Source organism: Callithrix jacchus, chromosome 6 (genome assembly GCF_049354715.1).
Source record: "Callithrix jacchus isolate 240 chromosome 6, calJac240_pri, whole genome shotgun sequence".
NCBI lineage: Eukaryota > Metazoa > Chordata > Mammalia > Primates > Cebidae > Callithrix > Callithrix jacchus.
The window spans coordinates 109,700,084-110,276,799 of NC_133507.1; the positions used below are offsets into that span (position 1 = coordinate 109,700,084).

The window sequence follows — 576,716 nt, forward strand, 5'->3', positions numbered from 1 at the left end:
ACAAGATCTATATGAGAAGCACTATAGAACTCTGATTATCAAAATTAAAAAATTAAAGAACTAGAGACATAGTTCATGTTCGTGACAGGAAGAGGTAATATTCCTGAAAGGTCAGTTCTTCACAGCTTGATCTAGATATTAATGTAATCCCAATCAAAACCCCAGCAAGTAATTTTGCAGATGTGGAAAACATAGTTCCAAATTTTATACTGAGAGATAAAGATCAGAATTGTCAATACAATACTGAAAGAGAAAAATAAATTCTGAGGACTGCCGCTATTCAACTTTAGGACTTACTATAAAGCTAAAGTAACAAAGACAGTGTGGTTTTGGAGACAGAACAGAAAAATAGATTGAGAGAACAGAAGAGGCAGTTCAGAAATATACCCACACAAACATAGTCAACTAATCTGTGACAATAGAGCAAAGAATAAATAATGGAAAAATTAGCATCTTTTTAATAAATTGTGCTGGAACAACGAGCATCCACAGGCAAAAAGGTGAATATAGACACAGACATTACACTTTCCATAAGTATTAACTGAAAATGGTTCATAGAATTGCATCTAAAAACATGAAACTATAAAACTTCTAAAATATAACATAGGAGAAAATGTATATTACCTTTGGTTTGGTGATGACATTTTAGATACAATATCAACGGCATGACCCATGAAAGAAGTAATTAATAGTAGGGACTTCACTAATAAAAAGGTCTTGCTTTGAAAAGGCCACTGCTAAGGGGATGAAAAGAAAGAAAACATACTTGGAGAAAAATATTTGCCGAAGATATATCTGATAAAGGACTTGTATCTAAAATATAATAATAATTTATATATTATATATAATAATAATAATTCAACAATGAGAAAAAAAAACAGATTAAACATGAGGAAAAGATGAAAAGAGGCCAGGCATGGTGGATCATACCTGTAATCTCAATATTTTGGGACTCCAGGGCAGGAGAATCACTTGAGGCTAGGAGTTCTAGGCCAGTCCAGGCATAAGAGTGAGACCGTTTCTGGAAAAAAATTGAAATATTAGCCAGGCATGGGGATGTGCTTCTGTAGTCTAAGCTACTCCAGAGGATGAGGCAGGAGAATCACTTGAGCCCAAGAATTCAAGGCTGCAGTAAGCTGTGATGATACCACTGCACTTCAATCTAAGCAACAGAGTTAAGCCCCGTCTATCTGAAAAAAAAAAAAAAAAAGGTAACACCTCAAAAGAAGGTAGACAGATGGCAGATAAGTAAATGAAAAGAACCTCCACATCATATGTCATTAAGAAATTGCAAATTAAAACAAAGATGAGATACCACTACATATAGTATTACCTATTAGATATATACATATACACATATCTATTAGAATGATAACAACTCAAGACACTGAAGACACCAAATTCTGAGAATGTGGAACAAAAGGAAACCTCATTCATTAGAGTGAAAATGTAAAGTGGTACAGCCACTTGCTGGAAAGTTGGGCAGTTTCTTACAAAATATATTCTTACCATATAATCCAGAAATCACATTCCTTGATGTTTACTCACATTCTGTTCACAAAAAAACTTGCACGTTCATATTTATGGCAGCTTATTTATAATTGTCAAAACTTGGAAGCAGCCATGATGTCCTTTGGGAGAGTAATGGACAAATTAACCATGTTACATCTATAGAGTAGACTACTCTAGGTGCCTCATGTAAGTGGAATCAGGAACTATTTGTCCTATTGTGACTGACTTATTTAATTTAGCATTATGTCTTTAAGGTTAATCCATGTTACAATGTGTCAAAATTTCCTTCTTTTCTATTGTTCAATACTATCTTATATGTATATATCACATTTTATTTGTTCATTCATTCTTTGATGGATATTTAGGTAGCTTCACCCTTTGGCTATTGTGAATATTGTTTATATGAACATGGATATATAACTGTCTGTTCAAACTTTGCTTTCAATTATTTTGGGTATATAACCAGAAAGGAACTTGTTGGATTATATGATGACTCTATTTTAATTTTTTGAGGAAACTCCAGACTGTTTTTTATAGTGGCTATACTGTATTACATTCCTACCAATAGTGCACACACTTTCCAATTACTTCACATCTTCAGTTGTTATTGTGACCTACTGATTTTTGACGAGTGACAACTACATACTATGGGGGAGGAGAAGCAACAGTCTCGTCAGCCAATGGTACTGGGAAAACTAGATTTTCACATGCAGTGAAATAAAATTGAACACCTACTTCATACAATATACAAAAATTTATTTGACATTGATCAACAACTTAAATATAAGCTAAAATTATAAAATTTCTAGAGGAAAACATAAGAGAAAATATTCATAATCTTGGAATCCGCAATTAATTAGGTATGATGGTAAAAGCAATCAGTAAGACAAATTTAGATAAGTTGCACTATATTAAAATTAAAATATTTTGTTTACCAACGTTTGTTATCAAGAAAACCAAAAGACAACCTATACAATGGAATACAATATTTGCAAATTATATACCACATAAGAGTTTAATATCTAGTTTAATTTTAAAAACATCTACAACTCTACAACAATAATGTCAGTAAACCAATTTAAAAATTACCATAAGCCTTGAATAGACACTTCTCAGAGAAGATAAACAGATGACAATAAACACATGAAAAAATGCTCAACATCATTTGTCATTCAGGTAAGGCAAATCAAACCATAATGAGATATCACTTCATATCTACTAGTATGGTAATAATAACAATAATGAACAGTAACAGATGTTAACAGAAGTGTGGAAAAATTGTAATCCTCCTACGATGCCACCACTGTGGAAGAAACTTAACAGTTGTTCCAAAAGGCAAATGGGACTAATGTTGCACTCTACAATTGGGGAAAATACAAGAAAGGCTGCTCTTGCTACTTTTGTTCAACCTAGTGCTGAAAGTTTTACCAGTGTGATAAGGCAACGAAAGGAAATAAAAGAGATACATTTTGAAAAGGAAGAGAGAATTTTTTTTTCAGATCACACAGGTGTGTATGGAGAAAATCCAAAACAATCTATTGAAACGACCTAAAACTAATAGGTTTGTTTATCAAGTTTGCAAATAAAAAATTAACATACAAATACAACATTGTTATAAATGGAGAAAATTCAAAAGAACCTACAAAAACTTCCAGGAATTAATATGTAATTTTACCAAGAGTGCAAATACAACATCGTAATACACAGGTCAATTGTACTTCTAAATTTTGGCACTGAATACATGGATTGAAATTTAAAGATAGAATTTCATTTAAAATTACCAAAAAATAAAATATTTAGGTGTAAATGTAACAAAACATGCACAAGATTGTATGTTGAAAACTATACAATGTTTTTCAAGACACGATATGATGAAATACATTAAAGGTGAACTAAATGAATAAAGATACTGCTCCATGGATTGGAAAACTCAACATAGTAAAGCTGTTAATTCTCCCATTATAAATTCATATATGAGTTTAATATGCAACTTATAAAAATCCTAGAAATATGTTTTTGTAGATATCAACAAAATTATTCTAAAATTTATATTCAAATTTATATCCAAAGTGAAAACCAGAACAGCTTACATGATTTTGAAAAGAGCATAAATTGGAAGAAAATGGTCTACCTGGTTTCAAGGCTTGTATAGCTACAGTGGTCCAGATTATGTGCTATCTGAAAAGGGACAGATACATCAATCCATGAAACAGAGGACAAACATCTTACAGGCCCTCATAGAAATGCCCAAATTGATATGGACAGGAGACAGGAAAATACTGGGCAGAAGAGAGTGGTTCCTTGGCAAAATCTGCAATCCTGGTAGACCCTCAAACCTGGTAGACCCATGGCCCTAAATAGGGAAAGCCATTCTTATTTCCCTGCCCTAAAAGTTGTCTTTTGGCTCACTATGCCCCTTATCCTGTAAACCCTGAATCCCAGACTCCAGAAGCAGACAAGCAGGCAAGGACACGAGGAGAAAAGCACATGGACGTCAGTCAGAAGGATGACACCGGCAGAGAAAGAGAGAAGAGGAGGAATATGTGAATGTCAAGAGGAGTTTGGCTGGGGGCATTGGAGAAGCTGGACAGCTCATCTTTCCATTCCATCCCTCCCTTCTGGCTCCCCATCCATCTCGCTGAGAAACACCTCCACCACTCTATGAATGCAAAACCCTGCGTTCATCCTTCAAGCCTGTGTGTGACCCAGTCTTTCTGGGGCACTGGACAAGAGCTCAGGATACAGAAAGCTATCACATTGGCCCTAGCTTTTGCAGAAAGGCAGAGGGTCCACTGAGCTGGTTAACACTCAAGCCATCCCTGGACAGCAGTGCTAAAAGGGCACACTGGAACACACTCCCGCTTGGGCTCCTACCTGGTTGCTACCCCGCCCCTCAGGGGTTTGAGCAGTGGCAGTGACCAAACACACAAGCCAGACCCCTGTTGCACATCCTGCAAGGGGGACCAGGATATTCTCCAGTTTCAAAATGATTTCTGTCAAAGGTATAAATACAGTTGAATGAAGGAAAATTTTAACAAATGGTGCTGGAGCAACTGGAGGTCCATAGGGAAAAGAAATTAATGTTGACCTAAGTCTCACATCTCATAAAAAATTTACTCAAAATGAATGACATACATAAATGTAAAAGGAAAATCTAGAAAACTTAAAAAATTATTGGAGGAAATCTTTAAAATTCAGGGCTAGTCAAATAGTTCTTAGATAACACTGTAAGCACAAACTATAAAATGAAGAATTGATAAACCAGCCTCATAAAAATGAAACACTTTTGTGCTTTGGAAGACCCTGTTAAAAGATTGAAATGATCTGCTTCTGAGTTGGAGAAAATGCTTCAAACCATATATCTGACAAGGGACTAGAATCTACAACTCTCAAAATTCAAGAGTAAAATACCAAGCAATTCCATTAGAAAGTGGGCAGAAGATATTAAGGATATATACAAATAGTCAATAAGCATATGATATGATGTTCCACATCATTAGGCATTAAGGAATTGCAAATTAAAACCAAAGTGAGAGATCCCTGCACGCCTATGAGAATGGCTGAAATGATAAATTTGTAGAACTATTAGGTCCTATATGAGAAAAAAAAACTGGATCTTTCATACATTACTGGTGGGAATGTAAAATGTTCTAGCCACTTTGGAAAACAGAATGGAAGATTCTTAAAATAAAATCAATCAAACAAAACTAAACTTGAAACTACCTTATAACTAAGCAATACCATGACTGGACACGGATCCCAGAGAAATAAATTCATGTTCACACAAAAATCTGTACACAAATATTTATAGTAGCTTTATTTGTAATGTCCCCAAATTGCAAACATCTAGAAGTCTGACAGTGAGTGAATTGTTAAACTGTGGTACATCCACACCATGAATACTACTTAGTAATACAAAGAAACAGATTTTTTTTTTTTGAGACGGAGTTTCGCTATTGTTACCCAGGCTGGAGTGCAATGGCGCGATCTTGGCTCACCACAACCTCCACCTCCTGGGTTCAGGCAATTCTCCTGCCTCAGCCTCCCGAGTAGCTGGGATTACAGGCACGTGCCACCATGCCCAGCTAATTGTTTTTTGTATTTTTAGTAGAGATGGGGTTTCACCATGTTGACCAGGATGGTCTTGATCTCTTGACCTCATGATCCACCCGCCTCGGCCTCCCAAAGTGCTGGGATTACAGGCGTGAACCACCGTGCCCGGCCTGAAACAGATTTTTATATAAATAACGATATGTATGAATCTCCAGAGAATTATGGCAAGTGAAAAAAGCCAATCTTATAAGGTTACACTCCATATGAGTTCATTAATATAACATTTACAAACTAACAAAACTGTGGAAATACACAGTAGATGAGTGGATGGCAGGGTCTAGGGAAGAGGTGGGAGTGATTGGGAGGTGGGTTGCAAAAAAGGAACATAAGGCATCCTAGTGGTGCAGAACTGTTCAATCAAGTGTCTGCGTCAATGCCAATTTCCTAGTTGTGATGTACATAGTTTTGATGTCACTACTGGGAGAAACTGTGTAAAGGGTACAGTATGTGTTATTTCTTGTAACTCTCTATGAATCTTTAGTTATCTAAAAAACAAGTTTAAACAGAAATGAAAGAGTACCATATTTGAAAATACTTGATGATAAAACAGAGATCATAAAGAGAAAAAATAAATGCATTGTAATGAGCATCTCAAAACTGAAAAAGCTGTAATAAAGGTATAAAACTGTGGATTCATTTTGTTGATTGTTTTCTTTACTGTGAAGAAGATTTTTAGTCTGACTTGATTCTATTTATTTATTCCATTTGATCCCATTTATTGAATTTTGCTTTTGTGGCCTGAGTCTTTGATGTGATACCCAAAAAGTCATTGCAAGGACAATGCTTAGGGGCATTTCCCCTATGTTCTCTTCTAAGACAGTTTCGAGTTTACACTCAGGTACTTTGTCCATTTTGAGTTGATTTTTGTGTATCGTGTAAGAAAAAAGGTCCAGTTTTATTCTCTGCATGTGAAAATCCAGTTTTTCTAGCACGACGTGTTGAAATAATTATCATTTCTTCATTATGTCTCTTTGATGTCCTTGTGAAAACCTAGTTCACTGACAAACGTATATGTCATTTCAAGGTTCTCTCTTTTGTTTCATGGCACCCTCACACCTGAATGACAGTTTGATGTGCACAGAATTCTATATCGATGTCTATTTTTCATTAGCACTAGAAGGGTATTATTTCATTGCTAAAAACATTTTAAACTTTTAAGCATTTTACTCTCATCCAACACTTTATATTTATTGTTTCACTAAGAATTTTCAGGTAGGGACTAAATTTTATTTGTATCACTAAGGACTTGGCATTCTTTATAATTCAAGGATTCATGTCTTTCATTCAAACTGAAACATTCTGTAAATTCACTTCCTTTTTTTGGAAACAGAGTCTTGCTCTGTCACCCAGGCTGGAGTGCAGTGATACAATCATGGTTCAGTGCAACCTCGACCTCCTGGACTCTAGAGATTCTCCCACCCCAGCATCCTAAGTAGCTGGGACCACCTGTGTGCACCACCATATACAGCTGATTTTTAAAACATTTTGTAAAGATGAGATCTCACAATGTTTCCCAGGCTGGTCTTGAACTCCTGGGATCAAGCAATTCCTCCCACCTTGGCCTCCTGGAATTACAAAAGTGAGCGACTGCACCTGACCCTCAATTCATTTCCAAATCTTCTTCTCAGTATTGTTGGATCCTTTCATTTCATTACCTGTGTTTCCTTATTGCTTGTTCATTATTTTAAATCTATGTCGGTTATTACTGCATTTCAAAGTGTTTTCTCACATCTTTTTGTAGTTTGGCTGTGTCTAATTTGCTGTTAAACTTACCAATTAAATTTTTAAATGAAGCGATTATTTTTCCTTTTATTAGATTTCTTGTTAGTACATTTTAAGAGCTGTCCTGAGTATTCTAATTTTATATCATCCTTTTATTATATTTTGATTTCTACTCCTATTTTTATTTCTTTAATATGTTTGAACATATTTTCTGTGTCTTTCAAGTTGTCTCATTAGGTGAGGTTCCTTGGACTATTAACCTTGTAGTTAAAAATTCTCTTCTGTTTGTTTTTCCCTCATGACACATTTAGTTTGAAAGTTTTCTTTGTGGTCTTAGTAAACTTGGGAGTGACTTTTTTCTACAGATATTAGTTTGCCCTGGGTTTATGTACACGTCTTAAGTGGGTGAGGTGCCCAGGTTTTCCCTGGTCACTTTTGTGTTAAATTTTTGGTTTGGAGATGTATAGCCACTATGTGGTGTGCAACTTCTTCCTGTACATTCACAGGTGAAGTAGGCTTAGAGCTTACCATTTCACAATAGATGATATTTTTCACTTGACATTTCCTCAGGCCTTTGGATGATGTGTTTTCAGTCTCTCTTTTAGCAAAAAGGTACCAATTTCAGCGTTTTCTTTATTCAGAGTCCTTAGTTCCAACTGGATATGAGCCCAAGGCCATGTCTCTTGCCCACAGATGATATGAAAGCCCAGCCCTTGACTACTAACGCCCATATTCTCATGGGATATTACCCCTGAATACAGCATCATCAGCATATTGTAACAGGAAAGAAACAGAGGCACTTCCAAAGAACTACAAGCCTTCAATTTGCAGATGGTTTGAAAAGCAATAAAAACTGTTCAGCTTTGACTTCCACCCAAGAAGATTACTTAATAAAATGTGGGAGAATTCTGAATCATATATTCTCACCTGTGAATGAGATTTTCTTTTTTGGCTACATCATACATATTTCCTATAACGTAATGTGATAGAAAATATCTGTTACAAAACCTTTAAGATGTTTTTGCTGGTTGACACTGAATTTTGCCTAGTCATTTTGGAGATTCACATTTGCTGCTTAGCATTTTCTAAAAAATTATATGTATCCAGTGTTCCACCGATATTCTTTCTCATTTCCTTGCAACTTTTTGTTGTGTTTGTATTTTTAACCTAGCCTCACTTATGACTCATTTCCAGTAGTCTCCTCGTTAAAAGTAAAGGAAATACACTGGATTTGGGAAATCTCCTGTTTTGATTTCCACTTGTTCTTCTCATATTTTTTAAAGTGGTGTCTGCCTTTCTATTTTTAACCAATCATCAGTTTGCATAACTTAGGAATAAATAAATTTTAACATCAAGATCATGGCATCAAACTTTTGAGGATTATTTAAACAACTATGAAATAGGTAATTGTGTAGGTAGGAAAGGGTGCAGATAATATTACATAGGCATTTCCTCTTTCTGGTTTATTAATTAAAATTATGTATGCATATATCAGCAGAGAATCATAATATAATAGCTGACAATAGCCAATAGCCATTGCCTGTTTAAAAAAAAAATAGAACTTATTGGCAGCATTAAAATAAGAGGGTATTTTCTCCTTTTATGTTGGATAAAAGGGAAGTCACTATACTACTCTTTTGATGAATTACATTAATCTTAATGGAACATTTTTCCTTAAACCTGAAAGCTATTTTATAATGCTTTATGCTTAATTTTTAAAAAGAGATACAGACTCTAAAATCTCTTTGCATTCCATCTGAAGAGATGGCTGCCAGAAAAGACAGGAAGCCTTCAAGAGCCTACAGAGGTAGAGCTGATGAAAACTGCACAGAGTCCAGTGTTGCAAGACTGATGTGTGGGCAGGAATTAGACTTTCAAGAGCATCAGTGAAGGAAATCCAACACCCAACAGGCAAATAAATCAGATTTCCAGATACTTAGGTAAGATTTACAAAATTAGGAATAGAAATAAAGCTTTCAATCTAAGACACTAGCCTTTCTAATATCGGAGTTTCTTTTCTTTTTCAGAGATACTATGATTTCTTGAGAGTCGTAACAAGACAAAACAAACAGCAAAGTAGATGACATTGGGATTTGAGAAATGACATTGACATAATCAGATTATTTACTTTTCTTGGCAACTCCATACAATCACTAATCATACTTCCTTATGTAGAGAGAAAACAGAGGCTCACACTTTAGATAACTTGCCTTAGATCACAAAGTGACAAGTGAATTTAAATTTATCGCCACACTTTCAGAAGACGTTGGTCAATTATCTGCATCGATGTAAAGACATTAAGCATTTAGGAGACGGTTTTGTGTGAAAACCTCTGGGGTAAAGAAAAGAATTATCTAGGGACTAGAAAATACCTTCCAAGAAGGCATGGAAACATATTACGTACTGTGTTAGAAATACATTCTGCCATACCAGAATTGTGTAAACAAGACTGATTATTCCTTTTCCCACTCTGGGAAGCAGACTATTTGCTCTGGTAGTCGGAGGTGACCCACTAAGTTCAAGCACACATTTCTAATACTGTCAGAAAATTCAGTTCTACAGAAAGATAATAGTTTAGTGGCAGTGTTTGTACCTACCCTTCAGAATAAATTAAGTACTAATGTCACCAATAAACTATAAACGACATCGTTAATGATAAAAACATTTACTGCCTCTTCTCTAAGAAACAGATATGAATAAGTAACTCCACTTAAATATCTATGTTCTGGTATTTTCCAAGCCCTTTTCTTCTGTTGTTCATTTTGCTTCACTTTGGCCTCATAATGGTGGCCAATAAAATTGTTTTATTCTGTTGTATTAAGTCTTATATTATGACTGGTTGAACTTTCTTGGATTTTGTGTGAACTTCTAAGGAAAGTTGTTTCTCCCAGAAAGATTCCCTATAGATTTGGTTACCTTTATGTGACTATTTCTTCTCTACGATGTGTTTTCTTGCTACCATCGAAAAAGGGGGAGTTCTCTATACTCCTTTTGGTACAGGGACTTCCTATTCAGGACAATTCTGAAAACAAATTTCTTATGGAAAGATATATGGAGAAAGAATATTTCCTTTCTTCTCCTGTATTAGCAGCACATACTCCTGTATCTTCTAATAGCATCTTTTCATAGAAAAGAGTGTCACACTCCTATTTCAAGGTAAGTCTGATAGGCAGTCTAAATAGCAGGTGCAAATAAAGAACACCAGTCCTCCAAATTTTGTGACTTGAAGTCCAATATACATAATGATTAAATGGGGCTAACACCCATTCAGAAGCAGTGTATAAAGGCTTTACCCATTGTTTTTACTGGAATAAAAGAGAAAAGAGCCTCAGGGTTGGTGCATTAATATTAAAACTAAATAGAACCTCTGCTTCCCATAAATGGAGGTATCTCACCATGTGTATATGTGTGCCTGTGTGTATGTGTAACGGAGTCCCTCTCTTGGGTAGAATGGCTCTGTAATGACTCTCAATCCACAAGAAGAGGAATGTAAGATGTCAGAATCATATTTCTCCTTATGATGCCAAGATTGTTATGAAATAGACTGTATATGATTCTATTTTAACTCTGCCTCTCTCTAGGGTAATCTCAGTGAATCAAACTTATAATTGCTCTGAAATAGAAGAGAAATAAGCTTTAAAAAACTCACAATTTATCCCCCATCCATACAGTGATTTAAGATAGCTTCTTGTGCCATCCTAAATATAAAATATTTCAGTTTACACTTTATTTATGGAACTATAAGTATGCTAACAATTTTCGTTGCATAAAACAGATGTGTTTTGAGGAAAATATATATTTCCCATGTGCCCATTTATAGATATATGGTTTCTCTTGGGAGTTGAAAATATTTTCATTTTTTTTCTCTCAAATCCCTTTAGAGGTAATTATCTGCTTACAGTTCTTATTTTCTTTTATAATGAAATAGAATCATATGATACCAGTTACTAGCTCAATTAAGGTCCTTGGCTTCTCAACTTGAATCTACGTTACTAACAAGTAGGTTTTTCGATCTCACTTTTTTTCTTCTGATAAAACAGTTTCACAGAATTAAATGTTAGCATATTTCAGGATTGAAACTCTATATGTCGATTTTAATCATATATACATGCAATTATTTATATGTGCAATCAACTAAACTATATGCATATAGAAAATGAATAGACATATCTTCCTTTCGCTTAACAATGTCCTGTATTTTTATTACCAAAAATGTGAATCTTATATAGACTTCTATAAGCCAGCCTTTTGAGATATAATAAATTATGAGCAATTTATTGATATTTCAATAAATGATATTTCAATTATATATGTGTTTGTAGATAGATAGATATGGAGATAGATGATAGATAGATAGATAGATAATCTCCAATCAACCTGAAGAAATTTAATTATCTGTCCACTCAGAACTGGAAATTATAGGAAAAGAAGAAAGGAAATAGTGTCAAGTTAGTGCTTTCATTTTTCCATTTGGAGTTTTTTTCTTATTTGATCAGATACAAACTATCGTGGACATCCTGTTAAGATTTGCACACAGCAGCTTTCTTCCTCACTCCAGAATGCAGACAGGGTTTCTCACTGGCCTCCAACTGCTTGTCCTAAGACTAAACATGCTTAAGAACTATCTTCTCTCTAAAGAAAGAGTGTAGGGAGAAGGAGTGCATGGAGTCTCTTAGGATGGAGCAGAGAGTTACCCTTCCAGTGACTCACACCCATCCCTAATTGTCCTATATTTTTGATGGGCTCCAACTCTGAATTTCCCATTTATGATGAGAAATTCAGCTGCTCAAGCTCGTTGCTGGCATTCTTCCTTCCTTGTTTTCCTTCAATACCCCCAACCCTGCCTTATTTTCCTTCTTCCTTTTTCTCTTCTTTCTCCCTCTCCCCGAAAACAGATATCTTGAGTGCTTTGTGCATAATCGGTGAGATATGCCATCTCTCTCTTTTGCTCTCCCCTCCAAGCCCCAAAGATACCCCTATTCGGCCAATCAGATTGGATATCCAAAGATATTGAAAAAGGAATCATAGGAAACTAACATATAACTTTAATCATAGGAAACTAACATATTTTCCTTCATGACTGCAAAACCGCAGCAGCTGTTAACTCTTCTGAGAGAGGAGAGTGGGAGCTACCATTCTCAGGCTCCTTATAGAAAGAAGAGCTAAATCAGTTAAGGGCAAAATGGCAAAAAGCCTTAAGATCCTGCTGGAACAGTGAGATTTCAACTCTTCTGTTTTTCTGTCTTTTAAGAGATATTCATTTTATTCTACAGAAATCTTTAGAAATGTTGTTCTCCCCAGGCCTGAATTACCCCAAATCTGTCATTCCATAGAGAGAGATCCTAAATAATTTGTTTCAGGAAATGACTAGCCAAACCTATCTGTATGCTGAGCTCCCCACAAAACACTCTGTCTTTCTATCTACACTCAGCTTACACAGAAGATAAAGTGCTTTATTTCTTTGTAGAGTTTGGTGTTTGGGAAATTGTTCCCTATTGTACTAAGAGGGGATCCACAGGTAATGAATGCAGCAGTTAAGTTGGTCCTAGGGAGAGGAATGAGTCTTGCTTTCTGCTCACAAATAAGGCAAGCTTTATGTGGATTGCAGAATTCCAGAAACCCAGAAGGAGAACATAAATGCTGGCATTACCTTCTGATTTCAGCCATGTGAGACTGTCTCTATTGAACAAGATTGGACATGAACAAAGCCAGTCTATTCTCAGCTTGCCAGCTGCAGCTCAGCTTTTGGGTGAAATGAGGTATTTATTTGCTCTCTTCTTCTCTCCTTGTAGAGGCTCCTTTCATATGAATCACGCGTGTGAAACTCCTTGTACCATTTAAAATTCTTTCTGTTAGTTCCATTCTATCTACATCTGAAGGAATATTCAATGGAAAGATCTAGGGTAGAGCGTGGAGGGGAATGTTTGAGATTACAAATAAGCTCATCACTGGATTTTGAGACAGGCTAAGTCTCCACTACAGACAACAAACTTGTCTTAAAGGTAAGCAATCTCTTTTTCAGGAGTTTATCACCTGCTTCTTGCCCTTTTGGCTAAGATCAGGTGTAGGAATTTATCTGCTACAGACATTCGAATTGTAGTTGAAGTAATATTTCTTCACGGACAGATGAAGGACCTACTTTTGATAAAATTCATAAGTCATAATGATATGAAAGATGTCCCTTTTCTCTACCCACCCTACACACCACTGATTTAAAAACTCCCAATGCCCAGCAAATACATCAGGAACTCTGAGGATGAAACCCAGGTATTAGTATTTTTAAAGCTCCCTATGAGTTTCCAATGTGCAATATACATATATATATATATTTATTTATTTAATATAAATAATATGTATTTATTTTAAATTTATTATAAATGTATATTTATTTCAAATTTATTTAATCCATTTAATATATATCATATATACCCTGTCTCTACATATATATCTATAATGTATGTAACATATATATGTATAATATATATAAAGTATAAATATATTTAGATATATACTAAATCTTGCATATATGTTTAGATATATAAATAGATTTAGACTTTGTGTTTTTTTTTTAATTTATATATTTATACATCTTTTTTTATTATACTTTAAGTTCTGGGGCACATGTGCAGATTGTGCAGGTTTGTTACGTAGGTATACACGTGTCATTGTGGTTTGCTGCATCCATCCCTCGTCATCTACTTAGGTATTTCTACTAATGTTAGCCTCCAATCCCTTCACCCTTGTTATTCCTCTTCTCACCCCCGTGCACCCCCCAACAGACCCCGGTGTGTGATGTTCCCCTTCTTGTGTCCATGTGTTCTCATTGTTCAACACCCACTTATGAGTAAGAACATGCAGTGTATGGTTTTCTGTCCATGTGTCAGTTTGCTGAGAATGATGGTTTCCAGCTTCATCCATGTCCCTGCAAAGGACATGAACTCATCCTTTTTTTATGGCTGCATACTATTCCATGGTGTGTATGTGCCACATTTTCTTTGTCCAGTCTATCATCGCTGTGCATTTGGGTTGGTTCCATATATTACATATATATGTAAAAATGCTTCATATATAAAATATGTTGAGACAGGATCTTGCTGTGTCACCCAGGCTGGAGTACAGTGATGCAATCATATCTCCTTGCAGTCTCAAATTCAGCCCTGGGCTCAGGCAATTCTTCTGCCTTAGCCTCCTGAGTAGCTGAAACTACAGACTTGCCCCATCATGCCTAGCTGGCTTTTAGATTTTTTGCAGAGGAATGGTCTTGCTATGTTTCTCAGGCTGGTCTTAGACTCCTGGTCTCTGCCTCCCAAAGTGTAGGGATTATAGATGTCAGCAACCATTCCCAGTTAATTTCAGAAATATTGTATTAAGAAATTTTAGACAATTGTGGTTGCATGTGGGTTATATTGTGAGAGGAGACAGAAAATTTGCCCAAGGAGTAGAACTCACAATATTTCAGCAAGGGTCTACTCCATTTAGAATAAAGTCAATATCTTTGCCTTGATGGGAGCTAGCACCTTATTAAATTCTCCACATTTTTAGAATCTTGCCCTTGTCCTTGCTGAACTTTGTAAGTACTGTGTAATAGTAAGACTAATATTTGAGGGTATTAATATGTGATTAGTGTGTCAATGGACATTTCTATTGGCAAATACGTTTGTGTCCCCTATGCTAGACTTGTCAAATATGAAGTTATCCCATAGAGGGAAAATACTCTTCTGTAAATGCTTATCCAAGAAATGGAAAGGCTTAATATTTCCTTGCTGTCTTCTCTAGAGGAAATATTCTCTAAGGTCTAAGTTTCTTGTGACTGCCTATCTTTTTCCTTGGAATGTTGGGGTAAATACTTCCAGTTTTCACTGTGGAAGGCATATCAGTTATTGTGTTCTTGCTCACATAACATCTTAGGGACTCGTCCTCATATAATCGCCCTGAAAGAACCCATTATGACAGCTTCATGTACTTGGTGAGATGACCCAAGAGAAAACAATCAGACTGCCTTTCCTGGGAATCAGAAACTGGGCTAGTGAGTGACGTATAATCAGCGACATGACGATGGCCCAAATATTAATTTTTTGTTAGAGTCAGTGACCATAAAAATAAAAATTCAACATCCACTGATGTTTAGAGCAGTTCACTGAGAATGGAGAAAGCATATTTAAGTAGAAAACGCTGATCTTCACAGAAAGTAATAAAGTGTTGTGCAGGGAAAGTAGATGCAAGATGCAGTATACCCCAGTGAATGATGCAGGTTGCATCCAGATCTGGAACCTTCCATTTATTTTGTCAGCTTCTATAAGATTGTGTATTGCGGCTTATCAGCCACCTCCCTTATATGCTGACCATGTTTTTGTGGCATTCTGTTTCCTGCAACTAAAAGGTATTGATAAAAACATCATCCTTCAATGCCTGCTTTTCTATATCCTGCTTCCCCTCATCCTGCAGATGACTATGTTAGTTTCCAAGAGTTGCTATAACAAAGTGCTGTGAACTTTGTGGATTATAACAACAGAAGGTCATTCTCACACTTATGGAGCCTAAACATCAAAAACTGTGTTTTCAACAGAGCCATGCTCCCATGAAGCTCTAGAGAGGAGTCTTTCCTTGCCTTGTCTAGCTTCCAGTAGTTGTAAACAATCCTTGGCATTCCTTAACTAGCAGATGTACTACTCCATTCTCTCTGTGTTCACTTGATGCTCTCCCCAGTGATTGTGTGTGTGTGTGTGTGTGTGTACATGTATGTCTTTTTTCTCTTCTAGACACTAATTAGTGTCTAATCCAGACACTGGATTAGGGCCCACCGTAATCCAACATGAATCCATCTTAACTAGTTATATCTGCAGCAACTTTATTCTAAATAAAGTCACATTATGAGGTTTAGGTTGGACATGACTTTTGAGGGACACTCTTCAGCTCACTGTAATGATATAATCTATAAAACTGTTCTTTCTTGAACCCAAGCAACATTTTGTTCCAAAAGGCCTCCTCGCAGGGTGTCCATATTGAAAAATGATGTGACTCCAAGACATGTTCATTTACATCACTCTAGTAAGCTAGAGAGAAAGGCATTTGAGGATGAAAACAAAACAGTGGTTAGTTTCTACTTGTGTCCAAGCGTATAACATAGAACTGCTAGATAAGATATTAATGATCACAAAAATAAGATAAATTAAACCAGAGCCAGTTTAAGCAGATGCGCCATGCTCTGAGTTTGTTGAGAGTCCGCTTTTATGCCAGCGTCCGAAAGTCAGCTAGAGCTCAAACCTCTTGGCCGAGAACAAAGGGCAGTCAACATTTTTATATCAACTTAGGGTCAAGAGGACGGTAAGCAGATTATTACAGAAGCAGAAGGAGCAGGTTAGGGGAAGGGCAGGGGTGCCTAACAACAAAATTCTGTTTAAAGTTGTTTTTCACTCAGGATGTGGGGTAGGTACACAGTTGCAGGTACAGGATGTATGGGCCAGTGGGCCCTTTTTCTCAGAAAATTGGTTACAAAGATGCCAGGTGTCTCAGACTACAAAGTTCTCTGAACAGAATGCCCTACATAGCTCAGGGTGGGCAAAATGGAGTTGGCAGGATTGTTGAAAATGTATTCATCACAGCCAAGCCAGGGCATTTCAGTAAGACCTTCTCAGAGGTTGCAAATAAGTGAAACCACAGTCTGACAGCATCTAGGAAACTGCCATATATTTTCTTCCGTAGAGCAGAATCTAATCAGGTGGTGGTGTACTGTGCAGGAACACCTTCCATCTCACTGTCTGTTTCTCTCGATATTCAAGTTCTTCACTTGGATGTGTCACTGTTCATAGACCTTCTTGGACACAGAGGGCAAGGGGTAAATTTCTACTCTCAGTGTTTAGACAAGACTTTCTTGCTGTCACAAGCAAGGTGCTATATTCCATTGTTGGCAGCCTCTAGCTGCTTCTGTGTGGATGATCTACGAATTCTCTATCTACATAAATCTCAAGAATCATACAACAATAGGGAAATCTAGGCAGAATGAAATTTCTTTGTTGGGCCCATTATCTTGTATAATACCCATACCACTAAGCTGTACTGGCATTTGGGTTATAATTTGGTGATAATATGTTCTTCTGTAACAATGATCTTTTATCATGTACCCAGTTAGACCATTTGTCTTTTAAATGCCTTTCAGCATCTTGTCAAACCCTGAGATCTCATTAAACATTCATTGACTTGCTGATTGACAGACAGAAAGAGGAAGACTCATAGATCACTAAGCATGGGAACTTAATCAAGTTCTTCAAATATCCACAAATCCATGCTCTGTAGATGCCAAAAACAATACTGAATGAATAGGACAGGATGTGGATTCCAATCTTTCTTCTACTGAACCCTGTGACTTGCAGCAAATCAATTAAAGTCCTGATTCAGTTGCTTTGTGTGGTAACATGTACCACAATAGAATATAATGAAATATAATAAAATACAGTAACTTATCTACTAAAAACTGGTAAGAGCTACCTGGTATTAATGTATAATAAGTAGTGATTGCACTAGGCATATGTACCAAAAATATTGCATTTAATCCTCAAGTATGGAAATATTTCAAGTAATCCTTAGGTTTGATGTTATTGTTAACATATTGAAGATGATAAAACTGGAATTTGTGTAAGTTGAGCAGCTTGTCTAAAGTGAATGAGGCAATAATTGCTCATCCAGGGTTTGAACATAGCTCTGGACTCTTACAGTTATTCTCCTTTGGCTTGTGATACTTCTTTACAGAGGCTAGGTTAGATGATCTCCTGAGGCCCTTTTTAGTCACATCTATTATACTCTTGCATGTTAGGTGGTTATAGCAAGAAGGGTTGACTTTTGGTACATGCCTGGTAAAACACTGTAATGAGCACAGACTGTTTTTATTATCACTGTCTTCTCTGTGAACATGAACCCCCTGGATACAGCACATCCTTCAGTTTCTCTCCCTGTCCACTGTATATCTGCTATTGTTCATAGAAGTTACTTGTATTCTCCACCTTTTCTACCTGAATTTCCTCTACCGTTTAACTCATTCACACAAAGTACAAAAAGAGCAACTCTTCTTTAGCTGTTGGTTGGTATCTATATTGTCTAGAAAAATTCAGGAAGACAGCACATTCTAAGCTGTGTCCTTTGGAGGCTCTAATACAGGGGTGAGTTTGCATGTTCAAAGTAGATAGAAGGCATGTATCTTGAGTGTAGTCAGCATTTCCCTCTTGCCCACTGGTCTTTAATGAGAGCTGCTGTAGCTTAGGCCGAAAGAGGAGCCATCTCCCTGGACCAGCAGAAGGAAACATTCCATGTGGGAGCTACTGTACTGTTAATCACTCCTCCAGAGTCGCTGCTTGCTCTCTGTTGGGCAAAGGGCAGTCCTACATGCCCAGATCAGCTCAGGCCCCCTCTCCCTGGGGCATCTCAATAAACCACAAAGCAATTTTTCTTTTAATATATGCAAGTGGTCTTTCATTGCATAGACTGTACACAAAAGTGATACAATTGCACAAATAATTACCACAATGCCTTGCAGAAAGTTCCAAAGGAGAGAAGAAATAAACACAAAAAAGGCTGAAAGAAAAGAACAAGGCATTTCACTGGACTTTACACTGACTTTTCTTCATTACCCATAAGGTCACATTCAAAATCTCCTTGCATGTGGATAGCTGATAGTGGTTGGGTATTTGTCACAGGAAAAGGATCGCATTCTCTGCTGCTGCACAAATCAAGTCAATGCAGTTGATGACAGTAAGGAAGATGAATGCAAAGCCATCTAAAGTCTTGCCCCTTGATAGAGCTCAGAACCTGGTAAATCACATTAAATGGAAAACAAAGAGGAAGTTCCCTAATTCTGATGAGACGATCTGCATTTCCCATCTGCCTGAATCTCTACTATCTCTGCCTTTTTAAGAAGGTAATGATTAAAAATTATGGGAGATATTCAGGGAAAGAAACCGCAGTGTAGTTTAGATAGTTTAGGCCTGAGGGAGTCATACTTTTTGAGGTGTAAAAAAGCTGATGGAGTCCTAAGGGAGAGTTTATACTGTTGACAGTGGTAATTTGTGTTTTTATTTTCAATATGCTTTTTTCTGTTCAGAAGGTCATGCCTATATATATGGCTTACAAAGTAATATTAGGAAAACCCTGCCAGCCAGCCACCCAGGGGCAGAATTCACTCTTGAAAGAGGACTGGAGTATCTCATGGATGGTGACAATTATTTTTTGACCATTCATGATGTAAAAGAATATCATGCCTCTTTTTTTTTTTTTTTTTTCTTTTTGAGATTGAATTTAACTCTTGTTTTCCAGGCTAGAGTGCAACGGTGTGATCTTGGCTCACCACAACCTCCACCTCTTAAATTCAAGCAATTCTTCTGCCTCAGCCTCCCTAGTAGCTGGGATTACAGGCATGCCCCGCTAATTTTGTATTTTTAGTAGAGACAGAGTTTCTCCATGTTGATCAGGCTGGTTTCCAACTCCCAACCTCAAGTGATCCACCTGCTTCAGCTTCCCAAAGTGCTTGGATTACAGATGTGAGTCACCACCTCCAGCCAAAAAAAATACTATGCTTCTTAAAGGAGGATTCACTTTTACCCTAATATCATGGCCTGCCAAGGTCTGAGGCAATACAGAGATACAAAAGAGTAAAGTCGGCAGGTCATGGTGGCTCATGCCTGTAATCCCTGCACTTTGGGAGGCCGAGGCAGGCAGATCACTTGAGATCAGGAGTTCGAGACCAGCCTGGTCAACATGGTGAAACTCATCTCTACTAAAAATACAAAAATTAGCCAAGCCTGGTGGTGTGCCCTTGTAACCCCAGCTACTCAGGAGGATGAAGCAGAAGAATCATTTGAACCCAGAAAGAGGAGGTTGCAGTTGAGACTCTGTCTCAAAAAAAAAAAAAAGGTAAAGTTAACATCTCAATAGGTTTATTCCAAAGAAAAGCTCTTCTAAGACAAAGCTGACTCCAGTCAATGCCAGGGAGGTGGATTGCAAATAATTGTTCAATGAGCATGTTCATCATCTTTGCCATGAAAACATCATATTAAATATGCTAAATACATTTTAACTGTACACAATCAATCAATTAAACTTTCCCAGTTGCATTCCCTAAATCCTCTTTCATTCATGCTTGAGCTCTGCTCCCACTGCCCTAGTTTAGGGCTCAGACTGCAGAGACAACCAGGACTTTGTTTCTGCCTTCAAAGACTCATGATCTCACGAAGAAGTAGGACAAGCCCAGAGACTAAATGGGACTTTTTATATTTGCCTTCTTCTTGATGGTCACTGAGCTCCCCAAAACAGATGGAGCAGAAGTCAAAGTGACCATGACGTCTGCATGTGTCTATGCTAAGTCACATTGTTACAATGCTCAGGGGGATGGGAAGGAGAAGCTTTCAATACTGTGGAGATCCTGGAAAATGTGAATGGGATGGAAGACAAGTCTAAAAGGCAAAAGAACATGTCCAGTGGAATTTCAGAGCTGGGCCTGCAGTGGCTGAAGAGGAGACATGTGCTGATTGAATACCTGAGCAGAGGCTGCTACACAGTAGAATCATTGGCAACTTCAACCACTCCTGGGGTTCCAGCTTCACCCATGCCAATTAAACCAGAATGCCCTGGGCCATCCTCAACATTCTCATGTGATTCCTGGGTGCAGCCACAACAAGCACGTGGGAAAGAGAGGGCTCTAAGTGGCTGATGAGCCCTACTCCGTGTGCTGCTCAGCTTCTGGCTTGTTTTTGTTTCTGCCCCAGAGATTTGGCCAGATTTCCCCTTCTCCACAAAAATCCTCTACCTATTTTAACTTAGGGATTCCTTTATCTTCCCAATCCTGAATTGTTTCTTTGGTTTCTTTAAATAAAAGAAACTTCTATTGACTCTTTTAATTATAGGGACTTAGACTACAAGCAGTATTTCATGATGGCAGCTGAACAAGTATGCAGAATGCTACATGGCATTTGAGTCCAGGATCCTGGTTCGAGCCACTAGACCAAATGTTTTCCATGCTGATTTCACTGAATTCCCACAACTATCCTGTGGAGTAGAAAGCTACTCATTCCTTCCTACAGATGAAGCAACAGAAGCTTAGCAAAGCTGAGTAACTCAGCAAAGTTCATCGAGCAAGTTTGTAATAAAGATTGGACATGAGCCCATCTGTGTGATTAAAGCCCCCGACCTGAAACACAGCATGGCATGGTCATATGGCAATGTAAGATGGGAACTGGGAGCCTTTATCAGCTACTGCTGGGCACTGTTTTTCCTTTTGATGTGGAAGCTGAATTCCCCAACCCAACATAAATGTCTTTCACCCATCCTAGGAAGGCCATGAGTTCCTTTCCACCAGGGTCACGTACCAGCTGCCTCTGACTGAATCCAGGCAGAGCAAGACTAGTATAAGCTAGTGTGGGTTGAAGGTCAGAGTCCTCCAGTTTTAAACCATATTATCTTGAGTGGGCTACTTCCTTTTTTTTTTTTGTCTTTTCGAGACGGAGTCTTGCTCTGTTGCCAAGCTGGAGTGCAGTGGCGCAATCTCGGCTCACTGCAATCTCCACCACCTGGGTTCAAGTGATTCCTCTGCCTCAATCTCCCAAGTAAGTGGGACTACAGGTGCACACCACTACACCCAGCTAATATATTTTGGTAGAGACGGGGTTTCACCATGTTGGCCAGGATAGTCTTGATCTCCTGTCCTCGTGATCCACCTGCCTCAGCCTCCCAAAGTGCTGAGATTACAGGCGTGAGCCACTGTACCCAGCTGAAAACCCCCAAGCCAATCTTTCTCTAATATCTCAAGTCATTTTCAGACTATCTCCAGAAGCACATGTGTTAGAAGTTATCTGTGTTAATATAATCATATCACTTCTACAGATTGGGCACTACATATGTCTACTCCCTGCCCATAGCCTTTCTCAAGAAAATGAGTGTGTGACAGCATTTGCATTGTCCTTTAGGATTTCCCTAAGTCTAGCTTCTAGACCTTGGAGTTTGTGCATCCTCATTATAGAATGGAGGCATACTCCCTTCCTGCAGTCTACACCCCCATACCTCCAGATTAGAGAGAAGGTAACTGGCAGGGGTCATCATGTGCCATGAACAAATGATAGAGGAGGGAGACTGGTTCGGTGGAGGATTCTGGGAACCTGGCATAAACAGTAAAAGGACTGCACAACATCAGTAGAGAGAACCGAACGACCCAACCACTAGTGTCTCCCTGAAACTCTGTTAATAATGGAAGTTAATAATAGGCTTCTGCAAATCCTTTTTTCTTGTTGGTTAAGGATGTACATATTTTATGAATTTCATGTTTTAATTAATGATTTTATGTTCTATATATTACTTGGCTTATAAATTCAAATGGGCTCTTAAAGCTTCTTCAGGTAGAAAATACCCTCCATAAATGTAAGATTGTTATTAATATTGATAATTAATATTTAATTTTAGAGTGAATCATTAACCTCATTCTCATTCCACCTTTTAACAGTATTCAGGAACTCTTTCTTTCATGTACAATCCACAGTGCCTCAGTTTTAAAACCGAGACCATCCTTTGCTTTGAAATGTCAAGATTTATGTCATGTTTGCATTCAGTCTTTGTCTCAGTAAAGGTTCTTGTTAGCAAATAAAAGATTCAGATTGGGGCTGGTATGAGAAAAGGAGAAAATTATTAAAAGGTGTCAGGGATCGAAGTAATAGTTGTGAAGCGTGGAAGACCTGGCTTGTAAATGGGAAGGGTCCCAGAGCAGCCATAGGACAGATCACCACCATGTCGCTTATCACCAGATGCAGGTCACCACAGAAGGTGCCACCAAGGCTTCGCACTTAACATGGGGCAGTTGCAAACCTGGGGGACTAGACATGCTGCCACCATCTTCAGCCACTGTAGGGAATCCTCCACTTTAGTTGTTCTGTTAGGTCATGAGCTCCCAGCCTGATGCACCTATCTGTCTCATTGAGCCTCAGTCACCTGGCCATGTCCCGAGGAAAGGGAGGCAGAAAGAAATGTTTCTGGGCCATTCATATCTATCAGGATTGCATCTCAAATTGACAATAACTTCATCTGTTGATAACCCAAAAATTAAAAATATCACAGGACATTTCTTTCTCATGTCCTCTATTTCAAGTTGTAGAATAGCACAACCTTATTGCCTATACTGCAGTATCTTTGAAATCAGCCCCACTTCAGGTTGGAAAGGACAAATCCTCTCTGCCTATGAGGGATTTCTGTTCTATCCCTCTGCTTTGGCAACACTGGGCATGTAATAACCTCCCAGCGTGTGCTTTACTTTGCAAGGGTGAGCAGTCTGGGCTTCGAAGACAGATTGCTTGGCTTCAGATCTGCTTGTCCCTAATCAACTGTGTTAGCCTCAACCACTTTGTGCCTCGCATTCCTCTTGTGAAAATGAAGCTAAAGACAGTACCTACCTCAAATAATATTTGTGAGAAATGCATTAATACTATGCTACTCAGAGAGTGATCTGTGGATAGAACCAGCTAGATGGTTGGCAGCACCCAGGGGAAAAAAGAAAATGAAGGGATATTTCCTAAAATGTCATCAGAAATTTCAAAATGATGACAGCTGAGCAGGTAACCAAGCCTGGGTCCCACAGGAGCATGGTGACCTGTGCAGCCTCACAGGTCACGTGTCCATGAGCAGCTCTGCCTGTGGAGCATTGTTAGTTACTAGGCAAAAAACAGTGCAGACACAGAGAAAACATTTTTCATATTTTATGGTAATTTGACACTATCATGACATCTAAGTGTGCAATCAGCAGATGAGTCTCGTTGAATAGGATTCATATTAGTTTGGAAGTTGTCAAACTCACGTATTAAGTTGTATAGGGCACAAGCTTTGGATTAGTCATCCAATTGGATTATTATCCAATTACAACAGATTAAAGTGAGAAAAACACAGTTCTTCGTGACTGAGAGTGTGAGAAACACTAAGCTAATAAGTAAGATATGGTTATCCCAGAACCCAATATGTAATTAGATATTAGATAAATGTGAGCTGTTATCGGTGTTTGTTTTTACTGTAAGTTCTATTGTTCTCCTTTGCCTGTGTGTGTCTCTTTGTTTGTAACTGTATGTGTATCCGTATGTGTTTCTTTTGTGTGTCTGCTTGTGATTGTGTATGTTTGTGTGTGTGCACACTTGTGTGTCTAGGCAGAAGATTTGCTTTATCAGAAATTTGGGGTTTTTTTTCAGCCTTTTGCTCTCTAATTATAATACTTTTTGACTGTCCACTTCCTATTGAAAACCTTCCTGTCTTTTCTCCATTTAACTGGGTTAGTTGCCCCTTCCTCTGTGTTCACATGTGCTAATTTGCAGTTTTGTTTTTTTTATGTTGTATAGTTAGGATGTACTTTTGAAGTCTTTCATCACAAAAGATTGTGATGTTACTGAGGGCGAAGATCTCATTCTATTCATCTTTGAATCCCTAACTTTTCACACTACATTAGGCATATGGTGATTCCTAAATAATTGGTGGAGGAAAGAAAAGGAGAAAAAGAAACACAGAAGAAAAGAATTAAATAGAATGTGTGACGCTAACAGAGGGACTTTGCCACTTGGCCAATAATTCAGTGCTTGTCATTGTGCCCCTGAAATTCCTCTGATCAACCACAACTTCTCCATCTCTTTTTTTATTCTTAAGGATGGCACAAACCCCAGGGCTGTTGACATTGTGCCTTCCCATGAGCATCTCAGGGCTCCTGCCTTTCACAGTATTTATCTCCTCTTTCTGAAATATCTATCTTCCTAAACACTTTCTTTTGTCTGTGGAAGGAACTGGAGTTTGGAGACTGCATATTCAAATTGTTTTGGGCCTTAAAATAATATTAGGCAATGTGTCTCATGTGACTGTTCAGGTAAGAGAATTAACACTGAGTTATTTCCGTTGGTCACAGTCAGAGCACCCAGCCCAGACACTACCCTAGGTATCTCGTGTTCTGGCTGAATTTGATCCATAAACTTTCACTGTACTATGTGGAGGATGTAACAAATGTAGCTGCTGAATACTGAACAGGAGCTGTGTCATCCCCACTCAGAACAAATATTCACAGGGCTCCCTGTGATGTTACCTCTGGAGCTGGGCCATGACCGTTCTGGAAGTGTGTCACTGGAAGACACAACCTAATGTTCACACTAGAAGAGACCTTTCTCCCAAGCAAGGGAGGATACAGAAGTTTAAAGACCTGTCTCCATGGTCCTAGAGACAGTGGAAGAGTAAGGTGAGCATTCTATCTTCCAGTGCCTTGCAACATCCAGGCTTTCCATGAGGCTGCATTGAGCAACCTCACAAATCCAATGATAAACAAATAATTTGCAAAATAACAGAAGTGTTAGAAATAAGAACCAAATATATTAATTTAGGAAAAATGAAAACAAACATACTTTAGTTCAGCAAAAAGTAAATTTGTGAAATATGTAAATAAATATAGCAATTACCATTTATCCATTTATTCAATGGATATATGCAATGTGTCAGTCTCTCTCTCTTCATATATATATATGTATATATATATATATATATATACACACATACAGATATAGATATATAGTTATTAATCCTTTACTTGAACTGTTGGAGAATATCTATAATATATATTTAAATATATATTATATATAATATATAGTAGTTTAAGTGGAGGATCAATAACATTATGTATATTATATATTACATATATAATATATACAGTAGTTTAAATGGAAGATTAATAACATTAACTTATTATTGAGGAAATAAAATTCTGAGTAATTATAGCTTTTACAGCTGGTATGTTCACAGTCAAAATTTAAATTCTTTTTTTTTTCAAATTCAATGCCCTTAGACTCTCCTCTAGATTATGCTGCTTTTCTATAGCATAACTAACTCATGTCTGACCTCAAGCATGACCTCAGTAACTCTTTGCTGATTTGCTGACTGGTAATTTTTCTATAAAGGTAATGCACATTTAGCATCCAGCCAATGACAAAAGTAATACGATGGCAATCCAAACATTGTAGATGCTGCATTCAAAGGGACAGGATAGATTAGCAACAGCAACAGAAGCTCTTGTTCATGTTGTGTTCATTTTGTTTGAACAGAATATGGGTGATTATTTGATTAAAACAAAACAAAACAGACAACAAAAAACCTTCAAGCTCCCACCTAAAGTGTATAAAATGCAAATAAAGTGAGCAGGTGATTACTCATGTTGCACAGTTTAGCATTAACAGAGAAGAGAGAATTACCCAACTTACTTTGGGTAAGTGGTGGGTACATTTTACCTGGGTAAAAAGGATGGGGTTGTGTTAAAGGATTAGAGTCTGTCCTAAGACAGAGAGGGTTAAAGGTCCCTCTTAAAAAAAGGAAAAAAATGCTTGACCAAACTTGCTTATGGGCTATGGAATAAATGAAAGAGATGAGAGAAGGCTGCTACCCTGCATGTTGTCCTTATGAGGACAACCACTGCAGAACTGAGTAGTAATTTTTTCCCTTCTAATGCCATAGGAAGGGGACAGACATCCTTCCATCCACAGCAAGGGTGTCAGCTGCTCATGGGAGGGGGCATGACAAGGAGGCCCTCTCATGAGCCTGGCCTCTGAGTCTGGTCTTTCTGTGACACAGCTGGCAGGATTTGGACAGGTCTTTGACATCTCTGGTTTGCACTTCTCTCATCTATAAAAAATGGGGCTGTAGCTTCAAATTTCAGTGTTTTCTAGACTTGAAATTCCTTTGTAGATGAGTACTCTTTGTCCTAGTGTTAGAGGCATTTAAACCAGAGTGATTCCACTTCGAATAGGGACTGGGTAAAATAGGTCTTAGGCCTACTGGGCTGCATTCCCAGTAAGTCAGGCATTCTTAGTCACAGGATGACTAAGGAGGTTGGCACAAGATACAGGTCATACAAACCTTGCTGATCAAATAGATTGTGGTGAAGAAGCCAGCCCAAACCAACCAAGATGGTGATGAAAGTGACCTCTGGTGGTGCTCACTGTTCATTACATACTAATTACAATGCATTTGCATGCTAAAAGACACTCCCACCAACACCATGACAGTTTACAAATGCCTCAGCAACGTTAGGAAGTTATCCTCTACAGCCTAAAAGAGGGAGGAACCCTTAGTTCTGAGAATTGTCCACTTCTTTCCCAAAAAACTCATGAATAATCCACACCTTGTTTAGCATCTAATCAAGAAATAACTATAAGTAAACTTAGTTGAGCAGTCCATGCCACTACTCTGCCTTTGGAGTAGTCATTCTTTTGTCCTTTTGTTTCTTTACTTTCTTATTAAACTTGCTTTCACTGTAATCTGCAGACTTGTCCTGAATTCTTTCTTGCACGGAATCCAAGAACCCTCTCTTGGGGTCTGGATTGGCACAACTTCCCAGTAACATCTTCCTGGCAGCCATGAAGGGATTACACTGAGGAGACACCCAACACAAAGGAAATAGACTGCAGCATCAATGGACAGCTTTCGGGTAGGTGGTGGGGTACATTTCACCCAGGTAAAGGATGGGATTGGGCTAGAGGCGCAGTTCAGGAGGATATGGTCTCTCCTAAGACAAAGAGAGTGAAAGGCACCTCTCAATAAAAGGCAAGAACGCTTGGCCAAACTTGGGTTAAAGTCTCAACTTAAGAAGGTGAGTGTCCCTCCTAAGATTTAGAGGGTGAGAGCCTGCTTTTAATAAAGTCTATTTGGGTTAAAAATGGGTTTTGCACTATGGGATGTTAACCACTATTCTCTTTGAATTAATCTCCCTTGCTCTCTTTGCTGATGGCTGTGGGGGACAGGATTAGGCATGTACATGGGATATGGGACATGGGACATGGGACATGGGAGCTTTTTTTCTTCCTAGAGGGGGAGACTGCAGAGCTCATGAGACTGCTGGAAAAGTTTCCTTTGCACTGACAAACAGCTGCCTGAACTTCTGATTCAGTGTTGCTGCAATGGGTGAGTGTTTTTCTTGCCTCCCTGAGCTCTTTGCCTTCCCCACCCCGCCACAAGCAATGCTTTTCTCTCTCTCTTTCTCTCATTTCCCTTTCCCATTATGTCTGTTCCTCGGGGCTACCAGCTTGCCCAGAGTGTACACATTGAAACTCCTGGCCAAAGGTCATTCTAACCCACTTTGAATGGATTAAAGATGGCAGGGCTCATCCTGGGGCACGATTGGGACTTGCCAGCTTGATATTTGCTGCTAAGTAAAGTGATAATATGTATGTTTTGTCAAATCACATGTATTTTTCTCTCGCCATAATGGAAAACGCTAATTTGGTTACCCCATGCAACCTCTCGCATGGTATCTTGCAAAACTGAGTCTTTTGCCTATGGCTTCATGAAATAGAAAAAAAGGTAATTTTCCTTTATAATTCAGTTTGGCCCCTGGGGCTATGATGCAGCAAGCAGGGTCAGTAGGGCTGCTCAGGGCAAGGGAACCCAGAAACCTGTAATGTTGGCCAAAGGGTAAGAATTTCTTACCAGTCAGGCTTCTGACCTCTCTCTGTGCAAACTGGTTGAATTAATGATAGAAATCACTGTTTATATTCTCTGTAAAGTTTTGATTAATGGGAAAAGGATTGGTGAGGCTAGTCTTAAGCTACAGAGAATCTGGTATACTTTGTGCTATAAATGTGTCTTTCTGTATTGTTCTGTCATAAAGAGGAATATTTTAGGATAGAACATGGGCTTAGGACCCCATATAAACCCACTCTTCAAATAAGCCTGGCAAACTGGTCAGTTGCAAAGTTTGCTGAAGGTCCCTGAAAACGGAAAAAAAAAAAAAAGACGGGGGGGGGGTGAAGAATTTCTCTCATCTTGTTTTATTTCCTTAAGAGCTTGGCTTTGTAACCACGTGGCAGTACTTTCTCTTGGTCTCTGCCAGCCAGCGAACAGGAATTTTGGGGTTAAGGCCATAGCTTTAAAAATCATCTTGAGCCTTTGCAAGTTCAAATTGGCTGCTTTAGACTTCTGGGAATAGCAATGGAAACTGCCCAGTGCTGTAGATTAGTAGCTGAGGCTTTGTCTTTTCATAACGATGGCCTGGGTTCAGTGTTCCCTTTTTAGCTTTGGAGATGAGTCCTTCCTGGTTTGATATCCATATGACTTTTGCCCTGTGTTGATTATCTTCCCTTCCATGAACAACTTCTGACTTCCTTTCTTGAATTTTTCAGTCTCTGAGCACCTGGGAGGTTACCTTTGGTAAACCACAAAAGCCAGAAAAGTTAGGTAATAAAAGAATTAAAAAGGTTCTTTTTTAAGATGCTATGATTATAAGTCAGCTTAATTAAAAAGTAGATATCCAAACTATACATATTTTTAGAAGGACTTTATATTATTTTTTCTCTTCTTGAATCTCATTTTTCTGAAGAAAAAAATGTGTTTTTTTTTTTTCTTCTCAGTTGACTGAATTGTTTTCCTCCATTCTATCTGCCATTCTTGATGCACACATGAGAATTTCTAACATATAAGAGAATTTCTAACAGCTTGGGACTCCTGGGGAAAAACAGAGGAGGCACTACAGACCCCGTTTTGGGAAAATCCTTTGTTTTCCTCATGAAACCCCAGGACTTAAAAGTAGAAAAATCCCTCTCCAAATCTAAGGCTCTGTTCCCTTTTGCATTATCTGACATTTTTGACTATTGAGAGAATATCAGAAATGACTCTGATTATGAAAGAGCTTTGGTGTGTAATGACTAGCTGAAAAATATACTTTTTAGGAATGTCTAATGGCAGTTACGGGAGGAAACTCTTCTCTTTGCACGTTTGGAACAGAGAAGCAATGTCCTCGACCACCCATAAAGTACAGAAATGTGCCACCCCCCACCCCCGAGAGATAAGATTTCTACAGGAGATGGGCTGATTTTCTTTGGGGGGGAATCAAGTATCTGCTATAAAAATGGGATCTTAATTTTGAGGGATTTATTTTGCCTTCTCCTTGTGCCTGCTTATTAAGCCATGGAAACTGCATGCCTTAAAGAGAAACTTGAAACTGGCAAATAAAACATTTTGCAAGCACTTGATCCTCCTCTGCTACGTATTTATATGTGTTGTATATGTGATATGAAGAGCTTTGATTAATTGGCTTAAAAATAGTAGGCACTTAAATCAAATGTATTGTCAGAAAAATAAAAACTGTAATGCCTTTTAGTTCACTTAACTTTAGGAAGCTTTGGGAAATAAAGACATTTTGAAAGATTATTGATTGTGCTCACCTTGGTAGCACACATATTAAAATTAGAATGATACAGAGAAGATTAGCATGGCCCCTGCAAAAGGATGACATGTAAATTCATAAGACATTCCATATTTTTTAGAAAGATATCTGATCTCACTGGTAATCAGAGTAATGCAAACTTAAAATGAGGTTTTTCTCCTCATTAAACTGGCAAAAACTAATAAATTATTAATATTTATTATTGGTTAAGATGTGGAGAAATAAGCACTTTCAAATACTGCTGATATAAAAGGCAATTTGACAATACCAACATTTAGAATATGAATATCAACTATTCCACTTCTAGGAACCTATCTCAAAATCTTCACATAATATATCCAGGCAAAAGTTCTAACATTTTTGAAAGCAGATGTGGATTACCGTGGTTCTCAGCATAAACGTAGACTTAACCTATTTTGTGGAAGTAGAGCATAACTTTAATAATACTCCCTCAGGATTCTGAGAGAAAGCTGTTAGATTCAGACTAAAAATTATTAAAGTGTTATTAACTTATTACAGATAGGTACAGTACAGAGGTACTATATAAAGTACTTTCCAGGAACAAATTTATTTAATCTTCATAATAATTTGGTGAGGAAATTGAGGCAAGGAAAAGTTAGAACAAAGGAAAATTGGTAAGTGGATAACTTGATGTTCATTCTTAATGTTGGGGTTCACTGTGAGACAGGCATTCAGCAGGACTTGTTTCTCAAGACACATGTCACAGAAACCCCACTGATAAAACAGGATGTGGTAAGGAAACCAGCTGAACCCAGCCACAATCAAGAAGACAACACTCATTATAATACACCAGCACCATGACAATTTACAGATGCCATGGAAACTCCTGGAAGTTCCCAGTATGATCTAAAAAGAGCAGAAATTCTCAGTTCCAAGAATTCCCAGCCCCTCTCCTGGAATATTCCTGAATAATCTAACCCTTGTTTAGCATTTAATCAAGAAATAATCATTAAAATGTCCAAGCAGTAGCTCTTGGAGCTGAACTTGCTTTTATTTAAAAAAATTAAAATTAAAGGTTATTGATAAAATAAAAATGTCTTCAAATATTAAACATTTAGTCCAAATTTTACAGATCAGATATTAGGTTTGCTAAATGATTTAAGGTTATAAAATGCTTCTTTGACTTTTGAAAATTGTTCAACTTACCTGGTTTGGACCTATTAGAGTCTAGTTAAGTCCTAGGAACATGTGGAGCCTACGGCATCAGACGGAAGTCCAGATAAAGTTTGACTCATTTTACTTACCAGGTTTTTCACCAAGTAAAAGTTTCTGCATTAATAGTGTAACATGTACTTGAGACTACTGGAAAAAGTTTTGCATGCAATGTATGTAAGGAAAGTAAAACGTGATTTTGGGGAAAAATTATAAGAATTCATGAGAATGTAGATTATTTTTTTGGTCTAGTTTAGAGGGTGGATTAGTCCGTTCTCACACTGCTATAAAGAACTGCCCAAGACTGGGTAATTTATAAAGGAAAGAGGTTTAATTGACTCACACTTCTGCAGGGCTGAGGAGTCCTCAGGAAACTTAAAATTATGGTTGAAAAGGAAGCAAACATGTCCATCTTCACATGGTGGCAGGAGAGAGAATTGTATAGCAAGAATGGGAAAAGCCCCTTATAAAACCATCAGATCTCATGAAAAGTCGCTCACTATAATGAAAACAGCATGGGGAAACCACCCTCATGATCTCCCACCAGGTTCCTCTCCCAACATGTATGGAGTACAATTCCAATTACAAGATGAGATTTTGGGTGGGGCATAGACAAAGCATGTCAGAGGGTTAAAGGATTTTTCTAGTTGAATTGGGTATAACTGAAAGTTTGAGTAAGCTATGGAAGCTTTGTAAAAAATTGACCTTGTAAAAGAAATTACATGTGTGACCATATTGGCTAAAGTTAAAGGGATATTATTCAGTTTTTTCATAAATTGAATATTGGAATAAAAGCACAACTGAGTTTTCTTATAGCACTAATCTGCATTAATAGTGTAACATGTACTTCAGAATAACTCTTTGAAAAATTTGCAGTTATTAAAATATTAAAATTGAGATATTAAGATAATTTAGATAATTGAATTAAGATATTAAAATTAAATATATTTGTCTATAAGATTTTATTAAAAATTGAGGTTGACATTAATGGTACACCAATGCAAAGGTTGAAATTTGGCTTTAACTCTTGAATAAAATTTTCATGTCAAATCAAAAAATACTTTTAAAAGTTTGCCTTTAGAATAAACTGAAGAAAAAATAAGAGATAGACAAGACACAAATTATTTGGAAAGCTAAGTCTTTTCTCTATCAGTGAGTAAAGGGTTTTGTCTTCTAAAATTTTTGAGTTACCATTTTGGCTAAATTAATTACTTATTGTGACCTAAAATTCTACTTCATAATATCAAGTGTTTTAAACCTTTGATATTTTACAAACTTTTGAAAATTAAATTTGAAATTATGGCTTATTCTGATATAATTAATCTTTAGATATTAGGTCCCTAAAGTCCAAAAAGGACATATTTGGCATGTTTGGTATAAAAATCATATAGGGAACATTGCCAAATATGAGCTGGTGTTTGGATTTCTTTGGGCTGTATTTGTATAAGTGTTATTGGTGTGTGTTCCAAAAGTATGGGAAACTCCTCTTATTCTGATATGACTTAGTGTATGTTATTAAGAGTTTTAATTGTTATGTATAATTGTTGTATGCCACAGAAGTAACTCAAATTCCTAGGTAATTTAGGCTTTAATAGTGGCTGTCTAAGGCTTTTTGTCATTCACAGACAATTGCCCTGTTTTGATCCTCTTCAAAAGATGGTTTGTAATCAGCTATAGAACCTTGATAGACACTTTTGAATGCAGTTTCTGATAACTTTGGAGATTGTGACATTAGAAAAAAAGAAGTTTCAGGACTCTCACAGAGAGCTGAAATGTTCATTCACGAATATCAAGTTGAACAGGTGTTAACTGCATTGGCTGAATGAATAGAAAACTGAAGTATTGTTTTCTGACTTTTTTGCTTAATATGTTGCTGATCTTTTTTTTTTTTTTAATTTTTTATTGGATTTTAGGTTTTGGGGTACATCAGCAGAGCATGCAAGACAGTTGCGTAGGAACACACATGGCAGTGTGCTTTTCTTTCCTTCTCCCCTTCACCCACATTTGGCATTTCTCCCCAGGCTATCCCTCCCCACCTCCCCGTTTTTTCTTTTTTTTTGGAGCCCAGAAACCTTTTTTTTTTGAGCTATTGACAGCTTTTAACAATTGAGCAAGTTACGCTCCTGTGAAAAATACTTGGAGCATATTTGTTTCACTTGCGTTATTTCTCCAACATTTGGAAACTATTTTTGAGTATTCTTAACTTATGGCAGTATAATTATTTGCATAAGGGCAGTAAGAATCTGTTTTCTTTTGTAACAGGATTCAATTGTACAAACTGGTTATTTTACCAAGGCTTTGACTGGAATGGTGTGCTTTCTTTTAAGGAATTAAATTTCACTTATAGAGCCAATAAAAAAGCCTCTTGGGAAAACTGGCTTTATATCTTGTCTCCACAGTCCCTGTACAGGGTTCCTGACTTGTGATAATAAAGAATGTCACTTTCTAAGAGGCTCAAGAGCATCAAATTATCTTGGGACCTAGATGGGTAAATAGGAAAGCAATTTACCCAACTCATAGAGATATTTGTTGGTGCAAGTTGATGGCTGGGCTCAGCTTTAAAAAAGGTGTTATCTGAGATTCTTTATGGAACAAAATTTCATCAAAGCCAGTTTAAAAGAACCTATAAGGCAAGTAATTATTCTTGCTGTACTTTATATAAATAATCAGGCCAAGTATCATAAGAGTACAGTTTATTTTGCAAACAAATCATTCCTACCATGATTTGCCTTTACTAAACATGGGAAATTGGAGAGAGTAAAAATATGTTACAAGAACTGTGGTACACTTGTTATTCGATTCTAGTCTCAAACAGTTGTTTTTTAAGTTTTTTCCTGAAATTTAGATGGACTCTGTTTATTCCTATGAACCAACCACTGATTTCTCGCTACTGCTCAGAAGAAACAAGAGGGATGGGTAATGCAAATATCTGGATCAATATTCTAATTCTGGACACACACTGGAATCAGCTAGTGGCCTTATAGCTGCTTACTTTCAACAAATGCCCAGTTTATGGAAAGCCTTCTTATTTCATTTACTTGGGGTAATTTTTGCTTATTTTACTTTACAGTTGTGGACTATATTGCTGTTGTACTATTTGTGTAGGAATGCCGTATAAACTTACTGTATGTTTTTTTAATGGAACTTATTAATCTTTTAGATATTACCTATTATTTGAACTCCCAGCTATAAATGACACTTGCCATACCTACTACACTTCTTAACTGAGCTCCTCTCTACCCTAAATACCAGAAACCTACTAGTTAGTTAGGCTGAAATATCATCATCATTACTCAGACTGAAGAAATTAGAGAAGGTGGATATTCATCCCTCTACAACCCTTATGTTAAGGGTTCCCTTGTAAAAGGGAGGGGGAAGATATGATCAGAGATGTTTTAACCAGAGCAACTCCATCTCAAACAGCAACTGGGTAAAATAAGTCTGAGACCTACTGAGATGCATTACCAAAAAGTTAGACGTTCTAAGTCACAGGAACAGAGAGAAGACTGGAAAAACAGGTCATAAAGATTTTGCTGATAAAACAGATTTTGGTTTTAAGCCAGGCTAAAGAAGCCAGCCCAAATCCACCAAAAGCAAGATGCTGACGAAAGTGACCTCTGGTTGTGCTCACTGCTCATTATACACTAACTATAACCCATTAGTGTGCTAAAAGACAACCCATCAGCACCATGACAGTTTACAAATACCATGGCAACATCAGGAAGTTATCCTATATGGTCTAAAAAGGGAGGAACCCTCAGTTCTGGGAATTGCCCACCCCCTTCATGGAAAACTCATGAAAACCCCTTATTTAGCATATAATCAATAAATCAATAAATAACTATAAGTATACTGAGTCGAGCAGTTCAGGACAGTTACTTGCCTATGCAGTAGCCATTCTTTTGTTTACTTTCTCAATAAACTTGCTTTTGTTGCATTGAACTGAGCACAGAAAGTCAACACCAGAACAAAAGTATGCCAAATTGCAGGGTTTATTGCCGGCAACCATGGAGGACTCACGTCTCTCCAACCCATGGCAGAGAAAGAAGAGTGACGAGACCTTTTTATACCCACAAAACCACCTTGGGAGTGGGGGTGAGGAGCGGAGATGGAAATGAAAGCTGTCAATCACCTCCTAGGCTGAGACGAGGGTGAGGGGTCTCCAGATATTCCAAGGGCCAGGGGACTTTTGTCATTCCGATTGCCACTTAAGTGGTTTACAGAGGTCAAGATAAACATTAGTTTATACATTATTTGGACAGGTGTGGGGTTTACATAATTTTAGGTTACTTGGCGCCAGGATGGAATTATCTGGGGGTGCTTACTTTGGTAAACAAAGGCCAGCAATTCTTGCAGTTACAGATAAGAGAAAGTATGCAGCTTGTCCTCTCTTTGCATTTTGCAAGGTAATCTTAGTAGTTTACAGAAGCCATGGCTAGCAGTCATTGTGAGGAGAATGGAAACAATTTTCCCATTTTAAAATGGCATTGTACTGGTTCTAATTCTAGGCCAGCTATGTCACATTTTCACCATACTCTGTGGACTTGCCCTAAATTCTTTTCTGCCGAGGTCCAAGAACCCTCTCTTGGAGTCTGGATTGGAACCCCTTTCCAGTAACACTAGTGCCCGACAAATTAGCTATTGAAAAGTAGTTAATTTTGGAGTTTATTAAAAGATAAATAATTAAAAGGATTTATTAATGGCTGGATAGTGAATTGATTTTAATTAAATTTTTAAAAAAGGAATTAGCTGAAATGCTGTAAAATAAGTTAGAAATAGTTATGTTAAAAAAAAAAAAGTTAACAAGTTAAAGTAAAACGGAAAAAAAAACTCCCTAAAACCAAAATGAAAAAGAGGTAAGTATGAAACTTGTTTAAACATGAGTGCACTTTAGTTTGTTGGGAATGAATGGTACCTTGGCTGCTTTCTTCTTAGCAGTTCTCCTGCTATTCATAGAGGCCTGTGCTGCAGCTAAGACCTAAATACTTATGATCGAAATTAGTTTTGCAAAAAATGACAGTGAGAGAAATCTGACCTCACTCCATCTTGCTTCTTACCTCCAGGCTCTCCTCATTTAGTCCTGAGCATAGGCTAAGCTAACTATGGGAAGAATTTAAACACAGAGTTTGAAGTTGCTGAACTGAAGGAGCCTCAAGGTTTCTCTGACCTCACCCCCAACACCCACCATCTCTCCAAAAGTACAGGTGTTTATCTGCCAAGACCTAGACCCACCGAGGAGAAACAGTTTTCTTTCTCTCCCTGTAAGACCAAGTATATAACCACACCTGAAGGGACCCTTTCAATAAATAGCATACAACTTAGTATCTATTCCCAAGTACTCTCCTCCACAACATTTTGCTTCTCCTCTCTCCCATCACTTCTTTTGCCAAGATGCTGTGTAAGCTTCTGAGCCACGTTGAAGGGTGATAATCATTCAGTGGATCTCCCCACGGGTATGTGTTGTACTGGCCCGAGCATAGAAAGTCAACATCAAGACAAAAGTATGCCAAATTGCAGGGTCTTTATTGCTGGTGGTCATGGAGGACTTGAGTCTCTCCCCGCCGTGACCCCAAAAGGAGGGTGTCAAGACCTTTTATGCCCGTAAACCACCTCGAGAGTGAGGGTGAGGGGCAGGGGTGGGGGGTTTCAGACATTCTGAGGGCTAGTAGATCCCGTAAATCACCTCCTGGGCAGAGCTGAGGGTGAGGGGCTCCAGACATTGCAGTGGATTCCTGGGCGAAGATGAGGATGAGGGGCTCCAGACACTCAGAGGGCCAGGGGATTTTTGACATTCTGATGGTTACTTAAGTGGTTCACAAAAGTCAAGATTAGCATTTGTTTACATTGTCTGGGTAGGGTGGAAATTACAGTCCTTAATTACTTATTCACATTTGGGGTTATAGAGAGCAGTTTCAACAGAAAGCCGAGGTATGGTTGAGGTCTGCAGTTTTATGGGGCTTTTACCGTGTCACATTCCCCCCTTGTTTTATTTACAGGAATTAAATCATTGATTCCTTCAACAGGCTAGTATTGTTTGTTGATTCTAAGGGCTCGTATCGAGAACTTAATATCATTAGTCTATGTTTTTGGTGTACCCTAATATAGTGGAGATAGTTTCACAACCCCAATTGGGGCAAAATAATTCATGTCAGTCTTCACAGTTCCATCTTTTTTTTGGGGGGTGGGGTGGATCCTGGGCACAGATAGTTGTTGCTCTGCCCCTGAACTGCCGCACCCGGGCTACACCTCCACTTGTTCTGAAATTTAGGTTTTGGCCCAGGAGGGCACAGAGGTCTAGGGAGAAGGTAATGGGGTTCTTTGGAATGTACTTCAGGGTTAAGTTGACTAGAGTAGATCCCTTCCTGGTTAAGGAACTAACATCCTCCAGTGGCCCTCAGCGAGGATCCATTGATAGTAAGTGGGTTCTGGGGGGTGGCAGGGGTTGCTATAGGGATTTACAGAACAGATAAGGATGGCAAGGGTGATGACCGCGAAGAGTGCATAAGTCTTAGCTTTAGCGAATCAGGGGATGGGTGTTTGATGATCCATTGTCCTTCCGGTGGAGCAGTCTTGACATGGGTGTGATGAATCCAGGCCTTTAGTCCGTCCATCTTGAGTGTGGTGGGTGTGGTCAGGATAATGTGTAGGTCCCTTCTAACGGCGGGGAGTGGGGGGGTGAGGCTGGAGGTGGCGAATCTTTTAACAAGGATAGAGCCTCCAGGCTGGAAGGGGTGTGTTGGCTGCTCTGCGAGGTCCAGTAGGGTGGGACAGGTGTCCTTAATGAGCTGGGGTATCTGGGATTGAACAGACTGGAGCGCCTGTAAGGACTTAAGGAGTGTATATTCATGGACTGCAGCATGCACGGTATCCGTGGGTCTGGGGAGTAAGGAAGGGGGCCTACCGAACATGATTTCAAAAAAGGAAAATCCTTTTTGATAGGGTATGCATCGAACACGGACAAGGACAAAAGGAAACAGGCTGACCCAGTTTTCACCAGTCTCTAGGATAAACTTTGTCAGGATTTCTTTTAAGGTCCGGTTCATTTGTTTGACTTGCCCTGAACTCTTGGGACGATAGGCACAGTGCAATTTCCAGGATACACCCAGGGCCTTGGCTAGGCCCTGAGAAATTTTTGCAGTAAAGGCAGGCCCATTGTCCGACCCCAGCGTTAGAGGGAGGCCGAACTGAGGAACAAGGTCCTGTAATAGCTTTATTGTGACCATCAAAGCAGTCTCGGACCTAGTGGGGAAGGCCTCGACCCATCCAGAGAAGATATCTGTAAACACCATGGGGTTTTATTTCAGTGAAACCTACTTTCCAGTGCTCCCCAGGTCCAGTCCCTCTGAGTCTCACTCCTACCCGGCTAGACCTGTTCCCTCCCAGATTTACTCAGGCACATACATCATACCAAGTAGTAATTTTCTTGATAAGTTCATGTAAGTGGGGAATATAATATTTGGCTTTTAGCAGCTCAGTTAGTTTGGTCTGTCCTAAGTGAGTGGCCTTGTGTGTGACCCTAATTAGGGCCCATCCTAGAGCCTTGGGGACCAGAATCCACCATCCTGTAGAATCTTGTGCCTGTGGAATCTTGTGTGCCCCATTGTTCTTTAGCAAAGTTTTCTTCATCAGGCAAGTATGTAGGGGTAGGGGGCAGGGTTGGGGCTGGCAGAGTTATAAGAAGATTCAGAGGTTTTACTGGTCCCAAGGCTGCCTGTCTGGCTTGCAGGTCAGCCGCCCTATTTCCCCTCACCTCTGGCGAATCTCCCTTCTGGTGTCCTTTGCAGTGTATTAATGCCACTGCCTTGGGCTTCCATATAGCCTCTAGTAGGGCTAGGATTTCCTCTTTATTTTTGATGGTTTTTTTTCCCTCTGAGGTAGGTAGTCCTCTTTCTTTATAAATGGTTCTATGTACATGAGCCGTAGCTATGGCATACCAGCTATCCGTGTAGATATTGACAGTTTTTCCCTTCGCCCAGTCTAAGGCCTTTGTCAGAACTATGAGTTCTGCCGTTTGGGCCGAGGTTCTATGTGGAAGAGCCTGGGCCCAGCCAACCCGCTCTAGGGTGACTATGGCTGCCCCGGCATACCTGACTCTGTCGACCATGAAACCGCTGCCATCCGTACATAGCACCTCCTCTGGGTTCTGCAGGGGGACGTCGGTGAGGTCCGGTCGGGCTGCATGGAGGACATCCACTGTCTGTTGGCAATCATGTATTGGCCCCTCTGGCTCGCTGTCTGGTAGCAGTATGGTGGGGTTTAAAACTGTAGCCTTTAAAAACTTTATGCAGGGCTAGTCCAAAAGTAAAGCCTGATATTGAACTATTCGGGCATTTGACATCCATTTCCCTGGAGCTCCACTGAGTAGTGACTCCACTGCGTGGGGTGTTATTAAATTTAACTCCTGCCCCAAGGTTAGTTTGTCTGCCTCCTTGACAAACAGGGCTGTAGCTGCCACCAGCCTCAGACAAGCTGGCCACCCAGAGGTTACAGGATCAAGTCTTTTTGAAAGGAAGGCGACTGGCCAGGACCATGGTCCCAACGTCTGGGTGCGCATCCCCTTAGCGACTCCCTGTTTTGCATGCACAAACAACTGGAAGGGTTTAGAGATGTCTGACAAGGCCAAGGCTAGGGCCATAGTTAGGGCAGTCTTGAGCTTGTCAAAAGCCCATTGCTCTATCTCTGTCCGTGTCAAGGGCTGATTTCCTCCAGTGCAGGCATACAGGGGCTTGGCTATTTTGGCGAATCCCCAAATCCGTTGCCTGCAGTACCCTACCACCCCAAGGAATTCTTGAACTTGACATTTCATGGTGGGGGTAGGAATTTGCAGCACCGCTTGGACTCGGTGGGGCCCCAGTGCCTGGTTGCCCTTCGCTATGATATAGCCCAGATAAGTAACTTTCAGTTGGCATGGTTTGGCCTTTTTAGCTGAGACCCAGTAATTCAAAGTCTGTAGGGTCTTTAATAACAACTGGGTGGTCTCTTTACAGGCCTTCTGGGTTTTTGTAGCTAAGAATAAGTCATCCACGTATTGGAGTAGGGTGCACTTGGGGAACTCAGCTCTGAATGTGGTAAGATCTTGGCTAAGTGCCTCATCAAACAGAGTGGGGGAGTTTTTGAATGCCTGAGGCAGTCTTGTCCAAGTGAGTTGCCCCGAGACCCCAGTATCGGGGTCAGTCCATTCAAAAGCAAATATGGGCTGGCAAACAGGGGCCAGTGGGATGCAAAAGACTGCATCCTTGAGATCCAAGACAGTGTAATGTTCTGTGCCCAAGAGACTTAGGAGGGTGTACAGATTTGGAACTGTAGGGTGGACAGTTTCCACTCATTTGTTTACATCCCTTAAGTCCTATATAGGCTGATAGTCCTTTGTGCTTGCTTTTAAGATGGGGAGCAAGGGGGTACTCCAGGGGGACTTACAGGTAGTAAGGACCTCTCCTTTTAGGAGTCTGGTTATGTGTGGAGCAATTCCCCGTCTGGTTTCCTGGCTCATGGGATATTGTTGTACCTGGACTGGAGTTGCCATTGCCAATAGCTGGACCATGACTCGGGTACGGTGACTTGCCCAGCCTGGGAATTTGTCTCAGCTCTCACTCCAGGTACATTCTCTTGGAATTGGCAGAGGAGGTCTGATGTTGGTGGTTGATCTGCCTCTGAGGATAAAGTTTCCTGCAAGAGATACTCGTCTGACAGAGCACAGGTGGTGAGGATTTGCTGAGGTTGCCCTGATGCCAAGCGAGGAGGAATTGAGAGGCAAGCCTGACTCTCACTGAAAGAAATATTTGCTTGAAGTTTGTGAAGTAAGTCCTGTCCTAGGAGTGGGTACGGACACTCTGGAATGACTAAGAAGGAGTGGGTGATGGTGCAGTTCCCCAGATCAACAAGTCAGTTGGTGGTCCAAGGGCTTGTTGTGGTTTTTCCTGTGGCCCCCTGGATAATTGCTTTTTACTGGATAGTGGTCCCAGAGGCTAAGGACTGAGTGGGCCACCCCGTGTCGACTAAGAAGCTAACAGGTTTGTCCCCAACTCTTAAAGTGACCCTGAGCTCTTGGGGGCTTAGTAAATAAGAGCCCCAGCCCCATCATTCCTGACCTTCTAAATTGAGGATAGCCCTAGTGGATTTTCCTGAGCGGTTACTCCTCTTTTTCTCTTGGGGCGCTCATTCTTTCTAATTTTCTCTTCTTTACAATTTGCACATTGGTTTCTTCCCAATGGGGCCAGGGACCCCGCGGACCCTTTTACAAGGCTCCCTGCCCTCGTGGAATGACTCCTGTCTTCTGAAGGGCTGCTATTACTGCCTTAATAACTTTTTTGTTTTGTATGGCTCCAGGAATATCCCTGTTATTAAAACCTTTCTGGGCAATTTCCAGCAATTGGTTTAAATTTTTTCCCTGGAATCCCTCTCACCTCTATAACTTTCTTTTAGTATCTGGGGCTGACTGGGAAACAAAAGCCAGATTGATGGTCCACTGATTTTCTGGAGCCTCAGGGTCAACAGAAGTGTAGGTGTGATAAGCGTCTTATAGACGGTCAAGGAAGGCAGCCAGCGACTCCTGTGGACCCTGAGTTACAGTCCCTGCCATGGAGAGGTTATTGGGCTTGTGGGCCACTCCCCTAACCCCTTCTAAAAGATACCAGTGAAAAGTGTTCAGAGCCTGGTGACCCCCCAAGGTGATGGGGTCCTGTTGGGGTCAGGTAGAGGGAAAACCCTTTTTAATTTGGTCCCCCATTTTATTTTCCTACTGTTCCTCACCCTGGATCTATGATGGCTTTCAGGGCTTCTTGTCTAATTTTGCCTCTTTCCTCTGTGGTGAACAGACTCAGTAATAATTGTTGGCAGTCGTCCCAAGTGAGGCGATGAGTCTGGGGTACAGATTCTAAGAACCCTGTCAAAGCCTGGGACTTCTCAGAGACTGGGGGATGTTAAGCCTTCTGACAGAACTTACTCCATTGTAAAACCCTGCCACTGCCTTAAGTTCCCCAGCCTCCCAGCACTACCCCCTCCAGGGGAACTTTCCATCTCAGCAGGTTTCTAATCCTCCCCCTCTCTCCATCTTAGCAGTTCCCCAGCACAAACCCCTCCCAGGAACTATTAAACTCAGAGTTTCCCAGCACCTCCCCTCCTGCACAGCCCCTCACATTGGATGCATCTGCTGGCTTGCAGGCCATAAAAATTCCTTTTGCCATGACACGGGTGCTACGCACCAATTTTGGGGTGCAGCCTGGCAGATTTTTCCATGCTTTTAATAAAGCTTGTGCCAGCACTTGCTGTTTTGGCCCTCTCTTTAATTTCTATCCCCTTCCAGTTATATAAGTCACTTGACAAGAAGGGAATGTGAACAAAGAATGGGCAACCCCAATTGTCTTCTCCTGTTGGGGGCACCTCTTGGAGAGGAAGGACCGCTAATGGGTGTGGGGCCCCACTGCAGGTGTACATAGGGGACAAGGTTTGGTTACTAGTACTGTCCAGGGGGTACTGAGTCCCTGGTTCAGAGGGCCTTGTGTAGGGTGGAGGCAATTCTGATCCTCCCCTGGGGTGGGGAATGACTGGCCCAGAAGGCTTTCTTTGGGCCAGCTAACATGACCTGAGTTCTAGCCTGTTTTATGCAGTGTTTCAGCCACAGTGGGGTCAGGGGGAGGTTGTTGGACTAAATCCAATCACAGGTTAATGTATGGAAACTGGTCAGGGTGTCCAGGAGCTCCTGCGACCATTTCCACACAGCCTGGGTACTTTTTTTTTTTTTGAGTCATAGGTCCCAGTGTCAAGCCACCCAATTCCAAAAGACAGCCATTCTAGTTTAAAGAGCAGAGCTCTCCGTGGGTTAATTTTACCCCATATTGGCCTGAAAACCCAACCTTGAAGTTGGTGGTCATGTATTGGAGGGGGGTACAAGGCCGGGAGCTAGACAACCCCATTTGGTTTTTCCTTCAGTTTTTGAATTTCCGCCAAGGGATTTCACTAATTTAAGACTGGCTTCACTGAGGATTTGAACAAATAACCTTGCAGTTGCAGGCCCTACACCTTATCTACTGTGCTAACAGGTCACTTGCATTACAAAGAGTTAGAAAGCTTTTCTTAAAGCTAGATTTTGAATGCAAATACTGCACCCTGAGGCAGTGTGACCTGCCTGAAAGCTGGGAGGTGCGGGTGGCCAGCAGAGAAAGAAAAAAAAAAAGGCTTTTTGTGTCAGTTTAAAAACTGAACTCACAACCGCTGGGCCGGCTGCAAGTTCCCCGCCCCTACAGCTTTTGGTCACCTTGACACAGGGACCCTAAAACGCATTAAATTCATCTCTCCCTATCTCTCTCTCTTCTTGCTCTCTCTTTTTTTCTTTGTCTCTGTCTCCTCTCTCCTCTCCTATCTACTTTCTCTCTGTTCTGTCTATTCTTTCTCTCTTTTTTTGTCTCCTCTCTCCTCTTTCCCTCCTGCTTCTGTTTCTTTTGACAGAAGAGACAGTTACTCCTTTTTTATCCTAAACGGGCAAAGAGGAATGGTAGTTTCTTATTTAAAGTTTGATTCCCTAAAACAGAGAAAAAAACTACACCCAAGTCGTCGGGGGCAGAATTTTCTCTTGGACATGAAGAAAAGGAAGAACGAGGCCTCAATGATAGAATAAGAAGAAGAAAAGGAAAGAGAACAGAATTATTTCCAGGGGTGTAAACTCGATTAGAGTTCCTTGAAGTCAGTGGTCACTTAGCCAATGGAGAATATTATCCACCTCAAGAGTAACAGGTCTAAACCACTATATATTGGCCAACAGAAGTCTAACAAAACTGGTGAATTTACAATAAAGACAGAACCACATATAGGATTGACAGACAAAGGATGGGTGCCCCCCAGATGGGAGACCAGTCTGATGCCTGCCCAGCCACGTCCTCAGAGGGATGTTTCAGAGCGTCTTGGCTAATATGTACCTGTATAAACCCTGGGCCTGGCCACCTCAGAATTTTCAGTTCTGAGATGAATCACAATTATGCCTTATGACATCCCCATGGAACCTTGGGTGAAGGCCCATACAAGCCCCATAGCCTTCCAGCTGTGGGACTACATATATACACACTCACTGTCTCACTCACACCGAGGTTATGGAAAACAACCGAAAACTAAATTACCGAAGCCTCTCATGAGGCAACCTGAGCCTCCAGTGACATCTCACGGTAGGCTTGCCTGGTCAGAGTTGCAATGACCGAGTCTGGTTCCCCGACTCAGGCCCCCTGATGGACTGGTCCCCAGACATCACTTACCTCCAGAGGTTCCCGGGACCCTGAGGAATTTTGGGTGAATGTCTGCCAGTTAGTCGCTCATCCTTCACGGGGCCGGAACTTTGGGGCCCTGGAACGTCTCAGGGGGTGCCTCCCCTAGAGGTCCCCGAGGTGGGAGTGACTTTCCAGGCAAGACTCTGAGATGGCTTTTGTCTGGTGATGGACAAAGATAAATCTTGGTGGGACCTCCAAAATGTTGTACTAGCCCGAGCATAGAAAGTCAACACCAAAACAAAAGTACGCCAAATTGCAGGGTCTTTATTGCTGGCGTCCATGGAGGACTCATGTCTCTCCAACCCATGGCCCCAAAAGGAGGGTGTCAAGACCTTTTATACCCGTAAACCACCTTGGGAGTGAGGGTGAGGGACATGGGTGGGGGTGAGGGGTTTCAGACATTCTGAGGGCTAGTGGATTCTGTAAATCACCTCCTGGGTGGAGATGAGGGTGAAGGGCTCCCAAGGGCCAAGGGACTTTTGACATTCTGATTGTTACTTAAGTGGTTCACAAAAGTCAAGATTAGCATTTGTTTACACATTGTCTGGGTGGGATGAAAATTACAGTCCTTCATTACTTATTCACATTTGGGTTATAGAGAGCAGTTTCAACAGAAAGGGAGGTATGGTTGAGGTATGCAGTTTTATGGGGCTTTTACCATGTCACATATGCAACCGCCTACTGGGTTCTTGCCTGCTGCCCAGATGGAAATAATCTATCAAGGCAGGGGAATTGTAATCCAGAAAGTTTTATTCAGATAGAGTTGGCTAAATGGGATACAGGAGTTTTATTATTACTTAAATCATCCTCCTCGAGAATTTGAAGGCAAGGGCTTTTCAAGGATAGGGTAGAGGATGGGAGGGGGTTGGGCTAGGCAATGGGTGGTTGCTGCTGATTGGTTGAGTTGCAGTCATAGGGGTGTGGGAAATGATCCTCATGCTTGCTGAGTCACTGCTGATTGGGGTTACAGATGTGGTCAATGCATCCAGGTGGAACCACTAATTGTCAGATATGCAAAATATCTGAAAAGACATCTCACAAGGCCCATCTTAGGTTCTACAATAGTAATGTTATCTGTAGAAGTAATTGGGAAAATTGCAGATTTTGTGACCTTCAGAATAATGGCTAGTAATTGTGTATGTCTATACCTTAGAGGAATTCAGTCTTCTCTTACCCTCCTATCCTTAGCCTAGTGGTCTCTCATTACATTTACAAAGTCAGTTGAGTTTTGGGGAAGGCTGGTACCACTTAACTATAAACTAAATGTCTCCCAGAGTTAGCTTGGCCCAGGCCTAGAAATAGCTAAGGGCAGTTTGAAAGCTAAAGGCAAGACAGGGGTTGGTTAGATCAGATCCCTTTCACTGAGATAATTTTCTTGCTGTTAAAGTTTTTGCGAAAGTGGTTTCATATACATATTAAATAAATGTGTATGACTGCCCTCCAGTTAATCTGCCTTTTGCAAGTTGGTTTTTCAGTGCGCCTTCAGGGGCAAGGACCTTAGCCCCTACAATATCACACAATCTAATGGAAATAGATAATTCCTTAAAATGTTATAGAGGCTAAGGGAAAACTTCCCTTTCAACCTCTGAAAGTGTGCTGAAATATCAACTAAAAAAGGCAAATTACTAAAACAAAAAAAAGCATACACTTTTTTTTAACATGAACAGGGAAAATCACAACATGATTATCTCAACCCCTCAGTGGGGTACAGGAGTTTCTATATACCCTTTGCCCTAGGGTATGGAGGATGTAGGAATATAGACAATTCTTTTGAAGGACAGTAAATGATGATTAAGGAAAATGGACAAGGGAGGCCGAAATTAACTTGTAAATGATTCTCTTTGGAATTTGAATCAGCCCAGAGGCAGGCATCATCTTGTGAAAAAGTCCATCTAAGTGTGGTTGCATTCTTCAGTCTTCTTTTCTGCTACAGATAACGAGAGTTCAGGGAGGGGAAAGAAGGTAGTTGTGTTTCTTTTGGTAAGAAGCTGTTTTGGTCAGATAAGAAAATTTCAGAGAGAGAGAGGAGTTCCTCCCTGTGATCATGGGGAGGAACAAGAAAAGGCTAAAAGGACCTTGATTCTTAGGCTTATTTCTGAGGACTTTCAATTTTCAAAAGATATACAGCATGTCAAAGTGCCATATTTTCAAGAATTGTTTTCTGCATCCCAACCATGTCTAAGGCTTATATATGAAGGAAAGTTTATACTGGTAGTTCCTTGCCAAGTTTTGCACTTGTAGAGTTTGAAATCGAAAGAAATTTCAGGCAGATAAATGTGTAAAGCTTTAGGTTCTAGAAAGTAGTGTTTTAATCATCTGAGGGTTCATCTTGCCCACTTTTTAGAAAAGCTATTGTACTGGAAACGGTAGGTTTCCACAACGAAGAAAGAGTTGAATAATTAGAGGTATAGCTGAACAGAATGATGGGAGGAATTACTCAAATCAGCATCCCCAAGAATTCAGAGGCTAGAGTTTTATGGATAGTTTGGGGTCTAGGGAATGGGTGCTATGATTGGTTGGGTGTTGAAAATAAATGCTCAGTGACACAAAGAAAAATTAGCACTGAGACAAAAGATCTTTCAGCAATACAATTTTTACTTCCTAGACTTTGCTAGCCATTATGCCAGGAGAGTACAATGAACAAAGGAAAACACACAAATTTATTCCTTAGGCATTTGGGGTCATCCTTACTTCTGTGTTTGATCTCCATTGGTTGGAGCCAGACTTCACAATCTAAACTAAATTTCTATTGGCTAAAAACTTAAAACTTTTCTAAACAGGTAAAAGCAATGGAGAGCTGGGACATACCTGTGAGCAAGTCCAGCACAGATCTTGGTGAAAGTACAAGGATATGGAAAGGTACACATTCCTATAAGCATGACATGTCCAACAGTTACAAAGAATAGGGCTTAAGAGAAGAGTTATTAGCATACTTATGATTTATTCTTTAATAAGAAAAGAAACTTTTAAAAGGAACTTTTGTACTTCCCATGTTGGGGATGAAATCATAGGGATTTGAAAAATGGTCCTTGTGTGCTAAGCAGCCACTGGGTAGGAGCCATAGGAATGGCTGAGGTTGAGCCATGAGTCACAGGTCCAGGTGGGTTCAGTCTCCAGGATGCAAAAGTCTGAAAAAAATCTCAAAATACCAATCAGAGGTTCTATAACAGGGATATTACCTATAGGAGCAATTGGGAAAGTCATAAATCTTGTGACTTCTGGACACAAGATGCTGGAGCAGTGAGGGATTATGGAGAAGTAAGCTAGGGAACAATTGCTGATTATAATTTAACCATGCCAGCATTTTAGCAGAATTCATGCTCCTCCTATAATCCTAATCTCCTGGACTTTCATTAGTTTTACAAAGGTGGTTTAAATCTCTAACCAAGGTGAGGGCCAGTTTTAGAGTGGGAGTATTATCATACCCACTTCAAAGTTAAACTACAATATAAACTAAATTCTTCTCATCATTAGGCTGGCCTATAGCTAGGAACCAGTGAGGAGAGGCAACCTGTGAGGCTAGAAGCAGGATAGAGTCAGCCATGCTAGAATTCTCTCTGTTGTAGTATTTGCAAAGGCAGTTTCAATGTGACTTGAGTTGGCCTTTAGAATAGATGGGTAACTAGGATGGTCTTAAGTAAGTATTGTTTTTGGCTAGTTAGGATTAATCTGCTCCTGCCTTTTTGAGGATTCTTGTCTCCCTGCTTATTTAAAAGCAAAGCAAACCAGAAAAGGTAACAAACATACACAAAGCAAAGAAAAACACCTTAAAATCTATAGCAAGTTGGGAGGCCGAGGCGGGTGGATCACGAGATTAAGAAATCGCGACCATCCAGGTCAACATGGTGAAACCCCATCTCTACTAAAGACACAAAAAAAATTAGCTGGGCATGGTGGTGTGTGCCTGTAATCCCAGCTACTCGGGAGGCTGAGGCAGGAGAATTGCCTGAACCCAGGAGGCGGAGGTTGCGGTGAGCCGAGATAACGCCATTGCACTCCAGCCTGAATAACAAGAGCGAAACTCCGTCTCAAAAAAAAAAAAAAATCTATAGCAAGATTTGGGAGGCTGAGGTGGGTGGATCACCTAAGGTCAAGAATTCAAGGCCAGCCTGGACAACATAGTGAAACCCCATCTCTACTTAAAATATAAAAGAATTACCCAAGCATTGTGGTACATGTCTGTAATCCCAGCTACTTGGGAGGCTGAGGCATGAGACTAACTTGAACCTGGGAGGTGGAGATTGCAGTGAACTGAGATTGTGCCATTGCACTCCAGCCTGGATAACAGAGTGAGACTATCTCAAACAAACAAAACAAACAATAGCAATGAATAAATCTTACATTAAGCACCTGTTATAACTTAGGTCATTTTCCAGAAAGAAATTTAGTAGTTGAAAATGGCATAATCTCTCCCTGTTTAAAATATGTGCCCTAAAACTGTGGCTTTTTCATTTGACCTAATTTCCCTCAGAAAATAATCATCTTCAGACCTGGCAGAGGTTTTGGCTACAACTAGAATGTCAATATCATTCTTCATTATACCTTTATTTTCTGTTCCACTGCTTCCTTTTTTTCTTTTTGTGCCTCCAAATAGTTTCTCTCCCTCTCATGATGCATCTTTTAATGCTGCATTCGGTTTCTCAGTATACTAATCCATCATCCCTCATACTCTCTTGGTTAAGAATGAACTCAGTCAGGATTTAGTAGAACAGCTGTTTGTTCTATTCCCAATATTCAGACACATTTGCCCTCTCTGCTCTAGGAGTTAAACAGTGCTTATCTGGTTTTCATCATCCATAGCACCTTGGCATGCCCTTTCAAATGCCTCTTTTTTTCCTCTCTCTCTCCTCCACCTGCAACTCATTAAGATAATTGACTTTTTTAATTTTTATTTTAGCTGTAACATAAATTTTATTCCTTAAAGAATGTGACTGCCTGACTGGTTTTAAATGATGTTAAGGTGAATGTAATGACAAGCACTCACAGTAGGAGATGACATGGGGTGAATGGTGGGGAGTAGCAATTTCCATTTCAGTGAACAACATATAATGGGCTTACTCTGAGGGAGTGACTTAGAATAGACATTCCCAAGCACCTCCCCAGAGTAAGAGATATCGACACAGAAGAGAGAAGCAAAGAGAAGGTCATGGAATATCTATTGCAGGGATGGAGACAATTGCAACAACAAAAAGACCTACGATTGTATAAACTAGTGAAGGAAATACTAAGGCTCTGGGGTCTTAACAATCAACTTTATGTCCTGGATTTACTGCTTTCTTGCTGTGTAACACTGAGCAAGGTCAGGGGCTATAGCTCAGGTTTTGGTGGGGACAGATGGCAGGATGGGTGAGGGTGCATAAGGTGAGACCTTAGATAATGTAGAGGAACTCTGTGAATTAAAATAAAATTTTGATTTCGCTAACTGCAAAATAATCACTATGTTAGAGTACAGAGAATGTATATGATGAGTCAGAAAGGAATTAGAAAACAAATTAATAGGTTAGTGAAACAACGTAGGACCCATGAGTAAGACAATAGCAGTGGTAGTAGCAGAGATGGAGAGATAGATAGATACAATTACACGTATATATAACCATACATGTAACTACATATTAGTTACATATTACATTATAATATATAATTATATATGTAATTATATGTAACAATATATAAAATGTTATATATAATATTACTATATATAACCATATATAACTATATGTTATATGTTAAATAGATTTGTTTATAGTTATATGTATAAATATACAATATATATGACTATATGTAATATATAGTATATAATATATAGTTATATATTAAATAACTCTATATGATATACTATATATCATATAATATATATATTTAACTATATATCATACTTCACTATATGTACATATATAACTGTATATATCACATATAACTATATATCATATACTATAGTTATATATAATATACATGTCATATGTATTATATATAACTATGATATACTTGATATACTATATATATGATATATAGTATATGTTACATATATAACTATATATAACACATACGATATATACTATAGTATATATATATATATACTGTTGAATATATATATAGCATTGAACATATATATTCTTCAACAGTGTACTGTTGAACATATATATGACTATATATAACATATACTATATATGTTATGAATATTGTATTATATATATATACACACCATATACTATACATAGTAGTAGAGATAGATAGCAACCAATAGCAACAAATAAATATTCCATATATGGCATATGTTATATATAGTTACATGCATATATATACAGTTACATATAATTATATACAGTTTTAAATTATAAATGCATAAATATATTTATATGTAATCACATATAATTATATATAACATATGTATATAAACATTGTTAAATGAAATTTAGCCTAAAGCAGCCTCTTCACATATTTTAAAGATTCTTTATACAGAGTGAACCATACTCTAACTGGATGCATAAAACAGACTGCAACCTACTCTTGTGCCAAACACCAAGTTTTGTTGAGGCAGCCCAAATGTTCAAACTGGTTCACAAAGGATTTATTTAATATGCACAAATACCTTTAGATAAAAGAAATAACATTAGTGTTTTATAGCTCAATAGGGTGTCTACAGTTAATAATAATTCATTGCACATTTCAAAATAGAAGATTTGAAATATTCTCAACACAAAGAAATGGTAAATGCTTGAAGTTATAGATGTTCTGAATGTCCTGATTTGATCATTCTACAGGGTACACATGTATCAAAATATCACATGCACCCAGGCTGGAGTGCAGTAGATCTCAGCTCACCATAACCTCCACCTCCCAGGCTGAAGTGATCCTCCCACTTCATCCTCCAGCTGGGACTGCAGGTGCACACCACCATGGTTGGCTAATTTTTTGTAGAGATGAGGTTTTTCCATGTTGCCCAGGCAGGTCTTAAACTCCTGAGCTCAAGTGAATCTCCTGCCTCAGCCTCCCAAAATGCTGGAATAACAAGAATGAGCCACCACACTCAGCCAATTTTATTTTTAAAGAGAATAGGATAATATGAAAGGTATCTTCCAATGAAGACAGAAAAAAACATAGGTATCAGCTCTTGGAATCAGGAGACTTGAATCCCAGAGGTGGTTGTCTTACTATTAAGATACGGTCCTTGGATATACTGCTTAGCCTCTATGATCCTCCTCCTTCTCCCCAATGCAATGAAGTCCTTGGGCTGCTCTTCAAGGCAACTTAAAAGTCATGTATTTGTGGGAAAATAATTTTCCTATATGAACCCAAGTCTATCAAAAATTGGGAGTGAGTCCAAAAAGGAAAAAAAAATGATTATCGAGGTGATGTTATTTTTTGCATACCAATGATGAAGAAGTGGTTAGGGCATTTTTTCAACACCTCTAGATTTATAGTGTTATTGGAAATGCCATAAACAAGTATGTGACTCTGTCCTGCATGCACTGTGGGGAAGGGACTCTCAAAGTTGTTTTGAGATCTGCTCAGTGCTCCACTCATTTTATGAGATTCTCTGCATTTGGGCCTAGCCACACCTTTTTCTTACTAAGTAATCCACTTTATTATATTTTTTAATTTTAGCTATACTTTCTCTCTTTGAATATACTCTAAAAGTTCTGAGTTGGAAGAACCATGTTCAGGTGTGGGTACTCCCCTTGCCCTGTCCAGATGTTTGATTTCAGGGAAGCCAAGTGCTTAAGCATCAGCTAATTAGTCTTCCCTTTCTTTTACTCACCTTTTCTTCTTCATTCCTTTTCTTTCATCTCTCCCTCTTTCTTCTCATTCCCTATCTGCTTAGAAGATAAAAATCTAATTAAATATTGTATACACAACCTGGGATGGGGGAGTGAGGACCTCCCTAAATCTACTCCTTCACAAAAGTAACAAAAACACTACAAAAATTTGTCAAAATCAAGTTCTTCAGAGGCCAAAGGCTTGCAATGTTTTGAAAAGTTTTCATATTCAAGAAGAAAAAAGTTGAACCTTGGCAATAACAATGGGCTGTTTGCCTTTTCACTTGTCGTATTCCCATCTCTTCTCCAATTCTATAACAACTTTGAAAATCAGCAGCCTTAGCCATTGAAGGGGAAAGAACAATTTTGGACACCAAATGTAGTTCCCTTAATGTACAGAGCACCTTTGTGTGCATTTGTCCTCTATGGCATCACAAAGAACCAGAGTTTTGCAGTAGTTGTGGTAACAAATCTAACACTCTAGCAGGAGACAGGCTGAGTAGAAAGCCTCTCTACTACAAATTTGAAAAACATTCTTAAACAATTTAAAGATGTCCACAAACACATTTTGGGGACAAAAATCATAAAAGGCTTTCTCAAAGAGTGAAAATCTTAGGCAAGGTTGGCCATCTTGCTTGCTTGGATGAACAGAGAAAGTCACAGAAGAGGAAATTTGGGAGGTGGTGTTGGGGAACTATCAGTCTAATTGAATTTATTATCCCCAGAAGGGTTTTTATTTTTAAATTTTATACTTTTTAGGTTTTTGTTACAGTAGGTAGCAATCAGGTATAACCAGGGCAGGAGAGGGTTCCCCACCAACACACCTACTCAACCATCAGGTGATGATCATGCAGTTGTTAACTGTTTCTCTGAAGTGATAATTGATCACAGCTGGCACCTGGGAAAGGCAGCCTCCTAGTAGATAGAGAACACCTGAAACTGATCAGCAGCTTCCCCATAATGCCTTGGGAGTGAGAAGTACGGCACCGTCCCAGAAGTAGGCCAGTGTATAAAAAGTCATGTTAAGAGGTCAAAGCTGAGCACTTGGTCCTATTTCAGGTTTGTACTTTCCTTCTCTTTTTTCTTTCCTGCTTTTCCTTACTGTTCTAAAGCTTTTTAATAAGCTTTCATTCCTACTCTGAAACTTGCCTTGGTCTATTCTTCTGCCTGTACCTTTCAGTCGAATTATTTCTTCTGACTGGGCAAGCATTGAAATTGCCGAAGACCTGTCTGGATACACCATCAGTTAATCAAGGTAACTGGGATCTCTGCCACCACTAATAGTTTCTTTACATTTATTTTTTTCTAAAAGCTAATTTCAGTAGCAATATCACAATTATTACCTCTTTAGGAACGTTTGAGCAATCTAACATCCAATATGGGAAATAACCCCACTTCTGAAGATGTAAGTTTAATTAGTATTCTATCTATTCCATTTACTAAACCATGAATGAAGATTTTCTTAAGATGAGCCTCATAATCTCATGCAGTGTAGCAGAACTTATTGTCAGCTTAATTCTATGTATTCATGCACCTTTTGTACATATATAAATGTGAATTTAGACATGAGATGTAGCATCACCTTTCACCTACTGCTATTCTTGCCTTTCATCTCTGTGCCTGGTTACATATGAGTAGGTAGCTTCTGCTCTAAACAGAAGCCTCATCCAAATCACTTTATTTTCCTAATTTATGTCTTCTGGTTCAATTCACAGGAACAAACATGGGTGTATAACTCCTCTGCAAAGGTAGGCTTTCTCTTTCCTAATGGATCCCTCACCAGCCAGGTACCCCGCACTTTTCCATACTTTATTAATTAAGATCCAATGACCCAAAATGTTTTCTAACACTGTTTATAAGATTTCTCTTCACTCTGCTATATTTATTTGTGACACTTGTTCTGATTAGCTTCGTCATTCTTATTGCTACTATGCTAATTACTTTTATCACACATTTTCATTAGTAGCATTCATCTAATCAGGTAAAGATAACTCTTGTGAATTTTCTGTGAATTCCCACCTCCTCTACGCTACAAACCAAAGTGGTTTCTAGTTGAATTCATAAGTAACCCAATTTTGTTCCATTGTGACTGTAGTGGATACTTTGCATGATTTCTATCATTTTAAATTTATTAAGTTTTGTTTCATGGCATATGATGTGGTTTATCCTGGAATATCTGCATACACACTTTAGACATATGCATATTGTCATTGGTGTAATATTCTGTAGCTGTCTGTTAAGACTAGTTGGTTCATAGTTTTGTTCTAGTCTCCTCTTCTTTTCTTGATCTTCTGTCTTGTTCTACCCAATACTGAAGGTAATTTTCTGAATCTTCATTTCTGTTTTTGCTGTTCCCATTTTGGTTCTCTGTTACTAGGTATATATATTTATAATTCTTATATATTCTCGATGGATTAGCCCTTTTATCATTATACAAAGTCCCCTTTACCTCTAGCAATCATTTTAAAAAATTCTTTTATGTCTAATATGAATATAGCCATTTCAATTTTCCTGATGTTGCTGTTTTTACAGTATGGATGAGATGTTTTGAATATTTTAATTTGAAATAAGTTCCTTTCTGCCTTCATGACATAGAATATGGGGGCATTATTCAGAATCCTTTCAAAAAAATATTTTTAAATCAAATTACTTTTAATGTAGTGAAGTGTTTTTTTATATAAGTAAATATTTTTTTCAATTGAGATGCATAAAACCAATTAGGTCCCTATTTATCTCTGCTTGGCAACTGGCTACTAATGTCTCAGCATGAGGCTGAGGACGGCAGTACATGTTGCAGACTGCTCTATGTGTGATGAGGAGGCTGAGTGCCTTGGTCTGTTTTCCTGTCCTCACCTTGTAACTGACAGTTCCAGGAGTTAGTGAACTGCATTAAGCCTGAAAGCAATAATGCTTTATAAGAAGGTGGATTTCCAAAAATAAGTAGTTTTCTTTTCTTTAATCATGTAGGTTCAGTGATTAAATAGAATAGTAGAGCAGAGTAGTTAAGTTTGTCTTGGACTCAGAGGGCATGGCTTCTAAGTCTTGTTTTTACCCACAGTGGGACTGCGTTCATGTTACCTGACTTCTTGGAAGCATCATCTCCTCCTCTGGGAAATGCTGGTCATGAATGCACCTCCTGCACAAGTTGCAAAAAGGATTGAATCATGGGTGGTCAGTGATGGGAGGAAGAATAGTAGGAAATGCTGCTTTGGATGTTTTCTATGAAATCTCTCTGCAGACCAATAGCTGTACAATGAAGACAACAACATTGCTTAGTTTGAAAAGGTTCTGATAATCGACTAAGTTAATACAAAGGGTTTACAGCAGTGCTTAGTATATTATAGCTATGGGTTAGTTTTTAGAAACAAGCATATGTTAGACTATGACATTTATTATAATTCTTGAATTAGTATGGGCTATTCACATTATATTATCTTTAATTTTATTTTCATAATGACCTTGTAAAGTATTATTATACCTTTCACAAATGTCAAAACTGACACTCAAGCTCAGTGGAGTCCAGTTACATTGCATTACTCAGTATGTGGTGAAGACAGAATTGACTTAGTTGATTGACATGTGAGGTTGTGCTTTATTTTGAACACTGTCTGGAATAATTCCAGAAAATTCTATTTTCTATAATTTAAAAAATGAATCCTTTAATCACTGCTGAAAAACCACTCCTTTAAGTCGAATCAATAATCTTTTTTACTTAAATATGATAGAGCTAATATGCAAATGAGCCAGGACTGAAGGTTCTACTAATGGCAGGGTGTTTAAGTGGGTGCCCCACAGCATAAAGGGGCATTGGGCTTCACTGGTTCTTAGCCACAGGGAGATGGAGAGCTGTGGGCCTGAGTGTTTTCCTAGAATAATTCACTTTCTATAAGAATCCAGGGACTTCTCGTATATTTTTTAATCATCTCTGTTCTCTCTGAAAGGCCTGTGTGCATGTTTGAGAAAATGTGTTTGGTTTTCATGTGGTATCATTTTTATATAGGACCTTGAGGCTAAGCCATGATGGCTGCATTTAGTAAATAATGAATAATAAACAGAGGAGGGAAATATTGAAAGAAAAAAATCTGAATTTGCACAGACCCAATGAAATTAAATGGAACAAGTCTCTATCAATTTAAGCAAACATCATACAGAATTTAATACTCATGAAATTGATAAACTAAAAATAAAAAGATAAAAGCTACCATATATTAATTTCCTACTCTGAGCAGGTTACCTACCACACATTATCTTTACATGTCTTTTACACCAATCATGTAGAGCAGATGATTCTTTCATTTCGCAGATGTCAAAGCAGAAAATTAGAGAGATGAAGTAATTAAGCAACTATACAGCAAGTAACAGTAACAATCAATGCCGTTTATTGAGCTATTAGCATATGGCAGATACCGTTTCAAGTGGATATGAGGTATTTACTCATTAATTTAATACATATTAATATTATGCCTACCATGCATCAGGCACTGTTCTGAGCTCTAGGCATACAGCAGGGTACAAAACAGCATGCCGTCACACAGCTCATGTTTTAGCTGAGGAGACTATAAACAGAACGTAAATAAATGAGTTCATTTTATGTTAACAATTTTTTTTTTGAGACAGTCTGGCTCTGTCGCCTAGGCTGGAGTACAGTGGCATAATATCAGCTCACTGCAACCTCCACCTCCTGGGCTCAGCGATTTTCCTGTCTCAGCCTCCTGAGTAGCTGGGACTACAGGTGTCTGTCACCATGCCCAGCTAATTTTTGTATTTTTAGTAGAGATGGGGCTTCACCATATGGGTCAGACTGGTCTCGAACTCCTGACCTCATGTGATCCACCTGCCTCGGCCTCCCAAAGTGCTGGGATTACAGGTGAGTCCCTGCACTCAGCCTATGTTATAATATTGTAGTATATAAATGCTATGCAGAGTAATACAGCAGGGGAGGGGAACAGAGAGGGCTGAAGGGTGTACAACTTAAAATAGGATGGAGGGCATTTTGGAGAAGCACGTGAAGAAATGGTGTTCAGCACTCAAGATGAAGCACTGATGAGTTACATCTGTGCAAATCTAGTAACCTGTCACTGCAGCAGGGACCAGAATTAAAACAGGTTAAGAGCACGAACAGTGTACAAAGGGAGTATCTGACTTACAGGCTTACACAGAGCCTGGCTGTCATGTTCCTTTTCCCATTCACTACTATAGTGTAGTTGTTAAGAACGGATTCTTTAGAAACAGTCCTTCTTGGTTCAAATAGTATCTCTAGGGGAGTGCCTGTGGCAAACTCTTTAAGCTCACTGAAAAGTTTCCTTAGCTGTGGGTTGAAGAAAGTGATAAATTATCCCTAAAATGAGCTGAATGATTATGTCTACCCACAATTCCTATGTTGAAATGCTAACCCCCATGGTGATGGTGTTGGGTGGAGGGCCATTTGGGAGGTGATTATGTCATGGGGGCAGAGGCTGTATGAATGAGAATAGTGTCTTAGGTCTCTCTCCCTTTCTACAATGTCAGGACACAGCAGAAAGGCATCCTTTTTTGAGCCAAAAATCAGGTCCTCACAAAACAACGAATCTGCCCTGATTTTTTACTTCTCATCTTCCAAAATTGTGCGAAATAAATTTTGTCCTCTTTAAAAATTGACAGTTTATGGCATTTTGTCCAATGATAGCAGTCGGAATGGACTACAGCAATGTCCCATAAGGTGCTGGTAGGGTTAGTAAGTCCTTTGATCTCACTTTCTACCACTCAACTCTATCACAGACTCTTCTGAATGCTGGCTGCCCTACATCCCATGCTCCCATCCAATTCTGTCAGGGATACCCCTGTTTAAGTCCTTTTCTCTTAAGTAGGATTGGGGAGCTACCTTCTCAGTATATGTGCTGAATAAGCAGTTAATATACTATGTCATGATCCCCAAAACTAGAGTCTGTGATACAAAAGATATAAGTAACACGTCTCTCTCAGCGTCATTCACAATGACGTGCTTATAAAATTCATTTTCACTTTCCCCACAAACCTAACCTCTGATGTAATAAAATTATTTGTTCTGGGGGCTGAGGTGGAGAAACATTTTCATCAGAATAAGGGAAAGATTAACCCTGATTGCAGAGTGCTGCTTCATAATGTGGACAGTAAGAAGTGTGTGTCATAATCTGTAAACTCACTGGGGTGATTCTTGACGATTCTTACAGGTGGTGAGAGTGAAGGGGCCATGCTAGTAATCTTGACCAAACAGTGCGAGGCGCCTGAGGACATGAAGTACTTAAGGATAAAATTCTGGATCATTCTACTAGGAAAGCAAATTGGTTTAGCCGAAGTGAGCAATTTTATAATTTGGGGTGGAAAAGAAAAATGATAAAAATCAATTATTGCTTCAAGTCTAGCTGCAATAGGGATTCTAATTTATCTTATTAATCCTTTGTATGAAATCTTTCCATAGGTTTTAGTTGGCCATCAAATCAAAGGAAATTCTGTGACAGGGTTGAGGTAATATAAGAAAAAATTGAGACAGAGAAGAGCAAGGAGTGGGCTGCATTGTGGCCTTTGTGCACCACGTCATATCCTCTGAACCCACCTTGTATTCTAACCATTGCTGGGCTAATTCTGCATAGGTGTTAATCAATTCACACAGGTGCAACCTGCTGGTGATTTGCTTTGGAACACTTCCATCCTAGGGCTTCTTTCACTTTGTGGCATGCCATATCCACAGGAACCTGCTTGTCACTCATCATGTGCATCAAAAAATAAATAGAAGTTAGTGCTCCTGTGGTCACTTTGACCAAGTAAGGGAAGGAGTCAATGAATGAATCTTCCCTTAGCCCCCCAGGCAGCTAGATACTTGTCAGAAAACCCTGTGGTGATAGACAACTAATAAATGATTTGGCTGTCTCTCCCTTCTTGTCCACCTCCTGACCCTGCTACCTATAATGAAATAAAAATGTGCTTTTTAAACAATTCAAACATTTTATGATAAGGATAATTTCAATTTCAGGGTTTGAATTAGGAAAAGGCAACTAAAATATTGGTACTCCGTGCCATCACTAAGCAACCTAATGCAAATATCAATCTCTCTACTGATTCTTCAACAAGCCCCTCACTTCTGCTTGATCATCTCTGGGACCAGAACCTTGTTCACCCAGAGGCACATTAGTGTTTTCTTCTTGACTTCATGATAGCCAGGAAGAAACATGATTTTATTTTATTATATTATAATCATAATCTGTTTTTGACACAGGGACTTGCTGTGTCACCCAGGCTGGAGTGCAGTAGATCTCGGCTCACTACAACCTCCACCTCCCAGGCCAAAGTAATCCTCCCACTTCAGCCTCCCAAGTAGCTGGGACTGCAGGTGCACACCACCATGGTTGAGTAATTTTTTGTATTTTTCGTAGAGAGGGGGTTTTTCCATGTTGCCCTGGAAGTTCTCAAACTCCTGGGCTCAAATGAGTCTCCTGCCTTGGCCTCGCAAAGTGCTGGGATAACAAGAGTGAGCCACCACACTCAGTTCATTTTATTTGTAAGGACCAAGGATAATATGAAAGGTATCAGCTCTTGGAATCAGGAGACTTGAATTCCAGCAGTGGTTTTGTTACTATTAAGATAAGATCCTTGGATAAATTCTTAATCTTTAGATCCTCCTCCTTCTACCCACTCAATGAAGTCCTTGGGCTGCTCTTCAAGGTAACTTAAAAGTCATGTATTTGTGGGAAAATAATTTTCCTATATGATCCGAGTCTATAAAAAATTAGGAGTGGGTCCAAAAGGAAAAAAAAAAATGATTATCAAGGTGATGTTATTTTTTGCATGCATACCAATGATGAAGAAGTGGTTAAGGCATTTTTCCAACACCTCTAGTTTTATGGAGTTATTGGAAATGCCATAAACAATTATGTGACTCTGTCCTGCATGCACTGTGGGGAAGGGACTCTCAAAGTTGTTCATTGTTTTGAGATCTGCTCAGTGCTCCACTCATTTTATGAGATTCTCTGCATCTGGGCCTAGCCACACCTTTTTCTAACTAAGTAATCCACTTTATATATTTTTAATTTTAATTATACTTTTTCCTTTTTGAATATACTCTAAAAGTTGAGTTGGAAGAGGCAAGTTCAGGTGTGGGTACTCCCCTGCCCCTGCCCAGGTATTTGATTTCAGGGAAGCCAAGTGCTTAAGCATCAGCTAATTAGTCTTTCCTTTCCTCTCTTTTACTCACCTCTTTATCTCTTCCTCTTTCTTCTCCTTTCCTATCTCCTTAGAAGATGAAAATTTAATTAAATATTGTGTACACCACCTGGGATGGGGAAGTGTGGACCTCCCTAAATCTATCCTTTACAAAAGTAACAAAAACACTACAAAAATTTGTCAAAATCAAGTTCTTCAGATTTCTATAGATTAACCAAAGGCTTGCAATGGTTTGAAAAGTGTTTATGTTCAAGAAGAAAAAAAGTTGAACCTTGGCAATAACAATGGGCCGTTTGCCTTTTCACTTGTGGTATTCCCATCTCTTCTCCAATTGTACAATGACTTTGAAAATCAGCAGGCTGTTAGCAGTTGAAGGGGAAAGAACAATTTTAGACACCAAATGTAGTTCTCTTCCCTTAATGTACAGAGCACCTTTATGTGCATTTGTCCTCTATGGCATCACAAAGAACCAGAGTTTTGCAGTAGTTGTGATAACAAATCTAACACTCTAGCAGGAGACAGGCTGAATAGAGAGCCTTTCTGCAATGAATTTGAAAAATGTTCTCAAACCATTTAAAGATGTCCACAAACACATTTTGGGGACAAAAATCATAAAGGGTTTTCTCAAAAAGTGAAAATCTTAGGCAAGTTTGGCCATCTTGCTTGCTTGGATGTACAGAAAAAATCTTAGAAGAGGAAATTCGGGAGGTGGTGTTGGGGAACTATCAGTCTAATTGAATTTATTATCCCCAGAAGGGTTTTTATTTTTAAATTTTATACTTTTTAGGTTTTTGTTACAGTAGGTAGCAATCAGGTATAACCAGGGCAGGAGAGGGTTCCCCACCAACACACCTACTCAACCATCAGGTGATGATCATGCAGTTGTTAACTGTTTCTCTAAAGTGATAATTGATCACAGCTGGCACCTGGGAAAGGCAGCCTCCTAGTAGATAGAGAACACCTGAAACTGATCAGCCGCTTCCCCATAATGCCTTGGGAGTGAGAAGTACGGCACCGTCCCAGAAGTAGGCCAGTGTATAAAACGCCAAGTTAAGAGGTCAAAGCTGAGCACTTGGTCCTCTTTCAAGTTTGTACTTTTCTTCTCTTTTTACTTTCCTTCTTTTCCATACTGTTCTAAAGCTTTTTAATAAGCTTTCACTCCTGCTCTGAAACTTGCCTTGGTCTCTTCTTCTGCCTGTACCTTTCAGTCAAATGATTTCTTTCGAGGAGGCAAGAATTGAAATTGCTGCAGACCCATGTGGCTACCCCACCAATAAATCAAGGTAACTGGGTTCTCTGCCACTGCTGACAGTTTCTTCACGTTTTTTTTTTTTTTTTTCTTTTTTTCCTAAAAGCCAGTTTCACTAGCTATATCTCAATTATTACTTCTTTAGTTACCTTTAAGCAATTTCACATTCATTATGGGAACTAACCACTTCTGAAGATGTAATTTATTTAGTATTCTATCTATTCCACTTACTAAACCATTAATGAAGATTTTCTTAAGTCAGAAGATCAAGAAGAGAAGAGGAGACTAGAACAAAACTATGAACCAACTAGTCTCCTCTTCTCTTCTTGATCTTCTGTCTTGTTCTACCCATTACTGAAGGTAATTTTCTGTATCTTTATTTCTGTTTTTGCTGTTCACATTTTGGTGCTCTATTACTAGATAGAGATATATTTATAATTCTTACATCTTCTTGATGGATTAGCCCTTTTATCACTATACAAAGTCCTCTTTAACTCTAGTAATCATTTAAAAAAAATTTCTTATGTCTAATATGAGTATAGCCACTCCAGTTTTCCTGATGTTGCTGTTCATACAGTTTTTTTCACCCCTTTATTCTCATTTGATTTGTGTCTTTGAATTGAATGTGTTTTTTCCTGTAGACAATGTTTTGTCATATTTTTAATGCAGTCTGACAGTCTTTTTTTTTTTTTTGTAAGTAAAGATAAAGTCTTGCTGTGTTGCCCAGGCTGATTTTTATTTAACTCCTGAGCCCAGGTGATTCTCTTACCTTTGGCCTCCCAGAAAGCTAGGATTACTGGCATGAACCACCAGGCCAGGCCAGTCTGTTTTTATTTATTTAATCCATCTACATTTAATGTTACTGATATAGCCAAATTTATATATGGCATTTAAATTTTTGTTTTCTATATATTTCTTTTGTATTCTTTCTTCCTTCTTTACTACTTTGTTTTGCACTCTTTTGAAATCTTAGTGTTTTAATTGTATTAATGATTATTTTAGTATTTATTTATGATTTCTGCATGGTTTACCAAATACTCCTTGACTTAAAAATAAGCTTTGGATTTATGCTAGCTCAGTTCCAGTAATATATGAAAATATTTCTCCTATATAGCTCTATTTCACTTTGTAATATTGTTACACATATGACATCCACTAATGTTAGAAATCCCACCATACGTTGTTATAGCTATTACTTTTCCATCTGTCATCATTTCCTTAGAACATTACAGCTTTGCTCCCACCCACCTCTCTTGTACTATTTTGGCACATATACATATATTATATTGTTCAGAAATACATAATCTATATATTATATGCTTTCTTTTAAAATAAAAAAATGAGAAAAGATACACTTACAGTGTCGTCTATAGTTTAAATAATTACCTTTTTAATTGGTGTTCTTTGTTCACTTACATGGTTCCTAATTATGAGGTTACTTTTGCTTTTGGCCTGAAGAACGTTTTTAGTATTTTCTGTAAGGTAGGAGTGCTGGCTACAAATTCTCTCAGCTTTTTCTTTTCTGAGAAAGTCTCTATTTGCTTTTATTTTTGAGAGAGTGTTTTGCTGGCTATAGGAGTCTAAGAGTCTTTGTTTCATTTGCTCCCTTTGAGCACTATGAATCTGTTATTCCACTGCCTTCTGTCCATTGTTTCTGTTGAGAAATTCACTGAATACCGCACTGGGTTGATCTGTAAGTGGACACATTATCTTCCGCTTCATTTGAAGATTTTTCTCCTTGTGTTTGATTTTCAGCGTTTTAATATGATGTGTGTGTTTGTGGATTTTTTTGTTTATATCGCTTGGAGTTCATTGAGCTTCATGGATGTGTAAGTCATTGAGTTTTAATTAAATTTTGCAAGCTTTCAGGCATTATTTATTCAAGTAGTTTTTCTTATCCTTTCTCTCTCTTGTCTTTCTGGTACTTCTATTATTTCTAAGTTGGTACGTTTAATGGTATCCCATATTTCTGTGAAGCTCTGTTCTTTTTTCTGAAAATGGTTTCTCTGTTTTCCAGCTTGCATAATCTCTATTGATCTGTGATTAATTTTGGTAATTATTTTATCTGCTAGTTCAGTACATTATTGAGTCTCTCTAGCAATTTTTTAAAGTTTCAGTTATAGTTTTCAACAAGAGTATTTGGTTATTTTTTATAATTTCTATTTCTTTATTAGTATTCTCTATTTGATGTGGCATTGCTTTTTTGTTGTTGTTGTTTAATCGTGCTATGTTTTACTGTTGTGAGCATATTTATACTGGTTACTTTGAAATTTTTTGTTACATTCAACATCTGGTTGCTCTTAGTCAGATTGGTCCCCACTGTATGAGTTACATGTTCCCCTCTTTGCATGACTCATCTTATGTTGGAAACTGGATATTTTGGAAAATAAATTGCAGGAACTCCAGGTATTGGTCCCACATTCTTCTGAGGCTTGAGATTGTTATCTGCTTTGTTTGTTTGTTTGGTGACTGGCTGGATTATTTTAGTGAAGTCTGCTTGCCACCCACCCCCTGACACACGTAGTGTTAAGCCTGTGATGCTGCTCCTCAGGGTTGGGCAGTTTGGAGGTGTACCCACAGTTTCTCTGGGAAGACAGTGATCCTGGAAGGGCTATATTCCACTTTTTTCCAAAACCATATTCAACTGTTAAAATCTAATAGCCATTGCTCTACCATTTTTAATAATATCCTGGGGCATACTTCTCTTTATAAACTAATCCAACTCAATTAAGCCTACTTCAAAAATATCATTTCTGGGGTTAATTTTTTAATACTTATTCTGATTCCAGGAGGAATCAGTTCTCGTATTCTCTGGTTCTCTTTTGCAAACAAGCTAGCTTGTAGTTTAGACTGCATCTCAGTTAGAGCTGTGACTCTCCATTAGATCTGTGAATATCTTACCAATGGTCTTCACTACAACCTCTTCAGATGCTGAAGAAATAAGATTTTGGACCCTACTATTCTTGTCATGTGATTCCTGATGTAGGGCCCTCATTGTCTGAGCGAAGGCTGGGCAGAGGAAGGTACCCCCTCACCTGTCTAATGTACTATCTGGTGGCTTCAACAACAGGCATGTGCGAGCAGGAATGAGAAATACTGACTTCCTGTTGAACAGGAAGAAAGCCGTTCCGCTTGGGAGAAATGAAATCCTGTGTTCTTCACTGTGGTCCTCTGGAGTAAAGCCTTCACCTCACAGAGCTGAGGGCTGTGAGAGGAGAAAGGGAGCAGTGTTGCTTCAACTACCATAAATTCTTGAGTTCTTTTAAACCAGTTTTTCATACATTGTTTGAATAGGTCTTTATTTGCTGCTTCACCTTCAGCCTGTTTCCAAAGTCTTTAAGTTTTTTTTTTGTTGTTGTTTTTATTTTAAAGTTATCACTAGTTTCATTTGGGAGCATGCTAGCAGAGTTCCTTGTGCTCTCATGCCTGAAATTGATCTCCTGACATCCCAAACTGAGGGTTTTGTTGACATTCTTCCTTCTTGGAACACTTTCTAGAGAGAAGATGAAAGCAGGGGTAGGGCCCTCTTCTCAGACATCTCACCAGTTCACTTATTTCAAATTTTCTTTAGTTCTCTCATCAATCCTCTGGCTTAACAATTTTACATCTTCTCCTGGGTGTAGACATTTCAATCTGCAGGGTTTTTTGTTTTTTGTTTTTTTTTTTCCTCCTAAATCTTTCTATTGCTGTACCTGGAATTTTGCTTTCTTCAATGTGAAAGCCAAGCATTTTCTCATGCTTAGTGAAGAATGCTTCTTGAAACTAACAGTCTGGATTCAGATAAAATAAGTACGAAGAGAGTATAGCTTGAGAGAGAGAATGCCTTTGAGTTTCTCTAAACACATCTGGTTATATGTACATGTTACTTCCTTTGCCAGGTTTGCCCTCTCCTAACCAATTGACAAACTTCTGATTACCATTATGAGATCCAGATGTCAATCCTGAAACACTGATTGCCTGCCACAGAGGATTAGATTACCCCAGCATGTCTCTCCAGTATGTGCTTATGTACATCTATATATATATTATTTTACCTTGATATTCCTGTTGTTTTGAGTTCTACAGCCTCTTTTAGACAGTGAGCACTCATAATGCTGGCTTTGAGGTTCTGTTACTGCACAGTAAATATTTGATGAGTTAAAGGATGAAGATATGAAAGAATATCTTATTGAACAGAAATCAAGGAGATGTTGGAGACAGGTATAAGCTGCCCAAAGCACAGTTCACATTAAGGTCTTCTCATAGGAGGAAAAAATTCCAGTTCCTTCAATTTCTAGGAGATAAAACGTTTTCATAGAAACTTAGTGCTAATTCTGGGAACAAAAAATCTATTTAGGTCAGTAGAGAGCAGTAAGTTTGAGAGCATTTGGAAGTAAGCAGACAGATTTTTAGTTCTCACTTTGCCAATAAGCTTTGTACATAGACTTCTGGTTCTGATCTGTTAAGGGTAAGAATAGGAAGGTTCCATTATGTGATGAATGTTGCCTTCAGCTTAAAATTATTATGCAACTTTCAAAGATTCAGAACTGTAAGGTTCAAGTGGAGACAGGATTTTTTTAGCATATCAACTTGTATCCTAGTTTCTAAAGAGGTGAAACATTTTTTTCCTTCCCCCCTGCTTACCAAGGACCTGGAAAGCATGTCATTTACATTTCAGGGTCAGTTCTGCAGATTATTTGCAGTAGCTGAGATTTGTTTCTTCTCTAATTAACTGTATTTGCAAGCTATTAGGAATGCTTTCTTTGAACATGCAAGGAATATGAGAAAATAGGAGGAGATGTGGATGGCTGCCACGGGCCAAGTTTAATGGTCTGGGTGATTTTGATTATTGCTGATCATGCACACCTCTTTCCAATTTAGTGTCCAGTGATGTCACTTTGCAGTTTTAAATTGCCCATATAGAACACATATGAATATTTACATCACAGAAATCAGCAAAGCTGCAATCTTGGCTTTTTTTTTTCCCCCAGATTACCCCCACAGAGTCAGTATATCATCACAGCTCTGAATTATTTTATATCACTTTTTGGGACAAAAAGCATTGCGTTATCTGTGATAGAAGCCTGGAAACATGCTTCACTTGCAATCAAATTATACTTTGCAGCTTGGGACATTATAAAGCATGCTGGCCTGCGATTTAAGTTTTGAGTTTTCATCCTGTTTCAGCTATCTCTGTCACTTGATATAAACTGCTTTCTCTCTCTTGGACTCTGTATCAGTTTTAAAACAAAAGCATTGGGTTAGATCACATGGGAGAAACTTTGCTACCGATTATCATTTTAGCTTTAGAAGGAATATATACTGAAAAATACTTAACTGATAACACCCATAAAATTACATAATAATAAAAAAAGCCTGGATAATGTCTCTTAAGATGACAGATATTGTGTATATTGATACAAGAGCACTCCTTTCACGCAGACCCAGCTATCTATACAAGGCAAAAAGAGTTTTTTCATCCCTTGAATATTTACTTAAAATACAATATTTCATTAGCCTTTTTTTCTAAGTTTATCTTTGTGCTTTTGATGCCATTTGATATTCACACCCTTCTTTCCTTCTTTTCATATGCCTCGTCTGAAATGGTCTAAATCAATTCTGATCTGTACTGCAATTAAAAGAATGCATCAGCACTTATTCTCAAATGCTCATTATCTCAATTTGTCTTATTACTAATTTCCTTTTCTTTCCTCATTTTTTTTACATTTGTGTAAAAACTTTGTAGACAATTATGGCAATTTATTCATGTATTTTTGTTTAATTATTGTTGCTAAGCAATTTTTCTTTTGTATGAATGGGCAAGAAGACTGGCCCCAGACAAAGTTACAGAGCAGGTGAGGCTTGTCTTCCTTGATCTCTCTCTGTCTTCCATTTCTGGTAGTAAGTATAATGAAAATGAGAGAAAACAATAAATAACCACCATTAGCTTAGTATGTATCATGTCCAAAGCTCATCAAAGATTGACCTTTCCAGGAGCAGACATTAACAGAGTTTGAAGTAGAGGGTGTTCAACACTGATAGAAGGAAAAGTGCAATTGTAATGCAGCCCACAAACCCTGAGAATAACTAACTGGTGGGAGCCCTGGAGTGAATATTGGTTGACAGATATGAATAACTCTTTTAGCCCTCACATGGGGCTAAAAGGCTGAGCTTTGATAACCCCACCTTTGTCAGTTACCACATGTGGTCCACTCCAGGAAGGTCATGTCCTGAGGCGGGCTCTCCTCAGCAGAAGAGGGAGATGTTGAGATGACAGTAAGGCCATCTACTGATGGAGTCCCTGCATCTGGCAGAAACTCTTGAATGAGGATTGGAGCAATGCAGCTACATATTGACCATGCCCCATACACATCTTGTACTGACAATTTCTATCATTAGATGACAGAAAAATGAAAAATAATTCTTTCCCTGAGTAACTGATGATCCAATCAGTCTTCAGAAGAATGATCCAGTTAGAACTTCACGTTTCTCAAAAACGATGCCATTGTGTATCTGCATCTTTAGAATGCTTGCTCTCCCTTTCTGGCATGACTCCAATTAGGCTTTTGTCTGTGCATCTTCAGGGAACTGCTTCCACCCTTGTCAAGGTTATGAAAGGCTACTATTTTCACAGATTCAATGGTCAGTCTTCAGTTTATATCTTATTTAAGCTTTCAGTAACATTTAACCAAGTTGATTACTTTCTCTTTCAGTAAACACACACTTTCTATGACTTCTAAAACACCGCTTTCTTACGTTTTTCTTACCTAATCCACTGCAGTTTTTCAGTTTCCTTGGCCTAGTCTTCTTTTGCTTTATGACTTCTAAATGTCAGCATACCACGAGGCTAAGGTTTCGGCTTCCTGTCTTTCTGTCAAGATACGGCATCTCATAAAGTACCATGGCTTAAAATGCCGCTTATATGTTGAAGACCTCCAAACTATTTTGGATAGCAATCTGAAAGTCATTTATGTGGGATAGGACTAAGATGTTCAGCACTTAATTGAAGTCCTAACAAAATAAACAACTATGACTAAGCTTGCCCGTGATCAGACAATGGCAGCTGCATGATGATCATGACTGACTACCAGTGATTAAAGAAAATATCAGTTGTAGAGGCACTTCTATTTTATTTCTTATTCTTTTTATAATTAATTTTTATTTTTACTTTAATAGTTTTGGGGTACAGGTGGTTTTTGGTTACATGGACAAGTTGTTTAGTGGTGATTTATGAGATTTTGGTGCACCTATCACCCAAGCAGTGTGCATTGTACCCAATGTGTAGTCTTTTATCCTTCCCCTCAAGTCCCCAAAGTCTGTTATATCATTAGTATGCCTTTGCATCCTCCTATTTTAGCTCCAAGCTATAAGTGAGAACATATGTTTAGTTTTTATTTGGGAGTTACTTCAGTTAGAATAATGGCCTCCAGTTCTCTCCAAGTTGCTGCAAAAGACATTATTTTCTTACATTTTCTTGCTGAGTAGTATTCCATGTTGTATATATATCATATTTTCCTTACCTATTTGTTGGTTCCTGGGCACTTAGGTTGGGCCCATATCTTGCAATTGCAAATTGTACTGCTATAAACATGGGTGTGCAAATGTCTTTTTAATATAATGACTGTTTCCTTTGGATAGCTACCCACTAGTGGGATTTCTGGATCAAACGGTTGTTCTACTTTTCGTTCTTTAAGAAATCTCCACACTGTTTTTCATAGTGGTTGTATTTGTTTACATTCCTACCAGGGGTGTAAAAGTGTTCCCTTTTCAACACATGCATATGCATACCAACATCTTGTTTTTTCACTCTTTAATTGTGGTCATACTTGCAGGATTAATTGTGGTGTTCATTTGCATTTCCCTGATCATTAGTGATGTTGAGCATTTTTTCATGTTTTTTGGCAGTTTGTATATCTTCTCTTGATAATTGTCTGTTCATGTCCTTTGCCCACCTTTTAATGTGATTGCTTTTTTATTGCTGATTTGTTTAAGTTTATTGTGGCTTCTGGATATTAGTCCTTTGTCAGATGCATAGTTTTTGAATATATTGTCCCACTCTATGGGTTGTCTGTTTACTCTGCTGGATATTTCTTTTGCTGTGCAGGAAATTTTTGGTTTAATTAGGTCCCACTTACTCATTTTTGGTTTTATACATTTGGTTTTGGGGACTTAGTCATGAATTCTTGCCTAAACCAATGTCTAGAGAAGTTTTTCCAATCTTATCTTCTAGAATTTGTGTGGTTTCAGGTCTTAGATTTAAGTCTTTGAGCCATCTTGAATTGATTATTTCTTTCAACAGTGTTTTGTAGTATTCCTTGTAGAGATATTTACCTCCTCAATTAAATATGTTTGTAAGTATTTAATTTTTCATTATTTATTATTTTTTGCAGCTGTTGTAAAAGGAATTGAGTTCTTGATTTGATTCTCAAATTGGTCATTCTTGATTATAGCAATGTGATTGATTTGTCTACATTGAGTTTTGTAACCTGAGACTTTACCGAATTTATTTATCAGTTGTAGAAGATTTTTCGATGAGTCTTAGGGTTTTTTAGGTATACAATCAGTCATATCATTGGTGAAGAGTGATAGTTTGAATTCCTGTTTTTCAATTTGGATGCCCTTTACTTTTTTCTCTTGTCTGATTGCTCTGGCCAGCACTTCCAGTACTGTGTTGAATAGAAGTGCTGAAAGTGGGCATCCTTATCTTGTTCTAGTTCTCAGAAGAAATGCTTTCAACTTCTCCCCATTCAGTAAGATGTTGTCTATGGGTCATCATATATGGCTTTTATTATTTTAAGGTAAGTCTCTTCTATGCATACTTTTTGAGGGTTTTTATCATAAATGTTGGATTTTTATCACATGCTTTTCCTGCATCAATTGAGATGAGCATGTGGTTTTTGTTTTCAGTTCTGTTCATGTGTTGTATCACATTTATTGACTTGCATGTGTTAAACCATATTTCTGTCCCTAGTATGAAACCCACCTGATTATGGTTTATTATCTTTTTGATATGCTAATAAATTTGGTAGCTCGTTTTTTGTTGAGAAATTTTGCATCTGTGTTCATCAAGGATATTAGTCTGTTGTTTCCTTTTTTTTTGTTGTTATGTCCTTTCCTGGTTTTGGTATTAGGGTGATAATGGCTTCATAGAATGATCTAGGGGAGAATCCCTCTTTCTCTGTCTTTTAGAATAGTTTCAGTAGGATTGGTACTAATTCTTCTTTGTATTCAACTGTGAATCCATCTGATCCTGGAATTTTTTTATTGGCATTTTAAAAAATTACTGATTCAGTTTTGCTCCTCATTATTGGTCATTTAGGATTTCTATTTCTTTCTGATTTAATACAAATGGATAATATATTTCCGGGAATTTATCTCCTCTAATTTTTTCTAGTTTGTGTACATAAGCTTGTTCATAGTAGCCTTTAGTGATCTTTTGTATTTCTGTGGTATAGGTTGTAATATCTTCAATTTCATTTCTAACTGAGCTTATTTGAATGTTTTCATTTCTAGGTTATTCTCACTAATGATTTATTCATTTTGTTAATCTTTTTGAAGAACCAGATTTTTATTTCATTTATCTTTTGTGTAGTTTTTATTGTTTGTTTGTTTCAATTTCACTTGATTCTGCTCTGATCTTTGTTATATCTTTTCTTCTGCCGGGTTTGGTTTTAATTTGTTCTTGTTTCTCTAGTTCTTTGAGATGTGACCTTAGAATGTCTATTTGTACTCTTTCAGACTTTTTGATGTAGACATTTAATGCTATGAACTTCTTAGCACCACTTTTGCTGTATCCCAGAGGTTTTGATAAGTTGTATCTCTGTTTTCATTCATTTAAGGAAATTTTTTAATTTCCATCTTGATTTTGTTGTTAACCCCAAATTATCCAATAGCAGTTCATTTAATTTTCATGTATTTATATAGTTTTGAGTCTTTTGCATTGATTTTCAGTTTTATTCCACTGTGTTCTGCGAAGATGCTTGATATGATTTTTATTTTCTTAAGTTGATTGAGACATGTTTTGTGGCCTGTCATATAGTGTATCTTGGAGAATGTTCTATGTGCTGATGAGAAAAATATATATTCCATAGTTGTTGGGAAGAGTATTCTATAAATATCTGTTAAGTCTATTCATTGTAGAGTAGTTTAAGTCCATTATTTCTTTGTTGCCTTTCTGTCTTGATGATCTGTTAGTTCTGTTAGTGGAGTATTGAAATCACTCACTATTATGATGTTGCTGTCCATCTTACTTCTTAGGTTTAATAGAAATTGTTTTATAAACCTTGGAGTTCTAGTGTTAGGTACATATGTATTTAGGATAGTAGTATCATCCTGTTAGACTAATCCTTTCATCATTATATAGTGTCCTTCTTTTTCTTCTTTTTTTTTTTTTTTGAGATATTTGCTCTGTCACCATTTTGGAGTACAGTGGCAGGATCTCAGCTCACTGCTACCTCCGCCTCTTGGGTTCAAGCAATTCCCCTACCTCAGCCTCCTGAGCAGGTGGGACTACAGGTGCATGCCACCATGCCCAGATAACTTTTTATATTTTAATAGAGATGGGTTTTACTGTGTTAGCCAGGGTGGTCTCGATATCCTGACCTGGTGATCTGCCTGCCTCGGCCTCCCAAAGTTGAGGTATCACAGGTGTAAGCTATCATGCCCAGCTTTTTTTTTTTCTTTTTCTTTTCTTTTTTTTTTTAACTGTTGTTGCTTTAAAGTCTGTTTTGTCTGATGTAAGAATAGCTACTCCTGCTCACTTTTGGTTTCCACTTACATGGAAAAGAATTTTTCTGCCCCTTTACCTTAAATTTATGTGATTCCTCATGTGTCATGTGGGTCCCTTGAAGGGACCCAAGCAGGTATTTGCTTGGTGGTGGTGTTATCCATTCTATTATTCAGCATCTTTTAAGGAGAGCATTTAGATCATTTATATTCAATATTAATATTGAGATATGAGGCACTGTTCTATTCATCATCTTGGCTTTTGCCTAGATACTTTGTGTGTGTTTTTGTTTGTTTGTTTTTGTATCTGTTTTTGTTTTTTTATAGGTCCTCTGACATTTATGCTTTAGGGAGGTTCTAGTTTGGTACATAATGAACTTTTGTTTCAAAGTTGAGAACCCATTTTAGCATTTCTTGTAGTGCTATTTTGGAAATAGCAAATTCTCTATTTGTTTGTCTGAAAAAGACTATCACTCCTTCATTTATATAGCTTAGTTTTGCTGGATACAAAATTTTTGTCTAATAATTGTTTTGTTTAAGGAGGTTAAAGACAAGACCCTGAACCCTTCTAGCTTGTAAGGTGTCTGCTGAGAAATCTGTTATCTGATAGGTTTTCTTCTATAGGTTACCTGATGCTTTTGTCTCAAGCTCTTAAGACTCTTTGTTTTGTCTTGACATTAGATGGCCTGATGGCTATGTGCCGTGGTGATGATCCTTTTGCAAAAATGTCCTAGGGGCTCTTTGACCTTCTTGTATTTGGATGTCTAGATCTCTAGGAAAGTCAGGGAAGTTTTTCTCAATTATTTCCTCAAATAATTTTTCAATCTTTTAGATTTCTCTTCTGCCTCAGAACAGCAATTATTCATAGGTTTGGCTGTTTTCCACAATCTCATATTAAAAGCTTTGTTCATTTTTTTTAAAATTATGGTTATTTTTTGATTGGGTTAATTCAAAAGCTTTGTATCAAGCTCTGATTTTTTTTTCTTCTACTTGTTTCTTCTATTCTCAATAATAGTTGATTGTTGAAAATTTTTGTTGCATTTTGTATTTCCCTAAGTATGTCCTTCATTTCCACAAATTCTTATTTTCTTAATGATAACTGTTTCCTTGGATAATGTTTCATTCATTTCCTGAATTGTCTTTAAAATTTTTTAAAGTTGTTTTTCACCTTTCACTTGTATCTCCTTGTTTACCTTAATAATTAACCTTCTGAATTCTTTATTTGGTATTTCAGAGATTTCTTCTTGGTTTAGATTCATTGTTTGGGAGTTAGTATGATTTTCTGGGCATGTTACCAGGTCCCTGTTTTATCATATTACCAGAATTACTTTTCTATTTTCTTCTCATTTAGGTAGACTGTTTCTTCGAATTATTCTTGAATTTATTTTTGATTGAACTTTTTTTTTGTTTTTCTCTCCTCTTGAGAATCTAATTTTAATATTTACAGTTTATTTTAGCCTAATTTAATTATTGGTGCTTTTAGGGTTAAAGACTCTGAGTTCCTTAGTTACAGTGAGTCTTTGTGTGCTGACTGTGTTAGATGTTGATTGTATAGTTATGCATTTGGTGTGTGGGCAAGCTCGCTGTCCCCTATGGGTTTAGAATGGCAGGGATCTCTTCAAGCTTACCTCATTCTGTCATGATGTACACTTTTTTCCCCAGTATTTTATTTAGTGAGTTGATGATTCAGGAAATAGGGGCGATATCTTTGGGCAGGCACTGGTGGTAGCTGAGGCACATGGGCAGAGGTCCCAGCCTTGATGAAGGTGCCTGGGGGAGCTCTCAGTTAGATATGCTGAGGTACTATCAGCATGAAGGTTGGGAGCTCAGTCAGGCCTGTGTAGGAAAGTTATCTACCTTACAGCTTCCCTTCTGTCCCCAGTGTTCCAGCTATTCGAATCAGACAGGCACCTCTTTTTTGCTATAGTAATGTTGATCTTTCAAATAGGAAGGAATTGTGACTGCCTGAATCTGGAAAATGTTCCTCCTGTGGGACTGTAATCATCCTGAATTGTTCCAGGAAGGCTGTTTATAGGTGCATTCATGCTTCTTTCCCATGGGAGAAGCCCCAGCTGCATTTGCAGTGGTGTACTAGGGGAAAAAAAGGATCCCTTCTTCAGGACCTTTCATAATAGCAGAGGCTGCCAGCCTTTTGGGTTAGAGGTGGGGACTTTCCTGACTATGCCAGGCATTGCGATTGTGTGTCTGACTTCCCACCAGCAGAAAGATCTTGGACAGAGGGCCTACCATTCATATTATTTTGTCCCACAGGGTATTCCCTTGATATGATGCTCTTCCCCTCCCCCTAAGAGTGAGACTTCCTGAGAGCTGAACTGCAGTGATTGTGATTGCTTTTCTTGATCTAGCCACCAAGTGGGGCTATCAGGTTCTGGGATATAGTGCTGGGGAAAGTCTGCAAAAGATCCAGTGATGTGATCTGTCTTCGTGTCTCCAAATAGTAGATACCAGCACCTGCTCTGACAGAGGTGGAAGGGGAGTGATGTAGACTTTGTAAAATTCCTTAATTGTAGATGGGTTTAGTGTGCTGGCTTTCTCCAAGTCTGGTTATGCTAGCAGTGAACTTGTCATGTGGACACTCAGGACCTCTGGTTAGCCAAGGTGTTGCAGGCAGTGCTGTTAGGGGAGACCCTGCAGCCACTTCCTCCTTCCTGGGATGGTGTTATTTTTTCCAGAAGTGTTGTAATGGCCTGAGTGGTTTAGCCTCCAGCCACGTGGTGGTGCTTCCAAGAGAGACCCGGCTGCACTGTTAGCAGTGGGATTTAGCCTTTCCCTAAATTGGCTAGGGAAAGATTTCTGGTTTCTCAGGTGACAGGCAGGTCTACAAAGCTTTCAAAAGTTTATGTCCTGTGTGTTCAGCCACTAGAACAGGTAGAGAAATATCATCATATAGGGACAGGATTAGGTAGGTCTGAGCTCTGACTCTCCTTGGGTGCTGCCTGCCATGGACATTGTAGAGAATGGGGTGTGGTTCTCAGGCCACTGGGGTAATGTTCCTGAAGGGAGCATAACTGCCTCTGCTGTGCAAAAGTTTACAAAGGGACTGGGAAGTAGTGGACAGCAGTCAGTCTCACCCAGCTCCCATGCAGTTGCCAAGGCTAGTCTCATTCCTGCAGTGTCCCACTAATAGTGTCAGCTGCAGATCTTGACACTCTGTACACAGAACTCAGAGCTGCCCCAGACCACAGGCTTTCCCTCAGAGACAGCAAGCACAGCAGCTTTCAGGCCACGCCCACCCCATCTGCTCCTAAGGCTGGCCACCCAGCTCCTGTCTGCCACAAACTTCCCTCTTGCCCCTGGGTTCTGTTCAAGGGACTTGGTCCCCATCAAAATGATATCATAAATTTCAGTTGGGAACTTCCTTCACCCTGTGACTCCTCTTTGTGTTCACTGGCTGACTTTCCCGAGAGCCCCTGTGAAATATAGTCAAGGATGGCTTTCCTGGGCTTGACTGGAGATTGAAAATGCTGGCAAGTCTCTTCCCACTTCTGCTTCTACATTTGTATTTCACATTGCTCCCAAAATCCATTCTGGTTCTTGATTGGGTTAACTAAGGCCTTCCTCCATGTGTGGTTTGGATTTTCAGATTCCCTAGTGCGGATATATGCTCAGATGTAGGCTCTCCCTCTCTCACTCTGGAAACTTAGTTTTTCACCTGTCTCACAAAGTAGGCTGCAACCTGTAGCTTCTTTCAAAGGATCTGTGGATTCTTTTAGTTTTCCTGGTGCATTCCTGTGATGTGATCTCTCTTCATGTCTCCCAACAGTAGAGACCTCCTCCAATGGAGGTAGCAGGGAAGTGACGTAGACTCTGTGAGATTCCTTGGTTGTAGATGGGTTTAGTGGTTCTTGGAAAAAACATAAATATTCACAGTATGAGTCTCTACCCATTATTTCTGTCCTTTCAAGTGCCAGAGGCATACTGGTACTGCTTCCTATATGCCATCTTGAAAAAATAAAAAGGCAACCCTCTTTTAGAGAATTAAGGCATGTTTGGAAAATGAGCCTTGAATCAAGAAAATGGGGCACATTCCTCTGCTTATTCTACATTCTTTCTTGCACAGCTTAGAGACAACCCAAACTCACCATTGCCACAACAGAATATTTAGCTCACTGACACCTGAAATTAACTCCTACTCAGTTTCCCCAAGATCACTCATTAGACATGTCATGTTCCCACTCAGACAAAACAAACAGAAAAGAAAAAAATAAGCTGTTTTAAGTTTCTCATTTCTTTGATACCCCAGATTGAACTTAGCCATAAGTCTTGTCAGTTCTTCATTATTAAATATTTCCCAACTGTCTGCTTCCTACTCCACTCCACTATGTTCTCTTTACAACAGCATCACTGATGAGTCTCCCTGTTTCTATTCCTTGACACTATCTTTAAATCTAAAATAAGATCATGGTCCTTTCTACTTCACAACATTTCAATGGTTTACCGCACACCAATAATTAAAGCCTAAGTCTTTACATTGATCTTCAAAACCCCACATGGATGGGCCCTGCCAATCTTCCCATCTCATTTATCATTCTACCCCTGCCTCAGCAAGGACAGTCTACTTGCTTCTTCATCCTACAGAGCCTTTGCAATTGCTTCCAGTTCTACCTGGAACACTCCAATACCACCTCTAGGCAAAGCGCTTTCTTCTTCTTTTTTTTTTTTTTTTTTTGAGACAGAGTCTTGTTGTGTCACCAGGCAGGAGTGCAGTGGTGTTATCTCAGCTCACTGCAACTCCACCTCCCAGGTGCAAGCAAACTCTTCTGTCTCAGCTTCTCTAGTAGCTGGGACTGCAAGGATGCACCACCATGCTCAGCTAATTTTTGTCATTTTAATAGAGATAGTGTTTCACCATGTTGGCCAGGATGGTCTCAATGTCCTAACCTTGTGATTCTCCCATCTTGGCTTCCCAAAGTTCTGGGATTACAGGCATAAGCCACTGCCCCCACCTGCTTTCTTTACTTCTATTCCCACCTCTGTGCACCTGTTCCCTTGGTCAGAGAAGCTATCATTATCCATTTTACCTAAATAGTACATTCTCCACCCCCAGCCAGTTTCTGACTTCTTTCTCAGTTTCATTTCCTAGACAAAAAACTTATTGTCACTTGGAATTACGTTACACATCTCTGCTTTTATTTGTATGATTTTTTGAGGATGTAAGCTGCCCAAGTGAAGTCAAAGTTTTGATCCATCTTACATCCACAACAGCAGCTGGCACACAGTCAAATCTAAGTGTTTATTTAATGAATAAATGCACACTGATCCAGGGGCAGAGGAATGTGGGTCTAAATCTTGGCTGGCTGCTTTCCATATTGTGGTTGTTTGTATGAACTTTGTTTTCTCATCTGTTAAACGGGAAGATAATACTTAGTTCACACAGTTTTGGTAAAAAGTTCTTAAAAGATTTTGGATATGAAGTATTATATGTAGTACAGAAGAACTAAAATTATCAGTATTTTTATTTGTAATTTCTTTATAATGTAGAAATGATAAATTGTTACTTGCTACTGTTACACAAGTTGAAACTACCATCAAATGGAATAAGGAGGGTACTTTGAATACTCATTTATGAAATACAAGGCTTTTTATTTTTATTATTCTCTCTCTCTCTCTCTCTCTCTCTCTCTCACCCAGGAAGTATAAAGAAACACTAGAAAATATCACTCTTCATTTCTTAAGTAATTGGTCCTTTCTTCAAACAATCAATAGAAAAAGAGTTTTACCTTATTTTTTATTTTAGGTCATCATAAAGAACATGTTTAGGCAATATGAAGATACAAATAATTTTCTACTAAGGTCAGGAAAAGAGCCAGCCAGAAGTTCATAATTTTGAGGCATCATGATATTTCGTTCTGTTTCCCCATAGCTTGGTCCTTAAAAATAAAGAGAGACTTGCATAATAGCAGGATTGAGACAAGTGGATTAAGGTAAAGAAATGTGTCAATCAAATCACATTTATTTTAAATGTGCCAGACAGGCCTCCAGCCTTCACAGTTTTTTTCTATCAACATCTCACATTTGGCTCAACTCCATCCTTAGAAATGGACTCCCTTCGGAATTTCAAATACTTTTTTGGTTTAACATCACAAATCAAATTAGAATACAGTTCTTTCTTTTTCTTTCTTTCTCTTTCTTTCTTTTCCTTCCTTTCCTTCTTTCTCTCACTCTCCTTCCATCCCTCCCTACCTCCCTCCCTCCCTCCCTCCCTTCCTTTCTTCCTTCTCTTTCTCTCTCTCTCTCTCTCTCTCTCTCACACACACACAGTGAAGAGTTCTGTATTTATCTGATCATATCCAAGCCTGATTGCTTGGAAAAAGATAAGTGAATATTAGCATTTCTGCTTATCTTTATTTTTACATTTATATTTTGCTCATTTTATAGCTTCAATAATTTTAAAATATATACTTAAACTATATAAAATATTAAAATGTACATATTATATAATATATAGATACTATATACTTAATAAGTAGCATATATATTAAAATTTAGAACTGTATAATTACTACATAGGTAGCACATGGTAAAGATACATTTTGTTTATCAACAGAATAAAATCTGAACTCCTTTTTAATGCATTGAATAAAACCTTCTATTGACTTGTTTTCCCTTCTGCAACTTTTTACACCTAAATAAAATAGCACTGAGGTGTTTGAGTTCCTGCACATTTGGTGTAGTCTCATGCCCCTCTGTATTTGCATCTCTAGGTTCTCGGCCTGGAAACTCTTTTTCTTTTCTGCCTACAAATTCTTACACCAAATGTCAATTGAACCTCAGCTTCTTTAGGAAGTACTCCCTGACTTTTTAAACAGCTTTATTGAAATATAATTTACATGCCATAAAATTAACATATTTAAAGTGTACAATTCAATCTTTTTAGTACATTTAGAGTTGTGTCCTCATCACTACCATTTAATTCCAGAACATCATGATCCCAGAGGAAACCCTTGGCCTATTAACAGTCCCTCTCCATTCTTTCTGATTTGAAAACATTCTGCACCCACAGTAATCAAAACCGTAGTAGTGAAATAAGGATAAAGACATACCATACATATTTCAGTTCTATGTAATTGAGGGGTGAGAAATAAATCCTTTTGTGTATACTTCAGTGGTTTCCAACAAGAGAACCATAAGAGTTAAGTGGGGAAAGGACAGTCTTTTGAGAAAAACTTTGCTAGTCGTCTCCTTACACACTCTCTCGTGGAAGCCTGTCTTCCCCTCCTAAACTCCATCTCTTTCTCTATTCCCTTGACCCAGTGGGGAAGCTGCTTTCCTCTCCTGGATTCCATCTTTCTGGATTCTCTCAGTGTGAGAGTTATCTGTTTCTTTCTGTCTCCTTCTCCTGTTTCTCTCTCTCTTTAAATAAATCACTTTCTGTAAACAAAAACTTTGCTGATGTTAATTGGATATCCACATTCAGAAGAATGAAGTTGGATGGCAGCTTCATATATTACACAAACATTAATTTAAAATAGATTATGGATCTAAAAAAAGCAGAAAAGCCCATTTGTTTTATAAATGTACTATCAAGAAAGTGATAAGGCTGGGTGTGGTGACTCATGTATAATCCCAGAGCTTTGAGAGGTCAAGGCATGAGAGTCACTTGAGTTCAGGAGTTTGAGATCAGCCTGGGAAACAGGAGACTTGTCTTTACAAAAAAGCCAGAACCAAAATATCAGCCTACCTACTCTGTGGCTGAGATGGGAGGATCGTTTGAGCTTGGAAGTTCAAGGCTAAAGTGAGCTACGATTGTGGCACTGCATTCCAGCCTGGGTGACAGAACAAGATCATGTCTTTAAAAAAAAAAGTGAAGAGAACCTACAGAATAGGAGAACATATTTGAAAATCTTATAACTGACAAGAAACTTGTATCTAGAATACAAAAATAACTCTTCAATGTGATACTCAATGTGATAATAAAAAGTAAATAACCCAATTAAAAAAGTGCAAACAATTTGAAGAGACATTTCTGCAAATAAGTTATAGAAATGGCCAATAAACACATGAAAGGATGTTCAACATCATTAGCCATTAGGAAAATGCAAATCAAAACCACAAGATATCTCCTCATATCCACTAGTATGGCTATAATGGGAAATATACAAAATAAAAGTGTTGAATGAGTGTTAGCTACTATACACTGACACCAAAAAAATACTGTCAGATAAAACTAAGCAGAATACAAAACAGAGAACTTTAATGAATAGACTGTACCTCACTTAAGTGTTTTCTATATTCCAAGTCTAACTCGCTCTTTAAACTCAAGTTTCCAGAGACTTTTTAGAGAATGTCATCATTTTTGACTGGCCGTGTGGCTCATGCCTGTAATTCCAACATTTTAGGAGACTGAGATGTCAGGATAACTTGAGTCCAGGAGTTTGATACCAGCCTGGGCAACATAGTGAGGCTCCATCTCTATTAAAAAAAAAAAAAAAAAAAAAGGAAGTAAATATAAAATACATCATGATTATTTTAATAAAGTCAATTCAGCTGTGTAATTTCTTTTCTATTCAACCAGAAAAAGATCTGTACCCACAAATTTGCTATAGTCATGCTTACATATCTTAGTGTTTATGCACAAACATGTTGGTTCCTGATATCTATTCAGAGTGCACTTTTTGCTGAAATACAGTGAAAACGTTGTCCTTCAAACTTCATCATCACTCTCTCAGTGCCATTCCTCCTTTACCCTAAATCATCTTCTCTCTTCTCCTTTTACTTTGACCTGAATCCATTTTCGGGAAACTTCGTTGATAATCGCTTATAAATGTTAGTCTCTGTGCTTATTCCCCAAGGGGGCTGGAGTTTTCAGTTGTTTCTTAAAACCTGAGTCTCAGCAAAGCAGTTGTGGAAAAGTTTGAAGGCCAATGCCTCAGCAAGTCCATCGTGTGGACTATGAGCTTGTCCACTTAATCATAACCATGGTCTTACCCTCCTCACAAGTCTGAGGACACCTTCTGTTAAAACGCATGTGCTGAATGAAGAGATACCCACCCCCTGCAAAGCAGGCTTTGTGTGTTGCTCACCCAGGTGTGGGCAAGCTGCGTCTGAAAAGGGAGTCAGAGAAAGGCAGTGGGATAGGAGTTTGTTTTATAGGTTTGTGTGGGCAGCGGTAAGTTACAGAAGTTATGGTTTAGAATGGTTTTTTGCAAGCTGGGAGGGGGCTGTAGAGTGTGGAGTCACAAGGTTAATCAAGTTCGGTTACAATGTCCAATGGCTTTATCAATTAGGGTGGGAATAAGGAAAAATGGAGAATGTCTCAAAGCTAAGTAGGCACTGTAGGGATGGATTCTTTCTTCCTCTTTTTGTGGTCTTCCACTTACTTCAGATTTTCCAGGAACTCATCTGGAGCATCCCTGCAGGTCACAGAGGTTAACATTGGCGTCCATGGCCTTGTCAGCCCAAAAGGCCTTACATTCCTGTCTTTTTATGTTAGTAATATAAAGGAAAAAGAAATGAAGAGTGGAGGGCAGTGGGATATTAGGAAGGCTGGCAAAGAGGGGTGATGGGGTGATGTTTCTCAGGGCTTCTTCAACTGGGATTGGGGGCAGCACTGAAACCAAAAGATGGAGAGAGTTTAGACTGCTGGGAGATTTCAGGGCAAGGGGTGATACTGTGAGGTTGTTAGAAGGAGCATTTGTCATATTAACTGATTGGTTATTGCTTATATAAGATTTTGTATTAATCGAGAGATTAATCGGAAAACACAGGGTCCAAATAAGAGAAGGAGAAAAATAACAGAGGACAAAAGACTGAAAGAAGACATGATGCCCAGTTAGAGTTTCCAGGCAGTCCAGCCAGCTCCAGAATAACCATTTGCCTGATTAGCGAGCTTTTGGGCTCTGTAATTTATTGATGGTATCATATATGAGGCCAGACTAGTTTACATAAAAATCCTTCAGTTAGGAGTAGGCAAATACCTCGCTTTTCATCAATCAGTAAATCAAGTCTTCTGTGCCTTTGGAGGACAACTGCAGCTAGGGAATTACTTGAGTTTGAAGAAGGAATAGTGATTGAGTTAATTCTGCAATGCTAGCAGAGAAATCATTAGAGAGGCTGTGAAAGGTGACGACTGAAGTGGTGAGGCCCACTATGCCTGTGCCAAGTGCTGTAGTAATTCCTAACCCTACAATAATGACCTGCTTCTGTTGTGTCGGAACCACAAGGAGAATAGAGAGGCTTTTGCTTCCATTGGCAAACTGAATTTTGGGAGTAAGGAAAACTGGGGTACAAGTGCCTGTCCAGTGTGTAGGAAGGCAGATGTAAGAAGAGGAACCATAGAGGGAAAAAAAAAGTCCTTGGCTTAGACAGAACTGGAAGTGTAAACTGAAAAGGTGAGAAAGTGTTCTGGGGGCGGGGTGAGCTGGGGTTTTCTACCCAGATACCAATGAAGCCAGCAAGGGCTGCGGCTGTTGAAGGTTGTAGCCAGGTTTGGTAGGATAACTGTATGGAGGGAGAGCTTTTCATCTGTGATGTATGAGGAAGCATGTGGTATTTATAAATAACCATTTACTTTCATTAACAAGATGGAGTATGAGCAGAGAATGGGAGCGAGATGAAGAGTGAGCACAAAAGAAAGGAAGACAACTTTATTGGGGTGGAAGAATTAGTTCCCTGACACTGAAGATTATCCACGCTAAGAATTAAGGGTGGCAGCCTGAGGTAAAACCCTGAAATGTCAGCTATAATTGCCGGGAGGAAAAGCGTACACCGGCAGCTTAAACAAAAGCAGGGCATGTAAAAGGAAATAAGTGCAGTGAATTTGAGTAGAGGTGAGACAGAAGATAACATTTTCCGAGGTGTGGTTTAAGTAGTAGGGGCAACTGCGTTAAACAGTAGTGTTAGGGAAAAAGATGCCTAATGAAAGTAAAAGATATGTTCAGTTTATATAGGGTTACTCTTCCACTTTGGGATATGGGTGAGTTTGAGAGAAGAGGGGGAGAGTACTTGAGACTTCCAGGAGGAGGTGGAGGAGTCAGGCCTATTGTCTGATGGACACAGCTTTATCCTGGAGTGATGGACCCACTGGGTAGGGTCTTGTAGATAGACAGTGGTTGGGGTTCTATAGACGACCAGGAAGGGTCCTGTCCACCGAGGTTGCTGAGGGGTTAGGCTTGTAACTAGGTGGGTATCTGCAGTGGGAAAGAGGATGTTAGCAGCCTGGCAGATTTCATGTCTGGCCTGTTGGAGGACTGAAATATCATCACCAAGAGGACTGGTATCTGCAATAAGGTTATGCCAAGCAGAAAAGTGCAGCCATGTAGGAATTCAAAGAGGATTTACCCTGTGGGTTCTTTAGGACTGGCTCCAATCCTAAGTCCTCTGCAGTGGATAACTCCAGCCTTGGCTGGGAGGAGAGTGGCCTTAAGGAGGGCTTTTATTAAAGGGGTATTGATAATAGAGGACACTAGCCTGGTGAGAAAACCTCTAAAAACCTCTTTTTTCCCATATGGAAGCATGGTGGTGTAGGATATGGAAGGTATACTTAGAGTCTAGTATAGATATTAATGTGTGGTCCTTTGGCAACAGAGCATGGGTTTCAATAGTCAATTGAGTTGGAGGAGGCGAGGGGTGGAAAGTAAGTGTGTAAGGTGTGAAGAGGAAACTAAACTTTGGAGGTTGTGAGAGCTATAGAGGGTAAGTGGGGCATAGCCTGTGATTCTGAGTGATTCTAAGAGTATCAGGACAGCACCTGCTGCCACCTGTAGGCATGAGGGCCACCCTGAGACTAAGTTGTTTGGGTAAAGAGGCTACAGGCCATGGGCCTGGCTCCTGTGTAAGAATTCCAGTGGCACAGCCTTTTATGTCTGCTGTGTAGAGAGAGAAGGGTTGAGAGGAGTTGGGGAGCATGAAAGTAGGGGCAGTCTCTAAGGCCGTTTTTAGAGAATGGAAGAAAGAATGGGGGAAGGAATTTTTGGTCTGTGGGGTCAGCTAAGTTTCCTTTTGTAGTTTCATAAAGTGGTTTGGTTAGGGAGGCAAAACCTGGTATCCAGAGGCAAATGTATCCTACAATGCCTAGGAAGGAGAGAAGTTGTTGTTTAGAGGATGGGGTTGAGGTCTGGGAAATTGATACGATTGGCAGGGAGAGCACGTGTGTGCTGGTGAAGAATTATAAAAGATGGAGAAGATATTTGTGCTTTAGGAAAAAGTGTTTTTGAGGTCAAGAACAGAATATTGAGTTGTGGAAGGGTGTGTGGAAGATAGGAGGGCATAGGGGTTGGTACAACCTGGTGAATGGGAACTACAATCAGATTGAGGTAGAGGTCTTGGACTAATCTGTTGAATTTGTCTGGTTTTTTGGACAGGTAGGATAGAAAAATTGTCAGGAGATCTTGTGGGAATTAAAAGGCCATGTTGCAATAGATGGGTGATAACAGGCTTCAGGCCTTTTAAAGCCTGTTGGGGAATGGGGTACTGGTGCTAAGCCAGGTAAGGGTGGTTAGGTTTTAAGGGGATGATGTGGGGTGAATGGCTTGCAGCAATGGATGGGGAAGTGGTGTCCCACACCCTAGGATTAAGGTGGGGGGACCTAAGGGTAGCTATTAAAGGAGGTACAGGTTTGAGGGGGATGGTGGCAGTGAGATGTGGCTGTAGCCCAGGAATAAAGAGGCAGGTAATCTTGCTAAGATATCTTGGCCTAACAAGGAAACTGGACAAGAGGGGATAATTAGGAAAAAAATGTGAAAAGGAGTGTTTGCCTAATTGACACCAGTCTTCGGGCATTTTCAGAGGCCTGGAGGCCTTGCCGTCAATCCCACAAGAGTTATGGAGCTCAAGGAAACAGGTCCTTGAAAAGAGGCCTGGTGTGGGTGGCCCCCATGTTAAAAAGGGGATGGGCGAGCCTGTAATCCCAGCACTTTGGGAGGCCGAGGCGGGAGGATCACGAGGTCAAGAGATCGAGACCATCCTCACCATGATGAAACCCCATCTCTACTAAAAATACAAAAATCAGCTGGGTGTGGTGGTATGCACCTGTAGTCCCAGCTACTCAGGAGGCTGAAGGGGAAAATCGCTTGAACCCAGGAGAAAGAGGTTGCAGTGAGCCGAGATTGCGTCACTGCACTCTAGCCTGGTGACAGCAAGACTCCATCTCAAAAAAAATAAAGAAGGGGATGGAGTTACCCAAAACTTGGCATCCATGATGGTCCAGGGGGCCTCCGAAATGTTCGAGCAGCGTCAGTCTTCAGCCGCCAAGCAGAGGAGATCTGGTAAAAATTTAGTCCTGGGATCTTTGAATTGGAAATCTATGAGCTCTGGGAGCAGCGACATGAGTCAGACATTCTGACTTTCCGTAGGGGCCCCCTGCACAGACAGGGAGGGTTTAGGAGGAATCCTGGGCTGTGAGTATTCCTTGGCCCAGTGGCCAGGTTTGCGACATCTGAAGCAAGGTCTGGGAGGGGTGACTGGATGCTGCAGTCTGGGTGCTTTGAAGTCTTTGTGAGGCGGTGTTGTGGCTGGGGTTTGTATTATGGCAGAGGCAGGCATTTGTAATTCTGAGATTTGCTGCCACTGGGCAGCTTTTTTCCTATTAATGAACCTTTTTTCCTATTAATCAACCTTGAAGGCGAGGTTGAGTAATTACTGTTGTGGGGTTTGAGGGCAAGAATCTAGTTTCTATAGCTTTTTGTAATGTCAGGGGCTGATTGGGTGATAAAATGCATATTAAGCATTTCTCAGGGGTAAGAGTCGAAGGATGACATTTAAGTTACTCCAGGTGAGATTATAGGACTGGATTAAGTATCAAAGAATCTGATGAAAAGGAGCGTAATTGTTGGCCAGTTTGGGAAAGGTTGAATAAAGAGAAAGGAATGTGCACCCTTAACTATGCCTTCAGCTCCAGCCACTTCTCAAAGGGGGAATTGTTGGTCAGGGGCAGAGAAGTTAGCCACAGCCCTAAACTGTAAGGTGGACAGAGTATGAGGTGGGGAGGTGACAGGAGAGGTATAAGGAGGTGGGTTGTGGGCAGAGGAAGAGTAGGGAGGCTCTGGGTGGGGGTGGTTAAGTCCTGGATTAGGGCCTGGTTTGGACAGTCAGGGAGGAGAAAGGTCAGAATGGTTGATGGACAAGGAGGATTCTGGGTGGCCGGCAGAGGCAGGAGGGGCAGACAGAAGGGAGAGAAAGAAAATTTGAAATGAGTTGCATTGAGACCAAAGATTAGGGTGGGATTGGTGTGTAAAAAAAAAATGTCTGGACATAGGGAATTTCAGACCATTTGCCATTTTATGACATAAGCTGTCTAGATCCTGCAGGAGGGAAACATCTAAGGTATTTTTTTCCGGCCATTTAGAGCCATTGTTCAATTTATATTGTGGCCAAGCGGTATTGCAGAAGGAAATAAGATGCTTTGGTTTTAGGTCAGGTGATAGCTGGAGGGGTTTGAGGTTTTTAGAACACAGGCTAAGGGAGGGGAGGGAGGAATGGAGGGCGGGAGGTTGCCCACAGTTTTAGAAGAGCGGCTGAGACAAGGAAAGTGAATGCATGACCAAGCAACTTACAGCAGGCATCCCAGACTAAACCTTCGTCTAAACCTGGGGTGAATTAGTCAAAGAGGGCGTCACTTGCATTGATCTATCACCTATGAGTGCCAGTGAGTGACCAGAGCAGACGTCTCTGCAATGATCAGTCACAGAGGGAAGACTGTCTTCCCAGTTCTGTGACCTACGTATGATTTTTTCCGGTCATGAACCTCATGGGAGGTCCTGTCTTTCTTGTCTCTGCTGAAAGGAAGAGGAAAATGAAACTGAAAGGAGAAGGAAGCTGAGAGGTAGTGAGAATTGCTAAAGAGAAGAGTTGAGGCAAATTGCTTACCTGATCTGAGGATGGTGAGTGGGTCTGTTGTCTGGTCTGATGAACCTAGGTCAGAGGTAGGTCTCTTCATGGAGATGGCACAAGGAGAACAGGGATAAGGAGTTTGGTGTTCCGTAGGAGTTCCCCTGTCCTTGGTTTCAGCACCAAATGTTAAAATGTGTGTGCTGAATGCAGAGACCCCCAAATAGGCTTGGTGTGAGCAACATGGCTGTTTATTCACCTGGGTGCGGACAGGCTAAGTCTGAAAAGGGAGTGAGCGAAGGGTGGTGAGATAGGAGTTGGTTTTATAGGTTTGGGGTGGGCAGTGGAAAGTTACAGATGTTACAGTTTAGGGCATTTTTTTTTTTTTTGCAATCTGGGAGGGGGTCAGGTTGTGGAGTCATGATTGACCAAGGTTGGTTACAAAGTCCAGTGACCTTATCTATTAGGATGGGAATAAGGAGCAACAGAGAATGTCTCAAAGCTAAATAGGCGCTGCAGGGGTTGATCAATTCTTCTCTTTTCATGGTCTTCCAGTTACTTGAGATTTTCCAGGAACTCATCAGGAGTGTCTGTGCAGGTCACAGAGGTTAACATGGGGTCTCTGGTGCTGTCAGTCAGCCTAAAATACATTACATCTTCAAATATAAAATATTTTGGAGCTCTCTGGCACAGAATTGGGAAGCCAATGTCAACACAAACATTCTGGAGAAAAAGGCAGAAATACTTCATTAGATGAGATCTTTCCCTCCACTCTCTGCAAGCACGCAGCTCAAGGACGTCTAAATCTGTGTTAGATGGAATATGATTTATTCTTAAGCTTGAGTCAAATAGTACTTAAATATTTCTATTTGTTCTTACAGATGGAGTGTATATCCATGTTTTAAGAATGAATCTTGGGTAAATTTGCTCATCTCTCAGGATCTTAACCCAGTAACAGGCGTAAGTCACATGAGCAATGACCAGTTACAAAAACAAGCAAAACAGCAATCACACAGCATGCTTCAATCAGCTTACTCTCTCTCTCTTTTGGCTTATTACAGTCACTTTTCTCAGAAGTATGATCTTAAAAGCTGGCTAAGGCAGATTTATTTTCTCAGATTAAAGGGATCGTGGTCCTTATTTTGGGGATTGTACACAGAGGAGAAATACTTAACAAAATATCCCATTCACATTTATCTCTTGCAGTCTGCACTTTGCAGTGAGCTTGTGTAGTGATTGTCAGCTCTGGATGGTCATGCACTGACAGTGATATATGGGAGCTCCATGTCAGCAGAGTAGCATCTGCGGCAAACATCCAATCTGCCTGTGTTTACTGGGATTCTGACACAGACATCTCTTTCCTTTTACTTGACGCTTTCCTTTGCATAGACTCTACTTGTTTTTTTTTTAGATAAACCTTGTATCAATAAGAATATAAATAACTTTGGAAAAAGAAAACAAAATGCCAGAGAACTTACTGAAAATGAAAACTGGCCTCCTAAAGGAAAGTTAATCCACTTAAGAAGGATAAGTAGCCACTATTGATATGGGCGTTGACTGAGGCAAAGGATAAATATCTGATACTGGTTATGGAGAACACAGTAATATCTACCATTTATGAAGCAGCTATTGTGGGTTTTATTTGGTTGTAGGAGCTTTCCATGTAACACGAATTACCCCTGTTATCACCAGCATCTATCAAAGGCCTCCTATGCATGTGGTCCTGACCTAGATACCACTCAACTGCTGCATTGGTTTCAGAATAGCCTTTAGCTCACCTGTTTCACACTGTGAAGCTATCATTTATTTTGTGGCAGTTATACGTATGGTATTCTGTTTGATGTTCTACATTTAATATGAGGGTAAAGAAGTAATAACTATAATACTAGGCACTATCTCTTAAATAACCTCTATGTCTGTGGCATTATGCTAAGTTCATTACATACAGGGAAGAAGATAATCTTGGTCACCAGATGATGAACATCTGTTTGCTAGGCAATGAGCCAGCATTGTTCAAACTGGTACATTCAACTGAGAAAGTTTTATAGTAAAGGAAACTGAGGCACGGAGATGTTAAATGCATTTTCCAAAGTCACACAGCTTTAGGGGCTTCCACTGAACTTGAGTGAGGCTGATTCTGCAGCATGCCCCACTCTGCTGCACAGTATGTGTGGTGTGTGTGTGGGTGTGCGGACACACACACATGACCACAGTGGACTCACCCATTTTATTCTGCTCTATGCATCTGAAACAAAGGCTCTTGACAAAAGAATCATAATCTCACAGCTTATCTTTTAAGAATTAACTACAATTACAAGTTGTTTATAGCTAAAAGAGTTCTTAAAAATGGAATCTGATGTATTCAAACTATGATTACAGAGATGGATTTGATCTTTAACACGATTTTTTTTAGTCTTCCTCATTCAAGAAGGGGATATTTTTCTTACCTACTTCATTTGCAGGAAATATGAACCAGAGTTCAGCAGCCAATAATAAAACAATTATACCCATTTGTAGGTAAATAAACCACAATTTAAAAAAAAAGAAGCAAACTGAGGTCAGGCTTGGTGGCTCACCCTGTAATCCCAGCACTTTGGGAAGCAGAGATGAGCAGATCACAGGAGGCCAGGACTTAGAGACCAGCCTGTCCAAAGTGATGAAACCCCATTTCTAGTAAAACTACACAAATGAACCAGGCATGGTGGTATGTACCTGTCGTCCCAGCTACTCAGGAGGCTGAGACATAAGAATTGCTTGAACCTGAGAGATGGAGGTTGCTGATTGTGCTGTTGCACTTAAGCCTGGGCTGCAGAATGAGACCTTGTCACAAAAACAAGCAAACCCTGAGTTTCAGCAAAGCAAGCCAAGTAAATGGAACACCCACTATTGTCTATAATGAGAATAATAATAATAATAATAATAAAGACCACAAGCAATTGTGGCTTCTTTGATCACTATCCTTCTTTTATATGGGCTCAGATCTAACAAACAACTTTATTATTTATAGTTAACATGTCTGTGATAATTATGGTGTTGGTATTTTGCCCAGTGATGCATATTAGTACATTCTCAGTATTTCTAGATCATGAAAAGCAAAGAATCTTAAAGATACAAAAATTTGAACTAGCATGTTATTTTGGTAAGGGCTAACATGTAGGATAGTTCAGAAGAGTATTTGCTTGGTTGTTTTTTGTCTGTCTTGACTATTGAAGAATCCCACCTTCCATACCCACTATCACTCAATGGCTATGAATGTTCAGCATAGTTTTCTGTCCAAGGGTATCAGGAATCCTTCATCTCACATTAGCTTCCTCTACTTGAATTACTTGGGAGGAATCAAGACACAGTGGCAGTGAGGTGGAAGAGAGGAAGGGGATGCTTACAGAAAAAAAGCTACTATAGTTTCCCCTCAAATCACAATTCATAAGTATCCGTCTACTCCGAGTTGATGTTTGGGTTAAGAGTAATCAGAGTTATTAATGAGTTATCTATGAGCTTTTATGACTCATATCTTAGGTATTAAGGAGGAAAAGGAAACTACCACATATAAATTTGGAGCTACATACTGGTCAATTATGCTTATCAATGTCATATATTATCCTATTACCATTTTAAACTTTTAAAGTATGCTCTAGAACTATATAGATTTTATGAAGGAAGAAATCAAAGATTAGAGAAGTTTTTTAATTGCTTTAAATTCAGAGGGCAAGTAGGTGGATGAGTATGGATTCACAGCCTGGTATACTTCTCTCAAAGATGACATTTCTACCTCACCACACACATCTTTACAAATAACTTTAGGAAAAATGTAAAAGTTAGGAAAATATTTTTACAGGAATACATTTTTTTTCTAGCCCCCTTTTCTTCCTTATGCAAAATTATGTTGTACTAACTTCCTCACTTGTCCAGGTAATAACCTGATTATTATATATGCCTCCATGTAATTGATGTTAAATTACTATATACCCTCCACCAAGGGAGGTTACAATGAGAAATTACTTTTTTGCTTAGGAATTATTGAGACTGTAATGATATTTCAGTTAAAGAAGGAGACTTGAGAAGGAGCTAGAAAGTATCCCATGTAGGTGACCAACCACCAACTAAGCATGCCTCCTCAGCTGGTAGAGGTTCCAGGAAAGCCAGTGCTGCCTTTGGCAGTGGAATGAAGCAGTGTTCAACAGCAGATGGTGTCAGTACCACTTTACTTCATGCTCATTGTATTACATTTTATAATAGTGCTGTAAATCTTGAATAAAACCCTTTAACATTACCAATATATACTACAGATAAAGAGAGGCCAAGAAGGTAGCCGGGTACAACTGAAGGTGTATGAAGAGTAGAGTTGAGTTATTTAGCTTGTGACAAAGACTTAGGTTAGCATGATTGCTGTTTTCAATTACGTAGTAGACTGTTTTAAGAAAAAATTGTTAGATCTCTTATTCTTATTTCTTCTTTATTTTGTAGCCCTAGAGAAAAAAGATCTATACGTGAAAATTTTTAGGTTTTGGATTTTGGTTTAATGAAAGCAAGAATTTCCAAATTACTAAAAGTGTCCTAAAATGGAATGAACTGCTCAGTGAGGCAGTAAATTTCCCATCATTGGAAGTGTGTAGTGAGAGGCTACATGGTCACTTATTTGGAATTGATGACTCTGGTTTGAGGGTTAATATAGGTGACCTCATCTCCCTTCTCATTCTGAGAGTCTATGATTCTATATTTGGCTGTGTGTTCCAAGAAAGTTTTAGTGTGATTACTATAGCCAGAGCCAACTTGGTGGATCTATGACCAACTTGGCAGCCTCTTGATAATTTCTGGTATTTTGTTATAGGTTTCTTATATACGTACATACACACACACTCTCTCTCTCTCTCTCTCTCTCTCTCTCTCTCTCTCTCTCTCTCTCTCTCTCTCTCTCTTTAATCTCTGGGGTACATGTGCAGAATGTTGCAGGTTTGTTACATAGGTATACACATGCCATGGTGGTTTGCTGCCATGGTGGTTTTCATCCCCCCCATGATCTACATGAGGTATTTATCCTAATGTTAGCCCTCCCCTATCTCCCTACCTCTGCTATTCCTCCTCTAGTCCCTCTACACTCCAACAGGCCCTGTGTGTGTGTGATGTTCCCCTCCCTGTGTCCATGTGTTCTCATTGTTCAGCACCCACTTATGAGTGAGAATACATGGTGATTGGTTTTCTGCTCTTGTGTCAGTTTGCTGAGAATGATGGTTTCCAGCTTCATCCATGAAAGAACATGAACTCATGCTTTTATATGACTATGTTGTATTCCATGGTATATATGTGCCACATTTTCTTTATCCAGTCTATCATTGAAGGGTATGTGGGTTCTTTCCAAATCTTTGCTATAGTGAACAATAAACATACTTGTACATGTGTCTTTGTATTTGAAAGTTTTATAATCCTTTAGGTATATACCCAGTAATGGGATTGCTAGGTCAAATGGTATTTTTATTTCTACTCCTTGAGTAATTGCCACACCGTTTTTCACAATGGTTGAACTAATTTATACTCCCACCAACAGTGTAAAAGCATTCCTATTTCTCCACATCCTTTCCAGCATCTGTTGTCTTCTAATATTTTGATTATCACCATTCTAATGGTGTGAGATGGTATCTCAATGTAGTTTTGATTTGCATTTTTCTAATGCCAGGTGATGAGCTTTTCCATGTTTGTTGGCTGCATAAATGTCTTCTTTTGAGAAGTGTCCATATCCTTCACTCACTTTTTGATGGGGTTGATTTTTTTCTTGTAAATTTGTTTAAGAGTAGATTCTGGTTATTATCCCTCTGTCAGATGGGTAGATTGCAAAAATGTTTTCCCATTATATTGGTTGCTGATTCATTCTAATGATAGTTTCTTTGGCCGTGCAGAAGCTCTTAAGTTTAATTAGATCCCATTTGTCTATTTGTTTTTTGTTGCCATTGCTTTTGGTGTTTTAGTCATAAAGTTCTTGCCTAGGCCTATGTCCTGAATGGTATTGACTAGATTTTCTTCTAGGATTTTTATGGTGTTAGGTCTTATGTTTAAATCTTTAATTCATCTGGAGTTAATTTTTCTATCAGGTGTAAGAAAGGGATCCAGTTTCAGTTTTCTGCATATGGCTAGCCAGTTTTCCCAACACCATTTATTAAATAGGGAATTATTTCTCCATTGCTTGTTTTTGTCAGGTTTTTCAAAGATTAGATGGTTGTAGATGTGTGACATTACTTCTTAGGCTTCTGTTATGTCCCATTGGTCTATACCTCTGTTTTGGTACCAGTACCATGCTATTTTGATTACAATAGCCTTGTAGTATAGTTTGAAGTCAGGTAGTGTGTTGCCTGCAGCATTGTTCTTTTGCTTAGGACAGTCTTGGCAATGTGGCTCTTTTTTTGGTTCCATATGAAGTTTAAGGTGGTTTTCTCTAGTTGTGTAAGGAAAGTCAATGGTAGCTTGAAGGGGATAGCATTGAATCTATAAATTACTTTGGGCAGTATGGCCATTTTCAGGATATTGATTCTTCCTAACCATGACCATGGAATGTTTTTCCATCTGTTTGTTTCATCTCTTATTTCCTTGAGCAGTGGTTTTTTAGTTCTCCTTGAAGAGGTCCTTCACATCCCTTGTTGTATTCCTAGGTATTTTATTCTCTTTGTAGCAATTGTGAATGAGAGTTCACTCATGATTTGGCTCTCTGTTTGTCTGTTATTGGTGTAGAGGAATGCTTGTGATTTTTGCACACTAATTATGTATCCTGAGACTTTGCTGAAGTTGCTTATCAGCTTAAGGAGATTTTGGGCTGAGACAATGGTGTCTTCTAAATATACAATCATGTCATCTGCAAATAGAGACAATTTGAGTTCTTCTCTTTCTGTTTGAATACACTTTTTTTTTCTTGACTGATTGCTCTGGCTAGAACTTCCAATACTATGTTGAATATGAGTGGTGAGAGAGGGCATCCTCATCTTGTTTCTGTTTTTAAGGGGAATGCTTCCAGTTTTTGCCCATTTAGTATGATATTGCCTGTGGGTTTGTTGTAAATAGCCTTTATTATTTTGAGATATGTTCCATCTATACCTAGTTTATCAAGAGGTTTTTAACATAAAGGGCTGTTAAATTTTGTTGAAGGCCTTCTCTACATATATTAAGATAATCATGTGGTTTTTGTCTTTGGTTCTGTTTGTGATGAATTACGTTTATAGATTTGTGGATGCTGAACCAGCCTTGTGTCTCTGGGATGAAGCTGACTTGATCATGATGGATAAACTTTTAGTGTGCTATGGGATTCAGTTTGCCAGTATTTTATTGAAGATTTTTGCATCAATGTTCATCATGGATATTGGCCTAAAATTTTCTTTTTTAATTGTGATATTTGGTATCAGGATGATGTTGGTCTCATAAAATGAGTTGTGGAGGATTCCCTCTTTTTATATTGTTTGGAATAGTTTCAGACGGAATGGTACTAGCTCCTCTTTGAACCTCTGATAGAATTCAGCTGTGAACCTGTCTTGTCCTGTAATTTTTTGATTGGTAAGTTATGAATTGCTGCCTCAACTTTATACATTGTTATTGGTCTATTCGGGGGATTCAACTTCTTCCTGCTTTAGTCTTGGGAGGGTGTAAGTGTCCAGGAATCTATCCATTTCTTCTTGATTTACTGGTTTATGTGCATAGAGTCATTTGTAATAATCTCTGATGGTAGTTTGTATTTCTGTGGAATTGGTGGTGATAACCCCTTTATCATTTTTATTGCATTTATTTGATTCTTCTCTCTCTTCTTTATTAGTCTGGCCTGTGGTCTATTTTGTTGATCTTTTTTTATTAAAAAAAAAAAAAAACAGCTCCTGGATTTATTGATTTTTTTTTTTTTTTTTGAAATTTGTGGCTCTATCTCCTTCAGTTCTGCTCTGAACCTAGTTATTTCCTGTTTCCTGCTAGCTTTTGAGTTTGTTTAATCTTGCTACTCTAGTTCTTTTAATTGTGTCATTATTGTGTCAATTTTAGATCTTTCCTAGCTTTTCATGTGGGCATTTAGTGCTGTACATTTCCCTCTAGACACTGCTTTAAATGTGTACCAGAGATTTTGATTGCACTGTGGTCTGAGAGACTGGTTGTTGTGATTTCCATTCTTTTGCACATGCTGAGGAGTAATTTACTCCCAATTATGTGGTCAATTTTAGGGTAAGTGTTATGTGGTGCTGAGAAGAATGCATATTCTGTGGATTTGGGGTGGAGAGTTCTGTCGAAGTGTATTAGAGCTGCTTGGTCCAGATCTGTGTTTAAGTCCTGGACATCCTTGTCAATTTTCTGTCTTGTTGATCTGTCTAATATTGAGAGTGGAGTGTTAAAGTCTCCCACTATTATTGTGTGGGAGTCTAAATCTATTTGTAGGTCATTAAAAACTTGCTTTATGTATCTGAGTGTTCCTGTATTTGGTACATATATATTTAGGATAGTTGGCTCTTCTTGTTGCATTGATCCCTTTACCATTACGTAATGCTCTTCTTTGTCTCTTTTAATCTTTGTTGGTTTAAAGTCTGTTTTATCAGAGACTAGGATTGCAACCCCTAGTCTCTCAGCAGACACCCCACAAGCCAGAAGACAGTAGTTTTTTTTTTTTCTCTCCATTTGCTTGGTAAACTTCCTCCATCCCTTTATTTTGAGCCTATGTGTGTCTTTGCCAGTCTGTGTCTTTTAATTGAGATATTTAGCCCATTTAATTTAAGGTTAATATTGTTATGTGTGAATTTGATCTAGCCATTTTGATGCTAGCTGGTTATTTTGCCCCTTAGTTCATGCAATTTCTTCACAGTGTTGATAGTCTTTACAATTTGGTATGCTTTTACAGTGGCTGATACTGGTTGTTCCTTTCCATGTTTAGTGCTTCCTTCAGGAGCTCTTGTAAGGCATGCCTAGTGATGATGACATCTCTCAGCAGTTGCTTGTCTGTAAAGGATTTTATTTTTCCTTCACTTAGGAAGCTTAGTTTGGCTGGATATGAAATTCTGTGTTGGAAATTCCTCTTTTAAATTATGTTGAATATTGGCCCCTACTGTCTTCTGGTTTGTAAGGTTTCTGCTGAGAGGTCTGCTGTGAGTCTGATGGTGTTCCCTTTGTGGGTAACTCAACCTTTCTCTCTGGCTTCCTTTAGCATTTTTTTCCTTCATTTCCACCCTGGTGAATCTGATGATTATGTGCCTTGGGGTTGCTCTTCTCAAGGAATATCTCTGTGGTATTCTCTATATCTTCTGAATTTGAACATTGGGGTGCTTTGCTATGTTGGGGAAGTTCTCCTAGATAATATCCTGAAGAGTGTTTTCCAACTTGGTTTCATTTTTCCCATCACATTCATATGCATTGATCAAAGACAGATTTGGTCTTTTCACATAATCCCCTATTTCTTGGAGACTTTGTTTATTTTCACTCTTATTTCTCTAATTTTGCCTTCTTGCTTTATTTCACTGGGTTGATCTTCAATCTCTGATAGCCTTTCTTCTGCTTGATTGATTTGGTTATTGACACTTGTGTATGCTTCACAGTTCTCATGCTGTGTTTTTCAGCTCCATCAAGTCGTTTATTTTCCTCTCTATGCTGATTATTCTAGTTAACATTTTTCCAAGACTTTTTTCAAGGTTCTTAGTTTCCTTGCATCGGGTTAGAACATGATCCTTTAGCTAAGAGAAGTTTGTTATTACCCACCTTCTGAAGCCTGCTTCTGTGAATTCATCAAACTCATTCTCTATCCAGTTTTGTTCCCTTGATGGTGAGGAGTTGTGATCCCTTGGAGGAGAAGAGGAGTTCTGCTTTTTGGCAATTTCAGCCTTTTCCACTTGTTTCTTCCACTCTTCATGGATGTATCTACTTTTGGTCTTTGAAGTTGGTGACTTTCAGATGGGGTCTCTGAGTGGATGTCCTCTCTGTTGATGTTGAATCTATTTATTTCTGTTTTTTGGTTTTCCCTCTGTCAAACCCCTCTGCTGCAGATCTGCTGGAGGTCCAGTCCAGTCCCTCCTTTCCTGAGAATCACCTGCAGTGGCTGCAGAACAGCAAAGATTGCTGCCTGTTCATTGCTCTGGTAGCTTTGACCCAGAAAGGTACCTGCCAGATGTCAGCCAGAGCTCTCCTATATGTGATGTCTATTAATCAGGATAAACAGCAGTCAGGGAGCCACTAGAACAGGCAGTCTGTCCCTTATCAGAGCTCAAGTGTTGTGCTGTGTGCTCCGTCAGTCCTTTCAGAGCTACTGGGCTGGGATGTTTAAGTCTGTTGAAGTGGGACCCACACTGCCCTTTTTCCCAGGTGCTCTGTCCCAGGACTGTGGGGGCTTTATAAGTCTCCAGTGGGCTACTGTTTTTTGTCAGAGATGTCCTGCCCAGCAAGAAGGGAGTCCAGTCACAGTCTGCCTGGAGAGGCTTTGCTGAACTGCTGTTGGCTCCAGCCAGTTGCTGTATAAACTTCCCGACTTTGTTTACATAGGCTAGTTTAGAGCCGCCTACCCGAGCCTCAATAATGGCAGATGCCCCTTCCCCCACCAATCTCTAATGTCCCAGGTCAACCTCAGACTGGTCTGCTTGCTGCAAGAATTTCAAGCCAGTGGATCTTAGCTTGCTGGCTTTTGTGGGAGTGAGACCCACTGAGCCAGATCACTTAGCTCCCTGGCTTCAGCTCTGTTTTTCAGGGGAATGAGCAATTCTGTCTCACTGGCATTTCAGGCACCACTGGGGTATGAGATAGAAGAAAAAAAAACAAAAACAAAAAACTAATGCGGCTTCAGTGGCCACCCAGTTTTGTGCTGGGTGTTGGAAACCTGGGATGCTGGAGTAGCAGGTACTGGAGGGAATCTCCTGGTCTACGGGTTGTGAAGACCGTGGGAAAACTGCAGTATCTAAGCCAGGGTGCGGAATATCTAGAAAAGTCCCTAATGGCTTCCCTTGGCTAGGAGATGAATTTCTCTGGCCCCTTGCACTTCCCAGGTAAGGCAACGCCCCACCCTGCTTCAGTTTGCCCTTCTTGGGCTACTCCCACTCTCTAGTGAATTCCAATGAGATGAAACTGGTACCTTGGTTGGAAATGTGAAGATCACTTGCTTTTGGTGTTACTTTTGCTGGGAACTGCAGACTAGAGCTGTTTCTATTCTGCCATCTTGTTACTTGTTATATATCTTTTTAAAGTCTATTAAAATTGAGTAAATCAATTGGCCCTCTTGTGTTGATTAGTGGCTCCTGTCCTAACAGAGCTCCTTGCCACAGAAAGAGCAGTTGATGATAAAGTACACTGAGTTGGGGCCCAATCACTATCCTTAAGAATCATTTTTTTTCTATACATAGTGCAAATTTTTTTCACTATTATCAATTTGTGAAACTATGAACACTTGAAAGAGAATTAGGATCACATAGAAGGCAATTCTGAAATGGGTTTGCAGCACTACAAGGTTGTAGATTCATGAGAAATGAACACACACACATTCATATTCTCTCTCTCTCTCTCTCTCTCTCTCAATTTATTTACCCAAGAATATAGAACTAAATAGAAGTGAGAATCTACTTGTCCCTTATGTCCACATGACACATAGAACTATGGTTGACAGTTTTCATACTGGTAGGATCCTTGAAAAATATATTTAATACTTGAATTTGACATTATAAATGTGTTGGAGTACAATAAATGGGAAGAAAATACAGTGTTAAGAGATCCCTGGCTACTTGAATATGTGAAAACCACATATATGATATATCCTAGGCCATTCAAGTCTTAATTATTTTGATGAACTTGATGCTTTTCTTTTTCATTTTAACTGAATTTAAATATTTTATTGGGTTTTGTGTGTATTTAGTTTTCTGGTTTAGTGATTTGTCATTTCTTGGGTGCATTAAAGATTTTCAGCTTGCTTTGGGCCTCATCACTGTATTGCCATGGCATGCAACACTTTTCAGTCTTCTGTTACCTGCTTATTCATCTGTTGTTTATCCTCTTTTCCATATCATTAATAACAATGACAACTTAAATGCAACCTAGCTCTCAGCAGCATAGCACCTCATGAGACAGCCTCCTAGCTGAATGAGCTTTCATTTATCACCTGACTTTAGATCTAGCAAGTTGATCATTCTTCAATTCATGAAACAATGCTTCAAATACAATCCAAGCTGAATTCACGTTTCCAATTATCTAATAAAATTAAGACAATTTTATCTTTTGTCTATTGTTAACATTAATGATACAAAGTCAGGGATAAGTTTGTTCTACAGTAATATGCATTTTCTTAATCATAAATGCATCATACTCTTGAAACATTTGCTCTTATATTTTGTTTCTGTTAATAACTCTGATGGTTGACATTAAATATAGAAGAGGACACTGAAGATCAGCTGTTACTTCTGCAACTTGAAGAGAAGTACCCCAGTAGACTTCTTTACTAATTTTTAGAAAATATTATTATTATTATTATTTTGCTTTTCACATTTGAGAGGTTTGAAATGCAAATACAGTGGCTTGAAAAATTCATTGGTCATAGCCTTTCAAGATACTCAATCACCCATGACTTGGTTGGCTCCATAGGAAACTCTCATCTGTGATGAATCAATGTACTGATCACAGTTTTAGTTCATTATCAACTGTTCAATATGTAGAGAAAGGACAAGTTTTCTTGCAAAAGATAGACTTTTGAGATTTCTCACTGCAAGATTATTTATTTTCTCTTATTTATTATTTATTTCCTCTTAATTAATAAACCAGAAGGATAGGATTTGATGAAAAATTTTTCTTTTTTTCAAAGTATTTTAAACCTTTTTCTCTACAATTCACCAATTTGTCTATCTTCTCAATTTAAATTTCTCCATCTGTCAGTTAGAAAAAAACTATAATTTACTTGGAAGATGATCTGTTTAGTTTTTGCCTGTGATTATAGTACCAAAATTGAGAAGACCTTGTAAGTCATAATAATAGTACAGGATTTTTTATTTCTTCAAGATGCATATAAAATTTAAAAAAATAACAAGTATCATTTATTTATATTCTCTAGATGTTAAGGAAGAAATTTGAATCTTAAAAAATATTTAGATAAAATGTAATGTCAGTTACGAAAAGACACGCTGGGTGTGGTGGCTCGTGCCTGTAATCCCAGCACTTTGGGAAGCCAAGGCAGGCAGCTCATGAGGTCAGGAGATTGACACCAGCCTGGTCAATGTGGTGAAACCCCATCTCTACTAAAAATACAAAAATTAGCCAGGCATGGTGATGCACGCCTGTAGTCCTAGCTACTCAGAAGTCTGTGGCAGATGAATCATTTCCTCCCAGGAGGCAGAGATTGTTGCACTGAGCTAAGGTTGCACCACTGCACTCCAGCCTGGGTGACAGAGTGAGATACCATTTCAAAAAAAAAAGATAAATAGTAATAATAAATGTTATTATTGTATTGTTTTTGATAAAACCTGACCAGAAAATAAAATGATGCCTTCTATAAGGTTTTCAATGATTCTGCAATTATGTGGTCTAGTCATATCTATTTGTGTCTTATTTGTTAGTTTTTGTAGAGTCTCTGAAGAATGTATCTTTATACAACATTACTGAAGAAAGGAAAATATATCTTCTTAGGTCTGTAGAGAAATAAGTAAATTGGCTAAAATGAGCTCAGTTAAGTTAGTTAAGTGTACATTTTGGAGAGCGTTGACAGTAAGCTTGGGATGTATAGATGGCTGTGATAGAAAATAGGGGACCCAGACTGATTTTTTATAATAAGATTGACATGCAGGACAAAGTACATGGAAGAATAAGTCAGCTAGAATGTGTGAGGCAAAGCACAACAGCCAGAGGTGGTGACCTACACAGCCATAAAGAAGCTGTTTGGAACATTTTTTTGCCGGGATGGGTGCCTGGTGAGGACGGCAGTCCCACTCAGAATCTGGTAAAATGCACATAGATGGTAATTTTAGACAATCAAGATTGCATCAAATATCTGAAGGCCAAAACACCAGATGAAGAAGAGAGATGGATACAATTGATAGGGATAAAGCAAAATCACCAAAATTGGCTGAAGGAAAACAAGAGCTCAAAGTTTATTTTAAATTTGGGCCTCAGTGACTTTAGTCATGTTATAGCATTATCTGGAGTACAGACACTTAGAAGATGTGTAATTTTAGGCTTTGACCGTGAGTCCTATTTCACACTAATGGAAATGATTGTAATGAGGAGGCATGTAACACTCAAAGGATGATAATAGCTATGTTTATTAATAGTTTATATTACAGGCACTATTGTAAGCTACTTTTACTCATTTTCTCTCTCCGCTAGTTCTAACACATACATAATACTGTTATTCACATCTTATAGATGACAAAGCTAAACGTTTATAGTTAAAATAATCCCCCACCATGAAACAGCTTGTTAGTAGCAAACTTGGGATTCAGATACAGACAAACTCATGAGCCTTTTATTCTATCACTAAGCCAGTGACAGGACTGAGATTTTGGTTGAAATACATCCTGAGACAGAGGGCAGAGTTCAGAGGAAGCAAGTGAAGCACCTGTGTCACAAATTTGAGGAAGGACTTACAGGATCCCGATTGTGAGAGCCTCCTGTAACCTTGTTTCTCAGGAGCCTGATTTGTGTCACCATTCCTGCGGGCCCGAGACAGAGACTTAAAAACACTTAGCATGAACCTGCATTCTCCACAAGGGACACTATAGGCCTGAGAGAAAGATGTAGGGAGGAAATTTTGGGATCATCACAGGGCAGGAGGACAAACCAGAACAAAAGAGGATTTATAACAGGATCAGGGTGAAAGCCTAGAGCATTAAATAATTTTAGCCCTGCAATATGGGGGAATTTTCAGAAGGAATGGTTGGTAAGGAATATGTTTCAGTTACCAAATCTGAGAAATTGCCTCAAATTTTGTGACATAAAGCATTTAAGTTTGTAGAATTGTGGTTCAGCAGGGGGTCTAAGGCACAGTGGAGACAGATTGTCTTGGTCCCACAAGGTTTGAAGCCTCCAATAGGAAGACACAGACTCACTAGCTAAAAGTGGGAATCACCCTAAGGCTGTTCACTCTCCTCTGGTGGCTGATGCTGGCTGTCTGCAACTCACTGGGGCTGCAAGGCTGGAACACTACACACAGCCTCATCCTATGGCTCAGTGTCTTCACTGCAGGATGGCCAGACTCAAAGGCAAACATGTTAAGATAGAGAAAGAGCCAGGGAGAAGCTGCATTCATTTTATGGCCTGGCCTTGGAAGTCCTATGGCATGGTTTCTGTCATGTTCTACATGTCAGAGCAGTTACAGGTCTGCTCAGAGGGAGGAGAAACAGACTCTACCTCTTGATAGGAGTGTTGAGGTTCTGAAAGGAGATGGAGGACTACAAATGTCTGTGACCATTTTTAGAAAATATAATTAATCACAACTTATGACAGGAAACGTGGTTGAGAGAATGGCCAGGGTGTGTGATTTGACATTGGATTTGTATTGACTTATCATGGGATTATGGTTGGCAGAGAGCTCCTGTTTAAGAAAACTTGTTAAGAAGCAATGACCATAAGGTCACCCACTTGAGAATTCCAGAAATTAGGGAAAGGAAAGAAGTGAAATAGTGATCAAAAGGAGAGAGAGGTCACATGAGGCATTTCTCCAATATTGCCTCTTGAGAAAGACAGCAAATATTAAGTTAAATAAACTTTATCATATAAATGATAGAAGGAAAAAACAAGAAAAGGAGACTGAGGTTTTTTTGTGCATCTGTCATATGCTGTGTTAGATACTTCACCCATGTGATCTCATTTGATCCCTACAGTAACTGAGATACATATTTTAAAGCCCATTTTATATACAGAAAATGGAAAACTTTCTGGTCTGACAACATTACAGGCATATAAACCAACCAGCAGAGTGGGGTTTAAGGCAGGCATGACTCCAACATTTGTGTTCTTTTCCAACTGCTATGCCGTATATCTAAAGATAACCCTAATTAATCAGATTGCATCATTGTGACAATTGTTCTCTAAGAATTAGTTTGTAATAAGATTTGCAGTCCAGTGTGTCTGCTTTTTGTCTAACAAGACTGTCTCAGATTTTATCTTGTTTTCTTCTTGAATTACTCAGAGAATAAAGTGCAAGTATATAGCAGACTGAGCTCTTTCCACGACTACTCAGAATTGAAGGAGAAGGCTTGGAAACATTTATTTATAGGAGTAGACTCTCAGAGTGAATTCTGGGAAGAAGGGTGTGAGAAGCAAACACTTAGTGAGTGTCTATGGTATTTCTGGCATAAGGCTGAGATTCATACTACAGAGGCATCATTGCCCCTTCTGTTGTAGGGTCCTGGTACCTGAGATTTAGACAGGTAATGTGTATTGTCTAAAGTGATTCATCTAGATGAAGTTGAGCCACAACTAAATTCATGACTTTTCAACCACCAAAGGCCTTTTCATGCTGCCTTTGACAAATATAATGGTAACTTTTCATTGTGGTAGCTGATCAAAATGAAATTTTAAAAAATCTGCTAAATTTGCGAATGGTATTGACGCCTTTTATCTTAAATTACAGAAGTCAGGTAATAGTTGTGGGAGACAGTTTTCCATGGCTCTGTCACATTTCTACACCTCTCGTGAGTGAAGGCACTGACGGCTTTTTCATGCTGGACGGTCTTGTCAAGGATGTTCACAGATTCAACAGCTTTGGAAGACAGAAAGATTGTCTGCCTTTAAAGGAGAGGACAGGTTGGGATACTGTCTAGTACGATAATGATAGTATCTCCCTCCAGAGTGAAAGTTGGGTAGATTTGCTTGCAGCCCCTTATAAAAAATCTGGGTTCCTTAAGGTCCAGGTTCTCAGCAATGAAGTAACACACACTCACTGCCTGGGTAGTGTCTTTCTGGGGCTCCCTGTTTGTCCCTGTAAGACTAGGGATGGAGTGACAAGGAAAACCAACATGAACCTGACGCATGTAGGAATCTGTTGTGCTATATGTCTTTTACCTCTCACCTAATAGTTAGTTTCTTGTCTTAGGACACTGAAAATATAACAGGCTAACTTCTTAGCTTGTGAATAGAGTAAGTAAAATCTTTGACATGCTGTAGTTTTAGACGGTGGACCCAATGGATGTTTTTTATTTATAGAGAAATACTTCATTTCTTTTTTTATTTAATAGACTGATAGGGTTTCTTAGGAGAAACTTGGATAGTATTATCAGTTTAAAATATAAAAAGGTAGGTGAGACTAGGAATGGGTCCAGGAGATGAGAAGGAATAAAGATGAGTTGAGTTAAAATAAAACCCACAAGTGGGGCAATAAATCATTTTGCAACTGAACCTGTATACAACAATTATTTTTGCATATCATATATAGTTTCTGTCAGATAATGAAAGAAGATTAACTTTCAAAACAGATTGACCAAATTGACAAATATAAAAGTATGCAGAAGTCTTCTTTTTCTTTTGTTCTGTCTAGAAAATGAAGGCTCAGTCACTCTTTACCCTAAAGCCAATGATCGAAATAAATAATATGCACATGTTGTAAAAGGAAACAGATATAAAATAAGAAAATTCCTTGCACTGACAAGTATAAATTCCCAAATTGGTTTGACAAGAAAGGAAACAGAAGCTTCATTTTCAATAGATGTTGCAAAGGAACATATTTAATATGCACAGCCTCTCCAGCTGGCAGTCTAAGCTTACTTCCATGAGTATTACCAAAGATGCATCAGTTGGACATATAACTTCATTCGGAACTCACCTGTAAATGAGACAAGTTGATATGAAGAAGCATGGCCATAGAATGTGTCCTTAATTCATACAAAAGAGAACTTCTAGAGGAAACAGGTTTGCTTGAACATTCTTTTTTTTTTTTTTTAGCTTTTTATTAAAATTTTGTATTATACTTCAAGTTCTGGGGTACATGTGTAGAACGTGCAGGATTTTTACATAGGTATACACATGCCATAGTGGTTTGCTGCATTCATACCCACATCATCTACATTAGCGATTTCTCCTAATGTCAGCCCTCTGACAGGCCCTGGTATGTGATATTCCCCTCCCTGTGTCCATGTGTTCTCTTTGTTCAACACCCACTTATGAGTGAGAACATGCAGTATTTGGTTTTCTGTTCTTGTGTCAGTTTGCTGAAAATGATAGTCTCCATCCTAATCCATGTCCCGCAAAGGACATGAACTCATCTTCTTTATGGCTGCATAGTATTCCATGGTGTATATGTGCCACATTTTCTTTAACTAGTCTATCATCGATGGGCATTTGGGTTGGTTCCAGGTCTTTACTATTGTAAACAGTGCCACAATAAACATACATGAGCATATGTCTCTATAATTGAATGTTCTATAATCCTTTGGGTATTTACCTAGTAATGGGATTGCTGGATTAAATGGTATTTCTATTTCTAGATCCTTGAGGAATCGTCACACTGTCTTCCACAATGGTTGAGCTAATTTACACTCCCACCAATAGTTTAAAAGTGTTCCTATTTCTCCACATCCTCTCCAGCATCCGTTGTCTCCTGATTTTTTAATGATCGCCATTCTAACTGGCGTGAGATGGTATCTCAATGTGGTTTTGATTTTCATTTCTCTAATGACCAGCGATAATGAGTTTTTTTTCACACGTTTGTTGGCTGCATAAATGTCTTCTTTTGAGAAGTGTCTGCTCATATTCTTTGTCCAATTTTGATGAGGTTGGTTGGTTGCTTTTTTTTTCTTGTAAATTTGTTTAAATTCTTTGTAGATGCTAGTTATTGGCCCTTTGTCAGATGGGTAGACTGCAAAAACTTGTTCCCAATCTATAGTTTGTCCATTTACTCTAATGATAGTTTCTTTTGCTGTGCAGAAGCTCTTTAGTTTAATTAGATTTCATTTGTATATTCTGGCTTTTGTTGCCATTGCTTTTGGTGTTTTCATCATGAATTCCTTGGCCATGCCTATGACCTGAATGATATTGCCTGGGTTTTCTCCTAGGGTTTTTATGATGTTAGGGTTTATGTTTAAATCTTTAATTCATCTGGGGTTAATTTTTGCATAAGGTGTAAAGAAGGGATCCAGTTTTTCAACTTTCTGCATATGGCTATCCAGTTTTCCCAACACCATTTATTAAACAGATAATCCTTTCCCCATTGCTTGGGTTTGTCAGGTATGTCAAAGATCAGATGATTGTAGATATGTGTCATTGCTTCTGAGGCCTCTGTTCTGTTCAATTGGTTTATATCTCTGTTTTGGTACCAGTACCATGCTGTTCTGATTACTGTAGCTTTGTAGTATAGTTCAAAGTCAGGTAGCATGATGCCTCCAGCTTTGTTCTTTTTGCCTGGGATTCTTGGCTATGCAGGCTCTCTTTTGGTTCCATATGAAGTTTAAAGGTTTTTTTTTTTTTTTTTCAAATACTGTGAAGAAAGTCAATGCTAGCTTGATGAACATAGTTTTGAATGTATAAATTATTTTGGGCACTGTGGCCATTTTCAGGATATTGATTCTTCCTAACCATGAGCATGGAATGCTTCTCCATCTGTTTGTGTCCTCTCTTATTTCCTTAAGCAGTGATTTGTAGTTCTCCTTAAAGAGGTCCTTCACATCCCTTGTTAGTTGTATTTCTAGGTATTTCATTCTCTTTGTAGCAATTGTGAATGGGAATTCACTCAATTTGGCTCTCTGTCTATTATTGGTGTATATAAATGCTCGTGATTTTTCCACATTGATTTTATATCCTGAGACTTTGCTGAAGTTGCTTATTAGCTTATGCAGATTTTGGGCTGAGGCGATGGGGTCTTCTAAATAACAATCATGTAATCTGCAAATAGAGACAATTTGACTTCCTCTTTTTCTCATTGAATCCCCTTTATTTCTTTTTCTTGCCCGATTGCTCTGGCCAGAACTTCCAATACTATGTTGAATAGGAGTGGTGAGAGAGGGCATCCTTGTCTTGTGCCAGTTTTCAAAGGGAATACTTCCAGTTTTTCTGTAGGATATTGGCTGTGGTTTTGTCCTAAATAGCTTTTATAATTATTAGATACATTGCATTGACACCTGGTTTATTGAGAGATTTTAGCATAAAGGGCTGTTAATTTTTGTCAAAGGCCTTCTCTGCATCTATTGAGATAATTATGTCCTTTTTGTCTTTGGAACATTAAGTGGCTACAACAGTTAATACTTGAAATTCATGTGTGTTACTTATCAATATTACAACTAATCAGGAAAATACCTAGTTAAGACACTTAAAAGGTTTTTAGCACAATCTACAGTATATAATTCAGGTTCTCACCACTTCACCAGGGTCACATTATCATTTAATTCTTGGTATTGAAAATGCTGCTCATAGGCCAACAGCCTTGTATTTTCTGATGTTAGAAATGCTACAAATACAGAAACTCGGGATCCACTGAGGTTCTCTGAATCAGAATCTGTGTTTCAACAATATCCCCAGGTGATTTTCATGTACAAAACAAATTTTGAGAACCACTGTAATAACTAGTATGGGTTCATTCTGTCTCTTCCTAACTCTTCATTCTCCATTGTAATGACAAATTTCTCAAAATTGCCAATCTTATCATAGACCTTTCCAATGACACCATTTTATTAAATAAATCCCAAGTTTCAGGCTCTCTGATATTCTATGTAAGGTCTTCTAAAATATACCTCTTGTCTTTCTCTAAACTTGTGTCTTTTTCATGCATTACATTCTCCCAGAAACAAGATTGATATCATCTCTGCATCCCAAACCCAAAATCACAAGTATGCATACACCCTGTCATTTGGACATGTCCGATTAGTTATAGTTCTATGAACATGCCTTGCCACTGTGTGCTTGCCATCTTTACACAGGATAATCCTGCTATTTGAAATTACCTTTCTATTTTGTCTTTCTCTTGCACTTTGCCTCAATCATCAACACATCTTTTTCATCTCTCCTGCTCTCAGGAACCCTCCAGACCCTCTCAGGTCCCATGCTTTTTCTCCATTTTTTTTCCAACCACTAACAGCCAGCCTCCTCTCCAACACAGGCCAGTTTATTTATCTCTTGTGGCCCCATTCTGTCTCCAAATTATTTCTTAAGCCAACTTTCTTTCAATTCCTTCTACTACAACCATCCACAGATCAAGAGCAACCGTTCTTCTGGAGATCTGATTCTTTTAACTTCCTTGGCATTAACTATATGTGTAGTTTACTTATTTAGATAATACCACCTTCTCATCACCCCAGCTCAAATCAGATTCATACCAAACTTACTGTATATACCAGTGTATTCTCTACAGATGAAAGCCTGGCCTCTCATTTTTCTGAGGATCTAAATATTAATTGTTTTTAAAGATTCAATACAATTGTTTTCCATAAAATAAATGTTATTAATACATTAGTCTCATCAAAATGCTACCATCATTTACCATTTAGTACACATGGCACTCAGGGTATTGAACACAAAACACATCTGAAGTAGCAATATACTCTCTTATGTTTTTCTATAACTTTGTGTCTATATACTGTATATGCATCCTTGTCTGTACACACAGAGAAATACACATATATTTTCTTTTCCTGCTGCTTGGATTGAAAGTATATTAGCAGGGATTGAGAAAGCTACCTTCAGGATTCTACTTCTCTGCATTTTCTTAACTATCATCCATATTTTCTCCTTTTATTACTTTATTTTAATTGACAAGTACGTATGCATTTGTCACATACAACGTGTTGTTCTGAAGTGCCTATACGCTTGAATGTCTGAACTGAACTAATTAGCCTATGAATCCCTTCACATCCTTGTGATTTCCTATCGTACATATTTTCTCTAGAACCCATTGTGCCATTGTTTCTTTCCATCTCCACCACCTTTCATTGGGCCCAATAATCGTTGCTTTGTTTCTGTTTTCTTAAAATCATTTTACCATGTGTTCTGTTGCTTCTAATCTCCAAAATGCTCATCAGCTCTGACCTTGTTATTTTCTTGTCCCAAATCCTCCTACATCACTGAGTCATTTTCAGAACATAGCCCCAGCAACTTAGTGTGACACACAAAGTTCAATGTGAGGCAGCTAAAATCCTAATCTCCCGGTGCTTTTTTTCTGTAAGAAAGCACGAAGTCAATTGCACTGAGCTTGGGAAAGTCAAAGACTACTTTTCCAGTATTTTTCTCAGATCACATGTTTTTTCTTCTTTTCTTTTCTGGAATAGCCACGCTCTCTTTATCCTCCTGGTAAACTCCTCTTTTTCTTTCAAGATGCAGCTTAATTTCTTGAAAATATGTGTATATGTGTTTGTGTGTGTATTTGAAATATTTATAGTGTGTGTGTGTATATAATATATATAACTATACATATGTAATATATATGTTCTTCCAAACTGTTAGATACCATTTTTCTGTTCTCTGAGATTATAATGTGTTTACTGATTTTATGACATTTGCCATACTAATACTATTGTTAATATATCTAGTCTGTGAGTCCTTGAGGCAGAGTATAAATTTTATTTTAATAAATGCTGGAGGTGGGACAAAACATTTACTGAATGAATGATTTTCCTTTTATACATTCTTAGCCCTTTTCCACTTCAAGTAAGATACTCAGTATCAGAAGTTTCACGTGCTGTACAAACTTCCTCTGTCATGAATGTGAAGCTAAGACCTGCCTATATTTTATTCTCGTAGCTCAGCTCATTAATATTACCAGGCAGAATAATTCAGCTGTCTTGTGAATGCATTAGTCCGCTTCTCTATGGACTCAATTCTTTCTCTTTCTCTCTCTAGTATCCTGCTCTTTCCGTCTTTCTCTTTCATACATCTGCATCCTGTTCTCCATATGAAGACTGCACTGAATTTCTTTTTGACTCATAAAATACTCTTCCCAATTTTCCCCATCTATTTGTTGAACATCTATCTGAACGGTTTCATCTTGTCTTTTCTCTTTGAATCTGTGAATCTTAGAATTTAAAGAAGTGACTTCACCAATAATTGAGTTGTATGCTTTTGTTTTTGAGATGAAGAAACAAAAGCACTGAAAGTGGGAGAGGACGGAAAGATGACCCAGAATTGCAGTCTGATCCTTTTTACACTGGATGAATGTTTGTCATTTGATTTGGTAGCCCACACTCTTAAATACCTTCCTGTGTCTCAGGAATCCTCCATTTAAGAATCAGAGGCTAGCGGGGTGTGGTGACTCTGCCTGTAATCCCAGCACTTTGGGAGGCCAAGATAGGCTGATTACTTGAGGTCAGGAGTTTGAGACCAGACTGACCAACTTGGTAGAACTCCATCTCTACTTAAAAAAAAAAAAAAAAAAAAGCCATAGCCAGGTATGGTAGGCACCTGTAATCCCAGCTACTTGGAAGGCTAAGGCAGGAGAATTGCTCTAACTTGGAAGGCGGAGGTTGCAGTGATCTAAGATGTCACCACTGCACTCCAGCCTGGGTAACAGAGCAAGAATCTGTCTAAAAAAAAAAAAAAATTAAAATAAAAAACAGAGGCTGCCTCATACCCTAGAACTGAAATTGCCACATGCCAACTATGATAACCTTTTCCCGGTTGTTAAGAAGGCTAAGACTCTGCTTTCAGATGCACCCATATTAGACCTTAAGTCGGAAGCTGGTAATATGACTAAAGTGGAGCTCCCCAGTTTCCCTGACAGAGGAGGCAGTTGCATGGATTTTCTTGAAGCAGCGGTTGCGTGATTTCCAGGGTTTTCTCATGGTAAAGGTCATGATAACGTAGACAGCACTGGCCTCCTTCACTGCACCAGTTCTGTGGTTGAGTTTTGGTCATTGTAAATGCTTACAGGATTCTCCAGGATTCCTTGAGATTCTGTCACTGCATTTGTTTTCTGTTGCATTCAGCCAAGCCAATTTTGTTGTTTGAACTCTTATTTTTCTTTAACCTGCTTAATTAACTTCTTAGTACTACTGCCACCTGAAATTATATTTATCTTACTAATTTCCTTAATGTCTGCTGTTCCCACTAGAATGTAAGCTTCATGAAGGCAGAAATATCATATATCTTGCTTTTGTCATCTTGCTTGCTTTCCAAATAGAGAGGGTATATCATAGAAATACACCCTTTCTATTTCAACAGAGCTTCACTCATAGCAGGTGACTGGGAAATAGTTATAAATAAACATTTATATTCATTAATATATAAATAACTATATGTTAATATGAATAAATAAAAATATTAACAAATATATATAAATAGATTTTTTTTCTCTTCTGGAAAAAAACAGTTTTTGTTGTTAAGTTCTTTTTATTTCCTCAAATACCTATTTTGAGTATTTAGATACATGATTTTTTTTCCTGCATTTTCATTTTGTTTTTGCTATTCTTATATTTGATTTTCTTAAATATCTTGTGGTCTCTTGGCTGTTCATCTATAGTTAATGGATTAAGGCAAATGTTATTTAGCATAAGAAGCCATCATGGGGCCGGGTGCAGTGGCTCATGCCTGTAATCCCAGCACATTGGGAGGCCACCGTGGGTGGATCACAAGGTCAAGAGATTGAAACCATCGTGGCCAACATGATGAAACCCCAGCTCTACTAAAAATACAAAAATTAGCTGGGTGTGGTGGCATGCTCCTCAGGAGGGTGAGGCAGGAGAATCATTTGAATCCTGAAGGCAGAGGTTGCAGTAATCTGAGTCCATGCCAATGCTCTCCTGCCCAGGCAGCAGAGCAAGACTCAGTCTCAAAAAATAAAAATACTCATCATGGGTTTCCTCTGTTCTTGGTCTGTTTCTCTATTCAAAGTTTTCTGTTTTTGAAGAGGGTGAGGGCTCATTATAAGCTTATATGTGTGGATAATCTGTTTGCTTCGACGAAAAGTAAGCATGAGATTTTCTACCCCACTTCCACTCCACAGTTTTAAAGACTAAGTCCTTATGTTAGGTACAGACCAGGAGTTCTGGCTCTCCCAAGACAGATCCTAAGACATTACTGGATGGGAATCCTATCCTTTTGGATGAGCAGCTACTCTCTGCTGCCTGTATCTGTGCATGGGGAGCATTGAGGGAGTGGTAATCTGACATCTCTGATTAATGAATCCCCTGATCTTCACCCTCTTTCTGCTCTGAATTTCTCTTCCCATCCACCTCAAGCCAGAGAGTCTTCACTATGAGTAAAACAGCCCCAGCCCCCAACTTCCTATAGCTTCTCTAGCTTAGATCAGCACAGTTGCAAGGTCCTATTCTCTTCTGTCTTCCAGAATGTCGACAAAAACACTAGTGCCCCTCCTCTACTTTTCCTAGTTACTTATTGTCCTTTGTGCATTTTCTATATAATTTCACTAAAGTTTGGGAAGGTTGGTAGATAAATGGTTCAAATCAGTTTGCATCTTAAGCAAAGAATGAAAAGAAGATAATATGCGTATTCCTAAATTACACTTCAGTCATTCTGAATAGAGCATATAGTAATGAATCCACAAATACTTTTAAAATTAATTTCTGCTGTGGTGGTGTAAGCAGGCCCAGGTATGTAGGTCAGAATTTAAGATGGTTCACTTTAGAGAAGATTTGGTTAGAGCTTTTGTTCAAGACCTGTCCCCTTTCTTCCTTCCTTCCTTTCCCTTTCTTTCCTTTCCATTCTTTCTTTTCTTTCTATTTTTTCTTTCCTTCCTTTTCTTCCTTCCTTCTCACTCTGCCACCCGTGCTGGAGGGCAGTGCCATGATTTCAGCTCACTACAACCTCCCTGTCCCAGGTTCAAGCTATTCTCCTGCTTTAGCCTCCTGAGCAGCTGGGATTACAGGTAGGGACCACCATGCCTGGCTCATTTTGGTAGTTTTAGTAGAGACAGGGTTTCACCACATTGGCCAGGCTAGTCATGAATTCCTGACTTCAGGTGATCTGCCCATCTTGGCTTCCCACAGTGCTGAGATTACAGGCATGAGCTCCCTTTCACAGCTTCTCTGAAAATGAGCCCCGGCCCTTGTTTATACCTACTTCTAATTGATTAGGTAGTAAACATTCAATAAACATACATTAGGAGAAGAGAAAAATAAGAAATAAAGAAGCACATAGTATACGTTATTTTATTCTGTAATAAATAAGTTTGAGAGCTTGTTTTATGCTAGATATGGTATAGGTGCTACAGTTAAAATAGGCTGTGTTCTTGTTTAGGTCAGCCTATCAAAGTTCATTTTCCTTAACTATCAAAACGGTAAGATTGTGTAACGTAATCAGGGATTCCTTTAATACCTCCTTTAATTCCTCCTCTCGCCAAATATGTCTTTTTATTAATTTTTCTGGACTAAAAATCTTTTGCAATGCATGATGCTAATACCAGTTAATTTAAAGAGTGATTTTCCCTGTCAAGATAAATTGTAGTAATACCATTTTGAATATCAAAATTCAACAGGAAGCTAATTGTCTTTGAATCAAAAGACCCAAAGACATTCAGTGTCTCTGCAGCAAACATCAAATGCAACCCCAGGAAAATATTTGATCATGAGTCATAAAGATCTGTTCTGAGCCATGAATTATATTTAGGGGGGACGGTAAACACACTTTGCTTTCAGGTTTATATCTTCAGCAGACTCATTTTCTCAGGTGTTAATATGAAGAGATGTAAATAGCCCAGGAACTACTTTTTGAAACACAAGCTATAAAATTAATGATCTTTGCCAAAGATTCCCTCATTTCTCATCACGATAAACAAATTGGACATAAAACAGCCTGGCTGGATGTGCCTCTGCTGGTGGATAAGTATATGTCAGGGGGAGTTTTGGGTGGTGGGTAGTGCTATATGTTTATTTAGCAAAGGGGAGAAGAGAAGAAAATTTTTTTAAAAACCAGGGCTTTAAATTATATTGATCTGTAAATGACAGGTGTTTATTAGAATACCTGAAAGACATAAACTGAGGTAATCAGACTCATGGCTTACATGTAAGGTGGATATGTGAAAGTTTAATTTGAAAATCATCCCATTGGCAAGGTAAGAGGGTGCCGAATCTAAGCGATGTGAAACTGTGAACCTGTCACCTTGAACATGACTGCTCACTGAAACCGGGGCCTCTGCCAGGGTAGACCCATTTATAATTTATTTTTCTCCTTTGTAAACTATCAACTGTACAGAATGACAGAATGTGGCATGACTACATAGACCCTGCTAGAGACAGAAGTCAGGGACCAAATTCCTCTACAAGAAAGGATAGCAAAACATTACAAACATTACAACATAAATTTGTTTTTTAAATTTTCTGCAAAAAATTAAAGATCAGTCTTAGTCAATACTTAAATTGTCTAAATTTATTAAGAGGAAATATATACAGAGATTGTATATACACAGGTAGTTTTTCACTACATGCACATAGATAAGATTTCCATTTTATCATGAAATTTGATTCAGTCACATGTGTTTATTTTCATTCAAATGTCTATCATTTATTGCAGAAAAGCCACCTATAAAATAGATTAAGCCCATCAGAAATATTTGATGAACTGAATCCAGACAATTTTATGTTCATCAGAATTCTCTGTAGTAATAAATGTGGTGGAAAATAATCTTTAAAAAGAAATGAATGAATAGACATACAAACAAATAGCAGAAAATTCTTTTTCTAGTTAAAAAAAAAACACACTGAATGAATATGAATTACCTGTTGAGTGATCTAAAGGCTTATTCATACCTCCAAAGCATAACACTGGATGATGTTATCCTTTGGTGGTATGAATAAGCCTTTAGATCCAAAACTAGATATCTTACATAAATTAATTTTTCACACTAATCCTATCAAAATATTATTTTGATCGTGTAGATGATGGCACAACTATAGAAGAGAAAGGTTAAATAATCTTCCCAAAGTTCCTCTGTTCCCAAATAGTATAGCCAGGATTTAAACCAAAGCCATCTGGCCTCTTGTCCTGAGCTTCTCAAGAATGTGAACAGTGAGTACTCAGTGAATGATGCTTATACCCACAAGAATGCAGAATGAATTGGAGCCCAGTGTGTGAATGATCATTTCTCAATTGGTTATCCTCCATGTCCTCCATCTTTTGTATCTCAGATAACTACATGTGACCACAAAGAAATGGATACAGTGGAAAGAGATAGATGGATATACAGTATTCCTCTCTTTGACAGATATTTAATCTTGAAAAGGAGATTGTACATTGGGCTTTATTGCAGAGACCAGCTTTTCACAAACAGAGAGGTGATTAAGAAGATTCTAATTAATACAACTCTGGAAATGAGATCAATATCTAATAAGCCTCTCCACACTTCTAAGTGAAGTCATTCATCCCACAAGAGCCTAAATTATTGGCATGGCCATCCTCATTTAACAGATGAGAACATTTCATTTCTGAGATTAAGCAGCTCGTTTGAGATTGCAGGTATCAGCAGAAACAGAGCAACATTTTAATGAGAATCCGTGTAATTCCCAATTTTATGTTTTTCCATTAGAAAAAATTCCATGATAGCTGGAGACTACATTCAGCTTAGAGAATGGAACCAGTCTGGGTGGCACAAAGAATCTGTATTCAGTGCAGTTCGAGCCATTGTCGGTGTGGGGTGGATTTGGACCATTGTTACTGTGTGTCAAATTTTACACAGTTAGGTCTCCCTCAGTGGAAAATGGGAGGAGTGGCTCTGTGTGTGAGTGTTTGTGTGGGGATCCTGGCTGGGAGTGAGAGGAAGGAGGAAGAGAATAGCTGGTTTATTCTCTGGTTTCTGTGTGTGATCCTTCTCTCTCCTCTCTACTGGGTACTACAGAAAAGATAGGAAAACGGAAGGTCTCAATCACTGTTGTTTTGATTGTTCTGGGTACCACTGTACTCAGATACATTTCTTACTCCTCTGCTCTGTGATTCAGGACAGCTGGCCCTTGCTGACTGCATATCCAGCAAGAAGAGGTGGAATTCTGGCTGAGCTTGACCAATAGAAGTCACTGGAATAAGATTGTGACAAAGAGAAAAAAGCTATGGCATTTCTCTCCCTTCCTGAAATGTTTCCAGAGACATTTCTTTGGTCTCCTCTCTTGTTTATTGGTCCTCTGAGGTTCCTACCAACCTACCATTTGATAACTCCAGCCCTTGGGCTCAATAAACCTGGCCCTTCTCATTGACTCTTGAAGTGACTTCCTGCCACAGTAAACCTCTGACCCTCCTTCACTGTTCCCTGCTCAGCTTTTCAGGACCTCCTATGCCCCTTTGGGTATATGATTCCTTATTGGTCCCTATTGATAATTTGGAGCAGATATAATCTGCTCAGCACAGTAAATTTGAAATATAGATTATTTGGCTCATGGCAGTCCCAGAAATTTTGGTGTCATAAGTCTGTGAGGGATGTAGCTTCTCTGCCTCTCTTCTGATGACTACTAAGGTGTCCCATGTGCTTCCACACTCAAAAGCCAACCTCACCAAACAGGCAATATCTACTGAGGTTAACTCTCAAGAAACTCTCATTCTGGGGGTTCTTTTCAAAATTATTTGCCCAAAGTTGTTAGATGTGCTAGTTGTTCATTAACTCTCTTCAGACAAAAGTCTGTTTCTTCAGCAATGAGTATGACATGACTTTACACTCTTAAAAACTTGAGGGACAAAGATAAAGCTATCTGAAGGGGTTCTCCTGAATCTTCCCACCTCTGCTTAAAGAAAATCACTCTGCTTCTTTTTAAGGATTGTGGAAGATGCAAGGGCCACAGAATATCAACAATTCTTTATAAAAACCTAATATTTTCCAGTCTTCTCACCTTCCTGATCAATCCCTTACCCACTCTGTATGGAATGTAACATTGCAGTGGATGATGGGTAAGAGAGGAAGAACCAGGTTTTGAGTAACTTCTCTATCGGTTATCTAGCATTTCGCTTTAGAATGTGGAAATATTTGGCAACTCTTGTTTTATTTCTTAGTCTTCTAGTTGCAGACAAACACAAAAAAACTAATAATCCCATTCTGTCACCCATTCTGTTTATTGTGTAATTATTTTTTAGTAAGTCATATATGAACATGTTATAAAATGGATGCTATTTTATATATATATATACTGAGGAATTTATATATCTTTTTATCCTCCTTGGCCACATTCTACCCGTCTCAAGCAACACTTTCTTTTGTTTTCCTGTGTGTCTTTCCAAGAATAGTCTGTGCATCAAATATAATATTTTTAACCAAATGGTAGCATATTATAAACATGATTCTAGCCCTCTTTCATCTGTTATATAATACACCTTGAGAACTCTTCTATGTCCATATACAGACTTCTGAGTTTTGTTGCGGCAGTGTGATATTCAATTACATACATTTATAATGCCAGTCCTCAATTGATGGACTTCTAAGTTGTTTCTTCTCTTTTGTTAATACACACACATACTCCATATGCAACCTGTGCATTTGTCACTTTACCTGGGCACCAGTACATCTTCAGGACATAGCCACAGAAATCCAGGCATTGTGTATTTTGATATGCACTGGAAATGTTGACGTTAAATGTTAATGTGCACTTCAAATGTTGATGAAGGTTAACCAAGTGCCATCCAGAGTTTCGATACTTTTTTTTAAGAAAGATAATTACTGTTTTTCTATCAAACAAGGCAGTGTATTATAAACCTATTTGAACTTTACCACTCTAAATAAGTTACCTACTGTAATTTAAATTTGAACACTTCTTTGAGTGACATTGTGCCCTTTTCAGCCACTTCAAGATATTTGCATTTTATTGTTTGAGCTGTGTGCTCACATTCTTTGCCATTTTTCTGTGTCTCATTAAATTATCATATTAATTTATAAAATTGTTTTAATTATTGAAGATATAATGTAGTTATCTGTACTATGTATTTTAAAGATTTATCCCAATTTTAAAAACATGTTATTCAGGGGTCCAAGTGCTGGTTTGTTACATAGGTAAACTTGTGTCATTGGGGTTTATTGTACAGATCATTTTATCATCCAGGTATTAAGTCTAGTACCTTTATTCTTTCTAATCCTTTCCCTCCTCCCACCCTCCCCTCTCCAAAGGCCCTAGTGCGTGCTGTTTACCACCTTGTGTCCATTTGTTCTTATCATTTGATAATTTCCACTCGTAAGTGAAAACATGCAGTATGTGGTTTTCTCTTATTACTATTTTTTTCTTTTTATTATTATTTTTTATTCTTTAAGTTCAGGGGTACATGTCCAGAATGTGTACGTTTGTTACCTAGGTGTACACATGCCGTGGTGGTTTGCTGCATCCATCACCCTGTCATCTACATTAGGTATTTCTTCTAATGCTATCCCTCCACTATACCCCTACCCCCTGCTATTCTTCCCCTAGTCCCCCACAGGCCCCAGTGTGTGATGTTCCCCTCCCTGTGTCCATGTTTTCTCATTGTTCAACACCCACTTGTGAACAAGAACATGCAATGTTTGGTTTTCTGTTCTTGTGTCAGTTTGTTGAAAATGATGGTTTCCAACTTTATCCATGTCCCTGCAAAGGACATGAGCTCATCCTTCTTTTATGGCTGCATAGTATTCCGCAGTGTATATATGCCACATTTTCTTTATCTAGTCTATCATTGATGGGGATTTGGGTTGGTTCCAAGTCTTTGCTATTGTGAACAGTGCCACAGTAAACATACATGTGCATGTGTCTTTATAATTGCAAGGTTTATAATCCTTTATATACCTAGTAATGGGATTGCTGGGTTAACTGGTATTTCTATTTTGAGATCCTTGAGGAATCAACACACTATCTTTCACAATGGTTGAACTAATTCACACTCCCACCAACAGTGTAAAAGTGTTCCTATTTCTCCACATTCTCTCCAGCATCTGTTGTCTCCTGATTTTTTAATGATCGCCATTCTAACTGGCGTGAGATGATATCTCAGTGTGGTTTTAATTTGCATTTCTCTAATGACTGGTGATGAGCTTTTTTTCATATGTTTGTTGGCTGCAAAAATGTCTTCTGTTGAGAAATGTCTGTTCATATTTGCCCAATTTTGGATGGGGTGGGTTGTTTTTTTTTTCATATAAATTTGTTTAAGTTCTCTGTAGATTCTGGATATTATCCCTTTGTCTGATGAATAGCTTGCAAAAAACTTTTTTCCCATTATGTTGGTTGCTGGTTTATTCTAATGATAGTTTCTTCTGCTGTGCAGAAGGTCTTAAGTTTAATTAGATCCCATTTGTGTATTTTGGCTTTTGTTGTCATTGCTTTTGGTGTTTTAGTCATAAATTCCTTGCCCATGCCTATGTCCTGAATGGTATTGCCTAGGTTTTCTTCTAGGGTTTTTATGGTGTTATGTCTTATGTTTAAATCTGTAATTCATCTGGAGTAAATTTTTGTATAAGGTGGAAGGAAGGGATTGAATTTCAGCTTTCTGCATGTGACTAGCCAATTTATTCAATAGGGAATTCTTTCCCCATAGCTTGTTTTTGTCAGGTTTGTGAAAGATCAGATGGTTGTAGATATGTGGCATAATTCTGAGCCCTCTGTTCTGTTCCATCAGTCTATATCGCTGTTTTGGTATCAGTACCATGCTGTTTTGATTGCTGTAGCCTTGTAGTGTAGTTTGAAGTAAGTAGCATGATGCCTCCAGCTTTGCTTTGTTTTTGTTTTTGTTTTTTTTTTTTTTTCTTTCTTTGTGTGTGTTTGTTTGCTTAGGATTGTCTTGGCTATATGGGTTCTTTTTTGGTTCCATATAAAGTTTAAGGTGGATTTTCCAATTCTGTGAAGAAACTCTATGGTAGCTTGATGGGAATAGCATTGAATCTATAAATTACTTTGGACAGAATGACCATTTTCATGATATTGATTATTCCTAACCATGTGCATGGAATGTTTTTCCATCTGTTTGTGTCCTCTCTTATTTCCTTGAGCAGTGATTGTAGTTCCCCTGTAATAACAGAGTGAGTGAGAAGGAAACGCTTCATGCTCTGAGTTCAAAATTAAGAGCCCTTTATTAATTAGCTGGTGACCAAGAGTCAGCCCACACTCAAAATCTCTCAGCCCCAAGGAAAGGGCTTGATTTCCCTTTATACCTTGGTTTAGGTGGGGGAGGGGGAGCCTAGCTGAAGCAGAATTTTGCAGAAGCATAACAAGCAAGTTAGTAGGAGGAGGCTGGTAACCAGGGCTCAGAAGGTTTCCATAGCTGCTGGTTACTAAGAGTATTTCTATACGATCATCAAGGGAGATAGCAGGGGGAACTTTCCATACAACCAATCACCAAGGAAGATATTCATAATACCAGATAGACTTGCCAAACAGGATGCAGTTACAATGGTTACAGGTACTGTGAACATTGTGAACCACTCTTAACTGTTCAAAGCTTTGAGTGCAATGTGACCCAGTAATGCACCTGAGGGTCGCAGCAGGGAGGGAGAGGCTGGAGAGAGCTTGTCAGGGTTTGCAGCTAACATGAAGTCAGTTAGGCCAACCCAAGTTAGGTTATTACACTCCCTGAAGAGGTCCTTCACATCCCTCGTTAGTTGTATTCCTTGGTACTTTATTCTCTTTGTAGCAATTATGAATGGGAGTTCATTCATGATTTGGCTCCCTGTTTGTCTGTTATTGGTGTGTAGGAATGCCTGTAATTTTTGCACATTGATTTTGTATCCTGAGACTTTGCTGAAGTTGCTTATCAGCTTAAGGAGATTTGGGGATGAGATGATGGGGTCTTCTAAATATATAATCATGTCATCTGCAAATAGAAATAATTTGACTTTCTTTTTTTTCTAATTGAATACCCTTTCTTTCTTTTTCTTGCCTGATGGCCCTGGCCAGAACTTCTAATACTATGTTGAATAGGAGTGGTGAGAGAAGGCATCCGTCTCTTGTTTCTGTTTTCAAAGGGAATGCTTTCAGTTTTTGTCCATTTAGTTATGCTATTGGCTGTGGGTTTGTCATAAATAGCTTTTATAATTTTTAGATACATTCCATTGATACCTAGTTTATTGAGAGTTTTTAGCATAAAGGGCTGTTGAATTTTGTTAAAGGCCTTCTCTGCATCTATTGAGATAATCGTGGTTTTTGTGTTTTGTTCTATTTATGTGATGTATTACATTGATACATTTTCATATGTTGGACCAGCTAAATGCCCCAATCAAGAACGCAGACAGACAAATTGTATAAAGAGTCAAGACCAATCAGTGCACTGTATTCAGGAAACGCATCTCACGTGAAAAGACACACATAGGCACAAAATAAAGGGATGGAGGAAGATTTACCAAGCAAATGGAGTTAAAAAAAAACCAATCATGTTTTTTTATCCTAGTCTCAGATAAAGTAGACTTTAAACCACCTAAGATCAAAAGAGACAAAGAAGGGCATTACATATGGTAAAGGTAGCAATGCAGCAAGAAGAGCTAACTGTCCTAAATACATATACGCCCTTTGCAGAAATACTCAGATACATAAAGCAAGTTCTTAATGACCTAACAAGAGAGTTAGTGGGACAATAACAATAATAGTGGGAGACTTTAACACCCCACTGTCAATATTAGACAGATCAACTAGACAGAAAATTAACACCGATATCCAGGTATTTGGTTTTCTATTCCTGTGTTAGTTTGCTAAGGGTAATGGCTTCCAGTTCCATCCATGTTCTTGTAAAGAACATAACCTTATTCTTTTTTATGGCTACATAGTGTTCCATGGTGTATATGTATCACATTTTCTTTATCTAGCATATCATTGATGGACATTTAGGTTGATTCCATGTCTTTGCTATTGTGAGTAATGCTGTACTAAACATATTTCTGCGTATGCCTTTATAGTAGAAAAATTTATATTCCTTTGCATAGATATCCAGTAATGGGATTATTGGGTCAAATGGCATTTTTGTATTTAGGTACTTGTGGAATAAGCACACTGTTTTCCAGAATGGCTGAACTAATTTACATTCCCCCCAGAAGTGCCAAAGCATTTCCTTTTCTTCACAACCTCAATAGCATGTTATTTTTTGACATTTTAATAATAGCCAGTATGACTGGGATGAGATGGTATGTCATTGTGGTGTTGGTTTGCATTTCTCTAATGATCAGTGATGTTCAGCTTTCCTTCATACGTTTGTTGGCTGCATGTATGTCTTCTTTTTACAAGAGTCTGTTCATGTCCTTTGATCACTTTTTTTATGTTTTTTTTTTCTTTGTAAATTTGAAGTTCCTTATAGATTCTGGATATTAGAACTTTGTCAGATGTGTAGTTTGCAAATTTGTTTTTCCATATAGGCACATTGTCTATTTACTCTGTTGATTGATAGTTTCTTCTGCTGTGCAGAAATTCTTTAATTTAGCTCCCCATTTGTCAATTTTTACTTTTGTTACAATTGTTTTCAGCATTTTTATTATGAAATTTTTGCCCGTGCCTATGTCCTAAATGGTATTACCTAGCATGTCTTTCAGGGTACCCCAATTTTTCATTTGACTTTGAATTTTTTAACCATACAGTAGTTTTAAAAAAAGTAGAATATCAATCACTAATTTTGGGCTTCTGTCATAATTTAAAATAACATTAGAAAAAAATTTATCTTATTACCTAATTCATTTTATCATTTTATTTTTTACCTTCAAGTGTCTGTTCCATCTAGAATTAATTTTGCTATAATAATTTATTTTCTGGATATCTACTATTAATATTTGCTATGGTATTTATGCTGTTTATTGAATATAGTATATTTAGACTACTAACATTATAATTTTTATATACTAAATTTTTGTATTTATTTAGATATATTCCTTTACTTTCCATTGTGTTTATCTAATCTGTTTATTTCTACATTAGCACCCTGGTTTAAATGATTACAGCTATACAGTTTTCTGTATCAGAAGTCTAATTTATACTCACAAATCTTCTATTTCAGAATACTTCTGGCAGTTTGTAAGCATTTATTTATTTATATTAATCAAAGATAATTAATGTAGTTCTTTAAAATTTCTGTTAGTAGTTTTCTTAGGAATTATTTATATTTATAGGTGAATTTGGGAAAAAAATTGAAATTTTATGAAAACATTTTACCTAAGGGGAGCATATGCCTTTTTGTTCTTTCCTTTCATTCCTCTGAGTAGAATTATTGTATTTTACTTATATAGCTCTGGTATATATTTCATTAAATTTATTCTTATTTATAAAACTTGCTTGTGTTATAATACTAAAAGCAACATGCTATATTAAAAAATGCATTGAACAATTTTATCCTCACATCAGCTGAAACAATAATTACAGATCAATGCAGTTTATGCTTTATGTAAACTGTTTCTCAATCATGTTTTCCTCTTTCCTTATTATATATGTACAATTTTAAAATTCTTTCTAATAAATATATTGTATCATTTTGTTATTTAAAATATTTGTCACAAAGAGCTATACAACTGATAGCTACTATTTTCTGTCAGCATTATATATTATACAATACATTCATATTAATATATATCAGTATAGTTCATTTGTTTTACCAATACTGTAATTCAACAATGCTGTTACAAAAATTATTCTATACATCTCCTAGGGTATGTGCATTATAGATCAGCAAAATTGATGTTATCTGAGAATAGGTGCACAATTTCAGGCCCTGTCTTCTGCAAAATCAGAATTTTAATTATTAAAAAACAAGATAATTCCTATGCACAGTTGAAGAAGCATAGCAGTAATACACATGGAAAAGAAAAATTGCTGGGCTTTACGGTCTGCATATTGTCAACATTACTAAATTTCTCAAATTGTTTTTAAGAGTAGTATCAAAATCTCATTTATCCATGTATGAGTTTTCTCTTCTTCACTTCTATTCCAGGAGTTGATATTGTCTGATATACACTTTTGTATTCTGAATGGTATAATACATAGTGTTAAATAGGGTTTGAATTTTTGTACTTCTCTTCTAATTGGTAAGTTTGAACATTTGAAAAACATGTTTAATGAACATTTTGACACATTTTTAAAAGTTTTTAGAGGTATAATTTAAATATAAAATTTATCCATCGTAAGCGTAAAATTGAATATTTTCAGTAAGTTCATAGAATGTTACATTCATCACAGCAATTCAGTTTTAGAAAGTGTTCATTATCTAATGAATTTTCTTCATGACTGTTCGCAGCAAACTCTGTCCCTGTTCCCAGTTCTAGGCAATCATTGATCTCTATTTTTATCTTTATCAATTTACCTTTTCTGCACATTTAACATAAAGGACTCATAAAATAGGTAGCCTTTTGTGTTTAACTGTTTTCATTTATAGTATTTGTGAGATTTATCTATATTGTAGCACATATTAGTAGTTGGTTCCTACTTATTAATGAAAATATTCCATTGTATGAATGAAATGGGATTTCATTTTTTCTGTTTACATGCTTACACCTATTTTAATCATTTCTAGCTTTTGACTATCAGGAATAATGTTGCCATAAAATTTGTGTGCATGTGTTTTTTGTGGATGCACATATATATATTTTTTCTATCTTTAGGTAGATTCCTAAGAGTTAAATCGCTAAGCCATGTGGAAAATTTATGTGCATCATTTTAAGAAACAATTTTTAAAATGTAGCTCTACCATTTTATATTCCTGCCAGCAGTGAATGAGGGTTCCAGTTTCTCTATGTCTTTAATAATATCTTATTTCTTTCTTTGATTATAGTAATTATATTTGGTATATAGTGGTAACTAATTGGAATTTTCAAATTAATCTTTCTCTAATTAATGTTGATTTGGAACATCATTCCATATGTTCATTATCTGAATATCTACATCAGTGAGACATCTGCTAAAATAGTTTTACTGTTTAATTTGGTAGTTTCCTTGTTACTAAATTGTAACTCTATATAGGGTGTATATATATATGAAAATATACAGTCTGTATATAAGTAATACATATGTGTGTATGTAACTCTATAAGACATATACACACTGGATAAAGGTCTTATATATGTTTGTATGTAAATATATATATATGTATAACCATATTACTGTATGTATACACTGACATACATATATATGTACTCTAGATACAAGTCATATATATAATTTTTAAATGTTTTCCTCAAGTTTTAAGGGACTTTGGTTTATTTTTATATTTTCCAATGGTGTACTTTGAAACATAATTTTTTTATTATGATGTATCTGGGTCAATTATTATTTTATCTTTTATGAATCATGTCTTGGTATTTTATCTAAGAACACTGTCAAACCAAACCTTATAGCCTTTTCTATATGTTTTTCCTAGAAATTTTGTAGTTTTTGCCCTTGCATTTGGGTCTACATCATCAAGCAGACCAATAAACAAATTAAGGGAATTCAAGAAGAAAAAGAGAACTAGGTAGAAAGATTACTTTAAAAAAATTACTGAAAATATCTGAAATCTGGAAAGAAAAATAAATATGAAACCTAAAGAATCCCCAAAATAGTTAATCTGAAAAGGCCTTCAAAAAGCATAATAATTAAATTGTTAAAAGTCAAAGACAAAAAAAAAAAATAACTTTTCACATATAAAAAAACATTCATAAGACTATCAGTGGGTTTTTCAGCAGAAACTTTGCAGGCCAGGAGAGAATAGAATGATATATTCAAAGTGCCAAAAGAAAACAAGTAAAAGAAAACTGTCAACCAAGAATACTATACCTGGCAAAACTGTCCTTTAGAAATGAAGGAGAGATAAGGACTTTACAGAAAAACACAACTGAGAAAGGTAATTTATTACCCCTAAACTTAACTTATAAACAATGCTAAATGGACTTCATCTATGATCAGTGTTGAATTAGCTTTTGCATTGGTATTAGATTAATATTTGCTTTATAGTTTTAGAAAATGTCCTTTATCCTTTTTTAAGTGATATTGTGAAGGATTGGCAGTACTTTGTCTTTAAATATTTGGGCTTTTATTTGGAGCAATATTTATAATAATTAATTCATTCTGTTTGTTTTCTGTTTACTTTTGTATCAGTTTTGGTAATTTTCAAATTTATAAAATTTTAGACTGATTTGCTGGAGTTTTACTTATAATTTTATTTATAATCTGGCATTTCATTCATAATGTATTCATAATCTGACATTGATAATCATAATTCATAATTCAATCTAGAGTAACTATGCCTCTGTTTTCAATTTTAATTTCTGAAATAACTAGCATCTTTTAAAAAAATGTTATTCAGGCCGTGGGCAGTGGCTCACGCCTATAATCCTAGCACTTTGGAGGCCGAGGTGGGTGGATCATGAGTTCAAGAGATCGAGACCATCCTGGTCAAATGGTGAAACCCCGTCTCTACTAAAAATACAAAAATTAGCTGGGCATGGTGGTATGCGCCTGTAGTCCCAGCTACTAGGGAGGCTGAGGCAGGAGAATTGCTTGAACCCAGAAGGTGGAGGTTGCGGTGAGCCGAGATCATGCCATTGCACTCCAGTCTTAGTAACAACAGTAAAGCGCTGTCTCAAAAAAAAGAAAAAAGATTAAAAATGTTATTCAGTCTGTAAAGGGCATTGCACCTTTTTTTTCTGTAAAGAACGCAAAGTCTTTGGGAGAGTGATGTAAGCATGGTTGCAGAATAGAAAATCCCCTGTCATTATTCCCCTAACAAAAATCTAAAACTATTCAAAGACCAGAGTCTAGTCTCATTTTACTAGAACTCAGGAGAGAAGCCTCTGGGACCACAGAATCAAAAGAAGCTTCCAGACAGACAAATTGTCATTCAAGACTGCATTACTATTACTCCAAGCTGGCATAATAACAGTCACAGATAATTTTTGTAGACCTATGATTGCTGAGGTGAGGAGAGAGAATTAAAGGTAGGTGTTCCATCTTCCCACCAATCTGGGAATTTTCATGGGACTTCTACTCTGATTCTCTCCCACAGAGAGACTCGGAGTGGCAGGAGGGCTAAGCCAGAGACTGGCCAGTGCCACAGTGCTGCAGAGGGCACAATTTATGGGAGGGTCTGAATGTCTACCTGGATTTTTCACAAAGCCCATATGCTTCTGTGGAGCCTCCCACTAACACTGAAACAACTGGAAAGTAAGAATTAATTTCCCATGCTCACCTAAGTGTTTCCCGAACGGAGAAACAATGGCAAGGCAGCAATATGGTTCTGGGAATACTTGAATTTCCAGTGCCCAGTGTAAGTCTTCTGCAGAACAGGAAGCAATAGCAGGGCAGTAATTTAGTTCTGAAGCAGTGTTTTTTTTTTTTTGAGACGGAGTTTCTCTCTTGTTACCCAGGCTGGAGTGCAATGGCGTGATCTCGGCTCATCGCAACCTCCGCCTCCTGGGTTCAGGCAATTCTCCTGCCTCAGCCTCCTGAGTAGCTAGGATTACAGGCACACACCACCATGCCCAGCTAATTTTTTTGTATTTTTAGTAGAGACAGGGTTTCATCATGTTGACCAGGATGGTCTCTATCTCTTGACCTCGTGATCCACCCGTCTTGGCCTCCCAAAGTGCTGGGATGAAGCAGTGTTTACATTTTAAGTGCTCACTTAAACCTTCTCTCAGGTCAGGAAATAATGGAAGGGCAAGTTAATTTCAGTGCAGTGTTTTAGTTTTTGTGACTTCCTTCAATTGCGCCTGAGAATGGGACAAAACAGGACAATATTTAAGTTAGATTAAGTTCAATAGTAACCATACAATAAAAACTTATGATAGCTATGCTAAAAATCAACAGCACAGAATCAAACAGACTGCTAGAGAAAAATCACTTACTCACAAGAGAAAGAATAAGAGAGGATAAAAGAAAGAAAGGTACGTAAGAGAGCTCCAGTTTCCTACCCCCACTTCCCTTAGGATTGTATTGGTTACTTGGCTTTTTTTGTGACTCTATATACATTTTAGGATTAAAGAAATATATTTAAAGAATGTCATTGGTATTTTGATAGGGATTGCATGGAATCTTTAGATCATTTTGGTAGTATAGACAAAAATTAGCAATATTAATTTTTCTGACCCCTGGGCATAATTTTCCATTCTTTTTTATGTAAATTTTAAGACACAAATTTATTTCTAGAAGTCTTTTTGTCACTTAAAAATGTATTTTATTTAATGTATTCATATTTGTTTATGTTACATATATAAAATATATATTATATATAACATATATTACATACATAACATAAACATATATATTACATATATAACATATGTTTATATATGTTATATATGTAATATATAACATATATGTATTACAAATATAACATACACAAACATATATAACATATATAACATATATAAACATATATATTACATATATGTAACATATGTAAACATATATATAACACATATAAACATATATATAAGTTCTGGGGTACATGTGCAGATCATGCAGGATTGTTACATAGGTATACATATGCCATGGTGGTTTGCTGCATCTGTCCCCCCCGCCCCCGTCATCTACATTAGGTGATTTCTCCTAGTGTTATCCCTCCCCAGTTCCCCACTCCGTTAACCCTCCCCTAGGCCTCCCACCCCACCACAGGCCCCAGTGTGTGATATTCCCCTCCGTCAATTGCTTTCATCAGTGTTGTATAGTTTTCATTGTACATATCTTTCACTTCTTCATTGAATTGATTCCTAGGTATTTTATTTATTTATTTCATCAGCTATTAAATAAGATTGCTTTCTTGATTTCTTTTGCAGATTGATCACTGTTAGCATATAGACCCACTACTCTTTCTTGTATGTTGGTTTTGTATCCTGCAATTTTACTGAATTCATTTATCAGGTCTAACAGTTTCTGGTGTAGTCTTTCAGTTTTTCTAAATATAAGATTATGTTATCTGCCAACAGGGGTAATTTGATTTTTTCCTTTCAAATTTGGAAGCCATAACTTATTTCTCTTGCTGAATTGCTCTGACTAGGACTTCCTCATATTTCTTTTTGTAGTTGATACATAATTTTAGTCTGTTGTGGTCAGAGAGCACAATCTATCTGACTTTAGTATTTTTAAATTAATTATTTTGTGTGTGATCTAATGTGTGATTTGCACTAGAAAGTGTTCCTTGTTTCCAATGAAGAAAATAATGTATATTCTGCATTCTTTGGGGTGAGCATTCTATATAGGTTATGTCATGTTGATTGTGTTTTTTTATTTCCTATCTCATTTCATTAATAATAATAATGTACTGAAGTCCTCAATTATTATTCCTGAATTGTCTCTTCATTCTTTTAATCTTTTCTATTATTGTTTCATGTATTTTGGGTCTGTTCTGTTCTAAGGCCATTTATGCCTGCTCTGTCTTCTTTATACACAGCTTCTTTTTATGAAATTCCCTCTTTGCCTCTAGTAATACTTTTTTTTTGCATCTGTTTATCTCACATTAATCTAACTCCTTTCTTTCTGTTATGATTTATGTTTCTAGAGTATATATTATTTTACACTTTTAAAATAAAAACGTGTGTTTCTTTCAACTTAAAGTTTTTTGCTTCTAGACAACATATAATTAAATGTTTCTTCACCCAGTCAAACATCACCTAATATTTGATTAGTTCTTAGTTTACTTTCCTTTGGATTTACATTTCACATTCTGCTATTTATTTTGTATATATCTTCTGTATTTATTGTTTCTACATTTTTCTACTTTATTGCCTCCTTTCTGTGTTTAATTATATATAAAGCGGAGGTAGAAACACAGGGCAAGTAAAAAAGATTATATTTTATATTTTAATGGAATTACATTAGACTTAAAAATAACTCAAAAACCAGTAAATTTTTTCAATAAATGGAGTGGTTAATTAACATATGTCATCAAGTGAAATTCTTGATTGACAGCCCCACACCTCATGCATCAAAACTCTGCATATGTCATTCCACTGCCTTGCATCCTCCATTGTTACAGATGAGAAGTGGGCTGTTAATTGTCTTGGTACTTTCCTGTATTATGATGTGTAATTTTTTCTTTTGCCACTTTCAAGATTTTTGTCTTTCACAGTTTTAATGTATGTTTGTGTGTGTGTGTGTGAGTGTGTGTGTGTGTGTGTGTGTGTATGTGTATATATGCGAATGATTTTGTTTTTATAACATGTTTTATTAAACCTCATGGTGATCAAGAAAAACTAATACAATATAATAATGTTTATATTGTCTCTGAAGTAGGAGAATGATATCTTCTGCCAGTATTTGGGAAACTGTGGCCGTTTAATTTGTTAGCTTGTCTGAAGTGTAAAATACTATACATTTCCAATTTATTGGTAGTATTTTATTTATGTAATCTGTATATGTTTTCTGAGTTCATCTGTCATATACTAAAAAATAGACCAATATTTACTAATTCTACTGGAACTCTGTGTCCCTTCTTTTTTTCTTCCCCTCTTGTTTTAGTAGATTTGGATAATATACTATTTGGTATAGAGTCATTTTAAACCCCTTAATAGTCATTATAAATTAAACACATTTTTATTCCTTAATGTTTTATTTTTGCCCTAAATTCCTGTTATACTAATGAAGTGTTTTTGGTTCATTATGTATGTAATTAACATACCTTTGCTTTTTCCTTTCTTATCAACATTTAAACAAAAATCAAAGAAAAAAATCAGAAAACCCAAAAAAATGAACAAGTAAAAAAATACCCTTTTTATAGTTTATCTTATATAAAATATGTAACTGTGTTTTACTTTGTGAACAAATTCACTGTATTAAATCAAGGGTCAAAAAACTGTAGCCCCCACATCAAATATGTTCACACCCTTTCATTTATATGTAAAGATGGAAGACTTGAATATTTGCAACTGAGACCATATGATCTTCAACTCTTAAAATATTTACTCTTGACTGGGAATAATCCCAGCACTTTGGGAGGCCAAGGAGGGCAGACAACTTGAGGTCAGGAGTTTGAGACCAGCCTGGTCAACATGGTGAAAACTGTCTCTACTAAAATTCAAAAATTAGCTCGGGATGGTAGTACATGCCTGTAGTCTCAGCTACTCAGGAGGCTGAGGCTGAAGAATTATTTGAACCTGGGAGGCAGAGGTGGCAGTGAGCCTAGATTGTGCCATTGAACTCTAGGCTGGACCACAGCGAGACTCCATCTCAAAAAAAAAGTTTACTCTGTGGTCATTTACAGAAAAAGTTGTATGACCCTCATATTTAATATTTTATGTGCCTGTTAGTCTGTTATTTTGCTACTTTTATTTCTTTTCTGTATATTCTCTGTTTTCTTTTTCATTTGCTTACATATATATTTTTCATAATTTATGTTTGTTGTTTAAGCTTTTATAACCCTTACTTTTTTTTTTCTTTTTCTTTCTATTTTTTATGAGATGGAGTCTTGCTCTGTTGCCCAGGCTGTGGTGCAGTGGTGCAATCTCTGCTCACTGAAATCTTCACCTCCTAGGTTAAAGCAAATCTCCTGCCTTAGCCTCCTGAGTAGGTAGGATTACAGGCATGCACCACTGCACCTGACTAATTGTTTTGTGTTTTAAGTAGAGATGGGGTTTTCCCATATTAGCCATGCTGGTCTCAAACTCCTGACCTTGTTATCCACCTGCCTCAGCCTCCCAAAGTGCTGGGATTACAGATGTGAGCCACTTTGCCTGGCCACCAATACTATTTTAACTATAGCTTTATATAATATACCTACTCCTCTTCTACCTTACAAAGTAACCCTTGATTTTCTTATCTGATCATGAACTATATCAACAACTTTATAATTTTCTACACTTTCCTTTCCTCCTTCTCTCACCTTTATAATACATTTTAGTTGATATTTTTTAGTTATTGAAATTTTACCACACTATCTCTAATCTTTTGCTTGTATTTTATAAATTATGTTTTGAGAAAGCCATTGTACTTTATAATATTTCTAGTATTTCAACTTATTTTCTCTTCTACGTATTATTAGTCATATTATTTCTACATTAGTGTAGTCAGAATGTATTCATTTTGTTCTGCAATAATAAATCACAGAAAGTTTAGACTCAATTATAAACTTTATTTCTTACAGTGAAATTTTGCTGTTAATTAGACATACAGTGTTTCTGTTAATTATGTTCTATCTTTTTTAAATAAAGAGCTCCTGCAAAAAATACCTTGCAAATTCTCATATATTCATAAGTATTCAACTGTAGCATTGGAGTTGCAGAAGTTTGATTGGCTATACAATTATTAAATCAGCCTGGACAACAGGATTCTGAAGGCATTATGGAAATATCCTCTAAAATTAAATTTTACTGTAGAAGTCTAAAACCTGCCTCAAGTTTTTATGTTTGTCTTGTTTTACCTATACTGTGATCATTAATTTTGCCTCATGTTCTTCTATATTAGGTAGCTAGGACTGCCATACAAAATACCACAGACTGAGTGTCTTGAACAATAGAAATGTATTTTTTCACAGTTCTGGAGGCTGGAAGTTCAAGGCTAAGGGGATGACAGGATTTGTTTCTACTGAGAGCTTCCTATTTGACTTGCAGATGTCCACACTCTCACCTCCTCTTTACTTGGTCTTTCTTCTGTGTACACAAATCCCTGATGAATCTTTTGTGGGTCCAATTTCCTCTTCTTATAAGAACACCAGGCAGATTGAATTAGGACCCACCATAATGACCTCATTTTAACTTAATCACCTTTACAAAGGCCTTAAACAGTCACAGTCTGAGGTGCTGGAATTTATGACTTTAACACCCCTCAGTAGTTTGTAGATATCTATTGATTTTTCATAGTTCTATTATGTTAATGATCATTCTTTTATATATTTCTTTAGGAGAACAGTGTTACCTTTTCATCCAAAGGTTTAAGTCATCTTTATGCCTTGGAAAGTTTCTCGAGTTATATTTTTGATTTACTTCTTTTCAAATTAGACTCTTTTATTTCTAGAGGACAATAATTATGTAAATACTGTATCTCCATTCTCTTTCCTAATGGAAATTTATTATTTTATTTCTCCTAATTCATTTTTAGTTCATTACTTGTTTCTTCATAATTGTTCTTTTTACTTATTCAATCTCCATTCTATTCCCCATTTCCCTGTTTTTAGTAGTGACTTATTTTAATTTTATGCTACTTCTTAGAATTTCTGTTTTATTTTTCTCTTTCACTTTTTTAACTGATATGTTATTTTTGGAATCATTTCTTTCTATTAATTTATAAGATATTTCAAAAGTTTGAATGCCTCTGATTCTATCTCATTGTATTATTTCTTTGAATTTATTTGTGGTCACCACTTTTATCTGCTTTGTGGTGATTTTTTTTTCCACTGAGTCTTTCTTCTCTGCAATTCATTTTATTGGTTCTAACAATCTGTTTATTTTTAGTATTTTATTTGTTTTTTTATTTCTTTGTATTTAGAGACAGGATCTCTCTGTTACTCAGGCTAGAGTGCAGTGATAGGATCATATCTCATTGTAACCTCAAATTCCTGGACTCAAAAGATCCTCCCACTTCTGCCTCCCAGATAAGCACTACAGGCTTGCGCCACCTTGCCTGGCTATTCTTTTAGTTTTCAATTTTAGAGGTGGGGCTTTCCAGTGTTGCCCAGGCCAGTCTCAAACTACTGCCCTCAAACAATCCTACTGTCTCAGCCTCCCAAAGTGCTAGAATTACACACAAGAGCCACTATGCCCAGCCTACTTTAGCATTTTTCCTAGTACCTTTGTATATTGCATCGTTGACTTATTTTAGTATTATCTTTGAATAAAATGTATTTTCTTTGATGAATTAGTTGCAAAAGTTTCTTAGGAATGGAATAGAGAAGTATCATAAGCCAGAAGGAATGTTTCTTCCTAGATCGCAGTGAAGCTCTGATAGGGCTTAGATATTTGTCCTGGCCCAAATTGCATGCTGAAAAGCCAGTGCTTCAGGTGGGGCCTGGTGGAAGGTGTTTGGACCATGAGGACACATCTCTGATGAATGGCCTAGCCCATTCTCTTAGTGATGAGTGAGTGAATTCTCACAGGATCTGGGTGTAAACTGTGCCCGCCTCCCGTTCTTTCTCTTGTTCCCATTTTGTTCGTGTAATATGCCTATTCCCCTTCACCTTCTGCAATGGCTGCAAGCTTCCAGAGGCCTCCCATGAGCCAAAAAGATGCTGGCACCATGCTTCCTATACAATCTGCAGAACCATAAGATTATTCCATTTATCTTCTTTATAAGTTACCCAGTCTCAGCTATTTATTTATGGCAATGCAAGAATGTCCCAATACAAACTCCACAGACATGCTGTTGTCAGGCCCAGATTGATTGGCCTTTTCTTCTTCCTAGTCAATAGAGATTAACAACTATATGGTTACTCCAAATGGCAATATCTCTTTTACATTTTTTTCTTTTTTTAATAGGAAGATTGATTTTGGCTAAAATAGCTTCTCTGTGTATTTTTATTCAGGTCTGTCTTTTTTGCTACCTCACCATGTACAATAGGGTTGGGAAAAAAATGTAGTATTGGAGCAAACACCCCATGGTCACTGTACCTAACAGAAACTTTAAACATGTAGCTTTAAGGCAAGCTGCCAGCTCTGGTAGATTGTGCTCAGTCTCTCCATGCACAAAAGCTCTCAGCAACAGGTGTCATTGGCTGTGTTCTTCCACTCTTTGATTTAATCTTCAGTAGATTTGGAGGTAGATTTGGTAGATTCTTTTTGAATGTAAGAAGACACCACATGGAATACCTAATATTATTAAATGCCAAACTTGAGTTTCTGTTTTATTCTTTAAAATGTTTGGGAATGTGTTTTTTTCTACTAGTAAAACAATTATGTATAGCATTTAGTGCAATGATTAGGCTCCAGACATTGTTTCAGGTTTTACCTCTCTGTTATTTTAATGAAAGTCCCAGAATACATAGTTTTATATACTCTGTTTTATGCATTACAATGGTGGGAAGAGAGCCAAAAAATTTATCAGATTTTTTTAAAGGGATGCAGGATGCCAAAATTATTTTAAAACAATGATTTCATAAGTGATATAATTAGGAAATCAAATGGTCTTGAATTGAATCATGCTGAACCCATGGTTTCTAAAACCCAATTAACCAAAAAACTGTTTAAGTCTACTTACAAATTCAAATGTGCACCAAACATCATCTACACACTGAATAAACATCTCCCACATTTATTAGCTCTGATTTCCTTTTTTACAATACATGCAGACATATCTGCAGTAAATATACAAATTCATGCTGGCTTTTTGTCAATGTGTGTCTTTTCAATCTAAACAATAGCTAACACTTACTAATCATGTAAAATGAGTTAGAAACTTTAAAAAGTTTCTTGTTTTTATACTGAAATTCATATAACAACCTTATAAACTAGGTCCTGCTGTGATTACCCTAGAGATTAGAAGACTGAGTTTTATGGTTTGAATGTCTTTTCCAAGGGTCATGTTGAAGTTTAATTGCCAGTAACAGTGTTCTGAAGTGGGGTCTTTAAGAGGTGATTAGGTCATGAGGGCTCTGATATTGCCAATGGATTAATGCTGTTATTACAGGAGTGGGTTAGTCATCACAGGAGTGGATTTCTGATAAAACAAATGAATTCCCCCTCTCCTTTTTCTCTTGCTAATTCCCACCCACCCCTGTTGTGCATGCTTGCTCTTGCCATGCCAGACCTTCCACATGCCCTTGTTGGACACCAGGGCTTTGCTCTTGAGATTTCCAGCCTCCAGGAGCATAAGCCAAATGAACTCCTTTTCCTTATAAATTACCCAGTGTATGGTATTCCTTTATAACACCAGGAAATGAACTAAGACACCAAGGTATAGAGAAATGTAGCAGCTTGCCAGTGGACGTATTCCTAGGAAATGGTGGAGTGGAATATGAAGCCAGGCTACAAATTTCCAGAGCCTTATTCTTAACCATTTCATTAAAATAAGTTCTATTCTGAAAGTCATCTATTTATATTTGAGATCTGTGAAGTTTTGTTTATTTAAAAGGTTGAAATGATAACTTCGTTATAAAAATGCTGAGAAAGTCTGTGTGAGACTGAGTTAAAACTTGTTTTCATAGGCTATGTGTTGTCCCCAGGGAATTTGTTTAGACAAGCCACGCAAAGTGGTATTTGAAAGTCAACCTGATGGTTTGTAATAAAGAAAGACCAGTTAGGGAAGACATACTAAATACCTGCTGAAAAGGGTCCAGTCTAAAGGAGCAGAACTGGCAATAACATTTGAAGAGGCACTTTGATCAAATTCAGAATAGATGAATACATACAGTACTATTCAGATGTTTCTCAGTGAATAATATGGAAATGGCAGGGGAGGTGAACTTCCATGGACTGTGCTCTGTTAACAAGGCAGCACAATCCATGACAGGCTAAAAGAACATGTGAAATTTGTCTTGAATCTAGTTCAAGACATCAGTATCTTTATCCCGTTTCTGCCTTCTTTGCTATACCCTCGGTTTCTTCTCTTTATTATCTTGCTTGCTCAGCACTTCTTGTTGGTTTTCCCAAGGGCAGATGGTTTCTTCATGTTTCTAGTGCACTTTCCGATCACACTGCACGTGCCCTTTTATGGCTCATTACATTACATTAGACTTTACATTAGACATTAGTACTTGCATTAGACTTTGAGGCATTGTTTTAGACACTGAAGAACTTTGCCAACTGGTGTCATATTGCATCATTGACCCTGTCCCAGTTCTGTCAACCGAAGAGATAGAGAATTACCCGTGACTGAAGAAACTTGGTATTAGACATCTTGACAAAAGTTAAATATAGAATGCTATGCAAATAGAATAATACAGGTCTCATTTAGATAATCCAGAGTTATTTTTAAAATTCTCAGCTTCACCAAACTTTTTTTACTTTTCTTTCATAACTAGCCTGAGTTGTACCTATAGATCATGGTATAAGCCACTAAAAGCATAGCACAGTCAACAGTCTTCTGAAGGACTGAGGAGAGAAAGTACAGGAAGATGACAACTGAATTTGCAGTTGAATTTTAAAAGAGTAAGTGTAATAGTGTATAATGTGTCTTTTTCTTGATGTGATATTATCTGATTTTGTTTCTACTGGCTTGTGTTCAAGAAGTTTAACATAGTTGTTCAGTTATGGAGTTTCTAGGTGACAGATATTGTTCCAAGAAAATATGGTTTCTAATCTTCATAACAATTGTGTAAGTTAAGTATTATACCCACTTTAAAGATGAGAAAACAAGGGCTTAGAAGGCAATTAAAAATATCTCTATTACATAGGTAGATTAAACACATGTAATCTACCCCCAAATTTCATGAGAATTAATGTAAACATTTGTTTACAGGCATAAACATACAATTAAATAAAAGAAGAGACAACAGCTATAATTTATTTTTAAGCTCCAAGTCAAATAGATGCATGGAACTTAACAAACCATTGAGTATTCTCTTAGCAATAAAAAAGGAAGCAACTTAGAAGGAAAGAAGGAAGAAAGGAAGGAACAAGCTGGAAGGAAGGAAGGGAAGGAAAGAGAAGGGGATGGAAGGGAAGAAAGGGAAGGAAAAAAAGGAGGGAAGGGAAGGAAAGGAAGAGGAGGGAAGGGAGGAAAGGAAGGGAAGGGAGGAAAAGGAAGAGGAGGGAAGGGAAGGGAGGAAAGGGAAAGAAAGGAAGAGGAGGTAAGGGAAGGAAAGAAAGGAAGGGAAGGGAGGGAAAGAGGGGAAGGAAAGGAAGAGGAGGTAAGGGAAGGGAGGAAAGGAAGGGAAGGGAGGAAAGGAAGGGAAGGGAGGAAAGGAAGGGAAGGGAGGAAAGGAAGAGGAGGTAAGGGAAGGGAGGAAAGGAAGGGAAGGGAAGGAAAGAAGAGGAGGTAAGGGAAGGGAGGAAAGGAAGAGAAGTGAGGAAAGGAAGAGGAGGTAAGGGAAGGGAGGAAAGGAAGGGAAGGGAAGGAAAGGAAGGGGAGGGAAGGGAAGGGAGGAAAGGGAAGGAAAGGAAAAGGAGGGAAGGAAAGGGAGGGAGGAGAGGGGAGGGGAAGGGAGGGGAGGGGAGGGGAGAGGAGGGGAGAGGAGAGGAGGGGAGAGGAGAGGAGAGGAGAGGAGGGAAGGGAGGGGAGCTGGCCAGGGAGCCCAAAACATCCATGATGGTGCTAGCAGGTACTTAAGATTGGAGAGGTGAAGAAACAATTGTGTGTAGCTCAAGGTAGTGACACTAAAAGAGGGAATTCTAATTAACATTTCTAAATAGAAAATCTAGTTACACATTGTGAAAACTCTGAATACTCTAAAAAAAAGATTCTTACAGAATCTGTACATCAGACAAACACACATGTGCATGCACACACACACACACACACACACACACACACACAGTCTCAACCAAAGGATCAGAAAATAGAAAAGATTCTCAGATTTTCAAAAACAAACCTCACTGCTAAAAGCTTACGTTGAAGCTTAAAAGAGTGGCTTCCAATCTGGAATTCTGTACTTAACCCGTATACCGATTTATTTTGAGGGCACAATCAGCACATAAAGGTCTATGCAGTTTCACTTCCCATTATCTTTTCTGAGAAACATACCAAAGGATATTTTCTACCAAAACGTGAGAAAAAAATAACAAAGGAAAATAGAATGTGGGGTTATAAATCAACAGAGAGGAAAGTAAAATTTCTAAATTTATGTAAAAGAGATGTTCAAAATGCCAGCACTCATAGCTATTGAGCACTTAAAATGTTTTTAGTCCAAACTAAGATGTGTTCTAATTAGGGTCAGCAAACTTTTTCTGTAACAGTCCAGAGTAAATATCTTAGGCTTTATGGGTCAGACAACTCTGTCATAGCAGCACAAAACAGCCACTGACAGTAAGAAATGATAGTGGCTATATTCTAGTAAAAGTTTATTAGCAAAATCAAGTGACAAGAAGCCTTTGACCCACAAGTTGCTGACCCCTCATTTTAGTATGCCATGGATTTCAGGAGTTAGTGCTTAAAAGTATGTGTGTGTATATCTATCTATATCTATACATACTATCCCAAACATTTTATATTGATGATATGTTGAAATAATTTGCACATATTGGGTTAAACAAATATATGAAATTATTATTTAGAGAAATGGTCTAGCTGTGTTGCCCAGGCTGGTCTTGAACTTGTGGGCTCAAGGGATCCTCCTGCCTTGGCCTTCCTAAGTGTTAGGATTACAGGTGTGAGCCATCATGCCCAGCCTGAAATTAAATTCTAAATGTGGTAACTAGAACTTTGAGCTTAAATATGTGGCTCCTATTCTGTTTCTGCTGGACTTTGTCTCATCTAGGATGATGACTATTCCTTGTTTTAGGAAGGCTTTCAGTCAAAACTAGAGCAGATCAGAAGCTTGGAGTTATGACTTAACATACAGAAGAATTACATAAAAGAGATGGTCAAGGGTTGGGCTAACTAGAAGCTTTCCTAGAAAATTAGTCAGATGAAAAATACAAAGCAACAATAAACCTTAACTTTTGCAAAACCAAACCAATTAAATGAGAAAATATCAACAGGGTATTTGTGCCTCAACTGTGAATAGCTGCAGTGACTTAATCACAGAAGTGTAAACATTGCATTTTTATTCAGTTATAATTCAAATCTATTGGCCGAATGGGGATTATAGAATATGAACATGTGTGTGTGTGTGTGTTTGCGTGTGTGTGTGTGTATATGTGTGGGTAGAGATAGATTGTAGAGATACAGAAATCTAAATTTTTATATTTTGTGGAGGATATCAATAAAAATAGTTTTTGAATAAAAATTAAGAACAATAGTAGAAAAATGTTTCGAAACACCAAAATAATCAGAAAAAGTACTGCTTTGGGAAATAGGAATTGGGATGAGAAAAGCAGGAGTCTGCTCATTTTTATAGTAATCTTTATCAAATTAATTCTTTATATATGCATGCCTAAATAAAAATAAAATAAATTGTATGAAATAAATACACTAGAATAGAATTTTCAAATATGGAAGAAAAGAAGAAAATATAGGAAGGAAGTTATGGAATTTACCCAATGCCTCATGGTTAATGATGTGGCTGAAGTTTAAGTGCAGGCAGACTTGCTGGATTCTATTAAATGATGCTGCCTAACTAAAGAGGTAACTAAATACGATAAAGGCAAACAGATTAAATGCCAGCTTGTTATGTAGGCATCAGCATGAATGTCAGGACACTACAGCAATGCATACAAAATGTCATCAGTGTCCACGTTGAGAGATCCTGTCTTAATATCTATATGTGTCTGACATGCATACAAATATTAATATATATGTATAAATATTGATATAAATATATATGTTTATTAATATATTTGTGTGTATATATATATGTTATATGAATTTGCTTTGATGGTACCTTTGCAATTATCCATTATTCCCTGGAATTAGTCTTATCCGCTTCTCAATCTGTCCATCATCCTGGAAACATATCTGAAACATTTTGGTCTCACTACCAGACAGGCAATTTCCTCTTTCTGACTTTGGACTTAAAAAAATATTTTTAATATTCTTCATGAAACGTTAATAGAGCTACCATGTAAAACAGTAATTTTCTTTCTCCTATAATGATGAAAATGTAAGTCTTAGCCAAAACACATTATCCTCTGGGGCAAATTATTAGTTTCAGGAAAGCCCTATCATGACCCCAGAAACTAACATACATATCTAGATGAAAACCATCCAGGACATTTTAAAATATGGAGGAAGATTTAACTAGGAGATGTTCAAATAGAATTAGTTGAATTTCAATAGATGCTGAGATGGCAGGATTTCTACATCTACCTCAGCCTTAAAAAAAAAAAAAAGTCCTGAAAATCACTCGCTGTAAAGCCCAGTGGCTAATTTTCAGCTTCTCTGTTTTCCAAGTGAAGGTCTTTAATGTAGATACTGTCATCTATAACATGGGACTATAATCCTAGGTGATCACAGACACACATGGCAAAGAGTCTATATGCTTATGTCTCTATTTATAGTAAAATATTGCTCCTCAGTGTTGTGCATCCAAAGACTGACATTCATGCCCAGAGATACTTCTGCGAAACAGTTTGTATATTGTAATTTTAATGAGCAAACCCATTCATCATTTCAGAATAGAATGAGCAGAATGGTAGCTTTAGATAAACAATTTCCTACATGTTTGCTTTAGAGTTCAGGTGGATTACTTACACACGTTTAGTGATCATGATGCAGAGAAGCTTCTTCATTGCCACCTAACATTTATCATTTGTGTGACCTCAGACTTCGATTTAAAGATGCCAGAAATTGTAATGGGGCACTTGCTGGAACAATTGGACCTGATGACTAACAATCATTACCCTGAGCAAATTGGAAAGTGTTTTGTAATCAGTTTTTGTTCAGTGTTCTAGCAATTTTTGTTCTGTTTTTGGTGGAATAGAAGTCCTTAAAATTATCTTAAAAATTGTATATACCCAACAGTGTTTGCAAGGTTTGGCAATGCCCTCCATTAAGACTAGCCAAAATAAAAGAAAATGTAAGCAACAATATTTAAACTGTTTGAGAATTTCTGGTTCTATGTAGCAGAATAAGTATATGTCCATTTTCTCCCTTCACAGATTATATTATGGTCAAGAAAAATAATGTTTTTCTCAGTATTGAGAACAAGAGGCTAGGAGACGAAAGAGATAGTAGAGAAGCCCTTGACAAATCATGGCTGGAAGAGTAGCACATAAGAAATGCAATGTGAAAGCGAGGGTCCAATTGTGGTTGAAGGCCAGGCCATGCAATGGCAGGTGTGAGTGTTCCTGGTCGTTCAGTTTGCTCCAGGAGCACTCAAGCCCAGGTGCTGGTGAGGAGTCAGACAATCATGAGATAATCCCAGTTGGAGTATTTAAACAGGAAACCTTATGGCCAAAGAGGGGGAGTTAAAATTATCGACGAAAGTGGTAAAATGGTGAGTCATGGAGCTGAAGCTGAACTGAGTATTCAAAAAAGAGAATCACTGAAAGAATATGGAGGTTGGGTGGGGTGGCTCATGCCTGTAATCCCAGCACTTTGGGGGGGCGAGGCATGGGAATCACCGGAGGTTAGGAGTTTGAGGTTAGCCTGAACAACATGTGAAACCTTGTCTCTACTGAAAGTACAAAAATTATAAGGGTTTTATAGATAAACTAGCACATACCTGTAATCCCAGCTACTCGGGAGTCTGAGGCATGAGAATTGTTTGAAACTGGAAGGCAGAGGTTGCAGTGAGCTAAGATTGTGCCACTGCCCTCCAACTTTGGTGACAGAGTGAAACACTGTCTCAAAAAAAAAAAAGGAACTTTGGGTCTTACAAGTGGCTGCATATTTGAAACAAATATATTTATGGATTCTCAGAACTTATGTCATATCAATGGATCAGAATCTCTATCTGCAGATTCAGCCAATACATTTTCTTTCTGCTATATGTGTCAGCACTGAGAATCATTGTCACCTAAAGTTCATAAAACTTCAGATGTGGATAAGACGTGAAGGAGGCCCAGAAAATAACAGAGTGGAAGGAATGGATCAAATACTTACAATGAATGATATGAGGTAGTAGGAGAGAGTAGGATACTTGAATTTGAGATTGAATTCATAAAGCAGTTGAAGGCCATTGAATCTGAAAAAATTTATGTAATTGAGATACTGGTGTGTTGGATGGTAAATATGCATCTTTATGGTAAGAAGCAAGAGGGAGTTTTCAATCGATTCTGTAAAAGACAAGCCATGATGCACAGAATTATTTTTCAAAGCCATTGGATAGATGAGAGAAAGTAGTGACCATTTTAGTATGGTTTTCTAGAAGTTGCAACTTAAACCAGGAGTTACAGAGTGGTTTGTCAAAGAGAAGGAGGAGGTATTTATTTAACAGAGAAATAGGTTTTGGAAAAAGGGTGTTGTACAAAAGGCTCTTGCTGGTATACCAGGGTTACTTCTTTTGTGTGGGGCACCTAAATCTGGAAGCATCAGTTACACTAGGACTGGCACAAAGACACTTGGGATACCAAAGTCAAGAAAGAAAAAAGGCCCCTGACGACAAGACATCTTGCCTATAATAATTTCATCAGGGTTGTTCTTAGAAGAGGTAGTGAACATAGACCCTAACATTCACTTCAGGCAACATAGGTGACACTCAATGTTGTGATAAGCCATCATAAGGTTTTTATAGACAAACAGCAAGTTTGTTTTTTACTCACATTCCAGTCCAGTGAGAGAGTGCAGACGAGGAAGCTCAGCTCATATAGCCCTTCAGGGAGACAGGGGCTCCATCATCTCTGTGGAGTGTCCTTCTGTAGCCTCGGCAGCCAATCAGCCAATGACCTTGTAGACTTTCATAACAGGCCTGGGAGTCATGTCAGCATATTAGCCTTCTGTTAGGAAACAGAATGAGGTTTTCTCTAGGAAGAAAACAAGGGATAAGAGTATTCATGATCACCCAGCTTTTTTTTTTTTCTTTTTTGTTCACGCTGTATAACTTTAGGCAAATCACTTAACCTCTTCAGGCCTCAACAATGTCATCTAAAAGAGAGATAATTTTTATAATGTCCAATTCATGAGATTTTTATAGAATTACTGGGTAAAAAAACTTAATGCCTGGCATATATTAAGCACTAAAAGCATATTATGTGCTAGTATTGAATATGCATTATATAGTGTTATCAGGCATCATCTATTTAAGCACCAAGTATAAAGCTTTGTGCTAAGAAAGTTAATATCCCACTTTTGTGCTCCATAGCATCCCTTTGATGGAGGTTCACTTTTACATTTTATGATAGAAAAAAATAGATGCTGGAGCACATAACAAGTAAATGTCCATGCCAGACTAGGAATCTAGAATTATATGACTTTAAGCCCAAGGTCTTTCTAGTACTCCATGTTGCTTCTGCATGCAATTTACAAATAGCTAAGTGACTTCTGTGTGTATGTGTGTCCATGTGCACGTGTAGGGAACAGTCTATATGCTTATGTGTCTCCATAAATAACATAAAATTGCTCCCCAGTATTCTACATCCAAAGAGTGATGTTCGTGCCCAGAAACACTTCTGCCAAACAGTTCATATATTGTAATTACAATGAGCAAATGTATTCCTCATTTTGGAATTGACTATGTAGAATGATAGTGAAAGTAAATGCCCGTAAGACAAAATTTAATTAAACTTAATACAACCTACACATATTTTTTAAATAAACTAGTGTGAAAAATAATTTAGTCAACTATCAATCATGTTTCTACATAGAGAAATCTAAAGGGCTTTGGCGCTAATATTCCAAGCATTCCATTACCATTTAAACAAGCAAAGCAATTATCACAAGCTTTGAACGTGATACATTGGTTAAAAAAAATGTGAGAGCCTGTTGAGCTTTTAGGTTACCCAAGGGAAATTATCAATTTGCTCATATACATGCTTTGTAAATGGACAAAAACAGCATAAATATATTGGGTAGTGTGTGTCTCTCTGTCTTCCCTCCTTCCTCCTTTATTTCTCTTTTACACGCGTACCCTCACACTCCCACCCACATACACAATTAATTTTTTTAATTGCCCTGTATTTATATATTTACCATGCTATTTTCTTTTACTTAGGCTGCCTGATTTATTTGAATTGCGTGTCCATTCTTCCAGACTAGGCTTAAGCTTTACTCTTGAATATTCCAAGTATGATTTCTGTAGCAATGTAAGATGGCAAAAGCTTGAGTAGGTTGTAGATACCAAGATGTAGAGCTCCCTAGTCTTTCAGCACCCAGACAAGAAAGCAGGGGAAGGAACAGCTAGAACCCATTTAACCCAGGATGCCATTCAAATATTATTTTCTAAAAAAGACAATGTAAAATAATTGCCACAACATTGATACATTCTGCACTAATCACTATTTATTTTTGGAATAGAAAGTTGCCCCTCACCTGCTCTTCCACCCTTTAGCCCAGTGTTATAAAGCCAGGGAAGTACCATATTGTATCATTAGGCTGTGAGAATTCACAAATTTGTGTGAACTTCTGTCAGTGTGACGGCTCATCAAAGCAGAACCATGGCTAAATCATCTAAACCTGGAAGATAAAAGCAGGTGGGACGGTACAGCCTTGAAACCTGCCAGGTCACCATCCTTCCCCTCCATTCTCCATAACAATCACCACTTTCACCTCCCATTCATTGAGTTGTGGATGTTTTCATGGTCATCATTGTTGTTTCAATGTGATCAATTTATTTTGTAACATATGCTTTAATAATTCCAACTTTGAAAAAAAATTAGTGTTCTATGTTTGTTGGATACAAAGTTACATGTTTTTGTTTTTAATTGCTAGTAAATGCATGGTTTATTTACCTCTTTTATGTTATTAATGATTTTTTACTATTTGATCAAAGTTCATACTATGATTATAGATTGTAAAAAGTTTTACTGTATTTTTATCTTTATTTTGATGAGTAGTACAAATATATATGGCTACAGAAATGTACATGACTGATAAATATTAATAGTTGCATTTTTTTTTTTTACTTTAAGTTCTGGGGTACACATGCACATCCTGCAGGTTACATAGTTATACACGCTTCATGGTGGTTTGTGCAACCATCCCTCATCATCTACATTGGGTCTTTCTCCTAATGTTATCCTGTTCAATCCCTCCATTCCTGCTATCCCTCCACTAGCAACCCCCTCACCCCCCAACAGACCCTAATGTGTGATATTCCTCTCCCTGTGTCCATGTGTTCTCATTGTTCAACAACCATTTATGAGTGAGAACATGCGATGTTTGTTTTTCTGTTCTTGTGTCAGTTTGCTGAGTATGATGGCTTCCAGCTTCATCCATGTCCCTGCAAAGGACATGAACTCATCCTTTTTATGGCTGCATAGTATTCCATGGTGTATATTTGCCACATTTTCTTTATCCAGTCTATCATTGATGAACATTTGGGTTGGTTACAAGTCTTTGCTATTGTAAACAGTGCCACAATAAACATACATGTGCAAGTATCTTTATAATAGAATGATTTATAATCCTTTGAGTATATACCCAGTAATGGGATTGCTGGGTCAAATGGTATTTCTATTTCCAGATTCTTGAGGAATTGACCCACCGTCTTCCACAATAGTTAAACACTTTTACACTCCCACCAACCATGTAAAAGCATATTTCTCCTGATCCTTGCCAGCATCTGTTGTCTCCTGATTTTTTAATGATTGTCATTCTAACTGTGTAAGATGGTATCTCAATGTAGTTTTGATTTACATTTCTCTAATGACCAGTGATGATGAGCTTTTTTTCATTTATTTGTTGTGTACATACATGTATTCTTTTGAGGAGTGTGTGTTCATATCCTTTGCTCACTTTTTGATGGGATTGTTTGATTTTTTTCTTGTAAATTTGTTTAAGTTCTTTGTAGATTCTGGTTGTTAGATGGGTAGATCGCAAATTTTTTTTTCCCGTTCTGTTGGTTGTTGGTTCACTCTAATGATTGTTTCTTTTGCTGTGCAAAACCTCTTAAGTTAAATAAGATCCCATTTGTGTATTTTGGCTTTTGTTGCCATTGCTGTTGGTGTTTTTATCTTGAATTCCTTGCCCATGCCTATGACCTGAATGGTATTGCCTAGGTTTTCTCCTAGGGTTTTTATGGTGTTATGTCTTATGTTTAAATCTATAATTCATCTGGAGTTAATTTTTGCATAAGATGTAAGGAAGGGATCCAGTTTTTCAGCTTTCTGCATATGGCTAGCCAATTTTCCCAACACTATGTATTAAATAGGGAATTTTTTTTTCATTGCTTGTTTTTGACAGGTTTGTCAATAATCAGATGGTCTTAGATGTGTGGCATTACTTCTGAGGCCTCTGTTGTGATCCATTGGTCCATAACTCTATTTTGGTATCAGTACCATGCTGTTTTGACTACTGTAGCCTTGTAGTATAGTTTGAAGTTAGGTAGCATGATGCCTCCAGCTTTTTTTTTTTTTTTTTTTTTTTTTTTTTTGGCTTAAATGGAAAATAATCCTATTTGTCCTATTTAAAATTGACTTGAAGTCTATTGTTTTTTATGTAAATAATAAACCATGTAGTTTTTAAAAAAATTTATTGCTATATTTTATGTTTTCCACAGTTGTACTTTTTATGTGCATTTTCAAATTTTTGAGTCATGTATTTATAGAGGGTGTGTCTGTGAGTTATTTTCTGACTGCTTATATTTTACATATTTTTTTAAACTTTAATGCTAATGTTGTTGAATATGAGATTATATTTCATTCAGTAATTTCAGTATACATTTTGAAGTTATTGCCTTATTGTATTTTTACAAAATAGCATCATTTATTTTCTTTCGGAAGTTTTTATATTTTTTCCTTGCCCTCGATTTTTCAAAAATTCACCATACTATGCCTAGTTATTGGTTCCTTTATGGAAATACTATCCTGTACTATAAAGTAGCAACTTTATCTGATGACCGAAGTCTTTTATTTAACTTGAAAATATTTTCTAGATTAAAATTTCTGTTTCTGTGGTTATCTATTGAATTACCTCTCACAAATAATATCTTTTACCTTTTTTTGCCATGTTCTGAAAAAGTCTAAAGATGAAGCATATTTCAACTATTTTCTTTAATCTGTGTATTTCATTTATGGGACTAAGTCTCAAACATCAAGATTTCTGATTCTTTTGCATCACTGTCTATGTATGATACAGTATTCTATTTAATCTCTCTGAGGATAAAACTTTTTTTTTTTATTTTAAAATGTCTTTTTTTGATCTATTGACTCATTTTCTTCTCCTGACAATTTTTTCCAGTAATTGTTCTTTTGTCTTGATTTTAGTTTCTACAAATCTTGGTTGTTTTGGAGTATGTTTGCTTCCCTTTGTGTTCTGTGATCCTCTTCTCTCATTTTTGTAGGTACAAGCTGTGATTATACTTGATGACCTCTGGTGGGTTAAGGAGTAGGGTGGAAGAGCTGTACTTATAAGTGAACATTGCCTGTTTGTCATATCAGTATATGGTTCGTACATATGAGTTATTTTATGATTTGCATGGAATTATAGCCCTGGCTCTCTATGGAGGGTAAATATACCTTCTACTGGCCCCTTGTCACCATTCTGAGCATGGCCTTAGGGGTGTTTCTGCTCTCATCTCTACTGACCATGATCTTTCTTAGGCTCTGTAAGAATGATGGCAGTCATCACCTACAAGTGGTGGACTTCGTATTTTGCTGACTGATTTACAAGTGGTTTTTAAGATTCAAAAAGGCCTCAATATTTTGCTTTGCAAATGGCATCCTTTTTGTTTTTTGGAACATTATGTATCATGTTTTCACTTGCTCAACAGACTATTTTCAACAAAGAGATATACAGAATTTTATACTCAATCTATATTCTTGATTCAATTATATATTTTTCTTTATGCCTTTCATGTGCTTCTTTGTGTTTTTTATCCCTGCCTCCAAAAGTAACTTTAAGTATCAGCTCTTTCATAAAATGTGTTAATTTGACAAATTCTTTCATGTTGGAAGCTCCCATTTCCACAGTTACAGAATGGGGATAATAGCACAAACTTTAGATAGTCAGGATGAATTTTACATTATATCTGCCATGTAAAAATAGTGACCTTCACCTAAATGTAGCACTCAATAAATTTCAATTCTCAACCTTGATGTTTTCCTATTGTTGCATGTATGTAGTACTCACCACAGTTCAGTTTGCAATGCTTCCACGAATAAGGATTGCCCTTGCACATTTTTTGTTAGCCCTAAAGCAACTAATGTAGAACATACAGTTTAAAAGGGCTAGTTGATTAAGTGCATTATGTAGAAAGACAGTGTTTTAGAAAGTGACTGTAAATGCCGAATTTTGAGGACTCAAGAGATGACAGGACCAGAGGAGAGAAGCTGCTTTTTGCCATGCTTCTTGACAATTTCCTGTGCAAATGCCTAACTCTGCCCTTTCCATTTTGCCCTCTTGTTCTCTTTCTCTTTTATCTAAGCAATTGAGGAAAAAACATATAATTAGACTTTCTTTCTACATCCCTTCACTTCTGGAAAGTGATGAAAGTACATGGGAAAGTTGAGATGTATATCTCAGGGGAAAAGGACAAGAGCACATGTGAAGATGGTGAGTCATTTTTTTTTATTGCTTTCACTTATGAAACATCGTTTGTGAGCAGAGCTTGTAATATCATAGCTTGCAGGTTGGATGTCAGAAAACATCTCTAATGATACTATTTCTAGAACTCTCTGGAGTAACTAAAATGTTTGGCTTTAAATAATAGATAACCTGTCCCACCCTACCTTACACAATTATGAAACTCATTAGTGCACATAGTAGGAGGCCTAGGGTTAACACAGGTCCCAGATCCACTGTGAACTCTTTTTCTACTTCTGTTCTGCAGTCGACATTGTTGGCTATACCTTAAAGCTTGTTCCTCTTTTGTTAATGGATAACTGTTAAGAATATTGCTTCCTTTTTTTTATCATAAGGGAAGTAAAATCATTTAGTCTTTTTTTTTTTTTTTTTTGAGATGTAATCTTGCTCTGCTGCCCAGGCTGGAGTGCAGTAATGCAATCTCGGCTCACTGCAACCTCCACCTCTCCTGCCTCAGCTTTCCAAGTAGTTGAGATTACAGACACCCAACACCACACCTCGCTAATTTTTGTATTTTAATAGAGATGGGGTTTCACCATGTTGGCCAGGCTGGTTTTGAACTCCTGACCTCAAGTGATTCCCCCACTTCAGCCTCCCAAAATACTGGAATTACAGGCATGAGCCACCACACCCAGCCCATTTAGTCTTTCTTTAGTGAACAAAGATTATGTTTCCTCAGATCTTGTAGCAAATTTGCCTTGAATTTCATTGGCTAGAATTTAGGCAAATGTTTATTTGTGAACCAAATATTGTCATTAGGATTATCTTTAGACCAATCAGGTGGCCATCTGAGCTCAGTTTTCCAAATGGCATTGCTATTACTTCATGTAGCTTTACCACAATGCCCATTAAGCTCGTAATAATGTCTCATTATTATATTTGATTAATTTCTTTACTTGTAATCACAATGCCATCATTTCTGTTCTTTCTTACATGTACGACATAAATTTAAAATACTAGTCATCTAAACTTCAGAATTTTGTGGGAGTTTTTAGATAATGGCCAATTCTAAAATTCTTAAAGTTCTGAGAGTTTACAAGTATAAATATTTTGATTCAAAATTTAAATTCTCTGCGATTGCAGTAATACCTTTATTATTTATTACCATTTCAAAGGCAAACAGATATGTCTTCTATTTAGGATAAAATACCTTTGCTAGTTTTAGGCAATAAATTTATAATACACAAACTCCACTCTCCTACGGAATTCAAAAACTAAATATCATAAACACAATATTGTTGTTTAAGCTTGAGTGTTTTTTGTGTTTGTTTGTTTTTTAGAATGTGGAATTTGAATTCCATAGAGTCACATAAGCACTGAAGTATATTTTGGGTTATCTGAGATGAAGAAATGTTAAGAATTTTTGAGATTTGATGCTTACATAATGTTAAATCCAATATATTCCTTAATCCCTTGGGATTCTAAAAAATACACTGCAGTACACAATACAACAAGAGACTTTTGGATCTACAATCCTCAGACTTTTTCTGATGATTTATCACTTTCTTAAAATATAACTGCTTGATATTTTATGTGTTCTTTATCAATAAGAAAGTTAACTTGTTTTGAGATTTTGCTTATATTTATTAATTACACAACTTCCTATCTCCCACAATAAAATGTCTCAAGAAGTATAGGAAATTTCCTAAAGGAGTAGGTATAACTAAATATATAATAATATTCAGTATTTTATTTTTTAAATGTTGACATTTCAACACTCATATATTTAATATCTACTTCATACTCAGTACAGTTCTTGGCATTGAAAATATTTAATGCATAAGACTGTGTTTTCCATAAAGGAACTTGTAAACTACAAGTGGAGAAAATCATGAACACATATGTGCATTATAACAGTGGAAATAACATCTCACTATAGCAGTGAAAGTGTTGTCTAGCCTGTATAACTAGTAGTAAGAAATGATTTTTCATGAGAGGTACATACCATCAACCTCAAAGCTCTTAGAAATCATTACAAAAGTTTATGGTCCAAAACAAAGGGAGAAAAATCTGTGTTGTGTGTATCATGTGCTAATGTGAAAATAAGAGATTTCAACTATGCATTCAACTCAAAGAATAAGAAAATACTAATGAAAAACCCACCATGAATATGACAAAAAGTATTTCTACAGATAAAATGATTTTCTTAAAACTCAGAAAATCAAATAATAGAATCAAGTAAAAAGACTTTTATTCCAATCTGGTGCTAACAATCCTAGCTCAATTATATCCTCAAAATGTTCTAAACACGTTCCCGCCTCAGTGTCTACGTGGCCAAGATCATGAATGGAGCCAAACTGCTTAGGCTAGAAACAACTTTAATTTTTCATCTCTGAAACAGAGGAACTTATAAGTACCAAACTCCTGTAACATAGTGACAGTGAAATAAGTTAATGCAGAGTAAGCACCAAGAGCATTACCTCGCAAATGCTGAGCACTCAACAGATGAGTACTCCAGTCAGTAGACTACTCCAGGGTAGAAATATGGTTAAGACTTCGTATTCTAGAGACAGATTGCCTAATTCCTGCCCTTTGGAGGCCAGTAAGTCTGTGTTTTTGGACATCAATAATTTTTTCACCTCTAAAATTGGTATGCATAATACTACTTATCAAATAGGGCTATTGAAATAATCAAATGAATTCTACGTATGAAACAATTAGAACCACACATGACACTTAGTAAGTGCTAAGTATTGTTTAGTTAATATTGTTATGATTGTTGTAGCTGTTGTTATTTTGATTCTTCCATCTCTCTTTAAGAATGCTTTACTTCTTTCTGAAATATCTGATCCTTTCTTACCCCCGGATTTGAGTTCAGACATAGTTTTCTGATGCCCAGAATAAATGTGTTTTTGGGGCTGCAGCAGGTCGAGGTGTGTGTGTGTCTGCGCGCGCGCATGTGTGTTTTCTTTTTTAAATAGTTGTCAAAGAAGATAAAAACTGAAAAAATGTACCCTCTTTGCAAGTTATTGTTTTATTTTGATTATTGTATGTAAATGGCCCATAGACTTTGCAGTGTTCAAGGCTGAAATTAGCCCTGCTGATGACCGTGTTAAAGTCCTATCTCCCTCATCATCTACTGTGCCTCACAAAGTCAGTTTTTATTTTACAAATTTATCTATTCTCTTATTATAGTTTTATGTTACATAAAATTATCATTCTTATTTGTTTACAGTTTTATTTGTTCTTTCTCCAGTACATTAACTCAAGGGGGTAAGAACGTCACCTGCTTTACTCATCACTTGACCTGCCTGCCCTCCGTAGTGCCTGAATGAAGGTGGGCACTCAATAATTTTAAATTATTTTAGGACTGCTACAGTAGGTAGCTAGTCAGACATGAGCAGGGCAGGAAAGGGCCCCCACCCTCATCCACCAGAATGTCAGGCGACCATCAAATGATGGTCTGCGCGGTGCAGATGTTGCATCCTCTCTCTAAAATAACAATTGGTCACAGCCAGTGCCAGGGAAAGACAGTCTCCCAATAAACGGAAACACCTGAAACTAGTAATCAGCAGCTTCCCAATAACATCTCAGGAGTTGGGCGAGTCGGCTTGCATATGTGCACTAAGAGGCAAAATGGCAAGTTTAATTGGTATATGACTGCCCGGGACATTCGGCTGGGAAGGGAAGAACACCTCAAGGAAGCATGTATACAACTCTACTGAACACACTGCGCATGCAGCTCCTCCCAAGTGCTGACAGGCACTGCTCCTGCAGACAGCCCACCCCAAAGGAAGAATCAGCAGGGAAGGGATGCAAGACTCCTCAAGTACGCCAACATGTAAACCCCAAGTCAAAGGTCAAACAGTGCACTTGATTCTCTCAAGTCACCTGCTTAGCCCCCTTCCAAGTGTGCTTCCTTTTATTTCTGCCCTAAAACTTTATAATAAGCTTTTACTTCTGCTCTAAAAATTTCCATGGTTTCTCTCAGTGCCCTATGCCCCCTCAATTGAATTCTTTCTTCTAAGAAGATGACAATTGAGGTTGCTTTAGACCTGTACAGATTCACCGTTGGTAACAGGACAATTTTAGATTTAAAGAAATATTGTAGGGCTGGAAATGGTGCTCACACCTGCAATCCCAGCACTTTGGGAGGCCAAGACAGGTGGATCACCTGAGGTCAGGAGTTCAAGAACAGCCTGGCCAGCATGGTGAAATCCCGTCTCTACTAAAAATACAAAAATTAGTGGGACCTGATGGTGTGAGGGCCTGCAATCCCAGCTGCTTGAGACGCTGACGCAGGAGAATCACTTGAACCCTGGAGGTGGAGGTTGCAGTGAGCTGAGATTGTGCTACTGCACTCCAACCTGGGTGGAAAGAGTGAAACTGTCTGTCTGTCTCTCTCTCTCTCTCTCTCTCTCTCTCTCTCTCTCTCTATATATATATATATATATATATATATATATATATATATATACATACACACACACACACACACACACACATATAATTAAAAGACAATACCATGATTGCTCATATTCTTTCTTGCTAATATCTTTCATCCTGTATCTGTTAAAGTTCATAAGCCAATAGTGACATATCATAATTAAGTAATGTCCATGCTTTATTGAAATGTCCTGAGTTTTTAGCTGCTATCCTTTTACTATTCCAGGATCTTATCCAGGATTCTTCATAACCTTTAGTCACCTTGTTTCTTTAGGCACCTCTTGGCTAAGACATTTTCTTAGACATTTCTACTTTTGAATTACCTTGATGATTTTGAGAAATTCTGGTCAAATGTTTTGTAGAATATCCCTCAATTAGAATACTTTTTTTATTCTGGCTCTTTTATTATTATGCTTTGTATTCTGGGATACATGATCAGAACGTGCAGGTTTGTTACATAGGTAAATATGTGCCATGGTGGTTTGCTGCATCCATGCCCCCAGCATCTACATTAGGCATTTCTCCTAATATTAGCCCTCCCCAATACCCCTACCCCATGTTATCCCTCCCCTAGCCCCCCCACCCACCCCAAAAAAGCCCCAGTGTGTGATATTCCCTTCCCTGTGTCCATGTGTTCTCACTGTTCAACACCCACTTATGAGTGAGAACATACGGTGTTTGGTTTTCTGTCCTTGTGTCAGTTTGCTGAGAATGATGGTTTCCAGCTTCACCCATGTTTCTGCAAAGGACATGAACTCATCCTTTTTATGGCTGCATAGTACTCCATAGTGTATATGTTTATCATTCATGGGCATATGGGTTGGTTCCAAGTCTTTGCTATTGTAAACAGTGCCACAATATACATATGAGTACATGTGTCTCTATAATTGAATGTTTTATAATACTTTAGGTATACACTCAGTAATGGGATTGCTGCATCAAATGGTATTTCTATTTCTAGATCCCTGAGGAATTACCACAATGTCTTCCATAATGGTTAAACTAATTTATACTCCCCCATAGTGTAAAAGCATTCCTATTTCTCCACATCATCTCAGCGTCTGTTGTCTCCAGATTTCTTAATGATCGCCATTCTAACTGGCATGAGATGGTTTGTCAATGACGTTTTGATTTATGACCAATAATAATGAGCTTTTCTTCATATGTTTATTGGCTGCATAAATGTCTTCTTTTGAGAAGTGTCTTTTCATATCATTTGTTTACTTTTTGTTGTTTTTTTTTTGTAAATTTGTTTCAGTTCTTTATAGATTCTGGTTATTAGCTCTTTGTTAAATGAGTAGATTGCAAAAATTTTTTCCCATTTCCGTTGGTTGCTGGCTCACTCTAATGATTGTTTCTTTTGCTGTGCAGAAGCTCTTTAATTAGATCTCATTTGTCTATTTTGGCTTTTGTTGCCATTGCTTTTGGTGTTTTAGTCATAAATTCCTCACCCATGCCTATGTCCTGAATGGTTTCGCTAAGTTTTCTTCTAGGGTTTTTATGGTATTAGGTCTTATGTTTAAATCTTTAATCCATCTGGAGTTAATTTTTGTATAAGGTGTAAGGATGGGATCCAGTTTTTCCAGCTTTCTGCATATGACTAGCCAATTTTCCCAACACCATCTATTAAATAGGGAATCGTTTCCCCATTGCTTGTTTTTGTCAGGTTTGTCAAAGAAAGACCAGATGGTTGTAGATGTTTGGGCTTACCTCTGTTCTGTTCCATTGGCCTATATTTCTGTTTTGGTACCAGTGCCATGCCGTTTTGATTACTGTATCTTGTAGTCTAGTTTGAAGTCAGATAGTGTGATGCCTCCAGCTTTGTTCTTTTTGCTTAGGATTATCTTGGCTATGTGGGCTCTCTTTTGGTTCCATATGAAGTTTAAGGTGGTTTTTCCAATTGGAATTTTTTTTGTTGCATTCTCACGAGTAGACTTGAGTTCTGGGTATTTGGCAGGAAAATCACAGAGGTAAATTATCATTCTCACTGCATCACATCAACAGCACACACTCTCAACATGTTAGTGTTGAAATCGTGCCTGAGATATTATTGCTCAGACTTCGTAACTTTAAATGTATTGTTTTTTCTTTCTGTTTTTATACTTTTTTTCAAAAGAAAGTTGCTATGCACACCACACACTTAAACAGAGGGAGGCAACCTCCAGCTACTTCAGGGCAAGACATCTAAGTAAATTATTTGGAATTCTTCTGCTCAGGAGATGTGTCTTGTTCCTCCTAATATTTATGTATTTAATGATTTATTAAATTATTAAGTCAGTGTAAACTAATCTAAAACCTTGACATATATTTGATTACTTGTTCCAACTTTCACCAGTTAGAGTTCTTGTATTATAAACCTATCTCTCTCTCTGTCTCTCTCTGTCTCTGTTTCTCTTTAAGCACTTTCTTACTTTTTGGCACTACAAAATGCATCAGCCTCATATTGTGATTTTTATTTCCTGTCCCAGCCCCAAATCAGCCATTTCTCTAAAGAAGCCTGTTTCTTTTATTGAAGAATTATAATGCAAATCAAGATAAAGGCACTAAATGTGCTTAATGATACTGGAATATTATTGCTTCTAGGCCTTCTTACCTGACAGAGCAAGGAATATATGTTTATATACTAACCAAATGTATATACACATATGTATAAATGTTTATGTGATCACCTGCATCTGTAGTAAAGTAACCACAAGTTCTTATTGATGTCTCCAGTTCAAACCCCTCACTGCATATGGATCATTCTAATCTCCTTCTTCCTTCTCTGTAACCTCCCACTCCAACACTGAGAAGACTCCAGATGGCTCCCAGCAACCACCATCTATACATCTAAACTTTCAGTTCCAGCACACTTGTATAGAAGTGTTAAGTTATACCACTCTGGTAAATAACTCTCTCAACTAGAATATAGCACTTATGTTAAGTTTCTTTTAGTCTTACAGACTCCACTTATTTGCACAGTTATTTAGGCCACCCCCGTTACCCTCCATCCTCTTTGGTTAGTTAGGTACATACATGTGAAATACCGTTAGATTGCTTTTATCATGTTCTGCATACTATCCTGGTACCCCACTCTCTCCTGAATGAGTTTTTACCTAGTTGCACACTTTGAGGCTCAAAGTCCTCTGTGTTTTGACAAAGGAAGAGCATCATACATCTGTCCACAACCCTAAAATGTTTCCTACCCTTTACCTCTTCAGACTTTCTTCTCTCTCCTGAACCATTAAGAATCATAGAAATTTGCCTTTCCCAGCGTGTTATGTAGTTGAATCACAATAGATAGCCTTTTCAGACTAGCTTCTTTCACTTAGCCCTATGCCTGGAAGATTAATTTGCACCTTTGCATGAGTTGCAAGTTCATTTCTGTTTATGCTGAGTAATATTCCATTATATGGATGTACCACAATGTGCTTACCCATTTACCTATTGAAGAACATCTTGGTGGGTTCCAGTTTTCAGTGATTGAGAATACAGCTGCTGGGAACATTCACATGCAGCTTTTTATATGAACATAATTTCTCAAATTAGTAGGATAAGTATCTAGAAGAACTAATGTTGGATGATACGGTAAGATAATGCTTATACCTTCATAACTTATTAACTGCTCAGCTGTCTTCCAAAGTTACTGTACCATTTTGAATTCTCATCCACAATTAATGAGAGTTGCTGTTCCTCCACATTCTCAGCAGCAATTGGTGATGACAAATTTTAAATCTTTGTCATTCTGATAGGTGCAGTTATATCTCATTGTTCTAATGTATGTATCCTGAAAGAAAAATCATGTTGAATCTCTTTTCATATGTTTATTTGCCATCTGTGTATATTCTTCGGTAAGGTATCTGTTCGGATCATTTGCTTATTTTAAAAAGTGGGCTGTTTCCTTTCTTGTTTAGTTGTGTATTTGTGTTATTTTTGTAAATTTTTTTCATCAGACTTGTGTTTCGTGGCTTGTCTTTTGTTTTTTTTAGATTACCTCACCGAGGAAAAGTTTTTAATAAAGCCCAAATCAATTTTGATTTATAGATTAGGTTTTCAGTGCTACATCTAAAAATTGTCACCAACCCAAAGTAACAAATTTCCTACTATACTGTCTTCCAGATGTTTTGTTACTTTACATTTTACATTTAGATTTATAGGTTTTGAGGCAATTTTTGTGAAAGGGTTAAGGTCTGTGCCTGGGTTTTTATTTTTGCATATGAATGTCCAATTGTTATAACATCTTTTGAAAATGCTATCTTTCCTCATGGACTTTCCTTAGTTCCTTTATCAAAGATCCATTAGTTACGTACTCTTTTTGAGATAGAGTCTAGCTCTGTTACCCAGGCTGGAGTGCAATAGAACAATCTTGGCTCACTGAAACCTCTGCTTCCTAAATTCAAGTGGTTCTCCTCCCTCAGACTTCCCAATAGCTTGGATACAGGAGCCTGCCACCATGCCCAACTAATTTTCGTATTAAAAATTACGTAGAGATGGGATTTTGCCATGTTGACGATGCTGGTCTCAAAATCCTGGCCTCAAGTGATCCACCCGCCTCAGCCTCCCAAAGTGCTGGATTACAGGTGTGAGTCACCAGACTCCACCCAAAGATCAATGATTCATTCTGTTATATATCTATTTTTGAGCTCTCGATTCTGTGCCCTAGATCTATGTGTCTCTTCTAGCATTGTAGTCAACCTAGATATAGATGTGAGTTTTCCAATTTTTTTATTTTTATTTTTCAGAATTATGGTGAATATTCTAGTTCTTTTGCTTCTCATATAAAATTTTTGAACATTTTTCTTAATATCTACAAAATAGTTTGCTAGGATTTTGATTGAGATAGCATTGAATCTATAGATTAGGATGGAAAGAATTGATGTTTTAATGACACTTAGTTTTTCAATTCATAAACATAATTCAATTTGTTATATTCATCTGTTTATATATTCTTTGATTTGTTTTATGAATGTTTTATTTTTTTTTTTCCTGTGTGTATATCTGATACTTTTTTTTCCCTGAAGATTTACACTTAAGTGTTTGTTTTTGGGGAGGGAAATTAAAGAGTATTGCATTTCAAAATTTTGGTTCTAATATTTTATTTTTGGTTTATACAAAAGTGATTGACCATTGTATATTAACGTATATTCTGCAACTTGGTTATGCTGTTTTTTAAAAGTGTTGAGAATTTTTTTGTTTTCGCTGCTGTTGATTCTTTGAATTTTTCTTTAATGTCATCTACAAATATGGACAGGTTTATTTCTTTCTTTATCTGTAGTATACATTTTATTCATTTTCCTGATTTATTGCAGTGGTTTGAGCTTATGGTAAAGTAATAAATAGAATGGTGAAAGGGATATTTTTGTTTTTTCAATCTTAACAGGCAGGGAGGCAGAGTTTGTTTTCTCACCAGTAAGTATGATGTAACTGTTGATTTTTTGAGATGTTATTCACCAAGTTAAATGTGTTCCCCTTTTACTCATAGTTTACTGAGAGACATTTTTAAAATCATGCATGGATATTGGATTTCATCAAGTGTTCCTTCTCTTCCAATTGATCACATTTTTATTCTTTAGCTTGTTGATGTGATAGATAACAAGATTGATTTTCAAATGTTGAATCTGCTTTGCATGACTACAATGAATCTAACTCTGTAATAGCGTGTGTTCCTTTTTATACATTATTGGGCTCAATTTGCTAATGTTTTTGAGGATTTGTGCATCCACATTTATGAGATATATTGTTTTTTTCTCCTTTATGTAATCTTTTTTAATGGTTCTGACATTACAGTAATGCTGATCTCATGGAAACAATTAGGACGTGTTTCTACTGCTTCTATTTATTGGATGATATTCTGAAGAATTGGCATTATTCTTCTTGAAATCTTTGCTATAATTCACCAGTAGAACCACCTGAACTGGTGCTTTCTGTTTTAAAAAAGTGTTAATCATAGCTAAATGTCTTTAACATATGTTGAATCATTCTAATGATCTATTTGTCTTCTGTGAGTTTGCTACTGTGTTTCTTTTAAGGATTTGTCCAAGTTATCCAATGTGTGGCATAGAGTTGTTTACAGTATATTTCCTTACTGTTTTAATTTCATGGGATTACTAGTGATGAACCTATCTTTTGTTTCTGATATGGGAAATTTGTGTCCTCTCCTTTACTTCCTTAGCCTGACTGAAGTTTTATCCATTTTATTAATCTGTTCATATAACTAGGTTTTTATGTTGTTGATTTTCTTTGTTTTTCTGCTTTCAATCTCATAGATTTATGCTCTATTTTTTTTTTCATTTTTTCCTTTTTTTTGGCTTTGAATTGCTTTTGTTTCTCTAATTTACTGAGAAAGAAGATTAAGTTATTGAGTCAAATTATTTTGTTTCCTTTTCAAACACTTGTATTTAATACTATACATTTTCTCTAAGTACGTTTTATCTTAATTTCATGAATTTTTGATATGTTGGACTTTTATTTTGTACAAAATATACATATTTATTACTTCTTGAGACTTATTCTGTGACCCACATGTTATTTAGGAAAATGTTTCTTTTTCAACTATCTTTCTTTTATTGGTTTCCAATTTAATTGCATTGAAGTCTAACATATTTTGTATGATTTCTGTTTTTAAAAGTTGCTAAGGTGTTGGCTTTGAATGTTGTCTATCTTGGTGAATGTTTCATGTGAGTTTGAAATCAGTAATGTAGTACAGATCATCTATATTATTACTGGCTTTCAGTCTACATGATCTGTCAGTTACTGAAAAAAAAGATATTGAAATCTACATTTATTAAAGTAAATTTATCCATTTTTTTCTTTCACTTTTATTACATAACATTATATCAATTTATATGCAGTGCAGGTACCTTGTAACAAAGTATCCAAATACTTCTCTTATGACATTGTAGTCACTTATATTTATTTATCCTGAGTGTTTCCCTTTTTCTACCATGTGATGATATGAGACAAAGACGGTGGTCTAAATCCAGGAAGAGTGCCCTTTCTAGACACCAAGTCTGACAGTGCTTTGACTTGCATTTTCCTGCCGTTAGAAATGTTAGACATAGTTTTTCTATTTTGTAAGCCACCCAGACTGCAGAATTTTTATAATGGCTGCCAGACTGACTAAAACACCTATAACCTGTACTAATCTAACACATTGTTGCTATTATTACTCTAAACAAACCATTTCATTTTAGATCAATTAAAAACACAAAAGTTTTATTTTACTTTCACGATTTCTTTTTAATGACTCTTTTGTTATGTAGATCTCAGTTTCCAAACTACATGTTATTTTCTAAAAACTATTTTTTCTTTCACTAAAGATGAGTCTGATGGTGATAGTTTCTCATTTTTTTAAAATGACAAATAAAATTTGTATACATTTGTGTGTGCAATGTGATGTAATTATGTATGCACTGTGGAATGATTAAATCAAGCTAAATTGTATGTCCATCACTTCATATACTTATTTCTTTTTGATGAGGACATTTAAAATGTACTGTTTTAGTAATTTTTATACAATACCATGTTATTAACTAAAGTCACTGTGTAGAGCAATCAATTACTAGCATTTATTCCTCCTGTATAATTGAAATTTTGTACCCTTTGACCAACAACATCTCCCTTTTACGTTCTCCCCCACCCCCAACCTCTGGGGACCACAATTATTTTTTCTGCTTTTATGAATTAATCTTTTTTAGATTTCACATATGAGTAAAATCATGTAGTATTTGTCTTTCTTTGACTCATTTCATTTAGCATAATGTCGTCCATGTTGTCACAAAAAATACAGTTTTTTAAATGACTGAATAGGAATATATTGTGTACATATACCACATTTTCTTTATCCATTTATCCATCAATGGACATCTAGTATTTCTTCTCTATCTTGGCTATGGTGTACAATGCTGCAATAAACATGAGAGATAACTCTTTAATAATAATGATTTTAGTTCCTTTGAATATATATTCAAAAGTGGGATTTCTGGATCGTATTGCAATTCTATTTTTAGTTTTTTGAGAGACTTCCACACTAATTTTCATAATGACTATACGAATTTACATTTCTGCCAACAGCACAATTTTATATCTCATAAATATAGATGCAAAAATTCTCAACTCTTTTCTCCATGTCATCACCCACACTTACCTTCCATCTTTTCAGTAATAGCCATTGGCCCAGACAATGACTTCTTGGATCTAACCTTAAAGGATCAGAAAACCGCAACAAAAAGTAGACAAATGAAATTGCAACATATAAAAAGCATCTACACAGCAAAAGAAACAACTGACAGAGTGGAGAGGTATCACACAGATTGGAAGAAAATATTTGCAAACCATATACCTTGATAAGGAGCTAATATTAAAAATACATAAGGAGCTTAATTACATTAATGACAAAAAATGTGATTAAAAAATGGCAAAGGAAATGAATAGAAATTGCTCCAAAAAAAGATACAAATGGCCAAAAGATGTACGAAAAAATTCTAAACATCACTAGTCACCAGAATAAGAAGGTAAATAAACCCTCGATATTACCTCATACCTGTTACAATGGTTAGTATCATGTTTTGTTTTTTAAGAGTCTTTAATTCTCCTTACATTCATATAGATAATTTTGTTAGATACAGGAGTCTAGGTTGGTAAATTCATTTTCTTTCAAAATGTTAAATATTTTCTTTCTGTCTCTTTTCCTTCATGGTTTCTGATGAGAAGTCCTTTGTAATTCTTTCTTCTTTAGATTAGGTTCTCATCCACAGCTTCTTTCCAGACTTTTTTTTTTTTTTTTTTTTTTTTGTCTTGGATTTCTGCAGTTTGAACATGACAAGACTTGTAAATTTTTTGGCAATTTATATTGTGTGATGTTATTTGAGGTTTCCTGGATCTGTGGCTTGGTGTCTGCTGTTAATTTTGGAACGTTCTCTGGCACTATTACTTCAGATATTCCTTCTGCTAAGTCTTCTCTTTCTGGTATTCAAATAAGCATAGACTATAGCTTTAGAAATTATTTTACTGTTCTTGAATTTTTCATTTTGCATATTCTACTTATTTTCTCTGAATTTAAGCTTGTGAATTTTTTATTCACCTGTATTCAAGCTCAATTATTCATTTATAAGATGTATATAGTCTAATAATGACCTCTTCAAGCGCTTCACTTCTATTAGTGTTTTTTTAAATTGTAGCATTTTTTCTGATTGTTTTTTGGATGTAAAATTACCTTTCTCTACTTAAAGTTCTCATCTAATATTGCATGTTATGTACTTTTTCCTTGAGAACTCTTAACATATTAGAGTTTTATATTTTCTGTCTGATAATTCCAGCACATGTGCTGTATTTATGTTTGGTTCTAGTATTTGCTTTTTCTTTTAACATCTTGTGTTTTCTTTCCTTTGGCATGCCCTGTAGTATTTTATTAAAAGTTGAACATCTGTAAGGTAATAACCACTGAGTGTGAATGTGTTATGTTAATTGATAGAAATTGGGTTTTTTGTTGGGTTTAATTGGGTGGTTTTCTGTAGCAATAGGTTCCTGTTGCTGCAAAGATACTGGATTGTCATCAGGTGAAAAGTCATACAAACACAATCATTTCCATGTGCCTTCCTTCCTTTCAAGGAATAACTACTCTCAATTTTCTCCCTAATTTTGTTTACTTTCTAGTTTCTTCAAATGTTTGTTTTCAAATTTTTAATATTACTGTTCAGAGTTTATAGTTATTATCAGCAAGAGGGAAAGTCTAATTAAAACTACCATTATTGCCACTCCATAAATTTAAAAACTCAAAAGCAATACCACTGTCTATGTACCTTCATTTATTTTGTTTATTGAGAACAGATGCACATTCTCAAACCATGCTCATTAATGGTATTTCATTAATCTACAGTAATGATCATTTTTGATAAAATTTGATTGCCGACCTGCAGCCATTTGTTGCTGTCTTCAGTCACCACAGAACTATCCTGTGCCATTTTTTTGCTTATCTCCTGGTGGAGCCTTTCAAACTTCCCTGTGATGGAGGAAATAATTTTCAGCTTTTAGTAACTTTGTCTACACTTAGGCAAGCACTTCTTGCTAAGATGAGTAGGCACAGTAAACCCTGCTCTCTTTCCTTCATTTGGTTACCGTTACTCTTGCCAGTGAGTGACGTCCAGACAGCAGATTCCTATGTAATGCCTTTGTGCAATTATTGTTGTATTGTAGTCCTGAAAACCATTATAATGTGGCTTTCAGGACTACAATAACCATTTTTGTAATGGTTTATTACAAAAACCATTTTTGTAATGTGGTAAACTTTTAGTTTAGTAATATAAGCCCAAGTATTTTGCAGCAAATCTATTGTTTGTTAAAAAAAAAAACCCGCCTGTAATCCCAGCACTTTGGGAGGCCGAGACGGGTGGATCACGAGGTCAAGAGATCGAGACCATCCTGGTCAAACAAGGTGAAACCCCGTCTCTACTAAAAATACAAAAATTAGCTGGGCATGGTGGCGCGTGCCTGTAATCCCAGCTACTCGGGAGGCTGAGGCAGGAGAATTGCTTGAACCCAGGAGGCGGAGATTGCAGTGAGCCGAGATCGCGCCATTGAGCTCCAGCCTGGGTAACAAGAGCGAAACTCCATCCCCCCCCAAAAAAAAACCCCATAAAAATACAAGCATATCTCATATTTATTGAGCTTTACTGTGCTTCGCAGGTGTTGCCTTTTACAAATGAAGATTAGTGGAAATCATACCACAATCAGACCTATTTTAGTGCCATTTTTCCAGCACTATGCATTCATGTTTGTGTGTCACTTGTTGTTATTCTTGCCATATTTCAAACTTTTTCATTATTATTATATGTATTATAGTGATTTGTGATCAGTGATTCATGATTATTTTTAATAGTTTTAGGATGCCACAAACTGCCCTCCCATATAAGTTGGTAAGCTTAATTGCTGTGTTCTCCTGCTCCCCTTAATGAGTTATTGCCCCATGTCTCTACCTATCATTCCTATTCCCTAGGCCACAACAATATTAAAATTATGCTAATTTATAACCATGCAATAGCCGTTAAGCATCCATTTCAAAAGAAGAGTTGCATGATTCTCACTTTAAATCAAAAACTAGAAATTATTAACCTTTATGAGGTAGGCATGCTGAAAATTGAAACCCACTGAAAACTGGGCCTCTTTTGCCAAACAAATGGCTAAGCCATGAATGCTAAGGAAAAGTTCTTGAAGGAAATTAAACATGCTGTTCCAGAGAACACATGCATGTTAAGTAAAAGAGCACTACTTACATGAAGAAAGTTTTAGTGGTCTGAATATAAGACCAAATGACCCACAACATTTTATTAAGCCAAAGCCAAATCCAGAGCAAGGCCTAACTTTCTTCAATTCTGTGTAGGTTAAGAGAGTTGACAAGGCTGTAGAAGAAAAGTTGGAAGCTAGCAGAGGTTGGTTCATGAGGTTTAGGAATGAAGTCAGCTTCATAACATAAAAGTGCAAGGTAAAGCAGCAAACTCCAATGTAGAAGCTACAAAAAGTTGTCCAAAAGTTCTAAGATAATTGATAAAGGTTGCTATGCCAAACAACAGATTTTTCAATGTAGATTTTTAAAAATCCTTTTATTGAAAGATGATGCTATCTAGGACATTCTTTTAAAAAAATATTTCCGTAGGTTATTGGAAACAGGTGGTGTTTGGTTACATGAGTAAGTTCTTTAGTGGTGATTTGTGAGATACTGGTCCATCCATCACCTCACCAGTATCCACTATTCCCGACTTGCAGTCTTTTATCTCTCACCCACTTCCGACCCTCTCCTCCTGAATCCCAAAAACCCATTGTGTCACTCTTGAGCCTTTGCATCCTCATAGCTTAGTTTCCACTTCTGAGTGGGAACATATAGTGTTTGGTTTTCCATTCCTGACTTACTTCACTTAGAATAATAGTCTCTAATCTCATCCAGGTGGCTGGGAATGTCATAATTCACTCATTTTTATGACTGCGTAGTGTTCTATTTTATATATATATATATATATATATATATATATATATATCCACACACACACACACACACACACAACCACAGTTTCTTTATCCACTTGGTGGTTGATGGCAATTTGAGTTGGTTCCAAATTTGTGCAATTGTGAATTGTGCAAGTATCTTTTTTTATATATATATTGAGTTCTTTTCCTCTGGGTAGATACCCGGTAGTGGGATTCCTAGATCAAATGGTAGTTCTACTTTTAGATCTTTCTCCACACTGTTTCCCATAGTGGATGTACTAGTTTATATTTTCACCAGCAGTGGAGGGAACAGCAGTTCCCTGTTACTGCATCCATGCCAACACGTAGTATTTTTTTGATTATGGTCATTCTTGCAGGAGTAAGGTGCTATCACATTGTGATTTTGATTTGCATTTCACTGATCATTAGTGATGTCATTTTCCCAAATATTTATTGGTCATTTGTATATCTTGATTCAAGACTGCTTATTCATGTCCTTAATCTCCTTTTTGATGGGATTGTTTTATTCTTGCTACTTTGCTTGAGTTTGTTGTAGATTCTAGGTATTAGTTCTTTGTCAGATGTATAGATTGGGAATATTTTCTCTCACTCTGTGGCTTGTTTATTCTGCTGACCGTCCTTTTTGCCGTGCAGAAGCTCTTCAGTTTAATTAAGTCCCAGCTATTTATACTTGTTTTTATTGCATTTGCTTTTGGGTTCTTGGTCATGAAATCCTTGCTTAAGCCAATGTCTAGAAGGGGTTTTTTGGTGTCATATTCTAGAATTTTTAAGTTTCACTTCTTTTTTGAGATGGAGTCTCACTCTGTTGCCAGGCGCTGGGCTGGAGTGCAGTGGCGTGATCTCAGTTCACTGCAACCTCCGCCTCTGGGCTCAAGCAATTCTCCTGCCTCAGCCTCCCGAGTAGCTGGGACTACAGGTGCGTACCACCATGCCCAGCTAATTTTTGTATTTTTTTAGTAGAGACGGAGTTTCACCATGTTGGCCAGGATGGTCTCGATCTCTTGACCTCATGATCCACCCGCCTCGGCCTCCCAAAGTGCTGGGATTATAGGCTTGAGCCACCACACCCAGCCCACTTCTTAGATTTAGGTACTTGATCCATCTTGTGCTGATTTTATATAAAGGGAGTGATGAGAATCCAGTTTCATTTTTCTATGTGTGGCTTGTCACATATCCCACCACCATTTGTTGAATAAGGCGTCCTTTCCCCATTTTGTTTTTGTTTGGTTTGTCAAAGATCAGTTGGCTGTAAGTATTTGGGTTTACTCTTTGTTCCGTATTCTATTTCATTTGTCTATATGCCTATTTTTATACCAGTACCATGCTGTTTGGGTTACTATGGCCTTACAGCATAGTTTGAAATCAAGTAATGTGATGCCTCCAGATTGATTCTTTTTGCTTAGTCTTGCTTTAGCTATGTGGGTTCCTTTTTGGTTCCATATAAATTTTAGTATTGTTTCTTCCGGTTCTGTAAAAATGTATGGTGGTATTTTATTGGGAATTGCATTAAATTTGTAGATTGCTTTTGGTTGTACAGTCATTTTCCCAATATTGATTCTACCCATCCATGAGCATAAGACGTGTTTCCATTTGGTTGTGCCATCTGTGATTTCTTTCAGCAGTGTTTTCTAGTTTTCCTTGTAGAGGTCTTTCACCTCCTTGGTTAGATATATTCATAAGGCTTTTTTGTTGTTTATTTGTTTGTTTGTTTGTTTGTTTTTTCAGCTATTGTAAAAGGGGTTGAGTTTTTTTTATTTGATTCTGAGATTGCTTGCTGTTAGGATATAAGAGAGCTACTGATTTGTATACATTAATTTTTTATCCAGAAACTTTGCTGAATTATTTTATCAGTTCTAGGAGCCTTTTGGAGGATTCTTTAGGGTTTTCCAGGTAAAAATGTATCATCAGCAAGTGACAGTTTGACTTCCTCTTTACCAATTTGGGTGATCCTTATTTCTTTCGCTTCTCTGATTGCTCTGGCTAGGACTTCCAGTACTATATTGAATAGAAGTGTTGAGAGTGAGCATCCATGTCTTGTTCCAGTTCACAGGGAAAATGCTTTAACCTTTTCCCCTTTCAGTATTATGTTGACTGTGAGTTGGTCATAGATTACTTTTATTACATTGAGGTATGTCTGTTGTATGCTGATTTTGCTGAGAATTTAAACCATAAAAAAATATTGGATTTTGGGCCTGGTACAGTGGCTCATGCCTGTAATCCCAGCTCTTTGGGAGGGCAAGCCAGGTAGATCACAAGAGGTCTTGAGTCTGAGACCAGCCTGGCCAACTTGGTGAAACCACATCTCTACTAAAAATACAAAAATTAACTGGGCATTGTGGCAGGAGTCTGTAATTTCAGCTACTTGGGGGACTGAGGCAGAATTACTTGAACCCAGGAGGCAGAGGTTGCAGTGAGCTGAAATCATGCCATTGCACTCTAGCATGTGTGACAAGAGCAAGACTCTGTCTTAAAAAAAAATACTGGATTTTATCAAATGCTATTTGTGAATCTATTTAGAAAATCATGTAATTTTTGTTTTTAATTCTGTTTATGTGGTGTATCACATTTATTGACTTGCATATTTCAAAAAAAATGTATCACTATATGAAACCTGCCTAATTATGGTGGATTATCTTTTTGATATGTTGTTAGATTTGGTTAGCTAGCATTTTGTTAAGGAATTTTGCATCTATGTTCACCAGGGATATTGGTCTGTAGTTTTCTTTTTTGGTTATGTCTTTCCCTGGTATTGGTATTAGGGTGATAGTGGCTTCATAGAATGATTTTGGGAGGATTCCCTCTGTCTGTATTTTGTAGAATAACGTCGATTGGTTTTCTATAGATTCTTCTTTGAATGTCTGATACAATTCAGCTGTGAATTTATCTGGTCCTACACTTTTTTTGTTGATAATTTTTAAAAATATCATTTCAGCCTCGCTGCTTGTTATTTGTCTGTTCAAGGTGTCTAATTCTTCCCTTTAAGCTAGAAGGGTTGTATCTTTCCAGGAAATCTCCTCTAGCTTTTCTAGTTTGTGCATCTAAACGTGTTCATAGCACCTTTGAGTGATCTTGTATATTTCTGTGGTGTCAATTATAGTAGCTCCTGTTTCGTTTCTACTAGAGCTTATTTGGATTTTCTCTTTTCTGTTCTTGGTTAATCTTGCTAATGGCATATTAATTTTATTTACCAGCTTCTTGTTTCATGTATCTTTTGTATTTCTTTTTGTTGCTGTTTCAGTTTCAATTAGTTCTACTCTGATCTTGGTTATTTCCTTTCTTCTACTTGGTTTGGACTTGGTTTGTTTTTATTTCTCTAGTTTCGTGAGGTGTGACCGTAGATTGTCTGTGTTCTTTCAGACTTTTTGACATAGATGTTTAGGGCTATGAACTTTCCTCTTAGCACTGCCTTTCAGAACCTATGAAATCTCAGAGGTTTTCATAGGTTGTGTCACTCTTGTTGGTCAATTCAAAGAATTGTTTAATTTCCTTCTTGATTTCATTGTTGACTCAATGATCATTCAGGAGCAGGTTAATTTCCATCATCTGCATGTTTTAAAGATTCCTTTTGAAGTTCATTTCCAGTTTTATTACACTGTGGTCTGAAAGAGTGTTTAATATAATTTCAATTTTTTTTAAATTTATTGAGGGCTGTTTTGTGGCCCAAGATATGGTCTATCTTGAAGAAAGTTCCATGTGCTGATTAATAGAATGTATATTCTGTGGTTATTGTGTAGAATGTTCTGTCAATATCTGTTAAGTTCATTTGTCCCAGGGTATAGTGTAAATTCATTGTTTCTTTGTTGACTTTCTGTCTTGCTGACCTGTCTACTGCTGTCAGTGGAGTATTGAAGACTGCACTATTATTGTGTTCTTGTCTACCTCATTTCTTATGTCTAGTTGTAATTGTTTTATAAAATTTAGAGCTACAGTGCTAGGTGCATATATGTTTAGGACTGTGATACTTTCCTGTTTATAAGGCCTTTTATCATATAATTTCACTCTTTGGCTTTTTTAACTGCTGGTGTTTTGAAGTCTTTTTTGTCTGATGTAAGAATAGGCACTCCTCCTTGCTTTTGGTGTCCATTTGCATGGAAGGTCTTTTTCCACGTCTTTACCTTAAGTTTATGTGAGTCCTTATGTGTCTCATGAAGGCAGCAGATGGTTAGTGAATTCTTATCCATTCCGCAATTCTGTGTCTTTTAAGTGGAACATTTAGGTCATTTACATTTAGCATTAGTATTGTGATATGAGGTATGATTCCATTCATTGTGTTATTTGTTGCCTCTATGTCTTTTTAAATCATGTTTTTGTTTCATAGGTCCTGTGAGATTTATACTTTAAAAGAGGTTCTGTTTTGATGTGTTTCTAGGATTCATTTCAAGATTTAGGGCTCCTTTTCGCAGTTCTTATAGTGCTGGCTTGGCAGTAGTGAATTCTCTCCGCATTCGTTTGCCTAAAAAAGACTATATCTTTCCATCATTTATGAAGATTAGTTTCACTGGATACAAAATTTGGGGCTGATAATTGTTTTGTTTAAGGAGACTGAAGATAAGAGTCCCATCCCTTCTAGCTTGCAGGGTTTCTATTGAGAAATCTGCTGTTAATCTGATAGGTTCTTCTTTATAGATTACCTGATGCTTTTGCCTCACAGCTATTAAGATTATTTCCTTTGCCTTAACTTGAGATTACCTGATGACAATGTGCTTAGGTGAAGATCTTTCTGTGATAGATTTCTCATGTGTTCTTTGTGCTTCTTGTATTTGAATGTCTATGTCTCTAGCAAGGCCGGGGAAGTTTTCCTTGATTATTCACCCAAATAATATTTGGTGAATATTTACTGAATATTCACCAAAGAAAGAACTTTGAACTCTAAAGTTCTTTCTTCTGCTTGTTTGATTCTATTGCTGAGATTATCCAGAGAATTTTGTATTTCTATAAGTGTGTGCATTTTCCCCAAAGTTTTGACTATTTTTTATTTACACTATCTATTTACAATTTCTCCACTCATTTATTGTATAATTTTTATTTTTGATTTTCTAAAATGGGATTTTGCCTTCTCTGGTGATTAGCTTAATAACTGATTGTCTGAATTTTGTTTTTCAGGTAAATTAGGAATTTCTTCTTGGTTTGGATCCATTGCTAGTGAGTTAGTGTGATTTGTTGGGGGTGTTAAAGAACCTTGTTTTTTCATATTACCAGAGTTGGTTTTCTAGTTCCTCTCATTTGGGTAGGCTACGTCAGAGGGAAGGTATAGGACTAAAGGCTGTTGTTCAGATCCTTTTGTTTCAGGAGGTGTTCCCTTGATGTAGTACTCTCCATTTTTTCCTAGGGATGTGGCTTCCCAAGGGTCGAGCTGTAGTGATTGTTATTTCTTTTCTGGATCTAGTCACCCAGCAGGTCTACCAGGCTCCAGGCTGGGACTGAGGGTCGTCTTCACAGAGTCCTGAGATGTGAACTGTCTGTGGGTCCCTCAGCTGTGGACACCAGACCTGTTCTGCTGGAGATGGTGGTTGGGGGGTAAGAGGGGGATGTACTCTTTGAGAGTAGTCCTTAGTTTGGGTTGTTTAAAGCACTATTTTTGTGCTGGTTGGCAGGAGGCGACCAAGAGAGCCCACAGGGTTTTACCTGATGCTTCCCCTACCTTGTATTTTACTTGGCCCTCTAAATTGACTCAGCTCCAGGTAAGGTCAGAATCTTCTTCTGTGATCTAGACATTCAAGTTCCCTTGTGAGAGTGTGTGTTCTGGGGTAAACAATCTCCCTTTCCTTCTTTCACAGTTTAGGTGCTCACAAAAGGAGGTGGTGTTCTCAAGACAGCAACATCTATGGTAGTATGGGGAGGATCAGGCAGTGGGCAAGACCCTAGAACTCTCAAAACTGTATGCCCTTTGTCTTCAGCTACAAGGTGGTATAGGGAAGGACCGTCAGGTGGGGCAGGGCTAGGCATGTCTGAGCTCAGACTCTCCTTGAATGGGTCTTGCTGTGGCAACTGTGCAGGATGGGGGTGTGGTTTTCAGGTCAATAAAGTTGTGTTCCCAGGAGGATTACTGCTGCCTCTGCTGTGTTATGCAGGTTGTCACAGAAGTGCAGGAAAGCCAGCAGTTGCAAGACGTAACCAGCACTCACACAACCAAAATGATCAGTCTCACTCCCATTGTTGCCCCACCCCCAACAGCAGCAAGTCTGTTGCCAGGCAGAGGGCAAGCAGGGCTGAGAACTTGTTCCAGGTTACCATCCTCCCAGCTGTGAAATCAAGAAGGGCTTTCTTGCTTTCCCACACACAGAGTCTGTACATGGGATTCACACCCTCTCTTAAGTTCTGGCCAGGAGAATTCTCATTTGTTTGGAATTGTTACAAAATTCAGCTAGATGTTTCCTTCTTCCTGTGGCCTTTTCCCAGTACTACTGGCAACCTTCCCAAGGACCCCTGTGAGGCAACACAAAAACTGCTTCCTAGGCGACCAAGAGAGCCCACAGGGTTTTACTTGATGCTTCCCCTACCTTGTATTTTACTTGGCCCTCTAAATTGACTCAGCTCCAGGTAAGGTCAGAATCTTCTTCTGTGATCTAGACATTCAAGTTCCCTTGTGAGGGTGTGTGTTCTGGGGTAAACAATCTCCCTTTCCTGCTTTCACAGTTTAGGCGCTCACAAAATTTGTGTGTATCCAAGTTCCTGTGGGAGCAATATGCTTCCTTGAGAGTGTCATGGGTTCTCTTATCTTTTTGGGTTTATTTATGTAGTAGTTCTAAAGCAAACATTCAAAATGCAAGACTTTTCATGCTGCTCTGTCTATCCAAGTGGAAGCTGCAATCTAGTCCTTCTTCCTATCCGTCATGATCCCCTTTCCCAAGACTTTCTTGGCTAGAGAAAAGTCAATGTCTGTCTTTAAAGCATTAAAGGACAGGCTGACTTTCTTGTTACAGGCTAATACAACTGGTTACTTTAAGTTGAAGGCACTGCTCATTTACCATTCTGAAAATCCTAGGGCTCCTAAGAAGTATGCTAAATCTACATTGTTTGTGGCCTAGAAATGGAGCAACACAACCTGGATAATAGCACATCTATTTTTAAAGAATGGTTTACTGATTGACAATGGCCATGGTCACCCAAGAGGTCTGATGGAGACATTCAAGGAGACTTAATATTGTTTTCCTAGCTGCTAACACAATAGTCATTCTACAGCCTATGGATCAAAAAGTAATCTTGACTTTTGAGTCTTATCATTTAAGAAGTAAGTTAAATAAGGTTGTAGGTATCATAGATAGTAATTCCTATGATAGCTTTGGGAAAGGTAAATTATGAGCCTCTGGAAATGATTATTTATTCTAGATGCTATTAACAGCATTAGTGCTTCATAGGGAGAGGTCAAAATATCAACATTAACAGGCACTTGGAATAAGTTAATACCAACCCTTATGAATAATTTTAAGGGATTCAAGACTTCAGTAGAGAAAGTAACTGTAGTTGTAGAAACAATAAGAGAACCAGAATTAGAAGTGAATCCTAGAAATATGAGTTAATTACTATAATTTTATGAATAAATCTTATTGGCTGAGGAGTTACTTCTTATGGATGAGCAAATAAAGTAGATTTAGAATCTTTATTTGCTCATTTATAAGAAGTAAGTCCCTCTTGGAGTCTACTCCAGCAAGATGGAATCGACTCTTACTGAAAATGCGGTGAACATTGTTGAAATGACAGCAAAGCATTTAGAATGTTACATAAACATAGTTGAAAAAGCAGTGGCAGGGTTCGAGAGAACTGATGCCAATTTTCAGAAAAGTCTTACTATGGGTAAAATGCTATCAAACAGTATCACATGCTACAGGGAAATATTTCATAAAAGGAAGTGTCAATCAATGTGTCCAACTTTATTGTTTCTTTTTGGTAAATTGCCACATACAATGATGATAATATAGTTCAGGAGACTAAAACTGATTAGCAGTATTAAGTATTTTTCTCCTTTCTGATGTAAAACAAAATGTCACAGCCACTCAAACTTCAGAAACCATCATCCTGATCATTCAGCAGCCATCAACATTGGTCAGAGAGCAATCAGGCAAAATAAAAGAAATAAAAGGCACCCATATAGAAGAGAGGAAGCCAAATTATCTCTGATTGCAGATGATGTGATTCTGTAACTAGAAATCCCATAGTCTCTCCCTAAAAGCTTCTTGATCTGATAAAGAACTTCAGCAAATTTTTGGAATATGAACTCAATGTACAAATATGGGTGGAATTTCTATATACCAACAACATCCAAGCTGAGCTCCAAATCAAGAATGCAATCCCCTTCACAATAGCCACATAAAGAATTAAAAACCTAGGAATACAGCTAACCAATGAGGTGTAAGACCTCTACAGTGAGAAATACAAAACACTGCTAGAAGAAATTAGAGATGACACAAACAAATAGAAAAACACTCCATGCTTATGGATAGAATGAATCAATATTGTTAAAAGGAACATAATGCCTCTGAAAATAATGTACAGATTCAGTGCTATTCCTATCAAACTACCAATGACATTCTTCACAGAACTAGAAAAGCTATTTTAAAATTTATATGGAACCAGAATGAGCCTAAGTAGCCAAAGCAATACTAAGCAAAAAGATCAAAGCTGGAGATGTCACATTCTCTGACTTCAAACTATACTGTAAGGCTGTAGAAACAAAAACAGCATGGTACTGGTAGAAAAACAGACACATAGACCAATGGAACAGAATAGAGAGCCCAGCAGTAATGTCACACACCTACAATGACCTGATATTTGACAAAATTAACAAAAACAAGCAATGAAGAAATGACTCCCTATTCAATAAATGGTGCTGGAATAACTGACTGTCCATATGCAGAAAATTGAAATTGCACCCTTTCCTTACATCATACAAAAATCAATTTTTGAGACACAAAAAGGAACGTGATAGGGATTAAAGACAAATATAAAACTCAAAACTATAAAAACCCTGGAAGATAATATAAAAAATACCGTACTGAACGTAGGAAAATATTTCATTGGAAATACACCAAAAGCAATTGCAACAGAAACAAAAATTGACACACGGGATCTAATTAAACAACATCTACACAGCAAAAGGAACTATAAACAGAGTAAACAGACAACCTACAGAATTGGAGAAAATATTTGCAAAGCATGAATCTGACAAAGGTATAATATGCAGAATCTACAAGAAACTTAAATACATTAACAAGCAAAACCAAACAACTTTGCTAAAAAGTGGACAAAGAACAAGAATATGCACTTTTCTTTTTTTTTTTTTTTTATTTATTTATTCATTTTTATTATTTATGTCCTTCAAGAAGTGTTACAGGTCGTTGTTTTATTTATTTTTTTTTTTTTAAATTTTTTATTGGATTATAGGTTTTGGGGTACATGAGCAGAGCATGCAAGACAGTTGCGTAGGTACACACATGGCAGTGTGCTTTGCTTTTCTTCTCCCCTTCACCCACATTTGTCATTTCTCCCCAGGCTATCCCTCCCCACCTCCCCCTCCCACTGGCCCTCCCCTTTTCCCCCCAATAGACCCCAGTGTTTAGTACTCCCCTTTCTGTGTCCATGTGTTCTCATTTTTCATCACCCACCTATGAGTGAGAATATGCGGTGTTTCATTTTCTGTTCTTGTGTCAGTTTGCTGAGGATGATGTTCTCCAGATTCATCCATGTCCCTACAAACGACACGAACTCATCATTTCTGATTGCTGCATAATATTCCATGGTGTATATAGGGGAGATACCATGTTCACGAATATGCACTTTTCAAAGGAAAAAATAACATGGGCCAACAAGCATATAAAAAATACTAAATGTCACTAATCATTAGAGAAATGCAATTGGAAAACCACAATTAGATACCATCTTACACCAGTCAAAATGGCTATTAATAAAAAGTCAAAAAGTAACAGATGCTGGCAAGTTTGTGGAGAAAAGGGATCACTTATACACACTAGTGGGAATGTAAATTAATTTTGCCATTGTGGAAAGAATTTGGCAATGTCTCAAAGAACTTAAAACAGTACTACCATTCAACCCAGCAATCCTGTTATTGGATATGTGTCCAAAGGAATATAAATTGTTCCACCATAAAGACACATACATGCATATGTTCTCTGCAGCACTATTCACAATAGCAAAGAAGTGGAATCAACTGAAGAACCTATCTATGGTAGAATAGATTAAAAAATATGTGGTACATCTACACCATGGAATAGTATGCAGCCATAAAAAAGAACAAGATATGTCTTTTGTGGGAACATTGATATAGCTGGATGATATCCTTAGCAAACTAACAGAGAAACAACAAATATGGTATGTTCTCACGCATAAGTTGGATAGAAATACTGAGAACACATAGACACAAAGAAGAAAACAGCAGACACCAGGGACTACTTGAGAGTGGAGGTTGGGAGAAGGGTGAATATCAAAAACTACTTACCAGATATTATTCTCATGATCTGAGTGAGGAAACTATCTCTATGGCAAACTCCTATGAAATGGAATATACCTACATAACAAACTTGTATATGTACCCTTGACTCTAAAATAAAAGTTTTAAAAAAATTAGGTAAGACCCTCACCAGCAAAAAGATTATGACTCACTGAAGATTCAGATGATTAGCATTTTTGCAAAAATGTTAATTCCAAATAAGGTATGTACTATTTTAGGCATAGTGGTACTGCATACTTAATAGACAACAGTATAGTATAAAGTTACCATTTATATGTATTGGGAAACCAAAATTTGTATGACTTCTTTTATTTTGGTATTTGTTTCATAGTAGAGATCTGGAACCAAACCTTCACTATTTCTGAGGTAAGCATATAAGTAAAATGAAATGTCTTTTAAAAAAAATGATAATTACTGAAAGAACTTGTAGGCTAAAATATTCCTGGTTTTCCAGATTAGAAATGTGTATATTCATGTGTGTATATTTAGACAGACATATAAATATGCAATGTTAGAAATATCTTGATATATTAGTGAGAATGTGAAGTGATAGCCACATATTTGCAATACTTTTGAATATCACAGATCTAGAAGAAATTTGACAAAATATACTGAAAATTTAAAACCATTGCTGTCTTTGATTAATTAAATTTTGGGACTACTTAAAGAATAATGGAATATATGGGGGTTAGTAATGTGCTTTAAACCAGGGGGTGGCCAGCTACTATTTATGGGTCAAATCTGGCCTATACCATTTTTTAAAAAATAAAGTTTTATGGGAGGACAGCACATGCAATTTATGGAAAGGCTGTTCATTTATTACTATTTATAGCAATTTTTGTGCCACTAAAGCAGAGTTGGATACCTGGGACAGAGACAATAAGGCTAACAAAATCCAAAGTGTTTGCTATCTGGCCTTTGATTAAAAAGGTTTGCAGACTCTCTTTTGCACCATTATTTTTATTTATTTATTTTTGTTATTTCTTCTTTTTTTTTTTTTCTTTAACTTTTACATTCTGGAGTACATGTGCAAGATGTGCAGGTTTGTTACATAGGTAAATATGTACCACAGTGGTTTGCTGCACAGATAATCCATCACCCAGGCTTTGAGCCCAGCACTCATTAGCTTTTCTCCCTGCTTCTCTTCCTCCCCCAACCCCCACCGACAAGACCCCATATGTGTTGCTTCCCCCAATGTGTCCATGTGTTCTCATTTTTCAGCTTCCACTTATAAATGAGAACATGTGGCATTTGGTTTTCTGTTCCTGTGTTAGTTTGCTGAGGATAATGGCTTCCAGCTCCATCCATGTCTCCAAAAACAACATAATCTTATTCCTTTTTATGTTTGTCATATATTATGACAAGTATTATGTATTATGACTAGTATTATGTGGTGTATATGTACCACATTTCCTTTATCTAGTCTATGATTGATGGACATTTGGGTTGATTCCATGTCTTGGAATTGTGAATAGTGCTGCAGTGAACATACACACACATGTATCTTTATAATAGAAGAATTTATATTCCTTCTGGTATATACCCAGTAATTGGATTGCTGGGTCAAATGGTATTTCTGCCTTTAGATGTTTGAGGAATGGCCATGCTGTCTTCCATAATGGTTGAACTAATTTATGTTCCCACCAGCAGTGTAAATGTTTTCCTTTTTCTTCACAACTTCACCAGCATCTATTGTTTTTCAACTTTTATTAATAGCCAATCTGACTGGTGTGAGGTGGTATCTCACTGTGGTTTTGATCTGCACTTCTCTAATGATTAGTGATGTTGGCTTTTTTTCATCTGCCTCTTGGCTCTATGTATGTCTTCTTTTTAGAAATGTCTGTTCATGTCTTTTGCCCACTTTTAAATGGGTTTATTTTTTCTTGTACATTTGTTTAATTTTTCTTGTAGACTCTGGATATTAGACCTGTGTCAGAAGGATAGATTATAAAAGTTTTCTCCATATATGACAAACCCACAGCCAATATCATACTGAATGGGCTAAAGCTGGAAGCATTCCCCTTGAAAACAGGCACAAGAAAAGGATGGCCCTCTCTCATCACTCCTTTTCAACACAGTATTGTAAATTCTTGTCAGGCAATTAGACAAGAGAAACAGTATTCAAATAGAAGATAGGAAATCAAATTATCTTTGTTTGCAGATGACATGAGCCTATATCTAGAAAACCCCATAGTCTCAGCCCAATAGCTTCTTAAGCTGATAAGCAACTTCAGCAAAGTCTCAGGATACAAAATCAGTGTGCAAAAAATCACTAGTGATCTTTATACCAACAGCAGGCATACAGAGAGACAAATTGTGAATAAACTCCCATTCACAATTGTTACAAAATGAATACAATACCTAAGAGTAACAATATACATGAAAGACCTCTTGAAGGTGAACTATAAACCACTGCTCAAGGAAATTAGATAGTAGACAAACAAATGGAAAAACACTGTATGCTCATAAATAGGAAGAATCAGTATCATGAAAATGGCCATATTGCACAAAGTAATTAATAGACTTAATGGCCATACTGCTCAAAGTAATTAATAGATTTAGTGCTATTCCCATTAATCTACCATTGACATTCATTACAGAATTAGAAAAAAGCTACTTTAGAATTCATAGGGAACCAAAAAAGAGCCCAATAGCAAAGACGATCCTAAGCAAAAAGAACAAAGCTGGAGGCATCACACTACCCAACTTCAAACTATGTTACAAAGCTACAATAACCAACACAGCATGGTAATGGTACAAGAAAAGACACATAGACCAATGGAACAAAGAAGAAATAAGATTTCTGCTCTACTACCATCTGATCTTAGACAAACTTGATGAAAACAAGCAATAGGGAAATAATTTCCTACTTAATAAATGATGCTGGGAAAACTGGCTAGCTATATGCAGAAAATTGAAACTGGACCTCTTCCTTACACATTATACAAAAATTAGGTCAAGGTTGGATAAAGACTTAAATATATAAAACCCAAAACTTAAAAAAAAAACCCAGAAGAAAAGCTAATTACTACCATTCAGGACATAGGCATGGGCAAAGATTTCATGATTAAAACACCAGACGCAATTTCAACAAAAGCAAGAATTGACAAATGGAATCTAATTAAGCTAAAGAGTTTCTTTGCAACAAAATAAACTATCATCAGAATGCACAGACAACCTACATCTTGGGAGAAAATTTTTGTGTCATTATTAGTTAGAGTAAAATAATAAAATTGCATATCTAACAAGCTGATAGTTAGGCAAATTATAAAATATCTTTGAGCTACATAACAATGTTAAAATGAAACAAGTTTATGTAAAGGTTTTAGGTGGGAAATGATGAGAATTTAATGAGCCATTATATTTGGTGCTTTAGAGTCTTCTTTGTTACTTTACATTTCTGCTGCCAATGTACATGAAAATCACAAACTTGTTAGATGTTTGCTCAGTGCTAGTGACTAGATAAGATTCTGAGGTTCTGAAGGTAAAAGCCAGAACTTAATGATTGCAGAATAAGTGAAAAGTCAGGGAAATTGAGAAATAAATACACAATGACAGAGGCTGAGAGCAAACTCTAAAGTTGAAAACAGTTACATTGGAATACATTTTCCTGAAAGTCAGTTTTCAAAGTGTGTTTACTCATGTGAGTTTTGATTGGTCCTAAGTGATTATTCTGATTTTAAGAGGGCTACTTTTGAGCTTGTCTTTTTGTTCACCTCTCTGAGATTGGTCAGTTTTAATACATTGGCCCTCACAAGATTCTGCTTCTCTGCTTGCATCAACTGACTCTGTCTTCTGGTGTAAAAGAGAGAAATGAAGACAGCCATGGGAGAAAGAGCTCTAAACCAGGCTCTGCAGGTATAGTTGTGATTTGTATTCTAGACTCTGCTTAGGTTGATTTGTGTGTGTCTGCTGGGGGGGTGGTGCAAGAGTAGCTTTATTACTCTGAACCTAATACAATCTGGTGGTCTTGATGACAGAAGGTCAACTGATGTCACTCATGGGCTTTTTCATTTTAGTGACTAAATTAATTTTGTCTTTTCTTTCTGCACCTGTGCACACAAAACAACCATGGACAGGAATGGAATAAGAAAAAAAAAAAGCTCAAGACTAAAATAAAGCCATTAAAAGCAATTTCAATCTCCTATAAGACAGATATATATTTTGACGGGAGTTCCTAAATGTAGAATTACATTTGTTCAATTTGAACAATATTGTGAAGGCTGATGCCCTAAAAGCCTTGTGGTATAAGTTTTTGTTTAAGCTTTCTGCCTTCCAATCACCTGCAATATTAGATATTTCTACTCTCACTGTTTACATTCCCACCATTAACTTATTTTCCTTATACCCTAAAGTTGACTGGTTCTGACCAGTACCCATGACATTCTAAATTAAAAAAAAAATAAATAATGTGCCTTGAAGAAATTTGAATGGAATTGGCCATTATCCTAAGTGAAGTAACTCAGTGATAGAAAATGAAATAGCACATGCTTTTGTTCATAAGTGGGAGCTAAGCGATTGGCACCCAAAGACACACAGCATGGTTTAATGGGTATTGGAGGCTCAGAATGGAGGGCAGTGGAATGGCATGGGGATGAAAAATTGCTGATTGGATAGAATGTACACTATTTGGGTGATATGTACACTAAAATCCCAGGTGACACCACTATAAAATTAATGCATATAATAAAAAAACCACATGTATCCCTAAAGCCATAGAAATTAAAAAAATAAAGTCAATCAATCAATCAAACATATAAGCCTTCTCTTTCTTGGAATCTTTGTAATTCCTGACCCTTTGGCATAGGCTGACTTTCCCCAAGTAGTTCTTTTGTTCTTTTTCATTATTTTAATTCTCAGGCCAAATGTCCCCTCTTCACTGAAGAAATCCTGACACCTGTATTTGAGTGATGTACCATCACCTCCACTTTGCTGCCAGTATTTTCTATCCCATCATCTCTAAGTTTAGCAGTTATGGCTATATACAATATAGTTTAATAATTTTTTGAGACATGGTATTGCTTTGTGTCTAGACTGGTCTTGAACTCCTGCCTTGACCTTTCAAAGTGCTAGGATTACAACATGAGACACCATTCTCTGCCTATCTCATTTTATATTTGTGTATATATTTTACTAGCTGCTTATTTCTTCCAACTGTACTCTACATCCCATTAGAGTATGGACCTTGCTTACCTGTCTTCAGCACCAGTAATATTGTCTGTCATTTAATTAGCGCCGTGTGTCCATTTGCTATTGAGGAAGGATCTAATAGATTATTTATAACACATTCCTTTTCTCTGTTATTGTTTTTTAATTATTATTCTTTACTGGCTGAAGAAACTGTATCTCGGGCATTTTATCATCTCGTTTTTCAGTCATCTCTACAAATATAATTTCCAAATCTCTCTCTAATGCTAATCTTCCTATCAAGGTTTGGATTCAGAAACTTTAGGGCTCATGATCCCCTGCCAGCTGTATTGTAAAACTGCATGTAGTCAGGACATCCCATGGCTTACCTGCATCTGTGGCAAAGCCCTAAGGTTTACCATCCTGCCTTTTCTTATATTCACCATGCCATCGTTTTCATATATGCTTTTTTTTTTTTTACATTTCTCCTGGGTTTATGTTCTCTTAAAAATTGACCCCACAACAGCAGGACGGAGCCCATGGCAGCAGGGTGGACCCCACAGCAGCAGGGCAGAGCCTCGGCAGGCAAATAGTGACTAAACAGCCTCCTAGCTGGGCAGGACAGTGCAATGGATACTCATAAATAAAGCCCTAACTATCTGAGACAGAGCATCTGAGGGAAAAAAGGGGTTTTATGAGTTCTGCTGCAGCAGACTTAAATGTACTTGCCTGGCAGCCCTGAATGAACAATGGAGCTCACAGCTCAGCACTTGAGCTCCTATAAAATACAGACCATCTCCTCAAGCAGCTCCCTGACACCCATATACCCAAAGAGTCACATCAAAAAGGACTAATCAGACTGACATTTGGCGGGCGTCATTCTGGGACAAAGATAGCAGAAGAAGAAACTGGTAGTATCCCTCACTGTTCTGCAGCTGCTGAAGGTGTACCCCAGGCAAACAGAGCCTGGAGTGGACTTCAGCAGTCTTACAGCAGAGGGGCTAGACTGTTAGAAGGAAAACTAAGAAACAGAAATACTTCATCATCAACAATCTGGGCCTCCACTCAGAGACCCAATCAAAAAATCAGCAACTACTCCAACGACAGGTGGATAAATCCACAAAGATGGGGAGAAAACAGTGCAAAAAGGAGGAAAACACCTGAAACCAGAACACCTCACCTCCTACAAAGGACCAAAACTCCTCACCAGCAAGGGAACAAAGCTGGATGGAGAATTAGTGTGATGAAATGACAGAATCAGAATTCAGAAGGTGGGTAATGAGAAACTTCTGTGAGCTAAAAGAACATGTTCTAAATCAATGCTAAGAAACTAAGAACCTTGAAAAAAAAGATTTGAGGGAATGATAACAAGAATGGACAACTTAGAGAGGAATATGAATGAATTGAAGGAGCTGAAAAACACAACACGAGAACTTTGTGAAGCATGCACAAGTTTCAACAGCCGAATTGACGAAGCAGAAGAAAAGATATCAGAAGTTGAAGATCTCATTCAATGAAATAAAACAAGAAGCGAAGATTATAGAAAAAAGAACAAAAAGGAATGAACAAAGTCTCCAAGAAATGTGGGTCTATGTGAAGAGACCTAATCTACGTTTGATAGGTGTACCAGAATGTGACGAAGAGAATGAATCCAAGCTGAAAAATACTCTTTAGGATATTATCCAGAAAAATTTCCCCAATCTAGCAAGGCAGGCCAGTATCCAAGTCCAGGAAATATAGAGAACACCACAAAGATACTCTGCAAGAAGAGCAACCCCAAGGCACATAATCGTCAGATTCACCAGGGTTGAAATGAAGGAGAAAATGCTAAGGGCAGCCAGAAAGAAAGGTCGGGTTACCCACAAAGGGAAACCCATCAGACTCACAGTAGATCTCTCAGCAGAAACCCTACAAGCCAGAAGAGAGTGGGGGCCAATATTCAACACCCTTAAAGAAAAGAACTTTCAACCCAGAATTTCATATCCAGCCAAGCTGAGCTTCATAAGTGAAGGAAAAATAAGAACCTTTGCGAACAAGCAAGTACTCAGAGATTTTTGTCACCACCAGGCCTGCTTTACAAGAGCTCCTGAAAGAGGCACTACACATAGAAAGGAACAACAAGCACCAGCCATTCCAAAAACATACCAAATGCTAAAGAGCATCAACAAAATGAAGAATCTGCATCAACTAATGGGCAAAACAGCCAGCTAGCATCAAAATGGCAGTTTTTCACACATAACAATATTAACCCTAAATGTAAATGGGCTAAATTCACCAATCAAAAGACACAGACTGGCAAACTGGATAAAAAGCCAAAACCCATCGGTGTGCTGTATCCAGGAAACCCATCTCACATGCAAGGATACACAAAGGCTCAAAATAAAGGGATGGAGGAAGATTTGCCAAGCAAATGGAGAGCAAAGAAAAGCAGGAGTTGCAATTTTTATCTTCAATAAAATAGACTTTAAAGCAACAAAGATCAAAAGACACAAAGAAGGGCATTACATAATGGTAAAAGGATTGATACAACAAGAAGAGCTAACAATCATAAATATATATGGACCCATTACAGGAGCACCAAGATATATAAGGCAAGTTCTTAATGACTTACAAAGAGACTTAGACTCCCACTCAATAAGAGTGGGAGACTTTAACACTCCACTGTCAATATTAGACAGATCAACCAGACAGAAAATTAACAAGGAAATCCAGGACTTGAACTCAGACCTGGAACAAGCAAACCTGGTAGACATTTACAGAGCTCTCCACCCCAAATCCACAGAATATTCATTCTTCTCAGTATCACATCACATTTACTCTAAAATTGACCACATAATTGGAAGTAAAGCACTCCTCAGCAAATGCAAAACAACTGAAATCATAACAAACAGTCTCTCAGACCATAGTGCAATCAAGTTAGAACTCAGAATCCAGGAACTAACTCAGAACTGCACAGCTTCATGGAAACTGAACAACTGGCTCTTGAATGTTGATTGGATAAACAATGAAATGAAGGCAGAAATAAAGAAGTTCTTCGAAACCAACGAGAACAAAGACACAACATACCAGAATCTCTGGGACACATTTAAAGCAGTATCTAAAGGAAAATATATAGCAATAAGTGCCCATATGAGAAGAGGGGAGAGATCCAAAATTGACACCCTATCATCAAAATTGAAAGAGCTAGAGGCTCAAGATAAAAAAAACTCAAAACCTAGCAGAAGACAAGAAATAACTAAGATCAGAGCAGAACTGAAGGAGATAGAGACACGAAAAACCCTTCAAAAAATCAATAAATTCAAGAGTTGCTTTTTTGTAAAGATCAACAAAATAGACAGACCACTAGCCAGACTGATAAAAAAGAAGAGAGAACAACCAAATCGATGCAATAAAAAATGATAAAGGGGAAATCCCCACAGATTCCACAGAAATTCAAACCATCATCAGAGAATATTACAAACAATTCTATACACATAAACTAGTAAACCTGGAATAAATGGATAAATTCCTGGACACCTGTGTCCTCCCAAGCCTAAACCAGGAGGAAGCTGAAACTATGAATAGACCAATAACAAGGTCTGAAGTCGAGGCAGCAATTAAGAGCCTACCACACAAAAGCCCAGGTCCAGATGAGTTCACAGCTGAATTCTACCAGACACACAAAGAGGAACTGGTACCATTCCTTCTGAAACTTCCAAATAATCCAAAAAGAGGGAATCCTTCCCAATTCATTTTATGAGACCAATATCATCCTGATACCAAAACCCAGCAGAGACTCAACAAGTAAAGAAAACTTCAGGCCAATACCCATGAACATAGATGCAAAAATCTTCAATAATATATTGGCAAGCTGATTGCAACAGCACATCAAAAAGCTTATTCATCATGATCAAGTAGGATTCATCCCAGGGATGCAAGGCTGCATCAACATACGCAGGTCTATAAATGTAATTCACCACATAAACAGAACCAAAAACAAAAACCTCATGATTATCTCAACTGATGCAGAGAAGGCCTTTGACAAATTCAACAGCCCTTTATGCTAAAAACCCTCAATAAACTCGGTATTGATGGAACGTATCTCAAAATAATAAAAGCTATTTACAACAAACCAACAGCCAATATCATACTGAATGGGCAAAAACTGGAAGGATTCCCTTTGAAATCTGGCACTAGACAAGGATGCCCTCTCTCACCACTCCTATTCAATGTAGTACTGGAAGTTCTAGCCAGAGCAATCAAGCAAGAAAAAGAAATAAAGGGCATTCAAATAGGAAATGGGGAAGCCAAATTGTCTCTATTTGCAGACGACATGATAGTATATCTACAAGACCCCATTGTCTCAGCCCCAAAATTCCTGAAATTGATAAGCAACTTCAGCAAAGTCTAAGGATATAAAATTAATATGCAAAAATCACAAGCATTCCTATACACCGATAACAGACTTAAAGAGAACCAAATCAAGAATGAACTGCCATTCACAATTGGTATAAAAATAATAAAATACTTAGGAATACAACTTTGAAGGAATGTCAGGGACCTCCTCAAGAAAAATTACAAACCACTGCTCAATGAAATAAGAGAGGACACAAACAGATGGAGAAACATTCCATGTTCATGGTTAGGAAGAATCAACATCGTGAAAATGGCCATACTGCCCAAAGTAATTTACAGACTCAACGCTATCCCCATCAAGCTACCATTGACTTTCTTCACAGAACTGGAAAAAATCACCTTGAACTTCATATGGAACCAAAAGAGAGCCCACATAGCCAAGTCAATCCTAAGCAAAAAGAACACAGCAGGAGGCATCACACTACCGGACTTCAAACTATACTACAAGGCTACAGTAATCAAAACAGCATGGTACTGGTACCAAAACAGAGATATAGACCAATGGAACAGAACAGAGGCATCAGAGGCAACACAACATATCTACAATCATACAATCTTTGATAAACCTGACAATAACAAGCAATGGGGAAAGGACTCCCTGTTTAATAAATGGTGTTGGGAAAACTGGCTAGCCATGTGTGGAAAGCAGAAACTGGACACTTTCCTGACACCTTACACTAAAATTAACTTCAGCTGGATTAAAGACTTAAACATAAGACCTGGCACCATAAAAACCCTAGAAGAAAATTTAGGCAAAACCATTCAGGACATAGGAGTAGGCAAGGACTTCATGACCAAAACAGCAAAAGCACTGGCAACAAAAGCCAAAATAGACAAATGAGACCTAATCAAACTCCACAGCGTCTGCACGGCAAAAGAAACAGTCACTAGAGTGAATCGGCAATCAACAGAATGGGAAAAAATCTTTGCAGTTTACCCATCTGACAAAGGGCTGATATCTAGAATTTACAAAGAACTCAAACAGATTTACAGGAAAAAAACAAGCCCATTCAAAAATGGGCAAAGGATATGAACAGACACTTCACAAAAGAAGACATACATGAGGCCAACAAACATATGAAAAAATGCTCATCATCACTGGTCATTAGAGAGATGCAAATCAAAACCACACTGAGATACCATCTCACGCCAGTTAGAATGGCGATCATTAAAAAATCTGGAGACAACAGATGCTGGAGAGGATGTGGAGAAATAGGAACACTTTTACACTGCTGGTGGGAGTGTAAATTAGTTCAACGATTGTGGAAGACAGTGTGGCGATTCCTCAAGGACCTAAAAATAGAAATTCCATTTGACCCAGCAATCCCATTACTGGGTATATATCCAAAGGACTATAGTTCATTCTACTATAAGGACACATGTACACGAATGTTCATTGCAACACTGTTTACAATAGCAAAGACCTGGAACCAACCCAAATGCCCATTGATGATAGACTGGACTGGGAAAATGTGGCACATATACACCATGGAATATAATGCAGCAATAAAAAATGATGAGTTCATGTCCTTTGTAGGGACATGGATGAATCAGGAGAACATCATTCTCAGCAAAGTGACACAAGAAAAGAAAATGAAATACTGCATGTTCTCACTCATAGGTGGGTGATGAACAATGAGAACACATGGACACAGGGAAGGGAGTACTACACACTGGGGTCTATTGGGGGGACTAGGGGAGGGACAGTGTGGGGGGAGCTGGAAAGGGATAGCATGGGGAGAAATGCCAAATGTGGGTGAAGGAGCGGAAGGCAGCAAAACACACTGCCATGTGTGGACCTATGCAACTATCTTACATTGTCTGCACATGTACCCCAAAACCTAAAACGCAATAAAAAATAAAAAATTAAAAAAAAATTGATTGTCATTAAGTCACGTCTTTTATTGTATTCTGACACTGGAACCCAAGTTACTTTTCTTCAACAAACCAGTAATTATACAGCTGCAGTACTTATTTGATAAGAGTCAGTTTATAATTTCTTTATGATAATAAAAGTCAAGCAACTCTGTGGCATATGAAGTCATTCTAAAAAATTTTCCAGCTTCAATTTTTAATTCGTTTTCTGGCCTGCCTCTTACACAGTGCACAATCTTCATTGTTGCCAGGCTACACTCTGGTAGCATTTGATTATAAGCCTAGAGAAAAAGTGAGATAGTACTTGAAATAATTCTAACTCTATGCCTGCCATACCTTGGATGCTCAGGAAATGTTAGTTCAACTTTAAATAATCTCATTCTAGTTTGGTATCTTGACCTCCTTTTTACATATTAGAACCTCAACAATTTGTTTCATCCTTTTTTGTTTAATTCCAGTACGATCTCATTGAGAAAGAAATAATTACAGTATAGTATGTGCTTGTTAGGGTCTGTACTCTTTAAGAAAATACATTCAATAATGTAGACATAATTTATATATATGTGCATGTTCAATTTGGTTTAATTTTACTATTATTTAACATGACCCTTTTGAACTAGTTGAAAATGTCAACATTTTAACCTGGGAAGTAGATGCTCATTTAGGTTAGGCCAATTGATGAGACCATTCAGGCAGTCAACCTACTTGGGGACACCAGTGAAAGAGGAAGGTAGCCTTTTGAAATTTCTGCAATACCCAAATAGATAGCAAGTGCCAATCTTCATATTTCTGCCTTAAGAAAAATAAAAAATACTGTTTTTTTTAAAAAAAGAACTTCTTTGAGTGTATAAATTTAAAATTTATGATCAAAAATATTTTTCAGTCATATCTCAATCTCTGAGACATAGTAGGTGAAAAGCCACAAATTTATAAAATTCACCTCAAAGAGTTTGTCTCGTATAAATAAACTAGGATGAAACATTTGGTGCTATTTTTTAATAATAAAACCAATCACTGGAACCAAATATGTTTTCTGGTCATATAGCCTTTTGAACAATAAAACTATTGTTACAGGATATGTCAGGTCCTCCTCTGCTCATCCAGATGACAAGTAGCATATCTCACTTAATCATGAGATTTCAAAGACTCATCTACAAACATCTGATAAACAACCAACAAGAGGTATAGAGTTCAGTTCTACAATATATAAAAATCAGAGCTTTAGACGTGACAGGAACTGGAAACTATGTTCCGCTCATGCCAGGATCCTATAGATCACAATACTGAAGCCCATAGAAGTTCAGTGAGTACAAGTTACACAGCTTATTCGTGTCAAAGCAAAGCAACTTAAGTATTTATTGATAATTGCTATATAATTGCTTAACTCTATTTGTTAGACGTATGGTTTGCTGAGACCTTTTGTTACGAATCATATAATCTAGGCCGGGCGCGGTGGCTCACACCTGTAATCCCAAGCACTTTGGGAGGCCAAGGCGGGCGGATCACGAGGTGAAGAGGTTGAGACCATCCTGGTCAACATGGTGAAACCCCACCTCTACTAAAAATACAAAAAAAAACTTAGCTGGGCACGGTGGCGCATGCCTGTAATCCCAGCTACTCGGGAGGCTGAGACAGGAGAATTGCCTGATCCCAGGAGGCGGAGGTTGTGGTGAGCCGAGATTACGCCATTGCACTCCAGCCTGGGTAACAAGAGTGAAATTCCATCTCAAAAAAAAAAAAAAAAAGAATCATATAATCTACTCAGTAGTCAGACCATACATGAAATAAACTATTACACAAAATGAGCATAGGAGCATTTAATAATAAGCCTAACAGAGTAGTTTTATATACTACTTATAAGCCATGAATTCTGACATCTCTTCTTAATATGTTACAGGTATTTCAAACTAAGCATTCTAAAAATTAATCTCATTTTGTTACCTTCATATTGAGTTTTTTCACTGCACTCATGATATTTCTTTGCCTTGATTTATCAGGGCCACTTAGACATAAAACTTAAGAAACTGGGTTTTAATAGTATAGTGTTTTCAATCTGGACTCTGGACTAATGTTTGTTTGTTTGTTTGCGGGAAGCCTCAGTTTACCTAGTAACTGAACATTTTTAGAGGAGCAACTCTGTCCTTCTCCTGGCATAGTCACATATGTTTTCTTTTTTTCTGTTCATCCTAATGCCCCCAGTCTGATCCTAAGAGCAATTGGAAGCAGTTCAGTGGCCCCAGAAAAGAGAAGCAGAGAAAAAAGGACTAAAAATAACGAAGGAAGGGTAAAGGAAAAGTATGCTGGTTGTTTACCTTCTTTACGTAGATGTGTTGAACTGTGTTTGCTCAGTTTAATATTTGCCTCATTCCAATGTCCTCTTCCCAAGCACTGCAAACAAAAACAGACTTCTCATTGGAAAAATCAGTCACTTCAAATGTGATATTTCCTTGAGCTGTCAATGTGCTCGAAGTTGCTGTAGATGAATATCATCACTCGTTTGCCCAATGAGTAAAATAGTGAGCCTCTTTGCTATTCTTTCTCTAACAGAGTAATAATGTTGTTTAAAATCTTTTGGAGCAAAATAGATTTGGGATTCAGGTGCTACTTCTGAAACCTTTGATAGCCTGATGCAATATCAAAGCAAAATATGTATAATATCACTTATTGAGTTTCTAATGTCTGTCTAATGCTTTATATAAGTTGTACGATTTAATTTACTTCCATATTGCCCCTTGGGAGAGAGAAACATAATATCCCCTTAAATAAAAAAATATTAAGATGGAATGGCTAGTTTGAAGTTATTTCACCAATAAATTGCAAAATGATGAATCTAGTTCAAGTTATTCACACCTCAAGATTACTATTAGCAAGGCAGAAACGTTATGTTTCTGGGTGATGACAGTGCAGATACTGACTTCAGGAGATTTTGTATCCTTTAGCCCAAACTCTAGATTTGGTAGCTGTAAACCTAGACACTAAAAATGGATGGCCAGAAGAAACACAGGCACAGGAAGGGCACTCCATCAAAGAGGCAGATTAAAGACGTTATCTTGGAAACAGAAGCTACACCTTTTACCAAGGGGTGTGTACTTAGATAATTCATTGTTTTGAAGACATATTCAGAAAAGAGACTGCCAGTTTTACTCTTCGGAAATGCCATACCCTGACAATATCTCGTCTCATAGCAGTTCCTCATAGGCACAAAAGTCAGAAACGAAATGAGCAATTTTTGATCTACTATAATAAAATCCTATCTTATCCACATAAATAATATATATTAACAAAATTATTTATTCTCACTAGATATTAAAGTATCCACCTGAGGGGCTGAGACATAGGATGATATATTACAGTCAATCAGGAGATAAATTATATGTTACTTGCAAACTTGTATCACCATAGGGACTTTCATTACAGTAGGTGTCCTAAGTAAGCATCTGTTCTAAGCTAAAGCATTTTGGATACTTGGTATGCTCAGCAACGTAAATAGCAGCTCTTTCTACTAAATAAAGTTGAATTTCCAGAACACTTTTATATATTAAGCCATATCTATTTATTCATTACCTTTTTTTCATTGTTTCAAGTTGTCTACCTGAAGCTAAAAAGATATCCACAGATTATGAATTGGTTTAGTAATTCAAAACTGCTTTTATAAATATATAATCATTTTTTAAGAAAAGTTTTCTGGACCTTAGCCTGAAAATACCAAAGGAGACTAAAGCAAGTACAAAAGTCTACAATTCAAATAAAATATCACAGAAGACTCTAGGGCCACGTTGAGTTGAGCAATAAGTTTTGGTCCTCTTTCTTTACCCACTTAATTCTTCTGAGAAAATATACTCATCTTGATTTTCTCTTCTCATGACCGTGAATAAACAGTGGTTTCTGTGACCTGGGATGATGATATTTTTTATTAACTGAAAATTTGTTTGCTGCTACAAATATGAGCAAGGAAGTTAGTATTTAATGCTTCCATATCCTATAATAATGCAGAAACTCTAAAGACTCAGATTCATTAAAAATGAAAACTTATATTAGTATACTAAGTAAAGATTCCCACTCAGTTTATGTGCTGGTTTGGTACAAGAATGGCATAAAATGAGTGGTAGAAAAATAGCGATAAATGCAGATTATATGTTCATGTCCACTTAAAAATATGTGTATGTCTTTACCCATCAACCAATGATTTCTTCCTTCTCCTTTGAATAACATTGTGTATAAGGAGCAGTAGTAAAATTTAAGTCTGTAATTTAGTTCATATTTGTTCATCCCACAAGGGGTTTTGAGCCTGCCAAGAATGTTAAACCATTCATTTGGCTCTAACTCTTAAAAAATGAACAGAATAAACTGGACTATGGAATATAGCCACACTTTCTGTGCAGCCTGGAGAATCACAAGACTTGAGCATGGTTTAAGAGGGTTATCGACATGAGACTGCAGTTCTTTATAAATGTAGTATTCAACACATAGGTGCATACAGACACATTAAAAAATCAGTACATTAGACTCTGTAAGTAACAGACAGCAGAAAAACAAAAACAGATCCACTGGGGCTCTAGATATTAGAAATATTACTGTAAAATAATATTTTAACCCATTCAAGATGATAAAATCAAGTATGAAACTTTTGGGAAGAAATGGAAGCTAAAAATTTACATGGATTTTAAAATATGTATATGAACATGTATATTAAATTTATAATCCCAGTTAAACTGTATTGCAGTAAAAAAGAAATAGCTGAAGCAAAATTGTAAGTGAGAAAATAGGTCAATAGATGTTATTTAGAGTGAACCAAAAAAAAAAAAAGGTAAAAATGCAGAAATAAAGGTAAGCAGCATAGAGAATATAGTATGATGGTAAAACACATAGTCTACTGCCATTTCAGAAGAAAAGAAGAAAAAGAGCTGGATAAAGTAAATTTTTTAATAAATATAAATATAAGAGGTATTTTTAATTTGCTTCACAAATTGACATATAGATTAAAAATATTCCTAATAAAAAATTCAATAGGATTTCAGACCACACAACTCCCTTCAACAGATGATGAGTATGACATGTAATTAAGGAATAGAACATTCTTATTTGTGACTTAATAAAATTCTGTATTAGGAAGAACCATGAATCTTGTTTATTTTTAAAAATATATCCTATATTTGTTTATTTAAAAACTATATCCTTACCATGTGCTACTGTGCTTTGAAGTTTGAATGGTTTCTGAATTCATTATGGGTATAATTTAGTATCAAAAGTACTTAATTTCTCAAAATTCTTGTCATTCTTTTAAAAATTTGCTGGGTGTGTGGCTGAGTGTAAGTTCAGATTAAGGATAAATTTATGGTATAATTTATTGACTCAAATAACATCTTTTTTTAAAATTGTACTTTAGGTTCTGGGGTACATGTGCAGATCAGGCAGGACTGCTGCATAAGTACACACATGGCAATGTGGTTTGCTGCCTATGTCCTCCATCACCTACATCTGGCATTTCTCACCATGTTATCCCTCCTCAACCTCCCCATCACCCTGCTCTCCCTCCCTTGACTCCATACCAACAAACCCCAGTGTGTGATGCTCCCCTCCCTGTGTCCCTGTGTTCTCATTGTTCAACACCCGCCTATGAGTGAGAACATGTAGTGTGTGATTTTCTAATTTTGTGTCAGTTTGCTGAGAATGATGGTTTCCAGATTCATCCGTGTCCCTACAAAGGACACGGACTCATCACTTTTTATGGCTGCATAGTATTCCATGGTGTATATTTGTCACATTTCCCTTGTGCAGTCCATTGCTGATGGGCATTTGGGTTGGTTCCAGGTCTTTGCTGGAACCAACCAGCACCACTGGTTGTAAGCAGCACCACTATGACCATATGTGTGCATGTTTCTTTATAATAGAATGATCTATAATCCTTTGGGTATATACCCAGTAATGGAATTGCTGAGTCAAATGGAATTTCTATTTATAGGTCCGTGAGGAAGAAATAAAGGGTATTCAATTAGGAAAGGAGGAAGTCAAATTGTCTCTATTTGCAGATGAGATGATTATATATTTAGAAGACCCTATCATCTCAGTCCAAAATCTCCTTAAACTGATAACTTCAGCAAAGTCTCAGGATACAAAATCAATGTGCAGAAATCACAAGCATTTCTATACACCAATATACAGACAGAGAGCCAAATCATGAGTGAACTCCCATCCACAATTGCTACAAAGAGAATAAAATACCTAGGAATACAACTAACAAAGGATGTAAAGGACTTCTTCAGGGAGAACTACAAACCACTGCTCAAGGAAATAAGAGAGGAAGGACACAAACGGAGAAGCATTCATGCTCATGGTGAGGAAGAATCAGTATTGTGAAAATGGTCTACTGCCCGAAGTAATTTATAGATTAAACACTGTCCTCATCAAGCTACCAATGACCTTCTTCACAGAACTTGAAAAGAAAACACCTTAAACTTCATATGGAACCAAAAGTTAGCCCACATAGCCAAGGTAATCCTAAGCAAAAAGAACAAAGCCAGAGGCATCACATTACCTGATTTCAAACTGTACTACAAGGCTACAGTAATCAGAACAGCATGGTACTGGTACCAAAACAGAGATATAGACCAGTGGAACAGAACAGAGGCCCTGGACACAATGCCACACATCTATAACCATCTGATCTTTGACAAACCTGAAAAACACAAGCAATGGGGAAAGGATTCCCTGTTTAATAAATAGTGTTGGGAAAACCAGCTAGCAGTGTGCAGAAATCAGAAACTAGACCCCTTTCTGACACCTTACACTAAAATTAACTCCAGATGGATTAAAGACTTAAAGTTGAGACCTAACACCATGAAAACCCTAGAAGAAAACCTAGGCAAAGCCATTCAAGACATAAGCATAGGCAAGGACTTCATGACTAAAACACCAAAAGCATTGGCATCAAAAACCAGAATAGACAAATGGGATCTATTTAAACTCTGAGCTTCTGCACAGCAAAATAATCATTAAAGTGAACTGGCAACCAGAAAAATGGAAAAAAAATTGCAATCTACTCATCTGACAAAGGGCTAATATTGAGAATCTACAAAGAACTAAAACAGATTTATAAGAAAAAAACAAACCCATCTAAAAGTGGGTGAAGGATTTGAACATACACTTTTCAAATAGCATCTTTTGAGGGTGAGAGTGAGTACTGTTCTAAAGCACACTGGTGTAACAGGCAGAATTAGTGTTCTTAATTAGAGAACTTTGTAAAATGTCTAGAGCTTGAGTAGGTGTTTGAATCTCTGTCCCATTTACCTACTTGACTTATGAGACAGTGTAGACTGTGACCCATTTTTCTTCCCTTAATTATTTGCAGTGTGTGAAACTACAGAATTCATCTTTTTGGGGTTTGATGTCTTGTAAAATTCATTAGAAAGGACTTTCAAAGATAATCTGTTCAAATCATTAATAACTTTATATGAATACATTTATTAAACAATCACTTGGAGAAGCCCTATAGAAATATGAGGGAAAAAAGAGGAATGTATGGTGGGCAAGTCAGAAAGAAAAGTGAGAAAGATGAATAGCAGGAGTATGAGTGAGATATAGTCAGGTTTACATCTATAGAGAGGTACGGGAAGCTTTAGGACCTTAGTGTACTGGAGGATGTTCACAACCACAGTATGGGCTTCACAAGTTGTTGGGGTTATTGAAGTAGACAGATGCAGACCAACCCTTTTACATGAACATCACATATTATGTAAATATTAGTTTTGGCTTTTGTATTGGATGTACTGGACATAGCATTTGAGGTTCTCTCTGGTTGCAAAGCCTGTTTTGAGACCTCCACCTGACAAGCTAAGACTTAGCATGAAAGAAAGGAAAGAGACTTGGCGAGGATGGGGAGCATGGCCGTGTTGTCATGACTACTGCTTTGCTAAGTGATGCTAGCAAGAATTTCATATCAACATTTTCTCATTTCCTCACTGGCACCACCCATCTCTTACATAAGGTTATTAAGAATTCTAATTCGATAGCACCAATAAAATTTTTTGCTTCTTAGAGAAGGTTTTATATAAATCCCAGGCATTATTATTCAAAGAATATTGAAACTCATTGCAGATTAAAGTAATTTTGAAGAATCTCACAGACTACAATTAGCCATCCAAATGGACAAATACAAGCTCAATATTTCCTTATCTTTTATTCTGATCTTAATGCCTAAGCTAATTATGTAACACTGCAGGAAAGGCAAAACACAACCTTACTTTTGAGTATTAAATTCATTTGCTTACTTGAAATTTAGCACCTGCTTTCATAGAAAAGACTTCTTGAAAATTAAATAGCTGAATTTCTTGAGGTTGGCTAAGATCAGCAGCTTCCACTTTAAGGGAAGAATTATTCATCAGGAAAATGCTTTCTACCAACTTTTCTTGTCCTGTTCTGTAAAAATTTTGCAGATCTCCTTAATCTTCTGTTTTAAAGCTTTTTTTGTATTTACCCCAGGCATCTGATGTTTTATCTCTTCTGAACCTATGTGCAGTTGATTAATTCCCTTAGATACTCCAGTAAAAGTATTTTTTGCCTAAAGATGATGAAGTCAATAGACAATAAAAAGGACACTTTGGGTGCATTTTCTTCCTTGACCACCATGCAATTTCCTATTTCCTGTTTGCCACTATGGGATGAAAGTCAGTGGATCTTGGAACACAGTCTTTTGTTCTTTCTTCAAATACATTTTGCCATTATAAATAGCAAGAAATCGTGATACCCATCTTTTCATAGGTTTCTGAACACTAGTAACATACTTAATTACCCAAGAAATTATGTATGTTGAATTTCTAGAATAGATATTGTTTATTTTGAACCCATTATCTGGTGTGTGTGTGTGTGTGTGTGTGTGTGTGTTCCCATTTATCTGTATTACCTGCTGGATTGCAAGACCAATTAAGACTATGATTTTCTATTTAACACCTACCTTAGTAGCTGACAAATTCAGTGTTTATTGAGTGAATAAGTAAATAAACAAGATGTCTAAATATGAAGTTTCCTCACAATTTCCTTTAAGTCTTACTAACCTAGGTATTCTCTGAAAACTCTTTGTGGATAGCCTTTGTAATCATGGCAAGGATGAATAAATAACACTTATTGATTAGAGGAACATCACTCGTCTTGCAACTAGTTGTACAACTGTATGGATTGTTTCTCTCACAGGGAAGTTAAACTATGTATGGATTCAGGATCCCCGTAGCGTACAGCTCCGTAACTTAAGCCCTTAACAGTTGGGCATTGTTTTTCAGTGTGGTGTTTTTTTTATTTGCTACAGTTACTCCCCAGTAAAAGTCATTCAATAAGTATAACTAGTTGCTAACTCTAAAATTTATTTGAGAATATTTGGAGTATGTTATTAAAATTAATATAACAAGCATTATAAAGTCTTATTATTTATATTGTCCAAATACATGGGACCAAACATTACAGGACCTAGTTTATATGATTATGTTCTATATAATTACATCGGTCTGTGTAATCACATAGGTCTCTCTATAGATAATTATAGAAACTAATTAATATAGAAACTAATAGAATAATAGAAACTAACTAAGTCTCTATAAAACAACACCTATGCTACAGGTCTTGCCTAGCAAATCTATTACAAGGTTGCAGTTTGTATACCCACTAGGGACAATTTGAAACTTTCAGAAATTTAGAGAATGACTATGTTGTTGGAATGAATGTAAAGGATAAAATGAATTAGACTGCATAATTGGTAAATCTTCCTGCTAGTAAGTAATTTACATTATATATTTAATCAGTTTATATTTTTAAAGTATAGCAAAGATATTGAGTACTGTAATGTTAACTCCAGTCTCATTACAGCTTTAAAATTAAATATTACCAATTTAGTTTTGGTTCCCGATTCCCCTCCTGGGTGCATCAATTGTGCTTCTTCCAAGTGATCACCAGCAACTGAAGTTGACTTTATTATTCCTGTGTATATGTGTATGTTTTTATTATACATATGCACATCTACACATATATAACAACACATATGTGAGAATTATATATTGTCTCTCTTGTTTTGCCTGTTTAAATGGTGCAATACTGATGTAATTTTCCCACTTGCTTTTCTCAGTCAAATTCAGTTTTATGACGGAGATGAAAATAAAATGCATTTACCGTATCAGTAGTTACATAGCAAATGGCACATGCCATATTAATATATTTGAATAAATACCCCATGCTATTGGTGTTAAAACATTTACTTGTAGTAAGAAGTTTTAGTTTCCTGTCATCAGATTACTGAAGGCATTAAATGAAAACTACAGTTATAATAAAGAACACTACAATAAATGTGCCTGTTTTTGAATGGAACTCATTATCAAAAGAATGGCTTTTGAGTCAATACATTTTATGGTGAATTTATCTTTAAATGTATACTCAAACACACACATGAGCTTATTTATAAAATGATGATAGAAATTTTGATAAATTATGTTTGTACTAAATTATACACATAATGAATGCTGAAGCCAATATTCAAAATTTAAAGCACAGTGCTTAGCACATACTACATAGCACAGGCATTTTAAAAATAAGGGAACAGATTGACAAGAGTTATGATCCTTCCCACTACACAATAACATCACATCGCACCATCAGAAGGGATTAAATTTTCTGCAGTAACAAAACAACAAAGTTTCGTTTCATTTAATTACTTGTCATATCTATCAAATGTTCAGGGAAGATATGAGGTCTGGAATTCTACTGGATTTTTTATTAAGAATATTTTTAATCCATAGGTCAGTTTGTAAAATAAACTTTAAGTACATTCTATTTTAGATTTATTTTTAGTTCTGCAGTATTTTGGTGCTATGGTAAATGTTTTCTTTAAAAGTAGTGTTTATTTGATTTAATTTTTTTTTATTCTAAAAAGCTTGCTAAACTCACCAAATCAAATATTTTATCTTTATATTATTTGGCTTTTATCCATTAAAATTAATCTATTAATAAAATTTTATTCCTTTTCAATTTTTTCGATGTTACTTCATTATTTCAGTGCAGTGTAAAGAGAATAATTTCATCATTTAATCTGCAAGTATTACATTTACCATACGTTTTTATATTCCCTTACCATATGGGCAAAGCTACTTTCTGTTCCTGAAATTCTGAGTATTGCTTTTGTTTTAAAATTAATGAATACATAAAAAAATTATCAAGTAATTTTCTGCATCTATATGTTCATATAAATATTTCTCTGTGTTGATATGTTACCCCAGTGTATTTCATTTCACTAATATATAGTATTCTATTGTAAAAATAAATAACAATTGATTATCCACTCTCCTCATGGGTACAATGTTGGAGGAATGCATACATGCATATATTTCCATAGATGAACCTGCACACACAATGCACTGGTATGGTAACATGAAAATTAAGGTATATACCTGTTCTCTTCCTCTCTTCCCCACCCAAAATGAGAAGAAATATTGGCTTTAACTTGTTTTTTTAACTAGTTTTGTTTAATTTGTTTTCTTTCTTTCTAGTGACTTTCAGCAAATTTTTCTTAGATTATTATTATTTAGAATTCCATTTTAATGTGTGTTAATTATCTATTCAAAATATTTGTGAGACTATCTTGTTCCTACTGATTTGTAGTTTTTAAATTTATTTTGGATACTGATCCTTCACGTAATCTGTTGGTTGAAAATAACTTTTTATAGTCTTTGGCTTATTCCACTTTTGGAATTTTTTAATGCAAAGACATTTATACATGCTCATCAGAAAAAAAATCAGTTTTCTCACAGCTTATGCTTTTTGTTTATTCATTAATTTTTTCCCTATATTAAGATAATAAATTTTCATATTTTTGAAAACATCTTAAAGTTTTGCTGCGAATCCTGCTTTTTAATTTATCTTTAATTTACATGTATACATGTAAGATTACATGTACACATGAAAGATTCAATTATATTATTTTCCAGAATCATTTGTCGAGTTTTTTACTCAATGATTTATAAAGTTATTCTTAATTTACCTAATAAATTTTCATAAATGAATTTGTCTACTTCTGACCCCTATCTTGTTTTTCATTACTTTGATATTGTCAATCCCAGTGTCAAATGTATGCTATCTTCATAATTGCATGTTGTTCTTTAACATTTTTATGAATAACATTTTTCCACATATTTAAGAGGTATAATTTATTCACTATAAAGTCACCGAGTTAAAAGCACAAATTAGTGTTACTTTAGTTTTCACAGTTTTACAGTCGTTTTGCTTTAGAACGTTTTCATCACACCAAAAAGAAGCTTTGTACTTGGTAACCATCACTTCACATTTCCCATCATGCACACAGCCATAGGCGAACATCAATCTACTTTGTGTCTCTATGGGTTTACCCACTTTGTGTATTTCAATACCCAGATGACATACATCATGATACAAATGGTATCATAATACATGCATCATTTCTGACTGGCTTCTTTCATTTAACATGTTTTCGAGGTTCACATGTTTTAGCATTTATCCATACTTCACTATTTTTTCCATCCAATAATATTCCAATGTACTAATATGCCATATATTGTTAAGCCATTCATTAGTTGATGGATATTTAGGTTGCTTCCATTTGTTGACTATTCTTCATAATTCTGTGCTCTTACCTAATCTTGATCCTTTCTTTCACATGTGCAAAATAGACATTGCTTGTAAAGTTCTATGAAATACTGTGATGTTCTTCATTAAACCTAGTTTCACTACATAGATACATTTTTAAAATAATCCATGTAATACTGGGTCTTTTGTAACAAAATATGTGCACACACATGTACATCTTACTTACATACAACTATATTACATGTAGAATACTCACATAGGTGAGTATTATTTACTGAGATCCAATACTGAGATCCAAGATGGCTGATCACTAACAGTTTTGGATTGTAGCTCCCAGTGAAAGCGCAGAGAATGAGAGGATGCCACACTTTCAGATGAATTTTCGTCACTCACGGACCAGAAGATTCCCAGTGGAGGGGCCCCACGGGTCGCCAGCGTGACTCTTGTGGCCAGCGCAGTGGTTTTGCTGGCGTCTCGGCGTGGCAGCTCTTTGTGCAGAGTAAACGGGAGGAGATTCCCGGGCAGAAGAGCACCATCAGTCTTATCACTGCTGTTTTGGCTGGTGCAGTGGGTTGCTCAGATTCCAGAACTGGGAATCAATAAACTGGGCATCCACTCAGAAACCCAACTAGAAAGGCAGCCATAGTAAAGATGACAGATGGATAAATTTATAACAAAGGGAAGAAATCAGTCTAAAAAGGCTGAGAATATCCAAAATCAGAACCCCTCTTGCTCTACAGGGGATTAGAGTTCCTCATCAGCAATGGAACAAGCCCTGTTGGAAAAGGACTGTGTGTCATTAACAGAAGTAGGCTTCAGAAGGTGGATGATAAGAAACTTCTGGGAGTTAAAAGAACTTTTTCTAACTCAATGTAAAAAAACTAAGAACTTTGAAAAAAGGTTTGACAAAATGCTAACAAGAATAGACAACATAGGGAGGAATATAAATGAACTAATGGAGTTGAAAAACACAACACAAAAACTTAGCGAAATATGCACAAGTCTGAATGGCCAAATTGATCAAGCAGAAGAAAGGATATCAGAGGACGAAGAATTACTTAATGAAATAAAACGAGAAGACAAGAATAGAGAAAAAAGGATAAAAAGGAATGAGCAAAGTCTTCAAGAAATATGGGACTATGTGAAAAAAACCTAATTTACGTTTGATAGGTGTACCTGAATACGACAAAGAGAATGAATCCAAGCAGGAAAATACTCTTCAGGATATTATTCAGGAAAACTTTCTCAACTTAGCAAAGCAGGACAATATTCAACCCCAGGTAATACAGAGAACACCACAAAGATATTCCTTAAGAAGAGCAACCCCAAGGCACATAATCGTTAGATTCACCAGGGTTGAAATGAAGGAGAAAATACTAAGGGCAGCCAGAGAGAAAGGTCAGGTTACCCATAAAGGGAAACCTGTTAGACTTACAGCAGATCTCTCAGCAGAAACCCTACAAGCCAGAAGAGAGTGGGGGCCGATATTCAACATCCTTAAAGAACAGAACTTTCAGCCCAGAATTTCATATCCTGCCAAACTAAGCTTCACAATTGAAGGAAAAATAAAATCTTTTATGAACAAGCAAGTACTCAGAGATTTTATTACCACCAGGCCTGCTTTACAAGAGCTTCTGAAAGAAGCATTACACATAGAAAGGAACAACTAGTATTAGCCTTTCTAAAAATATACCAAAAAGTAAAAAGCATCAACATAAAGAAGAATTTACATTAACGAATGGATAAAATAGCCAGTTAACATCAAATGGCAGTAACCTTAAATTTAAGTCAACTAAATCCCACAATCAAAAGATACAGCCAAAACCTAATGATATGCTACATCCAGACCCATTTCACATCCAAAGATACACAAAGACTTAAAACAAAGGGATGGAGAAAGATTTGCCAAGCAAATGGAGAGCAAAAATAAATAAATAAATAAAAAGCAGGAGTTGCAATTCTTGCATCTGATAAAATCGATTTCAAAGCAACAAAGATATAGTGGTAAAAGGATCAATGCAACAATAAGAGCTAACGATCCTAACACCCAGATACATAAGACCCATAAAGAGATTTAGACTCAATGAGACAGAAAATTAATAATGATATCCAGGACTTGAACTCAGATCTGGAACAAGTAAACTCAATAAATATTTATAGCGCTCTCCATTTTAAATACACTAAATATACATTCTCCACCTTAAATACACAAAATATTGATCAGCCATTATTAATAGCCATTTTTAGAATAAAGCTACATTTCTGTTTTCTCTCCCTCTTTTTCTTCCTCTCCTTCACTCCTTTTTTTTTCTTTAAAAAAAAAAGAATACTCACATAGGTACACACACATTTGAATATTCTCTTCAGTAAGGGCCATGCACGTATTTTATTAGGTTTATTTATAGGGATTTTATTTTATATAGCTATTATAAATATATAACTTGAAAATTTATTTCTATAAATTGATGAAGATATTTAATTAATTTGTATATATTTATCATATATTGAATAAACCTGCTAAACCATATTGTGCATTCACCTTTATCAAACTTGTGTTTATATGTGGAAAATTATAATGTACTCAATTCATGACAAATTTGTTTCTTCACTCCAAATTGTTCTTCTGTTATTTACTTTTTGTTCCTGTTAATTTGGCCAGAGCCTCTATTTCTATATTCATAAAAGCAGCAGTGATTATTTCTGAATTTAAAATCACAATTTGTTTGTCAGCTGCTTTTATGTCTTCTTTTGAGAAGTGCCTGTTCATGTCCTTTGCTTATTTTTTAATGGGGTTTTTTGCTTTTCGATTTACATTTCTTATAGATTATGGATATTAGATCTTTGATATATAGTTTGTAAATATTTTCTCCCATTTTGTAGGCTTTCTGTTTACTCTGTTATGTTACTTTTCCTATGCAAAGTTTGATTTGGGTTCTACTTGTTAACTTTTGTTTTTGTTGTAATTGCTTTGGGGGACTTTGACAAAAATTATTTGCCCATGCCTATGTCAGGAAATGTATTTTTTAAGTTTTCTTTTAGGATTTATATAGTTTGGGGTATTATTAAATCCATCTTGAGTTACTTTTTGTATATGATAAAAGGTAAGGATCCTGTTTCATTCTTGTGCATTTAGCTAGCCAGTTAGCCCAGAACCATTCATTTAATAGGGAATCTTTTCCCCATTTCTTTCTTTTGTCAGCTTTGTTGAAGATCAGATGATTGTAAGTGTGAGGTTTTATTTTAGGGTCCTCTATTCTTTTTCATTGGGTATATGTCTGTTTTTGTACCAGTACCATAAGGTTTTGGTTACTATAGTCTTATAATATAGTTTGAAATAAGGTAGCGTGATGTATCAAGCTTTGTTCTTTTTGCTTAAGATTGCTTTGGTTATTGAGGCTTATTTTTGGTTCCACACAAATTTTAGAGTTTTTTTTTAATTCTAATTCTTTGAAGAAAGATAGTGGTAGTTTGATAGGAGTAGTGTTGAATCTGTAAATTGTTTTGGATAGTGTGGCCATTTTAGAAAATGCTCATCATCTCTAATAATCAGATAAATTCAAATCAAAACCACAATGAAGTAGCATTTCATACCAGTCAGAATGACTATTGTTAAAAAGGAAAAAAAAAACAAAACCAGATGCTGTTGAGCCTATGGAGAAAAGAGAATGTTTATACATTGTTTTTGGGAATATAAATCAGTTCAGCCACCATGGAAAGCACTTTGGGAATTTCTCTTAAGAACTTTAAACAGAGCAAACATTTGACAGAGCAGTTCTGTTACTGGGTATATACATAGACCCAAAGGAAAATAGAACATTATAATAAAATGATATATGTCTTTGTACATTCATTGCAGCACTATTCACAAGAGCAAAGACATGGAATCAACCTAGGTGCCCATTAATGGTAGAATTGATAAATAAAATGTGGTGCACACACACCATGGAATACTACATAGCCATAAAAAAGAATGACATTATTGATACTAATCTTTGTCAGATGCATAGGTTGTAAATGTTTTCTCCCATTTTGTGGGTAGGCTTTGTTTTGCTATGCAAAAGCTCAGTAGTTTGATTAGGTTTCACTTGTCAACTTTTGCTTTGACAACTTTACAACTATGTCCCTTGTAGCAACTTGGATGGAGTTGGAGGCCTTTATCCTAAGTGAATTAATGCAAGAACAGAAAGCAAAATATACCATGTTCTCACGGGAGCTAAACAGTGAGCAGCTGTGGACATAAATGATGGGAACAGTAGACACTGCAAACTTCTAGAAGTAGGAAGGTGAGAGGAGGACATGAGTGAAAAAACTACTTAATGGGTATATGCTCAATATCTTAGTACAGTATACTCAGGTAAATACCTGAACATGTAACCCTTGTATCTAAAATAAAGGTTAAGAAAAAGAAAAAAACAACTTATACTTTTCTATCATGTATGATTTGCAGACAAACTTTATCATGTAGAGGACCTTTCTACCATTCCTATTTTGCTAAGAGTTTTAAAGCTAATAGATGCTGAAATAAGCCATATACATTTTCTAAATTTATCCAGAAAATGTTATGATTTTCTTTTAATTCATAATGGGATGGACCTCAATAGATTTCGTAATGTTACACCAAGTTTACATTCCTGGGAATTTGACTTTGTCATGTGACATTGTTTATACATTACTGAAATTTAGCTATTGATTGTATAGGAATATTTACATCTATATTTGTGGGTGAAAGTAGCATATTTATATATTTGTTTGTTTGTTTATTTATTTATTTATTTATTTATATGTGGTTGGTGCAAAACTACAGTTGCTTTTGCAGCAACCCAATATCATTTGGAAAGATTGTGAGAAGTGTCTGTTCATATCCCTTGCCCACTTTTTGATGGGGTTGTTTCATTCATGTAAATTTGTTTAAGTTCCTTGTAGATTCTGGTTATTCGCCCTTTGTCAGATCTGTAGATTGCAAAACATTTTTCCCATTCTGTTGGTTGCCAGTTCACTCTAATGGTAGTGTTGTTTGTGTGTGTGTGCAGGCGGGGGGTGGGGGGAGGATTTGATGCCATTGCTTTTGATGTTTTAGAAATGAAGTCCTTGCCCTTGCCTATGTCCTGAATTGTATTGCCTAAGTTTTTTTCCTAGGGTTTTTATGGTGGTAGGTCTTATGTTTAAATCTTTAATCCATCTGGAGATAATTTTTGTATAAAGTGTAAGGAAGGGATCCAGTTTGAGCTTTCTGCATATGGCTAGCCAGTTTTCCCAATATTTATTAAATACTGAATCCTTTCCTTGTTGCTTATTTTCATCAGGTTTGTCAAAGATCAGATGGTTGTTTATGTGTGGCATTATTTCTGAGGCCTATGTTCTGTCTATGCCTCTGCCTTGGTACCAGTACCATGCTGTTTTGATGACTGTAACCTTGTTGTATGGTTTGAAGTCATGTAGTGTGATGCCTCCAGCTTTGTATCTTTCATTTAGTATTGTCTTGTATGCAGGCTCACTTTTGATTCCATATGAAGTTTAAGGTAGTTTCTTCCAATTCTGTGAAGAAAGCCAATGTTAGCTTCATGGGGATGGCATTGAATCTGTAAATTACTTGGGGAAGGATGGCCATTTTCACAGTATTGATTCTGCCTAACCATAAGCATGGAATTATTTTCCATCTGTTTGTGTCCTCTCTTATTTCCTTGAGCAGTGGTTTGCAGTTCTCCTTGAAGAGGTCCTTCACATCCCTTGTTGTATTCCTAGGTGCTTTTTCTCTTTGTAGCAATTGTTAATGGGAGTTCACTTATGGTTTGGCTCTCTTTAAGTCTGTTGTTGGTGTATAGGAATGCTTGTGATTTTTGCACAATGATTTTGTATCCTGAGACTTTGCTGAAGTTGTTTAAAAGCTTAAGGAGATTTTGGGCTGAGACAATGGGGTCTTCTAAGTATACAATCATGTCATCTTCAAATAGAGACAATTTGAATACCTCTTTTCCTAATTTAGTCCACTTTATTTCTTTTTTTTTGCCTAATTGCCCTGGCCAGAACCTCCCATACTATATTGCATAGGAGTGGTAAGAGAGGGCATCCTTCTTTAGTGCCAGATTTCAAAGGAAATGCCTTCAGTTTTTGCCCATTCAGTATGATATTGGCTGTGGGTTTGTCATAAATAGCTCTTATTATTTTGTGTTATGTTCCTTCAATAACTAGTTTTTTGAGAGCTTTTTTAAGAGTGTGTGTGTGTGTGTGTGTGTGTGTATCATATATATATATTTTTTATTGTACTTTAGGTTCTGAGGTACATGTGCAGATCATACAGGATTGTAGCATAGGTACATACATGGCAATGTGGTTTGCTGCCTCCATCCCCCCATAACCTATATCTGACATTTCTCCCCATGTAATCCTTCCCCAACCTCCCTACCTTGCCACTGTCTTCCCCTATACCCATCCAACAGACCCCAGTGTGTGATGCTTCCCTCACTCTGTCCATGTGTTCTTATTGTTCAACACCCACCCGTGAGTGAGAACATGCAGTGTTTGATTTTCTGTTCTTGTGTCAGTTTGCTGAGAATGATGGCCTTCAGATTCATCCATGTCCTTACAAAGGACACAAATTCATCATTTTTTATAGCTACATAATATTCTATGGTGTATGTGTACCACATTTTCCTTGTCCAGCCTATCACTGATGTTCATTTGTGTTGGTTCCAGGTCTTTGCTGTTGTAAACAGTGCCACAATGAACATACATGTGCATTTGTTTTATAATGGAATGATTTATAATCCTTTGGATATATACCCAGTAATGGGATTGATTGTTGGGTCAAATGGAATTCTATTTCTAGGTCCTTGAGGAATCGCCACACTGTCTTCCACAATGGTTGAACTAGTTTACACTGCCACCAACAGTGTAAAATGTTCCTATTTCTCCACATCCTCTCCAGCATCTGTGGTCTCCAGATTTTTTAATGATAGCCTTTCTAACTGACATGAGATGGTATCCCAGTGTGGTTTTGATTTGCATTTCTCTAATAACCAGTGATGATGAGCATTTTTTCATATGTTCGTTGGCTTCACATATATCTTCTTTTGAAAAGTGTCTGTTCATATTCTTCACCCACTTTTGAATGGGTTTGTTTGGTTTTTTTTCTTGTCAATCTGCTTTAGTTCTTTGTAGATTCTGGATGTTAGCCCTTTGTCAGATGGGTAGATTGCAAAATATTTTTCCCATTCTGTTGGTTACCAGTTCACTCTAGTGATTGTTTCTATTGCTGTGCAGAAGCTCTGGAGTTTAATTAGATTCCATTTGTCTCTTTTGGCTTTGTTGCCAATGCTTTTAATGTTTTAGTCATGAAGTCCTTGCTGATGCCTATGTCCTGAATGGTTTTGCCTAGGTTTTCTTGGAGTTAATTTTAGTATAAGGTGTCAGAAAGGGGTTCAGTTTCTGCTTTCTGCACACTGCTAGCCAGTTTTCCCAACATGATTTACTAAACAGGGAATCCTTTCCCCATTGCTTTTGTCAGGTTTGTCAAAGATCAGATGGTTATAGATGTGTAGCATTGCCTCCAAGACCTCTGGTCTATGTCTCCAGTGGTCTATATCTCTGTTTTGGTACCAGTACCATGCGGTTTTGATTACTGTAATAGTTTGATGCCTCTAGCTTTGTTCTTTTTGCTTAGGGTTGTCTTGGCTTTGCGGGCTCTCTTTTGGTTCCATATGAAGTTTAAGGTGGTCTTTTTTCCAGCTCTGTGCATAGGGTCATTGGAAGCTCAGTGGGGTAGCATTGAATCTATAAATGACTTTGGGCAGTATGGCCATTTTCACAATATTGATTCTTCTTAACCAGGAGCATCGAATGTTTTTCCATCTGTTTGGGTCTTCTCCTATTTCCTTGAGCAGTGGTTTGTTCTTCTCCTTGAAGAGGTCCTTTACATACTTTGTGAATTGTATTCCTAGGTATTTTATTATCTTTGTAGCAATTGTGAATGGCAGTTCATTCTTGATTTGGCTCTTTTTTATTCTGTTATTGGTGTATAGGAATGCTTGTGATTTCTGAACATTAATTTTGTATCCTGAGACTTTGTTGAAGTTTCTTATATTTCACAAGATTTTGGGCTGAGATGATGGGGTCTACTAAATATATAATCATGTCTTCTGAAAATAGAGACCATTTGACTTCCTCCTTTCCTAATTGAATCCACTTTATTTCCTTTTCTTGCCTAATTGCTCTGACTACAGTTTCCAATGCTATATTGACTAGAAGGAGAGAGGGCGTCCTTGCCTAGTGCCAGATTTCAAAGGTAATGCTTCCAGTTTTTGCCAGTTTGGTATGATATTGGCTGTGGGTTTGTCATAAATAACTTTTATTATTTTGAGATATGTTCCATAGATACCTAGTTTATTGAGTTTTTAGCATAAAGGGCTATTGAATTTTGTCAAAGACCTTCTCTGCATCTGTTGAGATAATCATGTGTTTTTTGTCTTTGGTTCTGTTTATGGGGTGGATTATGTTTATAGATTTGTATATGTTAAACTAGTTTTGCTCCCAAGGATGAAGCTGACCTGATCATGATGGATAAACTTTTTTTTAACATTTCTATTTCTTTTTTAAAATTGCATTTTAGGTTTTGGGGTACATATGCAGAACATGCAAGATAGTTGCATAGGTACACACGTGGCAGTATAATTTGCTGCCTTCCTCCCCTTCACCCACATCTGGCATTTCTCCCCATGCTATCCCTCCCCAACTCCCCCCCTCACTGTCCCTCCCCTATTGCCCCCCAATAGACCCCAGTGTGTAGTGCTCCCCTCCCTGTGTCCATGTGTTCTCATTGTTCATTATCTGCCTATGAGTGAGAACATGCAGTATTTCATTTTCTGTTCTTGTGTCAGTTTGCTGAGAATGATGTTCTCCAGATTCATCCATGTCCCTACAAAGGACACAAATTCATCATTTTTGATTGCTGCATAATATTCCATCGTGGATATGCCACATTTTCCCAGTCCAGTCTATCATCAATGGGCATTTGGGTTGATTCCAGGTGTTTGCTATTGTAAACAGTGCTGCAATGAACATTTGTGTGCATGTGTCCTTATAGTAGAACAATTTATAGTCCTTTGGATATATACCCAGTAATGGGATTGCTGGGTCAAATGGAATTTCTATTTTTAGGTCCTTAAGGAATTGCCATACTGTCTTCTACAATGGTTGAACTAATTTACACTCCCATCAGCAGTGTAAAAGTGTTCCTATTTCTCCACATCCTCTCCAGCATCTGTTGTCTCCAGATTTTTTAATGATCGCCATTCTAACTGGCATGAGATGGTATCTCAATGTAGTTTTGATTTGCATTTCTCTAATGGCCAGTGATGATGAGCATTTTTTCATGTTTGTTGGCCTCATGTATGTCTTCTTTTGTAAAGTGTCTGTTCATATCCTTTGCCCATTTTTGAATGGGCTTGTTTGTTTTTTTCTTGTAAATCTGTTTGAGTTCTTTGTAAATTCTGGATATCAGCCCTTTGTCAGATGGGTAAACTGCAAAATTTTTTTCCCATTCTGTTGGTTGCCAATTCACTCTAGTGACTGTTTCTTTGGCCATGCAGAAGCTGTGGAGTTTGATTAGGTCCCATTTGTCTATTTTGGCTTTTGTTGCCAATGCTTTTGGTGTTTTGGTCATGAAGTCCTTGCCTACTCCTATGTCCTGAATGGTTTTGCCTAAATTTTCTTCTAGGGTTTTTATGGTGCCAGGTCTTATGATTAAGTCTTTATTCCATCTGGAGTTAATTTTAGTGTAAGGTGTCAGGAAGGGGTTCATTTTCTGCTTTCTGCACATGGCTAGCCAGTTTTCCCAACACCATTTATTAAACAGGGAGTCCTTTCCCCATTGCTTGTTTTTGTCAGGTTTATCAAAGATTGTATGATTGTAGATATGTTGTGTTGCCTCTGATGCCTCTGTTCTGTTCCATTGGTCTATATCTCTGTTTTGGTCCCAGTACCATGCTGTTTTGATTACTGTAGCCTTGTAGTATAGTTTGAAGTCCGGTAGTGTGATGCCTCCTGATGTGTTCTTTTTGCTTAGGATTGACTTGGCTATGCGGGCTCTCTTTTGGTTCCATATGAAGTTTAAGATGTTTTTTTCCAGTTCTGTGAGGAAGGTCATTGGTAGCTTTATGGGGACAGCATTGAATCTGTAAATTACTTTGGGCAGTATCGCCATTTTCACGATATTGATTCTTCCTAACCGTGAACATGGAATGTTTCTCCATCTGTTTGTGTCCTCTCTTATTTCGTTGAGCAGTGGTTTGTAGTTCTCCTTGAAGAGGTCCTTTACATTCCTTATTAGTTGTATTCCTGGGTATTTTATTATTTTTGTAGCATTTGTGAATGGCAGTACATTCTTGATTTGGTTCTCTTTAAGTCTTTTATTGGTGTATAGGAATGCTTGTAATTTTTGCACATTGATTTTGTATCCTGAGACTTTGCTGAAGTTGCTTATCAGTTTCAGGAATTTTTGGGCTGTTACGATGGGGTCTTCTAGATATACTCTTATGTTGTCTGAAAATAGAGACAATTTGGCTTCCCCCTTTCTTATTTGAGTACCCTTATTTCTTTTTCTTGCCTGATTGCTCTGGATAGAACTTCCAGTACTATATTGAATAGGAGTGGTGAGAGAGGACATCCTTGTCTAGTGCCATATTTCAAAGGGAATGCTTCCAGTTTTTGCCCATTCAGTATGATATTGGCTGTTGGTTTGTTGTAAATAGCTTTTATTATTTTGAGATACATTCCATTAATACCAAGTTTATTGAGGGTTTTTAGCATAAAGGGCTGTTGAATTTGTCAAAGTCCTTCTCTGCATCAATTGAGATAATCATGAGGTTTTTGTTTTTGGTTCTGTTTATGTGGTGAATTATGTTTATAGACTTGTGTATGTCGAACCAACCTTGTATCCCTGGGATGAATCCTACTCGAACATGGTGGATAAGCTTTTTGATGTGCTGTTGCAATAGGCCTGCCAGTATTTTATTGAAGATTTTTGCCTCTATATTCATCGTGGATATTGGCCTGAAGTTTTCTTTTCTTGTTGAGTCTCTGCTGGGTTTTGGTATCAGGATGGATAAAATTTTTATCCAACTTTTGCTGTTGGATTCATTTTGCCAGAAAATTAGAGAGGGTTTTCACATCAATGGCCATCATGTATACTGGCCTGAAATTTTCTTTTTTAGTTATATCTCTGCCAAGTTTTGCTAACAGGAAGACATTTATGCAGTCAACAAACCTGAAAAAAGAGCTGATCATCATGGGTCATTATAGAAATGCAAATCAAGACCACATTGAGATACTAACTCATGCCAGTTAGAATGGCAATCATCAAAATAATAGGAGAAAACAGTTCCCAGAAAGGATGTGGAGAAATAAGAATGCTTTAACACTGTTGGTGGGAGTGCAAATTAGTTCAACCACTGTGGAAGACAGTGTCGTGATTCCTCAAGAATATAGAAATAGAAATTCCATTTGACCCAGGAATCCCATTATTGGGTATATACTCAAAGAATTATAAGTAATTCTATTATTAATACACAGGCACATGTATGTTTATTTCGGCACTGTTCATAATAGCAAAGAGTTGGAACCAACCCAAATGCCCATCAATGATAGACTGGAAAAAGAAAATGTGGCACATATACACAATGGAATTCTATGCAGCCATAAAAAAAGATGAGTTCATGTCCCTTACAAGGGCTTGGATGAAGCTGGAAACCATCATTCTCAGCAAACTGATACAAGAACAGAAAACCAAACACTGCATGTTCTCACTCATAAGTGGGTGTTGCACAATGAGAACACATGGACATGGGCAGGGGAACATCACATAACGGGGCCTGTCAGAGGGCTGACATTAGGAGAAATACCTAATGTAGATGATGGGGTGATGAATGCATCAAACCACCATGGCAGGTGTATACCTTTTGTAACAAACCTTCACATTCTGCACATATACCCCAGAACTTAAAGTACAATAAAATAAATATTTTCTTTTAAAAAAAGAAAGAATTTTGAGAGTATGCCCTTTGTTTTAGTTACTTTATGACACTATGAAATATTGGTATTTTCCTAGGATTTGAAGCTTACTTTTAAAATAGTTTGACTACTATGGAATAGATTGTTATTATCTTTGATATTTATAGGTTAATTTATGTGATTTATTCATTATCGACGAAGTTTTGATGATTAAATGTTCTTAGAAAATTGCCATTTTAAGGATTTTTCAAATGTTTTTGTATATTTTTATGCTTATAACTGGGCTATTTTTCTAAATATTTAGTACAGTTATAATTGACTTCATTTTAGACACAGTAATATTTTTGTGTGTGCACATCATTTTGTTTCTTTGTCTTCGACTCTTCATTGCCTTTTCATCAAATTTTTTGGAAGTGTACAATTTTAATAGTCATTTTTAAATTAGTCTTCTATGAAATGTAAAAACATCTGGCTTTGTTTATCATTTCCATTTGATATTTTTAAGAGTTATTACATGAGGAAGTACAATTGGAGGCTCCTGTGACTTCCCCCATTTCACCAATGTAGCAAAGCAAAAGCAGCATTTTATCCCAGGAGTAATGCTGTGGAATGGTACATAATCGAAGACTTAAACTACAAGTATAGTGGTCTCCATTTTAATTATAGTTAGCTCCTGTTTAATACCTTTACAAATCCAGTGGCAAGAAATTAAAACTTATTACCGAAGGGTGTGCATTTTAACAAGAATAGCAGGAGGTGAATGTATACCAATACATTAGTAAAGTATCTGGCACTTGCTGTGAAACTAGTGATATGGTTAATACACTTTGTTTTCAATCTCTATCACCAAAGCAGATCAAAATCTATTTGCACCCTGCAAATATGCACTCATATGTGAAGGATGACAGTACCCATTTATTACCTAGTCCCAGGGTGAGGTCAACTCTTTTGTCCTCTGTCATAAGAGTATCAAAATAACCAATGAAGATATTTAACTTCAGTACTACTAATAGGAAATAAAACTAAAATTATAATGTAATGCAATTATAGTTCATCTAACTGGTAAAAGTGCAGAGAGAATATAGGGCTGTTGATATTGTCACTCTAATTTATTGCTTATGGAAATGACAACACAGTTTTGGGGGATTATTAAAAAAATGAAAGATATAGTCGTGAAGCATTCTCTTTGATGTGGAAATTCTTAGTATTGAATTATAGATAACCATATCTTAAGATATAAAAAGTGAAGTATAGAAAAATACAAGTTGATTAAGACTTCGTTCTGGACTCAGTTTGCATTCAGCTTAAGTGCAAGTTAAGCGTAGTATGATTCTATCCAATCTGTAAAAGTGAAAAGAAAAAAGCAGACAAGCAGTGGCATGGAAGTCCTAAATGTGTGGATCTATTTTGTTTTTATTAAGAAGCGTTTTCCTTTTTAGAAACTAGGTCTCACTCTTGCCCAGAGTGGAGTGCAGTGGTGCGATTATCACTCACTGCAGCCTCCCGCACATGAGCGCAAACAGTCCTCCCACCTTAGCCTCCCAAGTACCTGGGACTATAGGAATACATCAGTGGCTCTGTTTAATTTATTGTATTTTTTGTAGAAACAGGTCTCTCTTCGTTGCCCAGGCTGGTCTTGAAATCCTGGGTTCAAGTGATCCTGCATCTATGGCCTCCCCAATTGTTGGGACTATAGTTATGAACTACTACATCCAGCCTACATCAATTCTAAATAATAAAAGCTGGGATCAATTTTATATAATAAAAGGCTATATGTGAAATGTAATAAAAGGTTATATGAAAAATGTAAGAATATATGTGCAGTTATTTTTATTACAAAATTGCTTCAGTGACAAAAACAACATAAACCCTGAAAACCTTCTGAACATCAATTTTATAGCATATTTTAGTTATGAAGATTGAGATTTGTCTTTGTACAAATCTTCATACAAACCTGGTAGCATTGTCCCTGCTGTATCATTAGGAAAAATGATTAAGCAGCAGGATTATTTCATAATGCAACTCTATATTTAAAAATAAAAACTAATCACAATAAAAGCCTGGTTTATGTATGTTACTATATTTGCACAAGCTCGTGCAAATTTGTCAAAGAATATACTTTAAATTCTTAATATTCAGTTTGAAGAAAGATAAGACTGTTGTAAATATTCAATGTATTTATAATTTCTATTAAGTTTGATTGATTTCTTTTTACTTTTATTTTAAGTTCAGGGGCACATGTGCGGATTTGTTACACAGGTAAACGTGTCCTGGGGGTGGATTGTACAGATTTATTTCATCATTCAGGTATTAGGCCTAGTATCCCTTAGTTAATTTTCCTGATCATCTCCCTCATCCCAACTTCCACCCTCCAATAGGCCCCAATGTGTGTTGTTTTCCTCTTCATGTATTTTCCTCACTCAGCTCCCACTTATAAGTGAGAACAAACAGCTTTTGGGTTTCTGTTCCTGTGCTAGTTTACAGAGGATACTGTCCTCCAGCTTTATCCATGTCTCTGCAAAGGACATAAACTCATTTGTATAGCTGTATAGTATTCCATAGTATATATGTACCACATTTTCTTTATCCAGTCTATAATTGATGGGCATTTAGGTTTATTCCATATGTTTGCTGTTGTGAGTAGTGTTGCAATGAACACAGTTGTATGTGCATTTTTATAATAGAATGGTTTATTTGTCTTTGGGTCAAGTGTTTGCACAGGCTTGAGCAAAGATGTCAAAGAATGTATTCAAAATTCTTAATAATTAGTTTGAAGAAAGGTAAGATTGTTGTGTTAATACATCAATGTATTTACAATTTCATCCCAGTGATAAAGTTGCTGGGTCAAATGGTATTTGTCTTTAGGTGTTTGAGGAATTACCAAACTGTCTTCCACAATAGCTGAACTAATTTACACCCTCATGAACAGTGTATAAGCATTTCTTTCTCCCCCTGACTTTGCCAGCATCTGTTATTTTTTGACTTATTAATAATAGCCATTCTGACTGGTGTGAAAGGTATTTCATTGTAATTTTGATTTGCGTTTATCTAATAATCAGTGATGATGAGCTTATTTTTATATGATGTCTTGGCTGCATGTATGGCTTCTTTGAAAAGAGTCTGTTCATTTCTTTTGCCTACTTCTTTATGGGGTTGTCTTTTGATCTTGTAAATTTGTTTAAGTTTCTTATAGATGCTAGATGTTAGTCCTTTGTTGAATACATAGTTTGCAAATTTTTCTCCCATTCTTCAGGCTGTGTACCTACTCTGTTGATAGTTTCTTTTGCTGTGCAGAATCTCTTAAGTTTAATTAGATCCGATTTGTCAATGTTTTGCTTTAGTTGCAATTGCTTTTGGCATTTTGGTTATGAAATCTTTGCCCATGACTATGTCCTGAATGGTATTGCCTAGGTTGTCTTTCAGGGTTTTCATAGTTTTGGGTTTTACACTTAAGCCTTTAACCTATATTGGCAGAGGTTTTGAAGAGGCAAGGCAAAGAGTAAAAACTACAAATTTTCAGTGGTCAGTTATCTCTAGCAGATACAGAGGGAAGGCTACTTTCATGAACATCTCATGTAGTGAGGGGGTTTATTTCTATGATATTATTTTGTAAGTAATCTTTCAATAACTGTCATATCTTTAAGTTCAATAATCTTTGACCCAGTAATCTTACTGGTAGGAATATGTTTTTAGAGGTTTGAGAAGTTAAAGCATGGGTAAGTATGGTTTTATGTACAAGGATGTTAGATACGGAATTATTTGTAATGCTGCAAACCATGCAAACAAAAACAACTTGGAAACATCTTTGAATGTCAATTAAGAGATTAATTTGGTGAATTTTTATTCTAAAATAGTTATTTAACAGGTTATATTTGATTGTCTTTCTCTGATTCAGGGGAAGGTTGGGTGTGAAAATCAAGGAACATAGAAATGTACAAAAACATATTCATTTTGATGTAAATGTGTTTTTATGTTTATATGAACACAGAGAAAGATATGATGATATCCAGTCAGATTGTCTACTTTGTTTATCTTGAAGGTAGCAAGAGAGAATGGGACCTGTATATAGTTAGTAGAAATCTAAATTCACACTTTAAGAAGTATTTTAAGAAGATATTTTTAGGGCAATAGGTAATGATATACATTTTGACCTCAACTTCTGGGAATTTATTTAAAGTAAGTGAAAAAAAAACGTTTAAGATTGTTTACTCTGGGAAAATGTTACAAAAAAAGGGAGAAAAATACATGGCAGGAGAATTAGCTTAAATAAGCAGCCTTGGAGGACTACTTAAGGACATTGCAATGGTGCCATCACCCGTGAATTAATAACTCAGGGACTCAGAAGTGGTGTAACAAGTACAGTTACCAGAAGAAAAATACTCAAAATAATCAGGTTCCCAATCCAGCAGAGTCTGGAATTACTTTTATATTATGATAAAAAGAAGGACCAATTTAAAAAAACTGTGGTTAGCAATAGGAAGATTATGTGGAAGAATAAAAACAATTATGTTTTGGAGCAGCGGCTAAGTTTTTCTTCCATTTTGTCTTTGACATTTTTGAAGACAGTCTATTGAAACACTCAAAAAACTTTTTTGATTGCCTGTTTTGCATTTACATTTTGCTAATATATACACTTGTGAAAATAGCCTGTATGGTCTCTGTCCTGGTAGGGCTTATAAAGACGGAGCAACTTACCTTCAAAGAATTAGACAGGTTACTATACCCTGACAACTGGGATAAGTGCTATTGCATGAAAGCACAAGGCCCTATGAAAATGATAACAGAGATTAAGGCCACATTTCCATGGAAGTGACAAAACTCGAAGGACCGCCTCACCTCCAGATTTTTCAGGTGCAGGGCCAGAGCTGAGGGGCCAGGTGGAGTCAAATGAAGGTAATAGTAATGGGATGAGCATATTCCATTACTTATTTGCAGTTAACTTTGCATCCTGTTTTGCTCTAGGGTCTTGTGTAAGTTACCTCACCTCTTTTTCCCTCTCTTCCTTTTCTGTAAAATGATACTGTTATTCCCTATGCCCCCCACTCTCTCTCTCTGTGTATTTATATATATACTGTGTATTATATATATTGATATATTTATACATATATGGCATATTATATTCATATATAATGTATAATATAAAATTTACATATTTATATAAAATTTATATATAATAAATATATATATTTATTATATGTATTTATAAATATATAAATTTTATAATTCTAGATATAATTTTATATATTTTTTATATAAATACAAATTTATATACTGTGTATATTATAATACTGTGTGTATTTATATATATATATATACACACACAGACACACACATATATGTATATATACAAAGATACATATAGACACAGTAACATATAAGTATATGTTATTTTGTATGAGGATGTTATATGTAAAACATATTTTTAGGTATTTTATATAGAATAAAATATATGATATATATAGAATATTATATATGTATACATATATACACAAAACTGCAGAGTATAAAATCCTTATTTTATAGAAAAGGAATAGTGGCATAGAAGTTCATATGTATATATTATTGTAGGAGCAGACAAATGTGGTTATAGGAACACACAGGTGCACAAAAATGTGCCTTTTTTATTCTGTAAAAGAAAACTTGAACAATTTTGACTGCCTTGATTCTCTCTTAACAAGAATGCTCTTCAAGGTAGAAGCAACTTGATAATTATCTTTCTCTACTAATAATCAGACACCCAGTGCCATTTGGGAGAAAATTTAGTGCCAAAAGTACATTGGACAGCCCCCAGTTACCCTTCCAAGCAGGCTCCTCCCATGGAGGGCCCAGACTCAGAGAGGATAAGAAATACAAATGAACAGCTTTATGCTGCAGTATTTAAATAACTATCCAATCACAGCAATTACCACTGGGAGAGTCTGGAAAATGGACAAGGGGAGTCTGAGCAGCTTGGGAGTGACTCGTAGGATGACTAAATCGCATCATTGAGTCAATGGAGACAGATACCTGGGGACTTAGATAACAGTTTACCAGCAGGGATACCACAAAGTCATCTTTAAAAGTGAAACTTCTGGAAAATGAGTGTTTTTGTGTTCTTGTGCAGAGAGAGGGAGTAACAGGCTTTGTAGCCATATGGGCAAGAGTGAATCCTGGAAGTGCCCTTAACAGGCAAGTTTCAGTATCTGAGAGTATCACTATCCTTCCTTGGAACATGGAGATAATTCCTCATGGGGTGACAACAGTCACTCTGTGTTCTGCCTATATCTCCTGGTCTAATTCTAGGTGAACTGAAGTTCCTGTGCACACCCATGACATCCTCAGTGTGTCTGTGTGGGCATTCTTTGGCCAGGGGAATCTGCTTGGCACAAAGCACAGAGAGGGACAGCAGTGCTGAGAAATTAATTATTGGCTCTTATCTCACTCCTTCCTTGTTTCTTCATGTTATCATACTGCTTCCTGAGATGATTTCTCAGATGAACTATTTCACACAAATCCTTGCCTCAAAGCCCTTTTCGGGCACAAACCAAACTACAACATATATTTTTCTGAAATTAAATATTACACAGTGAATGTGGACTGTCTAGTCTTATGCCTGATGTATTACACACATGATGTTACTCTCTTTTTCTGGCTCCTACTGATGGCTGAGTTCCAGAATGAGGCTCCATTTGCTAATCACAGAGGCTATGCAACTATCCTTAGCATTTGTCTTGACTCACTTGGAAGTTAGCAATTAATGAAGAAAACAACTGTATTAACAATTCATATTGAATCCTGCCTCTTCTATAGTAGTACATCACCAAAATGTTTTTTTTTAAAGAAAGGAGAGAAGGAAAGAAAGAATAAAAAGGAGTGAAGGAGAGGAAGAAAGGAAGAAAAAGAGGGAGAGAGAAAGGGAATATTACTTTATTCTAAAAATGGGTATTGAAAACCTCTTTTATGCCAATAATTGTGCTTAATAATGGCTGATCAATATTTCACTTAAACCTATGAGTAGGTGTGATGTGGTACTGACAAGAATGTATATTTTGTGTATTTAAGGTGGAGAGCTCTATAAATGTTTATTAAGTTTACTTGTTCTGAATCTGAGTTCAAGTCCTGGATATCCTTATTAATTTTCTATCTTGTTGATCTATCTAATATTGATGTTGAAGTCTCCCACTGTTATTGTGTGGGAGTCTAGGGAGTCTAAGTCTCTTTATAGGTCTTATGTATCTGGGTGTTAGGATTGTTAGCTCTTATTGTTGCATTGATCCTTTTACCACTATATCTTTGTTGCTTTAAAATCTATTTTATCAGATGTGAGAATTGCAACTCCTGCTTTTTATTTATTTATTTTTGCTCTCCATTTGGTTGGTAAATGTTTCTCCATCCCTTTGTTTTGAGTCTTTATGTATCCTTGCATGTGAAATGGGTCTCAATGCAGCATACCATTGGGTTTTGGCTGTATCTTTTGATTGTGGGATTTAGTTGATTTAAATTTAGGATTACTGCCATTTGATGTTAACTGGCTGTTTTGTCCATTCATTGATGTAAATTCTTCTTTAGGTTGATGCTCTTTACTTTTTGATATATTTTTAGAAAGGCTAATACTGGTTGTTCCTTTCTATGTGTAATGCTTCTTTCAGAAGCTCTTGTAAAGCAAGCCTGCTGGTAATAAAAGCTCTGAGTACTTGTTTGTTCATGAAAGATTTTATTTTTCCTTCAGTTGTGAAGCTTAGTTTGGCAGGATATGAAATTCTGGGCTGAAAGTTCTGTTCTTTAAGGATGTTGAATATCGGCCCCCACTCTCTTTTGGCTTGTAGGGTTTCTGCTGAGAGATCTGCTGTAAGTCTGATAGGCTTCCCTTTGTGGGTAACCTGACCTTTCTCTCTGGCTGCCCTTAGTATTTTCTCCTTCATTTCAACCCTGGTGAATCTAATGATTATGTGCCTTGGGGTTGCTCTTCTTGAGGAGTCTGTGGTGTTCTCTGTATTAGCTGGGGTTGACTATTGTCCTGCTTTGCTAGGTTGGGAAAGTTTTCCTGAATAATATCCTGAAGAGTATTTTCCAGCTTGGATTCATTCTCTTCTTCATATTCAGGTACACCTATCAAACGTAAATTAGGTCTTTTCACATAGTCCCATATTTCTTGGAGACTTTGCTCATTCCTTTTTATCCTTTTTTCTCTATTCTTGTCTTCTCATTTTATTTCATTAAGTTGGTCTTCAACCTCTGATATCCTTTCTTCTGCTTGATCAATTTGGCTATTCAGACTTGTGCATATTTTGCGAAGTTTTGTGTTGTGTTTTTCACCTTCGTTAATTCATTTATATTCCTTTCTATATTGTCTATTATTGTTAGCATTTCGTCAAACCTATATTCAAAAGTCTTAGTTTCTTTACATTGGGTTAGAAAAGTTCTTTTAACTCCCAGAAATTTCTTATTATCCACCTTCTGAAGCCTACTTCTGTTAATAGCACACAGTCCTTCTTCATCAGGCCTTGCTCTGTTGCTGATGAGGAACTGTAATCCCCTGTAGAGGGAGAGGGCTTCTGATTTTGGGTATTCTCAGACTTTTTAGGCTGGTTTCTTCCCTTCATTATAAATTTATCCATCTGTCATCTGTACAATTACTGCCTTTCTAATTAGGTTTCTGAGTGGACGTCCAATTTATTGATTCCCAGCGCCGGAATCTGAGCAACCCACTGGGCCAGCCAAAACAGTGGCGTTAAGACTGGTGGTGCTCTTCTGCCCAGGAATCTCCAGTCTGGCTTCCTTCCTGAGGCCGTAATAGGCAACTGTGCCTTCCTGGAGCTCCAAATGTCGGTCAGAAGGGGAACCAGTCCCGTTTACTCTGCACCAAGAGCTATCGCGCCAAGGCACCGGCTAAACTGCTGTGCCGGCCACAAGAGTTGCACTGGTGACCCATGGGGCTCCTCCACTGGGAATCTTCTGGTCCTTGAGCAACAAAAATTCGTCTGAAAGTGTGGCATCCTCTCATTCTCTGTGCTTTCACTGGGAGCTACAATCCCGAGCTGTTAGTGATCAGCCATCTTGGATCTCTCTCTAAAAATACATTTTAAAATATGTTACCTGGAAATGTAGCTGCTAAGTATAAATACCACATTTCTCAATTTCCTCTTAGGGGGTCACACTCCCTTACCTAGTTGGTAGGAGGGCTGTAGCTATCCTGGGGGAGGCTGACTGGAGAGAGATTCCCTATGCTAAGCGGTGCCTTCCTGGGCATCAGAGCTGCCGTAATAGCACATGAGCCATCCAGTCCCTGTTTGCCCTCCTGTTTTCCTTTTTCATTCCTACTGTCCCTTTTGATAGAGTCCTCTGCAGAATGTAGAAGAGGACATAAAGCAGAGAGCAATACAGATTTGTTCACTTTGATCCACTGGAAAAACTTAGAATGGGAAGGAGAAAGTGGAAGCTATTTATAACAATTGCTTGGGTTTCTTTGGAGTTTGATTATGTTATGGCTTTACTTAGCAACTTTTTGCATGAAGCACCAAGAGGCAGTCTTTATACCTGGAATATGATGTAGGAAGCGGGGAAGGAGTTAACAGTTTGTATTTCTATCACGATTACTTCCACAGCTAGACTGGCAAGATATTCTGGATCCAGGAAACTGAACTTTTGGAAACACATATCCTTGGGCATGAAAAGTCAAAAACACGTGCTGAGTTGTTAATGCCCCTCTGGTTTGAGAAGGATCTAGCGGATCCCTCTATCTCTCCAATATCTCTATAGGGTCTGAAATCATACCAGTATAATTTCCTTATAGATATTGAAGACTTTTATTTCCAAGAGGCTTGGTTAACACATACACACCTGTCAGCCTTTGTCAGCTGGTCATTTTAGAGGGTTGTCTGTCTCTGAAGGCAAAGTAGAAATGGATGCCTGAATTATGGGGGGGCACAGAAGTAGAAAAACAGGCAAGATAAAAATTTTGTTCACCTCAGTTTTGCTGAATGCTGGTTCTTAAGTTTGCCATGTAATGACCTGTAAGGTATAGTGGTGCTTGATGTGTAGTTTCTTGTATTCTTCAGTGGAAAGGGATGTACTTTCTATTTCTCTCTTTGTGGATGTATGGTGATGTAATGTGGTCCTGTAGACCATGCAGATAAGAGCAACTCTCTAGGGATATTGAAGTAACACAACAGTGGAACCTGCCTTATCAACAATATGGAGCTGCTACACCTGCCCTTTAGCTGCTGTGCTGAGATAGTTGACCCTCTTCTATTTTTATTCTCAGTGAAGCAGCTGAAATCATAACCTAAGACATATTCATTAAAAAGTGAGAGAACATACCTGTAGAATGTCTGAGCTAACAATTATAAGCACCCCTGCATATAAAGAATAAATAGGTAAAGCCATGTGAAAGAACAAAACTGCAGCAATACATGTCATTACGGATGTGTTTCACCAAGTGTGACACACTAGTTAGGCATTTGCTCTTTTACTAGAAAACAATGACTAACATTTAGATAAAAGAACCTGGGGTTAAAAACTAAGTTGTAATGTTAGTCATCAATTTTGTTTATTAATATTTATATTCCAAATGATGTATTTATAAAGTTAAAGTATTTAGTCTGAAGACTTCATTTCTTGTAGTACATAAGCCAGGTATTTGAGGAAACTTCCATCTCCATAACAATGATAACAAAACACACTAACAGAAAAACAAGGTTCTATGGAAAAGACACCTTTTAAAATATTTGAGGTAGGGGAAATCTCCCTGGGTCCTCAAACCAAACAAGTAAAAACAAATCATAAAATCCTGAAACTGAAGCAATGAGCAGTGATGCCAAATGGAGAGAGACTCCAGGGCTATATGCTGGCTGGCACCGTGATCCAGGCAATAAGCCTCAGGAGTCTGGAACCTTATAGGTCTGTGAAAGAGACCACAGAGACTTCAAGTCAGTCACATTTACTGATTTCTGAATGTCCAGTGGTGTCCAAAATCATCAATTTAGCCAATTAGAATTGATGCAAATTCATATTAAGCAAATTTGAACTCACAAATGAAATAAACAAATATAAAGTAAATGAACCACCATGAATAGGAGTCAGAAGCAAAAGCTAAAATCAGGATCTTAGAAGTCAAAAGACTTTTGATGTTATAATTATTTAATAATCGTTATTAAAAACTGGCTTGTGTAAATGAACACATTAATAAGAAACACACCCTTCAAACAGTGATAGAGATTTCAAAAATAACCAGAAAAAAATAAACAGAATAAAATGGATCATAATCCAAAATAGAATAGATAAGAAAATTAGACGTTGCTTTATTAAAAACAAAATAATCTCAAAACTAAATTTAGTAGCACTTATGTTTTGTTTATTGCTAAAGAGAAAAAAATAATTTACAAACACATTAAAAATTTAGCAAGATGACTATATATATAATATCAACATAATTATATTTCTATTCACCAGCATATAAGATTTGGTAAAGATCATTTAAAGTATTATTTATAATAGCAAAACATTATAAAGTAATGAGAAATAAATTTAATAAAATATGTGCCAGAAAGAGATAATTATATAATTATATTGAACAATTTTCAAGCAGCCCTAAACAAGTGAGAAAATGTTCAATGTTCTTAAAACAATTCAATATAATCACTATATCCACTCTCTCCAAATTTATCAAGAGTTTTGTATGTTTAATCAATATCCCAAGTAATGATTTTATAAATGAAATGACAAACCAATTCCTAAATGTGTATGGTAGAGCAAGCCCAAGCATAAGTTGGATCAGCTTGCCTAGGATATATTAAGGTATCTGGTTTTACACTGATTAAGTGACTTGATATAGGCACAGAGATTGATATGTTGATAAATGGAATAAAAAGAGAGACTGGACTCAGACCCATAAATAATATGAACACATCAAATGATGGGCATGGCTGTGAAGATCTTTAAGGAAAACATGTTCTTCAATGAAAGGTCTAGTTATTTACAGAAAAAAATTTATTGAATCATAATCTTACACTACATACATAATTAATTCCAGTGGATGAAAGACGTAAATTTGGAAGACCAACTTCAATACTTTTTCAAGTGTTGGAAAGAGTAGGAAACCATTTATTCAGAGTAGAGAAATGTATCTTAAATCAGATGTAGACTCTGAACACAAAAGGAAAGATTTGGATTTCAGATATCGATTAGACAAGGCATCATAAGAAAATTAAAAATTTGAGCCTCGAATTGGTAGGAGGAATATAAAGTATTTGTCTAAAATTTAAATAACACTTTTAAATCAATTAGGAATATACAAGTAATCCTATTTAAAAAAGATAGAGAAAGTGTGAACAGATATTTCACAGAAGAGAAAATATAAATGGCCCATGAACATACAAAAGCAGGTTCACCCTGGTTCATCATCAGAAAAATGAAAATTGAGAACTGAATAGTGCTTAGATTGCCAATGGTTATAAAGTCTGGCAGGACAAAGTACTGAAAACGATGCTTGTCAAACAAATTTCCTGTGTGATTAGAAACAATCAGTTTGGAAAATGTTTGGCATTTTCTTGCAACACTGAATAATCACATATGTATTGATCTAACATTTGCACTCCTAATTATATATGTTACAGTAACTTTTATACATGAATACAAGAGCAAAAATGTCCACATTTACGTATACATGTGCATGTGTGTACATTTATGTGCTGTTTGTAAAATAACAAAAAATTAAAAACAGTAGATAACCATGTTCAAAAGACTGGGCAAAGTGTGATGCCTTTGTTCAATAGAATATCATACAGAAATAAAAATAAAACTATCATCTCTAAGCAGTGGCATGTACAAATCTTAAAATAGAGGTCAAGCAATATAAAACAAACAATCCACGACAATATAGTCTTCTTCTAACGTGCATTTTCAAAAGATAATTCAAAAAAGTATTCTAGGAAAATGGAAGCTGGGGAATGGGACAGACATAGGGCACATGTTTAAAACTATCTTGATGCTCTTCTAGATCTTAAGTTTCATGGTGGATTTATGAGTTCATTTTATTTTTGCACTTCCTTCTGTAGATATGCACTACATGTATCATTCAGTATACATATTTAATGATATACATTTAAAACCCATCAAATGAGATTTCTATGGAGTGGTAGATTCCAGCTCCTTATACACTTGGTTCTGACTTAGCCGCTCACTGGCCAACGGTGTGATGTGTGAAAGACCGCAAGCTCTGTCTTACCTCAGTTTTATTATTTGTAAAAGGAAGATAATTACATAGTGACCAGGAGAGCAAAATGTCTGTATACTTTAGCCAGTGCCAGGCACTCAGACAAAGTGTTCTTGTGGGAGGTCATTACGATTTTTGTTATTGTGGTAAAAATGTCCTTTCACCACCTATTTTGCATTTGTTGGGGCATTGCCCTTTCATGGGCTACTTGAAGAATAGTTGGCTACAAGGGATAGCTAAAATGCTAAAGAATATTCTGTGAGGGGATTTCCAGCTCTCTGAAATCCCCTTCTACATAGTGAGAGCTCTCCCCTCCTGGATGTCCCCTCTGGGGTCCCACTTTCACACACTCTCTCTCATGGAAGCCCTCTCTCTTCTCATGTTTCTCCTTCTCTATCTAAATAAATCACCTTTCTACAAACAAACAAACAATATTCTGTGAGAGTAGAATTTTTTCCTTTTTTTAAAAAAAATTATGTACAAACTAAAGTTGTACTTATTCATGATGTTGCACAGGACTTTTTGTTTGTTTATTTATTGAGATAGTCTTGCTCAGTTGTCCAGGCTGAAGTGCAGTGACACAATTTCTGTTGACTGCAACCTCCGCCTCCACCTCCCCGGTTCCGGTGATTCTCATGCTTCAGCCTCCTGAGTAGCTGGGATTACAGGTGGGAGTCACCACAACTGGCTAATTTTGTATTCTTAGTAGCGATAGGGTTTCCTCATGTTGGCCAGGCTGGTCTCCAACTCCTGGCCTTAAGTGCTCCACCTGCCTCAGCCTCCAAAAGGCTGGGATTACAGGCATAATGTTTTGATATATGTTTGCATTGAAAAATGGCTGAATCAAGCTAATTAACATATGTGTAACCTCACATATTTATCATTCTTTTGTATTAAGAACATTTAAAGTCTACTTTTTCTACCAATTTTCAAGTATTCAATCTTTTGTTATTAACTATAATCACCATGATATGTGATATAATTTGGATGTTTTCTTGCCCAAACCTCATGCTGAATTGTAATTGCCAGTGTTGGAGATGGGTCCTGGTGGGAGATAATTCATTTGTGGTAGTGAATTTCTCATGAATGATGTCACAACATCCCTCTTGATACTATACTCATGGTAGTGAGTGAGTTCTTATGAGATCCGGATGTTTAAAAGTGTGTGACATCTCCCCTGACTCACTCTCTTGCTCCTGCTTTCACCATGTGAAGTGTCTTTTCCCTTTCCACTTTCCACCGTAATGGTAAGCTTCCTGAGGTTTCCCCAGAACCTGAGCAGATGCTGCCATACCTCCTGTATGGCTTGCAAAGCTATGAGCTAATTAACACTTCTTTAAAAATTATCAAGTCTCAGATATTTCTTTTTGGCAATGCAAGAAACACCTAATACAGAAAATTGGTACTGAGGAATGGGTCATTGCTATAAAGACACCTGAAAATGTGGAAGCAGCTTTGGAACTGGGGAATGGGCAGAAGTTGGAAGAGTTTGGCAAGCTCAGAGGAAGACAGGAAGAAGAGGAAAAGTTTGGAACTTGCTAGAGATTTCTTCAAAGTTTGTGAACAAAATGCTGTTAGTGATATGGAAAATGAAGTCCAGATTGAGGAGCTCTTGGAAGAGAATGAGGAACTTACTGGGAACTGGAGGAGGCCTGGAATTTATTGCTAGGTCACCTCAAAATTACAAGGTTTTCCAAAGCTTATATACCTTCTAAGCTATATGTCCATGTGTAAGTGTGCATTCATCTAAAGACAAAAGTGGTTAACTTCTTCTAATCTATAACTAAGATCTGAGCCCTAAAGCCATTTTTTGGAGCTTCAGTAAATTTACTGAATCTAAATGGGTCCAGGTACTGGGGTGATTACCCTTATCTTGCCTCCTGCTAAATCATGGACGTTTAGGGAGTTCCTTTAGAGCCCCAGTAAACTTGTTTGTGGAGGCCTGGGGAGTTTCTTTAGATTCACAGTAAAACTTGTTTAATTATAAAAGAGTCCTGTTAAGAATTCCTTCATTATCTTGTTGTGCTTCCAGTGCCAGGAAAGGCCTAGGCAAACTCTTCATGGACTTTTTGTTGCATTTTAGCCTTTGTATAAGGGTGCTGGCTCGATCAGCTTTTAATGTTTAAACTAGCTACTCAGTCAGTGCTGAGACAGTTGTAATAGAGACCTGGCCTGTCACAAAACTTTGAACTTGAATGTTTTGGGTATCTGGCAGAAGAAATTTCTAAGCAACAAAGAATTCAAGATGTGGCCTGGCTCCTTCTAATACCTATCCTCAGATGTGAGAGCAATGAAATGCCTTAAAATTGGAACTTACATTTAAAAAAAAGCAGCAGAAATGTTTTAAAACTTTGCAGCCTGGCCATGTGGTCAAGAAAGAAAAAGCTTTTTCAGGAGAGGATTTTAAGCAGGCTGTGGAGCTACAGAAATTTGCATAACTGAAAGGAACCCATATGCTAATATCCAAGACAGTGCAGAAAAGGCCTCAAAGACATCTCAGAGAATTTTGTGGCAGCCCCTTCTATCACATGCCCTGTGGCCTAGAGGGAAAGAATGCTTTTGTGGGCCAGGCTAGCATGGCTCCACTGCACCACACAATCTCAGGACACTACTCCCCACATTCAGGGCTTTTCCAGTTCCAGCCTTGCCTCAAAGTGACTCAGGTACAACTTGGGTTTATCTGTGGAGGGGGCAGCTTGCCACAAGCTTTGGTGGCATTTATGTGGTGTTAAACCTGCAAGTAGATAGAGGGCAAGTATAAGGGAGGCTTGACACCCTCGATTTGAGAGGATGTATGAGAAAGCCTTAATGCCTACTACAAGTGTGGTACACTCACAGAAAACCTCTACTAGGACAGTGTGGGTGGGAAAGGTAGGGTGGGAGCCCCATGCAGAGTTCCCATTGAGGCACTACGTGGAAGAACTGTGGGAAGAGGGCCACTGTCCTGTAGACCCTGTGATGATAGATCCACCAGCAATTTGCACCCTGAACCTGGAAAAGCTGCAGGCACTCAACAACTTGTGAAAGGGGCTCTGGGGCTGTACTGTGCAGAGCAACGGAGCTGGAGATGCCCAAGGCCTTGGGAGCCTGCCCCTTGTACTATTGGGCCCTACATGTGGAACACGGAGTAAAAAGTGGTTATTTTGGAGATCTGGCATTTAATGACTACCCTGCTGGGTCTCAGAGGTGCGTGAAACATGTTGCCCCTTTCTTTTGGCCAGTTTCTCCCATTGGAAACAGAAATATTACCAAATGCTTATGCCCTCTTGTATTTGGAAGTAAATCACTTGTTTTTGATTTTACAGGCTCATAGGTAGAAAGGACTTCCCTTGTTTCAGATGAGAGTTTGGATTTTTGATTTAATTCTGGAATGAATTAAGACTTTGGAGGGTTAATGGAAAGGCACCCTTGCGTTTTTGAAACGTGAGAAGGACATGAGCTTTGGGACTGGCCAGGAGAGGAATGACATAGTTTGGATGTGTGTTCCTGCACAAATCTCATATTAAAATATAATCCCCGGTGTTAGAGGTGGGGCCTGATGATAAGTGATTGGATCATGGGGGCAGATTTCTCATGAATGACTTAGCACCATCCCCCTGGGTACTGTCCTCAGATAGTGAGATCTCATGATATCTAGTCATTTAAAAGTGAGTTGCACCTCCCCTTTCTCTCTCTTGCTCTTGGTTTCACCATGTGATGTGCCTGCTCCCCCTTCACCTTCTGCCATGATTGTAAGCTGCTTGAGGCCTCCCCAGAAGCTGAGAAGATCCCAACATTATTCTTCCTGTTAAGGAACCATGAGCCAATTAAAATTATTTTCTTCATAGATTACCCAGCCTCAGATATTTCTTTAGAGCAATGCAAGAATGGACTAATATAATGTACAATAGACTTCTTGAACTTCTCCAAACTGAAATTTTGTGTCCTTTGGGCAGCATCTCCTAATTGCCTGGATCTGCTCCTGGTAACAACCCCATCCTCTGCTTCTATAATTTCAATTATTTTGGTTTCTACATATAAGTAAGGTCATGTGATATCTTTCCTGTTTTTTAAAATGAGTAAGTTGTGAGATTCTCCAAAGTTAACAAATACCTGAACTTTTAATCCCCTGTACTGCCACAATCCATAAACTGTATATGTGTATGTGTGTAGATTCACAGTATATGTATATGTATACTATATCTATATTATATGTATTAAATAGTGATATTTTATAGAACATCTCAGAGAATTTTGTGGCAGCCCCTTCTATCACATGCCCTGTGGCCTAGAGGGAAAGAATGGCCTAGAGGGAAGCTGTCTTGATTACCTCAATAATGGCATTCCCTAGGAGAGTGCCCTATTTTTTTTTTTTTTTAATTTGCTAAACATTTGCCAAATACCTACTATATGCCTGGTGAGATGTTTGGACTTTTAGAAGTATTCAGACATGCCGTTGAATAAACAAATGAATAGACCCTCAGTATACCATGTAGCCAATAATTTTCATTGAAATTTCATAACTTAGTTCAACTAAAGAGGCTTTGCAAATTTTATATATGAATATAGAAAAATTATAAAGGTATGAAATTTGATCTGAAATATATTTTACAGTGTGCAGCTTTTATAGTAAAGTTTTCTACACTACACTTGATCTTAGCCAAAAGTCTGAGAAGCAATTATTTAGTAAAGTTTTCTACATGACAAAGTCTAACCATTTACATTTTAGAAAATGTAGCCAATAAATTAAAACTGCTAGGAGAAAAAAATCACTCACATTTCAACACCTAGAAACAATCTTTTTTAATATTTAAAATATTTTTCTAGTCTTCTTACATGCATATTGTGATTTTATGGTTATCAATATAATATATAAGCAATTCTTCACCCTTCAGTTTCAATATCTCCATCTGGCATTTTTCTTGGAAGCTATGTCTTCTGTAAAATGAAAAAGAACTGTGCCAGGCATAGTGAAGTATTACTTAAGTTTTTAAAAATTGGCATAAGAGTACTTTTTAATATACCTTGTATGTTTTGAATATTTATAACAAAATGGATTTCCGTCTCTTAATTCTGGTTTGATTTCATGCCTATTTTATATCCGGGGAATTGACCGGTTAGCTCAGAAGGTCCCTGCTAGTCTGCTGGCCTTAGAACCTTCAGAGTTGTTGATCTTTGCCTCAGTATACTGATAAAAAAGAAATCGTACTCAACAAACAATGGTTGTGTGATCTTAGACACATTTGGCAAATTCAAGCTTGCACTTGAATTTATTTTTCAGAGTTTCTGACCTTGGGTTTCAGGGCTTGTCAGTCTTTTATGAAGACTCTATCAGGCCAAATATAAACATATTATAAACATATTCAGGAAAGAGGAGCCGGGAGACGGAGTGTTGAACAGCATTGTGTTGTTTTCTGAGGCAGGAATAAGAGCACAATGAAAGCAAGGAAGATACAGCAGTGAGGCCTGATTTGAAAAGGTAACAGTTATTAAATGAAGAGGAAAAATGCAGTGTAACAGCCATGTGAAGCAGGGTAAGGTTTCTTTTGATGGTAGCTTTTTACATTTGCCAATAAAAATCAGTTGCTTTGAGGTCTATTCCCTTCCCCCAAATATTCATGGTCTCTGTTGCTATATTCAAAATGCTGAATATACAAAGAAAGGAAAAAAAGCCACAATTCACATAATATACCAAACTAATTTCATTTTGAGGGTGAACTGAATTGGAAAAATCTCATTTTCTTAAGAAAACTGTATATCTCATAAAGTCTTTATGTGCTTTGGAGGAATATGCCTTTGCCCTAAGGAGATGCTTGTGCCTTGTCAGGGGAGGTAGTGAGAGAGAAAGGAAGAAGAATATAAAAGAAAACAGCTTTTTTTTTCCCTACCAACAAAGTGCAAAGGGATAGACATTTTAATTCCTTCATTTCCCCATTATTTCTTGGTTGACCAATCAGTTTCCACAAGCAGACTCACTTTTCTGCTTTTCTCTTGCCTCTGCCTATGCAAATTGCAACCTGCTTTTAATTATATAAGGTGCACTCTCACAACCTGATGATAATGGAGTGAAAATGGAGTGAAGTGCATTAAGCAGCTTCAGTGGGATTTTATATGCACTGTAATGACCTTTCAATATGAATTCACAGTGAGGAAAGGATTTATATTTTTCATATTGTATAGGAAGTTGTTCTTTGTTATAAGATGTCACTTGCAATCCATAGTGACATTTGACTAAAGGTGTAAAAATGTCGTATTTTACCATTGACAGATCCCGTCTGTCTCTGTTGTCATGGGATAAGGGGCTTTTTCATGCATATATATGACAGCTCAAGATGTACTTTCAATTGGATTTTCTTTCCTTGAGTTATTAAATATTCAGGATGTTCATTATGAACCAGAGCCTGACTAATATAAGATTAGTGGGAAACCTTTGTGGGAGCTTTTATTACCATTATTAATATTAATCTTGTGTGCCACACTCATTTTTCTACTTTGCAAACGTAAATGTCAATAGAATAAGTAAACCACGCCTGCCCCCCACCTCCATAGGTAAGGACAAAAAAAAAAAAAAAAAAAAAAAAGAAAAGAAACTTTGGAGTGAAAACAAGAACATTTTTTATCTTAGTTTTTCAAACAGTAAAAGAGGGCCAGTTGGAGCCCCTCTTTCCAATTTCTGCTCCTAAAGAGAACAAATTTGGTAGGTGGGAAAATTAAAGTTCAAGAAGTGAAAAAAGTTTCCAATGTGAGATAGGTTGACAGTAGAAGAGATGACACTGTAACACAAGGAAAGCTTCTGGATTCCCCAGACAAGGCACCTTCCACTACTTCATGCTGCTTTGAGAAAGTTGAAGAAAAGTCATTGCTGTTTCTGCTGTTCAATTAAAATTGAGTTCAGGAAAGTCAGTAACCATATTCAAACTTAATTTTGTTCAGAATCCAAACCTTGAGTATGTCATATAATTGAAAATAGATACAATCAAAATAATATCTACTGTTGTATCAGCTTATCAATGTGCTCACATATATTTTTCCAATAGCACCTGCTAAGCGCATGATAAATACATGACTGAAAGTCCTGATCTAGTTTTGTGAGTTACATGCCAATAGCATAGTAGAACAGTTTGTAATGGCAATGATTCCTCAGCATGCCCTAGAAAGGCTTCTTTATTTAGCTCCCCCTCATGTTCTGGTCTCTTCTCAATACTCTCTTTTTCCACGTGATCGTGCACACACACTGCATTACCTTCTGTTCTACATTAAAGTGTGTTTGTTCATGGTTGGCCTGTGTGTATACTTCCTTGTTTTTTCCAAACATTTTTGTTATGCCTCTTAATGAAGAATTTGCCCCCTTTTCCCCATTCATATGTTAGTTCCCAGTTCACATCTCAGTTCTTGCAAGAAAGCACCTCTGACACAGCTCAAGTATATTTTGTGATCCATCTGAGAGCTATTGGCACCTTATTTTGTAATTGTCATCTATTGTTTCTGTAACATACTTGAGAACAAAACTTTATTATTTTATTAAAACACTTAGCAAAGTCCCCTGTGCCTATGGGTATTCAATGAAGAGTTTTAGAATAAACAAAAACCAATTTATTTGCTGAAATATAACTAGTGACAAAGATGATAAGGTCAGTCAAAAATTTTGACTCTACATCTCCCCATTTTGTGCAATGTGGTGTGTTGGGAAGCCTAGTATCTTTGGAACATTATAGAGACATTGACAATCATTTTCTCTGTAACATACCCAACAGAGTCTGTTTCATAATCAGCAAGAATCTGAGAACACCCTGATTAAATTAATGGAATAAATGAAATGGATAATGCATGTGGTTTTCTGCACAGAAAATGCTCCACATATATTAGCTATTACAATACTTTATTTTCCCCGCCCCTTCAATGTTGAACCCCTCCAGTTTTACACACAGAGTCCCCTTTGTCTCTCTGTGTGCACTAACCTTGGTCAGTTCATCCATCTTGTACCTACAATGGCCATCCTTCTAATCATGGCTCCTAGATCCTTCTCTGGATTTCATTCCTCTCTCAACTCCCTTCCCTTCAGATAACTTTAAAACTTTCAGATTGGTATTATCAAGAGGCTAAAAGTCTTTATCATACTCAGTATACATATTCATATATGTTCCCATGAAAACTTCTAATGTATTTATTAACAGGGTGCTGTCTCAGACTCTGATGGAAGTGTGCTGTGATAAATGGGATGTGGACTGTATGCTGAATTATCTGTTAAGAATTTTGAAAAGGCATCATGAACTTAATACCTCTTTATTAGGTTGTTATGGTGATCAAATTGAGTTAATACATGTAAAGTAATTAGAACTATGACTTGTACATTATAATGAATGATTTCAGTTTTCATTATCATATCCAAAGCTGAAGTAATTACATGTTTTCCCAAAGTGACTATATTTCATGTGTTTTCCATCTTAGATTTTGGAACTTCTAGCTTCTTCATTCTTAGTTTATACATTAGTAATTCAACATTAATGTTTCTCACTCTAAATCCTAACCCCATCCAACCAATCATAAAGCCAGGCGAGCTCTACCACCATAATATTTTTTTCAGTGTTGTTATATGTTTAATTTGTGCAGCAATCTTTTTTCTATCAATATTCCCATTCCTAAGTTCAGGCCATATTACAGCATAGTTTTTAAACAATTTTTAAACTAAAACTAATTCACACATGCTAAAAAAGTCACAGAACAGAAAAGTGAGAAAAAGTGTTTCTTCTACCCTATGTCTCAGTCTCCCTTTCCAGAGGCAGCTACCAGAATACTAGAATTGTTTGAGTATTTTACTACAGGGTATTTTTCTCTCTCTCTCTCTCTCTCTCTCTCTCACACACACACACACACACACACACACACACACACACTATATACAACTTCTGTGTTTCACATGGGGCCTCGTTTAGTTTTGTCTTAAAATACTGATTTTTTCCTATCAGTACATGTAAGTTTCTCACTTTTCTTATATGTCTGGAGCCTCCCTTGTTGAACCCTACATTTCCTTTGCTTTGTACTTTATTAACACTTTATTTTACTTTAGATTCAGGGGCCCATGTACGAATTTGTTACGTGGGTATATTGTGTAATGTCGAAGCATGGGCTTCTAATGATTCAATTACCCAAGCAGTGAACATGGTACCTGATAGATTGTTTTACAACCCTTGACACCACTTCTGTTTTATGGCCTTCTAGTAGACCCCGTGTCTAGTAGTGGAATGGACAATTCCGCTGTCATCTGTATGTCCATGAGTACCTGATATTTTTCTCCCACTTATAAGTGATGATATGTATTATCTGGCTTTCTGTCCTGAATTAATTCACTGAGGATAATGGTCTCCAACTGGATCCATGTGCTGCAAAGGACGTGATTTCATTCTGTTTAGTATTTCATGGGGTATACGTACCATATTTTCTTCATCCAATCTACCATTGATAGACATCTTGGTTTATTCCATGTCTTGCTGTTGTGAAGTGCTGTGATGAACATGCTAGTACATGTGTCTTTTTAGTAAAGTTACTTGTTTTCTATTGTTATATTCCCAGAAATGGAATTTCTGGGTTGAATGGTAGTTTGGTCTTAAGTTCTCTGAGAAATCTCCAAACTGCTTTACACAGTGGCTGAACTAATTTATGTTCCCACCAGTAGTGTATAAGTTTTCATGTGGACTTTTGAATGAGCTTGCCCATACTCCTCATCTTCCTACAATAAATCCAGTTAGTGGAGTACACAAATCCCACGCAATTCCCCAAATGATTCTGGAATAGTTGTCATCTTTATAAGATTAGTTCTTTCTAGCTAAGAAAGTAAATTATTTTCATAGCCAAGACTTGTTTAAACTCCTTGATGGTGTTCCTGCTTTACTGTTATTGAAAATGAAATATTTTACTATAATTTATAATTGTTCTCCTTTGTACATAAGGATGTTAGCAGATAATATGTTTTGTAACTAGATGAATTACAAATTATCTTAGAGATTTTAATATTCCTTTGACCACTTCTATGCTTAATTTCTTTACCATTTTTTGTCGGTTTCAATCCTAAAATCCTGCAGTAAAAGGCATAGGAGAAATCCACTATAGGTAAACTGCTACACAGGTAAGGTAAGGTACCACTTTTTTCAGTAAAAACTGTCCTTAAAGCAACATTGCAAGTTGGTAGAACAAGTATAATAATAATGCCTCTGCAACTATAGACTTATTTTCATTTCCTACACCTAAACCCATTACAAAATAACATGAATTTATTATATACAAAAAATACTGAACCAATACTTCTAGACAATTCCACTCCCTCCCTTTATGATCTAATTTTTTGCTCTTGTCATCTATCCTTCCAAACCCCTTCTTGGATTTCCCTCTGAAATGCAATTACCTCAGTCATATCTTGCTCTGCTAATCAATTTGTAGGTTTATTTTCTTGTTATAAAATCGCTACTATAAGGTGAGACAGTGAGACCACTATTGCCATTGCAATTACAAGAAAAGCATGTATAATTTCACCTGTATTTAAATATGAATTGTTTTTAGTATAATTCTTCAGCATGGCTCTTTTCACTCCTGAATATGAAAAAAATGCAAATATCCTCCAATTCTCCTGGCTTCTTCTCCCTATTTAGTTTATCTTACTATATTTTAAATATATACATTTCCCTGACTTACTGAGGCCTCTCAGTTATGTATTTTAATGAACATTGCTAACAACTGCTCCAACCCACTGTTCACTTCCATTCATCACTGCTGTCTAATGAATACATTCAGATGATAGAGTTACAATTTTTTAAAATATATTATTTTAACTTTTTAAATATAAGGAAATATTTTCTCTTTCATTTACTTTTTTAAACATAAAATTACATGCATGCTGCATATTATTGTACTCATTTTGTTAGGATTTGTCTAATACTGACTTTCTCAATATTTTTCCTTCTGTGATACTGTCAACTTCACCAGTATATATCTAACATTTTTTGAAATTCAGCATTTTTCTTTCTTGTATCTAGTGCTTTTGTTCTACTTCTTGATGCACATTTTCTTTTATTTAAGGAAAATGTCATTATTATATATTTATATATCTTTTGTTATTGGTCTATATTATTTTACTCTGGAAAAATTCATGTAGACATTATACATTCTCTCATCTCTTTCCTTGCCACCACATAAGCTGAATCAAAATGATCTTTCTAAAATATAAACAAATAAATCATAGAGAATAGGAACAATTTGAATTAAGTAAAATAGATGTATTGGAAACTAAGGAAAAAGAGGTGATTAAAAAAAAAGAGACTCTAGAAGTCTAGCCCATGAAATCTAAATGGAGACATTCTGCATTTATGTGGTCATAGAAACCACTGGGAGGAGTTAACTGGGAAGCATTGTCAAAGTAAAACCACAGGAAGAACAAGCTGGTGTTTGTATAGAGGAGGGGCAGAGAACCAGGACCCACGGAGAAAGAAGACATCAGATTACTCAAAGGTGGAAAGAAACTAACACTATTTTAGGAGACTTAATAATGAAAGCCTTCATTTATAGATTTTTGTCAAAAATTGAGAACAAGTGTTCCCATTGTACAGCAAAAATCTAATCTAACTTGAATAAACGTCCTTTTTTTATTTAACAAATTTATCTAATACAAAGGCTCTATTTTCTATGAAAAAAACAACAAAAAGAAAATCACCTTTTCACTCTGTTTTGCCTAAAATATTCTTCTGATGTTGGTAACTGGAAGAAAATTATTCACGTTACTAACTCTGCATTTTTCCCAACCTCAAATATTTGAGATGAAAGGAGAAAATATGGTTAAGTTAAACAAAAACCTTATTTTTTATGAGCATTCTAGACAGTGACTCCAAATTACTGAACTTGATTTTCTAGAACATTCATTTTTTTCTATTTCTTAGAGATGAACTATGTTTTTATTTTATTTACATTTATTTATTTATTTTTGAGATGGAGTTTTGCTCTTGTTGCCCAGGCTGGAGTGGTATGATCTTGGCTCTCTGCAACCTCTGCCTCTTGGGTTCACACAATTCTCCTGCCTCAGCCTTCCAAGTACCTGGGATTACAGGTGTGCACCACCATGCCCAATTAATTTTGTATTTTCAGTAGAGACAGGGTTTCTCCATGTTGGTCAGGCTCTTCTAGAACTCCCTACCTTAGGTGATCTGCCCACCTTGGCCTCCCAAAGTGCTGGGATTACAGGCATGAGCCACCACACCCAGCCTTTATTTAATTTAAAAAATGTCTTGCTGAATTCAGTATAACATAGAAATCAAGACTTAGTAATTGAGGATTGAAAACTATGTGTTTGGATCCTGGCTCCCTACTTCTAATTCCATAAACAAGCTTAATTCATTTGAAAAACTTTTGAAACAAAATTTTTAACATAAGTTTTAATAATGTACCATATGTAAGTCATAAGTTTATTGTTTGGATCAACTAAATTTAGCACAAGTTAATAAGTGAATGTAATGAAATAAACAAACCTTGACAGGCTGATGTTTAACAAGGATTTAAATTCAACTGGAAAGGAGCATATTTTACCATCATGGTAGCATGACTCATGCCCTCTAATCCAGGGTAAACAAAGTGTTGTAGGACTTTTCCTCACTGTCCCATAGCCACAAAAATTTAGGGTCACAAGGCCAGAGTCCCTCTGCTAGAGCGCTTCCTGTGGGGCAGTCCACACAGGAAGAGGAGGGGCAAGGCTACTCCCCTCTGCAAAGGGCAGGAACTTCCTGAGGCTCCACCTCTGTGGGCAGACTAGTTGGAATTTCTCTAAGCACCCTCTCCCCAACTTGAAATCTCAAAAGCAGTACTAGCCAACTGGCTTTCAGGATCAGCTTTCCAATTCATCATAATCCTGGATCTCCTAGAATTCATTATACTCATGGATGCCAACTTATACTTACTAATCTCACACTAAAAATACCCATAAGAGAATAAAATATGAATGTGCATGTCAATTAATTGAACTAGTTTAAGCAATATAACTGTCAAGACAGCCAGATCATTGTGTCAGTCTTATCAGAAGTTTTTCTTTCTTTAAGGCAAACTATTTTGGAAACTAAACAATGTAAAAACACTAGTTAAAAATGAAATTGAAGATGATTACTATGTTTCACATATTTAAAGGCATTTTAATGCCTTTAGTTTTCCAGAAAAACTAGAATATGAAAGGTAAAATTAGCCATTTTATAATGTTTGTAAAGATCTGCAATATGTAATGATTTGGCATTTCCCAAAGCCTTATATTTTCATCTCTAGCAATGACAAAGAGATAAAATTTGATAGCAACTTAATAGCATGGTGTGGTCATATGGTAGTTGAACATACGCATTTTGATGTGAGACACCTCTCTGACCTATATTGTAGATCAGTATTCTAGACATAGAATTTGTTAACTGGAAGATTTTGGGTAAGTTTCTGAATCTCTCAGCGTTTCCTTATTTACAAAATGAAAAAAAAATACAAACTTGCATTTTAGTTTATGTCAGGTTTAAATGATACATAGCTTCCAATTTTCCACCACAGAATTTGATATCTAGTAATTGTTCAACATAGTTTACTGAGCTCCTATTTACCTATGATGTCAGAACAACTAGGGGACATGCTTTCAAGTAGGACGTATGACCTGAGAAGTGGCTAGTTCATGGTTGATGAATGAAATGTGGAGCCGTACTTGTGGGGCTCAGGCTCGTAGACTCTAAGGTCCAGAAGTTAAAAATGACTTATAGTTCAACCCAAATGAGCCTTGGGTTACAGGATTGTTTTTTGGTTTTATGCTGACTTTGTGTGTATTCAGTGTGTAAACCCAACCTTTCTTACATCCTTTAAAGAGGAGCTGTGATGTGACTCAATTCAATTTACTAAGCATCAAGGCCTCCTGTTATCTATCATGACAGTTGCAAAGGTGAGCGAAGCAGGGTTCTGACTTAGGAGATTGTTGATCAGAAATCATAGTAATACACTGTGATATTGAAATGACAAGAGTAGGCACAGAGTTTTTTGCAAACAAAAACAGTGGAAAAATCTTGTGAGGGGAAATAATAAAACTTATTTCTTTAGGAGTTTCATGGATCTGAAAAAAAATAGTCTTTGAGGAAAAATCAGGAGCTGACATTATGTGAGATTTCAGGGACACCCAAAAGCTCACTCTGAGTAGAGTCTTGTTTGGGATTTAGCATGCCGAGTAGGGTAAGCTGTAAAGAGGCCAGACCCTAAAGGACATCAGATGCCAAATGAAAGGGTTTAGTAATTATAATATAGGCAATGTAGGGTCCCTAAAACACATAAGCAGAGTGGCAGACTGATGATATGGTGATAGGAGCAGTGCACAAAGACAAGACAAACACAAAAACAGCTCCAGGCTTATTTGGAAAAACATCACAGAGGAGACTTGTGCTGAAGACTGGGAGGATGTTTTGTAGAAGTGAGAATAACAAATAAGATTGGGAGTTATGGTGTCCTGAACTCACCAGTGGAGCAGAGTCTGCACCCCACGTAGCATGCCAGCTTGGGAAGATTTTCTCAGTGTGTCCATGGAGGAGTTTTTTTCACCTATGTGTAACCTTTATGTTCAATAGAAAGAAACAAAAAACAGGAAATAAAACTTCATAAATGTGTGTTCCAGTACTCAGACCTCTACTAATACCCTTGGGAAAGTCACTATGGCAGACAAAGAGGAATGATCATTATATCCACCTACTGGTACAAAAATTACATCTCATTCCATCTAAAACAGATGAAATAAATTTAAAAATTCTAGTCATTTAAAATGGCAGCAAACAAATGCAAGTGATAATTACCGTTTCCCCACAAAAATGTATGAATCACCTCAAAGTTCTATCTTTCTGGAGTATAAGATATGGGTACTTAAAAGCATTTGGAGATTTATCCACACATAAATATGAACAGCTAAAGAATAATAGCACATTTCAATGGGGTATCATGAAAACAGTGAATTTCCAAAACAAAGGGGAAGGTAAAAGCAAATAATATTCCCCAATACACTATTTCTAACATTCCTACAGTAGCCATAATTTGGATATGTTCAACAGTTTCAAGGAACTTTACATGTATATACTTTGACTGACTTTCCAAACTGAAACCAGACAACCTCCACTGAATCCTAACCAGATCCTATGAGGCTACTGAAAAGTTGTGTGATCCTTCATAACTTCTGTCACTCCTGAAAGCCTCAGGACACTGAATTTCTCATCTGGAAAATAATAAAACTTTTTTACCTATAGAGTTTGGAGGGTTTAATTAAGAATGTACATATACTATATCATATTTAATTCAGGTTCTTGTGTATAGTTGTTAAGCAAAAAACTTATAGGGTATTCTTATTATAATTTATTTCATGTTATTTAATTATCAAATATTGATTTTATCATAGTATGTTTTAAATAAGAAAACTGAAGGTCAGGAAGGCCAAATGTTTTCTTGTCAGTTTTACACCAGTGCTAAAACCAGAAACCATTGCTCTGATTTTATATCTAGAGCTGCCTTTGCTCTTGGAAAGACTGAGAAGGTAGGTCATTTGCCTTCAGTGGAAGCCCTCCTTCACAAAGCCAATGTGCTACAGTGGAGATGTGCAGATATTCATGCACATCCCCCCAAGACTTAGCATCCTGCAGACCCACCCATTGGTCAGTATTTCTTATTTTGCTAACGCCAAAGCATCTTGACATTTCCAATTTTATGTCATCTGACTCTAAAGCTCAAACTTACATTTCAAAATAAATTTTCTTTAATCCCACATAAAGGAGCTACCACATAAATCTAAAAAACAACACAAACACAAGTGCAGGAAAAAGTGCCATGTCATAACTAATAGAAATAATTTTGTTTATCAGCTGAAGGAGATCTTGGGCTGAAACTATGGGATTTTCCAGATACAGAATCATGTCATCTGCAAACAGTGGTCGTTAGACTTCCTCTTTTCCTATTTGGATGTTCTTTATTACTTTCTCTTGCCCGGTTGCTCTCTCTAGGGTTTCCAGTACTATAATGAATAGAAGTAGTGAAAGAGGCTTTCCTTGTCTTGTTCCAGTTTTCAAGGAGAATGCTTTGTTTTTGCCCATTCAGTATGATATTGGATATGAGTTTATCATAAATGGCTCTTATTATTTTGAAGTATGTTCCTACAATACCTAAGTAATTGAGAATTTTTAACATGAAGGGATGTTGAATTTTATTTAAGGACTTTTCTGCATCTATTGAGATAATTACGTTTTTTGTCTTTAGTCTGTTTATGTGATAAATCACATTGTTGGTTTGCATATGTCGAAACAACCTTGCATCCCGGGATGAGGCCTACTTGATTGTGGTGGATTAGCTTATGAGGTGCTGCTGGATTCAGTTGCCAGTATTTTGTTGAAGGACTTTTGTATCAATGTTCATCAAAGATATTGGCTTGAGATTTTACTTTCTTGTTGTGTCTGTCAGGTTTTGGTATCAGGATGATGCTGCCCTTATAGAATAAGGCTGGGGAGAAGTCTCTCATTTTCAATATTTTTTTAGAATAGTCTCAATAGGAATGGTACCAGCTTTTCTTTGTACATCTGGTAGAATTTGTGAATCCATCTGGTCCTGGGCTTTTTTTTGGTTGGTAGGCTATTTATTACTGATTCAATTTGGGAACTTGACGTTGGTTTATTCAGGGAATCAATTTCTTCCCTGAAATTCAGTCTTGAGAGAGTGTATGTGCCCAGGAATTCATACAACATCTCTTCTAGATTTTCTAGTTGTGTGCATACAGGTGTTTGTAGTAGTTTCTGATGGTTATTTTTATTTCTGTTAGGTCAGTGATAATCTCATTGTCATTTCTAATTGTGTTTACTTTGATCTTTTGAATGTTTTGGTATGTCCCTATGTGCTTCAGTTAAGCTCTGATCTTGGTTGTTTCCTGTCTTATGCTAGCTTTGGGTTTTATTTGATCCTGCTTCTCTAATTTTTTTCAGTTGTGATGCTAGGTTGTTAAATCGAGGTAGGTTTCAGGATACAAAATCAGTGTACAGAAATCACTAGCGTTCCTATAAACCAGCAACCACCAAGTCAAGAGCTAACACAGAAAGGCAATCCCATTCACAATTGCCAGAAGGTATACAACTAAACAGGGAGGTTAAAGATCTCTACAATGGAAATTAAGAAACACTGCTGAAAGAAATTAGAGAAGTCAAACAAATAGAAAAACATTCTATGCTCATAAATAGAAAAAATCAAGATTATTATAATGTCCACATTGCCCAAAGCAATTTACAGATTAAATGCTTTTTAAAATCAAACTACCAATCAAATTCTTCACAAAACTAAAAAAGAAAAAAAAAACTATTTTAAAATGAATATAGAACCAAAAAAAAGCTCAAATAATCAAGGCAATCCTAAGCAAAAAGAACAAACCTGGAGGCAGCACATTACCAGAGTTCAAACTATACTACAGGACTACAGTAACCAAAACAGCATGGTACTGGTACAGGAAAAGACACATAGACCATTGGAATAGAATAGAGAGCTTAGAAACAAGGCTACACTTCTATGACCACATGACAAAATAAGGGATGGGGAAAATACTTCTTATTCAATAAAGGGTGCTAGGATAAATGGCTAGTCATATGCAGAAGATTGAAGATTCCTGGGCCCTTCTTTTGCCGTATATAAAAATCAATTCCAAATGGGTTAAATATTTAAAGTGCAAAAGTATAAAATCCCTGGAAGAAAACCTAGGCAATACCATTTTAGATATAACATTGAGCAAAGATTTCAGGACAAAGACATCAAAGCAATGGTAGCAAAAGCAAAAATTGACAAGTGGGATCTAATTAAACATAAGAGCTTGCACAGCAAACTAAACTATCAACAGAAAAGACAGATACCTATAGAATGAAAGAAAAAACTTGCAGACTATGCATCTTACAAAGTTCTAGTATCCAGCATCTGTAAGAAACTTAAATTTACAAGATAAAATTAATCACATTAAAAAAGTGGGCAATGGACATGAACAGACTGTTCTCAAAAGAAAACATACATACAACCAACAAGGATATGAAACAAAGCTCAATATCACTGAGCATTAGAGAAATGATTATTAAAACTACAATGAGATATCATCTCACTCTAGTCAAAATGGACATTATTAAAAAGTCATAAACTGACAGATACTTTAAGGTTGTGGAGAAAAGGGAACACTATACACTGTTGGTGGGAGTGAAAATTAGTTCAACCATTGTGGAAAGCAGTGTGGCAATCCCACAAAGAGCTAAAAGCAGAACTACCATTTGACCCAGCAGTCCTATTACTGATATATACCCAGAGGAATATGTATCACTTTACTATAGAAGGCATGCATACTAATGTTCATTGCATTCATTGCAGTACTATTCACAACAGCAAGAACATGGAATCAACCTAAATGACCATCAGTGGTAGACTGGATAAAAATACACACACACACACACACACACACACACACACACACACACACACCATAGAATACTATGCAGTCATAAAAAAGAATGAAATCATGCCTTTTGCAAGAACATGGATGGAGGCTATTATCCTCAGCAAACTAATGCAGGAACAGAAAATCAAATACTTAAAACCGTGTTTTAAATGGAAGTCCAATGATGAGAACTCCTAAATGCAAAGAAGGGAACAGCAGGTCCTGAGGTCTACTTGAGAGTAGAAGGTGGTAGGAGGAAGAGGATCAGAAAAAATAACATGTGACTATGGATCACATGTCACAGGGATTTAACAAACGTTCACATGTATCCCCAAACTAAAACTAATTTTCACATGTATTCCCAAACCTAAAATAAAAGTTAAAAAATAAAAGAAAAATCAATAGGGTTTCATTAAAACATCAGACAGAGACCAGCTCAGGCTTAATTACAGTTTCAGTAGCATTTGCTTTAATTGGAAGAATAAAGTAAGTGACGTGAATAAAGAAATTAGCATATCTATCACTGTCCTCACATTGTACATGGCCTTCAAACGCTGATTCTTCCTGTTTCTGAAGCTGCACTGAACCCTGGAAAAAAGTGGGGCATGGCAATCAGCAAATCCTCAGGCTCCACCTTTGTGAAATTCTAATTAAAGTGTTTATAATCTTAAAAAAAGAAATAAGTTTTGGATTATGCATGGTAAAATTACTTAATTTCTAAGATTAAGGAAGTAAAAATGAAATCAATATTATAAAAATGGGTGTGTGTGTATACATATACATACATCATTTTTTTTTTGGCAAGAAATAAAGTATGTATAATAACACTCCATTTTGTGTTCCCCAAGAAATCAGAATATTGTTTGGGAATTTGAGCTGGAAGTGATATAGACAGCAAGAAGAAAATAAATCCCATTAATCACTCTGATGGGTGTTTCTTCTTGTCTGTGTGTAAATTTCCCATGATAAAGTAGGCTGTCTCTCTAACTTCTCAGTATCCTAACCAACATGTCAACTGAACTAAAGTTCTTGTTTTCTGTAATCAAGTTTCAGGGAGGCATAATACTATTCATGTATTCTACAAGAAGTAAGATTTGCAATTAGGTGATTCAATTCTATTGTAGCCAATAGTAAATGGGTGCACTGAAGTAGACTGGTTATTTGCACATTTCATTGCTAGCCATCTAGTACTCATTCATTAGCATATAAAGTGTGTTAATGTACGTGTTCATGTGAGTACATGTATATGTATATTTTAACAACATTGAATATCTGATTCAGTAGAACAATCAGCTACTGAATGAAAAATGTTTTTGTCTACATTGTTCAGTATAGTAGTCATTAGCATGTGTTGCTTTAGAGCATTGAAATGTAGCTACTATAAAAAAGAAAATGCATTTTAATCCTATTTTATTTAAATAGCTACATATGGGTAGGAGATACCATATTAATTGGTGCCTTTCTAAAGAAATTATTTTAACTCAAACTTTCTGTAGAGTTGGGTGGATCCTTTAATATTCTTATATATTGTTGATAGTCTAATGCAAGAAAACCAAGAGATTTATTGCATATTTACCAGTGAATATACTCATGTACCCTCAATTTCAAATGATTTGTGAAATTCTATGTGAAATGATTTGAAATTGAGGGTAATTTTTGAGGCACTAATTCTTTTTCATTGATGATCCTTGATTTTTCAATTAAAAAAATAGTCCAAGAAAACAAAAAGGACTAACAAAAGGTCCTTGTCCACTTACGGAGAACTTATAAAACTTTTGCAAAATTTTGACTCCTTAAATGATTGTCTGAATAATGCCTTTAACAAAAAATAAATATAATTTCTCTTGTTTAAATGGCGTGAAGAAAGTGTAACAGGCCTGATATTTTCAGACAATTTCTAATAACACTATTATAAGTCTAAACTGTTTATTGGGTAATATTTGCTATTTAGGTTTTCTTTTGGTTTCAAACTTTTAAAGACTGATCAAAGTGCTAAATGTTCTTAGATGGTGTCATTTTAATTATGTAGGTTACAATCATATCTAAACAGAGTAACAGTATTGGTACTACCATCAAGGTTTTCTTATTCATAGGCATTATTAAAACCTAAATATTCAATTCAAAATGTAGGTGAATATTTTAAATATTTTACAACTCAAAGCAAAATGTTAAATTATCTTTTCTTTGTATTATATCACTCAATTGAACTATAATACATATTTGTTATTTCAAGAGTAAAATCTATTGTAATATTTCATTGTTAGAAAAACTGCTAATACCACATACAGAAAGTTATTAATACATTTCTTTCAGTGTAGTAGCTTGAATATTCCTCTACCCTCCAATTTATGTACACCTGGAACCTCAGAATATGATTTTATTTGAAAATCAGATCTTTATAAATATAATTAAAGTAAGAATCAGAGAAGATGATGCTGGGATGGATGGATCCTAACTTTATTAATAGTTATCTTATAAAAAGGAGAAAAGGACCAACATTAACATTGAGAAGTAATGCAAAAATGGCATGAGATATCACAGTGATGTGTCTATAAGCTAAGGAATGCTGATTACTGGCAAAGGCAGCACACAGAAGAGGTGAATAAGATGACAGCTCCCCCAAAGATGCTACAAGGATCTAACACTATAGATAGTTTGATTTTGTGTTTTGGATTTCTGGTCTCCAGAACTGTGAGAAAATAAACTTCTGTTATTTTAAACCACCAAGTTTGTGAAATTTATTGTGGCATCCCTAGGAAGCTAGCACATATTTTGGCCCTGGCAAGTGGGGTGCTTCTGTAACAAATAACTAAAAATGGGATCATGGTTTTGGACTTCGGCAACGAGCAGTGGCTGGAAGAACTTTTAGAAGTATAATAGCTAAAAAAAATTATAGATTACTTTGACAAAACTCTTGGTGGAAAAATGAACATTAAAGACGATTCTGGTATGAAAGGTGATTCTTGTAAAGAAAATTTCTGTCATTGTAGAGAATAAACGTATCATCCTAAACAGAATGTTGGTAGAAAAGTGCTTCTGCTGAAGTCTCAGAAGGAAATGAGAAATAATTATTTGGACCTTGACAGAAAGATAATCCTTATGATAAAGTGGCAGAAACATGACTGCTTTGTTCTTTAATATTGAATAGAAAGCATAACTTGTCAGTGATTTATTTGAATATTTATCAGGGGAGATTTCCAAGTAGCATTGAAGGCACATTCTGATTTATCCTTGCTGCTTATTGTTAAATGTAGAAAGAAAGAGAAAATTGAACAAGGTTTTATTAAGCAAATAAGAAACAGTGTTTGGTGATTTGGAAAATTCTTATCCTATGAAGATTACCAAAGATGTTAAAGTGTATTCTTGAGAAAGGGTCAAGGGTTTGTCTGGACAACATTTTGTTGCAGAAATTAGTTAAGTGAATAATATTCTAGATCCACTGCAGTAGAGGCCAGGAATACAAATGGGATTATTCAGACAGGATTCAAGAAGAACCTTCTTGTCTAATGGCATACATGTCTTGACATATCTGAGAGACCCACAAGATTATTGATAATATTGTATTAGCAGAAACACTATCAGCTTGGACTGAAAAGGACAGAGAATATGCATAATAAAAGACAGCTGTTGGGATCCCAAAATTGTACAGGTAGAAAGTAGACTTACAGGGCTATTCTTCAAGAAGAAGGTATAATGACTCCAAGAGTGGAGACATGGATCAAAGACAGAGGCTGGGGAAGAAAAGCAGGGGGAGCTCTGATCTTTTGGGCTCAACAGACAGAGATGATTGCTATAGATGTTCGTTCTCAGAGCTTAAAATATAATGTAATTTGCACTGATAGTTCTCAGTCTTGTGTGGAAATAATCCTTTTATATATTCTCATTTCTTCCTATGGGAATAGGGATGTCTATCCTATGATGTCTCACTATTGTATTTTGGAAGCAAATAATTTATTTTATAATTTCATAGGTTCTCATTTGAAAAGGAATTTTGCCTAAGATGAATCCTTCTCAGAATCCCATTCATATCTGCTGCAGGTGTTGCAAGTTGGGACTCTTTTAGTTGGTTATATTTGGGTAAAGTTTTGTATTTAGAGTTGATGCTAGCATGGGTTGAGATTTTTGATGATTGGGGATGGGGTGAATGTACATGGGGCAGCCATGTATTGGGGGGACATAAAGCTGACTGTAATGGGTTGAATAGTTCCCTGCCCCCTCCCCCGAATTAATTTATACTGAGAAACTCGGGATGTGACATTATTTAGAAAATGGATCTTTGCAGAGGTAAGTAAGGTAAGAATCAAGATAAAATAATGCTAGATTATAGTGAGGAAATGACAGTGTCTTATATTTGAGAGAATAAGACAAACAGAGGCAATGTGAGGGTGGGGGCAGAGAGCTGAGGGATGCCTCCACATGCCAAGGCATCACAAGCATGGCCAATAACATCAGAAGCTTGTAGGGAGTCATGGGACGATTTCTCTCTCCAAGGCTCTGGAAGGAACCAACCTGCTGATGGCTTGATTTTTAATTTCTGGCCTCTAGAACTGTGAAAAAATTAAATTTCTGTGATTCTAAGTTTTCATATGTGTGATTAGTTGATGTGGCATCCTTAGGAAACAAATACATAAACTAATGAAATAGAATGAGATTAATTTAAATATCACATTGAAATTATTATTTAACATTGAGATAAACATTATATAATATTTGGGAGACAAATACAATTTTAAATAACAATTGAAAGCAGAAAAATGTAAATTGGGTATATTTTGTGTGTGTGTGTGTGTGTGTGTATCTGTATTTTTTTTTTTTTTTTTAAGACAGAATCTCACTGTATGGTCCAGGCTGAAGTGCAGTAGCATAATTACAGCTTACTGCAGCCTTTAACTCCCAGGTAGCCTCTCACCTCAGCCTCCTGAGTAGCAGAGACAGCAGGTGATTGCCAACATGTCCAGCTAATTTTTGTATTTTTTGAAGAGATAGGGGTCTTGCTGTGTTGACCAGGGCTGATCTCGAACTCCAGGGCTCAAATGAATCTCCCGCCTTGAACTCACTTTATAGGTGGAATCTGTGGCACTTGGCCATCATATACTGTAAATTTTATATAGAAATGAACTGTATGTTAGTAACAATTTGTGGAATGAGAGTTTAAATATCTCAAACTGTTACTTATTTAGTTCTACTTAGGCTATGATCATTTCAAGCAAATATATCTATTTGAAAGTTTATATGTCATAAAAATGAATAAAAATTGTCAATTTAGATACAAAATTTTCAGTGAATTAAAATTTAGGTTAAGTAATATCTATGATTGATTACATTAAACTAATAAAATATGAGTATTAGAAAGTAACCAAAAGGTATTAGAGAGTGATGTGGCTTCTTAAAACTATGTTCTTCTCTGTGGACTTCATATTTAATGATGGTGGCAGGTACTTAGGCATAGAAAGGGCTGAGAAAGTGTTTCAATTTGTGTTGCTGGACACAAATGAAAACTTTACCAATGTGATTACATATGTATGGTAGGAAAATTGAAATAATTTAAACTATAAGATTATAGTTTAAAATGATAGATTAATTCTTATAGCCCTTTATTCTATGAAGTTAAACTGACTTTCAACATTGGTTTTAGTCAAATTGAAGGCCTTTGATATTTAAAAAAAAACATGTATTTGCTGAATTCTACTATAGGTGACATATGAATTTCCAAAAGAACTTAAGCATTTGATTTCAGTCTTTCTTATGAAACAATTTTTGTAATCTTAAGTTTGAGAGTTGATAAATATCTTACTTTAAGTGTACATTTGCTACCATCTTTAAAAAATATAAAATACTAAACAAAAATCATATAAAAGAGTATTAATTTTTAGTGATGATTACTTAAACTGTATTTGACTTTTAACTATAAAGTGTACTAATTTTATTTGATCAGAGATACTAAACATAATACAGAGGCAAATGAATACTTATCCTAAGAATATTAAGAAATTTAATTTTAAAAAATAAAGTTTTTTGATGTGATCAGATTTTTTTCTCACTTGATTATACTAAAGGTACAGCTAAGGATACAGCAAGTGGTATTTTATAAAAGTGTGGTGTGTGTACCACACACACACACACACACACACGTATATAAATTTAGTGATATCTGCCCTCATTTTTAGACTGCCTCTAAAATTTATTCCAAAAACCCTAATGGGGGAAGTTTTGTTCAACATTTGCAAAGCCTAATTCATTTTAGTGTTATTCTACCACAAAACCAAAAGCAATAATAATAATAGAAGTGTGTTCTAAAATGACATTGATGTTTTTGCATCTGGAATCAGAAAACTAATAGCAATGTTTAAGCTCTTAGTATTTCTTTAAAAAAAAAAAAGGGCCAACTCCTCAGGGTATCCAGTTTCATATACAAGGAACAAATCAAAACAGAGTTAAAACAGTTGTACAATAAGACAGTTAATATATTCTTCTTGTGATTTAGCAAAGATTCATGGAGATTCTACATGATTAGTAACATGCGAAGTCACTTTGTAGTACATATGTGTTGGATTTGAGGAAATAAATTTATATTTCCAAACAGCATTTCTTCAAGAGGGTTGTGTGATGGAATTTCTCAGAAACTTTCAACTTATCCATGTTTTGCTCAAAAGACAAGACATTTTCAATTTAAGCTGCAACATGGAAGAGTCTTTATTTCACTGGGGTATGTTGTGGGGGAATAGGGGCAGGACAGTGGGAGTAGGGAGGTTGGGGAGGGATAACATGGTGAGAAATGCCAGATATAGGTGACAGGGGGATGGAGGCAGCAAACCACATTGCCATGTGTGTACCTATGCAACAATACTTCATGTTCTGCACATGTAGCCCAGAACTTAAGGTGCAATTATATTATAATTGCATTGGTAAAATTTTCATTTGTGTAATATATATAGTATATATTATATATAGAATATACATATGTTATATATTATATATATTATACATTATATATTATATGTATATGTATGGTATATGTATTATATATAATATATGTATGGTATATATATCATATATAGATAGATAGATGTTATATATCTATATATCCATATATAAAATCCCTGTAATTTTCACAGCAGGCAGAGAATTCCGAGTTGTGGAGAAAAGAGGCATAAGGGTTCACATTAGATGGGGCAAGGGATAAAGGATTAGAGCTATGGATAGCAGTTACGAACATGTCACAGGGGAGCCAAATCTTTATAGAAATCATTTGACAAAGTTTTCGGTTTTAATTCTGTGCACTGAGTAAGGAAACAAATATATTGAAACTTAAGAGGCATCAGTAGTTAAAATCACTTATAAAAACACATGTGTGTCTTAAATATTTTGCTTTTATCAAGGACATATTAATGATAATTAATTTTTGTTAACCTTTACAATTGGCCAAGACATTTTGGCAAACATTCTTGGTTGAAGTTCCAAATTTCTTTTTTGCATGAATTGAATCTATTCATGCAAAATGCAGATGCAGCTTCTGCTATTTTCAGTTTCTGTTTCACCTAAAATAAGACCATAAACGTAAAGCAAAGAATGCAGAATCTTCTTTATTTAAATGATTCTCCCTTTTGTTTTTATTTCATCCACACATCATTATACTGTTTTTATTATTTTTTACAAAACTAATATCTGTGTTTATGAAAGAAAATAATTTTTCATACTCATGTTAATTGGTTGATATAATAATTGAGCTATGTTACTGCTTTAATAAATAGAATTGTGATAATTTGGTTTGAGAACAAACAAAAGTGACTCTTAATAAACACACAACACAAATAGAGAAAGAATAAGATTAAGAGGATTCAATACTATATGCCAATACTACATGCCATGGACATATATGAGTGTATTTTGCTGAAATAATTGAAGAAATAAGTTATTTGGCAAACGGGTAAAATCATTCACGAGCACTTACATCATGCTAAAAATTGGAAAGAAATGATCTAAAAGCCATTAATTGCATAGGTCCTTGTCCTGAAATACTGAATGGCTGCCTGTAGCCTGGAGACATCAAGCTTCTCAGTTTCTCACATGAAAGGGATTTTCCTTCTTCTATAGACTTTCTTTAAAAGAGTAGTAGACTTTACATTGTGGGTACTCAAAAAAATCAGTGACCCTCCAAAAATGGCTTAGATAATGGCTTAAAGTGAGAACATATAAGGAGAATAACACACAACTGTAGTGTTAAGCTATTTACAAAGAAAATTCAATGAATTGTGGCTTCTTAATATCATACAATTATCCATTCTAACCAAATTAATCCATGAATTTCATGCAGTTTTCCCTAAGAGAATGTTTTATTTTGGTAAATAAAAAGTTGATTCTAACATGTATATGAAAGAATGAAAACCAACAGTAAACAAAGTGAATTTAAAGAACTTGAGAGATATCCTACTAGGCTTCAAGGCTTAGCATAAAGCTATATGCGTTTAAAATCGTGATACTAGAACTGAGGTACATAAATAGCCTGTGGGGTAGAATAAACCAGAAAAAAGAGCTCTTGTGGAGAATCTTTACATATTAATAAAGTAGCACTTTTAATCAGGGCAAACCTAACTCAAAAATTATGACAGAGTAAGAGGTAATAAAAGAAAACCATTTTTAATCTCAAGTATTTCTGCCCTTTGAAGCTCACACATACACATACCAATTCTAAGTGCATAAAAAGCCCAAATTAAAAAAACGAAACTTTTACATTTCTTAAAGAAAATATAGGATAAATGTTTATGACTTGGTGTGGAGAAATATTTTTATTTTAAAAATTTGATAAGTTTGACTCTGTTAAAATTTAAAACTTCAGATCAATATGAGTCACTATGAAGAAAACTTAAATGGCAAGCCACTGCCTGAGAGAGGATATTTGCAATGCACTCTACATTTAGAGGTTTAGCTTCCAAAATACACAAAGAATCAAAACAATCATGAAAGACAAGCATTTGAAGGAAAAATTGGCAATGATTTTTAAGCAGGCAATTTGGAAAGGAGGAAACCAATAGAATCAATAAGCATTTGAAAAAGATGTTCAACCTCAGTAGCAGTCAGGTGAATACCTAATAAAACCACAGTGAGATGCCCATCCATATCCATTATATTGGCAAGATTTAAGAAGCCTAACACCACTGGCAGTGAGGAGGGAGAGCAATAAGCACTATTATGGAAGTATAAATTTATGCTACCACTTTGTAAAGCAACTTGGCAATATAAAGTAAAATTGGATATGTACATTCCTTCTGAAACAACTATTTATTCATCAGATATAAACCATAGAGACTTTCTTGCTCACACGTCCAGAGACATATATAAAGAATGTTTCTAGCAGCTTGTGTGTCATAAAGAAACTGAGAAAATGTAAATGCTTATTCAGAAAAAAAAATGTATATAGTATCATTTTTTTTCAAATGTGGAATACTGTGAGTAATTACCATTAATAAAATAGAAGATTGGGTCTCAACATAGATAATGTTGAAATATATTCTGGAAAAATAAGTTAATTAATGATAGAAGATACCATTTATATAAACTTTTTAAATATCCAAAATGTATTCTTTAGCTAATATAAACATATTTTAAAATAAATATTTTAAATTCATACTAATAATTATTCAATATCATATACAGGTTTCTTTGAAAACTTTGAAAAGAAAATATGGTTCAGAAAAGGTATGTAGGAGACTTCACATAATCCTCTAATTGTTTTTTATTTCCAAATTTAAAATTTTTTTAAAAATACAAGAATTAATCTCCCTCTCACTCTGTGTCTAATCTCTCAACCAAAATGTAGCCCTCCTAATTTCCTGCAAAGAAATGTATGCATCCTTCTCAATGTGTATATGTATACATATCTCTAACAAGACATTGAAATGGAAGTTTTACCAGTATATGGGGCACCTTTCTGCTTCATGTCAGACGTTAGTCCTTTTTTTCTTAATTACTGTAGTGTAAGCCTCACCAAACTCACATTGAGTGCAAACTTTAGCTCCTTTCTTGGGCCATGGAAATTTGTATTTTCATAATTGTGTGCACTGCTAGTGTTGTTAAACATCTTAAATCTGGCCAATATAATGGAAATGGATGGACATCTCCTTATAGCTGGCCATTTGGGATGTGGCTTAACTTTATTGCTTCCTGCCCTTTGCATATTTTGTGTGTGTGGATTTCTTTGCTTAGGAAACTCCGCTGGTGCCCTTGAGTTAACCTCATGATGAAAATTTTGACCAACTGGGGATAGACGGTCCCCAAAAGCATCTTAAATGACTTATCATTCATTCTCATGGGATAGAGAAACCAATTGCCTATAGTGGGGGTAAAGTTCATTATGCATCTTCCTATTAACTCTCCCCTTTTCTTTTCTCTGCCTGACTCTCAAATATAGCTTCCTGGATCACTTACCAATCCAATATGTGCACATAAGCCTATGTTTTAGTCTCTCTTTTCTGGGAAACAGAGGCCTAAGACAGAAAACTAATAAGATGAAGTTTACATTTCATAGGCAAATAAACAAATGCATAATCTAAAAATAAATATCTCACAGAAATAGATCTTCTGTTGTCCCATCAAAAATATCAAGGATATAAAAACTAGAGTATGGACAGGATTTGCGAAGAGATTTCTTTGGGGGAATACTGCTGTCTTGCTCTCCTAATAGGAGAGAGTTTTGGGTGTGATTCCACTTTCTAGCTTTAGGTCTAGAAACTTCAAATTTAAATATGACCCCTGGGAGAGCCTGTCATGTGTTTTTTCTGCAGTTTTGTGACATTACAGCCTGGCCATAACTCTAGATGAGAGTTCCTATTTGCCCTCAGAATTAGTGATAGAGCTGGGAGAGCTTTTTACCATTGGAATCTGGTTGTATTTCAAGGATTTCTGTTAGGATAAAGATGCAGGAGTTTTTCCAGGGATGCAGAAACATGCCATAAAGGGGACCCAAAACAGAGTTGCAGAGAACCTGTAAGCAGAGTTCTGCAACGTCCTCTCAAAATATGGCCCTAGAGCAGCAGAGGAACTGCAGCAGTGAAAAGCTCCAAGCTGAGGCACCATTAGCACAGAAAGCAAGTGAGTGCAAGCAGTGGTAGATACTTGCAGGTACCAGATCAGAGGAGAATCATCTAGCTGTGGACCTATCAAAGAAGCCTCCTCAGGGAAAATAATTTATAAAACTCTCTGTTCCAAAGAGCATAAGACAGGTTTATTTAAGGTACCAGATCAAGAAGAAGCATGCTGTTCCTTCACTTTTCTTCCCTCCCCACAGCCAACTTAGAGAAATAGCCAGACAGCTGTCAGAAGGTGAATGGTGGTGTAGTGGGGTTTTATGGACATTAACAAATACAAAGTTATTAGAATTGTACATTGGAGAATGATCCAAGATGGCTGATCACTAACATCTCAGGATTGCAGCTCCCATTGAAAGCACAAAGAATGAGAGGATGCCACACTTTCAGACAAATTTTTGTCTCTAATGGAGCAGAAGATTCCCAGTGGAGGTGCCCCACGGGTCTCCAGCGCGACTCTTGTGGCCGGCACAGTGGTTTTGCCAGCACCTTGGCGCAGCAGCTCTTGGTGCAGAGTAAAAGGGACTGGTTCCCCTTCTGACCAACGTTTGGAGCTCCGGGAAGGCAGAGTCACCTATTATGGACCCAAGAAGGAAGCCAGACTGGACATACCCAGGCAGAAAAGCACCATCAGTCTTAACCCCGCTATTTTGGCCTGCGCAGTGGGTTGCTCATATTTTGGCCCTGGGAATTAACAACTTGGACATCCACTCAGAGTCCTAATTTGAAAGTTGGTAATTACAGGTGGATAAATTTACAATGATGGGAAGAAACCTGTGTAAAAAAACTGAGAATATTCAAAATCAGAATGTCTTGTCCTCTAAAGAGGATCACAGTTACTCACCAACAAGGGAACAAGGCTTGATGGAGAACGAGTGCATCCCATTAACAGAATCAGGCTTCAGAAGATGGATAATAAGAGACTTCTGTGAGATAAAAGAACATGTTGTAGCCCAATGTAAAGAAACTAAGAACTTTGAAAAAAAGTTTGACGAAAGCCTAATGAGAATAGACAATTTAGAGAGGAATACAGGTGAATTAATGGAACTGAAGAATACAATATGGGAACTCCAAGAAGTATGCACAGGTTTAAACACTCGAATTGATCAAGCAGAAGAAAGGATATCAGAGGTCGAAGACCAACTGAATGAAACTAAACGAGAAGACAACATTAGAGATAAAAGGATAAAAAGGAATGAGCTAAGTCTCCAAGAAATGTGGGACTATGTGAAAAGACCTAATTTATGTTTGATAGGTGTACCTGAATGCGAAGGAGAGAATGAATCCAAGCTGAAAAATATTCCTCGGGATATTATTCAGGAAAATTTTCCCAAGCTAGCAAAGCAGGACAATATTCAACCCCAGGTAATACAGAGAACACCACAAAGATATTCCTCAAAAAGAGCAACCCCAAGGCACATAACCGTTAGATTCACCAGGGTTGAAACAAAGGAAAAAATACTAAGGGAAGCCAGAGAGTAAGGTCAGGTTACCCACAAAGGGAAGCCTATCAGACTTAAAGCAGATCTCTCAGCAGAAACTCTACAAGCCAGAAGAGAGTGGGGCCAATGTTCAACATCCTTAAAGAACAGAACTTTCAGCCCAGAATTTCATATCCAGCCAAACTAAGCTTCACAACTGAAGGAAAAATAAAATCTTTTATGAACAAGCAAGTACTCAGAGATTTTATTACCACCAGGCCTGCTTTACAAGAGCTTCTGAAAGAAGCATTACACATAGAAAGGAACAACCAGTATTAGCCTTTCTAAAAATATACCAAAAAGTAAAGAGCATCAACATAAAGAAGAATTTACATCAACGAATAGATAAAACAGCCAGTTGACATCAAATGGCAGTAATCCTAAATTTAAATCAACTAAATCCCCCAATCAAAAGATACAGCCAAAACCCAATGGTATGCTACATCCAGACCCATTTCACATGCAAGGATACAGAAAGACTCAAAGGGATGGAGAAAGATTTACCAACCAAATGGATAGAAAAATAAATAAATAAATAAAAAGCAGGAATTGCAATTCTCGCATCTGATAAAATAGATTTTAAAGCAACAAAGATACAGTGGTAAAAGGATCAATGCAACAGTAAGAGCTAACGATCCTAACACCCAGATACATAGAGACTTAGACTCAATGAGACAGAAAATTAATAAGGATATCCAGGACTCGAACTCAGATCCGGAACAAGTAAATTTAATAAATATTTATAGAGCTCTCCACTTTAAATGTACAAAATATACATTCTTGTCAATACCACATCACACCTACTCATAGGTTTAAATGAAATATTGATTGGCCATTATTAATACCCATTTGTTAGAATAAAGCAACATTTCCATTCTCTCTCCCTCTTTTTCTTCCTCATTCTTCCTCTCCTTCACTCCTTTTTTTTTCTTTCCTTCCAAAAAAAGAAAAAAAAAGCTGGCCAGGCATGGTGGCACATGCCTGTAGTCCTAGCTACTCAGGAGGCTGAGGCATGAGAATCACTGGAACCTGGGAGGCGGAGGTTGCAGTGAGCTGAGATCACACCACTGTACTCCAGCCTGGACCATGGAGCAAGACTCTATCTCAAAACAACAACAAGGAAAGAAAGTCAGAAGCGTCGTGGCTATGACTAGTGTCAAATTGCTGGCCAGTGTTTTAAGAAACCCAGGCATCTGGATTGGACTCTGGGGTGTTCTCTGAGGGACACCTTCGTCACACAACCTCTGTTCTTCCTGGAATGGATACTTGTATTTATCTAGTACCAAGTTATGTGCACCAAATTATAAAAGACTTTTCCATAATATTTTCTCACTGAAACTCCCAGGGCTTTTAATATCTCTCGAATATTTTTTTCCATTTTCCGTAGGACTCGAAAGTTAGGTAAGTTCTAAAAAATATACTAAAAAATCACTGCAAAAAGTAGAAGATGAAGAAGGACTCTGATGAGGAAAGTGATCATGATGAGAAGAGTGAACAGGAAGAGGCACTCGAGGATGACCCTACTACAGTCAAAAACTATCGAGACCCGGAAAAAGCGGGGCAGTGTTTTTTTCAGTACGATGGTGTGCTGAAGACAGACCTCAATATTGGAAGAAACGAAATGGAAGATGCGTTCTGCAAAGGTGAACTCTGGCTGAATGGGGAAAAATCGTGGAAGAAAAGCAGAATGCTCACAGTGGAAGAGACGCTGGATCTTCTCATTGGAGAGAAATCAAACGGGTGACCAAGCTGAATCTATTGAAACTGTCTTTGAGTGTTTCCAGGTAATGAATTTAGAGGACAAAAATTTCAAAGTAGCTATTATAAATATGTTCAAAGAGCTGAAGAAAACACTTTTTAAAGATTAAAGCGATGTATGGCAACAATAACTGAATAGAGAATCTCAATAGATAAAAATTATTTTAAGAAAATGAAAATTCTGAAGTTAAAAAATATAATAATGGAAATGAAAAGTTTACTACAGAGGCTCAACTATAGCTTTGAGCTAGCAAAAGAACCAGGTCTGAGTGTGGAGACTCACACCTGTCATGCCAACACTTTGGGATGCTGAGGCAGGCAGATCACTTGAGGGCAGTAGTTCAAGACTAGCCTGGCCAACAAGGTAAAACCCCACCTCTACTAAAAACACAAAGAATTAGCCAGGCGTGGTGGTGTGCACCTGTAATCTGAGCTACTTGGGAGGCTGAGGCCTGGGTGACAGAGTGAGTGAGAATCTGTCTCAAAAAAAGAAAAAAAAAAAAGAAGAAAGAAAGAAAGAATCAGGACTTTGAAAATAAAGCAGCAAAAATTACCCAATCTGAAAAACAGGGAGAAAAAAGATGAAAGAACAATGAACAATACTTATAGACCTGTGGAATAATATTAAATGTACCAACCTATGTGTAATGGGAATCTCAGAAAGAGATGGAAAAGAAAATGATATAGAAAAACACCTGAAAATAATAACCAAAAGCATTTCAAATTTGATGAAAATATGTTAATGTACAGATCCAAGAAGTTCAAAGAATTCCAAGTCGGATATACACAAAAGATTCTCCTTAGACACCTCAGAATTAACTTTTGAAAAATAAATACAAAGAAAAAAATCTCAAACATAAAAAAAAACTCATTCACAGAGGAACAAGAATCTTAGTAACATCTGACTTCATATCAGAAAGAATGGAGACCAGAAAAGCAGTAGAAAGCTATATTCAAAGTACTGATAGGAAAATTTTTTTAAAGCCTGCAAACTTATAATTCTACCTCAAGTAAAATTATCCTTCAAAAGTTAATACAAAATAAAGATGTTCCAGAAATAAATATTGAAAGAATTTCTTACTAGCAGACCTGCATTACAAAAATACAGAAGGTCTGTTAGACTGAAAAGAAGTGACAATAGAAAATAGCTGTAATCCTAAAGAATAAATGAAGAATGTCCGAAACGGCAAATATGTGGGAAAATAGAAAAGTCTCTAGAAAAATTTTTCTCATTTTTCTTTTAATTTCTTTAAAAAAAATAAATATAAATAAAAAGAGAATTGTACATTGGACAGTTTTGACTCTAAAAGACACCTGCTTTGTGCCTTGATTTACCTAAAAATAAGATCATAGCTCAGAATGAGAAGAAAAACATGAAATGTCATGGGCCCTAAGGAAACTTTTATGCAGTAAGCAATTCCTTTCGTCAGGTAGCTTGTGAAAGAGGAAGTGAGGAAATTAAAATTGGAGGTAGTGTAAAACACACACACACACACACACGTTTACACATACAAATGAGAGGACATGGTGCATACTCCCTTGCTGCTTAGTGCTTTCATTTAAATATATATGGGACTATATCCTCAACATTAGCACAAGTAGGTCTATCTTATTTTTAATTTTTATACGACTATCAAATAACAAATATATTCATAGCTGTTGTAGAAACTGTTTCCAACAGAACAAATTAAAAAGTCATTCTTGCCTCTCTACAATCCTGTGTTCTTGCTCAGCGAAATTCGTTTAATATAAATCCTTCAAGCAAAGAAAAATATACCTATGCTTTATTTTTACCAAAATCTTACCATATGTTATTAGTGTAAAATTTCATTATTTAAAAATAAATTATGCCTTATAGATTATTATAAGCCAGTAATTACATAATTATAGGGATGCCTCATTGTCTTAATCTATAATAGTTTATAGTAAGAATACCCCCTGGCTAATGGATTTATATAACAGTGTATTTTACAACAAAGTTCTAAGCTTTGACAGTGTATCACACCTACCAGTGCTCTGGTCAATGCTGAAAAATACTTCATGAATTATTGACACTTTTAGCTAAGACCAAGTTTGATATACTATTTTGCAGCTTTCAATTTGATGATACATCATAAATTACCTTTGCCTTACGTCTCAAGTTTTAACCTACATACAGAAATTTTCAGAGCTTCTTTCTCTTTGTTATTAAAGATTTAATATAAGAAGGCTTTAGTTAGGGCTTATGTTCCTAAGAATTTATCACAACAAGAAGATATATTGAGTGATAAAAATCATAAGTAATAAAATGAAAAGATGATCAGATTATATGAACAAGGAATTCTTGCGAAAGTAGAAGTTTTCGCATTTGAGTAAACCAAACAACTTGCTACCAGTCCATTATCTACAGTGTCTCCATATTGGTAAACTATTGAAAAACCAGATTGTATTATTTCTTTTCTCTTCCATCTGTAAGAACAGTATTTGAGATCTTTCTCCTGCTAAACTCCTACCTTTGTCATTTGTAGTTCCTGATAATTCAACTGCCATTTTCATAGTCTCTGCCTTATGTCATATTAGTAAATTTGGGACTTGGGAAAAGTCTACCTTGGGGATAAAATAATTGAAAAGACTAGAACTAGAAAAGATTCTGATATTTGTTAAGTTTAAACCACATTTTTTTTTTTTTCCAAAACAATAGGGAAATAGGTCTAAGGGGCTGATACCGTAGTAAATAAAAGGACTTGGAAGACAAAGAATCTGTGTTTCATACCTAATGAATTCACCTACCTTTGAGCCCTATTCCCAGTAACTGCCTGTAGGAAATGACAGACCCATAGTAGATACATTCATCTATATCTTTCACTTTTTTGATTTACTGAACTACTCCTGCAGATGGATATTTCACAAGGCTTGGAGTTGGAGGCCATTTTCTCAATCTCCCCAGTTGTGTTTTAAAACCTTCATTCTCCTTTTCTCTTTCAAAAATTCCTTTCCTGAAGTGTAAACCACAAGATTCTACCACTTTCCAATTCATATCTTGCCATTTACTGTCCTCTGGGTCACCATTTCACTTTCATCAATAAGAAGCAAAGGGCCATAGTTTACTTCTCCACCCAATACATGCCATTGAAAAGGACCATACCCTGAGGTTAACCAAGTTTCACATAATACACTCCTAAATTTTATCTCTATACCACTTTATCCACTCACCCTCAGACAATACTGTGCAACTAGCCATCTTCCAGAACTGACATAGCTACATTTTTCAACACCCCTCATTTTCCTTATCCCTTCGTCACTAGCTCACTTCTCCTGGAAGCATGGCCATCTGGAGACTTTGATCATGTCACAGTCTGCATAACCATTTTATAATTACTAACTTTTTAACCTTCCTCAGCATCATGGTTGATCCAACATCTGAGCCACTCTCTTACCAAGACTCTACCCCTGTGTTTTGGCCTTTTACCATGTTGTATAAAATGTATGGACCTGATTTAGTCATAAATGTACATTTTAGTGTTACTTTGGAATAGTGGATCCTCTTGGATGAAATTCCATGAGTATGTACTGCCTTGTGATGAACATATGCAGGCATACAGCATTGCTTGGCAATCTTTCTACACGCCCCATTTTAGGTCTGTCTTCATTCATGATGTGAGCTATTTCAAAGTGATCCGTTTTGATAATATGTAATGTGCATATGTGCTTACTTCTCATGTACCCATGACAGGTAGAAATATCACTCTTTGTACCTTGGGAATTTTGTTTGGAGCAGCTCATATGTCATAATAAGCAAATAATCTAAACACTCTTAAAAATAATGTTGAGGCTGAAAAAAACCTTAGAGATCTTTTAATCCAACACTATCAGAGTGACAGAGATAAATGTCCATAGCAGTAAATTATTTTGTCCAAAGTCACACCACTTTATACAGTTAGAGACAAGAAGCATTACGTCTGTGAGCAAATAATATCTAACATGTACTGAGCTATCGTGTTATCTTCTATATGAGCATTTTCTCTTTACTAATTAGAATAGGCTAACTGCTGAAATTTATATAATCCCCCAAACTTAAAGACTTAGAACATCAATGTGGTTTCTCCCTTAAATTCCAATGCTGATATTCTTTGCCATGACTATTTAGTTGGCAAATGAGAAATATGAGAATGTAGAGAATCTCAAACCTAACATTCATACACCTTCGTTATATGTCGTGCCCATCTGCGTTCTGTTGATAAGAACTTATAATGAAGTCCCTCCTGAATGCTGGGGGCTGGGATATGCAGTCCTTGATAGGACAGATGCTTCCTGGCATTCAGTCTACACTGCAAGGGAGACATGAGTCTGTGTTTTTGTCAGCCGTACTGTAACAAACTCTCATTTCCTGATCACTACATCCCTGTATAGTAATACAGTTATCCACACTTTAAATAAGAGGAACTTGAGGAATTTAAGTCACCTGCCCAAGATTATTTAATGTGTGGTGTTAGAAGGAAGCATCAAACCCGAGGCTTTATAAATTGAAACTGCAGAGTTTTTGCTGCTATTTCAGACTGACTTTCTAAAAGGTATGCTACCGTGGATCCTCTTGATAGACCCTGAAATGGGTTTCTCCACACAATTTATCGATTCTTTATTATTGCATAACACAGACCTAAATGATACATTGTAATTTAGCACGTTTTGCACATCTTTAAAGACTGGCTTTCTAAAAGCCCAGTTCCTCCAACTTGAGAAGCTAATCTGTTTTATTTACACTTCTTCATTATTTTAATGAGTAGGTCAGTCAGAGAAAGAAACCCACACCATAAAACAAAATTCTCTTTAGTTTTAGAATACCCATTGTGATGTTTACTTGTCAATATCTCCTGCTGTGCCACCTGTAGGCCATTATTAAAATTGACTTGCTTTGAGGAAGCCTCAGGCAGTTCAATTCTACAGATTTTGCCCACCATGTGATAGGAATTTTGCTTGATGCTAAGAAAAGAAAGATAAAATACACAAAATTTGCCCCTCTCCCACAAATTAAATCTTAAGCTAAAGGCAAACACAGCCACCATGTGCTTTTCAAATATAAATGAAAATAATTAGCAAAAGGTGATGAGAGCGTCTTTTAGCCTGATCAGGGGAGACACCATCTGACTCGTGTCATAAAGTATAGAAAGTTGCCAGGTAAAGAAAAATTCTATCATTACACTGCCACATGGCGAATGTCACATGTTTACTGTTCTAACTCTTAAAAACCTCTTTAATCTTCTTTTCCCCTAAAGAAAGTACAGAATTTGGCAGTAGGTAGCGCTAATTTTAAGTCTTTGCTTTCTTGCTTTTAAACTTTCTGACTATGGGAACAAAAGCCTTGCCTCTCTGCCATTTAGGATTTCTTGTTTGTAAATCAGAGCAGGTGATACCACCTCATACGTATTCTGTGACCAAATAAAGAGATGGAAAACTGTCACTTTTTATCAAGATAAAGTAAGAAAGGTTGGATGTACTCACCTGATACACACAAAAAAAATCTGTTGACAGCTAGCTAGCTAGATGACAGATAGAGATAGTGTAAAGATACTGAACATAGACAACAAAGGACAATGGGATTGGAGAAATGGTGTATTTAGAAGGTAACCTCTGTTATTGGTTAAATTTACTATTGTTTGAAAATAGTTTCTAGGCCATTGCAGAGGTCAAACTCCCTCAAGCAGAGATGGAGTTGAGTGTGGGGAAAGCAAGGCAGCTAGAGTTTCCAAGACAAAGTACCACAGAAAAGATAGCTGCATTACAAGAATTACAGAGATAGGCAAAGTGTCCCCTTTGAATGAATACTCCCCAGAGAGCTGATCACATGCTGGTGGAAGAAGAGCTACCTGTAAAGAGACAAACGCATAAGAAAGATTAGAAGTATTTGTGCTCAGAGTTCATAAAGAGCCAGGAAAATTACTCCTTTTTCTTTTAGGAATCCCTGTAATTTATGGGCAGTTGATAGAATTAACAGACTGGGCTTGCCTCACAGGTAGGGAAAAATTAGCCCTAAACATTTAATTGACAACAACACTTTAAAATGTCTAAATCTTAAAACCAAGGCAAAAAAGCATTGAACTGTCTTATAGTCACTAAAGTTTGTGCTAGAAAAATAATAACAATAACATTAATAAAAATACAAAAATATTTAATACCTAACGAGGTAAAATTCACATTTTCTCATATCCATCCAAAAGTTACCAGTAATGAAACAGGAAAATGTAAACCATAATGAAGAAAAAAAATCTGATCCAGAAGTGGCAGATGTTGATTATCACAATATTGCATGAGAAATTATTATATCTGGATTATATAATTTTAGATAGTGAAGTAGAGCAATAATTATATAAAAGCAGATAACTCTTATAAAATCTATAAATTTGAAATGAAACAAAATCTAGATGGTCTTGCTGGTAGATTATGCATTGCAGAAGAAAGCTTACTGAACTTGAAAACCTATCAGTGGAAGCCATCCAAGAAAAAAAGGGAAAGAAAAAACACAGAAACATGTAAAGCATCAATGAGCAGTGGAACAGATTTGAACAAAAAAAGACTTGTAAATGTGATTAAAAATACTATAGTCACACCTATGCAAGAAATTTTATAAAACCCAAGAACAAGAAAACAACAACAAAAAGCTAGAACTAGGTACCATATTGTCAAATTTCTCAAAATCAGTTTTAAAGATACTTCTCACAAGAAGGCAGGAAAAATATTATGTTACAGGCAGAATAGCGAAGATAAGAATTACAGTACTTTTTCCCCATAAATTATGTAAACATAATTAAAGATGCCAGGGAGAAACAACACATTATGAGGCTTGGTGTGGTGGCCTCAAAATCAGTATAAAACACTTATTTAGGGATAGAAAGTCTTTAACTTACTAAGTCTTTAAATTACTGAAAGAGTTAGGTCTTTATATTGCTGAAAGAAAAAAAGCAATTGTTAAGTTAGAATTCTGCATCTAGTGAATATATATTTTGAAAGTAAATTGAAATAAAGACATTTTAAGACATACCTAAATGAATTCATCACCTAATAAAGGGAGTACTTTAGGCAGAAGTAAAATGATACCAGAAGGAAGTTATGGAATGATATTAATTCTAATTTGAAGTAAGACATGTAGTTGCTGTCTCTTCTACAGAAGAATAGAGCCTTTATGATGATTTTGAATGTAATAATTCTTAAAGAACGAGGTGCATAGTAATTATCTAGAGGAGGAGATATCAACAGGCACTTGATGCTTTGAAGAGTTAAGAAGAATCTGTTTGAATCTTGAGGTAACAATAGAAAAACAAAGCATGATTATTGTGTGTTTGCAAACACAGTCTTGACATAGCATTCTTGGAATGTTCTACTGAAGGTTGATACAACCTGGGAACCAAAAGATAGGGCATCCTTGAGGAGTTTTTCAAGAATATACATTTTTTCTCTCATAATGTACATAATGTAGGGGCATGGAATGATTATTGGATCCTTCATGATTAGATTTAGGCCAGTTTTCATCAATGACCTTACTATGTAGTTTAAAACAAAAGTAGTACAATCTGATGAGTTCTTTGTGTTCTTCTGCTTAAACTAGAAAATGTGTATCTACTCATGTCTGGTTTTGATCAATTCTATAGAAGAAAATACTTCTAAAAGGAAATATAAAACTTTCTGATAATACCACTTGTATATTTTAAATTTAAATGTTTTTAAGCTATTTGTAGAGATACATGAAATTTTTAAAAATAATAAAAAGTTATCCCTAATGATAGCATTTTGCAAAACTATAATATAATTACAATACTATAGTCATCATTACAATTCATCCATCTTATTCAGATTTCTTCAGTTTTACTTATAAACATTTGTATACATGTAGAGTTCTATACAATTTTATTACAAATATTAGTTCTTATATGCACCACCACAATCAAAATACTAAACAGTTCCATCACCACAAAGATCCCTTCCATTTCAGTTTTATAATTACACCTGGCTTCCTCCCATATCCTGTTCCCTAACCTCTTCTGACAATAATCTGTCTTCAGTGTTAACAGTACTATAATTTTTTTTAATCATTAAACAAGATTTATAAACTCACAAGGAAAATAATAGCCTATTATATATACCCATATTTCTTCTCCTTTCATTGTCTTATCTTCCTTCCTGATGTTCCAAGATTCACTATTTTTATCATTTCCTCTGTAATGAAGAATTTTATTTAAGCAAAATGGAAGGGTAAGTCTGATAGCAAAAAAAAAGCTTTTTAGTGGTTTATAGTATGTCAATGTCCTTGTTGTATTCTTCCTAATGTACAGTTTGGCTAGATATAGAATTTATAGTTCGCAGTTCTTTTTAATTCAGCTCTTAGAAGTTGTACCACTCCCTCTGTTCTCTATGGTTTCAAATTTGTTAAAAACTCTATTAAAATTCAAATTTTTGTTAAACTATCCATAATGTGTTGTTTCTTTTTCTTTTCTTTTTTTTTTTTTTTCTTGAGACTCAGTTTTGTTCTGTCACCCAGGCTGGAGTGCATTGGCACAATTTCAGCTCACTGCAACCTCTGCCTATGGATTCAAGTGATTCTTGTGCCTCAGCCTCCTGAGTAGCTGAGACCACAGGTGTTCACCACCACATCTAGCTAATTGTGGTATTTTTAGTAGAGATGGGTTTTCACCATGTTAGCTAGTCACCAACTCCTGACCTCAGGCGATCCTCCTGTCTCAGCCTCCCAAAGTGCTGGGATTATAGGCATGAGCCCCTATGCCCAGCCTCCATAATGTGTGGCTTCTTTCTGGCATCTTTAATTTTTTTATATGTCTTTAGTTTTACTAGTTTTCATTCTTTTGTGCCATGTCACAGACTTATTTGGATGTATTCTATTTGAGATTTCATCAATTTCTTAAATATGTAAATTTGCTTGTTTGGCCAAATTTAAGAGGTCTTTAGTCATCATTTCTTTGAACACTTTTAGCTTTATACTTTTTCTTTTATCTTTCTGGGATTCTCATATAATGAATAATTGGATTTTTGTTTTTTTACCATAGGTCTGGGATCTATTCATTTTACTTTTTGTCTTTTTTTTTCATTGTTTTTTAGATTTTAGTGGTTGTGTTCATTTATTTTCACATTCAGTAATCTTATTTACACTTAACCATTAAGCAAATTTTAAATTTCTTGGTCTTTGAATTTTTTGTATCTGTAGTTTTTATTTGTCTTTTATATATATAAATAACTTCTGTTTTTGTTTCAAAATAATTTATAATTCTTGGAGCATTTATATAATGGCTACTAAAAAATGCATGTCAGAAACTTCTTTTTTTTTTTTTTTTTTTTAATTTTTTATTGGATTATAGGTTTTGGGGTACATGAGCAGAGCATGCAAGACAGTTGCGTAGGTACACACATGGCAGTGTGCTTTGCTTTTCTTCTCCCCTTCACCCACATTTGGCATTTCTCCCCAGGCTATCCCTCCCCACCTCCCCCTCCCACTGGCCCTCCCCTTTTCCCCCCAATAGACCCCAGTGTTTAGTACTCCCCTTTCTGTGTCCATGTGTTCTCATTTTTCATCACCCACCTATGAGTGAGAATATGCGGTGTTTCATTTTCTGTTCTTGTGTCAGTTTGCTGAGGATGATGTTTTCCAGATTCATCCATGTCCCTACAAACGACACGAACTCATCATTTCTGATTGCTGCATAATATTCCATGGTGTATATGTGCCACATTTTTCCAATCCAGTCTATTATCAATGGGCATTTGGGTTGATTCCAGGTCTTTGCTATTGTAAACAGTGCTGCAATGAACATTCGTGTACATGTGTCCTTATAGTAGAACGATTTATAGTCTTTTTGATATATACCCAGTAATGGGATTGCTGGGTCAAATGGAATTTCTATTTCTAAGGCCTTGAGGAATCGCCACACTGTCTTCCACAATGGTTGAACTAATTTACACTCCCACCAACAGTGTAACAGTGTTCCTTTTTCTCCACATCCTCTCCAGCATCTGTTGTCTCCAGATTTTTTAATGATCGCCATTCTAACTGGCGTGAGATGGTATCTCAATGTGGTTTTGATTTGCATCTCTCTGATGACCAGTGACGATGAGCATTTTTTCATATGATTGTTGGCCTCATATATGTCTTCATTCGTAAAGTATCTGTTCATATCCTTTGCCCACTTTTGAATGGGCTTGTTTGTTTTTTTCCTGTAAATCTGCTTGAGTTGTTTGTAAATTCTGGATATCAGCCCTTTGTCAGATGGGTAGACTGTGAAAATTTTTTCCCATTCTGTTGGTTGCCGATCCACTCTAGTGACTGTTTCTTTTGCCGTGCAGAAGCTGTGGAGTTTCATTAGGTCCCATTTGTCTATTTTGGCTTTTGTTGCCAATGCTCTTGGTGTTTTGTTCATGAAGTCCTTGCCTACTCCTATGTCCTGGATAGTTTTGCCTAGATTTCCTTCTAGGGTTTTTATGGTGCCAGGTCTTATGTTTAAGTCTTTAATCCATCTGGAGTTAATTTTAGTGTAAGGTGTCAGGAAGGGGTCCAGTTTCTGCTTTCTGCACATGGCTAGCCAGTTTTCCCAACACCATTTGTTAAACATGGAATCCTTGCCCCATTGCTTGTTTTTGTCAGGTTTATCAAAGATTGTATAGTTGTATGTATGTTGTGTTGCCTCCGGTGCCTCTGTTTTGTTCCATTGGTCTATATCTCTGTTTTGGTACCAGTACCATGCTGTTTTGATTACTGTAGCCTTGTAGTATAGTTTGAAATCTGGTAGTGTGATGCCCCCCGCTGTGTTCTTTTTGCTTAGAATTGACTTGGCTATGCGGGCTCTCTTTTGGTTCCATATGAAGTTCATGTTGGTTTTTTCCAGTTCTGTGAAGAAAGTCAATGGTAGCTTGATGGGGATAGCATTGATTCTGTAAATTACTTTGGGCAGTATAGCCATTTTCACGATATTAATTCTTCCTAACCATGAACATGGAATGTTTCTACATCTGTTTGTGTCCTCTCTGATTAACATCTGATTTCTCTCAGTGTTTGAGCCTTTTCTTGAATCCATTATAATTTCTGATTCTTGACTTAATAGGTTACTTTTAATATAATTCTATATATTTTGTCTCTATGGGTCCTAATTAAATCTTTTTTTTCTCAAGCAGCCACTGTGTTGAAGTTCAGCATGCAGGTCCTGGGCTGTTTTGTGGGTTGCAGTTTCAGTGGTGCTTTATGTTTCAGAGCTTTTGCAGTATAATTTTTTAATATGATTTACTTGATGCCCCACTGATCTCTTCTAGTGCTGCCTCAGGGAGATAAAAGGTTTACCACAGCCAGGTTTCTGTATGTCTCTTCCCATGTGGAAAAGGAGTTCCATATCCAAGATGAAGTGGTTTCTCTGGAAAGAACCATGCTGCGGCAGGATCCCCCTATCCGTGCTAGACTACTCCTCTGCTCTGGTATTTAAAGGAGAGAAGGGAATGCCAGGCACATGATGACAATAAAGCTTTCTGGGCTGGGCTGGGCTGCTCATCATGGCTGGGTCCCTCTTGTGAGTTCTAACTGCCCCTCTGCTTATTCCTGTATTTCTCAGTAGGAGAAGGCAATCTTGGGCTCACAGGAACTAACTTGTGATTGCTATAGCCAAATCACCCCGGCCTTTGAGAAATGGAAAAGCCTTCCTGGTTCTAATCATCATGACTGTATCCCTCTAACCTGTTTGTCCACTGTCTTCCAGCTTACTTAGTGAGGATACTGATAGATTCTTACTGATGGTTTTTCCTGGATCACCTTGTATTTTTTATGATTTGCTCCAGGAACATAAAAGAAAGCCTGCATGGGCTGCCTTCCTTTTTTCTTTTTTTGAGACAGAGTCTTGCTCTGTCACCCAGGCTGGAGTGTAGTAGCAGAATTTTGGCTCACTGCAACCTCTGCCTCCCATGTTCAAGTGATTCTCCTGCCTCAGCTTCCCTAGTAGGTATGATTACAGCCACATGCCACCATCCCTGGCTAATGTTTTATGTTTTTAGTAGAGATGGGGTTTCACCATGTTAACCAGGATGGTCTCAATTTCCTGACCTCATGATCCACCGGCCTCAGCTTCCCAAAGTGCTGGGATTACTGGTGTGAGCCACCACACCTGGCCAGATGCCTTCTTTAATGTTAGATTGAGGGTCAGGAAATTCTGGATCTGTGTAACCTTCTTCTATTGGGATGGGAAAAAACATATCCTCTCATTGTGCTATTTCTCCAGTCCCGGGGACACAAACCAATTTGTCTTCTTCTTTTCACATTTTGGAGATCGAGTTTGGTTGCTTTTTGTGTAAAAACTGTGTTTTATAGTTGCAGTTAGCAGATAGGAGCAGGAAGAAATGGGTCCAGCCATAGGGTTTAGATTTAACTGCTAAGTCTTCCAATCCGTGTTGCTGGCATCAGGTTAAGAACAGAATCAAGCAGAGGAGTATTTTCTAGTCTAAGACTCTTCATGGTCCAGATAGATCTTGTGAAAATTGGCAATGGTGGATTTTTGTTTTTTAGTTATGTTTTTCTTTTGATTCCTTTCTCTCTTCTCATTCACTAGACTACTGAAAAATGATCTGTAAGGAGATTAAATAAAATCATTCTCACTGAGAAGGAAGAGGGGTTTAAGGGCTAACAGATTAGCCCTTCTTAAGCATGTTTATGTTCCTCTGAAGGTAAGGCAAATCCATTCGTAAAATCAATTAAATAAATTATAAAGGTAAACTTTCAGCACTCATCAGCAGCTAGAACAAATGACCTAGATAGGAAGCTCAAAAGGCATCAGGTAGGAAATAATCATAGTCATCCATCAATGATTCATCATTGATTTGTTCATTTATTAAATACATATTTATCAAGGTCACAACACTGTATCAGATAATATTCTAGTTGCTAAAAATAAAGCATTGACAAAAATAGGAAAAGCCCAAATGACCAACTCTGATTGGAACTAAAATTATTTCCTTCTGTTACATTGCAATCTTAGTCCTGTTTGTCAAGTGAACTTTATTTTTCTGTTACCTCCTTCCTTAGACATTAAAATAGACTGATGCCTATATGCCTGACATATGTTGGCTCCTCTCTCTAAATGTCTGTTTACTTACAAATCGACATCATCTATATATAGGTATAAAAATCTCATCTCTACCACATCTTCTGCTAAAAGATGGGGTCTTGAGTCTTTTACGTGTTCTCCTGCTAAAAATGGTGCAATCTCTCCCAAAATAATTTCCTTCTCTAGTCCTCGATGTTCTCACTCATAAAATATAATGTTTCGACTTGACTGATAGTTCTCAAAATTGGTTAATTACTACAGTTGCTTGTACAGTATTTTAGGATGGGTTATTGGCTCATGGCAAACCTATTTAATGAGATATTTCAAACAACATGGTCTTTAATTCTAAATTTTATTTTTTAAAATTTTATATTTTAGTTGGCAAATAATCATTGCACATACTCAGAGTACATAGTGACATTGTGAAACATACACTGTATAGTGATCAGAGTTATTATGTTAACATATCCATCATCTCAAATATTTGTCAGTTCTTTGTGTGTGAATATTTAATATCCTTCTCCTAGATATTTGATTCTACATAGTATATTATTGTTAATTATAATCCTACAGTGGCATAAAACACTAAAACTTATTCTTTCTATCTAGCTATAATTTTGTGTTTATTAACAAATTCCTATCCTTCCCTTCTCCCCACCCTTTGCACCTTCTAGTATTCTTTGTTCTACTTTTTACTTCTATGAGATAAACTATTCTTAGCTTCCACTTATGAGTGAGAACATGTGGTGTTTATCTTTCTCTTCCTGGCTTATTTCACTTAACATAATGTCCTTCAGTTCTGTCCATGTTGTCAAAAATAACAGAATATCATTCTATTTATGGCTGAATAGTATTCTGTTGTGTGTATATATGGAGCATGTTTTCTTTATCCACTCATCTGTTGTTGGAACTTCAATTGATTCTGTATCTCGGCTATTGGGAATAGCGCTGCAATAAATATAGGGTGCAAATGTCTGTTCAGTATAATGATTTTATTTCCTTTCCATAAATACCCATGAGTGGGATTGCTGGTTTATATAGTAGATCTATTTGTAGCTTTTTGAGGAACCTCCATACTGTTTTCCATAGTTACTGTACTAGTTTATATTTCCACCAAGAGTGGATAAGTATTTCCTTTTCATTTTTTAAATAGTCATTCTAAGTGAGTTGAGAAAAAAACCTTACTTTGGTGTTAATTTGCATTTACCTGATGATTAATAATGTTGCACTATTTTTTCATGTTTTTTGTCAATTTGTATGTCTTCTTTTGAGAAATATATGTTTAGATTGTTCATATTTAACTGGATTTTGTTGTGGTTGAAATGTTTGAGTGCCTAGTGTAATCTGGATATTAATACACTGTTGGGTGAGTATTTTGCAAATATTTTATACCATTTTGTAGATTGTCTTTTTACTCTATTGATTTATTTACTATACAGAAGTTATTAATTTTGACGTAATCCCATTTTTTTATTTTTGCTTTTGTTTCCTATGCTTTTGAGGTCTTATAAAATCTTTTTCCAGACCCATGTTCTGAAGCATTTTTCCCACAACTTCTTTCAGTAATTTTTTTTTTTCATTTCAGATAGTACATTTAGGTCATTGTTCCATTTCAAGTTGATTTTTGTAAAAGGTAAAATGTATATATCTAATTTCATTATTCTGTTTTTGAATATCCAATTGTCCTAGCACCAATTATTGAAAAGACAGTCCTTTCCCCAATTAGTGTTTTGGAACCTTTGTCAAAATTCAGTTGGCTATAGCTTTGTAGAGTAATTTCTGTGTTCTCTATTGTGTTCTATTTGTCTACATATCTTTTTTTGTGCTAATAGCATGCTACTTACTAAAGCTTTGTAGTATATTTTAAAATCTTATTGTGTGATATCTCCAACTCTGTTATTTCTTTCTCAGGATTGCGTTAGTGGTTTGGGGTCCTTTTTGGTTACATACAAATTTTAGGATGTTTCTTTCTATTTATGTGAAGAATGTCATTGTTTTTATGAGGATTACAAAAAGTCTGTATATTTTAGAGTTAGTATTTTCTTTTTAGCAATATTATTTCAATCGATGAGCATGGACTGTCTTTCTATTTGTTTATATCCTTTTCAATTTTCATTTTTTTATCAGTGTTTTGTAGTTTTTCTTGTAGAAATCTTTCACCTCTTTGGTATAATTGGATCCTGGATATTTTTAATAGCTATTTTGAATGGGATTGGTTATAGTTACTTGAATGGAACTTGATAGCCTTACTAATTTCTTCTTTATATGTTACATTGTTAATGTATAGACACTGATACTGATTTTTATATATTAATTTTGTATCTTTCAACTTTCTTGACTTTGTTGCTCAGTCTGAAATGTTTCTTGGTAGAGTCTTCAGATTTTTCTAGATATAAGATTATGTCTACAAATAGTTACAATATGACTTCCTGCTTTTCACTTTGGATACCCTTTATTTCTTTATCTTGCCTAATTGCTCTGGCTAGGATTCCCAGTAACATATTGAATAAGTGCAGTGAGAGTAGGCACCCTTGTCCTGTTCCAGTTATTAGAGGCAAAACTGAAAGCTTATTCATTTAGTACAATGTTAGTGGTGGGTTTGTCATATACAGCCTTTGTTATTTTAAGGCACTTTCATTCTATACCAAATTTAGTAAGAGTTTTAATCATAAAATAATATTGAATTTTATCAAAAGCTTTTATGTGTCAATTGAGATGATTATATAGTTTGTGTCCTCCATTCTATTGATGTGATGTTTAGTGTTTATTTTTTTATTTATAGTGTTTATTTAGTATGTTGAACCTTCCTTGCATTACTGGAATAAATCCTTTTTGGTCATGGTGTATTACCTTTTGATGTATTTTTATATTTTATTTGTGAGTATTTTGCTGAGAATTTTTGTATCTACATTAATCAAGGATATCGGCCTGTAGTTTTTCGTTGTTGATGTTGTGTACTTGTCTGCTTTGAGTATAAGTATTATACTGGCCTTATAGAGTAAATTACAAAGAACTCCCTCTGCTTTAATTTCTTTGGAATAGCTTGAGAAGAATTGGTATTAATTCTCCTTTTAAGATTTGGTGGAATTCAGCGGTGAAGCCATCCAGTCCTGGACTTTTCTTTTGTGAAAGACTTATATATTGATTCAATGTCATTACTTGCTATTGGTCTGTTCAGGTTTTCTATTTCTTCTTGGTTCAGTCTTGTTATTTTGTTTATGTCTAGAAATGTATCGATTTTTTCTATGTTTTTGAATGTGTTGATATATAGTTGCTCATATTAGTCTGTAACAAGTCTTTATATTTTAGTGCTGTCTATTGTGATGTCTCCTTTTTTATTTCTGATTTTCATTATTTGAGTCTTGTCTCTTTATGTTTTAGTAAGTTTAGCTAGTGGTTTGTCAATTCTGTTTACCTTTTCGAAAAAACTTTTTGTTTCATTGATATTTCGTAGTTTTTTCAGTCTAAATTTTGTTTTCTTCTGCTCTCATCTTTATGATTTTTTTTCTTCCTGTAATTTTAAGTTTGGTTTGTTCTTGATTTTCTATTTCTTTGAGGTATATAGTGAGATTGTATATTTGAAATCTTTCTATATTATTTTTATGTAGGGATTTATTGTTATAATCTTGCTTATTAGTATTAGTTTTTACTGTGTTTTATAGGTTTTGATATGTTGTTTCTATTTTCACTTGTTTCAATGATTCTAATAAATTTTATTCTTAATTTCTTCCTCCTGCCATTTTACATTCAGTTTATATGTATTTGTTCAGTTTTGTGTGTGTGTGTTATTGATGTATATAATTTTCTAATATTGTGGTCAGATAAGATAAATAATATAATTTCAATTTTTAAAAAATTTTGAAGATTACTTTTGTGTCTTAACCACATAGTCAATTCTGGATAATGTTCCATGTGCTGATGAAAAATGTGTATCGCTCAGTTTTTGTGTAAAATGTTTAACAAATGTCTGTTAGGTTCTTTTGCTCTATGGTGCAGTTTAAATCATAGGGTTTTTAAAAATGTATTTTCTATCTAGATAATATGTATTCAATGCTGAGAATTGTGTATTGAAGTCCTCAACTATTTCTCCCTTTAGATCTAATAATATTTGCTTTTTCTATCTGGATGCTTTACTGTTGGGCACAAATATATTTATAATTATTATACTTTTTAAAATGTATCTCTATTATTATATAATGTTCTTCTGTGTCTCTTTTTACAGCTTTTAACTGCAAGCCTGTTTGTCATATATAATTATAGCTACTCTGGTTGCTTTAGGTTTCTGTCTGCATGAATCATCTTTTTATATCCCTTCAGTTTTAGTGTATGTGTGTCTCTACTAATGAGTTGAGTTTCTGGCAGGTAGCATTTAATCGAATCTTTCTTTCTTTTTTTTTTTTTTAAATGGATTCAACTAATCTGTATCTTTTAAATGAGGAATTATTTAACATTTAACATTGACATTCATAGCTATTACTAATAAGTAAGAACTTTATTTTATTGGTTGTCTGATTGTTTTATACATCCTTTTTTCCTTACTGCCTCTCTTATTGTTTGTTTTTGAGGGTAGTTGGTTTTCTTTATTGATAATGTTTGATTCCTTCTTCTCCTTGGTGTATCAGTGAGTTTTATAGTTTTTCACGTTTTCATGATGGTTGTGGTTGTCTTTTTACTTCCATAAGTAAGACTCCCTTGAACATTTAATATATGGCTGGTCTAGTGGTAATGAATTCCCATAGCCTTTGCTTGTCTGTGAAATATTTTATTTCTCTTTCTTTTCTGAAGAATAGCTTTGCTGAGTATAATATTCTTTCCTGGCAGTATTTCTTTTTGTTTTGGTTTTCTTTTCATATTTTGAAAGTATTATTCCATTCTCTCCCAGCCTGTAAGTTTCTCCTGAGAAATACACTCATATAAGGTAAAGATACATATAAGGATAATTTTCTTATATGTGACATGATGCTTTTCTCTTGTTGCTTTGAAAATTATTTCTTTGTGTTTAATTTTGGCAATTTTACTATAATGTGCATCAGAGATGACCTGTTTGAATTGAATTAATTTGGGATTCTGCTTGCTTCTTGGATCTGACTTTTCTACCTCTCTCTCAAGGCTTACGATGTTTTCTGCTATTAATTTATTAAATATGATTTCCTCATCTTTCCCCTTCTCTTCTTCTGGAGATTCCATCTTATAAATATCTGTTTGCTTAATGGTGTCCCATAAATCCTGTAAGTTTTCTCCATTTTCTTTTTAAAAACTCTTTTATTTGTCTTCTTTTATTATTTTAAAAGATCTATCTTAATGTTCAGAAACAGATTCTTCTGCTTGATCTAGTCTGTTGTTCAAACTTTTAATTGTATTTTTTATTTCATTCTTTGGACTCATCTGCTGTAGGAGTTCAATTTGGTTCTTTTTTGTGATATCTATCTCTTTGTTAAAATTCTCATTCAAATAATTATTTTTTCTTGTTTTGTTGCATTTCTTCTGTATTATCTTGTATTTCACTGAGTTAGTAGGGGGGAAACCACCCTCATGATTCAGTTATATCCCACTGGGTCCCTCACACAACATTTGGGAATTATAGAAGCTCCAATTCAAGATGAAATTTGGGTAGGGACACAGCCAAACCATATCAGGAGGTATACATGCAGATACTGGATAGGCCAGCTTTGGGCCTCTCTTCTAACTGGTGTTAGGAACATAGGGCTCTTATATTGGTCAGGACCACAGCTTCGTGGTTGTTTATCCAGCCTGGAGGCATGCCCATGACAATGGGATTGTTTCTCTGGCCCAAGATGCAGGTATAGAACTACTTGGCTGGCTCTGGGTCATGTTTCTTGGAGATGGCTCACAGGTCAGTTTCTCAGGGCCAGGAAGTGGCAGCATAGCTCCTCAGCTGGCTTGGGGGTATGTCTGCCAGGAATGGAGATAGGGCTGTTTTTCAGGCCTGTGACAAAGATGTACCACTGCTCAGTTGGTCTGTGGGTGTTTCTGCTGGGGCCAGCCCATGAGCTGTTTTGTAGGTCCAGGACACAGGCATGTGGCTGCTTGTTTGGCCTGGAGGTATGCCTGCCAGACGGGGCCTTTGGAGTATTTCTCAGGCCTTGGTATGGGTACACAGCAACTTACTAGGTCCAGGGGTATCTGCCAGAGGTGGTACATAGGGCTGGTTTTTGGGCTCACTATGTAGGTGCATGGCTTCTTGTTCGGCTTGGAGTATGTCCACCAGAAGTGACCCACAGGACTGTTTTTCAGGTTCAAAGTTCAGGTACAAGGCTGCTTAGCGAGCCTGGGGTATTTCCACCCAGTGTTACTCATAGGGATTGCCTGCAGAATTGTCTCTCAGGCCCTTATGTTGAGTTTAGGGCCATTAGGCAAGCAATGAGTATGTCTGGTAAGTGGCGGGGCATTGCTGAGATGTTTCTCTGGTTTTGACCACAGGCATATAGCCAATCTTCTGGCTGAGGCTCAGGGGCCTCTCTTGCTAAGGGGAAGGTAAATAGTTATTTAGCCATCTCAAGGGCAGCTTTGTCCAGAGGTGGGCTAGCAGACTGTTCCTCTGGGTGGAAGTACAGCAGTGAAGGTTGGTTTCCCTGCTGTGCAGAACCAAAATCACAGCAGATCCTGGGACCAAAGTCCATGTAGTAGGTGATGTGGTGTGCAGCCACCTTTGTGGGCTTTGCATAATAAAGATGGAGCCCCATGGCTAAAGAGTTGCTGTGGCTACTGGCCCCCAGAGGATGATGCACTCTACAAGTGGCTCTGGTCTCAAGCTGGTGCTGTATAGCAGCAGCCTGGCTTACAGAGAAAGGTTTAGGAATGGAAAGCATTGCTCCAGATTAGTAGCCTGAGGGCAATGCAGTGACTGAATTCCTGGCAGCTTTCTAAACTGGGCTCATGGCTTGCTAGCACTGTGGGATTCTCGAGTTCTAAGGGTTGTAGATGTTGGTGGCAGCAATGGGAGCTAGTGGGAATCATCTGCTTACCTTTACCCTTACAATGAGAAGTCCTTCCTGGCTCCAGGGAGATCTTATCTGGGCGTGAGAGGCAGGGCTGCTGAGGCTGCATGCTTTCACACTACCCTCCTGGACTTCCAAGCACCACAGGTCTATCTCCACTGTTCCACTGAACTCTTACTTGCTCACTTTGACAGTGAAATTCCAGCTGTTTATTTGTTGTCTTGGTTCTTTCTTGAGGTAGTAAAGAACGCCAGACATTGCTAGTGAGTCATCTTGCTGATGTAACTCCAAATTGAACACTATAGAAATGTGTGATTCTGACAATCACCCAGATTTGTATGAGTAAGAATTGAAGATACATCTAATTCTATAATTCAATGATTTCATCAAGTATGTATTGTCAACCCAACTGTGGGGGTAAAAGGGAGATTAAAAGTCAAGGCAGAAAAATAAATGAAAGCTGGTCTTGAAGACCATCGTAACTCAGCAGAAAGCCACCATAATAAAGAAGCAGTCAAAGAGTTGGGTTAATTGTGCTCTTTAGCACTGTGTGAAGTGAGATAAGAGGCCAGGACCCATATTACACTGCTGTACCCTTAAACATGCTGTTCCCACGTTACACTGCTGTATGCTTAAACATGCTATTCGATATCCTTTCTATTGTTGTCTGTGTTCAGCCATTGGCAGAATAAAGTGATCTCTTTCATTTTCCACATTGTCTGCTCTTTTCATTATGCATCCACTGCACCATAATGTGGCTAGTTTCTATATAGACTTGTTTGTGAATGTATGACACGTATTCCATATGCTAAGGCAGCATTCGATCAATATGATGTTATGTATAAACTCCTACCACTAATAAGTACACAGCACATAAATGTCAAAACCTAATGGAATAAAAAAATTAAGTGTAAGAAACAAAAATAGGTGAATATCTTTTTCAACTTCTGGGTAGAGAGCAGTTTTCTACATAAAATATATAAAGTGCTAGCTATTAAAAGTTTTGATACATTTAAATATTTCAAAAATCTAATTTTGAATCATTCTATGATGCATAAACAAAATAAAAAAATGAGTTACAAATATCCAGCAGAAGTCATGATCCAGGTAACCAATAAGTAATTAACTTTAAGAATATATAACAAACTATAAAAATTATTAAGTAAAAGCAAACAAACTTGGAAAAATTAATAGTTTATAGAGGAGAAAATATAATTGGCCAGTACATTTATGACATGATGTTTAACTTCACCGATTTTGAAAATGAAAATCAAGACAATGGTGATCTATTATTTAACTAATTGTTCAATTGACAAAAAATAATTTTTGGTTTTTAAATTCCAAATGTTGGAAAGAATGTGAATTATATTAGAATTTTAATATTTGCTATCAGGAGTATTCTAATTTGGAGAATTTGGCATTATTTTAGGAAGTTAAATATCTGCATACTCTTAGCACTTGGCAATGTCATGCTTAGATGTATATAAAAATTTTGTCAATGCTTACCAGGAAGTGTGTGTAACAATATTTATAACAACAAACACTGTATTCAACTCAAATGTCCATGTTAGGGAAAACAAATAAATACATAATATATAATAGTCATAGAATGGGTTATAGTAATTATTAACGACGATGATTTAAAAAAAAAAGTATGCAGCAATCTCATTAAAACAATCCTGAGTAAAAAAAGCTAGTCCCAGAAAACTACCTTCAATCTAATACTTTTTAAACAAGGAAGTATAAATACAAGCAACACTACACTGTGCGCTTTTTTCATAATCAGGTGACCAAGAAGCAAAAGGCAATTTATCATCTCTCCACAAATATATCCCACATACAATAGTGGAGCTGAGCATGTATACCCACAATGAAAACCACAATATTTAAAACAAAAACAAATGGGAAACACAAAGCTGTTATTGGCTTATGAAAATCATGAAATCCTCCTAGGCAATTATTTGGAGATCTCTCTAACTTGACAGTGGAGAAGGTCTTTGGTTAGATTCCAGTTCTGTTTTCTGTATATTATTCTCCCTGGCTCTTGGTCCCACACTCTGTGAGTTCTTCTCAGCTTGTCATGCATATGGCTACAGCCAAAGTCATGCTGAGAAGTATATACCTACATTATGGGCTAGACAGCTTGTGTTGCCTCCTTCGTGTTTGTATAAGGATTTCTTGTTGTTGTTGTTACTATTATTAGATCAGTTTTTTTTTTAGGACAATGCAGTTTTTTAACTTAGTAATTGGCTATTTATTTTTTTTCCTCTAGTTAACGTACCATTAACCGTATCTGAATTTATTTCCCAGACATCCTTCTCAAATTCTCTCTCTCTCTCTCTCTGTATAGTTTTGCCATTTTCTGGCCTCTATATCCCAATTTAGCAAAGGTTGCCTTAGAGCCCATCTGGCTTGGGTGAGAATGTGAAAACATTATTCTCCACAGGGGCTGAATCTTTTAAAGAAATTTTGTTGCTCAAAGTATTGTGTGTGCTTTAAATATTTTTTTCTGTTTCATATATAGAGATAATCTTTCAAACTAGTTATGACCCCAGATTTATCAGCTCCCTGGATCATTTTTGTCTCTATTCTTGAACAGCCAATTCTTTGCCTTTCAGCTTATTTCTTATATCTTTCAGCTTATTTCTAATATCTTACTGACTAATCCAATTGGTTAAAACCAACTACTTAATTAAAAGCTGGTTTTACAAACTCTTCTTCTAGACCCATCTCAGTAGGTGCTTGCTTTGTTTCTCTGGCATTGCTGTCGATAGTTACTGTGTTTCCTACTATAACTTAAGAAGATCGTACATTCTTCCTCTGTTATCAGTTTTCTTTGTTACTCTACCACTGAGTTACATAGTTCAGGCTTTTTAAAAATGGTGACACCTCACTTAAGGTTGCCAGCTTTTGTATTACTTCTAATTCCAGATGCCATAAAATATAAATCCCAGATATCTATGACAACAAAATAATAATTTGTCACTAAAATAAAGTTTAAAATGAGTATTTCTGATAGACAAGACTACCCCAAGCGGTTATTAATGGAAGTAAGCTCCTACCAACTTGTGATTGCTGTATTCAACATGTGGCTCCTTCATTTATAGGAGAAGGGGAAGAGCATTACAGGTTGTATGCAGAGGTTCTTTAGGTCAAGTTGTGGAAGTGGTAAAATCAATTCTGCTCATATTCACTTCACATGGTCAGAACTTTCAAAGAGGAAGCTGGGAATTGTGTGTCTAGGTAATAGAGGAAATATGTTTGATGAAGAGCTGGCTGGACTTGGACACATATTTCATGTGAGTTAATTTTTCTTATTCCTCCCATTGGTTAAAAAGCTCCTTGGGAAGATATCTACATCTTTTTTATTCTTGTATCCCCACAGCTAGCAATCTACTAGGACATGAAAAATAAATACTTAATCAGCAATCTTAATTTCTTTGTAAACATGATAGCAATAATGTGGGAATCACAACAATTATAGCAATGGCATCAGTTGTAAGCAGACAAGTTTCTGAGAAACTTCTGCAGACTAAAACTGTCATCATGCTATATCCTATGTCATCTTTATAACCCTATGTGTTGGAAGAATTAAGTGAGAAACACCCTGAAATACTGGTGTTTAATATTTTCGTTATTTTATTACAAACCAAAACACAAATATAGAAAAGCATACCAAATTATTGTAGTTTAATGAATGCATAGAATGTAAGTGCTCTCATATTCTTTCCCCACATCAAGAAATAAAATTTTTAACAGCCACCTTTTAAGCCCCTCCTTGTGCCCCATTCAGATCACCAACTCCTCCCCGCAAAATAACCACTATCTTATTTAATTTTTTTCTTTTTAATTGATACCTAATATCTGTACATGCATATTATATATGTGATATTTTGTTACATGCATACGATCTGTAGTGATCAAATTAGGGTATTTACAGTATTCACCACTTCTAGTATTTATTATTTATATATGTAGAGAACATTTCAAATCCTGTCTGCTAGTTATTTTGAAGTATACAATGCATTGCTTTTAACCCTACTCTTCTATTGAACATTATAACCTGTTTCTTCTAACTTGGTTTTTACCTATTAGCCAAACTATCCTTATACTTCACCCTATGCACATCCCTTTGCAACCTCTGGTAATTATAATTCTACTTTCTACAAAGAGAGTAACTCCTTATAAAATTACAAAATATATTCTGATTTCTAAAAAGTTGAGATCAACTTTTTTAGCTCCCATTTATGAGTGAGCAAATGTCTTATGTCATTCTGTGCCTGGCTTGTTTCCATTAATATAATGACCCCCAGTTTGATTCTCATTGCTGCAAATGACATGGCATCATCTTTTTACAGACAAATGGTATTTCATTGTGTGTAAGTACTGCAATTTCTTTCTTCATTCACTGAAAGACACATAGATTGAATCCATATCTTTGCTACCATGAATAGTGCTGCAACAAACATAGGGGTGCTAGTATCCCTTTGACTTTCTTCCCCTTGATAAATATCTGGTAATGGGATTGATGGATTGTATGATAGTTCTATTTTTAGTTTCCTGAAAGGGATTCATACTGTTTTCCATAGCAGTTCTACGAATTTACATTCCCCCAACAGTGTATGAGAATTCACATTTCTCCATGTGCTCTTCAGCATGTTATTTTTGTCTTTTTAACAACATCCATTCTACAAGGGCAAGATGGTATCTTGTGGTTTTGTTGCGCATGTCCTTGATGAGTAATGATGGAAGGTGTTCATATACCTGTTAGATATTCATATGTCTTTTGAGAATGTTCATTCATGCCCTTTGTCCATCTTCTAACAGGATTGTTTTCTATGAGCTGCTTGTATATTCTGAATATTAGTTGTCATATGAACAGTTCGTAAATATTTTCTTCCATTTAATGGGTATAATCTTCATTCTGTTGATTCTTTGCTGTGCAGAAGCTTTTTAGTCTTAGTCCCATTTGTCTATTTTTGTTTATGTTGCCTATGTTTTCAAGGCCTTAACTATAAAATCTTTGCTTAGACCGATGTCCTAAAGGGTTTCCACTATATTTTCTTCAGGTGGTTTTGTAATTTTGAGTCTTCTGTTTAAGACTTTAAGCTATCTTGAGTTAATTTTTGTATATGGTGAGATAGGGGTCCAGTTTTATTCTTCTGCATGTGGATATCCAATTTTCCAAGTACGATGCATTGAATATTTCCTTTTTCCATTGCATGTATGTTCCTGGTGTGTTTGTTAAACATCAGCTGACTCTAAATGTGTGGATTTATTTCTGGGTTCTCTTTTCTGTTCCATTGTTCTGTTTATACAAACACCATGCTGTTTGGTTTACTATAGCATGTAATATATTTTGAAGTAAGGTAGTATGTGACTTCAGTTTTGTTCTTTTCACTCAAAATTTGACTATTCGAGTTCTTTTTATAGTTTCATTCAAATTTTAGGATTTTTATTTTCTATTTCTGTGAGGAATGCTCTGATGTTTTGATCAGGGTTGCATTGACTTTGTAGACTGCTTTGGATAGAATCGACATTTAACAATATTGGGTCACTCTCATTTTTCCTGCTTCAGCCGATATTTTCAGATTGTCTGACATGCTTTCCAAGGAAAACCTATTGACTATTTTGGGTTTTTTTCTTTTCTCAAGTTTGCCATATGTTCCCAGTAGTTTTATAGTTTCAGGTCTTCCATTTAAATCTTTAATCCATCTTGAGTTAATTTTTGTATGTGGTGAGAGACAGGGGTCCAGTTTTATTCTTCTGTATGTTGGTATACAATTTCTCTCTGTTTCTCCTGCGGGTGCCAAATAATATACATGAACATTGTAGTAATTGGTGGTTTATTCCTACCTAAATATATCTTATTCTGCAGATATACCTTTTTGCCAAGTTTGGTTAATTAATGTTTATTGATGTTGATTTTGGTATTTATTATTTTTATTGGGGATTTGGAGAATTTCAAAACCTATACCCTGCCACCATCCTCTTCCCAAAATTTGTATTAAATGTAAGCATAAACATACAGACATACATAAATATATTTGTATGAATACATGTTTCTGCATCTAGCTATGCTTCTCTTAATGTTAGGCCTTTAGGATATTCAGTCATATTTATTTATTCATACCTTTCAAACAACATTTTATTGTACTGCCGTAACACGTCTTTGTTTCTGTTTTTTTATTTACTCCTTTTGTCCCTTGGAAGTTGAAATTGAATGAATACCATCTTTCTTCTCCACGTTCTAATACATTACCATATCAGAAGTTGTACTTTTTAAAAGAAAACAGTACTCAGTATTTCAGAAAACATGCATCTAAAAATTTGAAACTTCTTCAGGGTGCTATATCTAGCTTTTAAGTGTAGACAGAATATGCTATTCTCATCCACCCTACATATATTTTGTAGAGTATTAATGTGATAAACCTTACTTAGGTATATAGTGGCCAAATTAGAATTATTGGAAAATACACATCCCTATTACTAATCTCACCCTAATTTTACAGTCAGGAAAGTTAAGACTCTGTGTGATTTGCTAAAGAACACAGCTGGTTCTTTAAGTAAGGAGCTAAAACTGGCATCTCCTTTAGAGAGGTTACATTTGATCTTTCATTAATGAACAGGAAAATATTTTTTAAGATTACAAACTTCAATTATCAGTTTCTTCACTGTATTTAGGTCAGCAAAATTTGATTTGCATTCTATATCTCTTGGTTTTTATCACTTAATATTTGAGAAATAGAATACCATCCGAGTTACAGGCTCATAATCTGTAAAATGGGAATCATATCTAGTTATTCCTAGATTTTAAAGATTAGAAATAATACATATATAAGGCTGGCACATAGCAAATCACAATTAATGGTTGTGATGATCTTTCTATAAGGAACGATACTCCTCATGAACTATCTCTAGGTCACAGATTAGTGGCCCAGGTCTGGTCCTTATTTTGCAACAAATTTGCTTTGTGTTAATCATCTTGTTTTTGTTAGACAGTAGCAAATCCGATCTTATTTTCTAACCTTATACTGTGACTTATATTTTCTTAGAAACCGAGAAATGAAAGCTTATAACTCTCTGTTCTTAATGGCTGTACCAGAAAATAGATGCAGTTCTTCATGAACAAATGATTGAACCATAAAATCCTTTTATTCTAGCAAAAAAAAAAAAATCTGCTTCATAATATAATGATGTCCAAATCATCCTGAATTAAATAAAATGTTAAGATTATTAACTGATCTGTGGCTTTAAGGCAGCCTGATCAAAAACCAAAGAAAATCATTTAGACAAGTCAATATAATGTGCTTACCATGCCCGCTCTAATGAAAAACTGAAGGCCCATCATGTCATTTAGTATATTTAGTGATGTGTCATCTGTGGAGGACTGATTGTGGTCAATAAGATGCTTGCTGTGATGAAGACTGAGCATTGGTAATAAAGACAAGTCTTTCACTATGCCTGTTCATAACTGTTGGATCAGCTCCACTAACCTGACACCGGGTAGGTAGGAAGGAACTATTTTCTAATTAAAAACCTTTGATTGGCAGAATTAAGTAGCTGGAAAGATTATAATCCTGGGTTCCAAACAAGGCAGACATTGGCTCTGAGTCTTTTCATTTGGTCGGTGCCCTCTGTATTGGTGTGTGCGCAATTACACATGCATGTAGCATTTTCGTTTTTTATATAAATGGGCTACATTCTACATATATTTCTATAATTTTATTTTTTCAAATTAGTATTCTATGATCCCTTTCTTACTCACATTTTATTCACATTCCCCAACACCTCTTCCTCTCACTTCCTGTTGACTACACATATTAAAGGGTATTTTGGTGCTTTACTCACAGAAATGTTTGGGAAGAGGTGCATGTGTGCTTTAATCTGGAGAGTGGCTCCATTGCGCTCCAATTGTTTGAAATTCACTGTCCTTTGTTGTGAATCCCTTCTCAGAGACGTTTTGTTTTTTTCACCTAGCAAAATTTTCTGAGTACTTATTAAGGATTGGCTGTGCTTCTAGGTGCTGGGAATGTTGGAAAAATAAAACAATTGAATTCACTATTACCATGGTACTTGCATTTTAGTAAGGAAGCCAGAAAACAACAGCACTTTGGTAAGTCTGAGTTCAACATTAGATTGTGACAAGAGGAAAGAAGTGACTAGAGCAATTCTAAGCTTTACAGCTAAATCCCACACTGTCTAGATTAAGAGACAAAAGTTTTCCCTACCTGGTTTAGAAGCTTGAGATACTACGTTTTCAAAAGATTCTAGCAAGTTTTCCCCACACACATCATTGATTTGAATTGAGTCACATGCTCTTCCTAATAATATTCTTAGGCAGGAGAATGGCATGAGCCAACTATCTTAGGCCTCCATCACCTGAACCAATTAGTCTAGAAGGTGGTCTTACCCCAGCTGAGCTAAAGCATTTAGAGCTCACCCAGGCAAACATTGCAATCATTGGTCCTTACTCTATTTAAATCCTGGGCTGTGAGGAAATGTGAAAGCTATGTGAATAATATTTGGGAGATAACCACATTACTCACCTAAATGTGCCTTTTAGGACTCCCAAGTAAATACATTCAGAATTATTTTATTCTTTTTAACTGCTAGATAGTATTTCATGCTTTGGAATCATTATAGCTTATTTTACCATTCTTTTCTAGATGAAGATTTAGATTGCTTCCCATTATTAGAAACAAGACTGCAAAATACTATTTTACAAACTTTCTTGTGTTAATATGTGAGAGATATTCAGTTGCATAAATGATCAGAATTGTGGGGTTGTATTGTATACACATTTTCAGTGTTAGCTGATCATGCTAAATTGCTCTACAAATTTCTTGATAGATGGAACTGCTGTCACTAGTTTAGTGCCTGTACTACTACAATATTTGACATTGTCATTAAATTAATCCTATGAAGAAAAGAATGTTATAACCTTCTTATTTATTTTGTTATTTATTCATTTTTGCATTTCCTAGGACACTAGTGTGACTTAGCGTCTTTTCACAAGTTAGTAATGATTTGTATTTCCTATGTAAATTGCTTGTTTGTATAACATATTTTGTGTATTTTTTTCCTTGTAGATTTTAGGTATTTTTGTATGCTCCAGACGTGAGAGATTTATCTACAGAATAAGCTGCAAATATTTTTATTATTTCCTTGCTTTATTTTTCACTTTTTATTTATTTATTTTTAAATTTTTTTACAATGTATTTATTATACTTTAAGTTCTGGAGTACATGTGCAGAACGTGTAGGTTTGTTATGTAGGTATACATGTGCCATGGTGGTTTGCTGCATCTATCACCCTGTCATCTACATTAGGTATTTATCCTAATGCTATCCCTTGCCAATTACCTCACCCCTGGTTATCCCTCCCCTAAACCCTCATGCCCTGACAGGCCCCAGGGTATAATGTTCCCCTCTCTCTGTCCCTGTGTTCTCATTGTTCAACTTGCATGAATGACTGAGAACATGCAGTGTTTGGTTTTCTGTTCTTGCATCAGTTTGCTGAGAATGAGGGTTTCCAGCTTCATCCATATCCCTGCAAAGGACATGAATTCATCCTTTTGGATGGCTGCATAGTATTCCATGGTATATATGTGCCACATTATCTTTATCCAGTCTATCATTGATGGGCATTTGGGTTGGTTCCAAGTCTTTGCTATTGTGAACAGTGCCACATTAAACATACATGTACATGTGTTTTTATAATAGAATGATTTCTAATCCTTTGGCTATATTCCCAGTAATAGGATTACTGGATCAAATTTAATTTCTATTTCTAGATCCTTGAGGAATTGCCACACTGTCTTCCACAATGGTTGAACTAATTTACACTCCCACCAACAGCGTGAAAGTGTTCCTATTTCTCCACATCCTCTGCAGCATCTGTTGTCTCCAGATTTTTTAATGATTGCCACTCTAACTGGTGTGAGATGGTATCTCAATGTGGTTTTTATATATTTTTAAAGTATTTAGTTTTTTATTTTAGGTTTGGCCATACATGTGAAGGTTTGTTTTGTAGGTAAATGCGTGTCATGGGGGTTAGTTTTACAGAATATTTCTTCACCCAGGTATTAAGCCCAGAGCCCAGTAGTTTTCTTTTCTGCTTCTCTCCTTCCTCCCACTCTTCTCACTCAAGTAGACCCCAGTGTCTGTTATTTGCTTCCTTGTGTTCATAATTTCTGATCATTTAGCTCCCACTTGTAAGTGAGAATATGAGGTATTTGGTTTTCTGTTACTGTGTTAGTTTTTAAAAGATAATAGCCTCCGGCTACATTTATGTTCCTGCAAATGACAACATGATCTTGTTCTTTTTTATGGTGCATGGTATTTCAGGGCATATATGTACATTTTTTTATCCAGTCTGTCATTAATGCACATTTAGGTTGATTCCATGTCTTTGCTATTGTGAGTAGTGCTGCAGTGAACATTCATGTCCATGTGTCTTTATGGTGGGATTATTTGTATTTCTTTAGATATATATCCAGTAATGAGATTCCTGGGTCAAATTGTATTTCTGCTTTTAGCTTTTAGAAGAATCTTCATACTTCTTTCCACAATGCTTGAACTAATAAAAGCTCCCATCAACAGTATATAAGTGTTCCCTTTTACCCACAACCTTCTTAGCAACTGCTGTTTTGTTTTTTTGACTTTTCGATAATGGCCATTCTGACTGGTGTGAAATGGTATCTCATTGTGGTTTTGATTTGCATTTCTCTTAACAATGAGTGATAGTGAGCATTTTTTCATATGGTTGTTAATCACATGTATGCCTTCTTTTGAGAATTGTCTGTTCATGTAATTTGCCCAGTTTATAATGGTCCTATTTGTTTTTCTCCTGTAAATTTGTTTAATTCCTTATAAATTCTGAATATTAGACCTTTGTCAGATGCATAGTTTGCAGATATTTTCTTCCATTCTATAAGTGTCTGTATACTCTGCTGATAGTTTATTTTGCTGTTCAGAAGCTCTTTAGGTTAGTTAGATTCTACTGATCAATTTTTGCTTTCGTTGCAATTCTTTATGTGTTTTTGTCATGAAGTCTTTGATCATTCCTATATACAGGATGGTATTGCCTAGGTTGTCTTCCAGAGCTGTTATACTTTTGGGTTTTATATTTAATTGTTTAATCCATCTTGAACTGATTTTTGTATATGGTGTAAGGAAGTGGTCCAGCTTCAGTCTTCTGCATATGGCTAGCCAGTTATCGTAGCACCATTTATTGAATTGGGAGTCCTTTCCCCAAGATAAATAAAACACTCCCAAAATAGGGAGTCTTTTCCACTTGTTTTTGTCAGCTTTATCTAATGTCAGATAACCATAGATGTAGGTTTTATTCCATTGGCCTATGTGCCTGTTTTTGTACCAGCACTATGCTGTTTTGGTTACTGTAGCCCTGTAGTATAGTTTGAAGTTGGGTAACATGATGCCTTCAGCTTTTTTTTGTTGTTATTGTTTAGGATTGCCTTGGTTATTCAGGCTTTTTGAAGTTTCATATAAAGTTTAAAATAGTTATTTTTACAGGAGTTTACTGTTTTTATATAGTTACATTTATGTATTTTTCTTTACTATTTTGTGTTTTATTTTAAATGCCTTCTCTATTCCAATACAAATTATCCTATGTTACTCTTAACTATTTATAGGGTTGACTCATATTCATCTTATCTATGTGAAATAAATGTGTGTTTTTGTGTGTGTGTGTGAGTGAACATATGAACTAGGTACCTTGCTTTCTTTTTCAAATGATGAGTTGTTTAAATAGGCTTGATTTTATAGTTCTCTATTTCCCCACTGATTTAAAATGTCACATGCAATACAAGCTAAATTATCCTATGTTAATGGATTTATTTCTGAATTGTATTTTAAAAATATTTTTGTATTAATTCCACACTGACTTAATAATTATGACTTTGTAATATGTTTTTGAAACATACTTGAGCTAGCGCTTCCCTGTATTTTTTAAATATTATTTTCTCTTTTTGTACATTTTATCTTTTGTATACATTTACCACAAACTTTCTTGAATTTCATGTTACAATAAGTTTGAGTTTTGATTGAGGTTACATTAATTTAGAGAGATTTGATGGTGGTGTATTATTGTGTTGTCGCATCCAGAAATGTTATATTTCTGTATTAAGATTTCCTTTTAGAACTTTTATTAAAATTATGTATTTTTTCTTCAAATTAAAATGAATATTCAGGTTATCCTTAGGTGTGGGCAGGTTTGGGGCATTTTTCTTAACCCATTCAATAAATATGTCTTTCTTTGCTTAATTAATTATGGCTAATCCTTTTCAACCTCATTTAATAATGAGTAAATACATGACTGACATATATGAAGTTCTTTAGAGAAGAGAGACTTGGCCTCTGATTTACTTACCTGTCTACTCGTGCAGGTGGGATGGGGTGCAGTGGGGTACACTGGCAACCAGCAAATAGCAGCACAGTAATATGTTATTTTGCCACAAGAGGATAACCCAACAGAAATCACCAAAGTAAGTAACAGGTGACTGGAAGATTTCCTGGGGAAGATGATGCCTAAGCATTGAGGCACATAAGAATGAGAATTTTAAAAGTAAATTATGTAATATTAAGAGATCCTGGACCTAGCTCCAAATAGCATAACTTGTAAAAGGTGGATCCAGAAATATGTGGCTTAAAAACCTGTGTTACTTCTATGGGACTCTCATAATTTTTATTGTGTATGTAATCATTTGTGATTTAAGTGGCTTAAATAGTCAATGAAGTATTTGCAATTTTATTTCTATTCTAATGCCCTCTTCTTGTTAGGTTAGTAAAAGTAAAATTGTGTGTCCTTAAATATTTGAGAACACTTAAGAATGTTACTCATCTTTAAATATTTTTAAACCCTATAAAGAATAAGATATAGCTTCCTCCTGAGCTTAGCAGTAAAATTAGTTTAATTGGTGAGGAAGACATTTACAGAAACAGACTGAAAATTCTACTTGCCACCAGACACAATACTTACTTAATTAAGGAAAAGTCAGGAAACAGAATCAGACATTATAACAATACGACAATTAGGATTTTAAGGAAAAAAATCAAAATTCCCAACACTGGCCTTTGATAAGACACAGTCAGACAGCACTAATTAGCAATACGTAGAAAACGTCTACTTCTTTTTCATGTTTAGCACCAAAATGGTTGATGAAAACTGCAAATGTCAGCCACGTGATTCCACATCCAAACAGGAATAGCCAAGGCTGTCTTGGAGCTTAGTTCAGGGCTTAATCAAGGAAGACTGATCCATTCATATGTGAGTCCTGTTAGTTGGTGATATTGAATATGGCACATAGAGGAAAACCTAGGAATCCTGTCTGTATTTCTCTTTACTGACTCCTCCCAATGCAAGTTTCTGGAGGCAGTTAAAGCTGACACATCTTTATTCATCTTGCTTCTGTCAAGGCCAAATGAATTCTTTTGTTGTGCGAAAGAAAATAAGTATCCATTTAAACAGAAATTGGCTCATTCACAGCAGAACATTTGGAAAACTAGCTATAGTCAATAAACCTGGAATTGTTTTTACCAAAACTATGTTCCTCTGTGTTAATCAAACTCTTTCAATAGATTCAGCTTGTGCAACTAATCCTGGCTAAATATTTAATGACTTGTTTTATATGAAATATTAAAAACACACAGGAGAAGATGGAAAAATTAAATAGGTTATTTTCCCTGGAGTATTTTATGAATAATTATAATAATTGATTATTAAGAATGCATCTACTTTGATTTCTGTAGATATAATGAAATTATTAGTATGTGGTGAATCAAAGCAACTGCTCAGAGCCAAGATTCTAACTCTCAACTATATGAAAGGTTCCATTCCAGTCTAGATCCACAAGTGTGAGTCAGAAAACATAAAAAAGCTCAGAGTTCTTAGAGAATACAGGTATTTAATAATGTTACACAGTAGTATTAAGATACTAAAACTTTTGAGATAGAAGCAGCATTTTTTTATTCGGGATATAGCCTTGAAGGGAATCCTCCTGACAAAAAGTTCAATGACTTTGAAACTCAGTATCACATCTCAATTCCATAGAGTTGTAAAAGATAGGAAAACTGATTTGAGACCAATAATAAATGAAAATAACTCCTGGGCTTTAATAGATGATCAATATTTCCAAAATTTCACTGTGAAAAATATTACTTCTCCTTTGCTACGTTTACTTGATTTCAAGTTGCAATCCGCTATAAGAAAAAAAATCTAAATACATTGTATCTATTTTTTTATTCCAGAGTAGCATAACCCAAATATTTTTAAAGATAAACATACCAAAGAAATTATGTACCTCAGATTCATGGATGTAAAAATGCAAAGTAAAGGGACTAGAATCAAGCAAATATGCTAGAAAAAAATTAGAGTCAAATGGATAACATAAATGATTGAAAACAGAAACCAAAAAACAAAAATAAGCAATTGATATAAAATTTCTCATATAAAAAAAAAAAACAGCTTGCTTAGTAGACATAACCAAAGGGACTAAAAGAACATTGAGTTTCTTTGTATTACAAAGGACAGTGAAAGGACATGAGTAGGGACAGATTTTATAAGCATATCTAAGTTTCTTAACTAAGAAGGAACATAAATAAACATCAAATCATAGCTTTTTATGTTGTTTCTTGTTTTAAATATAATAGCAGATTCTCAGTATTCCTCAGGCAATTCATTATCACAGCTGTCACTGGCACTACGTAGTACAGTTACCAATTTAAGAAACAGATCAATTCCAAAAGAAAGGCAGTCATCACTATCTCTTATTGTGGCTTTAAATTTGGGGCTCAAATGTAAAATCACCCTTTCTATTATCTGTCCAATGTGTCTTACTATGCACAACATACTTTTATCTTCAACAAATGGTTGTGTCTCACTTTCAACTTCTCTGCAACTGTGTATTTCTTTGAGGTATCTCTAACAAATTTCTCAAAATGCATTTCACAAATTCCACATGGCCTAGACCTTAAATTATACATCTGTATAGCCTTCTAATGTGCAGAACTTGAAACCAATACTTTTGAAAGATGTAGCAGCAAAGGGACAAAAATAAAATTTTATTTAAATAAATGATATCAGATTTATAATATAATACATGTATATTCTTATAACTCTATTCACACTTTTGTCAGTGACCACATTAGGTAACTTGTTCAGATTTAATACACAGAGATGACTTTAAATCAATTGATTTGAACTAACATTTACAAGCAAGTTGTAGTCCCTTACATGAGCAGAGTAGCTAAATATGAACACTTAGCTTATTTTAATATTGTCTGTGTCTGTATATACTCATTTTAAAATATAAATTGTTAATGAAAACATTAAAATTATGTGAAATATGTTTTTACAAAATAATGTTGACTCAAAGAGGTAGGGAATTATTAAAGGAAAGGACTTGATTAAGCTGTTTACACTAAAAGTATTAGATACTATGTACCTTCATTATGTTCCCCAAGTCTATCAAATTCCAGTTATACTTCTATTTACACAATTACAATTATCAATATTTTTTAAAAAATGATTCATTCCACCTTCCATAGACATCAAATTAACGTATTAAGAATATGAAAATAGAATCTGTACCCCTCTTTTTTCAATCAGATTCATGGTAAAATACTTCCCAGTGGGTTTCCAACTTGAGAAGATATTCCTCTTTTACCTGATACAAAATTTAAAGATTATATTTGTTTTCGTATTTTACTTTTGAATTCATGAAGTCACAACTTTTCAGACAAAAAAAAAGTTCCCCTCATCTTTATTATCTACCACAGGAAATAATCTTGCCAGTAACCAGAATCATCTAAGAGCAAAACAGTAATTTGGTTAATGGAGGGTTTGGCAAGTACACGTTGTAGTCCAAAGGCAAAATTCTAAATAATAGGAGAGCTCCGGAAAACATCAGAGCGAAATAAATTTATAATGTATCAAATGTCAAATTAAAATATTGTGGAACTACTAAGAAATTTTAGTTTAACAAGTCCAAAATGTTATCTAACTTTGGAAAATTAATAAACATGCCAACTGCTTTCTATGATTCTTAGGCAAATTTCTTTCTATCTGGGCTGCTTCTGAAAAATTCACAGAGATGTGCTGAGAGAGAGAAAAGCAAGCAATCTGTGGAAAAGGAAAATAGATTATATATGTTTACATACATACTGATTATAATTAAAAAGTTAGTGTTTCCCAATTTCTTAATGCTAAATTGGTGCATAAATACGTTTTCCGATTGACAGTGAAATAAATAGACAAAGTCACCTATTCAAAGGATGGCTGCATTCATTTGTGTTGCAAAATAAAAAGTGTGTTAACTACTTAAATGGCCAAGTAAGTAATATGTTTTCCAGTGTTAAATATTTAAATGGGTATTATGGAAGACATAAGCATATGGCTTTTACTTAGAAGTTCGCTTATCATCATCATAATAAGTTATAATCAGTTCATTCAATCAACCAATATTTCTTGAATTTCTGTTATGGGTTAAACACTCCACTGGGTATTGTGGCTGTGAACACAGTAGATGAATCTCTGTTCTCATGGAGACTAAATTCTTTCTAGAGGAGAAATCAGAAAGTAACATTAATAGTAAACATATTGGTGGCATGTGTTAAAAAGAAAAATCAAGAAGAGAGATGCAAGGCATAGGAGAAAGGTGTATGGTTTATAGCTAGGATTGTCAGGGGATAATCTTATTCTGAAGGCAACATTCTGGAAATGGTCTGAAGAAAGTGAAGTCACAAGCTCTGATGCTCTATGTGTTGAGATAGGTGCATCCCAGACAAAGAGAACAGCAAATGAAAAAATTGTGATGCAGGAGTAAACCTGGCCTCTATGAGGATGAGTGGGAATCTAGTGAGCCAGTACTTGAGGGAAGAGAAGGAAGCGATTAACTCAGAGAGGTCATAGAAGGGAAGAGAGGGCTTTGCAAATAACCTGGCCTCTATGAAGATGAGTGGGAATCTAGTGAGCTAGTACATGAGGAAATAGAAGGAAGCGATTAACTCAGAGAGGTGATAGAAGGGAAGTGAGGGCTTTGCAAATAAAGCTTTGGTCCCAATTGGGATGTTAGCTTAGATTCCAAAAGGCAGAACTCCCTGAATATTTTGAGTAGAGAAGCAACATGGCTGATTTATGTTTTAACAAATTAGATCTGGATGTTGTGTTGAAAATAGACTAACGAAAGGTATTATGGAAGGTAAAACACCATTACACCAGCACATAGATGTTTTTAAGAAACCAAGTATACATAATGGTGGTTTGAATCACAGAGATAGCTGTGAAAAAAATGAGAAGAGGAATCAAGATTGATTACGGAATTTTGTCTTGAGCATTAAGTTCCGTTGTCATTAACTGACTTGTGAAAGGATGTGGGAAGAGCAGGAGTGGGTCCTAGCAGGACCTCAGTTGTAGACATGCTAAGTGGATGTATTAAGTGAACATTTGAATATAGGGTCCGTAGATCAAGGGACAAGTCTGATTGGAGATATAAGCATGTAGCTGGCAATTACAGTAATAAGATCCCTGAGAGATGAGTAGAAAGAAGAGGGCAAAGATGCAATGATTGAGTTTTTAATTCCAGAATTTAATGGTCAGAGATGAGGATGAAACTACAAAGGTGTAGCCACGTACTGGGGTAGGGGGACAAGCACATTGTGGTACCCTGGACATCAGGTGAAGAAAGTCTTTCTGGGAGAAGAGAATGATGGATAATGTCAATTTCAGCTGACAGAAGAAGGAAGCACTATATTTAATAATGTGGAACTCATGGGTATGTTGACAGGAACAAGTTTTATGGCATTCTGAGGACTACTGCCTGACTGGTGTGGGGTCAACAGAGAATGAACAAGCACAACTGGAGGCAGCATATATGGTCATTGAGGCCACTTTGTTAAAAGGGAAGGAGAGAAATGGTGTGGTAGCTGCAACAAGTGAGGTAAAGAGAGGGTTACAGTAGCCCCCTTTACCCATGGTTTTACTTTCTGAGGTTTCTGAGTTCTGAAAATATTAAGTGAAAAATGTTTCCAGATAAACCATTTATAAGTTTTAAATTGTGTGTTGTTCTGAGTATCATAGTGATAAAATCTCCCACTGTCTTGCTCTGTCTGGCCCAAGAGGTAAATCATAGCCTTGTCCACCATAGACAGAGCTCCCACCCCATGAGTCACTTAGCAGACACCATGGTTATCAGGTTATGAGATCTGAGATTAAATGTTGGGATGTCTTGGTGCTTGTGTTCAAGTCACCCTTATTTTACTTTAATAATGGCCCCAAGTGCAAGAGTGGTGATGCTGGCATGTTGTTATGATTGTTCAATTTTATTATTAGGTACTGATGTTAATCTCTTACTGTGCTTAATTTATAAAATAAACTTTGTCGTAGGCATGTATGTATAGAAAAAAAAAATGTGTACATAGAATGTTATGGTTTGGCTGTGTCACCACCCAAATCTCATTTTGAATTGTAGCTCCCATAATTCCCACATGTTGTGGAAGGGACCTGGTAGGAGATAATTGAATAATAGGGGGCAGTTTCCCTCATGATGTTTGCATGGTAGTAAAAGTCTCACAAGATCTGATGGTTTTATAAGAGGAAACCCCTTTCACTCAGTTCTCATTCTCTCGTCTGCCTCCAAGTAAGATGTGCCTTTCATCTCTCACCACGATTGTGAAGCCTTTCCAGCCACATGAAACTGTGAGTCCATTCATCCTCCTTTTTCTGTGTAAATTACCCAGTCTCAGGTGTATCTTTATCAGCAGTGTGAAAATGGACTAATACATAACAGTTTTGCGCTATTTGTGGTTTCAGGCATCCACTGGGGATCTTGGAACATATCCCATGTGTACAAGGAAGGACTATTGCATTTGTAAAGATGGGAGCAATAGAAACATGTTTCTGTGCTTATCAACATCAGTATTATTTTGATATATATAGATAAAATGACCTTAATTTTCCTGTTACACATTTAACAATTCCCATGATTAGTTGTGACAGTGATGAATTATGCCTGACCCTGGTTCCATTTTAGCATTTACATAAAATCATTTACATTTTGTCAGGCCTTTTGAATTTCAGGATCCCAAGATATATGCTACTGAAATTTTAATTAACAATTAAATTTTTCCATACTAAAAATGGATTTTTATGATGAATAAGTGTTAAACATTAATATGAATCTGCCACTTGGATATGAGTATAAAACTTGTGCTTCTTCAGATGTTATAACTGAATACTCTTCTCTAAAACAATCTGGTGAGGTTATTTTTAGAAAGGGATGCACATACATTCACATAAAATTGGGCATGCCTGGGTGTAAGGGAAGAAATTAATGAAAGGAAAATTTAAGATGGAAATCAGGAGGAAAAGTATTTTAATGAGAACCAGTGAACAGTGCAATAATCTCCCAAAGGATAGTTAAACAATTCTCTATTTCATAAACATTGTGCAGAGTATGAATGAAGAAGTTATTTTTGGAGGGACAAATTTTGTTGCTGGCCCTAAAAAGCAAAGCATCCTGATTTGATATGTGAATTTAGGTAGGTTTCCTTTCAAAATACCCATGTTTTGCAATATATAACATGGTGATAAAAGAATTGTCTGTGTACTTACTACTTGCAAAGTAAAAGAATCATATTTTCCTGAATGTGTTTCATTGTCTATCACATATTAACAGTTGAACAATATGAAATCCCCAATGTTGAAAATAAAAAATGGATGACTATTCACAGTTTTACACAGTTTTATTACTTCACTTCATACATTGGCTGGTCTCTTTATGAACATCTTCACATCCATCCCTTTCTCCAGGAAGTCTGCTAATTGGCACAGAGGAGCAATGCCCATATATATATATATATATATATATATATATATATATATATATATATATATATATAAACTCTGCAGGCAGAATATATGCAACACACCTTGTCCTGTAGGTGTTCTTATTTGGGTCTACAGTTTCTCTCCTGCCCATTCATGTTAACAAATACTTTGATCCATTCTTTCGATGTCTGAACTGGCTTTATCTCTTTAAAATACTTTTTTCTTTGTTATAAGGGAGACTGTAGAGGTTGAAAGCTCTTCCCTCTCAGCAAAAAATAATACGAAGATCATGCCTGTAATCCCAGCACTTTGGGAGGCTGAGGTGGGCAGATCACCGGAGGTCAGGAGTTCGAGACCAGCCAGACCAACATGGAGAAACCCCATCTCTACTAAAAATACAAAATTGGCCTGCATGGTGGCGCATGCCTGTAACCCCAGCTACTGAGTAGGCTGAGGTAGGAGAATCGCTTGAATCCAGAAGGCGAGTTTGCAGTGATCCGAGATCGTGACATTGCACTCCAGCCTGGGCAATAAGAGCGAAACTCTGTCTAAAAATAAAAAACAACATAATAATAATAATAAATAAAAATAAAACCAAGAAAAGCAAAGGCAGTTTATGGGAAGTTGTCTTAAATTTCATGATGTCAAATTCAAAAACTGGTAGATATAACTCCAGAAAACCTTTACCCATCTTCTCAATAATACTTTATGCACCTATTAACTACTACTTCATATTATCCTTCTTAAACATACACATGCATCTACATATATTCAGCCTATTTTAGAAGTAATATGTTCCATATGTAAATATGTGTTTAAATGGCCTCTTTTATTCTTCATTGTGGGTCAACTCATTCTATAAAATCCAAAGGTTAAATGAACTTGGGTAGCAGGATGTGTCTCTCTTTCACATCTTTGCAAAATTAACTTTTGCACCTGGTTCTTTTCTTTCTTTTTTCCTCTATCTCTTTCGTTTAAAATATGAATACTGAATTTTTAAAAAAGTAAACATGCAATTCCTTTTTGCTTCCTTTAGACCTGCATTTGGTTATATATTTGAGTATATTGCTTTCAAAAATATTTCAGTAGATTGCAACCATGTTTCTCTGTCAGTTTTTTTTTTTACTAGGCACAATACTGAGATTAATTTTTATGAAACTAGGGGGGGGTTCCATCTTGCTTTATCTATTTCAAATCATTGATTAAATGCCTGCTGAACACTAGGCTGTCCTCTGCCACTTGTTGAGACCATAAAGGCGAAGCGTACCAAATCTGTAGCCAGCAGAAACGTGTCTTCACTGGAAAAAAAGAGAAAAGCTTAATGAAGGTTTTCAGAAAAGACTCTTGAAAATTGTTTCTATCAATGAATCAGAATAATGTAGATTTCCCAATTAAAATTCTAGTTAGAGCTGGTGAGTCTTTAGGAACCCTGTGAGGCCTTTTTTTTTTTTTTTTTTTTTTTAATCAACAGGCAATAAATACAAAGGTTATTTCTAACTAGTTGGACATTTTTATGAATAAATATTTTATTCTGATATCATCCAAACTATGTTCACATAAGTCCAACTCCACAAGGAGTTTATGGGAGACCAATGATCATCAATAAATATATTGATTTTTATTATGCCTACTCTGAGGGGAAGTAGAAACAAAATGATCTATGTAGCTACAAAAGCCCTGGAATTCTGAGACTCTAGTATGCCCCACTTCTTCCATAACATCCTTAGTTTTTCCTACTGCTCACTGGAGTAGCAATGATGTGTCAGAGGAAGGTCCTCTACTCATTACCTTTAGTTCAAGGTGAACCTGTGATTCTGGATAAGCCATTTCACTTCTCTAAGGTTCACACATCTTGTCTATAATCAGAACATACTGATATTCATATCTGATCATTGGCAGGGAGATTAAATTTGGTCCTTTAGTTCAGGAACTTTATATTTACCCAAGTTACAGGGTCCCCCATTGAAGTTCAGCCAACTGCTGTATTACAAAACTGTGAGATGGTTCAGCTTTGGGGTTCAACTTACCCAAAAGATTTACCAAAAGAAATGAGTACATCTACATTATTGTTGACTGTTCATTTACGTATTCACTTTTGAAATAAATACAGACTCACAAGGTCATATATAAAGTCCAGGTGTCCTTCACTCAGCATCCTCCAGTGGTGCCATCTGTGTGAACACAGTTCAATAGAAAAACAAGAGAACTGACACTTGTGTAATACAAGTAACTGAACTACAAACTTTATTCAGTTTTTATCATTTTTTACGTGAACTCATTTGATTGTGTGTGTGTGCATACAAATAATTTCATAGTTTGCCATTTTTTTGGAAGTACAGATTTTTACAACTACCACTAAAAGATACAGAACTGTTCCATCACCATAAAGGAACCCCTTTATACTCCTCCTTCCTGTCTACAACATTCCTCTTCCCCATTGTACCCACCATCCTTGTCCACTGGTAACTGCTAATATAGTCTTCTTTTCCACAGTTTTGTAATTTTGAAAGCTTTATACAAATGGACTCTTTATATATCCCATATTGACCTCTTTCATTTAATTTATTTTTAATATATGTTATTGCATTTTAGGTTTTGGGGTGCATGTGAAGAACATGCAGGATTGTGGCATAGGAACATACATGGCAATGTGGTTTGCTGCCTTTCTGTCTATCACATATATCTGGCATTTCTCCCCATGTTATCCCTCCCCAACTCCCCACCCCCCACTGTCCCTTCCCTAGTTCCCCCCATCAACAGACCTCAGTATGTGATGCTCCCCTCCCTGTGTCCATGTGTTCTCATTGTTCAACACCTGCCTATGAGTAAGAACATGCGGTGTTTGATTTTCTGTTCTTGTATCAGTTTTCTGAGAATGATGGTTTCCAGGTTCATCCATGTCCCTACAAAGGATATGAACTTATTGCTTTTTATGGCTGCATCGTATTCCATGGTGTATATGTGCCACATTTTCCCTATCCAATCTATCATCAATGGGCATTTGGGTTGTATTTTTCACTCATTTTGTAATCCTCCATATCCTTCGTCATCAAAAGACAACTGCTGCTAGAGTTTAGCACATATGAATAAAACTAATATGCTTGTTTTGTTAAAAACAAAACTAAGAAAACTTCTAAATAATCTTTTGGGCAGTGGGAAGCTGTGATTTAAAAACCCTCATAGACTTTATTACTTAGTTTCATTTTTAACACAAGATATCTTTTGTATTTATTAAGTACTTACCTCCTGTATTCATTTTCTATTACTCTGTAAAATGTACCACAACTTTATGGGCCTAAAACAACAAACAATTATCTCATAGTCTCCATGAGAATTCCAGGCCTAATATGGCTCATTTGACTTCTCTCTTCGGCTTTCACAAGGTGAAAATCCAGACTTATGCCATTTCAGGCTCTTACCTGGAGCCCTTGGGGTAAATTCTGCTTTCAGGCAAATTCAAGATGAATTCACTTTCTTGCAGTTGTAGAATGAGGTCCTATTCCCTTGCTGCTTGCTCACCAGTGTTCTGAGCTTGTAAATGCTATCCATATCCCTTGACCCATGGTCCCTCCGTCTTCAAAGCCAGTAATGGTACATGGATTCCTTTTTTCTTTTTAGATAGCTATGATCTTTTGCCCCTACTTTTAAAGACTGATTAGATTATGCTCACCTAGATGATCTCTTCTTGGCACATGACATTATGCAGTCAGGGAAGTAACACAAGGGTTAGAGGAAGATAGGAGCCAGTATTCTGACTCTGGTACCTCAATTTTTTGTTTGATGATAGTGTGTGTGTCTGTGTGAGTAGTGAGATTTGGGGAAGGCCATTTAGTTAAAAATGTTTTAAGTATTAAACCACACTTCCTTAGCATTAACTTTCTAGCTCAGATTAAGTAAGTCTAACACAAGTTTGTATTTTAATGGAATCATTTGTGTTCAATAGATACCATGCCAAAAGAGTTTTTATTTGTACATTTTTTTGTTTAATATAGTGTGGATTGTTGCTACCTCTGCATTTTTTAACACACTCAGATTTGTTGCTAGCCAGTGAAATAGGGAGAAATACATACTTTTACTTATAAGGGTTCCAAGAGAATTCTGTCCTGCTCTTTAAAAATTTTATTAGTCTTATTTCCCATGATGTTGTTTTGTTGGTAGAAATGATAGCATGCATGAAATTGAATTAGAGTCCCTTTAAGATGTTAAAAGAAAGTCCACCTTTCAAAAAGAAACATTTTTGAGATTAGGTAGGTTAGACCGTTCTTGTTGCAGTAGAACTGAAAACCAAACCATAGACAGATCCTCTCTCTCAAGCACATGTAAATAAAGAAACTGTCTCTTTAGTATTTAACGGACAAGAAAGATTTGTTTGAAAATGACATTTTTTACCCAGTGAAAGGTCCAAAGCTAAGTACAGCTGCTGTTTAGTGTAACCAAATACTTGAGCACCTCTCAAGTGGCATGCAAGGACATCGTATTATAAATGGACTATGATTTGCCACAGAAGGTAGTTTTTTTTAAGGAAAATGCTTTTCAGAAATACATTGTATTGTTCCTGATGGCTGTATTTTTGGAATAGCACTTCACAAGGAAATGTAATTTATGCAGGCTCTCTCTACGACCAAGAACAACCCTTAGAAAACTTCTCTCTGAGTGGAAGCCAAAATTACATTTTCTGGAGTTAAATAGAAACATTCTTCTTTCTGATCAAATTTTAATGAAACAATTCAGAGGAAAACCATCATCTTACTTCAAAAATTGTTTTTACTGAAAATATAATAAATTCCAGTCTTCAGGCACAATCATCTTCATTTGGCTCTTCTCTGCCTGCTGAATCAAATTGATGAAGACCTGCATTCTGATATTGGCCATGATTCCAAGGTCAGTTTAATGTTCACTGGGCACTGATTAAAGTACAATTCATATGTTCTCTTTTAATCAATATAATATAAATTTTGAAGTGCAGCCAAATTTTTTTAAATCTTCACTATTTGTCTCCCACAACTTCCAAAGTGGTTTTCTTTTTATTATTTCAACCAAAATTTAATTCTCCAAGTCACTGGGAATCTAGTTAGAACCACAGAGCACAGAGTCTTAAGGTAGTTCAGAAATCAACTAGGCAAAGACATTCATTGTGCACAGGAATGTGAGGTCCAGAGAGAGCCTCTAGTGAGCCCCTGCCGACTGGAGAAGCATCCAGACAAGGAGAGAGGGCTAGCCCAAAGCCCTTAGGTTTTTCTGGGAATATTGCTGCTTCACTCCTTTTCAAGCAGTCAATTCATTTTAGAAGAATGATTTAATTTTGAAATGATACATATTCATTATGAAAGAGAATAACAAAAGCAGAAATCATAAAACACAGAAAAGTAAAAGAAAGAAAAGGAAAATCACCAAAATTGCTACTTCAGAAATAACTATATCTTAAATTTGATGGACATGATTACAGATATGTCTCTTTGTATATCAGTTATCTTTGTTCTCTTCATCAAAAGTACTAATTGTCTTTTGAATCTCCTTTGTCTTTCCTATCTTTAACTTCTCTAAACATTAATTTTATATCTGTATTATTTCTCATTTTTACTGTGTCCCTCTCTATACTGCTCACTCTGTTTCTTTGGTTGTTATTTTGTTCTCAGTGACAGTAAATCTCAGTCTCTGTTCTGCATTCTCACCATCAGAACCCCTTCTCCCAATCTGTCTCTCCCCGGACATCTCCCTCCTTGAGAAACTAGGTCAGAGAGGGAAGCCAGGCTGCATGTGCTCTCACTGTATAACTTCTCCAAGTCCGGGTTTCCTGAGGAATTCCACCATGTCCATCAAGGCTGACCCTGTCTTTCCTGGCCTATGAGTCTATTCAGAATAATTGTATCAGTTAAATAGGGAATTAACTTTCAAACATTAACACTTACAATCTGTAGTGTGGGGCTGTAGCCAGGTAATTATTTTGTTTAGTTTTTCATTTATTTAGTTTCCCTTTTTTCCAGATTATATCAAGAGAGGGAGGGGAAATAAAGATGCTTCAAATCAAACATCTTTGGGAAGAAATAAAAAGACATTTTATTAAGGTTTATTATTTTTTCCTGGGATGAATCAAATGAATTGGAGTCTGTGGTGGGCTCATATACTGGTTAGCTTTACTTGATTATGTTTTGGTTATCAGGAATCTGCATATTTAATTGGCTTGTAAAAAGAAAAGTTTGTCATGGCACATTTTCATTATAGTTGGTCTTCATTTTGAAATTCAGTTTAATACAACAGCCTCCTTCTGGAGCTTACAATTAAGATGGCATGAGATCACATGAACTTGTCCTTAAAACTTCTGCTTGTAAGTAGATTGTGGTGTTTTGTAATAATTTATGAATACAAAGAAAGTCACTTGAAAATACTAATAACAACAGTCTTGAAACTTAAAATTCACCCTTAGAAAAGAGCAAAGCATACTTGGAATTTGCAGTACAACCTGATGATAACAGTCCAGAAAGTTAAAATCCACCCTTAAAGAGGAGCAAAGAATGCTTCCAATTTGCAACACAATCTAAAATGGTCCATCTTGTTCATGACAAGTACATCCAAATTGTACTCACTTTTTCCACCCAAGAGAAAAAATAAATTCACCAATGTCATCCAATCACAGAGTCAGGCTCAAAGTCAAATGATCTTATCATCTTGCTCAGATGTGGTTCCTAGTTATGTGTCCCTACTCTTCTAGCATCAAGTAGTAGATTAGAGATAGCCTAGCTGTATTTACCATACCCACTGTAAAAATAAGGCAAACCACCTGAAAATGACTGGTCTGTAGTATTTATGAAATTCTGATGAGCAGATGTTGAGAGGTTACAGAGATGGGTAGTGTTTTGTGATTAAGTGTCTTCCCCCCCATTGTAGCTCCTCTGCCATTGTACTTTATGGAAGGATAACTTCCTTCCTGTTATCCTCCTCCTTCACATCTGAAGAGGGCAGTGAAGCACAGGTGGTTAAGAAGTTTTCTCGGACTGATGCTTTTCAGTAAGAAAATTGGTGCCCTACCAGGGAATTTTTGTCTTGAATTGTTACTGTATCTTTTGCTTCAGACTTGTGGTTCAATGGATGGTACAGGTCTCTCAAAACACAGTTGGTCTTTTGTCTATTTGATTCCTTCCAGTCGGTTCTGTGGGACTGTTTTACTGACGGTTCTTTTCCATACATGCCTCTTACTCCAAATTTAGTTACAGGCACACTGAACTTACCAGGATTTTCAGGGAGAGCCAAACTTTAGTTTTTGTTTTTGCTTTTTTTTTTCCCTGAGTGATATTTTTTCAGTTAAATCAATTCAGACATTTTAATAAAAGCTGTGATTACAACACACTATATTCGGTCTTTTACAAAAATCTGGGTTTTAATAATACTTTGCTGCTTAAAGACCTTTATGGTTTTATCTTTCCCCAATTGTAAATGAAAATCAGTCACATCTTTCAACTCTGCAAGACCAGAGTGTGTGTTCCCTTTAATGCCTGCTTAGTATGTGCCAGTTCTTTTTGTGAGTTCCATCTTTTGATTAATAATATTAAATGAAATCAGTAGCATTGAAGTCACGACTCTTCACCAAAAGCCACAAACTTATTTAGCACATTAGTTTTGTTTCCACAAGATTGCTAGTGATATACAAACATTTTGTCACCACATAATATGAATTATCTGCTTTCTGTCTACAGTAATATTTTTTAAGCATGCATTACCTGACCTTGAAAAAAGAATTGCATATTTTACTTTGTTATTACACAGAACCCAGCTTCTGGTAAAAACGTCCATATTTGCTTCAGTAGTTTGTGCCAAAGTAGTAGAACAAAATGAAATGACACAGGCAAAAAATTGATGGCTTATAAAAATAACTTTATTGGCCAGGTACGGTGCCTCATGCCTGTAATCCCAGCACTTTGGAAGGCTGAGGCAGGTGGATCATGAGGTCAGGAGATCAAGACCATCCTGACTAACATGGTGAAACCCCATTTCTACTAAAAATACAAAAAAGTAGCCAGGCGAGGTAGCACATGCTTGTAGTCCCAGCTACTTGAGAGGCTGAGGCATGAGAATCACTTGAACCTGAGAAGCGGAGGTTGCAGTGAGCCAAGATCACACCACTGCACACTCAGTCTGGTTGACAGAGTGAGACTCTGCCTCAAAAAAAAAAAAAGACTATTTCTTTCTCATATCATGTTTCCACTGTGGTCAAGCTACATATACATTCTTTGTCCTGGGATGTAAGCTATGGAACTGTCCTAATGTGGAAAAGATTAATGTGGTAAGAGCCGAATAAACATTGCTATGTTTATACAGTTAAAGCTTCTGTTTAGATGCACTATCAGTTAGTTCTATTCATACTTATCGACCGAGGAACAGTGCATGCCCAAGTATGATTTAATTAGTTTAAGAAATAGAATATTATCAGAAATGACAGTCATATATATATAATTGTAATTTATATATTCATATCTGTAAATCCCTATACAGACATGTATACATGAGGGAAATCAGAACAATCAAACTATACATTATCTGTGATCAAAATCCAAATGGATTCAGAATATTTGAGCTAAAAAGATAGGTATGAGTCATATGGACACTGTTTTTTTAATACAGGGTATAATAATTATAGTCTTTTCTTGAAATACTCCACAACGTTCATTCCAGTATAATGAATCCATTTGTGTATGAAATTCAAAGAGTCCATGATTTGAGGAATATTTGATAATATATTGATAATATAGTATCACTTTCTGAGACTTTTGAGGCAGAATTATGGATTAGGGTTCTCTAGAGGGAGAGAATTAATAGGATAGAAGTATATGTAAAGGGGAGTTTATTATGGAGTACTGACTCACCCGATCACAAGATGAGGTCCCGCAATAGGCTGTCTTTAAGCTGAAGAGCAAGGAAGCTGATCTAAGTCTCAGAGCCTCAAAAGTAAGGAAGTGGACAGTGCAGCCTTCAGTCTGTGGTCAAAGGTCCAAGAGTCCCAAACCTGAAGAAGTTGGAGTCCAATGTTTCAGGGCAGGAAGCATACAGCACAGGAAAAAGATGTAGGCCGGGAGACTAAGGCCGTCTAGTTTTCCATGTTATTCTGCCTGCTTTATTCTAGCCATGCTGACAGCTGATTAGATGGTGCCCACCCCGATTGAGGGTGGGTCTTCCTCTACCAGTCTACTGACTCAAATATTTATCTCCTTTGGCAACACCCTTGCAGACGTACCCAGCAGCAATACATTGTATTCTTCAATCCAATCAAATTGACACTAAATATTAGTCTCACAAGTTATTTTATTTACATTTTTTATCCTATTATTTTTTAAAAAGTCAACAAATGTTTTTGTACTACTAATTATACCTGGTGTGGTGGTCCACTTGTTGCTAAGTAGAGTTATTTTATAGCCCACTTTCTTCTGAGCACAAGTGCTAAAAATGCTGTGACTCATGTTTTATAGTGAGGTAAGCATTGCCTATGGAGCATTTTAAACAAGGTAATCTATATGTTTCTTTCCAGTGCTATACCTGAAATAAAAAATGCTAAAGTATGAGGAAATATATCAGATGAAGTTGAACAACAAAATTCTCCAAAAAGTAATAAAAATATTTATAGTGGTTATTAGATTTTTTAAAATCATTTGAAAGAGCTTTCTTTTATGTGGATAATAGCTAGAAACCACAAAGAAAATACAACTCATAAATCTTTTTTGTGTCAAATAACCTAGTAGTAAAATGTGTAAAACAAAATTTGGTGGGCACGCATGGAGAAATCAACAAGAATACTACATAGCAGAGTGATTAATAAATAAGCTTTTATTTATAATAAGCCAAGATGTATTTGAATAATATAAATAAGATTAAATAATAGAAATTCTTAAATTTTATATCTTATCAATAAAAAATTACAGTTTCTCAACTGTCTGTAGAACTTTTACTATGAACTTTCCCTCAAGCAGCAGCTTATTAATTCTAAAATGTCAGAAATAACACAGAGCATAGTTTATGGCCAGTTCTACCTTTAAACTGTATCTGGAATCCAAGTACTTCTGTGCACCTCCATTCTTTATGGCTTCCTCTGAACCATCATCTCTCACCAGGATTATCGTGCACATCTATTAAAGCACCTTGTTTCTACTCTTACACACTACAAGTATATTCCCAACACAACTGACAAGAGAACCCTTTAAAACAGAAGTCAGGTCATTTTTCATTTATACACAAGCCCCTGATATCAATTCTCGCTTTAGAGTAAAAGTGAATGCTGCTATGATGCCTTCAAGGCCTTACAGGAGTAAGCCCATCTCATCTTGGATCAGCTCTTCTGTGATTCTGTCATGCTCAGCCATCTCCAGCAACTGGTCTGAGTATTCTTTTGGAAAATACCAGCCTTAAGGTCTCTGTTTTGCTGTTCTGTACATGAATGGCTCTTTTTTTTTTTTTTTAAACTTAAATTTCAGTTTCTCAGTGAGGCATATCATAATCACTCTAATTATTACTGCAAGCAGTACCCTTACTCATAGAGAGCCTGTTTTATTTTTTTTATTGTATAGTACTTACCACTGTCTAGCATGCTCTAACGCTTATTTTATTGTCTATCTTTTTTAGAATCCATGCTCCATGGGGATAGTAATATTTACCTATTTTGTAAAGAATAACAAAATAATTGAATCATCAATAATATGCCATTTAGCAAAAAACAACTGTGATATAGAACGCGCGCGCGCGTGTGTGTGTGTGTGTGTGTGTGTGTGTGTATAATGTAGAGAAATTCCCTGACATAATTTTTCTATTTTATGATGGGTGGGTATTAAGTGCATACTTTGCTTGCAATATTTTTGAATTATAATAGGTTTACAGGGACATAATTCCATGATAAGTGGAGGAGAAATATCTGTATAAAATATGTATAATATGCTCTCTCTATATATATAGTAAGAGTATTAATGATTATAAATTTGCCTCTGAGAAAATACATATAGGGGCAAATTTATAGTCATACATATTTATATTATTTATTTTGCATTTGTTTTTTGAGACAGGATATCTTTCCTATGGCCCAGACCAGAGTGCACTGGCATGATCACAGCTCACTGCAACCTTGACTTCCCAAGCTGAAGTGATTCTTTCACCTCAGCCTCCCTGGAAGCTAGGATGACAGACAGTACCACCACACTCAACTATTTTTTGTAGAGATGGGGTTTTGCCATGTTGCCCAGACTGGTCTCAAACTCCTGGGTTAAAGCAGCCAGCCTACCTTGACCCCCCAAAGTGTGGGTATTACAGGAATGAGCCCTGCATTTGGCCACATTAATGATTATATTATTAAATTTATTTATTTACTTGTTTGTTTATTTATTTAATGAGATGGAGTCTCACTCTGTTGCCCAGGCTGGAGTGCAGTGACACAGTCTTGGCTCATGGCAACCTCCACCTCCACAGTTCAAGTAATTTCCCTGCCTCAGCCTTCCGAGTAGCTGGGACTACAGGTGCATGACATCATGCCTGATTAATTTTTTGTATTTTATACAAAAAATTTATGTATTTTATAATATATATTTATATATAATATATATATATAATTTATATATAATATGTAATATATAAAATAAATATGTAATATATAAATATATAATTATAATTATATGTATTATATATAACAATATTTATATATACTATAATTATATATATTGTATAATATATTATGTATTTTATAATATTATAATTATATACTCATATATATCATATGATATATATTATATATGTTATATAATTATAAAATATATAATATATATTATATGATATATGATATATAATATATATGCATATTATATAATTATAGAGAGATCAATTATTTATATTTATATTTTATATATAATTGGTTTATATATATTTAGATTTTTCATTGTTACATTTTATTTAACTATATTATCATATAATTTACAAACAACCAAATGCCCAAAATTTGAGTATATCATTTCAATGAATTGTGGGAGATTACTGTCTTGTAAAACCTCAATAAAGCACTTTTTCTGTTAATCTCTGGCATGCATAAATCCAGGCAAAGATTGATCTGCTTTCTGGTACTATCAATTAAAATCTCATACAAATGAATTCATATAATATGTAGTCTATTCTTCCTAACTTCTTTCACTGAGGATATTTTTAAGTTTCATTTGTGATTACATATGTATATATATATAATTTTATTATTTTATTTTATTTTTTAACTTTTTTTGAATTATACTTTCAGTTCTGGGGTGCATGTACAGATTGTGCAGGTTTGTCACATAGGTATACACGTGCCATGGTGGCTTGCTGCAACCCTCCCCTGGTCATCTATATTTCGTATTTCTCCTAATGTTATCCCTTCCCAATCCCCCCACCCCCTGCTATCTCTCTCTAGTCCCCACAACCCCCAATAGGCCCTGGTGTATGATGTTCCCCTCCCTGTGTTCATGTGTTCTCATTTTTCAACACCCACTTCTGAGTCAGAACATGCAGCATTTGGTTTTCTGTTCTTGAGTCAGTTTGCTGAGAATAATGTTTTCCAGATTCATCCATGTCTCTGCAAAGGACATGAACTCTCTCTTTTTTATGGCTGCATAGTATTCCATGATGTATATGTGCCACAGTTTCTTTATCCAGTCTATCTGTCATTGATGAGCATTTGGGTTCGTTCTAAATCTTCGCTATTGTAAACAGTGCCACAGTGAACATATGTGTGCATGTGTCTTTATAAGAGAATGATTTATAATCCTTTGGCTATATACCCAGTAATGGGATTGCTGGATCAAATGGTATTTCTATTTCTAGATCCTTGAGGAATCGCCACACTGTCTTCCACAATGATTTAACTAATTTACACTCCCACCAACAGTGTAAAAGTGTTCCTATTTCTCCACATCTTCTCCAGCGTCTGTTGTCTCCAGATGTTTTAATGATCACCACTCTAACTGACATGAGATGGTTTTGATTTGCATTTCTCTAATGACCAGTGATGATGAACATTTTTTCAAATGTTTGTGGGCTGCATAAATGTCTTCTTTTGAAAAGTGTCTGTTCACATCTTTCACTCACTTTTTGATGGAGTTGTTTAATTTTTTTATTGTAGATGTCTTTAAGTTTTTTGTAGTTTGTGGATATTAGCCCTTTGTCAGATGAGTAGATTGCAAACATTTTTTCCCATTCTGTTGGTTGCCAGTTTACTCTAATGACTGTTTCTTTTGCTGCACAGAAGCTCTGTAGTTTAATTAGATCCCATTTGTCTATTTTGGCTTTTGTTGTCATTGCTTTTGGTGTTTTAGTCATGAAGTTCTTGTATATGCCCATGTCCTGAATGGTATTGCCTAGGTTTTCTTCTAAGGTTTTTATGGTGTTAGGTCTGTGTTCAAATCTTTAATCCATCTTGGAGTTAATGTTTGTATGAGGTGTAAGGAAGGGATCCAGTTTCAGCTTTCTGCATATGGCTAGCCAGTTTTACCAACACAATTTATTAAATAGGGAATCCTTTGCCCACTGCTTGTTTTTGTCAGGTTTGTCAAAGATCAGATGGTTGTAAATGTGTGGTGTTATGTCTATGCCTCTGTTCTGTTCAATTGGTACCAGTTCCATGCTTTCTTGATTACTGTAGCCTTGTAGTATAGTTTGAAGTCAGGTAGTGTGGTGCTTTCAGCTTTATTTTTTGTTTTGGTTTTTACTTAGGATTGTCTTGGCTATGCAGCCTCCTTTTTGGTGCCATATGAAGTTTAAGGTGGTTTTCTCCAGGTCTGTGAAGAAAGTCAATGGTAGCTTGATGTGGACAGCATTGAAAGTATAAATTACTTTGGGCAGTAAGGCCGTTTTCATGATATGATTCTTCCTGACCATGATCATGGAATGTTTTTCCATCTGTTTGTGTCCTCTCTTATTTCCTTGAGCAGTGGTTTGTAGTTCTCCTTGAAGAGGTCCTTCACATCTCTTGCTAGTTGTATTCCTAGGCATTTTATTCTCTTTGTAGCAATTGTGAATGGCAGTTCACTTATGATTTGGCTCTCTGTTAGTCTGTTATTTGTGTGTAGGTATGCTCGTGGTTTTACACATTGATTTTGTATCCTGAGACTTTGCTGAAGTTGCTTATTAGCTTAAGGAGATTTTGGGTTGAGATGATAGTGTCTTCTAAATATGCAGTCATGTCATCTGCAAACAGAGACAATTTGACTTCCTCTTTTCCTAATTGAATCCCCTTTATTTCTTTTTTCTTTCCTGAGTGCCCTGGCCAGAACTTCCAATACTATGTTGAATAGGAGTGGTGTGAGAGGGCATCTTGTCTAGTGCCAGATTTCAAAGGGAATGCTTTTATTTTTTTCCCATTCAGTATGATATTGGATGTGGGTTTGTCATAAATAGCTTTTATTATTTTGAGATACATTCCATCGATTCCTAGTTTATTGAGAGTTTATAGCATAAAAACTGTTGAGTTTTGTTGGAGGATTTCTCTGCATCTATTGAGATAATCATGTGGTTTTTGTCTTTGGTTCTGTTTATGTGATGAATTAGGTTTATAGATTTGCATATGTTGAACCTGCCTTACATCCTAGGGATGAAGCCGACTTGCTTGTGATTGATAACCTTTTTTTTGTGCTGTTGGAGTCGATTTGCCAGTATTGTATGAGGATGTTTGCATCAATGTTCATCACGGATATTAGGCTGGAATTTTTTTTTTAGTTGTGTCTCTGTCAGGTTTTGGTATCAGGATGATATTGGTATCATAAAACGAGTTAGGGAAATAAATGTAGAGAAAATATTGTTTGGTTTACATTATTATTATTATTTTTTGAGATGGAGTTTCGCTCGTTACCCAGGCTGGAGTGCAATGGCACGATCTTGGCTCACCACAACCTCTGCCTCCTGGGTTCAAGCAATTCTCCTGCCTCAGCCTCTTGAGTAGCTGGGATTACAGGCATGCACCACCATGCCCATCTAATTTTTTTGTATTTTTAATAGAGATGGAGTTTCATCACGTTGAGCAGGATGGTCTTGATCTTTTGACCTCGTGATCCACCCGCCTTGGTCTCCCAAAGTGCTGGACATTATTTTTTAAAAGTACAAAAACCAAGCAATGTTTTCTCTACATTTAAGTAGTAAAAAAAAAAAAAAAAATCAAACATTTAATAAGAAAAAAAGTTCAAGTAGTGGACATATCTTAGAAATAATTCTTGTGTGTTCTAACTATAAAGGACCCAACACAAGATAAGGGCAATTAAATAATAAATGATATCAAGATAATTTGATAATCAACAGATAACACAAAAAAGAACATTAAGAAATGTTATGACGATATCCACTAAAAATAATGACATAGGTACTTTCAAACATTTAGAATGTGATTTAAAATTTACAAGCCAATATATGTGTGCCCTTGAATACAGGTTTTATAATGACATACATAAGGCACCTGTGTCTGGAGCAAATTTTTATCAGTCACTTATGAATTCTTTCTAAAACGAAACAAGGAAGGAAGGAAGAGAAGAAGAAAGGAAGGAATAAAGAAAGGAAGGGAGAAAAGGAAGTAAATGCATGTTTAATCTTCATGGTTATATTTATCCTGTACATTCAAAATTTCTACTTAAAACTTAAGCTATATATTTTCTATTATGTTATTTATTATGTTATTGTAAGACTTCATGATCACTTGTAATTGCTGTACATTTTGATATTGGGTAGAGGAGATGTAGGTTGATGGCTTTATAATTTATCAGTAACTACAACAACATAATTCAGTATATATCATTTTAATGGTCTACCTGTGGAAGCCACTACCCACAAATGTGAATTGAGATATGATGTTGTGTAAAACGCACACCTACTTTAGAAGAATTAATTTATGAACAAGAACCTAACATATCTCAATATTATATTAGAAATATGTTGAAACATTGTTTTAAGGTTATATCAATGCATGAATAAAATTATACCATATTGTTTTGACTTATTTTTTAGTGTGACTATAAGAATATTTAAAAGTTGCATATGTGGTTCCTGTTGGACTATGCAGGTTTAGATAAAATGTTACATGATCAGGAAATAGAGAAAGAAGTTATGAAGACATGGATATTCAGGAAACATCCTTCAGAAGTAATATCATTTAAATAAGGTGGGTTTTTTAAGTGAGGTGATACTCATTAGCTTTTCATTATTATAATGTATCATTTAAATTATAATAAACCTATGAACTATAAATGTCCTGGACCAGATGGATGCATAGCCAGATTCTACCCAGTGTACAAAGAATAACTGGTACTAATTCAACTGACTCTAATTCAAAAAACTGAGGAGGTGGGACTTTTCCCCAACTCATTCTGTGAAACTAGCATCTCCCTGATACAAAAATCCGGCAAAGACACCACACACAAAAGAAAATGACAGATCAATATCTCTGATGAACATAGACACAAGAATCCTCAACGAAGTACCAGCAAACTGAATTCAATGGCATATCAAGAACTTTATTCACCCTAATCAACTAGGCTTCATTACTGAAATGCAAGATTGGTTCAATATACACGAATCAATAAGTATGATTCAGCACATAAACAGAACTAAAACCAAAAATCATATGATCATCTCAATAGACTTAGAAAAAGTTTTGATAATTCCCAACATCCCTTTGTGATAAAAACACAAAATATTTTTATCACCTGTGAGAAACAAACACCTGTCCAAACCCAAAGAGTGGACTCAGACCCAGAGAACAGCAGAAGTGAGATTTCAGGATGATCTTGCAAAATCAGGTGTCTGATAAACAGGTACCTCCAGCACAGTTTCAACAAGAAATTTATTCCCTAGTGTGCAGGTTCCTCCCCTGGTTCCTCTCTCCCCTGCCTTCAGGGTCAGCCACTTAACTCTTTCTCTTCTAACAAAAACCTTCTGAGCTTCCCTCAGTAATTCCTTAATTGATTTCTTATTTCATCCATCAGTCTTTTGTAGTTTCTTAGTAATATCAGGCCAGGTTTAGTTACAAAATCAACCTTTAAAAGGCCTTGCTTTACTGGGTCCTCCAGGTCTAATCCTGAATATTTTCTCATTTCATCTCTGAGCTTCTGCAGAAATGCAGAGGGAGGCTCCTCTTTTCCTGTTGGAGCTGGAATGCTCTCAAGACATTCTCTGTCCTAGGAGTGAACTCTTAAATCCCTCTAATTATTAGTTCCTTAAGATCTCGAATTTGGACCTGATCCCTGGAGTCATCCCTGGGACCATATCCCAGGACATATGTCCCATCCAGGATCCACATTTGGAAATTTCTGCTCCGCTGGTAGGCCTCCTTGCCCGGGAGGATGCTGTCTCTCCCAGATGGTCATGGCTCCCCTTCTAATCATTACCCTCTCCTCCCCAGTAAACAGAATATTCTTGATTGACATCATCTCAATCCAAGTATACAAATTGAGTCCTAAAAATTGATCTAGCTGCTGTACTAAACCAAGGAAGTTGGAATTCCAAGAGTAGCCTTGTTTCCTTTTTAAAAACTTTAACCTCAGTACTTGTTAGAAGTGTACTGACAAAGCCAACTTCTCCCTGTCCGTAGGGACTTCTCTAAGAGGGCACATATTAGACATCTGCTGTTTAGAAGGAATAGGGAAATTCTCAGTGTCTGTCTTATATTGTTCTAATTCTTTCCTCAACTTTGGCAAGGATGTAAGGGAGCACTGGGACCCTTCGTGACTCCCAGATTTCTCTTCCTCTGGCTTTCCTGTTGCCCCCTGATCTCCCTGTCATCAACTTTCTGAGATGTATGTGGGGTCAAGCATATTAGGAGATCCCAGCGCTTTTCATTGGGTGAGGGCTCATTGCTCTTTTTCTTCCTTTTTAAGGGGGAGGATGGGGGCTAACTCACTAATCTAGCAAAGAGAATAACTCATCTCCTCTTATGAGGATGGGATTTTATCATTTACATAGAGAAGTAAAGTTTGGCACACCCCATCCTCATCTGAGCCAAAGTTAGGCCAAAAGACTGAAGACTGATGAATGGGCTCTTTGGGCCAGATAAAAGAGCAATACTTTATCATCTTCTGCTACTCCTTGTCCCTGGTTTGAGGATTATCATTCCAAACCTGCAGCATTCTTCCCAACTAACACTTTGGGGGAATTTCAGAGAGATTCTCTTTAGTTCCTTTTATCCTGTTTACTAGGCTTAGAGTTCTTGTTTCCCATTTTTGGTTTGTCTCTTTGAGCTTTTCCTAGGCTTAGAATTCTTGTTTCCCATGTATGTTTAGTCTCTCTGAGCTTTTCCCTGTGTACTCAGCCCCCCTTACTGGAGGTTTCTTACATACTCTGAGACCTCTGAAAATGCCCATCCACCAACGCAGCGCTTACAGTCCCATTTTCATACCTTGACTGGTGCATGAGGTTGCCTGGTTGCCGCAGTGCCTGCTTTTTCCTGTGTCACTTTTGTTGTCTCCTGAATAACAGTGTAGGGTTTGTCTACGGCTTCTGTGGGGAGCCAGGACACCCGGACAGAGTGGGTCCCCTAAATCGGATAGGACATGTCTTTCCTCAGCTGGAGTGTCACTCCACGCAAACACAGAGTTTCCCGTATGGACCTCTAGGTTGTGAGAAACAAAATCACCTGTCCAAACCCAAGAATAAACTCAGAGACCCAGAGAACAGAAAAAGTGACAATTTTAATGACGATTTTGCAAGATCGGGTGTTTGATGGGTGGGCACCCTCAGCATGGTTACAACAAGCAATGTATTCCCTACTGCACAGGTCCCTCCCCAGGTTCCTCATAGGCTGAGTACTATTGGGTCACAGTCTTCCCAGACATCACCTATTGGTTGTTGGGTAGGGGCTTTACGTGTTTTCTTTGTTTGTTTGTTTTGTTTTGTTTTGCCATCAGCAAGGCTTTATTTAGCACCCATAGGGTACAGAGAACCATACAAGTCGAGGCTTTTAGTGCATCTAATAAATATACAGGTAGAGAACATAAATGCATATAATCATAGTTACAAAATAAGTTGTTCTGGAAAAAAGACATAACAGTTGGTGGTTTGCTGAGGAATTCATCAAAAGAAAACTGGAGATCTTCTACTTTCAGCAGGTTGTAAAGAGGAAGACTGCAAACTGGGACAGCAGAAGAGAGAAATATTAAAAAGGACAATTTGTTTAGTCTCGACAACTGTGAAATTAATTGAAGAAGCAAGAGTGTGGGTTCTGCAAAACAGGGATGTGAGCAGACCCTCGAAGCCAATTTTATTTTGTCCTCCATGAAGGAGGATGGAAGAGTATTTCTTGCCAGGCCCAAATGAAAGGCCCTAAAGAGACTGCCATTACTGTGTTCCCTGGCAAAGCAGCTCAGGTAGGTCATATTAAAACAAAGAGCCCTTTACCACACTCCCAGCTTACAATAAGCTTTTTGGTCTACTTAAGTAGGAGTAGACTACCAAGACCATTAACTCTGAGGAAATCCTATAATGTGTAAGATCAAGACCAAAACAAACATACAGGGGAAACAAAGAAACAAACTCTGGAAGACAGAGATTATGCAGAAAGAATACAGAGATGCGTGCATGGATGTGTATGTATATGTGTGCATACACATACACACAAATACCTTCAAACATAAAATACTGCAAACATCAGTAAAATAATATGCTATTTAAAAAAGAACATTCAGAGCTGGGGAGCTCTTAGAAATATGAGACTAGAAAAACAAAATGCAACAGAATAACTGGAAGATGACATTGAGAAATGGTCCTAAGTAAAAGTCCCAGCAACAAGGCAGAACTGTAAGTTAAGAGAAAATACAGGAAAATTAGAGATCAATTCTGGGGGTCTAACATCTGGAAAACAGGAATTCCCGAAAGAGAGAACAGATTGAACAGGTGTTTTCCTTAGGGTTGTTCTGCTGCATTTTGTTGCAGCCAACAATGCGTTGCATTCCCAGCTAGCTCAGGGGCTCTTATGTCCTTTTGAGAGTGTCTGCCCTTATGACCTGAGTAGCTGGGCCTGCTGATAAGGACAGACGAAACAAGCTATTTTTCAGGCTACAAATTTTCATCTTAGACTAAACTTCTTCAGTTTGGGCGAGGGCAACTAAGGTGGGGGTAGGGAAAGAGTCGGGGAAAGGGGAAGCTGGCAAGCAGGCAAGCAGGTGTCAGCTATCGAAGCAGGGGCCTAGTATATCCTGTTTCTTCTGTAGTTTGCTGACCTAGGCTGATTCAGGCACTTTGTCTGCATTACTTCCTTCATCACCCACAAAAGGAAGCCAGTGCCCATTACCTCATGACCCAACATATGTGTTTTTAGGAATATGCTCCCCACTCCCAGCTTTCCCAGGCCCTGGCCATTGAAGATCCATATTCCATCTTAATGGTTTACCTGCTATGAACATTTCATGTAAGTGCAATCACACAACATGTCACCTTTTTTGTCCGACTTTTTCCCTTAACCTGCTTTTGAGGTTCATGCCTTTTCCTAGCACTTCGTTCCTTTTACAGTGATGTAATATTCCATTGTATGTAAACACAAAATTTCTCCATTAATGGCTATTTGGGCTGTTTCCATTACTTATTATGAAAAGTGCTGCTATAATACTACATGTACTTACATTTGCTTGAAAACCTGTTTTCAATTCTTTTTCAGTACATTCGTAAAATTATGTATGTTGAGTGATAAGGTACTTCCATGTTTAACTTGTTAAGGAATCACCAAACTGTTTTTCAGAAGCTGTCATTTTCTTTCTACCAGTGCAAATGTTCAAATTTTCCACATCCTCATCAACACTTGTTTCTCTTTATTTGTTTTATTATAGGCATACTGCTCTTGTGAAGTGGTACATCATTATGGTTTTGATTTTCATTTCCGTAATTACTAAAGATATTAAGCATCTTTTCATATATCTTCCTTGGAGAACGGTCTACTCAGAGCCTTTGCCTGTTTGTTTTTCAGTTGGATTCCTCATCTTTTTGCTCTTGGGTTGTAAGAATTTGTTATATATTCTGAATGCTTTATCAGATAGGTGATTTGCAATTTTTAGGTGGTCTTTTCCCTTTTATGATGTCTTTTCATGCATAAGGTTTTAGATTTTGATGAGACCTAATATATCTATTTTTTCTTCTAATTTTTGTACATTCCATGTCATAGCTAAGGGTTCACTGCCAAATCCAAGGTCATAAAGATTTAATCCTATTTTCTTCTAAAAAATTAGTGGTTTCTTGTCTTATATTTAGGGTCCTTGGTCCAATTACATTAACATTTTGTGTGTGGTGTGATGTAGGAGTCTAATTTCATTTGTGTGTATGTATATTCAGTTGTGCCATAACAAATTTTGGAAGATACTATTTTTTTTCCAGTTGAATGGGCTTCACACCTTTGTCAAAAATCAAACTGACCAATTTTTTTTTTTAGTTCTTTAAACATATTTAAGACACTTGATTTAAAATATTTGTCTATAATTACAAAGTCTATACTTTCTTAGGGACAATTTCTGTGGATCTCATTTATGAAGGTGCCTTAACTTTTGTTGAAAATGGGATATTTTGGAAACTATAATGCACTACCTATAAAATCTGATTCTTCTTCTTCCATAGGGTTTGTTCTTGTTGCTTTCTGTAGGCTGTAGCTGTATGATTATTTAGTGAACTTTTTTCTATTTTTAATGCCTTTATTCTTTAGTTTGTAATCTCTGACGTGTCTGTCCTTTTGAAAGTGATTCTCTTAAATAGCAGGAGCAAGAAAATAAACAAACAAATAAAAAAAAGAGAGAGAGAGAAAAAAAAACACAAAATGATGAAAGAAAGGAACAGAAAAATTAAAACAACAGGACGTTTCTGGTCTTTACAGATTGAGCCTATGCTGCGGCATTCCTCCAATGCCTAGCAGAACTATTTATAACTCCGCTTTAATTTCCACCTTCTCTGCACACTCCGAGCCTAGAAATCAAAATCATCCAGATGTGAAAAGATTAGGGTCTTCTTAGATCTTTTCTGAGCAGCACCCTTCTCTGGATATTAATGTTGTCTTCCAGATTCCCAGTACACGTGAGTGATTTTGAATACCTTTGCTTCCCAAGGAACCTCTCTCCACATCTTTTTCTCCTAGGTTTTTGGCATTCTACCATATCAGTTAACCAGTCAGTTGTCCCAGGCATCTCTGGATTGTTTTTTCACCTTACGTAGAGTTAAATGCCAAACAACAATGTTTCAGTTAATGATATACCACATATACAATGATGGTCTCATGAGAACATGCCAGAGCTGAAAAATTCAGTGACATTCCAGCTGTCATAATGTCACAGCATAATGTATTACTCATTTACTTGTGGTGATACCATTGTAAACAAACCTGTTGCTCTGCCAGTCACATAAAAGTATAGCACATACAATTTACAGCATATAATACTTGGTAGTATTAAAAAGAACTCTTACTAGTTTATGAATTTACTGTATTTTTAATCATTATTGTATACTTTAGTGTACTATTACTTTTTTTAAAAGTATGCTATAAAACATCATCAGTCAGATGCTACAGGAAATATCCAGAAAAATATTTTATTGTTATAGGAGATGACAACTCCTTGCCTGTGATTGCCCTGAAGAACTTCCAGTGGGAGAAAACATGGAGGTGGATGGAAGATAATAATATTGATGACCCTGATGCTGTTTCAGGCCTAGGCTAATGTGTGTGCTGTGGCTTCATTTTTAATAAAAAGTTTAAAAAGTATTAAAAAAACTAAAAATAGTAAAAATTGTAGGCTAACAATATAAAGAAATAAGCTCACAATGTAATTCCATTTTAAGCCAAAAGTTTTTACAGAGTCAAAAAGTTAAAAATTGGAAAAGTTTATAAGGTAAAAACATTACAGTAAGCTAAGATTATATTATTGAAGAAAAAGCTTGTTTAATAAGTGTGGTGTAATCTAAGTGTAAAGTGCCTGTAAAGCCTACGATCTGGGATAGGAACGTCCTGGGGCTTCACATCACTCACCACTTACTCACTGACTCACCCAGAGCAACTTCTAATCCTGCCAGCTCCACTCATGGTAAGTCCTTCATATAGATAGACAATTTAAAAAATTATACTATGTTTCTACTATTTGTTTCAGTGCTTGGGTGTGTTTAGATACACAGATACCTTTATGTTACCATTGCCTACAGTATTCAGTACAGTAATCTGCTATATAGGTCTATAGGCATAAGAGCGATAGCTGTACAATAGAGCCTCGGTGTGTGGCAGACTGTACCAACTGGGTCCAGGTAAGGACCTGCTGTGGTGGTTATACAATGATGAAATCTCCTAACAACACATTTCTCAGAACATGTCACCATCAACATGTGATACACAATTGTATTTTCAAGTAAATACTTTGCCTTTCTAGCCTGAATGAGTTCCAAATTATGTGAAATAGCGGCACCCTGTGTCAGTCTTTCAGGTGGTCCTTAGACAGGTTAAATCAGGAAGAAAAAGACAGGTGCAATGACTCACTCTTGTAATTTCAGCACTTTGGGAGGCCAAGGTGAATCACTTGAGGGCAGGAGTTCAAGACCACCCTGGGCAACATAGTGAGACTCCTTCTCTACAGATAATTTAAAAATTAGCCAGATGTGGTGGTGCAAGCCTCTACTCCCAGCTACTCAGGAGGCTGCCGTGGGAGGATGGCTTGAGCCTAGGAGTTTGAAGGTTGCAGTGAGCTGTATTTGTGCCACTGCAGTCCAGCCTAGGCAACAAAGTGAGACTCTGTCTCTAAAAAAAAAAAAAAAAAAATAGAAGAAAGAAATCCCAATTATCTGCAAATAAGATCTGCTTTGCACCCTCCAGGACCAGTGACCAGTGTCCCACACTCCTGATGGGGCTGTCCTTTTTAAGACCACTGAGAGGCAGGGAAGGGTGGGACAAGAATAAATAAAAGTGCCACAAAGCTCCTACCACTCTAAAGTTGCCCTTTCCTTCATTCAGCATTCTATTAGGTGGTATAAACCTCTGTTTTCTAGGATTGTAATAGAAGTTCTTGCAATAGCTTATTAATAATTTTTTTATGCTTCTGTGGAGGAATAGACACTTGAAAGTGTCTACTCTACTATGTTCTCTGATGTCCAGATAAATGTTTTTAAACCTCCCTTACCTCCCAGGTGAAGTCTCTGCTCTCTTCCTCATATATAGTGTTCCAGTTCCTTGCATAGATGTCTAGTGGGACATCTAATGAGTGTCCCACTTCGTCACCTGGAAGAAATTCAGAAACTCTTTTCCAGTAAGCATTTCTCCTCTGGGTGCACTAAACTCTCCATGCTGCCTTTCAGCACTGCCATATCAATTTGTATTGCTTCGTTTTCTTTCCCAAAACCCTAGTAACTAATAAGTGAGAATTTTAATTGAAGATGGTTTGTGTCATTAGTCCATATATTTATTAATCACACAGTAATTAGAAACCTACTTTTTAGCAGGAATTGAGCTAAGTGCTATGGGTTTGTCATCCACAAGGAAGACTTCCCTCTATTCTCAAATGTATTATGGATTTCACCAGCTCCAACCTGCTCTCTAACATGTTGTAAGTATTCAATAAAATGAATGAATTGATGAATAGAGATCCTGTATTTACTGAACTATGATGATAATTTACTGAGCCACTAGAGTCAATGTATAATAACTAATATATTATCCTGGGTGGTTTTCATATGTAATCCCATTTGGTTATCAAAAATACCAAAAAAAGAAGGCCTTAGTATACCCATATTTTAGATGATAAAACTGAGACACAGGTGACATTTTCAATTATATTTACTAAGTAGCATAAGCATAAACCTAAGTTTGTCTCTACTCTCAAACTCATTATTTGACATAAAACAACATTATGATTTTAAAAGAGTACCTCCTATAAACCCTATCATGTTTATTATAATCACCTATTTCTTGGGGAAAAAATGAAAGGAAAAATTTACATGAAATCTTTGAAGAAGCATGTAACTTTTCTACTCATAAATTGAACATAGACAGGAAACAAGAGGCAAATTTTCATACTAGAGTCAAATCACATTATCTTATCTTTTCCCCTGTAAATCTTTACAAATTGCAGAGCTGTATGATAGACGAAATTGGAAAATGATTTTGCATATTGATTATTCTAATTGCCAAGTAAGCTTAATGAAGGCACCTCAACCCATATTTTCTCTATGTCTAAATGACATATCTTGGTAATAAATTTCATTAAAACCACCCTCTATGCTAAGTGTTAAGCTTCATTGATACTCTCGTTTCTTCCTTCTTCGATTATTGGATTTTCTTCTTATTTTTTAATTCTTTTTTTTCCCATAATTCTCATTTTTAATTTCTCAATCTGATAAGTAATCTGCACCCACCTTCTAATTTAGCCCTCAATTCAAGGCTGCACAGTGACTCCCAAAGAATGTCAACATCCTAATCCTCAGGAAAGAGACTTGGCAAAAGGAACTTTGCATATGTGATTAAGTTAAAGATCTTCATTTGGAGCTCTTATCCTAGAATACCCTGGCTGGTCCAGTATAGTCATCAGAAACGTCTTTGTAAAAGAGAGGCAAGAGGATCATAGTCAGAAAAGGTGATATGATGGTGAAGAATAGGTTTGAATAATATGATTTGTAGTTGAAGGAAGTGTCTACAAGCCAAGGAATATGAGTATGAACACTTAAGTTATCTTTATTAACTAGAAAAAGCAAAAAAAAAAAAAAAGACAAAAAAAAAATAAAAAAACAGATTATCTTCTGAAGCCTACAGAAAGAAGGAAGCCTTGCCTGCACCTTGATTTTAACTAAGGGTTACTTTGAATGTTTGACCTTAAAAATCATAACATCATATATTTGTGTTGTTTTAAACCATTGACTTTGCGGTTGTTACAACTTCGAGACAAAAATAACACATCCCACCCCATCTCCTTTTTCTTTACCATCAATACCATATTATGTTTCAAGGAAATCATAAGGAAGTTCTTCTGGAAACCAACCTGTCACAGCAATCTTGATCAAAGTTTAGATAATGACTTATTTAAGACTCAAAAGAAAGATGCATTTGAAAAACATCATAGCATCAAGAAAATGTCTTAACACACACAAAACAAATACTTTTGACTGATACAAATCTAAACAATGACATAAATGGCTGATAGTAAGTTCATTTTTTTTTCTAGATGGGTGCCTGTCCAAATATTCATGAAATCACCTGTATATTTTGTTAGATTATTATTTAAATTGATAAAAATCCACACATTCCAGTAACATCAAAAATAAGATACAGCACATAGCTTTGTATTGCAACCAAAAAAGCCAGCTGCGAAAACCAACAGTATAAACACTTAAGTACTGCACCCTACTCCCAAAGACAAGGATGTTGTCAAAGGGGCATGAAAAGTTTACAAAACTCTGTGAAAGAGAGAGAATCAGCAGTGGGCCACACAGACTTTGCAACCAGAGAACAGTCACATGACTCTGGCGAGATTTTGGGTTTCTATGATGTTTTGGCAGTTAAATGGGTTTTGTTTTAATAAACTATATTTTTATAGTAGTGTCTGATTTACAGAAGATTGAACAGACGGTACAGAGTCCGCCATACCCCCTTTCACCTACTGTCTTCTCATAATTTCCTCTCTTATTAGCATCTTGAATATGTGTTATACATTAGTCACAACTGATGAAGCAATAGTGAGACATCATTATTATTTAAAGTATATAGTTCACATTAAGGTTTGCTTTTTGTGGTGTACAGTTCTATGTGTTTTGATGCATATACAAGGTCAAGTATTGACAATTATTGTGTCATGCATACAAAATAGTTCCACTGTCTTATAAACCTAGAGGGTTCGTCTTCTTTCTTCTTTTTTCTTCCTCCTTTTCTTCACGAGGTCTTACTCTGTCACCGAAGTGGTGCAATCATGGCTCTCTGCAGCCTCTCACTCCTGGGCTCAATCATTCCTCCCACTTCAGCTCCCCTAGTAGCTGGGACTTCAGGTTCATTTCCCCACACCCAGCTACTTTTTGTATTTTATATTTTGTAGAGACATGATTTTTCCATGTTGCATAGGGTGGTCTCAAACACCTGGGCTCAAGTGAGCCACCCACCTTAGATTGTTTCTGAAATCTTATCTTTGCTCATGCAGTTTTCCCAACAGAAATGACTTCCCACTTTTCTCCATCCTGCAAATCATTTGAAAGCTCCTACTCAAGTTGCATCTGCGTTGAACAGTCTGTGCCATGCCAGGCCTCTTTGTTTTATGGATTCATAAGGTAAGCATTGTCTTTATGCGGTTTCTCTAGTGGTTAATCATGGTTCATCCTGGACCTCCTCTTGTTACATCATATCATATTGTTACTTTTTTTGTTGTTCTTATTTGTATGTCCTCTGTGTGGAATCATGAAGGTAAGGATTCTTACCTCATTTTTGTAGAGTAGTCAGTCACGCAATAGGTTATTATTGTTTACTAATAATAACTAAAAACCAATTTCCATGCCCATCAATGATAGACTGGATAAAGAAAATATGGCTCATATATACCATGAAATACTATGCAGCCACGAAAAGGATGAGTTCATGTCCTTTGCAAGGTCATGGATGAAGCTGGAAACCATCATTCTCAGCAAACTAACACAGGAACAGAAAACCATACACCTCATGTTCTCACTCATAAGTGGGAGTTGAACAATGAGATCACCTGGACACAGGGAGGGGAGGGAACATCACACTGAGGCCTGTCAGTGGGTGGGGGGCAAAGGAAGAGAGATCATTAGAACAAATACCTAATGTATGAGAGGCTTAAAACCTAAATAATGGGTTGTTGGGTGTAGCAGTAGCAATCAACCATGTCACGTGTATACCTCTATAGGAAACCTGCACATTCAGCGCATGTATCCCAGAACTTGAAGGCAAAAAAAAAAAAAAGTCCTCCTAAGTTCAGCTTTCTTATTGCAGAGTGAGAGGACATTTTTAGCGTTCTCATTCTCATTTAAAAAATCGCTTTTATGGATAATTTCATTATCATAATTAATAATAAGGCAACAAATGCAAGCTAGAGGGAAGGAAGTTTTAGAAAAGAAGCACAAATGTGAAAATAGCACCAAGAAAATAGACCAGTTTGATGGTGGGCTATTGACTGCACTCTACAACCTCAGAGTTAAAGTGAGAGGGACCTGTGTGAGCGTCTGCAGCCAGCATGGTTGGGAGGAGTGAGAAGAAGGCATTGAAGAGACCTATAACACCCTGCGACAGGAAGTAGAATATAAGCCACAAATCTGTAGATCTTTTTCTATTGCCTCATTCTTTCCCCATTTATTTCTTACTACATCCCTACAATCCACAGTGTATTTTTTTTTTATGTGCTGATTTAACTGTTCTCTTCCTAAAGGCTGTGTGAGCATATTCAGGGCTGTGGTTGTGAACACAGAGGTCTTTTCAAAGAAAGAGCTGTCTTCTCATTTCAGTTTTCACATATACAGTCAGATCTCCCTTCATGAGAAGGTACATTTACAGATGGTTTTCTGGTCTGTATCTAGACATAGACAGAACAACTACTTTCCAGTGGCCTTTCCCTACAAGTGAGAATGGAGGAATTCATGGTCCTAGTGTGGTCACTTCAATATCATTTGATCTTCATTGTTACAATATTTAATCTGGAGATGTTATAGATTGGGTAGGGGATTGGAGGCAAGGAGGGGCAGGAAGTGATCATGAAACAACTTGGCATTCATGCGGTAATCATCCTGGGCACTCCATGTGCTTCTACATGCTCCTCAGTGCCCAAAACAACCCTGCCAAATTCGTCATCTCCTTTTACAGCAGGATTTCACCAAGATGTCATTTTCCCAAGTCACTGTTGAACTAGGCTTCACACGCCAGGCTCTTCTAATCCAACGCTTATGTCAATTCTCCTTTGTTCTGTTAAACATTGCACTAGGAGAATAGAAAACAGATGTTATTTAATATGACCAAGGTCTGGCAGCTATAACGTGGTGAAAACTGTGTTGAAAGCCAATGGCTTGTGACACTGAAATCCATGCCACTCTTACAAGGGGTTAATTATTTAGGCTTTTTTTTTCTTTTCAGAAAGGTGTTGTAAAAGTTACTGAAATTGCTTCAAAAAAAAAAAAAAAACACCATCTTATTTCCCTACTGAGTTCCACTCTATGAAGGGAGAAAATTAAAAATAAAAAACAGAAACAAAAACATAATAATTGGGCTCCAAGTGCCAAAGATTATTAGTGGGTTTATTTATGAGCATGTTTAAGAGCCCAAGCATGCTGCTTCTCTTGTTTGCTTGCTTGCTTGTTTTATTGATTGATTGATTGAGATGGAGTCTCACTCTGGCCTAGGCTGGATTGTAGTGGTGTGAGCTCAGCTCACTGCAACCACCACCTCCTGGGTTCAAGCGATTCTCCTGCCTCAGCCTCCCCAGTACCTGAGACTATAGGGGCCTGCCACATGCCAGCTAATTTTTGTATTTTTACTACAGATGGGATTTCACCATGTTGGCTAGACTGTTCTTGAACTCCTGACCTCAGGTGATCTGCCTGTCTTACCCTCCCAAAGTGCTGGGATTACAGGTGTGAGCCACAGCACCTGGCCGTGTTGTTTGCTTTAATAACCTAAGAAACTCATGGGTACCTTGCATTTTATCTGTTCCCATTTTGAATCAAAACATAAGAAATCTGATTCTTGCATATCCTGTGTTTATTGCCACAATCACTGATATTGTGGACCAATATTAACAGTTTTCTTCTATTTCTGCTTTGACCCAATGTAAAATGGGGCTGTTTCTGTATCACTCTCCTAGCAAACTACTGCCATCTGCTTATTCAGTAAAAAGACCATTTTCAGTGTTAGATTTACTAGAAAGCTCAGAACTTAACAGATGTTTTACATATATTTGGCAACTGTACATGGAACAGGTCTGGTTACCGGAGCTGTTTATGTAATAATGCAAGCTGGAATTAATATGTCAGTTACTCATACAGCATGTCCCAAATAATCACTGTGGGGAGCTCTTTTTATTTATTTCTTCCTCAGATGTCAGTGGGACCAATTACTGATTTTGTTTTTCAATAAATATGTGTTGAATTTCTGACTATGTGGCTGTCACTGTGTTAATTGCCATGGACTTTGTGCAGAAGAGCATATCAAATTCTAGCTGAGAATACAAAATGTGTAAACAGATAATTGAATGCAAGGTGAAAGTACCATCACAGAGCTGGAAAGAATTCATGATAAGGTATTAAACAAGCTTAGTATTTGTCACTCTTCCCAGGGTTAAGCTACTAAAGAGAAAAACACAGAATATTCATAGAATAAACTGAATTTGAAAGAAAGGGAGGAGGTTGGAAACAGATTCTGGGCAGCTCTTTCTAAACCTCTTAGGTTCTACCAAGGGACCCCCAGACCAAGACTAATTAAATAAAATGTGATGCTTCCGTTGGTCTCTGTAGTTTTTCCCTATCAAGTTAAGATAAATGGATTTATTGATCTTTGCTGCTATTGTATATCCTGGGATGAGGCAGATCTTGTTTTGTTTTGTTTTGTTTTGTTTTGTTTTGTTTTTGAGATGGAGTCTTGCTGTATCTCCCAGGCTAGAGTGCTATGGCATGATCTCGGCTCACTACAACCTCCACCTACCAGGTTCGAGGGATTCTCCTGCCTCATCCTCCAGAGTAGCTGGGATTACAGGTCCTGGCCACCACAACCAGCTAATGTTTGTATTTTTAGTAGAGACAGCGTTTCACCATGTTGGCCAGGCTGGTCTCAAACTCCTGACCTCTGGTTATCTGCCTGCTTCGGCCTCCCAAAGTGCTGGGATTTCAGGTGTGAGCCACTATAACTGGACATCTTTGTATTCTTTTATCCCAGGAGAAGTAGAACAACCTTTCTGATGTCACATAATTGTTAAGTGAAAAACTTGGGTTTAAAATTCTGGCTTGTTTTTAAAGCTGTCTACCCTGCCATGTTTCAAGGTGTAGAAAATACCACAGTCAGATGGTCCAAAGCTTACTGGTGGATCTCCTTTTGATTAATACTTTATTGGATCTAGTAACTGAAATCTTTTAAGTAGCAAAATAAAGCATCATTTAAGTCTGAATGTGACAATCAATCATCCTAATACTAAGGAAAAAATAAGATGAAAATACACAAAAATTGCAATATCCAACTTTTATTGAGTACATGCAATTTACCAGGCAAAAGAAAACTATAAAATAGATATCCTTGGATTATAAACAAGGAAACAGGCACAGAGAGGTTAGCAAAAGTGACGTTGTGATTTGAAACTAATGGTCCTGATGCCCAAACTCACATTCTTCCCTACAATGCAATGCTCTACAAACATTTTCATAGGTGCAAATCATGTATGAATGTTTATAATCCATATGGTAGATTTGTTTTAAAAATGCTCACTTAAAACAATGAGAATGTTTATCTGCCTATAAAATGCCCCATTGCTTCCTCAAAATGTTTATTTCTGCCAGTTGGGTCATTTACACCTAGTTTTCTGCCTTTTCTAATTTTCTTTTCAAATCTGCATGTTATTTGGTCGACAAACCAATCTCCTAAAATGCCTAAAATCTCTGAGAACAAAAAAAATTAGGATGACTTACCTGGCAGCTTCTTGAGTCAACCTGATTGACACTCTGCAGTCACATATCTATGAAAAGCAACAAGAATCATCTCTAGTAAAAATTTCCACAGCAAAACAAAACAAAAAACATACTCTCCTATGTTGCTCACATCAAAGCAGTGCAAATTTTGACATAATACAGACTCCGAGAAAGTCCCTTTCCACTGGAGGAAGCTCAAGAGGAATAAGTAAAAGAAAGTTCAGCGACGAGAGAAAACTATGGTGTGCCTTGGATTGGGAAAACAGCTGCACTGCACCAGGGTTCATAGCTGTTCGAGTTTATTGTTTGGAGTATTCTTTTGTCTTCCTGATGTATTTTTAATGCCTTGTAAATAAAGGCCCACAGTATACCAGCCTACGTGAATTTTCACCAGCTGGCCTTACCCCAGGGAGCTGTACTTGTAGTAAAAGGAATAAAATCAGCATATTTCTTATGTCCCTTGATATAAGTCAGGCCTCATGCTCTAGGCAGGGAAAGAATTTTGAATTACAATTATGAGTAGATATGTTTATTTTATTTTACTCAAATCTCAACTAAATGAATCATTACGCTTTAATCCAAGTGACATGGAAGAATTCTGCAAATACTATTCCTGATCTTATTTTGGACTTCAGTGTGTCCCTATTACACATTTTATTACTATATCTGAAACTTGCCCGTTTGTCAAAATAATTCACTTTTGGTTGGTTGCTTTTAGCTCCCTGTCGATTTCTCTTTTATTCTCTATCTGATTCTCTATGTCAAATTATAATTTCCATCATGCCTTAGGGTTACCTATGCTTCAGCTGAATCATAATAAAAGTAAGCTCAATAGTTTTAACACATGAAAGAGGTTTTGGATAATTTTATGACTGGTTTGAAAATATTTCTAGTATCACATAGCTTCCAGAAGGTTCTTGTTTTATGCTGAAGAATGAGACTCAACCTTGATTTTCTATTTTTAGAAAAATATTAAATCATTACTAGCAAATTGTGTGTGTGTGTGTGTGTGTGTGTGTGTGTGTGTGTGTGTGTTTAGTGGTGAAGATGTACAAAACCTACGTTTTGGTGGCAGCAGTAGGGGAAATATGGTTTATATAATTTGAGTAATGCTTTAAAAATCAAACACCTGGCTTAGGAGCCACAGATGTCGATTTTTTCTATTCATCATATTGTATCCCTGTGTGTTGGATCCCTCTTCATTTTGGTACCTTTACTCTGAGCAGAGAACCTAAAGCCAGTCTATTCTGTAGCTAAAAATCTTCTTGCCAAAGTAGAGAAAACATCTGAAGATATCAAAGTGGTATTGGATAAGCTTCCTTCCAAAAGCACATTTGATGCAGGTCAGGCAAGCAGCTGTGGTGTGAATCTAAGGCATCAGTCGCCAGATCCCAGTGGTTTACCTGAAAGCTTTGGCTATCTGAGACTATGTCCTTAAAAAACTAGTGTGACATATGGTATCCACAGGAATGAATTGATTAAGACATATTTCTCTCAGGTGGGTGGAGGAGGAATTACTTATTCATTCCAGACATCAAAATCATTGACTATCAATATGTCGGTTTATTAAGCATTCAGTCTGTGACGGCCACTGTTTCAAGGGTTTTGTGTGTGTGAATTCATAGAATACTCATAACTATTACAAAGGGTATATATTATTTTTCTTATTTTATGAATGAAGAAATTGAGGCACAGAAAGAACAAGTAACTTGCTCAAAATCAAACACCTAATACCCTGGCTGATTGTTTCCTGAGCCCTCTCTCTTAATGACATAGTATCTTTTGAATAGTGTGATCACATTCACTGAACTCATGAATTGATGCATAGCACCTCCTGAAGGTTTGCTTTTCCCAGCTACTGTAAGGCTCCAGAAAGAAGACAGTAATAGGAACTGTGGCTCTCACACACTGAAATCAAATTCTAATATGCTTTCTATGTATTTACTTGTAAGTCAAATTCAGGAGTTTCGTGTCCTTTTCTATGAGTGTCTGATCCTAGTAACTGAGATCAACAGTGTGGATACTGGAATGTTCACTTTTTCACTGGGCCTGGACAGTCCTCCACCATTTATTGCTTGCACCTAAGTTCCAAGGAACTAAGGCTCTTCCTCTGTGACTTGTAAAGCTATCTGCTTGCTTCACTTGGTAACCCACAATGTAGATGAAAAATGACGTAGTGTTCTTGCTCTGGGCCAAAGCTACATGTAAATTTATTTATGCTTTCAAAGCCTTAGTTTCCTTATCTGTCCAATGGCAAGAAAAATAATAATCCTTCCTTCATATGGTTTTGGGAACGTTGAAGGAGTTATGTAAATCTTTGTACATCTCTAATTACAGATGTTAAGTATTAGAGTAGGTACTGATGTATTGCTTCTGCCACTCTATTCAGGGGCAATGGGGAAGACATTCAGATTGAAGAGGTCAGTTTTGTATGGAGTCTAAGCTAAAAGTAAAGCCTCCATGGCAGAGCTCCATGGGTTTTCCATGTTGCACCATTGCTCAACTCCAGCAGAAGCTGGGGAATAGCACAGGTGTCTCCTGCGCTGTGTGGCCTATAGTAGAAATAAATGCCACATTGCAAACAGCATTGTGGACACTCTTCAGTAGTAGCCCTAGAAAGAGAACCAAGATTTTGGATTCTTTTTTTTTTTTTTTTTTTTTTTTTTGAGTGTAGAAGTATTGGCGCAGTGTCAGGGAAGAAGAATGTCTCTCTCTTTCTTGAATGAGACAGCTGATCCCCCCAGGTTTCCCAAAAGGGAGTAGGAAAAACCAAGTATTTATTATTTCAAAGTACCCATTAGGGACATATTTTTTTGGAAATGTGATGCAAAAGTCTTCATTTTACTCACTTGAAGGCCTCAAATGTAAAATACTTTTATCACCATTTCCAATTAATGTATATTACCTCTACCACCTCCACTACCTCCTCTTCTTCCTCTTCTTTTCTTTTTCTTCTTTCTTCTTCTTCTGTCCCACTCCTTTCTTCTAGCCCCTGGGACATGTGTTCAAAGGTTATTTTGAGAGGATTCCTTTCTTTATGAGCAGATTGAGTTTCAGCCCTGGTCTACTTCTGTCTTCCTTATTAGCTTAGCTGGGACTGGGCACATGGAAATGTCTGGATTCAGATTGGACATCAGCTGTCTAAATAAACAGCTTCTCTTATGAGCATGCCCTCTTCCATTTGACCACTGCTAAGCAGGAAGCACAGAAAGGCCCACCATCTCTTGCCAGCATGAGTTGGGAGGACTGAACTGTTGTTGCAAGGTGGAGATTCAGATTCCTCACAATCTCTAACAGATCCTGATATCATTCCAAATTAAAATAGTATTTCAAATGTTGTATTTGCTATGCAAGGCAGTTTCAAAACTGGGATTAAAAACTGGAAAGTAAGATTGTTTTTATGAGTCAAACTTGACAAGTCAAAGCTTAATGAGTATAATAATAATGTCTCCTAGATTATCCTTACTAGTCCAGGGACAGTTACTTCACTCTGTTAATTAAATTGACATCCCTAGATCATCAGAGGAGAGGAAAATCTGTAATAAAACACGGATTATGAAGACCCCAAGAAAAAAAGTTAAACTTTGACCTGGACACTGTTACTGAAATGGAGGATCGGAGAATCTGGAATCAGGAGGCATGGGTAATTTGAGGAGCTTAAGACCAGTCCCTGGAGAAAATCCCCTTGTTCTGCACATAGTAGGAGAGAAATCTCCTTAAAACTATTCACCACCTTTAGACCAATTTCCCAAGTTCCAAACTGCTTTCTCATTACTAAATGAAATTTATTAGAAGTATTGTGAAGTTTGGCAGGGAAGAGATGTTTGGAAAGGATGCACCAGTGAAGTATTTATAGAAAATAAGAAACCTGTCCAACATTTCTGAAGAGATCCTCTGGTTTAAATAATAAGAGTCACGTAAATGTATTTATGGGGCATTGCTTCGTTGCAAATCTGATTTGTTCTAGATGTATCATTGCATGTCTTCCTCAAATGAAGTATATCCATGTGAGACTGAGAGCAAGTCTGCTTTCTCTGCACCGTGTGCAGGCATTATTTCTGAACTACCAGGAACTTCCTGCTGCTTAGCAAGTATTTCACTACTGCTTGTCACAATGACTGAAATTTTGCCCTTATATGTTACAATTTGGCACCATCGACTCTTGTCAAGATTACTGACAGAGTAAATACAGCATGCTTTGCTCAGTTCAGGCTGAAAGCTAGCTTGTAAAAAGCCTTCAGTGTGTACTTTGTCACAATTTGGTAAAGTTCAATGGTGATTACCATTTTGGCAAAGCACAGCTGTTTTCTTGCATGAGATGATTTATGGCTCTAAACAAACCAGGAATGACTGTATAACTGACCATTGCAAGCACCAAAAGGAAAGTCAGTATGAATGAGAATTGTAATCTTGGCTCCAGCACTTGGTGATGATAGGTTAAGGTCATTATTAAAACACTGTGTCATTTGACACTTTTGACACTTAAGTCACCATGCAGCACTCTCTGTGGAGGGACTCAAATTCAATGAAGCCCCTCTCTGTACAAGCCTCCCTGTTTATGATCTCATTTGAACTTTACCACCTCCTTGTCAGGTAAATTCTACCCAAGCTTTAGAAATGGTGAGATTAGGGGTTCAAACAGATTAAGAGTTAATTATAAATTCACAGTTAAGCTTATCTGTCATCTCAGCGACCATGCCAAATTATCTCATTCAGAGAAAGAACACACGTTTTTGGAATTTGCATGCACTCTTTTTTTGGGGAGGGAGAGATCATTCTATGGTCATAACTGATGTGAAAATTATATTGGATTCCTACATTACTTGGCAAGGGTAAAGAGAAGAGTGCTTAACTTTATTGATTATTATATATAAATAAATTGATAGTTATATAAGTGCTCATTTTAATTTTTTTATTTTATCAACTTTTACAAAATAACAGTATATTATCCAGCGATATAACAATATACAGAAGAAAGTGATCTGGTTAATATTCAACTTTGGGCAGTTCTTCATTTATCTTGCTAAGTCCTTGCTGCCCCTCAGTTAATTATTTTAGTTGAGGTAGAAATGAACAAGATCAAAATTTACTTGGTGTTTTTGCAAAGCAAAGACTAGGTTGTCCCACATCCTTGCGCCCTCATACTCTATTCTATTCCCCGTGCAGCCAAAGACATCTGTTAGAGGAAGGAAAGGATTAGATGTTTGAGGTGAGAACAGATTGCTGAGATGTCAGTTTCCTGCCTCAATATAAATGCACCTATACCCAAACATGCAAAGCAATATTAGGATTCTAATTTATAACATACAGGTTGGCTCCATGTACCACCATGTTGTATTGATCATCATATTGCAATGCTTGTATTTTTCCCTCTTGGAAAATTATGGAGGATATTAAACGTGTATCCCCAACCCTTGACAGAAATGCTCAGCTTATCTCCAAGTCCCCCTAATAAGCTTTTGCATGAAGAACAAGCTATTATTGTTGAAAATGGCTCTGGACTATAATCATGAAGATATTGCACAGTTAAATATTTATTAAATAGATCTAATTCCAGCCTAATAGAACACAGACTAGGGTGATCCCTGGAATCAATCAACTGTTAACTTCCACTAGGATATCAGTTGCTTGCTGCCAACAACAAACGTAAAAGTATCTCGGTCTCAATCTCTCTCTTTCTCTGCCACTTTCCCTCAGATTGCAAAATGGTATTGGGCCCACATGTCTTATAGTTCACATTGTTCCTTTGTCTGCGTTAAAGTTCTTCACTGGTAACATTTATGATGAAAGATTTAGCATTCAAAGAAACCTACTTGGATACTCCTTCTGGAGACAACTTTGTACTCTCTGCTTGCTATTTAGGGTCGTCCCTCTCCCAGAGCTAGTGCCCCTCTCCAGCTCCGTCTTCTAGTAGCAAACATCTACTGCTGCAAGCTGCTCTCCTCTCCCTTTTTCTACTGCTTTCTGTCACTCCCACTTCTAGGGTTTGCTTATATTTTATTTCTTTCTTCAGCAAAATAGTCTTCTTTCTGCCTATCCAGATTTTTTACATCCTCTACTACTCATCAAAAATATTATGCCCTACAGAACAAGACTTGTGCATAATGGACTTTTACTTATCTGGATTCTTGTAGCTTTCCAATTCAGATATGGGCATGTGAAGACCACCACAATAAGAGCCAGATTAATGTCACTGTTCAGGCTAGAAATAGATGGTGATGCTCCCAATCCTTCCAAAGTACGAATATACCCTGTAAAGCTCTGCAGGAGAGGAAGCCTTACTTACACAACTGAATACAGATTCCTGGATTCTTCTCTTATTATAACACACACCTTAGTATTGTACTAATGTTTTCATGTTTTATCTATGTAAATTTAATCTCTCACACTGCAAGCTGCTTTTGGAAGGTAGCAGGTCATTTAATTTAAGCAATACCATCCATGCCTGAGTCATAATGAAATTAAATAAGTACTTGCAGAATAAGTAAATCAATGAGATTATACCATTTTCAAAGATAGAAGGTGTGATATATTTTATGTGGTGTACACAAGATGTTAATAAATATTGAGCAAATTTAGTTTATATGTGCATACATTAATAATTTTTATTTAGATTATTAATCATGCAAAGATAGGTGAAAACATGTCAAAGACCATACAGAGATACCCTCCACCTCTTAGGTTCAATCTTATCTTTGATCTGCGTATGTCTCTTATGTTGGGTTTTATTATCTCTGTTTAGAAATACAATTGTAACTTTAGAGAGAAACTTCAAAATCTTACGAGTTAAGTAACAGGAATTTTCACTATAGTACTATTCTCCTATTAGCAGTCAGTTATCTTTGTGTCTCTACCTCTGAATTAGACAGCTATTATAAACAACCATTTATTTGTTTATTCACAAACATCCTTCATTAAAACTGGGAAACCAGCCTGGTAAATAAAAATACAGGTAGCATGAGAATTTTAACAGTGAGACACAGTGTATTCTCAACACCGAAGCCAATTCCAACATGCTGTAATTTCTGTGAGCATCTCTAACTCACAAGGGTTGGACCAGCTGTTGGGCAGTGTTATTAATCCTATCATTTCTGTTCTTGGAGGTGGGAAGTGTGAGACTGTCCAATGTGTCCCACTAAATTAGCCTTTAAAACAAGATGAGTGGTAAAATAAAATAACAACACATCAATCAGAGTCTGTGATTAGCACTTCAAAAACATTTTACATGTTGTTCTTGGAATGCAGAAATATATGTGGCAAAGCATGCCACAACTCATGTAATGCCGTCAGAGGCACTCATACAAAACCTGAATTCAAATTCCAATGCCTGCTCTTTTGCTACCCCCAGAGTTCTAGTTAGCAGTGTGCTATTCACTGCCAGGTTACTTTCCAGGTGTATTACTTCTCTGTCTTACAGCCTGTATTCTTCCTGATCACTCACTCTCTTCTCCCGCAGATATATGTCATATTTTCATTCTGACCACCCTCCACACTTCAACTGGATATCCACAGAGCCTCCCCCTCAAGCTGCCAGTGAAGTGAATGCAGTCACCGTTATCAGCAATGCTTTGTACAAGCAACTCACAAACCCTGCTATGATGGATTTACTGCAGTAGAGTCTGTTGTAGACAAGGAGACCAAGTGGAGTTCAGAGATTGATAGAAAGATCATTTCTCTTCATCTTAAATAAACAACAAGAAATCCTTCTATAAATCTGTGTCATTATGATACTTTTATTTAAACAACCTTTTTGACCCTCACTGACAGAAAGCACTGAAGATCAACTGCAATGCTGCATAAGGCAGAAATCCATATCACTTTGGTACTGTGTAAATGAGCATATTTACAGTATGTCATCTCAAGAACCTGAATTTTCACAGCCTCTTAAGTTCAAATATATTTCAATTTTTTACCACATTAATATTTTGTTTTACCTATCAGCTTCCCTCAGTCTCAATTAAACATCCCTATGTCCTAATACTCTGCTAAAAACCTTTAGGATGTATGGTTGATTCAATTCGATGTTTGCCTTTGTACTGCACCAGACTTTATCTTCCTACAGGAAAATATCTCCCAATAATCATGTGCTTCATGGACAGTCAGCATTTGTTGAACAACTATATACAAACTCACTTCACAAATCTTTCATACCTATGTTAATTCTACATGTCCGGATTATTTTTTATTTTACTCTAAGCTGATGCTAGAAGTACACTTTCTTAAAACCACTTCCATTTGTTTCTATTTCCTTAATTTCTTTAAATTCAGACACTGTTTCTTACCTCTAGAAGGGGAATAATGGAGGAATGATTGTACTGATGTAATTTTGAAGATTGAACTCAGGAATCACATTTTGATTAGCAGGTGGCACGCTGATGTTTGAGAAGGAAATGAAAAGTGGATTCATATGCAAATGCGATATTGTGCATCTGCAGTGAGCTTAATGAGTGGTGATATTGATTTAATTTGGTTAATAAATATTAGATAAATATAACTCTTAATTAAAATAGTACATCTCAAGGGAAAAAGTTGTATCTGAACAGACAAATTACCAAAGGTTGAAGGCTTTCTCTGACTGGAGTGTCACTCTTCCACCCTGATGTTAATTACGTTTGTAGCATATCATTCATGGAAATAATTTGGATGTTCAGTAAGCATGTGATCCAGTCCAAATAGTACTCTTTTTTTCTCATGGCCTACTCCGAAATCATTTATCAAAAAATCGCTACATAAAATTCATAGATTATTGCAAATGAAAGGAAACTTGCAGTGCATATTGTCTGTAACTACTTATTCAACATTTATCCAATCTCTTCTTCAATATTTTGCAAAATGGATTATATCATCTTGGCTTAAACTCAAGCAGATACGAGGAGCTAATATCCTCAGGACATAGGATCTCATGGTTGGGCAACTCAAATGTTTCTGAATTGCTTACAAGGAGCTCAGCCTTGTCTTTTTTTTTTTTTTTTTTTTTTTTTCTTTAGGGATGCTATTCTATTCCCTAGAGTCTATGGCAACATCTGTTAAAAGATGTTTTAACACATAATAGCTATTCTCATACATAGTCCTGGTCATTATGTGTTCATGAGGTGTCTTTTTCATAGCTAAGCAGTATTTTCCATAATATAGCTTCTTTAGACACCCTATATTTAACTCAAAGTTATCTTTAAGAGTTCAAGTTTAGAAGTAACCACAATATTCAAGATAGGTCTAACATATGCATAATTCAATAGCAATGTTGTATGAAAATATTCATACAAATAAAATTTGTTTTCTCACTGTCTGAATAGAGAAACATCATCTGAATTTTAAACAAATTAATCCCTTATTAAATTTTCTATACTTTTTATCTTTATTATGGCCAAAACCTCTCTACATGATTCTTGTAGAAAATGTAAATGACACACACATGTCACAGGACTTTTTTTTATCCAGTGGCTTTCAAATGTCATTCCCAATTCTTCATAGATTTTTGCCATTATAATGACGGGTTGAAAAGTGGGAGGAAAAAATCTGATTTCTTCACATTGGGAGGATCTCTCCAAATTCTCTTACAAAATAAAACTTTGACATAGTTTTGACTAAATTTCTTTTTCAATTAAGGCCACGTATTTTTAAAAATATTATTACACTTTAAGTTCTGGGGTACATGTGCAGATTGTGCAGGATTGTTAATAGGTATACAAATGCCATGGTGGTTTGCTGCATCCATCCATCATCTACATTAGGTATTTTTCCTAATGTTATACCACCCCAATCCGCCCACCTCCTGCTACCCTTCCTCTAGCCCCTTCATCCTCCAGCAGGCCCCAGTGTGTGATGTTCCCCTCCCTGCATCCATGTGTTCTCATTGTTCAACAACCACATATGAGTGAGAGCATGCAGTGTTTGATTTTCTGTTCTTGTGTCAGTTTGCTGAGAATGATGGTTTCCAGATTCATCTGTGTCCCTGCAAAGCACTTGAACTCACATTTATTGTGGCTGCATAGTACTCCACAGTGTATATGTATCACATTTTCTTTATCCAGTCTGTCATTGATGGGCATTTGAGTTGGTTAAAAGACTTTGCTATTGTAAACAGTGCTGCAATGAACATGTGTTCATGTGTCTTTATAATAGAACAATTTATAATCTTTTGGGTATATACCCATTAATGGTAGTGGTAGGTTAAATGGAATTTCTATTTCTACGTCCTTGAGGAATCGCCACACTGCCTTCTACAATGGTTGAACTAATTTACACTCCCACCAACAGTGTAAAAATGTTCCTTTTTCTCTCACCAACAGTGCAAAAGTGTTCCTTTTAAAGTATCTGTTGTCTCCAGATATTTTAATGATCACCATTCTGACTGACATGAGATGGTATCTCAATGTGGTTTTGATTTGCACTTCTCTAATGACCAGTGATAATGAGCTTTTTTTCATATGTTTGTTGGCTGCATAAATGTCTTCTTTTGAGACGTGTCATTCATATTCTTTGCCCAATTTTGGATGGGGTGCGTTGTTTTTTTTCTTATAAATTTGTTGAAGTTCTTTGTAGGTTCTAGATAATAGCCCTTTGTCAGATGACTAGGTGGCAAAATTTTTTTCCCATTCTGTTGGTTGCCAGTTCACTCTAATGATAGTTTCTTTTGCTGTGCAGAAGCTCTTAAGTTTAATTAGATCACATTTGTCTATTTTGGCTTTTGTTGCCATTGCTTTTGGTGTTTTACTCATGAAGTCCTTTCCTATGCCTGTGTCCTAAATGGTATTGCATAGGTTTTTTGTTGGTTTTTTTTGGTATTAGGTCTTATGTTTAAATCTTTAATCCATGTGGAGTTAATTTTTATATAAGGTGTAAGGAAGGGATTCAGTTTCAGCTTTCCGCATATGGCTAGCCAGTTTTCCCAGCACCATTTATTAAATAGGGAATACTTTGCCCATTGCTTGTTTTTGTCAGATTTGTCAAAGATCAGATGGTTGTAGATGTCTGGCATTACTTAAAACATGTATTTCTAAAATGTTGACCTATGGTTTCACAAAATGTAATATTCTATTTTCCGTCTTATCTTGAGACAATACAGAAAGATTCAGACAAAAAAGAACAGGTAAGAATTTCAACACAACAATTTGAAAGCTCTATGATCTTTAACAAGAAGCTAATTTCTCCAAAGTTTAGTCTTTCCCATCTGGAAAATAGGCTGATTTGTCACTATTTTCCTGAAATGTTTGTGAATGAACAGAGGTAAAGAATATATGGAAACTATCTGATTCAGGCTCCCTATTTAGATAGGCTCATGAAAACACTATTAGTATTTTTATAGATAGTATGCAAAATTAAAATAGCAGGATTTCTTATGTTAAATAGTTTTATTTATGATGAATTTATAAAACAAATGTTTCAAAAGAAGTCTCTTTTTTAGTTTGCTTAAACTCATTCATTGTGCATTGTCATTTATATCAATAAAAAGAACACCTATGCAGATTAGGGAAAAACACTTGGATAAAAGAGAGTTTGGTGCTGTAATTTTGTCACTTACATCAACCATATAAACTAAATAAATGTTTTAGAAGTATTAGTATGATAGGCTATGAACAACAGGGACCCTGAGTACACCTCATTTCTTACTCCATCCCTCACCCACACCTCATCTATTTTCAAGTTGAATAGGGTGAAGGTCATGGGCTGGTGCTGAGGGCAGTAGCAGACTGAATGCTCTGAAGAACACTGGGAATCTGCTGCTGGAGGTGCTACATGAAGGGTGACATTCCACCATCCAGCCAGTCAGAACAACCAAAAGCAGAAATCAGCATTTCAGTAGGTTTTCCAACCAGTTCTTTCTCCTGTCTCACACTTCATATTAAAGGTAATGCTATAGTTATCAAAAGCTTCCTTTTAAAGTCCTGTAGAGGCAGATTAAAATATGGACTTTTTTAAAAAAGGCATTTGAGGCAATGAAAAGGGCAAGTGTGAACCTCCTTTAATCTGGCTTTCTCTCAGGGAGCTGGAGTTAGTCTTTTGGTAATATTCTGAATCCATACAGGTAGATTTCTGAGTCAAAAAATCACACCTCTCACCAAAAGTATGAATTTTAACAAAATATAGTCCCTAGAGTTGAAACTATATTTTTGCCTTTGCCACTAGCCTATGTGCTCTGGCAAAGGGGCACTGCATTTTTTTATTCTTGATTCCACATATAATTTACTGTGCATGTTAGAAAGGCAACACATTTGTAATATGAGAGGACAAAGGGAGTGGATAAAAATGTGGGGAAATTATATTTACTTACTATCTAACATTTCCCAAGCACCACACTGGGTCTCTTACATTAAGATCTCACTTCATATTCAGGACATTTAAAAAGACATCTTTTTAACAAATGAAGAAACAAAGACCTTGAAGGGACTGGAAAATTTACTAAGCTTATGAAGTTGGTAAACAGAAAAACTGGGATCCAAATTCAGGTCTAATTGGCTATAATTCCCCATCATTTTTATAGTCAATTGCTGCTTCCGAGAGAAGAAAACACTGCTTATTAAAGACACACATGCATAACTATAATGCATTTATAAATATTTTCATTTAAAATATCAAAAGGTCTGTATCATAAAATGTGAAGCTTCATTTATCAGAAAAATGAATTTTTATGGTACACCTTGTTCACTAACACTGCTCCATAAGTGTAACGTTGTCATGACTAAGAAAGAAAATGAAGTGATTGATGAAACACCAAATATCACATGTGAATTTGTTTGTCAAAGTTGCGAACATTCTGTGTTTGACTTCTACCATCTGACTTTTATGCTTGAAAACACAGGTGATTCTAGTTTAAAAGAATGAAAGGTATTTGACATTGATGGCATTGAGAAAATATATTTGCATCTATATATTTCTATGCTGAGTTCTATATTTACATAGATTCAATTGAAGCTAATGGAAAATTAAAGCTGTCGCATTCCTGGCTGATAGGTTACTTAAAAAAATTAGCACAGCAGTGTACCTGAAATTTAAAACCAGCATTCCTAGAGATGTGGTGTGATAACAAAAAGTAAACTCTGAAGTATGAATAGTACATAATAGTATTTAATTCTAAAATACATAGAAATATATTTCTGAAAAAAAAAAAGAAAGGCAAAGTGAGGCACAATTGGGAAATAAAGAACAACAGGCATATGTCAGCTCTAATAGATAGTTGATTCCCTCTTTCTCTCTCTCTCTCTCTCTCAGTTTCTCTCTCTCCCCCCTCCCTCCCTCCCTCTCTGTCAATATCCCTTCCCCCAATTTTCTATATTTGTTTAGTGCTCAAAAGTGAGCACAAAAGACAATGTTTTTTTTCTCTGTTGGGTGTACATTTTTAAAAAAATGATAATGTGTTTGCCATAAAAGTAATATGGATTACTTCATTACCCAGGTATTAAGCCTAGTACTCATTAGTTGTTTTTCCTGAACCTCTCTCTTCTCCCACCCTCCATCCTCTGAAAGGTCCCAGTGTGTGTTGTACCCCTCTATGTGTCCATGTTTTCATTATTTCACTTCCATTTATAAGTGAGAACATGCAGTACTTGGTTTTCTGTTCTTCTGGTAGTTCACTAAGGTTAATGGCCTCCAGCTCCATCCATGTCCTGCAAAGGACATGATCCTATTCTTTTTTATGACTGAATAGTATTCCATGGTGTCTATATACCACATTTTCTTCATGTATTCTACCATTGATGGGCATTTAGGTTGATTCCACAGCATTGCCATTGTGAATAGTGCTGCAATGAACATTCACATGCATGTGTCTTTGTAATAGAATAGTTAATATTCCTCTGAGTATATACCCAATAATGGGATTTCTGTCTTTAGGTCTTTGAGGAATTTCCATACTGTCTTCCAAAGTAGTTGAACTAATTTACACTCCCACCAGCAGTGTACAACATTTTTTATTGACAAAGATGCCAAAAGCAATTGCAACAAAAGCCAAAATTGACAAATGGGATCTAATTAAAGAGATTCTGCACAGCAAAGAAAGCAAAGAAACTACAGACAGAGTAAACAGGCAAACTGTAGAAAGGGCAAACAGTTTTGCAAAACGTGCATCTGACAAAGGTCTAATATCCAGCATCTATAGAAACGTAAACACATTTACAAGAAACAAACCCACAAAAAGTGACCAAAGGACATGAACAGACACTTTTAAAAAGAAAATATAAATGTGGCCAAAAATCATAAGAAAAATATGTTCACTATCACTGATCATTAGAGAAATGCAAATCAAAATCACAATGAGATATGATCTAATACCAGTCAGAATGGCTGTTATTAAAAAATACTCAATATTAATAATTATAAAAATGTAAATCATTTTAAGTGTTGCATTTATGATGTTCTTTACTTCAAACTGGAATTTTATATTGCCTTCCAAGTGTTTATGAATAGCTGTTAAGGACACAAGATAATTCATAAGCAAGAAGGTAAATGTAAGACAAGCTGGGACCTGTATGTTAATTTATATATGTTAACACACACGGACACACATAGACAAGGCTAAAATATATATGAAAAAGAAAACTATAAAATGCAATCTAATGTCAACAATGCAAATTAGGGTAACACTTTTTTCTTCATGTATATTTTTGGAATCTAAATTTTTCTAAATAAAAACATATTAATTTTATAGTCAGAAAGAAATAAGAACATACTTTCACCCACTTTCTTTGGTAATTCAAGAAATGTTCATTAAACCAGCCATACTTATAAGTGAGGAGAACTTATAATATGTTTGCTATTATATTATGGTTTATGAGAAATGAATGGGAATGCAAAAAGTTAATAACTCTTGTCTCATAATGTTTTACCATTTAACCATGGCTGTATCTACAGATTGCAAGAAAATTATATAAACTGGTTAAGTATAAAATTATGTTAAACTTGTTTGCTGATAGAATGATGAATTCCATTCACAGAAATTTCGATTGTGTGAATGAATAAAACAAAAAATTTATCCAGTCAGCATAGATTGTCAAAATTTATTTGAAATATGAAAGGTAAAAATAAATTATATATGCATACTTTTAATGGAATTCATTAAGTATCAAATTCCCTTTGTTGATATATCACTGAATAAAATTACTTTAAGAAAAATTTGTCAAATTGGAGATTTATGCTTAGTAAACACAGAGAACAATTCCAATGACTTACTTTTACAGCACTTTATTTTGCTCATTGTTAATGACAAAAATCCTGTTTGACATAGAAATCATGACTGAAATAGAAACAATGTTATCAATACTACTTTATTCCATCTGGTGTTTTCTTGCAAATTGTTTTGAGGCTATTATGTCTTGACTGCTCAATCCAAAATATTTGATTCCTAAAGAAAGTCTGTAATATCTTTGTCATGTTTAAGCAGTGGCCTTTAGCAACTGGGAAACACGTGTAACTGTTACAACTATGGCATCATATTCACCATCGTCTTCGCCATCACCGTCAGCACCACCTTCAGCAGCACCAGCAGCATCATTGTCTTCATCAACATCATTGAATTTGTTGATTTCATTCTATTGGCCATGAATCATGGTAAAGTAATTTACATGGATTTTTCTCAATTAATATTCACTCTAACCTTATGTGATTTCCATAGATTGTCACCACTCACAGATAAGTAGCAGAGTCTTAGGAAGTTAGCTAAAATAGCATAGCTAATAAATAAATGTCAGAGTGTACAAATAGTACATCCCTGGATCCTGCTTTATGAATTGTATTTTAGAGTGAGTGGAGTAACATCTTGCTGAATACATTTCTATGTCACCTACCTCATGTATCTGTTGTAACATTAAGGCAAAGTACTTCCCGTGAAGCAGGAAAATACTGATCAATGTGAAATATAAGAACATCTAAAAATATTCTCACTATTTATTAATAGTCTCATGAATAAATAAGCTTATAAAGACATAAAAAGTAAATAAGTTTAGGCTGTGAAGTAATGCATATAAATATACGTGGAGAAAAGAGGTAGAATTGTCCAAATATTATGATACTATTAGTTTTGAACATAGACTTGTTTCATAGGACATGATATAATTTCTTCCATCTGCAATATATAGTTTTCTAACGCCCAGGATCTTTTCAGTGTTTGAGACTCACCTGGAACTCTGAAAGAAGACAGGAAAGCTTTCCAGCACATTCTTTTTCAGCAACTCAGGAGGCCATGAACAGATTTCTATAGATAATGTTCAATTTTATAATATCAGTCTTATGTGACTAAACTTACATGGAACCAAAATTTTGCAATGGCTCTGATAAACTTTAATATTAGTTAATTTAAAAAGGTTATTAATTTTAAATTTTATTAGTCAAATAGAACTTTTGAAATTCAATACCATAAAATAACATACCATAGTGAGATTTTTATATGTGAAAATGTGAAATCACTTTTATTGTAGCTTTTCTTGTATCATGCCAGTGTAAATATACCAATTACTTTGTTAATAGGTCTGGTCACTCTATGGGATATGCCCACAACATTCTCTCTTTTATTTTTATTTATTTTTAAATTTTTTTATTGCATTTTAGGTTTTGGGGTACATGTGCAGAACATGCAAGGCAGTTGCATAGGTAGACACATGGTAGTGTGTTTTGCTTCCTTTCTCCCCTTCACCCACATTTGGCATTTCTCCCCTGTCCCTCCCTAGCTCCACCACCCCACTGGCCCTCTCCTTTCCCCCCCAATAGACCCTAGTGTTTAGTACTCCCCTCCCTGTGTCCATGTGTTCTCATTTTTCATCACCCGCCTGTGAGTGAGAATATGCGGTATTTCATTTTCTGTTCTTTTGTCAGTTTGCTGAGAATGATGTTCTCCAGATTCATCCATGTACCTACAAATGACACGAACTCATCATTTCTGATAGCTGCATAATATTCCATGGTATATATGTGCCACATTTTCCCAATACAGTCTATCATCAGTGGGCATTTGGGTTGATTCCAGGTCTTTGCTATTGTAAACAGTGCTGCAATGAACATTCGTGTGCATGTGTCCTTATAGTAGAATGATTTATAGTCCTTTGGATATATACCCAGTAATGGGATTGTTGGGTCAAATGGAATTTCTATTTCTAATGCCTTGAGGAATCGCCACACTGTCTTCCACAATGGTTGAACTAATTTACACTCCCACCAACAGTGTAAAAGTGTTCCTTTTTCTCCACATCCTCTCCAGCATCTGTTGTCTCCAGATTTTTTAATGATCGCCATTCTAACTGGCATGAGATGGTATCTCAGTGTGGTTTTGATTTGCATCTCTCTAATGACCAGTGATGATGAGCATTTTTTCATATGATGATGAGCATTTTTTCATATGATTGTTGGCCTCATATATGTCTTCTTTTGTAAAGTGTCTGTTCATATCCTTTGCCCATTTTTGAATGGGCTTGTTTGTTTTTTTCCTGTAAATCTGTTTGAGTTCTTTGTAAATTCTGGATATCAGCCCTTTGTCAGATGGGCAAACTGCAAAAATTTTTTCCCATTCTGTTGGTTGCTGATTCACTCTAGTGACTGTTTCTTTTGCCATGCAGAAGCTGTGGGGTGTGATTAGGTCCCATTTGTCTATTTTGGCTTTTGTTGCCAATGCTTGTGGTGTTTTGTTCATGAAGTCCTTGCCTACTCCTATGTCCTGGATGGTTTTACCTAGATTTTCTTCTAGGGTTTTTATGGTGCCAGGTCTTATGTTTAAGTCTTTAATCCATCTGGAGTTAATTTTAGTGTAAGGTGTCAGGAAGGGGTCCAGTTTTTGCTTTCTGCACATGGCTAGCCAGTTTTCCCAACACCATTTATTAAACAGGGAATCATTTCCCCATTGCTTGTTTTTGTCAGGTTTATCAAAGATTGTATGGTTGTAGATCTGTTGTGTTGCCTCTGATGCCTCTGTTTTGTTCCGTTGGTCTATATCTCTGTTTTGGTACCAGTACCATGCTGTTTTGATTACTGTAGCCTTGTAGTATAGTTTGAAATCCAGTAGTGTGATGCCCCCCCGCTGTGTTCTTTTTAGTTAGAATTGACTTGGCTATGTGGGCTCTCTTTTGGTTCCATATGAAGTTCATGGTGGCTTTTTCCAGTTCTGCGAAGAAAGTCAATGGTAGCTTGATGGGGATAGCATTGATTCTGTAAATTACTTTGGGCAGTATAGCCTTTTTCATGATATTAATTCTTCATAACCATGAACACGGAATGTTTCTCCATCTGTTTATGTCCTCTCTTATTTCGTTGAGCAGTGGTTTGTAGTTTTCCTTGAAGAGGTCCCTTACCTTCCTTGTGAGTTGTATTCCTAGGTATTTTATTCTTTTTGTAGCAATTGTGAATGGCAGTTCGTTCTTGATTTGGCTTTCTTTAAGTCTGTTATTGGTGTAGAGGAAGGCTTGTGATTTTTGCACATTGATTTTATATCCTGAGACTTTGCTGAAGTTGCTTATCAGTTTCAGGAGTTTTTGGGCTGAGGCGATATGGTCTTCTAGGTATACTATCATGTCGTCTACAAATAGAGACAATTTGGCTGCCACCTTTCCTATTTGAATACCCTTAATTTTTTTCTTTTGTCTGATTTCTCTGGCTAGAACTTCCAGTACCATATTGAATAGGAGTGGTAAAAGAGGGCATCCTTGTCTAGTGCCGGATTTCAAAGGGAATGCTTCCAGTTTTTGCCCATTCAGTATGATATTGGCTGTTGGTTTGTCATAAATAGCTTTTATTACTTTGAGATACATTCCATTGATACCGAATTTATTGAGGGTTTTTAGCATAAAGGGCTGTTGAATTTTATCGAATGCCTTCTCTGCATCAATTGAGATAATCATGTGGTTTTTGGTTTTGGTTCTGTTTATGTGGTGAATTACGTTTATAGACTTGCATATGTTGAACCAGCCTTGCATCCCTGGGATGAATCCTACTTGATCATGATGTATAAGTTTTTTGATTTGCTGTTGCAATCGGCTTGCCAATATTTTATTGAAGATTTTTGCATCTATGTTCATCATGGATATTGGCCTGAAGTTTTCTTTTCTTGTTGGGTCTCTGCCGGATTTTGGTATCAGGATGATGTTGGTCTCATAAAATGATTTGGGAAGGATTCCCTCTTTCATTCTCTCTTTTATACAAAAGTCTTTTTTTTCTATTGTCACTCTAGACAAAATTTTCCCCATGAGAAATACTCATTGACCTTTGGATTAATACCACAGATTTTAAATTTCATCTTATCCATGACCACAGTGTTTTTGTTAGAAGAATAAGCTTTTTGACAACAAGCTTATTCTATGCATATGTGAAGGCTGGAGTGAACTCCATGATGATTTGAAAGTATTTGGCAAGTTATTGCTCAAGTCACATCACTATATATTTTCAATCAGATGTTTCTCTGTGATGAAGATACAGTTTTACACACAGCAGATGGAAAGAAGCCATAAATATATATGTTGAATTAAATATTTGGGTTTTAATATTGTATCATTATCCTAATTTGGATCAATTTTGTCATATATTTTATGTTTCTCCAGTTGAGATGTAATACTTTAAAAATCTTAAAGCAAAAGAATCAGATGAGCATATCACGAAACCATATTAGAATCCCCTTGTAAACACATCCATCCTCTGTTACTTGATACCAATGTCTTTATAACAGATTAAATTTGTGGAGAACCACGTTTTGTCCAAAATTCTTCCCATATCTTCTCATTTGATCTCCATAATAAAGCCACACAATGGCAGAGCATGTTCTGTTTCCTCTTTGGCAGTAGAAAAGCATATATGCAATAAATTAATTTGCCCATTAATTTGCCCAGTCACAAAGCTAATACATTTAAATGCACAATTCCAGTTCCCTTTATCTTACATCTCTGTGCTTATTGACAAATCTCACATAGTCCTGTAGTTTTTTTAATACATATATTAGCAACCAGTAGTAGCCAATTCTCTAAAAAAAAATTAGTGTGTGTGTGATGGTAATATTGATGTCAACTTGATTGGATTGAAGAATGCAAAATATTGTTTCTGGGTGTGCTTGTGAAGGTGTCGCCAAAGGAGATGAGTATTTGAGTCACTGGTCTGGGAGAGGCAGACCCTCCTTCATTCTGGGTGGGTACAATCTAATCAGCTACCATTGCTGCTAGAATAAAACAGGCAGAAGACCGTGTAAGGACTAGGCTGACTGAGTCTTCCAATCTCCATCTATCTCCTGTGCTGGATGCTTCTTGCCCTCCAACATTATACTCTAAGTTATTCAGGTTTTGAACTCTTGGATTTAACACCACTGGTTTGCCAGAAACTCTCATGCCTTTCTCCACAGACTGAAAGGGGTACCATTGGCTTTCTACCTTTGAGGTCTCAAAACTTGGACTGGCTTCCTTGCTCCTCAGCTTGCAGACAGCCTATTGTGAGACTTCACTTTGTGATCCTGTGAGTCAATACTCCTTAATAAACTCTGTTTCACATATATACATCTATCCTATTAGTCTTGTCCCCCTTGAGTACCCTGACTAATACAGTATGAGTACCTGGTAGATGAATATGTTTATGCGGTACATAAGATAGTTTGATACAGTCATGCAATAGGTAAAAATCACATCAGGGTAAATAGGGTGCTCATCCTGTCAGGTATTTATCCTTTGTTTTACAAACAATCCAGTTACACTCTTATAGTTATTTTGAAATGAACAATGATTATTTTGAGACAGAGTTTTGCTCTTATTGCCTAGGCTGGGGTACAGAGACATCTTCTCGACTCACTGCAACCTCTACCTCCTGGGTTCAAGTGATTCACTTGAACCTCAACCTCCTGAGTAGCTCGGATTACAAGTGCACACCACCAAGCCTGGCTCGTTTTTGTTGTTGTTGTTGTTGTTTGTTTTTGTGTTTTTAGTAGAGACGGGTTTTCGCCACATTGTCCAGGCTGGTCTCAAACTCCTGACCTTAAGTGATCCACCTGCCTTGGCCTCTCAAAGTGCTGGGATTACAGGCATGGGCCACTGTGCCCAGCCAAATTATTTTTTATTATACTATTTGTGTTGTGTTAGCAAATACTAGGTCTTATTTATTCCTTATAACTATTTCTTGGTACCTATTAACCATTCTCCCTTTCCTCCTACCCCACCCCGGGCTACCCTTCCCAGCCTGTAGTAACCATCTTTCTGCTTTCTATCTGTATGAGTTCAATAGTTTTAATGTTACTCTGTCACAGCTAAGTGAGAACATATAATGTTTGTCTCTCTGTGACTGGTTTATTTCGTGTAACATAATAACCTCCAGTTCCACCCATGTTTTTACCAATCACAGGATTTTATTCTTTTTCATGCGGAAGAGCACTCCATTGTGTATTGATACTGCATTTTCTTTATATATACATCAGTTGATACACACTAAGATTGTTCCAAATTTTGGGTATTGTGAACAGTACTACAATAAACATGGAAGTGCAAATATCTCTTTGATATGTTAATTTCCTGTCTTTTTGATATATACCCATCAGTGAGATTGTTGGATTCTATGGTAGCTCTATTTTTTGTTTTTTTTTCTTTTTTTAGGAACTTCCAAACTGTTGTTTATAGTGGATTTACTGATTTACATTCCTACCAACAGTGTATGAGGACTCCCTTTTCTCTACATCCTCCCCAGTCTTTGTTATTGCCTGACCTTTGGATAAAAGCCGTATTAACTAAGGTGAGATGGCATATCACTGCAGTTTTAACTTGCATTTCTCTGCTGATCAGTGATATTGAGCACCCTTTCATATGCCTGTTGGCTATTTATATGTCTTCTTTTGAAAAATGTCTATTCAAATCTTTCATCCATGATTAGATTTTTTCCTCTAGTGTTGTTTGAGCTCCTTATATATTCTGGCTATTAATCCCTTGTCAGGTGTATAGTTTACAATTTTTTTCCCCATTCTATACATGGTCTCTTATCTTTGTAGATTGTTTTCTTTGCTGTGCAGAAGCTTTTTAACTTTATGTGATTTGATTTGTCCATTTTTGCTTTGGTTGACTGTGGTTTTGTAGTATTATGCAAGAATACTCACACCAGCAAGATGTGGTGGCTCACACCTGTAATCCCAGCACTTTGGGAGGACAAGGCCAGCATATCAGTTAAAGTCAAGAGTTCTAGACCAGCTTGGCCAACATGGCAAGGTTCTGCTTCTGTTAAAAATACAAAAATTAGAGACCATCCTGGTCAACATGGTGAAACCCTGTCTCTACCAAAAACACAAAAAATTAGCTGGGCATGGTGGCACGTACCTATAATCCCAGCTACTCAGGAGGCTGAGGCAGGAGAATTGCCTGAACCCAGGAGGCAAAGATTCCGGTGAGCCAAGATTGCACCATTGCACTCCAGCCTGGGTAACAAGAGTGAAACCCCGTCTCAAAAAAATAATACAAAAATTAGCTGGGCATGGTGGTGCATACCTGTAATTTCAGCCACTTGGGAGGCTGGGGCAGGAGAATTGCTGAAGATGGAGGTTGCAGTGAGCCAAGATTGCACCACTGCACTCCAACTTGGGCAACAGAGTCTCAAAAATAAATATTCAGAACAATGTCCTGGAGATTTCTCCCAATGTTTTCTTTTAGTAGTTTTGAGATAACAGATTTATTTAATTCATTTTTATTTGATGTTTGTATATGGTGAGAAATAAGAGTCTAGTTTTATTTTTCTTCATTTGGATATTTAGTTTTCCTGGCATCATTTATTGAAGAGGCTGTCTTTTCCCCCAATTTGTGTTTTTTGCTTCTTTGTGGAGAATGAATTCACTGTAGATATGCAAATTTGTTTCTGGGTTGTCTATTCTGTTCCATTGTTCTGTGTCTCTGTATTGATGCCAGTAGCATGCTGTTTTGGTTACTATAGCTCTGTAGTATAATTTGAAGTCAGGTAATGTAATTTCATTTTTTTTTCCTCTGGATATCTTTGGGTATTCCTTGTCATTAATGGTTTCATATGAATTTTAGAATTTTTTTCTATTTCTGTGAATAAGACCATTGATATCTTGATAGGGATTGCATTGAGTCTGTAGATTGCTTTGGGTAGTATTGACATGTTAACAATATTGATTCTTCTTCCAGTCTATAAACATGGAATATCTTTCTATTTTTTTGTGTCTTCAAATTATGTAAAGGTTAGATATTTATAGTAGCTTTCATAGCCTAGGCTTGTTTGTACCCATTTTTGTTGCAAAGGCTTTCCTGATACTGGAAAGGACTTGACTGTTGTGATTCAAACTATATCTGTTTTAGTGGACACCAATAATTCTGTGGTTCTTGCAGACATGTAGAGGTGCTGCCTAAGGTCTTGCACAAAATCTGGAAGAATTATTTGTATTACCGAAGATTCTTGTTCTATTTTCCTACTTTCTCTGAAATAAACAGAGTATCTCTCTTTCTCTTGGTTCTAAGACACCTGGACCTGGAGATATAGTGACACAAACACCCTGTGGCTACTAAGACTAGGACTGTGCTGGGCCAGAACAAAAGTCAGCAAAGCACTGGGTCTCACCGAGGCCCACTATTAACCCCTCCTTATCTACTACCTATGTTCACTCAAGAGCCTGGGGCTCTACAGTCAAAAGGGGGTAAAGCCAGCCAAGCCTGTCATTCCCTTCAAGGTGGTGAGTTCCCCAGGTCCAGGGCCCTGGATGGGTCCAGAGGTGCCATCCAGGAGTTAGGGACTCGAGTAAAAGACCTTGGAAGTCTACTTGATGTTCTATTGTACTACAGCTGAACTGGCACTCAATCCACAAGACACAGTTCTTCCCATTTTTCTCTCTTTTATCCATAGGCAGAGGAGGCTCACCCTGTAGCCACTGCTTCTGCAGGCCCATGGGAGTACTGCCAGGCTATCACCCATATTCTTTTAAGGCCCAGTGGCTCTTCAGTCATCACATGGTGAATGTTGCTGGGCCTGGGACACACCCTTCAGGGCAGTAGGCACCCCTTTGGCCCAGAGCAGGTCCAGAAATGCCATATAGAAGCCAAGGCCTGGAATCAAGGACCCCGAGTCTATTTGGTGCTATACACCAATGAAGCAGAGCTGGTACTATAATGCCAAAGTCCCCTTTACTTTTGCCTATGCTGTTCTCAACCAGAAGGAGTTTCTACCCAAATCCACCACAGCTGAGAATGGCAGTGTCTCATAAGAATGTGTTATGTCTCACCTGAAGCCAGAAAATCTGCCCTTTCCTCAATTCTTAAACACATACTTCTTACTTATAAGTTCTATATATGTGGCTTCATTTAAATCTCACACTACATAGAGTTGATATCATGATCTCTAAATTACTCACAGGAAATGGTGTGACATGTTAATACGTTCACCTCTATTACCCCCATTACTAGCAATTACTTGCAGGTAAAGAGGTTTGGATTCTGTTCTACTTTGCACATGAAATTTATATAGTTTTATATTTTTTGAATGAAGATTAATATTTTATGTTGTAATAAACACAGTGGTTTAACAGATGTAAAGCTTTTGTTGACTACTTAAAGTTCTGCTTAATTATAGAGAGAATTGTATTAAAGAATGGCAATATCTTACATAAAATACAGACATTTGAAGTGGCCCAGGGTCATTAGGCTCTGGTATTTTTTATTGGCTAAACATGTCTCATTTAAAGAAAGCAAAACACAATATGAGTTTTGTTTTTCTTCCTGAATTACGGAATTCACTTGGAAAGAAGGTACTGATGATTTATTCTCCCTGATGCCATTTGTTTGCACTCCCTCAAGGATTCCAGGTGTTTTCATGCTCAGTGTTTGTCATACCACAGATGCCACCAGCCAATTATGCTGAAAAGAAGATGAACTTTTGAATACTACTATTATTTATTTCAAGTAGACAGGCAAGTCATTCTTTCAGACATAGACCTGTAGTTAACCTTACACTGTGTATTTTCTTGTAAAAAGATGAAACAATTCTGGAGAATGGCCAGGAGGGATCTCTAGCAATTTTGACATCTGAATGTTTCAGTAGAAAAATTGTTGAAGGGTGTTGCACATTTTTTAAGCATGTTTTGTGAAATTTAGAGAGAGAACAAAGAGTTTTCATCACTTATAATGTAGAAAACTTTGTCAATTTGCTTTTGCTCTTGACTTTCTTATTTCTTGGTTAATTTTCTTCTCGTAGCAAGATTGTAGGAGTGGACTAGTGAATTGTGTCACTAATATTCAATCTCCCAGGAACTGCTTTCTGTCTCTATTCTGAATAGCAAATAGTTTTTCTATATATCTTCTCTTAAAATCATAGTAAAGTGGTTCACAGACTGCAGTGTACACAAAAATCACCTGGACCCTATGATGATATAATTACCATGAGTTGTCCTGGACCCCACCCTCATGGGTTCTGGATGATGTCCAGAGACGTTTTAACTCAGGTGATTATCATGTCCTATGTATGGCAAAGATACTAAATTGATAATCTTATAATAACATTGACAAGACAGTTGAATGATTATTACCATTAAAATATATTTTAATCAGCAAAATAACAGACTATAGATCTCCAAGTTCTTGTTCTTCTACAGAAATAAGTAAAAAATGACCATACGATAAACCAACTTTGAGCTCTGAAAAGCAGTCGAACGTTTACATGAACCAGCCAAATGCTCAATGTTTTTTAAAAAAGCTATCTTCAAATTGGTACGATAGAATTGTGTTGTTTGTACTTGTATTTGCCCCATCCCCTTCACAGCACAGTGGTGGACTTTGCCTTGAGCAGGCAAACCTGGTCTTTAGTCCTATCCCACGCCTCTCCAAACTTTTCAAATTATTGTATACATTCATTATAATCTGTCTGCAGGATACCTAAAGGACTAATACAAGGTATGTCTCTGTTTTGCATAACTTAGAAGCCAGTAAAATAAAAAGCATGGGATGCAGGAGAGCTGAGAAGTGCTTTTCAAAGCTATAAGAAGACTAGAAACCTAGAGAGTCTTAGGGAAAGTGACTGTAGGAGGTAGAAAAATATAATCTAAGGCTTGGAAGAGAAGCTGAGCTGAAAAGCTATGGGAAATTAAAACATCACCATGTATACAGAAGAAATTAGAAAGCCACTCACATGCCCAGGAAATAAGCATGCTTAGAAAAGGCCCAAGAAGAACTCAAAGTTGTACTTAAATGGTACCTAGACTTGAAAGAAAGCTTGACTAAGTGGAGAGGGACTGTACCAGTACAGAGCTCATCTGTAAAGACTTGGAAAAGTGGTTGTTCTTTTATAAATATATTGTTTATTTGTTTGTTTCAGCTTTTCACATCCAGGGAAGTCTTAACATATGAGCTGAAAAAATGAAAAGCTTCAGTGATCACACATGACAAAGAGAGTGTTTGCAAAACATAGTTTGGAAAAGTCTGAAAAAATATATAACTTCTATCTTCAACAATTAAAAACAGAAGCAAAAGCAGGAAATGATAAGGAAGGGGGAGATTTACAGAGTAAACATGTTATAATAGACAAATACCAAATTCATAACAAAGAATTATAAATCATTAAAAGAGAAACCAAACCCAAAGGAAAAACATGGCTAATTTAAAGAAATTAAATTAATTTACAAAATCCATCATTGAGTAAGGCAAAATATTAGGCTTACTTTTAAAAATACTTTAAATAAATGTGTTAAACATATTCAAATATCTAAGAAAAAAATGGCAAAGAAATAAGTAAATAAATACAAATGAAATAAAAATTTTAACAAAGATAAAATTTTTAAAGCGCAAATGGAAATGCTGGAGGTGAAAAGTACAGTAACTAAAATAAAAACTCACTAAAAGTACTTAACAGCAGATTTGAATAGACAGAAGACAGAATTAGTAAACCTGAAAATAAAATAATTGAAATTGTCTAGTCTACAGATAAAAAATATGAAAACACACACACACACACACACACACACACACACACATACACACAACAGAAAACCAAGAATGCAATATATAGTGAAGTGAAACTGACCTTTGAAAATTTAGTAAAAAATAAGATTTTCCCAGATAAATAAAAGCTGATGGAATGTATTATCACTAAACCTAACTAATAAGAAATGCTAGTGGACATCATTCAAGTCAAATGAAAGAACAGTAAAGAAAACAGTATGAAAATATAAGGTTCTCTGATAAAGGTAAAATATGAGCACATATATATTTTTGTAACTATATTATTTTATAGAATGTAAAAGAGAAAGCCATAAAAATCTAAACTTATGTTAATGGGCACACAACATAGAAAAGGCATGGTTTGTGATACACAGAAGATAAAGAGATGCAGGGGAAAACTGTAGACAATTGTTTGTTTGGAAATCAAGTTCTTATCAATTTAAAATATATGATTATAGCTTTAGGATGATTTTTTAATGCCCACAGTAACAACAAAAAAATGTTGGCCATGCACGGTGGCTCATGCCTGTAATCCCAGAACTTTGGGAGGCCAAGGCAGGCAGATCGCCTGAGGTCAAGAGGTTCAGACCAGCCTGACCAACATGGAGAAACTCCATCTCTACTAAAAATACAAAATTAGCTGGGCGTGGTGGGGCATGCCTGTAATCCCAGCTCCTCGGGAGGCTGAAGCAGAAGAGTTGCTTGAACCCAGAAGGTGGAGGTTGCGGTGAGCCAAGATCACACCATTGCACTCCAGCCTGGGCATCAAGAGCAAAACTTGGTCTCAAAAAAGAAATATATATAAATTATATATATATTTGTAGTATGAGTTATATATATATATATATAGAGAGAGAGATCATACTAAAAAAAATCAGCCACAAAGACATGTAATGATGAAAGACAAAGACAGAAATTCTTTAAGATATACAGAAAATAAATATGACAATAATAAGTTATTTGCTGTCAGTAATTACTTTAAATTTAAGTGGATTAAAATCCCCAATCAAAAGACACAATGGCAGAATGAATAAAAAGAAATAGAACACAACTATGTGCCACCTGTAAGAACCTCACCTTTGATTTAAGAAAAGCATAGGATGAAAGTAAAATTATGAATGAATTATATGCTGTAAAAATGTCACCAAAGAAGGGCAGGTATAATGGCAGCACACACTTTAGATAAAATATTTGACAGTACACATTTTAGATTAAAAAAATGTTCTAAAGTAAAACATGACCCCATGACAAATTAGAGCATTATATAATGGTGAAACGGTCAATTCACTAAAAGATATAACAACTTTAAACATATAGGCACCACACATCAATAGTTCTTGATACATGAAGCAAACATCAACAGATTTAAGGTAAATATTGACAGTTATTCATAATAGTAGAAACTTTAATGGATAGAACAATCACAGAAGAGCATTAAGGAAATATAACAGTCTAACAACACTACAGACCAATTAGACTTAACAGACATCTATGAAGCACTTCACCCAACAACAGAAGATTGTACACTTTTCACAAATGCACATGGAACAATCTTTATTATAGATTGTACATGAGCTGCAAAACAATTGTTTTTTGAGACAGAGTGTCTCTCTGACGTCCAGGCTACAGTGCATTGGCACAATCTCAGCTCACTGCAACCTCTGCCTCCTGGGTTCAAGCGGTTCTTCTGCCTCAGACTCCCAAGTAGCTGGGACCACATGTGTTTCTTACCACACCCAGCTAATTTTTGTATTTTTAGTAGAGGAAGAGTTTCACTATGTTGGCCAGGCTGGCCTCGAACTCCTGACATCAAGTGATCCATCTGGCTCGGCCTCCCAAAGTAACAATTTTTAAGAACTTATAAAATTTTGAAAAAGTATTTTTCTAAACACAATGGAAGAAAATTAGAAATCAAAAGCAGAAGGAGAATTGGAAAATCAACATATATGTAAAAAATAACCAATAAAGAAAATAACTGATAAATCAAAAAATAGATCACACGGAAATTATAAAATACATTGAACACATGAAAATATAACAGAAAAAAATGTATGGGATGCAACAAATTCAGTGCTTATAGAAAATCTATAGCTACAAATGCTTAAATTAAGAACAAAGAAATGTCTCAAATCACAGCTTAAAATTTTAACATAAAACCAGAAAAATAAAATCAAATCAAAGCTAACATGAAGAAGTATATAATAATGGTGAGACAAGAGATACATAAAATAGAGACTGGAAAAACAATACTGAAATCAAAGCAAGGGTTGATGTTTCGAGAAGATCAACAAAATTTAGTGAACCTTTAGCTAGCTCGACTAAGAAGACTCGTATAGCTAAAATGAGAATAAAAAAGATGACATGAAAATTATTTTAAATAAAAAAGGATTATAAGAGAATATTATAAACAATTATATGCTAAAGCATTGTATAACCTAGATAAAATGGGTCAATTCCTAGAAAACCCAGTGTAGCAAGACTGAATCATGAAGAAATACAAACCATGACAGATCTTTAATTAGAAGACAGATTGAATCAATGATTAAAATCCTCTCAAACAATGATAAGCCTGCTGAATTTTCACATGAACGTTTAAAGAAGACTTAACACCAAATCCTCTTCAAATTCTTCCAAAAGTTGGAAGAGAAAGGAACACTTCAAAATTCACTCTGTGGGACTAGAATTTTCCTGAAACCAAACCCAGACAAAAACACTGCAAGAAAAGTAAAGTATATATGTTTATCCCCAATGAATATTGATGCACAAATTTCCAACAAAATAGTAACAAACAGATTTCAATGGTACATTAAGAGGATTATACATAATGAGAAAGTGGAGTAGAATTATTTCAGAAATGCAAGATTAATTCAACATATTAAAATCAGTTAATATATTACAACACATTAACAATGAAAAAATATTAATATCTCAATTGATGCAGTAAGGGTGATTAACAAGATTTAACCTTTTTATGATTAACCTAGGAATACAAGGAAATTATGTCAACACAATAAAGACCATCTATGAGAAGCCTATAGCCAATATAATATTCAACTGACAAATATTTAAAGCTTTTCCTCTAAGATCTGGAGAAAGACAAAAATGACTACATTTACCACTTCTACTCAACATAGTAGCAAAAGTTCTAGCCAGAGCAACTAGGCAAGAGAAAGAAATAGAAGTCATCCACATTAAAAAGGAATGAATCAAATTATATCAATTCACAGACAACATAACCTTATATGTAAAAAACACTTAAGATTATACATAAAATGTTTAAACAAATTGACAAATGCAACTTAATGACAGGAAATAAAGTCAATACACAAAAATCAGTTTGTGTTTCTAAAGCCTAACAATGAGCCATCAGAAAAGAAAATTAAGAAAACCATTTACTATATAAGTAAAAAAAATATTTAAGAAGTTAAGGAAAGAAACAAATTCTATAATCAAAAACTTGAAAACATTGCTGGAAGAAAGTAAAGAAGATGAAAGGAATGAAAATATGCTCCATGTACATGGATTCAAAGACCAAAGACTTAATGTTGTTAAGATGTCAGACCCATCTGACAAAGGGCTGATATCCAGAATTTACAAAGAACTCAAACAGATTTACAGGAAAAAAACAAACAAGCCCATTCAAAAATGGGCAAAGGATATGAACAGACACTTTACAAAAGAAGACATATATGAGGCCAACAATCATATGAAAAAATGCTCATTATCTCTGGTCATTAGAGAGATGCAAATCAAAACCACATTGAGATACCATCTCATGCCAGTTAGAATGGCGATCATTAAAAAATCTGGAGACAACAGATGCTGGAGAGGATGTGGAGAAATAGGAACACTTTTACACTGTTGGTGGGAGTGTAAATTCATTCAACCATTGTGGAAGACAGTGTGGCGATTCCTCAAGGACCTAGAAATAGAATTTTCATTTGACCCAGCAATCCCATTACTGGGTATATATCCAAAGGACTATAAATCGTTCTACAATAAGGACACATGCACACGAATGTTCATTGCAGCACTGTTTACAATAGCAAAGACCTGGAACCAACCCAAATGCCCATTGATGATAGACTGGATTGGGAAAATGTGGCACATATACACAATGGAATATTATGCAGCAATCAGAAATGATGAGTTCGTGTCATTTGTGGGGACATGGATGAATCTGGAGAACATCATTCTTAGCAAACTGACACAAGAACAGAAAATGTAATACCGCATATTCTCACTCATAGGCGGGTGATGAAAAATGAGAACACATGGACACAGGGAGGGGAGTACTAAACACTGGGGTCTATTGGGGGGAAAAGGGGAGGGCCAGCGGGGGGTGGGGGAGCTGGGGAGGGATAGCCTGGGGAGAAATGCCAAATGTGGGTAAAGGGGAGAAAAGGAAGCAAAACACACTGCCATGTGTCTACCTGTGCAACTGTCTTGCTTGTTCTGCACATGTACCCCAAAACCTAAAATGCAATAAAAAATTAAAAAAAAAAGATGTCAGTACAACACAAATGATATGCAGATTCAATACAATTCCTATTGAAATCTCAACAATGTTTACAATTCAGATATAGGAAAATCCATTCTAACCTCCAACCCCAAATATAATAATCTTTACATCAAGGGACCCCATATCACAAAGACAATCTTGAAAAAGAAGTATGAAGTTTGAGGTTCTACACTTTCTGATTTCAATGAACCCCTACTAAAAAGTTACAGTAATCAAAAGTCTGGTGCTGGTATAAGCACAAACATAAATATGAAGGAAATAAAATAGAGGCCAAAAACAAACTCCTGCATATATGTTTATATGGTTTTTGACAAATGCGCCAAAGTCATTCATTGGAGAAAGGATAATCTTTGCAATAAATGTTGCTGGGAAAACTGGATTTCTACATGCAGAAGCATGAAGTTGGATTTTTAATTTATATCATATGCCAAAATTAACTCAAAATTTATCAAATATACAAATTAAGGTCTAAAACTATAACATTCTTAGATGAAAACTTTCTGAATTTAAATTTGGCAATGATTTATTTCATATATCTCCAAAACAAAAAAAAGAAAATAGATGAGTTACACTGCATCAAACTTAAATTTTCTAAGAATCAAAAGTCAGAACAGATTGAAAAGCAACCTGTCAAACAGGAGAAAATATTTGCAAATACACATTTGATAAAGGGTTAATATCTTATATAAAGAACTTCTATTTACTTCATTAACAACAACAATCACCGTCCTGATAAGTATAAACAACGGACTTGAAAGGAAGATATGCACATTACCTATAAGCATATGAAAAGATGGTCAAGATATTATCATAAGAAAGTGAAAATTAAACTACAATGAAATACACCTCACATCTATTAGAAAGGCTGCTGTTAAACAGACATTAACACATTTTGAGAGAATGTGAGGAAATTAGGAACCTTGTACACTGTTGATGAAAACATAAAATGGTGCAAACACTATAGAAAACATGGCAGTTTCTCAAAAAATTAAAAATACAATTATTCAGTGATTCCACTTCTCGATATACATCAAAAAGATATGAAAGCATAGCCTCGAAGAGATTTGTGCATCCATCCCTATAGCAGTACTATTTGCAATAACCAAAAGGTGGGGGTAAGCCAAATGTTCATCAATAGATGTGTAGATAAAATATGATATATACATACAGTGTAATATTATGTAGCCATAAAACAGAGGGACATTCTGACACATGCGATGGCATGGATGCACTTTGATCATACTGTTACATAAGCTAGACACAAAGAAACAAATGCTCTACTATTCCACTTATATGAGGTACCTAAGGTATTCACATTGATAAAAGAAAGTAGAAGGACGGTTGCCAGGGGTGAGGGTGGGGAGGAAATGGGGAGCTGTTATTTAATGGATAAAATGTCTGTTTGGGATAACAAAAAGGTTCTGGAAATGGATAGTGTTGATAGTTGCCCAATAGTGTGAATATAATTAATGCCACTGAATTATGTTACATATATCTTATGATAAAAATCTATATAAATGAAGAAGAGAAGCAAGGGAGAAAAGGAGGGAGGAGAAGAAAATGAATAAAAAGGAAAATTGAGGATGGAGATAAAGGAGGAGGAAGGGAGAAATCAGGAGGCAGGCATCAGGAAGGAAGAAGGGAGGGAGGAAAGTGAAGAAGGGGAAAGGAGGGAGGGAGGATGAGAGGAAAGGAAGAAGGAAGAAAGGGAGGAAGGGAAGGAGGGAGGAGGAAGACTTGCAGTACCTGGATTCAGTAGCTGGGAAATACGTTGTATATACGTTCTTTAGAAAGTTACTTGAACTTTCATAGACTCATTTTCTGCTTTTTAAAAATGTCAGATTTTCAAGTTTGCTGTAAATCTTATATTAAACGAATATGTAATTTATCTGACAACATTCTAACAAAATTAGTTGTTGCAAGATTTTGTGGCATCTACAAACATTAAATAGTACAGCAAGATAAAAGTATATTTTCATATATTTTTAAGATTGTACACAGCTTGATATAGGAATCGTAATTCATACTTTCTTCTGTTATTCTATACAACATTTAATGTAGTGGATATAGCTACCATTATCTAGGTGTTTCAAATTATATTTGATCCAGATTAGTTTGATCTGAGAAGTGAAATCATAAAGAGTTTATTCTCTAGCATAATAGAAACTCAGACGCAACCAATGGAGAGAAATAGAGTTTTCATGATGCAAAAGGTACTCAAATTCTTATATTTTTCTGCTCAGTGCTTCTTTGTATGTAGTTTCCTACTATGAATTGCCTTGAATTCCCAAGAAGACTCTTTTATTTCTACTTTCACATTTGCATTCCCCCAGGAATAAAGGAAAGAATGGTGGGCACGTCATGCATATTATTAATAGAAGAGTCCCCACGCCTGCCCCAAACCAGTCTTGCTTATGCCTCATTAGTCATTACTGGCAAATGTAGTTTCTTATTTGTTTTTAAATTGTAATGTGGGTGGTGAATGGGGGGGATGCATATTGGGTAGAGCATCAAGAAGTCACTATTTGAACCCATAGTGACAATAATTCTTATCATTATAATCCATGCATGTGCATTTTAATACATTTTGCAGGAGACAGGAAGAAGTCACAGGCCTCTCCATATTCCATCCTCTATCACACATTGGAGGCCACCTTTTTTTTTTTTTCAATCATTTTTGTTCTTTCATCTCAAAGTCACTGGTATATTTTACATAATATACTTTTCAATTTTCTAAATTGAGATATTAGCAGAGCTGTGTTCCTTCTGCAAGTTCTAAGGGACAACCTGTGCCATTGCCTTTTACAGCAGGTAGAGGTTACCTGCATTTCTTGGCTCGCTTGTTTGCTTCCTCCATCTTCAAACTGTCCTCTTCAAACCTCTCTCTCTCCGATCTTTGCTTTCATTGTCACATTATTTTATGTGCCTCTAACAATCTTGCCTCCTAATTATAAAGACGTTTATCATTACATTGGGCCTACCTTGATAATTTAGAGCGATCTACCATCTCAAGATTCTTAACTTAATCACACCCTCAAAGCCCTATTTACTACATAAGGTGATATATTCAAGGGATCTAAACATTAGAATGAAAATATCCTTTTGGGGAGGAGGAAGGATAATTATTCAGTCTACTATTGCAGAATGTTCAGGAGACCTGAAAGACCAATGGGTGAAGCAGGAGGATTTTATTAAGGTGGCCACAAGCTCAGTGGATTAGCATCCCAAGGCTGAGCAAAGGAGAAAGAAAATGGGTACTTTTTATACATCCAGGATGATGTAGCAGCTAACAGGTTTACAGAAGCCAGAACAAAGAATGGTTAATTTGAAACATGTTTTGTGATGTACATTACATTTGAAAAATAGCATTTTGAGAAACATTCTTTGGGTGTTTTCTTGCCCTGTGACCTTGCAGCTCGTTAGCAAGAAAACACAGGAGTCTTGAGATGCCTGGGAACTTTGCTGAGAATGTGGGGAGAAGAGATAAGGTAGGTTTTAGAGGGAGTTAATTTTAAGCAGATCTGGGGGTTAATTTTCATATTGAACACAAACAGTAAACTGTATTATGCAGGAATTACCGACTATCATTGTTATTATGTAATTTCCTTCTTTACTACCACACAAGTGATGTTGTCACAGCTGAATCATTTTATTTCTTTTATCATAATTGGGTCTGAGACAGAGGTAAAGATGCCATCTTGAGGATGCCATATTTAACAAGGAAAATTTAAACCAGCTGCATCAGACCAATCAGTCTATGGCTCGTTCATCTTTAGCCAGCAGCATATTGCCTAACATGATGCAGGCATACATAAATTATTACCTAAAATAAATATATATTACTAAATGTATGTGACATATAAATTTTGCTATATTCATATCTGGCATCTATATAATTTTTGTTTAAAACAATATGGCAACATGTCATCATGGAAGAGATAAAAATATAAACAAATATAAACATATGGTATTCAATAATAAAAATATTTGGTGTAGGAACAAAGAAATGTTCATTTGTCTCTGATGGAAAGGTAATAAATATCAATAAAGGTGAAGCCAAACTGAATCTTAAAGCACTGGGAAGAATCACTGCAACAGAAAGACAAGAGATAGACATGGGTAATTTGGGGTGAGGTATTTTCTGGTAAGGAATGTGTTTACAAAACTACCTTTTGCATCATGTAGCTTATTTTCTAGGAGGACTATAGGAAACAAGTGGAGATGTATGTGTGTGTGTGTGTATGTGTACATATGTATTTAGTATAATTATCATATTTTGGTAAAATGTAGTAATTGTTATTCAATAAAATCATAAAGACTAGAGTGGTTTAGGACAAACATTGATAAACATTGGTTTACCGCATGCTAAGTCGGAGATACTCATTGCAGATAATCAGTAAAGTTGAGTAGATAGCAGCCTAGTGTTTTAAGTATAATTAGTTAGTGGTAGTATATATTTGGAACTATTGCCATATAAATGATATTTAATTCTCTTGAATTTTCATGATAGAGAACAACAAGAGAGATGAAACCAAACTTTGAAGGAGGGAGATCTAATAAAGTAAATAAGACAGATAGTCAATAGAGGTAGAAGAAAACCAGGGGAGGATAATGCCCTAGGAGCCATATGAAGGGTGTGACTTAAAGTCATCACCTGTGTCAAAATCAGTATGAGGACTGAGGAATAAACATGGAATCTATCAATAAGGAGATGGAATGAGAAAGCAGCATCTTTCATTGCTTGTTGCCCCTCCCACTTCCCAATCCAGATATGTTCTTTGCTGCTGTCTATGCTGTCTTGTGTCATGAAGACTGTATCACCCCTTCTGCCTTGCCCTCTAACTTGGAATTTAGGACTATTTTACATAAATTTTTAAATTTCTGACTTTTTGCTGGAAACAAAACTGAAATATGACAATGTGGGCTCACATGTAGGGTGGCAAGAATAGGGAGGAGTAGAGAAGTAGCTGTATCTTTTAAAAAGGGCAAGAATTGCCCAGGCACCCACAGTTCTCAGTGGACACTCCCGTTTAAACCAGGCACACATAGTTGGATTGCTTCACCCATTTTTGTTGGCTTCTGTGCTCCATTGAAAATATGCTACTTTACCTGCTGCTGTGTGGCAACCAATGAAGGATTTGTGTTTTAGAATTTTACTGGAGAAAATGTACCCTTCCGTTATTTTCTGATCATTTTCTCCAAATCATAGCAACATATCCAGTACATGGAGAAAATACCTAGTACCCAGTCAAGGAGTTCTGTGCGCCAGATTAATTTAAGGGCATCCCAAGTCTTTTCTTTCTGACACCCTAGACCATCAGTTCCTCTACAATTCCAAGTACTGCAAACAGACATTGCTGGAAAAATGGAACAGAAACAGCTGCCCTGGCAGGAGAGCATTTCCATTTTACACTGAACTTACTATCGTTGGGCCAATTTCTATCTGCAAACTCTCTAAACCTTATACTTTTCAGTTGTCGCTCCCAATATGAACTGCAGAAAAATGAGGTTTCCAGACAAGATCACATTTCTGCTTGCTCCATGCTACGATGGAATCAATCAAAGCAAATAATGCTGGGAAGGCTGAGAGATAGCAAAGGAATATTGGTAAATATGGTCTTATTCCAACAAACCAAATAACCTAAGAGAACGATTTGTGGATCTGACAGGAGATACTGCAATTGAATATTATTTTGCTGCAGCAGAATTGTTGCTACTGCTGTCAGCACACAGCAGGTGGTTGGAAGTTGGCAACTTTTATGAAAGCCATTTATATTACAGTACATTTTATGTAAACAGTGGCAATATAAAGCTAAACTGTTCCAGGAATGAGATGCAAATACTAGAAATGGGTTTTCTTCAATAAGAATTTAGGCAATTGTGCTTGAATTAAAATGAAGAATAACTTTAAGACACCATCGACATTTTCTACACGTTTTGGCTTTAAGTACTATTCGCAAAGTCTTCACCACATTTACACTGCTGGGATTTCTGTTGACTTTGGTGAATGTGCTATTTTGGAGGCTGAATAAGTCACAGATTAAATTCTTAACTGATTAATTATGACAAAATGTTTGCAAATATATACTTTTTAAAAACCAGAGGGAACCAATTTCTTCTTAGAATAATGCTACTCTCATGTGCTTTCTCATAAATTTTCGTAAGGGAAAATATGAGCTAGAATATGCATTAACACAACAGAATTGCCTATGGCCATAAGAGAATATTGCACATTTACTTATGATCACCTATTTCATCACAACAGAAAAAAAGACTGAACTTATATTCTCTGGAAAAGAAATACTCAAAATTTCTAAAACACAGTTGTTCACATGGAATGGTGTATTCCACTAGCCCAAAAATTTCTTTAGAAGGGATTATTCCAACATCATGTTGTGGTCTTTAATTAAATGAAATCACAGTAAAAAGCACTTAAGGAGAGAAGGCTCATCTGGGATAAAGCAAATAAAACAAAGAAATGACTATAAAATGTGAAGGAGCGAAATACAACAGGCATTGCCCACTCATAGCATAGCCTACTGCAAACTCTATTTGTCAATTTTCATGACATCCTATTATACGCAGGTATATGATTCCCCCACTTCCCAGGTTTCCTGAAGTTTAAGTGCCCATTCAGAGTATAGGGAATGGCAGGGATGGTCTGATGAACGCTGGCATTTGTAAGCCCCAAGCAAATCAGTCAGAATGACTGACTAGCTTCAAGATCTTCCCACTCAGTTCATTTCTCAACACCTACAGCAGTTGGGAATTCTGATCAGAAGACGCCTACCTACCAAACAAGGTATTCTTGTTTTACTGAATACAATCCAAAAGTTCTGGATTTTAAGAAAATCATTCTTAGCATTAGAATGACTGATGACATCATAAAATATCTTTCTCACTTTGTCTCCCATTATTAGGAACCTAACTGTTTTTCTGTTTAGCCATAATTGTTTCTTCATTATCCTGGAATATCCTGTTTATAACCCTGAGCTTACAATTACAGTATTACTCCTTCCTAGTAGAGCCTTCTCTACATACGTCAACTTGATCAAATACTATTTTTCCTTATGACCTGAATTAATCTCCACAGGCTTCATGATACACTGAGATCAGTATATTTTTTAGAAAAAAAATACTTAATGTCACCTAGGCATCAAGCACTGCTAGATGTAGGCAACACAAAGAGAAATAAATACTTAAGATGGCAGTGGTGGCCCACGTGTAGCAGCTGCTGCAAACACACCAGTTGCAGTGGGAAAGGCGTGCCTGGGGTTGCCACTCAGTTGGGCAGGTGTGAGCTGGGAAAATGAAGGGGCTCCACCCTTTATCAAGTTTGGCAGGGTGGGAACCCTATACTCCTGGGCTCAGCTGCAGTCGCCCAGTCACAGCTCTAGATCCAGATATTTCTGCACTCTTGTAGGCCCAGCAAACCCTGCTTCCCGGGCAGGCTCAGACGTGACTGTTCCTGCTCTCTGGCCTCTCCTTGCTCCTTGCCCCCACTCTGATTTTGGAGGAAAGTTGAAGTAAAGCCTGAGTGCTGTGGTGAACCTGCTGGGTGTGTGCATGCTCAGGGTGGCGCTGACGCACCAACCCCCTAACCACCTTGGGCCACTCTGAAATTCTGGGCACCAACATGCACAAGAAAGAGGCCGGGGGGTACAGCTCCATATGGGCCTGCAGATGCCTCTGGGTGCAAACAGCCTGGGTGCCATGAATGCCATGTTGATGGCGGGACGCAGACATATGAGCATAAAGGGGCAGATCCCAGTGAAAGCCCATCTTTAAGCCAGAGACAGCTTGAAGCCTGCGCTGGGCTGCCAGTTCCAGTGGAGTCCTCAGCCTGGAGTGAGAGCTTATGGTGCTTTTTTTTAGGCCTCTGGCTTCCCACCTAGTAACCAGTCAGCATGAACTTCCTCCCTTCTGAGACCAAAAAGTCCCCCGGACTCAGCCAGACTTAAACAGATGTCAGGACTACCAGCTTCAGGAAGGAGCTCCCTACTGTGGGTCTTCTCTCTGCTGAGAGCTGCATATTTGTTGGGACAACCTGCCTGTGGAAAGGAGCTACCCACTATGAGTGTCCTGAGAGCTGTTGTGTCATTCAGTAGAGCTCCTCTCTGCCTTGCTCACCCTCCAGTTGTCCACATACTTCATGCTTCCTGGATGCAGAACAAAAACTCAGAACCCACTGAATGGCAGGACTGAAACACACCCACTCACCAGGTTGCATGAAACAAGAAGGAGAGGAGAACTATGGCCTTTCAGGGAGCCTAGACCTAGGGGCTCTCTAAGCCGGGGCTGTGAGACCCACTTTGGGGCTGGGCAATTGCGGGCATCTCCAAGTTTCTGGGAGTCACTGCATTCCCTGGTGCCCATGGTGGACACTGCTTACCATATACCTGGTCCAGCCACAGCATCACATGGAGCCAGTGCCTGTACTGGTGCCTGCAGCTGCCTGCCCTGCCGCAGCTGGCATGCCTTACTGTGTGAAGTGGCTGGATCTCCTGCTGGCTCACACACCCCTTGCAACTTTGCACCTGGCTTGCCCTTGGCTAGTGTGGGTTCTGAACCAGTAGTGTAAGCCAAGCAAAGCTTGCCAGGCTGAGTGGGTGGAGTGAGTCCTGCCAGCCCAAGTAAAACCTTAGCAAAGGCATCACTGGCCACGAAGGTTTCTGGGTGGAAAAGCAACACCTTAAGGATCCTGTGATAATCACACTTCCAATTTTTACAAATTCTCACGTAACAACACCAGTTCTATCTCTGGAAACAATATTACCTCTGATAATAATTTTTCATATTTTATAAAGCACCAGAAAGCTGTCAAAGTATGAGTTTTCATTTTTCTAAAGGTCTGTAGGCTCTCACATCGATGTATAGAATGCTTAATTTTTAGTCATGGAATCTTACATAAAATCGAATCTAATGAAGGAATCCTCTTATAGAAAAAGAGGAGTGGGAGCAGATCAGTAATCCTGGGGCACACTGGTCATATACTATAGTGCATGTTCAGAACCTGCCATCCTGATGGAGTGTAGAACAGCCCTGCTGCAGCTGCACCAGCTCAGAAGCCATACTCCATGAGGATGGGATCCTGTCCCCCAAAATATAAAAGGATAGAATCAAACAACCACAAACATATGAAAAAAAGTTCATCATCCCTGGTCATTACAGAAATGCAAATCAAGACCACAATGAGATACCACTTCACGCCAGTTAGAATGGCGATCATTAAAAAATCTGGAGACAACAGATGCTGGAGAGGGTGTGGAGAAATAGGAACACTTTTACACTGTTGGTGGGAGTGTAAATTAGTTCAACCATTGTGGAAGACAGTGTGGACATTCCTCAAGGATCCAGAAATCGAAATTCCATTTGATCCAGCAATCCCATTACTGGGTATATATCCAAAGGATTATAAATTATTCTACTACAAAGGCACACACACAAGTATGTTTATTATGGCACTGTTCACAATAGCAAAGACTTGGAACCAACTCAAATGCCCCAGTGTAGACTGCAAAAAGAAAATGTGGCACATATACAACATGGAATACTATGCAGCCATAAAAACGAATGAGTTCATGTCCTTTGCAGGGACATGGATGAATCTGGAAACCATCATTCCCAGCAAACTAACACAAGAATGGAAAACCAAACACCACATTTTCTCACTCATAAGTGGGTGTTGAACAATGAGAACACATGGACACAGGGAGGGAAACATACACTGGGGCCTGTCGTGAGTTGGGGGCTAGGGGAGGGATAGCATTAGAAGAAATACCTAATGTAGATGATGGGTTGATGGGTGCAGCAAACCACAATGATGTATGCCACCATGCCTGGCTAATTTTTGTATTTTTAGTAGAGACGGGATTTCACCATGTCACACAGGTTGGTCTTGAACTCCTGGGCTCAAGCAATTTGCTGTCCATGGCCTCCTGAAGTGCTGGAATTACAGGAATGAGCCACCATGCCTGGCCCAGAATTGGTCAATTTTAGCCGTATGGTCGTGGATTTTTCTTTGAGAAGAGTTATTTTTTACTTTTTATTATAAAACTAGTTATGTTTTATTTTTTATTGATGTACACTTTTTTACCTATTGCAAATATTTTGAGACTTTCTATTCTTAAGGGGATTTTATATTTTTGTTGTTCTAAAACTTTTCCAATTTGATTTAACTTATTATTACATTAGCATACAACCTTATATCTGTGAGGTTGGTAGTAACGTCCCTCTTTCATTTCTAATTTTAGTAATTTAAGACTTTCAACTTTTTTTGTGTGTTCTTGGAGCTAAATATTTGTCAATTTTGTTTATCTTTTGGAATAACAACCTTTAGGTTTTATTTCATCTTTTTTTTTTTTTTTTTTTTACTGTCTCTGCTTTAATTTCAGCTCTAATTCTTATTTTCTTTCTTCTCTTTGCTTTGAATTGAGTTTACTCTCACTTTTCAAGTGTGATCAATCATATGGTTGTTGATTTGTGATCTTTCTTGTTGTTTTTTAATTGTAAGCAAGTTCAATTATAAGTTTGCCTCTAAGCAGTGCGTTAGCTGCATCATGTAAGTTCTAGTCAGTTATGTCTTTATTTTCATTTATCTCAGAGGATCACCCTAAGATTTGCTTTTGTTTCATTGTTTATATAGTAGTGTGTTGTTTAATTTCCAAATATTTGTGAGTTTTCAAATTTTTAATATTACTATCTACATTTACACTATTGTAATCTGAACACAAACTTTCAACCATTTGGCACTTGTTGAGGCATATAGGATGGTCTAACTTATGAGCTAAGCTGGGAAATTTCTCGTGAGCTCAAGAAAAATGGGTATTCTACTGTTGTTGAGTGGAGCCTTCTATACACACACATACACACACGCCTATATATATACACAAATACATACATACACACATATACACATACATAAATATATATATTTGTCCGGTCTAGTTTGTGTATAGTATATTCAAGTCTTCTATTGTTAATCTTTTGCATAGTGGCTGTATTCATTATTGAAAATGAGGCACTTATAACTCTGACTCTACTTGTTAGACTATCTATTTTTCCTGATAATTTTCTTAGCATTTTTTCATTAAAATGAAGCTTAAATTTTAGGTGAAAAGTAAGTCCATAATTATTATAACATTTAGATATATTGGCACTGTTACCATAAAATATCACTTTTATTATCATTAGCATTACTAAAATTAGTGTGTTGATATTGTATCTAGCAAATTCACCGAATTTATTTATTAGTTCTAACCGTGGAGCCTTTAGGGTTTACATATACAAGATTATGTCATTTTCAAATAGAGACAGTTTCACTTCCTTTCCTATTTGGATGTCTTCTATTTCTTTTTACTGTCTAATAGCTCTGGACAGCCTGTCTGGCATAGACCACAGGCTATCTTGCTACCTGATTCTATAGGCACACTGGCCCATGTCTGGGTCAGCTGGTGAACAGGCCTCATACCCAGGTCTATAGGATTGGGCCTAGAGCCTGAGTCCACAGAAGATTGCCTGGAGGTTGAGAGTGTGGGTATAGGCCTTTAGGCTAGGTCTGTGAAGACTTAGCATGGGCCTGGATCCACAGGGCTAGCTTGGTTCTAGAGTAAACTTGAGGGCTAAGTCCACCAGGGTAAGCCTGCATTCTGATGCTAGGGGAATTGGCCTGGAGCCTAAGATCATGGAGACTGTCCTGGCTCTGAGCATGCCTGAAATCTGTGTTCACAAACGCTGTCCAGAAGGCTAGGCCCACAGGTGCCAGCCTAATGCCTGACGCCATGGTGGCCAGAATGGTACTGGAGTGGGACTGGAAGCTGTGTCCTAGGCTGTTGGCCTGATACCTAAGGCTGAAGGTCTGGCTCGTTATTGGGGAAGGCATGAATAGTATGTCTATGGGGCCAGCATGCAGCCTGGGGCTATGGAAGCTGGCTTGGCAATTAAATCAGGCCTGAAGGCTGGGTCTATAAGTGTGGACTTGGTTACTAGGGCTGCAAGGACCAACCTGGCATTCAGTTGAGTCTGAAGCTCAGTCCACAGCTACCAGCCTAAAGTCTGGTGCTGTGAGGGCCTGAGTAGCAGTAGGATTTACTTGGGCTGACCTGCTATTGTGGTCCAAGATGACGTTCAGTGTTCACTTTTCCCTTTCCTCTATGAGGGTATCTTTCTCCATGTCGTGCTGCCTGGGGTTAGGAGAGGTATGGTTTGGATAATATAAAGGTATTTTTTCCACCCTCTTGAATGCTTCTTTTCTTAGTTCTGTGCTAGACTCAAGTGCTCTAATCTGTCATCTGGCTTCCTTAGCTCTTGTGAAGATATTTTTTGTGCATGAATAGGTGCTCAAATTAATGTTTTTTGCAAAGAGAAAACTGCTGAAAAGTTCTATTTCACTATCTTGCTTATGTCATTCCCATCTCAACTATTTTTAAATGTACAGTTCAGTAGTGTTATATACATTGATATGTTGTCCAAACAATCTCCAGATGGTTTAGTAACTTTATTTTGATTTTATTTTAAAAAATCCACACTGTTTTACATTTATAACAAGGGTGAATAAGGGCCCCAGTGTTCTTGTCCTTCTGTTTTTCCATAGTATGTATTCTAATATGTGTGAGGTGGCATCCCAACATGGTTTTGATTTGAGTTTCCATGATAATTAGTGATTTTGAAATCTATTTATGTGCTTATTGGCCATGTGAATAAATTTTTGGAGAAATGTCTATTCACACTTTTTGCCCATTTTTATTGTCTTTTTTGGGGGGGAAATTATTGTGTTGGGGGGAAATTATTATTTTGGGGGGGAAATTATTGAGTTCTTTAAATATTCTGAATAGTAACCCTTTATGATGTATCTTATTTGCAAATGTTTTCTTCCTTTCCATATATTGCCTTTTGATTGCATATTTTAATGCAGAGTTGTTTTTAAAATTTTGATGTAGTTCAATTTATCTGTTTTTACTTTCTTGCCTGTTCTTTTGGTGTCATATCCAAGAAAATTACCCAATCTAACTTCACAGTTTCCTCCCTTTTCTTCTAAGTGTTTAATAGTTTAGCTCTTAGACATAGGTATTCTATCCATTTTAGTTAATTTTATATGTGGAATAAAGTAAAGATCGAACTTCATTTTTTGATTATGCATATTCAGCTTTTCCAGTACCATTAGTTGACAAGACTGTTATTTCCTCTTTGCATGGTCTTCATACTCTTTTAGAAAACAATTTGATCGTATCTCAGAGGCATATACAAATTATTCTTAAATCCATATGAAAAAGGAAAAAGTGTGCATTTATACAGTATCTTATACTTAATTACTTTTACTGGTACTCTTTGTGTGTTTGTGTGCAGGTGTTAATGTGTGTGTATGAGTATGTTTGCATTTCCACCTGGGCTGATTTGTTTTCAGCCTACAGAATAGCCTTTAGTATTTCCTACAAGTCAGGCCTACTAGAAATGAGATTTCTCAGTTTTTATTTATCCCAAAAAGCCTTTTTTTTTAAAAAAAAAAAAAAAAAGACTCTCTACTAACCTAGGTAAGTCTATAGCTTCTGAACTTCTCATTTGTCTTTCCTTACGTGAAACATCTGACCTATGATTGAGCTGGTGGGAGAAGCTGGGATCAGTATCCCAATATACTTAGGGATGAAAATTGATGGCATCTTGCCCCTTCCAGCTCCCTCTGAGACTCAGTAAGCTTTATTTGCATTGCGAAGAGAGAGATAAAGAGCCCTGTCTTATCTATACTTGCTTGCTATAGAATTTCTGTCAAGATGAGCTGGTTGGGGAAGTTGGGGAAATGAAGCATGCTGTGGTTCAAATGCTATGGATTCTTTCTATTCTTACTGAAATGTAATCAATGTTAAATAAATTTTTATTTAGTCATTGTATGCACTTAGAACAATTTTCAGAGATTTTAAATGGTTGTTTAAGTTTTGACCAGTTTGGCTTTTCTGGAAAATGGGTTTGCAGAGCTCCACATGTTGTCATACTGGAAGATGAACTCAGCCATATGCTTTAAAATAATATAGGATGAAATTAATTTTCATTATGGTATTCCCAGTGGGATAAGGGGATTGTGTCCCGAATGGAAAAAATAAAAGAAAGTCCTTTATATGAAATACATTCAGTATTTAAGAAAAAAGATACTAAAGTACAGTGAACATGGATAATTATCATAATAAGTTCAAGAATATAAAAATGTGTCAATGTGGCTAGAGAAAGGATAGATTTATAGAAAAATTCAAAACAGAGGCAGCGGCCAGGCCATGCATAAGAGTATATAATTCATCCTGAAAGGGATTCATAGAAATCAATGTATATTTCAAAAAATAGCTAAACCTGCATCATTATATAATATGTGAACTATCCCAATGTGAGTACACTAATGTAGATAGCCTCATTTCAATCTGCAATGTAACATCTCTTCAGTAATGTTCAAGAATACAGAAATATATCTTGTCCCCCAGCCTCTTTTGCCTGCTCACCAAAGGCAATAAGTCAAATAACATGCTAATTCTATCAGATAATCTATTCACTTGAATTATCTTGATACATATTCTCAAAATACGTTCCTGTTCTGAGTGAGTCCTGTGGTGAGGAGTCAAATCTGATACTTTTCAAAGCCGACTTATTTTATTACATACACATGAGTAAGTCATTCAAAGTGGAACAGTGTTTGCATCCTAAAGTACTAAAATTGCAAGTAATAACATATGCTACTGGTAAAAGAGGAGAAAAACACATGTAGGGTGGTGTGGCCAAAGATATCTTTACACAAAAGATATGTCTTGCTTGTCACAAAATCAAATGATTTAATCAAATAAATACATGGAAAGAGAAATACTTTTTAGACAAAGGGATATTATGGAAAATATGAACCAAAATAAGATATATATAAAAAGTCACTAAAAGTGTTCAGCAGCAGACTTGATCAAGCAGAAGATTTAACCAGTGAACTTAAAGTCAGATCATGTATAACTTTCCAGTCAGAGAAGCAAAAAGTAAAAAAAAAAAAAAAATTTAAAAATGAAGTCTGGGAGCAGTGGCTCACGCCTGTAATCCCAGCCCTTTGGGAGGCTGAGGCGGGTGGATCACGAGGTCAAGAGATCAAGACCATCCTGGTCAACATGGTGAAATCCCGTCTCTACTAAAACTACAGAAAATTAGCTGGGAATGGTGGTGCATACCTGTAATCCCAGCTACTCAGGAGGCTGAGCCAGGAGAATTGCCTGAACCCAGGAGGTGGAGGTTGCGGGTGAGCCGAGATCGCGCCATTGCACTCCAGCCTGGGTAACAAGAGAGAAACTCCATCTCAAAAAAAAAAAAGAAAAAAAAAAAAAAAGAAAAGAAAAAAGAAAATGAAAATGAATTTTAAAAGCCTGTGGGACTTAAGGGGCATCATCAAGTTTATCAATTTATGTATGATCAGAGTCCCAAAAAGAGGAGAGAGAGAAAAAGAGGCAAACATTTTAAAAATCATATCTTAAAAAATTATCAAATCTGGAGAAGGAAATGATCATCTAAATTGCAAAGCACAAACTTCTCAAATAAGATAAATAAAAAATAGTGTAAACCAAAATGCATTACAATTAAATTGTCAAAAGTCAAAGAAAAAATAAAAGAAGTAGAAAGTGAGCTGTCACATTTAAGGAAAATTCCATTAGAATATTAGTGGATTTCCCAACAGAAACCTTGCAGACCAGAAGGTGGTTGGATGATATTCACAGTGTTGACAGAAAAACAAATGCAAGAAATGCTAAAGAAAGTGTTTGAACTTGAAATAAAAACACACAAGACAGTAATATGAAAGCATAAACCTCACTGTTAAAGGTTAAATATGTAGATGAAACACAGAATACTGTAATGGTGCTGTAATAGTGGTGTATAAATCACTTTTAATTCTCTTAAGGAATTTAAAATATGAAAGTATAAAATTAACCATCTAAAATATGTTAATGCATACCCAGTATAAAAACACATAATTTGGCCAGGTGCAGTGGCTCATACCTGTAATTCCAGCACTTTGGGAGGCCAGGGTGGGCAGGTCACCTGAGCTCCGGAGTTCCAGCCCAGCCTGACCAACATGGAGAAACCCCATCTCTCCTAAAAATACAAAATTACCCAGGTGTGGTGGCACATGCCTGTAATCTCAGCTACTCAGAGGCTGAGGCAGGAGAATCGCTTGAACCTGGGAGGCAGACGTTGCAGTGAGGTGAGATAGCCCCATTGCACTCTAGCCTGGGAAAAAGAGTGAAACTGCATCTCAAAAAAGAAAAAAAAAGAACCATAATTTGTGACATTAGCAACTATAACCTGTGTTTGGAGAAATAAAAGTTTAGAGTTTCTGTATGTGATTAAAGCTGTTATTACCTTAGAACAGATCGTTTTGAATATAGCATGTTTTATGAAAGCCCAGTGGAAACCACAAAGACAATGCCTATATAAAATTCATAACAGAAAATTAATAAGGATTCAAAGGATCTTCCTACAAAAAAATCAACAAACCACAAAAGAAAGAAAGATGACAAGAGGGGAAAAGAGAGATAAAAGAGCTGCAAGACAGAGATAAAACAAAAACACAGTAACAGTAGTTAGTCCTTCCTTATCAGTAATTAGGAACAATCTGATCTGAATAATATTACCCTACACAATGCCTGTCACAGAGTTCAGTAAACTGCACTATTCTGGACTGCCATGCCTACCTTTTCCTACTTTACATGTGCTAAGGAAATGAATTGAATCTCACTCATTTTTATATTTGCAAGACTGGAACAATGTCTAGTTTCAAAATTTTTTTCATCAACAAAAAAGAAGCTCCAATTTATTAAAATTACTGCTCTTAGATAAGAACTAATTGTGGCTATGATTGTGAAAGGAAAGAAAACTAATTTAGCAGCTTCATTTTCGCTGCTAAATTATCTGCTGAACTCTTTACAAATGTTGTATTATTTACTTCTTACAACAAATATGTGAGGTATATATCAAAGCATTTTTCTAAGGAATAATCAGAAAATTTATGGTAATTGCTCAATTTCACCTGCAATTTGTTTTTTGTACTACAGGTGTTAATCTTATAGTAGACTATTTGATGACTATACTACCAAAACTCTTTCCAAATCATATTGGAAAAACGATTTGAAATAAATGCCTTATTCATCGCAATGTCTCCTCTCTTGATTTTTGCCTCTTTTGTATTCTTGAGTTCATTCAGTCAACTCTTCTGGATAATTTTTCTCTAAAGATTTCACAGATGCAACCCCGTGTCTTTTAATTTGCTGTTTCTAAGCTGGTTCAGGCTCTGTCATCTTTCTCCTGTACGTCTTAGGTAATGCCTTTGCCTGACCTCCTTATGTGCGGCCTCATTGCCTCATTACTTCTCTATGCTTTTCCCAGATTGTCTTTTGTATAATACAAATCATCAATAAAACCTCTAAATGGCTTTAATCCTTTATATATAAGTACTGTTATCCTAAGGAAATATATTTTTTTTCTATAGTAAACTGTGAACTCCTCGAGGGAAGGAAGAAATTTTTTTAAATGGTGGAGGTAGTAGTGATTATACGTGGGATCTGGAAGTGGATAAAATACATTTGTGGCATACTGCAACCCCTCAATTTCGTATTAGTGATGTGATCTTGAACAAGTGTATAAACTTCTATGCTCCTCCCTTTCTCCCACTATAAATAGAGACAATAATAGAACCTAATAAGATTTTTGTACTAATTAATACAATTCACACATCACTGTAGCAACGTGTCTGACAAATAAGAGTTTCATAGATATTAGCTATCATATGGTAACCTTGTACATTAGGAAAATAGTTCATGACACAAGTGTGACTCATGGCTTTGGAATGCAATAAGTATTTGATGAATAATAAATAGAGATACAATAGACTTCAAAATTGAAAAATGTGATAAGGTGAACTTCTTCAAGGTACATGAGTACACAATCATATTATTGTTTTGTGATCCTAGAAAAGTCATCTCCATTTACATTCTTTTCCAGTTACTTTAGGGGCACCTTTATTCTATGAGAATAAGTATAATTGGCTTGAATTAAGACTGTTAGAAATTGATTATTGGGCCTTGAATTACTGCTTACTATTCAAGATCCTTATTCGTAAAATGCATGATTTATTACACATTTTTTCTTAAATGATTAAATATTTCTAATTGTTCACTAAACTTAAGACCAACAAATTCTTGATTTTCTCCATGAAAAAGAATAAATAACAAAAACAAAAATAAAAAATGTTAACGATTAACTAGTATCTCCTGGCATAGACAGTGAAAATACATCACAGTAGAAGAGGACCACATAAATCATTAGGAATTCATGCTGACTTCTTTTAAATCTCAAAAATATGATAATTACTAGGCACTTAAAAAATCATGCTATTCTCATTGCATGATTGTTTTGTTCCTGTTCCATGACTATTATCTCTCTGTTTTTTAGTGAGTAAATCAAACCTTTGAGGTTTGACTTTGTAATCATCCTCTCTACAACAGTTTTGTTCATGTCCTGAAAATGGTACCTTTTTATTTTTATTGCATTTTAGGTTTTGGGGTACATGTGCAGAACATGCAAGATAGTTGCATAGGTACACACATGGCAGTGGGTTTTGCTGCCTTCCTCCCCTTCCCCATATTTGGCATTTCTCCCCAGGCTATCCCTTGCAAGCTCCCCCCCACCACTGTCCCTCCCCTATTCCCCCCAATAGACCCCAGTGTGTAGTACTCCCTTCCCTGTGTCCACGTGTTCTCATTTTTCCTCACCCACCTATGAGTGAGAATATGCGGTATTTCATTTTCTGTTCTTGTGTCAGTTTGCTGAGAATGATGTTCTCCAGATTCATCCATGTCCCTACAAAGGACATGAACTCATCATTTTTGATTGCTGCATAATATTCCATGGTGTATGTATGCCACATTTTCCCAGTCCAGTCTATCATCAATGGGCATTTGGGTTGGTTCCAGGTCTTTGCTATTGTAAACAGTGCTGCAATGAACATTCGTGCGCATGTGTCCTTATAGTAGAACGATTTATAGTCCTTTGGATAAATACCCAGTAATGGGATTGCTGGGTTAAATGAAATTTCTATTTCCAAGGCCTTGAGGAAACGCCACACTGTCTTCCACAATGGTTGAACGAATTTACACTCCCACCAACAGTGTAAAAGTGTTCCTATTTCTCCACATCCTCTCCAGCATCTGTTGTCTCCAGATTTTTTAATGATCGCCATTCTAACTGGCATGAGATGGTATCTCAATGTGGTTTTGATTTGCATCTCTCTAATGGCCAGCAATGATGAGCATTTTTTCATGTTTGTTGGCCTCATGTATGTCTTCTTTTGTAAAGTGTCTGTTCATATCCTTTGCCTATTTTTGAATGGGCTTGTTTTTTTTTTTCTTGTAAATCTGTTTGAGTTCTTTGTAAATTCTGGATATCAGCCCTTTACCTTTTTAAAAGTGGTGCCTCCCACCTACTGAGGATAAAATGCAGCTAATCTCTCTGACCTTTGAAGATGTGGGCATAATAGCCAGATCGAAGGACAGAAATCAAACAGGAGATGGATGAAATAAGCTCACTCTCTCCTTTCCTTTTTAATGACAATGTTGATCTTTTTCGGTAGCCACTAATTCCCAGGGAAGTTTTTCTATTTCCAAGGTCATTAAGCAGCACAATAGAGACAAAGTCAAGCTAACTCTGTCTGCCATTTTGGGTAAAGGTTTTCCAGTAGTCTGGCAGTTCAGTTCATGCCAGCTATTTTGGGAGAACCTCTCTCTTCTCTCTAGGAAGGGGGAGTGTTAAGATTAATAAATTGTTTTTTTTTTTTCAAGAAGGTTTTCATTTTTAGGATTACATTTTTAGGAGGTGGTTTAGATTGTAGAGTCCCAGGATTGAATTAATGTTTTTAGATACCAGGTTTATTGGAGAAAAGAGAGGGCATGCAATGATCAGAAGAGCCAGATTAATAACCATGTAGAAATAGATCTGTGTCTCCTACTCCATCCAGTTGATTTTATGTCTGCGGTGTCACTTTTAACTCTCTTGCATAAACAGATACATGTGAAGGATATTCTTGAGAGGTTCACAATTGTTCTTATAAAGAAGGAAATTATAAATGACTCTGTACCATACCCAAATCCTCTCCTCAGGGGACAATCTGGTAGACAGGCTACCAGACTCAGGGTACAAGGAGTGGGCTCTGCAGCCCCAGGTCTCTTGTGTGTACTGGAGGGAGAGTGTGCTGTGTTGTACTAAGGTCAAACTACAGAAGTGATGCTAATGGGAAAAAGGAAATTGATATGAGCTTTACAAGGTTTGACATGAAGCCAGATGGATGTTGCAGACCCGGAAAAGCTGAAATCCAAGGCTTCATAAGCACGAAGCCTTATGACTGCCTGTATAGGTAAAGTAGCCAGATAAATACACACTCTAATAGTATTGATAAAAAATTATTCTGTACTTACCTAAAAATATCTCTTCACCTCTGTAGACTGCATTTTCTGAGAGGTACCTCTGATTCCCCATAGGCCCATAATTTAAAATGCAAATGTCCTAGCTTATCCAATTGTTGTTCTTTCTTACTCTTTATAAGCTCAAAATATAGAGAAACTAATCCTTTGGGAAAAAAATCACAAGATTTAGAGTAAAAAATGGATCTATCAAGTGCACTACCTGATTGACATTGGGCAAATTAACTTACCTCTATCAATATGTATAACATAGAGAACATACTGTCTTCTGTATAATAGTATATGAAAGCTACTGTTGTATTCAGTAGTACAAAAGCAGTGTTTGTAAGGTTAGGTGGACCTTTGAAGGAAAACAGCAATAATCGTGTGGCATAAGGCCTTTACTGGGTGGGCAAGAGAAGGTGTACTATAGTAGACAAAGTCAAAAGAAATTGGGATTGCCAGAGAGAGACCAGGGTTGTGCCAGGAGTGAGGGCAGAAGCTAGTTTCACAAGGAATACATTGCAACTTCCAAAGTCACATGCATTCTGCCCCATTTATTTTATTTTTATTTTGGACCAATGTGTCTCATACAGTGATCATGAAGGACTGAGTTATGCCATCATTTGATTAACATGGAGCTCCAGTCTCTGACATTATGGTGAGTAATTTCTCATATAATAGTCTTATAGTCTGACTTGAAAAAAATTGGAATCCGATTTCTGTTTCTGCACTTGCATTCAGAATGTCCATTAAGAGTTAAGTTATATATTGTTTTGGATATTTGGCAATAAATTAGAAGATAAGAGTAAGGTACAGTTGTAGAAAATAAAATAGTGAGTGTTATTAATAAAATAATTTCATTCCCTCATTCACTCGCCCATTCATCTTCCAAACACTAAATAACAAAATCCTTAGATTTACCTTGCCTGATGAAGCAGTTCAATGAAAGTTCAGCTATGATTATACTATACTAAATTATTTAAGACTGGAAGATTTTGTGACATGAAACTATCTTAACATTAGACGAAGAAGAAATAAAGTACAACCAGTTCTCTTTCTTGATGGGTTTATTTATAATAAATCTTGGCAGCTTCATTTCAGTTTATTTCTTAATTAAGAATAAACATATTTTTTCTAAGGTATATTATGTAAATTGTTCAGTATCTTCCAAAGACATTGAACATTTCAAGATATCTGAACAAATAATATTTAGACACTGATAGTAATCATTCAAGACTCATGAGAATACATGTAGTATCCAGCAGTCCTGTTTGGCATTGGGGCCTAGGAAATAGGGTACAATTCACTGAAGAGTTAGTGATAAGAAAGAAAGGTTGTGCCAAAGTAAAACTGTAAAAAATATAAGGACACATGTACACGAATGTTCATTGCAGCACTGTTTACAATAGCAAAGACCTGGAATCAACCCAAATGCCCATTGATAATAGACTGGATTGGAAAAATGTGGCACATATACACCATGGAATATTATGCAGCAATCAGAAATGATGAGTTTGTGTCGTTTGTAGGGACATGGATGAATCTGGAGAACATCATCCTCAGCAAACTGACACAAGAACAGAAAATGAAACACCGCATATTCTCACTCATAGGCGGGTGATGAAAAATGAGAACACATGGACACAGAAAGGGGAGTACTAAACACTGGGGTCTATTCGGGGGAAAAGGGGAGGGCCAGTGGGAGGGGGAGGTGGGGAGGGATAGCCTGGGGAGAAATGCCAAATGTGGGTGAAGGGGAGAAGAAAAGCAAAGCACACTGCCATGTGTGTACCTACGCAACTGTCTTGCATGCTCTGCTCATGTACCCCAAAACCTATAATCCAATAAAAAATTAAAAAAAAATAAAAATAAAAATATAAAATATGCATATAACAGAAAATAAGTGGAGGAGGAACTGTGTTAGTGTTGGAAGATATGATATATGTAGAACTTCGTCACAGAAGGAATGAGAGTAGAAAAGGAAATTTCAGCGAGTGTGGAGACTGATGGGGCAGACAGCACAGAGTGTGGCAACAGGCTGGGTTAATTCTTGTTAATGAATGAATGGATTGTCAATGCATTCTCAATACTTGATAATTTCACTAATACTTTTCAAGAGTCCATGTAAGACTTTTATAAATAGTCTGTTAAATTATGCAATGTGTAACTACATCATCAAATAATATCATGACAATGAATTCAAATAATCAGAGATTGAAGAGTTGAATACAAATTAAGCAGCTCCTATAACTAGTATTATGTGTACAATTATTACAATCACTGGTCATTGGAAAAGCTTCATGAAATAAGAGTGCACAAGGCTAAGGTCTAATTATCCATTTAAAATATGGTGAATATGCTGACTACTGATTCTTCTTGAATGTTGATTCTGCTGGGCTCACTGTGTGGAGAGACAGATGATGAAAGAGAAAAAATAATAGTAATGTCTGTTCACGTAGTCATGAGATAAACTGCTTCCGGAAAAATATTCACATTGTTCTGGACTCCATTTTTATAGAGATAGAAATTGGTATGCCTCACAAACCTTCTACAGAATGACAGAACTCTAGGCACATTCATCTTTGTATATCTTCAGTGTTTGTAGATGTTGTATTGTGTCTGTTTAGTGAGAAGGCAAGTCCGCCCATCTTTTCTTTGTCATGGAGGGTTTTCCAGTCTTTTGTGAACTTTAGAAATCTCATTTCAGTATCTTATTATCTATTATAAAAGATGGTTCTTATGGATACTATTTTGATTTCCATTTAAGATTTTAAAACTTTTACAGTGTCATGGGTTCTGCTATAGACAGACACACATAACTATATATGGACCAACTCTAGCATTTATATAATTTCTGGAAATCTGCATGTTAGGGAAGAACAAAAATATTTGGGAACATCACTATATGACATTTAGGTGTCTTTGTAGGCAGAACCTCTGAAAAGGAGGATTTCCTTATTTCCTCCTACTATATCACACCTTTGCCCTTCATTATGTCAATATCTTTTTAGATGAGGATAGTGCCAAGTATTCTTGATATATCATAATAAAAGTATTTTTAAATGCCAAATAAAATATCTCCTTTGAAACCTTGATGCAATAAATAGTTTGTTTTATTGTTTAAATCGTTTCCACAACTATTTGTAGATAGCATGAAACAGTACTCTTTTATCTTTAGTAACCAAGAAGGTGAACAGCTGCAGTGGAACTAGCTTCAGTTTCACTCACCCTGACCTGGTGCTCTAGGACATTTAAGTGATGTATGAAGGTCAGAGATTAATTACTGGTGGAAAACCAGACATCAAAATTTATTGCACCAGACTGAGAAATCACAAGAAATAGCTTCTCATAGATCTTCAGTTATAGTCATCAAACACTAATATATTATTTAAACTCATAAAGTATAATCCTACTTACAATTTTGAACTATGTTGATGAAGTTTTTTTATTTCCAAATACCTAAATATTAAGAACTTCTGTCATAATTTTTAGAAAGTAATGTCCATGTCCTCACTTGTAGGTGGTAAGATACCCTGTGTGAGACATTGAATAGGACCGTAGTTATTTAAAAATGATAATTCATTACCAAAATATTCATCTATAAACACATTACCCAGCACCAGACCCAAATACTTTTAGAGTTAATTACATAAGCCTTTAATGTCTATCTTAGATAATTATTCCAGAGACCTGGGTGGAAAGAAGTAAAAATCCAAATTAATTTTATGAAAGAGTGTAATTTTACATAAGAATTATACAACACTAAAAAACCCTAAAATTATAGGTTAGCTATGTTTGCCAAGTTGTAAGAATTTGTAAACTATATCCTGAGTAATGTCACAGTAATCTATACAAGATGAAACCTTATGCTGATGACAGTTACAAGCATAGTGCAAGATGGAACAGCTTGAACATGTTGGAGAGTAATCATAAGCAGGTGGGAATAACAGGGTGTTCATCACTGAATGTCAGGAACTACACTGGTTAAGATCTATATTTTCTTTTTCTCCCGAGGTCATTGCCGTGGTTTAATGTCAGTGACTAAACTTTCAATTTCAGAAGTTAGAAAAAAAAGAGCAAATTAAACCCTCCAAAAGGTAAATGAATAAAGTAAGACTAAAAACAGACATCAATGTAATAAGCAAGAAAACTTAGAGTATGTCAACAATAGTAAAAATGGCTCATTAAGTAAAAAAAAAAAAGGCCTAGAATGAAAAAGTTGTGTGTGTGTGTGTGTGTGTGTGTGTGAGAAAGAGAGAGAGAGAGAGAGAGAGAGAAAGCGCAAATTGCTAACAGCAGGAATGAAAAGGCAAGCAGCATCACAAATGCTAAGCACAATAAAGGCAGTAAGGGATTATTATTAACAACTCAATAGCAATACAATTCACAACTAAGCAAAACAGAAAAATTTATTCTAAAACACAATATACTAAAGCAAATAAGAAAATAATTTAAAATTATCTGTCAATAAACTTAATCGGTAATTAAAACTTATAGAAAACACCACACCCAGATGGCTCACTGGTTAATTCTGCCAAACATTGACAAAATTCACTGGTTAATTCTGAAATAGGAATTTGTGCACTTGAGGAAAGAAGAACAATGGTTAATTCTGAATTAACCAGTTAATTCTGTCAAACACAATAATATAAATATTTACAACAATTGTTAAACACATATAAAAAGAAAACAATCATTTGTTTTAGTTTAAATAACACTAATACCAAAATTTGGGGGGAAATTGCAAGAAATAATTATGAGTGAAAAATATTCAACAAACTAATGAAATTAATTCCTCCTATATATAGAAAAAATAAATACATAATGACCAAGTAAGGCCTGTCCCAGGAACACCTGATGATTATGAATTCCAAAGTCAAACAAACTAATTAATCACATTAAGATACTAAAGAACAATGTTATACTTATTTTAATAGATGAAATATATCTGATGGATATAAAATACATTTCTTATTCTTAAAAAATATTAACAAGAAATAGAAGGAAACATTCTCAGTTAAATTAAAAAAAAAACATGAAAACTTAGAGCTAACATGATAGTAGTGAAATACTAAATGACTTCTCCATATGACCAAGGACAAGGCAATTTTGTCCTCTCAGGGCATCTTTTCAACTATGTACCAGAGTACCAGCCATTCCATTAAGATAAGAAGAATAAATTGTAAATGTTGGAAATGGAGTTATAAAACAAATTATTTGAGGGAAACATGTTTGTGTACATAAAACAATCCTAAGAGGAGGTGGAGTAAGAAAGCCAAATGGAACTCAGTTGTGATAATTTTCCCTTCCTGAAGGAACACCAAATGGAACAGCTCTCCACACAAATGTCCACCTTCCTAAGAATCAAAAATCAAGTGATGATTACAGTAGCTGGTTTTAATATCGTAGTAAGAAAAGAGGCACTGAAGCAGGAAGGAAACATAGTCTTGAATTGCCCTGCCAGCAGCTACGTGGGGCAAGGAATCTCTGCCCTTGAGGGAAGGTGAACATGATGGCTGTCGAACTTTGCATTGGAACTGAACGCTGCCCTGTAACAGCAAAGAAAAACGCAAGGCAGAATTCAGCTGGTGCCTGTGGAGGAAGCATCTAAACAAGGCCTAGCCAGAAGGGAATGGTTCACCCCAGCAGTGGGAGGCTGCCTTTTCTCTAGCCCCACTACCACAGGCTCTGGTGTTCTAAATAAACTAGAAAGGCAATCTAGTCCACAAGGAGTGCAATTTCTGGTCAAGACTTGCTATTGTGCTGGGCTCAGAGCCAGTGGACTTGAGGTGCATGCAGTCTAGTGAGACAACATCTGTGCCAGCCACTGGGGCCCTTGTGTCACACCTTCCCCAATCCCAGGTGGTACAGCTCACCTCTCCAGGACAGACTTCTTTCTGCTGGTTGCGGAGAGTGGAGAGTAAAGAAGACTCATATCAGACATACCTGAAAAATAGATTAAACTAATTTTTAAAAATCAAGCAGAAATTTTGGAGCGGAAAAAAATCTCTGTCCATTCTCTCTAGCATCAGAGTCTCATAATAGCATAATTAACTAAGCATAAGAAAGTAATGGTGAGCTTGAAGACAGGCTATTTCAAAATATATGGTCAGAGAAGACAAAGCAGAAAAGAATGAAAAGAAACGAAATATTCCTATGGATCTAAGAAATATCCTCAAAATGGCAAGTCTGAGTTATTGATCTGAAAGAGGAGGTAGAGAGAAAGACCAGGGTACTAAACATGTGCAAAAGGATAATATCAGAGAACTCCAAATCTAGAGAAAGATATCAGTATTCAAGTGAAAGAAAAAATTATTGAACATCAAGACGATTTAATGCCAATAAGCTTACTTCACGACATGTAATAATCAAACTCTAAAAGGTCAAGGATAAGGAAAAGATCCTAAAAGCTTAAAAAATAAATAAATAACATACAAAGGAGTTCCAATATGTTTAGCAGGAGACATCTCACTTTAAATCCTACTGGCCGAGAGAGTTCTATACCATATTTAAAGTGCTGAAGGAAAAAAAATAAATATAAATAAATGAAATCAAAACCATTTATCTTAGGATAGTATATACATGAGAAATAAACTTTAAACATGAAGGAGAAATAAAGACTTTTCCAGATAAACAAAAGTTGACCTATTTTATCATAACCAAGTCTGTCCTACAAGAAATGCTAAAGGGAGTTACTCAGTCTGAATGAAAATAGACAGAAAATATAACATTGTATTTGTGGTGTGTAAGCTCCTCATATCTTAAGTAGAAAGATTAAAACCTGAAACTAAAAATAATAAAAACGACAACTCTTCAAGACATAGCAACAAGAAGATATGTAGAAACAACAACAAAAAAGTTAAAAAGCAAATGGAAAAGTTGAAATGTATAGTTTTTATTAGTTTTCTCTTTGCTTGTTCATTTTTTAAATTTATTTATGCCATCAATGATAAGTTGTTATCACTTTAAAATAATGGCATATAAATTGTAATTCGAAAGCCCCATGGTAATCTCAATTCAAAAAGCCTACAACAGATATACAAAAAATGAGAAATAAGAAATTAAAACATACCTCTATAGAAAATAACCTTCAAAAAGAAGACAAGAATGAAAAAAGAAATAACGAGCCACAGAACAACCAGAAAACAAATAACAAACTGGGAAGAACAAGATCTTATTCATCAATAGTAACATTGAATGCATATAGATTAAACTCTTTAATAGAAAGACAGAGTGGCTGGTTGGATTAAAAAAATAAAGAGCCCAATGATCTCTTGTTTATAAGAAACTCACTTTACCAATAAAGACACACACAGACTGAAAATAAAGAGATGGAAAAAGATATTACGTGTTAATGGAAACCAAAAGAGATCAGGCATACCTACACTTACAGCAAACAAAATAGATTTCAAGATAAAAAGTCCAGGCACAGTGGCTCACGCCTGTAATTCCAGCACTATGAAAGGCTGAGGTGGGTGAATCACGAGGTCAGGAGTTCGAGATCAGCCTGTCCAACATTGTGAAATCCCATCTCTACTGAAAATACAAAAATTAGCTTGGCATGGTGGCAAGCACCTGTAATCCCAGCTACTTGGGAGGCTGAGGCAGGAGAATCATTTGAACCTGGGAGGTGGAGGTTGCAGTGAGCCAAGACCATGCCATTGCACTCCAGCCTGGGTGACAGGTCGAAACTCCATCTCACACATACAAAAAAGATAAAAACGCAAAAAAGGTTATTATGTAATGACAAAGATGTCAATTCAGCAGGAGGATATATGAACCCAACAATAAAGCACCCAGATATATAAAGCAAATATTATTGGAGCTAAAGAGAGAGATTAACCTGAATGGATTAATAGTGGGAGACTTCAACCCCTGACTTTCAGTATTGGAGAGATAATTCAGACAGAAAATCAACATAAAAAATTGAAATTAATCTACACTGTACAACAAGTGAACATAATAGACATTCATCCTCATTGGATTGGAAGAACATGTCATCCAAAGTCTGCAAAATAGATATTCTTTTCCTCAAGACATAAATAATTCTCAAGGATAGTCTATATTTTTTGCCACAAAACAATCTTAAAACACTAAAAACATTTTTGAAATAATAGCAAGTATCTTCTCCAACCACAATAAAATAAAATTAGAAATTAACAAAAGAACATTGAAAGCTATACAAATAGAGGGAAATTAAACAATATACAGCTGAATGACCAGTGAGTCAATAAAGAAATCAAGAAGGAATATAAAGAATTTCTGCTAATAAATAAAAACGAAAACCCTATATACCAAAATGTATGCAATACAGAAAAAGCAGTAATAAGGGGAAAGATCATAGCAATAAGAATCGATGACAAAAAAGTCAAAAATCTTCAAATAAGCAATTTAATAATACATTTAAAAGAACAAGGAAAGCAAGAGTAAAGCAGCTCAAAATTAGGAGAAAAAATAAAAATCAAAGCAGACATAAATACAATTGAAATAAAAATTACAAATATCAATGTAATGTGTGTGTTTTTTTAAAGATATACAAAATTGAGAAATCCTTATTCACACTGTGGAAAACTAAGAGAATAATGAAATAAATAAGATCAGAGAATAAACGGGGACATCATAACTGATAATGCAGAAATTCAAAGGATCATTAGACACTACTATGAGCAACTATATGCCAATACGTTGTAAAATAGAAGAAAAGGATGAATTCCTAGACTCAGCCTATAAAGAGTAAACTATGAAGAAATCCAAAATATGAATTCACCGATAAAAAGTAATGAGAATGAAGCCATAAGAACGTCATCCAGCAAAGAAGAGCCCAGGACCAGATGGCTTCACTGCTGAATTATACAAATATTTAAAGAAGAGCTAATACCAATCTTACTTAAACTATTTCAAAAAGTGGAAAGGAATGTGTACTTCCAAACTAATTCTGAGGCCAGATTTACTGTCACACAAAAAAACAAAAATGCATCAAAAATGAAAACTACAGGTCAATCAAACTGAATTCAACAACAAATTAAAAGGATCATGTATCAATACCAAGTGGGATTTCAAGGATGATTCAACATATACAAATTCATCAGTGTGATATACGTTTTAACAGAATGGAGGACAAAAATCATATGATCATTTCAATTAATGCTGAAACACATTTGATAAAATTAAACATTTCTTCTTGGTGAACAACACTAAAAAAACAGATAAAGAAGAATATACCTCAACACGGTAAAAGCCATATACAACAGACCCATAGCTAGTATCTATGGAACAGGAAATATTTAAAGTATTTCATCTTAGATCTGGAATGCCAGAAGGATGCTCACTTTCGCCACCGTATCTAACATAGCACTACAAGTTCTAGGTAGAGGAGTTAGACAAGAGAAAGAAAAATGGCATCCTCATTGGATTGGAAGAAATCAAAATTATCCTTATTTGCAAGTAACAATTTTATATTTGAAAAATCTTAAAGATACTGTTAAAATACTATTAGGACTGATAAACAAATTCAGTAAAGTTGTGTATTCAAAATCGGCATAGAAATACCAGTAATGTGTCTATATGACAACAGCATAAAATATGAAAAAGAAATCAATAATGTAATCCCACTTACAATAGCTATAAATAAATACAATACCTGGGAATAAACTTAACTAAAGAAATGAAACATCTCTACAATGAAAACTATAAAACATTGATGCAAAAATTGAGGAAGACACAAAAAATTAAAAGATATTTCATGTTCTTGAAGTAATGAAATTCATATCAAAATATAAATGACATTATTTACAGAAATAGAAACAATATCTTAGAATTTATATCAAACCACGAAAGACCCAAAATAGCCAAAACTATCCTGAGCAGAAAGAACAAAACTGAAGGAATTGCATTATCTGACTTCAAATCATATTACAGAGTTATAGTTACTAAAACAGCATGTTAATTGCATAAAAATAGTCACATAGAACAACAGAACAAAACAGAGAACCCAGAAAAAATTTCAGCCTCCTACAGAGAACTCATTGCTGACAAAGATGTCATACACTGGGTAAAAGACAATCTCTTCAATAAATGGTGTTGAGAAAATTGGATATTTATATGTAGAATATGCAGAAGTCCAAAACTAGATCCATATCTCTCACCATATACAAACATCAAATCAAAATAAAATAAATACTTAAATGTAAGACTTCAAACTAAAAAACTACTACAAGAAAACATAGGAGAAACTCTCTAGGACATTAGTCTGGGTAAAGATTTCTTGGCCCCAAATCACAGGCAACCAAAGCAAAAACAGAAAAAAAAAGTTATTATGTCAAGTTAAAACACTTTTAAAAGGTAAACAATCAACAAAGTGAAGAGACAACCCACAGGATGGGAGGAAACACTTGCTAAGTATCCATTTGACAAGGGATTAATAGCAAGACTACATAACCCGTTCAAACAACCTGATAGGAAAAATATTTAATAATCTTATTTGAAACGGGTAGAAGAACTAAATAGACATTGCTCAAAAGAAGACATAGAAATGGCAAACATGTATATGAAAAGATGCTCAGTGTCGTCAATCATCAACTCCTCCTTCTTACCCTTCCCTAATTCCTGTTTTCCAACACATACATTGTTTCCCTGCTATGCAAATCCCTAATTGTAGTTGGTTGAGGAGATGGTTATGAGGTTGATCTCCTGTCTCCTTGGCCATAGTACCAAATTGAAGCCATCCTCCCTCACAATACTCCTTGTCTCAGTGATTGATTTTCTGTTCAGCAAGAAATGTCACATTGGCATTTTGGCAGCAAACATAAATCAGAAGATTTAATATTTTTAATCTATTCAGTCTTCTCAAATTGATCTACAGAGTTAATGCAATTCCAATTAAAAATTTAAGCCAAATGTTCCTTAGAAATTGACCTGATTCTAAAATATATATGAAAATGCAAGAGATTTAGAATAGCAAAAACAATTTCAAAAGAACAAAGAATTTGGAAAACAATGCCTGATATAAAGATTTAAAGACTTCACTAGGCAGAGTGTGAGTTGGGCAAGATTCATTGATGTCTACTGGGCTGAAATCCCAAGGTTGCTCCTCTTTTCCACAGTGAGCTCTGTGGCATAGGAGGAGTCCTTCCCTGGAGGGTTGTCACCATGGCTTGATAAACCCCCCTGGAATCCCTGATTGGGCAGTGTTCATGTCCCTTTAGAGAGCCTGGTTGCAGGCTTGTCCCACCCTGCCCCACCCTGCCCAACTTTGACCTGTCCAGTGACCTGGTGTTGGAGTACTAAACAGTACTCCAGAGAACCCCATGCCACGCACTGCTCATCACCAGGGACACCTTGATACTTCCTCTTTTAAACAAAGGCCAAGTGAAATTTCACTGCCATCAGCTCAACTTCCTTTCACCTGCAAGCACAATCTTGCTTGTGAGACAGTCCAGGAGGTCAATCTACACAGTCCATCACAACTTTATCCGCTATCATTGTAGGGTGTTCTGTTGACTCTTACCCACAAGCACCATCTACTTGCCTGTAGGGTGCATTGCACAACCCAATATAATTTCTGCTGACAGAAGTGTGCAGCACTGTGAAAGTAGATGTGTCTCCTGAGATTTCCACTACCCCATCCCTGTAGGAAACAGTGAGCCTGACCACACACACAACTTACAGATTTTACAACCTGCAAAGAACAGGCACTGTGAAAGTAGATGTGTCTCCTGAGACTTCCACTACCCCATCCCTGTAGGAAACAGTGAGCCTGACCACACACACAACTTACAGATTTTACAACCTGCAAAGAACAACCATTTGAGACAACTGCTACATTAAAGCTATCCATAATCAAGGAATTCATACCATTTTCAGAACCCCTAAAGGCATATTGAAAATAGGCAAATGACCCTACCCAACATACACAATAGTTACTTTCTGAAGGGTAAGAAAATTTCAAACAAATGAAAGTGAATTCGAAAATGAAAAGTAATAGCTTCTACAGATGAGAAGAAACTGACACAAGCATTCCAGCCTCATGAAGATAAAAAAATCCTTTGATCCCTCCCAAATGACTATACTACATCTCTATGAATGGATCCCCAACAAAATGAAAATTCTGAAGTAACAGATAAAGAATTCAAAATATGGATGTCACCAGAATTCAACAAAACCCAAGATAAAGTTTAATATAAAAACAAAAACAATTAATTTAGAATATGGAATATAAGATATTCCATTATAAGATATTCCATCAACATTAAGAAAGAAAATAGAAAGTTTGGAAATAAAAATTCACTAAAAGAATTTAAAAATAAAATGGGAAGTTTTAAGAATAGACTAGACCAAGGAGAAGAAAGTATTTCAGAGTTTGGATGAGCCCAGTGAGACACAATCAAAGACAACAGAATTTTAAAACACAATCAAAACATTCAATAAATTGGTTTATATAAAACAACCAAACCTGCAACATATTGGCATTTCTGAAAAGAAGAAGAAAAAGTAAGCAACTTGGAAAACATATGTGAGGGAATAATTCAGGAAAATGTTTGTGATTCTGCTGAAGTCTACAACCAGATTTCAGAAATTCCAAATACTCCCACAAGATACTATACAAGAAGACCGTATCCAAGGCATATAATTATTAGGCTATTCAAGGTCAATGCAAAAGAACAGATTTTAAGGTAACTGGCAAAAAGGGCAAAAATACCTCTACAGGAAAACCTATCAGACTATCAACAGACTTCTTAGCAGAAACTTATAGCTTGTAAAGACAAGCTAGAGAAGATTGGGGTCCTATTTTTATCCTCCTTAAAGAAGAAAAATTGCCAGCCAATAATTTAATATTTTGCCAAACTTAACTTCATAAATGAAGAAGAAAGAATATCTTTCCTAGCCAAGAAAATGCTAAGGATATTCAACATCACCAGAACAATCTGACAAAAAATGCTCAAAGAAGTTCTAAACATGAAAATGAAGAACAATACTTGCTATCATAATAGCACATAAAAGTACAAAACTCACAGATCCTATAAAGCAATTACACAATTGAAACTACAAAGCATCTCAGTAACAATACTATGACAGAACTAAACATCACATATCAATATTAACTTCAAATGTAAACAGCCTGAATATGCCACTAAAAAAGTCATAGATTGGCAAATTGGATACAAAGACAGGAAACAAACTTCAGCTGCTTTCAAGAGACCCATTTCACATGGAGTCACACCTACAGACTAAATGTAAAAGGATGGAGAAAGATCTATCATGCAAATAAACAAACAATAAATTGCAGGGGTTGCTGTTCTTAGACAAAACAGATTTTAAACAAACATTAGCAAAAAGAAAAAGAATAAGAAAGGGATGCATAATGATAAATGGTACTCTTCAACAAGAATATTTAATCATCCTAAATATATTTACACCAAACATCAGAGCACCTGGATTTATAAAGCAAATACTACTAGACTTATAAAAATACTGAGGACTTCACGCCACACTTACAGCATTAGACAGAAAATTGAGGCAAAAACCTAACAAATAAATCCTGGACTTAAACTGGACACTTTACCAAACATACTTAGTAGATACATACAAATTATTCCACCAAAGAACCACAGAATACACATTTTTGTCATCTGCACGGACATTCTCAACAATTGACCATATGCTTTTTCAGAAAGCAAGTGTCAGTAATTTTTTTTTAAATGGAAATCACATCAAGCATCTTCTTGGACCACAGTGGAATAAAAGTAGAATCAATACTAAGAGGAATTCTCAAAATTATGAAAGTTTATGGAAATAAGACTTGTTTCTTAATAACTTTTTGTTAAAAAAAAGTAAGGCAGAAATCAAAACTTTTTAAAACAAATGCAAATAAAAATGCAACATATCAAAATCTCTGGGATATAGTAAAAGTAGTATTAAGTAGGAAGTTTTATAACACTAAATGCCTATATCAAGAAATAGGAAAATCTCAAATTAACAACCTAATGCTCCACCTAAATGAACTAGAAAAACAAATTATACACAAAGCGCTAGCAGAAGAACAGAAATAACAAAGATGAGAATCAAACTAAATAAAATGGTTATAAAAAATCCAGAGGATCAATGAAACAGAAAATTTGTTATTTGAAAGGACAAATAAAACTAATAGACGGCTAACTAGATTGACCAAGAACAAAAAACAGGTAAGCTTCAAATAAGCACAATCAGAAATAAAAAAAGTTGGCATTACTACTGAAATCACGAAATACAAAAGATCCTCCGAGATTGCTATTAACATCTCTGTGTACACAAACTAGACAACCTAGAAAAAAATCGATCAATTATTGGAAACACACACAGCCTATCAAGATTAAACCAGGAAGAAATTGAAATACTGAAAGACGAGTTACTGGTGTCAATCCTACTGAAATTCTTTAAAAAAAAAATCAAGAAGGGATTCCTTTCTAACTGATTCTACAAAGCCAGTATCATCCTGACACTAAAATCTGGTAAGAACAAAACAAAAAAAAGTAAACTACAGACCAATAATCTGATGAACATAGACACAAAACTTTTCAACAAAATACCAGCAAACTGAGTCCATGAGCATAGCATAAAGACAATTCATCCTGATGAAGTGGGTTTTATTTCTGAGATGCAACTGAACATGTGCAAATCAATTAATGTGATTCACCATAAAAACAGAATTAAACAAAAATACCATATGATTATCTCAATAAATGTGGAAAAAGCTTTTAATAATATCCAGCATGCCTTCATGCTATAAATCCTCAACAGACCATGTATCAAACAAATGAACCTCAAAATATTAACAAGCATCTAGGACAAACCCATACCCAATCCCATGTGTAATGGGCAAAAGATGAAAGTGAGATACCCTCTCACAACAGTCAGAATGGTCATTATTAAAAAGTTGAAAAACAAAAACATTTCCATGAGGATACAGGGAAAAGGAAATGCTTATACACCGTTGGTGGGAATGTAAATTAGTACAACTCTTATAAGAAACAATATGGGATTTTTTCCAGGAACTGAAAATAGAACTACCTCTCCACTCAGCAATCCATCTACTAGGTTTCTACCAAAATGAAGCAAAATCATTTTATCAAAACACAAACACTCACATGTTTATCACAGCACTATTCAGAATAACAAAGTCATGAAATCAACTAAAGTGTCCAATAATGGTAGACCGGTTAAAGATAATGTGGTGCATATACACCATGGAATACAACACATCCATAAAAAAGAATGACACAATGTCCTTTCTGGCAAAAGGGATGTAACTGGGGGCCATTATCCTAAGTGAATTAACGCAGAAACAGAAAATCAAATATTGCATGCTCTCACTTTTAACTGGGAGCTAAACAAAAGGTACATATGACCAAACAAACATATGGCAATAACAGAAACTGGGACCCCAAAATGGGGTAGAGTGAAAAGGGGGCAGAGTTCCTACCTACGGGATACTACCTTCACTGTTTGGGTGATATGCTCAATAGAAGCCAAAACCCCAGCATTGCACAATATACCCTTGCAACAAACCTGTACATGTAGCCTCTGAATCTTACTTTAAAAAATAAAATATATCACAATTATATTTCATATAATAATCCTGTTACTGTAAACGGACAGACAAATAAGTTATTGGAAAAAAATGGAGAACCAGAAAGAGGATATCATGGATATCACTGATATATTACAAATTTGGCCAATAAAAAGAAATAACTTCATCAAATGATTCTGAAACAACTGCATATTTATAAGAAAAAAATAATCTTTGCCCCTGTTTCCTACTATACATTAAAATTAAAGCTTTAAATGTAAACCCATTAGGTAAAACATAGGAGTATATTATCATGACCCTAGAGTGTACAATGATAAATAAGACATAAATAATCTTAGTGAAATAAGAGGAAAAAAGACAAATTTTACTTTATCAACAGTAAATGCATCTGCTCATCAAAAGACACATTAAGAAACCAGAAAACCAAACCACAGACTGGGGAAAATATATTCAATGCATTTATATAATAAAAGACATATCTAAGATCTGAAGAATCTTTGCTAACTTATATATACAATATATAAAATAAATAAATACATAATTTGGAAAACAGTCTATTTAAAATGAACAAAGTTTTAACAGACATTTCATAATAGAAGAAATGTAAATGACTATTAGGCCCATGAAAACTGCTTGATATCATTAAGCATCAGTGAAATTCATGTCAAAATCATAAAAAAAACAATTTCACACTCACTGGGATGGTTATAACTTAAAAGACTGACAGTAGAAAGTGTTTATGAGACTGTGGAGCAAGGAAAAGTGCTATATATTTCTGGTTTGAAAATTTTTGCAACCATCTCTGAAATTACATATAAAGTTAAATATGCTCCTACAAAATGACATGGCAATTGCATTCTGATATATACACCTAAGATTATTGAAAGCATAGATCCACCAAAAGATTAGTATAAGAATATCCAGAATATTGGCACAGAAGAGTGACTTTTCCTGTGTCTTATTCTTATAATAGTAGCCAAAACCCAAAAAGAGCTCAAATGTCCATCAACACGTAAACGCATAAACATACTATGATGTAAACATACAATAGAAAAATACTGAACCGTGGAAAAAATTAACTACTAATATAAACTACACAGATTAACTTCAAAATTATAATGTTGATATAGACAGTTTATAATGTATGATTCAATTTACATGGAATTCTACAACAGGCACAACTAATTTACAGAGATGAAAAGCAAAGCTTTAGTTGCATGGAGTGAGATGGATAAACTGGCAAGAAGCATGAGAGAGCTTTCTGGTATGATGGAAGTAAGTGCTTCATACCTGTATTGGGATGGTAGTAAAACTGTAAACATATGCCAAAATATGCCAGACTGTGTGCTGTGGAAAAATTGAGCAAATGAAAGGTGACAGCCTACTTGAGATCAATTCTGAACAACAAATATGTTTACATATAATTATCAGGATAAATTAGAATCAAATTATTGAAAATAATTAAACTTTGCGTCTTGCAGGACATGTGATATATAAAAATCAGCAGTGTTCTAACAATAGTCATTTAACAATTGACATAACATAGTTACATATCAAGCAGTGTTCATTAAGATAGGGTCACGATGATATATAGAAAATAGTAGCCCCAAAATAGATCTTCCCATACAGAACACATTGCATTTAGAAATCATGGTGAAAGCAGAAAGAATGGGCTCTTCAAATAAATAATGTTGGATTATTCTATTATTCACAGGAGTGCATTTAAAATGGGTTTTCACCTTCTACTCTGCACAAAAGTAAAATACATGTTGGTAAAAGAACTAAATATGAGTACCTGAATTTTTAAAAAATTAGAAGAAAAAATTAGGAATATCCTTTAATGACCCGAAGGCTGATGCAATAAGCACTACACATGTATTAACTTGACTTGAAATTAACTTTGACCAAGAATCCCCTTCCCTTTGTAGGCTGTCACTAAGGAAGATGCCAACAGAGTCAATAGAAATTGGGAAATTCTGGGTGCTCCCTGGCCTTCATAGAAACTTAGACTGAAGTAAAATATGACTTAAGAAATTCTAAGGATTGATAGGATTGGGAAAATACCAATTATAGGATGCAGGGTGGCACCACATAATATAGAATTATATGTTAGCACTTATGATTACAGGTGTTTGAATATGAGAACTCTCCAAGATAGAGTAGTGATTTCTAGAATCATATTTCCTACTTTTTGCTTTTATTTTTTTTTCTTTGGGTAAGGTGGTATCATTCAATATTTCTGCTTGCCAATTTAATCATGAAAGAGAAGAATAATTTTATGGTAAGTTGGCGGCATAGCTGGGTAGCCAACCTTACTAAACTTTATTACCATGAGAAATACTGGTGAACAGCAACAATTATCTGTATGCCAACAGATATAAATCAGGCAGTTCTATACCCAATCCCGTATTTCCATTTGAACTTGACAAACTGCAAGTTCTGACATCACTGGTACAAATTGATACACAAAACCCTGGACTATAAAGGAAGAATGGCTTTCCTTCTGGGAGGCTGTTTTCAGTTCTAGGCAGTGCCTACTACTCATTTAATTTTTTTTTTTCCTGGCTCCTTAAGACATTGAGTCCGGGGTACCAAGCAAGCTCCTTTTCCCTGACCTGTTTCTCCTAGGCCAAAGAAAAGTGATGGACGTGGATTGCTTGCTTTTGAGAGACAGTATACATGCAGAGTAGAGGTAAAGGCCCCACCTCCGAAACAAGACTCCATAAAATGGAATCCAGACTCTATCTCTTACTAGTTGTGTGAACCATGGAAAATGTCTCAGCTACTCTGTTCCTTAGTTCACTCATCTGTGAAACGGGCATGCAATACTACCTTTTTTCATAGTTAGTGGGATTAAAATAAACAGTATCTGAATAGTAATTAGAACAGTACCTGATACAGAATATATGTTCCTTAACTGTGACTTCTCTGTAAAAAAAAATTTAAATTTAAATTTAAAAAAGCCGGTTTACTTTGCTTTATTGGAGAGTGTCAGGTGTTTTGCATTTGGCTTGTTTTTAAACCTGTATTAATGATTTATCTAACATATTGAGGCTGTTTCTGTACATTTGATATTAAATTCATTAATTCATTGATTTGGAATTCATTTTATAATGATCTGTGCACAGCCTCCCTCACAACACTCTGTTATCATTAAAGATGCAAATTATTTCATTTCAATGCCTGTAGTGACCAGCACAGTGATTGACATGTTAGGGATGGGCGTCAGGGGAAGAGGCCAAGGGACTCAAAGCACTTTAGAGCCTGGACCTACCTTAACATTAAGTGTTGTGAAAACCAAAAGGTCATCAGACGTTTCCAAATACCCCCTACGACTTTTGTAAGGCTCCCAGGTTGAAAAGCAAATACCTCAGATGGAATTTCTTCAGTCCAGGTGATATGGCTTGAATTTGTGTCTCCAACCAAATCTCGTGTCAAATTGTAATCCCCAGTGTTGGAGGAGGGGCCTCCTGGGAGGTAATTGGATCATGGGAGTGGATTTCCCCTTAGCTGTTTTCCTGATAGAAATCGGGTTGTTTAAAAGTATGTGGCGCCTCCCCATTTGCTCTCTTCCTCCTGTTCCAACCACATGAGAGGTGCCATGTAGGATGAGCAGTGAACAGGATTATTGCCTTCCCTAATGAACTACTGTCATTGGATAAAAGGCATCCACATATTTTTTCCAAAAACAAAGCATTCCTTTTATGAAAGGTGCAAATATACAATGTGTTACTAATATATCTAAAGAAGATTGTGGAAAATATAAAATGTTGAAGGTGATCTTTTTTTTTTTTTTTTTTTTTTTTTTTTTTTTTTTAATATAAGTAGAGAGTTTATTTGGGCCAAATCTGAAGAGTACAACTTGGGAGCATAGATTCAAGGTGCCTTAAATATATGCAGTAAAACATGAATTTTTTTTTGAGATGGGATCTCACTATGTTGCCCAAGCTGGCCTGGAACTTCTGGGCTCAAGCAATCCTCCCACCTCAGCCAACCAAGTAGTTGGAACACACCATTATACACTGCTTAAGAGTGGATTTTTTTTTAAATTTTTTATTGCATTTTAGGTTTTGGGGTACATGTGCAGAACATGCAAGACAGTTGCATAGGTACACACATGGCAGTGTGTTTTGCTTCCTTTCTCCCCTTCACCAAAATGCCCATCGATGATAGACTGGATTGGGAAAATACGGCACATATACACTATGGAATATTATGCAGCAATCAGAAATGATGAGTTTGTGTCATTTGTAGGGACATGGATGAATCTGGAGAACATCATTCTCAGCAAACTGACACAAGAACAGAAAATGAAACACTGCATATTCTCACTCATAGGCGGGTGATGAAAAATGAGAACACATGGACACAGGGAGGGGAGTACTAAACACTGGGGTCTACTGGGGGGAAAAGGGGAGGGCCAGAGGGAGGGGGTGGTGGGGAGCGATAGCGTGGGGAGAAATGCCAAATGTGGGTGAAGGTGATCTTTAAAAACACTGGAAAATTGGTCAGCTGCTTATCAAAAGGTTGTAACAAAAATTAACAAAAGTAAAAATAGAATAATAATCTGTGGGATGTTTGTTTCTTGTAAAATAACCAGAAAGAGATCAGCTTTACTGACCATTTTATTTAATACTTAAAATATATTAGACACCAAATATCATAGACAAGGGAAATCATATACTATAGATTTTTAAAATTTAAATTATGTCTTACATTTATTCAGCACTTTGTTATGTTCACTCTCTGTGTCTGTGTGCTGCCCTTTGTTCCCACAGCAAACAACAATCAGGCTAAGTCATAAGAGATGCAATGTTTATTTCATTCTCTTAAAGATCAAGAAGGACAAAAGACATTCATTTAAATTACAGAGTCATGCAGAAGATCCAGCCTTAATACTTAAGCTTTCTGAAGCAGAAAGACAAGGAAGAGAGGGAGGGAGGAGAAAAGGGATGGAAGGAGCTAGGAAGGAATATATATTTACTGGAAAAGATAAAACAAAATTTTTTATATTCATAATTGATTTTATTTTCATAATAGAAATCCCAAAATTGGCTGTAGATAATTTTTTAGGAATAATAGAGAGTTTAGCAAGTTAAGAGGTTGTAAATTATGTTATTCCAATCCTTATTTTTATTTATTTTTGTCTTTTTTTTTGAAAGGAGAGAAGAAAAGAAAAAAAGGAGTAAAGGAGAGGAAAAAAGAGAAAGAAAAAGAGGGAGGGAGAATGGGAATGTTGCTTTATTCTAAAAATTGGTATTGAAAACCTCTTTTCTGCCAATAATTGTGCTTAATAATGGCCAATCAATATTTCTTTTTTTTTTTTTTTAATTTTTTATTGGATTTTAGGTTTTGGGGTACATGAGCAGAGCATGCAAGACAGTTGCGTAGGTACACACATGGCAGTGTGCTTTGCTTTTCTTCTCCCCTTCACCCACATTTGGCATTTCTCCCCAGGCTATCCCTCCCCACCTCCCCCTTCCACTGGCCCTCCCCTTTTCCCCCCAATAGACCCCAGTGTTTAGTACTCCCCTTTCTGTGTCCATGTGTTCTCATTTTTCATCACCCACCTATGAGTGAGGATATGAGGTGTTTCATTTTCTGTTCTTGTGTCAGTTTGCTGAGGATGATGTTTTCCAGATTCATCCATGTCCCTACAAACGACACAAACTCATCATTTCTGATTGCTGCATAATATTCCATGGTGTATATGTGCCACATTTTTCCAATCCAGTCTATTATCAATGGGCATTTGGGTTGATTCCAGGTCTTTGCTATTGTAAACAGTGCTGCAATGAACATTCGTGTACATGTGTCCTTATAGTAGAATGATTTATAGTCTTTTGGATATATACCCAGTAATGGGATTGCTGGGTCAAATGGAATTTCTATTTCTAAGGCCTTGAGGAATCGCCACACTGTCTTCCACAATGGTTGAACTAATTTACACTCCCACCAACAGTGTAAAAGTGTTCCTTTTTCTCCACATCCTCTCCAGCATCTGTTGTCTCCAGATTTTTTAATGATCGCCATTCTAACTGGCGTGAGATGGTATCTCAATGTGGTTTTGATTTGCATCTCTCTGATGACCAGTGACGATGAGCATTTTTTCATATGATTGTTGGCCTCGTATATGTCTTCTTTCATAAAGTATCTGTTCATATCCTTTGCCCACTTTTGAATGGGCTTGTTTGTTTTTTTCCTATAAATCTGTTTGAGTTCTTTGTGAATTCTGGATATCAGCCCTTTGTCAGATGGGTAGACTGCGAAAAGTTTTTCCCATTCTGTTGGTTGCCGATCCACTCTAGTTACTGTTTCTTTTGCCGTGCAGAAGCTGTGGAGTTTCATTAGGTCCCATTTGTCTATTTTGGCTTTTGTTGCCAATGCTTTTGGTGTTTTGTTCATGAAGTCCTTGCCTACTCCTATGTCCTGGATGGTTTTGCCTAGATTTCCTTCTAGGGTTTTTATGGTGCCAGGTCTTATGTTTAAGTCTTTAATCCATCTGGAGTTAATTTTAGTGTAAGGTGTCAGGAAGGGGTCCAGTTTCTGCTTTCTGTACATGGCTAGCCAGTTTTCCCAACACCATTTGTTAAACATGGAATCCTTTCCCCATTGCTTGTTTTTGTCAGGTTTATCAAAAATTGTATAGTTGTATGTATGTTGTGTTGCCTCCGGTGCTTCTGTTTTGTTCCATTCGTCTATATCTCTGTTTTGGTACCAGTACCATGCTGTTTTGATTACTGTAGCCTTGTAGTATAGTTTGAAACCAAGTAGTGTGATGCCCCCCGCTGTGTTCTTTTTGCTTAGAATTGACTTGGCTATGCGGGCTCTCTTTTGGTTCCATATGAAGTTCATGGTGGTTTTTTCCAGTTCTGTGAAGAAAGTCAATGGTAGCTTGATGGGGACAATATTTCATTTAAACCTATGAATAGGTGTAATGTGGTACTAACAAGAATGTATATTTTGTGTATTTAAAGTGGAGAGCTCTATAAATGTTTATTTTGTTTACTTGTTCCGGATCTCAGTTCAAGTCCTGGATATCCTTATTAATTTTCTGTCTTGTTGATCTATCTAACATTGATGTTGAAGTCTCCCACTATTGTTGTGTGGGAATCTTGGGAGTCTAAGTCTCTTTATAGGTCTTATGTATCTGGGTGTTAGGATCATTAGCTCTTATTGTTGCATTGACCCTTTTACCATTATATCTTTGTTGCTTTGAAATCAATTTTATCAGATACGAGAATTGCAATTCCTGCTTTTTATTTATTTATTTATTTATTTTTGCTCTCCATTTAGTTGGTAAATGTTTCTCCATCCCTTTGTTTTGAGTCTTTGTATATCCTTGCATGTGAAATAGGTCTGGATGTAGCATACCGTTGGGTTTTGGCTGTATCTTTTGCTTGGGGGATTTAGTTGATTTAAATTTAGGATTACTGCCATTTGATGTTAACTGGCTGTTTTGTCCATTCATTGATGTAAATTCTTCTTTAGGTTGATGCTCTTTACTTTTTGGTATGTTTTTAGAAAGGCTAATACTGGTTGTTCCTTTCTATGTGTAATGCTTCTTTCAGAAGCTCTTGTAAAGCACGTCTGGTGGTAATAAAATCTCTGAGTACTTGCTTGTTCATAAAAGATTTTATTTTTCCTTCAGTTGTGAAGCCTAGGTTGGCTGGATATAAAATTCTGGGCTGAAAGTTCTGTTCTTTAAGGATGTTGAATATTGGCCCCCACTCTCTTCTGGCTTGTAGGGTTTCTGCTGAGAGATCTGCTGTAAGTCTGATAGGCTTCCCTTTGTGGGTAACCTGACCTTTCTTTCTGGCTGCCCTTAGTATTTTCTCCTTCATTTCAACCCTGGTGAATCTAATGATTATGTGCTTTGGGGTTGCTCTTTTTGAGGAATATCTTTGTGGTGTTCTCTGTATTACCTGGGGTTGAATATTGTACTGCTTTGCTAAGTTGGGAAAGATTTCCTAAATAATATCCTGAAGAGTATTTTCCAGCTTGGATTCATTCTCTTTCTCATATTCAGGTACACCTATCAAACGTAAATTAGGTCTTTTCACATGGTCCCATATTTCTTGGAGACTTTGCTCATTCCTTTTTATCCTTTTTTCTCTATTCTTTTCTTCTCATTTTATTTCATTAAGTTGGTTTTCAACCTCTGATATCTTTCTTCTGCTTGATCAATTTGGCTATTCAAACTTGTGCATATTTCACTAATTCTCATGTGTTTTTCAACTCTGTTTATTCATTTATATTCCTCTCTATATTGTCTATTCTTGTTAGCATTTCATCAAACGTTTTTTCAAAGTTCTTAATTTCTTTACATTGGTTTAGAACAAGTTCTTTTAACTCCCAGAAGTTACTTATCATCCACCTTCTGAAGCCTACTTCTGTTAATGGAACACAGTCCTTCTCCATCAGGCCTTGCTCCGTTGCTGATGAGGAACTGTAATCCCCTGTATAGGGAGAGGCGTTCTGATTTTGGGTACTCTCAGCCTTTTTAGGCTGGTTTCTTCCCTTTGTTATAAATTTATCCATCTGTCATCTTTACAATTACCGCCTTTCTAATTAGGTTTCTTAGTGGACATCCAATTTATTGATTCCTAGCACCAGAATCTGAGCAACCCACTGGGCTGGCCAAAACAGTGGCGTTAAGACTGATGGTGATCTTCTGCCCGAGAATCTCCAGTCTGGCTTCCTTCTTGATTCCATAATAGGCGACTCTGCCTTCCCCGAGCTCCAAACATCAGTCAAAAGGGGAACCAGTCCCGTTTACTCTGCACCAAGAGCTGCCATGCCGAGGCACCGGCCAAACCACTGCACCGGCCACAAGAGTCGTGCTGGCGACCCATGGGGCTCCTCCACTGGGAATCTTCTGGTCCGTGAGCAAGAAAAATTCATCTGAAAGTGTGGCATCCTCTCGTTCTCTGCGCTTTCACTGGGAGCTACAATCCCGAGCTGTTAGCAATCGACCATCTTGGATCTCTCCAAGATATCTTCTTGTATTTTTGTCTTCTTGATCTAATGAACTTAAAGGTATTTTGTATTGAAAAGTGATATTTATCTAATTATAAAGTTGCATTTGGAATTTGATATTTATATTTCTCCTCATAGCTCTTTTGTTGTTAGTTGGCATTTAATAAAGTTATAGTTAAACACAATCTATGTTTCTGACTATAACTTGTTGATGCCCTTTTAGAATTTGAAATATATAACATTATTCTTTCCCCTTAGGTTGTCACATATTAAATTTGTTATCACTTCTTTCATCTGCTTCACAGTTGTCTGATATTTCTTTATTCCCTTTTTTTGTCATCCATATTTCAAATCTCGTGTGTGCTTGTGCCTGTGTGCCTTTTGTGAACAACTATTGCTATATTATTTTCCTTTTCATTCCTAACATTCTTTTTGTCTTTCTTTGCTTTCCTACACATAGAGAGAATTCTCTTTTGCTGGTTACATTTATAATTCTATTTTGCACTCTTTTTGTGATTACCTCTATTCTACTAATTAAACCCTACTCATATCCTGTATTGGTCTGTTCTCACACTGCTATAAAGAACTACCTGACACTGGGTAATTCATGAAGGAAAGAGGTGTAATTGACTCACACTTCTGCAGGCAGTATGGGAAGTATGGCAGGGAGCCTCAATACTCTTGCAATCATGGCAGAAAGCAAAGGGAAAGCAAGCATGTTTTACCATGGCAGAGCAGGAGAGAGAATAAAGGAGGAATTACTATATATTTCCAAGCAACCAGATTTCATGAGAACTCACCAGAACAGCAAGGGGGAAATCCACTCCCATAATCCAATCAACTCCCACCAGGTCCCTAGTGGGCCAACATTAGGGATTACAGTTCAACATGAGATTTGGGTGGGGACACAGAGCTAAATCATATTGTATCAATTTTCCCTGTCAAACTAAATGTAGCAATGGTTTTATCTTCTTAAGCAGACAAGTATCTTCTTCTTTGACCTCTCTTTTAATCCCTGCCTTGCTGGTATATCCTATAATTTTAGTTTAGGACTGTCATAAACATTTTTTTCTTATTTTGCTATTTTGCAAACTTACAGAGTTCTTTGTTCACCTTTACTTACCATTTATTTATTTTGACATTTACTCCTGGTTATTTTTTTCAATGGAATGGAGCTGTTACTTTAGGAAATTGTCAGGATATAAATTTGTGCTTTAAGTTTCTGGGGTCCTATGTCATAGCACATTGTTGCACTCTCAATATTATTGAAGTGTTATTTTTTAAGAAATAAAAAAGTAAATTTTAGTATTGTATTTAGTTAATTAAGGAAATTTTTATTTTTAAAAAATTTTACTTTAATTAAAATAAGAACTTAAGTTCTGGGATACATATGCAGAATGGGTTACGTAGGTATACATTTGCCAGGGTGATTTGCTGCACCTATCAACACATCATGCATTAGGTATTTGTCCTAATGCTCTCTCTCCTCTTGCCCCGCATCCCCCAACAGGCCCCAGTGTTTGATGTTCCCCTCTCTGTGTTCACTTATAAGTGAGAACATGTGCTATTTTCTTTTCTGTTCCTGTGTTAGTTTGCTGAGAATGATGATTTTCATCTTTATCCATGTTCCTGCAAAGGACATGAACTTATTCTTTTTTTTATGGCTGCATAGTATTCCAAGGTGTATATGTGCCACCTGTTTACCCAGTCTATTATTGATGGGTATCTGTGTTGGTTCCAAATATTTGCTATTATAAATGATGTGGCAATAAACGTACCTGTGCTTGTGTCTTTACAGTAGAAGGATTTATGATCCTTTGGGTGTATATCCAGTAATGAAATTGCTGGGTCAAGAGATTTCATTTCATGCCAGTTAGAATGGTGATTATTAAAAAGTCAGGAAGCAACAGATGCTGGTGAGGCTGTGGAGAAATAGCAATGCTTTTACTCTGTTGATGGTAGTGTAAATTAGTTCAACCATTGTGGAAGATAGTTAAGGAACTTTTAAAAAATTCATCTCAACTATGTTTAAGTGAATAGTAAAATAGTGTCAACTAAATGCATATTGTGCATCAGATATTGGGGAGAATTATACACTATTTGACTTTTCTCTTTTTTATAGTTATTTTAAAATTTTATCAATGTGATGTTTCCACTTCTCATATATATCTTTTAGCACTCTATGTGCTGTAAAATTTGGGGGCTTTTCATCTTTTTTTTAGCAGCCATTTCCATTGATAGAAAATTCCCTCTATTTATTTCTCTATCTTTTGGTAATCTCTATTAAAACAATATCAACACATCTGTTTTTATGACTTAAGCTTTTGTAAAGTTTTCATCTGTGTTAGTCTTCTTGATGCCTGCTGGCTGAATTCTTTGATTTTTCTCTCCAGTTATTAATTCAAATATGTTTTCACAGATCAGGATGAATATCATTTGATAATATTCCTTATTGCATTATTTACAGTTTTGACATTAATTTTTTAATTAATCAACATTTCCTTTAAAACTGACATTTTTATGTATTTTACTGAGAAGGGTAGACAGAAGCACATTTTGCTTATATATTTTAGTTGATCCCATTATTTTATATTTTTATTTGGTCTCTTTTTGTGAGGACAAATAAATGGATTTATTTTTAAATTAGCCTCACAATCTTTGTCTTTTGACAGAATAATTTTGTTCATTTACATTTATTTTTATAACTTGCTACATGACTTATGCCTCCATTACTTTAATTTTGTAATGTTTTATATTAGGGTGTTGATATATGCATTTTGTTTTCTTTTGCTTACTTTTCCCAGGTTGTTAATGACTTTATTTCTTTGCCTCATGTAGATTCTGGTCTAGAAGTTTTGCAACTCTATTATGATTTTCAGTTTGGCTTGTATTCATCATCTTCTCTTTAACTGTTAACCTATAGCTTTATATTGTGCTAATAATAAATCTACAATATGTAATAGGTGAACTTCTTATCAAACAAGTGTCTACACTTTTACAGTACAGTTACAATAACTGAAAAACCTATATTCCATATATTTTCTCCTGCAAAGCTTATTTTTTCCAGTTATAGTAAAACTATTATTAAATTTTCCTTTGAACATATAGACATAGCTTATTTAAAAATACTAATGTATTATAAATTTCCAATTATATTATCTATAATTTTTAGATACTCTATATATTCTGAGAATAATTCTGTTTTGTATACTCTTTCTTTTCTTACTTTGAGATCACTCTTCTGGTTGACTGAGTTTTCATCTTGTTAAAATTGGTGAGCAATAATTTTTGCCATGTAGGAGATAAACTCTGTATTATCTTTTTTATTTATTGGGACTGTGATTCTAAAATGATGCTTTTTCTTTTCATTGTTTAAGTAAAACTTGTTAAAATATTTTTTTATGCTGGTAATTTAAGTAAAAAAAAATGTTTGGACTTTTCACTGTGGCTCATTACTGTAATGTCAGCACTTTGAGAGGCTGAGATGAGAGGATCACTTGAGCACAAGGGTTCAAGACCAGTCTGGGAAACAAAGAAAGACCCCATCTCTATAAAAATTAAAAAAAAAATATTTTTGCTGGGAGTGATGGTGCATGCCTGTGGTCCCAAGTACCCAGTAGGCTGGGGTTGAAGAATTGCCTGGGCCCAGGAGGTTGATGCTGGGGTGAGCCATGTGCACCACTGCACTCCAGCCTACATGATAGAGTGAAACCCCTGATTTAAAAAAAAAAAAAAAAAAAAAAAAAAAAAGAGCCAGGCGCAATGGCTTATGCCTGTAATCCCAGCTTTTTGGGAGGCCAAGACGGGTGGATCACGAGGTCAGGAGATCAAGACCATCCTGGCCAACATGGTGATAACCCGTCTCTACTAAAAATGCAAAAAATTAGCCAGGTGTGGTGGAGCACACCTGTAGTCCCAGCTACTAGCAAGGCTGAGTCCAGAGAATTGCTTGAACCTTGAAGGCAGAGGCTGCAGAGAACCTAAATTGTGCCACTGCACTCTGCTCTGGGCAATAGAGTGAGATTCCATCTGAAAAATAAAAAGAAGAGACAATCTCTTTTCTTTATACATAATAATATAATCTAAAAACACAAATATATTTTGTGTTTTTTTCTAAACCTTCTGCTATGGCTTTTTTCTGATTTAATTCACAACGTAGAACCTCTTGTCCAATATTGAACAGAAGTGGTGAAAATTAGCCTTTTGTTTTTATTCCCAATTATACAGAAAAAGTCACAACATTTTTTTCAATAATAATATATGCTCTAGATAAAAGGTAAGTGCTTAAAGTTATATTTTCAGATAAAAAAGCTCCTTCCATCTTAAGTTCACTGTTTTCTTTAATGAATGTGTATTAAGTTTTATGAATAATGTAATAATGTGTGCATGTATTAGGAACATTATTTGAATTTACTTCTATTATATTACACAGTATATTACATTAATGATATTGAATGAAAATATTTTGTTTTAAACTTATCTTGAGCATATTAAATTATTATTGTCTACTGTTGGATTCATTTTGTTAATATTTTCTTTAGGACGTTTTTGTTTTATGAATACATGAGTGAGATACGTTTGTAATTTGGCTTTGTTAAAATATCCTGTTCAGCAGGTTTTGATACCTTATACAAATGAGTTAAGATGTATTATTGTTTGCTTAAATATCTGCTAACAATGCAGTGCTAATGCCTTCTGGAACTGGAAATGTAAAGAAATTTTTAAGGACCGTTTTTTAGTAAAAATAAGACCATGTTTCTTCTATCATTTTACACCAATTTTATACAGACATTTAAATACAGTTACATAATTTTATTCATAGTATCTTCTCATAGTCTTTTAAATGTTTATTAAAAATGTTTTGTCCCATTTTACTCCTGGTTCCTCATAGGTTCTTTTTCATCCATTTGTTTCATTACTTACTGAGAGTGGTTTGTTCAAAATCTCTGATTATTTTGTGAATGATGTTGCCCATGCGGGTGCCCTGAGCACTGCACATGCCCATTGATGCTGCGGGCTCCATAGAGCACACTGGAAACTCTGAGCAAGGTTCTTCTTTGTCTGCATGAGGAGTGAGCTGCAAGAACCAGCATCCTTAAAGCCCCTAAAAGAAGCCTTTAGCCCATGATAGAAGATAAGCATCCTAGTTCCTTCCCTTCAGGTAGATAGAATAATTGTGACCTGAACTGTGTTGAAATTCCTTGGAGAGTGCCTCGGAAGTCCAAGGTAGGAACTTAAACACACTGTTGGATTCATCACTTCCTTGTGTCACTTCCCCACTTCTCCCAGGTCTCTTCAACTCATCTCCTCAACAAACTGCATCTTTCTACTTAAATATGCTTCTCATGCTCTCCAGGGAAATCTATTTTAGAGAAATCATTGAAGAATGCTTTAAATTTTCTTATCTATTTGAGAGTAATGTTAGTAAGGGTGTGCATGTTTAGAATTGTTATCCCTTTTGATAGCTGAAATATTTCATTTTTATGGAGTAAACTGCTTTATCTCTGTTAAACCTTTTTACCTCAAAATCCCTTTGCTCTAAGATGGATATAACATTGTTTATATAGTATATCCTTTTTGTTTTTATATTTTTACTATTTTCATAAATTTATATTTAGATGCATTTGTTACCAACATGGTTTATACAGCTAATCTCAAAACATTTGACTTTTAATTACAGTATTTAATCAGTTTATATTAAATGTAATGCTTGGCCAGGCGCAGTGTCTCACGTCCATAATCCCAGCACTTTGGGAGGTTGAGGTGGCTGGATCACTTGAGATCAGGAGTTCGAGACCAGCCTGGCCAACATAGTAAAAGCCCATCTCTACTAAAAATACAAAAAAATTTTGCAGGTGTGGTGTTAGGCTCCTGTAATCCCAGCTACTCAAGAGGCTGAGGCACAAGAATTGATTGAACCCAGGAGGCAGAGTTTTCAGTGAGCTGAGATCATGCCACTGCACTCCAGCCTGGATGACAGAGCGAGATATCATCTCAAAAACTAATAAATAAATTAATAAATAAATGTAATGCTAATATACTTGGATTTAAATATGTGATTGTACCCTATGCTTTCTACATGCTTGACATCTTCTATGATATATTTTTTTCTTTTTAATATTCTATGAATGGATTATTTTACTAGACAATTTTCTTTCTATATGTTTAGAAATTATACCCCCAGTTTTCTATTTTTAAATTGAATATTCTAAATTGAAAGACAAAGCCTTAATACAATTAAAAGATTACCTACCTATATAATGGGAAAAATATTTGCAGACCACATATTCGATGTGGTCTAAAATATATGAGGAATTCCTACAACTCAATAGCAAACACACACATGCACACAAACACACACACAAACTCACACACAAATAACCTGAGATTAAAATGGGCAAAGGATCTCAACTAAATTTTGCTAAAGCAGATATACAAGTGGGAAACAGGTATATAAAAAGATGATCAACATCACTAGTCATCAGATTACAAATCGAAACTACATTGAAATACTACATTTATTAGCACTGCTACTATCAAAAAGATGAAAAAGCAAGTGTTGAGGAGGATGTGGAGAAAAGGTAAAGCTTTTACATTTTTGTTGAAATTGTAAATTGTACAGTCATTATGAAAAGTAGTTTGGGGACTATTAACCAAAAATGAAAATAAAACTACCATATGGCTCAATAATTCAACTTCTGTGTATGTATCCAAAGGCAATGAAGTCAGTACCTCAATGTGATATCCTTACTCTCGTATTAAAAGAAGCAATATTTTCAACAGCCAAGATGCAGAAATAACCTAAATATCCATTAATGGATAAATGGGTAAAATGTTATGGTGTGTATGTATATCCAGTGGATTGTGATTCAGCTGTAAAAAAGAACATCCTGCCATTTACAACATCATAAAAGAATCTAGAGGACATTGTGCTAAATGAAATAAGCCAGGCACACAAAAAACATATTGCATGATATCATTTATATGAGAAAGCTAAAAACAGTTGAAAGTAGACAAACAGAACAATGATGGTTGGAGAGTGCTTGAGGTGTTGAAAATGGGAAGATGTTGGTCACTGGGTCCAATATTTCAGATATAAGAATACATTTTAAAAATAGCTATAGGTAATAATAATGCATTGTGTACAATAAATTTGCTGAGAGTAGCTTTTAAGTGTTTTCACTGCCAAAAAAGGAACTATGTGAGGTGATGGAGACAAAGAAAAGAACATATTAACAAAAATGATAGGGATAACATGAGAAAATCCAAATGGGAGAAGTAAAACTGCTATATTGTGGAACTGTTAGGGTAAGGAATAGAGCTAGGTGTAGTTTCTTAGCCCTCTGTGTTACTGTTTAACAGCAGTTAATAAATAAACTCGTAAATGAATTGGACATGTGGCATGTGGTCAAGTGGTACATTCTTTCAGATATGAGATGTGAACAGATAAAACATTTTTTTCTGCTAGTCCCTATGAACAGATACAACATTTTTAAAGAAGAAACAATATTTTTTAAAGACAAATTTTCTAGACAAATGATCTTTGACTACTCATTATCCCTTTGTATTTTTCTGTCTGCAACCCTGAATATTACAGGAGGATACACCTCTGTATTGCTCTCAGTACAAGGTGCTTAGGTTATTGTACTTTCTTAACTCCATCCAGTCTTTGAAATGAAGCTACTGATGTAAGCCTAAGGCAATTTCCCCATCACATTCTCCTAGAGAATGCATTTCCTTCAGTATGAATTGGTCATTTAAGTTCAATCAATCAGTGAAAGAATAATACTTTTCCCAGGAATTCTAAGGAGAAAAATCATTTCTCCTAATTTTTGGAATTCTAACATGGAAGGATGGAGACTCAGGATATGCTGGCATTGTATGATCATTAAGGTAAAGAGGCTACCTAAAAATGGGACAACAATGAGTAAGAAAAATGACAAAATGAGAATACAAGTAACTAGATTTTGATAAACATGCTCAAGACCCTGATTCTAGCATTCCTTACAAATAGACAACCACTGAAATGTTAGACTATTTAAACCTATGAATCTCCTTATTTATTTAATTTTAAACATATATTTTTCATTTTCAGTGAAATTGAACATAGCTGACAAAATAATATATTAGCAAAAAACTCTTCATGTAGAACAATTAGAAAGGGAGAGGGAAGGAACAAAGAAAGGAATGAAGGAAGGAGGGAAGAAAAGAGGAAAGGAAGGAAGGGAGGAGTCGTGGAGAGGGGAACAGAGGATGAACAAATAAACTATAAATAGAAGAGAAAAATGAAACAAAAGTTGTGCAAACCACTAAGTTGTCCCAGCCAACATATTTAAAAAACAAACACTTAATGCATAAACACTTGACACCCCAATTAATAAAATTTTAATATTTCTAAATGAAAAGCCATTATAGAAGAATGTTATTTCTCCAAAAATAATCAAGAACTTCAATAAAATTTCACTGATAAAAAAATCAGAATTCCTAAAGGAACCTAACTGAACCCAAAGGGCATCTGAAAGACAGGTAAAGACAACAGATTGGGAGGCAGGATTAATAAAAAACAATGTGATTTGCTGTTTCAGAAATGTTAACCTACTATTAAATCAGAGGGATTAGAGCAGTATAACATTCCCTCACAATTAGAAAGTTGGTTGAAGTTAGACTAGTGGGCCCAGAAAGCAAACTACAATTATACAGCAATGTCGCATGTGTTAAATATGGCATTTCAGAATGGTAAATATGAGATACACAACTCAATATATTGTGGGAGCCAACTGGTATGGGTTTTGAAAGAAATAAAAAGTCTGATCCATGTATTTGTTATTTTTAAAAAATGAGATGGCATAAAAAGCAATAGACTTTTAATTATAAGAAACTATTAAATATAGACAGTATTATTATAAAGAATGGATAAAGAAGCATGTCTTGAGGATAGTGCAAAATGTGGAAACCACCATAAAAGGAAAGAAACACATGTGACTTCCCACACCTGAAAAACAAATTGAGGGCTGGGCATGGTGGCTCAAGCCTGTAATCCCAGCACTTTGGGAGGCTGAGGCGGGTGGTCAAGAGATCAAGACCATCCTGGTCAATATGGTGAAACCCCATCTCTACTAAAAATACAAAAAATTAGCTGGGCATGGTGGCACATGCCTGTAATCCCAGCTACTCAGGAGGTTGAGGCAGGAGAATTGCCTGAACCCAGGAGGCAAAGGTTGCGGTGAGTCGAGATCGCACCATTGCACGCCAGCCTGGGTAACAAGAGGGAAACTCCATCTCAAAAAAAAAACAAAACAAGAAAAAACAAAAAAAAAACAAATTGAGTGATGAAAAATAATAAATAATTAAAAAACAAGTACATAGGAAGACATTGTTTTCCTGTATAGGAAGACTTAAATTATTTAGATATCTATATTATCCTAGTGACCTATAGATTCAATGCTATTTCTATCAAAATTTCAGCATATTTTTTCACAGAATTGGAAAAACTGATCTTTAATTTCATATGGGTTTGGAAGATAAAATAGATAAAATATTGTTGAAAAAGCACAAAGTTTAGGGTGTACACTTTCCTGCTTCAAAGCTACTCAAAACCTATAGTAATTAAAAGGTATGGTAGTGACATAAGGACATACATATAGACCAATGTATAGAATAAAGCACTCAGAAATAACTCCTTACATATATAGTCAACTGATTTTCGACAAGAGTCTCAAGATTATTCAAGAAAGACAAGGCATTATTTTCAATAAATGATGCTGGGAAAACTGGATATGGACATGCAAAATAATGAGCTTGGACTTTCTCTTCACACCATATATTAAAGGTAACTCAAAATGTATCAAATACATAATCTTAAGAGCAAAAATTACAGCACTTCTAGAAATAAACAGTGAGGACAAAACCTCTATAGCCTGGTATTGGGAATGAGCATAGTGGCTCACTCCTCTAATCTAGGACTTGTGGAGGTTGAGGGAGGAGGATTAATTGAAGCCAGCAGTTTGAGCCCAACTCAGCAACGCAGTAAGGCCTCACCTCTACAAAAAAGTTAAAAAGAAAAAAATAAACAATGAAAAAAAAATGTTAGCTGGGTGTGGTGGCACGTTCCTGTGGCCCCAGCTACTCAGGAGGCTGAGGTGCAGGATCACTTGAGCCGGGGAGGTAAAGGTTGTAGGGAGCTGTCATCCTGCCACTGCACTCCAACCTGGGAGACAGAGCATGACCCCGCCTTAGAAAGGAAAAACAAACAAGTAAAAGCAAACCAAACCAAACAAACACAATCCATTGGTTTTGGCAATGATTTTATGGTTGCGACACCAAATTACAGGTAACAATAAAATAAAATAGGTAAATTAGACTTCATCAAAAATAAGAACTTTTGAGCATTAATAATGTTATCGAGACAGTGAAAAGACAAGCTACACACTAGGAGAAAATATTTACAGGTTATGTATTTATACTGTAAGAGTTTTATATCTGAAATATTTAAAGAACTACAACTCAAAAGCAAAGAAACAACCCAGGTCAAAAATGGGCAAAGAATTGGAATCAACATTTCTCCAGAGAAGATATACCAGTAGCCAATAAACACGTGAAAAGATGTTCAACAGCACTCGTCATCAGGAAAATACACATCAAAATTTCAGTGAGATAACACTCTACATCCTCTAGAATGACTGTTACAAAAAAAAGGAAAGAAAAGAAAAAGTGTTTTGTTAAAGATGTGGAGAAACTGTATCGTATACATTGATGGTAGGGTTGTAAAATGGTGCAACTGCTGTGGAAAAAAAAACAGTTTGTCACTTCCTGAAAACGTTATATGTGGAAACTACCTTATGATCCAGCAGTGTCACTCCTAGGTACATCTCTAAAGTAACTGAAAGCAGGGTCTTGAAGAGTTAATTTTATGACAATATTCAGAGTAGCATTATTCGCAATAATTAAAAGGAGAAAACATCCCAATATTCAGAGTAGCATTATTCGCAATAATTAAGTTTGTTAACAAATGGGTAAATCAACCGTGGCATATACATACAATAGGATATTACTTTAAAATGTTATAAATAAAAAGAAACAAAATATTGATATGTTACAACATGGATAAACCTTAAATGCATTATGCTAAGTGAAATAAGCCGGATATGTAAGGATAAATATCTTATTGATTCCACTTATATAAGGTACCTAGAATAGGCAAATTCACAGAGACCAAAAGTAGAATAGAGGTTATCAGGGCATGGGGGAAGTTGAAAATGGGGAGGTATTACTTAATAGTTCAGATTTTATTTTCTGGGCAATGACAAGGTTTGGATAGAGATAATGGTGATGGTTACACAACACTGTGAATGTTTCAATGTCATTGAATTGTACACTTACAAATGGTTAAAATGATAAATGTAAATATATTTCAGCATATAATAGAAACTATGTTCTAAACAAAATTTAGTTTAAAAAGACAACTGACAATTTGAAGTAAAATATTTTAATTTATATAAAAGGCAATAGCTAACATCTAAAATATATCTTAAAATTTTCATATATCAATAATAATTAAAAAGATAAATATGTAAAAAATGTATTATTACTTTAAAAATAAAATATCACTAACCAGTAAATGTGTAAAAGATGTCCAACTTCATTAGCAATTAAGGCAATAAGAATCCAAACAATGACCAGCTTAAATAAAAAATAAAAGAATAAGTCAAGTATTTGTACATGTGTAAATATAATATGATATAAATATAAAATGATAATATATGTTGAAGTAACACTTTTGAAAGCAATTTGACAGTTTCTAAAACAACAAAACAAATTAACACATATTCATCCAATAATTCCAGGTAACTATCTTACAAAAATAAATTTGTATAAGAAAATGTTCATTGTAGCATATTGTAGCTTTTTTTTTTTTTTTTTTTGAGATGGAGAGATGAAGTCTCATTCTGTCGCCCAAGCTGGAGTGCAATGGTGCATAGCATGATCTCAGCTCACTGAAACCTCCACCTCCCGGGTTTGAGCAATTCTCTTGCCTCAGCCTCCTTAGTACCTAAGATTATAGGCACCCACCACCACACCCAGCTAATTTTTGTATTTTTAGTATAGAAGGGGTTTCACCATTTTGGCCAAGCTGATCTTGAACACCTGACATCAGATGATCCACCTGCCTTGGCCTCCCAAAGTGCTGGGATTACAGATGTGAGCCACCACGCCCAACCCATTATAGCATTCTTAAGAACAAAATCACTGACCATTATCTGAAGTTCCATCAGCAAGAAAAAAAAAACTGTGACAGACTCTGAAATAAATATAAATGAATAGGGGGTCTATTTTTCACACCCTCTAGGTTATGTGTACCTGTCATTGACTTTGAACAATTTTGAATTGTTAATTCTGGGAAAGAAAATTGAATTTATTTACTTGTTATCCTAATATTTTGCTCAATAATAAAAGATAGTTAATACTTCTACATATTTAAGTTAAAAAAAAAACAAGGGATACAAAAACATATTTAAATGGTTGAGCTAAAAGTGTACTGTGAAATACAACTTAGATTACATTGTGGCTAATAGGTCAAATATTTAACAATGGGGCTTGATTGAACAAATTATAGAACAAATGTGGGATAAACTGTTTCACACCTTTTAAAAGGGCATTTTCAAGAATGCTTATTTACAGGTGATAGGGAAGCAGGAGCCTAGGAGAGCAGGGTGACACCATTGTGAAATCAACTCCATCTTAGAACTAGCAAGGCACATTCCTTGCCAGTCATAACTCATGGTTCGATGATGTTTACAGCGAAGGAAGCAGCTTGGTAATGCCTTCAAAGACACATTCAGAAACAACAGAAAGTTCGGATATCACAACACCCTTAACAATATATGCTTTCAAAATAATTATGGTTATGCCTTGATGTACTCACATATGAAAATATACAAGCATAATTTTCTTTAAATAAATAGAATAATGGCATCATTCTCAGCAAATTAACACAGGAACAGAAAACCAAACACTGCATGTTCTCACTCATAAGTGGGAGTTGAAGAATAAAAATACAAGGACACAGGTAGGGGAACATCACACACCGGGGCCTATCGGATGGTGGAAGTCAAGGAGAGGGAGAGCATTAGGATAAATACCTAATGCATGAGGGGCTTAAAACCTAGATGATGGATTGATGGATGCAGCAAACCACCATGGCACATGTATACCTATGTAATAAACCTGCATGTTCTGTACATGTATCCCGGAACTTAAAGTTAAAAAAAAGATATCCAACAATAAAGTAAAATATGAAAATAAAATGAACAAATGAATATAATAATAAATTTTGCCATGCCATCTGCTCACCCTCATATATTCACAGCTTGATTTAACCTTTATGTAAACAAGACCACTATGTAAGAACAAAACAAAGACAGTGCATTCTTTCATCCACCTGCTTCCTGAGGATGCCCTTCTTTGTAACGGAGTAGCTTTCAATAAACTGTCTCTTCTCACCGCACTCTGTGACTGGCCATAAATTCTTTCCTGTATGAGATCCAAGAACACTCTCTGGGATTCTGGATCAAGATCCCCTTTAAAAAAAATACTCATTCTATAATGTAAAATTTTTTTAAAAGCAATGTATCAACAATATAGAAACAGTGTCATTCTATACCAAAATGTGGAGGAAAATAACATAACTGGGTGTAAAACGAATACTATGTTGCATGCATTATTCTCTTTACATTTACCAACATTTTGGCAGTGCTCATTTATCCGTGTTTCAATAAGAAAACACACACACACTGAACACCACAGTGTTATTTGATGCTATGGCTATGGCAGCTGTCTTGTTCATAATCCAGAAGCTTGTATGCCTAAACCATTGACCAAATAGAATAATTCACTGACTTCCATAATGCAGGCAAATATATTAAAAAGAAGGAGAGGTAGGAACAGCAATGTAAACATTCGTTGCATACTCTGGGCCAAGAACAAGGTGTTTACATATCTCACAAGGCTTTTAAACCTGTGACAAGATGTTTACATGTATCTTGCAAAGGATACTGAAAACTCTATAGTGAAAGAGAATTCTGAGTAGTAATGAGTAATCTGTGGCTTCTAACTACTCTAAGAATGACTTTCAGTGAACTTTTTCTCCTGTTTGAAGCATCCTACTAATTCCCTGGTGATACAGACTGCAAAGGTTAAAACTCTTCAACAACTTTCCCAAGTCATCACTCAACATCTGAACAACTTTGTTGACAGGAAGCTCCTTGCCTTTGGAAATAGGTTTATTTTTTGATAGCTGTTACACAAAGAACTATTTATCTCCTGATCAATTTCTCATCTTTTTTTCTTGGAAAAATGTTAATCCAACTTTTAATAATTAAAAACTGATGTTCTGAAAACTTTTTCTCAGTCATGACCCTGAGTTTCTTTCCCTATCCAAGCCAAATACCCTCTACTCCATTTGAGAACACTGTTCATTCCATGTCTTCATCCAGGGGTATCTTCATTGTTCTTGTCCAAGACAAGATTTTTGTACTGATTTCTGGTGGAAAGTTTCCCTGATGTCCATGCACCATTCTGATTTAGTCACTTACTTCCAGAGCAGCCAGGTCTCACCCTTTTATAGTATTTGCCAGGTTGTATTTTAAGTGTCATTTGATTGTCAAGTCTCAAGCTGTGAGATCCTCAAGAGCCATATCCATAAGTTTGCTTTTTATTTTCCATTCAAAAATACCTCATATATTTTTCCATTGCTGGTGTTTATGGAATGGACCTTTGGAATGGGTACCAAGTCTTGAAAAGCAAGCCACAATAAGAAGCAATCCATCTACAAAATGTATATGCTTTTTTCCCTGGGGATGTCTACCTCCAAGGGACAGCATTTAACAACTAAGATTTTCCTTCGCTTCTCCAAATTAGGAGTGTCCCTGCTGATCAAAGTTGACATTGATCATTAAAGGCTATACCCAAATAATAAAGGCAGCTGCACTTCCCAAGACTACCACTAAAGAACAAGTTGAATCAGTGCAAACTCTGGACTTAATTGTACTGAATACTCTGTTGACTATGTCTGGAGAAACCGTCAATAGTTCCCTCCCCAGCTCCCAGAGTGTATACCAATAACCCAAGTGAAAGCAAATTTATTTATTTCAGCACTTCTGCTTTGGTGTGTATTTTACAGCTTCCATATATCCAAAGTCATGTATCAAAGAAAATACTAAAAACTACTTTTGGGGTGAAAGTGGTCCTGAATAGGTGTAGAAAAAGGAAATCTCATTTGGTAGTCAGAACTCAAAAATATGAGTCATATCAATTATAGATGTTGGTTTATATTCAAGGATTAAATCCTTGGACCTTGAGTGGACAGGATACTTAGTGAATTAACGATGATTCTGATCAAATGGGTGAATGTCCATATTCTGAGATTCTTTAGGGAGTTGACAGATGTGCTTTCATTAGAGATTCTCACTTAGCAGGATGCAATAGGAGAGGCCAGTGTGGGTTCTCTGCATGCCTGGGGGGCAACATATCTAGTTATGGGGATTTTTTTAATCTGTGCTGGTGTTTATCAATACAACCTAACCAAATGCTTTATTAATTCAGAAGGTGTCATGGCTTTAATTTATTTTATATCTTTTACTGCTCAGGCCAAATACTTTACTAATCATCACATGTGTTTCAGTGATTGAGGCATACATTAAAATACTTGACAGGCTGCCCATTAATCTACACATTACAGCCCACTGTGCACTTTGCTGATGGAATTTCACATTTTATAGACCCGTCTTTGAATTTTGATGATTTGGTTCAATATTGTTAGCAGAGAACCTGCCTTCTTGGGGGATGCATTGCCTATTAAAAGTGACATGCTAGGATGATTGGGATGTGTTTTGATTTAACAATTCAGTTTATAATTGTATACGCTGCACTAATCACAAAGCTTTCTCTGGTGAAATCTATGTCAGTTCCCGTGTGTTTGTGTTGTAAAAGAGCTTTCTTTCTTCCATTTTTAGATCCCAAAATGATGCAAACGTCTTCTTAAAGCCCAAATGAATAATATTTATAGAACATGTGGAACTTGTGGAATATTTTTTTCTTCTTAAAAGTAAAATATCTCTAGTTTTAACAAGCTAAGCTAAAAATATAAGATAAAAAAGCAGTCTTCCTAGACTGGAAGTCACAGACAAAGAAAAGCACTCCAAATAAAATTCTGAGAATAGGCTCTAGAAGATTCTAGGTGCTAGATTTAGACAATCACCAACTCTATTACAAGTTTAACTGTTTTCTTTATACTCCCAGAAAAATTCATGAGCTACATAAGAACCAATAAACAAACAGCCTTATTTGACCTCTGTAAAATTGTAATGCATACTAAAATTTTGAATTTTCCCCAGCCTTTAGTCTGAAATCAACGTAATCTTAAACTTGCGTTTGAACCACAGAGAGCCCTCCATAGTGTGCATATATATTGATTCAATAGATATTTCTCAAGCTCCCTACTTTATGTTAATCATTGGGTTGGATACACTGTCCTCAAGGCAGTGGTTGGAAAGCACACATGAGAAGTTGAGAAGGAAACGGTTTCTCAGAAGTTGGAGTATGGATTCTTCAGTAAATTCAGTGTAGTGGAATAGGCAAACAGTGCTGAGGAAAAGGACTATGAGCACAGGATGTTGAAGGTAACAGCTGTAGACCTGGAGCCCATTAACTTGTCCTGTAACCTAAGCCCTAGAATCACAGAGCTATGTAGCCCAAAGAAAATTTTGAAATCTCTCTATGTCTGTTTTCTCATCTATGCATTAAGTAACAGAAGTCGAGCACAGAGACCAGATGACAAGTGAAGAATAAGATCAGTAATACAAATATAGTGTCTGTTATATTTGGATACTTCAAAGTCACTGTGATAGTAAATGTGATTGTTATTAATATTATTGTAAAAAGAGTAAGAAAAATGAGAGTTCTGAATAGACAGATGAGGTGTCATGGAAGGGATGGAGCTAATTTGGACCCTGAGTAGACAGGATACTTAGTGAATTAAAGATGATTCTGATCAAACAGGGAGAAAAGCAGACCTGGAGCCATGAAAGTAAGACAGTGCATGATGTGTGGGGGTAGAGAGTGTGTAGCTTCTTGGGCATCACAAGCCTGTATGAGGGGCGTGTTCTCAGAATGCGTGCTACACCAATGTAAAGAGTATCTAAGTAGCAGAGAGTCTCACATTTAAACTCAGAAAATGCTGGTATAGTGAGACCAGGTTTCAGATGAATTACAAATATTTTCTCACTAGAAACAGTTATGATACTGACTTTTTTATGGTCAACTTAAAAAGTGAGAAAATTAAAATGAAGGTGTAGGAACTTTGTCATATAATTCTCCAAATTACTGTAGAAATGGCAGCAGAGGAAGTAAAAATAATTAAAGCAATAACAGACATCTGCATTCAAGTGACTTTGGACAGAGGAATCGGGGCATGGACATGAGGATACGTGGACTATTGTATTTTATTGTTAACAATTCTGTTTTATTTGAATGTCACATAAATACATTATTTTCATACAAAGCTAAACAATGAACAGATAAGTACATAAATATTTTTCTGTAGTAATGGCATTATCAGGAATGTATATTAGGATATTGAGATGCTTTAGCTGTGTCCCCACCCAAATCTCATCCTGAACTGCAGTTCCTGTAATCTCCATGTGTCATGGAAGGGACCCAGGGGGAGGTAATTAAATCCTGGGGGCAGTTACCTCCATGCTGTTCTCGTGATAGTGAGTGAGTTCTCAAGAGATCTTATGTTTTTGTTTGTTGGTTTGTTTGATTGTTTTGAGACTGAGTCTTGTTCTGTCACCAGGCTAGAGTGCAGTGGTGCAATCTCAGCTCACTGCAACCTCTGCCTCCTGAGTTCAAGAGATTCCCCTGCCTCAGCCTCCCAAGTAGCTGGGACTACAGGTGTGTGCCACCACACTTGGCTAATTTTTTTTTTTTTTTTTTTTAGCAGAGATGGAGTTTCACCAAGTTGGTCAGGATGGTCTCGATTTTATGATTTTATAAGGGGCTTTTTTCCCTTTTGCTCCATACTCCTTCTTGCCACCATGTGAAGAAAGACGTGTTTGCTTTCCCTTATGTCATGATTGTAAGTTTCCTGGGGCTTTGCAGACATCCTAATTGTGAGTCAATTAAACTTCTTTCCTTTATAATCTACCCAATCTCAGGTATGTCTTTAATTAGCAATGTGAGAGTGAACTAATATGGATATGATTTATTTCAGGAACAATTATAGCCAGTTATGAGATGCAGTGCATAAGCCTGTATATGTCAATGGAAGAGTGTCTCACATTTTTTAATTCTTTGTGTGTTACAAGGGGAAAAAAGACAATCAAGAGTGTAGTTTATAGCAACAATCCATTCACTCAGCATTTATACAGAAAGCATAAAAAATGCATTTTCTTTAGTAGACAAAGATGTTTCCATTGTATTCATGAAAGAATATTACCTAAGGATATTCTTAGTAGGAAAATTACTAGACTTTGTGGTCTTTCTTGCTTCTAAAGAAAATAAAATTTGTTACTTCCCTTAAATTGTTAAAATCTATTTTCATAATCTTTTATATCACAACATCATATATGCCTGCACACACACACACACACACACACACACACACAAGCAAACACTGTTTCAAATGGAAAGCTAAACTGAAGTCCTTGAAATCATACAGATATCCTCACTCTTATACATTTTGGGTCATGGCTTCACAAAATGAGTATCAATAATATGAGTTCTCCATAAACTAGTGAATCAATAGACCTGTCAAAAAAGCTTAAGTGATTGCCCAGATGTGCAATATATTATATTGTGTGCCACATCTTTGACCAGATAAGGTTTATCATAGGCCACAAAGAACATTTCCTAGATTAGGACCTAAAACAGCTTATGTGAGGAAAAAAAACCCATTATACAATAACATAAGAAACTATCCTTCCTCCTTCTCAAGTGCTGCTACCTATGTGATGGTGTCCTACCCTTGACTCAGTCTGTCTATCACAATTCAACTTTACAGAGAAAAGCTTTCTTAAATGCAAACCTGGTCAGTTTGCTGCTCAAAGTCTAATTACCCATGGTTTTTGGTTTAATGAAGGGCTAGCTTAAACAACATAATAATTGATGATAAGTGTTCGATACATTCCTTATCCAATTATTGGAAGAGACTGAAGAAAGGGAGAAAAATAGAAAGATGGATGAAACCCAGAGCTTCTCTGTGGGTCAAGATGCAGGCAATGCCATAATTTATTTCAGCAGAAACAGTCTAGCCATTATGTCATGCCTTTACCTGCTAGCTGCCACCAATATTAGAGACTAATACACTGTCTGTGAATCCTAAATGTATCATTCTGTTTGTTTCTTTATATTGACAGTCAAAGCTCCAGTATGGTGGGTCTGTTTGATCAAACAAAGGGGATATCTCTGCATGCACTGCTTCTATTGCATGGTATGAGCAGTGTGTCCCATTAGTATTATACATAATGCATATATTAGTTCATTCTCAGATTACTATAAAAATATTACCTGAGACTGGGTAACTTAAAAAGAAAAGACATTTAAGTTACTCACAGTTATGAATGACTGGGGAGGTTTCAGGAAACTTACAGTCTTGGCAGAAGGCAAAGGGGAAGCAAGGCATGTCTCACATGGTGGCAGGGAGAGACAGCATGCAAGGACACCTGCCAGTTTTAAATCATCAGATCTCATGAGAACTCTCTCAGTATCACAAGAACAGGATGGGAGAAATCACCCCCATGATCCAATCACTTCCACCACATCCTTACCTCGACACATGTGGACTACAATTCAAGATGAAATTTGGGTGGGGTCACAGAGCCAAAATGTATCAATGGAGAAGAAGTCACCATTTACGAGGAGCTAGATGATAGAATGAATGAACAAATGGACTCTCCAGTGTTTTTTTTTTTTTAACATGCAAATGATTTTAAAACTTTCTAGTGCTTTTCTCAAAAGCTTAAGCTACTTTGCTTGGCCAATAATGTTTCTCCTATCATAGTCATGGCTTATATCTCTACTCTGTCTTCCAACATATCTTCCAAGTTCAAATTTGAAGATCAAATAATAATTTTGTGATTTAAATCTGAGTAGTAGCCTTCTAGGATTTTTTGTGGCACATTTCACCTTTGACTCTGCTGACCACTTCAGAGACTGACATTCTGGAAATCTTTTCCATAAATAGCTATGCTACTTTATATATCAGAGTAAATGCTCTCTAAACACTCACTTCAGACTACATAACCAAAAGGGGCTAATTTTTTTTCCTTAAGTAGTTTTAACCTTCTAACTAGTGCTTAAATTTCATTTCACATTGAAGGGTAGTTTAAGTTCACCATTAGACTATAGAATTGACTATTGTATAACAGTGCACTCCATGAAAATTATTGGGCAGTGAAATATTTTGCAACCTTAAAAGTGTGGTTAATATTTTGCTGATCATATCAGTTATTTTTCCTTTTAAGAATGGCAGTTAAATCTCCACATGTGAAAAACTTGGTATATCGTTTAATAAACATGAACCCAGAATTGAATAGAGATTATTTGCAAAGCAGTAAGTAGCAGCAAACTGATCGTTCCTTCCTGCATGATGTCATCAAAATAAAATACCTGATTAGTTTCAGAAAAGACACTGGGCAAAAACACAATGCTGGAAAAGGACTAAGACTCCATTTTTAATTGAATCTCAGTAAGATTAATTTAAAGAAGCTTTACTAGGTAGAATGAGCCATGACTGCCTAGAGTGATATTTTTAGTTCCAAGGAAGCATTCCAAGTGTGGAGCTGAATGAACAAAGATATTGAGAATGAGAACCAATTTCTTGATCCTTATTACCATGTTACATTCTCAGCTATTTTTATTTTCTAACCTGTAGTGAGGGACTTCAAAAAGTTTTTATGTTTGTAGCCTAGACTTTCTTAGGTTCACTAACAAAAACAGAAACAAAGTAAAATAAAACAAAAATATCATCTTCTGAAGATAAGATAATTGCTTATTCTCCTGTCATCTCAAAATTCTCATTTGTCTTTCAGTATTTTCTTTTATTTTATATAGTTAAAAAGTTCTGACCCAGCTGTGATTTCTAACAATATCTTCTCTATCAAATGTATATAACAATACTGACTTCATAGAGTTTTGGCAAGATCAATTTTAGTCCTCTGTGTAAACTGCCCAGCACTCTACCTCATACATAGTAGAAGCCTATGACACTATCTCCAGCCCCCTACCTTCCACCCTTTATTCAGATAGCTTCTTGATTGAAGGTGAAAGTTATATGTGGTCTTCTGTCCCCTGCAGGAATAGAAACAGCATTTTGCCAATGGTAGAAATTCTCATCTTTCCCAATCTCAGAATGTTATAAATGAGGAAACTGAGGCCTAAAGTCATAAGCTGACTGAAATAAAATGAATCAATAAGCCAATGGTAGATCCAAGTTTTGGACATGTGCTTTTTGGGCAACTAAATCATTATTCATAATTTATGAAATAATTTATTAAAAACCATTAATGCATGCTATGAGAAGAACATCTCATGTTCTTAATAATAGTCTTATAAACAGATTAGTACTTCATCTCCTTATCTTGAATTTTTGTTACCTTAAGAATACTCACTCATGAGTCCTAGCATGTGGTGAAGTCTTCTTTTTCTGCCTTCACTAGTTGACTAGCTTGAGTGGTTATTTCTATGATTCACACCTAGGCCACCATGATGTATCAGAAATAAGGAGCAATTGCTACTGCTTACTAGGAAGGTACAGTATTATCCTGGTCAAGTGGCAGTGCACAAGTAGATATCAGTGTTTCTCTTAATAATTTTCATTGAATAACCAATAAACAGGTTTATAGAATTACTTCTACCACTGTGAACAAGATAATTTACACAACTTTGAGTTTTAATCTTTTCAGTTGAACCTGTAAAACAGACTTAATTATAATTTCATCTAATGGTTAAGAAGAAAAAAATTAAAATAATGTGTTGTAATATATTCTATTACATAGATATATTATAGAACATTCTACAAACTCAGTGAATGACCTGGTCATTTTCCTTCACACATAAGCCCCATGAAAGATTCATTTGGCTGGAGAGATTCCTTGTCACTGGATACAAGATAGAAGAGTTAAGGGCTGAACCAGAAAATAATTGCAACTAGAGGATTCATTTCCTAAATATCACCAAATCGAAATAAGTATTTTTTTCTGTCATAAGTATTATCGGTAGTATATTCACACACCTGATATAAAATGACTTCCCTAGGGTACATGTCTTCTTCTTTTCACAATTTGAGCACTGAGTTGAATCCAAGATATATGTATGATAAATGAAATTTTACCTTTGATACTTTTTTGTATCCAGGTACAAAAGGAAAAGGAAAACAGTGTCTTGTAACAAACTTTAGAATGCTGAATTGATTTTGTAAAGTAAGAAATACAATATTGGTTTAAATAATAAATAAATAAAAGATATATGGAGACAATCACACCACTGAGTTGTTGTTGTTTTTTTAAGTAGAAAATCTCTCAAGTCTAGGCTGGTTTCTGTCAACTCTACAGAGGAGTCTCTAGAGCCAGCTTTAAAGGATGGGTAGACAAATAACAGAGTCCTGATCCGTGCAATAGCCCAGCAGTGGCATGCTTATGTATCAAAGAATTTCATCTGCCAAAATAAAATGACAAACACACATCAATGTCTGCTTTATGAATTAACTTGATCTATTGCTACACCTTAATTTTAAATGTGTCACAGATCTGTTTATAGATGTCCTGGGCGGTAGTGTGACTTGATGTGATCTGTCACAGTTTTGGTTGATAGGAGGACGGTGATGAGATGGTTATGATATATTACATTCTATAGAGTCTATAGTGGTTTCTGATGAACCAGGAGGTGAACAGGGTCACCTTTCAGAAGTGAAAGTCAAAGTGCAGCTACTCAATTTCTGTATTTCTTGAAAGTTCTCTGATTTAATTTAAAAAGTAATCTTGTTAATCTATAATTTTTTTCACTACTCAGTTCTATTTCGGTCTGCCAAATATTTAATAGACAAATAAAATGATTTTTATTGCAACTTTATATTAAAAATAGTGGGAAAAATGCTTAAATATCTTACATGAATGGAGCTACTAAGCAAAATGATGGCATACTCAGTCAAAGGTATATTATAATCCACTGGGAAGAGCTGTGGCTGAAGACCATACAATACCATGAAAACGCAATGTAAATGAAACAGAGTAGCCTTCGTTTATGCTAGGCAATTACAGTTAATTGTATAACTATGCAAAAATTATTTGAGAAGTATATTCAAATTGATAATAGTGATTGACATTTTTAAAATATATTTTCTTTATGCACAATTTTATGTATTTTGCAAGTAAGTCAATATGCATTTATGAAATTAGAATTCAGAAATAATTATTTTCTTCAAACTATGTGAAAAACATGGTTCTGACTTTCTAAGAACATTTACAACTCAGTTTGATTATGTTACTGTACCCTATTCTTGACTTCTTATATTCTACTTTGGCTTTTGAATACTGCTTTTGTTTTTGTTTATGTTTATTTTGGTTTGGCTTCTGTTTTCTTTTGACTAGGGTGTAGAGTGAATAACCACTGACTTTCACAAGTCACAAAATAGCTTTTAAAAGTAAACGTTTTAAGTTGCTCCTAGGCAAAATAAGATGTAAAACATAGTATTACTTGTGAACTAGATATGAAAACTTCAACTTGCTTATGCTAAACAACAGTTTCTTCTATCAAATCCCCTCACAAAGGTCAATGGAACAAGAATTGAAAACTTGATATATTTCTCAACTCTTTTGTTTTAATTCCTCATTTTTTCCAAAGCCTACCAAGCCCTGCTCATTGTATTTCTGAAGCATATATTAGAGGTGGTTGATGTTTATGTAGTTTCACTGTTTTATCCTCAAAACTCCAGGTATTAAAATAAACAAATGAATTCATCTCAGTCTTGTTTCTTCTTAAAGGCAAAAAATGCAAGAATCAAAAATAATAGCACTAATAATAGTAATGACAACAACAAACGTTTGAGCTATCTCTCTATGTCAGGTATTATTCCAAGTACTTTATGTGCATTATCTCATTTATTAATGTAATTATTGTCCCTACTTTCAGAGGAAGCAACTGATATGCAGAGCATAATTTAGATTCAGGGATTAAATGTTTGGACTCTACACACACATAAAGAAAGAAAAGAAAGAAAGAGAAAATAAAAGAGGTCACTTCCACATTACCTTGCAAGCAGAGTATTATTTGGGAACTGGTGCTTTTGTTTATCTCTAATTCATACAAAAAGCCAAATCGGCTAAAATTGATGCCACCCAAAACTAAAATTTTGTGCAAAGTTAAAAATGAAAAAGTGAAACAAAGCCACTTCAATGGACTCTCTGTGATAGAAGTTGTTGGCTTTTAGCCTAACATCTTCAAAAGGGCACATCATTTTCCATACATTCGAAATAAAGAAATTTACCTCTGCTCTAACATATTGAATCACTTTGTTTGCCTCTCAGTATGGGTTTTGGAAGTAAAAGATTTTGCCCTAAAACTGTCTCTAGTGAAAACCTGACTCAAAAAAGCCATGGAGAATGAGCACGTGGATTGTGTGTGAAGCGAACTGCACTTTGTTAAGGGTTTTGTTTCAGATTCCCGTAATGAGTAGTTCCCTGTAAACTGATGAAATGAGAGTCGCTGGGACTCACGGTTTAAAAATCCAGGTCCAGCCAAGGTAGTAAAATTGCAGTGCTAATACAGCTCATTGTGTGGAGCCAGGCCCATTAATCAAGTTAATGATTATGTATTTGGGAAAGGGATGTTTTCATTCGCAAGCTGATGAGATCTTCAATGTGCTGTTTTCAGAATATATGTGAAAAGTAAAATAAGAATTTTCAATGGTGAATGTGATTAAACCTTACCACCAACTTTTCATGAGAAATACAAGGACTATTTGATTGTGGACTGCAGAATGTGCTTCTTATACAATAGTAATAGCCCAAAGATTGTCCCTTAAACTATTTTTCCTAAGGCATAAAAATATGGGCCTGAATGTACAGCATGCAGCCCTTTTCTTGAGTTAGGGTGTGTGCTAGCGAAACTTCTCCATCCTCAAGTGCCCCTTCATCTTATAACTTTTTTTTCACAGTACTCCAAGACCAGGCATCTCATATTGTTATCTCCAGAAAGTGACCCATCATCACCCACACACTAGTTAGGGGGTACCATTAAGACAGAAAAAAATTCTTGCTCATCTTTATAATTATAACATAGGCAACAATTCTGGGGGTTGGTAAGCTGCATGATGAAATGAAGTGAACCTGTTTTTACCTTTCTAGGCAGTCATGCTGAATCCAAAACCATTCCTTTTCCCTCTCCATCAAAAATCCAATCCCACATCAGTTCCCTCAGCTTGAAAGGCCCATAGAGATCATTGGTTCTTTTAGTTTTGCAACTGGACAGTACATCTAAGGGAGAGACAGAGATTTATGGAGGACCACACAGGTGTCCCAGCTCCCAGTCCTCTGCTTTCTTTTTATACAAGGGGTAGAAGGTTATATGCCACTCCCTAAACAAACAGTGTTAGAAAAGAAGATGCTTGGTATTAGAAAAAGGAAAAAAAGAAAATTAAATAAAATATGTCAAGGGAATAAAACAGTGGGATTTTAGGCATGAGGGTCTGTGGTTTGGAGAAATAATGTGAACAGAGGTCATGGTTATAATTATTGCTGCAAGACCAGGAGGAGGGCACCCACTCTATCACCATCTATGTCCATCCCCGGTCCTGGACACAGAGTTCTTTCAAGATGGACACAACTCCACCCCAGACTGACACAGAGTTGGACCTGTCTTGTTGTATCTGATTCCTCTCTTCTCATTTTCTCCTCACGCTTCCATAATCAGACTTGGTTCACCATTTCACTAACATTCATTAGATAAAAGTTATCAGGGATCTTTACTTAGAGAATAGTAATTGTCACACCTTAGATTTCACCTTCCTGGGTCTATCTGTTGCATCCAATAGTTGGATCATTCTCTCCTCTTTGAAACGCTGTGTTTCCTTGACCTCCAGGACACATTTCCCTGCTTTTCCTATTAATCTATTGACTACTCCCTCTGAGCAGTCTTTGCTGCTTCTATTGCTTTGTTCTGCTCTCTAAGGGTTGGGGTATCATGGGATTCAGTGACTCCTCATTCACTGTGAGCAATCACACTCATAAACCACTGGCAAATTGTGAAAGGGCTGTCTCCATGCAGCTGTCTTCAACGCAGATCTCTCTCCCCATTTGGAACGTTTATATCAAAGTTGCTCACTGGGCACTTCACCATGGCGTCTTGTAGACATCTTAAAACAAACATGTCCGAAAAGGAATTGCTAAATTTCCCTTCAAATAAACTCTGCCTATAGTGTTTTCTACTTAGCAATTGGCAAATCCATTGCTACAGAGACTCAGGCCAAAGATGTTATTTATTATAGACTTGTGTTTCTACTGTGTTCCACATCTGATTTGTCAGGAACCCTGTTGACTCCTTGTCATGTTCCGTGACTTGAGGTAGTCTTAGTCGACTAGTTTCTGCTTGGTCCATTTCTCCCTTCTCATTCAATTTGCACCCAAGATGAATTTTAGACACCATCTGATGCTCAACCAGTTTATTCTGGCAGCATTCTTAGGAGACTGACAGCAGGAGCAGACTAGAGGCATGAGGTACAAGCTGGGGACAGATGACCAACTGACTGGGAAGCTACTATCAGAGTTTGGGTGATTCTTCATTCTTTCTTATGTCTGTATTATTCTGGAGGTGGTTACTACATGTTTCCTTCTTGAAGGGAGTTTAAGTTATACTTTTTTTTTTTTTTTTTTTGAGACAGAGTCTTGCTTTTGTTGCCCAAGCTGGAGTGTAATGGAATGTTCTCTGCTTACTGCAACCTCTGCCTCCTGAGTTCATGAAAGTTACATCTATGCTGAGATGGCCTTGTCCTTTAAATCTTCAGCCAGAGCTGGAAATCTCCAAACCAGTTTTCATTAAATTGCCAAGTATCACATAGTGTCAGCTCTGCAAGATGCTTGAGTGGGCCTTATGGCCACTGTTAATCTTTTGGCCATGATACATCTTTTATATTATACTACATCCCTCCTTCAAAATATATTCAGAACTGACCAGTTCCCATTACATTTGATGCTACTTCCCAGAATAAACCACCATAACCTCTTTACCGGTTATCACCACAGTCTTCTGAAATCACCCACTAAATAGTTGCTGGTCTTCCTGCTTCCACCATTGCCTCATGCAATCTAGCCCTTTCATAATAGAGAATCTATTTTAAAACGTAAGACTGGACATGGTGGCTCATGCCTGTGATCCTAGCATCTTGGAGGGCCAAAATGAGAGAATGACTTGAAGCCAGGAGTTCAAGACCACCCTGGACCAACATAGTGAGAACCCATCTCTACAATTTTTTTTTTTTTTTTGGAGATGAGAGTCTTGCTCTTTTGTCCAGACTGGAGTGCAGGGGTACAATCTCGGCTCACTGCAACCTCCACTTCCCAGGTTCAATTGATTCTCCTACATCAGCCTCCCAAGTAGCTGGTATTACCAGTTCCGACCACCACACCTGGCTGATTTTTGTATTTTTAGTAGAGATGGGGTTTCATCACATTGGCCAGGCTGGTCTGAAACTCTTGACCTCAGGTGACCTGCCCATCTCGGCCTCTCAGACTGCTGGGGTTATAAGTATGAGCCACAATACCACCTGCCAAAAATATTTTTTAAAGTAAAAATAAGTAATACTATGTTATTTTTCTGGTTGACAGCAACCAAGAGCACCCCAAAATACTGATAAAACCAGTTCCCCTGGTAACATCTGCGCTCCTAGTGAGCTTCCTGGGTCATACTCTCCTTCTATTTCTTGGCCAGTATCACTGCATCTTTCCAGGCTCTGCTGGAAGTGGGTTTACACTGGGTGTACTTTGCCTCAGGGCATTTGAGTTTGCTGCTCCTCAAGAGAATGCTCTTCCCCCAGGTATTAGGGCTCAGGTTCAGTCCCTCATTTCTTTCAAATCTTTGCATAACTTCACTTTCTCAGCAAAACTGGCTCTAATTATCGTGTTAAAAAATAAAGTCTCTTCCCACATATCATCATTCTCTTCCCCAGTTTTCTATTTTATTTTTCTCAGAATAAAGCCGTCATCACTCTGACATACTATATATTTTATTTATTTTTCCTCCCTAACAACATAAATTCCATGAGGGTGCTTATTTTCTTTCCTTTTTTTTTTTAATTTTCATTTTATCGTTTGCCATATCTCCAGTGACAAACATTTACTATACATTCAGTAAATGATTGAATGGATGATGAGGAAATGAAAAATAATGAAAAGATACAGTAATGCATTAGAAATGTGGCAGTGGTGAAGTATTCTGCCTTCTAGAACTTACTGGAAATGAGTTCAGAGGCACATAAGTGAAGCTGTCTCACAAAGTGTCCATGCTGTTCACCGTGCAGATCTGACAGCCAGGTAATGACAGAATTGCACTTTTCTGCCCCTTTAAAGTTAGGTGTGGTCATGGGACTTTCCTGGGCCAGGCAAAGTGAATAATAGTGACACCTGCCTCTTTCAGGCAAAGCACTAAGAGCCAATGTATACTTGCCATGTTCTCTTTTTCTTGCCTCAGTAATCACAGGAGCACAGGGATTGATCTCCATTATCTGGGGGGGGGACCATAGTCCTTCCTGCTCATCTGAGATGGAGCTGTAATATGCACCTGAAATAGACTCTCATGGCTTTAAACCACTGATGTGTTGTGATTGTCTGTAACTCAATCTAACCTGGACTGTATTCTCAGGAATTAGCATCATACCTGTCACATAGTAGGCATACAATAAACATTTTTTAAAATTTATTAATTAAAAAAGCAAGAAGACAGGAAAGAATAAAGGGGAGAGGGAACAGGAAAAAGAAAGAGTGAAATGTTCTCATTTGCATCTGCCTATTCTTTGATCTTTTATGGAACAAATAAAGAAATTAGAGGCACAAAGATTATTATGTCTGAGACTGAGAATAAAGGTGAGTATTGAATGAGTTTTGTCTCACAATGGATCTTAACAATCTTAGATAAGAACTAAATAATTATTACCTAGCATATATTGCATGCTACTGTATGACAGGATCAATTCTGGGTTCTCTATTCCAATATATTTTAATTTATTTTCAATTAGCTTTAATTAGTAAAAGTGGATCAACATGCTTCTTAAGAGGACTTTAGAAGCTCAAATCTAAGCTCCATTGCTTATGAATTCTATGACTTTGGGTGAGTTATTTGATTTATCTAATCCTTAGTTATCTTACCAATACAATTAGAGTAATAATTATACTTATCATAACATAGTTTTAATTACTAAACTTAATACTTAAATAAAGACTTTAGCCAAGTACTTGGGGATTTTTTTTTTTTTTTTTTTTTTTTTTGAGACAGAGTCTCACTCTATCACCCAGACTGGAGTGTACTGGCACAATCTCAGCTCATTGCAACCTCCACCTCCTGGGTTCAAGCAACTGTCCTGCCTCAGCCTCCTGAGTAGCTGGGATTACAGGTACCCACCACCATACCTGTCTAATTTTTGTATTTTAGTAGAGACAGAGTTTTGCTATTTTGGCCAGGCTCAGTCTTGAACTCTTGTACCTCAGGTGATCCACCTGCCTCAGCCTCCCAAAGTACTAGGATTATAGCCATAAGCCACCACGCCTGTCCAGGGAATTTACTAGTTGTAATTTTTTTCTTAACTTACAGAGTTCTCACTTTAAAACTATAAGATAGGAATGATTATGTCACATGTGTAGGTGAGTAAACCGAGGCATTGATAAATAAAGTAACTTGCTGAAGGTGAGAAAATGGAGATGAAACTGTACTAGGAATTGAAACGTATTAGTTTGTTCTCATGCTGCTGTAGGGACATACACCAGTCTGGGTAATTTATAAAGGAAAGAGGTTTAATGGACTCACAATTTTGCATGGCTTGAGAGGCCTCAGGAAACTTACAATCATGGTGGAAGGGGAATCAAACACATGCTTCTTCACAAGGTGGCAGGAGAGATAAGTGCCAGCAGGGAAATATCAGAAGCTTATAAAACCATCAGATCTCATGAGACTCACTCATTATCACAAGAACAGCATAGGGGAATTCACTTCCACGATTCAATTGCCTCTACCTCGTCCCACCCTTGACACATGGGGATTACCGTATCACTCTGCCCTGGCCCCTCTCAAATCTCGTGTTCTCACATTTCAAAACACAATCATGCCCTTCCAACAGTCCCCCAAAGTCTTAATTTATTCAAACATTAACCCAAAAGTCCATGTCCAAAGTCTCATCTGAGACAAGGCAAACATAAGGCTGGGCACGGTGGCTGTGCCCAGTGTATGAGCCTGTGAAATCAAATGCAGGTTAGTTACTTTCTAGATACAATGGGGGTACAGGCACAGGATAAATACATCCATTCTAAATGGGGGAAATTGTCCAAAACAAAGGGGCTACAGACCCCTTGCAAGTCCAAAACCCAGTAAGACAGTCATAAACCTTTAAGTTCCAAAATGATCTCCTTTGAACCCATGTCTCACATCCAGGTCATGCTGATGCAAGGGGTGGGCTTCCATGGCCTTAGACAGCCACTCCTGTGGCTTTGCAGGGTAAGACCCACCTCCCAGCTGCTTTCATGGACTGGTGTTGAGTGTCTTCAGCTTTTCCAGGTGCACAGTGGCGCAAGATGTCAGCAGACCTACTGTTGTGGGGTCTGGAGGATGGTGGCCCTCTTCTCACAACTCCACTAGGCAGTGCCCCAGTGGGGACTCTGTGGGGGTGCAATCCCACATTTCCCTTTCACACTGCCTTAGCAGAGGTTCTCCACGAGGGTCCCACCTCTGCAGCAGACTTCTGCCTGGACCTCTAGGCATTTCCATATATCCTGTTAAATCTAGGTGGAGGTTGCCAAACCTCAATTCCTGTTTTCTAAACACCCACAGGTCCAACACCACATGAAAGCTGTCAAGATTTGGGGCTTGCACCCTCTGAAGCAACAGCCTGAGCTGTACCTTGGCCCCTTTTTGCCAGGTCTAGAATGCAGGGCACCATATCCTGAGACTGCACAAAGCAGAAAGGCCCTGGGCCTGGCCCATGAAATCATTTTTTTCCTCTTAGGCCTCGGAGCCTGTGATGGGAAAAACTGCTGTGTATAGAAAATACTTTTACTTTTTAAAACGTAAAAGATAAATTTTAAAATAAATTTTAACTCTTATAAAGTAAAAAGTAAAAGATAAATTTTAAAAGATAAATTATGTATAAGTTATCTATTGCCCTGTAACCAACTATCTCAAAATATGGTGCTTAAAATTACACACATTTATTATCCCACATTTTTTTTCTGGGGTCACTTATCTGGGCTCACCTCAGTTCTCAACTTCAAGTTCTCTCAATGGCTACAGTTGAGGTATCAGTCAGGGCTGTGGTCTCAGCACAAGGCTTGCCTGGGGAAGGATTAGCTCTTAAACTCATTCATGTGGTTATAGGCAAGATTCAGTTACCTGCAGAATGTGGGACTGTGGGCCTCAGTTGTTTGCTTGCTGTTTGTTGGAAGCCACCCTTAGTTCCTGTGGGTCTCTCCAACATGATAGCCTACTCTATCAAATCTAGTGAGTGGGAACATTTAATAGTACGGTAGAAATTATAGTATTGAGTAACCTAACCACACAAGTAACCATTCTTTTATCCTTTCCACATTCTATAGCTAAAATCAAGCTGCCCAACACAATGAGATTATATGTGGTTATTAATACTAACAGGTTGGGAATATAGAGGCGGTGGTGATATTTAGACATCTGCCAACCACAGGATATTTCTTTCTTGCTATTATTTTATTTGTATGTTTATCACAATAACCCTCTCTGTTGATTATTAATGCTGCTATTTAAAAATGAGGAGGATGACATTTTTAGATTCATTTTAGTGAATTTTCCAGCATTGCAACACCCAGAAAAGGCAGACTTGTCTTGAGCCCATATATACCTGACTCCATAGCCTAGGTCCCTTTCCTCTGCAAGTGTGTCTTATTTTCTGAGGGCTGTAGAATCAGTGGCCAAGAAATGTTATCCAGTGAAGGGGCTTGAGGAACACAGACAAGCTATGTTTATCCAAATCTTGACCTGTAACACCCTTGGGTGTTACTTCTTTTGATCTGTAGCTGCATCCAGCTCCTCCCACTGGAGAACTAAGAATGGAAGAATAAACCCTGTAAGATTCAGGGTGGTTTATTTTAAGAAATATTATGAATTACTAAAAAACATGTACTGAAAACAGTTGGCAAGGGCCCATTTCAGCAAGTGTTTGATTAAAAAATTATGTGCCCAAATAATTCATTGTCTGGTCACTGTAGGCCAATTATCAAGAATTTACAAATACTCCTTTGATCTGATTAAATAAGTCAATTGAACTAAATCTAATCAAGATTTACTCAAATCTACTTTGTGCCAGGCACTGTGCTGCCTATTAAACAGACAAAATGAATGAAAAACAACTTCTGTTTTTGAAAGGCTCAATGTTATAGAAGATAAATTAAGAAGGAGGCAGACACTGCTCCCAGAAGCAATCCTTCATGGACACTGAACTTCTCCTGAGGCTATACTAGTTTCACTGGAAGCAGAGAATGTCCAGAAAGAATCATGGTTGTTTAATTATGTGCCTCTGGGCAAAATAAGTTCTGCTGAAGTCCTTTCAACCTACCTTCTCACTCCCACTTCATCCTGGAAAGCAATTTATATTCTTCCTTCTCTCTTCTGCCCAAGAATTTAATGAAGATAGCAAAGGTTTTTTTTTTTAACACTTGTCTTAACAAATAACTTTCATAACAGAGAACAAAAACAAGAGCCCAGCAAAACTTCGTAGGAACTCCAGAGTAAAATCCAAGTGTACATACATTTTGCAATCCAAACCATTTCTGATCGATGATGTGGTGGCCTAAAACTACACATGTTTATTATGACACAGTTGCTTCCGGGGTCATTTATCTGGGCATGGCTTCACCGGGTCTTCTACTGCAACATTTCTCAGGGGCTACAATCAAGGTTAGTGAAATGGTCTCAGCACTAGCCTTAATGGGGAAAGTTTCCTCCAAAGTGCATGCATGTGATTGTTGTTTAGATTGAGTTGAACGTACTTGAGAGGTCAATCACAATCACAGCTCTTTACTTAAAAAGAAAGTAAAAGCCATTTGGATCATTGCTGTAGAAGTGCCTGTTTCAGAAAACATTATATAACGTTTACCAACTGAATATAGCAAAGGTATATATATGAGGAAAGAGGAAAGATAAATAGAAATAAATGGCTTAAAAACAATTCATAATGCAAAGACCTTACAAGGTTAGTTGTATCTTTTGATCTAAACAAATACTTCCAAAACTGAGGTATTTCTTTAGAAAAGTTGCCACTAATAAGACATAGAAGCAAAATTAGTAGCATTTATCATCATTACATTGAGATGCCAGGATTCATTGGAAAATGTCTTTGATCTCAAAATAGAATCCATTTTCTCCATTTTCCATAGTGAATTTAAATATAACTTAGTAGAGGACAGAAAAGAGGTAGAAGAAAGTTATGTATGCCATATTTTGTGTGGGGGTCTTACAAGGAGAGTTATAATTAGTGCACATTTATTAAGAAATCATTTATAGTTTCCTTATTTATTCAATATGACCCAAAGGGCTTTATGTTCATAAACAGATATTGCTAAAGCTACATAATTCAAGAAGATAACGTAATGTTGTTTATGAAATGAAACAACAAAATGCATTTACCTAGATCTAAGTTCCACAATGTGTAATTCTAAGTGGATTATTTTGGGCTGGGAGAGATAGAGGCTGGTAGGGTTAGTGTATGAAGTCTTGTTAGGGCACTCAATAGCAAGACCACCATGTAGCCATCATCAGTAGAGGACTATTTAATGATCAAACCATCTGTTCAGAGAGAGACTCCAAACACAGAAAAAAAAGTCAACAGTTAATCCAATCGTGCATAGGTCCGATAGAGATGATCATGGTGCACTGTTTGCTTTTAACAGGTGTTCTCGCAAAAAAGTAACATAATTCGTTAGAGGTACACTCAATCTTTCAAAGACATTTGTGGAATCATACAACCACAGAAGGCCAAGTCAGGAGAAAGATATAGTACAACAACACATCCATTTAACATATGGGTGACTTGTCAAAAAAATTAAACTAACACCATAGTTAATGTTAAGAAACTAGGAGCTTTCCCACAAAGATCAGAAGCAATGTGATGACATCCTCCATTATCACTCTTTAAATATCATACTGTAAGTCACAGCGAATGCAATAAGGACAAAGAAGAAATAAAAGATATACAGATTTGGAAGAAGGAAAGAACTCTGTTCTTGTTCATAGATGATGTGATTATATATATGGAAAATCCAAATGAGTTGACAAAACAAAACCAAACCTAACAAAAAACCTTCTGGAACTAAAAGTAACTATAGCACAGTTGCAGGATACAAGGTTCATATACAAAAGATGACTGTTTTCCTATATACCAACGATGAACCAGTAAAATTTGAAAATAAAACACATTATCATTTAAATTCGAAACCGGATAATACAATACTTGGGTATAAATCTAAGCCTAACAGAGAATATAAATATGTATAAGAGCTATATGAGGAAAGCTTAAGAACACTAGTGAGGCCAGGTGCGGTGGCTCACGCCTATAATCCCAGCACTTTAAGAGGCCGAGGTGGGTGGATCACGAGGTCATGAGATCGAGACCATCCTGGTCAGCAAGGTGAAACCCCGTCTCTACTAAAAATACAAAAAGTAGCTGGGCATGGTGGTGCGCGCCTGTAGTCCCAGCTACTCGGGAGGCTGAGGCAAGACAATTGCTTGAACCCAGGAGGCGGAGGTTGCCGTGAGCCGAGATCATGCCATTGCACTCCAGTCTGGGTAACAAGAGCGAAACTCTGTCTCAACAACAACAACAACAAAAAGAACACTAGTGAAACATATCAAAGTAGAACTAAATAAATGGAAAGATTTTTGTTATGTTCATGGATAGAAATACAATATTGTTAAGATGTCAGTTATTCCCAATTTGACTTATAGAGTCACTGTAATTCCAATCAACCCCAGCAAGTTATTTTCTAGAACAGACAAACTTTTTCTTAAGTGTACACACAGGTAAAGGCGTCTGGAATAGCCAACTCAATATTAAAAGAAAAGAGCGAAGTGGGAGTATGTACACTACCCAATTCTACAACTTAAAAGCTAACTTTATCAAGATGGTGTGAGAGATAAATAGATTAATGAAACAGAAGAGAGATAAATACATAAATAGATTAATGAAACAGAAGAGAGATCCCAAGAAATAGGCTCACATTACTTTGATCAATTGGTCATTGACAAAGGATATAAAGCAATACAATGAATAAAGTCTTTTAAACAAATGGTGCTGGAATAACTGGAAATCTACATGAGACAGATCCACTAGACACAGATCTTACACGCTTTACACAAATGAACTCAAACTGGATTATATTCCTAAATGTGAAATGCGACACTATATAAACCCATAGAAGACAACAAAGGAGAAAGCTTAGATGACATTGACTATGGTGAAGACATTTTTTTTTTTTTTTTTTTTTTTTTTTTTTGAGACGGAGTTTCGCTCGTTACCCAGGCTGGAGTGCAATGGCGCAATCTCGGCTCACTGCAACCTCCGCCTCCTGGGTTCAGGCAATTCTCCTGCCTCAGCCTCCCGAGTAGCTGGGATTACAGGCACGCGCCACCACGCCCAGCTAATTTTTTTTGTATTATTAGTAGAGACGGGGTTTCACCATGTTGACCAGGATGGTCCCGATCTCTTGAGCTCGTGATCCACCCGCCTCAGCCTCCCAAAGTGCTGGGATTACAGGCTTGAGCCACCGTGGTGATGACATTTTAAGTAGAACACCAAAGGCACAGATCACGAATAAAATGACTGATACGCTGGACTTTATAAAAAAGCAAACACTCTTGTTCTGTGAAAGACATTATCAAGAGAAGCAACAGCAATTCGCATTCATTGCAGGCGAAAATGCAAATTGCCACATCCGCTATGGAAGACAGTTTGGCAGTCTGTCACAAAGCTGACAAATATGTTTCTTGGTATTACCTAAATAAATTAAAAATGTATATCCATACATAAATCTACACAAGGATGTTTATAGCACTTTTATTCATTATAGCCAAAATGTGGACCCAGCCAAAATAGCAATCATTACGTAAATGAATACATTGTGGCCATCCAGAAAATGAAAAAAATTCTTGTGCTTAAAACAAAATCAGCAATTGAGCCATGAAAACAAATTAAAAAATAAATACATATTGTTAAGTGAAAGAAGCAAATCTGAGAAGGCTACATACAGTATGATTTCAGCTATACAACGTTCTAGAAAAGGAAAAACCATGGGAAGGGTAAAAAGACCCATGATTACCAAGGAACAGTGGGGAGGGAGGGATACATAGTCAAAGCAGAGAAAAATTTTAAGGCAGTAAAAAAATTGGGTATAATGCTCTGCCAGTGGGTACATGCCATTATACTTTTGTTCCAACCCATAGAATGTACAATCCTGAGTGAACCCTCATGCAAACTATGGCCTTTGGGTGATAATGATATGTCAATCTGAAACATTTCATGTGATGTGAAACACGACATATCATACAATGATATGTCAGTGCCCCACAGTTCAAACCTCAAGGGGGAACAAGAAGACAGGCAGGTCACAGGGAACATGGGCTCCAACCCCAGGGCAACATCTAGGATTGTGTGCTTACAGCTTGCAAAGTCCCAGTGGGCAAATGTTACAGTGCACTCATTCAGTTTAGCCTTCTGCAGGTGGCTCGTGTTTATCAGCTCAATTATACTCTCTGCCTTATAACAAGGACAGATGGCCTTCTGTATCCCAGGGTCTTGCCTTGGTGTACCAGAAAAATCAGATCACACATGGGCTTAGAGAATGGGTGTGAGGTTTTACTGAGTGGTGAAGGTGGCTCTCAGCAGATGGATGGGGAGCCAGAAAGGGGAAGGAGTAGGAAGATGGTCTTCAGCTGCTCAGTGGCCTGGCTATCCTCCGACTCCCCTCAGCACCAGCTTTGTTATCTACCTTGGCCTGTTGGTATCTGTGTGTCCTTCTACCAGTGTGTTCTTCTCGATATCCAGCCACTTGTGTGTGACCTGCTAGGGTCACAGAGTTTCTGTGCTAGTTTCTGCTAGCACAGAATGGGGGGTGTCATGGCTTGGGTGATCTTGGAAAATGCAACATTTGAGCACAAGAACTGTTGTGCCTGTCCTCACCTAGGTCCATGGGCACAGGCCTAAAGGTGGAACCCTCATTAGTGACCTCGCTTTTTTCTACCCTGTGCTTTCCCTTCCCCCTCCTATATCAAATATAGGTTCATCAATTATAACAAATGTCCCACTTTGGTGAGGAATGTTTAATGGAGACTATCTGGGTGGGGAAAGGGGTGTATAGGAACTCTGCACCTTCCACTAAATTTTGCTGTGAACTTAAAGTTATCTCCCAAAATTAATTATATTAAAAAGATATGAGCTCATCAATTCTAAAGCAATGAGGGAGAAGACAACTACAGACATAAAATGTTAGTGAAATCATGTTGTGGTGACATGGATTTATGATAGAACAACTGAATTTCTAGAACATAGCATGCTGCAATTTAAGCCTGGAGAGGGATAATTGAAAAGAAAAAGTGGGATGATTCATTCTGGAAAATCAGTAAAAGCTTAGAAATCAAAACGATTGTTTCCCTTGGTTAGGGGAGGGAGGTAATGATGGGTAAAATAGAAAAATTGGTTGAAAATGTATAAAATAGGCAGATCGATTCTGTGTCACTTTACCCACCCTGCGGCCAGGTGACTACTTCTCTAGCATAAAATAATAGTTTTCTTACTAAACAGATTGAACCAGAGAAAATCAACACTAAGAGAAGAGGAAAATTAAACAAAATACAAAAACTGAATGCGAGATATCTTCAGTTTTCTTTCTCTCACTGCCTCTAGCAAACTGCAACAGAGATTCACCTAAAACCCACAATCCCCCACCTCAGAGCATCCCCTTTCTGGGGAAACCAAGCAGCATAATTAGAAAATAGAGATAATCGCCTCCAGTGAGAAGCAAGACTCACGTGAAATCCCCCAGTAGGAAAATTCTCCACTTGGCAAGTCCCCCTATCTCCTCATGCTTAGTGATTCCACTATAATTTTAGCAGTTCAGTTTTGAATATTAATTGACAACTAAAAATTACTTCTCACTTAAACATACATCTAATATAAAATACAGAGCCCAAAACAGCAGCAGCAAATTACAAATAAAAGGTTTATTAGAAATGAAGCACAATGTAGGAAGTTATAACCAACCAACAGATGCATTATTAACCTGCTCAGAAAGAAATGAAATGGTATGGTGGCCAAGAATAACATGGGAATGTGAAAATAAGAAATAATCATGAGTTTAAAGTGTACCTGTGAAATTAAATTACAGTAAAAGGAATTTTGTAGAAAGGGCTTGTGATCAACTTATGGAAACCTTCCAAGAAATAAAACAAGAAATACTAAAATAGAGAATAGAAAAAAAATAATAAGACATTCAGAGGGTTGGTATAGGAAGTCCAATTTCCTAATTGTATCAATGAAGGAGAGAAAAAAGAGCAAGAATATAGAAAACGTGGTGAGAATAAATTAATATTTTTAAAAAACTGAAGTTTGAGGTTTGAGATTGAAAAATAGTTCACTGCATTTCAAGCATAATAAATACAAGCATAAAAGAAAAAAGCAGTACAAAACCCGCCATAGTAAATTTCAGACAACTGGTAATAAGAACAAGTGTTAAAACTTTTAGATTTAAAAACGATCATTTAAAAATTAATATCAGAGTGGATACGACCTTCTCAATAGCACAGGAAGCTATTAGACAGTGGAACAACCTGTAAACACTTGAAGAAAAACAGTATAGAGCTCAACACCAAACAAAATTCTCAATAAAGTGTGGAGACATTTTGACTACAAGTTTTCAAAAAGGTTACATTCTATATACACTCTTTCAGGAACTTGTGTGAGGTGGGTTACAATAAAATGGGGAAAATAAACAAAACAAGGATATAGAATTTAGAAATGGGTATCCCATCTGAGGAAACAGTTTGGAAACGTGCCATGTTAAGGTGTAAAAGGAAATCCTAAGAGTAATCTGTTACAGGCCTGGAGAACAAAGAGTTGCAATCAGGGTGGTTTAAATCAGGTGAGAAGCAGGAATGCTTCCACGTTTTCCCAATGCGTTCAGCAGTTTTCCAGGGAAGCCTGCCTTCAGGGGTATAATAGTGGTGATAACATAAAACATTTAATTGAGTAAATAAAAATAATGCCAGCTATTGATTCCAGGTCATTAAAATTATGTAATAAGTGTAATCATATGATGGTTTATGATCAGTCATGACATTATACAAGAAAAAAGTAGGAGAAAAGTGAGTTGGGATCTTTTCCGGACCAGGAGCATGTGTAGTAGGGAAGAGAGGGCGGGAACTGCACCCTCAAATTCTAAATAGAAGTCAGGAGATAATTTCAAATACTTATGAAGACAGTAAATGGTAGTTAAAGATTTTTATTGAGAAATATGTAGGTGACTACAAGGATTACATTATTGCCTCTATTTTTCTAAGAAAAAATCAGAACATGATAGTCCCATTTCTTATTAAAAGTCTAGTAGAAACAATTGAATTTAAAAAATTCTTAAATATATCAATTTATTTAAAATAACCATTTGAAAATATACACTATTGTGACAGAAATCTTTAATATATTTAAAAACATATGCTAGTGAAGGCACTACATTTCAAAAGTATAAAATACTTATAAAGAAGTAGTTGGGGGAATTTATCTCTGAAAACACACAATTAACAAATAAAGACATTAAAAAGTACTGAGTCAGGTTTTATCCAACATTAGAAGTGTAAACACAAATCAATTTCCCAAATAAAGTAATTTAGAGAAATTAGTTCAATAGAATCCAAAGAAACAATGTTTACTTTCTAGAAACCCGCTGAAAATGTCAAATAATACTAAAATAAGTAAACTGATATTGATATCCATGAAGAAAAACAGTGCAAATATTTACTATTAGGAATTGAGAAACCTATAGAAAAATCAGAGACAAAAATAAGACATTACACAAAAATTTAAATTTTTTGTATGTTTTTATGCAAAATACAATTTCTTTCATGTAAAATGAATAATGAGCAATTAATAATTAAGATTGGAAACATTCTTTTAAATTTTAGGATATTATAATTGTCAATACTGATTACAATTAAAAATAAAATAATAGATTTATAACCACAGTTGCTGAAATATATTTAATAAAATTATTTAACATTCATGACCTTTCAGAAAAATATTATAGAAAACAAAGAGTAAAAAGAAGCTTCCTAATCTCAATAACAAATGCTTACAAAAATATCAACAAATACACTTTATGTGATAGAACTTTCAAAGTATTTCTTGGGAAGTCAGTGGCAAGGAAAAGATACTACATTCCCTGCCTCTGGTTAGTGTTGTGCTGTCAATGGAAGCAAATCACTATGACACTCAGACACAGGCACACAATGATTAGGATTAAAAATAAACAAAGTATTTATGGCAATATTTTACTTTCTACACAGAAAGCTACAAACTATTAAAATAATAGTACTTGTTTAGTCTGAAATCAATCAAAAATGTAGCATTTTACATGTAATCAATAACAGTTTTGAAAACTGAATAAACAAACATCTCACGGACTATGCAAACACATATGAAGGTTGGATAATCATAAATTCTGATTCACCTGAAACAGAATCATTGTATACTTCGTGTCACATCACATCTGATCTAGTATTCCAAAAGTTTATCAGGTTAGATAATAAATTCTATGACCACTCTGTCTATAATTTACCGAGGAAGAAATTTAGCAAAGGATTAGCCAAGGTCATTATGGAATGAAACTGTTACATTTTTTTCCAAAGTCACAAAAAATGTTCTAAATATATGTGCAATCTGCTGTAATAATGAAGAAAAGTTATAAAGAACACTTTTCTTCTAAGTATTCTATGAATGTAATATAATTTCAATCCAATCCAATCAGAAAATTTGACATGCTGATCCCAAAATTCATGTGTGTTTTGTTTTGTTTTGAGACAGTCTCACTCTGTAGCCAAGCCTGGAGTGCAGTGGCATGATCTCGGCTCACTGCAACCTCCACCTCCCAGGTTGAAGTGATTCTCCTGTGTCAACCTCCAGATTAGCTGGGACTACAGGCACATAGCAGCACACCCAGCCGATTTTTGAATTTTCGGTAGAGACAGGGTTTCACCATATTGGCCAGAATGGTGTCAATCTCTTGACCTCATGACCTACAGCCTGGGACTCCCAAAGTGATGGGATTATGGGCATGAGTCACTGCACCCAGACTAATTTTTATATTTTTAGTAGAGAGGGAGTGTCACCATTTTGGCCAGGCTTGCCTCTAACTCCTGACCTTAAGTGATCCACCTGCCTTGGCCTCCCAAAGTGTTGGGATTACAGGTGTGAGCCATCACTCGCGGGCAAGTACACTGTTTTCCACAGGGGCTCGAAAGGAATTAGAAGACAAGATTAACTCAGAGCTAGATCCATCAACATGTAAGAATTTGGTGTATTACTGAGATGGCACTATAAACCAAACAGTTATTAAAAGTAAAAACTTCAAAATGTTTTTGGGAAAGTTTCTTATAAATACATATAAATATGAATTAAGATTTCTACCCTGCATTATAATGAACAATCAATTCTAGTTAATTAACTATCTACATAAGAAATAATGTTTGAACTTTGAAAAAAAGTGGAGAATTAAATATTTATATTGTGAGCATAGCAAAGTATTTCTTAAGCAAAAGACATGAAAAGCATACATCTGAAAGGAAAGGACTCAAGAACCTGAACATATTAAGCTTTAAAAATTCCTTGGCATAAACAACTGCATAAGACATCTAAAGACACCAAAGACAGAAAGAAGTTACTTGCAAAGTATATGACAAAAATAAATTAGTATTAACTTTAATCAATAGAAAAAAACAACACAAAGAAGCAAAAGATTATTTGTAAGTTGTTCACAATGAGAAAGTCTAAATCACAATAACCAATAAAAAATTATCTATATCAGCAGTAGTCAGAGGAATGTAAATCAAAATCACAATGAGATATCACTTGACACTTTTCATATTGGCAAAATTAGAACTCTGACTTCACTGTGTTGATAAAATTTCAAAACAATGAAAACTCAACATAAATCACTTTTAGAATTTTAATTGTGTTTCTGACACTTTAATCATCTTCACAATATCTAACATGGTTGAAGGTGAACAATCCTATACCTAGGAGAAATTCTGGTAGATGCACAAAAGAAATTCGTACAAAGAATCCTTATTAAATGATTATTTTTAAGAGCAACAAACATCTCCCTGGATTTTATTTGGCTTCTATACATTTCTTAAGAAAAAAACAAGTCAGTTTGTTACACAATTTTTAGAAATCAGTGAAAATTTTATAACCCTCTTACTTCCTAGAGCACGGTATTTCTCTTTTGTCATCTAGCCCTCAAAATGGAAAACAAAAAATCACACATGATTCTCTCCAAAAGAATGGCTCATTATCACAGTGGTACCTAAATGTGTCCAGATTTAGAATCACCTGCAGTCTTTGGGAAAAGAGAATTGCCCTTCCATTATTACTCAGAGTAAGTGATTCTTCGTTGGGACTTGAACAAGCAGCTCAGGTAATTTGTTTGACTAATTCCTTTGATTGCTTTGTATCGTGTCTCCATGGACAGGCATCAAAGCCTAAAACGTGGCCATTCTTTGAATGTCAGGTGGTTGATTTTTTGCACCACAAGACAAACTCACCGCATCCCTTATCTCAGAACTGCTTACAGAGTTGTAGTGATGATGACAGAGTCAAAGCCGTCACACAAAACACAATGAGGGAAATGACAGCAGTATGTTAGCACTTCATTCTTTGCTCCTAACAGAGAAAAAAAAAAACAAAACTCAAAATCAATTAATCCACTTGTGCTAGAGGTTGCATTTTTTTTTTTAATTTTTGCCTAAGTGAAAACTCAGACCTTGGCAATGACCCTGAGCAGTAGGATATAAATAACTCCCACATACTTAGCTTTCCAATAATGGAACAATAGGCATGAGTGGGTTAATGGAAATGGTGCTGAAAAAGCAGGGTGGGAAAAACACATAATGTTGAAAGCGAAGCTGAGAGGATGACGTCCTTAACAATTTTGTAAAGGGAAAGTATTTTCTTTTTCTTTGAAGGCAATTCAATCTCTTGTTGTTGTTATTGTTGTTTTACAGGCATGTTATAGCCCATTCCCTAGCTTTCTCCATTTCTTCCTTTATACTATTTGTTTTTCTTCTGAAAGATGAGACTGTTCATTATTTTTGCAAATTGCAATGGTTGCTTCTATTTTTTTTTTAAATATGCTAATTTCGCCTGCAGTCAAGGATCTTCAAGCATGGTTAACTGGTCAGGTTGTCAGTGCAAGAACTATAGGAAAACAATATCCTTAATTCCATGGGGATGAGGACTCAGGTATCCACAGAAAATATGCACTCCAGAGCGGAGCGTAATCTAAGGGTCATGTCAGCAATGTCCACAATATAAAAAAATGCTTTTTATGAAGTCAGTTCATTAATTAAGTATCCTATGAGACACAAAGAATGTTACTATGTGCAAAGAACTATATTTTCTTAAAATTTCTGGTGTTCTGTAGCAGAAATTGACTGAAGCACAAAAGAAAGATAATGAAAGTTTAGCTCCATCTCTTCCCGACTCTTCAGTCTTGCTTAGTTGAACTCCTCTTCCACAGTTTTCACAGGTGATCACAATGTGTCCATCATAGAGTGGTCATAAAAATTCAAGATAATGCATGCAAAGTACTTAGTACAATGTCAAGAAGGTATTCAGGAAATACTAAGTGCTGTTATCACAACGTGGAGACTATGCTAGTCCAAAGGTCAAAAGTACTGCATAATTTTCCTAATACTTTTGTATGTCCTTAGAATATGTCCAGTCCCTACACATACCTTCTCTTATAGAAAATGAGGGTCTCTTCTCACAAAATCCAATGTACCAAGCAACAGAGAAACCCTAGTTACAAAAGAATCACCCATGGGATTTTAGAAAAATAAATAAAAAATACCCAATTACATAGCATGCTGGCAATTGGGTATTTATTTGCCTGCTCCACTTATGAGTGTCTTCCTATGTTTAAGTAATTTCTGACCCTGACAGTTGTCATTCAGTGCCTCCCCATCAGTCATCTGTCTGGCTTTGTCTGGGCTAGGTCAGACTGGATGTTTCTCAGACAGTGGAACACTGTCTCAGGGAAGGCAGACAAAAACGCTACAGATCCATTGCTGCCACAGTGACTTCATTGCCATTGGCCAGTAATTTACCTTGGAAATGGCATGTAAATCGGATGTGGCAATGAGATGTGATATTAATGCATTCTGAGACATATTTCCATCTCAGAACAAATTGGAAACCATGAAGGGAGAACCCACTGACATCTTTTCTCCTTGCCTTGAAATTGATACTGGGTGGGAAGATGTTGCTTGAAGTATCACAGTTACATTCTGAGCAGGCGGTAGGTGATAAGCTAAAAGAATGAGCAGAACAGAATGAATGAGAGACCATTGTTGCACTAAACCTGGATCCTACATTTGCACTTATTATTTGAGATAACTTGAGGTCTTTATATTTCAACCTAAATCCACTACAAAATTCTGCTGTAAGAACCAACCTCTTTCTACAGCCTCAGAGAACAGATAACCACTTTTTCTAAGCTTCTCTTGCTACTACTGGGGCATGGACACAGGATCTAGTTTCAGCCATAAACCAGATGTATCCACCTAATTCTTGAATCTTGAATTATTGTCACAAAGAATCAGGCAGGGGAGAATTCATGAAGTTTCCAGGGCCTTCAGCAGCAGCTATGCCTACTATATGCAATCACTGGGAGCTTAGGAGCAGTGGTTAGCAGTGAGGTGCATTCACTGTGGTCCTCTCCGTTCTGTGTCACTGCAGGCTTCTGAAGCTTGCTTTTTTAGCATTTCTTAGGATCTAAGAACGTCCCATTATCCTTTCAATACACTTCCTTCTGCTAAAGTTAGCCTGGGTTAGTTTCAACTGTTTCAAAATGACAATCGTGAATGATACATAAATATTCTTGGGCAAAGTTCAAGAAGGTTTATGATGGGATTCTGGAGAAGGCATTCTTAAAAGATTCCTAAGTGATTCAGATTATCAGCTGAAATTAAAGCTCACTGAACAGAATGACCTCTCAGGGACTTTTTAGTGTTGAAATTGTTTCAATTTCTGTTTCATGCTTTTCAGATGCAGATGAGATGCTCATTTTCAAACTCCTGGTGAGCAAAACCAACCTTTGGTGAGACTACCAAGTTAGCTAAGTTTCTTTTAAGAGGAAACTTAAGCTCCAGCTACTTCTCATGTCATTCTTAGCATCTTGTGATCAGAAATTCTCCTGCATTCAACTTTGTCACAGTGCACAAAAGCCCCCATACTCCGAACATTTGGACAGAAGAATCTGGTAGCAATCATTCACTTTTTGGTCTGAACGGCAAACCATCTTTTTTCTCTTAAAAATATTCACATTTATTTTTCTATTTCAATGTGGAAAACTGATGTTCTTGCTGGAGAAATGTGAACACCACGAACATAAAATGAATGGCTTAATTTATAAATAGAAAGTTTAATTCCAGATTCCAGGAAGTTGGACAGATGTTTACTTATCTTACCTAAGAATAAAGAAAGATTTTCTAACATGGGGTACTCAAGTGACTAAATCTGAAACTATTTTTATGTATTTTACAGACTGCCTGATAAAATGAATAATGGCTTGTATTTTGGACCAAGATCAATGGATAAATATGACAAGGACATTTATTTTCACTTAAAAAAGGGGGAGAAATATTAGCTTTTACTGGATTTATCTTCAGTAAATGTAAAGCTCCAGAAAAGCTCGTGTTTTATTAACAATAGTATCTCAGATTTGGAAGAGATAAAATGTTCTCCCGGTTGCTGTCACTCATTTAGAAGCCTCTTTTGAAAGAAACTATTAACTAGTGAACCTGCCCTCTGCATAGACGTTATAATATACTTCATTGCTTTATGTTCTCATAATAATTCTGTGAGGTGAGTAATACCTACCCGTTGCTCAGATGGGAACGCCAAGGTTCAGAGAGTTTTGTTAGTTTATGATTATACAACATGTAAGTAGCAGCACAGCTGGAACTCAAACTTATGCCTGTATGCCACTGTTTTCTATGACCCTTTGCAGTCACATTTTAAGAGAAAAATTTCTAGGAGGCATTCTCAGGAGCAGTGAGTTCCATGGAATTAGAAATGTATAAATGGAGGCCTTCTGGACTTGATACATTTAATAGTCTTTATCACTGTTGAAAAATTAAACCTGTTCTTGAGGACCTTGGCTGTGTCTGGACTTTGTGAAGAAACCTTGTTCCTCGAGGCAGAGCCTGGGAAGCCCCTTGTGCTTCTGTGCATGGAGATGCTCTCCTCCTGGCCTGGGATGAGTATGTAGAAAGCTGATGTTTCATGTTACATAAATGCCTTTGGGACTGGACTGCATCCTCTTCATTTGTTTCACAACATACATCAAGTGTCTGACATAGAAATGCTGCACAGTAAATGTTTGTGGAGTCCCTCACAGCCACAGGCAGAGTTCTGAATAAAGCAAACAACTGCAAATGCTGCGTGGCAATATCTTCTTGCCCTGTGCGTTTCCAGTTCTGAGAGAACCGATGTCAGCACACGCTATTCATTCTCAGCATCTGAATCTTGCTGTACCTTCTCATGGAGCCTTAGGAAATATATAGAATCTTTCAGAATGAATACCATGTAACAGTGAAAATTATCTCAAAGAAAAAGAAAAATAATCTCATTTTTTTGAACCAGTGCAGTCACTGACAATCCTTGCCAAGTTGAGAGATATTGAAATCCAAGATATTGACATGAAATATTAGGAAATTATTCTACCAGGAATCCTTTGTGATGAACAATTAAATCTCAGTTTTACTTTGAAATTACAGAAGTAAGTTTAACCGATTGCTTTAAGCTTCTATTTGAATTTTTTTTTTAATTTTATTTATTTATTTTTTTGAGACAGAGTCTTGCTCTGTCACCCAGGCTAGAGTGCAATGACATGATCTTTGCTCACTGCAACCTCTGCTTCCTGGGTTCAAGCAATTTTCCTGCCTCAGCCTCCCTAGTAGTTGAGACTACAGGTGCTGGCCACCACGTCCAGCTAATTTTTGTATTTTTAGTAAAGACGGGGTTTCACCGTGTTAGTCAGGACGGTCTCAATCACTTGACCTTGTGATCCACTCTCCTCGGCCTCCCAAAGTGCTAGGATTACAGGCATGAGCCACTGTACCTAGCCTAAGCTTCCTTTTTTAGAGTATATTTCTAGGGCAACAATTTAGTAACTGCATTTTGTCGTTTGAGAAATTCTGCCATTGTTAGTTATCAATGTAATATGTTCAGTAGAACATTGTTCGTTGAGGACAATGAAGGCCGTTTTGAAAAGACAATACACCGGCATTTCTGAAGTGACTTCCCTTGGGAATTCAGTATAGTGAACACAGGCCTTGCAAATCAGCAATGCTTGGTTCATATCTTTTGCTGACATGTATAAGCTGGGTGGCTCCTCCAGGAGGTTTGATTTTTCTCCATCTTATTTTCTGCATCCATAGAGTGATAATAATGCTATTTCCCTGTGTGTTTAAATGAGGTTATGTGCATGAGTAATCGTGAATATGATTTTAAGACATGCAATTCTTGACCAACGCTACTTTCGCACATTGTGAAGTAAAATAACATCAATTTGTTGATGTTACTTTGTGGTTAGCTAGAGATAAGATGGCATAATACAAGAGGTGCAGCCTGTGCTGCATGACTTTGGGAAGGTCATATAGTCTTTTCAAATGTCAGGCTTTCTGTGAAGGACAAGAGTTACAAATTTTCATGGTTGTTGTGTGTCATTAACCCAAAACCTAATACAGAGCAGGCATGTGAGAAAGAACTGCTTTAACTGGCTGACTGTAATCAAATAGACTCATCCCTCTGCATCCAGGTATAATTGTCTCCAGGACCCACACAGATACCAAAATCTGTAAATTCTGAAGTCTCTCATATAAAACGGCACTGTATTTGCATATAATCTGTGCATTTTCTCCACACATAGAGATAGATCGCTTATAACACCTAGTAAAATGTGAATGCCATGTAAGTAGTAGTTATATTGTATTAAGGGAATAATGTCAAGGAAAAAACTCTGCCCATGTTCAGTACAGATGCAAACATTCTTTTTAGTTTTATTTAGAATATGTTCCATCCATGGCTGATTGAATCCATTAATGTAGAACCCATTTATATTGAAAACTGTCTGCATCTCACAGGTGGCATTGAGAAGCTCCAGTAAAGCATCAGTTCTTTTAGAGAAGGCAAGTATGGCCTAAGAGAGAGAGGGTTCTGGTCAGAAAGCCAGTTTTCCACAACGGTCATCCTGACTCAGTTCCTTGTTGGTGCTGTGATCTTCTGCCTGCAAAGGTACCTTCATTCTATTGGCTGTAGGTTTATGTCGTGTAACTTACAGCAAAGAGCAAAACTGGGCAAGTGTCTCTGTTAGAGACTTAAAAAGCCGAGCTTTTTAGATGGCTGTACCACCTCTTCAGCTATATCATGTGGCAGCTCCTGACATCACACAAAGATAATGAATTTAAAAACTCTTCTTAATGGATAATTCAATACTCATTTTATTAATTTATTACAAAGGTCAATGAAATGTAAGGTACGCTAAGCTGTAGCTGTTCTGTAATTTTCTGCTTCAAGACTAGAGAAGTAGGAAACTCGTCACACCTCCTGAGGTGATCATCTGCATGCCTTTCCACCCTATTTGTTTCACATTAGATATGAGTTACACCTTCTGATTACAGTTAATTGTCTCAAAGGATTATCATAAGACTTTTTCATTAAAGAACATTGAGGAACTGTAAAAATGATCGTGTACATACTGGTGTTTATAAATAATAAAAATGCAGAGGCAAGAGGATCACCTGAGGTCAGGAGTACTAAACCAATCTGGTCAACATGGTGAAACCCCCGTCTCTACCAAAAATTAACTCACCGCCGTGGTGGATGCCTATAATTCCAGCTACTCGGGAGGCTGAAGCAGGAGAATCCCTTGAACCTGGAGGTGGAGTTTGCAGTGAGTCAAGATCATGCCATTGCACTCCAGGCTGGGCAACAAGAGCAAAACTCCATCTCAAAAAAACAAAAAAAATTAATCTAATTTTTATAGTTTTAGAATGAGATACTTTTCAAAAAGGCCCTATAGTAGTTTAAATCAAACATTTTAACCCAATGCAAACTCTCCAGGCCACCATGGACAGATAATGCATTGTTTTGGTTGTTTTTGTTTTTCCTATTTGTTTAATTATGCTAAGATTTAACCATATTTCAAGATTTGAAAGAAAATCAAGAAGCATAGTAGTTATGAGCACAGATTTTGGGGTCAAAAAGTTGTATTCTAGAACCTTGATCTCTCACCTAGAAATTCTGTGACCTTGAACAAGTACTTACCCTCTTCAACCTCAGTTTACCTTTCTATACAATCAGAACAACAATGAGTATTGAACACAGTTTCTGTGTAATTCAAATAACAGAATGTATTTAGCACTTTTAGCTCAGTTCCTGGAGTATAATAACCGCCAAACTGGTTTAATTATTACTGTTATTATCATTATTCTTATTATAAATGTCATTACTATTAGAAAGAATTTATAGTGGAAGAAAACTAGGAAGGAAGGGAAGTATGAAGCTAATCCAGCCAGTCTCCAGGTAATCCAAACCCCTGAAGCAAACATTAGCACAAGGGAAAGAGTACATTATTACAAGACCTTCTACAGCTCTACGATTATTAGACCTCAATGAACATGCGACAGACACAGATGAACAGCTTTCATTTGTCCAGCAAAATGTGACCTGCAAAATGCATTTGGCTGGAAGGTTTTGCACTTCAGCTGTGCACTTATATTATGGGGCTGGTCCTTCTGGTGTAATATGCAAATCATCCAATTTTCCTTCATGTTAAAGATGTTCTTATTTTTTTCTCAAAATTCTTTGATTCTTTTTGATATAATAAACATCAGATATCAATAGGCAAATATTACTTAAATAAACTTTGCAGAATAATTGATTTCCTCAAAGTCCCAATACTATTTTTTAAGAAGGGACTATGTCTTAGAATGTTGACTTTCTAACCAATCACTTTTGGGGATGTCTTGAAGCAGCCCTTTAATGTCAGCCTTGTTTTTTAAATATTTTTTAGTAGGTGGGCTCTCACTGTGTTGTCCAGGCTGGCTTTAAACTCTGGGGCCGAAACAATCCTCCTGTCTCAGCCGTCCAAGAAGCTGGAACTACAGGTGCAGACCACTGTGCCTGGATGACACGAGTAAATTCTGGAGAAGATTTTAAAAAGAGAAGGAAAGATAAACCCTAAATTAAAAGTGTATGAGGAACTTGGCTTGGCAGAATGCAATTATTCAATTTGGAAAAGAGCCAAGATATCACGGTTAACAATCACACCTGCAGTATATATGCACACGTGCCTGTCTTCGGACAAGTGTAATGATCACTTTCTTTCAAAATCCCAGCACCCATTTTTAATTCACAAGTCTCAAAGTGGAAAGAACTATGTGGAGTCATCCCAATCCAGTTTTTCTGAAGCAAAGCTGGGATGTGGTTGAAATGTTTCAAGGACAAGATGCTGTGTTCTCAAGGCTCATGGCACCAGAGAGAGAAAACAAACAAACAAACAAACAAAACTCGAATCTCAGAGATAAGGCACCTTCTGGAAGTTCCTACTCTCAAGTGTCCAGAGAATGTTACTGACAATTTTCATTATTACAGATGTGTCTAGGCAAGACGGTGTGTGATGTTCCCTTTGTGCTTCCCTTGGGCTAGGCCGGGAAGGGGAGGATATTGAAGAAGAGTTTGTCAGGCTCTGTGGGGCATCAGAGTGAATCCAGAGTGACCTCCTTTCTCCACTGTCACCTTGTCATGGAGGTCATGATAGTGTGACATTAAAGACCACTTTGAGAAAAAATAAGAGGTATTCATTATGAGCCACGTTAAAAAGCTCTGTAGTATCAAATCAAAGTTCCATAGGGATGTCAGGGCCCAGCTGAAAGTTGTAATTAATCAGGAAAGGGATTAGTAGATGCATTTCAGCGGGCAAATTGTAGCTGGGAGAATTATACTTGGCAAGCCATGACATTATAATCTGTACAAGGCAATGAGTTGTGGCTGTGTGATTTCAGGTGCCCTTACCTGTAATTGCAGAAGGAAAGAAAACAACTCAACAGCTGCTTGCCAAAAAAATATTAATGATAATAATAAGGAAAAGAAAATTTGTTTGGACTGCTAATATGTATCAATGCAAGTGGAAATTTATATTTTCCCAAATCTTTTATGATGATGGCTAGCATAAGAGTAGATTCCAGAGGACTTATTAATAGAGGGGCCTCCACTTAGATGAGGGAGGATACAGACGTCAGGGAAGTGGGAATTCCAGGTGCACTGCAAAAATCTCCAGGGAAGGTCAGGGTGACAGCAAATCCAGAGAGCCCAAAGCAAAGATCACTGCCCAAAGGCTGTAGAGACAAGAATCCCTCCTCTGGAGGCATGACAGTAGACAAGTTGGGATCAAGGCGGAATGACACAGTCTGGTCTTGAGGGTACTGGCCTCTGAGAGCTACAGTGGCTGCTAACGATCTTTTTTCAGCATTGACAGGAATATAAATTGTAGACACTTCAACCTAGCTGAATATTAGAGCCCACGGATAAACTAAGGTAACTGTGCACCAGGCTCAGTGAATAGGTAAATAGATAGTAATTATTTGCTAAGTACGGTAGTTATCCCTAATCTGAGAGGAATACATTTCAGGGCCCCCAGTCCATGACTGAAACTGAGAATAGTACTAAACCCTACATATATGTGTTTAGTATTTTTTCTAATGTTGTGTTTTTGATTGATACATCACAGTTGTACATATTTTGGGGGGTGTATGTATTATTTTGATACCTGAATACAACGAACCAAATAAGTCTAAACAGGAGAGAACCTCAAACATTTATCTTTGTATTGGGAACATTATAATTCCTCTCTTCTAGCTATTTTGAAATATACAACAAGTTATTTTAGTTATAATCTATCTACTATAATATCAAATACTAGAACTTAGTCCTGTTACTGTATTTTTGTATAGTTTAACCAACTTCCCATCATACCCTGCTCCCCACTTCCCTTCACAGACTATGGTAACCACCAGTCTCTACCTCCATAAGATCCATTTTTTTTTTTTTTTTTGCTCCCACATGTGAATGAGAACATGTGATGTTATCTTTCTTTGCCTGGCTTATTTCACTTAACAATGACCTCCAGCTCTATTTATATTGCTGCAAATTACAGGATTTCATTCTTATTGTGGCTGAATATTCCCTTGTGTACGTATAGGACGTTTTCTTTATCCATTCATTAATCAATGGATGCTTAGGTTGATTCCATATCGTGGCTATTATGAATAGTTTTACAGTAAACATTGTAGTGCAGACATCTGTTTGATATGCTGAGTTCTTTTCTTTCAGAGACATATATATATATATATATATACACACACACACACAAATACACACACATATATATACATATATATGTATATATACAGTGGAATTGATGGATTATATGGAAGTTCTAGTTGTAGTTTTTTGAGGAAACTCTGTACTGTTTTCCATAATGGCTATACTATTTTACATTTCCATTAACATTGTAGAGGCATTCTCCTTTCTCCACAAACATTTGTTATTTTTTGTCTCTTTTATAGTAGCCTTTCTAACTGGAATGAGATGATGTTTCATGGTGATTTTTATTTGTGTTTCCCAGATAATTAGCAATGTTGAGCATTGGCCATTTGTATATCTTCTTTTGAGAAATGTTTATTTAGGTTTTTTACCAATTTTTAATAAAATTACTTGTGTTTGCACATGAGCTGTTTGAATCCTATACACATTCTACTTATTAATTCTTTATCATATGGATAATTTCCAAGTATCTTCTCCCATTCTGTAGTCTGTCTCTTCACTTTATTAGTTGTTCCACTGGGGAAAGGGTAGTCTATTCAATAAATAGTGCTGAGGAAAGTGGCTATCCATATGCAGAAGAATGATACTAGATCCCCATTTTGCACTATATATAAGAATCAACTCAAGACAGATTAACAAATGAAGTCTGAAACTATAAAACTGCTAGAAAAAAAAAACATTGAGGAACCCTATAGTACATCAGTCTGGGCAAATATTATTTTCTGTAAGACCTCAAGAGAATAAACAACAAAAGTAAAAATAGACAATTGAAATTACACTGAGCTAGAAAAGCTTCTGCACAGTACTAACTTTTTTTTGATATCCAAGACTCCTACTAAGTGACTAAGGAGGAGGAGTGTGCATACAGCATGGATGAACTGGCCAAAAGGATGATTCACATCCCAGGTGGGACAAAGCAGGAAGGCATGAGATTTCATTGTGCTACTCAGAATGAAGTACAATTTAAAACTTAAGAATGGTTTATTCCCATAATTTTCTCTTTAGTATTTTTGGACCACAGTTCACCATAAGTAAATGAAATCGTGTAAAGCAAAACCACGGATAAGGAGGGACTACTGTATTTGTTAACACTTCTTTTTCATATACTACATTATTTTTAACATTTGAAACTCCAAAAAGGAAAAAAGTGGCAAAGTAATGATCAAATAATGTTAACATCTTATTAGCAGCGAATGAAAATGTACTACAGAGTCTTCAGACAAATGCACACAAAAGGAAAATTTATTCATCTGCAGCCCCCAAATTATTTCAAATCTTCTATGTTTCATTCTCCTACAGTAAACACATATTACTTACAAGCTTTTAATATCAGTATCATCATAATCATTTGAAAGAAAGTCTCAGGCATACAATAAAGTAGACATTCAATTTCTAGACTCAAAGTTTTCTTAAAATGTAAATGGTTAAATATTGTTTAGAAAATGTTTTTTAGGATTTATTGCTATGAATATTCATTTTCTTCTCTGGATTTTATCCTATGGTTTCATACTCAGATTCATGCACCATCTAGCTCACTAAAGTGGAGGGATTGATTTTACAATGGATTAATCTATACAAATTAGAACTAACCCAAACAGGAAATATCTTAGATTATTCTCCTCGATTCCATGTTATAAATCAAGAGGCCAAGTTCTATTAATATTTCAAGTTACAATTAGATATCAGCTCCTAACAAAAAGTTAGGACAGACTATAGAGTGATGTCATTGCATACATATTGATGAGATTGTTATGTATAAAATAATGCTGGCTACATTAAGCTAAATATAAGATAGAAAATTATGTATATAGATAATACAGTGTTAACTATGTAACTATCCTGTGTATAGTATATAAACATTAAAATATTAATAGTCATCTAGGGGCCATAAGATAACGGTAAAATGCGATTATATTTACTATTATCTTTCATATCAATAGTATTTTATTTTTATATTAAACAAAAATCAAAATGAAAAACATTTTTAATTGACTTTGGAAAAAACAGTATTTGGATCATGAATTGCTGGATTTAATAGAGCATATCTGAGGATATTAAATCTCATATTTCTCAACTGAAATGTGATTATTTATAACGTCTTATTGGTCCTTTATTTTTTATTATAGTCACATACTCTAAACAACAGTAAGAAACTGTTTCAAAATAGTTAAATAATAATGAAATGGATTACTGAAATGCCGCTCAATTCTATAGACCTACAAGACAAAAGAAATTACCAGACCACACCATCTTCCTCCTCATAAGCCCAGAGTGTTCAGCCTAGCACTAAGAAAGTATTCCAGAAAAAAAAAAAAAATATATATATATATATATATATAATACTGACACATTTTGAAGTGCTAATGGAAGCTATATGCAGTTATCAGCTTAGAATTCACATCTATTCAAGACTTTATTTAGATGACTGAAAGAAATTCACTTAAATGTGAAGAACTGTGAAACTAACTGGCAAGGAGATGAAAAATGAGAAGTATTCCATCTCTTTAAAGACTAGATATTTCCTCTTATATAGTAACATCGTCATTCTTAAAAGTTTGAATATTACTACTGTTTCTCAAAAATGTTGTTCTCCCTCCAACCCAGAAAATGATCGACACTGACAAACAGAAAAGAGTTGCTTTCTGTATGACACCTCTGTGTAATGGTGTACTTAATTGTCCAACGTGAGCGATTTGAACATTACCAAGTGCATCAAATATTTACTCAGTCATTTTGTGCCCAATGTTATGAGATGTTCAGGATACAGAAATACAACACACAATTATTAAAATTTAAGTATTTTCGGGCCGGGCACGGGGGCTCACACCTGTAATCCCAGCACTTTGGGAGGCCGAGGCGGGTGGATCACGAGGTCAAGAGATCCAGACCATCCTGGTCAACATGATGAAACCCCGTCTCTACTCAATGCAAAAAATTAGCTGGGTACGGTGGCGCGTGCCTGTAATCCCAGCTACTCAGGAGGCTGAGGCAGGAGAATTGCCTGAACCCAGGAGGCAGAGGTTGCGGTGAGCTGAGATCGCGCCATTGCACTCTAGCCTGGGTAACAAGAGCGAAACTCTGCCTCAAAAAAAAAAAAAAAAAATTAGGTATTTTCAGTCTAATTACAGTGATAAGATGATCAACCTAGATATACTCATGAGTCTAAGAATGGAGTAGGCTTTAGAGATCATTTTCTTTTTCTTTTTTCTTTTCTTATTTTTGGGACAGAGTCTTGCTCTGTAGCACAAGTTGTAGTATAGTGGTGCGATCTCTTCCTCCAAGTTCAAGCGATTCTGCTGCCTCACCCTCCTAAGTAGAGTAGCTGGAACTACAGGCATGCACCACCATGTGAGACTAATGTTTGTATTTTTAGTAGAGACGGGTTTCACTGTATTGGCCAGGCTGGTCTCGAACTTCTGACCTCAAGTGATCCGCCCACCTCAGCTTCCCAAAGAGCTGGGACTATAGGCGCGAGCCATTGCACCTGGCCTAGAGATCATCTTCTAGTTCAAGAATTTATGGCAGTCAATGTGTCAACCCAACACCCATTCCTCTTCCAAGAAAATACAATGAAGTCTCAAAAAAGGAATAATAGAGAGTAGTTGAAGGGCCTGATAAAGTAAGACATGGGCAAATCTTCTTGGCCAAAGCGAAAAGAAGAAAAAAGAAAAAGCAAAGGGCAAGGAGGTGACCAAAATATGACAAGAAAATGCACCAAATACTGCTAACATTGACAATGTTTGGTGACACAAATAAAGCCACTTGTGAGGCTCCACAATATAATGTTTAAAATTACTTGAAAAAATATTGTTTCATAATGATGTATGGGCATGAGAAAATATTAGTAACAAATAAATATAATATATAGGTTTTGTTATTTTGTTATAAAAATCACAGCCTGTGGTATATGCATGAAAGCAGCATGATCATTTAAACGTTCTTTCTCCATCTTGGAATTTGAAAACAAACAAGCAAAGAAGGCAATAAATGGATGAATTGATAATACTTGAGTAGAAAAATAAATAGAATCAAAACTGCCACCTGTTTTATTAACAATGGAAAGTCATAGAGGTACAAGACTTATCAAAGCAAAATGTGGCAGAAACCACATACAGAGAGAAATGGAAAAAGCTAAGAGGACCCTGTTGTTACCCAGCCCACCACTGAAATCCTAAAGTTGGGGTTCACATTGAAATAATGAATCTGTAATTCACGCCTAAAATGGCTAGAACTAGAGTTGCGCTTACTCACATTAAACTCATACAGAACCAACGCAGAGCAGGTTGAGGGAAGGGGAAGAACAGAAAGGCCATGCAGAGAATGTCGAGGACTTAGTAGTAAGCAGCAGTTATTGGTTTCATCAAAAAACCCATGCTTAGGGTGAAGGTTGCCTTGAGGTATATCGGCTGTTCCCTTTATTTGCAGTAACCAGTGACTACACTGGTAAGCATAGGACGGTGGCTGAAGCATCCCAGGGCATAGTTTGAGAAGATGTGCAGCTCCCCAGCAATCCTACAGAGGAGCTATGCTGGCAAGATCCAGTCTGTTCCTGAGGCCATAGAGAGACACCCTTAGAGTTACGGAAGCTGCATGTGTGACCAGGACTTTCAGGACTCTGAAACTACTGCAAATAGCTAATTAAGAAAAATCCAACAGATAAATAGACAAGCCATATAAAATAACTTATTAAAATATAAAAATAAAGATATGTGAAATAAAATGTGGAAACAACAAACTAACCAATAGATGAAAGTGCATAAGAAATTCTACAAATACAAAACCTTCAATGAACTCATGATCTTTCTGAAGGATTACAAAGGATGAGTAAAGGAAGGAAGATAAGAGATAAAAACACCAAAGGAAAAGAGCATAGCAGACTAGTAAAAGAAAACATTATCACAGAAAAGACAAAAATAACAATTCAAAAAGATAGCATGCACTTGTGGACACAGTAAAGGATTTAAGGTTTAGAAACAAGAAAAAAGAATACTTAAGTAAAAGTGTTTAATATAACTAGAGTATATGAAAGTGTTCCACACATATATGTTTGTGATCTGAAAACTTAAACTACACATATATTCTCAAATTATTATATTAATAGTCCATACATGTGCACGTGCACACACACACACACACACACAGACACACACACACACACACAATCCAGGCAACAAAATATTCAATACAGGTATAAATAGAATTTCTAAAGAAAAAAATACATACAGATAAATATGTTACACCACAACATCACTATTTCTTAACACCATATGGTTCTGGAGGACTCAAATTAAACACTAATGCAAGAAAGTGAAGCATGCTGGGGTGGGTAGGTGGATAATGCCTAATAAACAAGAAATTGTCATTTTCACAGGAGATGTGATTTAGGGTAGGGAGTAAGTCCAAATAAACAAGGATTACATTATTAAAATTAATAAAAGTTTAGCAGATTTGATGGGTAAAAATCAAAGTATAATTAACCCTATTGCTGTATACTAGCCTACGTAAATTTGATAATTAAATGTAAAATATACATAATATGTGTGTTTACATTTTTATGTGTGTAATCATCTACAGTAGCTTAAAATTTTCAAGTACATAATAATATAGTTCATTAAAAGTAGCAATTCAATTGCAACAGCACATCAAAAAACTCATTCATCACAATCAAGTAGGCTTCATCCCAGGGATGAAAGGCTGGATGAACATACACAAGTCTATAAAAGCAATCCACCACATAAACAGCACCAAAGACAAAAACTACATGATTATCTCAATAGATGCAGATATTCAGCAGCCCATTATGCTAAAAAATCTGAACAAACATGGTGTCAACAGAATGCATCTCAAAATAATAAAAGCTATTTATGACGAATTCACAGCCATTATCATACTGAATGGGAAAAAACTGGAATCATTCCTTTTGAAATCTGGCACTAGACAAGGATGCCCTCTCTCACCACTCCTATTCAATATAGTATTGGAAGTTTTAGCCAGAGCAATCAGGCAAGAAAAAGAAATAAAGAGGATTCAATTAGGAAAGGAGAAAGTCAAATTGTCTCTATTTGCAGATGAGATGATTATATATTTAGAAGACCCTATCATCTCAGTCCAAAATCTCCTGAAACTGATAAGAAACCTCAGCAAAAAGTCTCAGGATACAAAATCAATGTGAAGAAATCACAAACATCCTATACACCAATAACAGACTTAGAGCCAAATCGAGAATAAACTGCATTCACAATTGCTACAAAGAGAATAAAATACCTAGGAATACAACTAACAAAGGATGTAAAGGACCTCTTCAAGGAGAACTACAAACCACTGTTCAAGGAAATAAGAGAGGACACAAACAAATGGAAAAACATTCCATGCTCATGGTTAGGAAGAATCGATATTGTGAAAATGGCCATACTGCTCAAAGTAATTTATAGATTCAATGATATCCCCACCAAGCTACCTATGACCCTCTTGATAGAACTGGAAAAAACACCTTAAACTTCATATGGAACCAAAAGAGAGCTCACACAGCCAAGTTAATTCTAAGCAAAAAGAACAAAGCTGGAGGCATCATGCTACCAGACTTCAAACTATACTACAAAGCTACAATAATCAAAACAACATAGTGCTGGTACCAAAACAGAGATATAGACCAATGGAACAGAACAGAGACCTCAGAAGAATGCCGCACATCTACAACCATCTGATCTTTGACAAACCTTACAAAAACAAGCAATGGGCAAAGGATTCTCTGTTTAATAAATGGTGTTGGGAAAACTGGCTATATATGCAGACAGCAGAAACTGGACACCTTCCTGACACCTTACACTAAAATTAACTCCAGATGGATTAGAGACTTAAACATAAGACCTAACACCATAAAAACCGTAGAAGAAAACCTAGGCAAAACCATTCAGGACATAGGCATAGGTGAGGACTTCATGACTAAAACACGAAAAGCATTGGCAACAAAGCCAAAATAGATAAATGGGATCTAATTAAACTCCAGAGCTTCTGTACAGCAAAAGAAACAATCATTAGAGTGAATCAGCAAACAACAGAATGGGGAAAAAGTTTTTGCAATTTACTCATCTGACAAAGGGCTAATATCCAAAATCTACAAAGAACTAAAGCACATTTACAAAAAAAACACAAACAAACCCATCCAAAAGTGGGTGAAGGATATGAACAGTTTTGTAAAGAAGACATTCATGAGGCAAACAAACATATGAAAAAATGCTCATCATCACTGGTCATTAAAGATATGCAAATCAAAACCACACTGAGATACCATCTCATGCCAGTTAGAATGGTGATCATTAAAAAATCTGGAGACAACAGATGCTGGAGAGGATGTGAAGAAATAGGAACACTTTTACACTGTTGGCAGGAGTGTAAATTAGTTCAACCATTGTGGAAGACAGTGTGGCAATTTCTCAAGGTCCTAGAAATAGAAATTCCATTTGACCTAGCAATTCCATTGCTGGATATATATATCCAAAGGATTTTAAATCATTCTATTATAAAGACATATGCACATGTATGTTCATTGTGGCACAGTTTACAATAGCAAAAACCTGGAACCAACCCAAATGCCCACCAATGATAGACCTAACAAGGAAAATGTGGCACATATACACCATGGAATATGATGCAGCCATAAAAAACAGTGAGTTTGTGTCCTTTGTAGGGACATGGATAAATCTGGAAACCATCATTCTCAGCAAACTGACACAAGAACAGAAAATCAAACCCCACCTGTTCTCACTCATAGATGGGTGTTGAACAGTGAGAACACATGGACACAGGGAGGGGAGCATGAGACACTGGGGTCTGTTGGGGGGGAATAGGGGATGGACAGCTTATGTAGGGAGGTTGGGGAGGGATGACATGGGGAGAAATGCCAGATATAGGTGAAGGGGGGATGGAGGCAGCAAACCACATTGCCATGTAGGTACATATGCAACAATCCTGCATGTTCTGAACATGTAACCCAGAACCTAAACTGCAATAATATATATAGATATAATAAAAATAAAAATGTAGCAATACTCCTGAGAGAACATGAGAGATAGCGAATATTAAATATCATCTAAATGAAAGATATACAATATTTTGAGGATTGCATAAATCATGATTGAATATAAGTCAATTATCTCTCCATGATATATCAACTCAGGGTAATTTTTGATAGAAAGCAGTAAGGTTCTTTTGGTTTCGTTTTATTTACATGAGTATACATATTTGTAGAAGAGATACTACTATATATGTATAGAAATGTAGAGAACAAAACAGATATTCCTGTACAATAAAAAAATGAAAGAATGATCTACCAATATTAATATCCATAATAAAGCCATAGTGATTAAGAGAAAGTGATATTGGAAGTGGAATAAATAAATAAACCAGCTGAACAGAATGTGGAGTTTGAACAGTAATATAGACACAAGGCAGAAGTGGCAGTCTACAAAAGTGGATAGAAAGAGGGTTCTTTTTTTCAGTAAGTAGTAATGGGGAAATTAAGCATCTCTATTTGTTAATAAAATGAAATTTGATCCCTTCTCCTTACCATGCTCAAAAATCAACTTCAGATATGTAATGGACTGTACTCTAAAATGGAAAATTAACAAAGCTTTCAGACAATGAGGAATCTCTGCATGATCTTGGGCTAATGAAGAATACATTTAAGGAAGTTTCAGAAACAACCAATTTAAATAAAACAACTGATAAATTTGACTATGTTAAAAGTAAGAGATTATAAAGCAATCAGAAAAGGAGAATTTACATTGACAAAAGGCTTAAAAAAGCACCACTACGCTGTTCCCATATTAGAAACTTCCTCTAAGCACTAGTAGGCCTTTACTACATTAGAAACTTCCTCTATTACTCCCTTAATGTAAATAATAACTATATTAAAAATGTGTTCAGACTCATAATTAGGAAAACTAAAACTAACACTACAAGAAAATTTCACTACATAGAGATTGGCAAAATTTACTTTTTAAACAAGAAAATAAAATAAATACTGATAATTTAAAATTATTGAAGAGGATGTATGAAAATGTCAGTTCCTAAGCACTTCCGGTGAAAGTACAAATTGATTCACCATTGTGAACCATAGTTTGACATTACATAATATGACTGAATAATTGCTCAATAACTCAACAATTTAATTGCCATGTAATATCCCAAAGTAACACATTAGCCTGAACACCAATATATATATGTTCATAAAAGCAGTGTTTCCACAGCTTGAAACAACTCATCTGCATGACCTTTAAGAAAGTAATAAATTGTTCAGTGTTTATAGAAAGAAATAATACAGAGAACAAATGTATAAACCAAATCTACTTGCAACAACATGAATGGAACTTATCAAAATAATAAAAAAGCAATATACAAAAAATACAATATTAAATTGAGTTAAAAAGCATGTGTAACTAAATTTTATTGTTTAGAAATAAACAAGTGGAAAAACTATAAAAAAACAAAGAAATAATCAAGTGAATGATGTAAAATGAATTCTATTCTTTAGAACAGCTGTTTCTCATGTTCTAAAATAAAAGATGAATCTGCTGGTGCAGTTTGTTGCTTGTTGGTGAAACTCTTTAATTCTTTGCAAATTTCCTTTGCCTCCCCTTTTGTTTTATAAGAAATAGTTTAGTCCTTTTCTATTTAATAGTGAGTTTATATTATTTTTAACTGACAAGGGTAATTAATGAGCCAACTAGAAGAATAATACTTGAATTAGTGTATTGTATAATAATACCATAAAATTATATTGTATAGTTGTGTACCCCACAACATTTCGGTTGATGACAAACCACATTTGTGATGATGATCCCATAAGATTACAAGGGAGCTGAAAAATTCCTGCACCCTATTGACAAGCCATGTTTCTAACATTGTAGTGCAATGAAATGCTCAGGTGTTTGTGATACACTGATGTAAACATGCATCTGTACTGCCAGTCATTTACAAGTATACTGCATACAAGTATGTACTGTACATAATACTTGATAATGATAATAAATGACTATATTATTGGTTTATGTATTTGTTATACCTTTTTATCATTATTTTAGAGGGTACTACTTCTACTTACAAAAAAATGTTAACTGTAAAACAGCCTCAGACAGGTCCTTCAGGAACAATTCCATAAGGCATTTTTATCCTAGGAGATGACAGCTCCATGCATGTTTTTGACCCTGAAGACCTTCCAGTGAGGCAAGATGTGGGGTGGAAGACATTGATGTTGACGGTTCTTACTGTGTGTTTGCCCAGGCTAATTTGGTTTATTTTTACTTTTGGTCTTACCTTTTAACAAACAGTTTGAAAATAAAAAATAAAGTAAAATATTATCAAATAGGAAAAAGCTTATGGAATAAGGATTTAAAGAAACAAAATATATTTGCTATAGGCAATGTACTATAAATTAGAGCTTCAGAATTTATCATGTAGCTGTACAATGTGTCTGTGTTTTATTTGCAAAGTCTGAGTCAAAACTTTGAAAAAATTTAAAAATGATACAGTAAGCCAAATTTATTATTGAAGAAAGAAAAGTAGTTATTTAAATTTACTATAGGCTAACTTTGTAGTGATTATAAAGATTATAATAATGTAGGCCTTCACCTTCACTCACCATTCACATGCTGACTCACCCAGAGCAAATTTCAGTCCTGAAAGTTCCAACCATGGCAAGTGTAGCTATGCTATTTTTTACCTTTTCTATTGTATTTTTGTTGTAACTTTTCTGTTTAGATAAACACTAACCATTGTCTTACAGTTGCCTATAGGTTTTTGGTACAGTAGCATGCCATACAGGTTTGTAACCTAGGAACAATAATCTACCATATAGGGTAGGTATGTAGTAGGCTATAACATTCAGGTTTTTATAAGTACAATTTATGATGTTCACACAAGAGCACATTTCTTAGAATGAATCCTATCATTAAGTGACACAATACTGTGTAAAATCCTATGTAATAATATGTATCTTCTAAATTCAATAGCAACTTTTATTTTTATTTTTCATCTTTATGTTAGAAATAATTTTAAGTTACACAACTTCATCATGTAATATATATAGTGAAATGGTTACTGCAATCAAGTTAGTTAAAGAAAGCGGAAAGGAACACAAAGCACAGCTTGGCAGTGAAAGACAGGTTTATTTTTAGATAAAACATGCGAGGGGCTTTTGGTTGATTTCAGTCAGGAGCACATTCTCTTACAGACTAAGAGAATACTGGTTTTAGTGTGAGGGGATTATCACAAGCTTGGAATATTTGTGTGTGGGGGAAAACTTTAAAGCAGGACTGGAATGTCTCTGGGTGGAGGGGAAGTTATCTTGGGATGACATGTTTCTGGCAGGGGGGGTTTATCTCAAGGCTGGTATCTTCCCAACCAGTGGGGGATTATCTCATGGCTAGCATGTCCCTGGTTGGGGAGGAGTCTGGAATGTTTCTGGCCAGAGATGTTATTTGTGGTTTATGGTCATGCTAACCTTAGCCATTAGGCTGATGCCCTTTGGATTTAGGAATAAGGTAAATTTTTAAATGACAGTCCCTGCTCTGTCAGTTAACACAACTATCACCTCAGTTAGTTGCCATTTTTGTTTTGTTTATTTCTAGGTGAGAATATTTAAGATTAACTCTATCAGCAAATTTCCAGTTCATAATGCAACATTGTTGACTATAGGCACTGTAGTACAGGGTTTCAGAACTTATTTATCTTATTACTGAAGGTTTGTACATTTTGATCCACATCTCCTCATTTCCCTTACCTTCCCAGTCCCCAGCAACCACCACTCTACTCTCTATTTCTATGAACTTAATATGTTAGATTCCGCATATAAGTATGATCATATTGTCTTTCTCTAGCTGGCGTATTTCACGTAACAAAATACTCTCTACATTCACCCATATTGTTATGAATGGGCAAATAATATACCATCATATTCCATTTCATTTTAATGACTAATATTCTATTGCATTTATATACCATAATTTATGTAACCATTCATTCACCGAACCATATGTTGTTTCCATGTTTTGTAAATAGAGTAATGAGACTTTGGTCATGTCAAAGACTCTACCTGAGACACTGATCACCACCTGTGGAGGTCTGTCCTGCAGACCCTGACTCAAGGAGGGATGAATGCATTCACTCATAGGCACTAATCAGAGTGAGATAGGGATAGTCATCTGCTGCTTTCAGAGGGCAATTGCAGCTAACTAACCAGAATTCCCTGTAACAGCACACATTTAATGAAGAATAGGGTTAATAACAGAGGTTCTAAGTCAACATGCTTGTGGATAATTGACATGGCTAAAAGAGTGGGTTTACAAATAATAAAAGCTTTAGCTTCTGGGGCCCAGAGTAAACAGCATTAATGGATAATTCCCCTTTCACCTCCCCCTGAGAGGACCATCTAGCACAAAGTTTACATGAGCAAACAAATTAGAGTAGAGACAAAGGAAGGTGGTGTAAACATACTTAACTGGGGAAGCTTTTATTGTATCATTCTCTGACTCTATGCTAAAGTAACGAACCAGCTGCCTTCACCCCTTTCAAATAAAACCTTTCGGCCTTCCAAAAGGTTTGAGACTGTAATCTATAACTTTCTGTAATATATCCCTAATATTTTGCTAGCCACCTTGAGTGAATCTCAACAGAGTAAAGTCTTAAAACAAGAAAAATGGAAACACAGCATATGAAAACGTATGGGATACAGCAAAAAGAGATCCAACAGGGACATTTATAGCAATGAAGACCCACATGTTTAACAATCCCAAATAAACAATCTAAAGCACTAGAAGAGTAACATAATAAGCCTAAATTAGCAAAAGGAAGGAAATAATTTAAAAAAGAGTACAAATAAAATATAAAATAAAAACAATTAAAATAATTTGTTTTAAAGATAAAATTTACAAATCTTTAGCTAGTCTAAGTGAAGAGATAACTGACATTAATAAAACTGTAAATGAAAGAAGACATTATGATTAATCCCTCAAAAATATAAATAAGTGACTGTTATAAGCAATTGTATGCCAATGAATTTGATAACCTAGAAAAAATGAATAAATTACTAGAAACAGTTTGTGAAGACTGAATCATGAGGAAACAGAAAATCTTAATGGGCCAATAATGAGTAAGGCAATTTAATCAGCAATCAAAAACATCCCAGTAAGGTAAAGCTTAGGATCCGATGTTTTCCTGGTGAATTTTACCAAACATTTGAAGAATAATTAATACTAATTATTCTTAAAATCATCTCAAAAATTGAAGAGGGAGGAATGCTTCCAGACTGATTTTAGGAGACCAACATTATTCTGATACCAAAGCAAGACAAAAACACTACAAAAATTAAATCACAAACCAATATCCCTGATAAACCTACATGCAAAAATCTCAACAAAATACTAACATATAAAATTTTAGAATACATTAAAAAATTATTCACAATGACCAACTAGGGATTTACTCCTGGGATGCAAGGATGGTTTAACACACACCAATCAATTAATGTAATGTACTACATTAACAGAATGAAGGACCAAAAATATATAATCATCTTCATAGAAACAGAAGAGTATCTAACAAATTTCAACACTCTTTCATGATAAAAAATGCTCAACAATTTGATTTAGAAGTAATGTACCTCAACACAATAAAGGACATATATAGAAGAGCAGCTAACATCATATTCTAAGGTAAACTGCTGAACATTTTTCTTTAAATTCAGGAACAAGACTAAGATGAAATTTTGGCAACTTATATACAAAAGACTTCTGGAAGTCATAGCCAGAGAAATTAGACAACAAAAACAAATAAAATGCAACTGAGATAGGGGCAAAAACAGAAGCCTAAGCACTGCCATCTTATAGAGAAGCCACCTGGGCCCTGGGCAGAGGTGTAATTCTCGAAACTGTTATTGTACTGCAGTTCTCAGAGGTGTTAAGGGTAAAAATTTCCACTGCTACCCTCCTCCCCTTGCAATAAACCGCTAACTTTAGCTTCTGTACAGACAGCTTGCCCTGCACACCCCTGGGCCCCCCTGAACAAGGATGTCATATTGCAGCTTAAATGCCTTGCTCCCCCTGAGCTCGGGGCCACGGTTGGAGAGACTTAAGTCCTCCATGGCCGCCGGCAATAAAGACCCTGCAATTTGGCATACTTTTGTCTTGGTGTTGAATTTCCACTCACTCCGGTGCAACACAACCTAATTGCAAAGAAAAAGTAAAATTGTCTCTGCAGATGGCATTATATTAAATATTGAAAATTCTAATCAATCCACCAAAAACTTCTTAGAACTAATAAATTTGGAAAAGTTGCAGGATACAGTATCAACATACAAAAACAATTTAAATTTTATACACTAACAATACATTCCTTAAAAAAGAAATTAAGAAAATAATTCTATTTCCAATTGCATCAAAATAGGTACTTTTAAATATTAACAATCAAGCACAAGAGACAGAAGTATATTATTTAGAGCTATAGTGGTAGCTAACATCAAAATTAAACATATCCACATGCACAATCAAAGTAATTTATCTGTGTGGGTTGAATGAGAAAGTATTGTTTTGGTCAAAAGCTATTTTGATACATGATCAACTTTGATGATACTTTTATCAACATGTAAAAAAAAAAACAATAAAGCAGAAAACACCAAGAAAAATCCAGAAACCAGCACCAAAATCAAACTAATTTGTACAGCCTAGGCAAGAAGAAGAAAATGGAGAAAGATAAGCAATTACCTTTGTCTGTCTGCTATCATTTTCCCAACCTTGCTTCTAATAGGAGTATTAATATCTCATTAATCTCATACACTGAAGCATTTTAACAACCTGAATTTTAGGAATCTAGCTGCCTAGAAATGTGTCCTAACAATATTTTAGGTCATGATAGACATCACATACACTTATTAATGTATTAGTATCTACAATTTTCCTTGCATTCCTAAAGTACCTAGAAGAGTTGTGTTAGTTATCTTTTGCTGCATACCAAATTACCCCAAGTATAGTGGCTTAAAAACAATATACATTTATTACTTCACGGGAGATAATAAATGGAGTCTGGGCACAGTATACTTGATTGGATTTGGCTCAGGTTTTCTCACAAGACTGCAATCAAGCTATTGGCTGGGGCTGCAGTTACTCCAGAGTTTGATTCTAATAAGGCTTCTCTTCCTAGCTTGCTCACTTGGTCCTTGCAGGATTCAGTTCCCTATATGCTTTTGGATGAAAGCCTCATTTTCTCATTGGCTGTTGACTGGAGGCTTTTGTCAATCTATTGCCGCTTAAGTTCTCACCACACAGCAGCTCACAACACGGCAGCTGCATTTCTTTACAACAAGCAAGATAGTAAGTAAAGAACAAACCATATGTAAATCACAGTTTTTGTAATCTAATATTGAAAGGTTGCATTGCATCCTGTTTGCTGTGTATCATTCATTAGATGAGAGACATTTGGTATGGTCCATACTCAAGAGAAAGGGATTACACAAGGACATACAGGCATGAGTATAGGGAGGTAGAGATCTCTGGGCCATCTTAAAGGCTGCTTCCACAACATTATAGGATATATAATAATCACACAAAAAGATAGTGCAATTGAATGTGAGATTAAAAATATGTCTTGCTCTAGCAATAACACTATGCAGTTTCTGCTTTTATAATCTTGTCCCAATATTAAAAAGAAAATATACCGATACGGTTGAGAATCAATTATGTGCCTATCTCTACACTAGCTGTTTTTCCATATGTTATCTCATTTAACCTTTACAGCCATTGTGAATTATTCCTTTCCCCACTTTACAGATGAAAATACTGAAGTTCTAAGAAGTGAAATGATAAGCTCAAAAAGCCACAGCAAACAAGTGTAGATGATTTGATAGCTACAAGATGTTTACATCGAGCGCGATTCTTTTTATTTTCCTCTTTCCTCATAGACGTGACCCCAAAGTTAGAATGGTGCGATGGTACTATTTATCTCTTCTGGTCCCCACTGCTACACATATAGATTTTTTTTCCACTGAAAGCCAAAAATCTGCTGATGGGCAGGAAGATGTTAGCATATTGCTATCGCTCTCTATTCTCAGATAAACGTATTAACATTTCTCCTACTTATTTCTATGCAAAATTTATTTTGTTTCTGGCAACATTTATGCTGATGTGAATGAGGCCTTTCGTGGGAGGCACCTTTTATTGCTGCTGTATCTCTTCTTCCTGCCTGCTGTTCTTCCCTTCTAGAAATAAATATTTTACTTGGCCATCTGAGGAAATATTTTCCAGCTGGCATGATATTTATATATACATTTTCAAATATCAACAGAAGTGTGAATTTCATGTACAGTGACATATTTCGGGGCTTTATGTCACTCCTCCAGTGTAAAGCAACTTTCTTATGACAAATGAAGGAAAGGAATATTTTAAAATAAACTACTAATAACTTGGAGGTAGCAGTTGTCTTGACATCAAATCCCGGTGAACAACATTCTTTACTAACTGTGCCTTTCTTACAAAATCTGTGCATTTAAACTGAGTTAATAATGGGCTTAATAATAAACGTCTGTTTAATCAAAATCTCATGAGTAATACTTTAGCATCAGGAAAGCAGAAATACACTTTTGTCTTTGGAGATCTAAAAATCTCAGCATGAGATCCTGGTACTAGAAGTTACAACCTGTGAGCTCTTGTACAGTTTGTTTAACATTTTCAAAACTTAAATTCCTCAATGATGTATTTTAGGATGGTATTTATGATGATTAAATGGTAATGCATGCAGTCTACTGAGCACAGTGTGGAGCATGTAATAGGAGTTTCACTTTTTGTTTTAGTATTATTGTTATAGATGCTGCCTTACATCTTTCTGTTAATGTGTTTCTTACTTTCCTTACTCTATTCTTCATACATTTGACTTTCATTCAACAAATAATTATTAATACCTTGGTAATCAACAGGCACTCAGACATCACAAATATCAAAAAATTCAGGCACTCCACCAGCATGAAGCTCCCAGGAGAGGAAAAAGTACAGCTTTGCAAATCTTCAGTTATGAAAGTAAATTATTCTGGGGGAAAAAAGAGAATAAGAGACAGAGTCCATTCCCATTAAAAGAAATTGAGATTTTAACTTTGGAGCATAATTATCTTCAATTTCACAAAGAACAGATGTGACAAATAGCAAACAGTTTAAAACATGTTAGATATTAATCCAGCTATATTTTTAAAAACTTTAAATATTAAATGTGTAAATGTGCTAGTTGATAGAGTTTTTTTTTTTTTTCAAGGCTGGAGTTCAGTGGCACTATCTCACCTCACTGCAACCTCTGCCTCCCAGGTTCAAGTGATTCTGCTGCCTCAACCTTCCATGTAGCTGGGACTGCATGCATGAACCGCTATGCCTGGCAAATTTTTGCATCTTTAGTAGAGACGGGGTTTTGCCATATTGGCAAACTCCCAATTAGTGCCCTCAAATGATCTGCCTGCCTCAGCCTCCCAAAGTGATAGGATTACAGGCATGAGCCACTGCACCCAGCCAGAAAGAGATTTTTGACAAATGTTTTTTATAGGCATGTTTATTAAAAAATGTATTACTTTGAAGACTGCATTAAATATAAAGAAAGAGTGGCCTAAGGACATTATGCTAAGTCAAATATCCAGTCTCTCTCTCTCTCTCTCTCTCTCTCTCTCTCTCACACACACACACACACGCATACATACGCACGTGTGCGCGCACACACACACACACACAAAACAACCACTGCATGATTCCACCTTTATAAAGTAATAAAACTCATAGAAAGAAGAATGGTAGTTGCAGGGGTCTGGGGGAGGGGAAGGGGGAGTTTTTCTGAGTGTAGAGTTTCAGTAAAGCAGTATGGGAGTTCTGGGGATCTGATGTACAATAATATGCATGTGGTTGACAACATTGTTCTGGGCACTTGGAAATTTGTTAAAATGATAATGTTATGTGTTTGCTACAATTTAAAAGACACACACACACACACACACACACACACACTATAACACTAATCAGAAGAAAGTTGATATAGTTATATTAATTTCATACTAAACAACCTTCAGAAGAAAGATTACTAGAGAAAAAGAGTAGTAGCACTACATAACAATAAAAACGTTATTTCTCCAAAAAGACATTGACAAACCCTAAGCATGCTATATACCTTGCAACAAGATGTCAAAAACACAGGAGACCAAAACTGGCAGAACTGAAAGGAGATATAGGCAAATCCGCTAGTATAGTTGAAGACATCAACACTCCTCTGTCAGTAATTGACAGATCAAGCAGGCAGAAAATTACTCATGATATAAATGGCCTGAACAACACTATAAATCAACTAGGCATAATTGACATCTATAGAATACTCCATCCAAAACAAGCAGAATGCACATTCTTCTCAAGCTCACGTAGAACATTCATCAAGATAGACAGCATTCTGGGCTACAAAACATGCATTAACAAATATAAAATGATAGAAATTATGTAAAGTATATTCTCAAATCACTAGAGAATTAAGCTAGAAACCAATAAGAGAAAGATAGTTGGAAAACCCCAACTATTTAGAAATTAAACAACATTTTTAGACTCATTTGTTAAGAAAGAGTCTCATGTGAAATTTAGCAACATTTTAAACTAAATGAAAATAAATTACAACTTATCAAAATTGGTTCTATATACCTAAGGGAATGTTTAGAGGAAAATTTATAGCACTAACTGCACATATTAGAAAATAAAGACTATCTAAAGTCAATATTTCAAACTTCCACTTTAGGGAACTTAAAAAGGGAGAGTGAGTTAAACCTATTGCCAGGAGAACAAAAAGAATAAAAATATTAAAGCAGAAATCAATGAAACTGAAATCAGAAAAACAATATAGAAAAGTAATAAAACACATACTAATCATTTGGGAAAAATATAATAAATTGATAAACTAGCCAGTCTATTTAGAACCAAAATTCTATCCAAACCAAAGAGAAAAAAAGAGAAAAGAAAAAAATAACTTGGCCAATTGACATTAAACATATTTTGTCATGAGTGACACACAAATGGCACACTGGGTTGATGAACTGAGAAGCCACCATGGTAGAGTCGTGGGCTTTGCGTGGGCCCAGCAATATGTACTGCCAACCACCACGGCCCGTATACTTGCTGCCACCTCTAAGTGACCAAACTCCCAGCAACAGGGTTTGATACTGAAAACTCAATATGGCACCATTCTTTGGGGACATTACACAACTACTTGGTGGTAAATTTATTTCAAAGAAACCCTCAGTCAGGGATTCACTTTTTCAGGAATAGACATATTCTTGGTATGGCTTGCCATTATAACACAGAACCTTGATAAACACCATAATCTGGAACTTGCAAGGTTCTTGATTCACCAGCATTAAATTCCTTGCAACATAGCTTCTGACCAGGATACTCATTTTACAGTGGAGGAGCTGCACAAGTGGGCCTGTAGCCATAGGCTCCACTCGTTGTGTTGTATAAGGCATCATTCAAAACCACCCTAATAGAATGTTGGACAGGCCTGTGGAAGCCTCAGCTAAAGTGGCAACTCAGAGACAATATTCAGTAATAATGTGATTTTGGAGGATGCAACGTACTTACTGAATAAGAAATTTCTATATGGCACTATTGTCCAGTACAAAGAATGCATATGTCTAGGAACCGATGGCTGGAAACAACACTTAGCCCTTTCAGTGACCCAATGAGAGACTTTTTCCTTCCCATCTGAGCAACTGTGGCCACAGTAAAGTTAGAAGCTCTGGTCCCCAAAGGGAGTGCACTCATGCCTGGGAACACAGATAGGGTGTCAAGGGCAGCCATCAAGGCACTATTAACTCCTTCTGTGCAAGGGCCAGCAGGCAAGAAGTGGAGTCACCATAATGACAAGATATGACTGTTTAGCTAGAGGATATAGGGTTCCCATTGTACAGTAGGGACAAGCGGAGTATGTGTAAAACTCTGGCCATGAACTTGATTTCCTTTTGCCACTTCATTGCACAACTGTGAGCTAAGCAAGTGCTGCAACCACGGCCTGAGAGGAAAGGGTTAGCAGGCACTAAGACTCCCCAACAATGAGGATACGAGTAACACAAGGGAGCCTCTGAAGCCAGCAGAGACAATATGTGAGGGTCAGGAGGATGTAGAATGAAGTATAGGGAAGGGAGTGGTAAGAACCAGCCAGTACTTTGTGACCAATGGCAGTGTTAGAAATGTTCATCCTAAAACTTAGATGACAGGTTGATGGGTGCAGCAAACCACTATGACACATGTATACCTATGTAACAAACCTGGACGTTCTCCACATGTATCCTGGAACATAAAGTTAAAAAAAAAGAAAAAAAGGTGGGATCAGTATGGTCATATCTTGAATTTTTCAAAATAAGCATAACCAGGGCTCATATATGAAAATCTCCCAATTGTTAAATGTCAGCAACAAATTCATATACCTTAAAACATCTTTTGGTAGAAAAAATACAACTGTGGGATTAACTTGAATCCTGGGCTGCTTCATTGTCATTCTCTTTTAAATTTTCATTAGGGCTTCATTTCAATTCAGTGTTCCAACTTCAAGGAAACAGTGAGAAGTGTAATGTCTACAATCCATTACAATATGCTTGGTTGATATGAGTGAAAATTAGTTTGCTGTTAATGTCAATGTAGGATTAAGGATTATATTTTTGACTTCAAAAGGAAGAAAAAGAAATGTTCATCCTACTAACCTTTGTCTTCCAGTCCTCCTCTGAATGAAAGGCCTATTGGGAAGCTGGGGAAACTGACCACCAAACATGTTTGGGGACGTAGTGTGAGAGTGTATCGTGGCAGTCAAGGGAGTCTTTTGTTAGACTCTTCCTCAAGAAAGGACCTGATGTTACCCTATGAGGACACGCTTCAACATTCAGTCTGGTGCCATACTACCTGGGAAGCACTTAAACAATGGGAGTATGAAAGTAGCAGAACCTGGCCATTTCTGTCCTAGATAGGACACTTTTCAGACACAGTGTGATTCTCCACCCAATGTCTACTTCCCCTATCCTTCTGTCCTTCAAAGACATCAGAACAACATTGAATTTTTACCTTTCTTTTCTTTTTTTGAGAGTTTTTATATTTTGTATAAGAGTACAAATATAGTTGCATATTTTTTACAAGAGGGTAAAAATAGAGTGTGTATATTTTATATAACAAAGAACAAATAGAGTTTGCATATTTTTTATAATAAAGTACAAATAGATTGTGTAAATATTTATAACAGAGTACAAATAGAGTTTGTATATATTTTATAAGAGAGTATTCTGAGAGTTTCTGTATTTTGTATTACAGAATACAAGCAGAGTTTGCGTATTTTTTACCGATAAGTCCCTTGCATTCTTAGCTTTATTTCAGCAGCTTTTTTTCTCAAGAGATCTAAACTGGCATAACCTCTAAAATAAGTATCAATAAAACTATTTAAAAAGATGAATAATGAGCAAAAACCATCCTTGCCTATATAAATGGCCTTTACCTTTTTCATGACCTTTTCTTCTGGGGGGGAAAAATTGAACAGAATAAGAAAGGAGAAATAACATTATTTATTTAAGTGGATAAAGCTGAGTCATCTTAGCCCTGCTAATAGGAAGGATTTTAACAAGGCCTAAGAGGGAACATGATCTACTGGGTGCCTCACCAGTCTTATTTTTCAAAGAGTTAATTTCTGTCCTTCCCTGTCAGAAATTTTTCATTGAACAAAGTAGGATAATTTTCTTTGGCAATTGCTACCTACCTTCCAAATAGCACTGTCATAAAATGAAATAAAATGTAAGCTTAAATATTTCTTGAATATTGTAAGTTCTGTTAAAATATAACATTTTAAGTGGACTCATATGAGTTTTTATTTCCAGCATTGCTGTCATTGTCAGTATTCCCCTATGTAACTAGGTATTATGAGTTGGGTGCCTTGCATTTCTGCGAAAAGTGTTTGGTCACATGACTAGAGCCCAGCATAGCAGCACAGGCAGAAACTGGTTAGAACTCAGTCATTTGGAAGGATAGCTATTATTTTCCTCCACTGCCTTGCTTTATCCCCTGAGTGCTTGCCCAATTCCTTGTTCAGTCTAGGGGTATTGCTTCTGTAACCTCACAGCTACCTCTGATTGGGAAATTTGGCTAGAGAGCACCTGAACCTGAACCCGCCCTGCCGAGTAGGGGTAGAGTACAAATTAATTGTACTGCAGTGAGTAGTGCCACTGGGGAGTCAATTTCCCAGTCATCTGAATTAAGGATTAGATAACAGGCTGGCTGAGACTTGGCATCCAGTCTCTGCTATGGCATTTCATTTTTCTCCTATTCTATCAATTTAAAGCCAATCAAGCCCTGAGGTTAAATTTATCATTTTTCATCACAGAGTACACACTCCTTGAATTTTTACTGTGAAGTTTATATGCCTTTATGCAGTTCACAGGCCTATTTCTGTAGGTTTCTTTTGCCTCTGTGATTCGCCCCATTACTACTAATATTTCTGTCCCAAAGAAAAATATACAAGCTCTGAATTTAAAAAATCCTTCGGTTGCATTTATAGCTTTCAAATAAACACATCTACTAAGACCTTCCTCATTCTTTTTTTAAATTTATAAATATAATTTATTCTTTTCTGAATTTTCTCTCCACAGCTGCTATCTTCACTTTTTATATATATTTTATTATAGCCATATTTCTTTGACTAAATTCCTCCCACCTTAGAAATAAAATTTTTCATTGAGATGCCCATCAGATAAAATATTTCTCACCAGACATATATTTACACAGAATGCATTAGAAAAGTAAATTCATGTCATATTGTGGACCAGAAGAGATGCTAGCAGCAGTAAATCCGTATCAAGGAGACTGCAGGTTTTGTTGTGTTAAATAGTAAAATATATGCTAGAATATCTCTTTCTTTAGTTAGTGGATATCTCAAAGTAATCTAGAATTATTCCCTAAGGGAATATGCCAGGTTACAAAAGCAATCAAAAGTCTTTGGTTGGCATCTCTTTTGCTTGCCCCATTAAATGAATATGCTTGGTGGGCACACACAAAAACTGTCTGTAGCCAGCTGTTATTCACCATGACACTTTTTCTGGCCGTTTTGCTCTCATGTTCCTCTGGCAGTCTTTTAAACATAAAGTATCAAACACTTTAAGCCACATAAACTTCATAGTTCTGATTTTAAATAGACAATAATTGCTTTCATCACATCTTTATGTTACAGTATAACTCAGGGCTATGGTCTTTTTTAGAGTAATATGTAAGTTAACATAAGTTATGACAGTAAGCTATTGCTCGTTTGTAAATTATTGTCAATTGAATATAATATTCTTCAAAGCCTCAAACACTGGATTTCTTTCTTCTTCATATGCTATAGTGTTTTTGTGGGTACCATTTTTGTCCTGTAATTTTAATATTTAAAATCAAGTTTCTGAGTTTGCTGATTGCTGGGATAGGGCCGCAGCAACCCTATTCTTCACCTTTTCTCCATGATTGCTTTTGGATTTTTCTCACTTTCTGTACACACCCTCTCAGTTCTTGAGGTCTACAAGGAGAGTGGGAAATTATGGGTGTTCACCAACACAAGATTAAGCTGGGAATTCAGTAAAAAATTATATTGGAATGCAACGGGAAGAGTCATATCCTAAACAATTACCAATTATAAAAATTAGAGAAATCTACCTACTATGTGATTTAATAAAACAAATGGTGGTCTGCTTAAATAATCCATATGTTGCTTTTTGGATTCAACATCTATATATTATGTTTTTAAAGAGAAACACATGGTAAAGATATGGTATTTCAGTTTCTGGGGGTTTAGCCATCTGTTCAGAAAGCTGTGATTGCCCTAGACAAATGTTTCTTCTGCAATTAATATATAAATTCCCAATTTGTGGAGACAAATCTCAAACCAGTGGGTTTGACTATGACCTGTGCCAGACAACATGCTCCAGTAAAACATGTCATTAGGTCAGGCATATGTTATATTATTGTCTCCAACAGCTGTGTGATCCTGAACGAAAAAAACAATTTCGTAAGCACTCAGTTTTTGAATCTAAAGAATATTGTGTTGGCCAGAGCTTACATGTGTGGCACCTTGTGTTTTCCATCTTAACCATCAGATTCTTTCATGTAGAGAATCTCTACAAAATAGTACTAATTCCTGGCCAGGCACCGTGGCTCACGCCTGTAACCCTAGCACTTTGGGAGGCCAAGGCAGGCTGATCACGAAGTCAAGAGATCGAGACCATCCTGGCCAACATGGTGAAACCCTTTCTTTACTAAAAATACAAAAAAATTTAGCCAGGCGTGGTAGTGCTTACCTGTAGTCGCAGCTACTTGGGAGGCTGAGGTGGGACAATTGCTTGCAACCAGAAAACAGAAGTTGCAGTGAGCCTGGATCTCACCACTGCACTCCAGCCTGGTGATAGAGCGAGACTCCATCTCAAAAAAAAAAAAAAAAAAAAGATGTGCTAATTCCTAATTCCTGAAACAGATATTCAATAGCCAAGGACAGAGTTTCATACTCTTAAGCTTGCAGCCCCAACATAGTGAGCTCCAAACCATTCACTTCTCAATCCACTCTCTGTGTATCCACATTGAACCCTGTCTGGAATGGTGATCCCCGATTCTTAATTACAATTCTTCCCGAATGATGAAATTTGAAGACTCTGCATTTTTGCATTTTATTACTTGAACTTTCTTGTTTTAATTTTGTTAATAATTTTTTTCTTTGAATAGCCAAAAAGAAGGGAGAAATCCTGTAGGTCTACTACAAATTTTATTATCTTTGATTCTTGCTTTTTAAAATGATGTCACCTCTCAGCTGATTTGAGAGCAGAATTACACAGAATTCCAGATATTTTCTCGTCAATTACAGGTATAAGACAGTGTAAAATTCTAAATATTTGCTGTGGTCATTAGTGAACTAATTATTCCCATTTGTGCTGGATTGATGCTAATTCATTGCAAATATTAAATCATGTAATGCTGCATCTCTACTCTCCCATGGTGAACTTCACATATTAAGTATATACAGTGTTTGAATCCATCTTAGCCAGCACTTCAGGTATCCACCACAAAACCACCACAGATGGCAATCAGAGTAACACACATCCACAAGTTCTCTATCAAAATCTGCATCATGGTACACAAGACCTTTATGGTCTGACTCCTGTCTGCTGCTCTCCCTTCATCTCCAAAGATTGGCTTCATTTTAGATGTGCCTGAAAACTTTAATATGTTTCTTTCTTATGCTGCACTATTGAACATACTATTTCCTCTCTGTGGAATATTCCTCTGGTAACTTTTACTCAGTAAATTAATGCAGGTACATCCCTTATTTAAGCTCAACTCTTCATATAGGCATTGTAGCTTTCCAGACAGAAATTAAGCCCTTGCTTCTTGGTTCTCCATAGCTTTGTATGTATGCCTCTATTTTAACATCTGCCTCTTGGTTGCACTACTGTTTCCTTCCTCATACACTCGGTTCTGTTCATTTAGAGGTTCCTAGCTCTTAGCAAAATGCCTGGAACCAAATATAAAAAAAGAATCACTGGAAAAATAAATCAATGAACTTTACACTCAAGTTTAAATTTTAAAATATAATAAAGTATTCTAATTAAAGCTTATAAGTCAGAATAAGCTATATAATGCTGGAGAAACAAAGAATCTTGAAGTCTTTAAAACTTTACTTTTCACCCACACAAAATCAGTTATATGTAGTAGCAGCTGTCCAGGTCAAGGGTCTTCTTGGCAATTCAGGCAGAAGACACCTCCATCACTCTGTGGCTTCACCACCTGGAGCCCGTAGCTTCCTCAGTGGGCAGGACAAGGAGAAAGAGAAGAGAAGTGTCTCGTGTGGTCTCTGAAATAGTTGAGGTCAGAAATGGTACAGAATATGCCCATGCATTCTGCATAAACTGGAATTAGTCATGTGGTTACACCTGTTTTGATGGAGGGAAAATGTAACATTTCCTATGACTAGAAGGAGAAGATAACTCATGAGGGCAAGTGCCCTTAATCTTGATCACAGATGTGGATACAAAACAGGTGTGATTCCCTTAATTTGTTGCAGGGAACACAGGTAAGAGTATACGAAAAACAAACAACTGTGAATCCATTGTAGACAAATAGAATCTGCCCTTATGAGATCCCAATTGTATTATAAAATGGGGCAGAGCTATCTTTGGATCTTGTAAAACAATAGAACCTCCAGATTTTCACAGAAAAAAATATATAGCTATTGAATATGACAATGATTTATGGAGGTGACTTAGCTTAGCGAACAGGTGAGTGAGTAAGAAATTATAACTATCTTCAAATTACTAATGCTGTTTCAGATGAGTGGACATGTTGCAGCAGGAAGGACTGACAATAGGCTGTGTGAAAAAGGTCCTAATTTCTGTAAGTGTCGCAGAATGTCCTAACAAGGGAAGATATGAAACCTGTTTAGTGGTTCATCAATTTTTCTGATTCAGATTTACTGTAGTATTGTGGAAAGAATGCCGAATCAAGTCTTCTAAGTTCAAGATATGGATCTATCAGAAAATGCCTGGATCATTTTTATAAGTTATCTTAGCACTCTATCTCAACTTATTATTCTGTAAAATGAAGGGAAATCGAAAACATAAGTTCTCAGATCTCTCTCAACTTCAAATACCTACAACTTTTGTAAATAATGAAGTTATCCACATATTCTTCCATAAAGATTTGGTGCAACAATTAGTTTAAAATTCTTAAGAAAATCACTTCCTGGTGTTACACCAAAGGCAGCGTTCACCTTCTTCCTCTTTCCTACAGCATTTCTGGATGCCTTTCTCTTGGTACATCTTCTTCCTATGAAAGGAGATTACCAGGTGTTGAACACACTTGTTAAAATCATTAGTGCTAATTGAAATGTTATCCTTGAAGCAATCAGAATAAGTAAAAGGGCATTGAAAAAGTGTGTAGCTGTACAAATAATGCATTGTGAGCATGAAATACTTATTGGTAGGGTCCCCCAGAGTTATCACACCACTGAATGAAACAGGTTTCTCTTAGTCATGCCTTAAGAATACAAACCCCTAGTGTTAAAAATAAAAAGCATTTCACTCTGATTTTGCCTAAGTTTTCAAAATACAAAGATGATTTATTTCATGAAGATCATTTGAAAATTGAGAGATAATGACAACTTTTATTCATATCTTTGACTAGACTATGGTAACAATTTATGATGCCATGATTTGACATGTTTATGTTGTCATATAAACATACAAGATTTTTTCTGCTCTCTCCCTCTAATCTACAGGCTTTTCTTTATCATACATATTGGATCCTAGAAAGAATATATGTTTCTCAAAAATCCCCAAATGCAAAAAAATAAATAGAAACTTTGTTGTACCCGAAAGTCCAGAATTTGTCTGAATGGCTTTGTCTCACGCAGACTTGCATGTTGAAACTGGCACTTGTAGCTTTTGGATGCCAATCTTAAAGTGACAGACAGTCAGATTTAATCCCCAGGGACACAAAGAAACCTTTAACAACCATTTAGTGGAAACCAGCAGACCAGGATGGAGCCCAGGGGAAGGTGACACAGACGTTCCTGGGGACATGGGAATGAACATCTAGTCTTCCTTCTGATTGTGTCTTAGTCAGATCTGGCTGCCATTATACACTGCCATCCCATACACTGGGTCACTTAAACAACAGGTGTTTATTTCTGAATGCTCTGAAGCAGGACGTCCAAGATCAAAGTGCCTGCAGATTTCATTCTTGGAAAAGGCCTGATGCCTGGTTTACAGAAGAGGCCTTCTTGCTACATCTTCACATAGTAAAGAGAGATCATCTCCTTTATGTCTCCACTTATAAGGAGCAAATCCCATTTACAAGGCCTGCACCCTCATCTCCTAATCGCCTCTCAAAAGCCCCATCTCTTCATAAAATAATATCATCACTGTATTAGTCAGGGTTCTCCAGAGAATCAGAACCAATCAAATATATAAATATCCAAGAGGAGGTGTATTATGGGAATTGGCTCATGTGATTACAGAGGCTGAGAAGTGCCATGATATGCTACCTGCAAGCTGGAACCAGAAAAGCCAGTGGGTTAATTCAGTTTGAGTCCAAAAGCCTAACAGTGGAGCAAGGAGCACTGCAGAGACCTAAGACCCCCAACCCCAGAAGCTCTAACGTCTGGGAGCAGATGGATGCTTTAGCTCAAGAAGTGAGAGAGAGTCCATCTGTATGTTCCATTTGGCCCTCATAGGGATGACACCTGCCCACATTGGTGAGAGTGATCTTTTCTCAGTATACTGGTTCAAATGCTAATCTCTTCCTGAATCATCCTCATACGGTGTTTTGCCTCTCAACAACCTGTCTTTCACACTATGAAGAGGATAGTTTGGAAGGAATAAAGGGGCAACTAGGACTCCACAGCCTAGAAAACCACCCCAAAACCACGGCTTACCAGCTATCTGTGCAGTCAATAGCTAAGTCAAGTTGACACAAAATTTACCATCACTATCACATCAGAGACTGGGATCTCAACACACCAATTTTAGAGAGACACAAACTTGCAGTCCATAGCATTTTGGCTAGCCACAGAAATGCTCTCTCTCAGGCAAGACAAAGATGCAAATGATCCAAAGGGATCCTTCAGAGGCTCTCAACTTTTTATGCCCTATGCTTTAAGAATTACTTTCAGCCAGGCGGTGGCTCACACCTATAATCCCAGCACTTTGGGAGGCCGAGACAGGTGGATCACGAGGTCAAGAGATCAAGACCATCCTGGTCAACATGGTGAAACCCCGTCTCTACTAAAAATACAAAAATTAGCCAGGCATGGTGGCGCATGCCTGTAGTCCCAGCTACTCGGGAGGCTGAGGCAGGAGAATTGCTTGAACCCAGGAGACGGAGGTTGTGGTGAGCCGAGATCGTGCCATTGCACTCCAGCCTGGGTAAAAAGAGGAAAACTCTGTCTCAAAAAAAAAAAAATTACTTTCATCTTGTTTTGGTGTTCTATTACACAGTTCCATAGTCTATTAAGTAGGGTGTCTATAGCAAGTATCAATGTAGTGTCTATTTCCAGATATCTGGAAGAGAAGATTTTGAATGTGGTCCCTGCAATCAGGATAAATGTTCAAAGTCATGGATATGGTAATCACCCTGATTTGATCACTATACAATGCCTCAAAACATCACATTGTACCGCATAAATATCTATAATTGTGTCAGTTGTAATTTGTTTTAAATAATAAGTAAAATAATCACTTTCCCCTCTTTCTATGTTCTGTCGTCTCACTGCTCAGAGTTTATTGTGTTAAGAAATAGTTCATGTTTTGTTTGGGAGGGAGGCAATGTATCTGTGACCAGAATACCTCTTTATTTTTCTCTTTTCCAGAAGATACAGGACTATTTATCTCCATCTTCCTTCTCTGATAAGTGATTATTCAAATTCATTGAAGAGTCTGTGCTGTATTTCACTAGTTCACAAATCAAAACTTACCCCTAAGAAAGCTATCAACTCCACAAGGTGATTTTTCAAAACTCCTTATATATCTTCATCTAATTATTAGACTAAGTAATATCAGTCAATTTCTAACACAGATGGTGGTATAAAAGCAACAAATTCCATCTGGACCAACCAGATGGGCAAATGGGAGTAAAGCTATACAGACAGAAATTATGGGCTTCAGAAAAAATTCTGACTCTTTAAACTGTTATTTTTTTTTTCTTAATGACAGCCTAGCCATTTATCAATGATGATATCTGCCTTCTAATAGGAAAAGATTATAGTAGGAAAACCCAGTTCTTGCCACTTGTTTGCAATTTTAGAGTTGTAAAAATTAAAACATTATTTTAGAACAATATTGATATAAGATTAGGGGCATAGATATCTATATAAATTGGAGGTATAGGTATTCATTTAAATTTAGGTGTGTAAATATCTATGCAATTTGAGAAGTACGGATAAAATAGATCTGTTGATATCTATATAAGTTTGAGCATTGATATATATTTAAATTAGGCATTTTCTATTTAGACAAATTTAGGAGTGTAAACATTTGTGTGAGTTTAGAATTATGGCTATCTATGTAAGTTAGAGGTGTAAATAGCTCTAAGTTAGGATGTAAATATCTATCTAAGTTGGAGTATAGATATCAGTATAAGCTTAGGGACACAAATAACTATGAAAATCAGGAAAACAGATATTTATGTTAATGTTGGGTTGTAGATATCTATGTAAGTATAAAGTTGTAGATATATATAGAAGGCTATGAGTATAGATATATATTTAAATTAGAGCATAAACATCTAGTTAAGCCCTGGTGGAGGCTATGATGCTCTGAGTTTTTCTCGTGAAGGTTATGTATATATTTTGAAGATGAAGAGACACTTGGGTGAGGCCATCAGAGACAGAAGATACGAATGCCCAATTAGGAGGAATTCACAGAATTTCCTTTTATTCTTAGAAGGCAGTGGATTAACAATGAAAAAAGGGTGGGTCTAAAGGCTAGAACCAAAAGTCATTCTTACCACAAATCTGAACTATTTTTAATCTCCTTATCTACAAGATTATAATACATATTATATTAATTAACTGAGTTCCAATTCTATTAGGCCGCTAGGGTAAACTGAAACAAATTAACATCACAACAGTAGGAGGCACTGGCTGGTAGATGCAATATCCCTAACCCTAAATATCCCTAAAATTGGTACTTTATTTATCATCTGCACAATAATGAGACACTGTGGATATTAATTTACCCATTCTGCAAATGTGAAACTAAGAGTCACAGAGATTAAGTAACCAATCATGCCTTACATAGCTAAGTGAAAAAGGCAGATAGGTAAGGCCAGCCAAGGTGCCTTCGGTTCCTAAGTTTAAGTGTAATATTTCAAAATCTGCTCGGCAATGTGCTTGTCCCCGTGGAAAACTGTTTAAATAGAGTCTTGATCACATTGTACAATTTTATGTTGCTGAATACTCCTACTTAGGGCCAACTTTCCAGATGTTCTAACACCAGGCTAAACTTTTTGGACCTGCCTTTTCCTGTGATTTCTCCCTGTTTGCTTGATATGTGGCTCTAGAGTCCACCTGAAGAGGTAAAATAGGCCTGCAATGCTCACACTCATAAACCCCAACAGGACACTATGGCCTAGTAAAACAAGCTCTCACTTTGCTATGGCTCTGTCTACCTGCTCCTCGTAATTTACTACACGGTACCATCTTATGAAGGCTCAAACCACATTCCTCACAAAGCAATGCTTAAAGCTATATTATTGGTTAGGGAACATAATGAAATCTACCAGGAAGGTGTGTTATCATGAGGATGCCATGGGGATAAGTAATATATTTTATATCATCAATAAGAAATCAGAGGCTGGGCGCAGTGGCTCACACCTGTAATCCCAAAACTATGAGAGTACCAGAAGGAAGGATCACTTGAGGCCAGGTGTTCAAGACCAGGCCTAGCAAGATAGCAAGATGCCATCTCTACAACATGTAAGTAGATAAATAAAAATTAATCAGGCACCCTGGCATGCACCTGTAATCTCACTTACTTGCGGGGCTGAGACAGGAGAATTGCTTGAGCTCAGGAATTCAAGTTTACAATGAGCAATGATTGTGCCGCTCTACTGAAGCCTGGCCAACAGAGTAAACCCTGTCTCAATAAAATTTAAAAAGAAAAAGAAAGAAAAAGATCAGATATGTTTTTTGAGTAAAATAATTGGTTTGAATTTGACTTGCTTAAAAACAAGAAGAAAAAAATAATTGATTTACATAAACAATCTCTTATCACTTTTTAAATACTATTAAACTGCCCTTCCTTTCCAAACTTCATATTGGCCCTTGGTCTTTCTCACTTGGTTTTTGCTTGTTTGTTTTTTTAAATTTTTAAAAAATAAATCCATTGCTTCAAATTTAGCCCCTTTACTTCTTCCAAATTATCTTCTTCATAGTGTGAGACAGAGATTTTTTGAGAGGCAAACATGATATATTAGATCCCTGTGCAAATCTTGAATGTTCTTTTGATAGACATTAGGTACAAACCTTTAAGAAGCTTTCCTGGTTAATTTCTTCCCATTGTCCTCAAAACATACTCTGCCCTAGCTATATTTACTCACTACAAACTCCCTCAAGCTCCTTGCACTTGCACACTATTAAGCCATCAAATTTGGGTACTCTTCTCTTCGTTTCCTATGTGAACAATTCTTGCCCATGTCTTAACACGTAGTTCAATTGTAATGCTCATGATAAAACCGCCTGACACTCAAATCCTTGGTTGAGGGTCTTTGCTCCTAATACCACTGAACCTTTGCGTGATGTTTTCTAGGACTGACATTCAACTACTCACCCTGAGTTATATTGATTTAAAAAACTATTGAAAGGCTTCTGTATCAGTTGATAAGTAGCTGTTGCACCAGACCCTGAAAGTGCCCTGTCATGGCCACACAGACTTCCAAGGCCACTCTCTAGGATATACCAAACTTCCCTTAAACCCAGAAAATAAGTAAGGCCCACATGACCTTGCTCCAGTGCTACAGTTGTCGGGCATTTGTATGGTCAGTACCTGCACCGTGTAATCCAACTATTACTCCTGCTCCTATCATAGCATTAGGATAGTTCATGATAACAGCTGATGTATTTGTCTGTCTTCCTATAGAAGCTGTTTGCCTCAAGGAAAAGATCCCTGTTGTATACATCACTTTATGACAAGCATCTGGAGCTATACTTAAATATAGGTAGTTGATGAATGTTTCATGAATGAAGGAATGAATGAAATTAGATATAGGACATTCTTCAATATGCTGGCTATATTGAAAAATGCTTCACCAAAATACAATCATATGAAGCTTCATAGAACAGAGATAATGCATTTCCTAAAACAAACATCCAACCCGCTTAAACATTTTTATTCAGATATATATTTGTATATACATATATTAAAAACTATGATGTGTGTGTGTGTGTGTGTGTGTGTGTGTGTATATATATATATATATATATATATATATGAATTTTTAATTAGTCAATACTGAAACCAATGTCTTGTGTCAGCCTTTCCAATAGTTCCCAGACAGGTTAGAACAGACCAGAAACCTGCGGGGGGACAGTCAGTCAATGAGTAAAGGTTACTGCTCTGCTGAAGAGTGACTAGGGTGAGGTAAGTAAGAATGCCACAAAGTGTCCTTCCATTTTCAAGCAGCCTTTTTCTTGATATTTGCTTGGGTGCTGTAAACCTTTGGCTGCCTTTCAGAGTTCTGAGAAAGTTAGTTCTGATTATTTCTGCTGGATTTTTGGTTTTATTAAGGGGATGAGAACTGGGAGCTGCCTACTCTGCCATTTCCCTGACTTCACTCCAGACCATGTGGTGATTATTTTTGAAGCACATAACCACTGCTTCAAGAGCCACAGCTCCTCTCCTCACTAGTGTCACTGTTGTGGTTTAGCACTTGTGTTATACTTTCTATTCCCCCTGAACCTTAGAATCATTTGTGGAGACATTTTTCTGTATTATACACTGGCATCTACACAAAGTCCATTGAGGTCATATTGTAATATTTCAATGAATTTATGAAGAAATATTCTGTTGAAGAGAGATGACACCGTGAACCATAGCCAGTCCTTTTAATTGCCATAGGTGATTTATCACAGGTGATGAATATGGATGGTACACTCTAAGAAACCCCTTGAAATTAAATCCTGCTAATTTTCAAAAGCACAGCACAAAAATATTATAATATCCAAGATTAATACATAAACCCTTGAGAATGAATAAAAAAATATGATTTAAATATTCACACACAAAAATATGGTATTTGAATTACTTACTGTGTGATTACATAGCCCAAACTCATCTATGAATGTTTATATTTCTCACTTATTTCTTGAAACAAGTTGTTGTAGATACTGCCATGTATAAGGAATTTCAATCCACTTATTTCTATCTTGGATAGGCGTCATGAAGAAATTTTTTTAAGCCTCAAGAGTCCATGCTTATTTCTCTCTGGCACACTGTTACATTACCAGGGTCATGTTGAGGCAAATGGATGATGCTCAAAAAGGATTTGTGGAGTGAATAGAGGAATAAATGAATAGAATGATGATTCTAAAGAGATAAATTTTTTAAAAAAACTTTTAACAACCACATGTCAGCCAGAGTGACATATTAGAATCCAGAGAAGTTCCACCCTTGGGTCCAGTTTGCATTCAACAAACTTCAGTGAGTACACTGGCAGAAGCGACCAAAAGTGGATGGATCATGTGTAATCTCTCCCACCATAAAGCCGCATTTAAGGATGAAAAACAGTGCAGGTAATTGAAAAGAAATTCATCAGAGGCATTTCTACTTTCAGCAAAGTATACCTGAAGGCAGAGTAGGAGAACTGAGATGAGGTGTTACAGTATTTCAAACATTGAAGACTGAATGTGGAACAGAAGAAATATGTGCCCCTCCAAGGGTCTCCAGTCCTTCAAGGTAGCCAAAGATATCTGCCGTATGTAGAGGCATGGGGAGGAGAATATAAGGCTGTAAGAGATCACCAAAGGTATAGAAAGTATAAATATTTTAAATGTATATCAAATGTATAATATTTTTATAACCTATGTATTACGGCAATCATTATATTGTGTATATATGTTTTTGTGTAATATAATCAAAATACAAGTAACAGAAAAAGAAAAAAAAAATTGCTTCATGCTCCAGTCAATAGACAAAGGCCCAGAAATGTTCCAGATGGTGCAATTATTAGGAAGGCCTTTAAAATAATTAAGAGAAAAATAAAAATAGAAAATATGGGTAACATGCATGATGAAATTGGACATCAGTGGAGTCATAAAAATGTTAGAAGGAACCAAATGGAAACATTAGAAATGTAAAAAACAATGTCAAAAATAATGATTTGTGATTAATAGCAGGCTGAACACTACAGAGGGAAGAATGCGTGATCTTGAAGACAGATACAAAGACAGTATCTTAACTGAAGCAAAAAAAAAAAAAAAGATGGAAAGGAAGAGCATTGAAAAAGATGAAATGAGAACTGTGAGATCTATGATTCAATAACAAATACTATAATTTATATATAGGTGGAATCCCAAAAAGAAATAAGAGAAATAATGGGCAGATATGAAATCAAAGAGCAAATGATATAAAACTTTCTAAAACTAATTAAATAAAACCCACTCACAAATTCGAGATGCTATGTAAACTTCAAAGATATAAATGCAAAAGACACCGTAATAGAAATTCTGCAAATGAAAGGTTTTTAGCAGGCATTAAAACTTACCAGAAAAAAAGTCACATTGTTAAAAGAGAGCAGTAATAGAACTTCTCACAAGAAAAAACGGAAACTAGAAGATTAAACAATGAAATATCTAAGGTAATAAATAAAAAAGAACACTGTCAATGTAGAATTCTATCTGATTAAAATACTCTTCAGAACTCTTATAAAAACAAAATAAAACCATTTTCATAGAGTCAAAAATCAGTTTCCTTCTTTTTTTTGAGAAGACATGCACAACACGGAATGTTAAAAACTTTTTCAGTCTAAAAGGAAATGTCGAGTTAAAAAGAAATGAACAACACCAGAAACAATGCATATTTTAGCAAATAAAAATGCCCTGTTGTAGATCCCGAGGTCAGGAGACTGAGACCTTCCTGGCCAACATGGTGAAACCCCATCTCTACCAAAATACAAAAAACTAGCCGGGCGTGGGGGCGCTCGCCTGTAGTCCCAGCTATTCGGGAGGCTGAGGCAGGAGAATCGCTTGAACCTGGGAGGCGAAGTTTACAGTAAGCCAAGATCGTGCCACTGCACTCCAGCTGCGGCGATAGAGTAGAATTCTGTCTCAAAAAGTAACAATAAAAAGAAAAATACAGTCTGTCTCCAGGAGGGGCAAGATGTCTGATTAGAAGCAGCAGCAGTCGGTGGCACTCACAGAGAGGAAGGAAAACGGGCAAGTGCATTTGGCGACTTCAACCGAAATATCCACGTTCTCACATTGGGACTGAATAGGCAAGCAGCTCAGACCCACGGAGACTGGGAGATGAATGTCTTTCTTACTATATTAATATTAATATTCTTACAGTCAAGGGAATTTAACATCACTATCTACTTGCTTTCCCAACACCCAAACTCAGCTTTGTACACAATCTGTATTTAATACATAGTTAACTGTACATAAATAATTTTATTATGCAGTGCTTTTAGGAAACTCGATAATCGTGTTATGTAAAAATTTTTAAATAATTATTTTGAAAAGGAAACTTTCAATAAAAATGTTTTAAAAGCAGTGGAAATTAGTGTGATACCTACAGGTCTAGAAAAGGTGCATGAAACAATGTTTCCAAGGTTAAATATACAAACAAGTTAACATTTCAGTATTATTTTCTTCCCAAATGTGTGAAGACAAGTTATCTGACACTTGCAGTTTGCAGTACTCTTCTGCAATCTTCAGTCTCAACCAAAAACTATTCATCAAGCTCATCATGTGTATTAATGTGATTCCCTACTGAATGAAAGTTCCTAGTATCATAGTATCTAAGTGTTTATCACTTTAACTGCACTAGTGGTCTCTAAGATGCCATTAAAAATTAATCTCATGGTATAGAGAATTAGCCATTTCATACACGTGTTTAATGGAATCCTAATCTAGGTAACTAGTGAGATTTGTTATGTAAGTACCCAGTTCCTTCATGGGAGATGCTGATTTAAGAAAGAACCAGCTTCTATTCCTGGTACTTTTCCATGTTGGCAGAATCAAAATAAATATTTTGAGCCAAAATAGTCAAAATAAATATAAGTATTCACATAAGTTCATTGGTATGACAACTATGTGCTAAAATGTACATCAAATTAGAATCAGATGAAAATTTATACCATCTGCTAGACCTTCAAATGATATCAGAACACTGTGACTCTCACATGACTATTGACATCCATTTCAGAAAAAATAAGTGCTTATTTTCTATCACTTGTATTAATAACCACTCTAAAGTGTTTACTGGTGATCAACATTTGTAAATAAACCATTTGATTGATATATAACATTCTTAGAAGAGTGTCAAGTCGTTAAGTGTAGAGACCTATAGACTATCACAAGGTAAACACACATTAGCACCACCTACAACATGACTTTCTTATCAAAGTTTTCCTTTGTCCTTCTAGTCAATATGCCCTACTACTACTACTTTTCCAATGTTGACCACTGTCCTCACTTTTACCACTCAAGGATAATCTTATCTACTGCGGAACTTCATAGATATGAAATCTTACAGCATGTAATGCTGGTTTCCGGCTTCCTTCACTCCAAATTATGTTGCCATATTTATCTATAGATTTTATCACAACTATTCATTCATTTTCAATATTGTGTAGAAATTGAATTTCTCAATATATCACAAAGTATGAATTCATCTATTGATGAATATTTGAATTGTTGTTAATTTTTGGCTAAAATGAATCAATAACTGCTATAAACATCTTGCACTTCTCATTGGAAAACACATTCTATTGACTATATATCTAAAAGTAGAAATACTGGATCATAGGTAGTGTGTTAAAATTTACAAAATTTATCCAAACAGAATTCCAAAGCTGTCATACACATATACACTCAATTTACAAATGGTCAAAACACTTAAATACACATTTTCCCAAGAAAGAAATACAAATAGCCAGTCAGCACATGAAGGAATTATTAATACTAATAATCATTAAGAAAATGCAGATTAAAGCCACAATAAAATATCACTTTACTTACTAGATTGGCTATATTAGAGAGACAGACAGAAATGGGAGCCCGCTTATCTTGCTGGAAAAAATGTAAAATGGTTCAGCCACTGTGGAAAACAGTTTAGTGGTTCCTCAAAAACTTAACATAGAATTATCACATAACTAATTAAGTCTACTCTTTGGCACAGACCCCAGTGAATTCAAAATCAATTTTCCAACAAATACAGGTACGTACAGGTTGATAACAGCACTATTTATCATAGTAAAAATGTAAAAAGGAAGTCCAAACGCCCATAAACTGATGAAGGGATAAACTAATTGTGGTATATTCATACGATAAAATACAATTCAGCCACACAAAGGGAATGGAACACTTTTACTTGCTACTATGTCAAAGAACCTCAAGAGCATTATGCTAAGTAGAAGTATCCAGGCACAGAATTAATCAGCCAGTATTAAATTCACAAATGTTTTAACACTGATGAATTAAATTCCAGTTTAAAAGATGCTAACATTTTATCAATATGGTAGATAATCAATAGATGAAATTATACAGAATTGACATATTTTGGATGTTGAGTCTCCCAATACAATGCTATTTAGGTCTTTAACATATATTGCTTATGTTATAAAGGTTTCTGTGTAGAAATTTAGAACATCTCCTTTTAAATTTATTCTCAGAATTTAGACTATTTGATGCTACAAATGATGGCTTGTTTTTCATCTTCTAGTTAATTTTAAATAAAACGTGATAATTTGTATATTAACTTTGCTCAGTGACATTGCTACATTAACTTAGAAATTCCAAGATGTCTGTATATTCTCTTGACTTTTATGAATGCATAGTTTGCATTGTAAAGTGACAGATTTATTTTTAAAAGGGATAATTATTAAATATTGACACATATTATTGGTAACTTATTTCTAGATGTATCACCAAATGGGATCGTAATTAACAATAATGAAAAGAAGTTCATACAGACACCAATATCTTTCAAAAATAGAAAAGATGTTGAAACCACTCCTAAAACCTTTATGAAATTAATCAGAAATGAAGGGAGGGAAAGAAAGGAAAATAAACCCAGCTTGCAGCATTCAGCATCGATCACTTGGTCAACTGTTTTTCAAACTGCTTTCCCATAGTTGTCATGCCTCTTGCCTCAGAATCCCGTAGACCCTGTTACAAGAGTATTGTTCCTTTTAACTGCTCTAGAGCTAACAACATGAACATTATGAAATGTTTAGTTTTCTCTTTCAGATATTCCTACAGGTCCTGCATACCGATGAAACTACTGACGTCAGCGGTCTAAGGGATACCAGGAAGAGCTGACTCATGAAAGAAGGTCATTTCCACATCCTGATTATTTTCCCACCTTACCCTGACCAATCAGCAACCCCTATTTTCCACTCCCTTGTTCTCCATGATCTCCTTAGTATCTCAAGCCCGAAACTCCCCAGGGAGATATATTAAAGGTCTCCTCCCATATCCTCACTTGGCACCTTGCAATCATTAATGTTTTTCTCTTCTGCAGTCCCTGCTGGCTCAGTGTAATGGTCTGTTCTGTGCAGCAAGTACACAAACTGATTGGTCCTATAACAATGCAATAAATACTGAGAAAGTTTTCATTTACATCACACCATCCACAATATTCTAAATTCATTGCTAGAATTTAAGAGATGGCACTACTGAACAATAGTATAAACTTAAAAAATCAAAAAATGAAGAAAGGAATTCTAAATGTAATCAAGCTATTAACTATAGAGTACAATCAAGCATTATAGACTTGATTAAATTTCCAGAATGAGATTCTGCTACCATATGGTTTTAAAGCTGGTAAGCTGAGAGAGGCTTCTATATGTCACTTAAAACAATGTAAGAAATACCTTTGTTTGTCCTTTTGAAGGAAAATTGAAGACCAACAATAACCATTATATTCTAGTTAACTGGGTCTTTCTTCTTACAGACCATGTATATTTTCCTAACAAGAGATTGCTTCATAGCACAAGTGTAAGATAAACATGTATTCTGACGTTTACTTTGTCACAATGTCTTCGAGAGCATCACAATGGACCAGCATAGTTTAGAATTTTAGAATAAGAGGAATATTTGTGAATGTTTTAGGTGTTTGCTCTTTCCTTCATAATCACTGTATTTTTATTGACAACTGAAAACAGGAAAAATGGTTGAACGTATATTTGTTGTAACATCAATTTTGAGAAAAGACATTTAATACCAGGTAGAGATAATCTCTTTAGATTAGACTGAAACACATCAAGTGTATAATGAGGAAATGTTACACCCATTGTAAATTGTTCTGAAGAGTGTGCAATCTTCCCTTTGAAGTCCTCACTCACATGACTCACCCTAGCTTGAACCAGTATATGTACCCATTCCCTTTTCAGTGTCACCACTGCATTTGTACTTACTTTAGTTTATGCATGTAATAAGTCATACATCTGTTAACCTGTTTGTTGCTAGCAGTGAACTTTGAGCAGCAGCAGGGCAGAGGGCATCTTTTGTATTAGTGCCCTACTATGTATCACAGAACCTGGAACCTAGTTCAACAACTGTTTGTTGAATTCAATGGGACAGCACAGAGAACAATTCCTTTCAGTTTAGTGGACAGTCAAATTTGATATGATGAGAAGAAAAGGAATATTGTGCTGCTGTAGCCTCAATATTGAGGTGTTTAAGCATTTGAGGATAACTCCAGGTCAAGACACCTCTACTGTTGAAACTGAGTGAGTTAGAAGGAATGCGCCACACACTGAGTTCCAAATTAAGAGTCCTTTTTTTTTAATTGCATTTTAGGTTTTGGGGTACATGTGAAGAACATGCAAGATAGTTGCATAGGTACACATGTGGCAGTGTGATTTGTTGCCTTCCTCCCCTTCACCTATATCTGACGTTTCTCCCCATGGTATCTCTCCCCAACTCCCCACCCCACTAAGAGTCCTTTTTTAATTAGCCAGTGACCGAGAGACGGCTAAGGCTCAAAATTCTCTCACCCGAGGAAGGGTCCTGATTATCTTTTATACCTTGATTTAGGTAGGGGAGGGGAGTACCTAGCTGAAGTGGAATTTTACAGAAGCAGAAAAGAGAGGAAGGAGCTGTGGGCACAGGTGGTCCAAGAAGGGGGCTGATCAGGCTCCTTCTGCACAATGATCAAAGGCAAACTTTTTTCTAACAATAGCAGGAGGGAGGTGCGCCAAGCAGGATGCAGTTACAATGGTTATAAGTGTGAAGAACAGTAGCTTCAATGTTTCTAAGTGCGGCGTGACCCAGTTATGCACCCAAAGGGGCTGTGGCAAGGAGGGGGAAGCCAGGTTGGAGTTTACAGCTAAAATGGAGTCAGTTATCCTAGCCCAGGGTAGGTTATTACACTACTTGCTCAGATACATCATTTATAAAATAAAAAAGAGAAAATTAGTTATATCCTCAGAGGGATAAAGGGAATGCATATTTTATGAATACCTATTGAGTAATTTAGAAGCGAATGCATTTTTGAAAGACTCTTTTGTCAGAGAGCTTTCACTTCATCTGACTGAAATACAAACCCATCAGCGGTTCTGGTTTTCATAAATTAATGACATCTCTTAAACATTGGTAGCTAAAAATTTACCACTAGTTTTCCTTTTAGCCAGAATGTGATTTGTTGCACTGGGCATGGAACAAAACTTACTTCAATAGTGGTGAAGGCACTGATGGTAATACCAGAAGTGGTAAAAACAGAGAAGATGGTGTCCTCAGGACTAACTCTCATTTGCCCTCTCTTACATGCTGGGTTTTTGTGAGTGGCTCAGCTCTGAGGCAAAAACTCTCTTCCTGTTAAGTCCAAGCATGTACAGAGAATTCTTGTACACTCGTTCCAGGGGAAGAGAGAGATGGGCTGAGACAAACAGATCCACAGAAGTCCTCCTATGGGAGTTCAGCTTCTGTGTGTGCTAGTGGCTCCTCTTTACCTATGAGCCATAGTTAACACAATGGGATATTTTGATTGGCTAGCCTTAGTCACGTGATCACAGAGGCTCATATAACACAGTAGAAGAGAGGGCCTTGAAAAAGAATAGGAATTGTTACTAGAAAAATGGATAACAGATGCTTAGATAACAAAATCAACAGATACTCAGCAATGCTTCCTATGGAAGGATATAATTACTAAAGAGTTCCTGATCTTTTCATTTATGAGTTCAACAAACAAATGAAAAAATACTCATCATCATTGGTCATTAAAGAAATGCAAATCAAAACCACACTGAGATACCACCTCACACCAGTTAGAACGGTGATCATTAAAAAATCTGGAGACAACAGATGCTAGAGAGGATGTGGAGAAATAGGAACACTTTTACACTGTTGGTGGGAGTGTAAATTAGTTCAACCATTGTGGAAGACAGTGTGATGATTTCTCAAGGACCTAGAAATAAAAATTCCATTTGACTCAGCAATCCCATTACTGGGTATATATCCAAATGATTATACATCTTTCTATTATAGGACACATGATATGTTAATTGTGGCACTGTTTACAATAAAAAAGACCTGGAACCAACCCAAATGCCCATCAATAATAGACTGGACAAGGAAAATGTGGCACCTATACACCATGGAATACTATGCAGTCATCAAAAACAATTAGTTCGTGTCCTTTGTAGGGACATGCATGAATCTGGAAACCATCATTCTAAGCAAACTAACACAAGAACAGCAAAAAAAAAAAAAAAACCACCTCATGTTCTCACTCATAGATGGGTGTTGAACAATGAGAACATATGGACACAGGGAGGGGAGCATCACACACTGGGGTCTGTTGGCGGGGGAATAGGGGAGGGACAGAAAGGGATAGGGAGGTTGGGGAGGGATAACATGGGGAGAAATGCCGGATACAGGTGACGGAGGGGATGGAGGCAGCAAACCACATTGTCATGTATGTAACTATGCAATCCTGCATGTTTTGCACATGTACCCCAGAACCTAACGTGCAATAAAATATATATTTTTTAAAAAAAGAGTTCCTGGTCTTTTATTTAGGTGTCATTTTGTTAAAATCACAGGCCATGCATGACCCACCTTTTCTCTTCAACATCTCATGAAACCATCTCTGTAGTTGCATAAATTACGGTAGTGTGGATTACTCATGTTTGAATGCATTTGCAAAAGAGCTTCCCTTGGTGGGTAATACTTCCTCTGTTCCTAGGACTCATGGTTCCCCTTTCCTCATGTAAGTAAGTCTTCCTTTGACTTCCTTACGTTGTAGCAAGTATCTTTCCATTGTGTTATTATGAATCTTTAAGCATACATACAACTCTAGCACCTAATATGCTGCACCTAATAAAATATGTTTATTCCACTAGACTTTTAGTTCTTCGACTGCAGAAAGTGGGCCATATGTATATTTTTTCAGGGCCTATCAAAAATCATAATGTCAATTGCAGGTGGCATATACACCTTTCTCATCTATAGACTAAGAATAATATTTTACTTAAAAAGAATCTTAAAACAATTAATTATGTATAATCATATTGTATATATTTGTATTGCTCTTAATCTTTTAAAGAATCAACTATAACCTCTGTAATTCCATCCTGTCATTTTAACTCATTCTGAGTCTACAAAATTTAGAATATAGGTAAGCAAAACCTTCTAAATTCTAGAATTATTCTAGGATTTCTAGGACACAAAATTTAAAGCTCACAAGAGAATATTCAAGGAAGCATCATTACCCACATTTTTCTGTTAAAGAAAGAATAGTACTAGTGTGAGAGGAGTTTTACATGCTGAGTCAGACAGAGCAAGTTTTTAATTCCAGCTGCGTAACTATTAATTGCATGACTGTGTGCAAGTGATTTAATAACTCTAAGCCTCACTTCCCTCTCCTATGAAACAGAAATAAGAATAGCATCTTTTCAATCGGTTGTTAAGGAAATTGCATGAATGCAACGTCATGTAGTAAATCTTCAATAAACTTAGAAATTATTATGAATAGGCAAATGAAGTCAGTTTCTCAAGCCACAACTTATAAGTCACATAATTAATATTCAGACCTCGGCCTTTCTCCTTGTACACTTGTGCTGCTAAGTGGCAGATTGCATTGTCTCTTAAGTAAACTGCAGAAACCAGAAGCAGGAGACATTCCTAAAATTTTATGCAAAAGTGAATAGAATATTGTGGCATAGACTGTATAAGACAACTCTCAGTTAACAACTAACAATTAATTCTTAGTAAATTACTTCCAAGATAAAAATTGACAACTAACTGGGAAAACAAAGGTGAATAGAATACTAGCTTAGATTACCCATAAGAAAAAGTGTACAACTCTGGAAATTCAAGTACGAGGAATGGAGAGAAAGAAAAGGAAGATTAAAAGATGCCAAATAAAAATTATTGTACATATTATCTTTATAATTTTGTCAATGGATGGCCCTTAAATATGGGATTTGTCATCCTCCTTAGGAAACTTTTTTTTTTTTTTTTTTGAGACGGAGTCCTGCTCTGACATCCAGGCTTAAGTGCAGTGGTGGATCCCAGCTCACAGCAACCTCCGCCTCCCAGCATAACAGGTTACTTTTTACAGACACAGCTGAACGTCCACCTGACACACACACAAAGTCTTTCACTACAAATATCTACGGTATCACCAAAAGACCTTGCAGCTCTCACACTTGACTTCCCCTCAATAAGGGTTAAGGCCTCTTATAGCCTTGGTTATTGAAAAGGAGTCTGGGAACTCTGCCCCTCTCCTGTCGTTCCAGAAGCAGTCCTGAATGAAGCCTTTACTGGCTGTTTTTTCATCTCAGCTACCAAAGTACAATAGCATAAAATGCACATGAGGCTCATGAGGTTATTGAACATGTTATCAATGATCTCTTGTCCTGGCCTCCCGCGGGAGCAGTGCAAAGCAAACCTGCCTCAGGGATGCACAAAGACAACTCAAGGAAAGGCTTCAAAACAGTTTATATATAAACTCACTATAGCTCATTTCCTTTACTCCCGAAACTCATTCATTTCTTATCGTCCTCTCTTCTGGGAGCTCAGAGTACAAAATAACTTCCTGTGGATAAAGTCTGATGTTATTTAATACTAAGCACCTATTAATAAATCACATTCAAACATATAATTGATTAAACCCATTTTGGGGGTAATAAAATCATCTACTTTTAAGTGTCTTTTGGGAGAAATATGAATATAACCCAAGTTTTTAATGATACAACATTAGCTGCAATCATTTAAAAGTTCTGATGTTTTTCGGTATCATACAAGTGAAAGGTTTTCTCATCTTATTATTTTATGAATGTAGTACTTTGGCTGAGTTAGTTACAAAGTTGTAGATTTGACTAATTTGAGAGGTTGGAATGATAATATGTTGGCTATAGTTTAATATTTCTAATGTTGTCACCTATAATTGTGAAGTTGCTTCTTCTTATTGGATGCAGAGTTTACATGGGTAAGTAAGGTAAAATGAGTCTACTATCTTTAATTATCTGCATAATTATTGTATTCATCACATTCTCAAAATAGAAATACTGGGAATCATACATAAGTGTCTATACATAAAATGCACACAAATAAATAGCAAACAAACAGATTTGAGTTTCTTGGCTGCCTTTTCAATTTCCAGTAAAGTCTCATCTTGGGTTCTACTGCCCTTTCATCTACCCAAACTTCTAATTTTTACCTCTGAATCTCTACCACTATTGCATGATGAAAAAGCTCAGAGCTTGGCAAGAATTCTTGCTATGACCAGCACTATGGACCAGTGGAAGCTAATGGGCATTCTCTGAGATATAATCAGCAGAACTGAAAAAAATGAAAGCTTTAAAGTAGAAATAATGCAAGAATAGGTTCTGAAATATAATGGGAAGACACTAATAACAATACCGTACGTACTTACCGCATGCCATATGCTGGAGTAAGATTTGTGCTCCCACAAACATGGCAAAGTCAAAAATATTAACTTCATATCTCAGGGGAGAGAGCTAGCTAAATAAACACTCCACGAGATAATGTACATATCCCTGGGCTAACCTCACTAACCTCTGATGGTATAAGGACTAAATGTTAGATCTCTGTAACTCCAAAACGTAATCTCTTTCTATTATATCAGAATCTTACTTGTTAAGCTGTGTTTTTAAGTGCTCAAGGAAGCAGCAAATATTCAGAGAAGGACACCTTCATAATATATTGGAGTAAAGAAGAAAAAGAAATATTTAAGGAATGGGTTTTTAAGTATGGTCAGAGTTAGCTATGCTGAATAGATATTTTCTAAAATACTGTGTTGGGCCATTCTTGCACTGCTGTAAAGGAATACATGAGGCTGGGTAACTTTTAAGAAAAGAGGTTTAATTTGCTCATGTTTCTGTAAGCTGTACAAGAAACAAAGTGATATCTGCTTCTGAGGAGGTCTCAGGAAACTTCCAATCATGGCAGAAGGCCAAGAGGGAGCAGGCACATCACATGGAAAGAAGGGGAGTAAGAAAGGTGGTTCCACACACTTTTAAATGACCTGACCTCCTGATAATTCACTAACAGGAAGACAGCAAAAAGTCATGAAGGATTTGTCCCCATAATCCAATACCTCCCACCAGTCCCCACCTCCAGCACTGGGGATTACAATTCAAAATGAGATTTGATTTAGGCAGGGACAAATATGCAAATTATATCATATACTATTTTAATTTCTTTTTCATTATTTTTACTATATTTTTAGTTACCTTCATAGTATTGTCCTGGAGCTTACAATTAATAATTTAATTTATAACAATTTAGTTTGAATTAATGACAAGTTAATTTCACTTGTACACAAAACCTTATGCCGCACTATTTTCCTTCTTTTGTGAAATCATTGCTGTTGTTATTATGTCATTGTATGCCCATCACCACAGCTACATGATTATTGCTTTATGCAGCTTTCTTTTAAATCCATTAATACCTGAATGTCTACCCCTGAACTTTCACTTTTAATCTCTCTTAATAATAGAATATAATGAATTACAAGCAAAAATACATTTATACTGCCTTTTATATATTCATACTATATTTACTTATATATTAGGTTGATAGAAAAAGTGATTGCAGTTTTAGATCATGAATTTTAAATTTTTATAACTAGGCTCAAACATATCTTTATTAATCAAAATAGGGACCATTATAATCAGCACATTTTTGCCAGTGAGAAATAAGTTTGTTTATTCCTGTAGTATAAAAATTATACTTCAGGATTGAACAAATTCTTGGAACCCATTTTCTGCATCCTGCTTATCGTGGAAGCAATTTTCCTGCAAAACGTTGTCAAGATGCTTGAAGAAGTGACAGTCAGTTGACAAGAGGTCAGGTGAATATTGTGGATGAAACAGAACTTTGTAGTCTTCATAGCATTTATTGTACAATGTGCAGTTGGGCATTGTTGTGGAGAATTGCGCCCTTTCTGTTCTGGAGCTGGCTGCAGGCATTGCAGTTTTCAGTGCATCTCATCTGTTTGCTGAGTGTATTTCTCACATGTAATTGTTTTTCTGGGATTCAGAAAGCTATAGTGGATCAGACCGGCAGCAGACCGCCAAACGGTGACAATGATCTTTTCTGGTGGAAGTTTGGATTTGGGAATTGCTTTGGAGCTAATTCTCAATCCAATCACTGAGCTGGTCATCACCAGTTGCGGTATAAAATCCACTTTTCATCGAATGTCACAATTTGATTGAGAAATGATTCATTGTTGTGTAGAATAAGAGAAGACAACACTTCAAAACAATATATATTTATTTATTTATTTATTTTCACTTAGCTCATGAGGCACCCACTTACTGAGCTTCTTCACCTTTCCAATTTACATCAAATGCTGAAGGACCATAGAATGGTTCATGTTGAGTTCTTCAGCTACTTCTTGTGTAGTTATAAGAGTATCGGTTTCAATCATTAATGTCATTTGGTCATTGTCAGCTTCCAAAGAGTGACCACTGTGCTCCTCATCATCAAGGTTTACATCTCCTATGTAAACATTTTTTAGCCACCACTGCACTGTATGTTTGCTAGCATTTTCTGAGTCAAATGTGTTGTTGATGTTGTGACTTGTCTGCTGCTTTACAACCCATTTTGAACTCGAATAAGAAAATCGCTCAAATTTACTTTTTGTCTAACATCATTTCCATAGTCTAAAATGAACAGCAAGTAACAAGTCCTAGCAAAGAAACATAAAGTAAGAAATGCCCATTAAAATGATATATAACATAACCACAAAGATTTAAGTATGTACTCCAACATCAAATGGCAAATTCCAAGAACGTGAAAACCGCAGTTACCTTTCCACTCACCTAATAGCTGCCTTTTCTGGTGTTCTTTATTAATTCATGGGGATACCACTTAAAGTCTAGTGGTTTTTTTTTTTTTTTTTTCAGTCCAAAGGACTCCCGTTAGTGCTTCCGGTATGGAAGTTTCAATAATGACAAATTTCTATAGATTTTCTTGGTCTCAGAAATTCTTAAATTCCCCCTTATTTCACTGGGATGGTTTTGGAAATGTAAAATTCTTACTTGACAGTTTCTTTTTCCACACATTGAATACATCATTTCATAACTTACTAATCACTTGGTTTCTGGAAGGAATTGGTTGTAAATTTTATTGAGGATACTTTGTATGTGATGTCATTTCTTTTCTGGTGCTTTCAAAATTTATCTGTCTCCATTTTTTATTTTTATTTTTTTGATGTGGAGGGTTTTTGTTTTTAGTTTTGGTCAGTTTGATTATGATGTCTTTAAGCATGGATTGCTGAAGTTATGCTGCTTGGAATATGCTGAGTTTCTTAGATATGTAAATTAATATTTTACATCAAATTTGGAAATTTGGGGATTAATATCTCTTCACATATTATTTGTGCTACTTTCTATCTCTTCTCTCCTTTTGGAATCCCACTATGTATATATGGGCATATTTTATGGTGTTCTACATATCTCTAAAGCTCTTTCTGATCACTTTTCTTCATGTCTTTTTCTTTCTGTTCTTACACAGGTTAATCTCAGTTGACATGTTTATTGATTCCTTCTTCTGACGGCTCAAATCTGCTGATTAGTCGCTCTAGTATTTTTTAATTTAATATTGTCTTTTTTGATTCCAGAATGTCTACTTAGTTATTTAAAAAGTAATCTTTATATTTTTATTGGTAATCTTTATTTGCTGAGAAATCATTCTTATAATTTCTTTTAGGTCTTTAGACATAATTTTCTTTAGTTCCTTGGATATATTAAAATAACTAATTTAAGAGTGCTCTGTAATAAGGAAAATGTCTGGAGTTTCTCATGGAAAATTTCTAACTGATAGAATTTTTCTGTGTATGATCTACACTTTATAATTTGGGGTTTTTAATGTCACAATTTTTGATGAAAACAAATATTTTAAAGAAAATAATGTAATAAACATGAAAATCAAAATCCTTTTTCTCCCTAGAAATTGATGCTGCTCTTCTTTGCTGTTGATGTCTGTGTTGATGTTTTTTGCTTGATTAGTTGCTTTTATGAACCAGTTACATAATGTTTGTTTTCTTAGTTATGTGTGGCCATTGAAATAACTGTATGTTAGCTTAGTGGTCAATTAATCATTATACATTGTTTACTTTTAGTGCCTGGGACCAAGAATTCTCCCTGCCTTCTCTGAAGAATTCTACAAAGATGTAGAAACATGCCTCCATCAATGATCCAGGCAATTGACAACTCTGCCTTAGCCTTTACTTGTTGCTCACACAGATACTCAATATCAAATGGAGGTGAGAGTTTTTTATTTTTTTTCTCTATTTTGGATGTACACACAGCCCTGCACATGTGAGTGTGGTCTTCTAGATTACAAAGGATATGTCAGAGATTTTCTTAGCTTCCACGGACATCTCACTTCCTAGATTTTCATATTAAGCATTTTGGTTAGCCTACTGTTTTCTCAACTATTATCCACCAATATCAGTTGCCTCAAAATCAAATATCAGTATCAAGGCTTTATCAATTTATAAGAATTCCAGTTATGCAAGCAAAACACAAAACATGAACCCAAAATCAAATCTTCCCGTATCCAGTGACTTAAAATCCTTTCTAGATGACAGATTATTGTTTTTTTCTGAATTAAATGCAATATACTCTTAATTTTCCACTGTTTTCTCTCACTCATTCTGAAAAATGGTGATTAAGTTCTATTTTATTCAGGAGAAGTCAGTTGTACTGGGATAACAACAACGACAGAAAATAAAAGTGGAAGTTATCTCAAAGTTCTCCAGTTTCTGCCACAGTGAGAGGAGAGCTCTCTGGAAAGCCTTGCAGCAGCGATTAAATGGTGTGTGTTACGTCCACTCAAACTCCTTGGCCCAAACTAGTTACATCGCTTTACTCTCACATGGGGTTCTCAGACACAGAGCCCTTATCATTCACCAAGGAGGCAGAGAACCAAAGAGATTCAGGCAATGCCCCACACGACTACCACAAGGTCCTCCTGTACTGCACATTGCTAGGTACTGAGCTTAGTGAGGCCATTGTGCTGTCTTTACAATAGAAGCTAGAGGCCTAGACCATATCAGCCTGGCCCTTTCTTTTTTTTTCAGGTTTATTTTTGTGAGGCTTAGTGACAGCTTAACCACCAAATTCTGTTGATTACTCTTGCTGAGGATTTGGCACCTGTTAAACAAATATGTATCTGTACATTTTCACCAATGTAGATAAAGATTTCAACTATAAACACACAATAATATTTTATACAGAACACTTTACAATAGTTCCCATCCAATCAAATGATCCAGGTTTTTTGGGAAATAAAAAGAAAAGAGTAAGAGCAAACAAACAAAAAAATAAAGATAGTAGCAAAAGCCAATGAATAGAATTTACAATTTTTTTAAAAAAGGATTTAGTTCAGTACAGTAAGAAACAAGTAGTATTTGATTTGTGTGTGTGTGTGCTACAGGTGACAAGAAATATATTTCAAAAATTCAACAATATGAAGTTGCCTTGTTCTTATCCTCTTTACCATCTGCATAGTTCTAGTTATGTGCCTCCATGCACATGCACACAAATTCAAAATAAATTATACTCTTGAAATAGGAAACAAATGCAAAGTTTTCTAGTTTTCTCAAACTATATAATGTTAGTTTATGTGCTATATGTGATAGAATTCATAAAACCTGGGAGACCTTAGGATGCTAAAAGAAAACTTTATAAATGGCTCAAGCCAACTTATAAATTGTATAAATTCTGTACATGGCATTTTGTAAGCTTAACAATATTTACAGACCTGGATAAGATAATTTTCTCGCAAATCCATTATCCCTTTTATTTGTTACTGAGAGCTGCACTTTCCCCAATGTGTCATTCTCTTTTTCCTATACAAATACATTTGCACAAATAGTTCTTTTTGCTTGGAATGCCCTCCTTAATCTCATACATCTTACTCTCCTCAAAAGTATATTCAACAAACACTTGCCCTGTAATATTCCATGAGGTGTTACATCTTATCATCTCCCTGGTACCTTGTACGCATCTCCATTATCCCACTTAGGAAAGGGTAATTACATATTTTCATTTCTAACTCATCAAGCTTCTGCATTTTTCTCTGTATCCTCACTCGTTAGTGCTTGCTTCACAGATCATAGATGTTCAATACATATGTAACAAGGGTATTTGATTCTTCTGTTCATCAGTCAAGTGTACCAACTGTTCTGATTTGTCTTGAGAACATACACACTTACAGCCCTTCATTCACAGGTACGTGGGCCCATGTTGTGCATCCGACCTCCTGGTTTGGTGTCTAGGGAGCCCTTGGGGGTTCAGGTGTTTGAGGGTGTTGAGCAGTTCTTGCATGCCGGCCTCAAATATGATTCAGGATCTACTGACTCCCTGGACTCAGCCATCTGTACTTCCTCAGGCCCATTCTTTCAAGATGACTCTGTTCTTCCTTTCAGAACAGGGAACAATTACAGTTAAGGTTACACCACCACTACACCCTTTCATGGACAATAAAGTTCAATAGCTAAGCTGAACTTGCACTGTTTTCAACCATTAAACAAACAAACAAAAATAGGGTATGTCCCCAACATGCTGCCTCTCTCCATTAGGATATAAGGGAAACAGAAACAAAAAAAGTAAAAAGACAATTAGCTTTACTTCCCATAGCCCATTCTGGTAAATACTTATATTTTAAAATATTTCATTTAAAAAATAATTTATAAACTAAATATATAAAGCACAAAACTAGTGAATGGGAAAAAATAAAGTCAAACAATTTTAGAAATCTAAAAAAGCTGTATAAGAATCCTAAAGGACACTTATCTTTTCATCCAAGGCAAAATCTCAGCCAGTGGAAACTTAACCAGCTTTGGGTGATAGAAACAGACCCCTAGGGATAGCACAAAGGTGAGCGGTGAAGCTGTAGATCTTCATTAGCTGGGGTCAAGTCCTAGCTTCAACATCTACTAGTGCTGTGACTCTGAACAAGTTACTTAATCGTATTGTGCACCTAATAGATCATCTGCAAAGAGTACCTCTCTCACAAAGTGTGTATACAAATATATTCATTTGAACTTATTATTGGTAGCATGCTCCCTGTGCAGAGCAAGCATTTCATAACTATTAATATTATTATTATCACACAACTTATTCCACTGCTTTATTTTCTAAAGTTTACCTATTTGCTATTATTTTTAGTAGAAATATACCGACTGCAAGAATATTCCTTAAAGCAGAAACACTTATTTAGCCAACTCTGTGTACTGCTGTGTAGTCTTTTTTTTAAAATTGCATTTTAGGTTTTGGGGTACATGTGAAGAACATGCAAGATAGTTGCATAGGTACACATGTGGCAGTGTGATTTGCTGCCTTCCTCCCCTTCACCTATATACGGCATTTCTCCCCATGCTATCTCTCCCCAACTCCCCACCCCTTGCTGTCCCTCCCCTATTCCCCCCAACAGACCCCAGTGTGTAGTGCTCCCCTCCCTGTGTCCATGTGTTCTCATTGTTCGACACCCACCTATGGTGAGAATATGTGGCATTTTATTTTCCATTCTTGTGTCAATTGGCTGAGAATGATGGTCTCCAAGTTCATCCATGTCCCTACAAAGGACACAAACTCATCGTTTTTGATGGCTGCATAATATTCCACGGTGTATATGTGCCACATTTTCCCTATTCAGTCTATCATCAATGGGCATTTGGGTTGGTTCCAGGTCTTTGCTATTGTAAACAGTGCTGCAATGAACATTCGTGTGCATGTGTCTTTATTGTAGAACGATTTATAGTCCTTTGGGTATATACCCAGTAATGGGATTGCTGGGTCAAATGGAATTTCTATTTCTAGGTCCTTGAGGAACTGCCACACTGTCTTCCACAATGGTTGAAGTAATTTAAAACACTTAACATATATTATGTTTCTTCCACTTAATTTTATGGATAGGGAAACTGAGGTATGGAGGATCTAAATAATTTGCTCAAGCCACATCATCACTGTAATGTAGGCCTCAACTTCAACACCAGACTGTCTTGCCCCAGAACCCAAACACTGGACCGCAGTCTACCATCTGCTGATGCTCTCAGTTCAGCTTTCTAGAAAAGAGAGAATGTGTGTTCTTTCATTCTCTCTCCTCAGCTTCTGAATCCAGTGCACCATGCCTTAAGGGACTCCTGAACCCTACACCCAGATACTCTCCAATAAATGAAATCATTATATTTTAAGCAGAAAGAATATAATCAGAATTTATTCTTCCATCCATAAATCCTGAAGGATCAGACCAACATGCCCTACTTGTTTTTTTAAGTGTTGCTCTGATCCTTCTCATTTATCAACTCTTTGTTGATATCTACTGCATGTCAGATGGAGTACTTGACAAAACCATTGGAAATTGTGGAAGAGCAAAAAAGAAAATATAAATGAAACTGTGCCACAGTGGAGTAGTAAAATAAATAAAATATGAGTATTCAAAGTATGTTTGTATATGTGAACAATTAGCCTCAAATACAGAGAAAGCTTCCTTCAAGAGGTGATTGCTGGGCTGTGCACTAAGGTATAATTAATTGTAGAACCAAGTGAAGAGGAGTGGAGACTGGAGTGTATCAAGCTCTCCTGGGAAGAGGGATAGCATGCTCAGGGTGCTGCAGCAAGTAGGCTCATGCAACCGCCTCAGAGGCTTCACATGACCTTCAGGAAAGAAGAATCGGCTGGCTGATTTAGGGAAGGCTCAGTGACTGTATTAGTCATCAGTTGCTTCCTAACACATTACCCAAAGTTTAGCAGATAAAACAACACACATTAATGAGCTCATAGTTTTTATAGGTTAGAAACATAGACAGAGTTCAGCTGGCTTCTCTGGTTAGGAAGCTATGATAATCAAGGTATTGGCTGAATGACCAAGGCTCTAGTGGCTGAGTAGAGGGCTGTTAGCCGGACTCAGTTTCTTGGTATCTGTTGGCCAAAGACATCACTCAATTTTTTACTACAATAACCTCTCCCTAAGGAAGCTAAAAATGTAGCAGCTGGCTTCTCAGAAAGCGAATGGCTGAGAGAGGGCACCAAGGATAGAAGCCACAGTCTTATTGTCACCTTAAAAGTGACATCCCCCAAGTTCTTCACATTTATTTGCTCAAAGCTAGTGTAGGGTTGCCAAGTAAAATAAAAACTCCCCATTTAAATTTAAATTTCAGAGAAGCAACATTTTTTTTTTTTTTTTTTTTTTGAGATGGAGTTTCGCTCTCGTTACCCAGGCCGGAGTGCAATGGCTCACCTCAACCTCTGCCTCCAGGCTTCAGGCAATTCTCCTGCCTCAGCCTCCTGAGTAGCTGGGATTACAGGCACGCACCACTGTGCCCAGCTAACTTTTTGTATTTTTAGTAGAGACGGTGTTTCACCATGTTGACCGGGATGGTCTGGATCCCTTGACCTCGTGATCCACCCGCCTCGGCCTCCCAAAGTGCTGGGATTACAGGCGTGAGCCACTGCACCTGGCCTTTTTTTTTTTTTTTTTTTTTTTTGGTATATGTGTTTCCCAAATGTTTCAAGGGTCAAGATAATACTAAAAGAGAGTGGTTTATCTGAAATTAAATTTGAACTCGGCATTCAGAGTTTTTTTCTTGTTCAATCTGTCACACCTGATCTGGTGACATCCTATCACCTCTGCCAAATTCTATTCATTAGAAGAAAGTGAATAGGTTCACCCAACACTCAAGTGGGTGGGACATTAGAAAACAGTGTGAACATTAGGACTCATGGGATCCATCTTAGAAGCTGTATACTGCAATGACCAAAGAAATATGTTTGATTCTCTTCTTCATGGTACCCTATGTATCTTTTTAGAGGCATTTAAAAATAAATTGCCTAAATATTCTCTGTCCTTCACTGAAGGAGTCTATACTAGCCTACTTGGGCTACCATTAAAATACCGCAGATGGGCAGGCTTGAATGTCACAGTTTTGGAGTCCAGAAGTCCCAGGTCAAGGTGAATTTAGGGTTGGTTTTTGACGAAGTCTCTCTTCCTGGCTTGCAGATGGCCACCTTCTTATTCTGTGCTCAGTTGGCCTTTCCTTTGTGCTCTTGAAGAGAGAAAGAGAGAGTTCTCTGGCACCTCTTTTTCTTCTCATAAAAACACCAAACACATCAGATTAGGGTCCTACCCTATGATCTTATTTAACTTTAATTACCTCTCTAAAAACAGAACCCTTGTTTATGTGGCCTGGCAGAGGCTCAGGCTCTGGAGGCAGCAGGATCTGACTTCTAAGAGTCACTTTGCAGTTTATAGCTTCAACATGATTTTGTTGTTGTTGTTGTTGTGGGGAGGGCACAGTTCATTCTACACAGAACTGTTCATAATAAAAGGGCAAGTCAGTGCAATCCAGGCTGCAAATATGGTCACAGACCAGCCCATTGCACCAATTGAAAACAGAAAGCATATCCTATCCTCATACTGGGCTTGAAGGCAACAATAACAGGCAAGAAGCCTAGCTCTCCTTTAGATTGCAGTCAAGCCTGAGTGAGAAAGCACATAAAATATATTTTAGCAACTTTGCAATATAAAGCATGTTAGTGCTGAGTTCTCTACACATGCTTCACAAGGGATGCAATCATGTTTAAAGTCTGATTGTTTATTTATATTCCACGGTGCATAATTTAAGCAATTTTATAACCTAAGGGTATGTTATGGTACTTAATTTAGGCAATTTGATAGCCTAAAGGTTAATATTGTAAGGCAGGCATGGAGGAAACTCCAAACAATTTAGCACTCCTATAGGAACTCTGTAACACAGCCAGAATACAAAACAGAAGCAGATGGGTGATGTTGCTTGAGTCTGGAGTTAGAGCATCTGGGTTTACAGCTCAGGGAGTTTGATATCACAGGCTTACTGGCTTCGCTGGAGGTTCAGGAAGCTCTACCAGTACCCATCTCTTACAGTCACTCACCGCTGAATCTGTAATGAGATTTTTCTTTACCCCCCTCCTCACACCCATTTAAATATATGAGATTAGCATCTTCTTAGACAAAGCTTTCTCTCTTCCGAATCTCCACATGGAACATTTGCTATAAACTTTAACTGCATGCATGGCATTTTATCTTGAAAGAACCACATTGTCTCATTGTCTCTGGCCATCTACAAAGAATTGGAAAAAAATCAGATGCTAAAGAAATAATTCTAGAAAAAAATGCTGAATAGTTAAGAGTTGAAAGTACAGCCTATCAGACTTAAGACATGAGATTTTTGCAAAATCATACACTTCAACAGTTAAATGTGTTTAGATAATACACAGCCCACTGTGATCTAGTCAGCCTATCTCACTCCCTGGCTCTACATGTCAAACTTAACTGTTTTAGTTAGCATTTTGTGAAGGTAGCATGCACTCTTTTTCACCTTTGTGCTTTTGAAACTAAGTTATCACTATATGCAATGCATACATTCCCCCCATTTTTTGGCTAACAGTGAGCAACCCTCCACAATTCACCTGACATGTCAACATCTCCAGAGACAGTTCTTAATTGACACTTCTCCACATCCATGCGTTAAATACACCATACTTGTTTTCCCATAGAAATTTGTTCCTGCCTCAATCTTAGCATGTATTATATTGGGTCTGGTTGTTTCCTTGCTTACATCCAGCTCTGAAATAAAATGATATATAGCTCCCTGAAGACAGAGATAACTATAGTCATGGTTATATTCCTAAATCACAACTGCTAGTGGTTGTGTGGTATGTAATAATTTTCCTAATGAAACAATGAATTAAGCATGAGAGCTTTTACATTTCCACTTCTCTTTAGTTGCAATCAAATGTCATATTAGTTTTATTGCCCATGATAGTCAATTATACCATACAATTTTATAGAAGTAAGGTACCTAAAATTTTTATATTAGTAGGATGTTTCAGATAACATGACATTTTTGTCAATTTTAGTGAGCCCCTTTCTGTTGTTTTCTTTTTAAAGAATAAAAAGATAGATGTTAGCATGTATTAATTGTTCTGCATTTCTTTGTACATGGTTTTGTGCATGAAAGTCCTAAATAACATAGATAGATTTTAAACCGTCTTTGGATTCTTAAATTCCACACAGCTTAACCCTTATTGTAAACATGAATAATTATCTTTAAATATTTTTTCTCTAATTCTTCTGATTTTTGGATGGGCACATAGCTTCTCAGATAAAAGTGCTTTCAAGAACCCTCTATAAATGGTAAGCATGTGAAGAATGTTAAGCAATATGACATAAGCAGAAATTTTATGTTTGACTTCCAGGACAAATCTCCTTGAAAAGATGATGTTCTAATCTTAACCCCTGTATTCTTCCTCCTGGCTACTAGATCTCTCTCTCCTCTCTCTCTCTCTCTCTCTCTCTCATTCTCCCTCTCTCTCTCTTTTCTCTCTTTCACCCTCTCATACACACACATACTGTGTGTGTGTGTGTGTGTGTGTGTGTATGTATACATATGTATAAAAACTTGTATTGCTGGACACAGTGGCTCACACCTGTAATCCCTACAGTTTGAGAGGCAAAGGCAGGCAGATAACCTGAGGTCAGAAGTTTGAGACAAACCTGGCCAACATGGTGAAATTTTGTCTTTACTAAAAATAAAAAAGTTAACTGGGCCTGCTGGTGCAGGACTGTAGTCCCAGGTATTCAGGAGGCTAAGACAACACAATTATTTGAACCAGAGAGACGGAGGTTGGAGAGAGCCAAGCTCACACCACTGTACTCCAGCCTGGGTGACAGAGACTCTGTCTCAAAGAAAGAAAAAAAAAAGAAAGAAAAAATTTCATCTCTACAAAGTCGATACTGTCTATCTATAAGTTTTCAACACTAAATATGTTAAGATTAAACTTCAAGGTCATTAGGTGAGTGGAGGTTGCAGCAGTTGGTTCAAAGCTGAAACACAATATGGAACTCTGCCTGAGCATGTGACTGGCTTCCTTTTCTGAAGTTGCTAGACATTCTCCTTGCTGGGTATAAATGTCTAAAATGTGATGAAATAAGCTTGTTAGCTTATCAAACTACAGGTTTAGATAAATGATGAACTGGAGGGCCTGGAGTTTATTTGAATTTCATCTAAAAGACAGAAAAGAATCCCACAATGATATCATTGAAGAATGCTTGAAATAAGAGTGTAAAAGCAGTGGGGAAGAAAACACTCAAACTGCAAAATTAAGGCAAAGTGTATTCATGACCATAATTCATAAAAGTGGCTTAATCAGATATCACCTGAAGCTAACCCAGTTACTTTGACAGTACTTGGTTACTGAAAAGAGGAGTCAGAATTATATTATATATTTTAAAACCCACTGGCTCACTTGCATTATGTTTTCAATCTATTTTCTCAATTTTAAACGTCTCTATGAAATAACATTTTTTTCAGTGTAACGTGTTCAGATTGAAATTGGGTGGTTGTAGGGTACTGGGAGAGATGATTTTATGTTTGCGTCAGATATGCCTGTAGAAAGGCATGACAGGAAAATGTGTGGGTGTTCAGTGCGTTTTAAAGGTGACATTGCAAAGAGAACGTTCATTGTCTGTAGTCGTGTTGGGAAAAGAACCATCTATAAGCATTAGGAACCCCAACACTACATGATTTTCCATGGATATTATTCTCTTTTCTTTTTCTCTTCTTTACTTTCCTTTTTCTTTTATTCTTCTTTTTTTTTTTTTTTTTTTTTTTGAGACAGTCTCACAATGTCACCTGGGCTGGAGTGCAATGACGTGATCTCAGCTCACTGCAAACTCCGTCTCTGGAGTTCAAGTGATTCTCCTGCCTCAGCCTCCTGAGTAGCTGGGATTATAGGCACCCACCACCATGCCTGGCTAATTTTTTGTATTTTTAGTGGAGAAGAGGTTTCACTATGTTGGCCAGCCTGGTCTCAAACACCTGACCTCATGATCCACCTGCATCAGCCTCCCAAAGTGCTGGGATTACAGGCGTGAGCCACTGCGGCCAGCTATGCATGTTATTTTTAACAAAAAACATACATTTACTAACATGTTTCAACAATTTCTTAGCTTACAATTTTCTTTTTGCACCTTAAGCCTATAGAAGTTTTTCCTATGAACAACGTTGTGTTTAAATTTTCAACATTTTATTATAAAGCAAACTTTGTGTTAGATGATTTTACCCAACTGTAGGTGAAATAAGTGTTCTGAGCACATTTGAAGAAGACTAAATCAAAAATATGATGTTTGGTATGTTAGGTGTACTAAATGCATTTTCAATTCATGGTATTTTAAACTTACACTGGGTTTATGGGGATATAACCCTATCATACGTTGAGTAGCATCTGCATATAAGTACTCTGTTTTTTATATCGCAACCAAAAAATAACACTCGATAACATGAGAAACATACAATATAAGTAGAATTAAAATGAATTTTTTATTCTGTCTTCAAACAATGCAACAAAGTTTGGAGAGAGGATAAAATAAACGTTCTCTTATAAAATGTTTATATTTGAAGATAAAAGGGATTGTAGGCAGCCTTCTAAAATAACTTCTGATGATCTCCATGTCATGGTATTATATACCTGTACAATCCTCTCCTCTTGAATGTGGCCTGGACCTAGTAACTTGCTTCTAATGAATATGATGGCGATTTCTATATTATACTCATTCTTTCTCTTTTCTTCTGTCTTTCTCTTTCTCTATTGTGTCTTCTTGACTTGTCCATTTTGATGAAACAAACTTCCATGAAAGCCATGCAATAAATTTGCTTTCCATTATCTTTATGTAATTTTCTATTTTGAAAAGTTAGCTGAATTTCTTTCTCTTTCTTTTTTACTCCCACTTGCATTCCCTTCTCTTATTTTTTTCCTTTGCTTTCTGAACATTTCTATTTCTGAAATCCATCAGATAGTGTGCAACAAGACAGGTATCCTAACTTAGGGGACGTGGGTGGAGGGGACGGTAGAGTTCGATGGCCCTGAACAGGACATGAGAGCTTGAGACAGGAAGGAGTGATTCCAGTGCTGGGGTTTCGCAGCCTGGCCTAGATAACCATTGTTCAGTTAGTGTACATGTCGAATTCTGAGTGGGTTAAAGAGAGCATTTGGGAGAGGAAGCATTCCTCTTTGAGATGTCAGAACTCAAGTGGAATTAAAGAGTGTCCACAGGGAGAAGGGATAGAAATGTGGCAGGAGATTGATTACATAAAAGAAAACTGCAAGTAAGTAAATATAGTAAAGATAATAGAATCCAGTCTTCTCAGTGGTAAGCTATGAAGATAAAAATATGGAAAGATTTTTTTAAAAATACAAACCCTAGATTGAATGCTGTCAAGTTGGATTGGAATCTGAACTACCTCTATGAACTCAAAATTTTCAACATGCATAGATCATCATGAATGGATTCACTATGTATACATTTGTAAGTATTTTTACGTATAACAATACATGTTTATCTTAGTCTATTTTGTGCCTCTATGATGGAGTACCCCAAACTAGGTAATTTATAATGAACAGAAATTTATTGAGTCACAATTGTGGATGCTGGGAAATCTAAGATCAAGGGACCAGCATCTACCACAGGCCTTCTTACTACCTCATTTTATAGCAGAAAGGCAAGAGATGGTGAGAGAGAGCAAGAGAGGGCCAAATACATCTTTCTATAATGAACTCACTCCTACAAAAATGGCATTACCCTCATTACCTAACCAACTCTTAAAGGTACCACCTGTCAATACCTCCACTTTGGGGATTGAGTTTCCAACATGTGTGCTTTTGAGATACAGCAATAACTGTGTTCCTAACTGTCCGCAGCGGTGCCTTGGGAGCAGCAACAGGTCAATGGTACTGGATACACATAGTACTTACACCATGGTTTCTAAATACAGTTCTCCAACAAAAGGAAAGAAAGATCCAATTAAAAATGGGCAAAAGAAGTCCGGGTGGAGTGGCTCACACCTGTAATCCTAACATTTTGGGAGGCCAAGGCAGGCAGACCACATGAGGTTAGGAGTTCTAGAGCAGCCTGGCCAAAACACTGAAACCCCATCTCTACTAAAAACACAAAAATTAGTCGTGCATGGTGGCAGGTGCCTGTAATCCCAGCTTGGGAGTCTGAGGTAGGACAATTGCTTGAATCTGAAAAGCAGAGGTTTCAGTGAGCCGTTATCACACCACTGCACTCCAGCCTGGGCAATAGAGAGAGACTCAGACAAAAAAAAAAAGAAAAGAAAAAAGGAAAAGAAAAAGAAATAGGTGAAATAGTTTAATAGACATTTTGTCAAAGAACTATATAAACGAAAAATGAGCACATAAAAATGCTCAACATTATTAGTGTTAAGGAGTTGCAATATTAAAACCACAAATGAGATACCACTATTTATTTATTAGAATAGCTAAATTTCACATCTGTAAGGATTTGGAAGAACTGGAACTCTCATACACTATTGGTATGAATGTCAGATGCTACAACCTATTTGGAAAACAACTAAGCTGTTTCTTTAAAAAAAAAAAAGTTAAACAAATATTGTGAATGAGATCCAGCTATTCCTCTTCTAAGTATTTACCCACGAGAAATTAAAGCATATGCTCATGCAAAGAGTTCTACATGAATAAACATAGAGGCTTTATCTCCTATCGCCAAAAAATGGAAACAAACTGCATGTTCATCAACAGCTGAATGATGAAATAAATTGCAGCGTACTTGAACAACAACATATCACTGGCAATCTAAAGGATGAATCTATTGATATGTACAGTAATATGGATGAACCACAAAATAATTAAGATGAATGAGAGATTCAAGCTTAAACAAGTATGCATACTGTAGGATTCCATTCCTACGAAATTGTAGGAAGTACAACAAGCAGATCAGTGGTTATCTGAGGATGAGAGATAGTGAGACAGGAAGGGAATAAAGTCAGAAAATGGAAAGTGAATGTGGAAACTTTTATGGATAACACATTTTGGCAACTGTTTCACAGCTATATGCATATATTAAAACATCAAATTGTATATTTTATATAAAAGCTGTTTATTGAATGTCAATTTTGTACAACAAAGCTGCTAAAATTAGCAAAAAAAAAAAAAAATCACACATCCTGCATACACTCTAAAAGAATTTTATATCTTTTTGCTGTTAGCAAAAAAAGTAAAAATTAAAATAAGTACAACAGAAGTTCAAAAAAGTAATGTCTTTAAAATTTATTTAACAAAATATTTGTAAGACTTCCACATGAAAAACATTTAGAGTAACTGAAAAGACCTAAACAAAGAGATATATTGATGAGGTAATTCTCCCTAAATTCAGTGCATTTCCATCAACACTTAGCAATGTTTTGTTTGTTGGTTGGTGTATTTGTTTCAGTTTTGAAGTTAATTAAGAAGGAAATTCTAAAATTCATAGGAAAATACAAGTAACATAGAATAAGCAAAACAATGTAAAACAATAATAATACATTTAGGAAGCTTTGTACCACCTGATTACAGGACTTATTACAAATTATAGCAATGAAGACAAGGTAGTGTAATATAGGGATAGAAATAAAGCTCAGTGGAACACAGTAGGGAGTTCCCAAACAAACTCACCTGGGGGCCAATTTTCTTTCAGCAAATGTGCCAAGAAAAATCAATGGGGATACAAAGTCTTTCCAACATTTGATATTGAACAACTAAATACATGTATGGAAAATAATGAACCTTAACATTTGCTTTACACCATTTTCAAATGTAATCTGAGAAGGATTTTAAGTCTACATGAAAGAATAGAAGTTGTAAACATTCTACTATAAAATACAGTGAAACATATTTATGACTTTGGTTTGACAAATATTTATGAGAATCAATTGAAAATACATAAGAAAATAATAAATCTTTAAAAATTTTGTTTATTAAAACCCAGTAAAATGTTTGCAATGCATACATCTGAAAAATTATACTCAAAATATATGAAACAAAAAATATTACAAGTCAACAATGGAACTAACACTAAAAATGGACAAAAGACAAAAACAGACATTTTATAATAAAAAAATGTAAGAACTGAAAGAACCTGAAAAATGTTTAACATCATTAGTATTCAAGAAGTTTTAAATTCAAATTGAAATGCTTTTCCCTTTCACATCTAATATAAAGAATAAAATGTTTAAAACTGACATTAGCAAATGTTGTTACAGATATAAAGTATCTTGAAATTTCAGAAATTACTTATGGGAGTATAATAAAGTACAACTGCTTTGAAAAACTGAACTTTCATATAAAGTTAAACATTATATACAGTCACCCTTAACCCAGACATTTCCCTCCCAAATTTACTAAAGAGTAATGGAGGCATATTTCCAAAAACATCACACACAAACACACACAGAAAGTTGATAGTGGTTTATTTTACATCATAGCCAAAAAATGAAATAACCCAAATGTCGATCAAGTGTTGAATGGGTAAGCAGCCCCAAATCTTTATGACGAATGAAAGTAGCCAGGCAAAAATGTAGCTACTCTGATTTTATTTCTAGAAGTCCAAATAAAGTTGACAGTGATTTATAGTGATAGATATTAGAGTAGTGGCTGTCCATAAGGAAGGGAATTGATTGAAGAAGTACACAAAGGAAATTTCAGGAGTGGTGGAAAGGTGCTATATCTGCATTGGATACTGGTTATGGGGGGCACCTATATGTAAAAATTATTTGAATTATACATGAGCTCTATGCATCTTATTGTACAAACATTACCTTAATTGGAAAATAGGAATACAGAAGTAATATTCATAGATAAGTAATGGTCAAAAAGCAGATACAATTTAAATGTCATAGTGGAACAAATAAAGTAAACTGTAATAAAATCATTTAATATCTATTCATAAAAAATAAGAGTGAACAAATTATATCCTCAAAGTAGAATAACTGAATCTTAAAAATATAGAAAAATAGAAGATAGACATAAAACAAAACATGCACTAATATTCTATTTGTATCACGTTAAAAAAGAAGGCAAAACTAATTCAGGATGTTAAAAATCAGCTTAGTGATTACCCTTGAGCAGGACAGTGAATAGAATTAAAAACAAAAAAAGCTGTTGGGTTTCTGGTAATACTCTATTTTTTGAACCATGTGATGACTGCATGGTTTTAACCTCTTTCTGGAATTTCAGGGAGATGTATAAACTAACAATTTGTATAATTTTCTGTGTGGCTTTTATCCCTCAAGATAAGTTTTGTCAAAAAAGGAGCAATTGTATTTTTTATTTAAACTGTAATAGCAAATTAGTAAATAATCATATAACATGTATAGATACCAGGTAAGATTAATCAAAGAACATAAAAATAGTAGTTTAACACTTTAAAATATATTAATATAAAATCACCTTGACATACATTTGTGGAATAGTTATGAAATAATTTCAATATATGCATGAAAGTAACTCAATTGTCAACAATCTAAAAGTCAACATTCTTCACAGTAACAGCTATCATCAGCAAAGTGGGAATAGAAGGAAAAAACCTTAATCTATTTAACTACAAACTTTTGAAAAGTATATTTGTTAAAAATCAACAGCAAAGAAGACACCAACTTAAGAAAAATTTAGAAATGATCTCAGTAAATTCAAACAGAGAAGAGACCTATTATCTCTGCAGAGTGATGTTGAACTTGAGATGTTAGTCAAGAAAATAAGAAAACAAAGAAAAATAAGACATAAAAATGGGAAGAAAGAAATTACATTACTTTATGTGCAGATAATATGGTTATTTATATTAACAATCTGTTAGAATGTATAAACTACTAGAACTAATAGTGTTAGGCAAGATTGCCATATATAATTGACATATTAAAATTAATAACATCTCTATACAAGAGCACAAAAAAAACAAAAATGTAATAACAAAAAATACATTCCATTTAAAATGGCAGCCAAATGGTAACTATGAAGTTTCTAGAAACCAATCTAATCATGTATAAACAAGATGTTCTTAGAGAAGATGATACAGTTTGAGAAAGATAAAAGACTTGAATAAGTAAAGCAATATGCAATGTGTATGAATAGGAAGGCTCAGTGTTATAAAGATGTCAATTAATCTGCAAGTTCAATGCTATTCCCATTAAAATCCTAATAACATTTGCCCATGAAAATTGAAAAGTTGATTTTTGCATTCATATGAAAAAATAAAGGCTAAAGAATTGACAAGAAAATTTTAAAGGTAGAAAATATGTTACTGACAGATATGATAACAGATATTTTAATCCTATGTCAGTGAACAGTATGGCATTTGGTATAGTAAAAAGCAAGTAGATAAATGGATCCACACATATATGGGAAATTGGCATGTTACTTTTTGATATATTAAGTCCTATAGTTTATGCTCCATTCAGAAAAATTATAGAATAAGAATTGTACTTGGTGTCAACATTGTTGTTACTCTGTCTGGATCTCTCAGGGTCGTTTCTGTCATTTCTGCACATTCCTTCTCAGTGTCACTGTACTTTTCCAATAGCCGGAGTCTCTGCATCTTTTAAGGTGAACAAATTCAAGCCTCTCAAAGCTTGGAATTGCTTGGCTTCTTTCACCTCTTCTCCCCATCATCAGAGTCATAACTCCAGCTACTTCTCCTTTGAAAGGAAAAAAAAAAACAAAAGCCAGGTGCACTGCTCAAAGTCCTACCAACTGAGAGGATTTCCCTGCACTACTGCTCTTCAGGATGTCCCAGAAAAGAGCAAAACTTTCAAGTGTGCTTGCACCTCATGCAGTGGCACCTGTCAAACAGGTCCATGTGTTCTCTTCCACTGCTAACTGTAGGGAAGTCCTTGTGAGGCCATACTAACAGCATGGGAGAGAGAGGATAATGTAGCATAAGCTGAGGTCATAGGAGTTTGTGCCACTTCCCCACATAACTGAATTGTTGCCTCAGGGCCTGCTGGAGTGATCACGTGGTGCTGCTATGCATACCCAACTTTAAAGCTTAGTGACTTAGACAACCCAGTTCATGATGGGCAGCTCAGGTTGTCTGGTAACTTGCTGGCTCATGGCTAAGTGCTCAATAGTGACTAAAGCTTAGTAGCAAGGCACAAGCTCTCTCAGAAGAAAAGGGAGTTATCCACTTGGATAGGATAACTGTCCAAGGATGGGGGGCTTTTCTCCAAAATCTAAAGGGTCTGCACTTTGATTGACCGGTGAGGCCTGATAAAGGCTCCAAACAGCATCTCTAACTTCCCCGACACTTTCAGCACTATTTAATCTTCTGAATCATATGGCCCCATTCAAAACGAGCAGCTTTTTTGGTGCATTTGTAAATGGGCCAGGGCAGCACATCCCAATGAGGAATATGTTGCCTCCAAAATCCAAAACGTTTCCCCAGATGTCATACATTTTTTGGTTGTAGGAGAGGCCAGAAGCAAGAACTTATCCTTCAACATAGAACCCATAGGTTGACATGCCCAAACCACTGTATCCTCAGAAATTTCACTGAAATGGAAGGCCCCTACGTTCTTATGAGGTTTATTCTCCACCTTCTGACAAGCAAATAAATGTCTTACCAATATGTCTAGACTACTCTCTACTTCCTGTTCACCAGGTTCAAGCAGCACGTCGTCATCAACATGAGTCAGCACCATGTCTTGTGGAAGGGAAAAGCTGTCAAGCTCCCTGTGGACTGAAGGTTGATAGACTCTGAAGAGTTAGTACACCCTGACTGCAGAAAAGAGCCAAAGAGGAAAGACAATTAAAACAGAAGCCACTGGAATGTGAAGGTGGAAAACGTTAATGTTCACAGTTGGGTAGAAAAAGTAGGGTTGGAATACTAGAGGATAAAGAAAAGGAGAAATTAAGGAAATAGAAAAAATCTTACAGAATGCTACTTTACAAATGGAGGAAAATCAAAAAATCAAGTAAGATGTGGGGATAACATCCTAAATGCCACAAGTAAAGCTGGGATTGTGGGCACTAGAAGGGTGGGTGAGTAAAGTATTGAACGAGATATTTCACTGTAGAACAAAGTCTCATAGAAGATAAAAGACAGGAGTTTGTTAACAAATGAATCTACAGAAATTTTTAACATTAAGTAGTCATGGTGTTAATTTCCAAAACTCTTTTTCATTCTTTGTTGATTTTTTTTTTTTTTTGAGGAAGGGAGGGATGAAGGAAGAGAGGAAGGGGAGAGGGAGGGAGGGAGGGAGGAAGGGAGGGAGGGAAGGCAACGAAGGAATTCAAGCAATGAGAGAGACATTGCTGACCTGGATCTAGAGGTTTACAAGTTGATTTCTTTTTTCTTTTTCTTTTTTTTTTTTTTTGAGTGAAGGAAAGAAGAAAAAATGAGTAAAGGAGAGGAAGAAAGAGGAAGAGAAAGGGAGAAGTAGTGGAAATATTGCTTTATTCTTAAAAAAAATGGGTATTAATAATGGCCAATCAATGTTTCATTTAAACCTATGAGTACATGTGATGTGGTATTGACTAGAATGTTTATTTTGTGTATTTGAAGTGGAGAGCTCTATAAATATTTATTAAGTTTACTTGTTCCGGATCTGAGTTCAAGTCCTTGATATCCTTATTAATTTTCTGTCTCATTGTGTCTAAGTCTCTTTGTTGATTTTTAATAGCTATTTTTTAACATTTTACCTTACTATGTATAGTCTCCTCTTGAATATCTCCAGAAGCACTAATTAGATATTGTTCAATGTTCTTACATTCCCTGAATTTCATTTCCTCTTAATTTGTGTATCTTGTTCTCTTACTGATAATTTTTCACATCTATGCATTTCTGTGGTTCCAGTTTTTAAAATAAAACAAGAAATAGTTTGAGACAATATTTAAAACTTAATCATGCACCTATAATTTATATATCCTTCATTAGATAAATTGTTCTGAAATTATATATCAGTATTATTAACTAGGAAATATTTCAGCTAACCAACAACTGAAGTCTTCTGCTATGGGGAAACAAAACTATCTCAGTTTTTTTAAATATTACAAGCCAGCTGGGGAAAAAATTATGTAACACATTTACAAATACTAGTGATCCAAAAAACATTCTTTATTTTTAGTTGCTGCTCCAAAACCATTTTTATCTCAAAACAGTATCTCTCAACTGATTTATTTGCAGAAAGCTTGTCCTGTCTCCCTGCCTCAATCATCATCTTCTGCATCCTGCTTAGTGATCCAATTAACCTTAAAGTGATCAGAATCCTGTGGTTTCTGTTTCCATTTAATAGAGTCCAGCTTTACTAGGCCTTCCAAATTTGTATCCACTAATATTTCTAAGACAATAATTAATTGTTAAGAATGGTAGGATCTATAGAGATTTATATCCTCCACAAATTACCAAAGCAATTTTTATCTATATATTAAAAAATAGCCAAATTAAGAAGTTTTTGACCCATACACTGCTTAAGTGTTTTCCTGGATTGTGTTTACAGAAAAGCACCTATACCGTAAGTAAACAAACATGATCTGAAAAGGAAGTGAGGAAAAATTTAGTGATCAAATAAATATAGTGACTTCCACAACCTTGAAAAGGCTAATATACGTTGGAAAATGCCGTGGACTGTTCAGAAAGTATTTCAAAAATTTATAAGACACAGAAAATATTTTCACATAATTTTATCATTTTGTGAATGGAATCAAGGGTGATATTCAAACGTCTTTGTTCAACTCCCTCTTAAAATTTTGATAAGTGCTGTACTCCCTAACGCATTTACAGTTTGCATCTAAAATGTTTCTACTTCCGTTTAATTAGTTACATGGATGTGACACCCAACTCTGTAAAATTTGACATTTTAAAAATAAAACTGTTATATGGCTTCTTAAAATGCATCCAACAGACTCTAAACACTATAAAAATTTGCTATCCATAACTATTCACTAAAATATATGTGAATATGCTCTTTAATATTTAGAAATTTTATACATTTTTATCTTTTTAAAAAAATGTATTTTTGTTCTACTTGCATTTCAGCCTAATGTAGTATGTCATGAATAAAATTCTTTTATCTTACTACATAATGAATGCGTTAACTCACCTCTCAGAAACCTGCAATGCGAGTCCTACAAGGCCTGTGATGGCTCCTGCAAAGGAAGTCCGCTGTGCACAGATCAGCGCTTCAGCCCGCTGCCTCTTCGACTACAATCTCTACTACTTGCATGAGACCACTGAGACTGAACACTCACAGAACAAGTTAAATGAAACAACTTTATTACTCCCAGGTAGGCAGTAAGACAGCAGAAGCCTAGGATTCATGACGAACCCATTCTCCAAGGCTCTGGAAGCTGCCCAGGGTGGAGGGAGTCTTGTCAGCCTCTGCCCACGCCTGTGTCACAGCTGAGGGACCCTGGAAAGCAACCCACGCTGGATTTTATACCCTGAGGAAAGATGACCACTGGGCGAAAGTCTTGAAGTTCTTTCTGTTTCTGCAGAGACAAGAGCAGAGCCTGAGCTGTTCCAGCCAGTCACTCCCTATCTCAAAACATTGCATTGTCAGCACGTTCTGCAGTTATTCTTGAGAACGACAATGAGAAAGGGTGGAGAGCTAGGTTAGTCCAAGGCCACCCAGAAAACTATCCGAAAGCCCCCTATTTCCTAAGGAGGAAAATCAAAATTTATTGGTATAAAATTAAAAATGTGATTGTCAATAAAGTTTTCCATCCCTATTTTATGAAGTAACTTATTTTTTCTACACACTAGCACAAGTGAAATTTTCATAGTTCCTAGCCTTGCACTTCTTCAGGTACCTGTCTATAGGACTCTGTCTGTTTTTCCAGAATGCCTGTTTCCGTTTCTTTACTAATTCCACTTTATGTCTTGCTGGAAATACTCTGAACCCCTCTGTGGTGACTGAGCAACCCCAAGCTTCCGGAAGAATTGGCAAAACCCAAGCTACCAGAAATAATAAGACATTGTTGATTTTTAACCTGTAAATTTTCTTAGAATTTGGTTTCCTCAAAATGAGTTATTTGCTTTGTGATGCTTGTTACTTACTGTACTGATTATGTTTGAGAAAATGAAGGATAATGTGAAATGCTCAGCTGTAACTTGTAACTCTGGCTCTGCTGAGATGTAACTTGTAACTCTGGCTCTGCTGAGATGTAACTTGTAACTTAGGTTCTGCTGAGATGTAACATGTAACTGGCTCTGCTGAGCTACAACTTGTAACTTTGGCTCTGCTAAACTGTTCTGGTAAAAGCAGGAACTCTGTGAAAGGGAATAACCACGTAGCTTGATAGCTTGACTGCCAGAGAGAGATGACAGCGTGTCATGGGCTTCTCCTTGCAGAAAGCCTATAAATGGACATGTAACGGAGAGGTGTATTATGTGGATTCCTTTCCCAGGAAAGGCATATTGATTAGGGCCCTGGAAAGGGAGTGCCACCGTTATGGAAAGCCTATAAACGGATGCATGAGGGGCGTCTGTCTCTGTGGTTGAGATAAGGATGTAAAAGCCTTTCTCCTCCCACTGCTCCTCCAGGCCTGCATGGAGGCCCCGCCTCTTGCAGCTTTGTGGTCAGCCTGGTTGTCCAGTGTCAGATCCTGTTCTCCCTGTAGCTGTGAGCCCAATATGTTCTAGCTGATAATCATAAGTTTATGTTTAACCTACCATCTTGCTAAGGTGTATGATTCTATGCTGACACACAGAAAGTTATCTTTACATTGTTCTGCTTTTATAATACCACGTTGGATTTTTTGTGCACTAGTTTTAGCAAATGTATTCTTTCTGTGTAATTATCACTGAAACTTTGCATAACCTTGCTCCCCCTCCCCTACTGAAAGAGCGCAATAAAAAAGTGAGGTCTTCAGGGGAATGTCAGACATCCATGGAGCAGTATTATGTGGTGTCTCCCCTGGGCCCAGTTTTAAAGAAAACTTTTTCCTTCTCTATCTTTCTTTTTCACTGACCACTCAATCACTTTAAGAGATATTAAACCCAGGTTAATGTATTAGGAGTTAGTCTTGCCAATGATTTCTGACTACTAAAATTCTGTGTACCTTCAAGCCGCCACTTTGACTGTTCTTATACAATCATGAAAAATTCCTTTCCTTTCCTTGAAAGGAAGAACTATCTTGGTCACCATCATAAAACTTCCCTGGGAGCAGTCTCATGACACATGACATCACATTCTTCTTCATAACTCAGCTATTTATACGTATGTCTTGCCTGTCCTACCTGAACACTATGATTCTCAAAGGTTTGACACTTATTCCCGACCTTTTAAATCTGTCACAATAAGGACATATTTTTTTAATTCAATCAATAAACCTTTATTAATATATGGGTAAATAAGGTACTGATCTTGAACTCCCAATCAATAAAGGGCATTTTATCAGTTATGTGTTGACACAGTAACACCGATTCAAAAAAAAAGAAAAAAAAACCTTAAACTTTCAAAACATTCCTACGCAAACATTTAATTTTTCTCCCCTCAGTGTGTGAATTAGTTGGGGTTTAGTTGATTCGGGTTCAGCTGTGCTTGTCTCTGGACTGCAGGTCAGGCTACAGTCGGTTGATGTGTCTAGTTCTGAGAACTGGGAAGAAGGCACAGCAGCTACCCAGGGTATGTCAGCTCATGGTTAGGACAGAGCACAAGAGGACAGGCCCCACCACACAGCACATTTCAAGCCTCAAATTATGTCAGATCTTCCTAACATCCTATTGGAAACAGCAAGTCATGTGGGCTAAGAGCTGGGAAATGCGCAGCACCCACTGTGGGAAAGCTAAAAATGTATGACATTACTACAAGAGAATTAGCACCAAGAATTCGATCCACCGTGGCCATATAATTATGTGCATGAAAAGAGATTTAAAGACAATAACGTGTCCTAGAAAAAAACGTTCTTGTTGTTTTCCACAGAGATGACGTTATTGCTGACATTCAGGGTATTTTCCAGGTACTGTGGGCAGAGAAGCACAGTAAAATAACAGAGGCTACTGCTTACAGGTACAAAGCAGAGCACTGGGATGAGATAGTAGGAGAGATCCTTACTGTCGCGGGCTGGATGGTACAACATCTGTGACACAGGATGGAGACAGAGGTATCCACTGTTCTGAATGTGATGCTCATCCCATTCCTTGACAAGACGTTTGAGTTTTGTAGACAATAGGTTACCAAGATTTACTTGACTTTATCATTAATGTTTTCTGAAAATTGACCTGCTAAACTGTATTATTTATATAAGTGTTTTGAAATAAGGGAATGAATAAATGGATAGTTATTTCCCTCCCTCCCTCCCTCCTTTCTTCCTTTCCTTATTCTTTAACAGGCAGATCCCTTAAAAAGGCTATGATACCATACACGGATACAAAACGCAGTAAAGTCACAAATTACTTGTACGTAGAGGTAGAGGCAAATCATAATACAAAGAAAGAAACACTGACTGAAGCAACAGAAGCAGAGTTGGCTTGGCCTGCCTCGTGGCCTCTGACCGTGCCCTGGAGGAGCTCTTTGCCGGAGGCCTACTCAGGTTGTCCTGGCACGAGAATGTGGCTCTCATCTTCCGTTAGCTTGGCTCAGCGTCCAGATCAGCGTCCCCAGACACCCCGCACCACAGTGGCTACCCTGGAGCTCTGAGAGCCAGGCTTGTGAAAATGGAACAGCAAAGGCCACCGGCTGCAGCTTGGTGCTCTACCGCCACCTGTGTGCTGGAAGCAGCCACCGCACCGTGCTGAAAAGAGCCTTGCTCTAGGGCCCTGGATGCGAAGTCTCAGGCAGCCCTTGAGGAATACGGGAGAGGGTAAGGGACTCGGGGAGCAGAGCCTTAGAAAGGAAGGCTGCTTATCGCCCCCTCCTCCAGAACTTTCCTCTGTGAACAAGTTCAGAGATCTTCCGAGAGAGTGAAGGGAGAAAGAAACATTGAACAGCAGCGCGGAGCTTCTGGCCTGGGAACGCAGGGATGTGGGTTAATCTGCTCTGTAAAAAAACCTTGAGATTGTTCAGCTAGTTCCATCAGAGAAGAAAGGGCATTTTAGAAACAAAAGTACAGATTCTCCTCTGCCTTATTATTCTAACTGTATTTCTGTGTCATATGCAGAATGAACAGAAATTTCTATTCAGCAAAAAAGGAAACTGAGTCACAGAGAGGGTAAATAACTTGGAAATATCAAATCATCTGGGTCTGGCAACAGTGGAATAAAACTCAAGTCTTTCGAGAAATTTTGGCTTTAAATTGTATTTATAACTGTTTCAATATATTGGCTCAATCCTACCTTGTAAAATAAACATCTATAATGACCACAACTGTTAATGATATTACTCCTTCTGGTTAGTTCTAATTCCAAATATTCTTTTTGTTTATTTTGCCATGTCAGAGAGTATGACCTCAAATGATTTTGATGTCAGAGGATTGTATTAATTTTGCTAAATTAATAATTTCATCTTGTTTGTAGACTATGGAATCTTTATGTAATGCAGATTCCCAGGAGCTTACATGGAGAATAAACCTCTTGGCATAATCCAGGACAGAGCAAGTGACCCTGTGCTCAGAGGGTCTTGGGGGACCTGAAATTTAGATTCCTAAATTACAAATACCTCACTTCCAGCAGGACAGCTCTCCTCCCATAAAAAGTGGAGGTACAGCAGCATAAACCTAGGCAATAATAATGCTATCAAATTATATTCTTATGTATATTTCTGATACTGCATTTTTTTGTTTATTTTGTCTGACTTTTCAAGGGATTGAGTAGCATTACATCGCTGGAAAAAAAATAAAAAGAAAAATGCAATAGAAGAGCCACAGACTGACAAGCCTGCGAGTGCCCGTGTAACATGGCAATTGGCCATGAACTGGAAAGTCCACCGTGCTCCGAAAGGCTGCACTGACCTGTGTGGGAGTCACTGACCATGCTGTGGTCTTGTGCAATAATGCCCAAATTAATGCAATAGAAATTGAATTGATGCAATACAGTTTTTTTAAATGTGTTGTAATGGCCAATCAGCCTGGACCACACTTCAGTCAACCTCAGCCATAGCTCAGATGCTATCAACTACTTATCGCGGGGCTTGAGATAATTCACTTAGCCTCAAAGACAGTTTTCTCATCATTAAAATAAGTCTAGTAGGAGTGATTTGTTCTGTCATAGGGTTTTTGCTATGAGAACTGAATTGTCTTACAATGTCTGCCTGGCCCAAAATAAAAAGTCAATAAATATAAACTTTTTAACATTGGATTAAAAAATTTATATAAAAAGCAAAGATGCTGAGGATATTTTGGCATGATTCCCCCTGTAACGAAAGTAGAATAAATATTCCTCAATGAGAATAAGACTAAGGTAAGGAATGCAGTAGAAGAACAAAGAAATTTCATTGTGTTAGCAAGTCATCTTAATATTGTGCATGTTTTGGTACCAGGTTACTAAGCATAGTTTGCCACTTCCAGTTTGAGTGATATTGGTGTACTTCCTTAACCTCTCTGAGATTTGGCTTGTCAAACGTTTATATTCTTATCTTTCAGACCTTGTAGAATTTTTGTATCATAATAAATAGGACAAGTCAGCCGGGTGCAGTGGCTCACGCCTATAATCCCAGCACTTTGGGAGGCCGAGGTGGGTGAATCACAAGGTCAAGCGATAGAGACCATCCTGGACAACAAGGTGAAACCCCGTCTCTAATAAAAAAATTAAAAAATTAGCTGGGCATGGTGGTGTGTGCCTGTAGTCCCAGCTACTCAGGAGGCTGAGGCAGGAGAATTGCTTGAACCGGGAGGTGGGGGTTGCAGTGAGCCAAGATTGTGCCATTGCACTCCAGTCTGGGTAACAACAGCGAAACTCCGTCTCAAAAAATAAAAATAAAAATAAATAAATAGAACAAGTCAAAGCAGCTTATAAACTATCAAATATATTACAAATTGAAATTTTCTTATAAGAAAATAAAAGAAATGGGACAAATCTTAATATCTACTCAGAAAAGATGAACTTCCAGATAGCCCTTTAGGAAGAGAAGGCTTTCAGATGGCAACAGAGAAGAAGGAAAGGAGCTGCGAGGCTCACAACCTAGAACACATGGTTCTCAGTAGATGTAACAGTGTGCAGAAGGTCAGCCTCCCAAGGCACTCTTGGTAATGATGCAGGTATTTTTGGTTGTCACCATTGGTGGGAATTGCTAACTTGCACTTACAGGGTGGATCCCAGGAATGCCATTACATGTGTTCCAGTACAAAGAAAAGCACCCAAAACAAATGCTTACCCAGCCAAAAATATTAATAGTTCTGAGGGTGTGAAAACTGTCAGATGAGTAGTCTGCATAGCCAAAATGGAGATTTCATCCAAAAATATTAGTGAGTTATGAATGTGGATGAACAGTGGGGCTGTAATGGTTAATTTTGCTTGTCAACTTGAGCAGAATAAAAAATATCTAGAAAACTGGGTAGGCATTATTTTGGGAGTGCCAGTGATGGTCTTTCCAGAGGATAGTGGCACTTCAGTCAGTGGAATTAGCATGGAAAATATGCCCTCAACGTAGATGGGAACCACCCAGTGGGCTGGGGGACTGGATAGAACAACAACAAAAAAAAGAGGAAAATATTTTTTCTTTTTTTTGGTTGGGGGATGTCTGGAACATACTCTTCTACTCTTGAACATTGCAAGTCCAGCCTTTGGACTCCAGGACTTACAAAAAGATGTCCCACCTCGAGTTTCTCAGGCCTTTGATCTCAAACTGAGAGTGACAGTAACATGGTTTGTCTCTGTGTCTCCATCTAAATTTCACCTTGAATTGTACTCCCATAATTCCCACGTGTTGTGGGAAGGAACTGGTAGAAGGTAATTGAATCAGGGAAGGTCTTTCCCATGCTATTCTTGTGACAGTGAATAAGTGTCAGGAAACCTAATGGCTTCACAAGGCAGACTTTTCCTGCACAAGCTCTCTTTGCCTGTCATCACCCACATAAGATGTGACTTGCTCCTTCTTGCCTTCTGCCATGATGGTGAGGCTTCTCCAGTCACGTGGAATTTTAAGTCCAATTAAATCTCTCTCTTTTTTAAATTACCCAGTCTTGGGTATGTTCTTTATCAGCAGTGTAAAAATGGACTAATACAGTAAATTGGTACCAGTGTAGTGGGGCACTGCTGAAAAGATACCTGAAAATGTGGAAGTGACTTTGGAACTGGGTAACAGGCAGATGTTGGAACAGTTTAGAGGGCTCAGAAGAAGACAGAAAACTTTGGGAAAGTTTGGAACTTCCTAGGGGCTTGTTGAATGGCTTTGCCCAAAATGCTGAAAGTGATATGGACAATAAAGTCCCAGCTGAGGCGGACTCAAATGGAGATGAGGAACTTGTTGGGAACTGGAGTAAAGGTGACTCTTGCAATATTTTAGTAAAAAAACTGGTGACATTTTGCCCCTGCCCTAGAGATTTGTGAAACTTTACACTTAAGGGAGATGATTTATGGTATCTGACAGAAGAAATTTCTAAGCAGTAAAGGATTCAAGAAGTGACTCGGGTGCTGTTAAAGGCATTCAGTTTTATAAGGAAAGGAGAGCATAAAAGTTTGGAAAGTTTAGAGTCTGACAATGTGATAGAAAAGAAAATCTCATTTTCTGAGGAGAAATTGAAGCCAGCTACAGAAATTGCATGATTAATGAGAAACTGAATGTTAATCCCAAAGACAATGGAGAAAATGTCTCCAAAGTATGTCTGAGGGCAGCCCCTCCCATCACAGGCCCAGAGGCCTAGGAAGAAAGAGTAATTTTGTGGGCCGGGCCCAGGGTGTCCATGATGTGTGCAGCCTAGGGACTTGGCACCCTGAGTCCCAGCCACTCCAGCTGTGGCTGAAAGGGAACAGTGTAGAGCTTGGGCCATGGCTTCAGAGGGTGCAGGCCCCAACTTTGGCAGCTCACATGGCGTTGAGCTTGCAAGTGCAAAGAAGTCAAGAACTGGGTTTGTGAACGTCTGCCTAGATTTCAGAGAATGTATGGAAACACCTGAATGCCCAGGCAGACATTTGCTGCAGGGGTGGGGTGCTCATGAGGAACCTCTGCAAGGGCAGTGCTGAAGGAATTGTGGGGTTGGAGACCCCACACAGATTCTCTACTTGGCACTGCCTAGTGGAGCTATGAAAAGAAGGCCACTGTCCTCCAGACCCCAGAATGGTAGATCCAGTGGCACTTGCAATATGTGACTGGAAAGCCACAGACACTCATTGCCAGCCCAAGAAAGCAGCCAGAAGCAGGGCTATACCCTGCCAAGCTACAGGGGCAGAACTGCCCAAAACTGTGGGAACACACCTCTTGTATCAGTGTGACCAGAAGTGAGACATAGAGTCAAAGGAGATCATTTTGGACCTTTAAGATTGACTGCCTTGCTGTATTTCAGGTTTGCATGGGGCCTGTAGCCCCTATGCTTTGCTTAATTTCTCTCATTTGAAATGGCTTTACTTACCCAATACCTGCACTCTCATCACATCTAGGAAGTAACTCGCTTGCTGTTCATTTGAAAGGCTCCTAGGCAGAAGGGACTTGCCTTGTCTCAGATGATACTTTGGACTGTGGACTTTTGGGTTAATGCTGAAATGAGTTAAGACTTTGGGGGACTGTTGGGAAGACATGATTGGTTTTGAAATATGAAGAAATGAGATTTGGAGGGGCCTGGGGCAGAATGATATGGTTTGACTCTGTGTCCGCACCCAAATCTCAGCTTGTTTTATACTGCAAATAATTCTCATGTGTTGTGGGAGAGAACTGGTGGAAGATAATTGAACCATGGGGGAAGGTCTTTCTCATGCTGTTCTCGTGAGAGTGAATACATCTCATGAGATCTGATGGCTTTATAAGGCAGAATTTTCCTGCACCTTCTCTCTTTGACTGCCACCATCTACATAAGATGTGATTTATTCATCCTTGCCTTCTGCCATGATTATGAGGTTTCCCCAGCCACATGGAACTGTGAATCCAATTAAACCTCTTTTTTTTCTTTTTTGTAAATTGCTCAGTCTCAGGTAAGTCTTTATCAGCAGCATGAAAACAGACTAATATAGCCAGCATCTGCTCCCCTAGTTCTGAGGTCTTAGGACTTGAACTGAGCAACGCTACCACCATGCTAGGATCTTCAGATTGCAGATGATCCGGAGAGGGAACTCTAAGTCCTCAAAATCACATGAGCCAATTTTCCTAATAGAATATATATACACACATATGTACATACACACACACACACACATAGCTTATATATATAGATAGATAGTGAGAGACAGTGAGAGAGAAAAAGAGATTTGTGTGTGTGTGTGTGTGTGTGTGTGTGTGTGTGTGTGTATAGTTGATCCCTGACCTTCAGGGGTCTACTTATACACAGATTTTCCTTTGCCTCATCCACTCCTAAGACAGCAAAAGCAATCTCTCCTCTTCCTCCCCCTTCTCAGCCTACTCAAAATAAAAATAAATAAGATGCAGACTTAAAAAAATTTTTTTTGCCATAAACTCAATTTTCTTCAGGCATATACTTCACCTCCTCCCAATCCAACAATTTCTTTTTTTAAAATTATTATTATACTTAAAGTTCAGGGGTACATGTGCAGATCACTGAGGATTGTTACATAGGTATACACATGCCATGGTGGTTTACTGCATCCATCCATCCATGGTCTACATTAGGTATTTCTCCTAATGTTATCCCTCCCCAATCTCCCCACACCCTGCTATACCTCCCTAGCTCTCCCACCCCCCAACATGGATGAAGCTGGAAACCATCATTCTCAGCAAACTGATACAAGAACAGAAAACCGAACACTGCATGTTCTCACTCACAAGTGGATGTTGAACAATGAGAATATGTGGACACAGGGAGATGAAAGCATTTATAATGAGCCACTTCCATTTAATAAATGTTAAGTATATTTTCTCTTTCTTACAATTGTATTAAAAATGTTCCCCTAGCTTATTTTATTGTAAAAATACAGTATATAATAAAAATAATATACAAAATATGTGTTAATTCATTATGTTTTCAATAATACTTCCTGTCAACAGTAGGCTATTACAGTTAAGATTTGGGGGAGTCAAAACATGTATATGAATTTTACACTGAGCAGCACTCCTAACCACCATGTTGCTTAAAGGCAAACCATATATCCTGTTGGTTCTGTTTCTCTGGAGTATCTTGAACTAATACAGGAACTTTTGTATACAGTGAGAAACTAAAGAAATTTGCTTGCCAAAAAGTGATGAACTGTGCTTAGTGAAGAAAGACAATCACCCTGGATATAATCATGTGGCTACAAATTAGCAAGTAGTTATATGCAATTGTTTATTGTAGACTAAAGATAAATAAGATACTAAGTAGATAAGAATTGAGTCACTCTGTTTCTATATTGTTTTGTTTTGAGGAGTGAGTCTCAATAGACTTTCTCATCACCACCATTTCCAGTGAGACTTTGCTATCCATTGAGAGTAGGATTCATGGGGAACTGAGGTTATTTATCCCCTTGGGCTAGTCATGGTACTGTGATTTGCTTTTTATCCAACGAAATGAGAGCAGAGTGAGGTATGCCAGTTGTGAGAAAAGTCTTTAGGAACTGTCATGCAATACTCCATGCTTGCTTTCTTCTCTTGCTATGTGATACAAACTATTTTTTCAGATGTTGCAGATACAAGATGGTGGAGCTTCCTGACCACTACATGAGAATGCCTGACTCTGTCTTACCTGACCATTGCCAAGGAAAATTCAGGTGTTTAGACTCATATATATACTGGCTTGTGTTATCCAGCTAACTAATGAACAGATGTACAAAGATGTACAATTCTTTCACATGAGGAAGATAAATTCCAAAGAGTTTAGAGGACTCAACCTTGCCTGATCTGCAAGTGATGACTCCTAACTTGTATTCAAGTTCCAATGCAGTTTTCATGATACTACCATGTCTTGGTAGCTTCATAGAATTGTCCGTGTTTCTCTAATACATATTTCAACTTAGATTTACTTTATTCAGCATCATTTACATGTGTTTATTTAGCTTCATTTCACTGTGCACTCAAAGAATGAAAAGACAACTACCTGCATTCTTTTTCCATCCTGTGTTTTTATTAGTAGTATGATTATTACATTATTTTGTTTTGAGATAACTGTAGGTTCACTGTTCTTATAAGAAATAGCACAGAGAAATCACAGGTTCCTTATAAGCAAGTTACCCAGTGATTGATATTATTTTGTATAATGTAGTATTAATGTCGTAATTAGGATATCAGTGTTGATGCAGTCTCAACAGAATTGTCCCGCAACCAAAAGAATCCTTCATGTAGCCCTATTACAGCCAAACCAACTTTCCCTCCTTACCCACACTTTCCTAAACACCTGGCAATCAATAATCTGTTCTCCATTTATATAATTTTGTAATTTGAGAATATTATATAAAAGAAATCATACACATGTACATTTGGCATCGGATTCTTTTTTCACTCAGCATAATTCCCTGTAGATTTATTCTAGTTGTTGAATTTATTAATAGTTTATTCCTTTTTGTTTCTAAATATTATTTGATGTTATGGGTATATTGCCATTTGTTTCAATATTCACTCTTTGAAAAACATCTGTGTTGTTTCACATTGTGGATTATTATAAATAAGGCTGCTATGAACATTGATGTTCATATTTGTATCTAAACATAAAACTTAAGTTTTCAATTCTGTGAAAATGCCTAAGTGTAATTGTTATATCATGTGTTGATTACATAATTAGTTTTACAAGAAAGTGCCAAACTGTTTTCCTGGGAGACTGTGTCATTTTACAATGTATGAGTGATCCAGTTTATATATATATATATATATATATATATATATATTCTTGCCAGCATTTGGTGTTGTCTCTATTTTTATTTTAACCAATGTGATGTGAGTGTATTGATATCTCAGGTTGATAGCATTTGAACTTCATTAATGACCAATCATATCATACAACTTTTCATGTCTTCCATGCCAATGATAAGATCTTTTCAACAAAATGTTTGCTCACAGAATTTGGTTTTCTAGAAAAATACTGATTTTGAGTTTTTATATCTTCTGAAGTTTAGTCCTTTGTCAAATATGGGTATTGCGATTTTTTCATGTCTGTACTTGTCTTTTTATCCTCTTATCAAATTATTCACAAACCAGAAGTTTTAAATTTTAATGATCTTTATCAATTTTATTGTCCCTGCTTTTGCTGTAAATTCTAAGAAATATTTTTCAAGTAATAGATCCTGAAAATTTTCTCCCAGTACCCCTAAAAATTTTAGTTTCCCATTTTACATGTAAGTCCATTATCTAACTTGAGTTATTTTTGTATAAGATGTGAATTTTAGATGAAGGCTCATTTTTGAAAAGGTCATAGTTTTTAAAATGAATTATTTATGTACATTTGTCAAAAATCAGTTGTTGTAAATAATTAGTGGTGATGACTGCATGTTCTAAACATACTGAAATCACCTAATTATATAAATTAAAGGATAAATTTTATGGTATGTAAGTTGTATATAATAAAGCTGTTATAAAAAGTGCATATACAAATCATGTGTGCAAGTTCTTGTGAGTCTATTTGTGAGTTTTCTATTCCATTCTATTGATTGATGTGTCTTTACTTTTGCTGTATCACTCCCCCTGATGACTGCAGCTATATAGTAAGCATTCATTTCAGCTGGAGCGATTTCTCTCATTTTCTTTTTCCTTTTCAAGATTGCCTAGACTGTGTCTTTCATATAAATTGTAGAATAAGCTTGTTCATTTCTTGAAAGAAGCCTGCTAGTATTTTGATGGTACTTGCACTAATCCTGTAGATCAATTCAGAAAAAAATAACATATATAGTATGCTAACTTTTCCTGTCCATCAACACAATGTGTCTCTCCATTTATTTATGTATTTATTTATATATTTATTTGTAATTCTTTCTTATTTCCATAGGTTGTTGGGGATCAGGTGGTATTTGGTTACATGAGTAAGTTCTTTAGTGGTGATTTGTGAGATTTTGGTGCACCCATCACCTAAGCAATACACACTGAACCTGATTGGTAGTCTTTTATTCCTCACCTCCCTACCACCCTCTCTCCCAAGTCCCCAAAGTCCATTGTATCGTTCTTAAGCCTTTGTGTTCTCATAGCTTACCTCCCTCTTATGAGTGAGAACAAACAGTGTTTGCTTTTCTATTCCTCAATTACTTCACGTAGAAAAATAGTCTCCAGTTTCATACAGGTTGCGGTGAATGTCATTAATTTGTTCCCTTTTGTGGATGAGTAGTATTCCATCATATATATGTATATAATATCAACCACAGTTATATATATTATACATACCACAGCTATATATATATATATACACACACACACACATACTGCAGTTTTATATAGATATAGCAGTTATATATATAATATACATTATATATACCACAGCTTTATATATATATATATAAATGTGATATACAATATATATAATATAATATATATATCAACATTTTATATATATATATATAAAACTGTGGCATATGTATAATATGTATATGTGTATGTATATGTGTGTGTGTGTATACACACACACCCCACAGTTGTTTCTTTATCCCTTCATTGATTGATGGGCAATTGGGCTGGTGGCATATTTTTGTAATTGCAAATTGTGCTGCTATAAACATGCCTGTGTAAGTATCTTTTTCATTTAATGACATATTTTCCTCCAGGTAAAAATCTAGTAGTGAGATTGCTGGATCAAATGGTAGTTACACTTTTTGTTCTTTATGGACTCTTCACACTGTTTTCCATACTGGTTGCACTAGTTTACATTCCCATCAGTAGCATAGAAGTGTTTCCTTTTCACCATATCCACGCCAAATTTTTTTTTATCTTTTTAAATGATGGCCATTCTTGCAGGAGTAAGGCAGTATCACATTGTGGCTTTGATTTCCATTTCCCTGATCGTTAGTGATGTTGAGCATTTTTGCATGTTTGTTGGCCAATTGCATATCTTTTATTGGGAATTTTCTACTTATGTCATTAGCCCACTTTTTTTATGAGATTGTAATTTTCTTGCTAATTTGCTTGAGTTCCTTGTAGATTTCTGGATATTAGTCCTTTGTCAGATGTGTAGATTGTGCAGGTTTTCTCTCACTCTGTGGCTTGTCTGTTTACTCTGCTGACTGTTCCTTTTGCTGTGCAAAAGCTCTGTAATTTAATTAAGTCCCATCTATTTATTTTTGTTTTTGTTGCATTTGCTTTTCTATTCTTGGTCATGAAGTCTTTGCCTAAGCAAATGTCTGGAAGTGTCCTTTCAATGTTATCTTCTAGAATCTGTATAGATTCAGGCCTTAGATTGAAGTTCTTGATTCATCTTGCATTGATTTGTTTATAAGGTGAGAGACAAAGATCAAGTTTCTTTTTTCTATGTTTGGCTGGCCAATTATTCCAGCATCTTTTGTTGAATAGAGTGTCCTTTCCCCACTTTGTATTTTTTTTGCTTTGTCAAAGATCAATTGACTACAAGTATTTGGGTTTTTTTCTAGGTTCTGTATTTTGTTCTATCCCTCTCTCTGCCTATCTTTATACAAGTACCATGCTCTTTTGGTAACTGTGGCCTTATAGTATAGTTTTAAATCAGTTAATGAAATGCCATCACATTTGTTTTTTTGTTTGTTTGTGTTTGTTTGGCTTCATTTTGCTATGGCCATTTGAGCACTGTTTTTGGTTTCATATGAACTTTAAATTTTTTTTTTCTAGTTCTGTGAAGAATGATGATAGTATTTTAAGGAGAATTGCACTGAATTTGTAGATTGCTTTTGTCAGTATGGTCATTTTCGCAATGTTGATTCTACCCATCCATGAGCATGGGATTTGTTTCCATTTGTTTGTGTTGTTATCTATGATTTTTTTTTCAGCAACGTCTGCAGTTTTTGTTGTAAAGATTTTTCACCTCCTTGGTTAGATATATTCCTAAGTATTTTATTTTCTATTCCAGGTATTGTAAAAGGAGTTAAGTTCTTGACTTGTTTCTCAGCTTGATTCATGTTGGTGTATAAAAGAGCAACCGATTTATGTACATTAATTTTGTATCCTGAAAGTTTGCCGAATTCGCTTATCAGTTACAAGAGCGTTTTGGAGGAGTCTTCACGTTCTTCTAGGTATATGATCATGTTGTCAGCAAACAGCACCATATTGACTTCCTCTTTACCAATTGAATGTCTTTTGTTTCTCTTTTTTGTCTGATTGCTCTCACTAGGACTTCCAGGACTATGCTGAATAGAAACAGTATGAGTGGGCATCCTTGTTTTGTTCCAGTTCTCAGAGGTAATGTTTTCAATGTTTACCCATTCAGTTTTATGCTGGCTGTGCATTTGTCATAAATGGCTTGTATTACATTGAGTTATGTTCCTTGGATGCCAATTTTGCTGAGGGTTTTAATTATAAAGGGATGCTGGATTTTGTTAAATGCTTTTTTGCATCTATTGAGATGATTATGTGATTTTTGTTTTTAATTCTGTTTCTGTGGTGTATCACATGTATTGACCTTTTCTGTTTCCTTTGTTCAGTGTTTCACAGCATTCAGGATACAGTTTATGTATATGTCTTGTTAGTTGGTACAGCTCCATATTTCATTCACTTTAGGGAAATAATAAACAGTATTGTGTTTTAATTTTGTTTTCCATACTGCTTTCTAGGCTATAGAAATGTGATTGACTGATCCTCCCTACTGGTGCTGCCAGGCTCACCTGCTTTCATTTGGACTCCTTGACTTAGGAGAGGAATGAGTTCAGCTGAACCACCTCCTGTTACTAGGTTGGGAATTGCAAAACCCCAGACCTGGGTCACCAACTTCTATTGGGTGAGTCATAAGGTGGCCTTTCACTATGTTATTTTTCTAGTCCTGTGGTGACAGACAAGCTTGTTTTCCTCTTCCTCCTTTTAAATTTCTCCCTTGCTTGCCTCTTGCTTTATTTCTAGGGTTAATTATTGTGTTTAGCTGGGAGGAAAAGAGAGAGATGAATCTTCTCTGCCTTTTGTAGATCAGACTAGAATTCATCCTGGGCTCTTCTTTATAAGGATTACTATTTATTCCCTACTGAGTATGATGTCTATATAGAATATAGGATTTGTCAATAAAAAGTACACTGCTTATGAAAAAAAAATGACATTCACATTCTTTCTCAATTCATGTCAAATATTGATATATTTTCAGTATGTTCTACATTTTCTTCTAAAGTCTACCTAGAACTTTATATTTCTGTGCTGTATTAATTTAGTCATTTATGCGTATGAAGAAATTAACTCATAGATGTAATGAAAAGTTGCTACCACTGAGCAGCATCAATACAAGTCTGTTTTTCTTTGATGCCTCAATGCCATTTTAAGAAATACGATACTTGGAGAACAATCTTCTACCTCCACCAATAAAGGGCTTATATTCCCCAGGAAAATTTAGAAATAAAGCCATTGAGACTAGAAAAGTAAATATGTTCAGTATCAAGACACTTTTCTCACTGCTGGGCCATGTATCTCTTTGTTCTTTTCTGTCTCTGAATGTCAGTCTCTGTATTGGGGGTTGACGGCTTCACTAGCTTTCCTTGTCACCAGGCTCTATCATCTTTGGTAGATTTTCCCTTTCTTACCTCATTGCCCTAAACTGACACTGAATGGATGTGGTTAGGGGTTAATCAAACATTATATTATATGAAGTTTGTAAGATTTGCAGAAATTACCTCAAGGCCACTGCCATCATTTTTGCCAATCCTGAGTTTAACTGAAACGACTATGCTATTTCCTCAAAACTCGTTGTTTCATTTATACTTTCAAAGATACACATAAAAATAAACATTTCCAAGGTTGGCTAGAGGAGAGGGCAACAGAAGTGTATGAATTTCATTATATAATCATAGGCACCTGCATTTGGAAAATGTGGAGAAATGTGTGGAGCCCTATGTTTTAGAGACTTAGATCACTTCCTCCTAATTGTTCCCTCGGAAATAGGTTCAAAACAAAATTGTTTCCTCTAACATTAGTCTTTTTGCATTGCCAATGTCATGTTAATGTTGACTTCTTGAGAAATTATGATAAGGTTTGTTCCTTTGTGATATAAATGTTTATACAAATTTATTTGACCCTTGAGCCTGGTAATGTTAGAACGTTATGTTTTCTCTCTCTCTCTTTTTTTTTTTTTTTTGAGACGGAGTTTCACTCTCGTTACTCAGGCTGGAGTGCAATGGGGCAATCTCCGCTCACTGCAACCTCCGCCCCCTGGGTTCAGGCAATTCTCCTGCCTCAGCCTCCTGAGTAGCTGGGATTACAGGCATGTGCCACCATGCCCAGCTAATTTTTTGTATTTTTAGTAGTGACAGGGTTTCACTTCGTTGACCAGGATGGTCTCCATCTCTTGACCTCATGATCCACCCGCCTCGGCCTCCCAAAGTGCTGGGGTTACAGGTGTGAGCCACCGCGCCCGGCCTAGGTTTTCTCTTATATTCAGGTTACCTACCCTAGCAATCTGATGACACTCTAGGAACCTAGAGTGTCATATAAAGGAACCCTAGGAAAGTTAGTCTGATGGTGCTCTGGTTAGACACTAAATGTTTGAAATTCAATCTTGAAAGCTCTGTAGGATAAAGTCCCTGCTGCTCTTCCTAAATCCTGATCCCATACTTGTCTTCATCACACACATTCATTTTTTTTGTTGTTTGTTTGTTTTGGGTTTTTTCTGTTTTGTTTTGTTTTTTTGAGACGGAGTGTTGCTCTTGTTACCCAGGCTGGAGTGCAATGGTGCCATCTCGGCTCACCACAACCTCTGCTTTCTGGGTTCAGGCAATTCTCCTGCCTCAGCCCCCTGAGTAGCTGGGATTACAGGCATGCGCCACTATGCCCAGCTAATTTTTTGTATTTTTAGTAGAGACAGGGTTTCACCATATTGACCAGGATGGTCTCGATCTCTTGACCTCGTGATCCACTGTCCTCGGCCTCACAAAGTGCTGGGATTACAGGCTTGAGCCACCGCGCCCGGCCTACATTCATTTTTTTAAATTGTGTGTTCCTTTTGATAATATGTTACAGGCAAAATTATCTAAACTTAAGTATTTTACAATATCTTAGAAGTCAAGTTTTATCCAATAAACAATAAGAAAACTTATTTTAGTGACATGTGGCATCTGACATTTACTGTTGATGTGACGAAACCATTATAAATTTATGGGATTAGCCAGGGACAGTATCTCACACCTGTAGTCCCAAAGTTTTGGGAGGTCAAGGCAAGTAGATTGGCTTGAGACCAGGAGCTTGAGACCAGCCTGAACAGCATAGCAAGATTCTATTTCTACAACAACTTAAAAAATTAGCTAGCTGTGGAGGCATGCACCTGTAGTCCCAGCTACTCAGGAAGCTGAGGTGAGAGGATCACTTAAGCTCAGGAGCTTGAGGCTATGGTGAGCTAGCATCACACCACTGCACTCCAACCTGGGCAACAGAGCAAAATCCTGTCTCCAAAAACAATATATATTCACGGTACAATTCTCTCTAATCACAGATAATGAGGGCTTAGAAATGTAACAAAAACTTATTACAGATCCTATATGTGTTAAAAAATTATCTTAGCAATACAGTAAAGTATGTCCAAGATTATTTAGTGTATTATCTGATTTCAAGCAGGACAATTAAGAATTGTATTAATGAATGTTTTATATTCTTATTGTGGCACTGTGCACAAAAACAATGACTTGGAACCAACCCAAATGCCCATCAATGATAGACTGGATAAAGAAAATGTGGCACATATACACCATGTAATACTATGCAGCCATAAAAATGGAGGAGTTCGTATGTCCTTTGAAGGGACATGGATAAAACTGGAAACCATCATTCTCAGGAAACTAACACAAGAACAGAAAACCAAACACTGCATATTCTCACTTGTAAGTGGGAACTGAACAATGAGAACACATAGAACACATGGCCACAGGGAGGGGAACATCACACACTGGGACCTGTCAGGGGGTGGGGGGCTAGGGGAGGGAGAGCATTAGAAGAAATACCTAATGTAGATAATGGGTTTATGGGTGCAGCAAACCACCATGGCACATGTATACCTATGTAATAAACCTGCACATTCAGCACATGTATCCCAGAACTTAAAGTACAATAAAAAATAATAATAAAGAAGATTTTACAGGGAACGCGTATCAGGCTTCATCAGCTCACATCAGTACACATAAAGCAAACTAGTTTTATAATCTGTACATTTATAAATCTGTGTCAGGAAGGTTGAGAGGTAAAGTATGGATGAGTTTATGTGTGTGCATGTTTGTGCTTCTTCATGTGTGTGATTAAGCTTAATATCGTGTATAAATATAAACCAATTCTTCACCACACTCCATTCCCTCACAGACATATTATGTTAGAATTTTAATACTTGATGACCCATTAGATTGTGAATTTCAAATTTTCATTTTACAAATAAGAGAATTAAGACCCAAATGAGATAAATGATATTACTAAAGCCACAGTCAATTCAGATCTGAATTAATTTAATAATTCACTTAATGTTGATTGGTCAGCAGACGATCAACAGGATGCCTGGACTTTGGTCCCTTATTTGCAAAACTGCTGTTCTAGACCAGAATGGTGTTTCTTAGAAAAGAAAACAACATTAAATCCTTTTGGTATTCATCTTTGTTAGTAATGTCCACACTTCTTAGCATAGTATAAAAGGCTGTCATGGTGTGCTATCTGCCACATCTCTTATTCTGCACTGGGTTTTCCCCTTTATATGTTACACCTTATATCCAGATTTCTGAGCCTTAGCATTATTGACATTTTGGACCATACAATTCCTGGTGTGGGGACATGGGGCTGCCCTGTGCATTGCAGGATGCTTAGCAGCATCTTTGGCTTCTAAATATTAGATACCAGGGGCCATCCTGGACTACCCCCAGTTATGACAATCAAAAATGTCTCCAGAGATTCCAAGTGTCCCTGGGGTCAAGTTAACCCCTCACCACACACATCACACTTTTAGAAATATTGCTTAACATAGGAATCTATGGAATAGAATAATTTAAAACTTTTAGCGAGCCGAGAAGTTGTCTTCCAGGGTGCCTTTATTCATTCTGCTTCTGTACAGAGCACTTCAATGTCTTTGCCCACCTGAAATATAAAAACAACTTACATTTCAAGATTGATACCAACTAATTATCTCCTTCCTGAAGTCTCTTTGTGTATCATTTTCTTAGGAAATACCTACCTTTTCCTTTTTTGAGGCATTGTTAGCTTATGTGACTTTGTAAAATAGAATATTTGACAGTATTGTACTCATTAGGGAATGTGTGCATGTCACTCGAACTGTGAACCAATTACGAGACCATTCAGATTCATCAGAAAATCCCATGCAATGCCCTTTCTATAAGTTCATATTTCAAGGGATCTCCTCTGAATTAGTGAGCGAGTGCGGGAGTAACTTAGTTCTTTTTTTTTTTTGAGATGGAGTTTCGCTCTTGTTACCCAGGCTGGAGTGCAATGGCGCAATCTCGACTCACTGCAACCTCCACCCCCTGGGTTCAGGCAATTCTCCTGCCTCAGCCTCCTGAGTAGCTGGGATTACAGGCACACGCCACTGTGCCCAGCTAATTTTTTGTAATTTTAAGTAGAGACGGGGTTTCACCATGTTGACCAGGATGGTCTCCATCTGCCGACCTCGTGATCCACCCGCCTTGGCCTCCCAAAGTTCTGGGATTACAGGCTTGAGCCACCGTGCCCGGCGGTAACTTAGTTTGTTAATGGAATCAATCAGTAAGTGGACAATTGTTCCATGTAACTCACTTAACATATGTAAAATTTAGGTTTTGTTAAACAAAATGTTTTTTTACTAAATTACCAACAAAATCAGAATCTAATACCTTATGTAAAAATGAATCATGGAAGTATTTCATGAGCCTGACTGGCCAAAAATATGCTTCTGTCAACCTGTGAAGGCCTAGTTACATTTATTCTACCCCAATTCTATCAGATATCAGATATATTACATCTCTTACATTCTCACTTAAATACTGGTCAGAAAAGATTTTGTAAAAGCCATTATGAAACCGGTATAAACAACATTTTATCCAGGAGTTTGCTGAAAAAATATGCATTTCAAGCTATACAACACTCCACCTCTCAACCTATACAAAAGATAATGAGGGACTCTCTGTGCAATGTAGCCATATTTTTAATTGCATCTTTCCCTCCCTTTGATTAATCTAATATAAATTCCAACCAAATAACCCTGGGGCTATTTTCAGTACTTCACTAAATGCTTAATCTTTACTGGTTATACTCTAAATACATTATTCAGATATTTACGGTGTCTAGGGTTGCAAGTTCCTTATCACTATCTTCTCTCTGACCACACTATATTTATTAATATTCATCAGATGTTGGTTTTAAGAATATACCACAAGTCAACCTTAAAGACTAGTGATGATTAAATGTGGAAATACACTTTGGTTCAACTGACAATGTTTAGCCAACTATCATTTACACTTGAAAAGATAAAAATAAATAAAATCAAAACATTTTCTAATTTCTTATGATATGAAAGAAGCAAGAATATATATATAATAAATAATAATACAGAGATAAATAATGAATAATATATAAATAAATATATAAGCAATATATATTTATTTAATATGAATATATATATATGTATAAACTCTCCTGGTAACTCACATCTTGGTTATATTTTTAATGAATACGTTTTAAAAATAGAAACACTGCTAGGTGTTGTGTTGCAAGCCTGTAACCCCAGCATTTTGGGATTTTATTGTCCATGTTGTATTTTATGGCAATAAGGAGCATTGGAGTGGTAAACCCCCAAATTTGTTGATTATATGTATGTGCATGAGGATATGGTTACATAGATATTTACAAACACAGAAAGTTTAGGTAAGTAAAATAGAAGCATTGAAATATACTCTGATACGGTGATCAATATTAGTTATAATATAAAAGAACTTGAGTTTAGTGAATGAAATTAAGAAGTTTAGCAAATGAAATGTATTATTTTCCTAACCTTCGTGACATTAAATTCCTATATTACAAAAAGTTGCTATTGAAAAGTGCTGATTGATGCCTCAATAGTGTTTACAAAGGACTGATAGTACAGAGGCCATTCAATAGCCCTTTGTCTGTGTTCATCACACAGCATCAGACACATTGTGGATTCTAGGTATGCAAATATTATTATTCTCTTTACTCAGAATTTCTATAGCACTTTCTGTGCATACACTCCTTTAGGGCTCTCTGATACTCAAGAGAGCCTAGTTCATGAAATGGCTGAACATTCTACTGAGACCTGCATACAGGGAGCTCATAGACACATCCACCAAAACATCAATCTGAGATCATTTAAAGTGGGACATATTTTATTTACATATGATCGGGAATGTATGAGCCACAAGGTGCGGTCCAAGCCTGAGTTTGAAATATTTTAGAGTAGTTCATTCAAATTCCTCCTATAGATGTTAATTAGTATTTTAATGAATTTGCAGAAGACAACATGATACATATCAGAACATGGTATATTCTAGAAAATACTTGTTGGCTAGTAATGTGCTTTAAGCAAGTCAGCTCTGCCAGTAAATTTCAGAGTTCTTGCTTCAAAAGATGCTTTTAAAAAAACTCTTAACTACCTTTTCAGAGACGCATATCCTGGTGAACCTTAATACTAAGGTGAGAAAATCATCAACTAAAATCCCAATTAATACAAAAACATTAAGTATGTTTGGGGCAGGTCTGGCCTTAGTCATCAATAGAATTTGCATTTGGCACCTGGAATGATGAGAAAACAAACAAACAAACGCATATATTTAGTTTCCCAGACTTGAGACCAAAGAGAAAAAATTAGCTACCAATAAAATCATTTTTAAAGGACTATCAAATGTTAAAACTGACAGCATCTTAGAGCTCATTTAGACTGACACTGCTGATGAGGAAACTGAAGCCCCCCGAATAAAGGACTTGCTCAGGTTGGGCCATTGGAGAGTCGCAATCTCAATACGCTAGTCAAAGTCTTTAAAACTCAATCTTTTAGCTTAGCAGGAGGATGAGTTAAGTTGTTGAGATAAACAAACAAACAAACAAACAAACAAACACAATTTAAAAAGTGGTTTACAGACAGAAGCGGTGACTAATGCCTGTAATCCCAGCACTTTGGAAGACGGACGACCATGAATCATTTGAGCCCAAGAGTTTGAGACCAGCCTGGGCGACACAGGGAGACCCATATACAGGAAAGATACAAAACGTTAGCTGGGCATGGTAGCATGCACCTGTAGTAGTCTTGGCTACTCAGGAGGCTTGGTTGGGAGGCTCTCTTAGGCCTGGGAAGTCAAGGCTGCAGTAAGCCATGATCGCGCTGCTACACTCCAACCTGAGCAACAAAGCCGGACCCTGTCTCAGAAAGAAAAAAGAAAAAAAAAGTCTTCAGGCTTTTAAATTAATTTGAAAAAATATTAAAACATACATAAATGCCAGTTAAGAGAGAAAATAAGTAAGTAGATAAAGTAGACTGGAAATTTATTGGTGAAAGTGGACATGAAATAGAAATATAAAAAATTAAGAAAAGAGGTTAGGTAAGAAGTGAGATAAAGTGAAAAAAAAAGGAGAAACACACAAGTAGTAATGGTCACAAAAGAGAGGAACATCGTTATGGTATGAAAGAAAACAATCATTTCTCTAGCTTTATCCCAGCCCATCACTGAACCAGATTTAGAAAGTTACTTCCTATTATTATGATTTTTCCATTTGCTCACCATATACTTAACTGAGATGTCTAAATTCTCCAATCTCTCTCTAGTTTATTTAGAGAGTTTCCATCTAGTTTATTTTAGAGAAAATGTTGATATTTCAAGTCAATTTATTCAGCTGTTTTATCATCCTTAGTGAAACAATCAGTAAACTTCTTTTTTAAGTTTTTTAATTGACTCATAATAACTATACATATTTGTAGGCTACATTGTGAAGGTTCAGTATATGTATATGTTGTGTAATGATTGATTCAGGGTAATTGATATATCCATCACCCAAAAAGTTGTCATTTCTTCATAGCAAAAACATTCAAAATCCTTTTTTTCTAGCTATTTTGAAATACACAATGCATTACTGTTAAATATAGTCATCTTACTGTACAATAGAACACCAAAAATTACTCCTCTGATCTAACTGTAAACTTGTACAATTGACAAAGCTCTCCCCATTCCCACTGCTCTCATCTTGCCCAGCCTCTGATACCAACTATTCTACTCTCTACTTCTGTGAAATCAACTTTGTAAAATTTGACGAGTAAGCTCATGAAGTATTTGTCCTTCTGTGTATGGTTAACGTCCATTAATATCATGTTTCTGGGTTCATTCATGTTGTTGCAAATGACAGGCTCTCAGCCATTTTATGCCTGAATATTATTTTATTGTGTATATGTGCCACATTTTATTATCTATTCATTGTCTAACGTCCATTGATGGACATTAGGTTTATTGCATATCTTGGTGATTGTGAATAGTGTTGCAATAAATGTAAGAGTTCAAATATCTCTTTGACATACTGACTTCATCTCTGTTTGATATATATCCAGAGTGGGATTATTAGATCAGAAAATAGTTCTAATTTTAATTTTTTAAGAAACCTCTCTACTGTTGTACATAATGGCAATACTAATTTGCATTCTCACCAACCATGTATAAGAATTCTTCTTTCTCCACATTCTTGCCTTATTTCTTATTTGTTTGCCTTTTGGATACTAACCATTCTAACTGGATGGAGGGGATATCTCACCGTGGTTTTGATTTGCATTCCCATGATGATTACCAATATTGATCACCTTTTCATATACCTGTTGGCCATTTGAATGTCTTCTTTGAGAAATGTCTATTCAGATCTTTTGCTCACTTTTAATTGGATTATGTGTTGTTTGTTTGGCTTTTCGTGCTTCTATAGAGTTGTTTGAGTTCTGGATATTAATCCCTTATCAGATGCAGTTTGTAAATATTTCCTCTCCTTTGCAGGTTGTCTGTTCACTCTGTTGATAGTTTTCTTTTCTGGCAGAAGCTTTTTAGTTTGATGTGATCCCGTTTGTCTATATTTGCTTTTAACCCCTGTGCTTTTGTGGTCTTATCCAAAAAGTACTTGCCCAGGCCAATGTTATAAAGCATTTCTCTTATGTTTTCTTCCAGTAGTTTCATAGTTTTGGGTCTTGTATTTTAATCTGTAATTTATTTTTGTAATGCTTTTGTAAGTATAAGGACTGATTTCATTAGGGCCTAATTTTGTCCTTCCACATATTGATATCTGATTATACCAGCACCATTTATTGAAGAGACGGTCCTTTCCCTAATGTGTATTCTTGGCACCTTCATCAAAAACCAGTTGGCTATAAATGTGTAGATATATTCCTTGCTCTGTATTCTGTTCCATTGGTTCATGTGTCGGTCTTTATGCAAGTACCATGAGGTTTTGGTTATGCTTGCTGTAGAGTATTTTAAAGTTAGGTAGTATGATGACTCAAGGTTTGCTCTTTTTTAAAGGTCGTTTTGCTATTCAGGGTCTTTGGTGGTTTCATACCAATTTTATGATTTTTTTTTTCTATTTCTGTGGAAAATGTCCTTGGTATTTTGATAGGAACTGTATATTGCTTTGAGTAATACAGACATTTTAGAATGTTAATTCTTCCAGTCTGTAAACATGAGAGATCTTTTCATTTATTAATGTCCTCTTCAATTTAGTTTATAATTTTTTTTAATCATTTTAATTGTAGAGATCTTTTTCCACCATGGTTAAATGAATTTGTGGGGTTTTTTGGTAGCTATCTTAATTGGACTAATTTCTTTATTTCTTTTTTTAGATTGTTCACCATTGGCATGTAAAAATACTACTGATTTTCTTGTTTTTGAGATAGCATTCCGCCCTTGTTGTCCAGGCTGGAGTGCAATGGTGCGATCTCAGCTCACCACAAACTCTGCCTCCGGATGGAGTTCAAGCAATTCTACCTCAGCCTCCCAATAGCTGGGATTACAGGAATGCACCACCATGCCCAGCTAATTTTGTATTTTTAGTAGAGATGGGGTTTCTCCATGTTGGTCAGGCTGGTTTCGAACCCCCAGCCTCGGGTGATCCACCCACCTTGGCCTCCCAAAGAGCTGGGATTACAAGCACAAGACACCATGCCTGACCTACTACTGATTTTTGTATGATTATTTTGCATGCTAAAATTGTACTGAATTTGTTTATTAGTATAATAGTTTTTTGTTTTTTTTTTTTTTTGGTGCAGTATGTAGGTTTTTCTGTATAAGATTATGTCATCTGCAAACAGGGACAACTTGTCTTCCTCCTTTCTGATGTTAATTCCTTTATTTCTTTCTAGTGCCTAGCTGGTCTGGCTAGGAATTACTGATGAGATTTCTATTTAGCGTATTTTAGTGAGAACTTTAATGTCTGAGGTGCTTATCAGTATATTGGAAACACACAGCAAAAGCACCAGGAATTTAAAGCCCTCTGGGCAAACAGAATCATGGAGGGGGGAGGGGGATTTGCAGTATTTCAAAAAAAGTTTAATTCTAATGCGATTGAACTGCTTTGCCTGAAAATCCGACTTTAAACTTGATATTTCAGAGTTATTAAACTACATTAATCTTTGTTTCCTTCTAATTGTCCAAGACACAGAATAGTTTAGAGGGCTGAGTTTGAAGACCATAATTCTGCACAGATGGGCTTTGACTGAATGAGATTTGAGAAAGAGGTCCACAGCCTTTTCCCAAAACAAAACAACTCTTGAGAACTGGCAGCTGTGTCTGTTGTGGACCTGTCACTGAGGGCATTTTTATTGATGTAGAGCATTCCTCTTTGGAAGTAAACTTGGAAGAAGTAGCTGATTTCACCACCAGGAACAGTTATTCATCTACCAAACAGCTGATTTATGTTTTATTGTATGAAACCAGTGAACAAAAGTAAGTGATCTACTCCTTATATTGGGTTCTGGAAACACTTAGAATCCAAGCTGCCATTCACATATAGACAAAGGGTAGGTATATGCATTAAAACTTCTTCTTTTTAAAAATTATTTATTTATTTACTTATTTGTACTTTAGATTCTGGGGTACATGTGTAGATCATGCAGGATTGTTGCACAGGTACTTACACGGAAAGGTAGTTTGCTGCTTCCACCACCCCGTCACCTATATCTGGCATTTCTTCCCATGTTATCCCTCCCCAACCTCCCTGCATCCCACTGTCCCTCCCCCAATCTCCCACACCCCCAACAGATCCCAGTGTGTGTTGCTCCCCTCCCTGAGTCCATGTGTTCTCATTGTTCAACACCTGCCTATGAGTGAGAACATAATTTTCTGTTCTTTTGTCAATTTGCTAAGAATGATAGTTCTCAGATTCATCCATGTCCCTACGAAGGACACGAACTCTGCTGGGAATACTTTGAACCCCTCTGTGGTGACTGAGCAACCCCAAGCTTCTGGAAGAATTGGCAAAACCCAAGCTATCTGAAATAACAAGAAGAAATTGTTCTTGATTTTTAATCTGTAAACTCTCTTAAAATTTGTTTTCCCCGAAATGAGTTATTTGCTTTGTGATGCTTGTTACTTACTATATCGATTATATTTGAGAAAATGAAGGATAATGTGAAATGCTGAGATGTAACTTGTAACTTTGGTTCTGCTGAAATGTAATTTGTGACTTTGACTCTACTGATCTGTTCTGGTAAAAACAGGAACTCTGTGAAAAGAACTAACCACATAGCTTGACTGACAGAGAGAGACGGCAGCACGTCATGGGCTTTTCATTTCAGAAAGCCTATAAACGGATGTGTAATGGAGAGGTTTATTATGTGGATTCCTTTCCCAGGAAAGGTATATTGATTAGGGACCTGGGAAGGGAGTGCGACCCTTATGGAGAGCCTATAAACGGAAGCATAAGGAGCATTTGTCTCTGTGGTTGAGATAAGGATGTAAAAGTCTTTCTCCTCCCATTGCTCCTCCAGGCCTGCATGGAGGCCCCTCCTCTTGCAGCTTAGTGGTCAGGCTGGTTGTCCTGTGTCAGATCCTGTTCCCCCTGTAGGTGTGAGCCTAATATGATCTTGCTGATAATCATAAGTTTATGTTTAACCTACAATCTTGCTAAGGTGTATGGTTTCTATGCTGACACACAGAAAGTTATCTTTACATTGTTCTGTTTTTATAATACCATGTTGTGATTTTTGTGCACTAGTTTTTGCAAATATATTCTTTTTGTATAATTATTATTGAAACTTTGCGTAACCTTGATCCCCCTCCCCTATTGAAAGAACACAATAAAAAACTGAGGTTTTCCAGGGGAATGTCAGACATTCACTGAGCAGCATTATGTGGTGTCTCTCCTGGGCCCAGCTTTAAGGAAACCTTTTCCCCTGTCTCTCTTTCTTTCTCACTGACCACTCAATCACTTTGAGAGATATTAAATCCATGTTAATGTATTGGGAGCTAGTCTTGCCAACAGAACTCACCGTATTTTATGGCTGCATAGTATTCCATTGTTTGTATGTGCCACATTTTCCTTGTCCATTCCCTTTTGCATATGTACACCACCGAATACTATGCAGCTATAAAAAATAGAATGGTTATTTGGTTTGGTTCCAGGTCTTTGCTATTGTAAACAGTGCTGCAATGAACATACGTGTGCACGTGTCTTTATAACAGAATGGTTTATAATCCTCTGGATATATACCGAGTAATGGGATTGCTGGCCCAAATGGAATTTCTATTTCTAGATCCTTGAGGAATCACCACACTGTTCTTAATGTCACAAATATTCTTGTTCATGACTTCGCATTACTTTTAGTAAATGGTTGTATTTCATATAGTTTCGTAATAATTTTTAAAATACACATAAATGCTTATGTAACACTATGTGTCAAGTACTAATGTAAAAATCGTGCTTCCATTATCTCATCAAATCCTTACAACAAGCCTTGTAGGAGGACAGAATATTTCGCTCATGTTCATAAGAAACCCAACAACCAGAGAACAAAGTAACTTGCCAAGGATTGTACAGCTAGAAAAAAACAGAGACAGGATTTGATCCATCATTCTGATTCTAAAGTTAATGATCTGAGCCACTACATGCTGCTTTCCTACTGTGTGCTAAACACTTTAGAATCTACTTCTTTAAATTTATCTTAAAGGAGGTAGAATGCAGAGAAGTAAATGAGTAAGCTGAGATTACCTGGTGTCTGTCACTTGATGCGTAGAAACACCTGGCCATCTACATGCCACTGTTTCCCCAGGTATGTTTTTTAATGTTCACTAGTCAAGCCATTGCACAAAAAAACATACTTTCCAATTGAATTCTCCCAGCTTTGTAATAGCTTTAATCTTTAACTTGGTTTTAGCTCTTCTGTAGAGGAAAGCCTTAACCTTAATTTCTGGGTCTTCGTATTGCTATATCAGAATTTTCATCTACCTGTATGATGAATTTCATCTTAGTACCCATAATTCCTTGGTGTGAACACATATATGTTGATTGATTGAGATCATATTGGCCCCAATATTCTATACCACAAGTGAGTAAACTTAGTTTATATCAATATTCATAAAAAAAAATAACTATTTATGCTTAATAAGTTTAGTTAATATGAACATCTGTCAATTTTACAGTGGAGATTTTTCTGTTCCTTAAAAATTAAACCAGAAAGAAAAATTTCCCTACTTTCTTTTTTTTTTTTTATTGGATTTTAGGTTTTGGGGTACATGAGCAGAGCATGCAAGACAGTTGCATAGGAACACACATGGCAGTGTGCTTTTCTTTCCTTCTTCCCTTCACCCACATTTGGCATTTCTCCCCAGGCTAGCCCTCCCCACCTCCCCCTCCCACTGGCCCTCCCCTTTTCCCCCCAATAGACCCCAGTGTTTAGTACTCCCCTTTCTGTGTCCATGTGTTCTCATTTTTCATCACCCGCCTATGAGTGAGAATATGCGGTGTTTCATTTTCTGTTCTTGTGTCAGTTTGCTGAGGATGACGTTCTCCAGATTCATCCATGTCCCTACAAACGACACAAACTCATCATTTCTGATTGCTGCATAATATTCCATGGTGTATATGTGCCACATTTTTCCAATCCGGTCTATTATCAATGGGCATTTGGGTTGATTCCAGGTCTTTGCTATTGTAAACAGTGCTGCAATGAACATTCGTGTACATGTGTCCTTATAGTAGAACAATTTATAGTCTTTTGGATATATACCCAGTAATGGGATTGCTGGGTCAAATGGAATTTCTATTTCTAAGGCCTTGAGGAATCGCCACACTGTCTTCCACAATGGATAGACATTTACAGAACTCTCCACCCCAAATCCACAGAATATACATTCTTCTCAGCACCACATCACACCTACTCAAAAATTGACCACATAATTGGAAGTAAAGCACTGCTCAACAAATGCAAAACAACTGAAATCATAACAAACAGACTCTCAGACCATAGTGCAATCAAGTTAGAACTCAGAATACAGAAACCAACCCAGAACCGCACAGCTTCATGGAAACTGAACAACTGGCTCTTGAATGTTGACTGGGTAAACAATGAAATGAAGTCAGAATAAAGAAGTTCTTCGAAACCAATGAGAACGAAGACACAACATGCCAGAACCTCTGGGCCTCATTTAAAGCAGTCTCTAGAGGAAAGTATATAGCAATAAGTGCCCATATGAGGAGAATGGAGAGATCCAAAATTGACACCCTATCGTCAAAATTGAAAGAGCTAGAGGAGCAAGATCAAAAAAACTCAAAACCCAGCAGAAGACAAGAAAGAACTAAGATCAGAGCTGAACTGAAGGAGATTGAGACACGAAAAACCCTTCAAAAAATCAATAAATCCAAGAGCTGGTTTTTTGAAAAGATCAACAAAATAGACAGACCACTAGCCAGATTGATTAAAAAGAAAAGAGAGAACAACCAAATAGAGGCAATAAAAAATGATAAAGGGGAAATCACCACAGATTCCACAGAAATTCAAACCATCATCAGAGAATATTACAAACAACTCTATGCACATAAACTAGTAAACCTGGAAGAAATGGATAAATTCCTGGACTCCTGTGTCCTCCCAAGCCTAAACCAGGAGGAAGCTGAAACTGTGAATAGACCAATAACAAGGTCAGAAGTCGAGGCAGCAATTAAGAGCCTACCACACAAAAAAAGCCCAGGTCCAGATGGATTCACAGCCGAATTCTACCAGACACACAAAGAGGAGCTGGTACCATTCCTTCTAAAACTATTTCAAACAATCCAAAAAGAGGGACTCCTTCCCAAATCATTTTACGAGACCAACATCATCCTGATACCAAAACCCGGCATAGACCCAACAAGAAAAGAAAACTTCAGGCCAATATCCATGATGAACATAGATCAAAAATCTTCAATAAAATATTGGCAAGCTGAATGCAACAGCAAATCAAAAAACTTATTCACCATGATCAAGTAGGATTCATCCCGGGGATGCAAGGCTGGTTCAACATATGCAAGTCTATCAACGTAATTCACCACATAAACAGAACCAAAAACAAAAACCACATGATTATCTCAATTGACGCAGAGAAGGCATTTGACAAAATTCAACAGCCCTTTATGCTAAAAACCCTCAATAAACTCAGTATCGATGGAAATTTCCCTACTTTCTTGAGCTGTTGCTTAACCAACATCTTTACCAAATAAATTTAACTCTCATTTAGAGTTTATTTTGTTTTCTCTTTCATTTCTATTCATTACAAAAGTTAAATTACAGTCACAGAGCTGTAGGGATTTTGCTAGGCTTTGCCAATACAGGACTGAAAAGAATCTATCCCTACTGAGGAGCAGAGAAGGTATTTCTGATGAAAGGCAGTGAAATGCATAGGTGCCTAGAAGTTACTGAGTGTCTATAGAACAGGCATTTGAAAGTGCTATTCATTCTATACATAAATGAATAATTCACATATACATAGATGGCTATGGACACATACAGGAAAATAATTGGAATTCTTTTCTTGAAGGACCAAATAGGAATTAATAGAACTTGTGGCATTTGGCTGAACAGTCCAAACAGTTTACAGTTAAGGCTGTGAACCCAAAGCCATGATTCCCAACTTTTATAAATACATTCTACAAGAAATTCTGTAAGTCGTCTCTACCAGCTTTTCAGTATCCTTAAATTTTTTTTAATTGTGGGAAAATATAAATAAAATCTACCATTTTAATAATTTTGGTGGCATTAAGAAAATTTATAATGCTTTTTAATGATTACTAATATATATCTCCAGAACATTTTCATCAGCTCAAATTATTATCTACTCATTAAGCAATAACTTTTCTCCCTCCCAGTCCCTGGTAAAATCTATTCTACTGTATTCTACTACCTGTCACCATGAGCTTGCTTTAGTTTCTAAATATGCGTAGCATCACAGTAATATTTGTCACTTTGTGTCTGGCTTATTTTACTTAGCCTGTCATTTTCAAGATCTATTCATATCGTAGCCTGTATCAAAATCACATCCACTTTTCAGGGTTTAATAACATTTGATGATATGTGCATATATATCGCATTTGTTTATCCATTTATCTATTGAAGGACACTTTGTTATTTTCTTTCTTTGTTGTTATTATGATTAAGGCCTGCTATAAGCATTAGTGTATAATTATCTGTTTGAGTTCCTTTTTCAATTATTTGGAGGATACACCTAGGAGTGGAACTGCTAAGTAGTATAAATCTATATTCAACTATTTTAGAATTTGCCAAACTTTTTCCCATGGCAGCTATATTATTTTGCATTCCTGAGCAGCAATGCATGGGGGTCCCAATCCCTTCACATCCTCTCCAACACTTGTTATTAATTAATTAATTAAAATTAAATAATTAATTTATAATCTAATGGCCAGTCTAATTAGTATGGAGTGGTACTTGTTTGTAGCTTTGATTTGTATTTCTCTAATGACTGATAATGTTCAGCATCTTCACATGTGTTTATTGGCCATTGGTATATCTTCTTTGGAGAAATGTCTACTCAAGTCCTTTTTTTCAGTTTTGAATTGATCTGGTATCTCTTATTGCTGAGTTGTAAGAGCTTTTTCAACATCCTAGCTATTCACTTATTATGAGATAAATCATTTAAAAATATTTTCTCATGGGGTCTCTCTTTGTTCCGAGCCTCATCCCCATCTCTGTACAGAGGAGCTGTCTTCCTCTTTTCTTCTGTCTCTCTTCTTTCTTGCCTGTTAAACTTTTGGCTCCTTAAAACCAAAAACAGAAAAAGAAAAGAAAATACTTTCTCTCATTGTTTGTATGGTCTCTTTATTCTATTGATATTGTCCTTTAATGCACATGTTACAAAAAATTTTTTCATGAAGCTAAAATTGTCTATTTTAAGTTTTGGTTTCATACTTAGGAATTTATTATCTAATACATGGTCATGAAGATTTTTTACTTATGTTTTTTCTAAGACTTTTAGTTCTTACATTTAGATTCTTTTATAATTTTGAGTTAAGTTTTGTATATGGTGAAACATAAGGGTCTGTTCTAGTCAGATTTCACACTGCTCAGAAAATATACCTGGGACTGGGTGATTTGTAAAGAAAATAGGTTTAATTGAGTCACAGTTCTGCAGGCTATAGAGAAAACATTGCAGCATCTGGTCACCTTCTGGTGAGGCCTGAGAAAACTTACAATCATAGCAGAAGGTGAAGGGGAACCAGCACTTCACATGGCCAGAGCAGGAGAGAAAAAGAGAGGAGGTGAGTTGCCACACACTTTTAAAGAACCACATCTCACAAGAACTCGCTCATTACCATGAGAACAGCATAAAGAGGGCTATCTACCCTGATGATTCAATCACCTTCCCCTAGGCCCCACTTCCAATTTTGGGGCTGACAATTCAACATGAGATTTGGGCAGGGACACAGATTTAAACCATCTCAAGGTCTAACTTCATTCATTTCCATGTCAATATCCAGTTTCCTCAGAAACATTTGTTGAAAAGAATGTACTACACTGTTAAATGGTCTTCCCACCTGGTTGAAACCCAGCCACATACGTACAGATTATTACTAAGCCATCTACTGTTTTCAGTGGTCTGTATGTGTACTTTATGCCAGTATCACACTGTTTAGATTACTATAGCTTTATGTTAATTTGGGGATCAGGAAGTTTGAGTCCTACAAATTTGCTATTTTTACTTCAAAATTGTTTTAGCTACTCACAGTTTCTGGGGATTTCATATGAATTTTAATAATTTTTTTAAATTTCTGTAAGAAACATCTTTGGGTTTTTCACTGGGATTGAATTTATAATATTACATCTTCCAATCCATGATCATAGGTGTTTTTCCATCTATTCAGGTCTTCTTTAAATTCTTTCAGCAATCTTTTGTAGTTTTCAGTTTATAAGTCTTTCTCCTTGGTTAAGTTTATTCCTGAGCAATTTCATTCTTTTTTTGTTTTTATTTTATATTTTTAACTTTTGTTTTATGTTCAGGGGTACATGTGCAGGTTTGTTACATAGGCAAATTGCATATCACAGGGGAATTGGCATACAGATCATTTCATCACCCAGGTAATAAACATAGTACTTGATAAGTAGTTTTTTCATCCTTTCCCTCCTCCCACCCTTCACCCTTAGGTAGCATCTGGTCCTGTGGTGCACTTCTTGGTGTCCATGTGTTCTCAATGTTTGTTTGTTTGTTTATTTATTTATTTATATTTTATTTTATTTTTCTAAGGCAGAATCTTGCTTGTCACCCAGGCTGGAGTGCTGTGGTGGAATCTCAGCTCACTGCAACCTTCACCTCCCAGGTTCAAGTGATTCTCCTGCCTCAGCCTTCCAAGTAGCTGAGACTACAGATATGCACCACTACGCCTGGCTAATTTTTGTATATTTTTAGAAAAGGGGGGTTTTGCATGTTGGCCAGTCTGGTCTCAAACTTCTGATCACTTGATCAGCCTCTCTTGGCCTTGCAAAGTGCTGGAATTACAGGTGTGAGTCGTATTATCCAGCCCATGTGTTCTCAATGGTTAAATCTCACTTAGAAGTGAGAATAAGATATTTTTTTTTCTGTTCCTGTGTAGTTCACTTAGAATAGTGGCCTCCAGCTGCATCCATGTGGCTGGAAAGGACATGATATTCTTTTTCCTGGGTGTGTAGTATTCCAGGTGTGTGTGTGCCACATACACATTTTCTCTCTCTCTTTTTTTTTTTTTTTTTTTGAGATGGAGTCTCACTCTCACCCAGGCTAGAGTGCAGTGACATAATTTCAGCTCACTGCAACCTGTGCCTCCTGGGTTCAAATGATTCTCCTACATCACCTTCCTGAGTAGCTGGGATTAAAGGCATGCACCACCATGCCCTGCTAATTTTTTTTTTTAAGTTGAGATGGGTTTCACTATGTTGGCCAGCTGGTCTCGAACTCCTGACCTCAGGTAATCCACCTGCCACAGCCTCCCAAAGTGTGGGGATTACAGGGACGAGCTACCACACCTGACATACATTTTCTTTATAGAATCTACAACTGATGGGCATTTAAGTTAACTCCATATCTGTTATTGTGGATAGTGCTGTGATAAACATATGCATATATGTCTCTTTATGCTGGGACCAGTTATATTTCTTTGAGTATATACCCAATAATATTATTGCTCAGTCAAATGGCATTTCTAAGTTCTTTTAGAAACCTTCAAACTACTTTCATGGAAGCTGGAGTAATTTACATTTCCACCAGTAGAATATAGGTATTACCTTTTCTCTATAATTTCAATGGCATCTGTTATTTTAATAGCCATTTTGATTGGTATAATATAGTATCTCACTGTGGTTTTGATATGCATTTCTCTGATGACTAGGGATATGAGCATTTTTTAATAAGCTTCTTAGATGCATGTATATCTTCTTTTGAAGTGTCTATTCATGTCCTTTGCTCATTTTTTAATTGGGATGTTTAATTTTTGCTTGTTAATTTGTTTAGGTTTTTTTTATAGATATTTGATATTAGATTTCTGTCAGATGTATAGTTTGTAAATATTTACTCCCATTCTGCAGGCTGTCCGTTTACTCTGATGATAGTTTCTATTGCTGTACAGAAGCTCTTTAATTTAATTAGGTCCCATTTGTAAATTTAAAGTTCGTTGCAATTGCTTTTGGCGTCTGTGTCATGAAGTCTTTGCCAAGGTCTATATCCAGAAGAGTATTTCATAAGTTGACAGTTTTTTATAGTGTTAAAATTTGTATTTAATTATGTAATACATCTTGAATTGATTTTGTAAAAAGTGTAAGGAAGGTGTCCTGTTTCAATCTTCTGCATATGTCTAGCCAGTTATCCCAGGATAATTTATTGAATAGAAAGGCCTTTTCCCATTCCCCGTTTTGGTCAACTTTATTGATGGTCAGATGTTTGCAAGCATGTGGCTTTATTTCTGAGATTTTTATTCTGTTCCATTTGTGTGTGTCTGATTGTGAACCAGTGCCATATTTTTTGGTTACAGCAACCTTGCAGTATAGTTTGAAATCAGGTAACATGATGCCTCCAGATTTGTTATTTTTTCTTAGGATTACCTTGGCTATTTGGGCTCTTATTTTGGTTCCACATGAATTATAAAATAGATCTTTTTTTCTAATTCTGTAAAGAATCTCATTGGTAGTTTGATATGAATAGCATTGAATCTATAAATGACTTTGGCAGTATGGCCATTTTAACAATATTGATTTTTCCTATCTATGAGCATGGATGCTTCCCCATTTTTTGTATGTCATCGCTGATTTCTTTGAGCAGAGCTTTGTAATTCTCATTGCAGAGATCATTTACCTCTTTGGTTACCTGTATTCTTAGGTATGTTATTCTTTTTGGGGCTATTGTAAATGGGATTTTGTTTTATATTTGTCTCTCAGGTTGAATGTAGTTGGTGCATAGGAATGCTAATGATTTTCAATTGATTTTGTATCCTGAAATTCAGCTGAAACTGTCTATTAGATGACAGAGATTTGAGGCAGAGACTATAGGATTTTTAAATATTAAATCATATTGTCTGCACACAGAAATAGTTGGACTTCCTCTCTTTATTTGGATGATGTTTCTCTTGACTTATTACTCTGGCTAGGATTTCCAGTCTATGGTAAATAGGAGTGTTGAGAGAGGGGATCCTTGTCTTGCGCCAGTTTTCAAGAAGAATGCTTCCAGCTTTTGCCCACTATTTTGAGGTATATTCCTTTGATGCTTAGTTTGCTGAGGGTTTTTAATGTGAAGAGATGTTGAATTTTATCAAAAACCTTTTTTGCAAGACTTAAATCTACAACCTCAAATTATGAAACTACTACAAGGAAGCATTAATTGAAATGAGTATGTGGTTTTCATTTACAGTTCCATTTATGTGATAAATCACATTTATTGATGTGCATATGTTGAACCTACCTTGCTTCTCAGATAAAGCCCACCTGATTGTGGTGGATATGAGTTTGAGGACCTTTTCATGGACAATATCCTAAAAATATGCTTTCTAAGTTGCTTGTTTTCTTCCCCTGTCTTTCAGGGATGCCAATAAGTCATATATTTGATCTCCTTACATTATATTTCCTGAAGGTTTTGTTCATTCTTTATTATTATTTATTTTATTTATGTCTGACTGAGGTAGTTTGGAGTACTAGTCATAGAGCTCTAAGGCTTTTTTACAAAACGTATTCAAAGATATTTGCTTTTTAATTTTTAGTTTTCATGGATTCATAGTAGGTATATACATTTTTGGTATATATGAGATGTTTTGATACAGGCATGCAATGCAAAATAATCACACAACCAAGAATGGAGTATCTATTCCCACAAGCATTCCTACTTTGTGTTACAAACAATCCAGTTATTCTTTTTTAGTTATTTTTGAAATGTACAATTAGGATTTCTGGCTATAGTCATTTTGTTGTGTGATTAAATAGTATGTTTTATTCCTCCTTTCTTTTTTTTTTTTTACAGATTAACCTGCTCCACCCGCCCCCCCAGCCACCCACTATCCTTTCTAACCTCTGATAACCATTCATCTCCATTCTATGTCAGTGAGATTCATTGTTTTGAATTTTAAATCCCACAAATAAGTGAGAACGTGTAATGTTTGTCTATGACTGGTGTAATTCGCTTAATATAATGATCTTCAGTTCTGTCTATGTTGTTTCAAATAATAGAACCACATTCTTTTTCACGGCTGAATAAAACTGTAACATGTATATATACCACCTTTTCTTTGTCCATTCTTCTGTTGATGGACACTTAGGTTCCTTCCAAATCTTAGCTATCATGAAAAGTGCTGCAACAAACATAGGAGTGCAGATATATCTTCGTTATACTGACATCCTTCCTTTGGGCTATATACCCAGCAGCGAGATTGGCTGGACCATATGGTAGCTCAATTTTTAGTCTATTGGGTAACCGCCAAATGGCTCTCCATAGTGGTAGTACTAATTTAAGCACCTTTCAAAAGTCTCCTTGTCACTTCTATGCTTTCTTCTGAAAAACATCTATTTACATCTTTTGTTCATTTTTTTATTGTATTATCAGATTTTCTCCTGTAGAGTTGTTTGAGCTCTGTATATCCTCTGTTTATTAATCCTTTTTCAGATGGGTAGTTTGAAAATATTTTCTCCTATCCTATGGGCTGTCTGTTAGCTTTGTTAATTGTTTCCATTGCTGTGCAGAAGTTTTTTAACTTGATGTGATCTCATTTGTTCACTTTCCTTGGTTGCCCCTGTTTGTGGGATATTGCTCAATAAATTTTTGCCCAGATGATATCCTAAAGATTGGAGAAAATCTTTAGGATATCATGTGGGCAAAAATTTCTTATAGTAGTTTCATAATTTGAGGTTTTAGATTTAAGTCTTCAGTACATTTTTATTTGACTTTTCTATATGAGGAGATATAGGGGTCCAATTTTATTCTTTTACATATGGATATGAATATCCAATTATCTCAGCACAATTAAAGAGACTCATTTCCTCAGTGTATGTTCGTGGCACCTTTGATGAAAATGAGTTCACTGTGGGCGTGTGGGTATTTTCTGAGTCCTCTATGCTGTTTCATTGGTCGACATGTTTATTTTAATACCAGTTCATACTATTTGGGTTACTGCAGTTCTGCGATATGATTTGAATTTAAGTAATGTGATTCCTTCAGTTTTGATCATTTCGTTTAGGATAGCTTATAATAAATATTATATTTAATAATATAATTCATCTATTATTATAATTATGTAATCTATATTACATGCATTATATATTATATTATATATAGCTAGTATTATACTGAATGTGAAAAAACAGAAAGCCATTTATTTAAGATTTGGAACATGACAATGATGTAGTGTACAGCTTTTATTATGTTGAGGTATCTGTTTTCCAGAACCAGTTTTTGGGGGTTTTTTTTGGAATTCAGTTTTCTAGTGTTTTGTACAGGATTTTTGCATCAATGTTGTATTAGTCTGTTCTCATATTGCTGACAAAGACATACCCAAGACTGGGTAATTTATAATGAAAAAGAGGTGAAATGGACTCACATTTCCATGTGACTGGGGAAGCCTCACAATCATGGCAGAAAGTAAACAATACATCTTATGTGATAGCAGACAAGACAGAATAAGAGATAATGAAAAAGGAAACCTCTTATAAAACCATCAGATCTCATGAGACTTATTCACTACCAAGAGAACCGTATGGGGGAAGCCACCCCCATGATTCAATAATCTCCCACCAGTCACTCTCACAACACATGAGAATGATGGGAGCTACAGTTCAAGATGAAATTTGGGTGAGAATACTGTTAAATCATATCAAATATTCATCACAGATACTAGTCTGTAGTTTCTATTTTTGATGTGTTTTTGTCTGGGTTTGGTATCAGGGCAATACTGGGCTCATAGAAGGGGCTTGGAAGTATTCCCTCCTTTTGTATATTTTGGAACAGTTTGAATAGGATTCGCATTGGTCCTTTTTTAAATGTTTGGTAGAATTCATCATTGAAGCCATTGAGTCCTGGGCTTTTCTTTACTGGGAGATTTCTTCTTATGGCTTCAATCTCGTTACTGTTGCTGGTTTGCTCAGACTTTGAATTTCTTCATGGTTTAATCTTGGTAGGTTGTATGTGTCTAGGAATTTGTCTATTTCTTCTACATTTTCCAACTTACTGGCATATAGTTGCTCATAGTAGCCAATAGTAATCATTTGGATTTCTACTGTGTCAATTGTAACGTCTACTTTTTCACATCTGATTTTATTTATTTGCATCTTCTCTTTTCTTTTCTTAGCTGGTTTGGCTAAAGGTTTGTAATTTTTTTTTAACTTTTCACAAAACACACTGTTTTATTCATTTTCTTGCATTGCTTTTATTTCAAATTAATTTATTTCTGCTATAAATTTTATTATTTATTTTATTCTACTAATTTTGTCTTTAGCTTGCTTTTACTTTTCTGCTTCTTTAAGATGTGTTGTTAGACTGCTTATTTAAAGTTTCTCCTTATTTTTGATGTAGGCATGTATAGCTATGAATGAATGAAATTAAACTTCCCTCTTAGTACTGCTCTTGCTGTATTCCACAGGTGTTGTTATGTTGGGTTTTAATTATCATTTGTTTTAATAAAATTTTCAATTTTCTTTTCAATTTCTTTGTTGACCCACTGGGTCATTCAGGAGCATATGGTTTAATTTCCATGTATTTGTATAGTTTACAAAATTCATCTTGTTATTAATTTCTAGTTTTTTTATATTATGGTCAGAAAAGATTTTTGATATTAGTTCACTGTTTTTGAATGCTTTTACACTTCCTTTGTAACCTTGCTTATGGTCTATCTTTGACAATAATCCGTGTGCTCGGAAAAAAAATGTGTATTTTGCAGCCTTTGGGTAAAATGTTCTGTAAATATCTATTACATCCATTTCATCTGTAGTACAGATTAAGTCTGATTATTTCTTTGTTGATGTTCTGTCTGGAAGACTGGTCCAATACTAAAAGTGTGGTGTTAAAGTCTCCAGATATCATTGCATTGGGGCCTATCTCTATCTTTAGCTCTAATAATATAGCATATATTATTAGAAACCAGCAAGCCATATACACATATATATGTCCCCAACTGGAGCATCCAGATAAGCAGAATTTATTATGAATCCAACTACAGCATCCAGATATATAAAGCATATATATATATATATATATATATATATATATATATATATTCAGACACATTTTTATATGTTTATACACACCATTAAATACCATGTTACATCCTCTTCCTGCATTGACTCATTACTATAGAGTGACCTTCTTTGTCTCTTCTTATAGTTTTCATCTTGAAATCTATTTTGTCTGATATAAGTATAGCTACTCTTGCTTTTATTTTTGTTTTCATCAGAATGGAATATCTTTTCCCATTCTTTTATTTTCATTCTATGTGTGTCTTTACAGGTAAAGCATTTTTCTTTTGTAGGCAATAGATCAGTGGGTCTTTTTATTTTTTAATTCATTCAGCTACTCTATGTTTTTTGATTGGAGAGTTTAGTCTATTTACATTAGTATTATTATTTATAAGTAAGGACTTACACTTGTCACTTTGTTATTTGTTTTCTGGTTGTTGGTGGTCTGCTTTGACTTTTTCCTTTCCTTCTTGCCTTCCTTTCCTGAGGGTAATTTTCTCTGGTGACATGATTTCCTTTCTCACTTTTTATTTTGTGTATCCGTTGTATGCTTTTTGACTTGATGCTACCATGAGGCTTGCAAATACTAATTTATAATCCATTGTTTTAGCCTGATAAGAACTAAACACTGTTTGCATGAATAAATAAGCAAAAAGAAAACTAATAAAAACTCTACACCTTAATGTTGTCACCCCCACCACTTTTTAACTTCTTGTTTCTATAATTATGTCTTATTGTGCTATTTCTTGAAAAGTTGTTAGTTATTATTTTTACTGGTTTATGACTTAGTCTTTGTGCTGAGGATAAGAGTAGTTTACATACCACAATTGTAGTATTATAACATTCTGTTTTACTGCGTACTTACTATTACAAATGTGTTTTGTACCTTTAGGTGATTACTTCCTGCTCATCATCATCCTTTTTTTTTCCAATTAAAGTACTTCCTTTAGCATTTCTTATAGAACAGATCTGATATTGATGACATCCCTTATCATTTGCTTGTCTTTGAAAGTCTTCATATCTCTTTCATGTTTGAAGGACATTTTTGCCAGATATACTATTCTAGGATAAAAGGTATTTTCTTTCACTTTAAATATATCATGACACTTTCTTTTGGTCTGTAAACTGCTGCCAGATGTATTGGAGGTCTATTGTATGTTATTTGTTTCTTCTCTCTTGCTACTTTTAGGATCTTTTATTTATCCTTGACTTCAGGAGTTTGATTACTCCATGCTTTGCTTTTTTAGAAATGTATTAAATTCTCCATTCTTGATTGATATTTTTTCTGGATACAGATTCCTAGTTGAAAGGTTTTTTCTTTCAGAATTTAAAATATGTAATCCTGCTCACCCCTGGCCAACATGTGAGAAATTAGTTCTTATTTTTATTGAGAATCTCTTATATGTGACAAGTCTTGGCTTAATTTAGCTTTCAAAAGTCTCTTTGTTTCAGAATCCTAACAATTGACTATAATGTGTCTCACTGTGTATCTTAAAATATATTTTGTTTGGAGTTAATTGGACTTCTTGGATGTGTATAACCATATCTTCCATTAGTTTTGTGAACATTTTATATATTATTTTCTCATTTTCCCCCTTTATCTTATCCTGGGATTCTTATAATGCAAATATTGACACCCTTGGTGATATCTCACAAGAACCTCGGATCAGTTCATTTTTCTTAAGACATTTTTCTTTCCACTCATCAGACTAGATAATTTCCTTTGTCCTATCTGAAAATTTGCTGATTCTTTCTTCTGTCTACTCAAATCTGCACTTAAACTCACTCGTGAAGTTTTCACTTCTATTCTTGTAACTTTCAGTTTCCAAATTTCTGCTTGATTCTTTTCTATAATGGATAGAGAGATATAGATAGATAGAGATATTTATATTTTTTTCAGGCATTGTTTTCCGGATTTTTTTTTTAGCTGCTTCCAATATTTTTCTTTACCTCATTGAACATTTTTAAGACAACTGATTTAACTATATTTTATGTTAATTTCCACATCTCAGCTTAGTAGGAATATTTTCAATCAAATTATGTTTTTCTTGCAATTGCTTTGTATTTTCTGTCACTCTGTATGTTTGTTGTTGTTGTTTTTCTATCGAATCTGGATATTCTGAGCATCATTTTGCCTTAACTCTAGAAATCTAATCCTCCCAGTCCTCAGGAACTGCTGATTTTCCTTGTTGAGGACTTAAGATATCTGTTTGTCTTTTCCAAACTAGTTTTTTAAAGTGTATATTCATTGTTGTAGGTGGTCACTAAATTTTCCATTCTATTGTCTCTGTAGTCACAGGCAGTGATGTGGTGAATATTTCCCTAAATTTCTGGCTCCAAAGATAGAAAAAAAATTAGAAAAAAAAGGCTTGTTTCTTAAATTCCCTCTCAGGTAAGACCCTGCTTTGGTTCAGGATTACTACAAAAATGGCTGGCCTCTGTGCCTGTCCCTTAGTGATGAAGAGCAATGATCAGAAATTTAAAAAACACAAGTGTAACTTTTGAAAGATTATCTCCTTTATGCCTACCCTGAAACCAGCAAGCCATATCAGGAGCACATGCCTTCATCCCCATGACTTCCTATAGTAGGGCTACAGAATGGAATATGTTTGTTGCTACATATAATGTGATAGTTACAAAAGTTTATCAAAATACACAATTGTCTTTTTCAAACTCTTCCCTGGATACTGCATGTGCTTTATTATATTCCAGAGTCTTAGAATACTTGCTTAGACAATTCCTGTTAGCTCAATTGTTATTGTGGTGTCAAACCAATTTTTAGAGCTTCCTAATTTTTCATCTTCTTTAACTTTTGCAGAATTGGGGAGTTACCAAAATACTGAATAAAATTAAATATATATATATATATTTATATTCATGAATATATATATATTCATTCCAAATTTTTAAAAATTCTTCTCTAGACTCCTCTGCTCATATCTTTGGCACTTATTTAACTATGCAGAAATGATATCAATGAAATTCCAAACTTTTCTGGAAATAATGGCATCTGAAATAACTAAATGAAATATAATTTGATGAACAAAACATTCACTTGTCTTTAAAAGTATAGCACATTCTCTAAAAAATGTTCAAAATAGTGCCAATTCTGTATTTATTTACTGCCTGCCTTTATGTATGAGAGACAAAGAATTAAGGTCTTGTGAATTCAAAAATACATGCACCATTCATAACTTTCTGCTCTATGAGGGATTAGCAGGTGAAATGATGTGCTAGAGGGAACTTTTTTAAAAACTGGAGTCATGGTTCAGTTCTAAGTCTATCCCTAAAAAATGAAAATAAATTTTTAGTGAATTGGTAATTGCCTCATGGTCTGTTTCTTTAACTGTTGAGTGATCTCTACATGTACAGGTTGGGCTCAAGCTCTAACATTTTCTCAAGAAAATATTGTGAGTTCAAGGTTTGTTTTGTTTTGTTTTGAGACAGGGTCTCACTCTGTCACCCAGGTTGAACACTACTTATTTTAGCATCAACCTGCTGGGCTCAAGCAATCCTCTCACCTCAGCCTTCCTAGTAGTTTAGACACACCACCAGGCCCAGATAATTTTTCTATATTTTTTAAGAGACAGGGTCTCACTATGTTGCTCAGGCTTGAACTCCTGGCTTCAAACAATTCTTCCATTTCACCCTCCTGAAATATTGGGATTACAGGCATGAGCCACTGCATCTGGCTGAATTCAGGGTTTTTATCTGGATACAAATTTTACTTGCCCATTGTGCTACACTCCATCTCTCAAATCTTTTCAGCAGTCAGCTTTTTTAGAATTTCTTTTCTACAGACAGAGCATCCACTTTTCCCAATTTTTATTTTTCAGGAAGAGAAAATATACATAGCTTCCAGGTTGAAGAATTGTCCATTCTTTCTTTGTGTTCTAAATTACATCTTTTTAATGAATGGGCTTCTTTCCCAGACTCGGAGAGTAAGTGAATCTCACTGCAATGTTATCCTTTGGATCTAATTTAAAGACTTAATGCATATAGTTGCAAGTTGTGTGATAATAGTGTTAAATCAGGGAATTGAATAGTGATAAAAAAATCGCTCAGTCAGCTCCTTATATCATCTTTGCAGTAAGAAACAATTTGACTGATTTTTTATTTACATTTTTGTTCATTTATGTAACTGTGTCCTTTTCTTTCAATTATTTGAATAAGCCAGGTGTTTTAGTATACTGTGGATAATAGTCTTGATCATTTGTGTTTTTTAAAGGCAAATTTAAATGAAGAAAAATATACAGAGAAAATGGCCAGAGAAAATAGGAAGAAAATCATTCAACACAAAATATTCAAACTGTACTCTAAAAAATACTGCTTGAGCAATATGTTAAACTTGAATGATTTATTAATTTTATAAAAAAACACTTATTTTCTACCATGTCTCAAAACCTATAGTGGCCACTGAGGATATGAAAATATATAACAGAATTCTGTTCCTAGTTAGGTTAAGTGTGAAAGTGAAGGTTATTTGCAAGCATTTGAGTGCCTGATGTCTTTATGCAATAAGTATTGATTGCTGCATAAGATAAACACCATATAAGGGAACAGCAGATTTTCTCATCATGGAGTTTATAGCCTGGATAGAAGAGATGGATAAAACGAGGCCTTGTAATAAATTATGATGACTGTCATGAAAAATCTGTAGTACCATGTGATCGTTACCTGGCATTAAAAAAAGAGAGTGAACATCTGAAAATTAGGAAAGATATCCCTGGGAAACAGACATTCAAGCCAACCCTAAAAATAACTTATGAAAAGGAGAAGCAAAAGTCGATAGATGGATATTACTGAGAGAGATACTAAGAAGTAAGTACAGAAACATTCAGCATTTTCTAATTCACTAAAACAAGCCCTTCAGTATCAATCTTTCTAATATCTCAATATTAAAATTAATACAGAAATCAATCTACATGTCCACAAATTGATGAATAAATGTGGTGTATATATAAACAGTGAAATATTATTCAGCCATAAAAGAAATAAAATAATCTCATTTGAAACAACATGAATAAATCTAGGCACAGAAAGACAAATATTGCATGTTCTGACACATATGTGTGGGATAAAAAAGTTCATCTCATGCAGATAGAGAGGAGAATGGTAGTTACCAGAGGCTGGGTGGGGTGGGAGTGTAAAGAGGGGTTGGTTAATAGGTACAAAAATATAATTAGATAGAATAAACAATTTCTAGTGTTCCATTGCAAGTTGAATGAGTATCATTATCAATAATTTATTCTATCTTTCAAAATAGCTAGTAGAGGACATCTGGAATGTTCTCAACATAAAAAAGTAAATGTTTAAGGTGATGAATATCCTAAATACCTTCATTTGATTATTCCACATTATATGCATGTTTAAAAAGGTCACATGTACCCCATAAATGTGTACAGTTATTATTTATCCAAAAATTCATACAGAATTAATAATGTATTAGGGAGTGAGCTAAATTTGAGTTACTCTGATAAATCTTCAAGAAAAAATAATGAAAGAAGGTACTTCTTTCCAAAGAGGGATCAAAGAGCTCTTTTGAAAAATATCTTAAGAAACAAGGTGCAAATGCATTTAATTAAATTGTCAGCTCCATGAATACTGCATTTCTTTCCTTAGCTAATGCACAGTTTTCACTTTAGTTTTGAAAGAAACAAGTACAACACCAAGGTATTTGGGAGAATAAATGTTAAGGCTTTATGTGATCATCAAAGGATGCTAATCAAAGGGGATGAGGAGCCTTTTTAGCCAAGGAGTCGGTCGTTCATTGTCTTGTTTTTCACGTGAACTTTCTAGTTGTCTTACAAGTCTGGGTTTGATAGCAACTAACCATATATTCTTGCAACCAGATGTCATCCTTGGTCCAAGTGCCTAAGAATGACATTTGACATTCGGCCTTGATAAGAGCCGAATAAATATCTGCAGTTTTCATAACTTTATTAAATAAATTAAATATGATTAAATACATATTGTTATTAATAGCATTTAATATGTTATTAAATATTGTAGTACTATTATTATCATGATAATGTTTCCCTAGCATTTTGATTAACAAAAAGCAAGCTCACTTTAAGACATAATCTCACTGTCAACAATCTTTTATTCTGATCATTTCTACTCTGGGACGTAGAAAACTTGAAGAGTATTACTCTCACCCTTACAGAGAAGAAGAACAATACTACCTCAAATGAGTACCTTAGTTCAAAGCCACTGAAGAGCTGAAGTCACAACGTAACAAACTAAACCAAAGTCTGAGAACTGGTACCTATAGGAAGAGAAGTAAGAGCAAGCACTCCTTTGAATTATGCAACCAGATGACACTAGAAAGCAATGAGCAAAATAGTTGACAAATCACTGAAGACCAGGTGTAGTATTTCAGGATGGTATAAAACCCCAGAGTGCCATAGGAACTGGCTGAACATTCACCCTCCCGAAGGCACTTTCTTAATTAACTCCACCAGGTCATCCTAGAAAATGTCAGAAATAAGCTCACAGGATTGTCTATTGCAATGCAGATCTAGGGAGGGTAGTATTTCTGAAGGACTGGTCAGAAACTTTGCTTGGATTATTCTCCTCTTCTCCACTATGGAAGAGAAGTCTTATTCTAGGTGGAGAAGTAAAGGAAGCAATGCTGTCCCTAAAACACTAATAAAACTACCAGAGATGGGGGACTGGAAGACATAAAATAAATAAATAAATAAAACTGGCATTGGACCAAAGAGCATGATTGCACACTGAGACTACAATTTTAGGTAGAGAAAGGGGATGAGACTAAAAGAAAAGAAAAGGCCACATTCAGGTGATTCAGGAAAATAATGTATAATTTACACAAAGGTTCAAGCAGAAGAATAGACTGCAACCTTACCTTAACTTGTATGAGCTTACAAGCATGAATTATAAAGTAATACAGAATGCAGTTGGTAGAATAATAAGAGAGACTCTTTGTGAGACACAGTGTAAAGGAGATACCTACAACTTAGAAACAAACATATTGTTATGGAAAAACAACTTCCATACTACATATAGCAATTCATTTACAGCAATTTGAAGTTTCTTGTGCACTGAGGATAACCATAGAAACAACAAATCTCAAAATCAGCCTAATTCCTGATAAAATTGGCTCAATTTAAACTCAAATATCCTCAGTGCAGACTTAGCAGAAAGAAATGTGTGTAAAAAGTATTACCTAGTGTCTAGTGTATTATAAAAATGTTCAGCATAGGCCAAGCACAGTGGCTCATGCCTGTAATCCCAACACTTTGGGAGGCTGATGTGGGCAGATTGCTTGAGGTCAGGAGTTCAAGACCAGCCTGACTAGCATGGTGAAACCCCTTGTCTTCCAAATACAAAAAATTAGCCAGGTGTTGTGGTATATGCCTATAATCCCAGCTATTCTGGAGGCTGAGGCAGGAGAATCGCTTGAATCCAGGAGGTAGAGGTTGCAGTGAGCTGAGGTCATGCCACTGCACTCCAGCCTGGGTGACAGCAAGACTCTGTCTCCAAAAAAAAAATG

At 36.4% G+C, this 576,716-nt stretch overlaps 3 long non-coding RNA genes, 1 other non-coding gene and 1 pseudogene across 8 annotated transcripts; 3 read left to right on the plus strand and 2 right to left on the minus strand.

The window, feature by feature from the left end:
* The first annotated feature begins 13,137 nt into the window (after nucleotides 1-13,137).
* Nucleotides 13,138-346,125, plus strand: LOC144576682 (uncharacterized). 5 transcript variants are annotated; one of them, XR_013519004.1, is made up of 9 exons: nucleotides 13,138-13,349; nucleotides 27,646-27,808; nucleotides 28,187-28,281; nucleotides 53,905-53,979; nucleotides 54,440-54,472; nucleotides 253,539-253,580; nucleotides 320,609-321,087; nucleotides 325,168-325,294; nucleotides 337,101-344,902. It is a non-coding gene; the product is annotated as an uncharacterized LOC144576682 (long non-coding RNA). The 5 variants fall into 5 exon arrangements; XR_013519005.1 differs by lacking the exons at nucleotides 13,138-13,349; nucleotides 27,646-27,808; nucleotides 28,187-28,281; nucleotides 53,905-53,979; nucleotides 337,101-344,902 and adding exons at nucleotides 44,725-44,868; nucleotides 47,748-47,826; nucleotides 345,021-346,125; XR_013519003.1 differs by lacking the exons at nucleotides 13,138-13,349; nucleotides 27,646-27,808; nucleotides 28,187-28,281; nucleotides 53,905-53,979 and adding exons at nucleotides 44,725-44,868; nucleotides 47,748-47,826.
* LOC144576683 (uncharacterized) lies at nucleotides 29,132-45,359 on the minus strand. The gene is made up of 2 exons (XR_013519008.1): nucleotides 44,956-45,359; nucleotides 29,132-29,521 (listed from the first exon to the last, which is right to left on the minus strand). It is a non-coding gene; the product is annotated as an uncharacterized LOC144576683 (long non-coding RNA).
* Nucleotides 30,532-30,638, plus strand: LOC118154872 (U6 spliceosomal RNA). The gene has a single exon (XR_004745123.3). It is a non-coding gene; the product is annotated as a U6 spliceosomal RNA (small nuclear RNA).
* On the minus strand, nucleotides 78,706-87,790 carry LOC144576684 (uncharacterized). The gene is made up of 3 exons (XR_013519009.1): nucleotides 87,679-87,790; nucleotides 81,085-81,285; nucleotides 78,706-78,743 (listed from the first exon to the last, which is right to left on the minus strand). It is a non-coding gene; the product is annotated as an uncharacterized LOC144576684 (long non-coding RNA).
* LOC144576681 (mitochondrial transcription rescue factor 1 pseudogene) lies at nucleotides 255,633-258,366 on the plus strand (annotated as a pseudogene).
* Nucleotides 346,126-576,716: the final 230,591 nt, after the last annotated feature.